The sequence below is a fragment of the Paroedura picta genome, chromosome 6 (genome assembly GCF_049243985.1).
Source record: "Paroedura picta isolate Pp20150507F chromosome 6, Ppicta_v3.0, whole genome shotgun sequence".
Taxonomy (NCBI): Eukaryota; Metazoa; Chordata; class Lepidosauria; order Squamata; family Gekkonidae; genus Paroedura; species Paroedura picta.
Window position 1 is genome coordinate 26,508,823 of NC_135374.1, and position 509,193 is coordinate 27,018,015.

The 509,193-nt window shown below is 41.3% G+C and overlaps 2 protein-coding genes and 1 long non-coding RNA gene across 14 annotated transcripts; 1 reads left to right on the forward strand and 2 right to left on the reverse strand.

Annotated features, from left to right (window-relative positions):
* Positions 1 to 26,322: 26,322 nt before the first annotated feature.
* On the forward strand, positions 26,323 to 464,929 carry NBEA (neurobeachin). 12 transcript variants are annotated; one of them, XM_077341872.1, is made up of 59 exons: positions 26,323 to 26,688; positions 31,700 to 31,738; positions 54,759 to 54,990; positions 67,840 to 67,940; positions 68,257 to 68,352; positions 69,875 to 69,996; positions 71,057 to 71,183; positions 77,015 to 77,134; positions 77,797 to 77,943; positions 85,246 to 85,443; positions 86,013 to 86,146; positions 88,459 to 88,567; positions 91,064 to 91,216; positions 93,674 to 93,842; positions 95,302 to 95,381; positions 96,388 to 96,450; positions 96,539 to 96,636; positions 99,644 to 99,736; positions 100,825 to 100,933; positions 101,317 to 101,398; positions 102,433 to 102,556; positions 103,348 to 103,540; positions 103,760 to 104,776; positions 110,164 to 110,381; positions 112,934 to 113,087; positions 121,760 to 121,940; positions 126,633 to 126,763; positions 132,682 to 132,789; positions 134,659 to 134,827; positions 142,246 to 142,341; positions 152,103 to 152,541; positions 159,691 to 159,845; positions 165,331 to 165,457; positions 171,092 to 171,219; positions 180,525 to 180,586; positions 197,231 to 197,295; positions 204,636 to 204,744; positions 208,914 to 209,080; positions 243,034 to 243,158; positions 263,948 to 264,091; positions 278,924 to 279,060; positions 343,458 to 343,575; positions 344,620 to 344,722; positions 354,535 to 354,650; positions 358,978 to 359,090; positions 373,203 to 373,343; positions 380,192 to 380,311; positions 384,419 to 384,571; positions 397,228 to 397,395; positions 429,346 to 429,408; positions 429,719 to 429,808; positions 433,652 to 433,844; positions 435,801 to 435,872; positions 440,071 to 440,226; positions 441,243 to 441,413; positions 456,139 to 456,240; positions 458,543 to 458,739; positions 459,366 to 459,517; positions 463,131 to 464,929. In XM_077341872.1, exons 1-59 carry the CDS (start codon positions 26,323 to 26,325, stop codon positions 463,219 to 463,221), a joined length of 9,006 nt encoding a protein of 3,001 aa, XP_077197987.1. In that variant the 3' UTR covers positions 463,222 to 464,929. The 12 variants fall into 12 exon arrangements, with proteins under 12 accessions (XP_077197987.1, XP_077197988.1, XP_077197989.1 ...); XM_077341873.1 differs by having other exon boundaries at positions 433,667 to 433,844; XM_077341874.1 differs by having other exon boundaries at positions 159,691 to 159,827.
* Positions 66,019 to 182,043, reverse strand: LOC143839623 (uncharacterized). The gene is made up of 3 exons (XR_013231802.1): positions 181,583 to 182,043; positions 67,810 to 67,945; positions 66,019 to 66,138 (listed from the first exon to the last, which is right to left on the reverse strand). It is a non-coding gene; the product is annotated as an uncharacterized LOC143839623 (long non-coding RNA).
* Positions 280,622 to 283,654, reverse strand: MAB21L1 (mab-21 like 1). The gene has a single exon (XM_077341884.1). The coding sequence runs from the start codon at positions 282,562 to 282,564 to the stop codon at positions 281,485 to 281,487; it is 1,080 nt and encodes a 359-aa protein (XP_077197999.1). The 5' UTR covers positions 282,565 to 283,654; the 3' UTR covers positions 280,622 to 281,484.
* Positions 464,930 to 509,193: the final 44,264 nt, after the last annotated feature.

Here is a 509,193-nt window from a genome sequence, read left to right on the forward strand (position 1 = left end):
AATATTAGCAGATCCAGCTATTGTAAAAGACATTGGAGCAGAGCCAGAAAAGGGTGAAAAACTAGTAAACCTAGACAAGATTGTTTATTTATTTAGATTATTTCTATCCTGTCCTTCAAATAATTCCCAAGGTAGTCAGTTCTCTCTGTGTCTCTCTGTGTCTCTATGTCTCTGTCTCTCTCTCACACACATAAACAAACAATTAAAGCAAAAGGAAGAGAGCAGCAGCCTTCATTTAAAAGTACAAAAAAGAAAGTACAATTCACAGGATGCACAAAAGAACAGTCAACAGTCTGCTGAGAGCATTAAGTTAAAGCCTCTCAGGCCTTCAAATGAACTCAGTTTTAATGAGGGATCATCAGATTCCTCAACTCAGACCTGATCAGGTTTGTCTGGATTTAATCCCTCTCTACTCCTGGAACAGGAAATGTTATCAAAACTCAGGGCACATTTCCCCCCAGGAATACCTGGATTGCAGGATCACAGAATTATTATTTGTAATAATTCTTACCCGGGGGGGGGGGGGGGGCTCTTGGGTTCTTCCAATAAGACCCACATCATTGGTGCCCTAAAATCTCAGATGCCAGAGGTGCAGGAATGAAATCCATCCAGGTTGATATTAAAACCTGCCCTCTCAAATAAGGCAGGAATTCTCTTCAGGAACTCCCAAAAGTGCCATAATATTCAAGAATCAAGATCCCATCATTTAGCCCTCCAGAATATTTCACTCCTGTGGTCATAGGACTGCCAGGTTCCCCCTGGCCATTGGCAGGGGACAGAGGGCATGGCTCCCAGATTGAGGTTGGGAAATTCCTGGAAATTTGGGGGTAGAGCCTAGGGAGGACAGGGACCACAGTGGGGTGCAATACCATAGAGTCTACCCTCCAAAACATCGATTTTCTCCAGTGGAACTGGAGATGAGCTGTAATTTCAGGGAGGCTAGCAGTCCTCTGGGCATAACACATTACTCAGGTTTGCAGGGCGGGGAATCTAAGATTCCAGAGTCTACTTCACAATACAACTTTCTCCAGTAATTCAATCACAGGCACAAGAATGCCTTTCTCAAACAATCCCTAACCAGTCTCACACTCAGGTAATTCACTCATCCCACTTAGATTAACCTGCTATCCTCTGTCATCTCACCTGACATGAGCATATCTGGACTTCCATATCCCATGGGTTCATGAACAATTCAAACCCACCAACAGGAAACAAGACCCTGCACTCTTGGTCCCATGCCATCACAGATCCTAACTATGCAAGGACTTTGACCAACAGAAGGGCTCCCTGGAGCCAAGGTAAACCCAAAAGCATAAGAGGGCTTCTTGGTAGTACATTCTGCTATCAGACCGTGTTTCAGTATCATAAATCCAAAATTATTGGACGCTACTTCCCATTCAGTAGTTTAAGCCAGCCTTGTCTTCATGAATAGAAGGCAAAATATATTGTTTGCATTTTTCCTTCTTGCATGCTACTAGATCACTGATGAGGATCATATTTTTGAGGGCTCAGTCTTGATATGTCTGTCATTTCATGCACAAGCATTAAAGCATAATGCCATGCCATTTACTCAGTACAAATGCTCTTCCCACCTGGCTGCCATTAGCCCCAGTAAAGAAGAAAAGACAAGTAACTGCCAATTATATTTAAAGAAAGACAGGGGATGAAGGCTGTGTTTTAAAATAAAAATGGAGCACAGGAATTAAGAAACCTAAATCCTGTCCCTTCAAGTTTAATTCTTTTGTTCCCAGCATTTTTCTCCCTGCCTGGCTGATTTCTGGTATCCCAGCTCCACATAATTCATAAGAAATTTTGGGGGTGGGGGTGGGTATCTTTTTTATTGCATTGTCAGTTGTCATTAGGGATGGGCGAGAAATTCTTCATTTTGTTCGTTTGACTCAAATCATAATGATTCAAATGGGCTCTTTTAAATTAAAAGAAGTGATCACTGGGTATGTTCAGTGCCCTGTTGAACCCTGAAAGGAAGAACAGACTTCATTTCTGCAGTATTCATGTTATACTCATCTCTCTTTTCCTTTTTTTTTTAAAGCTATTTTACAAAAAAAAAAAAAATGAGCAGGTGTTTCCCTTAATGCTCTTATGCTTTTACACATCTGATGACGGTGATGGGATTTTTAGTAGCCAAATTACTGATGTCTCCCTATGGGTTTAGATCATAGCACTCTATAAATGTATTTTAAAAATTGTACTGTTCTATAACATGGGCCATAGGTTGTTACATAGCATTGACAAACATTTACCTTAGCAATATATATACATACATTTTTTCTACTGATATTTGCCTTGCAGGGGGATATTGACCACCTAATGAGGACACTGACAACCATAATTTTGGCATAAAATATTTGGCCACAGCCTTTATTCAACATTGAGCGTGGCAAGCATGGGAAGAGAATCATGCCATCTTGTGGTTACCCTACCACAAGGAAGCCCACCACAGCCTGCCCCTCAACGGGTTGCCTTGGCTATCCAGCCCCAAAACCCGGACATAATGGCAGGCTGAAACAGGGGGGGGAGGCACCATGGAGTGACCCCTCTGGGCACCAGCCTCTGTTGGGTTCTCCTGCCCCCCGGAAATGCTAGCCTTCAATCAGGCTCTGCATCCACACAGCCCTTTAAAGGGCCCCCCAAATCTAGGGGAGGACAGCGCGCAAGCTTGGCCTCCCCAAAATTGATCCTTCCCATGCTCCACTTCCGCAGGCTGTGACAATTAATCAATAATATAACCCAACTTCTAACAAAAAGTCAAACAATTCATAAACAGGGAGGGAGGGTGGGTTTTGCGTCTTTGGGCGCCCTGAAGGGGGGAAAGAGGCCAAAGAATATCAGGCCATCCGTTTAACTGACGCCCAGTTCAGCCACACCCCCTGTTGCCATGCCAACACACATACTGCTCAGAGAATGCCAGGGCTGGGCAATCTCTCCAACCAGCCAGGTCCCTGTCGGTGTTCCTCCCCCGCAGCAGCAATGGCCCCCTTAGATAAGTCTTGTGGGCTTTTTGCCTTGCAGGGGGATATTGACCACCTAATGAGGACACTGACAACCATAATTTTGGCATAAAATATTTGGCCACAGCCTTTATTCAACATTGAGCGTGGCAAGCATGGGAAGAGAATCATGCCATCTTGTGGTTACCCTACCACAAGGAAGCCCACCACAGCCTGCCCCTCAACGGGTTGCCTTGGCTATCCAGCCCCAAAACCCGGACATAATGGCAGGCTGAAACAGGGGGGGAGGCACCATGGAGTGACCCCTCTGGGCACCAGCCTCTGTTGGGTTCTCCTGCCCCCCGGAAATGCTAGCCTTCAATCAGGCTCTGCATCCACACAGCCCTTTAAAGGGCCCCCCAAATCTAGGGGAGGACAGCGTGCAAGCTTGGCCTCCCCAAAATTGATCCTTCCCATGCTCCACTTCCGCCACTGAGCCCGAATAGGTATATACCTCTTCGAGCTCCCGCCACCGCTCAATTTTGCAGCCAATTCAAAATAACATGTTGGATCCCATGGAGCCAGATGTCCATGCCCCACTCCAACAAGTGCACCCCAAGTGCACCCCATCACTCTTATAAAGGGCCCAGAACTGCAAATGCCATGCCATGGGGCCCCCAATGAGTAATACACATCCAAATACAGCTAGATACCCAGGCTTTAGCTCCACCTGAGATCACAGAACTCTGGGCGACAGGTGAAAGGGTCATTCGCCACCAGGGACCATTCCTTGGTGATTGTCCACTGTGCCCAGTGGGGTTTCTTGTGAGACATAGCTTTTAGCAACATGGCATCCTAGCCACTCAGCCCAGACCATAACTGTCCCTTGAAGTTACCAGGGCCCAACACCATTGCCCCTGCCAATGCTGGCAAAGTGTCATATGGCAATTACTGCAACAATGTTTCCTGGTGCTCAGCTCAACGTTCCCAACTATAGCTAAGCCAACATCCCATGATGGTCAGCCAATGCTTTGAGGAATACAGACTCCCACTGTCACGCTTGAACAGGAAGTCTGCCATCGCAGCAATGTCCAGGAAGGCAGCTGCATCCAAACAATGTCCGAGCCAGGTGATGCCTTCAGACCCCCAAGTGGATCACTTCCAGGTCTTATAGCATGCCATTCCATCTGCCGCATGGTGCCATTCTCTGTAACCAGCATCAGGCACCCCCGTTGACTGCCGCTCTGAAGGAAACCAAAAGGTTGTTACTGGAAAAGAGTTACATGAGCACCCTCGCACACTGATTGACACTGGCCACGGTCCCATGCTCACCCTGGGCCAGCCGCTCTCAACCAATACCCCGCTCTGCATACTGCATACCCTGCAGGAGCCCAAGAGATGTTTCCCCTGAGCACCAAGTACCAGAACCCTATTGGGCTCTAGGCCCTACAGGTTGTGATCTGTGGGAAAACATTGTACTGCATGCCCTGGCAAAGCCCTTAGTACTGTGCCACCCAACCTGGGCAGACCTCCCTTGGCCAATGCCCTGCTCTGCATCTACTGCATACCTTGCCAAAGCCCTGGACATGTTCCTCTTGAGCACTGAAGCCCAGCCCACCTTTGGTTCCCTAAGTCCTACAGGTTGCAGTCCGTGGTGACATTGTGAACCACCACTAATGTACATACACCTTCTGATCCACGGATGTCATACCGGGGTAACCCCATATGCCAGCATATTGAGACCTGACTGGATCTGCTAGTAGCCCAGCCATGAAACATCCTCCTGAACCTGCAACATGCTTAGTCTACAATGCACAGGCAGATGGGGCCCATGCCACTTTCCCAGGTTGGAGTTTATGCAGTCCCAAGACAGCTCCCTGAACTCATGCTGGCCATGTGACACTTCTCCCTAAACCACTTGTTTGTCCCAGCCCCAGACATAATTTAAGCAACCTCCCTGAAGGACAAAATTGGTCTCTCTAGTCAAAAGAGGCCCCATCACTCCTAGAACTGGAATCTGAGCAACCCCAGGCCCCCACGCTATGTGGGGAGTTGGTGAGGACAGGTGACAGGTTTGCAGCCACCTCCTCCCACAAGGCTGGCCTAGTCAGACAGTATCTAATATATCTGCAGACCTGGGCTGCAACGCAAAGCTCAGATGATCAATGAGGCCATCCAAACAGATCGGATGGATAGAAGTGAAGAGGTATGAGGGATTGATCTGCAGAACTTAATATGTAGTCTGCCCCTGCTCCCTCCAGCTGGACACAGCATTGGCATCACGTGATGGGGAGCCAAATAACGCTGGCATAAATATGAAGCTAGGGAATTCCTGAATGGGATGAAGAGGCACCTGCATCAGAGTGATCTACCAGTTGTTGACACACCTGCAGTCTATCATAACTGAGACTATATAACCAGATGAATGCTCCCTTAGAGCATTGTACCTTACTATGTGGGTGCCTTAACTTCATTTCCTTGGCCAAAGATCTCCACCGGCTTCTAGGGTGCAGCACCTTGCATACCTTGTGTGGTCCTAAGCAGCCACTTCCTGTGCCAAGCACATTCCAGCTCAAGCCCTGGGAAGCTCTTGGCATTGCTCGCCCATCCACACTAACAGCACTTCCATACTGGACCTGTAATGAGACACACACCCCTCCAAGCCAGGCAGGCCCATTAACTTCAAATAACCTTGGATTGGCCGCCCTGCAAAACAAGACCAGGTGATGACTCTGACACCATTTGCAGAAGGCGTGTCTTGCCTGAAGCCAACAGGTGATGTCCGGCCACTGCTGCAGGTTGACCCGGCCACCAGGGAGCCACCTCCCCTTTTGCAATGATATTCTCCCCTGGAGTAGCCTTTGGGTTGGTGCCCCCTGTAAACTGGCCCTTGTAGGGCCCATCATGCATCACAATGCCACTGGCTGAGGCCCACCAGTGGCATCCAATGATGCCCCAAGACCCAGAGTACATGGCACCCCCGTTCCCCCAATGCTGGCACCCACTGCCTGTCTGATGGGCATGTATTGCCTGGCGAAGACAACGGTGTAGCCCTGGCCAGTGGCCACCAGACACCAGTGGCCAGCTGAGGGCCACTGGGTGCTCCATTCCCCACCCATGGGGTGGGTACCTTCCTACCCACCTGAGCCAGGGACCAGCAGCCAGGCCAGTGGACAGTGCTCACCATCTGCTGTCGAAGATGCCATTGTTCCCCATGGCTGTAAGTCCCCTCAGATTTCCCGGGAGACCTTCCGAGCTGGTGCACAGCAGCCTGCCTCAGCATGAGGCAAGGGGTTGGACTGGATGACCCCCAGAGTTCCCCGCCAACTCCGCGCTCCTGCAAACCAAGACCGTTGCCTGAAGCAGGGGGCTGGACTAGACAACCCTGAGAGGTACTTGCCAACTCCTCGCTCATACAAACCAAGACTGCTGTCAGAAGCATGGGGTTGGACTAGATGACCTTGAAAGGTACCTGCAGCTCTTTGCTCATACAAACCTTTATGCAAATAAAGGTTACTGACTGACTGCTCATACAAACCGAGACTGCTACAGAAGCAGGGGGTTAGACTAAATGACCCTGGAGGTCCCTGCCAACTCTGCTTATGCGAACAGTGCCCATGGCGTACAGCATGGGGTTGGACTAGATGACCCAATGAGGTCTCTGCCAGCTACGTGCCCTTGCAAAAACTGTAGTTGGTTGTAGCTCCACTGTTGGATCCCAACCTTCCCCCCTTTTTTTTTTTGGAAGAGGGCTGATCCCCACAAAAAGGTATTTTTGTAACCACTGGCTTGTCACGTCTCTTCTTCAAGTGGGCTCCACCTTAAGCCTCTCAGCAGTGCTCAAAGTATTGGCACATGCTTATATTGAATTTCCAACATGTGCCCCACCCATCATTCCTATACATGGGCTTACATCTGTCTTGTTCTGTCCTCCTGACATATGGGCTCACTTTCATATTCTCGGTGTCATGGTCCTTTAAGTCCCACCTTGTCTGGATGTTGTTTGAAGATCACTTGCGAGCCTAATCATTATGCACCATGGCCTCTGCATCCCCAAAAAGTGCTTTGGCCTCCAAAACATTTGTTAAATGATTCTCCAAGTGCTAACTCCCTTCTGGGAGAGCATCAGCCACAAAGCGTAGAAAATCTGTTTACCCCCTTAACCAGTTAGTGAAGGAGTGATTGTTATATCCCACTGTAAAGTTGTTTTTGTTTTTGTTTTTGTTTTTAAATCCCCTTTGAACCCTATTTTTGGGACATCTCTGTCTGGTCACAACCTGTTAAATATGTCAACATAATACCCATCATGGGCCCTCTTGATTTCCTAGTAAGGTGAGTACCAGGTGGGTTTTCCCCAGATGCATAACCCAAAGGGGATTTCGTGGACTAACCCATCCCCGCCTTATCTTTATAATAAATATGCAAAGAATGCAGCTGATTCATCATCCAGATCAGATACACAAAACCAAAGAATCCTGATGCCAATAGGTCCCATCCTGTTGGCCTTCAGAGAAAAGGACTCACCCGAGGTACCGGCAGCCTGCCAGGCCCTGGAGTACTTTCCTCCATACATTATACTCTTATGCCCAGTTGTCTCTTGTTGCTCTGTTCCTCCCTGTTGAACATTCCTGGAGGAGCTAGGAATACTAACCGCACCTACACTGGCCTGATGTGCTGCTATAGCAATTGCTATAGGGTCAATGCCCATGTGTATAGTCTGCATACCTTGGAGCTGGCCAGCCCTGTCCATACCACCCAGTCATCGTAGAGCCAGGTTGCTGCCAGCTTCACCCAGGCATTGCCTCCTGGCCCATCCATGTCTGCAGTCCTACAGCATAACCTCAAGCTTGATAGTCAGCCAAGTGTTGGCCCACAGGCCCAGCAGACAAATCCTGATGGCCCCCTGGCCACAAAGGGGGTTGTTGGTATCCTGAACCCCATGGAGCCACAGGTGAGCAAGATGAGAAACTGCCAATTCCACAGTGGTTAGACGCACGAGAACCTAAACCACCTCTGACGGGCTTGGTTGTGCAAATCCTCTTAAAGGAAAACCATGGATGTTCCCTTCCCCATGGCTGGTGGTCCAGATGATCCCTGCCACCAAGATGGGCCCGCAGCAACCTGCCCCAGTCCTGCCCCAATTGTACAACTGCAGCCAGGATCTACCACACCCCCAAATGATGGGCCCGCATGTTGCAGAGTAAAAACACCCCCTGCATAATTGTTAGAAGGGGATGGAGGGCAGAAGCCTCACCTCTCCCACCTAGACCCCCCCTTCCTCTATCAAGGTGGAGGATCCCACTGCCACGCATCTTAATGCCCCCAGCATCCCATGAATTGCAGAGGAACCTGCTGCCGCTGCATCATGAAATGTGCCTGTCCCATCACTTGCTCCCAAGGCCCTGGAACCAGCAGCTGCCACCAGCACAGCACAGTTCACGGGCAGTTGGGGCTTCCCCCCACTGGCATCCTTTTTCGGCGCCATGGTCACTTGTTCCTCTCTCCCTCACCTTCCTTTTCTGAAAGGGCGAACATTCCTGCCAAAATGGCCTGTGAGAGGCTTAGTTGTTTGTTAGTCTAAAAAACAAATAAACAAACAATGCCCTGCAGCATATCTAGCATCCGTTTTCCCTCAAAAAGTAAAATGAAATAAAATTGCTGGGCTTCCCTGACATCGCGAGGCGGTTGGGCCAGGAAAAAGGCTCCTTCCACCAAGCGATGCGTCTTTGGGCGCCCTGAAGGGGGGAAAGAGGCCAAAGAATATCAGGCCATCCGTTTAACTGACGCCCAGTTCAGCCACACCCCCTGTTGCCATGCCAACACACATACTGCTCAGAGAATGCCAGGGCTGGGCAATCTCTCCAACCAGCCAGGTCCCTGTCGGTGTTCCTCCCCCGCAGCAGCAATGGCCCCCTTAGATAAGTCTTGTGGGCTTTTTAACAGTGAAAGCCACGTATGCTGCTTAAGAATTGAAATGATGAAGTTTCTCATATGAAAGTTAATGCCAATTATCAATGTTGTTTGTTTCCCAAAAAACACATGTCTTTGAAAACAAAGCATTTTGCTCTTTTTGTTGTTAAACATTGTAAAGTACAAATTTCTATGTGAAAGAATCATCCACATAAGCAAGATTTCTCTAGCCAGATCATGCCAATCAATTTCAAATCTCTGGCATTTGACTGAAAAATAAAGTTCTTTCAGGAATTTGCAAGCAACACAACAATGAAAGCTGTTGCTACTAAATGGGTTGATTTTTTTTAAAGGAGAGTGATACTGGTCCAAACTCTTCTGCACCACAGTGTCTTCCTGAAGATGGTAAACAGAAGAAGTACATGTAGGGAGGGCCAACAGAACCTACTCAGAGTAGCTGACTGAAGTGTCCAATAAGGTTTAATGTGGAAGTGTAAAGCTGATCCCTTCCAGTTTTGTCCCTCAATATGAACAACTTCTCCATGATATGAAGGCTGGGCTAGTAGTATTGTTCCTGATTCTTGACTGCTACCTGTTAGACCTTACTTTATTTATTTTATTACATTTTTATACTACCCTCCCTTGGAGCTCAGGGTGGTTTACAGTGAAATTCGTAGAATGATACAGAGAGCACATTATTATAACATTTTGCCATTAACTGCATAGCATTTCTAAGATTTTATCCTTAACTTTAATTGTATAATAATTAACTGTATAACTGTTGTATGATTTTTTAGCGAGTGTGCTGCTTCCATAATTTGGTCATTTATCATGGTTTCTTCTCCCCCCCCCCCCCCGGAAATCTGGTCAGACAGATTCTTCAATTAGATCCTTTATAACAAATTTCAGTCTAATGAGCAAAATTATTTCCATTTGAGGAATACACTTTTAAAAGTATTATGACAGAGTAGTGTTTAACAAAAGGGTATGTGGCTGCAATCATAAAAATGCTTTATTGGGAGTAAGCCCCACTGAATTAAATGGGGTTTGATTCTGAGTAGACCTGAGTAGACCTATTTTGGCTTACTCCATAGCTAGCAAAAACAAATAAAAAAATTAATTGTACACTGTTAATATTTGCCTCTGAATCATAGAGCCATTCCGCACCGGGATCCATGTAGCAAATTGTTTGCTGAACGAAAAATCGCCATTTTAAATAGTGGAATTCGTCGTTATGCATACCTGCCTTTGTAGTGGAATCCAGTTGCGTTTCTATCGTTTCCTACAGGGTTCCGGTCTCGGCAAAAATCGCTAGAAAGGAAGCGCTATTGCTGAGATGTGTCCCGCCCCTGGCCGTCAAGCGGCCAATGGGCGGCCGTTATCATGCTCCCAAACAGCCCCTTTCCCTTTAAGGAAGGTTTAAAAAAAAACACCCGTTGCAACGAATCTGCATTGATTCGTTGCAACGGAGAGACCCATCCAGCTAGCAGGTGATGTTTGAGCTGCCGTTTCATCGTTGCCACGCTCCCCCCCGAGTGAAAAAAAATCCTCCTCCCCCTCACGGGCGCGATTTTCGGCCGAAAACAGTGTGAAAAATAAAGTGAAAATAAACCAGCAAATGGGCCTCTGCAATGCTTGTGCTTGGTGACTTTAAACAGAGGGACTGCAGCCGGGGAAGCCTCACTGGGTAAACGAAGGCTTGCCAGTACGTTGATCTCCACTCGCTCAGAGAAAAAAAAATGGCGATCGCTTCGCCGGAAGATCAGAGGAGAGAGCCAGGGGGAGGGACTTTGCAGAAACTGCAACAATGGTAACGCACAGAACTTTCCCGCTAGTGTTGCAGATTGGTTGCAGGAGTGTAGCGCTTTCCGGAGGGTGAATCCACTTTTTGGGATTTCCCTGAAAGCGCTACAACGAAGCGCTTTTTGCGGATCGGTTTCAGGAGTGTTGCAGATTGTCAACGACGTTGTGCATAACGGCAAAACTGCAGTGATTTCAATTAGTAACCATTGTGCTATTTTGGACGAATGCAGAACGGCCCATAGAATCATAATGTTGGAAGGGACCTCTAGGGTCATCTAGTCCAATCCCCTGTACAGTGCAGGAACTCACAACTACCTGCCCACCCAAGGTGACTCCAATTTCATACCCAAGTGATCCCTCCACCAAAAATCTCCAAAATCCAGCCTGCCCTGGAGGGAATTCACCTACCATCCCACAGTGTCAAAGAGCATTTCCCTGGGTATGCAAGGAAGGGCCACAAGAGAGAAACACTGGCACATACCTTCCTTCCCACCCACTCACAATCTGCCTAAGTTTATAAAATCAGCATTTCTGTCAGACAACTATCTAGCCTCTACTTAAAAACTTCCAAAGAAGGAGAACTCACCACCTCCTGAGAAAGCCTTTTCCACTGAAGAACCTCTCTGTCAGGAACTTCTTCTGAGTGGTTTTAAATCTGGGGGGGGGGGGTGTTCTAAATGCTAAAAATGCTGCTTTAAATTGGTATGATGGTTATGTTTAGCTGCATCTTGATGAAGAAACAGACAATTGCAGAAGGGAACCTTAGTTATTAGAAATCCAACACATGTCCCAAAGTGGCTCAAATGCATTGTGATTTGGGAAAAAGTTTTTCTTCATTGGATTGTTGCCAGCACTTTGTAATGCTACCCACTGACTGAATCCGTGACCTGTCCCCAGGACACCAAGCATACAAGAGGTAGAGTCTCTTTTTTGTTTTAGTTAAAGGGCTTATTTGGCAAGGAAACCTATGGTGGCTGCTTGAGTAAGACTTTAATTAGCAACTCATAAGTTGTGTGTGACGTCTTCTCTTTTGTTGGTATTCTTGTAAACTTGTACTGTTGCAGCTCTGCAATTTCTCAACTTTAAAAGAAACATGCCCTAAAATAACAGTAAACTATTCCTACAAAACTAGGCTATTTATACTTTAAATCTTCCAGTTATATACTGTATGTGTTATTCTGGCATAGTTGTGATTTGATGGTAATCGTTGGGGGAAAATGCCTGAAGCAAACATACGACTTTACATTATACTGTCTCCCGCTGTTAGCAGTTCTGCAGCATTCAAGAAAAGAACAATAGCCAGGAAAAGTCATCTGTCTCAACAAACATTGTCTTCTAGCTTCTATAGCTGACGTAGGACTGTGCACTAGTCTACAAAGCAATGTAGCTGGTGCTGACTCGGATTATTTTAAACTGTAGAGTACTTGCCAAACAAATTTAACCTTGCCTTCAAACACAAATGTACAGGTAAAATAATAATGTATGTTAGCAGGCTGCCTATTGTTTGTCACATTTGTATTCCATCCTCTCTCCCCTGAACTGAGTACAGCATGCATGGAATTTTCTAGTTAAACCTTCACAAGAGCCCTGCACAATAGCATAAACTGCAACATGTAAAGGGCACCCAACAAACTACAAGGGGAGCTGAATCCCAAACCCTTCCTTCCTGTTAATTATGTAGCATTCACTCAGCAATTCCAACTTTAGTATAAGTCATGGTGGCTACTGCTTGAGATTCATGTGTAGTTCTTTAACGGTTCAGCTGTGGCTCTTGATCCAGCACAGATACCCCCCCCCCCACACACACAGATTTTTTAGGTTCCAGTTTCCTTCTTGACATGCTGGTGGGCACCTAAGCAACCCCTGCCTTTCAGTATTTTGACCAAGCATGCATCAACAGCAGCAAATAGTGATACCAGCAAACTGAAGGGGCACGGGAAGCTTAAAGGAGAGAGAAGAGAGCAGGGAACAGCACAGGATGGAGAAAAGAAACACGAACACAAACCAAGGCACAGAGTGAGAATTCAGTCCTGTATTGCCCACTCGGTATCCTTGGCTTGATATGTTTTGAATACAGTGTCTAGAACATAGAGCTTAAAAACAATTGTGCATCAGTAAATCTAGTAACAGTGTGCAGATGCTAATAGAAATTAAAATTCTCAACCATCCAATATCTGGAGGAATGCACATCTTCTGGAATTCTTCTTGACACTTTCTTCCCCCGTAAGGCTGTTGTCTGAACAACAGCATAATGGCAAATAAAGTTCTTCTTATATGAAAAGCATCTTAGGTACACATTAATTTCTTTTAAAAGAGTGGGTAGATTTGATTCTGAATGTGTGTGGGTGTCTTGTTTTTACTTTTTCTAGCTTATTTTACATTGATTTGTGGCTTACATTTTTCCTTTGCTGTTACTAACTTTGTTCAGTTAAAACTTGTCTTACCAAAGATAATTACAGCATAAGATATTAAAAATATGCTAACTTCAGACTATGTTAAACATCAATAAAGATGTGAACCAAGGCCTCAGGGGTGGGGGAATGCAGGGGAGGGGAAAACAAGTGGTTCTCTGAGAAGAACTGGAAAGCTTTGATGACCATAAAAAGTCCTTTGAAATATTTTTGTTTCTAGAACAAGTGTAAGTTTCACTCAGTATCCAAATCTGCTAATGGTATTCAATACTCTCTGTATACAGACAAAATCTAAATAATAAACCTTTTGTTTATTACAAAATGTATGGTTTCTGTTTCCAACTTTTATTTTCTTACTTCTCAAATCACTGCAACTAAGATATAATAAGTTTAGATAAATGCCAGTGCTCAAAATTTTGTAGTCCGCATTTGAACTTGGACATGCCTGCTGTTGTCATTCAGCTCTGCATTTACTGGTGCTCTGATGTTTATCAGCCTTGGAACCTGTTTTGCTGCTTGAGCAAGCTGTTTCTTGCTATTGATCTGTGGTCTGTTCTTGATTGACTGAGAAGGACAGTGGCACAGTGGTAGAATGTATGCTGGGCTTGAAGAACATCTCATCTTCAGTCCCCAGCATCTCCAGTTAAAAGGACCAGGCAGTAGGTGATGTGAAAGATCTGAGACCCTGGAGAGCCGCTGACTGTCTAGGTAGACAATATATACTTTGATGGACCAAGAGTCTGATTCAATATATGGTGGCTTCATGCAATTTAGGATTTTACCCTGGGAGGGAACAAGTATCAACGTAAGCACTAATCAGAGTGGCATGCTGGAAGTCAAAATGTGACAGAATGGGTTATAAATCTATATACAGAATGTTATGATTTAAGTCTGTGAGTGAAGATGGAACAATACAAACCAGATTAGCTCTGTATTGTTTTTGTTATTATTGCAACTTTATCATTTTCTGTCTTTGCACTAAACCTTCACTGAGGAACAAAATGTTGGTTAAGTCTGAGCTAGATTGCAAGGCATGGTTGTTTGCTTGCATGTATGCACCCATCTTTTTTAAAAAAGCATTTACAAACAGAGCCTAGTACAATACTGTTTAAAAGGGAATTTGGCTTTATGTGATTAGAGAGAAAATAGGGTTGTTTCCTTTTACTGTTTCAATTCGTCTTTGACCTCTGCTTTGAGTTTTAGAATGTCGAAGCCAGAACAGGAACAGCTTATCAGGTTTGGTTCAGTTGAGTTTTTACTCTTCACCATGGCAAAATAATGTACTGATATAATGAAACAAATTTACTAGAATCATAAGAACAAAATGAAGTCATAAAACCATTACCTGCTCCAAACGTTTCACCATTATATACAGAAGTTTTTAGTAGTTGTTGTTTTTTACTACGTCAACTGCATGGAGCAGAAGTCAGTAAATTCTTTTGGAGTCTATCCATCTATAATAACAGTGTTTCCAAAACTGAACTTTAAAAAGGCATTCTGCACATTTTGAAGCTTTGATTACTGATAATAACTACTTTTGTAGTTACCTTTTTACTTGGTATAAACACATCTTCTCCAATGAATTATGTTAGTAGTACAGCATTACACATCACAGAAATGATAAAAGATTACAGTGAAGTTCTACTAAGATTGAAATTCCTATAATCTCACTTTATAGACCTGAAGACTTTAAATTACAGAAGCTACAGAGAAAATATTTGATCAGAACAAATTATCAGGATAAAGCCTGATAGGAAGGAGTCTTGAGACTGATTGAAGGTTGTTTCTTTTTCATGAATTAAAAAATCCAGGCTACATTCTGAGAGGGGTAAATGGCAAATTATGAATAATGGGATCATTTTGATAATACCTTCATACAAACATAACCCCCCCCCCCCAGAATGAGCTCTGAAAATTTGTTTCTGTCGAGTTTTTACATGGCTGAGTTTGACATGGAGGAAAGCCAGTTGCAGAAAGAGTCTACTGGCTATCACGTGTGATACTACCATAGGTCAGCTCCAGGAAGGGAAATACCTGGAGATTTTTTTGGGGGGTGGAGCCTGAGGACAGTGGATGGAGGCGGTTTGGGGGAGGGACCTCAGTGGGGTATGAAGCCATACAAACCCACCTTCCAAAGCAGCCATTTTCTCCAAATGAATTTTGTCCCTTGAAGATAAGTTGTAATACCAAGAAATCTTCAGCCACCAACCGGAGATTGGCCACCATACGCTACCAGCCTACCTTCCTCTGAGTTCTCTGAGGAGAATTGCAACAATTTTTACAATTTAGAATCATAAGGTGACAGATGAACATTAATACACATCTAACATATACCCACAGATTTTTTAAAGTGTTTGATCCCACTGACCTATAAGAGAAAGGGCAACTGTTTGCAGATCCAGAATTAAAACTTGTGTTATATTACACTGGGGTGGGGGAGAGGGAGTTTGTCTAAATGCAAACAAGTCTCTTGTTAAAACACTGAAGATAGGAAAAACATTGTTAAGGAGAAATTTTATTTCCATTGATGAAAACGACTAATGCTTCTCAGTATAAACAGCATCAGATCAAAGTACACTATGACAGGCATGTTCCCTGGTGTACATTGCTGTTTACCTTTAATGTTGAATGGCTCAATGGAAATGAGTATTGATACAGCAGGCAACATTTTGATTAACTGTCTCACTTCTAACAGAGTGTGTATGTATACATACAGTTTTCTCTGGTGAATGGTTAGTGTGGTTTCCATATGGCGACTTCATTATCAGAGAATATAGCTTTAACATGTGCATCTCTTGTTATGCGATCATTCTTGGAAAAAGAAAGATTTCTAAGGTGAACCTTAAAAAATGCTGTTTATCTGTAAGACTATATTTATGTAAGATGGCATAATATACTATTTGATATCATCCAGATTTATTTTCACACCTCCAGGATCAACATTCTAGTCAAATGTGTGGGTTTTTAAATTTCCAATTATAAAACTTAGCAGGACATGTTTGCAAGTGTCTTTAGCTGAGCTGGAGCTAGCTCTGTTCTGTCATCATATCCAGACATATCCAGAAACCAATCTGCTTCTTATGGCTTGTAGACACAAAGGAAAACCTATTTTTCTTTACAAGATCATTTTTATATTACAGATTTTGTTGTACTTTAATATTCATACCTTTCATTTTCATAATTAAAATTCAATAAAGGTAAATGTATTCCCTGTGCAAGCACCGGGTCATGTCTGACCCTTGAGGTGACGCCCTCTAGCGTTTTCATGGCAGACTCAATACAGGGTGGTTTGCCAGTGCCTTCCCCAGTCATTACCGTTTACCCCCCAGCAAGCTGGGTACTCATTTTACCGACCTCGGAAGGATGGAAGGCTGAGTCGACCTTGAGCTGGCTGCTGGGATTGAACTCCCAGCCTCATGGGCTGTATGTCTGCTGCCTTACCACTTCAGACTGTATGTCTGCTGCCTTACCACTCTGCGCCACAAGAGGCTCGCCAATTCTTTACCTCTGCATTTCACTTCCAGGACCCGTGACTTCAAATGCAGATGGCACAGAAAAATTTATAGCAGCTCACTAGAAACTTGATAAAAGTGCTATTTTTTCCTACCTATTTTGGACATTAAAAATGGCATTAGCATTAGAAGGTATCAACATATAGCTGATCTGCTGGGAGGGTTTTTATTAACATTTTGATACTTATACTTTTGCTCTGGTAGCATGTCTTTGATTTATAAATATTACTCATAGAAAGTTGAATGGCTCCATTTAGGATTGCATTGCTAGTCTCTCAAAGATTCTCAGGCTGATGTTGGCAAAATTGGAAAGGATTTACAATTCCTTGTGCTTTTTTCTTTTCCCAATATGCTCCCTGCAGAGCATTGCATTCTGCCATCACTAATGTGTTGGTAGTCCCGGACCCCAAAGACATTCACCTGTGCCCTGGCCCAAACCTGGTGGAATTTATTTATTTATTTTATTTATCATAGAATCATAGAATCATAGAGTTGGAAGGAGCCATACAGGCCATCTAGTCCAACCCCCTGCTCAACGCAGGATTAACCCTAAGCATCCTAAAGCATCCAAAAAAAGTGTGTATCCAACCTTTGCTTGAAGACTTCCAGTGAGGGGGAGCTCACCACCTCCTTAGACAGCCTATTCCACTGCTGAACTACTCTGACTGTGAAAAGCTTTTTCCTGATATCTAGCCTATATCGTTGTACTTGAAGTTTAAACCCATTACTGCGTGTCCTCTCCTCTGCAGCCAACAGAAACAGCATCCTGCCCTCCTCCAAGTGACAACCTTTCAAATACTTAAAGAGGGCTATCATGTCCCCTCTCAACCTCCTTTTCTCCAAGCTGAACATTCCCAAGTCCCTCAACCTATCTTCATAGGGCTTGGTCCCTTGGCCCCAGATCATCTTCGTCGCTCTCCTCTGTACCCTTTCAATTTTATCTACGTCCTTCTTGAAGTGAGGCCTCCAGAACTGCACACAGTACTCCAAGTGTGGTCTGACCAGTGCCGTATACAATGGGACTATGACATCTTGTGATTTTGATGTGATGCCTCTGTTGATACAGCCCAAAATGGCATTTGCCTTTTTTACCGCTGCATCACACTGCCTGCTCATGTTTAGTTTACAATCCACAAGTACCCCAAGGTCTCGTTCACACACAGTGTTACCTAGAAGCGTATCCCCCATCCAGTAGGCATGCTTTTCATTTTTCTGACCCAGATGCAGAACTTTACACTTATCTTTATTAAATTGCATCTTGTTCTCATTTGCCCATTTTTCCATTGTGTTCAGATCTCGTTGAACTCTGTCTCTATCTTCCGGAGTATTTGCCAGTCCTCCCAATTTGGTGTCATCTGCAAACTTGATGAGTAGTCCCTCCACCCCCTCATCTAGATCATTAATAAATATGTTAAAAAGTACCGGGCCAAGCACCGAGCCCTGAGGTACCCCGCTACTCACCTCTCTCCAGTCTGATGAAACACCATTGACAACAACTCTTTGAGTGCGGTTCTCTAACCAATTCCCTATCCACCTGACTATCTGAAAATCCAGATTGCAGTCCTTCAATTTATCCATCAGAACATCATGGGGAACCTTGTCAAAAGCGTTACTAAAATCCAAGTAAATGACATCAACCGAATTTCCCCGATCCAGCAAACCTGTTACTTGGTCAAAAAAGGAAACCAGGTTGGTCTGGCAGGACCTGTTGGAGACAAATCCATGCTGACTTCCTTGGATCACAAAATTGTCCTCCAGATGTTTGCAGATCGCTCCCTTTAATATCTGCTCCATTATCTTCCCCACAACAGAGGTCAGACTCACTGGTCTGTAGTTTCCCGGGTCATCCTTCCTCCCTTTTTTGAAGATCGGAATAACATTTGCTCTCTTCCAGTCCTCCGGGACATCTCCAGTCCTTAAAGAGGTTCCGAAGATGATGGACAAGGGCTGTGCAAGTTCTCTGGAAAGTTCTTTGAGTACTCTCGGGTGCATTTCATCCGGACCAGGGGATTTGAACTCATCCAGTGCAGCTAAATGCCTCTCGACAACCTCTCTATCCATGTTAACCTGCCACCCAGACACTGTCCTTTGGCTACGGCCATCTCTAGATGTGCCTAAACACTTTGACCTGTGGGAAAAAACAGATGTAAAATAGGCACTAAGCCTTTCTGCTTTCTCTGCATCTGGTCGAGACCAGACAGACTTCTTTAGGGCCAGGGATCAGAATTAGTTGACAGCTGAGATCTGGACCCTGATGGAGCTGTTCTTTCCAGCCCACTTATCATATGGTATTAGTTTGGCATTTGTCTTTAGGCAGGCACATAAAACAGTTCTAGGTATCTACACACATCCTCTTCCTATTAAAATCAAAGTATCCATTTTGCCTTCAATGCAGAGGGAACTTACAGCTACGACCACTGCATTTATCTGGGCAGTTTGGAAGGACAATTCATTCTTCTTGCTGTTCATAATGAGGGGCAGAACCTCATATATACTTGTCCATGTCTAAATTTTATGAATTGAAAGGAGTTTTATTACAGGATACATTATCACAGCAGTCCTGTTGCATAAAAGCATGGTCATTTGGAGGAGTTTTCAATACTAGAAACCATACATGAAACAAATTCAGCATCATGCAGTATATCAAGTTTGAATAATATAGTATTACAATTGTTGTCACCTTTCCACAGGTGGAAGAATAAAAGTATAGAATCAAGCCCCAACAAATACTTTGGATAAACACTTTCCATTAAATAGCAATAAGAAGTTGTCAGGAAAACTTTTTAGCAATTCTTACACTATTTCAAATTTTCAATTTATTCTGTGCATTTAGAAAACTTAATTGGAGAATTATAGCGCTAGCTACACATACTGAACAGGGCTTAAAAAAAGAATCAACAACACTCTTTAGCTTAAACAAAGGAATGTAAAAACTTTTAGTAGTGTCATTCTATCTGCTCTGTTCTCTTGTAACAGAATGGCAAACTTTTTCATTACCTGACTGTAATAGCCAAGAGTCTATTTCAAAATCAGGATTCATGCTTGCTTCTACACTTGTTATTTATTTATATTTATAGATCGCCACTCTTGGCGGTTCACATAAAAAAGATAAAAACAACATAAAAACCCCAGTACAATCTGATGCTGGCAACAATTCACAGCTGTGCTCTGTATCAGTTGTAATTTTGAGGTCAAGGACAAGGGAAGGACCATGTAAAAATATGTGAAAATTCAAAGGTTCCCTCCCTATGAAGGAAAGGACTTCTACTACTGGGGGAAGGGTGTTATCTCATTCTGCTATATGGATGAACTAACATCTTACAGAAAAGGGTACAGAATTTGGGGTGGGGAAAAGCAATTTTAAGCAGAATTATGCTCTATTAAGGACACTTACTCCAAAGGATGGCAGTGTATCACATCAGCCCTATGCTGTCTAATATACTTAAGCCCATTGACTTCAATGGGTTTACATGCACCTAATTATATATACAATTTTGTGGCTTAGCTAGAATACCAAGCACATTTACCAGGGAGAGGGTCCTGTTAAATTCAATTAAACTTGCTTCTTAGTAAACAAGAGAGACTAGGGCTGCATGCCAATTAGCATATTACAATGACTTACCAGAGAGGGAAAATAAAATCAGAGTCTAGTAGCACCTTTAAGACCAACAAAGATTTATTCAGGGCGTGAGCTTTCGAGTGCAAGCACTCTTCGTCAAACTATGATCTCCTTACATGACAGGGAATATATAGCAAAAATCAATTCTGTTACATCAGTAGACTGTGTCACAACCAAATTCAGCCAATGGAAAAAATGGAAAAATCCAAGTTGGTCATTGATCAAATATATTGGCTCAGTCTGGACAGTTGTTTTCCCCTGTGTCTCTCATCTCACCTGCAATCTAGGATGGAATACTTCTCAGTGAGCCTCTGGCTTGAGTAGCAGAACAGGGAGATGGCTCTGGTGACAATCTCCAGGGAAAGCTGGATCTAGGTGGGTTAGTACTGCTGTTTTTACTATTCCTGAAAGCAGTGTTTGACACAGTTGACCACAAACTATTGATGTAATGTTCAGCTGAGGCGTTCTCAACCAGAGTTTCATGAAACCCTGAGATTTCTTGACAACCAAATGGGTGAGAGTTAATTCATTTTAGTATATTTTAAAAATGTGTCAAACATTTATTGGATGATATGACTATATGTGGTCATGTCAACCTACCCTACCCTCCCAAAATGACCAATGATGGGCCTGGAGGAAGTGGACATGTAAAGAGTTATTCTTCCCAACAATATTTTGCATGATTGACCACTTCTGCGGTTCCTTGAAGTCTGAAGAATTTTTCAGGGTTTTCTCAATGGTAAAAAAGTTGAGAAAGGTTGGCCTAGACAATATAGGAATTAGAAACACGTCCTTGAAATGGCTGGAGTCTTTTGAGGCTGGAGTTGGTGCATGCTCTGCACCTGCGTGTGGGCGCCGACTGGCACGCCGGCACTGGTGCCACCCCTCCCACCCTGCACCATGGTGCTGGCTGCTTCGGGCTGAAACAGCCACTTCGGCGGCTGACGTGCCCAACCCTAGTGGAGAGCGCATATAACATTGGTGCTCAACCAGCTGCATTGGCTCCAGACTGGAGACCAAATCAGGTTCACGGTACTAGTGTTAACCTTTGAAGCCCTAGTCTGGGACCAGTATACCTACAGGACCGTCTTTCCCCTTACAATCCCCCCAAAGCACTACAATCCATGGATCAATATCTGCTCAGTTTCCCTGACCTGAAGGGCATGAAATTGGCCCTGGCCCCATCTTGGTTGGGGCATGTGATCCTATGACATCTAATGGGCTCCCCTACAAAATGCTCCCCACATCTGGAATTAGACCCATGGAAAGGCACTATACTGAAATCAATGCTATAACTGATGCTACCACCAATTATAAATATGGTTTAATTGTTTTTAAATGTTTTAAATTTTTATTAATTTTTCATTTGTACTAATGTGTTTTTTCCTTTGTACTATTGTGTTGTTTAATGTTGTACATCACCCTGAGCCTGCTTCACTGGAAGGGTGGTACATAAATCAAATAAATAAAAAATTAATCTTAACAAATAGGGGTATTTTTGCTGATGCCCTAGTGCAGCTGCATAGTAATGCTAATTTCCTGCCTTTCCTTGCAAATGTGCATGGTTTTCTCTGAAATTTTTCATTTGATCCAGCATACTGGCTGTGATCTTGGCAGTTTTTAAAAGCCTATCCTGGACACATTGCACTCTTTATTTTAAATGGATCAATCCCAAGCTATTAAGGAATTTTTGCCTGAACACACACAATAATAAACTTCCTAATAAACTATATATATAGTACATTAGAAATAATTTCAAAATACCAGTTGATCGATATATGTCATAGTACATAGTCTAAAACCAAGCTGCTAAGATAATAATAACAGCTAGTTTACTGCCTAATACTTTAAAAGTTGATACAATCTTACATTCTTGCAATTACAGGCCTCAAATATGCCTTCTAAGATACTGACAGCAATTCATAGGTTTTGCTCCAGTCTCTCTAACATCCATCTAATGTTTCAGTCTCCAAATTCTTAAGCCAGTTATAGTTTTGAGCCTACCTGCATCAGGCAATGACAATGAACCAATCAGAACATGCCCCAGTCAGAACACTCTGCAAATTACTTCATCAGTGTGATTCTCCCCTTCCCATTCTGTGGTTCTCACATAGAACCAATTATCCAATGTCTTGTTTTGGCCTTGAAGACTGCTAGGCCAAACTATGAACCAGGTATTTTGAGAAGGAACCAGTTAGACATAGTGCCTATTAACCCTTGAGGGATTGGGGTTGCTTTGCCTGACACAAGCAATTTTTAAGTTTGGCAGTCTGCAGTAGTTCAGCCACCATTTTAATATTAGGCTTCTAGAGATTGCCAAAATGCTCCCCCAAACTTTGTTCACTAAAACATTAAAGGGAAAATGTATTCAAAGCTTTAGACTTCCAATCTCTCCCTCTTTACATTTCATGTCAATTCCATTCAATGCTGATGATTCCCCTCCTTTGTTTGCATGCAACACTGAAATCCATTTTTTTCCTTTGCACTGGGAATGCTGCCATTTGCCTCTTCCCTGATCCCTCTTTCAAGTCAATACTAGCAGGGAACTTGAAGAAGGGCTGGTTTTTACCCTACTTTTCTCTACCAGAAGCAGTCTCAAATCAGTTTACCATCACCTTCCCTTCTTCCCACAACAGGCACCCTGCAAGGTAGATAGGGCTAAGAGAGTCCCGATATTACTGCCCTGTGAGAGCAGCACTATCAGGGCTGTGATGAGCCAAAGGTCACTCAGCTGGCTGCATGTGGTGGAGTGGGAAATCAAACCTGTCTGTCCAGATTAGAAGCCACTGCACTTAACCATTACACGAAGCTGGCTCTCAAACCTCATGTAGCTCCTTTAAACTTTCCCTATTGTTTAATTTTTAAAAATTTAGTGATCTGAGAGCAGAGATAGTCTCATACACAGGACTCATGCTGCTTGTCAAAAAATATTAAAAATGAAGGGGAAATGGAGCCTGTACACTGATGAAGGGGGGAGGATGATGGAAAACGCAGAGTGGTGTAGTGGTCAGGAGCACGGATTTCTATTTTGGTGAGCCAGGTTTGATTCCCTGCTCCTCCTCCACATATAGCCAGCTGGGTGACCTTGGGCTCACCACAGCACTGATAAAGCTGTTCTGTCTGAGCTGTAATATCAGGGCTCTCTCAGCCACACCTACCTCACAGGTTGTCTGTTGTGGGAGAAGGGAAGGTGATTGTAGGCTGCTTTGAGACTCCTTTGGGTAGAAAAAAGCGGCATATAAGAACCAACTCTTCTTCAATGTGGATGGGAAATGACATTCGAGGGTTGGCCAAAGAGCAGGGGGGAAATCTGTATGCTTTTAAATTACCTTTGGCTTAGAAATTAAACAAGGGGAAATTCAGCATAAAAGCATTCTCAGAAAACCCATGGAAACAGCAACCAGAAAATAAATTGAGCACTGAAGGAACTAAAATCAATGCAGAACAAAGAAAATCTGGCAGACGTGCTGGGAAAGCAAGGTAAAACATCCTTGTATAATAGGCCAATGTTACACAGGGTAATTATTTTTGGAATTAATAGATTCTGACTTGGTACCACACTCCAGTTAAAAGAAAAATGAGAGAGAATCTCAAATGAACAATCTGTCACTCTATTTTTATTTCAGGAGGAGGGACCATACAGATTTTACAGCTCCAGTATCAAAATGGCTTGCATCGTCCCCAGGTACAAAACAAGGACACTTTCCCCTATATTGTTCTCATTTTGCCTAAACTGGGCTGCTTACAGTATAATCCCAAGAACACTTTCCTGAGAGTAAGCCCCCATGTGCTGAATTCTGTTAGACCCACATAGAATGGCACTGATATTTGATTAATTTCATTATAAATCTTTTGACAGATGAAAAAGTTGATCTCCATTAATCTTTCTCATTTCTCAAACATCTGCCTACTGATGTAATGTTTAACTGAACAATTGGTTAGATTAACTGAATAAATTGTTTCAGTTAACTAAAAGATGTTCCTGATTAATTGGGCAGTAGAATTTTTTTGAATGTTGAAGGCAAGAGGTGGTTTGCTGTTGCCTTCCTCTGCATAGTAGCTGTCTTCCCTAGTGGTCTCCAACCCGAGTACTGATCTTGCTTAGATTTTGAGCTCTGGTGAGCTAGAGCTAGTTGGGCTATTAGGGCTGCTGTGCTACTTGAGGGAAAGGAATATTAATTTCACAGGGGGGGAGAGGTCTCTGATGGGTGGCTACTGAATATGTAATGCTCATGAAATGTGAAGGTGGAAGACCTTTGGACTATTCAACTGCATGTGTATTGCATACAGGAACAAAGTAGAAATGCCCATTATCTTGGCCCAAAAAGCCTTCAGGTGCTGGCAGGAAGTATGATGTTATTCCAGGGTAGTAAAAACTGAAAGGATGACATAGTAATTTACTCTTACAGGAAAAAGCTAAATGAAGCATTTGGAGACATTCCCCAAGGCTCAAAACTTGACCTCTCTTTATAACATCTTTCCAAGCCAGCTTGTAACTCTAAGTACGAGTAATTGCCACACAGATCTAAAGAAGTAAACTCTCATAAAGGCTTACTTTGTTAGTATTTAAGATACTGTGAGACTTGTTTTACTTTGTTGTTGAATCCTAACAGGGTTTATCTGGATTTAGTGATCCAATCACTTGGTAGTTAAGGCATGGAACCTGAGGAGGACTTGCCTCACTCTTCTGTACTCAGCAGTACCAATAGCTGCTTGTGATGCTCACAGTACCCTTGCTGCCTACTGAAAGGGGCCATGTGTACTGAAAAGTATACTAGGTTTCATTTTTCGTTAAACTCTCATGAAACTTACTAAAGAAAACCCTCGGGAGACCGAGGCTCAAACCAGCCACAACTGCATATACCCTGCACGGGGAAACCAAATGAAAAGCTCATTGTGTTGTGCTGGAAGGCCTTCAGGTCACCGGATGGACGGATAAGGGTGTATTTCTAGTTTTCGACTTGCCAGGCTAGTATTCGTAGGAGGCCACAGCACTGGGAACCGTGGTGCTCTTCCTGCCAAGAAAAGAGCGTTCTGTACGCCCCGTTTTCTTCTCCATGACCCGCGGAAAGTGCGCAAGACGATGCAAAGCCCTCGAACAGAGAAGCGAGGAGGGCAGCAGCTGTCCCCGACGGAGCGACTGAAGAGCGGAAGCCCGCGCTTCGACGGGCAGCCGGCTCCCCTCGCACGGCGGTCGCCACTCTCCCTCGGGCAGGCCGCGGGCGGTGACGGAGGGAAGGGGCCGCCACCTGCTTTCCCTCGCCGCGGCGGTCTCCTTCGCCCAGGGCCCCGCAACCGGCTCCATCGTAGCCCAGGTCCCCCTGCCTGCCTGCCTGCCTTCCTTCCTTCCCGCGCGGCCGTTGCTGTGTCAACGGCGAGGGCTGGGGCAGAATTCCCGCCGGCGCGCGCGAGGGGAAAGGGAGGCGAGGGAGCCGCGTTGTATAACCGCCCTTCCAGCCGCAGCAGCCCCGCGTCCTCCCGCCAAAAAATGCGGGCCGCCGAGCGAAGCGTCTCCTGGGCGAAGGCGAGGAGGGAAGGCGGCCGGCGGAAGGGCGAGGGGTGGAGGGATAGGGGGCCGCGAGGCGGCCGAGGGAGCCGAGCCACTCCCCCCACGGGCTCGGCAGCGCAGGCGCCCTAGCGGCTACCGCAGGCAGGGGGCGGCAACATGGCGGAGTGAGCGGCGGTGGCGGCGGCAGCGGCGCCCGTGCTGGCTCCACAACAACAGCGGCAGCTGCAGGGACCGGCTTCCCGGTTCGCGTCGTTTTCCGCGCCGGCCTCCCTCTCCAACTCCTTGGCCGGCTGTCTGGGCCGGTCCTTCCGGCGCGGCGGCTTCGGCTAACGGGGCAGCGGCGCCCATAATAATCCCTCATTATAGAGAGAGAGAGAGAGAGAGGCGGGGGAGCGGCGCCCGGGACGGTCCTTCGGAGGAGGCGGCGGCGGTGGCGGCAGCAGCAGCAGCAGCGGCGGGCCGGGTTCGCTCTCTGCGGCCCCGCCGGGCGCTGCTGCTGCTGCTGCGGTTTTGCAGCTGCGGTGGATGCGCAGCTCCTCGGCCAGGGCGGAGTGCGGCGGCGGCGGCAGGTACTGTTGGCAGCAGCAGCGGCAGCAGCGGCCGGGGATAGATGGCGAGCGAGAAGCCGGTGTCGGGGCCGGAGCCGCAGCCCACGGGGCTCATCGCTGTCGGGGCCAGCAGCAGCGGCGGAGTCGGCGGCGGCAGTTCTGGGGGAGCAGCAGCAGCAGCGGCTGGAGGAGGCGGCGGCGGCGGCGGCGGAGGTAGCAGCAGCAGCAGCAGCGGCGGCGGCGGCTCGGCGGCGGCCGTGATGGGGGAGCTGAGGGCGTCGAGCTCCGGGTCTGTGGTGCTGCCCGCGGGGATGATTAATCCGTCGGTGCCCATCCGTAATATCCGCATGAAATTCGCAGTCCTGATCGGACTCATCCAAGTTGGGGAGGTCAGCAACCGGGACATCGTGGAGACTGTGCTGAACCTGGTAAGGGGAGCCCCAGCTTTGCCTCGCCCCACCTGCCGAGGCGCTGCACAGAGCTCTTGGGGATTGGCTGCCTCCCCCCCCCCTTAAAAAAAAGTGGGTCTGGGAGGCACCCCGGCAATCTCTCTCACTCCCTTGTGTCTGCCTTTGGTTATCCCTAATTGCCCTTGTGTCCTCTAACTGCTCTGTCATCATGTCCCCCTTAGCATCTTTCTTCTCAGCACAGAAAGTTAAAGGGAGAGCTTTCTTGCTCAACTACTTTATTACCTAGTAACATCTCCATCACATTCTGCTGATCTTTAGCGTTGTGTTCTCCCTGCCTTCTTTAACATGCTTGTGCTCTGTTGATGGGACCACCTCTTCCCTTCACAGATTTCCTAGAGCCCACCTACTGATCCTTCCTGAAGCCTTAGGCCAATAAATCCCTTGCTTCCTGAAGTGATACCTTTTTACTTTTACTGTGAACCCACGCTTACTTCTCTTCCATCCACCTTGCATTGCAAAGATACAGTTCTTTTCTTTTGTGCCCAGAATGACTTCAGTTTTTATCAGTGCTGACTCCATTTAATCTGTGGGTTCTGTTTAGTTTTCATTTCTTGTCCCTGAGTAGCCTTACGATGGACCCATGCAGTTTTAGTGTTTTTGTTTCTTTAAATGGGTTTATTCTTGTAGCCAATGTTCAGGTGCTTATAGATAGCTTATAATCTTGTGACTGTAGTCTGTTCCCAGGCTGCAGGATTTGATTGTACATCTATTTTTAATTGTATAAGATTAAAGAACAGCCCCAGATGGCATCTTTCCTCTGTGGCTGAAATGTGTGAATGATTTAACTGTATTACCTTTCAGCTGGTTAAGTTTGACATTTTGAAGAGAGATTTGGTATCTGTTGATAGTGGTGGACTGTTGTTACTTTGTTGCCCTGAGTGGCTTAATTGCCTTTATTGTTTGAAATACACCTTTTGCCCATTCTTTGTTGTCAAATGGTGCTGATTATATCCCACTCTCAGATGAATATATAGAAGAAGCAACATTTCATGTTACCTGATATACCTCTGTAGTCACTTAATAGTGTGCAATAGGTACTGCACAACTCTGTGATGGTGCTTTAGCACTACCTATACCAGAGGCTGGAAACCTACAAAAGTCTAGTGAGAGAAATAAATAAGCCCTAGAAATTAATCACTTCCAATTATGAGCAATTTGGTGCCTCTCCTGCATGCAAGATCTGCTGCAGGAGAGTTGATGAAATCATGAATGAATGGAAATATGTCATTTTGGGTATAAAGTAGTAATAGATCTACTGGATGGCAGATAAAATACTTTGATAGCAAGAGCTCTTAAGTTAGTGTTAATTATGTTGCAAATGCAGGTACAGAAATAGAATTATCCTGGATAGTTTGGAATTATTCACCTTCTTGATGCTTAGTAAATATTCACATTTGATGAATCTGACAGAATGGCAGAATGACTGCTGCTTGCAGGCAGGCTGTTTAATATTTATAACTTTATGGATGAACAAGAGTTAAAGCTCTGATGGCTTGAGGGGTTTGAGACAAAGATGATAAACTGCTGGCAGTTACTCAGTATTTACACTCATTTTTGTCTTCTTTTTAAAAATATTTATATAAAACAATAGTAAGTTGCTATGATGTGGTACTTACTATGACTTTCATTTCAAAGAGGCAGTAGAATAGGTTAATAAATGACATTTAATTAAGTAGCTTCAAGTATACCATGACTTAAAAGTAAAGTGCTTAATTCATTTCCTGAACTGTTTTTGTCTTCATCCATTGTTTTGGTAATTAAAGAAATTAAGCCTCTGGGAACTTGTAGGTATATCAGGAAATGCTACTTCTGTTCATAAGCCTGATACTAGTTTGTGGGTATGTGTTTTCTGTCATTGCTTATAGATAAGTAGAATGCACTTCAGATTCAGTTAGCAGATTTTATTAGTGTTGAAGTGCATATGCTTGCTGTATTCAGTATTATTCACTGGATGCATACTTTTTCCAGCAAAGGCAGTGAGAGACATTCAGAAGGTGTAGTAGCAATGAATTCTAAACTAGCATTACTGAACAAATGTGAAATAACACAGGAAAGAACATTGTGTAGTTCCTTTGGTACAAATAACCTACTGAGAGCTTGTTTTTATAAAAATACCAAAATATCATTTCCCTGCCTACTCTCTCACAAGGAAACCAATTCTAGTTCTGAAAATGACAAAAGCAACATTAAAAGTCTATTTCTAACTACCATAAAAGGTCACTTGATGCTGTGTCATTGATTCCAGCTTCATGTAGTTAACTTGAAATTAATACCTTTTATATTTGTATAAGGGAAAAAGAAGATGGGAAAGGCTTTAGTGTCAAACTGTGAATAGATGCGAAGGGATAATAACAGAATGGTATCCCAAACTTCTGATCTTTGGATTTTTAGAAGGTACAGGCTGTAATTGGCAATTTCCAATGATTCCCCCTTCCTGCTTCAGCCCCCCGCCCCCCCAATTCACCTGGATTTACTATCCCCTAGAATCAGTATTTTAGTGGGGATTCAGTGGGTGGGAGGACGCAGCAGAAAAAGTTATTTCTACAGATGGAAAATTTAGTCTAGACTCAACCCATTGAGTTCACCTGACAATCAGTTTTCAATTACCCCATCGGTAACTTTTGAAATATTTTTCTTGTTTTGGAGTTGGTATTAGACATGACATCTAAATGAGATTAGCAGCTCAAATTCTGACATTTTATCTTATTAAGGAAAAATGTGGGCTGGAAATATCTAATGACAGAATTTGGAAATTTAGGTTATGATCTGCTTTGATTGTAGAATGACAGAAAATCTGGAGTTTAAAAGCACAAAAATTACTACCTCCTGATGAAACATTGGTAGGTTTGGACTGAACATTAGTTCAAACAAGTGGGTTGAGAACAGCAGCCTAAATTTTCATTAGTTTATATACTGAAAGCCCTAAGTATTAATTATATTGAATTTGTTGCTATGTACTTGAAAAATTTTGATGACTTATGCAAAGAACGAAAGATGCTTATTTGTGAGACAGTGACGAATTGAAACCAATGGAGACTGATGTTTAAATACCTGAATATGTCATGCACTATTTATGGTCACAGGTAGGGTTTTTTTTTTGCCATTGCCAAAGTATTTCAGATTTAATTCATACTTCAACTAGGTTACATAGAATTATATATTCTGAATCCCATTTCAAATGTCATGCATATTACTTATGCTTTTTGACATTTCGAATTGGGTACTTTTAGTTCTAAGTTTAGAAAACAAAAATATTTTTACTGAAAATTTTGCAATGGCTACTGATGTCCTGGAGGTGCATGCTCACAAGTTTTGATGAAATTGGGTAACAACTATAGAACAGGGTTAAATAGAGGTATATGAAGTATTTTTGTGATTAAACTTTCCCTTTGTTGGAAAATATTTCAAAAGGCTGATGCTTTAGAGGGATTGGATGCATTTGAATGGAGGGGGACAGGTTTATGGGACCAAGATTAAAATTAACATAGCAGCTTGGTATAGTTGCCAAGAGTGCCTTCTATTAGCTGCACCTGGTTCACTAATGCTCATCCTTCTTAGATTCAGTTGATCTGATCCATGCTATTCTAATCTTGTGATTTGACTACTGTAATGAACTTTGTTTGGCTGCCCATGAAACCAACCCAGAACTTCACCTGGTTCAAATTGCAGCAGCCTGATTTTTGTCAGGGACTAGCTGATAGGAACATATCTACCTGTCTTAAATAAACCATACTGGCTGCTAATTTATTTCCAAGTCCAATTCAAGATACTGGTTATGACCTTTAAAGCTCTTCACAGCATAGGACCTATATGTTTCTTCCCACGTATCCTCATGTGTCAGCTACAGCTCACAGGTTGCTACCTATTGGCTGTTACCACACTAGTATAAAGTTAATCATCATCACTATAAACATTATAAAGCTGAAGTTGCATGCAGCCAACTTACTCCCTACCTGAATGGCCCTTCCTGGGGGGGAGTGTTGCCAATAGGGAGATACCACTCTGCCAATGAGGGCCAATCAGTTCAAATTACAATCTGCCAGTGAGGGCCAGTTAGTTCAAACTGCATGCAGACTCCTTACCTGAGTGGCCCTTCCTGGGGGTGTGCCATTAATATAGAGAGAGTATTTTACCAATGAGGGTCAATCAGGTCAAATTGCACTCTGCCAGTGAGGGCCAATCAGCTCAAATTGCATACACACAACTCCCTGACTGATTGGCCCTCCCTGTGGGTGTGCTGCTAACAGGGAGAGAGCACTCTGTCCATGAGGGCCAATCTGCTTAAATTGCATGCGGGCAATTTTCTCCCTCAGATGGCCCTCAGTGTTGAATGGCCTGCCCTGGTAGTTTAGCCTCAATCTGGAGGGAGTTTTCAGCCAGGAAAGGCTGATAAGGAGTCAACTCTCTACCTCCAGTGTCTTGCCAGATTCAGAATTTTGCTGGGTGGAAAGAGGAGCCAGCCTCAGAGTTATGTCCTGCTGCCAGTAAGTTGCCCTGGTCTCCTGGTCTCCTTCAACTCTGAGGACATTGGTGGAGGGCGTGAACATGCCTCCTGGGGCAGCCTCTTCACGCAGGAGGTCCAGAAACAGCCCTGTACCAGCCCTCTGGGATATAGAACAGCCAGGAAAAGTCATCGCCCTGGGAATGTTTACTTAGAAGTAAGTCATATGAGGTTTGCCATTTGCAATCTGAGAAGGGAGGAATGCTTTTGGGGTTACCACCACAGGCAATTGCAGCAGGGAAAATAATTCTGAGTGGGACTAGGAAGATGTAGACTCCTTTTCAGTATGCATGCCATCTTGGTCTTGCTGCAGTCTTTCCAAGACTATCACAACCAAGCAAATTTGAGACCAATGGCATGGCAGATGGGGCAAAGAATATCATGGGGACATGTGGAGTGGGGAGACACTGTTTCCCAGTAGCACCTTCCCAGTAGAATAATACTTGGTTTTTATACCTTGCTTTTCAGTGCCTTCCCTTCTTCTTCCCACAACAAACACCCTATGAGGTAGGTGAGGCTGAGAGCTCCGAGAGGAACTTCTCTGTGAGAACAGTTTCTAACAGGACTGTGACTAGCCCAAGGTCACCCAGCATGTGGAGGAGCATGGAATCAAATCCAGCTTGCTATATTAGAAGCCGCTTCTCTTAACCACTACATCAAGCTGTACAAATTGCTATTGCCTTAAAGAGATGTAGCTAGACCACAGACAGAAGAAGCTGTTGCAGGAGGATGGTGTAAGTCTTTTTTGACTTGCTTATTGACTGCTAGGGGATTTTTTTCCTTTAAATTTGGACCTTCTGGCCAATGGCTTCTCAGAGCAATACAAGGAAGGAGACACTCAGGCATTTCCTACATGAAGAGGTGATTGTGTAATAAGATTTGCTATTTGAGAAGGAAGGACTGATTTCGTGTTCTGTGTTCTCTCTCTCTCTCTCTCTGTGTAGAGGGGAGTGGTACACACGCCCGTCGCCCGTCCACATCCCAAGCAACTCTTTCCTCCAGGGGGACTGATCTCTGTGTTCTGGAGAGGAGCATTCATTCTGGGGGTTTTCCAGGTCTCACCTGGAGACTGGCATCCCTAAAGAATTGCAGGGATGCCAGCCTCTGGCTGGGATTTGGAGATCCCACTTCTGGGGTTTCTCAAAACATTAATATTTCAGGGGGTAAAAATATTTCAGTGGTAAAAAGTTGAGAAAACCGGATATAGATGCAACTGGCTTTGTGTCTAGTTTCTCATAGGATTGTCATTTCACTACCTACTCCAAAATTCATTTCTCATGACCACATAAAGCTGGCTAATACTGAATCAGACTGTTCAACAAGGCCAGTATTGTGAATTCAGACTGGCAGCAGCATCAGGTGAAGATCATATAAAAATGAACAAATAAAACAATAAAGAATGACCAGAAAAACGCTGAGGTGGGATGCATCTTCAAAAAAAAAAGTCATACATACTAGGATGTAACTCTGCTTAGGATTGCAGTGTTAGCCTACTATCTAATGTCTAAAAAACCATAATTTCTTCCCCTTGCTTACATGCTTGATGATAAAAGCATCAAAAGTTTTTTCTGAGTCCCTGAACATTGTGAAAGAAGATACAGAGAAGTAATGGCATAAGTGTCAACAGTAGCATTAACTTGCTGTCTGCATCCAGGAACTAAGTATTTCTGGGCATTTGAGTCTACAAAGATAGAAATAGAATGCCATAAATTTATCCCTAGGAACTGTCACCTGATGCTCTGCTAAGTTCTCTGTGCCGTGCAGAATTGGAAGGCAGTAAGTCTTTCAGTTTAGACAAAATATGAAATGCCAGTCCATTCGCTTTCTGGGTTTTTTTTTTGGTACATATAAGAACTCAAAGGAATTAAGGAGTCCTTTGTGATAACTTTTTGATGTCAGAATTTGTGTAAGATCTCACTGCTTTTCTGATGCCATATGAGTGTCTCTTCCTTTGCATCTTTTATGAGGAAAGATTGGATTAATTACATTGCTTCCAGAAGCTTTACATCATGAACAGGGTCTTAGTGAAAAAAGGATCATGGTTGGCCACCATATGTGTCATCTTAGTAATGAATGTCTGTTGCTGTTTTCAGCATTATAGTTGAACAAGTTGTGGAGAGAGGTGAACCTGTCAAGATCCCTTCTAGACTAGGAAAATCCTGTGTGATTATGCTGTTGCAGTAGCAGATCCATGCTGGTACTTAAGCTAGTGGTTCTAAAGAAAATGTAAACTATTGTCTGTAGTAATTAATTCATTGCTAAAAGGTTCCAGAATTTGATGTATATGTAGCAATATGCGTTGGGACCGTATTGATTTCTCTCGCCCAAAGCCATAACAGTTCATAAAAGTTCAGTTTACAGAAAAATTGCTGGAATTTTGTTGCTGCTGTTATAACTTTTTACATACTTTGTTGAAGAAAATTGAATGTGTTAAAAGTTATAACTGGCAAAATGATAGAATGGCAGTGCCCATCAAGATTTCTCCTGACTTCCTCCCTTACTTTTTGTTGTCTCTGCTGTGCAGTTCTTCCAGATTGGAACCATGGCCTATCAAAGATACACAGAAAGCCCACTTTGATGTAACTTTTTTCCACAACCATCTACTTAAAATGCTATGTTTGGCTGTAAATTGGAGCCGTAGAACAGGAATAAGATGTGACAAGGTCTGTATAAGTTAGTGAGGGACATATAAAGAAGATACAAGTTTCTTTTGACAGTCCTTTCAAAAGTAGCTTGCAATGTTCATTTCATCTCAGAATAAACAGAAATTTAGCCTTGAACGCTTACAATTCATAGAAAAGGAATACATTAAATATGTTTTGAGTAAATATACTAACTTTTCAACAAAGCCAGCAATATGTTCACAATAGAGAGCTTATTTACTTACTATATGGCTGCTGGTGGTCTTGCTGTAGGTCTCATTTGTAGTTTTTATTGGATGGGGAAACGTTTTTACCTGTTGAAGGGCTGCCTGAAAAAAAGACACGAGCGGTAATGGATATTGGCTGAACAAGACAACATGTAGGTTTCACCACACTGTAGATGGTAGTATTTGGGAGTATCACCTAGTTACTTGTCAAGATCTCATGCTTCATCACCGTGCTATCCAGTGTTCGATATTCTCCTGTTTGGGGAAAGATAAGGTAGTCATAAGAGTTTGAAAACTCCATTTGGGCATAAATACTGCGAGGTAGGTGAGGCTGAGAGAGCCCTGATATTACTGCTTGGTCAGAACAGCTTTATCAGTGCTGTGATGAGCCCAAGGTCACCCAGCTGGCTACATGTGGGGGAGCAGGGAATCAAACTTGGTTTACCAGATTAGAAGCCGCCACTCCTAACCACTACACCAAGATGGCACTACACCAACTAAACTGACTATTCATCTGCTTCTTCCCTGACAAGTCCACTACTCTTTGCCTGGTATAACTTGAGAACATGATTGCACTGCTAGTAAGAAAATAAGTCTGGGATATTTTGAAACTGAAAACATGCTGGGGGAAATCTTCCCCTTCTGTTGTTTTGTTTTGGTGTATTTATTGGATTTAAGAATCAGAGGATAAAATAATTAATGGGTTTCAAGTGGTATACATTTAAATATTAGACCGAATAATAAAAATAGAACTTTCTTGTATGTAATTTAGTAAATATGTGATTAAGCTAAGTCAGTAAGTCTTTGAGTAACTTAGTGGTAAGTGGATAGAGAAATTGGTTTTAAAATGGAGCTAGTTACAATTGGTACTAGGGTTGGGCGCTTTGGCTTCCAAAGCAGCCATTCGGGCCCAAAGCAGCCAGTGCAGTGGCACGGGGTAGGGTGGGAGGCGCCGACACCAGTGTGCGTGGTGGGCGCACACATGCAGGCGCAGAGTTCCGAAATTAATTTTTTACAAAAGGCACTTCTGTGTTGCTGTGCAATAATGCCACAACACAGATTAATTTTAAATAAAAATCAACACTGCTGAGTTGCTATGCAGGAAGGCCAGAATCATGCAGCATCCCTCCTCTTTTTGGAATTCTAGTGTTCATTGACTAGTAGCCACTGATAAGACCTATCCTCCATGAATCTTTCATCCCCATTTAAAGCTGTTCACTTCTATGGCCACCACTATATCATGTGGTGGTGAATTCCATGTTTTAATCACTCTCTGTGTAAAGAAATATTTCCTTTTGCCTTTGCATGTGTAATTATGAAGGTCATATATGATGCTGTTGGGTCAGGGTAGTAGCGCATAGCACTACTGCACTCCAAAGGCTCTGAGTCTAAATAGTGGGTATGAAAGGCTTGAAGAAAGTTAGAGTGGAAAGTTTAAAGCAATTCCTTTCTGTACATTAATTTGTCCTTATTATTCCCATTTTCCAGAAGTGGTTGTTTTCAATATGTACCGTATTCTGGTTTTCTTTGTTCTGTTATAAATGATTTATGTCCGTTTGTGTGTATGTGTATGTGTATGTGTATGTGTATGTGTATGTGTATGTGTATGTGTATGTGTATGTGTATGTGTATGTGTATGTGTATGTATATACCGCCCTCCCCAGAGGCTCAGGGCGGTTTACATTGAACTTATGAACCATACATAAAACAATTTGCATTAATCATCAAACAATAATGTTAATATTATTGTTTGATGATTAATGCACATTAATGCAAACAGTGGTTATAACAATTAATAATACAACAAATAAAGTTGTAACAGTACACAATACAATATAACAGCACAGCAGTTCAACAGTGCAATGGCACAACAGGTCAGAGCGCTCTGGTGGAGTTCTGGGGTGGGGGGGAGCAGGGGCCCTTCATTCGCTGTGGGTTATGCCTGGTCTCAACCAAATGCCTGGTGGCATTTTTCCTCTCCTCCTTTTAAATGTATATATATAAAATCACAAAACCCCTGTTACTCTCCTCCTTTTAAATGTTTGCATTGGCTGTACTATGATACATGTGAAAAAGCAGTAGCTGAAGATGGTGCTAGTTGCTGTGCTTGTTTCTTTCAAAATACATTCAGTTATCATTAACTGTTTATGCAAGAACAAATAATTACAGAATTGTCACAAGTTTGAAATAATGTAGTGCAGTTCCCTTTGTTATATTGTTTCTAATGTTATATTGTTTTTAATGTTATGTAATCCTGAATGAATTTCAATAATAAAGAATTTGTGGAAATACATTATGAAAAACAGGCAACCTATACAATACACAAACTTTTATACTCTGTCCTCATTTTGTAGTCCATTGTCAACACTTTTTGGCATGTTAAAAAAGAAGTAGTTAAAAAACCCTTCAGTATTTAAGTATGTGAATTGCCATGTGATTCAATTATAGGCTGTTTTTTTTTTTTGCCGTGTTTATAGGATAGTTTGATAAAAGTTCCTCACAAAAGGTGGTTGTGTAAGTGTAGCCATTAGAGATGAAGAGGATTGGTCCTTTTGCGGATTAGTATCTGGTAAAGTGAGCGTACATAGAGAGCTGGATGCCTATCACAGGGATCTCTGGAATCCCTGAGTGATCTGGGGTTCGTACTTGTTACTATTTAATATGTTCGTAAGTAATGTAGAATTATGGGTGAGTAGAGAAGAAGCCAGTATTGCAGATAACAACACATTATTAACGATGGTGAAAACTAAAGATTGTGGGGAGCTCCAAAATACTATCTCCAAATTTAGTGAGTGGGCAATAAAGCAATAAATGCAGTTTCATATAAGCTTAAAGAGATGCTTCTAGAACGGGCTAAGAAACTACAGTGCTTGCTAGTAGTTCTTGTAATAAGTGATACATACATCTTGATGTTTCAAAATGTGAATATTGCCACTTGTTGAGTAGAAAAGAATGATGCACTGTTGGGAAGTGCTGGAAGGGCTCTGTTTGACCCTCACAGGGTGGGCCTTTCCCACTGAGGGCTCTTCCCTGCCCCTTTCCACCACAGCCTGCACGCCGCCACCATGGGGACCCACCATTCTCCATGCAGGGCAGGGAGTGCTGACAGCCTCCAGTGCAACCACCCATTTTGGCTGGCCTCCACAAAGTTGCACAGTTTCAGGAACATCAGTGGCCTCCACTGTGGGGGCCTGCTTTTATTGATTCAGTGTAATTACTGCAGAGACTGGTAATTAAAATTTTAGATTTTTTGAGTTGGAATTCAATGAGATCATCTATCCAGTTAGCTAGAGCTCCTAGGATAATTCCTCTAATTCCTTTATTTATTTTAAAGTAGAGAGAAGAAATAGTGGTTTGAGTCCATTATGCATGAATTGGAAGGGAAATGAATTTAATGCATTCCCATTTGTGTAAACAGTAGCACAACATCTGCAGTAATTCATAGCACATTAATACAATTTTAATGGAGTAGTAATCTGGCACAATGGAATGTAGAACAGATGTTTCAGAGGATTTCATTTAATTTAGTTTTGAAATCCTATCAGAAGAAATACTTTATGCTGTGTTTTGTGCCCAGAGAAAAGATAGTAGGGATACAGTTGTTTTCATTTAATACAAGCAGGACTGTTGAATACATGGAAATCTTACATGGGATCCAAATCAGTGTGTTTTCTTTGGTTCATTGTTTCTTAAAATTATGGGTAAAGATATTCTCAAATTATACTCCATCCTTCAAAAAGGTTTTGTTAAACTGTACATATGAGGTTTTCAGTTGTAAAAACTAATCAGAGTTGCTTTCTGGAACAGTCCTGCTTATACCAGTAACTTCAAAATTGGAAGAAAAGGCCCTTGGTTACTTTAAACCACAGAGATACAGCAATACCACCCACCATTAATATGCTGGCCATGTCCCCAAAATGGCCATTTATAAAAAGGAAGCAATTATTCATGGCAACAGTGCTGTGCCTCTATGTTGTTCTGTGCTGCTACTGTGTAGACTAAATACAACCTGTATCACACACAAATGGAATCATAGTATCATAGAGTTGTAAGGGACCACACAGGCCATCTAGTCCAACCTCCTGCTCTACGCAGGATCAGCCCAGAGCATCCTAAAGCATCCAAGAAAAGTGTGTATCCAACCTTTGCTTGAAGACTGCCAGTGAGGGGGCGCTCACCACCTCCTTAGGCAGCTTATTCCCTAACATGGGGGTCATCAACCTCCGGTCCGCAGCCCGGTAGCGGGCCGCAAAGGCCTCGGTGATGGGCCGCCATGCCTGCCTCTCCCCCCACCCGCAGTGAGAAGCTCACCAGGCCAAGAGAGAAGCGGCCACTTCACTCGCGGCCCGGATAGCTTTTTGCTGTGTGTGGGGGGGAAGAGGCAGGTGCGGCTGCCGGTATGCCGGCGGGCACAAACGTGCATGCACGGAGCTTCCGCACATGCGCGTTAGCGCACTCTGGTGGTGAAAACGCACATGTATGGCAGCTCCGGCAGGGGGGAAAAACCCACTTTCTGGCTTCCTTCCTTGGCTGATCTGGTCACCTGGATCCATACCATGGTAACATGAGGACCAGGCTACTGTGATGCATTTTGTATAGGTCTCCCCTCAAAATCACCTTGGAGATTCTGGTTGGTGCAGGATGCTATAGTTCAGTTATTATCAGGGGCTAGCAAAAGCATGCATATTACTCCCATTCTTTTGTCACTCCCATGGTTGTCCATTGGTTTTGTGTGTTGAGTGCCATCAAGTCACTTTCATTGTGTATTAATGTCCTCCAAAACATCCTATCCTATAGTTAATAGTCTTGCTAATGTCTTGCAAACCAAGGACCATGGCTTCTTTTATTGAGCCAGTCCATCTCATATTGGATCTTTCTTTTTTCCTGATGCCTCCAACTTTTTCTAACATTGTCTTTTCTAGTGAGCCTGTCTTCTTATGATGTTATTAAAGCAGGATAGCCTCAATGTAGTCATTGTAGCTTCTGGGGAGTGTTCTGGCTTGATTTGATCTGGAACTCATTTAGATTTTTGTTGGTCCATGGTATCTGTAAAGCTCTCCAGCACCATACTTCAAAAGACTAATTTCTTTACTGCCCAACTTTCACATACATACATACATAATGATGGCGAATGATATAGCATAAATTAACTTGATCTAGGTTGCCAGTGGCACATCCTTATACTTAAATCTTTTCTAGCTCCTTCATGGTTGTGCTTCCCGGTGTCAGTCACCTTCTGATTTCTTAGTTGTAGCCTCTTGTTTGGTTACTGTAGAGACAAGGAATAGAAAATTGATAATAATTTCATAATAATCACTAAGCATCACCTTCACTTCATCATCACTAATCATATTAACACTCAAGTTGATAACTCACTCCATGTATCATTGGCCCACCCTTGGGATTTGCTGTTAATAGGGAGAGAGCACTCAGCCAATGAGGGCCCGTCAGTTCAAATTGTATTCTGCCAATGAGGGCCAATCAGTTCATATTGTATGCAGACAACTCACCCCCTATTTGATTGGGCTTCCCTGGGTGTGTGCTTCTATTACACAGAGAGTACTCTGCCAATGAGGACCAATCTATTCAAAATGCAAGCAGACAACTTACTCCCTACCTGATTGACTCTCCCTGGGAGTGTGCTGCTAATAAGGAGAGTGGGCCAATGAGGGCCAATCAGTTCATATTGTGTGCAGACCAATCACCCACTACCTGATTGACCCTCCCTGAGAGTGCGCTGCTATTAAGGGGAGAGGATTCTACCAATGAGGGTCAATCATGGGGCTTATCTGTCCTCTTCTTCCTCTTCCTGCTGCTTGCTGGCTGGAGGAGGTGCTGACCTCTTATCCGCAGATAAATGGAATGGCAGGACCACTCCCAAGCCTGTAAAGACAGAAAGGCAGACCAGGCATCCCCAGTGATTCGCTAGGAGCTGTACAATGCTCATGAGCCGTCTCTGGCCAAAACTCACAGTTCCTCCGATCACAGCTTACACCTAGGTGAAATTCCTGGTTCTTCACCGTTAATGGAACACATTGTACAGAGAATAGATCAGCTGTTGTGATTTTGTATTTTATTAATGCAACTGAAAGGATCGGTCAAAAAGGATTCTGTAATTCTAAGGGAGACACTAGAAGACACAAGAGAAGACATATTCACACAAAGTGTCCTTGTCATATCTCTCAAGTGTAGGTAGATCTGTGGATGTCTAAATCCATGGGTCGGGCACATACTGAGAAATATTTTTTTTACTAACTTGGGGATGATCCCATGTTTGCAGAAAAATCTGATACCTGTAAAAAATAACAAGGGTTTCAATTTCCCCCCAACAAGACCATTGTTTGTCCATGGTGGCTGCTCTGTGCTCACTCTTGGCAATGGCAGCAACCGCCCAGAGCTGCTGTGAGCCTAGCTTTGATGGCAGTTGTCTTCAAGAACTCCCAGACTCACAACATCTTGTCTAATTTAGCCTGTTGTCTTCCAGTTTAAACTACAGCAGTGCTGATTTTCTTCCACTAATAAGTTGGTGGTTTACAAAAAGAAGACAAAGAAATCACTTGATTAATATTAAAGGGATGATTGGGTAATGTTAATTGAATGGAAGCTTATGATTTGAGTCATCTTAACAAAGAATAATCATGTGATTCTATTATGTTCTAGGTTTGCACTGTAGCCATAACCTAGAACATTTTTAAAACTTCCTGTGTGGCCAATGTCTATTTTATTTTGCAGCAGACAACCCTATCGATTAGGAAAATGCTTTGGAAACTTGATAGAGTTTCCAAAGAAAGTAGTGTCAGATCACAGGGGCTGGCTGCTGTCCAAATAAAATAACTAAACTCAAACCCTCCCATGGGCATACCACACTTCGGGGCATATAATGTACTGTTAATAGAATGTTTTACCCACAGTGGTTATTGGCAGATAAATTCTTGAGTGAGTGTTAGTTTGATGTCAACTGGCACTTTTAACATTCTAACAGAAGGATATGAATGATTCAGCTACAGAACTGTGCCCCTCACATATTACTGAATCCCTCACATATTAGGGGCTTGCTCTTGAGCTGAAAACCAAATAGCTGTTTGACCTAACCTGATTATCTAGTTAAAGGAGTGTGCCATGCACAATCCAGGTTATGCTGCAATGAATTTCTCAGTGTTTTAAAAAAAGTTATCAGGAGATAACATAAAGAGAATTTATGTGTGGGACATCTGAGTGCCAACAACATTCAGTTGATCGATAGCAACATTCGCAGTGATTTTCAAGTGCTCTTGATTGTGTCCTTTTTCTTTAGCTTTTTCTTACTATGCGTATATCTTACTATGCAGAACAAATAATTTATATTTGTATTATTAGTGCAGAACAAATAATTTATATTTGGGTTTATATGACCACTGCTCACAGCATGCTGGCTTGGAGTGGTTTACAGCAATATAAGAACATGTAACAAAACTATTACAACAGTCAAAGACAAAATATATTTTGAAATCCATTAAACACCAGTGTATGAGCTTTACTTGCTGATAAGACTCCTATTCCAGGGGAGGGTCTTATCAGGCTCTTGAAGGAAGGAGCCAACTCCATGTTATTCTATGATTCATTGATCTCAACCAAATGCCTGGTGGAAGAGGTCCAATTTGCAGACCTGTTGGAACTATGCAAGTTTTTGAAGGGCCTGCAACTCTTCTGGGAGCTCATTCTACCAGGTTGAGGCCAGGACCAAGAAGGCCAAACGTATGTTCCTGGGGCCAGGGATCACCAGCTGGTTTGAATTAGCAGAGCACTTTGGAGGGGTGGGCATATAGTCAGGGGGCCCAGGGCGCTAGTAGTTTAGCTTGGTGAAGGTGGTAGAATGCCAGCTGTACTACTCTAGTGACCTGAGTCTTCATGAAAATATTTTCTCTGTACTGGATAAAGAAGAACAATTTGAAGGAAATAAAATAAACAATGGCAATGGAGAGGAGAAAGAAAATGAAAAACAAATATTACAGTGAACCGAGTGCAGAAAAGCACAATTGGTTCTATCCTTTCGAAATGGTTTAGTCAAATGAGAGTAACTGGGAATAAATGTCGGGTCGGCCATTCTGTTAGATCTGTCGGCCCCCTTTGATGTGGTCGACCATGAGCTCTTGGTCAAACGCCTTGCTGACACAGGGATAGGAGGTACAGCTTTTAAGTGGCTGACCTCCTTCCTTAAGAGCAGGTTGCAGAGGGTTGCGGTGGGAGATCAGTTGTCTGACTCCTTTGCACTGCCATATGGCGTGCCACAAGGGGCAGTACTCTCTCCCCCTATATTTAACATCTATATGCGCCCTCTTGCCCAGTTGGTTCAGAGTTGTGGGCTGGGTGTTATATGCGGATGACACCCAACTCTATCTTCTGATGGACAGCCAGCTGGACTGCCCACCAGATACATTCACCAGGTATTTGGAAGCAGTAACTGGCTGGATCAGAAAGCGTCATCTGAAACTCAGCCCCTCTAAGATGGAAGTCCTCTGGCTGGGTAGGAAGGGGCAAGATGAGGAACTTTCCCTGCCTGGATGGGGTGCAACTGTCATCTGTACCACAAGCCAGGAATTTGGGAGTGATTTTTGATGCCTCCCTATCCATGGGGGCTCAGATCACTAAAGTAGCTTGGACAGTATTCTTCCATTTGTGCCAAGCCCGGCTACTAGCTCCCTACTTGTCCCCAGAACACCGGGCCACTGTGATCCATGCAATGATCACTTCCAGACTAGATTTCTGTAACTTGCTCTATGTAGGCCTTCCCTTGTCCCTGACCCAGAAACTGAAATTGGTACAAATTGCAGTGGCACAGGTCCTTACCAGGTCTTCCTAGAGGGCTCATGTTCAGCTGCTATTTAAACCACTTCATTGGTTAACAATTTGCTTGCAGATCATGTTTAAGGTTTTGACCTTTCAGGCTTTATGCAGCTTGGGCCCTACTTACCCTTGGGACCACCTGCCTCCTTATGCCCCCCACAGAACATGCCACTCTGTGGGTGTGAATCTTCTGAAGGTCCCGGGACCTTGAGAGGTACGCCTGGCCTTGACCAGGGCCAGGACCAAAAAGGCCCCTACCTGGTGGAATGAGCTCCCGGATGAGCTGCAGGCCCTGTCGGGACTTTCTGAGTTTCACAGTGCCTGGAAAAATGGAGCTCTTCCACCAGGTGTTTGGTTGAGGCCGGGTGGGAGCCCTGGGGTATTCCATCTGGTCATCCACCCCCCAGCTCCTATTGCAATGCTAGGCTGTGTTGGGGGCCTGTTTCCATCTCCCAGCTGGTACATATTTCATTGATATTAAGATTGATACCCAGAATATGGGGAGTGATTGTTAAAGATATTTAGTATACCACCATTTTGTACTTGTATTTATACCTGCTTAAATTTCTTTATTGAGGTACTTTTAACTGATATTGCCTTTTCTTTTTGTGAACCTCTGCAAGCCAGTTTCTGGGAGCGGCGATATAGAAATACAGTGATAAAATAAATAAATAAATGTGAAGGTCTTATAAGGGGCTAGGTACTATTGGTTTTTTTAAGTAGTTGAACATTGTTGGTGTTATCTTGTGTTATACTTCTAAAACTACAATGAGGTAGATTCACATCTTCTGTGAATGTTTCTACCCATTCCTGAGGTAAATAATAGATGGCATTGGTTATAGGTTCTTTAGGTTTGATACCAGGCCTATGATGGCTGAACTGGAGGTGGTTTCTCTTGTTTGGTGTTGAATGCCATAAACTGTTTTGTGGCATTTCAAGCCTGCCTATTTAGCCCATACTCAGGACTTTATGACAATAACCCAGATTCTTATGGGCCAAACATGGGAGTCATACGCTTGGTCAAGTCTTAGAGGAGAATCACATTAGTTGCTTTGGTTGATCTCTGAAGATGAAGAGCTGTTTTTTCTACCCGTTTTTACTACCTGAAGGAGTCTCAAAGTGGTTTACATTTGCTTACCCTTCCACCCCCACACCAGACACCCTTTGTAAAGGTAGTTGGGGCTGAGAGAACTGTTCTCTCACCTGGCAACCCTAACAGGAAGAAAATTGATTAATCTGAAATATGGTGTTTGGATGAGAGTTTTATAGGTACTGTAGACCATAAAAAGATAAATAGTGGATTTTAGATCAAATCAGTCACAAATTCTCCTTACGAGTTAAAATGACAAAAATAAGGCTATCACTTTGGTCAAACTATAGAAGACTCAGTGGAAAAAGAAGAGCTGGTAGCTCGCTCTTTCTACCTACAGGAGTCTCAAAACAGCTTACAATACTTGTTGTTAAAAACTGTAAAGGTAAAGGTATCCCCTGTGCAAGCACCGAGTCATGTCTGACCCTTGGGGTGACGCCCTCTAGCGTTTTCATGGCAGACTCAATACGGGGTGGTTTGCCAGTGCCTTCCCCAGTCATGACCGTTTACCCCCCAGCAAGCTGGGTACTCATTTTACCGACCTCGGGAGGATGGAAGGCTGAGTCAACCTTGAGCCGGCTGCTGGGATTGAACTCCCAGCCTTATGGGCAAAGCTTTCAGACGGCTGCCTTACCACTCTGCGCCACAAGAGGCTCTTAAAAAAAAAAAACTGTACACAGATGTAAAACAATCAAGCAAAGCACAATCAAGCAAAAAACTGTACACAGATGTAAAACAATCAAGCAAAGCATTGCTGTTATCCAGCTTAGTGCATTGGTTAAGAGCAGCAAACTCTAATCTGGAGAATCTGGTCTGATTCCTTACTCCTCCATATGCAGCCAGCTGGGTGGCCTTGATATTTGTATGAAATGCTTAATTGTAAACAAAAAATCAAAAATAGAATACAAAGCAGTCATAACATTTTTAACAAAAGAAGATGTAGATACAACAAACATTCTCCAACACCTGTTGAATGTTTATGGCAAAGTCTGTGCTATCATGCTGCACTTCAAAATTTTAGGTAGCTGAATTTAAACAAGCCTGAGGGAAACTTGAAATTAGTCCAAGAAGGCCTAAATTAGGATATGAAGAAATAGTGGCCAGAAAGGAAGCTATTGTCAAGGAGAAATATTCAAATGAACATGAATCATGACTGCGTTAATTTGGTTGTATATGACTAGCTGTGCGTGAATAAGGTGTTAGTACATTTCTTAAAACTTTTACACAAGCACACAAACATATTTAATGAGATGCTTGTTCTGCCCTTTTGAACTAGACTGCAAAAGATTCAGGTATTTTGTTCAACAAATTATTCCTGTGGATGAATGTGTTGGAATATGCAAGATCTGTAGTGTGTATGACTCAATAGCATAAGGAAATATTCTACAGGGGGTATTGGAGAGATGTGTATTTAGCATACTTAGAATATAATCTCCTATATCCTGATTGGCTCATTTGGAGACTTCCTGCTCCTTTCAGTTCACTTCCGCCGTGTTGCCTCCACAACAGACTAAATTAATACAGATAAACAGTTAGACAGTTAAGTCTCTCTCACCAATTTATTTACAAAGTTGTTTCTCTTCTAAATAAAACTATTATATTCTTTTAAGCAGCCTGGTGCTTTATACATCTCTGCATGTCTAATCTCTGTCAACAGAATGTTGGATCTGTAACTGATCTATAAACATAGCCCATATAGAGGGAAGCATATTTATTCACCCCTACTGAAAAAAACTTTGATTCCATAATGCATTAAGAAGGGAGAGAAGAAATATTTGGAGTCCTTTGCTTATAAAGTTTCAAACAGTATAAACTTACAGGAAATCACAATGAAAGACATTTTGAAAAAGTTATATTGAAATAAAATGTTTGATACTCTTTCTTTAAATTTCTGCATATGTTTTTGGTGAACAGGCCCAATTAAAAAATGTGACATCCTTAGGCAGCATGTTTCCTAAGAAATAGTTTAGGAAGTGGTTTGGAATGTTATCAGTTCTGGAAAAGGAAACGATCAATGTAAAGAGTACTGTATTGTATGCATTTTTATTGATCCAATAATGTGCAGTAATTCAGAAAAAATGCTCTACTCACAATATTTGTGGCCTACTGAATCTTGATCTGCTTCCAGATGAGAATTTTTCTCTGCACGGAAGGCATGAAATCCCTGTCTTAAAATGTACATAGTATTCTATTCATTCTGATTCATGTTGTTTGTTGGCCTTTCCCCTTTAAGTAGAAGTAAGATATAGACCTATTTTTCTCCAGCTCAAAGAGGTATTTGCAGGGTAGTTGTGGACAAATGCCCATGTGGAATCTCATCTGATGGCGCTGCAGGGAGTGGTGTCCTGCTTTTAATTTGTTTTTTTAAATATTTCCCTTCTAAGCTGTGAAGTACTGCTACAGTGTGACTAGGTATAGAAAATAATAGAAATAGGGAGTTTCTGGGCTGTGGGAGGCCCTATTGCAATTGCAATGTTCACGTTTGGGTGAGTGCAAAATTTTATTTTCTATTTATTAAAAAATTGTGTTTCACATTTCTTTCCATAACACAATGCAAAAGAAGGAGGGGGGTAGTGACAGTAGCACAAACAAGAGGTATGGGGATAGGATGAGTTTGAATGCTCTTTCCTACCAGTTCTTATACTTCTTGCTTCTTCTGTTTTCTGGGAATAGTCTGGCAGGTCAGCTTGCTCCTGTTAACAGTGCATCTTTAAGTGACAGGTTATTGTGACTTCAACATGTCATAAACTATATATGAACTAGTATTAGCTATTCCAATAAATGCACAGGAATGCAGTTTGAAAATACTTCAATATACATTTAATTTGACAATACACATTAAGATATGGACCTGAATCCCAAGAGTTTATTTAATTTGTCTTTTCAAAGTAAAGTATAGATTGATTTCATTTCAGGTAGTAGAGGGCAGAAAGTGCTGAAACATCATATTTATATGGAAAATAATAACTGTATGCTGACAAATTGAAATCGACTCATGACCACTTCAGGACCATGGAGTTTTCAAGGGAAGAGGCGAGCAGAGGTGGTCTGTCATTGCTCTTCTTCTGCATAGCAACCACAGTCTTCCTTGATGATTGTTCATCCAAATACTGGCTGTGTCTGACATACTGCCATCAACTGTGTACTGAGTTTTTAAGAAGTTGTTTTAATGGAGGTTGAATGGGGGCTTATTTTTAATGACTATTTGTTGTTGGATCTGTATTATAAAATTGTAAACCGCCGCGTGCCAGTTCTCTGAGAGCGGCGGTTATATAAATCCAAACATAAATAAATAAATAAATAAATAAATATAATAAACTCTGATGAGATGGATCTAGTTTGGGCTATTAGGCTGCTAAAAAAATACTATTCTACTTTAAACTTGGATGCAGGAAACATAATATTCAAGTTTTAAATGGGCTTGTTTTTGTCTTCATTATAGATTTTAATTTGAGATGCATTTCTGTGGCTCCTATAGTTTGCATTTTGTGTGTGTGTGTCTAATTGGTTGCTACTATGAGTCATTGGGGACTGCAGTTGTAGTATGGTACAACTGTCATACAACTGTCGATTCTGTCATAAAGATGAGCGCCAGCATGATTTTGGAATCAGTTTTATCTTTGGAATTCAGTTCCAGGTTCCATTATTTCAAAACAACATTGTGGTTTTAGATTAATGTTTAAGTTAAAAAACTAATATATTAAGAAATATACCATTTCCACATTGATAACAAATTGGTTAATCTTCCAGTTTATTGTAACGTGATATCCAAAACAACTTTGCACCTTTGTAACATGTGGTAATAGTTCCTGTTCGTTCCTTGATATCATCTGATCTCAGGTATCTCAAGAGGGTTGCATCAGCACGCTGAGGGATTTCAAGCATTACTCGCCGAAACAGTCGTGAGCCCAGACAGCTTTTCAACTCTTCCTTCCATTTTTCATGTTTCCATATTTCTATTAGTATAGTATAATATTGTTTCTTTTAAACTGTTATTGGCCGCAGGAGAACAAAGAAGAAATTACGCAAGTTTTCTTCCTGCTCAGCTGTGCTGCTTTAAAAATAGCCTTTGGTGTACTTGCTCAGTGTTTATCCACTATTCAGTGGTAATTTGGTAATTAACATCAATATTGCAAAAACAGAAGGTCCCCTGTGTAGCCAACCACATATTATATAATACCATAAATAAGAGTTGCAGGTTCACAGGGACTAGTATTCTTGAATTCTGCTTTAATTTGCTAGGTGTTTTATATGTTGAAGATTGGTCTGTTTTAAGTTTTTTTTCATAAAACTACGCATTCATTTTTGCTAAAGACTTCTGAAATCTTAAATGTCAGGAATCAAGTGGTATCCATAGGTATTAATTTAGCTAAGGACTCATTAAGCAGCTGTGTTATTTCATGTGTTTCCATTTGCACACAATAGTTCTAGCACAGGCAAAAATTTGAGGCTGGATCCAACCCATAATTTTTTTACAAGTATATATTTGCTCATGCATTTTTTGATTGAACAACATGAAAGTACTCACCTTGAGATATATAAGGTTACTTATGTAGTAAAGATTCTTTGAAATTCAAAGGGGGAGGGGTACTTTCAGAAAAGCAACATGAAATTGTCCATGATTGTAATAGGAGATATTTAAGTACATGCTAAAATCTTCCTAAGAAACCATTAGGACTTGAACCATGCATAGTTAAACATTTAATTCAAAGGCTGCAGGTGAGGCATTAATTGAATATGAGAGGTGACTAGCTGTGCGTGAATAAGGTGTTAGTACAGGATTAAATTTTAGTTTGTTAGTCCTCATCCATTCCAAAACTGCCTCCAAGCAACTGTTTCTGGTTTATAGGGCTTCACTGGGATCTGCTGGCAATGTGAAATAGAGCTGAGTTTTATCTGCATATTTTTGGCAGCTCAATCCAAATTTCTGGATAATTTTAGCCAATAGCTTTACATCGATGTCAAAAAACATGGGGGACGAGATGGGACCTTGGGGAACATCATAGCCTTGCAGCACTACACTATGAAACCAACCCTCAAGATAGGATCAGAACCACCACAGAACAGTGCTTTTCCGGTACCTAATGGCAATCCAGAAAGAAACTATGATTGATGCTATCAAAAGCCGTATTTATCCTTTTGTACATTTTGTACATAGTGCTGCAACAACTGTCTTAGAAGAAAGTAGATTGAGGTACAAGCAATTAGGCTAATTTCTGATCTAAATTTGATATGTTGGATCTGAAATCTTAAAGAGTAGTTGTCTTTGCAGAGTGGTAAAAAACAGTTTTGATGTACTATAGTAATATTGGGGAGGTTACTGCTGGACTGTTTTGATAAGGTGCATCTCTTGAATTCTACATTTAGGAGGTAACTAGGAATTTTGAATTTCATTTGAGGATCACTTCTAATCTTTTGTAAGACATGAGCACTCTCTTGAATCAAACCTATTTCTAGTGAACCCCCCCCCCCAGAAGCAGAAGCTATTTTGAGAAATGCAGAGTATGTTGGGTCTTTGAAATAGAATGGTTCTCATACCTTTCCTTGCTTAGTACCTGTTTTATTTATGTTATTTATAGTCCACCTTTCGCACTGAAACTCAAGGTGGGTTACACAGTGTGAATTGAATACAACAACTGGATGAGACATTTCATAACCAATGTGCAGAAATCCGAGAGCAAACAGAAATCTGAAACACGTGGCATTTGAGCCAGCAGATTCTTGCTTTATATGCAAAACTAGGAAAAAAGCCCATTTTTAAAAATGGGCATGTGTAGGTGGAGTGAGAAGGCTGTTGGTGCGGGCTGCAGGAGCGAGGTGCCGCGGCATGGGTAGAAGGGCTTCGTTGGCGGCGGGCGCACAGGCACCCCCGGGCGCGAGGGGCCAGGTGGCCGCATCAGCGGACTGTGTGGGGTGCTGGAGCGAGCTCCCATCGCGGAGGCTGAGGGGAAGCGCGAGATGGGCTGAAGGATCGTGGCCGGGGCAGAGGAAGGCAGGGGCATGGGGAGATCGTCTGGCGAGTGTGCGTATGCTCGCAGACTGCCGCGGGTGGCAGGGGCCGAGAGGCGTATTTTGCGCGAGAGGGGCGGAGCTGGGTGGGCTCTATGGGGGGGAAATGGGGCAAACGGAAGCTCTGTGGGGGGGAAGGATCGGGGCGGGCTGGGCGTTTGCGGCATTCTCCAGCGGGCCCCGTGGCGACGGCCACATGTAGGCCGGGGGAGAAGGCTGGGCGGGCAGCAGTAGCGGCAGCAGTGGGGAGCAGGGCTGGGTTGGCAGGGGCGGCAGAGGTGCGTGCATGGACATCGGCACAGGTAGCGGCAGCAGCGGCTAGACAGCAGGGATGGCGCATGGAGGTGGCGGGGCTGCTGGCTAGGCTCGCGGCGAGGGCGCTGGGCCGGTAAGTCCCGGGACTCTGCATTCGCGGCATTCTCCTGCGGGCCCCACAGCCACGTGTAGGCCGGGGGAGAAGGGTGGGCGGGCGGAGGTAGCAGTGGACGGAGGCAGTGACAGGCGGGGCGCAAGAGGTGGAGGTCGGAGGTGGGGAAGAAGCATCTTTCTCTGGCCGCAGGCGTGTAGGGCCACCTCCTCCCTGGCCAAGGTTCGCAGGACTGACCTTGCTGGGAGCGCAGAGGCGAGAATGGCGGACTGTGTGGACGGGCAACTCTGCGGAGCTCTCCTCCTCGGATGGGCCAAGTAGCCAATGGGCAGCTGCGCTGTGCGCAGCCCCCTATTGGCCACTTGGCCCTTGAGTGCCCCTCGGAGGGGCGAATCAGGAGCCGCTTTGCGGCTCCTGATTCGCCCCTCCGAGTTTTTATCACGGACAGAGCCCGCCCTTTCTCCTCCCTGTTACCCCTTAGGGCTTTATTTATTACCGCTCCATTGGAGCGGTTTACAGATGTTTCTGAAATACAGCCCTGCAGTTTCAGAGCTGAAAATAAGACTACTTTTCGAAAGCAATAGTACCTGCAACTTGAAAGGCTTTTTCATGGTGGAATCAAACTGTAGCTCTCTGTTGCAGTTTCTCCTTGCTGGTTTTAAACAACTAGAAGCTCCTAGTCAATTTTCAGTTTGTGCTAAAGCTGTCAATTCCATGTACTTTTGTGTTGTGAAAGCTGGTACTTAGCAAATCAGAACTATGCTTTTCTCACAGTGACCCTCAATTGTTTTAAGAATTGATCATAGACGACAATCCTGTGCTTTCATAACTGTTTCACTAATTGTGAGGTTTGTAGCAGCTTCTTCTCTACTTCCATGTCTGCTCCATGGAATCTGTGTAGTGTGGAGGCTGTGTGATGTATGGATATGGATTAATAACATCTTCCTTGTTAAATTCTAGAGGATTGCATAATAGGTCTTTGATTCAGTCACTCCAGTGCTCAGTGGTGTACAGAATTTTATGCAAGTTGGATTTATAGGTCCTTGTGGAGGGAGTCGAGAATCCTCGGGCAGTAACCCGGCCTGTACAATTGTCATATGTTTGTCTCCTGTATTTTATGTTGTTGTAAAAGGCCTACTTTGGCTATGATAACACCTTTTCCGAAGACATAGCAAGTTGCAAAGGTGTTAAATATACTTTGGGTAAATCTTCTCTTTGCAGTTAATTTTACCTGGGAGGGAGAAGCATCTTTGTTTGCTCAGGCATTAGAAAATGAGAGAAATCTTAGTCCCATTACAGTCTGGGAATTGTTTCATCTGTTATTTTCTTGCTGTTGAATAAAGAACATTACAGAGTGCTAAACAAAGTAGTATAATTTTGATCAACCATAAACTAGTAAAGATCTGACATAAATCAAGGGCTTAATATTCCATCAAGAATAAAAAAAATAAGACTGATACTGCAGGAGGGATTTATTATATGCTGTAGAAAAGCAGTGATGTGGTACCTTTTCAGCTATTGTAGAAGTTCCTCACTCTTACAATGTATTGTTGGCTAAAATTTCAAGTTATTTATTAATGGTTTAGGATAACTGAGCTTTAGGTGTATGAGTTTTGTGTTTTTCCCCCATTGCTCAAAACATCTTTTGTAGGGAGAGTAGAAAACATAAGGAAATTGTTTCTTTACATCTGGTATTAAAACAATTTAATTCTTAAATAAAAATGTTTTATATTTACATGACATTCTTTATGATTGTCATGATCTATCATTGCAGTGTTATAGAACTTGTGTATATCCTGACTTGTCTGACATTGATATCATTTCTGTTTTGTTTTGTTTTTTAAACAAAGCACTGTCATTAATGTAACTACTTGAACAATTTCCAAGCCTTGGAATCAGACAGTTTTGAGTTCTAGGTAACAGGGTCAGATAAAAGAATCAGACTGTCTTCCTCTGATCATGATGCATATATTGAGTTCTAACCAAGGCCACTGTTTAATTGCAGCAACATAGATTGGTACTACAGAGCTTGCAGGATCCGCTGTGGCCAAGTGTATGATAGGTACATGATGTCAGAACTGTTTCATAGAAAGAATTACTAGGACAGAACTGGAAGGAGTATGTGATTTGTAAACCGTCCTGAGCCCCCGGGGGAGGGCGGTATATAAATAAAATAAATAAATAAATAAATGCATCTATATAGAACCCTACAGAAATTTGGGATATATCAGCATATATCATATTCAGTATATATATATTGTACACCTGAGAGTTAAATTTTTAAACTTTTAATTAGGTTAGGAAGAAGAATACTGATTTGTGAATCATATTAATTATCATGGTCATCATAGGGCCTTTATGTTTTCACAGTTTTAAACATGTAATTCCTTGAAATAGCATGTTTTTGTTCTTAGGAGCAAAATGTTGTCAGCTTTTGGAGCATTGGTTGCCAAAGTACCAGTTACTGGATTGTAGAGCTTCAAAATAATAATTTAAACATTCATAATTGATTACAGTTCTGTACACCTTGAAATCTTTCTCTGGACACTCCCCATCATTCTAGGGGGTATGCCCAGGGACCACACACTCAACTCAGTACCTGAAGCAGAATAGTGCAGTGTGATTGAGATGTTTTCACTAAGTAATTTGTGTTTGCGTTATTTCTGTTTTAATTTTAATGTGGAGTTACATCTGTATGTTGATGTGATTCAAAATGCAGGCCTGTAGAATAAGTGGGGAAGTTGGATGGGTGACTGAAGTGTGTTATGAATGGATGGTAGCTGTACTCTAGCGCAGTGGTGACCAACCTTTTTATCACCGGGGAATGGCCAACGTCTGACAATTTTTCTGAGGCCCCGGGGGGGCGGTAGTCTTTTGCCGAGGGATGTCGCCGCCACCACCTGAGTCCTTGCTCCACTTGCTATCCCACCGGCACCCCCAACTTTCTGCCACCCGCTGGGGAGCACTGCCAGCAGCAGCTGTGCAGTACCACATCAAGGGGGAGCCTCAGCCATGGGGGCCACTGGAGAACACCAAAGGTTAGCTGGCAGCAGAGTGGCAGGGCAGCAGCAGGGGAACAGGACGAGGAGGAGTTGCGGCCCAGTACTGACTGATCTGCGGACTGGTACCGGTCCCTGGACCGGGGGTTGGGGACCACTAGCGGGCAGAACTGACTAGTTGGTGAGAGTGTTTGTGAGAGACTGTGTATGAAGAGAAGAGACTGAGTGAGGTGCTGTAGAGATCTGTGTTATGATATTAGGAGGCATGAGGAAAATAAGACTATGTTCTATGTGGGAGTCACTACCTGAAGTGGCAAATTAGGAGAATCACACTTTGTTGCTAGTTCTGTTTAAGGAATGTTAGAGAAATGAACAAACAAAGAGCTGTATTCCTATCTGGAACCATTATGCTTATGTTGCTGAAATGGCTACAGTTAGTAACTATACAGAAACCATTATGCTGTTATATTGTTATAAACTATACTAATGTTTAAAGATAACTGTTTTATTGTGAGTAAGGATCCCCTTTTTACCTCAGAACCACCTCCATGCATTGACCACCCTGTCATTTCACTAATTATACTAACCAACCCCTTCTGATCTTAGTCCAACTAAGAATTCTAAGGCAGGAGCAAAAATGGTAAGGAAGGCAAGGAGGAATGGTAAGGAACACAAGGAGGCTGCATAACATACATTACTTACCTCAGAATACTATAAGGAAGTGCTTTTATAGAAATTATAATACACAAAGGGGTCTCATAGGAAAAAGTGAAAACATCACAGGTACCTTTTTGGGATAAAAAAATTAATGCTGTTCAGTAGCCAAGATCTGCCTTTTGAGTAATTGCTTTACTTGAACATTATGGTAGGATTGACGGGCATGACAGACATAACAATTTCTTCTTGAATTTTTAAAATAAGTGTAGTAGTGTAATAAACATAACCAGACAAAAGTTAGCTGTTTTCTGAACATGTAGATCAGGTACAACTTTAAGATACCCCAAAAAAACCACTTTGCTTAATAAATAATTTCGGGACTAGTTCATGCAATATGTGACAATAAATATATGTTGCTTCTATATGTACAGTATTCATGGAATGGTGACAAACAGTATGTGTAAATGGCAAATTTAAGAGAGTTGTTAATATCTTGGCTTGTCCATTAGCATAACATAACAATGGTACAAACCTGCAGCTGTTTGCTCAGTGCCTTATCTGTGTGCATTTTCAGAATACAAACAGGAAGTGAAAACATTAGATGCAGCTCTAGGAAATGTAGGTCCTGTAAGCCTCATGAGTAATCTTTACTTTCTCTAAATCTTATCAAAATTTGAAAATAAACTTTTTCTTTTTTTGTGTTTTATTTTCAGCTGGTTGGTGGAGAATTTGATCTAGAGATGAACTTTATAATCCAGGATGCAGAAAGCATAACATGCATGTCAGAACTTTTAGAGCACTGTGATGTAACATGTCAAGCAGAAATCTGGAGTATGTTCACCGCCATCCTTCGTAAAAGTGTCCGCAATTTACAGACCAGCACAGAAGTTGGTTTAATTGAACAAGTGCTGTTGAAGATGAGTACTGTGGATGATATGATTGCAGGTATAAACCACCAGACTGATGAGTATAATCTAAATATTTTTTAACGTTGCCGATTAAATGGTTAATTACCAGTGAAGTATGTTATCTGAGTTGTTGGTGAGGCATGGAGTAGGAATTGGCCCTCATAAGCAATTAGTGAACACTTGCCTCATTAATTTTATTAGCAATGTTTTGGTGTCCCACAAATGTCAAAAGGGTTTGCTATTAATGAAATTATGTGTGCTTTGAAAAGAGAAGTATATAATTACTAGTTCTGAGGGCATTTTTGTAGGTTCTTTCTCAAAAATCCTGGGATACTTTTAGAGGGCTTATTATGTCTTCAGTGTAAATTATGAAGTATGTATTAAAATTTAAGTGCAGTTAAATCTGAGAAAGGATTTGCCTATGTGAACAGAAACTTTTTCTGTAAGTTTGTCTTTTACTGAAGTTCTGAAACTTTTCATATTAAAGCTTCGTATGTAAGCATATTATTTGGCAAGTCTCGAGTTAAATCTGAAAAGAACCTTGGGTATTTGTAACTACTTAAGAAATGTCTTTATAGAATAGTTACCTATTCTTTAACCTAGTGTAGACTATATGGAGCAATTCTATACTGTATTTTGTTTTTACTTGGCTTGTTTACTGCTTATCTTTTAAAAAATATGTAAATAATTTTTCCTTCATGCTTGCAAAGTGTATATGTTTAGATATTCCCTAGACTATAATCCATTCAGTCATACATACGCATTAACACCTTTTTTCTGTCTTTTGCTGTTCAATATTATCTTGTTATGTGTACATCTTGTGAAGCTCTCTGAACTTGACTGGGTGCACCACTCCTTGATTTCTTACACACTTGAATGTATCTTGATTTTACTCCAGTTGAGCCTTTATTTGTTTTTACCTCTCAAAACTCTTTCAAGCCTTACATGGTCATGGGTCTGTTTCACTGCTGGTGGTTTTTCTCCTGATCTTTACTCTATCTATACTCTGGGGCTTTATTTGGGGGACATGGAGAAGAAGATATAGCAATAGGAACACAGTAACTATGCAGTACCTACAATATAGAAAAATGTTGTTTATAGTATCTGGGATGGTCTAAGATTTGGGGTGACCTGGGCAAAAATACAGGATGAGACCCTAGAAATTGATGTGGTTTCCCCTGGGGCCAAGCAAGGGTTGGATCTTGCTTGGCCCCACCAGGATGATAAGATGTCATGGTCCCACTGTATACCACATTGGTCAGACTCCACGTGGAGTACTGTGTGCAGTTCTGGAGATCTCACTTCAAAAAGGACGTGAACAAAATTGAGAGGGTTCTGAGAAGAGCTATGAGAATTATTTGGGGGCTGGGTGGGAACCAATCCCTGTGAGGAAAGGCTGAGAGACTTGGGAATGTTCAGCCTGGAGAAGAGGAGGTTGAAAGAGAACATGATTGCTATCTTTTAAGTATTTGAAAGGTTGTCACTTAGGCCGATTTTGGACCAGTGGTGCTACTCCAGGCTGCCACTGTTGCGTCACTGCAAAGCTGCATGCTCCTCGGCTTGCCGGGTCCCCACAGGGGACACATTTCAGGGCTGGATCTTCTCTGGTGCTGTAATGTGTCCGGTGGGGAAACACAGTGGCAGCAGCAAGGTTCCGCCACGTGTGTGTGTGTGTGGGGGGGTTATTTTGCTGTAAGATTGGATTGCGTTCCATGCAATCCCACCTTCCTGCAATTTTTTTAAAAGCCCTGGTCCACCCCGCAGCACCATAAAGCACTGCAATGCTGTTCAAGTCACCTTTTGCTCCTTGCAGGCCAGGCAAGGATCCCTCCTGTCCAGATGGGCCTGCCACGGGACAGGCCCCATTGGACCCCACAGCGCCAAAATGAAACATGAAAGAATCTGTGTTCCCTTAGCGCGGGGTTTCTCGGGCCTGATCCATGCCGGGCCCGGGAGGGTGGTGGTGATGTCATGTGAACCTGGATATTAGCCCCGAATTCATACTGATGCTGCCCCGGCCTTTTCTGCCCGTGTGGAATTGGCCTTAGAGGAGGAGGGCAAGGGAAGTTTCCTGTGATAAGTTAACATGGCTACTCACCTGGAATTATCCAGTTAATTAAAGGTGGTATAATTGACATTAGATTTGTCTAACCTTGTGGATTAGTTTAATATGGTATCTCATGATGTTATGTTCAATTCAATGATATCTCATACATAATGTCTTTCAAAATAAAAAAGGTAAATTTACAATGATTCACTAGGTTTAATATTTTTAAATAATATCATACTACTATAAATTGGTGCAATTTTAGTTGAAAATGGAACATTGCAAAATGTATTTAGAAAAAATTTTGTGGTTCTTCACATAATCTGCTCGAAATCTGATTTTTGCTGTGTTTTTTTCAACTTCTTAATTTTTAGTTGAACTTGTTATGAAGTTGGTCTTCCCTGCATCCCAAAGTAGTAGATTCTACTAGTTCTTTTGATGTAGTGCATGATGCAAGCATATGTAATAAGTTCTGGGTGTGTGTTTGGGGAACAGGGCATGTTGCTTGCCACTTGTATCCCATTTTAAGCATTATGTTGAAATAAATGCCATTTAGGATATTCTCAATAGCATTTAAGGTTTTTGTGGTTTTGATAATGTACCTAGCTAAAGGCAACAGGCTGGCTGGTATATTTATATGTACTTTTGGTTTGCAAACTTGGTTATATTTTTAAGCTACTTTCTTCAAATGAATCTAAAATATCACTTGCATAAAATAAGCACATTCAATGATATCTCATACATAATGACTTTCAAAATAAAAAGGTAACTTTACAATGATTCACTAGGTTTAATACTATTTTAATATTATTTTTATTATATTATTAATATTATTTCTGTTTCTAAAACAAAAACTTGATAAAATTTTACACAGATTTTATTGAGCCTCAACTTTTTTACTGCCCAACTCAAATGTAGCTATTGTCTTTTTGATTATGGTAAATAAAAACACTGATAACGTTGTTTGATTTAAGCAGACAATTTAAGGTCCAGCTTTAATCAAAATGAAATTTGAATTTAATCCAAATTGAACCCTCTTATGAATGACTGCGTTTTGTAAGTAAGACTGTCTAAAAACAACCTTGTGAGTGTATAATGCTTCAGGCATTGTCATATTACTCCTTGATGTTGGAGGGCAGGGATTGGCAATTAATGGCAGTCAATCTGCTAATGAGTATGGATGGTTTCTACCATTGGCTGTTTAATTATATAGAATCATAGAATCATAGAGTTGGAAGGGGCCACACAGGCCATCTAGTCCAATCCCCTGCTCAACGCCTTTCAGACTACTATCAATCAGATATATTTAAGACTACTATCAATCAAATACTATATTTAAGACTACTATCAATCAAATATTGACATTTACCTTTAATCTAATGGAAAACAATGATCTGCCAGTAACTACCGTCAGCCCTTAGTTTGGTTGAAATGGTTTCTTGTTAGTAAAGGATAGGGCAGATATAAGGGACTCAAACTTCTGAAAAACAGAAGTCGCTTTTAGTGTTCCGTCCACGTCTCGTTCATGTTAAAAAGGACTACATTTGAAGTTATGAGTATGGTTATCAACAATTAAGTGAATTAATATTTGGGAACTTCAATTAGTGCAAAAAATACCAAACTGCTTGTTCTAGTTAAGGCTGATCTTTTGATGTATGTCAGTCCTTTGCATTGTTGCCAGTTTGTTTCGGAGTCCAATTCAGGGTACTACTTTGTTACCTTCAATTAAATGCTTTAATAGCATAGGACCCATATACTTGCAGAACTGTCTTTTTGAATAACAAACCATGAAGGGGCTCTGGTCCTGTGACCAAGAACTATAAATTAAGCCCTTCTGTAAGGTTTTTAAGCCAGCCACTGCTAGAGCATTTTAAGTAGCTGCTCATGTAACCTTCCTGAAGCTGGAAAGGGAGGCTTCTGCGTAGCTGAGATTTCACAAATTGTATAAGGTGGAGTTACTCAGGAAAAGTTTTAACATTACTAATTGTTTTTGATGATCACTAGATCTCTTTGGTAATTTTGATGGACTTTAAATTTTATTTAATTATCTGGTTAATTATGTAACCTTTCTTGCATCTGGCTTTGGAGATGCATGAATTTAAAATGTCTTTTTGTACCTTCTGAAGTTGTACAGTGGTTTTATTCGGTTTTAAGTTTTATCGTTAGAGCAATTAATATGTATTTAAAATATCAAAATAAAATAAATGGAATTTATAATTCAAATGTAGTAGAAGAAAAATGGTTTTTATACCCTCCTTTTTGCTGTCTGAAAGAGTCTCAAAGCGACTTACAATTGCCTTCCCTTCCTTTCCCCACAACAGACATCTGTGAAGTAGGGAGAGTTCAGAGAGAAACTGCTGTGTGACAACAGCTTCTAACAGGACTGTGATTAGTCTGAGGTCACTCAGCTGGCAGTTTGTGGCTTGCCAGATTAGAAGCTGCCTCTACTAACCACCAAGCTTATTCTAGAGGGTGACCTATCTACTTAAAGACTCATCAACCAGGCAAGACAGATTTATGAGTGGGTGAGTATCTTCACACAGTTGTCAAGAAGGTACTTATCTATTCAATAAGCCAGTGAATTTTGGGAAGCCGTGTGCCTTAGAAAGTGAGTCAGTAAGATTATGTCAGAAGTGTGTGCCCATTTCCCCCTTTTAAGTGATGTTCAGTACATTGCAGTCAAGGTGTGATAATAGAATAACAATATACATATCTGAACAGTTTGAGTCCAATGACACCTTTAAGGCCAACAAAGTCTTACTCAAAGTGTAAGCTTTTGTGTTCACAGCACACTTTGCCAGGCAATGAATGAGAGTTACAAGACTACATATATAATTAGAGAGTGGGTTAGTACGCAGCATAATGAAGATGTTTTCCCAGTACAAGGGCCTTACAAAAATAACAGGTTAAGTTTATCAGGTCATCATTTGCTTGGGTTCAGCTGGGGGGGGCATAGTAAAGGAAATAAAAATGTCAAGATTAAAGATTAATGGACAGATGCATTCCTAATTGTGGAAACTGAGAGTAATTAAAAGAGAACCTGTCACTTCACTCCATTTATCTTCACCCCGGCATGGAGGCATCCCCACAAGTGACTTGATTTCTGTCCTCAGACCTGAGAATTAAATTTCAATCTTTTATTCCAAATTGCATTACATTTTATCATTAATTACATGACAGTCCACTATTCAATTCTATTATCTCATCTCAAGAAATAAAATAAAATGGAAAGGATGTGTGGCCCTTTTGGGGGATTGTTAGGAATGTAGGGCTTGATGAGGTTAGCATATGTAGTGAGAAAAGAAACCAATATCCCTATTGGGTCCTGAGAATTCCATTGTTTTGAGTATTGTAATAACTTGCATCTGAGCATTTTTCCTTTCCAGTCTTTTCTTGAAGTTCCTCTGTAATAAAACAGCTACTTTGAGGTCCCCCATTGAATGTCCTGATAGGTTGAAGTGTTCTTTTACAGGTTTCTCAGTTTTGTGATTCTTGATTTCAGATTTGTGTCTATTTATTCTATGACAGAGGGTTTGACCTGTTTGCCCTATGTAGAGAAAAGGCATTGTTGACATTTAACGGTATATATGATGTTAGAAATTGTCCATGTGATGGTGTAGTTGTAGCTATCACCGAATGGGTGGAGAAAGAGAGGTGATAAAATCTGGTAGCCAGGAGGAGCTCTCTTTGTGTGGGATCTATGAAAGCAGGGAGTCCTATGATCTCTCAGGTCTAAAGAATTCAGCATTGTGATCGGGAGGGCTGGAGAAAGCCCCGAAGTAATAACTACTCTATAGAATTTTTGTAATTTTTAAAGTTATTGGAGCCTGCCATACGTTTCAACATCTGGAAGGCTATGTTTAGAGGTGGGTCATCAGATTTGTGGTTATATCCAATTTCCTTTGATTTCTTGCTCAATCTCTTCCTTGATAAACTATACTTGTAAACATTTTCTTTTAAATAAATATTTTATAATTTTAGTTTCTGGTAGTGGTTCTCTATATCATATCAACCTCCATTGTCTTGGATAAACTATTGCAAAAACGGAACCCCAGGAAAGGGAGGGAGATTGTTAAGGAGCTATTTCTCCCAGGGCACACCCAGCAGTTAACTGACCTCACTGTGATCAGGTACTGTGTAGTGGGTGGCACAGAGGCAAAGCCTCTGTATTGGACAGAAGGAAAGCTTGGTGTTCTGACCCTCTCAGTGGAGAATCCCATATAAAGGTCTATGGTGGCAGCAATACCCAGAGAGAGAGAGAAAAACAGACAAGCCTCTTCAAGAGCTGGCAACTCCTTGGGCAGGGTAGAATAGGGCCTGCAAGCTGAAGCAGGACATTCCACCACATCACCTTAGACCCAAGCCCAAACCAGCGTGCAAAATCACATGTAGATGTGTTGGCTCGAAGCCCTGAGACATATGTAGATGTGGTGATTTGAAGCCTAAAGGAAGTTGAGAGAGGACATGATTTGTGTAAGTCTTTGAAGGGTTGTCACTTAGAGGAGGGTGGTAAGCGGATCCTGTTGGCAGCAGAAGATGGGACCTGCAGTAATGGCTTTAAACTACATGTAAAATGGTACCAGCTAGATATCAGGAAAAATATTTCACAGAGTAGTTCAGCAGTATAATTGGCTGCCTAGGGAAGTGGTGAGCTCCTTGTCACTGACGGTCTTTAAGCAATGGCTGGACAGATATCCTGGATGCTTTAGGCTGATCCTACATTGAACAGGGGGGTTGGATTGCGTGGCCTGCACGACCCCTTCCAACTCTGTGATGCTTTGATTCTATAACCCTGATAGCCAAATACCCAAAGGGGTAACAGCATATGTAGATGTGATGGTTGGACCCTGAGATCAGGATGAATGCTTCTATTCTGCAGATAAATGGAAATACAAAGGCAGATTATTACAAAGTACAGAAAGGCAGACCAGGCATCTCCAGAATTTCATCAGGAACTGCACAATGCTCACAGGCCCTTTCTGGCCGAAACACATAGTTCCTCTGATCACAGCTTACTCCTGGTTCTTCATCATTAATGTAACACATTGTATAGATAATAGATCAGCTGTTGTGATTGTGAATTGTACAAAAGCAATGGAAAGGGTTACTCAAACAGGGGCTGGCTTCTATAGGTAGATATTTGTTGAGATAGGTGTTTGCTGAAGTAGATGTTGCTCCATGAGATAGTAGTTGTGCTATAAGGAAGATGTTTTGTCATGAGGTAGATGTTGTTTGGGTTGTGAGTAGGGTTAGCCCACCTCCACCTGGCAAAATTGGCCACCCTGTCACTCAAGTTCCAAGGACCAACATGCCCACTCATAAAGGGGGAGGAATAGGAAGATACCAGTAAGCCTGGATCTTATTCCACCAGGTCCAGAGTGGGATGGCCCAGCAGGGTAGGTTGACCCACATCCAGATAGGAGCAGTGGGGGCTGAGAAGGTCTCCCAGGGAGAAGAACAGTAGAATCAACTGCCTAAGGAGGTAGTGAGCTCCTCCTCAATGTCAGTCTTCGAGCAGCAGCTGGACAGATATTTATCCTGGATGCTTTAGGCTGATCCTGCATTGAGCTGAGGGTTGGACTAGATGAACTGTTTGGCCCCTTCCAACTCTGATTCTATGATTCAGTCACTCTGAATGCTGGTGGGAGAGCAGGAGAGGATATTCATGGCCATGGACAAGAGGCTGGCCCAGATGACGACCCTGCATGACCAGTATTCGAAGGGATAAGCTATGGCTTGCTCAAGGGATTTTGCAAGGAACTCTCCCAACTTTGCCTCTGCTGAATTTCAGCCATGGCATGCCTGGCCTCCCTGCCACTGCTACTGCTACTGACCTCCCACTTCATACAAACAACCAGTACTGGGGCCTTATTCCTGTTTGGTATCTTGGAGGTAGAAATGCTGCTCTGCAGCTCCTCCTCTCCCTTCTTCCCCCACCACCAGCTTCTTCCTCTCATTGTACCATTTGGCCATATCTACTTGCCTGAAGCCTCTACATGTCTTTGCAGGGCTCATGGTTCCACTCTATGAGCTCTGCAACACAGAAAACAATGCCGCCTTTAATCCGTGGGTCACACATACAGGCCAGCTTGTATTCCTGTTCTTTACACACAGGATGCAACCTGGTGGTGGTGCTCACCTGAAACCTCTCTGCCAGGGCCTGAATCCATGGGAGTATAGCTATCCGCATGAGGACTAGCTACCGTTGAATCAGAGATTATATGCCCCAGGCAGGTGATATATGCTCAGAGCATGTCAGTGATGTCCATAAAGAGCTTCTGGCCATGAACCATTTGGAAAAGAATCAGTCAGTCTTTTGAGCTGATGCTGAGCTCTTCTTCCAGGTGCAGGATGGTAACAGAGATGACATACTGCACCATGATATTTGCTCCACCACTGAACTATCATGGTATACATGGAGTTCCAGCAAGTGTCTTGGATGAGATGGTGTTCAGGCTCATCTGCCTCCTCCTGTATCTTGTGCAGCAGTGTTGGGTGTTTGTGTCGCTGTGGACATGGTGGTGGCATACATGGCACTCTATAACACAGGGGTTACTGTGGAGAGTGCAGAAATATTTCCATAGGGTGGCTTGGAAATGGGGCCCTTGGAACACGTTTTGAAAGCGTAATTGTAATTGAAAGGGTACAGAGGAGAGTGACGAAGATGATCTGGGGCCAAGGGACCAAGCCCTATGAAGATAGGTTGAGGGACTTGGGAATGTTCAGCCTGGAGAAAAGGAGGTTGAGAGGGGACATGATAGCCCTCTTTAAGTATTTGAAAGGTTGTCACTTGGAGGAGGGCAGGATGCTGTTTCTGTTAGGTGCAGAGGAGAGGACACACAGTAATGGGTTTAAACTTCAAGTACAACGATATAGGCTAGATATCAGGAAAAAAATTTTCACAGTCAGAGTAGTTCAGCAGTGGAATAGGCTGCCTAAGGAGGTGGTGAATTCCCCCTCACTGGCAGTCTTCAAGCAAAGGCTGGATACACACTTTTCTTGGATGCTTTAGGATGGCTAGGGCTGATCCTGCGTTGAGCAGGGGGTTGGACTAGATGGCCTGTATGGCCCCTTCCAACTGTATGATTCTATGATTCTACATGGGACTAGGTGAAGTTTCTCACTAGTGCTAGGCTGAGATGTCCTGGAGGGGGGTGTACTTAGTGCAGCAGGAACAGAAGGGAGTTTGGATGTGGAAGGGAAGGATGCTTCTCCATCAGTCTGTGAACCATTGCTCTCAGTGTCCTCTTCAAAGCATTTCAGCAACTGCTAGTGTCTGGACATTGTAGAAATCTGTGACAGAGCAAGGAAGGAAGGCTCTGAGACCCCAGGTTATGCTCTGCTAGGATGGGATTCTCCATGTCTGTGTGCAACAGGCTGGGTTGGTGCTTGGGGTCAAGGGCCTCTGGCACACATTGGGGAGGGCTTCTTCCCCCCACAACAATCACCCTCTTTCACCCTCATGGTGTTCACAAGCAGCCAGGAGGGGGTGGGTATAAATGTGGGTCCTCTGGAGAGGTACCTAGTAACTAAGGCCCAGTGCTTAGTGTATGCACAGAGACAGAACACAAGTGGAAAATAACAACAACTTTTAATTTTGTAGCCTGCCCTTCCTCATAGAGTGGATAACATTCAGAAATACATTCAAATAAGTAATAACAATAAAAACAAATCAAATGAAGCTAAATCAGGTATAATTAAATTAGGTTCAGAAAAAAATCTCCGGAGGGATGGCTTGGTCTATGACTCTGCTTTGCTCGCTTTGTCTGACTTCTATTCATTAGTCAACAAAGAGGGTGGGAGCAGAGCTGATGAATATACAGCCTTCTGAGCCCATAGAGCAGAATGGGCCCTTTGTGACTGGTTGACAGTAGTGCCTGTTAAATTTTGGAGTGCTCTTACTGGTGTTTCCAAGGCTGAAGAATTCCACCCTCCTTGTCACTTTTGAGTTTTGTAAACTGTTTAATTGTTCAGCACCAGTAATTTCCCTTTCACGAATCACCATGAACAGTGCTAAAACTTCATGAGCCTCTACTCACTTCTGTCTGCAAATCATGAATCAGCTAAAATTAATCATGAACTTTAGTCTGTGATCAGGTTCATGCTCATACCTAGTCCAGAATCTGTACCTGTGGAGAGATCATTTAATTAATTGTTTAGTAATAAAGACTCAGAATGTCTCCTGATTTTCCTGTTGGTTCTGTTCTTCCATGTTTCCTCTTTCTATGCTTGGTGCTCCACCATTTCCTGAGATACTTTCTCTCCCCCTCTCCGTCGCCCTCTCAAGAGTGCTTCATGCATTCTGTCCACGAACTCTTTTATGAGATGGAGTATGGATAAGTGTGCCTCAACTCCTTGTGTCTTCTCCAGTAAGATTTACACTTGCTACAAGTGTAATTCAACAATAACATCAGGTAGTAAAACAAAGATGGGTCAGTTTTCAAGTCACTATCTTATCTCCACTAGCGACGTTGCTCCAATCTATATAGGAAGTGGTTCAGTCTTCCCTGCCCTCCCCTGAAACTCCTCTGCCAAACTCCCTCACAAAACTTCCTGTTTGGTCCTCCTGTTCACTCACTCCAGATTGCCAAAAGGGAGGGGCAATGTAGCCAGGACATCTAGTAATATAGAAAGCACCTGGCATGGGCATTGAAGCCAGCATCATCATCACAGTGGCTAAATGTTTGCAGCCTTTAGTCTGTAGTATGTGTGGTCAGGAAGATACGTGTGAATGTCTTCTGCCTAAGCTGCGCTTTTTGTGCCTCACACTGGTGGACTTTGAACTTCTGCAAAAACTTGTGGATTTAGTTTTTAGGTACAAAACTCTTTCCCCTGTTGAGATGTGGTTTGGATTGTTCATGTCTAAGGGAGATGATATATGCCTTCCCACTCAGATTTTTCATCTGCCCAGTGGTATCAATACTTGGGAAAATCTTTTCAGCTTTCTTATCTGAATGTTGTCCTCAAAGCCTCGGGCCACACCTCAGCTCATTTTTCTTACATAAACAACTGGTTTCATGCAGATCCATCTTCTCTATTCCTTATTCATCCTGTGCCTTTACATACTCCAGACTAGCCATTCTCAACCTTTTTTGGGCCACAGTCCTGTTAGGAGTTCTTCTCAGGTTCCAGGGTCCCCTGTCAAACAAGGATAATACAATATGAACAGACCAAAAATAATATATAATTGAACACTAAGAAAACCTGAACATTTTGACAAATTGGAGGAACCTTTTAAAAGACTATATGAAATTAAAGTTTAGAACATTTGACCAAGAGCAATTAATGACAAGAGTATTTCATCAGTTTAATTATCAGGGCCCCCCATGAATCCTTTGGGCTCCCTTTCTCACATTTTTCAGTCTGTGGTCCCCTTCAAATGTGACAGAGCTCCCCAGTGGGCCATATGGCACCCATTGAGAATGGGTGTTCTAGATGCCATGTACTTTGTATCAATGAAGAGAAGCTACATCAATAATCTGTAGGGCCCTTGCTGAATTCTTATCTCTGGTAGAGCCTAACCTATCTTGGATAAAGCTTCCACCATCACTGCCTGATGTAGTCTTTCATCCAGCACATGACACATCTGTAGTTCCTTGTAGTCTTCAAGTCATCTACTGGCTGTGAGGATAGGTACTGCCTCACTAGATACTGCAGGTGACCACAGACAACATGGCCACCTTATAAAGCGATGCATCTGATGCTATGAAATGCCTAGTCAGCATATACAGTATCTTTTGAATTGGCATTGGTCTGGTAGACAAAGACAACAATTTCCTCAGCTGCAAAGAGATGGTGGCCCACAAATGGCCCATCAGTGACAGTTACCCTCTTGGTGTAATGGTTAGGAGTGCAGACTTCTAATCTGGTGAGCTGGGTTCGATTATGTACTCCCCCACATGCAGCCAGCTGGGTAACCTTGATAAACCTGTTCTGACTGAGCAGTTATATCAGGGCTCTCTCAGCTCCACCTACCTCACAGGGTGTCTCTTGTGGGGAAAGGAAAGGGAAGGCACTTTGAGACTCCTTTGGGTAGAGAAAAGTGGCATATAACAACCAACTCTTCTATTGATAATCCTGTACTGGGTCACATCAGATGCTGAGCACCCATGTTGTATCTTTCACTCTCAGTCCTGAAGTCATCAGAAAAATAGGTAGGGATACACAAATTACATCCTAATCATTACATGCTGGCTAAGACAGCCGTGGCCCTCACCACTTCAGCTTTTAGCTACATGCAGCTATAAGAGGCATGCTGAAAACCCTCCTTACACTTAAACAGCAACAAGGTTGTCCTGTAAAGAACTAAATAGTGTAGATTTCTTTCCTTGTGCAGAACTTATTTTGTGATGTCAGTGTTTCATATTTTCCTGCCTCTGGTTTATAACAGACAGTGAAATGATGTGAAGTAAGAGAAGAAGATCAAAATATCACAACACAAAGTAAATTCTATTAGATGTTACTACAGCACAGGAGAGAGCTGTGTATTATTGGTTTTGTGTAAAGTTCTTTGTGTAGCATACTGTCTGGCTTGCACTTCAGTGTTTACAGGAATGGAAAGGAGAAACAACCACATGATGGTACCTCTGATTTTTACTGTTTATTTAAGGGATGTGTTGGCATTTAAAATATTTCGTTGCTTTACTAGACATTTTAAAGAAGGAGCACTTTATCAAAAACATGTAAAGTAGCTATGAGCTTTTTGTAGAGAATCAGGTATTGAGGAACAGACGCCTAGCATTTAGAAACCTTTGTTTTACTTATCAATGCAGTTTGTTTCTTGCGAATTATTCCTCTGACAAAACTTACAACACGATTTCTGTGTACTTTTCTTTAAAGATCTTCTTGTTGATATGTTGGGGGTTCTTGCCAGCTATAGCATCACCGTCAAGGAGTTGAAACTTTTGTTCAGCATGCTGCGTGGCGAAAATGGAATCTGGGTAAGCTGTAGGAAATGCAAAGATGTTTATGACGTGTTTCACTGTCCATAAATCTGAATGTAGGCAAAAACTAATGCTAAAGACTACCACTTCATACATCTGAAAAAAGGCTCTTGCCCATGAAAGCTTATGCCATATTAAGCTTTTTTTGTATTTAAAATGCATCAAGATTTTGATATTCTAAATGCTTTTTTTGGTATCTACTTAAAATTTGATCTGTATTTTTGCTGGAGAAATAACCAGTAGCTAATATAGTTCAAGGATTGTCATTAACCACTGGTTATACTCAAAATGTTTTGCACTTTTGTTTTGACAGCCTAGGCATGCAGTCAAGCTGCTGTCAGTCCTTAATCAGATGCCACAAAGACATGGTCCGGACACTTTTTTCAACTTCCCAGGCTGCAGTGCTGCAGTAAGTTTTTAAAATAGCTATCCTCATGAAAGTGAAATCCTCAAATGCTGTGTATGTTTACTTTACTGGGAGTGAATTGATAGATGGAAGCAGTGATGAAATGACTCAGGCAGAGTTGACTGAAACTCGTCCCTTCAAAGACGGAAGTCTTGTGGCTGGGTAGGAAGGGACCAAGCAAGGAAGCGTGGTTACCCTGCCTGGATGGGGCACAGCTAACCATTGCACACTCAGTCAGGAATCTGGGCATGATATTTGATGTCTTCCTTTCTGTGGGTGCACAGGTCACAAGAGTTGTGCAGCTGTCAATCCACCTTCTTCGCCAAGCTAAGCTACCAGTACCTACTTGGACCTGGAGCACTTAGCCATGGACTTCTGTAGGTCACTTATGCAGGCCTATCCTTATCCTTGCTCTGGAAGCTGTACCCAGTCCAGAATGTAGCAGCCAGGGTCCTCATAGGAACCTCATATTGGAGGGCCCATATATAGCCTATGCTTCGGCAACTGCACTGGCTCCCAGTTGAATTTCAGATCAGGTTTAAGATTCTGGTACTTACCTTTAAGGACATTTGTAGTCTGGGCCTAGCATACCTGAGGGACTGCTTCTCTGCCTATGCCTCTCAAGAGTGCATAAGCTCAGCCAACTCTAACCTGCTAGTGATCCCTGGCCCCAAAGAAGTATGTCTGGCCTCAACCAGGGCTAGGACACTTTTGGTCCTGGTCACTACGTGATAGAATGAGTTCCTGGAGGAGATATTGGCCCTGTCAGAGGTGGCACAGTTCCTTAGGGCTTGTAAAATATAACCCTTTCACCAAGTCTTTAGTTGGGAGCTAGTGAACTGTTAATATTTATTAGGCCTTGATCAGAACTCCCCATCACAGATATGCAGAGAAGATCCAGGGTGTGCTGGAATTAATCAGTTGACTGGACAGCTGCTAACTGTAATATTCTATATGGAAAACTATAATTTTAACATGAATATTTATTATTATTAATTTATTTTTATACTTGTATTGTTTGATTATGATGTTCACCACTCTGAACTGCCAAAATACAGGTGATACATTCGATAAATAATAATAATAATGGCATTCTAATTTATATGTGAGCACTTTACATATTTTATGTGATTCAGCATCAGGGATATAAGTTGGTGCAATAAACCAACCCTAGTAAAATATAAGCTATTATCCAAGATTTGTAGTCTTTTTGTTACATGCTATGCTTTTGATTTTTTATACTACATCAGTAGAGAGACATTTACTAGGAGGAATATTATAGCACTGAAACTTGTAATAAAAAAAAGATACCAACTAGAAATGGAAAATTTCTTACAAATTCTTGCTGAAGAATTTAAAAGTTCCAATTGTTTTCCCAACTTCATTGTCCTCTTGGGAACTGCCATGGCAGGGACATTGTTGGTCTGCAGAACTAGTTTGTGACATTGCTAAACTGTATTTTAATGAAATTAAAATATTTGCTATATAACAAAATACATGTTACTTCTGCTTTTCTTTTTCATAGGCAATTGCATTGCCTCCTATTGCCAAGTGGCCTTATCAAAATGGGTTTACGCTTAACACCTGGTTTCGCATGGATCCATTGAACAATATTAATGTAGATAAGGATAAACCATACCTTTATTGGTAAGTGAATTAATTTGTATTTAGCTAATTTGTTTTCAAAATTCAGAAGTGGACAAAGTTACAAATATACCAAGAACATAAGAGTGAGCTACAAATTGCTGTACCCTATATCCTAATTTTGTCATCTGAGCAGTATGAAAGAATAAACATTTAATTAAAAAAAAACTTATGCTGTACTAAATAAAAGAAAATATATTTTTGCACAGGAACAGTCATGGTAACATAGACTTCCCAGGCCCCTGCTGGGAGCTGAGAATCCCCACTCCTTCCCTGGGGCTCCTCCACGCCCCTGATCAGCTGGCTGACCAGCAGGAAGCATGGCGGTGTGGTCATGTCACCTCTGGCATGTACTGCAAGTGACATCATTGTGTCTCTGGCAATGCTCTGCTATTTTGGCCAAAACGTACGGTAAAAATAACTTCAACTTCAACATTACCAGCAATTATATGGATTTGCCCAAATACCATATCATTGCTGGGGATGTGGTGACATCACTTCTGGTGCATGCCAGAAGTGATGTCACTTGCCTAGGCCCTTGTTTGCTTCCTGACTATACATTTTGACTGTATGTGTAAAATATTAAAAGAAATTAATTCAAGGTAAGCAAAGAAATTCATTGAGTGAGTAAAGCCTTGTCTTATCAGTCCTATATATCAGTATTTTCTAGTACTCTCCAAAAATGATCTATATTTTCCTTCTGAAAAATTGAGACAGTCTTAGGAAAATTTGCCCCTGACAAAATGGATTAGATACACAATTTGTACCAGGATGGACCAATTACTGGGACAGAAAAGTAAAAACATGATCATTCTAACTTTGAAAATATGAAAACTTGTAGTCAATTAGATGACTGTCCAGCAGAAATCAATCCATATGAGTTCCTTGTAAAACATAAAGGAGAGGAAAATGTGGTTGTCCATCTATTAACAAATAGAGATTGAGGTGCCAAATGTAATAATGCTTATAGTTCATAGTGGCTTAACCCTTTGTTTAAACTACATGTATGTGATTTACCAGATCAGCTTAATTTCCTCTGTGTAATTCTTAACTTGTTTTTCAGTTTTCGCACTAGTAAAGGTGTTGGATACTCTGCTCATTTTGTTGGCAACTGCTTAATAGTTACATCACTGAAGTCAAAAGGCAAAGGCTTTCAACACTGTGTGAAATATGATTTTCAGCCACGCAAGGTGAGTGCAGATTGTTTTATTAAACTATTTTAATCCTGTAAACCCATATTATACAAACAAATCAGAGTCAGTATCCTGAGATGGATCCAGAAGCAGGCAAGCCAGTAACATCTTCTGACAGAAGACAAATTGTTGCATTTGTCAGTAACTGACACTTTTCCGTTATCTTTAGGGGCAACTTTATGTAGAGTAGTAACAGTAGTTTAACCTGAAGATTATAGTAGCATGGATCGCTATAGCCAGATCTGCTAAGTCCACAAAAGAATGCAGCCCCCTTTTTGGATATGTTTGAAAAAGTCACTTTTGGCTGCTATAACCAATCTGCTTTTCCATCAACAAAACGTTGCTGAATCTGCTGAAGACAGACTCGCTTCCTTCAGGTGGTATCGGAAACGCAATTCCCTCCAGCATATCAGCCTTACCAACTAGAATAACAATATTTAAATACACTTCTAACTCCATGCTGTTTCAGCCACCTGATCCACTGGAAAATAAATATTAAATATTTAATATGACACTGTCATATTTAATATGACACTGGAAGTGCTCATCTGGACGAGGGTCTGCTTTAGAAACATAAGAGACTTCAAAGAATTTTATCTGGCCTTCTGGTCCATAGAATCAATTAAGGTCCTTAGTGTCCTAAATACTGAACATTTTATATCACTGTATGTTAAAGAGCCTAGTGTATATTTAATATTTCTTTTCCTGCATTTTATGTATGGTGTTCTATTTATGCCTGACCATTGATAAAGGCAGCCATGCCGAAATGCATCGGGTCAGTGGAGGCATTAGTATGAATGTTCACATGGATTTTAAAGAGGCTTTACTTTAAACCTTGGGTTTTTAATTTTAATAAATATTAATATTCAATTTTACATCATGTTCTACCCTATAAAGGCTTGAGCACATTTTCCTCATTTTGACCCTTCTTTTTTTGGGGGGGGGGGGCTTCTTGACTCGGTTTAGGATATTTTCTCCTTTTTGTTGTGTAATGGCAAAACTTCTCCAGGGAATTTATTTAAAATAACAAAGTTGGGTCTCTTAAATATATTCATAACAGGTTTTTTCCCCCCACTAGTGATGGTTCAGATGTTAATGTCAAACTGCTATTTGTGGTTATGAAAGCCCCCTTCGTTCCTTCTTGCATTAGGACATCTACTGGTTTTCAGCAAACCATTGCTTGCTATTTTGTATTCACTAGAAAACTAAGGTTATACTTTCTCTCCAAATGTATTTTGTAAATAGGAATGTACATTCAGATATATCTAGTATGAATATATATCTGAAAAATGCATATTTTACAGATATGTTCTGGTCTCTGGATGGAATCTGGGATTTTTCAGTATACTATAAAATGCATCTCAAACCATCCTGGAAATATCAGGAGCCAGACATTTCAGACTCTCAGGACTGTTTTTTCTTTATTTTTTTTCTGTGTCTTCATGGGGCTTTGTATTGGCTTGCCAGGTTGCTTTGGCTTGGATTCTGTCCTTTGAAATTGGCTTTGTTGTTCTGGCAACACTGTATTCTTTACTTAAATTATTTTGTATCAGTTTTGTGGTGGATTCTTGGATTCAACATTGCCTTAAATTCTTAGGTTGTATGTTGACTCACTCTTGTTTTACATTTCTTGTGTTAAGCTTGCCACATTGTCCTACAATTCTGTTGGGATTCCTCTGTTCTGCATTGATTCTTTGAACTTGTGGGTTCTGTTTGAGAGGCTTATGGCTAGGGGGTACTTTGCTTGCTCTTCTAGGGAATCTAGGGAGGATGGCTGTGGGCATCTTGTTGAGGAACCAATATAATTGGACCTCTTATTTCAATTCTCTTGCAACTTGAGGGTTATTTAAAAGACAGGAACCAACAGCTCTGTTCAAATTTGTTCAGAAAATAATCTCTCCAGTCTTTCAGAAAGATGTGGAAGAATGGAGGTGAATAATACTGGAATTTTGAAAAAAATCTGGACCCCAAACCAGTATCTGGAACTTGGATAACCAGGAATACCAATATTTTTTCATCTCCCTGATATCCAAATCCTAAAAATGGCAATTTGTTTTCGAAGTGTACATCCTTATTTGTAAGGCATGGTTTGATTGTGACTGCAGCTTTGATGGAGGGGAAATGCAATTGTGCTTGTGAATACAGATTACCTATAGCTTGCTTACCTATAGGAGAACTATACAAGAGCGAGCTTAACATCCCTGATGACCACAGTGGGGTAGTTACTGACCTGGAGCCAGACATCCTGGAATGTGAAGTCAAATGGGCCTTAGGAAGTCTGAGCAACAATAAAGCTAGTGGTGGTGACAGCATTCCAGTTGAACTATTCAAAATCTTAAAGGACGATGCAGTAAAAGTGCTACACTCAATATGCCAGCAAATTTGGAAAACTCAGCAATGGCCACAGGATTGGAAAAGGTCAGTTTACATTCCAATCCCAAAGAAGGGCAATGCCAAAGAATGTTCAAACTACCGCACCATTGCACTCATTTCTCATGCTAGCAAAGTTATGCTCAAAATCCTACAAGCTAGGCTCCAGCAATATGTGGACCGAGAACTTCCAGAAGTACAGGCAGGATTTCGAAGAGGTAGAGGAACTAGAGATCAAATTGCCAACATACGCTGGATCATGGAAAAAGCTAGGGAGTTCCAGAAGAACATCTACTTCTGCTTCATTGACTATGCTAAAGCCTTTGATTGTGTGGAGCACAACAAATTGTGGCAAGTTCTTAAAGAGATGGGAATACCAGAGCATCTTATTTGTCTCTTGAGAAATTTATATGCAGGTCAAGAAGCAACAGTGAGAACTGAACATGGAATCACGGATTGGTTCAAAATTGAGAAAGGAGTTCGGCAAGGCTGTATACTGTCGCCTTGCCTATTTAACTTGTATGCGGAGCACATCATGAGAAAGGCGGGATTAGAGGAGTCACAAATTGGGATCAAGATTGCAGGGAGAAATATCAACAACCTCAGATATGCAGATGATACCACTCTAATGGCAGAAAGTGAAGAGGAACTAAAGAGCCTGTTGATGCGGGTGAAGGAGGAGAGTGCAAAAGTTGGCTTGAAACTCAACATCAAGAAAACAAAGATCATGGCAGCCGGCCCTCTCAATTCCTGGCAAATAGATGGGGAAGAACTGGAGATAGTGACAGATTTTATTTTCCTCGGCTCCAAGATCACTGCAGATGGGGACTGCAGCAAAGAAATTAAAAGACGCTTGCTCCTAGGGAGGAAAGCTATGGCAAATCTAGACAGCATCCTAAAAAGCAGAGACATCACCCTACCAACAAAAGTGCGTTTAGTCAAAGCTATGGTATTCCCAGTTGCAATGTATGGCTGCGAAAGTTGGACCATAAGGAAGGCCGAGCGTCAAAGAATTGAGGCTTTTGAACTCTGGTGCTGGAGAAGACTCTTGCGAGTCCCTTGGACTGCAAGGCGAACAAACCGGTCAGTCCTAGAGGAGATCAGCCCTGACTGCTCTTTAGAAGGCCAGATCCTGAAGATGAAACTCAAATACTTTGGCCACCTCATGAGAAGGAAGGACTCCCTGGAGAAGAGCCTAATGCTGGGAGTGATCGAGGGCAAAAGAAGAAGGGGACGACAGAGACTGAGGTGGATGGATGGAGTCACTGAAGCAGTAGGTGCAAACTTAAAAGGACTCCAGGGAATGGTAGAGGACAGGAAGGCCTGGAGGATCATTGTCCATGGGGTCGCGATGGGTCGGACACGACTTCGCACATAACAACAACAACATAGCTTGCTAACAATCAGGAATTTTGGAAATGTAAGGGGGGAGGGGAAGGCATGCATAGGACTGAGGCTCATTTTTAAATGATGCATTGATATTACAGTTTGGTAGAAGGTATAATAATTAAAAGGAGGTAGGTATCCATTGTAACCATGTTTTGCCAATGACTACAAGATTTTCTTGAGGGAAAATATTGAATCAGAAAAATTTCTGGAACTTTTCTTTTGTCTTAAATAGAATATGATCTGATATAACACACTGATGTATATGTACCCCATGTTTATTTTATGCTCTAATTACAAGTACATAAACTTAAATTAATATGGAGCAAACCAGTGTGGTTTCAGTATTAAAGTCAATTTTTTTGAACAAATTGCTTTTATTGGAATGCTATCTGTATAAAGATGATAAGGCATATAGTCCCCTTATATTGTTTACATTTAAGAAAAGGTACAAAAGATTTTTAAAGACTGTTAACAATAATTTTAGCACAGTTAAAGAACTGTGCATGGTGTGCTGTTGACGTTTAAACAGAGAATAAGAGCCTACAGCTCAGCTTCACCGTTGCTTTATGTAGCATTATACTTGCTAGCTAACGTATACCTTGATTTGTATTTGTATTTTATATATACTTGTGATTTTATTACCCCAGCCCCATATACTGTGAGAACACAGTTCCTAGGGAGAATAATCTGAAATGCATTAATTATAATTTTAAAATGGCAAGGCTTGTCTAATAGTCTGAGAATGGCATCTGCTGTTAATTTTATAAAACAGAAAAATTTCCACATAACATCTTTGGTTTATAGTGTACATAAGCACAATATATTGCTATAATAATATTAAATGTAAGGAGGAGGTTGATTTTTAAACTTCCTTTAAATACTTTGTCAGGACTTAACTGATTTTCCCGCCTCAGTTACTGCCTTGATTACAGATGTTTAACTTGAGTCTTAGCACATAGGATATTATAGGTATCAGAATCTGGCATTTATTCCATTCTAAAGAGAAATGATAGCCAACAGTAGAATTCATAATATTACTCAGGGCATACAGTCTGCTGTATGCCTGTTTTTGCAGTGACATTTTTTGTCTTCACAGGAATGTGGGTAAAAAGCAGTTAAAGGTGATCTGTAAATAGGATTACCATTCCATTGCTTTTTGGATTATATATTAAAATGCCAAGGGTAGGTAGAATAAAAAGCCTTTATGGGATCTGAAATGTGATTTCCCTCCCTCTCCACAAAGAGTACAGTAATATTCCTTCCAAAGAATCTGAAGGGGAGGCTGTATGTGTAAAAAAATACTTGAAGAGATGCTTCTTGATGAAGAAAATAATTTTGTAGTATGAACTATAAATAAGAAACTCATTGAATGCAGATGGCTGCATCATCATCATCATCATCATCATCATCATCATCATCATCATCATAATAATAATAATAATATTTCTAGGCCACCCATCACTAACAGCAGTTAGTGGATGAGTTTTGATTATTGCACAAATATTTGGAACATGCATAGGTCTGAGACTAGAGGCCATATAAAAGTTTTAGAATGTTGCTTTTTGGATTATCTGGTAGAAGGCACATAACCCTACAATCCCTTAATTGCTAGCTTTACTGTTCAAGCAAAGTCTTAGTTGTCTCTGACCGTGAATTTCAGTGCTGGCACTAGACCTTGGTGTGTGCTTGCTACTTGAGTAGCATAATACCAGGCCAATCCCGAGACTGCCACCAAAATATTCTTCACTTTCAAAATGTGTTTGTCATTCCTCATCTAAGGCTTTTTAAAGACACAGGGACTTCAAATTCCAATTTATGCTGTATTGCAGGTTGCTTGTATGATTAATTTCACAGTTTTAATTGCCTACAGTAGCCAGAATGACAGTCCATAGCTAGAATCTTTATTTATTAAAAGGCAGTTTGATTGAAGCTTATTATTTTGTATTTAATTTGTATACCACTTTCCCAAACAAACCTCATTCTATTGTATTTGACTTTTATATTGTGACTTTTTAGAACTTCCAACAAATTACTGCTCCCTAGTAATGATATCTTTTCCATTTCTTTAGTGGTACATGATTAGCATTGTACACATCTACAATCGCTGGAGAAACAGTGAAATTCGCTGTTACGTTAATGGTCAGCTAGTATCCTATGGTGACATGGCTTGGCACGTGAACACAAATGATGTATGTTTTTTTTTAATTATATTTCTGATTGTATGCGGAATAAATTAATCAATATATCCTTTTTAGAAACTTATGAGGGCACAAGTCTAGGGACAAAAGGTCTTGAGATGATGGAATTCTTGTTCTTTAGAGCATTTCCTACAATATGAAAATTCTGTTAGGAGTGTACTTTTCAGTGCATCAAGGGAGATCTTGCACTGTAACTGTTCCCTACAATTTGTTTCAGATATTTTGTGGTTCTGAATAGAGTCAGAGGGGAAGTCTTTCAGCTTTTTACAAAGTTTCAGTGGGAGTCTAATTTGCAGCCTAGGTTAGATGTGTTTGTAATTATATACCATGTGATACAACAAATCTCCTATGTTGAAATATATCTAAAAATATATTTGCTTTACAATATAAAAAAACTAGTTGATTTTGCATGATGAATAAGACAGCTTGTTCATTCTTAATGATGCATGTGCAGCATATACTTTATCTAGCCATAAATGATTTGTAATTTATTTACCAAAGAACTGTATGTTTCTGAGAAAATATATGTTTCTGAGAAAAATCAGAAAATTTTGCTTGATGAAATAGCTTCTACCCTGCTTTCCTTTTGTTTATGTGTAATTGAATTGTCTCTGTACAGTATGTTAAATGTTTACTTTTTCCCAAAAATACAGAGCTACGATAAATGTTTTCTGGGATCTTCTGAAACTGCTGATGCAAACAGAGTATTTTGTGGTCAACTTGGAGCAGTCTATGTCTTTACTGAAGCTCTCAACCCAGCACAGATTTTTGCAATACATCAGTTAGGACCTGGATACAAGGTAGTAGTGCTGATTTTTTTTTAAAGCTTAATCAATATACAGTGCAGTTAAACCGTATAAAATAATGTTTTGATGTTTAGATTCCTCTGAAGTACACTTTATATTATACTTCTTCTCAGCTTCCTGGATACATACCTGTATTCTGCTGCTACTAATATCCAAATTTTGAACCAATTATAAATTTGCATTAAGTCAAAATTAGCAGAATATTGATTAAAAACTGTTATCTCTAGTGAGGTAGAAAAATACCAATTATGGCAAATGATATGTATCATGGTATGTATAAAAAATACAGGAAGGCGATTTTTAGAAAGCTTAGGAGGGACATGTAAATTTGTCTACGGTGTTAATATGCTGTCTTTCTTTTGGCATGGTTGCCAGTTAATGCTACTATTGCTGAATTAGAACAGAACAGTATAAGATCATGCATCCTATAAGAACTAATATAATGAAAATGGATTCAGGTGGGTAGCCATGTTGGTCTGAAATAGCAGAATAAAATCTGAGGCACCGTTAAGACCAACAAAGTTTTATTCAAGGTGTGAAATTTCATATGCATGCACACTTCCTCAGACATATAGGTATCAGTGTTTATTGATAATGATAATGAAAATGTTTGTTAATAGTAACTGAGTAGCTGAATTTTGCTCAACTTTCTGATATTGATACTCTATGGCTAGTACAGCAGCAAGGGCAGTTTCATATGATTCTAAAGTTTGAAAAGCATTTATGTAGTGAACTCTAATATACTTAAAATTTCTGTATACATAGAGGCTTGTATCCCATAAACCACTTGCAGAGAGTGCTGGTGGTTCATATCATCCCTGCACTCTTTTTCCCCTGGAACCCTTTCCATCCCCAGGAAAGATATTCTCATCACAGAGGGTCTTGTGTGCATTGATTAATGTGCAAAAATATCTGCATTGGATCGGAAGTTATTTAAAACTTCTGTTACTGAACAGAACATCTAAAAATATATTAATCTAAAGATAGTGTTAGATTCTTTATGAATGGATAGTATTATAAGCCCCAGATAAAATTTAATTTAATAGTTGTTTTGATAGAATTTTATGGGGTTTGGAAGCCATGTTGCAGTAACTTGAAAATGTAAAATAATGCAATGCTGGACAAATAAATATCGCATACATGATTGCTTGACCATCAACAAATTTCCAAATAAATTAGGTTTTTTTTTCAAATTTGCACAGCCTTGTAGAAGGCAAGTAAAGGAAGAGGTTTGTCTTCTAATAATACATTATATCTGTTGAGAAGGAAATTGACAAAATGTCCCCAAAGAGCAGATTGCAGGAAGAAATCCCTCCATATCCTGGCTAACTGTGACAGCAATTACTGTCAGAATTTAAGAAAGGGAGATCATATTCTCTAATGGCTCAGAAGACCTTGTTTAAGAAATGTGCCCAATGTGAAGCAAAGGTGGCACAGACAGATGAACAGACTGTGCATGTTATACCTGGGCAAGGGATACAATGTTACCAAACTGTGAGTGTAAGACCATCTCTGAAAGAGTCCCCAAACTAAAGGTAGTGGTATGGGAGTGGTAAGTCAGTTCTCCTTAAGTGGGAGAAGTCTTCCAAAACTGGTTAGGTCACACCTCCACTCACTCCAAGCAGGGCTATGCAAATTAGTATCCAAATTAGCAAATTAGTATCCATTTCCAGCAGGAGTGTGGACTAGCCTCAAAACTGGGGACCTTATCAGTATATAGAAGGAGAAGAATAGTTGGTTCTTAAATGCCACTTTTCTCTACCCGAAGGAGTCTCAAAGCAGCTTACATATGTCTTCCCTTTCCCCTCCCCACAACAGACACCTGTGAGGTGGGTGAGGCTGAGAGAGTCCTGATATCACTGCTTGGTCAGAACAGCTTTATCAGTGCTGTGGCAAGCCCAAGATCACCCAGCTGGCTGCATGTGGGGGAGTGAAGAATCAAACCTGGCATGCCAGAGTTAGGAGTCCATATTCCTAACCACTACACCAAACTGGCTCTCTATACCTTCAACAAGGTTATGGTAGTAGTTAGCACTAAAACTTATGTTCCTCCAAATATAAATTATGTTTTGCAATTAAAACACTTAGAACTTCTGGTTTTCTGCCCTGATTCCGTCTTGGCAAAAAGAAGGATGGAATATGTTGGTTGTTCAGAAGGTTCTCCATATATACATAACAATGACAAAACATGTAAACTGACACCACAAGTTTTACTGGAGTGGTAAAGTCTCCAGCGTCACATTAGTTATCTGGATCAGACTTTGCATCAAGAAGACATATGGTATTCATGTTTGAGACAACCTGTAATGGTCTAGCCCATATTACTAGAGCAGCAATGACTTCAGCTGCATTCAGAACCAGGAAACTTACCAAGGACATGGGTAGAGCAGTAACCGAGTTTTCCTTTTCTTCTTGGGTTATGCATTTCATAACAGTCGATTGAAACTGCTTTGGGAAGATGAGTTATTAAGGTGATTAAAGTTATACTGTATTTGTTGTATTGGGGAGCTTGGCTATTCTATGCCTAGAAGGGACAGCCCACTCTCATCTGGAGAGGCATACTAATTTGCATAACCCTGGAGTGAGTGGACGTGTAACCTAACTAGTGTTGGAAGACTTTGCCCCAGCTTGGGAAGAGGGTCTGGGCAATGCGTCATCCTCATCTTAATAAGATCTAGACCTATATGCAAATCAGTTGTTTTGTAAGGTGAAGGCATTGGTAAAGGATGCATGCACCACTTCTCAGTGTCCAAAGGATAATCTTTGGTTACATCTATACTGAGTCACCAGATGTGGTGGCTTTTCCCATGTTAGAGTGATTATTAGAGATAGCAGGAGAGTTATGGAGTAAGCCAGTAACTATACCAGCCCTGTGACAGCATATGGAATTTGTTTTAGAGTAGAATAGGATAGCTGTACCTATTTAGGTACACATTCCCTGTCGTCGTCCTTGGTAACAGAGGAGATGCAACTAAGAGGGTGGCAACGCTATCATGCATCACTGGTGGACAAAGAGAGGAGATGTAGTGGGATGAAAAATATATTCTTTGATTATGCGTAAGCTCAGAATTGCCAATTATCTTGTCATCATGGCAGAGTTTCAGCTGTTTCTTTAGGAAAAACTGAATCTGTACTTGGAAGAATTGTCATGTGAGAAAAAAGCATTAGCAAAGATTATTCCAACAGAGACACTGAAGTTACCAAAGCAGCAGATTAACACAACTTCAATGAGATCTATGGTTGCATCTTTCGTTTTGCGAAGATAGATATGGCTTTCTACTGCTCTGCCAGGGGATACATGTCAGAGGGTGGAAGATCTCCCCTTCCAAGGTAGTACTTGATTGTCAGAAAAGAACGATGAGACTTTGATGTAGATTAAAAGAAACCATCAAATGGCAAAGTTATTGGGCGGTGATGCCATCCTATATGAATGGCTTGCAGCCCTAACAGGATAATTTACCTAGCGTGATGTTACCAAAAAACACACCAGACTGGAAAACTATTTATTCTTTTATTTAGCTGCAGCAAAGAAAAAAAGGCACAGGGGGACTAAGGTACAGACAGGACCTGTGCCAAGAAAAATAGGGATACATAGGATTATATGCTTTTGACTCAGAGGCTGGCTGCATCCCCTGGAGCAGTGCCATCATTCCACTCCCTCATTCCATCTCCAGATCAACGATTCAAAGAGAGATTCAAAGGCATGGGGAGAGTTAGTGTTTAGGTTGGCAACCACATCAACAGTGTTCACAAAATGAATAGCGCCACTTACATTTGAAAGGCTGTATGATGTATTCCTTTTTAGATGATCAGTTGGTCTTGGCTCTAGAGAGATGTTGAGAGAGGATTTAAGATTGCTTACTGATACTTGTGAAAGACTGGGTTTAGTGATAAACTGGATGAAATCTAAATTAGAGCTGATTCAAGAGGTTCAGTTTATTGGTGCAGTTCTAGATGGTGCAGTTAGGAATGGGGTCCTACCTTGAAATAGGGGAGCCTGCTTTAAGGCTATGGTTAGATGCTTCATGGTGAACAGTTTTCAAACTGCATGTTCTATACAGTGTTTGCTCGGTCTCTACACTCAGCAGTTCCTCCCCTAGCTAGATTATATATGAGACCAATTCAATTGTGGTTCTTGCAGTGATTTAGTCCGTTGTCAAATTCCTACTACAAGAAGTTCTCTATTCCTAGAAGAGTGACCAGGATGGGATCCACTCTCTTTGTGGGACATCTAACCCCTTCAGTGGGTGGAGAAACTCTTTTATGTTTTCTCTCCCATTCCACTAATAGGGAGAGTGGTGGAAAAGATTTGGGAGAACTCAGATTTGATTTTGATTGCTTACTTTTGACTATGACAAATGTGGTTTGCCAGCCTGAAATAGTTGTCTGAGGATTGTATATTCACTTACTAGTAGTTTTCGATCTCTTAAGAATAGAGCAGACAAGATATCACAATCTGACAAATATACATTTGACAACTTGGAGGATTTTATTCAAGAGTTCAGGTGCTTTTCTGGTGTTAGAGAAATATTTATACAGATGAGAAAGATGGCAGCAAGGCATTCATACTGCAATAACTGGAACAGGCTTGTGGAATGAACATTAACTAAAGGTGTTTTGCCTTAAAAATTGTATTTAGCTTATATTAGAGCACTTTTTTGAGTTGAAAGGAAAGAACTTGTCTCACTGGTCTGTTAGCGTGTATCTGGCAGCTATCTCATCATTTCAATCAACATTTTCACATAGTTTGTCTAAAATATTTCTAAAGGGCCTGCCTAAATGCCAGCACTTCAAATCCAAGACTAATATAGCCATGGTTATTGTTGTTAGTACTGTCTCACTTAATGGCCAAGCTATTTGAGCCTTTGACAACAATATAATTAGAATTCTTTAGTGTGTTCTTTAGTAGTGATTACATCATTGAGGTAAATTAATTAGCCACACTGCATATGGATCCTCCTTTCCTCAAAGTATTTCAGGAGAGCGTGGTAATGCAGCCTAGTTTATGGTTTCTTCCCAAGGTAGTTTCAAAATTTCATTTGACTCAAGAAGTTACCTTAACAGTGTTTTTTGTTTGTTTGTTATATGTGGCTTTCAAAAGGAAAAAAAGGCTTATAGTCACAAAATTATCCAAATGGATTGTTTCAGTGATGTTACTTGAAAACAGGGGTACCATGTCCATTAATAATACATGCACATTCAACTAGGATACAGGCATTATTGGTGGCCTTCCTCAAAGGAGCTCCATTGAAGGAGATGTGCAGAGCTACAACATGCTTGTTCTCTGATGCACTTGTAAGACACTGTGTGCTGGATCTGGATGCAAGAAGAGAGGCATCAGTGGGCAAAGCTGTATTACAGTCTGTATTTCAATAAAGTTCTGTTTGAGGTGCTCATCCTGCCTCCTGAGTGGTTAGCTTGCTAAAAATCCCAATGTAGGACTGTGCAGGAGACAAAGATGAAAATAGGGTTGCACTTACCCATAACTGAGGCTCATCAAGATCTTCTGTGCAGGCACACATTCCCTCCTACCTACCTGGCTATGAGCTCACATCAACTCAATGGACCTCAAGGGGAAAAGGGATGTTGTGTTATTGGACTGTGTGACTGTTGGAAGGGAAATGTTCCCAGTAGTTCCAGTGGGCATGCAGAGGCTCCTATGGATTCTAAGCTAGAAGATGATATGTCATGGCAGGCCTATGCATACACAGTCCTCAATGTGTGCACAGAACACCTTGATGAACATCAGTTACAGGTAAGTACAACATTGTGTTTTTACCAGAAAGACAGAATGGAAATACTTAGGAAGATGGAGGGGGGAAATGTTCATGTGAAATACTTCAGAATTGCCCTCTGCACTGAGTGGCATGTCTCAGGTTCATGGAATGATAGGTGAGTGTGTGGAATTGGCTGCTGGGACTGTTATACCTCATTTACGTTCTCCCCACTCCATCCTCCAAAGGAGAAAGTGAAGAGGAGCATGTGACTGCCAGTTCCTCCTCTGAAACTGAATCCATGCCCATCTGGCTTGTGGGGTGTTGGCTAGTGATGTACTGCCCACCTAGGGCTGTGTGTGCCTAGGTTGCAGCAGCTGCTCTTTTCACCTGACCTGCTCACCTTGTCCTTACAAAAGAGGGAAAGAGGAAGCTCAAGCAATCACCAGATCCTTCAGGATTCATATCCACCCATTTCTCAGGGCAGTGGCAGTTCCTTGCCTGGCTGGGTATATGCATAACCAGCTAGCCTTGAGGGGTGGTGGTGGGGGAGGCTACTAGTGGGCCTAGGGTGCCAAGACCGCTAGGACCTGTTGTGGTTTAGCTGCATCCATGCAGAGAAACCGTTATGAAGATTAAAGCTGGCCTGAGAGGGGACAAGGGGATGAAATTGTCATTTACCTCAGTGGAAGAGAACAAAGAAAACAATTTTACTTTTTTTCCCTTTCCCCCCTCCTTCCTCCCAATGTATGAAGCTGTTACTTTGAATGGATTCTGTGACCCTAGGGCAGAGTCTGCATTTACTTTCTTTATTCCATTGTCAATCCTGTTGAATTCAGATCGCTTTGAACTCGGGTTTTTCCCTTCCCCCCCTATTGAAACAGGAAAGTCTTCTGCACATGGTTAGGGTAGTTCAGAAGGGGGGGGGAGCCAAGCCTCTTTCTTTCTTTTCTTGAAGGGGGGGGGAGAGGAGCCAGGCAGGGAGCCTCTTTCTTTTCTTGGAGGGGTGGGGGAGAGGATAGAAAAAGGCAGAGGAGGGAGGAAAAATCCAGGACCAAGAGGGGCTTCTCCTTTAAGGCAAGCTTGTCACATGACCAGGTGTAGCCTATCAGAGGTTCTCTACCACGGAGCTTTCTTTCCCAATCCGGATATTGAGGATTAAAAGCACTCTATGATATCGCACAATAAAGGTAGGGTCACTCCGGATCAATCCTTCTTGCTGCAGAAGGAAAATTTAAATCGCCCAAAATCCAAACGGAAATCGCATTCTGTGTAGAGGGCAGGGACTGAATCGATCTGGGGTTGGAATAAAAGCTCCGTGCAGTTTACACCTAGGAGTGATGTTTTGAGCTGCAACAATACTGATGCATGTGGATAAACCACACTTTTTATACAAGGAATAGTCGGATACTGTCCAACATATAGTAAATAAATAAGATATATGTATAATCTTTTGCATTCTAATAATATATGTTTCTTGATGATGAAAAATATTGCTGTTTCTATTCTTCCATATTATATAAGAGCATTTAAATATAAATATAATAAAAATAATCAATTTTGACTTGTTTTTCTGCTGCAGAGCACTTTCAAATTTAAATCAGAGAGTGATATCCATCTTGCTGAGCACCACAAACAGGTTCTGTATGATGGAAAACTTGCAAGTAGTATTGCCTTCACATATAATGCTAAGGCTACTGATGCTCAGCTATGCCTTGAGTCCTCACCAAAGGAAAATCCTTCAATTTTCGTACACTCCCCGCATGCTCTTATGCTTCAGGTCTGTATGTATTGATTGTGTTCATGATTTATTAATGGCTCATAAAACCTTAAAAGCTGCCAATTTTTAATTGAGTCTTTAAAATGATTGTCTTATAAGCATTTCATTTCTTCAGCTGGTTGCTCTTTTGTTTCTGATAAAAGAAATGATATTTATTATGTCTCATCATCATTGTTGGTTTTCAAACAGAGACCAGACAGCCATCTATGAGCTCTATCTTTAGAATTCTTGCATCGATCTGGGGATTGAGCTAGATGGCCTATAAAGTCCCTACCAACCACATAATTTTACTCTGTTTTTAATGAATAGTTTAAATGAATAAGTAGTAGCAATTTTATGAATGTTGATGCAATGTTTATCTTATTTGATTATTTTGAATAATACCATTGAAGTGTACAGATGCCCTGAACAAAAGGCACAATTCAGCCACAGTTAAGTACTTCCAAATCCCATTATTTTCACTGGCAACCAGCTAAGTCTAAGCTTGCATTTTAGAACACAAATAGTACTATTAATGTTGTCATATAAACTAAGTATAAACTGGACCAAATGTTTTTGTCTTACTGTAGGATGTGAAAGCTATTGTCACACATTCGATCCATAGTGCAATTCATTCAATAGGAGGAATCCAAGTTCTTTTCCCTCTCTTTGCCCAATTAGACAATCGACAGCTAAATGACAGTCAAGTGGAAACAACTGTCTGGTAAGTTTATTTTCATACAATTTATGAGCAAAGCAAAATGTCTGCTAGAATACTGAATTTGGATTGGGTACAGCAGATGGGATGTTTCCTTCCTGGGGAACCCTTGGGAATTGAATAAGATGCTGCAAGTGGGATCAGGGAATCTCTGAAAACCACCTATTTCTGCAAGCATGGGGAAGTGATGCCTGCTAGTTCTCCTTTCCCACTACAACTTTCCTTAGGCTATACCAGTCCTCAGGGCAAGGATTTTATGCATGCACTAGATTGAAAGCCCTTCATGCAAAGATGTGTATGATAAGGGACCAAAATGATAGGGACCTCACAGAAGCAGAAGAGATTTTAAAAAGGTGGCAAAATTATACAGAGCGAGCTTAACACCCCTGATAACCATGATGGGGTAGTTACTGACCTGGAGCCAGACATCCTGGAATGTGAAGTCAAATGGGCCTTAGGAAGTCTGAGCAACAATAAAGCTAGTGGTGGTGACAGCATTCCAGTTGAACTATTCAAAATCTTAAAAGATGATGCAGTAAAAGTGCTACACTCAAATTGGAAAACTCAGCAATGGCCACAGGATTCAAAAAGGTCAGTTTACATTCCAATCCCAAAGAAGGGCAATGCCAAAGAATGTTCAAACTACTGCACCATTGCATTCATTTCTCATGCTAGCAAAGTTATGCTCAAAATCCTACAAGCTGGGCCCCAGTAATATGTGGACCGAGAACTTCCAGAAGTACAGGCAGGATTTTGAAGAGGCAGAGGAACTAGAGATCAAATTGCCAACATATGCTGGATCATGGAGAAAGCTAGCGAGTTCCAGAAGAACCTCTACTTCTGCTTCATTGACTATGCTAAAGCCTTTGATTGTGTGGAACACAACAAATTGTGGCAAGTTCTTAAAGAGATGGGAATACCAGAGCATCTTATTTGTCTCTTGAGAAACCTATATGCAGGTCAAGAAGCAACAGTGAGAATCGGGCATGGAATCACTGATTGGTTCAAAATTGAGGAAGGAGTTCGGCAAGGCTGTATACTGTCACCTTGCCTATTTAACTTTTATGCGGAGCACATCATGAGAAATGCGGGATTAGAGGAATCACAAATTGGGATCATGATTGCAGGGAGAAATATCAACAACCTCAGATATGCAGATGATACCACTCTTTTGAGAAACCAAATATTAATTGTTTCGGCAATATTTGTGTAACCAGAATGTAAGGTAACTCTAAAGGCTATGCATTATCTTCATAATACGTTATCCAGTTCTTCAGGCTCTGTGAAACCAATGAATAGAAAATAAGCAAATCGAATACAATACTTCCTGACATTTTTCTTAGCAATATAATCACTTTATCAGTAAAGGGTTTGTTTGATATCTTGTAATTGATGGACTCCGGGGGAATGGTAGAGGACAGGAAGGCCTGGAGGATCATTGTCCATGGGGTTGCGATGGGTCGGACACCTAACAACAACAACAATTGACTTATAGAACAAATATTGCAGTGGGAAAAATCTGTCACGATATTGGCTTCTTTCCCATTCATTCCTTGCTTCATTGAATCAGATATTTACATCATTGTGGATATTTACTTTGATATAGGAATTGTGGAACACCTACATATCCTGTACATGTAGATTAATGTTATTATTTGGTTAAAATGAGCAATCCATTGTGGGTGTTGAAATGGCACCTCCATCCCTTTTGCAAGCCATCTGTATTGTATGACTTTTTTGTCCACACAGGTCTCTCATGGGTCTTCTCATTCACATGGGCTGGTAGTAGAAGAGAAAGACATGGAAGATCTGTTTGCATAAGCATCTTAGGCTCATAGTAGACAGATCTAGTCTATTTCTATTGATGCTTTTGTAGCATTTAGTTGGGATATTGTCAGCATATAATTTGTTTTTTTCTTGGCTATCTATGGGACTTGCAGTATATTGTTTTGGATAATTGCAGTAACTATGGTATTTACATCATTTGCTGGTTGGAATAGTCTAAAGCTAGAATTCACAGTGTATTTTTTTAGAGAAGCAAATTATGTATCAAGGAAACACTGATTTTTTTTTATTACTTCAACTATGAAGAACCCTGCTTCCACTGACTGCAACAGAGACATTCCTAGTTGCATTAGAAACTTGATCAAATTCATTTTGATCAGAGTGTAATATACAAATATTAGACAATGAGATGGGATGTCAGTTTCTTGTTTTTAAATTATTAGAATCAAGTAGTTTTTGCTTACAGTAAATTCTGACACAAAAATGAAATGTAAATAATTTGAAATCTAATCAGTGCCATACTTCTTATACAGTGCTACCCTTTTGGCTTTCCTGGTAGAACTTCTTAAGAGTTCAGTAGCCATGCAAGAACAAATGCTGGGTGGAAAAGGATTCTTAGTTATTGGCTACCTCCTTGAAAAAGTAAGTACTAAAGCTGTTAATGCTACTAAGATTGGTATCCTCTTTGAAAACTGCTAATTTTTCAATGCAACTAAGATGTGTTTGATCACTTTCAAAGCATTTCTTCATTATAAAAATGTACCTCATCTGAGCATCAAGGTGACAGATCAGATTCTCCCGCCTCTTCTTAAGCTTACTGTATATAATATGCCATGTACAAGTACCACCTCTTTCCTTATGATCCTTCTCGATCTCTATAGTTATCCAAGCCAAGAGTAACCTTTTGGTAGTCCCTTCCATTCCTTTAAAAATAATATAAAAAGGTAAAGGTAAAGGTATCCCCTGTGCAAGCACCGAGTCATGTCTGACCCTTGGGGTGACGCCCTCCAGCGTTTTCATGGCAGACTCAATACGGGGTGGTTTGCCAGTGCCTTCCCCAGTCATGACCGTTTACCCCCCAGCAAGCTGGGTACTCATTTTACCGACCTCGGAAGGATGGAAGGCTGAGTCAACCTTGAGCCGGCTGCTGGGATTGAACTCCCAGCCTTATGGGCAAAGCTTTCAGACGGCTGCCTTACCACTCTGCGCCACAAGAGGCTGAAAAATAATATACAGCAGCACATTTTGATCTTGGCTATCTTGAATATTCAGGAGATGAGACAGAAAAGAATAAACAGATGTCACAAATAAGATGTCACACAGTTCATCATAGTTTGTCCTAGTATGACTGATTTTGTGATGTGCTGGTAAATCCCACCTCTCCAGCCTCTGCTAGTGAATGTATAACTACTGCTTAGTTTGATGCTAGTTGCTTGGGCTCTTGATGTTTCTACACAGGTAGTATTTTATGAAGGCATAGTTAGTAATAAAATATTCAGCTCTCGTCAACCAATATGAATGTGTTTATTATCTCAATATAAAAGGAGTGAAACAAAGCAATATAAAACAAGATTCCAAAAAAAGTGTTCTTGGAAGTTTGGAGAATAGATTCATATATCCTCAGATTTATGAACTTGGCAGACTTTCATTTGTGGAGTTGCATTGAAGGAGGATCTATGTAAGAGCACTTGGTTATATTTCTGACATTCGATTTATACTAGATACTGTTCATTTAGGAAGTGCTGTAGCAAACATCTCTGATGGAACCCTTTTTGGGACCCTTTTCACATTGTTCTTGCAGAGTAGAATTGGAGTTGCTTTTCAGTGGGTTTTGAAATGACCAAACGATGCAAAAGAATAATAGCTTTGTCTTCAGTTATTAGTATAGTAGTATTATATTGGGAAGCATGTATATTTGTCAGACTGCTGTTATATTTATAGATGGTTATGTTTGTGTTTGTAGGTGCTCTTCAGTATTATGGATATACTAGCTTCAAAGCCTGTTCCTAAGAACGGGCTTTGAAAGGGTCCCTTCCCCTGGCCCCTGGCCAGGCAGCTTAAGGTGGCTTTGGGCCGCAGCTCGCAGCCAGATCAAGTGGTGGGGGCTGGGCAGCTCATTAGCAGGGCCGACAGAGCTCCTTAGCAGTCAACTAGTCAGCTCCTTAGCAGTCCTTAACGAGTAGTCAGCAGGCCAAGAGGTTCTGGTTAGCAAGCCCTCCACCATGACCCTTTGCCCAGGGCCCTCTCCCCTTACCTGCTACTGGCTCCAGGCACTGAGGCGTCTGAGAGCAAAGAGGCTAGAGTCCAGGGATGGAGGGCGGGAGCTGCAGGGGAATGGCCAATCAGGACAAATCTGGCTGCATCTTGATTGGTCCTATTCCAACTTGGACAGCCGGACACGTCCCACCCCCTCGGCTGTTTCATAAATATATAGTGGAACAACAATGGATAAGGATTGTGGCACAATATAATACAGGCTTTACAAGGAAATTGGATTCATGGAGCACAAGTCTATCAATAGCCACTAGCGATGGTGATTGAGGGGAACCTCCACATTCAGAGGTACTAAGCCTCTGTATCTCAGAACAAGGAGGCAGCATCAGGGGAAGGTCTCTGTACCCTGTTGTTGGCTGTCCAGAAGAACTGGTTGGCCATTGTGTGATACAGAATGCTGGAAAAGGTTGGTTTGATCCTACAGGACTCTTCTTATTATAAGTTTGGTGTAGTTGATAGGAGTCCAGGCTTCTAATCTCCCAGCATTTGCTGGCAGGGGATCATGGGAATTGTAATCCATGGCCATCTGGAGGGCCACAGCTTGGCTACCCCTGGGTAGTGGTTAGGAGTGCGGATTTCTAATCTGGTGAGCAGGGTTCGATTCTGCACTCCCCCACATGCAGCCAGCTGGGTAACCTTGGGCTCACCATGGCACTGATAGAACTGTTCTGACCGAGCAGTAATCTCAGGGCTCTCTCAGCCTCACCTACCTCACAGGGTGTCTGTTGTGGGGAGAGGAAAGGGAAGGTGACTATAAGCCGCTTTGAGCCTCCTTTGGGTAGAGAAAAGCGGCATGTAAGAACCAATTCTTCTTCTTTATCATTTTTCTTGAAGGAGTTTTAATTCTGTTCTTAATTTATTCAGTCATCCAGAGTTCATATAACAAGAGCAGTTCTGGAACAATTTTTGTCTTTTGCAAAATATCTGGATGGACTCTCACATGGAGCACCCCTATTGAAGCAATTATGTGATCACATACTATTCAATCCTGCTATTTGGATACATACTCCTGCAAAGGTAAGTGTACTGCATATCACCAATATTAAAGTTAATATTAAAATAAGGAAATGTGTTAACTTTACTATTTACTGTAATCCTGTCTGTCCTGATCTGGAGAGCCCAGGCTAATCAGATCTCAGAAGCTAAGCAGTATTTGTATGGATCTCAGAAGATAAGCAGTATTTGTATGGGAGATTTCCATAGAATACCAGGGTCCTGATGTGGAGGTAGGTTTTGGCAAACCACCTGGAGCCAAGGTTGAAAAGCCCTGGCGACCCCCTGCCCCTACCTGGGCATGCAGAGGGGGCCTGCCCCGCCCACTCCCTCAACGGGCCGTCCAAACTTCCCCTTGCCCCTGCCGCGCCAGCTTACCTTCTGGCCCCGGAGTTCAGCGCGCGCGCTACACGGGGGCAGCCCAGCATGCCCCGCCCCCGTGCATACACGGGGAACGGTGGGGCATCCTGGCTGCCGCCATGCATAAGAGGCCCTGGTGTCTTATGCGCTCTCCACTGGGTCCCCATGAGGGCCTGAACTGCTGCATTTTAAACCAGTTAGAGTTTCTGGAGCAGGGAAGCCCTATATGGAGCAAGTTGCAGAAGTCTAATCGAGGAGGGACTGTTGCATGGGTCACTGTGGCTAGGTCCGTTATTGAGAGATAGAGTGAAAGTTGCTGTGCCTGGCACAGATGGAAAAATACCATGCAGACAATGCTTGTGATCTGGTCCTTCAATGAGAGGAATGCATCCAGAATCATGCCCAGAGTCCTGATAGAAGTCACTGGTGTTAGTTGAGCTCTGTTCAGGGTTGGGAGCTGTATCCATTGCCTCTCTGCATACCAACCCAGCCAGAGGACCTCTATTTTGAATAAATACATCTTCAGCCATCAGTGGATGGTTGTCCATTAACAAAAAGAGCTGGGTGTCATCAGTGTACTGGTGACAACCCCACCCAAACCCATGGATCACCTGGCTGAGGGGACAAATGTAGATTTTAAGTCACTCGGAGAGTATCGCTCCCTGTGAGTCCCTTCAAGTGAAGGCCTGATTCTGGGAGGTACTCCTCCCAATGCCACCCTCTATCCCCAACCTTGGAGAAAAGACTGCAGCTATTTAGGGGGAAATATGGAGAAAATATCCTTCATCTTAGATCTTTTCCAGTTTCCCCCTCAGGACTTCACATATCTGTTTCTCACTATGCACATCTCCTCAATATCTACTGTATTCATACACAAGTGTTCTGACAACTTTTCATTATCATTCCAGGAAGGGTGTGGAGAGTTTCTTCTAAGCAGGGAATTCTTTATATTTATCTTCAATTATCTGGTTCCATTTTGGCTCAGGTGAAGCTAGGTTTGTCCCAAAATGTGAAAAATAAAATATTAGAAGAAAGAACACATGATCATGACTAGGTCATTTACCTGTTTATGGCAAAGTCACTTGTTCTCTCCTGGGATATAACAGGACAAGGGGGTAGAAGAAACAGCTGTCTATATGGAGACAACCAAACAGCAGAAAATTGTGCTGTGGACGGCTTTTGACAATTACAGTGTTGTATGGACAATTTCCATTATGTGTTTTGGCAAACTCAACAAAATAATGTGATTCAGCAAGAGTTTCTTTGCAGCTGCCTTTTAAATTTACACCGAAGTGATGCCAGAGCTGTTCAGCCCTGTTTGATGAGTCACCACTAGCTGGGTGGGGATATATGTGAAGATAAACAAGAGAGAAGGAAGGTTTGTGGTGAGAAAGTCCTGTTTATAGTAAAACACCACTGGGACAAGTAGGTTTTTCATTTGATTCTGTGCAGCTTTTTCAGCATTCAAATAATTTGGAGGTGACTGAACAAACTCGGTTTTCTGAATGTGAATATTACAAGAATATTAGCACAGTTAGTGCTAATCACACTTAAGTTGGGTTTAGAATCCTGATTTTTAAAACTTGCAAACTTCAGTTTGGAGAGCAAGCTTCATTCAAACATTTTCTAAACTATAGAATTTAATATTGTTGAATTCAGCTTTTGATTGATTGTTGAGAGCATCAGAATCGTTGGTAGTTAGAGTGAATGGGAGTTCATGGGGATATTCTTCTTTACCCACTTTTATACTCTTTGGAATCGGGGAAGGGGCAGCTACACTGCCTGCCAGAAATCTTAATACTAGAAAAAGTGAGAAACAAATACATGTTATACAGTGAAGACCTGTGGTTTCTTTTATACCTAAACAAAGTTTGGATTGGATGAAGGATTTCTTTTGTTTAAACAGTGACCACATAAAAAAATAACCATGGTTTCAGGAAGTAGGCTGGTTTTGCTTCTGTTTAGAAAAACATATTCATGGCACTTGTATAAAGACAGTATAAATTACAATCTTTTATTTCCTTCACTAATTGTCTTTGTAATATTTATAGAGCAATTTTCACTGAAGGCTAATATTGGAAATTGGATTGATTAATATATTCTGCTTATAATGTTCTTTAGGTTCAACTATCACTTTACACCTATCTATCTGCTGAATTTATTGGCACTGCTACAATCTACACTACGATACGTAGAGTTGGCACAGTATTACAGCTAATGCACACACTGAAATACTACTACTGGGTGGTTAATCCTGCAGATTCGAGTGGCATAACTCCCAAAGGATTGGGTAAGCACAATATGATACAGTTTTGATGCAGCAGATAACATTCATTTTTCAGTCTTAGCCATTTGGCCAAAACACTCCTATTGACCAGCAGAACCTTTCTTTGTATAATTGAAACTTGTATAACATGATGCCAGACAGCTATAGTACTGTACTGTACATCTTACCATCTGACATATGAGTGGTTTAGCTGGTTATGCTCTTGGGTGTACTTTTACTGGATGCAGAATTAGTCAAGGTTCTAAACCGTGCTGAGTGTGGGCAGTTGGTGGGGGGAGCAGTGTTTTTCATTGCTATAGAATTCACTGGGGGAGTTCATACCTATACCCCCAAAAAAGCATTACGCTCTGCCGCTGCCAATTGGCTGGTGATCCCTGGCCCCAAACAAGCACGTCGGTCCTCAACGAGGGCCAGAGCTTTTTCCATCCTGGCCCCCACCTGGTGGAATGAGCTCCCTGAAGAGATCAGGGCCCTGCCTGAACTCCCAGAGTTCCGCAGGGCCTGCAAAAGGGAGCTCCTCCACCAGGCATTTGTCTGAGACTGACCACAGTTTCCCCCCCCCCCACCACCTCTGACATTCCCTCCTTGGCCTGAAGCAGCCTGACCTCTCTAAGGAGTTTAGCTTGTATGTTGTTATTGTTGGGACCACTGAAGTTGTTGCTTAGAACCTCTGTTGGGTTGTTATTGTTGTATATTGACTATGTTGTATGTTGACTCGTTCCATGTATCCCCTATGATGTTATATGTAAACCGCCCTGAGCCATATGGAAGGGCGGTATAGAAATTAAATAAATAAATAGACAGACAGACAGACAGATAGATAAATAAATGCATACATATGCCACCTCTTGCTAGAATATTACTTTGCTAGCTAGCACTGCAAGTTGGGGCATGGATTGAAAAGTGTTGAAATTCTGCTTAAATCCCTCTCCTTCCTTAACACTCCCCTGCCATTGCTAATTTCTGGCCCCTGAGCTGGTACAGCTGTATCAGCTTTGCATAGATACATCAACCAATATGCCGGAACAAGTTTCTCAGACATAGAGCCTCAGTTGTCATACTAAGCTATGCCAAAATGGCTTTGTTTATGCCCATAATCACAAAGTCCACCCATCACATTTAGTCTGACCCTGGAGGTGCAGGTTTTAATGTTACGGTGAATTTGTTGCTAGCTTATAGGTTTTCTAATTCTAGGAAGCAGTGCCAAGTGCAATGGCATTTATTTGAATGCTGCTTGTCTTTGAGTCTACAAGATAGACTGTCAGAAGATTTCAAGGACACATTGTAGAATGGACAGGCTCGAAGTAACAGTTCTGTGTTCTGTTGTGTTCCTTTCATATGTTAATGTTGTGAGCTGTCCAGAATAAAAGTCTCTTCAAGGGAATGCATTTACTAGAAAACGTTTGTCAATAAAAATGGCTGCTTAAATTATTTTTCAGTTGCTGACTTTAATTTATTTCAGAAGGTCCTCGGCCATCACAGAAAGAAATCATATCATTACGAGCATTCATGCTTTTATTTTTGAAACAGCTTATTCTGAAGGTAAATTCCAGAATTTTAGTGATATTGCTGTTGGTAAAACCTGAAAAATCTGGGTATATGTAACTTTGATACAAATTGCTTTAAATTATTTGCTTATAAAATATCACTGCTATCAATCTATCAAAAGAGTTTTTATATTACAGATGCATAGGTAGCAGCATATGCATTGGAATAGCCATGTGGGAGGATTCAGTATACTTTGACATTCTCTTGCTGTTGCTACTCTGCCCCCAGCTGCAGCACTGGAGGACTTTCTGCTGGCTTAAAAATATTGCTATAGGGGGTAGGGGTGAAACAGTAGCAGCAAAATGATGCCAATGTTCCTGATAGTTTTGAAAATCTTTGCTATCCCATACACTCAGCATGCAGATTAAGATGGGACTGCATTCTTTAAATAAAGATTATGCCAAATCATGCTTGGGAAAACATCATAGTGCTGCAGGGAAAGCCATGGAAAGTGGATGAATGGATGACAGTGTCAGGTTGATTTACCAAGAGAACTCACTCAAGTTTGAATGCCAAGGCAGAGCAAAAACTATTTCTTGTTATATGAGAGCACATAATGCATTCCAAAGTCTGAACCTGTCAGAGTTTCTTTAATATTTTTCCTATTTTGTATTGTTAAATTTGAGAGTAGATTGAAATTATTGCATAATTAACCACAGTGTTTGACCAGAACCTGTAACATCATTTTAAGATTGACAGTGGTGTAGATGTATACATATATATACCATATAAAAGCCAACTATTTAAAGCTATACATTTAAGATTTAAGTATTTGATGGGGATCACAACATTGAAATCAAACATTCTCGAGGAAGCTTTTTAACTTCAAAAATGTTTTTTTTAATTAACTTCTAACAGTAACTTTTAAAATAATATTCAAATATAAATGCACAGCTTAGATTTTCAGATCCAGAGAAATGCATTCTGTTAAAAATGTTTTATCATAAATAAAGTTTTAATTTGGTCAAAGTGGTAACAAAGATTCATCAACTCTCTTTAGGATCGAGGAGTTAAAGAAGATGAACTGCAAAGTATACTAAATTACTTACTAACAATGCATGAGGTAGGTTTGTATAATTAAATCAAAACTCCAGTCCCTTATGCTACATTAATGAAAACATATTTTGCTAATGCTATCTTATGTCATGTAGGATGAAAACATTCATGATGTGCTTCAGCTGCTAGTGGCTTTGATGTCTGAGCATCCAGCATCCATGATACCTGCTTTTGATCAACGAAACGGGATACGGTAACAACTTAAAATATTCAGGTTCTTTAGTTCAATGCTGATAAAATGAGGATATGGATTAGTATCGGTGATAGACAGGTTAAGTTCTTCTTCTTCCTAAGAGCAATCAGTGGGAGTTGAGAGAGTGTTAGGGATGAGGCAGTTGAAAAGCAGTTAGAAGGGCAATTTTAGAACAATTGGGAGTTGGTAGTGAGGGTGTTAGAGAGCAGTTAAGATCCAAAGGGGGAAAAACCCTATTGAGGTAAAGGAGGATTTGGAAACTGGGGGGTAAACGGGTGCAAGCTTTGGATCTACTTCTGGGGATGCAATTTTTTGTGTAGAAAAATGTGCATTGTCCAGTTCTTTAAGAAAGATGATGCAAGGGTTTGCTCTTGTGCAGAAATGGTTTATTTGACAAAGTGGAATAATTAAAAACTTTCCACTATCGTGTTTTCTATTTAAAATTTAAATTCAGGTATAAAATACAGGGGCCTTTTATATATTATCTCGCATAGGTAGTAACAAATGTAAGGTGTGCTCAGCAAATGTGTTAACAATGTAAGAAATAATCGTTTAATTTTTCCCTATATATGTAGTCATACACAATAAAAATGTTTTTCCCTTTGATCTCAGCAGCTGGTACAGCCAATGATGCTTAACAAATGGGAAACAGACATCTACCCACTGCCAAAACAATAATTTATGAAAAGGCTGAAATCTTTTTAAAGGCATTATTGCTTCAAATATTTGTTTAAGTTTGTGATATTTGTTGATAACTAGATAATTGGATAACAGATTAATTTCAGACCTATTTACATAATACAAGTGTCATTTTGTGGGGATCAACTTTGTAAGCATCAGTTTATGGAAATACATTCCTTTTGCATATACTTAGACTCATTATGCACGGAGGTGAAGGTCCACCTCAGAGCTGGAATGACGGTGGTGGAAATCCCTGATAATGCACGCTGCTGGCAGAGGTCGAGCGCAGGTTCGATTCAGGCTGCCGAAAAACCCGCGTTAGGGGAACGCGGAAGAAAGAGAAGCCTGACGCCTGGCCAGGGCACAACCAGATGCAGCACCGGATACAGAGCGTGCATAATCGGGGAGGGCTGCTGCCACTGCAGCTGTCCTGCGCTCCATCCTGTGATCTCCCTCCTCGACTGCTGCAGGCTGCTGTACCCTCCCTTGCCCTCTGCATCTGCTGGCTCGCCCCCGTTCCGTTTCCAGCGGCCTGGACACACTGAGAAAACCTGCCATACGTGTCGTCTGCGCATGCGGCCTGCTTGGCGGGCCGGGTCTGGGATGCCCCACACTGCGCTCCCGTCCTGTTTGCTCCACATTGCCGTCTCTTCAGCCGTTGCCCCTGGCTGCCCTGGGCATTGCCGCCATGCTGTTCGTACATGGCTTGCTGCGCAGCTTCCTCCTCCACATCTTCCATTAGACCCCCACCTGCTGCAGCAGCGGCCGTGCATAATGGGTCTTAGAGTGTGTCACAAGAAAATTAGTACTATTCAGATTCCACTCAAGTCATGAACTACAACCTAGTTGTTTCCTATTATTTTTCTGCTGTTATTTATTATTTGATTAGTTCCTGAGTGTGTTTGTTTTGCAAATGCAAGAGTAATTCCTTTTTCTTATGAAAACCTTTCCCCTAAGACCAAAGAATATTATTATATGGTGGGCCTTGTCTTAAGGTATCTTCATTACAAAGTATGTAATCCATATTTTTGCATATCAATGCAGCGAAGGGCATGAACCTAAACATTCTGGTTAGGTTCAGGGCTTAGTGCAACCCCCAAACTGAATCCCGATTCAAGCTGAAATTTCCATGAACTAGCCAATTTCTCTTGGCCACATCAAAGGGGAGGGGGGATTTGCCCAGGAAGGGTTTAATGATGTTTAATACATTTGTTTTGCTTCCCCACTCTTTGGGGCAGGTGGGGACTAAAATGGATGTGTTTAATGACTTGTAACCATGTAAACCTAACAGCTGATGGTTGGACTCACCAAGCTGTTATTGTTAAATGGCTGCAAGCCATTTCAGCCAAGCAGCAGGGTGTGTCCATCAGGTTGAAATGGCTATGAGCCATTTCACCAGTCCATTTTGCTTCCCTGTGCTTGGAAATGGGGAAGTGAAATGGATGGGTTAAATGGCTCACATTCATTTCAGCCTAATGGTGGGGTGGATGCACCTGTCAGCTGTTTGGTTAAAATGGCTCTCAGCCATTTCACTGGTCCATTTCACTTCCCCTAGCTTGGAAGACATGCTCAGCTATTAGGTTTAGATGATCCATACAGCCAAACCAAACAGTAGAAAGTGTGATAAATGTTTGTGGAAGGTGCCTTCCCTGAACATTGGCTTGGGGGCTATGAACTGGGCCAAGTTCCTGCTGAATTTCAGCTCATGAACTGGTTTGAGCTCATTTTGTAAGAATTACAAAGGTTTCTAAAATACCATGGGGATATATGTATTTCACTTTTTCTACTTGTCACAGAGACATCTTCTCTGCACACATAGTACGAAACTAAAAGATGAAGCTGCTAATGATATTTTAGAAACCTTTGTAGTTTCTACAGTAGTAGTTTCTGGGTAGTGGCCCCAGGAGTTCTTTCCCTCTTGCATCTTTCCAACTTCCAAAACAGGTTGTTTCTGCACCTGTTTCTGCAACACAAGAGTTCCTTGGGTTGCCACAAGGCTTATCCAGGTTAGGGCCGCATGGCAATTTTTAAAGAACTACAAATATTTCAAAAATGGAGTTGGTGACCATGGGATGGATCCATAGCCACCATCCCTTCTAGTTTGGCTTGTAAAATTCAGTGAAAGAAAGGTAAACATTTTAACTTGCAATTAGGGAAAGGATTTTTTTTGTTAGCATATACTGTACCATTGGATAAATAACAGCTTTGTTTAAATATTTTTTTTAATAGAGAGATTACTAGTGCCTCTATAATTCTGTCATCAAAAACATTTTTAAAGCACTGCTTTTTGAATTTGATTTTTTTCTCTTTCTTTTTTACACTCCAGGGTAATTTATAAATTATTGGCTTCCAAAAGTGAAAGTATATGGGTACAAGCTTTGAAGGTTCTAGGCTATTTCCTCAAACATCTGGGTCATAAGTAAGTGCATTATTTTTGTTACTAGTATATGCCTCCTGTTTGACTTACTGGGTTGGATCCTGATTAACTTTTCCACAAGACTTCCACTGTCTTCCACTGTACCCCATTGTTTTACCTGAGATGCTGCTTCTGGGAGGATAGCAGACACTTAGGAACATCACGAGAGGCTAATTGAAGTCTCCACCAGGAAGAGGCAATCAGTGGAAACCACCTCCCTGCAGAAAATTTAGTCTGGACCCAACTCACTGAATGAAAAGAAATCTTCCATTCACTATTGTATTTCTGTTGTTTTTAATTATAAAGAAAATGTATAGTGTATTTACTTTATAATTTCATTAATTTTATTCTATTTATATCCTACCCTTCTTTCAAAAAAACACAAGGTGTAACATATCTTAGAACTGCTATCTTTCAATGGCCCTGCAAGTTAGATTAGCTTGGGGGAGTGAGGTACTAGACAGAAGCCAGCACAATGACCTAAATTTTAAATTTGTACTTTAGGAATCTCAAGCAGATCTCTTGATTTAAAGGTGTTGTATATAGTAACAGCTGAATGAGTCTGGCATCTTACGTTTAGACTGCCAAAGTGTGTCTTGCAACAATTTTTGTTAGTCGGTTCTCAATTTTTTTTGAAGTGGACCCATCTCTGAATTTACTGTACTTTTGAGGGCCCATGTTTTCAGTGTCCACAAAATAACTGGTTAGCATTTTCACCTTCCATAAATTCATGGAATGAGTAATTAATGTTTAGCATTCATAAATATATAACAGGATCAAGGTGCAAGCTATGTTTGTTGGCTTTTTCAAATTTTATAAGGAGGCAAGCCCAAATTTTATATTTATTCCTCATCCTCACCCCTGTTTTCATGGCCTTCTGGCAGAAAAGTTACAACCCAGTTTGGGATCCTAATCTACAGTTTGAAATGACTTTAGGCAGTTCAAAAATAGCAAAGTAATTTTTTGCTAAGGAGAGAAGCAATGGAAAGTCTTTAAAGCAATTTTCTTAAGTTAAATTGTGAATGCTATCTTCTGCTGAACTAAACCTTCTTAACAATGTATGCTGAAGTCAATGTTTGTTTTTCTTTTAGGCGAAAAGTTGAAATCATGCATACCCACAGTTTGTTCACTCTCCTTGGAGAGAGACTGATGTTGCATACTAATACTGTGACCATTACAACTTATAACACACTTTATGAGGTATACAGTGTTAAAACTTCTCAGTAATGGGCTATATGAGTTGAGTGAATTATTAGAGAAGGTGAATTATTTCTATCATTAGTATATTATATTCCACTACTGCTAAATTTCTTATTGATTTATTAATTAGTGATATGAACTGATACATTGGGGAACAAAATTTGTGCTGTGGCACCTTTAACACCAACAAAGTTTTACTCAAGGTACAGTATAAACTTTCATGTCCATGTAAATAGAGAATTGTGCATGCAGATGAAAGCTTATAGGACTTTGTCGGTCTTAAACTTTGGTCTACTTCTTCAGACCAACACGGCAACCCTTCCCCCTGAATTTGATACATGATGGGAAAGAATTAGAAAAAATGTAACTGTCTTGTATTGTAGATATTGACGGAACAAGTGTGTACACAGGTTGTTCATAAACCGCATCCAGAGCCAGATTCTACAGTGAAAATTCAGAATCCAAGTAAGAAAAAATTCTTTGAGGCATAATTTATAATTAATTTTGTTAGCCTTTTTCTTTTGTGATTTTAGAAAGATTTTTGCATATACTTATGTATTGGATGGTTGTGTCAGGGCTCCAGAGCTTCCTCTACCTCACAGTAGAAGAGGTATGGATAGAAACTAGAGCATGTGAATGGGATAATTAGTTCTCCTCTCTAGTGCTCTGATTCTCATCTCTTGCTTCCCTGTCCTTTTGTGGGTAAAAGCAGGAGTGTATGAGAGCTGGAGGAAAGGCTCTTCCTTTTCCTTATATGCCCAGTCTCTTCTTGTAGGTAAATAATTGTATATAAAGAGTGGGATCAAACAAATAATGGATTTTTCCAACCTTCAGTTTCCCATTCTCCTCCCCCTTCTCAAAAACAAACTCAGATAAGTTAAAAGAAGGCCCCTTTCCATTTTGCTGTAGTCTGGCTTTTCTCTCTCCATTCTGTATCCTTTCAAGAGGTGAATGGCATTGTTTGGTAAATTTTATTTCTGAACTGATTTTTAATGTCATTGCTATACACCACAATATATCACAATAAGGGCCTCTTGTGGCGCAGAGTGGTAAGTGGTTGAAAGGCTGTCTAAAAGCTATGCCAATGAGGTTGGGAGTTCAATCCCAGCAGCCGACTCAAGGTTAACTCAGCCTTCCATCCTTCCGAGGTCGGTACAATGAGTACCCAGCTTGCTGGTGGGTAAACGGTAATGACTGGGGAAGGCAAGGCCACCCTGTATTGAGTCTGCCATGAAAATGCTGGAGGGCGTTACCCCAAGGGTCAGACATGACTCGGTGCTTGCACAGGGGATACCTTTACCTTTATACACCACTAATGGATGAAATGTCAGGAATTTGCCTATCAACTGTCTTTCTGTTTCCCTGTCTTTCTGTTGCATTATAAGTTCTAGGACACACAAAAACATTGTGCAGGATTATTAAGACTAGAACATTTGGTACAAATTGCATGATTTTCTCTGATGATTTTTAAAAAATCATTAATATATTTTTCTTTTAAGTGATTCTTAAGGTAGTGGCAACTTTATTAAAGAATTCCACACCAAGTGCAGAACTGATGGAAGTACGGCGGTTGTTTTTATCGGATATGATAAAACTTTTTAGTAATAGCCGTGAAAACAGGAGGTATGTAAAGAATACAGTCTTTCTGCAATTCATTTTATTTAGGAAATGTATATGCTGCCTCTATAGAATTCAAGGTGGCAGCTGTAGTGAGGAAAAATCGCTGTAGCGTATTTCTATTTTAAGGTTGGCTCTCCAAAAAGAGGCTCTCCAAAAATAAGGATAACATTGTACAAAAATATATTGTTGGCCTTGAAGGAGCTGTTGCAGTCTTCATACTTTGTTCCTGATTATCTTTTATCAGTATTTTTAAATTCCTTATTTCCATTGTAGCTTGTCATTCAGTTCTTTGTTATTGAAATCTATAATTATTGAACCAAAGTTGACTTTTACATGTACCTTTCCACTGTAGGCACCTTACAACCTATTAGTAAGTAACAGACAAATCATTTCCCACCTTGAGTAATTCTTACTACTATCAACCCATTTTTATTTAAACTGTCTTAAAGTGAGCAATATAAAACATAAAATAGAAACAAACTGAATAAAACAGGAGGGGGAAAACAATGCCTGACCCATAAAACTGGAATTAAAATAGATAAATCATAATATGCAATTTCACAGAAAGGTCACCTTACCACGAGGTGACTGATTTTACAGGCAGCAGCACAAAACTTCATACTAGAATACATGCCTATTAAACACTAGAATATCTTGATTTCCTTCTTAAATTTTCATTTAGAGTGAAATATGAAGACCTCTATGAAAAATTACAATAACACTTTTGTTCCTTGTACTTAAAATTTGAAGTTGTCAAATGCCATATAATGATGATGATCTGATTTTTATTTTAGATGTTTACTTCAGTGTTCAGTGTGGCAGGATTGGATGTTTTCCCTGGGATATATTAACCCGAAGAATTCTGAAGAACAGAAAATTACAGAGATGGTGTACAACATCTTCCGCATCCTTTTATACCATGCAATAAAGTATGAGTGGGGAGGATGGAGGGTCTGGGTTGATACTCTTTCCATAGCCCATTCCAAGGTAAGTGGTTGCTTTGAACTTTAGCTTAGCTACTATTTCATTAAACAGCAAATACCATACTGCAATAGATGAAATTTTGTGCCATCTTGTGGATTACAGGCAGTATGACATGTTATCATTTTTCCAGAATAATTTTTGCCCATCAGCAAAATTCTTGATAGCAATCAAATGATCCTGTATTGACTTTCCTTCTGAAACTGTAATTTGCTTTATATTAAGGTCACTTACGAAGCTCACAAGGAGTATCTAGCAAAAATGTATGAGGAATATCAAAGACAAGAAGAGGAGAATATAAAAAAGGGGAAAAAAGGGAATGTGAGCACTATCTCAGGCCTTTCATCTCAGACAACTGGAGCAAAAGGTGGAATGGAAATTCGTGAAATAGAAGACCTTTCACAAAGCCAAAGCCCAGAAAGTGAAACGGACTACCCTGTTAGTACTGATACCAGGGACTTACTTATTGCAACAAAAGTGTCTGATGATGTACTTGTTAGCTCAGATAGACCAGGGGGTGGGGTGCATGTAGAAGTTCATGATCTTTTAGTTGATATAAAAGCAGAAAAGGTAGAAGCTACTGAAGTAAAGCTGGACGATATGGATTTATCACCGGAGACTTTGGTAACAAGAGAAAACGGCGCTCTTGTGGAAGTAGAATCTTTATTAGACAATGTATATAGTGCTGCTGTTGAAAAACTTCAAAATAATGTTCATGGGAGTGTTGGCATAATTAAAAAAAGCGAAGAGAAGGATAATGGACCCTTGATAACACTGGCTGATGAGAAGGATGAGCCTTCTACCAATACCTCATTTCTTTTTGATAAAATACCTAGCCCAGAGGAGAAACTGCTCCCCGAACTGTCAAGCAATCACATTACTATTGCAAATATGCAAGAGACTCAAATGCATCTTGGTGTGAATGATGATCTTGGCCTGCTTGCTCATATGACTAGCAGTGCTGACATAGCATGCAGTTCGAGCATAATAGAGGACAAGGAATTCAAGATTCATACCTCTGTGGATGCAATGGGCACTCTTTCTGAGAGAGAGCTGGCTTCATCATCCAAAGGATTAGAGTATGCCGAGATGACTGCTACAACCCTGGAGACTGAGTCCTCTGGTGGCAAAACTGTACCAAATGTTGATGCGGGGAGTATCATATCAGATACAGAAAGATCAGATGATGGCAAAGAAGTAGGGAAAGAAATCAGAAAAATTCAAACCACTACTACAACCCAGGTAAGTTTTATATATTGCAATTGTACCAGTGCTGCTGTATAATTAAAATGATTCACTGTATACCACCTGAAAGTGGGACCACTTCATATTGGTGATTTTCAGTGTTCTGTCTGCATATTCCATCTCTACTCACCTCAAATGCTGTTTATTCTCCCCTGCTTTCCAGCTGCATTTTATTTTAAAGGAATGACGTATGAAAGTGTAAATAAAAATGAGTCCCTGACTGTACTTTTATGCAGATGTTTTCAAATGGTTCCCAGAAGTGATAGTAGTTGCTAAGAAACTGATTTTTGTATTAGGGATCTCTGGTTCAAAACTTGTATGTGCCATAAACACTCACTTGAATGCCTTAGGCAAACAGCTGTCTCTTGAGCTCCCCCTCCATCCTACAGTAGTCTTACAGCAGTGGTTACAGCTGGAGGGCCAGGGACTCCTGTGTGGCTGCAAAGCTATTGGAAAGAGGTTCATAAATCCTACTAAGCATTGTAATTTTGATCTTTTTATCAATCTGTATTTTCTCACTCAATGGATATTAATAACAGAACAGCTCTCATGTGGTGGGTTCTGCAAAATTTGTTAATGTTAAAAACAGATCTTCATACTTGATGGCAGGGAACTGACAGGACTGGGGGAATGTAGTGGCTCTGAGCCTTTGGGTCATTACTGTCTTGTAGGTGGGTTGCAAGGTCATGCATGAGGAACAGAATAAGCAAGGACAACAGGATCGAATAGGCCTGGAAGGGAAGGTCACCAATACTGTTTAAAATGAGTTAATTGGGTGAGGGAAAGAGGAAGTAGTGTGGGGAGGGAGATACAAGGAGAAATAAGATGCCCCTGACTATCACTGTGTGTTCCCAATTTTTTTAAGTTTAATTCTAATAAAGAAAAATATAGACACCATTCACTAGTTGTGCTAAATTAGTTAACCTGTAATGACTAAAGAATCACTTGTAGTGAGATAAAAATTCCATGCCTTGGTTCAGCCCAGTGGTAGTGGGGGGGGGGGGAGATAAGTGTGAAATCTCTTAATAAAGTTGCTGAATAATGATTTCATGAAGATTTCTCCCAGTTCTTTTGTTGGAGGATGGTGTTTTGAGGTCAGTGACAGCATTCTGGGTAATTCAGATGTTTATTTATGCATTTGATTTATACGACAGCCCCTTCTGGGAAGCTGGCTCGGCCAGTTAACAACATCTTTCCCTTCTTCATAATTCGTTAAGGGCTAAGTAGGTGGAGAGTGGGCAGGTAAGGGGCTTTGCGCCTTCCGATTGGAGTCTCACCAGGACAGACAGCAGTTCTAGCCAATCGGGTGAGGGCACAATCTAGGCCCTCACCAGGACAGGCCAGAAAGGCTTCTTGGCCCTCACCAGGACAGGCCAGAAAGCAACGTGGAAGCGGCAGGGCACCATGAGTAAAGAAGGAGGCCTTCCCCTCGGGCCTACCCCCCTCTTCGAGGCCCCGGGTGTGCTTCTAGGCCTGAGGCGAAGGCTGCGTTGCCACCAGAGGTGAGGGGGGAGGGAAGCAGGTCTTCCCACCGGGCCCAGAAATGCCACACCTGGGGGCAATGCCGCCTCTATGTGCCTGCTGAGTGGCCATGGCAGGGGGGGGCTTTCAAAGTCCATTCTCACGAATGGGCTTTGAATCTAGTTATATAATAAATACATATATTAAAACAGTTGCTAATTAAACACTATCACTCAAGTTCTGCAACTATGCCAGTATGTTTGAGGCATTGCCTACAGATGGCTCCTTTATCCCAGGGTAGAACTGCTGCGGAGTTCTTGCAGGAGGGGGCCAATGTGGTGATATTACTGTTCATTGGCTCCAACTAAATGACTTATGGAAGAGCTCTGTCTTTCAGGCCTTTTGAAACTGAACCAGCTGCTGAAGAGCCCACAGCTCTTCTGGGAGCTCATTCTACCAGGTAGAGACCAGGACTGAAGAGGCCCTGGCCCTATTTGAGGCCAGATATGACTTAAGGTTCAGGGATTGCCAACTGGTTCAAATTGGAAAAGTGCAAAGTCCTTTGTGGGGTATAATCAGGTGATCCCTCAGGTACATAGCCTTAAAGGCTGAAACCAAAACATTGAACCTGATTGGGAATTCAACCAGAAACCATTGCAGCTGCTTAAGGACAGATGTAATATGGGCTCTCCATGGTGTTCTGGTGAGAACCCAGGAGTTACATTTTGGTCCAGTTGCAGTTTCTAGGTCAGGGACAAGGGCAAGCCCTTGTTGCTGCATATTGTAGATTTTAATGTCAGATTTGTGTCCATGCAGTTAAGGACTGACCTGCTTGTCATTTGAAGAGAACAGAAGGTCACCCTTTGACATAGGTGGCATGTATCATAAAAGAAGATGAGTCTAAGACTATTGAGTTCTTTTATTATTATTACTAGGGGCCAAGCTTGTTGCATTCAGGAATATAACGGGTGCTAGATTGCGGGTGGTGGTGGTGAAAGAACTCTGCTGATGGCCTTTCCCTCTCCCCAGAACCTGGAGAGGTTGGAGGTCCCTGGGAAGGGAACCCACCGGCAGGGGCAGCTCTCACACAGCAGGGGTCTGCAGCTTCCAAGCCTCAGAGGGAAGTGGAAGGAGGAGGGGGGTAGTCAGGGGTGGGGGAATGGAAGATGATTGGCAGGCCGCTGGACAGACAGGCAAGCCAGTTGGAGGAGGAGGTACTCAGGGGCGGGACAGCCTGAGTGGGTGTTAAGCGTTGAATGGTACTTAAGCCATGAGACATGCTCCTACTCCAAGGCCTAACAGAATTAGATGGCCCAGGCTAACTCCGTCTCATGAGATCTCAAAATCTAAGCAGGGTTGGGCCCGGTTAGTACTTGGATTGAAGACCATCAGGTAAGTCCAGAGTTGCTATGCAAAGGCATGCCATAGCAAACCAATTCTGAATGTTTCTTGCCTTGAAAGCCCTATGGGGCTGCTACAAGTTGGCTGCGACTTGGCACTTTCCAACATTATCAAATATTCATTTACTCAGTTTAAGCATGACAGCGTAGTAAGAATCCATTAACTATATATGAAGAATTGGCTTCTGGTTCATGAAAGTTGATGCTGGAATAAAATTTTGTTAGTGTTAAAGGTGCTAGAAGGCTGTTGCTTACTTATGTTGCAGCAGATTAACAAGCCAAGCCAATGGGAAATATTATCAGAAAAGGTCTTAAGTTAGAATATCTGAGTTCATCTTGCGTATGTGGACATATGCTAAGCTTTTACCCCTAGCTTCCTGGCAATTGTTTCAGCATGGAGATGAAATAGTAACCTTTTTCTTGTTATACCTTTGAGTACTGACAAGTATTAAACCTTGTGCCTTCTCCAGTGTGTGTGTGAATGTATGGAGGGGTGTGTGTGGAATTACTGTTTATCTTTGTTCTTGCTTTAGATCTTGTTGAAAATATGCCCTTCCTGTTTGATATAGGAACTACTTCTACTTACAGGAAGGGTAGTTATCAGGAATTTTTGTGGTAGCCCTTCCAAGTCTTCCTCATAGTAGCAAGACTGCTGACAATTTTAGTAATCTTAGTGTTCAATAGAACATGTAGTGATTCACAATGAACTCAATTGCACTAAGAGTATAATTTCATTAAATTATTTAGGTCTGCTTTTTACATCAAAATATTGAATTACTATTACTATAAAATATAAGTGTCCTTGCATTATAAAAGCAAGGCCTTGCTCAATGCCGTCAGTCCATCTGTAAAACCTTACTCTGCTGGACTTGAACTAATTAAAATTGTATCTTCTTCTGCTTGAAATATTCAAGTACATATATTTTTCTTTTTAAGTTTAGACCACTGGCAGGGAACACTGTATCCCATTTCTCTGCCTTTGCAGTATTTATTAATTCCTTCTAAGTTTCTCTGCTAATTAATTCGTGTTTAAACTTTCATCTAGCTGTTATTCTTTCTTCATAGATGAAAAAAAATAAATTATCTTGAAAGCAAATAAATCTATAGTGAAGGATGTTTCGAAGGGCAAGAATGATCTTAAAAATTAAGGGTTGTACAGTAATACTGTTACACAGTATAGTTCAAAACTATCATCATCATACATCATTATCATATATATAATTCTCAACATGGCCCCATCTGTGGCTATTTAAATCTGGAGAGTGGGGCCAGGGGCAGATGAGACAGGTCTTTGTACAAACCTGAGAAGAATCCCAGGTTTGCAGAAAATCTGAAATTAAAAAAAAATGCATGAGTGCTTAACTGCCCAAATAATATAAGGGATTTTACAGCTTTAAGCAACAGATGTCTTGGAGGAAAGACATGGAGGAAAGCAGGATAGAAAAGAGAGACAGAAGCAGGGAAAGGTAAGTTTGCCAAGAGGAGGGGGAAAGGAAATAGAAAGGAGAAATGAGCCCCTCCTGCAAGTCATAGAATCATAGAAAAGAATAATCGAGTTATAGGCCATCTAGTCCAACCCCCTGCTTAATATAGAATCAGCCTAAAGCATCCATGATAAGTATTTGTCCAGCCACTGCTTAAAGACTGCCAGTGAGGGGGAAGCTCACTACCTCCTTAGGCCCCTGATTCCACAACTGAACTACTCTGGCTGAATTCCCCCCGTCCCTGATATCTAGCTGGTATTGTCCTACACATAAGTTTAAACCCTTCAGGTCCAGTGAGAAGACAATATTGCCCTTGGTAGAACGGTGATCTGACTCAGTAGAAGGCAATTTCACGTATTCAACTTAAGACTCAATTAAATAATAACAGATTTTTTAAAAGGCTATCTTATCAGTTCAAAGCCCCAATTTCCTGACAAAATTTTATAGTCAGTATAAGACGATGGGGTGAGTTATAAGACGATGGTAAGTTCTGAAGATGATTTAAATTATTGTATTCAGCATCAGTATATTCACCATTAAATGCTGGATCATTGAAATGCAGGTTCCCAAAGCACATAGTTATTAGCCTTTAGATAACATTGTGAACAAGCTCACAGGCTTTATGTTCTCCTTTAGCTCCTGCCAGAAGGTATAATGGTCCATCATTTTGAAAGATGAGGAAAGTTACAGGGAATATATTAATAGCAGAATGGCATGTTGACACTGGATTTCAGATTTAGTACCTATAGAATATTATTTTAATTGCTGAGATTGCAATATTCTTAGTTGTATTTAAATACACAAAGCTGAACGATTTACCAAACTATGGGCAAATTTTTCTTTTTTAAAAACATGATTTGTTCATTCATGTCACTTTGGGTTCCCTAATATGTATATAAAAAATAATAACTGGGGGGATGGGAAGGTGCATGTGTCAGAACTGTATATGTTTTTTTCTGATTCTCTCAGCCTGTGTTGTGTGCCTGATGTTTTATTGAACATTTTATGTATATGTAAATATAATTCACTACTTATTTAGGCTGTGCAAGGCCGTGCTATTACGCAACAGGACAGAGATTTGCGTGTTGACTTGGGATTTCGAGGAATGCCAATGACAGAAGAGCAAAGGCGACAGTTCAGTCCAGGTCCTCGAACAACAATGTTCCGTATCCCAGAGTTTAAATGGTCCCCGATGCATCAGAGGCTACTAACTGATCTGCTGTTTGCGTTAGAAACTGATGTGCATGTTTGGAGAAGGTACGAAGCAAGACATTCTTGTACTGACTTTTATTTATCTTGTAGAAATTCCAATTAGAACTGAATCCTGTGAATCTGTTCTGCTAATGGAGGCATCTTTTTTCTGACAAGAGAAGTGTGTCCTGCTGGACGAGAGACAGACTCCCCTGTTTACAGAAGAGATTTATAGGATCCAGCCCATATTAATTATGTTAGGCAGCCATGCAGATTATTCTGTAAATGTTGGTTTGTATCCTTTTATAGTAGTCTTAGTTATTCGACTAATGCTGAACCATGGCTTAGGAACAAGTTGCAGGTTATTGGGGTTCTCAGAATGAACTTTGGAGCCAACCCAGTTAGGCACTATCCCTGGCACTTTCCACTACTCAGAAGAGTATGATTGATATGTTCCTGGTGATTGAAGAACATCCCTGTGGCAAGTAGAGTTAGGTGCTTTGGCCCCCGAAGCGGCCGTTCCAACCTGAAGTGGCCAGTGCTGCGGCGTGGGGTGTGTGTGTGAGGGGCGGTTCCGGTGCTGGCGTGCCAGTCCGTGCCCGCCTGCAGGCTTGCCTCTCCCCCCTGCACTGTGGCGCTGGCCGCTTTGGGCTGGAACGGCTGCTTCAGTGGCCAAAGCGCCCAACCTTAAAGTATACCAAAGATAACAGAGGGTTTTTTTAATGGTTTATTTCATTTATATGCCCCTTCTAATGCTACTCAGATGATGGATATGATCATGACCATTGGATGCCAAGAATGGCAGCTGTTAATCAACTTCTCATGAACTTACTGAAGTCTTGATAAATCTTACCACATGTTTGTAATGCTTCTGTGGATCCAGGGACCTTTTTGGTTTATCACTTCTATACCAAATCGAATCTACTCCATCTTTTCATTCGAAAAGCTTATTTGTGATCATGAAGGATCCTACATGATCTAGTTTTCAAAGGAACCATGAAAACTATTGATATTTTGTTAGAGGCTGTATATGTGGGAAAGAGCATTTGAAAAGCACATAAAATAATATGTTAGAGGTGGGAAAGCTATGGAGTACAGTAGCGTCCTGGTTAATGCTTTCTGTTGATTTCAAGTAGCATTGTTTTTCCTAGCATTGGGAAAGTAACATTCCAGCTTTAGTAAATCTCTGGGAGCAGTAAAAAGATGATTTGTATGGCTTTGGTACAGTTGATCATACGAATTCATCTTAACATTTAACATTCTGTTATTCTTTTTGCCAATTGGAACCATCAGCTAGCATTCCATTTCAATTAAGTCAAATAATCCTTTAATCCATGTGCTTATTCTATTGGTTTAATTGTATTTGCTATGAAATTAGAGCCTGTTCACCTATTACTTTATATTGACATGGATTGTGACTTTAAATCACTCAAATTAAATACCTAGGTTCTAAAGAAATAGCTCATTCAGTTTTCATTCTTGACTGTTTTCAGAAATTTTTGCAACTGTCAGCATAAAATTGTGTGTTCTTCATATTAGCATATATTTAGTCCGGGTGCCGCGGACTAAATAAAGCCGTAAGGGCTTAGGGGGAGGGGTTAGGGCGGGCTCTGTCCGGGATGAGGAAGGGTGCCGATTGGCCCCTTCCTCTGGACAGACCTTTGCGCCTGCCGATTGGCCAGGCCGATTCCCGCCCTGGTGACAAGGGAGCAACTGCGAGCCATGCGGAGCACGGCTCGCAGTTGCTCCGCGCCTCTCACCTTGTCAGGCCGCCGGCCAAGGGAGCCCCCGCCAGCCGTGCTGTGCGCGACTGCCAGGGGCTCCCTTGCCTAGCGCCCGCTGTATTTTTATTACAGCGGGCTTGATTACTAGTGCATTATAATCCTAGGTAGTATAAATCACTGGCCGCTCTTATACAGTAATGTGAAGGGTGAATTCCTATCCTTGTTAGAAAGGATGAAGAGCAAGTAGCAGCTAGACATTCCTGAATTCACTTCTGCTTCCAACTGTTACTTAAACCGTTTATGCACTGGGAACTTCACTGCCCCAGCTCCCATGCAGGAGAACAAATGAGGGGGCAGATGAGGTTCTCCGGACCAAATGCTCCCCAGTGTGGATGCAGGAAGAGGTGGGGCAACCTGCCATTACTAAAACTCCAGCCTGCAGCCCGGCATGAAACCTCCAGTGCGTAAACGCTCTTAGGAGGACATCAGAAGGAGAGCAGAACCCAGCATCCCTCTGACATGCCTGGATCTTGCTCCACTAATAATCATCTCCATGCAGAACATCTGTATTGTCACTTCTGTATTTCAGGCTTGTGATAGGTTCCCAGCCAGACCATCACAAACACACTTGCTAGATAACTAATGGCTCTTGATCTAGTGAGAACAACAGATAAGTACAGCAAAGACTTTTCAGCTTAGCTATGACAAGGAGCTTCTCTTCTGGATTGGAGAAAGGAGGGGGGCATTTCAGTGGGTTAGTAGCTTGGCTCATATCAGTTTGGTTGGCTGTCTTAAATTTACAGTATTTTTTTATTTCTTTCTCTTTATAAATTTGAATAGCTTTTTCTCTCTCTGCTTTTCTAACACATTTCCCCCCTAAATTTCTTTTTGTAGCCATTCCACAAAATCAGTAATGGACTTTGTCAATAGCAATGAAAATATTATTTTTGTACATAATACTATCCACCTAATTTCCCAAATGGTAGACAATATTATAATTGCTTGTGGAGGAATTCTACCTTTGTTATCAGCAGCAACATCTCCAACTGTAAGTACAATATTTCCATCTAGTGGGCAAGTTAAAAATTGCATGTTAAGAATAAGATGTCAGATACCTTACTTCTATCCCTGTTTGTTCTTTACAAGGAAAAGGCACTTTTTCCTGAAGCATTTAACTATTTCGTTTCTGTTAATAATTTGTGCAGGTCAAATTGCATTAATGGTGATTTATTATTAATTTATCTGGCAGCAGTTGTTTTAATTTTTACATTATTAAGTACAGAATTATAATGCCTCATTTCCTATGATATCTGTTTCACTTAATATTTCTGGTAAGGGCCTATCGAAAGAGCTGGTCTCATGGCTTAAGTGCCACTTAACATCCAGTCAGGGCAGCTGTCCTGCCCTTGAGTGTCTTTTCCTCCAACTGGCTTGCCCGTCTGTCCAGCAGCCAGCCAATCACCTTCTTGCTTCCACCTCAAACCGCCCCCCCCCCACACACACACAATCTAGTACCCATTGTATTCCTGAATGTTAGGCTTCATAATTAGATTTAAATTTTGTATTTACTTTTTTAAGTTAAGGCAGGGCATCCACAATCAGACTGTCCTTTTAAAAAGTTTAAATTAGTAATGAGGGGCCATATCATGCTGCATAAATGGCACATGTGCAATGACATTACTTCTGGAAACATTTCAGTGATTGAAATAGAATCATAAAAGAAATTTCTCACCTAATCCCTTCCTTTCTTAAATAAGATGTGGTTTTAATACTCTTAACCGCTACACAGCCAGCTTGGTGTAATAGTTAAGAGCAGCAGCTTCTAATATGTCAAGCCAGGTTTGCCCTGCTCATCCACATTTAGCCAGCTGGGTGACCTTGGGCTCATCAAAGTCTTTTCACAGCGCAGTGGTATCAGGGCTTTCTCAGGCCCACCTACCTCACACGGTGCCTGTTGTGGGGAGAGGAAGGGAGTAAGAGTATAAGCTGAGACTCCTATTAGAGAAAAGTGGAGTGTAAACATCAATTCTTTTTCTATAAATAGTAGCAATAAAAATCCTATTACAAATTAAAAACTTTTGCTCAATTCTTGCTGCACAAGTAATACTGACCAAGTTATTACCAGAGAAACTTGGGGTCTTTTCTGATTAACTAGAGGGAAGAACCATTTTCTTAACTATTAAGTTGCCTTGAGCCCCTCACTACAGACCACTGTTTTCCATGAAATTCTGCTAGAGGAATGATACCAGTGGAATCAGCGACAGGAAGGATGAAATAGCAGAAATTCTAAACTTCATTTGTATCTAGTCCAGAGACTTGAGTATCTAGATATGTATATCTAGTTTCCTTCCTTATGACTTGATTTGCCCAGGACAATAATGAACTCAGTACAGGAGATCTTGGGGCCAAACTATACATTACAAATGGCCATGGTTGGAAGCCCCATGCAAGCCATGTACCTTTCAAAGAGCTAAACATGTGCCTTTTCAAATTCTGAAATAATGGAGACCCTTGCAACAATTTTAAAACAGCTAAATATCCCTCTAAAATGGCATCAGCAGCTATGACTTGGACCTGTGGCCACTATAATGTATAGTCTGCCTCTTTGATACTTAAAAAGCAGTTATAAAATAGAATGCACATCTTGGTGTATGGAAATCTTTCAGATGAGATATAACACAATTGTATTGTCCTAGTGATAGATTTTGAAAATTATTGTGAAGCACTACCCTAGTAAGAGCTGAAAGAATGACTGAATTTTCTTTTGAAAATAGGAACAAGTTTAACATTATAAAAAGGAACAAAAGTATATTATCTTAACAGAAACCATCTTTTTATAGTCAAAACAGGAGTAGCAGTATATTTTAATATGTAGTAGACAAAATGGAAAACACTGAAGTCTTCAATAGTATATTTTCATCATACACACTGTAGCATACCTTAGTATCCTACTTAAAGTCTTTTCTTCAGTTTTGGTTGTAGGAATCCCCATAGTCTGGAAGAGGGCTTTAAACTTGTTTAATGGTCTGTATCTTATAATTCTACTAATTGTGTACAAAAGTAATGACATTTAAACTGTGCTTAGACCTTTGAAGTTGTATTGTAAATTTAGATTATCTTACATAAAACCTTCCACACTCTATATATTTTATTATTATATTATTATATAAAATATAATTCACTTCTTCCAAGAATGAAAATATTTCATAGAATTTTTTTCCAGAGCTCCACAAATTTTCCTTTTTTTAATCAAAAAATTGGGGGGGGGGGAGCTTTAAGGGAGCCTCTTTTTATGTAAGCTTCTGCTTCTCTAGTTCAGCCAAGCTTTATATACTAGACTAAATATTACTGCATTTTTGGAATCCCACTCAGACCTATAGATCAGTGGTCCCCAATCCCTGGTCCGGGGACTGGGACCGGTCCGTGGATTAGTCGGTACCGGGTCGCAGCTCCTTCTTGTCTTCTTCCCCGGCTGCTGCCTCCAAAGCTGCCCTGCCACTCTGCCGCTGGCTCACCTTTGGTACTCTCCAGTGGCTGCCATGGCTGAGGCTCCCCCTCGGCGTGGCACTGCACAGCTGCTGCTGGCAGCGCCCCCCCGTGGGCGGCGGGAAGTCAGGGGCACCGGCAGGAAAGCAAGCGGAGCAGGGGTCAGGCGGCGGTGACGTCCCTCAGAAAAAGACTACTCCCCGGGGCCTCAGTAAAATTGTCAAGTGTTGACCGGTCCCTGGTGATAAAAAGGTTGGGGACCACTGCTATAGATGCTTTGTTGAAGGATGTGGATATTTACACACCTGCCTCTGCAGCCTGCAGTCATTATTTATTAATTTAATGTGTTGATTGCCACTCCTGGACCAGGCTGACTCATGGTGCTTTACAATTACCCCCCCCCCGAAATAGTAGATAAAACAACAGAAAACAAACCCTTCGGCAGCAAAAAAATCGTGGTCCCCAACCCCCGGTCTGAGAACCGGGACTGGTCCGTGGATCAGCCAGTACCGGGCCATGGCTCCTCTTCGTCCTTCTCTCTGGCTGCTCCCTTGGGGGCTGCCATGCCACTCTCCCGCCAACTCACTTTTGGTGCTGCTGCTAGCAGCGTCCCCAGTGGGTGCTGGGAAGTTAGGGGCGCCAGCGGGAAAGCAAGTGGAACAGGGGCTCAGGGGGGGCAACAATGTCTCTTAGCAGAAGACTACCCTCCCCGGGCCTCAGTAAAGTTGTCAAGCGTTGACCAGTCCCTGTGATAAAAAGGTTGGGGACCACTGTTCTGGGGCATTCTGAGGAAGAATCCAAAGATCTTCCATGTCCTGGTCTCAACCGAGAGGAACTCCATCTTGCAGGCCCTGTAGAACTGTGACAGCTTTGACAGGGACCTTGGCTCTTTTGGGAGCTCAGTCAAAAAAGGTGTTGGCCCTGGTCGAGGCCGGACATGCCTCCCATGGGCCAGGGACCACCAACACATTTATACCTGCAGAGCAACAAGCCCTGCAGAAGGGCACAAGGAGTCAGGCAGTCCCTCAGATATGTGGGGCCCAGGCAGCGGATAGCTTTAAAGGTCAGCACCAAATCTTAAACTTGATTCAGAATGTGATCAGCAATCAGTGCGGCTGTCTCAGCACCGGCTAGATATGGTTCCTCCAAGAAAGCATCCTTGGGGTCTGAGGGAACCCATGCAGTCAGTGAAATATTGTGTGAAATGAAATCCTTCATACTGCTCCCTTTCTGTTAGCAGAATGTCTTTAGGATGCATCCTAATGTCTATAAATATTTTTCAGAGATAAGAAGATAATGTAAATATGCTTCAGTTCAGTTTATTTGGTTGGATCCAGCAAAATTCTACTTGAATTAGGGATCCCGCATAAACAATTGTAGAATAAAAAGTCTCTAGCAGCTGCTTGTTCTAAGTCAAACTTATTGTATCTCCCAATTGTATTTCTGCTTGTGCAACTCATTCTTGGGCACTAGGTGTAAAGCATGATTCTTGTGCAAGTGGAACTGCATGCAGTTCTAAACTGGTTTACTCAGAATCGTATTAAAATTTTCTCAGTGGGGCTTTCTGCAAAAAAAAAAAGTACCTTAGGGTTGTGTTGTAAGTCTGTTTATATTTCTGCTTTTGCATGGTCAAATCCAAGGCATTGTGCAAAAAAGGGAGAATCATTGCTAGAGCATATGCTCAGGACACAAAAGGTCCTGGCTTCAGTCCCCTGCTTGTTCACTTAGAAAAGTACTCAATTGGTAGTTTAAGGTAAGATTGCAACTTAGAATCTTGGAGAGGTACTGTCATTCAAGACCACATTGTACTTAGTAGGGATTGGCACAAACCTTATCCATGTGACAGTTACCTCCAGAATAGATTTCTGTAACTTGGGGGCTTTCCGCACCGGGATCTTTGTAGCAAATTGGTTGCTGAATGAAAAATCGCCATTTAAAATAGTGGAATTCGTCGTTATGCATACCTGCCTTTGTAGTGGAATCCAGTTGCGTTTTGTAGCGTTTCCCACAGGCTTCCGGTCTCGGCAAAAATCGCTAGAAAGGAAGTGCTATTGCCAAGCTCGTCCCGCCCCTGGCCGTCAAGCAGCCAATGGGCAGCCGTTAGCATGCTCCCAAACAGCCCCTTTCCCTTTAAGAAAGTTAAAAAAAAAAAAAAAACAGACCCATTGCAATGAATCTGTGTTGATTCGTTGCAATGGAGAGACCCATCCAGCTGCCTGGTGTGTTTGAGCTGTCGTTTGATCGTTGCCACGCTCCCTCCGAGTGAAAAAAAAAATCCCCCCCCCCTCACGGGCCCGATTTTTGGCTGAATGAATGTGTAAAAAATAAAGGGAAAATACATCAGCAAACGGGCTTTTCTGTTGTTTGTGCTTAGTGACTCTGTGGAGGGACTGAAGCCGGGGAAGCCTCTAAACAGAAAGAGGCTCGCTGGTGCGTTTATCCCCGCTCGCTCGGAGAAAAAAAAAATGGTGATTGCTTCGCCGGAAGATCAGAGGAGAGAGCCAGGGGGAGGGACTTTGTAGAAACCGCAACAATGTTAACGCACAGGTCTTTTTCGCTAGTGTTGCAGATTGGTTGCAGGAGTGTATCGCTTTCCGGAGGGTGAATCCACTTTTGGGGATTTCCCTGAAAGCGCTACAAGGAAGCGCTTTTTGTAGATCGTTTTCACGTGTGTGGCAGATTGTCAACGACGTTGTGCATAACGGCAAATCAGTAGCGTTTTCAATTGGCAACCATTGTGCGATTTTGAAGGCGTGCGAAAAGCCCCTTGCTCTACGCAGGCCTACCCTTGTCCCTGATCTGGAAACTTCAGTTAGGGCAAAATGCAGCTGCTAGGGTCCTCACCGGCACATCTTGGAGGGCCCACATCCAGCCTGTGCTGAAGCAGCTGCATTGGCTGCCAATTGCTGCCTGGATTAGATTCAAGGTTTTGGTTTTAACCTTTAAGGCCTTATGCGGGTTGGGACCCACATACTTGAGGGACTGCCTGTCATCCTATGCCCCCTGCAGGGCCTTGTGCTCTGCGGGTGAGAATTTACTGGTTGTTTCTGGCGTGCCTAGCCTCAACCAGGGCCAGAGCCTTTTCGGTCCTGGCCCCTACCTGGTGGTATGAACTCCCGGGTGAGCTACGGGCCCTGCGGGATTTGCCAGCTTTCCACAGGGCCTGTAAAACGGAGCTCTTCCACCAGGTCTATGGTTGAGGTTGGGGTCAGCGAATTAGAACTACCCTCCCTCCGCTGGGATTGGAAGTTAAATCATTCCGTTCCATTCTCCCTGCTGCTCTAGTAGCGGGGGGTGGAAATGTGACTATTTTCCGTCATGTTGGGATTTGTAAAGTCTTTTAATATGTATTTTTTAATAAGAGCCTCTTGTGGCGCAGAGTGGTAAGGCAGCAGACATGCAGTCTGAAAGCTCTGCCCATGAGGCTGGGAGTTCAATCCCAGCAGCCGGCTCAAGGTTGACTCAGCCTACCATCCTTCCGAGGTCGGTAAAATGTGTACCCAGCTTGCTGGGGGGTAAACAGTAATGACTGGGGAACGTACTGGCAAACCACCCCGTATTGAGTCTGCCATGAAAACGCTAGAGGGCGTCACCCCAAGGGTCAGACATGACCCGGTGCTTGACCCTGTAAATTTACCTTTAATGGATATTTTAATGGGATTAAGACTACTGTTACCCGGGAAATAAATCTAATAATAATAATAATGTATATTTTTATATGTTATATCCATTGAGTCTCTTTATTCTAATTCTAATTGATACATATATTGAATACTTTGTCAAACAGTGGTGGTGACTGTAAATAAAAGACTGAAATTTAGATGGCCTGTTTTCAAGTTAATCACTTTTAACAAATGAAATATTCCAGTTGCAAGCTGAGTTCTTGATTTTAAGATATTTGGCTTCAATTTTGCATTGTATTTTCATTTGACTGTAACGTTTCTTTTTCTTTTTGTTATCTGTTGTCGGCTTTGTCTATTGCATGTCCAGGGCTCTAAGGTTAGTATTACTGCTTCAAGTTTCAGTTTTTGCATTTAGAATCTGTTTTTTTTATTTTTTAGTATTGTTCAGTTCTTCAGTTTTTTTCCTTGCCTAGAGCAAATAAAGTTTTGTATACTTTCTAAAACTTTCCCAAAAATGTTCATCACATTTTAACATAAATATATTGGGCTTAATCTATAAGTACCACTCTCAAAAGCAGCTGTACCTGTGTTACTTTGATTTGGATATATCATGACGTAGGATGACAGACTGACTGGATAGTGTCACCATTTTACATCTCTCTGCATGTTTTCTGTGTTCAGTGTTCTCTTACAGCCATTGGCACATGTGGAAAAGCTATTCTGTACACAGAGTCCTACATGAGATGGGATATTTGGAGCAGGGTAATTGGCAGGGTAATGCTATTGCTTCCAAGAAAATACTTGTACAGAATTAAAACATTGATGCTGTATCAATCTTAACGCCAATGGTAAATGTCAGGCAGAAGCTAGTAGCCCAGGTGATTAAATTATAGTTTACTTAAAACATTAGCATTTACACTGTAGAAAGACCCATTGCTGTTTATGAAAGGCATGGTTTGATATTGAGACCTGCATCAAGAAAGGACAAAAAAGACATGAAGGGAAAGGAGACCTAAATCAATAAAGGGGAGGTAGTGACTTTGAAGAACATTTAAGGATGCAAAATATTTGGAAGGTAGAATTAACATATCCCCTGTCACTAAGGCAAGTAGACTAATTTTCTTTGGAAACTCATAGTATAGACCGCAGAGCTGAATAAGCACCTTGCAAAAGTAGTGCTCATCTGTTGTGTTCCTTGCCTTGCATTATAGTGATATCACTGCATGGCCTGATTGCCATGATTAGTTTGATCACAGGAGTGCTTCTCCACATGCTACAATTTTTTAAACTGAAGGGTGCGGATGATGTTATGTCTTCATATCTGATTACTTATATTTGACATCAGTGCATTTCGGGCATACTCTGTGGCTGGGATCAGTAGGAACAAAGAGAGCCTCGCCCAGTTGCTGCAGCAGAAGGGAAAAATTAGAGCAGCAGACCTTCATTTTTCCTTGGACATTTTCGAGAATGAGAATGTGGTGCCATTCTAACATATGAAACTTGTCTGGTGAATTTAACTGGTCAAAAATAAAAATTCTACAGAAAGCTGAAACGTCTTCCATAAGAACATATTGGAATATTATTTTACTTCACTAAAATCAGGATGGAGGCTTTTCTGTCTAATGCAAAGTGACAATTATTAGGAAATTTAAGGGTTTCAGCTAAAGTTACATTTCTTTTTTTAATAGATTTTTATTTTTCAAAAAAGAACAAAGTTACATTTCTGATCTGTGTGTTTCTTTACATATGTGAATCTGCATTATTGTTATATAATTCTAGATACATCATATTAGGTATATGGTGACAATAATACTTTTTTGCTGCAGTGATTAACATAACAGTTGATGCTTTATGGCACTGTGCCCTTGGTACATTTTGGTAATAGTGCTGTATTAGGATGAATTTCCAGTCATGGTCCTCCGCACAGAATTTTAGAATTTTCTGCGTGCAAAATTGTGCAGGGAAAATTATAGCACCCAATAATTCTGCTGCAGCTTCTGGCTACATGTGTTTTTATAGGATCATTTTTGAAATGTAATTGCATGAGTTGTACAAGAATTATAGAGCTAGTGACACCTTTTTATGGCATCAGTTGTCATGGACTATCATACCTTATCAGATAAAGAATTGTCCCAGTATAAGTGCTAGGTTGTGGACTGATGGCAGTAATTTCTTTGTTTCTCGTGATGATGTTGGAATAAGCTTTATTGTTCTATGCACGATTTCAATATATTGGAAAGGATGTTTTATGAGCATACCTCAAATGTGGGGCATCCTGCTCCTAGCTCTCCAGAAAGGTACAGTGTCTTTATCTTCCAGTTTGGCTGTCTTTGACACGAGTAACTAAAATACAGGCAAAAGAGGGAATCCTGCCAGTCATGTGTCTAGTTTATCCATATTATCCCACTCATTGGTTCATATAAGAAGCATTCATTTTCTTAATTGTAAAGGAATTTCACATCATTTAATACAGCATCCAAATTTAAATTCATTTTGTAGTAGTTGCTTTGAGTTTCATCGCAGGCAATTTGAAGTAAGGAAATGTACAAAAATATTTCATTCACATGTGATTGATCAGAAGTCTAATGTAATGTTTTTTTTTCTTTGAAAGACTGAATTGGAGAATATTGAAGTAACTCAGGGTATGTCAGCAGAGACAGCAGTGACTTTCCTCAGCCGTCTGATGGCCATGGTTGATGTTCTAGTATTTGCCAGCTCACTAAATTTTAGTGAAATTGAAGCTGAAAAAAACATGTCTTCTGGAGGCTTAATGCGACAGTGCTTAAGGCTTGGTAAGTTTGCACCTCAGTGCATTAAAAATTATTTACAGATCAAGAAGAAGAATTGGTTCTTATATGCCGCTTTTCTCTACCTGAAGGAGTCTCAACGTGGCTTACAATCGCCTTCCCTTTACTCTCCCTACAACAGATACCCTGTGAAGTAGGTGAGGCTGAGAGAGCCCTGATATTATTGCTCGGAACAGCTTTATCAGTGCTGGTGAGGCCAAGGTCACCCAGCTGGCTGCAGGTGGACTTGCCAGGTTAGAAGTCTGCACTCCTAACCACCACACTAAGCTGGCTCTCTCTACACCAAGTATATTTAGATGCTGACCTAATTTTAGTAACTTTGAGTTGCTCTGGGATCACTAAAATGGATGAACTTGCTAGATTCAAATCTAGTAATACTTCAGAAACCAATAAAATTTAGGAGGGATAACCTTTCAAAAGTCAGATACAAGTGTCACTGCTCTTTATGTGATTTTTATGTTCTCAACTTTGGAAACTTTATGTGATTTTTATGTTCTCAACTTTGGAAACTATATCCATGGAAGAAGTTGTACCATTGCATTTCTAGATACACTTTCAGATTTGATATTCAAGTTTAAAATGAATATAATGCTAAAAAAAGGCTTGTGAAATAAACTGTCTATTTATTTTTAAGAGTACTTCTGCAGGTCTTCACTTTTTGGGGTAGGGGTTTGGAATAGGTATTTCCTCCAGAAATTTGACATCCCCGAACCATAGAAGCCAGCAACAGTTGAATATATATATTGAATATATATATTGAATATATATATTGAATATATAAATATAAATATATATATATATATATATATCACTTTTCATGTTATCATTAATATGACTGCGAGCTTGGACACGGTCACTGCCATTCTAATCTTGGAGGGACCACATCCAGCCTGTGCTGAGGCTGGCATTGCTTGCCGGTTGCAGCTCAGATCAAGTTGGTATTAATCTTTAAGGCCATCTGTGGTATGGGCCCCACATATCTTCAGGACCACCTAACTGGGCTTTGCACTTGGACGGTGCTAATCTGTTGGAGATCCCTGGCCTGAGGGGGGTACTCCTGGCCTCGACCTGGGCCAGAGCCTTTTCAGTCCTGGTCCCAACCTGGTGGAATGAGCTCCCAGGTGAGCTGTGGGCTCTGACAGAACTGCCTTAGTTCCGCAGGACCTGCAAAACAGAACTCTTCCACCAGGTCTTTGGCTGAGGCCAGGGCAAGTAAGTTCTGGGCCCCTCCATCTTTGTGTTAGGCAGGACAGCAGCCTGCTTAGGCAACCTCTGTGGGAGGGTATGTATGAATGAGTCTGTGAGCCAAGGGGTGGGATTTTGGTCATCGTCTAAGTCAGGAGTAGTCAAACTGCGGCTCTCCAGATGTCCATGGACATCTGGAGGGCCGCAGTTTGACTACCCCTGATCTAAGTGGTTTATGGAGTTTAATGGGGTTTGGGATTTTTAGGCTTTTATGGGGGTTTTGTATGATGATTTTAGATTGTGACCCTTCATGAGCAACTCAGTGAGAGTGGCGAGATAAATCAAAACATTAAAAAACTAAATAATGACAATTAACAGGAATTATTTCATTTGCCATGCAAATTATTCATAGTTTTACTATCTGAGTTACATCAGTGTAAGGATTTTAAAGAAAAATGTATCTAACTCAGATTATAAACAGAGATTTTTTAATAGGCTAAGGGAATTCGGATTCCTTTTGTATCATGGCTGTTGGGACTTTTCCATTAATATTTTCTTCTGTTGCGTGATTATTAGCATACTTTGACAAAATGTGTTATAAACTATGGGATGTAAAGAAAGTGGACTCAGTCATTTTAAAGGAGCCTTTTATTATGATTTTGATATTTGTTTTTGAGTAATGATCAAAGTAATGACCAAAGAAGTGTGTCCGCCCTGAACCTTTGGGGCGGGCGGTATATAAATGTGAAAAATAAATAAAATAAATTAAAGCCTGATGTCATAACCCCATCCTCCTAGATACACTGTATACAAACTATTTTTTAAATGATGTTGACTAGATTGGGAGTTGTACTAGATATCCCTGGAGGTCCCATCCAATTCTATGATTCTATGACTAATTTACATTATGTAGGAAGCAGTGGGCAACATCACAGCCCTCAGAGGAGTCTGAGGACAAAAGAAAATTAATGATAGAATAAACTATTGATTAACTCTATAATAGATATTAAAATAGATTTTTTGAAGAATGATTCTTGACCATGAGGAAATACACAACCAAAGGAAATCGGCGTTTTCTGAGAATCTGCAGTTTTGAAAACTTATTACATGCACTTTTAAAATAGTATTTTAAAGTAAGCATCTATTATAATTTTTGAAAAACATTTGTTCCAAAATACTAAATATCATGGTTGCATTCATAACACCATTCTCCTTTAATTGTGCTTGTCACACTTGATATTAGTATCAAAACTACAACTGCCTTTTGATAACATCTCCTTGCTTAACGTAGAATCATGTAATTATAGAATTGCTTTCAAGTACAATGCACAATGCAAGAAAAGCAAGACTAGAGTATCCGTGAAAGATGGCTGTCCCACTGCAGTTTAGAGACCTCCAGTGAGGTCACAACTTCTCTAGATAATTGGTTTAATTTTTAAATTGCCCTTACATTTCCTCAATCAAGATCTGCTCACGTAACAAGTTTTTTTGATCTAGTCTTGCTGAGACAGTAGTGTTTGCTCTTCTCTGACACAGCCCTTCAGATTCTTCAAGCCTATTGTATTTCCCCCCATAGTCTGTTCTTTCCCAAGTTTCAGTTTTTTCTCATAAGACATCTTCCTGAATTCTGACTAACCTTGTTGACTTCCTGCACAGAATGGGACACAGTACCTGAATAGAATCTGACTTGTAGAGTGTAAAGTGGAACGATTACAGCCTCGTAATTTGAATACTATGCCTATATTATTATAGTTGTCTTGAATTACAGCCACATTGCAACCACATCACACTGCTGATTAATGTTCATTTTGTGATTAACAGCATTCCTGAGATCATTTTTCCATGTTATATTGCTGTACCTTATATCCTCCATCCCATACCTGTGCATGTGATTAGTTTTGCCTAACTGCAGAACATTTAATTTTTCTTTATGGTGCCATTGGTTATCATTTTTGATGCACTGGGGTTTCCTTGAAGGCTTTCTACATTTATCCTTTTCATTCTAGCTACAGGCCTTGCTGAGGAAAAGAAGTGACCTTGTTTGCTCTGGTGGATGATTTCCACTTACAGATTGATAGGGAGGATACTTGCTATTAATTTTGTTGTACCTTCCAGCTACCTTCAACATAACTGATCACTCATTTTTATTGTAGTGCTTGGCCCATTGTGAAAGGATTTAAAGGGAAAATACTTAAATGGTTTACATTTCTTTGTTAGCAGCTTGTATTAGAAAAGTTGTGATGCAGTTTTTGAACAAATGGTATTTGTTATTTTTTAACCTACAATGTTCTGCAAGGTTCAGGGCATTTTAATATCTGCATAAGGCCATTGAACCAGATTGTCTGAAGCTCTGGAATAGGGTGTCATCAGTGTGTTATTGATGCTTTATATCTTTAGACTACAGAATAATCCATGTCTGCTCTAGGCCAGTGCCTGTTAGCCATGGTCAAGTGGTTGATGAAAATAAGTTTGCCAGCTCCGGGTTAGGAATACCTGTAGACTTTGGGAGTGGAGCTGAAAGTAGGCAGGATTTGGGGTGGGGAGAGACCTCAGTAGAGTATAATACTATGGAGTACAGCCTCAAAAAAAAAAAATTCCAGACAGTTTTAGGATAGAATAAAGCAGAACTATTTCAGAGTGCATTCAATCAGTACATTTGCTGGCAGTCTTCTGGTATTGTCTGGTGCCTTGTTTGTTACGTTTAATTGAAAATGTTTTTTTAACTATCATGTTAGCTCCTTTGAGTCCTTTGTAATTCACTTTTTTTCCTAAATAACTCATTGTGAGAGTCAATTTTAATTTTATATTAGCCTGATTATAAATCATTAATATTTTGCTTTGGAAAACTTAGAATATGGGAAAATTCAAGTGGGTTGTTGTGTTGGTCTGAAGTAGCACAAGAAAAATTTAGTCCAATAGGACCTTTAAGACCAACAAAGAATTAGTCAAGGCGTGAGCTTTCGTGTGCAGGCACACTTCCTCAGACAAAATGGCAGAAACTAAAACCTTTGTACAAAACGCCACAAATCAGCACAGCATTACCAGTTTTTAGGTTCAAGTGATTTTTAATAATACTGAAATATTTATTTGGAAGAATCTATGTGCTCAAGTCTTAACAGGAGAACCAGGTGAAAGCTCCATGACTCAATCCTCCAGCTTATTTTTTGTTGTTGGGTGGAAAGGAGTTAATTGTTTTTCTCCTTATGAAATTTTTCTGACTTTGCACACCCTATTTGAGGTTAGCACAATACTATGTGAGGAAAGAGTTAACCCATTCCCTCTAAAACAACTACTCTGACCCTCCCCCCAACGCCCTTGTTGCCATTTACCAAGATTTGGAATTTGTAGATCTGCCATTTGTAGATCTTAAGTCCCAAAGACAGATTATATTATTTCTTGGTGGCTTTGAAATGTTATTATTGGTCTACTGATTTACATGAAACATGATTATTATATTAGGTACTCTGATGTGATTTCTTTGAACTCTTATAGTTTGTTGTGTTGCCGTACGAAACTGCTTGGAATGTCGACAAAGACAAAGGGATAGGGTCAACAAATCATCACTAATCAGCAGTAAAACTCAGGAGACTCTTCAGGGTATAAGTGCAGCCACTACTGCTAAGGTAAACTGTTGTGCCGAATATGTAAGTCTGTCTAAAGTAAACAAATTAAAGAATCCATAAAACACATCATCCCTTACTTTATATTGAGAGCAATGATTTGTAGCATGATGAAATAAGTATTCTGTTCAGTGCTTGAGGCATTCTTTTCAACTGGAAAAGCCTCTCCTCCTGGTTTGTCCTTCACAAGGTTAATATTGACTTCAAAATAAGCCTACCTTCACCAAATGAATTATGTATTTTTTTTATTATTATTATTATTATTATTATATTTATACCCCGCCTCCCCCCGAAGGCTCGAGGCGGCTTACATAAACCCGTCCCCTAAAACCATAAAATGACAATAAAAACCAATGATTTACAATAATTGTAACAGCGATGGCGTAGCCTACTCATTTGCTCTCCGCATCCTCATCTACGGTGGGGGGTGACGCTCTCTACCACCAGTTTGTGAGGGGGGGGCTGATCTTCTTTCCGCCCGGCCTCAGTTATAAGCCTGGCGGAAGAGCTCCGTCTTACAGGCCCTGCGGAATGCTGGTAATTCCCGCAGGGCCCTCAGCTCTTCCGGGAGCTCATTCCACCAGGTTGGGGCCAGGACCGAAAAGGCCCTGGCCCTAGTCGAGGCCAGGCGGGCTTCCTTGGGGCCGGGAACGACCAGTAGGTTAGCCCCCGCAGAGCGTAAAGCCCTGCGGGGGATATAGGGCAAAAGGCGGTCCCTCATATATGCTGGGCCTAGACCACGGATGGCCTTGAAGGTCAAAACCAAAACCTTGAACCTGATCCGGAAGGCGACCGGTAACCAATGCAGCTGCCTCAGAACTGGCTGGATGTGAGCCCTCCATGGTGTAGCTGTGAGGACTCTAGCAGCCGCATTTTGGACGAGTTGCAGTTTCCGGATCAAGCCCAGAGGCAGGCCGGTGTAGAGCGAGTTACAGAAATCTAGTCTAGAGGTGACCGTCGCATGGATCACTGTGGCCAGGTGTTCAGAGGACAGATAGGGCGCTAGTAGCCGAGCCTGGCGAAGATGGAAAAATGCCCGGCTAGCTACCTGTTTAACCTGTGCCTCGAGTGTTAGTGAGGCATCGATGGTCACCCCTAAATTCCTGGCCTGAGATGCGATATTAAGTTGCGTCCCGGCCAGAAAGGGTAAGCGCGCTTCCTGATCTGCCCCCCTACGGCCCAACCACAGAACCTCCGTCTTGGAGGGGTTGAGTTTCAGGCGACTCTGCTCGAGCCATCCAGCTACGGCTTCCAAACATCTGGCAAATGGATCTGGGGGGGAGTCCGGGTGGCCATCCATGAGGAGAAAGAGCTGGGTGTCATCAGCGTACTGGTGGCAACCCAGCCCATAGCTCCGTACCAGTTGAGCCAGAGGGTGCATAAAGATGTTAAATAATGTAGGAGAGAGCACCGAGCCCTGTGGGACCCCACAAGGGAGCCGGTAAGGGCCCGATACTTCCTCTCCCACGGCTACCCTCTGTGTCCGGTTTTGGAGGAAGGAGCGTATCCAGCGTAACGCTGTACCCCTTATCCCCGTACCGGCAAGGCGGCTCGCTAGCAGCTCGTGATCGACCACGTCAAACGCGGCCGACAGATCTAAAAGAACTAGCACAGCAGAGCCACCTCGGTCAAGCTGGCGACGAAGGTCATCCAACAAGGAGACCAACACAGTCTCCACCCCATGACCAGGGCGGAAGCCAGACTGGTATGGATCGAGTGCCGAAGTATCTTCCAGGAACGCTAGGAGCTGGTCCGCCGCAGCCCTTTCCACCACCTTACCCAGGAACGCTAGATGCGCTACTGGGCGGTAGCTTGCAGGGTCATGTGGGTCCAGGGATGGCTTCTTGAGGAGAGGGCACACCATCGCCTCCTTCAGCACCTCAGGAAACTCCCCCAACTGGAGAGAGCAGTTAACAATATCCCTGAGCTGCTCACCTATCCGTCCATCCCTCCCCTTAAGGAGCCAAGACGGACAGGGATCAAGGGGGCAGGTGGTTGCCCTCATCCTCCCCAGCAACCCGTCCACTTCGGATAAAGAGAGCCGCCTGAAGCCATCAAACGTTACCTCCAAAGGCGGCCAACGGGCCTCTAGTTCATTAACTGTATTAACTGTAGCTGGAAGGGAGTGGCGGAGCGACAAGACTTTATCCGCGAAATGGCTCGCAAATGCCTCACAGCTGATGGTCAAATTCCTACTATTTTGGCGCCCATCTTCCAGGGCGGTAAGAGATCTAACAACCCTAAATAGTTGAGCTGGGCGAGAGCTAGCGGATGCAATTTCCGCGGCAAAGAATTCACGTTTAGCCGCTTTCACTGCCATCTCATACGCCCTCATAAACGTGCGATGAGATGTTCTTGTAGCCTCGTCACGGGCCTTCCGCCACACTCGCTCTAGTCGTCTCAATTCCCTCTTCTTCTCCCGGAGCTCCCCAGTAAACCAGGGTGCCCGTTTGAGTCGAGGGCAGAGAAGACGTCTAGGAGCAATCTCGTCTATGGCAGCCGACAGGCGGGACTGCCAGTCCTCCACCATGGCCGCTAACGAGATGCCGGGAGGTTTCGGGTCCCGCAGAGCATTCTGGAAACCAATTGGATCCATGAGTCTCCTTGGGCGGGCAAAAATGCGCCCGCCGCCCAACTGGGGAGGGGGTGGGGTCTTGATCCGAGCCCGCAGGGCATAATGGTCTGACCATGGTACGGCCAAAGCTGTATCCAGAACCACCTCTATCCCTGCCCCAAAGATCAGGTCGAGGGTGTGGCCGGCCTGATGGGTGGGCCCAGCAACAAATTGCGAGAGCCCCAGCGTCGCCATGGCCGACACTAGGTCCGAGCCAAGTCCTGGGGGCAGCGCGTCCGCATGGACATTGAAGTCCCCCAAGATTATAAGCCTGGGGTACTGCAAGGCCCAGGCGGCCACCGCCTCCAGCAGGCTCGGCAGGACATCTGGTTGGGCGTTGGGCGGACGGTATACCAACCAGATGGCCAAACTCTCGACTGAGTCCAACCCAATACCGACGCACTCCACTCCCCTGATGTCTGGGGCCGGGAGAGCCCTGTAGGAGAAATCCTCCCGGACCAAGATTGCCACCCCCCCTCCCCTCCTATGGACCCGGGATTGGTGCAGGACCGCAAACCCTGGGGGGGCAAGTTCCTTTAAGGCGACTGTTTCGCCACCCCTCGCCCAGGTCTCAGTCACACACGCAAGGTCGGCCCCAGACTCCGCGAAAAATTGTTGCAGAGTTGAGGCCTTGTTGTTGATTGACCTTGCATTGCACAGGACCAAGACCGGGTCCACCCTTGCCTCCTCCCCCGTATATCTGGGGATGGGACGGAGGTTAGAAGGGCAGCGAGCACGCCTCGGGCGTCTGCCGTGTAACCACGGCTTGGCCCAAGGACTAACACAAGTGCTCTCTGACCTTCTCTTGTCTAACCTCCTCCCCCAGCCATATCGCCCTTGACCCATTATGGACGAGATCCCGGCCCCAACTTGGGCCCCCCCTCGTGGTGGTACCCCTCCAATCATACTCCCAGGGGAACAAACCCTCAGCTAACTAGCTGCCCTAGAACCCTAGCACTAATACTCCTAGGTTGCACTGAATATCCCGAATTCCACCCACTAAACCCACCCTAACCTCCCTCCCTAACCTTATCTCTGCAAGCCAGCAGTCCTATTTCACCAGCAGGCTAGGGCCTAGTCAGATCCCGCCTCGAGGGGGTTCTCACGACCTTGCCCCCCACTGGTTCCAATAGATCCCTGCTAGGGCACCTTAACTTATCTAATTCCCCGTAGATGGCCTTGAGTATGCCCGTATTCTTATCCTTATCTTGCCCCTCCCCCTCAACCCCCTAATGAGCTGATTCGTGCAGGTGCTGAGTCCAATTTCCACTTTAGTCGGTCGCCTGGAGGTCCAGGGCTGCGTTTCCCGGATGATCTTCACGACCCTGCCAGGTCAAGCCACTAGAGAGCGCAGGATGGTAGATCTTCGTAATGCCGGTTCGTAGCTTAAAGTGGTAGCACAGCTCCGAAGGCCTCCCAGGCCAGCAGCTCACAATAGACCAAAGGCCCTTGAACGCCCCACCCAGCGGCAGGGCCAGCAGGGAATACGCAGGGAGATCTTCCTCCGCAGCTTGATTTCTTAAGTTTGGGGTGCTGGTTCCACACACTTGCCAAGCAAATGGCTGCCCAAACCCTGGACGCTGCTCCGCGGTCTCTCTCCAGTCCCTTGCCGTGCAGGAGCGCGTTTCAGTTGCTGCGGCCTCACCCACGATTCCCACGCTGGTAGGGACTTCTTCTTTTGTCTCCCTCTGTGGACTTAATCGGGGAACAAGCCTAAAGGCAGCTCCCCAGAGGGAGGAGGGTGAGCTTGCAGACGTGAGGAATAAGGAGCAGGTGAGGAGGGGGGGAGGGCGAGGGGGGGTGAACGGTAGCGTTTCCACTACACCCCCGACTTGAGTTGCATTCCACAGCTGCAATAAATCCAGCCGGGTGTCTTTATCAAGCCGCAGGGTCGTCACTCCCTTTACTAGCTCTGCGTTCTCTCTGTTCTTTCTGTTCTGCCCATCCCCCTCCCTCGTCGCTCTCACCGCACTCACTGTTCTCAGCTCTGTCCAGTTCTTTTTCCAGTTCTTTTTCGAGTCAGTTCCGTCGGGTGAGGGGGACCAGGTGGTTCTTTCTAAAATCCTCCCCAAATACAGATAAAAAAGGATGCTTGAAGCCTCATTAAAACCCATTTTCCTTAGGCGTTGGGTGGAGCATTAAACTCCACAACTGACCGCGCCGCCATCTTATCTCCCGATTTTTGGACATTATTAGTTCAGTTTTGTTTCAGTGATATTATCACTGAACCGCTCAGGTGTGTTCCATATGCAATCAAAGTAGTTGTTGGTACAAATGCTACCAATATTTTCTTATCTTAGGAACAGACTATGTTAGGGAAGTAGTATGAAATAACTTTGAATACAACTGGAGTTAGAGATCTGTGACTGGATCTCCTATCTCATTAAATTTCTATTATAAATAATACTCAATCACAATATCATTGGGACTATAATACTTGGGTAAGGATTCTTAACCCCTGACCAATTCCGGTGCCATTTTTCTGGTGTATGTTGGGAATGCATATTTCTGTATTTGTATAGGTCCATTTATATTGGAATAAATAGTTAATGGTCTTAGCACTGTTGTCCTTATCCAGTCCCCCCCCCCAACTTTGAAATTATTTCTGTATAGATACAGAGATCTGATCATGGATCTCAGTCTCATCTAGTTCCTATAGTTCCACATTTTATTTGTGAAACCTGTTTTCGGTATATTGCATTAAAAGTATTGAGACACAAAGTACAAGGGTAAGTCAAAAAGGATTGCTACAAAATCATAGAAGTTTTCATTAGACAAAAATATCAAAATGTGAAGCTGTTGTTTCTTGGCATATCCTACATCTAGGTCCATAGACTTCTCTCTAACCCTTCTCCAAAATTGTGTGATATTCAATGTATGCCATGTCAAAACAGCAGTTTTGGTATCCTTGTGTGTGTGTGGGGGGGGGGGGGTCAAATTGTATACCTTTTAAATGTTCTTTGAGTTTGGGGAACAAAAAGAAATCTGAATGGGCAAGATCAGGGCTGTAGGGTAGATCAGTTAAGGTTTTCCAAAGAATGTGCAGGTGCATTGTTGTGATGGGAAATAATTCTTGCCTTTTTCTTACAAATGCAGTTTTCAACTTTTTTTGAAGGCACCCTGGCAAGACTAAGACAAGTTTATTACTGAGATAACTTACATCAGGATTTTTTTTGCAATAAATCTGTGCATGTATGAACTGGAACCCTTGTAGCAATATTTTTTTACTTACCCTTGTATTTGGTTAATTGTGGTAATGGGATATTTGAATCCAGAACTTTCTGAAATTGTTTTACTCTATGTTTAGACTCCATTGGATAATGTTCCTGGGAATTTATCCCCCATTAAAGACCCTGATAGACTGCTTCAAGATGTTGACATCAATCGTCTGCGAGCAGTTGTATTTCGTGATGTGGTGAGTACTATTATATCTCTTGTATTGATAAGAATAATTTCTCTGAAGCAATTCTGTTCTGCCCCCTCTCCAAAACAGAGATACCAGAGCATTTGTGAAACCTTTGGCAGCTCATTTAAGCAATTCTGAAATAATTTGTGTAAACAGAATTTTACCCCATCACTACACAGCACTGTATGGTAATAGATCTCCACTGTATAGTTCAAGTATTTAAGACAGCAGCATGATTTCTCCACAAACTACTTATGATTCAATAGTGATTTTTTTTTTTTGCTATCAAGTCATAGTTGTCTTGTGGTGGCCCTGTAGGGTTTTCAAAGCAAGATGTTGAGAGGTGGTTTGCCATTGTAATAAGGACAATGCTGAAACTGCAGATATTAGCCATGTATTATGTTTCCTACTTTATCATTTTCATTACTGCTTAAAACATTTCTAGAACTCTTTATTTGGATATTTTTAATGACGGGTTTCTGTAAATTCGGGGTACCATCAAAATATGATCAGTGAATCACATACCAGAAAAATGTGGAAATTTTCTTAATGTAATCATATGCCAGGAAAAAATTTCTTATTGTTTCTAGAGCTCCATTAGTTACTGGCAATTTACAGAGTACAGAAAGAAAGCACTATATATTGAGGAGCTTATAATTTAAAACTTGACATACGGGAGGCAGCAAAGGAGGTGACTGATGGAAGTGAAGATAAAGTGAATGAATGTGCTTTATTTTATGGAATAGTTGGGCTTTTGGCATGCAGGTATCTGGAGGCCTCACTTCAAGAAGAACGTAGATAAAATTGAAAGGTTACAGAGGAGAGCGATGAAGATGATCTGGGGCCAAGGGGCCAAGCCCTATAAAGATAGGTTGAGGAATGTTCAGCCTGGAGAAAAGGAGGTTGAGAGGAGACATGATAGCCCTCTTTAAGTATTTGAAAGGTTGTCACTTGGAAGAGGGCAGGACACTGTTTCCGTTAGCTGCAGAGGAGAGGACACGCAGTAATGGGTTTAAACTACAAGTACAACGATATAGGCCAGATATCAGGAAAAAAATTTTCACAGTCAGAGTAGTTCAGCAGTGGAATAGGCTGCCTGAGGAGGTGGTGAGCTCTCCCTCACCGGCAGTCTTTAAGCAAAGGTTGGATACACACTTTTCTTGGATGCTTTAGGATGCTTAGGGCTGATCCTGCATAGAGCAGGGGGTTGGACTAGATGGCCTGCATGGCCCCTTCCAAATCTATGGTTCTATGATTGTATGATTCTATCCTGTGGGGTGATTTCAGATATCGGGCAGTTATTCAAGAGATTTTTGGGATTGTGAGGGTGGAAGCTTGGAGGTGTAAAGGTCATGACCAGGGACATATCTGGATAGAAGAAGAGTAGGAAGAGGTCTATGAGAAAGGTCAGATGGAGTTGGGGAGAAAGGGAATTGTATATGGTTATAGTAGTAATTTAGAAGAGGAAACGGTATAAACAGGGGCTGAAAACTCCATGGATTAGAAAGGTTGAAACCACACCAGGTCTTGTTTTGAAATAGCTTACCTATGATTATAGTAACAGTTTTATTTCCCATAATAATTGCAGTGGCTTTATCTGAGATCTGATTCACAGCCTTATATGTGATCTTATATGTAGTATAGGTAAAAACACCACATGTACAGTATTGTATATATGAGTTAATGCATTCCACCGTATAACATGTTTAACCTACATAAGCTTGTGCACTTGTATGCATAACTTCAATGTAGGTGAGTGTGTCAACTCTTGGACAACTGGTAGAATGATTTTTGGCCTAGATTCATTGTAAAATATGACAGATGTTCAGTACATTTGGCATTACATTTTTTAATTGTATTATGTTGTCTTTTCAATAGGATGATAGCAAACAGGCTCAATTTTTAGCTTTGGCTGTGGTTTACTTCATATCAGTTTTGATGGTCTCCAAGTACCGGGATATACTCGAACCTCAGCGTGAAACTGCAAGGTCTGGAAGCCAGGCAGGTAGAAATATCAGGCAAGAAATAAATTCACCAACAAGTACAGGTACCTCTGTTTTCACGTTCATTGTGTATTTTTGAGGTTATTAGTATTTGACTCTAGAAATAAAATTAAATCCTGAATGAGACAATGTAAGATTTTGTGGCAGCTGTTTTTTTCCATTACTTTGAAAATATTTCTGCTTTTTCCAGTCTAATTCCTAGGATGAGTTGGTCTTGGTATTGGATTGTAGGAGAAAGTCTCTCAAAAGTTGGTATTCACTGAATGCCAGGCTTGTAATCAGATACTTTTATGAATCAAGGCGAGAGTGACAGGGTTTTGTTTTGTTTTCATTTTAATTAATTTTAAATTTTTCAGTTCAGAATTACGGTTGGGTGCTTCGGCGTCCGAAGTGGGTGTTCCCGCCCGAAGCAGCCTCCCCTCCCCCCTGCACCACGGCGCTGGCTGCTTCGGGCTGTCAAAGCACCCAACCCTAATTCAGATTACTGTTTTTATAATTTTATGCACTGATGTACCTTTCTTCATTTCCTTGGTCAGTGTTGTGCTGTTAGCTAGATATTTTGTACTGAAGATAAATGCAAGGATTACCATGAATGTCAAGTTTATCCAGGTCCACAATCTAAGCAAGGGGGATAAATCCTCACACCTGGGTGCTGTTGAAAATAATCCCACTCAGTGAAATTATCATAGAGAAAAATGGCCAACATCACAATGTTTTAGCCATTGTTATCAGATTGGAGACACAACCTGGGTAATATATAGTGTTCCCAGCCTGGCACACTCACTAAAAGCTATTATACGAGGTCAGGATGCCAGCTGACAGATGCATGCCATACAGATACAGCCTGAGTCATTTATACCCACTATTACCTTCACTTTGTTCCAAATTCTTTTCGCCATAAGGTAAATGTATGCCAAATTTTGGGTGACAGAGAACTTAAGATTTGTTTTATCTTTACTGATTATTTTAGTTAAGTTTACAAATCCTTTAACATTTCTGATAAAGGCATGGAATTAGAAGCCGGAATTAAAACCCAGAACACTAACTGGGTTTTCATTTCTTAAGTTGAAGACAGTTTATTTAGGATTGTATTAAACTAATTTAGTTTTTATTTATTGGCAAGCCTAATTGAAATTTTAAATTGTGTTTTTTGGGTTTTTTCATAACCATTGTTTTATTTACATTGAAGCCCGCCTTGAATTATTCATTTAATAAATGTCTTAACTACATAATAAATCCCTAGGAAGCATTATATAATTTTTCTACCTAAGGGCATTCCAGGGTTGTATAGATTCTTACCTAGGAAATCGCTTACCCAGAAACAGATTCTCCTGGTTAGTGAGTGTGGGAAGGATGAAACATCAGTTTGCAATATATTTTAAGAAATCTCAATTGGAATGATTACATTTGTCACCGTAAAATATTTGTGTGTGTGTGAACTGTATGAGGAAGACCAGTATTTGAAGGTAGTTTTGTGAAGGACAGTCCCTAGTTCTATTTCAGCTGCAGTGGAGGAGGGGGGGGATATAGGGTAATGTAGTAGCTCCATGGTGTTATGTCCTTAGCATTTTAGAGCTATTAGTATATCTACTGTAGTCAGAGTTGGGGCTGTCTCACAGCTTGTGAAGAAGCCATAAGTCTCTCTGGTAAAAAATTGTGCTTTAAATAAAACAGTCCTTTTAACTGTGTATATTTCATTATATTCATCTATTTTGTTATGTATTAGTCGGGTATACATAACTTCAGACCAGAAGCCTCTTCAGAATTCATTGTATGATATAATGCCAGTTTTTGTGCAGAGAACTGCATATATGTCTAAATGTGTAGTTTGAAGTCCATTTAACAAGAAATACAAATGCTTAACTAGTTTCTCGGTGGCCTGATATATTTCTGAGAAGCTGTTTAATACAAGAACTATTTAAATTCTTTGGGCCTTCTTGTGTGTTTATGAGAAAAATAGACCCATTAAATCTAATATATAAAAGCTGTATTTCATGCTTATTCACCTGTAAGTACCTTGGATTTTTTTACTCCTTATTTAATGTTTTAAAATCACTACACACCAATTAGCAAATTGTCTCTGAATAGGCATATAGGAAACAGTACGTTGGAGATGGATGATTGCAGAAATGGACAGTATGATCACATGTTTTTTCTGATTAAACCAATGCTCCAGTATATTGTAAATGCTGTAAACTGATGAATCTCAGTAATTGTTGGTTTCTCTGTTGTGTGCAATATTAGTCCTAAGGCTGTTTTTAGTTCCACTAAATTTGGATTTGGTTAGGTTCCACGTGAAGGTTGATTTTAAATCAGTGGCCAAATTTCTTCATGTTGTTATTAATTATTGAGCCATTTATTTTCAGGGGTACATATTTTAACTGCTAATTTTTCACATTGCCTATAAAACTAGACTTCATGTTTTCTTTTATTCCAGTCACATTCATGGTATTTTCAGTTATTATAGCATGATTTACTGTGGTTTATGAAATAAATACCCCTGTGTTAAATGTCTTAATACAAATACCCCAGAAATTATAAATCCCAATTCAATGTTTTTTATTCAGTGTGTTTTCTCATCCATGTACTGTGTTGTAATACTAGAGTAAGAAACTGTTGCTTTCATCTCCCATCTTCTTGTGCCTGCCCCACATTGGGACTGCGTTTACACAGACTGGATGCAGACATTTTGATTCTAGCTTTAAAACTCCAAAATGAGGTACCTTGGCCCTTTCAAAGCTAGTGAAAGCTTGGGATTCTGGCCCAAAGCATCACATGCTCCAACAGTAGGCACCCCCTTCCTTTACTTTTATTTTCACTGCCACAAGGATAGGAAGGTTTTGTAGATTATGTCAGTATTAGTCATTGATTTGGAATTAATTATGCTCCTTCTTAGAGTGGGTTTGAGAGTCCTTTTCCTGGGAGGCAAGTCCCATCATGGACCATGCTCACCCCAATTGATTTGCTTGTGGTCCCTTGTTATGGCATCCAAGGCACTGTTTATGAAATGTTTCAGATCTGAAACAAAAATGATTCACAGTGACAAGCATGAGCTCAATTGGATCTCCTCCAAAAAAAGCATAAATAGTCAAAGCATAAGGAGAGGGCAGAGTCTACGCCCAAGTTGGCAAGTCCTGTCTAGTCAAAGGGACTGGAGCCTGACCAGGAAGTTATCCTGGTTCTTCCTTGTGCCTCATTTCATGACCTAGCCTCCCTTGTGGGTTCCTTCTATGATGCAGATGATGATCAAACTAGCAACTTCTAGCAGCTACTGCTATCAGAATTGAAAGCTTATTTGTCTTGGCAGCTAGTGGGCTGGACAGCTCCTAGCACCATCATGTTTGATTAGATGGGTGGAACATCGCCTACAAATATTGGAGGAACATGCAAGAAGATAAATGGAGGCCCATTCCACAATGGTTTCATTCTGATCTCCATATCTAGAGCTGGAAGAAGAGGTCTCTGCAGCTTTTTGCTGCAGCTCTGAAAGTACCTTGGACACATCACCCAATGATCCCATAGGTAATCTGATTCCAGGATCTCCTGATGAAGATCTCTGTATTTACCGAGAGCTGATACTGAGAACGATGAGAGCCCTTGACATCAATGTTGCCACCTGACAACCATCAGAAGGACAGAATCTTGAGTTGTCTCTGTTGTGATATTCTGGGTATAGTGGTCTTTCTGTTCTTGGAGGGCTTAGCCAACCTCACAGTCCCAGTCTAGTATAAAACAGCCTCAGCCCAAGCCACACCACATAGGATAATCTATACTGATTAAAGCAAGGCTTCTAAGAGTTTTTGTTCACACACCCTCCACTGTCTTCGTTGATGACGAGTCAGAGGCAGCACCACCAGCCATCATTCACATATCTTCAATTCCAGTCACTCCACTTTTCAAAATGAAAGGGTATCTCATGGCCTAGACAAGAGGGACAAGGGCCAACAACCAGCAAGATTCTATCTGTCCCAGTAGATGAGGATATTTTCAGTTTTAAAGATAGGCTGGCACAGTTTGCAGAGGCTTGGCATCAGATTACTTTAGATAACTGGTTATTATCAGTTGTTCAAGATGATCATAAGTTTGAGTTCGCTTCCCAATTCCCTTCTCACCTGGCTTTTGCTACTATGGATAATCCCTACCTAGAGCTTAAGGTTCAGTTAGAAGAGCAGGAAAGGTGAAGTGGGACAGGTACCAAGTAAGCTTCATTCTCAGGGTTTCCATTCAAAATTTTTCTTGTAGATAAAATAGATGGTGGATTCAAGCTGATATTTGATCTTAGAAAATAAAACTTAAAAAATTCAAAGTTCAGAATAGTTTCACTTACAGTTTTAAATATTTCACTTTCTCTCACTTCTGTGGTTGAGTTCCTTGCACTGGGCATGTGGTTCACAATTCTTGATTTATGCAATGCTTAAATTCATATTTCTATTTACAAATCTCACAGAAAACTTCAGACAAGGTTCTCAGGTGTTCCAATACACTTTCCTTTCAGTTGGGCTTTCTACAGCATCAAGAGTAGTAGCACATCTACATACATAGGGTTTCTCTATTTCTGTTTCTAGACAATCAACTTATTGTGGCATACAAACAAATGAGTAGCCAAGTTCAAAGTGTTATTTCCACCAGTAACCTGTTAGGCCTAACCATGAATTTGGAAAAGTCCTGCAATGTATTGATGCCTCCCTCAGTTCCACCTTAGGTAATGCCTTTTTGCCTGTTGACAAAGCCAGGAGCATTGAGGCAGGCAATAGTGTCAAGCTGCATTAGAAAACACTGACTACCAGTGAAGGCAGTTACTAGGACTTATGGCCTCATCTACTACTGTAATTCCATTAGCGAGGCTGTACATGTGGAATTTGGAGATCTGTTTTGTGAGGAAGTTTGTCCTTAATTAACTGCCCCCCAACTCTGTTTTTTTTTTTTTAATACCAAGGGAGGTGATCACTGCATTGGTAGCCAAAAGATACCAATTTGGTTTCTGGGGTCCACTTTCTGGATTCCTCAGGTTACCCTGACTATAGATTATTCCTTGTTGTGTTGGGGTACCCATTTTTATTTCTGTACAGAGCCAGTGGCCTTTGATGTAAACAACTCCCCATATTAATGTTATGGAGTTTCATGTGGTAAAGTTTTCCATTTCCTTATTTCTCAAACCAGATAGACAACATCACAACATTGTACTATTTAACAAGCACAGAAGCATGGGTTCCTGAAGCCTTTGCCTAGAAGCAATAGCAGTGTGGGAATTAACTATAAGTATCAAGGCCCTTCCTAAAGCCATCGATATAGCAAGGTCTTTAAATACAGAGGTAGACAATCTGAGCAGGGTCTTTCAGACCAATTATGAATGGTCTATCCAGGACAAGTATATTGCAGCAGTTTTTCAACATCTGGGGATACCCTCAGGTGGACCTGTTGACCACATCCCAATACAAGAAGACACTAAAGTTCTGCTTCCTGGCAGACAACAATCCAACTTTTATAGCTATTGCATTCCATATCCCTTGGTCAAGCACATTCTTTTATGCATTCCTCCCCATTTCCTTATCGAAAAGGTGAAAAGGAAAAAAAAACAAATGAACTCATAGGATTTTGATGGCTCCCTTCTGGCTTTTCAGAGCTCCGCTAGGTGAGCAGGAAATATATTTCATTTCCCACCGTCTCAGACCTGCTGATGCACAGCCCTCTACTGCATCATGATATAACAAGGCTACATTTAATTGTATGGAGGATCTAACCTTAGGACACTCCTACTCTCAAGGAGTTCTACACATCCTGTTGTAAGGCTGTAAACCTTTAACCAGGTACTTTTATGGCAGGAAGTGGATGTGATTTCAGTCCTGAGCATCTGCTAGAAAGGAATGTCCTTTTACTTACACATTGTCTTCTGTTCTACATTACCTGTTGTCTTTAATTCAGGCTGGTTTAATAGTGTATTTTGTGATTACATACCTAGAATATATTTCTGCTTTTCATGAGAAACTGTAGAGGACTACTGTTTTTGCCCTTAATTTGGCTCAGCATTTATTGAAAGGATTAGCCAATGTCTTCCCTTCTAATCCCTATATTGTTTCACAGTGGCCGTTACCCCTAGTATTAGCTAGCCTGATAAAACTTCCCTTTGAGCTTCTAGCCTCCTGTTCCTTAATGTTACTCTCAAGAAAGGTAGCATTTTTAGTGCCATCACTTCAGCCAGAATAGGTCACACCTAAAGTTGATCTGCCTTTCCTTAAGATTTTCATTGAGCAGGTTATGTACACCCTAGTTTAACACTTTCTTCCTAAGGTATTTTCCAAATTCCATCTGGCATCTGACACATGCAGACCTGTCTAAGACGACTTCTGCTGTGTGGTGGGTTTAGAAGAAAAGAAGAAGAGCTGGTTTTTTTCTGAGTTCACAGGCAAATTAGTTTTGCATACTCTAGACATTAGAAGGGCTCTCCTCTATTATTTAGAAAAAACCATGATGTTTTGTAAGGACAAAATATTGGTTGTTATTGGTGCCCCAAGAAAGACAAAACTGTTTTAGTCCAGTCTGTGTCCAAATGGGGGGTAGCTTCCATCTGTTCTTGCCACTGTGCAGTAGGAGAGCCATGTCCACTTGATCTTAAAATGCATTCTACTCAAGTGCAGGGATCATGCACTGCTTTTCACTGATGGATTCCTCTTCTGGTCATCTGCAAGCTAGTCATCTGGTCAACAGAGGACACTTTTCGTGAAGTATTTCGATTTAGACCTTCAGGCAAGGGAAAAAATAGATGTGGACAAAGCTATTCTGCAGGCTGTATTCCAGTGAGAGACTCACTCAACCTCTTCTGGTGAATAGCTTGCTAATAGTCCCAATTTAGGGTTGCACAAGAAGATGGAAGATGAAAACAGAGTTGCATTTACGTGTAACTTATTCATCAAGGTATAGACACACATTCCCTCCCTTCTGCTGCAATGAGCTCTCACAGAGGCTATTGTCCCATGGAAGGGGGTTTATGGTGGCTTAGGGGGAACTGAGGAGAAAAGGTGACTGCCATTGGAGCATGTGATGCATTGGGCAGGAATCCTGTATATATGGTGGCTTTGAAAAGGCAGGGCATCCCCACTTTGGAGTTGTTGAGCTAGAAACAAAATGTTTGTGGCTGGCCTGCTCAGGCGCAGTCCCAACGTGTGCCTGCACAGAAGATGTCAGTGAACAACAGTTACAGGTAAGTGCAACTTGGTTTTCATTTATCTCTCTTGGTCGTCTTTTGTCTTGTGTACGTATGCCTTTCTTTCCTTGTATTGTTTATAAAATGCGTTATTTGCGGGTATGTTGTTTCCTATCTCTTGATTTCTCCCAGAGAAATACACTGTTAGTACCATGTTTGCATGTTTCAATGAGATAGGACTTCTTGTCATGGATCCACAGTGGACCAAGCCACAAGCAATAAGTAGCTGGCTCACAATTGACTCCATGATTTTCTCCACAGTTGTGGTCATACCATCTATCCCTCACCCAAGTTTGAACCATGGATTCCTTGCCAAGTTAATCCCTGAGCAGAGCTTTGCCCACTCATTTTACAAAGGTAATATTAACATCACCTCCTAACTTATTTGCCTGCACTTATATCATGTCATGTAATTAAAAATTTAATTGTAACACAAGCATTTGATAAAACAATGTTTTTGTTAAACGAAAGTCAAACGTACCATGCAATGATTCCTTCCACTGAATATTCTGCCTAACTCTAATAATCTGAAGTACCTTATTCACTATTGGTTGCTTAGATAGTTCCAATAGTAACACGAATACAATGGTATACAGTGAATAAGAAAGTAATGTTTTCATTTACAGCCATTTATAGGTATAGATTTTTAAATAAATCTTTTCAAAAAAGAGCTCAATCATAAGGAACAATTCTAAAACCATATTCTCAAGGCACAGTGGCTTTCCTTCATTTCTAGTTATCGGATATAAAGACATTTATTTTGAGTTGTAGTCCTTTCTTCACTTATCGCAACCGATGATTTAAAAAATCAGTGACATTGAGGGGGGGGGGGTGCAGTCATTCTGTTCTCTCTCCTGCCGAATCTTGTTTCCTAAAATAGAAGCTGAGGATGCACAGCTTTCTTGCTGCTTTTCCATTCTAGGGTTATATCTACCGCTGACCCTTCTTAATTAAACACCCCAGGAACGAGGGCATGTAACACCACAATATTCTCATTCTTCATTTTTTTTTTCCTTGTGAGTATACAAGCACATGATGGTAAAAGTTGCAGCAGACTTATGGCAACTCCATAAGGTTTTTAAGGCAAGAGACAAACAGGTGGTTTGCCATTCCCTGCCTCCGCATGCAAACTGCATTAATAGTTGTATAAAGCACACATTAAGGGACTTTAAAAAAATCTCAATCAATCAACAAGACTGTCTTAGGGCAGCTAGTAGCTGGATTTAAAATAAACAATTTTATATGTTGGGGTAAAAATGATCCAACAGCCCAAGATGGGAATACTCTTACAAGGGTTTACCTTCACTTCCATTGTCTGGTGAAGGAGAAGGGAGATCTGACCCCAGTAGTTAGAAATAACTTCCTATACCCATGAAGAGGAAGAGAATTACATATGCTGGAGCTGAAAACATAGACTTCTATAGGGAATTTAGGCAGTAAAACGCATTCAGCAGAAACACAGAGATGGGTTAAGAGTTGTCAGTGTAATAGAATCTCAGAATGATAAAGTCTATCTTCACAGAGGTATTCAGCATGGGGATTCCCAAAAGACAGAAGTGAAGGTGGCTGCCTAGTTTTCTGGGGCTTCTAAGAAGCATACATAAAAGCTCCATCATCCCAATAAAGATCCTGTTCTAACTTAGAGCCACACTGGACATGTTTTAGGTGATGGGGCTTGCTAGGCATATGAAGATACAGCATGCTACTCAGAAGAAGATTTTGTAAATGGACCTCATTATATTACTTCTAGTCACAGAAAGCCATGATAGCATGTTTGAAGTCAGATCTTGTTCGACTATTTTCCAAAGGTGCATGCTGTTGTTGAAGGAGGATGATTACAATGTGCTGCAAAGGATGCTGGCTTTCAAGCCACACGGGAAATTACAAGTGGTGCAAAGTACAGAATGTCACCTATAAGAATCAGTTTTGAAACAACCATGCTGGCTAACCACAGCTCACTGTTGGCCGATAATCCAAATTATTAAAGTCTCAATGAGAGGCCTTGATCGGTTGAAGACACTGTCATTTCCTATGTCTGCAGAATGAAAGTAATTGGTGACACTAGCTTTCACTTTCTGTCCCATATATGAGCGCATCTGAAATCTTGTCACATCAGCCTTTTCATCATCATTTTCAAGAGCCCATTCCTCTTTGTATCTACTGCTTAAACACTGGTTTGTGCTCAGCTAGTGTCTTTAATTAAATTTTGCTTGCCTTTGGTCCACCATTCCTCCTCCAATAAGTTCAGAATGCACAAGCTATGCACATTTTTATCTCCTGACACTATGATCCTCAAGTATGCATCCTTGCTACCTGTCATCCTGCCTGTGAACTTTTTAAAAATCAAGGGCCTGGTCGTCAAATTCTCCACCATTTCATAGCTTACCTTATTTCCTCTTACATTTTAATTTTACCAAGGCCATCTGTTCTGTGCTCCCTATACCTCCCTTGATTGTTTTCGATTTTGTGTCTGTCATAATGTTCCTTGTGCCTGGAACTGTCATTCTCTCTGTATTAACCATGCCATTCCTCACAATGACTTCTTGAAATCTGTTTATTAAAGAGATCCTTTTGTTGGCTCTTTTTTAACAGTCATAACCTCCTCTATTGCTATTAGACTCTCTAGTTCATATTTTGCTACTTGTTACCAGTTGCAGCCCTCTCTCCCTTTTCCAGCTCTATCTCAGGAATTGCATTATTTATCTCAGTTCTTTACTGAGCTGGCATATACGAATGCTACATAATTTTATAATATTAGTTCTTGTCTGAAAGCAAACTGATTTCTTTGCCGTGTGGACTAGTCTTCAGTGGATTTTAGAGACCAGGGTTCAAATCAACTATTTATTTACTGTATTTGTAGTCTACCTGTTTCACTGAGACTCCAATCCGATTACACAGCATAAATCGCAGAATATCTAATAAACACTGCAGTAGAGCTGTGATTACAGAAATCTGAATAAGCATACTGTATTGTTACGACTCAAGGAGTGTAGTCCAAAAATGCTCTCAGAACCAACAAACAGGAGTCCCAGGCAGTGGGATAAAACTGAAGTCATTTATTGAAGAAAAGCAGGAAGCATTCAAAAGTCGGTTGCAGATAGGCAATTACTGTCAAAGACAATATTTCCTGGGCAAACCAGAGTACTTATTCCTTTGTACCCCACGCCCCACAAATCACCATATTTTGGGTGTGAAGTTCCTTTCCGACATAAAATCCATTTGATCAACAACAGTGTAAAAATAAGCAACAGTGTGTCTGGGCAACATGCACGTGTTGAAGCCCTGATGAAGATGTGTTTATATACTAGCATGGAACACAGCAATAAGGCATTAACATAACAGAGAAGCCCTCTGCACTCAGAGGGCCAGAGAATAACCAGATGCACCAAGATGGAAGGGGCATTCCCCAGGAGTACAGCTCCAGGCCGGGAGAAAACAGTCAATTTGACATGAGCCAGATGTGACACATGACACATAATACAGTCTACAGATACGATGCGGAAAAAAGTAGTTGCAAGTATAGAAAATAATGTAGCAACAATAATAGTCAATCTATCTCATGGTTGATATTCCTCTTTTCCTGCTTCCTTCAACTGTTCCTAGCATTACTGTTTTTTTTAAATGAGCACTGTCTTCTCATAATGCAACCAAACTATTTTAACTTCTAGGGAATGTTCAGGCTTGATTTGATCTACAACCCACTGATATGTTTTTTGTGCTCCATGCTATCCGTAAAACTTCCTCCAACAGCACATTTCAAATGAGCTTACTTTCTTCCTGTCAGCTTTCTTCATTGTCCACCTTTCACACCCAAACATAGTGATGTGGAATGCTATGGTATGAATTATCTTGATCTTGATCATGAGCAACACATTCTTATACTTAATAATCTTTTCTAGCTCCTTCATGGATCACTCACCTTCTGATCTCTTAGTTGCAGTCTACTTTTTATTTGAGAAGTGAGTCAAGTAATCGAAAATCTTCTAACAATTTCACTTTCTTCATTGTCAGCCTTAACGTTGACCCTAGTAGTCATTACTTTTGACTTCATGCTCAGCTGTAATCCTGCTTTGGCACATTCTGCTTTAACTTTAAAGTATTCACTGTTTTCTATAAATAATGTATATCATCTGCATGTCTCAAATTGCTAACATTCCTTCCAGTTTTCACTGCACTTTCATCTAAATCTAATCCAGCTTTTCTTATGAGACATTCTGCATATAGACTGAAGTGATAGGGACATAAAATACATCCTTGACTGATACCATTGCCAAGTGGAAACGGTTCTTTTTCTCTGTGTTCTGTCATGACAGTATCTTGTCCAGAGAATAGATTGCACATCAAAACAATCAGATGTTGTGGCATACTCATTTCTTTTAAAATCAACCTTCAGTTTTCATGATTCACACAGTCAAAAGAATTGCTGTAATGTATGAAACACAAGCTGATTTTCTTCTGTAATTCTCCCATATTCTTTAGTAACCAATGTAAATTTGTAATATGATTTCTGTGGTGAAGGTCATTGTCGTAAGACTTCAATCATCACTTTATTCACATGAGAAATTAATGTCATGGTCTGATAGTTGCTGCAGTCTTTGATGTCTTCTTTTAACGGTTATTTATTAATTTAATTAATTTATTAATTGCCCCTCTGTCCAGGCTTGGATACAACATGCGTTTCATCAACAGTAATAAAATCTTTACACTAGATGTATCAAACCATGCAACAATGGTAATCTCTTCCACTATATATTTCTGGTAAAGCCTTGGGAGAGGAGCATGTCTCATGGCTTAAGTGCGACTCAGCACTTAATACCCACTCAGGGCAGCTGTCCCCCCTCTGAGTGCCTCCTCCTCCAGCCGGCTTGCTTGTCTGTCCAGTGCCCAGCCAATTGCCTTCCGTCCCCCACTCCTGACTACCCCTTCCTCCTTCCACTTGGAGGCTGCAGATCCCTGCTGCCTGAGAGCTCCCCCTGTCAGTGAGTTCCCTAACAGCTGCCTGCAGCCTTTCCAGGTCCTGGGCGGAGGCCGTCTGCGGAGTTCTTCCACTCCTTCCCCCTAATCTAGCACCCGTTGTATTCCTGAAGGCAACGTGCTTGGGCCCTAGTTAACAATAAAATAAGAAAACGCTCTCAATGCTCTATCTTAGTATATCTAATTCTAGCTGGCATAGGGTATTCTGAAGTGGAAGACATTCTGTATGTCATGGCCTTGGCCATATGCCTGGTGCAGTAGCACCATTTTGCAGTCCCTGCAGAAGCTTGATAGTTCTGTCAGGGCCCAAGTCTCTGCTGGGAGCATATTCCATCAGATTGGGGCCAGTTGCACTTCTTTATATGATGTGCTATAGCTTAGGTGTAATACCTTTCACAGTTTCCCACCTATGGTTGCAAATAATAATAATTAAGTTCTTCCTTGGACTTGCTTCCAAGTAAGCACAATTAGGAATTCGCTGCATGGCCCTATTAGGATGGTATGACCTAAATCACAGAATTGGATATCAGGCTTAGCAGCCTGTTCTAGAAATAGAGTTAATTGTAAAACCGTCTTCAATGTTTGCCATTGTCATTCCTCTGTCATAGTGTTGTCATTGTTAATGTTTTTGTTGTATTTAAAGTTCATTTCATTGTTAACTTGTTTTCCTTTATTCCAATTAACATTAACTCAGTCCTAAAAGTTGAATTTTCTATCGTTTGAGCAATGCCTCTAAAACATGCAATCTTGAACAAACAAGATCCAGTTGTGATGTTGCATTCCTTAAATATCAGTTTTAAACTGCTAAGCACTTTGTAAGCTGTAACATTTCCAGGGTGTTGCTTTTAGGTATTTTTATTTTTTAACAATAAGATACAAAGTAAGCATTAAAAAGCCCTCAGATGTTGCATTGTACAATTAATTTCCAGTTTGGGATTAAATGTTAACTCCCAGATAAATCTTCAAAATGAAATGTTTTATTTCTACAATTTTGAAGCTATTCAGTTAACTTTCTAAATAAAAGAGAATATCCTTAATAAATCACAGTAAAACAAGGAATGTAAAGAAAGGGAATCTGACAGATGAGGTCACCTCCAACACCATGTAATTTTCTTAACTAAGCTTGTTATGTTGCCTTGTTTTGTTAAACGAATTCTTCAGTCACAATGAAACACAATAGGAAAGAGGCATCTGGCAACCAACTGCTTACTTCTGGAGAAGGTTAAAGTCACTAGCAGTGCTCCTTCCTTTTCTAATAATGTGCCTTCTTCCTACAAGAAGCTGAGGAGTGCTGGAAATGTACAAATATGCTGTCAAAATTATAACTTAAACTTATTTGATCAGTCATCAGTGCTACTGCTGTCCATCTCCAGCTTGCCAGTTAATTAAACAGATATAAAAAGCCAGTTCTTAAGCGTGCCCAAACATATTGGCTTGGATTTACCGGAACAAATGGATTTCTGTCTGCAGAGCACAGCCTCATCTCTCACCACTGCAGCCCAGAATACCACATGATATTCTTCTTCATGGGAGACAGGGGACCACCAATGATATCATGGAGGCCTACAGTAGAAATGGGCACTGGCAAAAATCACTTCCATTAGATCTAAGGAGCTATGGAACAAACAAATTGCCTATCATTTTATGAAGTAAATTCCTAATTACTGAATAAATTATAGATTTCACTTGAAAGGATAAAAAAATGATGTCTTGACAATGTGGGTAGCAGAAAAAGACTGCTAACATGTTGCATGTTCATCTGTTTTATTATTCAGTTTCACAGGTCTTTCATGTACACTCCCACCGTCTAAGGCAGCCTTTCTCAACTTTTTTATCCACAAGAAACCCCTGAAACATCCCTCAGTCTTTGAGAAGTGGCACACCTGGAGTACTGTGTGCAGTTTTGGCACACCTGGAGTACTGTGTGCAGTTCTGGCACACCTGGACAACTGTGTGCAGTTCTGGAGGCCTCACTTCAAGAAGGATGTAGATAAAATTGAAAGGGTACAGAGGAGAGCGATGAGGATGATCTGGGGCCAAGGGACCAAGCCCTATGAAGATAGGTTGAGGGAGTTGGGAATGTTCAGCCTGGAGAAAAGGAGTTGAGAGGGGACATGATAGCCCTCTTTAAGTATTTGAAAGGTTGTCATTTGGAGGAGGGCAGGATGCTGTTCCCATTGGCTGCAGAGGAAAGGACACGCAGTAATGGGTTTAAACTACAATGATATAGGCTAGATACCAGGAATAAAAATTTTCACAGTCAGAGTAGTTCAACAGTGGAATAGGCTGCCTAAGGAGGTGGTGAGCTCCCCCTCACTGGAAGTCTTCAAACAAAGGTTGGATACACACTTTTCTTGGATGCTTTAGGATGCTTTGGGCTGATCCTGCCTTGAACAGGGGGTTGGACTAGATGGCCTGTATGGCCCCTTCCAATTCTATGATTCTATTATGGTGCAAAATATGGTTGGGAAACATAGCTGTGTACTTGCCCACCGGTTACCCTCCCTTTTCCATTCCCTCCAGGCCCATCATTGGCCACTTGGGGGGGGTCAACATGACCAAATATGCTCATATCACCTGATATGACCATATTTGTTAAATATTTAACAGATTTAAAAATACAGTAAACATGAATTAACTCCCACCCATTCAGAAAACCCTTCCAGGGCCATCAAGAAACCCCAGGATTTCATGAAACTCTGGTTGGGAAAGCCTACTCTAAGTCAATATACATCTTGATATTAGTCTAGGGAACTAATGGATCAGGGAGGAAGAGTATCTTCTGTGTCCCCTGTAACACAAGAATTTTGGGGTGAATCAGTGAAAGGTATATACTGCAGCAGTGATCCGTAGTATATACTTACATGTCCATATATATGGTATGTGCTACGTCAACATGCTGCCTCCCTTGACAAAAGTTTTTCCTGTATATATTTTTAAGCAGTTCACAAATGCACAGTGGTAAGCTCCATTCACATTAGTGCTTTCTGTCTGTGTTGGTAGAAGTTTAGTGTTAATGAAGCCATTCTGATGTTATGCATGCTAGAATCAGTGCAGAAACTTCATTTTGGTATTTTTAGTTATGAAATAGTACTTTTGTGGATTTATATAGTATAAATACACTATAAAATTAGAAAAATATAGTATTTACCACTGCTATTGGGGATGACTATGCATGGACTGTTATGAAAGACTGATAATAACAGAGTGAGACACCCTTTTTGAAAGTGGCAGCAAATGTTCAGAATAGAAGAGAGCTGAATGATATTTATATTTACTTTCAGAAAAATATATAATTGTAAAATGGTTATGACTAAAATGTTAAGAGTATAATTACAATAACACAATAGAAACAATATGGATGGAATTTAAAGAGTTGTTAAGAGCTTGACCATATCTAGTGGACTATTTTTGGCTTTTTATCATTGAAAGCAAACTGTACCATATCTCATATTACTGTTACAAGTTCTTCCCCTTCAATAAGCATTTGTTATGTAGGGTTGGCCATCTAGCTTCTACATTTTATCAGATTAAAAGCATTTTAGTAGATACAAGGGGCAAAGCCCATTGCAGCCAGGAATGCAACAGGCGCTAGGCCCCCCTCCCCCACCCTGGGCAGGCCCGCCAAGGCACCTCCCTGTGGTGCCCAAAAGGCCTTTTTTGGGGGGAAGTGCTGGTTGGGGATCCTCCTGGCGCTGCCCTTAGCAGCCCTGTTAAGGCCTGGCATGGCTACAGCCACAGCTGTTTGGGGAGGTGCGAGCATTGGCGGGGGCTCCCTCTCTCCTTCCTCCACCCCACTCCCACTGCCCCTGACCACAGTCCCTGGCCCTCTGCCCTCCCTCCCAGCTCCAGCTGCCCATCTACCTTACTGGTGGCTGGCACGTCTTCCAGATGGAAGAAGTTGGAGGGGGACACTGCAAGGGGATGGGGCATCTCCCTTCTAATAAGCTGTTCGTTGGATGGATGGCAAATCAAGGATGGAACAACTGGGACAGCGTGCTTTTGGTGGGAAGGTGATGAGTCCTAGCTCCTCCCATCACCCTCTTACCCTTTCTTAAGAGGAAGAGATCAGAATTCCAGATTTATATGGTATGACTTCCTGATGTTAAAAAATCCAATTTAGGAAACATCAGTACTTTGGACAGATACTGTAAGGGTTGGGTATATGCACTGACTACTTGGACTGTGCAGGGTAAGTTCTACCTTTTGATTAAGAGAAGTATGTGCAGTTTGGATGTGGAAATACACCATTCTTTGTTTCTCTTTTAGTAAGTTTAATGTTTTATTCATTTTTGTTACTGGAGATTTAAACTAATTTCTTTAATGCCATTGTTTTTGTAATTGATGAAAAATCAATTGGGGGGGGCAGAATGTCACAGTAGTTGAGTTTGCAAAATCTAGTAACTTCATTACTGTTGTCACAGCACCAGTCTGCCCACGAAACTGGAGATAGCTCTAGTAAATTGCAGAGTCTTCTGAAATGATCTTCTATTTCCTACTGGCAGTGCTGGAACCAAGGAGCATGCATAACTCTTTTGTACTAAGTCAAGCCCCAGTACTGATGGCAAGGCTAAATGAACACAAAAGAACTATGCTTCACTACATTCTTCTGACATCACTTTCTTACCAGGATAGTTGGGTGTGTTTGTGTGGAATGTGATTGAATACATATTGGCATTGCCAAGGCTTTAAAAAAAGAGCATGAAATGGGCACATACACATAAGAGAATGTCAAACTTAGTGGGGGGGGGGAGAAAGCACTGCAGGCCTCCACCCCGTCCAGAAAAGCTGGAGCCGGCCTAATATGGACTTTGTTTCTGCTTCATCTCTTGTTGTATTTCCTCATGTTAAGAAAAAGCTGGCAAACCAGTACTACAATGTGGATTACTGTCAGAGTTTGATGAAACGTGTCCTGTGAACTAAATAGGTCACTAGCTTTTTAGACTTTGAAGATACCCAAAAGCTTCACCGAAGCCTTAGCATGGCTGAGTAAATAGAAACCAAAATGAATAGCTGTTACCTTATCAGCTTCTTAATTTTCACAATCCTAAAAATGCCTGTGCCCACACGTCTACAAAATTGTGTTTCTGTTACTAAGGTATCACTGATGGTACTAACATATTTTTATAACTTTTATATTATAGACACACCTGCTGTATTTCCAGATAATATCAAAGAAAAAGAAACTCCAACACCGGTTGAAGATATTCCTCTGGAAAGTTCAATTCCTCATACTGATTCTGGTATTGGAGAGGAGCAAATGCCCAGCATCTTGAATGGGACAGACTTGGAAACAAGCACAGGTCCTGATGCTATGAGTGAACTGTTGTCTACTTTATCCTCTGAGGTAAAAAAGTCTCAGGAAAGTTTAACAGAAAATTCCAGTGAAATCCTCAAACCTGCATCCTCAATATCAAGCATCAGCCAAAGCAAGGGTATCAATGTAAAGGAAATACTGAAAAGTCTGGTGGCAGCTCCTGTTGAAATTGCAGAATGTGGGCCTGATCCCATCCCCTATCCTGATCCGGCACTGAAGAGAGAAACACAGCCTATTCTCCCAATGCAGTTCCATTCCTTTGACAGGTATATGGCACTATTAGTTCATTATTTTGTATTCATTAATCATGACAACATATAGCTTGTATATATGAGATGTTAAGCAAGATTTAGCAAGGAAAGTCAGCTGTTTGCAGTTTTACAGTAGATTATCTTCGTGGAAAATGTATTTGGATTGAATTTTGTGTTAAGCAATAACTAAAAGTAGAATTAGCATTCATAAACCAAATCTGTTTTATGACGCTACACCTTTTGTCAATGCAAAATAATGCCTTTTGTTTTGAAATAATCACTTGACAGGAAACAAACTTAAAAACAGAAACAGTATTAGCCTCCCAATTTGTTTTTTAATATACCATTCAACAGTGTGTAGTGAGTGTTATGAGAATGAAGATACAACTTCAGTCTTTTTCATATTTTTGTATTTAGTGTACCTAAATTTCATCTGAAGAATATTAAAACCCAGCATTATGTTAAAATTAGTTAATTTGAAACAGTTTTGATTTGAACTATAGCATCTGACTTGTTACAAAGTTCCTAACAAAAGTTTAAAACTTAAGCAGTTAGATTTTGAACTTCATTGACAAAGCTAAATGTTATGCAAATTCATTACATCCCCCCCATACAGTATTAGGATCACACAATAGCTTGATTTAGTAAATTCTCCATTACAGTTCAGTAAAGTTTTAGGAAATTGTTATGTAAATTTAGCATAGTTATAATTAGTTCTAGTAGATAATGAACAAAAATATAATTTGTGGGGCTATCACTCCATACCAGTCCTATAGTAACATTGGGGCATATTCATTCCTACTTCCCAGAAGCTTTTGAAGGCTGGTTTAATACATATTGTTTTAACATTGAGGGGTATGAGGTTACTGATTAACATGTAAGCACTGATTGCTTTATTTTTTAAGATTTCTATGGTTCATTACGTATAGTTAATATTCAGTTCAAAACAATTATTTGTGTGTTTCACATTTCCCTTCCAGGACATTCCAGGTATGTCTTTTGAAACTAAGATACATTTGATGCACAAAAATTTCTAGGGTTTTTATTTTGTTTGCTTAAGCAGGTATCTAAAATTAAATCTTTTGGTTTCTCTAAATGAGTGAAATTTTGGATCTTTAGTATTGTGAGAAGTTGCCATATTTTGTGCATAATATAAGTAGAATCTGCTAGATAAAACCAGTGGTCTCCTCTAGTCTGCAGTTTCACACAGCAGCCAACCAATTGACCCAGAGTACTAACCAACAAGGGCTTTAGAGGCCAAGGCATAGAAGTCCTGATGTTGCCTCATAGCAACATTTGCTTACTTGTATATGGCGGCTGTCCTGTATACGGCAGCTCTCTTTAGTCATAATGGACCTTTGCTTCATAAACATGTCTGATTTCCTTTTAAAACTATTCATGCTTGTGACCACTGTTAGTGAATTTCACAGTTCTATTACACATTAATAAGGAGATATTTATTTTTGTCTGTCCTGAAACTTATTTCCAAAAAACTTCATTATGTACCCCTGAGGGAGAAAATCTTTCTCCATCTGGAATTAATTTTATAAACCTCAATCTTGTCCTGCTTTGCCTATCTTTTGTCTAAGCTCAACAGTGGACTTCTGACTCTTCAGCCTTTCCTCCTAGGAAAAGTAGCCCCACCCTTTAATCATCTTGGTTAGCATCAGCCATATATTTTCTGAGATATGGTGATCAGAACTGTACAAAGTATTCCAAATGATCATACCTCTATATCATCATAGCTCTATACAAGGGCAACTGGGCATTTTATTTTCCATTCCCTTTCCTATTAATTCATGGAATGGAGTATGCCACTGCTGCACAGTGAAGTTGACATTTTCTTCAGACTTTCCACTACAACCCCAAGGTTTCTTTTGAGAAGCAATGGTGAAGAAATAGGACAAATCCTTCAATTTCAGGAGGTCCAAAAGGACTCTGTGACTTGACCTTGCATTAGAATTTGAAGCCAGTCTTTCAGTCTTGTCACTGGAACTTTGCTGTTTCTTGTAGTTGCATTCCTTGACAGACAATTGTAATGATATGAGTTGGTTGTATTCATTAGTTGGTAACTAAACTTACAGAGTTTTGAAAGAAATGTTCAAATGTGTTAAAAATTTCTTGTACTGTTAAATCTAAAAAAAATCAGTCTGGTGTTTATTTTGCAGTTGTTAATGTAATGTGTTTCATAAAAATAAAGTAAACTGCTGTTTTAATACAGTGACCTAGAGTAGACTAAAAACATGTTTGTGCAAGTCATTACACTTCAAACTCTTAAAAATCCCACTGCTGGTATTTTAAAAATATTCCTTTGATTACAGACCTGTGGTTCAGTGTCTGTTATAACTGTATGTGTTAAAGTATTTTAATAGGAATTTAAGGTCAATTGACACTCTTATAATAAATAAAATGTGCTTTAAATGTATTTAAATTTTCAAAATTAACATTTTAAGTAAATATTTATTATTGTACAAAAAATTACAAAGGGATATTTTGAAAAAGTAAAAGAAGCAAATGATGCAATTCCAGAATACTGAAAACATATAATTTGCTTTATAAAAGGGTAGAATTGTAGGTGCAGAAGTATAGATGCAATGTAAAAGGACAAAACATGTTTCAACGCATCTTATGAAAAAGGTCTTCTGTGCAGTTAATGTATTCAGCAGTTCAAGTACTATCGAATGTAAATGATGAGGTGATATTGATGAAAGGAGGGATTGAGGTCTCGGGGGGCGCTGATGACGGATTGAACAGAAGCGCCCTTGCGCTGCACGTAACTCAAGTCTGTCGTCTTCACTACTCAAAGCCATAATGGAAGGTGGCAGTCTGAAATGAGTTGCCACGGCAAAGAGTATTATTTTTGAAATGCTTTCACACAAATCACTAGGCCCTGCATACAACTTAGTTTCATGCTTTAATGTCATCAGGAGGCACAAATTGGTGTGTCTAATTGTTTGCCACCTGCCAGCAAAATGAGCTGCCAGCTAGCCAGACGGGTTTGATTGTCCGTCAGCCGTTCAATAGATTGAGAGTGACAACATCAAAAATTTCACTTCAAACTCTGAAGCTCTGAGCAGCTTTTTAGAGACCTCTTCTCCCCACAAGTGCTCTGGACAACTGCATTTTTCAATCAGCTTCAATATGCTGTTGCCTTCTGCCTCTTATCTTAAGAGAGCTATAATTGCATGATGAACAATATAAACTGACTTCTTAGACCCTGGAGCCTGAACTCACCAAGTTATAACTCATCATAACATCAGAAAACTTCTTGAAAATAATATGCAGGTGATATTTGTAGAAGTACGTACTGAGCAATCATGTTCCTTTGCAACATTTTCTAGAGTTACTGTAATTATTTTAGTATTATTCTCTGTCATTTATATAATATATACATCTAAAAAGAACGTTCAAACCAATAAAGTGATGGCTATAAATTCTGGCAATTTTACATTTTCTGCAGAGTTTATTTTAATCATGCAATATTAATTGATGTAGAATTCAATTCTGAAAATTCAAATTTGAAATTTCCATGTTGCAAGTGTCATCACAGAAGAGGTCTAGTTGGTGTTAGACATAATTCTTTTGTTAAAATGACTTTTGTTAAAGTAACTTCTTAGATAGCACTATAGGATAAAAGATTCGTCACAATCTAAAAGAATAAACCTTTGTTTTTAGAATTCTTTTATTATAAACCCCTCTTCCCAACTGCTTTTAAAAATGTGTAAATTTTCCAGAGTATCACAAGCAGCTTCATGGTTTAACCTCAGACAAGTCCAAAGGAGAACCCTAGAAAAACTTCACCAGCATGTTTTTGTTTCAACAATTCTTGCCCATAACCCTCTAAACATTGTTCAAATTTAGAGAGGAACAGTAAGAAGCAGCTTATAGTGTGTGGGCTAGACTCTAGATGCTTTAAATGCTCTCAAGTGTTAATTTGCCTATTCACAAGTGCCAAGATATGCTGTATATTATTTGAAATAATATTCATTCATATTTTAAAAACGTCATTTCCATAGTACTTAAATGAGAGTCATTTTAAATTATCTTCATTGGGAGTAATCTTGTGAAGAAGTCACTAAGTCAGTGTAATTCTGAATTGGCTGACATTTATGCAAGATTTTAAACTCATCTCCCAAAGAAAGTATTAAACCAGAGTACTAAATGTATTTTGTGAGTGCATATAAAATAAGGAAATTATATACTTAACAGTGATATTTTACATTCAAAAGTATTTCAGATGCCTTTTGCAACGCACAAGAAAATGGCATACCAAATCCTATGTATGTATTATTATTATTTGAATTTATTTCCTGCGACTCATGGCGGTTACAAGATAAAAAATAAAGATACAAAGTCTCTTAAAAACCCTGCTAAAATTACAATAATTAACAGAGATACAAATTCCAATAACAAGTGCAGTGGCAAACCAACCCCCCACCTACCCCCGCTGGGGACTAGGGGAGAACTGCTGTCCACCACTGTTAAAATATGGTGGAATACCTTCCGTTGGGGGCCCACAGATCTTCTCTCCATACTGGCCTCAATCATATTCAGTGGGTCTTTTGGATTATGACCATAGTTTTTTTTTTCCGCAGAAATATCTGAATGGCTTCAAACATGCTTTCCAAATATAAATTAAAATGACTAAGTTTAAATATGTCCTATAAAATGTCCCTGCAGTATTTTTATTTGTTTTGGTTTTTAAACTTACACGATAAATTTACTTCCTCTGTCAGACACGGCATCTTCTCTATTTTTAAGCCTTTTTATAAACAGAAAATTGTCATAGTATCCATTTGTTTCTGGAACCTTTCTGTTTCTCTTTGTCACTAAATATAGTTGGTCAGGCTATTTTCATGTAAACAGATGATTTCATTCACTAGGGGCCAAGCCCATTGCATTCAGGAATACAACAGGCGCTAGATTAGTGGGGTGGAGTGTAAGAACTCTGTGGATGGCCTCTCCCTCCCCCCAGGACTTGGAAAGGCTGCAGGTAGCTGTTAGGGAACTCAGGGGCAGCTCTCATGCGGCAGGGATCTGCAGCCATCAAGCCTCAGAGGGAAGTGGAAGGAGGAGGGGGTAGTCAGGGGTGGGGGACAGAAAGCCATTGGCTGGCTACTGGATAGCGAGGCAAGCTGGTTGGAGGAGGAGGCATTCAGGGGTGGGACAGCTGCCCTGAGTGGGTGATAAGCGCTGTGTGGCACTTAAGTCATGAGACATGCTCCTCCTCCAAGGCCTTACCAGAAATATTAAGTGGAACAGATAGTAATTAATGAATCCTTACTTAAGTGCTATGATTTAGAACAGAATAGGACACACACATCCCAAGCTTGCATTGCTGAACAGTGCCACGGCAGACCATTTTGCTTGGCACTCAGGGAATATTATCTTCTCAACATCCAAGGTGCCTCCCTGGTATTACCTTGCAGCTACAGTCACTAGTTGAAGACATCCTTCCCTCCCAATACATTTATTTATTCCTAATTTACCTTTGTTACATAGACAGGAGTGCATTTTACAGCAACATCAACTTCTTAACATTTTTTGTCAGTCCCTTATTAAAAAGTCTGTCCCTTTATTACATGCACAGGAGTGCATTTTACAGCAACATCAACTTCTTAACATTTTTTGTCAGTCCCTTATTAAAAAGTCTGTCCCTTTATTAGATGCACAGGAGTGTATTTTGCTGCAACATCTACCTCTTAACATTATTTTCTTAGTCTGTCCCCTATTAAGAAAATGTGACATCCATAAAAAATAGAGGTTAGAAACATGGCCAGCCTAGAAAACCCAACTTCATCCACCACTTGAGAGGTCTTAAAATCTGATTTCCCTCTCCCCCCCCCCCGCCCACGCACTCAGTGCAAATGTCCATATTTCTCACTATTTTCAGATCACTGAACAATTACTGACTATTCTTATCCAAAGCTCAAGGGCATCTTCCTCTAATGATCTTTCTTTACATAAGTTAAAGATTTTCCATAAATTTCTACCCCCTAAGAGTGATCTCTGTCATTAGAAAGGGTACCTGCAATTTTTTATGTGGAAACAAATCTACTGGCGCATCCCCTGAAATGAAAATTGCTATGAACGTGATTTCTGCCCCAGGGAGCATGCCAGTAGATGTGAAGATGGCAGTGGCAGTACAAGTGAGGCTCCAAGCCAGTTGTGGAAGGTGACCAGCAGCAGCCGCTGGCCAGGCCCAGCACTGAGCCGTGCTCACTGGGCCACCACTGCCAGGACAAAGGAGCCAGGGGCAGCCCTGACCTCAGAACATGGGTGATGGTGGCAGCTGGCCAGGCCTGGTGCTGAGCCCCGCTCACTGCGCCACTGCTGCCACCAGAATGAAGGACCTGGGGCTAGGGGTGGACTTGGCCTCAGCAGATGGGCAGCAGAGGGGGCAGCTGGCCAGGGCTGACACTAAGCCCTGCAGACTGTGCCACTGCCAGTGCCTGTCTTCCATGCCCAGCCCGGTACTCATTCCAAAATCAGGTTGTTCCTGGTTGTCTTTCCACATAACAACAATCTGATTATTGGAATTTTTTTTCCAGTTTTTCTTTTTGTACTCCATGCATCATGCATATGGTATCTCAAGCTTCTATAGATACTGAGGTAGGCTCTGTGTGCACACATGAGATTCCATATGTATGTTTGCACTGATCACCCTTCAAAGAACACCAATTGCAGGTAAGCAGCCTCCTCCCTCTCCTAGGGTTTTTTCCTCCTTGAAAGTGCTTGACCATAATTGTCATATCATAATGCCTGCATACCTAAACTCAACAATTAGAGACAGACTTTTCACTACATCCTTTGGTTTATATATTCTGATCAAAGCTATTTAAATGACTACAATTTTGTTTCAGAGCTAATGTTGACTGTATATGTATAGGAGCACCAATACCCATTATAATGAGATCTGGGTAATATCAAGAAATTCATAAGGACATACCTTTTCAGATCACCTGAAAAAATATCAATAAGTATTTATGACTGCAGTGCTCATGTTTTGAGATAATCGTTGTGTGTATATGAAGAAAGATAGAGGCTAGGGTCAGAGATACCAGAGACTCTCCCATCAATAATAAACAGGGGTAGGGGTACAAAGCACTGCTGTTCCGTTTTGCAACCTTTTTTAAAATCTGGCTCTTATGTCTTCCTCTGCAGAAGTGTTGTAGTACCAGTAAAGAAACCTCCCCCTGGAAGCTTAGCTGTGACTACAGTTGGAGCTGCCACAACTGGAGGTGGAGTGCCACCAAGTAGTACACCTAATATATTTGCTGCAACAGGAGCGACACCAAAAAGTATGATTAATACAACAGGTATTGCCTTTAGATATTTTTGTGAACGTTGTTATTTTTTTAGTCTCCTAAAAAATCTTTTTTTAATGCTAATGTATGTATATATTAGTAATAAATATCAACATGCAGTGTTTTTGACACAGGGAATAGCATCATTGTTGTAATTCCTGACTAATATTATCAAATTTAGAGGAAATTACATAAATTACAGATATGTACTGAGGAAGCTATCCTACCATGTTTAATAATAATAAAAAATTCTCAAAGACCTTTAAAAAAATCAGCACTTGTACCCTCCACCTCTCACTAGGAAGCAATTGAGCCATTACAGTAAGACAGCATGGCTACTCCTCCAAGACTTTGGGACCAGGTACCACAACAGCCAACACCTTTTCTTTAGCTTCCACTCTTTTTCTCTCTCTGCCAAAGCACCAGCAGAGATGGGGAGCTGATAGCCAGCCTACTCCCTCTCTACAGTGCTGGTGTTGGATGGGTCTATTGATAGAGCTGCCTGCAGACTTCTTGTGGTCAGGAGTCTTCAGTATGTATCAGCATTGACAGGTTGTATCCCCTTTCCCATTATCTTCCTTGGTCACAGGAAGGTTATCGACAAGGCAATGGGTATGTGGGGGGATTGTGTGTGATCTTATCTGACACCAAAGGGGGGCTGTCCCCTCTCACTCAGTAACTGATGAGGTTTCGGTTCATCCAGATATTTTCTCCTTCATTATTCAGGAGGTGAAGAATGTTATACATAATCTAATGGGGAAAGGTGATGCTAAGACAGAGGGACATGGATTTCTCCTCACCCTGCTTTTCTTCATCTTTCCTCCCCACTTCCAAAAAAGGAGGGATCCAGCAGATGCAAGCACCATTCCTCAGAGGAACCTGACTCTTATTCTCTGGATCCCAGACCTATCCACAGGGCCAGCTATCTCAGCTATTCATGTAGTCCCAGCAGTCTACAAGGACAGCACGCAGTTCCACCCTCATTCTTCAGAGCTAGACACAGTGTCCATTAGAATTCACTGCATTCTAATACAACTTTAGACTCCATGGCTTCAGATAAGAAAAAGAGGGACTGGTCAGAGGAAGCTACTAATTTTTATTGCACAGTTACTGCCAAATTATTCCCAATAGGAGTATGTTTTGTTCCTTCTTGGAATATCCTCTCTGGCCTAAGTTTTGCAGGATAAGATGGTCACCACCCATCCTGTTCTCTTTTTTATTTTCTACCAGGACCAGTTCAACATCCAATAAGCTATTTTGTATCAGGTTGATTGCAAACTTAAATGAACTCTGGGGAATGGTAGAGGACAGGAAGGCCTGGAGGATCATTGTCCATGGGGTTGTGATGGGTCGGACACGACTTCGCACCTAACAACAACAAATCAGGTTGATGGGATAAGTACAATAGGAAACATTCTTCCTCCCCACTGTGGTTCAGGTTCAGGGCAGCTGCAGAAGCAACTTTAATTCAGTGAGTGGCATGGGATGAGGCATTCCTCCTACACCTTCACCACCTGTCTCAGGTTGAAAGCAGCTGCACAAGCTGCACAACTTAAACCTGACATGGAGGGATGGTACTTAGAGGTACAAAGGGCATTAAACTATCCTTGATTTTTGGACTTTTTCGGTAATGACTTTTAATGTAGCACTAGTTTTTGTTTTTGTTTTATTGAGTTTGGTATTTCTGGGGGAGCTGAATTAGTTAATGTCATATTGTGTGAATTTTAATATAGTATGGATATCATTTAGATTTTTTGTGGGAACCCATTTGTGGGAAAGTGAGGTATTAAATATTTTAAATACATAATGGAATAGTTAATTAAAATTAGTTGTAATGTACCATTCTGCTCTGATAATTGTTGTATTCCTGTAGTACAAAAGGCTTTCATTACATGAAAGAGAAATATGCTAACATTAGCTGAGAAGAGTGGCAGAGTATAACCCAATTAGTTTACCCAAATTCATGTATTCTAACATATTTAAGAAGAGAATTTTTAATATTTTAGGCATATTTCTTTAGGATTGTGGAAGTACTGCACTGGAAGTACATAATATTGTTTTCTTTCACATCTTTGCATTTGCTCTCTGTGTATGGTATATTAATTACAAACATATGTTTGTAACCTTGCCTGTAGTAATTATAGCATTGTTTGGCTGGGATGGCTAATACATCCAGAATGATGTCCTCTCCTTAATGTTTCCCAGGGATTTTCAGTTAGAGCAAGCTTTATACAGTACATCATGATTAACAGACTTAATGCAAGGGAAGATTTTACTTTAGTCATGTAGAGACACTAGATGTCTCCCCAAATCTTCTTTTCTACTTTTAGTAGCCTGAAAGGATGTTGCAAATATTTGGTAAGGAAAAAATACTATTAAAGGTCAATATTAAGTATTTTAATGGCAAATGTTCATATGTAAGCAGCAAATATTTTAATTTTAGGATTATAAAATTATGTTGTTAGTTTTATGCATATGATGGATGGGTTGGGAATAGGGATGGGCACAAACCAGAAAATTCCAGTTCAATTTGGGGTTCAGGGTATTCCCAGGCTGAACCTCTGAGCCTAACCAAACCAAAAGCCCTGAAACAAACTGGCCCATTCAGACGGGTCCGTTTTACTTTCCTCCTTTCAAATGAGAGGGAAGCAATACTTAAGACTTGCCGCCATTTCAGCTTAACAGCAGATGCCCCACTGTAAGCCTAAACTGGCTACAAGCCATTTCAGCGGTCCATTTTGCTTCCCTCCATGTGGAAAGGGGGAGGTGAAACAGGCATTTAAACTTATCAGCTAATGGGTGGATCACCCTGTTCAACTGCTACATTTAAATGGCCTGAAACTCAAATGCAATTGGACAAAAGATCCAGAAAATGTTTGGGGGGCACAAGCCAGTCAAAATTTTAAGGAATTTAGGGCTGTGAACCAGTACATGCCTGTCCCTAGTTGGGAATAGTGTTCCAAGGTCCGTGTGTACCATATAGAATATTTTTGAATGAAAGCTTGGGTGAATAGGACAATTTGGTGTCTACATGATTTTGTTTGCATCTCCCATATCCTGCTGCAACACTTCAACCAGTGTGCCATGCTGACTCAACTAATGGCTGACAGATTCCTTTAGAATCCCTTGGTCCTGGGTAATTCATAGATTATAAATCAATGTCTAATCCTTAAATTGTTGCTCAGAAACAAAATTACTAAAGTTTCTTACAAATGCATGCAATGTGTTCCTGATGGCTAGTCTTACTAATTGCCTAACTTCCTAATTCTGGATCAGCAGAAGTTTCCAAGCAATATTTAAATGCAGCATTATTTCTAAAACAGTGTTATGCTCTAAATTGACATACTATTCCAGGCTTTTTAATTTCTCAGGCGTCTACCGCACCGGAGGCATTATGCCATGCTGCCTCCTGGGTTTTGGCCTGGGACTAGTGGCCCCGATTTTTCCTACCACTGAACGGGGGAAACTTCAGTATGCTTCTCCCCATCTGCCCCAAATCTTTCCACCCACATGAGGCAGCTGAAAGGAAAATGGAAACTTCCCGATGTTTTTTTTTCCCCCTTGGCTTGCCAGTCATTGTCACATGGTGCAAAATCTCTATATCCTTTGGACTGCTCCCTCTCCAAGTCCAAAATCTTTTCTAATTTTAAAAACAAGCTTATTGTGTTATATTTTTTTTAAAAAAATGCTTCCCACACTGCTCCTAGGCCTCCACAGTGCGGCTCTACCTTCCACTCACAAAGGGGTGGGGGAGTAGCAGCTGATTCTCTTTCTGGCAATGATCCCTCCCCCCATTTGCAAAATATTTATTTTGCTCCCGGGTGAGTCAGTTGATACCAGGATCGAGTTGTCCCATGCTGTGCCAATGCTTCTTATGCTGTAACCAATAAAGTTGTGGCCCTTGTACTCCAAAAGGATTGAGAGTGATTGTGTTATCAAGTAGGACAATTAAAAATAAACAGAATACGTTAGAGACCAAAGAGATCCAGAATTTTTTTTAAAAAAAAGCAGAAGCATTTTTAACATGCAAATAAACCTGGTAGATAGCTGGCATATTTTCTCATGAAGGAGAAAGAAAAAAGAGCATTAATAATACGTTTATATATAGCAGGATGGCAAACAAGGTATACACTAGTCATGTTGATTTTTTGGTTCATGGTAAATTGAGAATGTGGCTCTTTGTGAACTGTGGAGTGAGTTATATTGGTCTAGATCAGGCTTTCTCAACCAGGGTTTCATGAAACCCTGGGGTTTCTTGATGACCTTGGGTTTCCCAAATGGGTGGGAGTTAATTAATTTTATATGATCATATATAGTCATGTCAATCCTTCCCTCCCACCAAATGACCAATTATTGGCCTGGAGTGGCTAGAAGGGGAGTGGCCCCAATTGGGAGGGTACACAGCTATGCTTCCCAACCATATTCCACAAAATTGCGTCACTTTGGGGGTTTCTTGAAGTCTAAAGAATGTTTCAGGAGTTTGTCAATCATAAAAATGTTGAGAAAGGCTGGTATAGATAAATCAACTTGTAGCATCATTTTTTACTGTATGAAGTATACTGAATAAAAGTGGATGCATTTTTTTTTACTATTTAGGAATTTCATAAGAAATATAAGCTTTTAATAGATGTTTTAGTTCATATTGTGTATTATATACCAGTGGTCCCCAACCCGCGGGCTGCGGCCCGGTGCCAGGCCGTAAAGGCCTTGGCGCCGGGCCATGGCTCCCTCTCCCTGCCCCCCCCACAGTAAAAAACTTCCCAGGCCACAAGCTTGCGGCCCAGGAAGCTTCTTACTGCGGGGGGGGGGGAGAGGGAATCAGGGCCACGCCCGCGCATTGCGCATGCGTGCGCGGCCAGTTGCCCTGCCGGTCCCCAGCCTCAAAAAGGTTGGGAACCACTGTTATATACCATTAAATCTCTTCCAATTTATAGCAACCTTAACACCCTTGCAAACTGGGCCATGGTTTCCCTTTGCAATCCATCATATTGCATATGATCAATTACTGGAAAGGGAGGATCAATAACATTTATTTTTTTCAGATAGACATTGAGGAAATAACAATCTATCATTGTTCAATCAGTGTGACATAATTTAATAACTAGACCTAGGCATTTGTCAGCCAACTTTTGCTCTCTAAGAACGCAAGACAGTCTTACGTATTTAAATGGGGTACATCTATTTAGTATAGCTTTGCCCCTTAATATCTGGTAATATCTATATGGGAGTATATAACATTTTATATAATATGGATATATGAGGGACAAGCTTAAAGACAAAATGGTGTCTTATTCCTTATATGTTATCTAAAATATATTATCTATAAGTCGACATGATAGAAAAGTGGAAAAATGTTAGGAATTTTGCCAGAAGCTAATATATTAGATTTGAATAATCTAATTCTGATAATAAACGTTCTCTCTAAAAATGAACATCCCAAAAGGAGCTGTGTTAATACATTGTTTTTTGGACTTTATGTACTCTGTTTTGAAAACAGGTGCAGTGGACTCAGGATCTTCCTCCTCTTCATCATCATCTAGTTTTGTGAATGGTGCTACCAGCAAGAATCTCCCTGCAGTTCAAACCGTTGCGCCAATGCCAGAGGATTCAGCCGAAAATATGAGGTATACTTGATAGTTTAGTCTAGAGCTGTACAAAAGGTGAACCACTGACTGTTCCAGTTGTCCACTTAATGCCTACTGGTTAAGAGAATGTTGGAAAGGAAACTGGACCCAAGTAGGTCTTTGTTTCATAAAGCAAGACATTTATATACTTTTAAGCAAGAATCTCTACTTGGCTGTAATAGAGATAAATAAATTCTTTGTATTTTTAAATCTAAATTATGTTGGCAAATTTTGAGGTTCTGGTATTAAAATAAACCAACATAAGACTAATTGACCCACTTTTGATTTGCCCCTCACTTGATTTGTTCCTTCCCTCCTTCTTCCTTTTTACTGATAGAAATCAAGGCTTGATGGCTGGCAGTATTTTGTGGTTGCCTAGCAACCCCTATATATTGAGAGTATCATTTTCTTAAAGATACAGCTTCAGGACTTTTCACATGTTTTTAATAAGCTCTCTCTGTTCAGAGCTCTAATATCTGTAATTAAGTATCCACGGAATTAGCTATACTGATGATGTTACAGGATCATTTTATGAAATAGCAACAATCATGCCAATCACTGTGCAACCATGAAAAGGATAAATAGCTTTCTAGTTTCTGCACATCAGGACCCAGAGAGTACTATTAAATTCTTGTCTGCGTAAAATTTCTCCCCTGCTGATTCCATGTTGGCAGTGATTCCCATGAAATAATTGATTATATACTTGTAAAAGTTAGCACAATGTTGCTTTTCATTTAAGCTTGTTCCAAGATATACATTCTAATTGGCTAAGATCAAAGGTAGTATTAAGTAAATTAAATAATAGGGGAGGGGAATAGAGGTGCAGAGCTTTCGCTCATTTGCAGCTTGTAAAGCTATTTCTTAGAAACAAAAGATGAAAGGACAATATAATCAGCTACAATGTTGTCATAAAGATACATTGCTATTGAGAGCAGAACTAGGAATGTGTATTCATGCTTACGCATACTGAAAATATACCTGAAAAACACTTTATCAATATTTTTCAGCCTCTCAAATTTTTCTAGAGAATGGGGGGGGGGGGGAGATCCTGAAATTATCAGCAAAATCAGGCTGCCATGAAATACCCCATCAGAGCATGTGGGGAGAATTCTTTCTGCAGGATTGGCTGCTGGACAGGCACTCAAGTCTAAACTTGGCTGCTCAGCAGAGCCTCAGCTGAGTCAGCAGGGAGAACTCTTCCTGCAGGATCGGCTGTATTGGGCAGTCTGATTTAAACTGAGCTGCCCAGCAGAGCCTTTGTGAAGACCTATTCCCTTAGGATTGGCTTTTTGGTGTGCTCTGTTGGGAAGTCTGGTCTAACTCTCCTCACAAGATCAGCTTCTAAGCATGCTCTGATGGGCAGTCCAGTGTAAACCAGGCTGCTCAACAGAGCCCCTGCTCAGCTTGTAGGGAAAACGTTCCCTGAAGGGATTGGCGTTCTTGGCTAACTCTTTGGGGCAATCCAGTTTAAAGGGACTGCCAAAAGAATCCCAGCTGAGCTGCCTCTCAGCTATTTTTAGCAGCTTTACCACTGCCCTTAGTTTTTAGTACTGTTCTATTTGACCTGAAAAAATTCAGGACTTCTGAAAAATCCCAGAACCAGATACTCTACCAGGATTTGGTATTTTTCAGGAATCATGATTTTTTTTTCAAGTTCAGTAGACGCCGTTTGAAACACGGAGAAAGAAAAAACTGCAATGGACTTAGGTCATAGGAAGGTTAAATATTTATGATTATCTTCTTGTCATCAATAAATCATGTTGCTTAGAAAAAAATATAGAACCTTCATTGAATAATTGTAACAGGACACTTGTCAAATACCTCCGGAATCTTATACATAAAACGTGATTCATACTTCTGACAACATACTGAAGGTTCCAAAGACTCGTATTTGTGCAATCTTCTCTTCCTCAGGGCCAATTGCTGCTCTTGCTCAGGATTCCACACACATCCCTTCCCTTCAGGCCTGCTGCAAAGGAAGCCTGTAACAACCCCTGACTGAGGGGAGGGATGTGTTTCTGAGAGCAATGCAGGGGAGACTGAGGGCGTTCATGGGTATTTCTTTTGAGGGGGGAAAGCATTCCCTTCTGTCCAACCGCTGGCTGACAGGGAGGCCACAGAAAAGCTCCTACTCCCTTAAAATACTGATGTGGCTGGCCTCACTGCTCGAGAACAGATGCAGCCAAGCCATGAATGTCTCTTGTCCACAACTCTCTGAACATTTGAGGTCTACCACACAAGGTTGTTGTGCAGATGAAACTGGATGCTGTTGCAGAGGTTCTTTTGCCTCCAGCTTCATCTGCACAACAGTCCTGTGCAGTAGGCCTCAAGTGTTTCACCTCCACAACAACCTGCGTGAGCGGCCTTAAATGTTTCTTCTGCATAATAACTGTCCATGCTCCAAAGCAGCCATTTTTGCCTGGGAAGCTGCTCTTTATAGTCTGGAGATAAGCAGCAATTCCAGGAGATCTCCAGGTCCCACCTCGGAGTTAGCTGTCCCTGGTCTGGAAATATTCCTTGAGGTTTGGAAGTGGGGTTTCAAGTGTGTAATGCCTCTACAGCCACCTAACCAGCCACATAACACCCCCTGACCTGTTTCTGGTCAAGAAATATTGCAGAGAAGAGATAAGGTTGCCAGATTGGTGTAGGGTCATGTTCTGGAATTCCACACTACCTAGGTGTGCATACCTGACTAGGGTCAAGACTGCTGTGCACAGAGAGACCTCATCTTAATATTGCCAGCTTCCAAGTGAGGCACTAAACCCACACCAAACCATGAGCATCCATTGTATTATAGAAAGCAACAGGCTTTACTACAAGTAATTCAATAAAATGAATTCTGCCTCTGTGCACCGAGAGTTGGACTATATGACCTTAACTGGGTACCCTTCTAATTGTACGAGGTATTGCATACATTGATCCCCCCCCCAGTAAATCATAACAAGTGTTAGGATTTCAGTGGTCATGTTAACAGAATAGGTGAATCTCTTCAGTATTTCATTTTAGACTTAAAGAATGTAGAATAATAGATGCCTAAGGGCAGTTGATCAGTTTCCCATGAGATACAATACTTCATGTAAAGTATAGTTGTTAATACCTGCTCTTATGGTTCTTGACTCCCAGTTCCAGCTGGCTGGGTGATGGCAATCTGTTGTGCTCCATGAAGAGCTAAGTTTTCTTTTTCATTTTTATTATTTTTTATCTGCTAGCTTCTCTGGTTCTTGATTGACTTCATCCAATCTGCCAAGCAATCCATCTGAGTCTCTTGTGTGTAGCAATATAAACAGATTGTATACTTAATTTTATCCTTGCTTGCATCTTTATGTGCGGAGAGTCTTTAAAAAAGATGGTCCAAGGTACACTGTTGGCTTTTCTCCAGTCCATTTGGAGTTTCTTTTTTTTTTTTTACTATACAAACATTTGTGTTGCTCTAGGAATACTCCATTAATTTCTTTCTTGCGAATGTCAGATTGAATTTATTTGTTATTTTATTAAATGATGTTTCCCTGGTTTCTCTGTCATCAAAAATGTTAAGGAGATGACCTTCCCTTAGGATCACACATCTTTTGTTCCAAAACATATTTTCCTATTTCACTGGCTAAAACCTCATTTGACTGTTCATTATCTTGCTTCATATAATGTACAGAGATAAATCTATCTCTGAAGGATTTCCCTTTCCTATAACTTCCATATTGCTGAGTTGTGTTTTGTTTAAATAGCATAAGAAGCCATTACTAATTCTTAAGTGCTGAAAGCCTTTTTGATGTCTCTAGAGATGTCTTAAATAGAAAACTATTTGTCTACAGGGGGAGATGTAGGTAATCTTTATGTTTTACTTTTGTTAATGTCAGTTCAAGATTGAGAACATGAACAACTAACATACTTTACTATGCTATAGCATGAATGATCATAATTCTTTGTTCTCCTTTTAGTGCACATTTTGGCATGCTTATTTAAAAATGACCAAATGGCTTTATAGGAGTACTCCTATGAAAATAGATGCTACAACAGAAAAATCAAATGGCTGATTTAAAAATGGTTGTTTTTAATACTTTCCTACTAGTTCGTGGTGGACATGGAGGGGTGGAGGGGGAGAAGCGGTGACTGAGTTCGGGCTGGGGGGGAAGGGGTGTGCTTCACGGGGAGGCTCCGGGGGCATTGGATGCTTCTCAACTCGGCAAGGTAGCTGCCGTGCGCCTGATCTTACCATAGTCCCCGAATAGAGGGCGAGTGACCGGCAACCAGAGCTTGCCTTCAGCCAGCCGCAAAGGTCAGAGTCGTCCGCTTCTGTGTCTGCAACAGTGGCCACTGGCCACTGCTCCCCCACCTCAGTATGGGAGGGAGAAGTGTGCGACCACCGCCAACAAAAGGGCAAAGCAGATGGGCTCCTGAGGCTTCACGGCGAGGTTGGGCCATGCACACAAAGGGCAGGCAGAAGACGAGGGATGGCACACAGATCATCTCCAAGCAGGCTGCTAGACGGCCGTCGGGAAACTCCTTGTTTTGTTGGCAAGCCGATGCTTGGCTACCATGTTTGCAGCCAGGCAACAGTCCCTGTCGAGCGTTTGGCGTGGACCGGGCGGGGCCAATGGGCCAATTGGAAGGTGCTTTGTGCCCTCTGATTGGCCCCTCTGTCAGCAGGCAGGGGCCAAAGGGCCAATCCAGCAATTTCGATCTCGGACTCGGCCCACCTCCACCCCCCCTTAGGCAATTATTTATACTGGGGAGCGGTGCAAAGATAAGGTTATAATAATTGGAGCCCCGCATTATTCCAGACATCTGTTCATTGGCCTGGACAGCAATAAGTGAAAGGCAATCAATGCTTCATCTAATTTTCAGTTACACCAGAGTCTTGCACTCATTGACCAGGACAAAGTTTAAGACCACTGGCACCTTTAAGACCCACAAAGTTAAGGATACGTGCACAGGAAATCTTATATCCAGAATAAAACTTTGTTGGTCTTAAAGGTGCCACTGGACTCAACCTTTATTCTGCTGCTTCAGACCAACAAGGCTACCCACCTGAATCTGTCTTATTGACCGTAACAGCATTCTTTCACCATCAGAGCCCACATGGTGTATGTATGATGGGAAGATTGGTATTAATCTAGCATTAGGAACCCATTTGCTTCAATCTGAGCTTCAGTAGTTTCTAGACGATATGCTACAGAAAAGGTCAGGATTTATTGGGAGCCTATAAGTAAATCTAAACTACAATTAACAGGAAGAATGTCTAATTGAGCTTAGCAGGTTTTTTGAGAAAACACGGCCAGTATAGGCCTGTCATTATCTTGCATAAAGTGACAAACTAGTGTAGAGTACTTCTGCTTCATCAAAGAAGCTGCATTAACCTTCAGTATTAATCAGTATGAGCAATAAGAACGTTATGCTTGGCTCAGCAAATAGAAACAAGCAGTTTCAGTGAACTTCTACTCTTTACTGAAATCTTTGAAAAACTGAGGATAAATGGCCATCTAGTTGTTTACCATATATATAAAATATTACTGTTCAAGAGTATGACTGTCAGATTGTTGATACTATTTTTATAGTCAGCTTGAAGAATTTCTTGGGGAACATGGATAAATTATGGCATGATCACATATATTTGTTTTTCTGGTTCTTTATTTTCTGTAGCATTACTGCAAAACTTGAGAGAGCCTTGGAAAAAGTGGCTCCTCTCCTTCGGGAAATCTTTGTGGATTTTGCTCCTTTCCTGTCTCGCACACTATTGGGCAGCCATGGACAAGAGCTTCTAATAGAAGGTAACTGGGTAACTCTGGGTTTTATCATTAAAAAAATTAACTTAACCAGTTTTTCATTTTTCATACATATTCATATGTATCTATTAAGAAATTGATAGATACAACATTAAAGAGGGAGAGCAAAGCCTCCTGAACATGAGTAAGCCTGTGGTTTTTGTCTCATATTGGAAAGATAGAAGATCTATGTAGTATTTTTTTTAACTGAAGAACATTTGTTGTACACCCATTTATACTAAGTTAGGTATATTTGAATCATAGAGCTTAAGCAAGCAAGTTCCTTTTTGTGTTTTTGTGGCTTCTGTATGAGGCTAGAGAAAGCCAACAGGCTTGTGGGTTTTTTTTTTTTTTATGGCCCATGGCATTTTTACAGCCAGGTAAATTACTTTGGATGATGCATGCATGAGGAATTAAGAACAGGCACTCAGTAAACTATTTTTTTAAGGAAGAATCTTGAAAACGGTATTTAAAAGAATGAAATATTGCAAAGTGTTTGTACTGTCTTAGACTTTCATTAGAGTAATACTACAAACTGTTATGTGTGTATCTAACAAATAACCACCCAAATATTAGCTTGGAAATAACTTCTTAACTGCCTTGTAGTACCTGAGATCATACTTTTCAAAATAAAGAAAAATGAAAAATGAGCATTTTTGTAGGACCTCCACCATAGATGTCTATTCCTAATCCTCTTTCCTCCCCCAGTTTAGTTCTATATCAGAGAAAATTCTACAGTTCAAGAAACAATTCAGATTACAAAGGAAACTTGTATTAGGCAAAGTGCAATTTTGCCCTTTGACAGTTAGCTGAGCCCCCCCCCGCCCTGCTCTTTTATGAATTACTACTATATATTTATAAGCTTTCCTCGCTTGCAAAAAAGCAGTGTGTCAAGAGACAATGGATTGAGAAGTCTTCAGAAAAAAGCATATCTCAAGTCTCATGCATTCATTGAGTTAGTTAAACCGTAGCTTGATTCCTTGTGGAGAGTCAATGTAGAGAGATTGTAACTTGTTCATTGTAAATTCTATGACAATGTACAACATGTGACAATTGAACTAGTACATAGGACAAGAAATAATATAGTGTGCTTCTTTTCTTTAGTCCAGATACCAGATTTTCCTTTATATTAAATTCTGAGAAACTTCAGAGAAAATTTCCCCCCAGCATGAACATATTTTTGATCAATATTATGTATTTCGCATACAAATTAGCCTTTTATGCTATAAGAATTTGGATTCCTCTTTAGATGAAATATAACTATACAAAGTTTTCAACATTTTAAATAAAATTGTTTTTCACAAATGGAGTCATTGTTTCATTCCTCCCTATAAATGTTATTTTAATATATCTTTTATTTAAATTTGTTACTTTCTCTGTTGCCACATTTCAAATATATGGAGATAGGAAGCAGCTGAAGAAGTGGTTAGTCCTAAAACTCTTGTTATACCTTCAAATGAAATATGATAACACTTTTTGTGAAATTTGTTTTGCATTGTATAATGGTCTCTAGAGATGGGCATGACCCAACCCATGGTTCTCTATGAACCCACAAAATTGGGTAGTTCATGGCTTGTGAACAGGGCCCATGACAACCTTGCATGACCACATACGGGTCTTACCATTCTGTGTGTGTTTGTGGGTTTTTTCAGGGGTGGAACTTCCTTTTCTAGGTGTACGGACATCGAGCACACAAAAATCTCTCTTCCAGCATACATGGGGCTTGGAAGGATTGTCTTTTGGTTTCCACGGCTACTTCAGTGATTACCCATTTAGCTTGATCGGCATCCTCATTAGCCAAGAGTAGTGCTCCCCTTGGTTTCAATGGGAATGCCTTGGTATATATGCCTTGGCTGCAGAGGAGAGGACCCGCAGTAATGGGTTTAAACTACTAGTACAACGATATAGGCTAGATATCAGGAAAAAAAATTTCACAGTCAGAGTAGTTCAGCAGTGGAATAGGCTGCCTAAGGAGGTGGTGAGCTCCCCCTCACTGGCAGTCTTCAAGCAAAGGTTGGATACACACTTTTCTTGGATGCTTTAGGATGCTTAGGGCTGATCCTGCGTTGAGCACGGGGTTGGACTAGATGGCCTGTATGGCCCCTATGATTCTATGGTTCTATAATAATTCCTGAGGCCACGTGAGAGTGGTTATTTGTGGGTCTTTGGCTGCTCATTTCTGGCTGCCATTGAAAGCCCCCTCCTCCAACTGGTGCCCGATTGATTTTTAATTTTAGCCTTGGTGCACCAGTGGCACTGGTTATACTTTTCCACTGGCTGCAGGCAAAAATCTTTTATTTTCTGTCCTTAAAGTATTCTGTCTGGGAGCAGGGGAAAACAATCCCATCCCAACGTGGTGTTCTTTGAGGGTTTTCCTTTTAAACCTCTTCTGGTTTAACTCTCCTAATTTTCTCTATTAAAGAGGGGCAAAGGATCTCCCACAAATCCAGATTTCTACTTTACTTTTTTGGGGGGAAACACTTTATTTCAGGTTTTCTCATCACTTAGGGTGTGTGTGTGTGTGTGTGTGTGTGTGTGTGTGTAGGGGGGAGCCCTCTCTAGCTATGGTTTCACTCATGGCATTGCATCTATGCTGGTTGCTGCACAGCCAAATCATCTTATTGGCTTTCAGCATTTAAACAGATAGAATAATCTCAAACAGAATCAGAGTTCCATTTCTGGGACACATCTCATAATTGGGTGGGAGTTTTCCTGGGTGTTCTCTGACATGCCCCATTCATGTCAGAGGACTACCCCATTACACAATAGCCTAATCCTAGATGATACCCTTTTGCTTCTGAAAAAACTGTCTCCAGACTGAGTGGAGCAATCACTGAAGAAGGCTCAGGAAAGTGGGTAATTCAATACCTAGGACCCCATTTTGATTGCCTAAATGATTAAGAATTGTGAAAAATAAACATATATTCCTGTGTCCTTGTAATCTCCGCAAACTGAAATGTTTATAATAGGGAGGTGCCACCTTATATTAAGTATGTCAACAGTTCATGTTAAGGAAAGTAGTTAAATGTGAATGATGAAAGTTTAAAGAGATGTTCACAATAGACATTCACATTTATATCCCAGTGGAAGCAATGCACAGGGTCTTGACAGTGTCTGAGCTTCTTGGCAAAAGATACTGTTTGATAGAAGAGTTAGGGACCTGCTACACAGGGGGAAGCAATGAGCAGTTGGTAAAGCAGGGAACGTCTTATTTTGGACACAGCACAATCTGTTTTGAACATCTGTCTGATGTTGTTAGAGCAGTATGTGCATAGCAGCAAGTTTCAGTGAACCATTAGCACCCGGTGTCTGAATAACTTCTTATATTTGAATAATAGAATCTAAAAGTTATGTTGTTACCATTTGATTTTATTTTAAATTGTTGGTATTATTTTACCTAGAAATCTGTTTTGTGACGTGTAATCAGTTGTACATGGATTAAGTAATAACCCCCCCCCAAATATCATCCAACAACCTTGAATAATTCCATTACAGATTAATAAATGAATTGGATGAATATGCCATTCTCTTTGTCACTGTGGATATTGATATCTTGTACTGTATTTCTTCTAGTTTGTCATTGTACATTCTCACAGATAGGTTATGCTTAAGGCAGTGAGTATGCAGACTTGGTTGCCTTTTTAAAATTATGCCCATTACTTAATATGAAAGAATAATAGCAAAATGAAAATAAAAAGAAAGATTGGAACAAAGAGTTCAAAAACAAATTCAGAATATTGTGCGGCGTTACAACACATTGGTATATGTTTTTAAAGCTTTATAATAGTCAATATCAATAATGAACTTTGTATGAATAGGCAAATCAGAAAAATTCTTTTCAGTATCAGTATTCAAATTGTAACCATCTTGTGCCTTCAAATGATGAATTATTTTCTGAAACGTTGTTTCTTCACTTTGTTAGAACAGCAATGGAGAGAGTGGAATCCCTAAAGCAGACATTGGCAAATTATAGCCTGAGAGTCAGATACTCTGACTGGCTCAGAGTGATATTGAATTTTCTTGAGTGCTTTGTATTCAAATCCATTTATGGATGTTCTATTTATACCTGAAAGCACATGTGTGGCCTGCCCTTATGGCATTGTGCTTCATAAAGGGTAGGGTTTGTCTCCTGAAAACTGTATCTCTTAAGACCTGACACCAGTGAATTAGCAAGGATGATAACGTCTGGCCCATACAAAGGAGTGAATTTCAGACTGAGAACTGAGTTAAACAAGATGCAGTGAAATCTGTGAATTGCTATCCTGAGAATGTTTTAGCTGGTAAACAGAACCTACAGGAGGCACCAATTCATATCCAGCCCATGATGTAGAAGATGGGCTGTCTATTTTCCCAGTCTTCCAGAACTGCTTTTTGCTCCATTGGCTATCATACAGATAACCAGAATGTTGCCTCAAGCAGGAGCTTCAGAGAGCCATTTTATCATTAAGGGAGTAGCAGCTGTTCTAGCCAACAATGGTGATGGCATCATTTTAGACTCCAACCCCGGTTATATTAATAAAAAATTCCGAACTATGATCTGGGTTCATAAAGCATTTTTTAAAATTGATTTTATCGACTTTTTTGGTATGTACTAGAAGTTCCAGTGAGACATCGGAAGTCTTGTTAATACTGTAAGCATGAGAGCAGTAGATGTGAAATGAACAAGTTTGAATAAGAAGACATTAAATCATTTGGGGAAAAGTGACAGTAAAGGCATTAATAATCATACATAAATGGAATTATGTGCCAGACAACACACACATCTTATGTATACATAAATGTTGTCAGATAGGATAAAACCTTACGAGTTAAGACAAACCATTAATTACTTGCCATGTCTAAGAAGCTCTGAACTGGCTAGTCCAGGCTAGCCCAACCTTGTCAGACCTTGCATACTAAGCAAGGTCAGCTCTGGTTAGTATTTGGAAACCGAGTTGATAACCTTAAAAAGCTGGGAAAGCTACAACTTTATATGATATAAATGTATTTCATTTGAATTTGATTTGTGGAGCTCAAATATATAAAAATTTTAAAAGCAGTAAAAACAGCACAGTGACACTTTTTCGACAGGTCACACATATATAAGTTAGTTATATCTTAAGACCTAGCGCATTTTGACCCTTGCAGGTCTCCCTCAGAGGTCATTATTAAGCACAGAAATACATAAAATATGTTTTATATCATCTTTCAATCACCAGGGTGGTAAACCAACATCTATATTCAAGTGAATAATCACTGGATGTTAAAAGTTCTTATACCAATCAGGATTCTTTCAAAGGGCTGCCTTGAGTAACCTTCCCTGGTTTTGAACAAAACCTGCTGTGTGTTATTGTATGGTATCTGGAAACCTTCAAGACCAGGGTTGTTATGCAGAGGCAGGCAGTGGCAAACCACCTCTGAATATCTCTTGCTTTGAAAAGCCTATAAGGTAGCAATAAGTCAACTGTGACTTGGTTGCCACCAAAAAATTAAGGGGGAAAAAAGCTACGGTTGTAGCTAGTTTAAAAATCTACTTTCTGTGGCAAAGATGTTTGGCAATCAATCTGGCTCCAAATCATATTTAAAAAAATAAAAGTATATCAGACACTTGAATGGAAATCATACTGAGCGAATGACCCTAACTGCTATTGCAGTCATAAAAAGGTCACTGCAAAAAATACAAGGTCATTTTACAAAGTAACAAAATTAGGCGATATTTTTGGAAATTTTCTGTGCAGCCTCTTCAGAGTCTTGCTCAGAGTTGAAAACTGTAAAAAACCACATTAAGTCTTTTAGGGCTTTAAAGGTAAGAACCAGAACTTTGAATTGAGCCCAAAAACCACATTAAGTCTTTTAGGGCCTTAAAGGTAAGAACCAGAACTTTGAATTGAGCCCAAAAACCAGTGCCGATCTTTCAGTAGAGGACTGATATCTCTGTAACTAACCCCTGACAGTAGGTTGGCTGCTTCATTCTTTTTGTAGATGAGGATTGGAAAACCACCTTAACAAACACTAAATATTTAGCTGTGGTTATTGCCTGTGAGAAGATTGGATTTTGTTCAGAAGAAGGGTAAGAGATAAGAAAGTGCCCCTGAAATCCTCATTTATCGGAGGATTTCCAGGAATAATGGTGAGAATAATAAAGGGGCATGCAGTAAGAAGAAGATATCAACAAAATTTCACACTCCCTTCAATGGCACTCCCAAAGTGTCATTCTACTTGTGGAAAAGAGTTTGGATCGAGTTCTTTTCCACCTATCCTTTTCTACAGTTTATTCATAGGCCCCCCCAGATACTACATTCTTTGGGTGTTGTTTTTTTGCGCTCTACATGTCCTCATTTTGAATTGGTAGAGATAAATCCTTCTCCAGCTTCAATCAAGTGCTCTGGTTAAACTACAGGCCATTGCTAAGTATGTCTTTATCTTTAAGCTGCACTGCAGAATCTCTGATTTTGTATCCATTCTGCATTGCCAGCTGCTGTTTTTATCTCTCCTTCCCCTTATGGTTTCCATTGTTCTTAAATGGATGCTTTTATACTTTGGCCACATCATGTTGGTTATCTTAAGTTTATAACATCTAACATATTGTTGAGATAGGGTCACAGCATAAAATATCCAAGATGTGGGGATATACATGCAGGACTATCAAGTGTCTAGGATGTATAAAACAATGTTCCACATGTCTCCCACTTATATCTGAACAGTTTCATTAGCAGAGAGGAGATAGCATCAGAAAACTGGGAAGAGCAGGGAAGATATTACTGTGTTGGGAAATGTGACTTTTCACCTGTTCAAGTTCTTCCAGAGGCCCAGAAGAAAAACAGAAAGGGAAAGGTTATCTCTGTGTACAGTTAAAGGTCATTATGGCATTGCCAGGCAGTATATCACTTTGTTGGGCCATGCTGTGGATTTCAAAATGTTGCCAAGTGTCCACAAATGCTACGGTTTCCTTAAGGCTTATTCTAATCCTTAATATAAGAAAATACCTTCTCTTGTAAATGTTAGTGTTGTAAGAAGCCTTCTGCATAAGATTGCAGGGAATGGGGAAAGGGCTGTGGCAATAAGTATGGACTTCTAAAGGTCCAAGATGAAGGAAGGAATTTTTAAAAATATATTAGTCGAAATGATGAACTGTTTAACAAGCAGAGTTACGTCCCTAAGTCAGTGAGCACTAAGACAATGAAGCTCACACAGTAGTAGCTACAATCACCCTAGTTATGAATGATTTTGAGTGTATTGCCGTCTGTTTAGCTCTTCTTTGTCAGATGGCTAATAGTTGATGTGGTTTGCAGGTGATAAGTGTCCCATTAATCTTTTTGATTCTCTAGCAATTGAGCATGAGAGAAGCTGATCAATTACGGCAATTGTCTCTTTAAATGAGATTTTTACATCCACCTCTTATTTCATTAATTAACTGTCTGCTTGTAAATCTGATAGAGTAGAATGCTCCTGGCTTCCTACAGCTTGTTCTGTATTACAGTACAATAAGATGGGGTTGTTAGCAAAGTGGGTATAAAAGAGTGTTTATTCATTACCTGTAATAAATGTACATGGTACTGTGTAGGAGCACTTTTGTCTCCAGTGGCTCTTTGGTCATGCCTATTTGACTCATTCTAAAAAGTAGTTAAAAATTAGAGCTGTATGCCATGATTTTAGAATGGCTTTAATTTCCAGAAAAGTATACATACCTTTGTTAATCCCATCCTAATCGTATTATCTTCAGTTATACATATACTGCTTAAAATTCACAATTCACGTGTCTCTCACACTAAGCAAACTAAACATTTATAAGCATCTGATACTTTAATATAACTGAGATCCCTTTTCTCAATGGAAACAATTCTAATATAGTAAATCTGTGTTGGCACAGCTTTATTATTCTATTATACATATATGCGTTTAATGCTTGTTGTTTTTTGCCATCAAGTCACAGCTGATGTATGGTGACCTTATAGGGTTTTCAAGGCAAAAGATTTCTAGAGGTATTTGGCTGTTGCCTGCCTCACCCTGAGAAAATATTTAGGGCTCTCTATATTTTTGCAGTCTATCAAAAAGGCTTGGTGCTTTATCTGTATTGGGACAACAAAATGACATATTTGAATTTGCTAAGTCATGTATGCAAGAATGCTTGAACCTCATTGAATGGCCCTCGCATGATCAAAACTAGTGAATATTAGTAAAAACCTGAAGGGATGCAGATGCAAAATTAGAGCATGAAGTATATCCCAGATATATTTCTACTAGCTCTAAAGCTGAAATTGGATACACATAAAGTCCAAGACATATTAGTAGAAAAGTTTGAAAATTATTTGCTTTATGTTGGGAACAGTTCTTGAGCATAGTACAATCCATACAGGGAATGGAACATTAAATTATGAGAGTTCTGTTGCTGTTCACATACTTCAGTGAGCTATAGTGGATTTTTAGTAGTAGTCAGGAATGTGTATCTGAAGTAAGGTGACCAGATTTTAACATTGGTAAAGCGGGACACCATTGACCGGGGGGGGGGAGGTTCTTGATTAAAAATTTGGCCTATATGGAGCAACAAAAAGTTTCATTGTTTTTCAGACTGGTGGATATGAATGTTTCACAGACTAATTATGCTTTTTTCATGCTGAATCAGAGTATACACAGATTACATAAACAGACTGGTAAAGTCTGAAATAAGATCCCCTCAAAACACACTTGTCCATAATAAAGGGGCATGTACCTTCAAGTAAGTCAAATATTTCTTTGCTGTGAAAAAGCTGAAATCAGTCCAAGACTGGAACATGGATCTGTGCTTGCAGAATGCAAGCTGTTTTTACTATACCTTTAAATTGTTCTCCCTATAATTTGGCAGAAAGCTAATTAAACTTCATATTCCTTTTGATAGCATTGTCCAAAAACATGTTAAACATACTGAACATATCCTGCTAAACACGTTAAACATACTGAACATTTCTCAGTGAATGTATTAAGTATGCGTGATTGAGAACAATGGCGTCCTAGGCTGCAATTTTGTATTTGCTTAATTGATATGAAGCCCCAATGTACTTAATTGCATTGCATATTGTTATGTCATTATAATATTTGTATTGTGTTCATTATAAAAATTACAAATGTGCCCTGGAATTTTGTTTTCCGATTCGCTCTAGTACATTTTATACCTCTTTTTTTCTGATTTAAAACTCATACACAATTTTGTGAAAGATTGTTAGCTAGGATCTTTAACATAACCCTTATAGAAGTCAACTTGAGAGTTTGAATTGACTGAATAGTTCCATATTTTGAAAGATTAGGCTTTACTGTGGCTGATTTAGAAGTAATGTTTGTGTTTCTTTTTATTACAGGTCTAGTTTGCATGAAGTCAAGCACTTCAGTAGTTGAACTTGTTATGCTGCTTTGTTCACAGGTAAGATGTCTCCTAGATTTAGCAGTAATGCATTTTTAATTTGTTCATTTTGTTGGATACTTAAGTAACTGCTTAAGCATTACTCTATGTTACTATATTACTCTATGTAACTGCTAAGCATTACTCTGTGTTAACTACAACAACTGATCTGGCACACTGAAATGCAAAGAAACTTTTATATATACCAACATTTGTAGAACAGAGATACCGTCATATGCTGTTCATGGTGTGTAAAACCTTCGCCATTTACAATTATTAGAATTTTAATAAAATAGAATTAATAACTGGGTAAGCTAAAACCATTTAACCATCTTTAATTTAGCCTTTTAAAATCTTGTTAACGGGCTGTTAATTATTTGGCTTTTTCTAGAATGTTTCTCCCTCCCCCTCACTCACATCTGTTAAAAAACATTGCTTTGCAAGCCAGTTAGGGTTGCTGCAACATATGACAATGTATGACATTCATAATGTGAGTTAATGTGGGCTACAATAGAGGGCTGCTGCATCCTGGATGAGCTAAGAAAGGCAGCAGGAGAATGTTTAGTTAAAGGTGATAAATGAGCATTGTAGTGTGAGCATAAAATGCCATGTATAAGGGGGATTTAGGGTCAGAAAGCTGGGTGTGAGATTTTGTTGTCATTGTAAATTGACAATAAATCTAAACTTCGTAAAATATTTATGGATAAAACATTTTGTGGTCTTTTTAATCCATTAAACATATTTAGTTCTAAATATTAGTCTAATATCTGCTTTTCTATTACCCTTTTTCTGTAATGAAGATGTATTCCTCAGAACAATTTCACATAAGAAGTAGCGTTTCTTGTCAATATGAAGTATTACTCTTAATTGCACATTTTGTATTAATTTCTCTGTAGACTGAATTCTGGTTTTCCTTTTACTTTGTAATCACAGTTTGTAGGCACAAACTAGTTTAAACAGTTTGTAGTTTAAAGCCAGTATTAATTACAATTAGTTTGGGGTATTTTCTTGGCTTACCTGCTGTCTGCTGGTCTGCAGGCTGTATTTCTTCGATTTGGATCCCACAAGGAAATAATTAGGTCTTTTTGTTGTTGTAACACAGAATGGTTATTGGCAAGGGAAAGCCTAAAGAAAATATGTCCTTGGCAGGAATCCTTATGAGGAGGTTGAGCTAAAAAAACTCCTGGAGACAGCTTGAAAAAATTGTTAACTAATGGTTAAGTCCTGGGTTCAAGAGGAATTCTGAAGCATCCATTAAAGCCGCTGCATTTTTCCTAGGGCAAGAAGAACTTCTAAATACCTTCTACTATGCCCTTCACTTTAACTGCAGTTCACAAGGATAAAATAGAATGCAGCATTAGGGTTTAGTGTGTTTTGATGGCCTCATCATCTAATCATAGGTTTAACATTACTCATTTGCTGGCTCCAGGAATTCCTGCCATTAAGGGCTCTAGAGATGTAACTGGCCTCAAATATTGATTGAGGGGAAGAGTGAGAAATTTAAGCTCTTCTGCTCCCCCTCCCCCGCCTTTAGATATCAGAGTGAAGCTATGCAACAAATACAGCTACATTCTGTTACATTTTAGAAAGGTAAAGTTAGGTTGATTGATAAGTAATTCACTTTCCCCTTTACTGTCCCCTCTGAAACGTGAAAGCAGATGTTTTGTTCGTAAGTTGACAAAAATAACATTGACTTACTCAACGAAAAACAATTCCAGACTTTCAGCCTTTTAGTTTCTGAACTTGACACTTTAAACAATCCAAGTGTGATACTTCAGAAGCCTCTCATGGGTTTTCCCTTCTAATTAACTTTGCCATTTCAAAAACATAATGTAGTATAGAGGGATAAGGCAATCTAGCATATTGCATTTACTGGAAGAATCAGAAATATGTGTTTTTGTTTTTACCAAGTTTACTATCTCCTTCAGTATAATGTTTAGTGAATGCATTCTTGTTAATTACTTCTGTATTGATTAGTATACTGTTAATTTATTTGAATTATACCCTTTCCTAAGGAATGAAACATAATAATATTAAAATCCAAATGTCATAACATGCAAAATAACTATAACGAATATCTAAAATAAACTACAGAAGCCAGGATACCATCTCCAGAATCTCCTCAGTTGTGATCCCAAATTCCTACTACAATAATAGAATAACAGAGATGGAAGGGATTTCCTGGGTCATCTAGTCCAACCCCATGCACAATGCAGGACACTCACAACCCTATTGCTCATCCACTGTAACCTGCCACCCCCTTGAACCTTCACAGAATCAGCCTCTCTGTCAGATGCCTATCCAGACTCTATTTAAACATTTCCAAAGATGGAGAACCCACCACCTCCTAAGGAACCCTGCTCCACTGAGAAACTGCTCTAGCTGTCAGGAACTTCTTCTGGAAGTTTAGACGGAATTTCTTTTGAATCAGTTTCATCCCATTGGTTCTGGTCTGTCCCTCTGGCGCAAGAGAGAACAACTCTGCTCCATCCTCTATATCAGTGGTCCCCAACCTTTTTATCACCGGGGACCACTCAACGCCTTTTACTGAGGCCCGGAGGGGGGGTAGTTTACTCCTCTAGTCTCAACCACTGCCCTAATGCTCTCTGATCGCTATGGTAATGTTTAAACATCCCTTCAAAAAAAGATACAGACATGCCACAACAATGAACATAAGGAACATTTTATTTTCATGGAATTTTTAACTAATGACAATGATAAATCAATGGGAACCCTGAGCTTGTTTCTCTGCAACGAGATAGTCCCATCTGGGAGTGATGGGAGACAATGACACCCGAATTGTGTTGTAAAGGGCCGGGGGGAATGAAGTAAAGGGCCAGGGGGGGGGAGAAGGCATCCTTCGGGGCCCACCTCCAATTAGTCAAAGGACCACATGTGGTCCGCGGCCCACAGGTTGGGGATCGCTACTCTATATGGCTGCCTTTTAAATACAAATATGGTTATCAGATCACTGACACCCAAGTCCTAAAAGCTTCCTTGGCTTCTAAATACATCAGTCCCAATACTTTACAACTCACCATCTCATTCTCCTTATGTGACAGTCCTACTCCTGCAATATCCACTATACCTCAGGCTAAGATTTCTGCTATGTATCATATGCCTTATCCTTTTTCACATCATACAAAATAGCGATCTAAAATTTCCAAGCATTAAAACAACAAAATTTCTCCCCCCTCCCCCTCAGAAGATCCTCAAACTGTCTTTCCAGATTTTTGGTATGCTTTGGCAGAAGTTTATAAGCAGCCACTGTTGCAAGAATTTACTTTTAAAAATTGGATTGTGTTCTTTTCTGTGATTTCATTGATGCCCTTGACTGTATTTATATTTTGTATCTTTACTAGGGATCTTTACTAGGGATGAGCAGTCAGATATTACCAACTTGTTAAAATGCCCAATATTTCAGGGACAGGATTAGAAATATTCTGATACTCTTCTTCACAATATATTTTTGGATTCTGATAACATCAGAATTGGGAATTCTGTTAGGAAGGCAGGAGCTACTAGGGAGGAGGGAGCACTCCCCAGCAGAACACCTGCCTTTATTTATTTATCAAATTTATATCCCTCTCCCTTTCCCCCAAATGAGATCCAAGGTGATTAACAGCATATAAGATACACCAATAAAAACAATGCAACAATATAATAAATTATCTTTAACAATATAAAATGGTTAAAATCTATTACCATTAAAATCTAACCCCTGTCAAGCAGAGTAGAATGCATGGATGGTGAAGACACAGCTTTCCAGCTGTCTGGTGGATCACAATCAGCCAAAGGCCTACTGAAAAAGAGTAACTTTACATATGCTGCAGAGCCTAGGGACAACTGGTTTCACAGGACAGGAGCCACTACTGAAAAGGCCCTTGTCATTGTTAACACAACGTGGGCAGTTTGTGGACGAGGGACATTCAATAAATGCCGAGATAAAGATCAGAGAAAGATCAGAGATAATAGGGAGGATCATTCCGGGAGAGGCAGTCCCAAAGATATGAGAATCCCAGGCTGCTTAGGGCTTTATAGGTAAGTACCAACACTTTAAATTGGCACAAGAAACTAACCGCCCAGAGCCATAAGGAAGGGCGGTATAAAAATCTAAATAAACAAATAAATAAAATAAATACAAGAGCCTCTTGTGGCGCAGAGTGGAAAGGCAGCCGTCTGAAAGCTTTGCCCATGAGGCTGGGAGTTCAATCCCAGCAGCCGGCTCAAGGTCAACTCAGCCTTCCATCCTTCCGAGGTCGGTAAAATGAGTACCCAGCTTGCTGGGGGGTAAACGGTAATGACTGGGGAAGGCACTGGCAAACCACCCCGTATTGAGTCTGCCATGAAAACGCTAGAGGGCGTCACCCCAAGGGTCAGACATGACTCGGTGCTTGCACAGGGGATACCTTTACCTTTACCTTAAAATAAATAATTGGGAGGCAGAGCAACTGCGATGGGATAACTTATATGTGCAGACCAGGACACTCCTGCCAGCAATCTGGCAGCTGCATTCTGGACGACTTGCAGCTTTGAAAGCATCCTCAAAAGTAGCTTTGCACAGAGCACATTACAGTAGTCTAGTCTTGAGATGACTATTAATGAATTACCATGGCAAAGTCTTCCTGACACAGATAGGGAGCTAGTTGGTGGGCATGGCTTAGAAGGTAAAATTCAGTCTTTGTCACCGATAACCCATATTTGTCCATGGAAAGCAAAGAATCAAGCCCTGCTCCTGAAACTGTAGAAATATTGATCCTATTAAGGTACAAGTAGTCACCCCAAGCATCCATAATCTCTGTCTTGTATTAGCTTCAACCAACCCTCAACTAGCCATTTCATCACTGAATATAGACAGGATGCCAATACCAGAATTCCAGCTACCAGTCACTCCTCAAATAAAGAGGTAGAGTAGTGTGTTGTCTTCATATTGATGGCACCCCACTCCAAACCTCCTGACAATCTGCCATAGGACACATCTAGATGTTAAATAACATTGGGGAGAGAATTGACTCCTATGGAATTCTACAGGTTAAGGCCTGTGATGATGACATCTCTCCACCTATGATTCTTTTGAAATGTGAGGTTGGAGGAGAGTCTTATGGAAACCATGGACTGCCCCAAAAATACACAAGTGGGTACAAATCAAGCTGGAACTCTCCCTGGAAACTCAAATGAGGAAAATGAGGAAATAATACATTATGAGAAGACATAAGTCACTGGAAAAGACAATAAGGAAGCAGGAAAAGAATAATAATAAGAAGAGTTGGTTCTTATATGCTGCTTTTCCCTACCTGAAGGAGGCTCAAAGCGGCTTACAGTCGCCTTCCCATTCCTCTCCTCACAACAGACACCCTGTGGGGTGGGTGCGGCTGAGAGAGCCCTGATATCACTGCCCGGTCAGAATAGTTTTATCAGTGCCGTGGCAAAAGTTGAAGGCAGCAGGAAAAGAGGAAGATCCAACATGTGATTGGTAGATTCAATCAAGGAAGACACAGCCTTCAGTTTGTAAGACCGAAACCAGGATGTTAATGATAGGACATTTTGATGGACATTCATTCATGGGGTCACTGTAAGTCCGTAATGACTTGATGGCACTTAATACACACAATATGACTGGATGGTAAAAACTATGAAAATGCACAGCTTTGAATCAAATCAGATTATAATCAAGCAAACGCAACATGTTTTAAAAAAAATACTTTGGTATCCAATATTACCCCGGCTTTTATAATATCCATTTCCAGTCCTTGTTAGGAGTTTTCATCTTGCATTTTGTGATACAGAAATTAAGCATTGCTTGAAATATGACCAGTTTTGATTGAGTGTCTCAAAATTAATTACATTTTCCAGTCTGTTGTAGGAATTTGAAGTGTGTATCTTCAAAAAGGTAGATGATTTGAGAAAGCTTTTGAAAAGATTTTGTTTGCATAAACCAGAGTAACAGTAGACATTGAAAAAGGAAAGGGAAATGCAAAGTTTGTTTTCCTTTCATTTGCTACAGCAAATTAGATGCTTTTATGCTCTTTATGTTGGAAATTCCATGTTAACGACTACAGATTAGCAAGGATGTCAGAATTTTTTTTCTTATCTGAGCTCCTGAATAAACTTAACATTGCCAGCGGCTCATGTCCAAGGTATGGTCTAAATTTACATGAAATATCACATTACAAACGTCTGAAGGTACATGTCATGGATAATTGTGTTCATATGGGCAGGTTTTTAGACTCTGAAGGATATGCAATCAAGTCTGTACCCTCAGAGGAATTTAGACTTTGTAAAAAAATGTGTTTCAAGGATATGGAAACTCCTATAGGATTTCTGCAATATTTGGCATTGAGAAACGGCTGTTGTTTCTTTGCATTTTGGTTGGTATTGTCCCTTTTTAGTAGCTTTCCATCATATGCGATAGGACTGTACAAATATCAATCTGAGATAAAAATTAGATTGATTTTTAAAATATATGTCTATGGCTCCAGCATATTTTAATAGAGAATTTATATGCAATGACATGGTCAATGAATTTGAATGAAGTTAATGTTCAGGGGTGGGGTAACTGATGGAGTGGGATTAAGACATTGTTTTTGATGAGATCTGTCCTTTATTAACTATTCTTTGTTCCTGAGATTCTGCTTTATAGTAAGGCAGCATTCTCAAATAAACCATGAAGCTTTCTTAAAGTTTGATTTTCTCTTTTAGTATACTTTCTTCTTTGATACAGAGCAGATTTGGTTTTCAGCAATATTTCCTTTCTCTTCTTTAAGAACTACAATAGCTTCTAACTATTTCCAGATTGTTATAAAAACTTTGGAGTACTGATATATTCAGGAACTGAATTATGTTGTCTTGTGTGACTCTTCACCTTTATATAATATATATATAAAGCTTTTGAAACCAGTTTCACCTTGTTATGCCCTATCTGTTGTCAGTGATTTTGTTTTAAATTCAAGAGTGATAATATAAATAGATATTAAATAAATATGTAGCATCAGTGAATTTGTTACTTGAATTGAAATTCCAAAGCACATATGATAGTTACCTGTCTTAAATATTTTTCACTTCCCCCTTCCCCCAGGAACATTTGACTTATTCTGTTGATTAACTAAAGGGTATTTATACATTATGGCAATATAATCCAAAAGGTTTTTTTTAAAATAAAGGCTTTTGGATAAAGGGCCATTTGGATAAAGGGAATACCCTGTCCATATCACCTTTCCTTAATAACATATTTACTTTCAGACATTATGTGATGAATGAATGAGATCATCCTAGAGGCACTGCTTTGGGGCTGATTAGTCTTGAAACTAGAAAAAATATTGCTTTATAGTTAACAGATAATAGTCCCAATGAGATGCTCCTAGGGAGGAGAACATAACTGAACTCCTTTTACATCTAATCTAAGCTTTTAATATATGGGTGTGTTATATATGCTAGAAGAAAGCACACAGCAAAGATAGACAAAACTTAAAAAAACATGCTTAAATAGTGTAAATATCTTCCATATATAAATAGTGTTTGCAATTAGTGAGATGTGAACATAGAAGTCATGGAAAAATCTCTTTAAAATGGTTCATATCTAGACCAGGGATCAATAATATGGGTAGTCTTCCTTTTGGCATCTAAAGGCAAGACATTTGGTACTATTTTATTACATAACCCCAGGCAGCTAAGGGGCACTTTGATAACACAAACAGGATAATTTAGTGAACACTGTACACAATTCACCAAAACAATGAATATAATCCAACCAGTGAGTTTATATGGCTTTAGATGGAAAAGCTTCTGAATCCCTAATCCAAATTCCAGTATTATTCTTACAAAAAGCAGGGCATTGCTTGGAAAAAGGGGACAACAATACATTCAACTTGAATCCTGGAGATTATAGGTTATACGATACCCCAAATTTTGTTTAATTATTTGAAGAGGTCAAATATCTTCCTAGCCTGCGAACTTGGCACCTAGCTAGCAGGTGGTGATCTAAGCATTTGCACATGTTAGGGTACCTGTGTCAGCTCACCAGAGCATTGCGGCATGCTAATCCAGGGAATGTTTTACATGTCTGGTTCCCATTTATGGGCCCGCAGACAAACTTCCCGGTATGCTAAGTACACAACCTATTTTGTCCCACAGTAAGACAGTATGTGAAAGAGAATATAGAAATAAAGACCTTGACTTTCAACTTCTTTTAAAAATCTGTATTTTGGTGTTTGGTACAGTAGTAATGAAAAGGTAGTAACCTATGGCCTAGTGGCAGAACCTATGGCTTAGTGGCAGAACTTGGGTACATAAAGTCCCAAGTTGAATCTCCAGCATCTCTGTGGAAGAGTTGCTGTGGTACTCACGCTGCATCTTGCAGAGAGCCACATTTGCAATTACTATCAACCAAAAGATCCATATTACTACAGGTCCTGGGTGCCACCCAAAAATATATAATACCATGATATGACTTTTAATATCAGATACATAACTACCAAACTCTAAATTTTTTGACAGCTACCGTGAGCCTCCAGAGAAGGTTAGGGGTATAAATGTAATAGTAAATAAATAAAAAATAAAAAAGTAATTCTTAAATGACTCTCTAATTCTGTACATGTAGGATTCTCACTCCCCACCACTGCTGAATCTTGGGTATTCATAGTGAAAGGAAGGGCATTCTTCACCTCCTTTTCTCAAGGCGCCCAGAGGAGAGAAAATGGATTATGGAGAAAGGGGGGGGGGGTGTAAACCACCACCATATCACTGTAGCCACCTTGCTCTTTTCCTGGGTGGCTGACATGGTAGTCATTCTGTCTTCCCTGCAGCCTGCTTTTTCTTCTGTGAGCAGCTTTGGGATGGGCTGGAGGCTGTCCTTTGCTGAAAGGAAAAGCATTGCTGAATCTATGCAAGTACTGCTCCAGCATCCAATCACATTTCAGTGATGGTGTGGAATGTTGGAGGAAAGCATAGCAAGGAATTAGTTGAGGTCCTCCTCAAGGAGAGTACAGTAATAATTTGGGTCTGCCTTGACAAGATGGCATTTTGACGAGTAGTTCTACCTGGTAACACGGCAGAATGGTTTTTAACTCTGCATGTGGGAGAGGGCAGAGTATCCTGTTCGGAGACCTGTCCCGGTTGATGAGCAGACCTTGTGCCATTTTAGTCTGACTCTTGGGAAGAGGCAGGCTAATGTTCGTAGAATCCGGTATGTGTAAAGGGATGCAACCTAGTGGCTAGTAAGTGAAAGTCTGTACCTGCAAGCATTAAAGAAAAATCAAACTATACTTTGAAGCCACAACTAGCTTAAATTTTTGTTCCTTAGTTAGGCTTCTCTTTTCACTGTCTCAAGACCTATGCTGCTGATCTGTTCTTTAAAATTAGCTTTATTTGTTATTTACATACAATTCCTACCTTAGCGATCTTCCTTTAAGATAGATTCAGGTGGGTAACCATGTTGGTCTGAAGCAAAAGAACTAAGCTTGAGTACAGTGGCACCTTTAAGACCAACAAAGTTTAAGCCTGGGTATAAACAGGCTTTCGTGTGCATGCCCACTTCTTCAGATACATTGAAACCAAACTTCCTCAACAGCTACACATGTATTACATCTCTCAGCCTATATTTAATGGTTGAGGAAGACTTGTTTCAGTGTCTCTCAGCCAGATTCTCCACACTCTGGGCGGTATAAAAATCTAAATAAATAAATAAATCTCTATAATCTGCAACAATATAGTAGTAGTTGCATGTTTATTCAGTCAATTGACCCATATAAATGATATCTGCAGAAAACTATAACAATTAATAGTAGAAGTTAATACATAAGGTGTCATGAAAAAATACAAGAATGTTGCTACATGAAAATATTGAAATAGTAAAACAATGTTAAAACAATTAATTGTCGGGAACAAATATAAAGTTATTGTGGGTAAGGAAAAACAAAAGGGTTATAACATGTAAAGAAGAAGGGGGAAGAAACCTCAGAGGAGTTAACTACAGAGACAAGGAAACAAGGAGTCTTCTTGAACCAGTCCATTAACCCAAGTGAAAAGATGGCATTTACCTATCCATTACTATCTTTTGGACATTCTTTTAGCTCTTATTCTGGTAGAAATGTAAAGGAATCTTTCTACCATGTTAAAATTAGTGGGTCTTTATCCTTTAGCAAAATTTTAACTAGAGTGTCACTATTATGAGAGGACAAAGATGAATGTCTAGTATAATGGGATAGTAAAGGTAGGATATTTTCAAATGCTTTCATAAAAGGGACAATATAATAAAATATGTGAAATTGTCTCAGGTTGGGCAGTATCTCAAGGACATAAACTTAGCTCTGGTGGATGACTGAGAAACCTGCCCTTGAGGAAAGCTTGAGGAATGAGTTAAAACTTGCTCTTGAGAAGGCCCATTGGTATTTTGCTATGGAAATGTTTGTATGGAGCTGGAGTATTTCCTGACCATCCTTTCAGCTACAACAATATGAATTTAAATAGGATTTCTATTTCACTTCATAGTATAATGAGAATTAAAAGAAAACTGTTCAGACTAATAATGTAGCTAATTGGGTTCCAAAATGTGCTGTTTCATGGGCTTCCTGTTCTGAGGATGAGGAAATGGAAGAATCAGGTCTCTGTTCATGAACAGCTGGGTCTAGAAGCAGGTCCAGTGAAAGAAGATCAGGAAGCAAGAATGCTTTCCAGCCAGGCTGCTCATTCTGGTAGTAGTTGAAAGAAATGGGACAGAGATCACAGCATCAGTCACTGCCTGCTTCTCCTGCCTGCAGAATGCAGAAGACAGAGAGAGTGCCAGCCTGAGAGAAATACATAAGTATCCATTTAATTGTACAACAGTGATCAGAGTTAATTCCTGGAACAGGAACTAAAAGCTGGTAGAAAGACATAGGGCTTGCACCTGGAGGATAAGGGATGAATGAACTAATTGCCATGTTCATCTCTGGGCTAGTTGTTGTGGCCAGAGTTCCAGGTTCCTCTTGGTGCTTACTCCCTCAAGTCCTCCCTCCCCTTTTCTCAGGCTCTTGGAGCAATCTGGCCTTCTATTGCGTTCTGAATGTTATGGCTGTCCCCTTCCTGCCCCTTGGAGTCAAGCTGTAAACTATGCATATCCTTTAATGATAAGGTGGTGCATCCTGTAAGATCACAGGCTGGGAACAAATGTCCCGGGGGGGGGGGGCTGGCTGTTCCAGACTTTTGTATAGGTTTAGCACAAAAGTGTCCTATGCAGGCATTTGTAGTCTCCTCAATAAACTACTGAGTTTCCTCCAGGACTCTGATTTTGCCTTGGGGAAGAATTGCTATGAAACATGACACAGATGAGGCAGATAATAGGCACACATTGAACAAAGTTTGGTATGGAAGCAACCTTGGTAGCAATTTAAATCTGGCACAGATGCATTGAAACAAGACATCCTCAATCATTACATATGCTATCTATATGTAATGGGAGAGGAAGTCCTGTTTCAATGTATCTGTGCCAGATTCCCCACAATCTTTGTACTCTAAAACAATATGAATTTAAATAGGATTTCTATTTCACTTCATGGAATTAAAAGAAAATTGTTAAATTGTCTGTGGATCTAGAAGCAGATCCAGTGAAAGAAGCATCAAGAAGCAAATACGCTTCTCAGCCAGACTGCTCACTCTGGCAGGAGATGGAAGAAATGGGACAAAGCTCAGAGCATTAGTCACCACCAGCTTCTCCTGGATTAGCAGAGCACGGAAGACAGAGTGCATGGCAGTCTGTGAAAGATGAAAAAGCTCTCATTCAATTGCACATGAGCGATCAAAGCTAATTCCTGTAGCAGAGTCATTACAGGAGTAGGAATGATAAGCTGGTAGAAAGTCAAAGGAGGACGATGGAAACTGCAGTAAGAAGGAACACCTGGACTTGAAGGGATGAGTCAGCTAATGAGTCATTGAACAAGACTCAATGTGGAAATAATCTTGCTCACCATGCCCTCTGTGAGCTGACCCACTTAGCAAACAGATTGCTACCTTGTACCCTGCTATTGCAGCTAGAAACTCAGACCCCCATCTCCTGCTCTGGCTTCCAAAGTTTGGGCACTGGACTCCAGGACTTCCTGTTCCATAAGCCTTTGTACTGAACTGTTGGCTCCCTGACTCTGGGCAGCTTTGCTGACCTTGCTCTTGTCTCTTGCCCTGATTGATTAAGATTGTATTTGTGCATCCCAGAGTGTATCCCATCTGGCTAGAGTGAAATCATCAGGCTCTCCCCTGAATGTAACATGCTGAGACTCTTGGACTTTGATTTTAATCTGTAGAATCTGCACATGGTGTGTTTTTTTAATCTGCATAGGGATTAATTTTATCCTCAGTTGCTAGAGAGTAAATGAGCAGAAAAGGTGTATTCAGTGATATATCTGCCCCCCCCCCCCCCCGCAAATATTTTTCCCCTGATGATGCAGCAACTGTCTGCAAGCCAGAATTGGTGAGGGGCTTTGTGGAGAAGAAGTGATGTGTTGATGATCTCTGTTCCTCCTACAATTTCTTCCTGGAGGGCGGTAGGAGACTGGGAAAGCTTCCAAATGAAGCTGTAGCTTTTGCTCACCTTATACATCACATTTATTTTTTGCCTATGTACTAGATACTTCATAGAATGCTGAGATGTTGCCGTCTCTGTCTGGAGGGCTTGAACTTTACAATGGGTAGACAAGACTGGATAGGGGAAGATGTCAGAAATTGATGAATGACTAGGATGGTGACATGAGGGAGAGTTAGATTGTGGTGTAAGGGCAGCTAAGGCAATCCCAGGGGGGTTAGAAAAGGCTTTCCTTTTTCAATATATAAATATGAATTAACTGAGTTCAGACAGCATGTGTTTAAACTACTTCATGTTGCCTCTGAAACACAAAATGGCAATGTAATAAGATTGTCCCAATTTAAATTTTTGGGTTGGAACACTACAAGAAATTACTACAGCCCATGTTCTACTTTGTACAAAATCTTCAAAATAAGGAACATTTTAGGAACACCAGAATGGAAACAAAACTTATTTGTAATCAACATTTTATGAGAAAGTTTATAATGCTGCTTTTCAGCAACTTTATATTAGTAAATACTTTGGCCACCTCATGAGAAGGAAGGACTCCCTGGAGAAGAGCCTAATGCTGGAAGCAATCGAGGGCAAAAGAAGAAGGGGATGACAGAGAATGAGGTGGTTGGATGCAGTCACTGAAGCAGCCGGTGCAAATTTAAATAGACTCCGGGGAATGGTAGAGGACAGGAAGGCCTGGAGGATCATTGTCCATGGGATCGCGACAGGTCGGACACGACTTCGCACCTAACCACAACAACATATTAGTATGATAGCCAGTGTGGCATAGTGGTTTAAGTATTGGACTAGGATCTGGGAAACTGTGGTCCTAATCTCCACTCTGCCATTGAAGCTCACTGAATGATCTTGGGCATGTCACATACTCTGAAGCGCAGATGTTTTTGAAGAGAATGATATAAGCCTCTTCAGGTTCTCATTGGGGAGAAAGAAAGTATAAATGAAGTAAATAAATAAATGGAAAATAGCATAGTAAAGAAGCACTAGGAATGATTTTAAATTTAAAACCCAGTGATGAATCGGGACTCAAAAATTTAGCATTCCATATGTGATATAAACTGAATAAACAGGTAATTGCCTTGAAAGGGGTGCTACGCTAGCTCAGTGTTCTTGAGAAGAAAATACACAAGGTACTTTATAACAGTGGTCCCCAACCTGCGGGCCGTGGCCCGGTGCCGGGCCGCGGCTCCCTCTCCCCGCCCCCCCCGCAGTAAAAAACTTCCTAGGCCGCAAGCTTGCGGCCCGGGAAGCTTCTTACTGCGGGAGGGCGGGGAGAGGGAATCAGGGCCGGGCCGGGCATCGTGCATGCGCGGCCCGCGGGCATGGCCCGATGCGTGGGCGTGGCCCGATGCCCTGCCGGTCCCCAGCCTCAGAAAGGTTGAGGGACCACTGCTTTTTAAGGTGGGCGGCTAATGTTTCTCCGGTTAATTTCAGCTACATAGCAAAGGTTCTTTTATATATATATATATATATATATATATATATATATATATATATATATATATATATATATATATATATATATATATATATAAAATTTACACATACATACATACATACATACATATATATAAATTACAGGTATTTGCTTACATATTCCCATGATGCATTGTTGTTTTTCTCTCCCCCTACCCACATTTTATTTTATTTATTTATTTGAAACATTTCATGGAAACATAGAATTGGAAGGGACCTCCAGGATAATCTTGTTCAACCCTCCCCCACACAGTGGAGGAACTCATAACTACCTGCCCACCCACAGTGACCCCAATTTCATGCCCGAGTTATCCCTCCATCAAAAATCTCCAGAATCCAGCCTGGCTTGGAGGAAATTCACTTACCATCCCACAGTGGTATAGCGTTGGCCAGAGGAGGGGCCCCAGTTGTCCCTGAAAGTTGTCCCTGAAAGCGTTGGCCAGAGGAGGGGCCCCAGTTGTCCCTTGTTGGCCTCAACCAAAGACCTGGTGGAAGAGCTCCATTTTACAGGCCCTGCAGAACTGAGACAGCTCCATCAGGACCCTCAGCTCTTCCCTGACCTCATTCCACCAGGTCAGTGCTAGGACTGGTAGAAGTCTGGTGGAACTTCCACCATTGTAAGTCTAGTGGAAGAGCTCTGTCTTGCAGGCTCCCCACAGAGTGCCATGTGTGGTACATCAATGAAGACTACCCTCCAAGAGGTCATTCCCTCAGGATGTTGACAGTACCATCCAAAGGACTTCATGGAGGCCCAGAAAGCAGTCACTCACCTCATCAGCAAGATGATTTCTATAGATGGCCAACCCTTCTCCCGCATGGAAGATGTGGCCATTCACCAACTGCTGCAACAACTGGCACCCTGGTACTCTGTCCCCTGATGGGGGACCATGAGTCAGCAAGTATTGCCCACCATACAACATTCTGCATTCGCAGTGGTTAAGGCTCAACTCTCCAGAGCACAAGGCAGAACTTCACACTTCATTGCAGACTTCTGGAGCAGCCAGCAGTACAGCTACCTGTTCCTCACTGCCCACCAGTGGCAACCAGAGGACTTCTCTATCCAGACTTGTTGAGGCATTGCCCAGACCAAGGAGGGACAGTCCCGCCACCAGGTTACAAATTGTTCCTACTCCCTGCACATGATACAGAGTGGCCTGAGTCCACCTAACACTCATACCCAATCAGGGGTCAGGTGTTTACAATCAGGAAGGGTGGGAAGGTATAAAATGTGGGTCCTCCGCTGACATACTGAATAGCTAAGTCCCTCTACTTGGCATGAGGAGAGACAGAGTGGCTCAAAACCCTGAGTCCAACTAACACCCCAGTACAACCAGAAGGCGGGTGTTCACAATCAGGATAGGGAGGTTATAAATGTGGGTTCTCATTTTAGGCACCCAGTAACTAAGACCTTTTGCTCTATGTAAGCAAAGAGATGGGGGTGGCTCAGAGGCCTGAGTCTACCTCACACTCAAACCCCACCAGAGAAGAGGTATTCACAATCAAGACTGTGTTCTACTTTTAACAAGTTCCTTGCCTCGCTCTAATTCCTCACACCAAATAGAGGGGAGGGTGCAGAACTGAGCTAAGTATATATATAGAACATTCTGATCCTATAGAGCAGAATGGGTAACAGTCAACAGTGGCCATTAAGCTTTGGAGTTTCCAAGGCAGGAAAATTCTAATCTTCCTGTTGCTTTAAAGTTTAATAAACATTTTTATTGAGTACTGATAATGTGTTTGAAAATGTATTCATTCAGGAACCACAATGAGTTTCTTGATAGTTCATGAAGTTCATGCCAGTTGTCCTGCCACGAACTTTAGTTTGTGAACCATAAACTGCCCAAAATTTGTGATCTGTTTTGCACCCATCACTAGTTCTAAGATGGATCAAAGGTGTAATCAATAAATTGAAAAGATATTGATGAACATGGGGAAGCAAGTAATCTTCTGAAATATTTTTTCATATTGTTTTATTTCTTTTGAATATACCGTATGTATTTTGTAGTCTCAGCTGGTGTTGACTTTCCAGCAACCATTAACAACTGAAAAATTAAAAACACAGTCAGAAGTCAATTTCCATCTAGTTCCCAACCATTTCCCTAAGGAAATTGCAAATGGTCGTTGGATGCAACATAAAACTTACTTTAAAATATGCAGTAAAAAATAGCTTTGATTGTTCATTATGCTATGGCAGAGATTGACATAAAACTGACAGTACACAGTAGACTTTTTAAATGAGCTTCACTGCTAAACATAATTTTATCTTGTTTAGAATCTACTCTGTAATTAGTATACCAAAATTGCCCAGTAAACCTCTTTGATTTGCAAAATACCTGTACAAATGTTTAGTTTAAGAACTATCTTTCCATGTTTTAAGTCCTGTGTGAATAATCATTTACTAAAGCGGACCATTCATTAAAACTTTAATCAGTGCATAGTTTTAACATTTTGGTGCAGTGTTATTCATAGCATTATAACATCATAGAATGGAGATTTTATAAGACTGTGCATATGGTAGCCTGAAAAGGCTCTGCAAAACATTGTATAAACATGTTTTGATATATCAAAATTAAACACATGCATGTTTTTTAAAAATTCGTTTAAAGCTGTATTTTCTTTTCCCTCTTTAGGAATGGCAGAATTCCATTCAGAAGAATGCAGGACTTGCATTTATTGAGCTCATCAATGAAGGAAGGTAATTAATTTTAAAGATTTTGGACTAGTAGTCATTTGGTGCCTTAATTCCATTGGGTGATGATACTTTTGCCATCTGCTCTGGGGAAACACTTGAGGAAAATAGTGTTTTAGCTGAACAGCTTTAGAATAGAGGTGTTTTGAGAAATGTTTGTTTCTATATAAAATGTGGATTTTACCATTTATAACCTGAAAACACCTGTGCAAACTTGAGGGTTTTTCCCTCCCTGAAATTGAACTACCTTTTTACTTAAGTAGCAAGAGTTTTATTTCGTTGTTATTAGAGATAGAATATAAGAAACCCAATCTGCTAATCCATCTGTCACTCCCATCTGCTTTCCAAAAACAGTGTTCATATAATATAATATATTTGTACAGTTAACGGACATTATTTTTGCCATAATTCTTTTGGCTAATTTGAAATATTATAACATAAAATCAGCTCTTGCTTTTTGTAAAAAATAATTAAGACTTAGGTGCTACTGAGTTCCATTTTTTTTTTTACTTTTAATTTAGTAGAATGCAGATACCCAACTCATGATAGTAATTTTATTGTTGAAGCTTGTGACATCTATTGCCTTTTGCATACTCTTTCGGAGATACATAAAATTCGTTGAGCAAGTAGTATGCTATGTAAATAATAGAGACACACCTTGATAACATAGTAGCATTATTTCTCTTCATATGTTGAATCCAGTTGCCTGATGGTTGCTCACAGGCCTGGCCCTAATAAGGTTTCTCTCAAAGGCCAAACTGCCCTTTATTGACAGAAACATAGCCTGGAATACTGGCTGAACAATTGTGGTTGGCTGGCAGTAGTCACAGAGGGCTTCTTAAACCCTTTTATCATTTGTTTTTGTTTTTTTTAATCATAGTGTGTATTTGTTTTTTTAATACGATTTTTTGGCAAACCTGGAACATTTTCAGATTTATAAAAAGATCTGTTCTGTCCTTTCCAGGTTCTAGTTGCCACATTTGTGTATCCTCAGATTTGGCCACATTGATTGATTGTGCATGGGGCGGAATGCCCGGGCTGTCGGCAGCAGGGCTGTGGGGCTAATCCCCGATTATGCTTGACATCGCTGCCATCCCAGCCACTGCCCAGCCCTGGCTCGACTCAGGCCCTCAGATGGCCCATAGTAAGCGAACGCAGATTCTTCCATTTTCCCTGAGATGCCGTGGGCGCCATTGGGGGTAGTGCCATTGGGCCAGCACTGTGCATAATCGGTGTCCTTACAGGGACACGGCATGCCCCTGTCAGCATTGCGGCATTCCCCCACCTTGGTAGGAGAGTGGCATGCCGCAGCCCTGCCATCGTGCAGTAGGGGCCCTATGCCCCTCATTCCAGCCCCAGCATACATGGGAAGAAGCAGGGCATGCTTCCCTGATTCAAGGACCAAGCAGTAGCCCAGCATGGTTTTTGCCGTGCATAATCGGTCATTGAAAATTAAATATACGGATAAGTAGAGATGTATGAGAAATTTACAGGAAAATTCCCCCACTGTTCTCTGCTTTTTCATCTGTTTTCTGATTCCCCTCAGCCACATTTCTCTACCCATTCACTCACTGACACCTCCTCCCCCCATCTTTGCCCATTCATATTGTATTCCTTTATCCCCTTATCCTCAAAAGTGGTCCTTACCTCTCCCCTGCCCTCTTGTTGCACCTTCTTTGCTCAGGATGGTCTGATACCTTTCCACTACTATCCTTGTACTTCTTACCACCCTTTCCTCCTTACTATTGCTCTGCCTACTTCCTTCCTTCCTTTGCTGCCCACTATGCTAGCTGCCCAGCAGCTTTCATGTCCCCCTGGCCATTTTGCCTCCTCAATGGCAGTAGTGCTGGTTTCTTGCCCAACCATCCTCTTTAACTGTGATGGCAGCTTCCCTGGCCGCTTTGCTGCCTCAACAGCAGTGATTGCTTCACTGCCTCAGTTGGTGGTAGCAGCTCTCCCACACAGCCACTTTGCTGTCTCAATTGTGGAAATGGTAGCAGTGACTCTCCCACCGAGAGTACTGGATCTTTATCTTGCTTGAACAGACAATGCTCTTGTTTTAGGAGGACTTAAACCCCGTTCCTAGTTTTACAGTTCCAAGATTTTTCTGCAAACCTGGAGCCCCCCCCCTCACAAGTTTGCTATTGATGTGAGCCCATCCATAGATTTAAATATTCACACATGGGGTTTCCATTGATTATTAGAGCCAGTTTGGTGTAGTGGTTAGGAGTGCGGACTTCTAATCTGGCATGCCGGGTTTGATTCTGCACTCCCCCACATGCAACCAGCTGGGTGACCTTGGGCTTGCCACAGCACTGATAAAACTGTTCTGACCGGGCAGTGATATCAGGGCTCTCTCAGCCTCTCCCACCCCACAGGGTGTCTGTTGTGGGGAGAGGAATGGGAAGGCGACTGTAAGCCGCTTTGAGCCTCCTTTGGGTAGGGAAAAGCGGCATATAAGAACCAACCTTCTTCTTCTAGAATATAAGATATGAACTTGTCTTCAGGGAGGGATGGACAATAAATCTTCTAAGTAATAATAATTATGTCTAGGTTATATATATATATATATATATATATATATGTATGTATGTATGTATGTATGTATGTATGTATGTATGTATGTATGTATGTATGTATGTATGTATATAATATAAATCTGAGGGGGGGAGGAATTTACATAATTTTCTTTGCTGTTAGTTATCTGGCAGCAATTCATTGAGGGGAAAGGGCAGGTTCTACCAAACATAACCTGCCCTAATAAACCACTTACATAAAAACATCTGATAATTAATATGAATTTGAAATAATATCTGTGGCAAAGGTCAACAACTACACTGAAGTCCACACATTGCTAGGAATTTTGGATATAACTGGATATAACTGAATATACAACAGTAGGAAAGAGCAGTCCAGTAGCACCTTAAAGATTAATAAAATTTGTGGCTGGATATGAGGTTTCGTGAGTCACTCCTCACTTCTTCAGATAGAGTTAGAATGTGATTCCATCGTATCTTCATATTTTGAAGAGTGGAGTAATTTCAGATGCCAAATGACAATAGCAGGTAAATGACAATAACAAGTGGCTGACAATAGTAAAAATGATTGGATTAAGTGTGATTTGCAGAGAGGTGATATGCAGTAGGTATGGAGAAATCAGTATTGGTAGTGACACCAACTATCGTCATTTGCCTGCTGTTGTCATTTAGTAACTGAAATCACTCCACTGTCCAGGATATAAAGAGAGACTCACATTCTGGCTGCATATCACCCAATAAATGCTTAACAAATTAAAAAAAATGTATGCAAAATTAATTAACTCCCACCGATTCAGCAAAGCCTTCCAGAGCTGTCAAGAAACCCCAGGGTTTCAGGAAATCCTGGTTGCAAGCATTTGGACACTTGGAATTTTGTGTTCTTCATTATGGCTGCTTTTAGTGGACTGACTGTTGATCAGTCCACAATATCACTGGAATCACATTTTTCTCCCCCCCCCCCCCATATAAATATGTGTATGTGTGTGTATCAGCATGCGCTTAATGTTTCAGCTTTTATTTCCTCAGTTTTTGATTTTGTCCTTCTGGTTGGCAAAGAGGAAATAGTTATAAATATTTATTCTATTTAATAGCTAAGTTTTGAATGCAGCTCATCAATCATAGCTGGAGAATGCAATTGTGCTGTTGTCAACAATTAACGACATAAACAGTTGATGAATGGGCAGTAGAATTAAACTGCTCCCTTGAACAGCCTGAAATTATAAACTGGATCATTTAAAGGAATCTAACAAAGGAGCTTTATAATTAAAACAAAGCAAGGTTAATGGAATGTAAAATTGCATATAATTACCATGCAATTATGATTGAATTTTAAAATGTGAATCGAAGAGCAATGCAGTAGAATTTGTGAATTGGATTTGCACAATTCATTGTTTTCGTTACTGTAGTTGTTGTTTCAATGGTGAAAAGAATTAAAAACTGAATATACAACAGATTTGAAAAATCCCGCAATTTGCTTTTGAAATTATACCTGTTCCTTTTTATATGACTTCATGTATTATAAAAGGCTTCTAAAAACCTTCTTTAGGTGTGCCTAAAGATTTGAAGGTTTGTTTTTTTAGGTGTGCCTAAGCATTTGGCAATTTGGATTTTTAATTTTTCTCTTAATGATGAATTCCCATGTTACATATCATCTCCACTCACTTTCTGTAACATCTTGTGTGTGTGTTTGTGTGTGTTTGTGTTTGTTTGGAAAAAGACAGGCTTAGATTTCCTTAGGAATGCAAAAGCAGTTGTTTTGATTTTGAGATTCAGGCCTATGCATATGCAATACAGCATTGACTTCAGATTCAGTTACATTTCTAAATGCAAAGAGTAGTAACCACGCAGACTATAATGTAGGAATAAGATTAGTGCCAGGAACCCAATTGAAGTTTATGCACTTAAGTTACAATGAAAGGTATTTTAACTCTGTTGAAATTTGAATTTTTATTCTTTGAACAAGTAATCCTGCTGGCATATGTGAACCTGCGTGCACCCCCAAAGTTTTTCCAAGCATACTAGCCAGGAGGGGACTCAGAGGTACCTGTCAAAAAGGAAAAGAGCTAAATCCTTGCTAGGATGATAGAACTGTTTTTGTGGTTTTTTGGACTTGATTGTCATAATTGTTTCTTAAATTACTTCCAGATATTCTTCCTTAATTGCCTTTCTGTCTTTTCTGTCTTCGTTCTTGTTTTAATGCTATCTACCCTTGAAAAATGTTGTAAGGTTTAACAGGAAAAAGATGAAAATGTGTATTTTAAAAATAAAACTTTCAGATAAAATATGTAATATACTTTAGAACTGTTAGCTGGTTCCTAAGAGTTTTATTAATTTATTCACCATCCCTTGTTGCTCATGGAAATAAATACAACTATATGCTACAGCTTCTGTGACCTTACAATGCCAGTCCTGTGCATTGTAGACAAATATGTTTATTTTGATTTATTTATTACTTGATTTTTACCCCGCTGTTCCCTGAAAGGGCTCAGGGGGGCTTACAATAAATGTCTTTGAGAAAGATCCATGTTTTACAAAATATTAAAAGTTACTCCAAGCAACTGGCATGTTAATCATATTTTGTGATGTATTTAACTCAAGCCACAACAGTTTCTTGACTATGTGTGGTTCTTAGCTATGAACCTTTAAATGAGAAAATTCCAGTTTTCCATCCTGCTTTGCTGTCAGTTGGAGACATTGCATGCTATATGTAGAGTTGTATAGTTCTCCCCTCATTGTACTTCTTTTTTCATAGAATGCAAGTCTTTTGTTTGTTTTTCATTGCTAGTATTGCCAATTCATTTGTTCTTTTTATGCACTTTCTATACCATAAAAATGACAATGTCAGGCAAATTGTCAGATTGTCAGACATTGAAAAATGCATCCCTTTTTACAGGAAAAGTCTGACAGGATAAAAATGGCATAACAGTAAAGATAAATAAATTTGATTCACACGCAGGAAGCAAAATTAAAACGGTAGTTTTCAAGTCAAACCAGCAGAGATGAAAAATTTGACATCATCTCTGCTTGCATTTACACATGTAAGAAAGTTCTGGTGGCTGTTTTTTTGTGAAGCAAATAAGAGGCTAATTTTGTGGCTGGAAGCAGCGGCTGGAGGAAGAGTTGCTGAACCTTTTCCTTACTGGCTATTTTTTTCCCTTAAGTCAGCCCTCCAGCTATCCAGTTTCCCCCACCCACACCGACAGACACTTTTTACCTCAGATTTCAACATGCTCAAACATTAACTTGTAAGGATAATGTGGAACAGTTTGGTGTAGTGGTTAGGAGTGTGGACTTCTAATCTGGCATGCCGGGTTCGATTCTGCGCTCCCCCACATGCAACCAGCTGGGTGACCTTGGGCTAGCCACAGCACTGATAAAGCTGTTCTGACCGAGCAGTGATATCAGGGCTCTCTCAGCCTCACCCACCTCATAGGGTGTCTGTTGTGGGGAGAGGAAAGGGAAGGCGGCTGTAAGCCGCTTTGAGCCTCCTTTGGGTAGAGAAAAGCGGCATAGAAGAACCAACTCTCCTCCTCCTTCTAACTGTTGGGCCTTGGCTCCTCCTACTTCTTGTGTTTTTCTTCAGAACAGAAGCAGCTGTCAGGATTTGTGTTTCAGTGTAGCATGTACTCTGTCCTTCTGAATTCTCCTTCAATATCATCTTTTAAAAGAGAATAAGTAGGTGAATATTATTTATTCGATTATAAGGCAAAGCGGAGTGGCTACACAGGCTAAGAACCTGTTTGTTTGAGGAGCAAATGTTTTAGAAACATCCAAGAAGTGTTATACAATATGATAGTTGCAGCATTGCTGAATCCTTTGCAACATTTTAAGGCCTCATGGAGCACATGTAGTGCAGCTGTTTGGATCACAATGTATCTGGGCCATTTCATACTAAAGGGCAGGTAACTGAGCAGTAAATATTTACAGGTTTTGTGGCAGGCAGCCGCAACCAACATTACTACAAGAGGTCTCATTATAAAATAGACTGAAGCTTCTAGGCGAGAACCTGACTCTTCCCTTGGCTGTAGAAAAAATTTCCAATGATGTTTGTCACTGAAGCAAAAATACAAAGGCAGGATTTTCAAAGCACTCATCACTGCCTTAAATCTGCTTTTGTTAAAGGCTGTGATAACACATTGATGGTTTTCAGCTGGATCAGCCTTTTAAGCCTATTTTAAGTATTAGATTTCATCCAGAGAGCCTATGAGGTTTGGTTTTGTTGTTTTAGGAGGGACTGAAGTGTTGGAGAAGAAGTGTTACCAGTACTGATTTTAGCAGACTCTTTAAAGTTCGTATAATTCAAAGTAATTACCAATGATTAGCTTTTAAAAATTAACCTTCTGCATAGGACCCAATTCAGAGTTTATTTTTGTTTATGCAGAAAAAAAGACTACAATAACCATATTTTCTTGTGCAAGATCTATGGAATTTCTAGGCACTTTAAATTATATAGGGAAGGCAAGCCGAGGTGTTGCTCAAGATTTTACACAAGCAGAACTGCACTAAGTGAAGTTACATTTCCTCCTGTGCATTGTTGGATCCAAGCCCCTGTGCTTGGATCCAAGCAGGTGCCAAATAAAACAATTGCTTATGAACAACTGCTGCTTAATTGTGGGATCTGATATTACAGTGAGCTGAATATACAATTTCCGTTAGATGTTGTTGGATCTGGCGGACTAATCTTATTCTGAACATCTTGTTTTTCTGTTGAGGGTAAGAAATGTAGTTCATAATCAATTCAGTTATGAGAGTTTTTTCCCCCATAGAATATATCAGTATTGAATGCAGTTTAACTTTTTCTCTCTCCAGATTATTGTGTCATGCAATGAAAGACCACATAGTACGTGTTGCAAATGAGGCAGAGTTTATTTTGAATAGGCAGAGAGCTGAAGATGTACATAAACATGCAGAATTTGAGGTAAGATCGGAAGCTGATGAATCCCTGCTTTTCTGTTTTCACTCACCTGCCACCTACTCTGTAATGCCATAAAACATTTTTTAAAAGAGAAATTAGACTGAGGGTATTTCTAAAGTAATAACTTAAAGTGTTGGTAAATGCCAAGCATAAGGAGCTCATTTCTTTTTAATCCCTTCACTGTAATTCAGTCCTACTCTTTTGATATACCAATTTAATAAAGATGCGAAGTGCTTCCTCTCCCCTTCCCCACGGTGCTGCCCATGCAACTATCTTTTAAAAACTTCTTCATATTTATTCCTCTTACTTCTATTTTATAAGAGTACAATTGGAATTTGTTCAAAAGGTGCACCCTTTATATGAGTTTAACAATGCAGGTATTTGTTATGCTTTATATTATGTTTAGGTGATGATAACATTGCTTGAATGTTTCAGTTGGGGAGCTTGCTACTGACTCCGATAACAATGGAAATAATCTGTGTTTACATTCAAAGAGCCTGTTTGGCCATTACATTCTGGAGAAATTGTCAGCCTGATAAGGCGGAATGCCCAAACATCCACACTTTTATCACAAGGGGAAAAGGCCTGAAATGATCTAGACAGTACTACAGTCATATAAGTATAACTATCTCATTTTAAAACAGGGGAAGACTGGATAATTCCAAAGATAAAGTTACCGCAGAGCCAGCCTGCTGTAGTGGTTAAGAGTAGCAGCTTCTATTCTGGGTTGGATTCTCTGCTCCTCCACATGCAGCCACCTGGATGACCTTGGGCTCATCTTAGCCCTGATAGTGCTGTTCTGACCAAGCAGTCTTGCCAGAGGGTGTGTTTTGTGGGGAGAGGAAGGGAAGGCGATTGTAAGCTGCTTTGAGACTCCTTTGGACAGTGAAAAGCAGAGTATAAAAATCAATTCTTCTTTCCCCCACTGCACGAGTCAAGAATTATGATGCTTTATTAAGGCCATCATAATATACTCAGAGCCATAGGAATACAATAAAATTGTGCTGTGCTGAATTCCCATAAATGGAAAATTTACATCGATATGACTGTTCAACCTCTGTTAGTAAGTGAAAGCACATCATAGGCAATACTTGTTTGCTAACTTCTAAGTGGAACTTGAAATTCTCCCAGAATTAAAACTAATCTCTAGAGAGACCTAGGTATAAACTGCACGGAGCTTTTATTCCAATCCCAGGTCGATTCAGTCCCTGCCCTCTACACAGAATGCGATTTCTGTTTTGATTTGAGGCGATTTAAATTTTCCTTCTGCAGCAAGAAGGATTGATCCAGAGTGACCCTACCTTTATTGTGTGATATCTTAGAGTGCTTTTAATGCTCAATATATTTTAAAATCGCATTGTTTTGAAGCTGGGCTCTCCTCCGTGGTAGAGAACCCATGATTGGCCACAGGTGGTCATGTGACAAACTTGTCTTAAAGGAGAAGCCCCTAATTTCTCTCAACTTCTGTCGGTCTTGGATGTTTTTCTGCCTTCTTCGATCCTCTCCCCCCCCTTCAAGAAAAGAAAGTATTTTTTCTTCCCTCCTCTGACTTCTTGGATCCTCTCCCCGCCCTTCAAGAAAACAAAGAGTTTCTATTTGCCTCCCCCCTCTTCTGAGCCTCCCTAACCATGTGCAGAACACTTTCCTGTTTCAATGGAAAGGGGGGAGAGGAAGACCCGAGTTAAAATCGATCTGAATTCAACAGGATTGACAATGGAATAAACAAAGTAAGTGCAGACTCTGTCCAGGTCCCCTAAAGGGCATTACAGCCTCTGAGGGACAACTCAGTGACATACAAACTGGATCACATCCCTGAAAGAGCCAAAGCAATTTATTAATATAGCATAAGTATAGACTAACTCCCCCCCCCCATCCCCCAAAATGAATTAGTGTGGGAGAGGCAGCTTTTCAGGATTAATGTATACAATTCTGTACTTTGAAAAATTATTTTTATTGTATTGACTAGTCTTTAAATCTGATATTTTGTTTTTCAGTACATAAAACCTTTACTTCATATGGCAGCCCAGGCAACAGTCACTTGTCATATGGGAGTGCAACAAATGTATTACCAAGCATATTCTGGATATTATGAGTTAAAGGGTTTTTTGTTGTTGCTTGTTTTTAAACACATTTACAATTTAGTGTGTATGTCAAAGTAAAGTTTCATATTGCTTCAACAGTAAATAACATTTGATATTTATCAGAGCATCATATTGTAACTGAAGATGACAGTAGAAGATTGAGTTATCTGCCCTTTGAAGAATTTGTTGTGGTATAAGATCTGTCAGAACTCCAGACAAAATAAGAATATCCAATTAACTTCCAGCTTCAGTTAGCAAATATAATTTAGAATATTAACCAATGTCCCTTAAGGGGAAACTTTAAGTCAATTTTCTAGTAAGCAAACCAAAACCGTTCTCTAACATGAAATTCATATTTTTCATATTTTATTGTCACATTAATATGTCAGAATATGAGTTTGCCATGTGAGATAGATGATTTTTAACAAAGTAACAGCAAGGATAAAATTTAAAGATCCACAGACAGGGATCCTGTGTGCATACCCAGCCATCTGAGGTACCCTTCTCCCTATAGTCTCTTGAGTATCCTGAAAAGCCATTCCAGAAGGTCAGGAAGATTCTCCAGGTGAGCTGCTATTGGCAGCAGAAAACTTAAAATTTTTAGAGTACTTATAAGGGTACTTCAGCACATTATTTAGATCCTTACCTTAGTGTAGAAATTGGACATGCACACAGTTGCAGCATGTCTACTTCTTGTGTTTGTTATGCATGGCAGATTCAAAAGGTTTAACTTCATGAAAAAAATCTTCATTGCTTAAGTAATTCTGCTAGTGTGTACCCTTTTTACTCATCTTTATAGCTTAATACAGTATGAAGAATTAAAGTATTGTGTGTGTATATGCACACACACACATTCAACATAAAGATTAGTCTAAGAACTTTTGTTATATGAATGTTATTGAGAAAGTCCAATTATTCTAGAAACACTGTTTCACGCAAAATCCTTTCATTCTGTTAGCATCTATAATTGCTCATGATGAAAAATGAAAATTTGATTTAACTGTCCAATGAGTTGATGAAATATTAACCTCATTACTGAAGAAGATCATTGTACTAATTGGTGCTTCTTGGAACAAGAAGATAAATTGAAAACTGAATTAACCCTATCATGCCTTAAAAAACCCTTTTCCAAAAATGCATGAAATGTGCAGTATTTAATTGTGTTCACATAACATGGAAGCACTCAGTGAAATACACACAACTTTGTTATTCCTTCATGTGTACTAAAAATTCAGATAGGTTCCCAATTATTACAGGAACAAAATAATTAGTAAAATAATTTCAAGGTTATAAAGCTATAACATGACACAATAATATCTAAACCAAAACAAGTTTCCAAAGTTAAAACATAAGTCTAAATATTCTAAATATTCTTGACTATTTCATTGCCTTCATTATTATTTATATAATAAATGTCATGTATTTATATATTAAAAACCTAAGCATTTGGAGGTTAATAAATTTAATATTCCAGGTATTCTAAACAACAGTGTCAACAATAAATGGTCTTGTATCTTGGAATACCAGCCTATCAGATCACATAGAGAACCACATTTGATTATCAGAGTTCTGAAAGCAATTTCTTGGTAAACATGTTTAAAGTATTGTTTCATTGAATTTTGGTGAAAAGTTGCCCTTATAAAAGTGGAAGACTTCCGCTTTCATAAAGCTATTCACCTGACCATTAGGAGCAGAGCAGTTGGCTACATAATGCAGGGAACTAGAGCTGTACTTGGGGAAGGCACTGGCAAACCACCCCGTATTGAATCTGCCATGAAAACGCTAGAGGGCGTCACCCCAAGGGTCAGACGTGACTCGGTGCTTGCACAGGGGATACCTTTACCTTTACCTTTAGAGCTGTACTGGTTGTTCTTTGGATCTGATTCAGTGTTTTTTCCCCTTCAACTGTAGAATATTTTACGTAGTTTGATAAAAGAAATCACTTAAGCAAATTTTATTGTACTGAATTTATGCACAGTTTGTAGTGAAGGCTCATAATGACTTTAGAGATGGCAAAAGAGGAAACATTAAGGTAAGCAAAGCCCCACATGTCTAGATTTTACTGAAACAAAACTATTTTTTCCTTTCTAGTCACAGTGTGCCCAATATGCTGCTGACAGAAGAGAAGAAGAAAAGATGTGTGACCATCTTATCAGTGCTGCCAAACATCGAGATCATGTTACAGCCAATCAATTGAAACAAAAAATACTGAATATCCTAACAAATAAGCATGGTGCTTGGGGAGCTGTCTCACATAGGTATGTTTTTAATCACTGTGACATAATTATATACCTCCGAATTGGTATTTTAAGAGGGATCTGTCATCTTTATAGTAAGCATTCAGAACTGTGATGTAATCATCCAGCATTTGTTCATGATCACACAACTCAGCATGCGTCAAAGGAATAGCCTAGTACTGAATGAAACATTTAAGATTGTCAGCTGTCACAGGGCAGATTAGTTGTTCAGTATCAATTTCTACACCTCAGAATAATGGCTTTTTAAAAAGCAAAACTTCTTAGTTTTATTTCAGTGGAGAAAAAAACGAGATGCTCTAAACCAGTGGTCCCCAACCCCTATTCAGCGGCCCGGTGCGGGGCTGCAAGAGCTTTGGCAGCGGGCCGCGGCTCCCTCTCCCTGCCAGACCGTGAGCAAATTGGCTGCCGAAGCGGCCAATTAGTTTGTGGCCAGGCAAGCTTCTTGCTGCGGGAGGGGGGGGAGAGGGAAGCATGGCTGCTGGTATGCCGGCGGCATAAACGTGTATGCGCAGACCTGCCGCACATGCATGTCTGCGCCCGACGGGGGTGCAAACTCGCACACAGTTTTGTGCATGCACAGAGCTTCCGTGCATGTGCGTTTGTGTCCCCTACTGGGAGCGCAAACGAGCATGCGCGAAACTGCCACGTGTGCACGTTTTGCCCCCGCCGGGCACAAATGCACATGCGTGGCAGGTCCGTGCATGCACATTTGCATGGGTCTGTCACGCATGCGCGGGGCCCCAGAAAGAACTGAGATAAAAATGTGACAGCATATTTAGACCTGGGCAAGTGGTGCTTGAAACTAGCCCACCTATCCTTCATTTTTTGTGGTATTAGTCCTTAAATACTGTATACGCAAGAAAATGTGCAGCCATTTTTTTCTTGTGCTCCATCATCCATTTCCTGTGGGCCTCTATGTAATCTGAAAATGCATTTTTAGTTAAATTAAGGATATACAAGACTTTTTTTGATATGTCAAAATACTGAGAATTCTAGAGTTGGATGGGCTATATAGATGATCTAGTCCAATCCACCATTCAGTTCAGGAAACCCAAACCTAGAGATAAAGATGACTTTCTAGCCTCTACCCCTCAGTAATTGATTCTGAGATACTCTGACATTAAGAGCTTTTCTTAATGTTCAACCAAAATATATTTAGTCTCAGATCTAGAATACATGTAAGACTAGCTTGACTTGTTCTACCACTATCATTGAATTTACCAGCAAATTTATCATTCATTTTAACAAAGTTTTAGTCCAGTGGTGCATTTAAGGTTGATTCAAAGTTTGTTGACACAACACAGATGACACAACACAATCTTTTTTATACTGCTTCAGTCCAGTAAAGTTACCCACCTGAATCTATCATTCATTTTAGTAGGCACATTTGTTCCTGTAGGGTAAGATTATTTTTTTTTAAGGAAATGCTTTTTAATGTGGAAATGTCATTAGCAATGCCCTGAGGGAGGCCATGCAGCAGAAGTTGGAATGGAAATGATGTGAGGCAGCATAACTTCCCCCACGGAACAGTGGTGCTGCAAAGAGGAGACACTGTGACAGAGTGAAAGGGGATGCTAAGGAGAAAGGTGGGGAAAGGGAAGTAGGAAAGACCTAGCCCACAGACACAAAGCCCCGTGAGAAGAACGATGAACAAAGAGGGAGAGAAGGAAGCAAGTGGAGCTTCCCGGGACCAGGGCACAACCAGAAGCGGCTCAGGAGTAGCCGCATGCATAATTGGATACTCTGGGTTTTGCCGTCGTTGCATTCCATCCCATGCGTAAGCGGTTTGCTTTGCTTCTTCCTCCTCCGCGTTCTCCATGCCACCGTTTCAGCGGCTGTGCATAATAGGCCCTTAAAAAGCATTTCCCCACAAAGTTAAGATGGCAAAATCCCTCCTACCTCCTGCAATCATTAGAGCAGGGATGTGCTAGATGTAATAGCAAAGCCTGAAGTAAGCCCATTTGTCTGATAAACCCAGCCTCAACCATAGACTACCCCTGACCACTCCCTCCTCCTGCCACTTCCCTCTGATGCTTGGAGGCTGGAGATCCCTGCCACATAAGAGCTGCCCCTGCTGATGAATTCCCTAACAGCTGCCTGTAGCCTTTCTAGGTCCCAGGGCGAGGGGGAGGCCATTCACAGAGTTCTTCTAGTCTACCCCCCCCTAATATAGCATCCATTGTATTCCTGAATGCAACGTTCTTGGCCTCTAGTACCTTAATAAAACTTTGTTGGTCTTAAGGTGCCACTGGACTCAAAATTTGTCCTGCTGCTTCAGACCAACACAGCTACTCACTGTCTCTTAGAATAACCTATTTTGTAGATCTGTTGCCCAAATAAAATTATTAAGAAGACAACTTTGTAAGTTTCCCTTCACTTCTTGGACATGAAGTAGAATAAATCTATAATATTTGATACCAAACTCTTATTTCCCCCCCCTAAAAATTAGGAAGATGGACTTACTGTTGCTTTTAAGAACAGTGTAGTAGTTATCTGTGCTAAAAAGAAACATTTATGGAAGCTCAAGGATTTTGTCTGGGAACAACAGCATTAATGCAGTGGTATTCATCCAATGGTTTAAAGTGAGCCACATTCACAATAAGCATCAACCAAATGAGCCTCAAGACTACTGTGTGCCCTTCCTATCAGCCCATCACACACATCACATCATATATATTATAATAATCATAATGATTAATATTAACTGTATAATTATAGATAAACTTTCAATGTAACCAAAGTAAATTTCACTGACTTAAATGTAGTGTGCAAAACACAACAGCCAGAGGTGGAATAGGGAAGAAATAACAACTATAGTCAAATGCATCCTAAGCAGGGCTAGATGTTGAGTAGTCAAAAAGCTGTCAGGTAAACAGATTAACTAAGCAAATGACATCTTTAGGAATGATTCTAGCCGAAATGTTGAGCTTAAGTAAATCCCACCTAAAAAGTGAAACTGAATATTGAAGATATATGAAATGACTATCGGAAGAATAAGAAGCTTAAAAAGGGAATAGTAAGATAAGGTTCCAAAGAAATTATAAAATACCAAAATGAAACCATGAATGATTATTATTATCTCAGAATGAAACCCAATGATTTCAGAGTGGTAGTGTTACTCTCACGGAGCAAAACCAAACAGGAGCCTAGTGGCACTTTAAAGACTAGCAAAATTCTAGCATACAGTTTCATGGACTAAAGCCTACTTTTTGCATCTAGAGAAGTGGGCTGTCGTCCACAAAATCTTAAGAGGAATTGTTCTGACACTTAAGTGTCTTGGTGTAAAGGATTTTAGTAGGAGCAGGGTCTTCCTTGATAGTCTGGGGCACAGGGCTGCAGCATAGACTTGAAGGTTTGTGAACCAACTGATCAGTAAAATTCTGCTCTCAGCTCAAGTCTTAACTAGACTGAAAGGAAACAGCCCTAGCCTTATCTATCCTGAAGGCAGCACCTGGGATCAATCTTGTCAAGGCTTAAATGAGGCTAGAATCCTACAATGAATTGTCAACAGAAGCAATGGTCTGGTTTAAGGGCTGGAGTACAATCTGGAATCCTAGTACTGTATCTCCACTGGATGGGCCCACTGCCTCTGTTCTTGTTGGGCAGTGACAGAGCATGGAAGGTTGGCGGAAGGATAGCTGTAACTTGATCTGGAAAATCTTCTGTGGCTCCCTGTTTTGAGGTCTTGACTTCAAGCTATTGGTGTATGGACTCAGGAGGCTGAGGTTCTGGGTTTGTGGGAAATCCTATTAGGACTGGGGCTTCCATGAGCCATTTCTTTATTGTCCTCCAGTTCATTCAGCTTCTTCTCTGATAATGCTGAGCCTGGCTCAGTGGGAATCATGACCAGAATAAAATGTTGCTAGTCCAATAGACTCCAGTTCATTTTAGGAAAAGAATGGTTAGTCTTCTCTGAAGAAATGGGTATTATAAAAAAGGAAGCTTCAAAGTCTCAGTCATTAAATTTGGTATTGAAATATTACAATTGGAAAGATCTATATCAAAAATAGAGTCAAATCACTGGAATAATTTTTAACTTTACTAAATTGCAACAAGCCCCTGGCAGTTCTATTTACTCTGGTCTTGAAAATACATCTAGTAGACATTAATCATAAAAACACACAAAAACTAGATAATTACTTCTTTGGAAACATCATGCCAACATAATCTTAACCATTGGCTGTATAAATGAAGGAGAGAGCCTGTCTGAGCCTGGAATATAAGCCAATCTGGGCACCGGCATAGCTGGGTGACCCTGGATTGGGCCGGCTCCTAGAGGGCCAGCCCCACCACCCAGCCACACACAGATTGCCTGCCCTCGTGCCCATGCACACACCGGCCACGGAGGGCAAAGGACCTGCAACGCCGGCCTAGCCTTCTGCGTGGCGGCTGCAATGCCAAGGAGGTGGCACTGGAGGCGGTGGCCTCATGATGGCAGTGCTGACGACGATGACAGAGGCTTCACCCACGCAGCACGCTGCGTGACCGAGCTGCCACCACTGGAGGACGTGGCCTCATGGCCTGCCACTTACGGTGGGGCTCGCCACCAGGGAAGGCGGCAGAGAGGCAGAGAGCCCTGCCGGCTCCCCTTCCACCAAGACAGAGGGAATTCATGGTGATGAATGGCAGGTGAGGCAGCACAGGCGTCAGCAGGGGCAATGGCGCCTGTGGGGGAGGCTCTCTAGCACCTGTTGCATTTCTGCATGTAATGGGCTTTACGGCTAGTCCTTATCTATGGATCTTCTATATATTTGTGAAACAGTCTGGGGGGTGGAACGTGTCTGGCTGTCCAAGTCGGAATAGGGCTCATCCCCTGATTGGCCCTGCCCCTACAGCTCCCGCCCTCTCTCCCTGGATGCTAGCCACGTTCCTCTCAGACACTCCAGTGACAGAGAGAGACACACAGAGCCCTGCCAGACTGAACATGAGCCCTCATTCCCCCATATTGCTCCTGCTGCGAGGGAGGCAGAGAGAGACACAGAGAGAGCCACCTCTGCTGCGACGGAGTGAGGGAGAGAGAGTCTGACAGAGCTGCCCCAAACTGCACACCCGCCCTTCTTCCCTCCTACAAACTACTCCTGATTACCTGCTATGCCTCCTGCTATGAGGCACACCAAGAGACACACACTGTGAGAGAGAGGGAGACACACAGAGAGAGAACTGCACCTCCCAGTGTCCCCTGGGTCCTAGCACCCATTGTATTCCTGCTTGCATTGAGCTTTATTGCTAGTATTGTAATAAAGCACTTACTAATTTAAAAAGGAAGCTTGACAACATGAAAATTAAGAAAAGAAATTAAGCCCAAGAGGAGAAACCTATAAGATTGAGAAATATTAGAGATTTATTTTACCGTGATAGATATAAACATATCCTAAGAATCAAGAGTTGGAAACAGCCTTATAGGCTATCAGGTCCCAAAACGTGTCACTGCAAGCAATCCAGATCACCTCTCTTCTTGAAGATAGTTTCAGAGCATTAGATTTTAGTTGTGCTCTTTAAAGCAGCTGAGAACAATTTCATGGCCCTTCAATTATGCAAAGAGTGCTCTAACATCTTTTCTTCTTCAAGCTAAACATACTCGGTTTCTTTAACCGTTCCACACAGAACTTGTCTACCTGGCCACACAAAGCTGACCACACAAATCTGTTCCAATTTTCCTATATTTATTTATTCAGAGATTTCCTGTACCATTTATCCAGAGTACCTGCTTGGGAAGGTTTGCAAAATAAAATTGAGTAAAAGTTAACTATTAACTTCCCAGTATTAACCCGCCCAGAACATAAATGAGTAGCTTTAAACTAATGAGTAGCTTTAAAAGAGCCTTAAAACAGTTTTCAGATTAAAAAGCAGACAATAAAATGATGTTAAAATAACCTCTTAATTAAAAACAGGATAAAAAGTAACATTTCAGCGTGAAACCTGATGGGGAAAGATATTGTACGGATAAGGTGCCATTGCTGAGGGAGGGGGGGAGCTTTTTCTAATTTCTAATAACCTGTGCTTCCTTCACAGTGTCTTATACACACCCTTTTTAATTTTCAATTCATCCTGTAGTTTTCTGTGCAACTACATTGGCTTCTTTGGATGTCTTCCAAAGAGACCACTTTTCTATGTATACCCTCCAAAGAGCACTGTGCTCCACAGGTTCCAATCAATTGATGGTTCCTGGCCCTAAGGAAATGCATCTGGCCTCAACCAGGGCCAGGACATTCTCTGTCTTGGTCCCTATATGGTGGAATTAACTTCCAAAACAGATCTGGACCCTGATTAGCACAGTTCTGCAGGGCTTGCGAGACAGAGCTCTTCCACCAGGCTTATGGTTGGGGCCAGTGAAACAACAACTACTGGGCTCCCCTACTAAAGATGCCCCAGTCTGTCATGAAGTTCTGGGAGATCTGACAATGACCCAACCCAGGACTGCTGATGGCATTGCTGATGCTAATTGTAACTTAAATTTAATTTTAAATGTTATTTTTTTGTTTTTATTATGTTTTAATATGATGCACACATCCTGAGCCAGTTTCCCAGGAGGGAGTTCTAGAAATGTAATAAATAAAATAATTATCATTGTGCTTTAACTTTTTTCCCCCAGAGTGCTGTACTCATCTTGGACTTTCTTTGATAGAATTCCATCATTAATCTGTTTCTCTAAATGTGCTATAAAACCAGCTTTTCTGAAGTTTTAGCACTGTGGGCACACTTTCCATCAAAGTTTCTACAAGTTCCCCTACGTTAGCCAAGTCTTCACTATTAATTCGTTTTACATCAGGGACAGCTGATGCCTTTGTTTCTTTTCTACTTTATTAATTTTATTTATTTATTTGACTTCTATACCACCCTATCCAGCAAGCCAGCTCAGGACAGTATGCAATATAATAATACAGTGAGTTAAAACAAAGAAAAATTTGAGCTAAAAATTAATTTAAAAAGTTGTTGATACAAACAGGTTAAAATCAGCAGTGGCATTGCATTCCTCACAGCAAGCAAGAGTCTGACAATAATTTGGGGCTTCTCCCATTCAGTATTGGAATTTATATTCATGCTAGCATTCATAATTGCAGCCTTGATGGATTGTATGGTATAATGATGAATGTGAGGATTTATTCTGCCTTTTATATAAGGAAGTTGAAAACTTGATAACCACATGAATTAGACAAATTTCGGAAGACTATGTTGGTCTCTTGTAGCAAAAACATTTTACAGATTTGTGTGAATCAGATATTGTACTTCTTAGTTCCCAAAAATCCAGTGTAATCTAAATTATATGAAACTACAAAACTGTAGTTTGCTTTCTTTTCTACAAAGCAGGGTTCCAATATATAATTAAGTCATGATTTTAAATCTTAAACTATATGCAAAAGGACTAACCATAGCTTGTAATTTCATCCAATTAAGAAGCCATGGCAAGTGGCTTTATTGGGAACTATGGAGTCTTTAGTATTCCAGCTGTCCACAAGGGATTTTAAAAAAATAATGTAATACACAAGGAAAGTGAAAGTTATGGAATAAGCTGTTCTGATACTTAAGCGTAGTGAATTAGCTTCCATTTGCTGTTGCATCAAAGGCTTTTAGTTAGGTTGTAAACCTTCATTGAACAGGGGTGTTGCATTTTGAAGTACTTTGCTATGTGGAACAATAGCAGAGTACTTATGTTTATAGTGTTTTAAGTACCTTGGTAAATCCTTTCAGGTATGCAGAAAACCATGTCTGCTGTCATCACAGCTCACTTAATCCTGTGACCTTCGCATGTTAGCACTCCCAGTGGGAAGTTCAATAAAACGGATGAACTTCAGAGTGTAATGATGTTCATCTTCAAGAATAAACTGAATTCTGTCATTAATATGTGTTTACATATTTATTATTGTTAAGATTTTTTTTAAACCTGCAATAACATAACTACCCAATTTGCTTATTTGAAAGAGTCAGAAAAATTCAAGTCTATTTAATGTGCATATTTTGTGACATTCTACAAAATAATATTCTAAATAAATTTCAATATTGTAATCATAAGTTAATATATAAGAGCCTCTCGTGGTGCAGAGTGGTAAGGCAGCAGACATGCAGTCTGAAAGCTCTGCCCATGAGGCTGGGAATTCAATCCCAGCAGCTGGCTCAAGGTTGACTCAGCCTTCCATCCTTCCGAGGTCGGTAAAATGAGTACCCAGCTTGCTGGAGGGTAAACGGTAACGACTGGGGAAGGCACTGGCAAACCACCCTGTATTGAGTCTGCCATTAGAATGCTAGAGGGCGTCACCCCAAGGGTCACACACGGCCTGGTGCTTGCACAGGGGGATACCTTTACCTTTACCTTTAAGTTAATACATATCAACATTAATTGTGGAAATATAGTTCTTATACTGGCTCCTTTAACATATAAGGGCTTAAAAAATTACTCCCCCCCAGCTCAGTCCACTTCCATAAAATGCAACAAATTTTAATTATGTAAGGTAAAGGTAAAGGTATCCCCTATGCAAGCACCGAGTCATGTCTGACCCTCCGCTTGTCAGCCCACCTCCTGATCCGCCCGCCTCCCGACCCACCCACCCCCCAACCTGGCCCGCCTTCGCCTACTCTGACTGTGAAAATTGTTTTCCTGATATCTAGTCTATATCGTTGTACTTGTAGTTTAAACCCATTACTGTGTCCTTTCCTCTGCAGCCAATGGGAACAGCATCCTGCCCTCCTCCAAATGACAACCTTTCAAATACTTAAAGAGGGCTATCATGTCCCCTCTCAACCTCCTTTTCTCCAGGCTGAACATTCCCAACTCCCTCAACCTATCTTCATAGGGCTTGGTCCCTTGGCCCCAGATCATCCTAGTCGCTCTCCTCTGTACCCTTCGCCACTACTTCCCAGCCCCCCTTCTCCCCTCTGATCTTCCCAGCTTGCTCCTCTATCTCTCAAAAGGGCTTTCCTGCCCTGCCTTCTCCCCCACGCGAGCTTCCAAGCTACATCATTAGCCTCTAATCTCCTCTCCAATATCCCCTGACTCTGCTGGTCTCTGTAGCAGCAAACCAAGAGATCAGCATTTATTTGCACTATGCGTTTGGGAAACTAACATTACTTCCACTCCATACACATTTAAAGCCAGCTGCAGGGACAACACGTGGCTTTTCACACAGCCTCAGAAGCTATTTATGGATTGCTTCAATGACGTTTACAAAGCAGATTCGCCTTAAGAAAAACCTTCACTTTGGAAGCTGCTGGTGAGTCTTTACTGGCACAAAACAAATGCGTTTCGAAGCACATGCCTGGGGACAACACCCAAGAGGCTTTGAGCCCAGTTGCTACTCCTCGGTTGGGAAACGTATTTCTATGCTAGGGGACTCCCCCCTCTTCCTCCCACCCCTGCCCCGTCCCCTTTCATGCCACCTACCTCCCGTCCTGCATTCCTTCCTCCCAGCATTCCTTCCTTCCTCAATTTCTCTCTCTCCTATCTACCTCTTTCTCTCTCCCTGTTTATTTCCCTGTTTCTCTCTTTCTCCATTCCTTCCTTCCTTCCGCCCATCCATCCACCCACCCCACTAGCGCCCGCTGTATTTTGGGTACAGCGGGCTTAATATCTAGTGTTTTTATAAGGGAGAAAATCTTCTCTATACGTCAGTGAATGGCCTTTTAGGCTAATAAGAATCAGGCACAGGAACAGTGTGGACCATAAGCCTGGACAGTTATCATGAGGGAATCTCCAACATCTTGGTAATTAATGCAGATATCACAACCTCCGTGGTTCAAACCTCAGAATTTACTTTTACTGCACCACCAACATTGTCAGTCCCACCCATGCTTAATGGTATGACTAGAAGAAATGTTGAATTGGTCTGGATATTATACACAAAGATCATATGCATCTACATTTTTTCATCTGGCCTATCTATGCATGTACTTTGTTAGATCCTGGTTGATAGTTGATGTGTGTGTCTAATGATTACTGGTATGGATATACTTTTGATTTTTTTAAATCTTAGTAGTTTGTTGGTATTACTCATCTTTAGGTTGAAATGTTTCCAGACTCTATGCAGTATTGCAAAATAATTCCTTTAGTGTAAAACCTTGAAATCAGCTTGAGCAAAGGGCTTGTATTGCAGATTGGAACAGAAGATAAGGGATTTGTTGAAAGAATTTGAGACAGTATCTTCAATAGCCTTGTGAGCAGTTTCATATTGAACTACTGAGTTAGAAATCTATCAAAATAAATTGACTGAACCCAGTCAGAAAAAAACAGCAGCCATGAGCATGGTAGTGTATGTCAATCAAAAGCAGAATTGAATCTGCTTTCTTTACTGATTTAAGTCAAGATGACTGCTATTAGACAGATGGAGGGAAGCAATGTGGTTCTGTAACACTACATGGATAACTGGACTAACTGGAGGAGACTTATTGTTTAGAAAACAAATTTCTTCTATCACAACCTTTCAATTTCCTATCTCATGTAAAGGTGTCTTATTCATTGAAAAGTGCTTGGGTTTGTTTGAAATAAAACATATTCGCCCATTTCATTCTTCAGGTGAGCCCAAGATCTGCAGGGGCAATAGAGCAAGATTATTATAATTGTAGACACTCATTTGGACTTTGGTGATTTGATTGTAATCCCTGCTGGAATATTTTAATGCTTTCTTAAATAATTTCATTTTATGATTCCGTAAGCCATGAAGAGCTTGGGGAAGGAAAGAAAGATAGCACATCAGCATATAGCTTGAAAGTGTGTTGTCTCCAGTTTTAGCCAGGACAATAACATTATGAGAACTTATGCACAAAAGCTTGTGGTTCAAGCACTGGTCCATATATTATTGTATACTACCCCGGGACCAATTTTTGAAGAGGGGTGGTTTAGAATTCTCTAAATAAATAGTAAGTAAGTAAGTTTAAAGTTATATATGCTGAATCATAGGGATAGAAAACGGATAGCAAGCTATTTGGAGGTTATACAGACCAAGGCAAAGAGCTAGTCTAAAATTAAAAGAAGGGATTTAATGCCTTTAGGCAATCTCATAAGTATCTTGGCAGGCATTAGCCAGCACCCACATTACCCAATAGTTTTTTTTTCTTCTCTCAATAAAATTCTGTCTCAAGATCTGCTCGGTAGAGTGAGCAGCTGGGGGGGGGGGGGGAATCACCAGTTCATGATCATCTTGTTTACTCCATTCTGAATAATTTGGAGTTATCTGCAAACATGCCTCTATCCCTGATTCTGGATAATTTATGAAAAAATAGATATGAATACAAATTCCTGGGAGACCACTGCACTCAGTTATGAGAACTCTGTATTTATTCCTGTTCTTTGCTTCCAGCTGTTTTATCATTTATAAATCCATGAGGATGATAACTATCTTAGAATCATAGAATTGGAAGATGCCTCCAGGGTCATCTAGACCAGTGGTCCCCAACCCCTGGTCTGGGGACTGGTACCAGTCCGGGGATCAGTCAGTACCAGGCCGCGGCTCCTCCTCATCTTCCTCTCCGGCTGCTGCCTCAGGGACTGCCCTACCACTCTGCCGCTGGCTCACCTTTGGTGCTCTCTGGTGGCCACCATGGCTGGGACTCCCCCTCGTCGTGGCACTGCGCAGCTGCTGCTGGCAGCACCCTCCAGCGGGCGTCAGGAAGTCAGGGGTGCTGGTGGGAAAGCAAGCAGATCAGGGGCTCAGGCGGCAGTGGCGACATCCCTCAGCAAAAGACTACCCCCCCTGGGCCTCAGTAAAATTGTCAAGCATTGACCGGTCCCCGGTGATAAAAAGGTTGGGGACCACTGATCTAGACCAATTTTCTGCACAATGCAGGAACTCACAACTTCTTGTCCCATGACTGCTAAATTCAAGGTTAGGGACAGTTGGTCCAGCTGCATGGTGTAACAGTAGCCTATTTGAACCACTTAATATGTGTCAGGGTCTTTTAATGGCATTTAAAGTGCCTGGTTGCTGTATCATGTCACCTGACCAAAGGAATGCTCCTGATCGTGCCAAGGCACATTCAGATCACCAATAGACACCAATTAGCAGTAGATACCAGCTAGCAGTACCATTCTCGGAAACAGGATCCTGTTCAGGAGAAAGCTAATGGTCTCTTATGAAATCAGCATGCCCAATCAGCTAGCAAGAATAGAAAGCAGCCAGGTTAGTTCCTAATGCATAGAGTAGATCATTATGGCTACGTGATTATCCTGACAGACAATGTTACAGCCAAAGTGTCAAGGTACTCTTATCCTAGCAGCCACTGCCCATGTTTGAAGGGTCAAATCTCTTCTGCCACTCTGCTAAGTACATAAAAAGGACCAAAGGCTGCCAAAGTTCATAGCTTCCTAAAAAGAAAGGAGATTAAGTAGGTGGAATGGACTAAACATCAATTTGTGCTAGGCACTTCCACTCATGGGAGATGGGGAGGCAATTTTTGCCAGTGCCCCACTCCAATTACAGCTCCCTACTTCACCATCATGGTGCAGTGGCTAAGAGCAGTGGACTCTAATCTGGAGCACCGGGTTTGATTGCCACATGCAGCCATCTGGATGATCTTGGACTACTCACAGTTCTCTTAGATATGTTCTCCCAGTGCAGTTCTCTTAGAACTCTCTTGCTCCCACCTACCTCACAGGTTGTCTGATGTGGGGAGAGAAAGGGAAAAGTGTTTGTAAGGAGCTTTGGGACTCCTTCAGGTAGTGAAAAGTGGGGTTTAAAAACCCAGCTCTTCTTCCTTCTAGGATCCAATGACCCACGAGGGCACAATTATGACTGTTGATAAAGTCTGCAATGGGAAGCAGGAGACATAAAAGATGCATTTTATGCAACAAAGCTCTACTGGTGCTGCTCAGATCAGAGCCTACATCTAAAAATTAGTAGGCAGTGTGAAGCATCTTTTAGTGCGCCAGAACTTCAACATGTTAAGATATATGATCCAACTTGTGAAATTGCAGATGTAACATAACAGCAACAGTTGATAGGAAAAGGTCAAACCACATCCAGGTGGTATACTCTAGGTGTAATAGAACAGTGGCATAAATTATATCATGTCTTGTGTTATTTCAGCACTCTCTGATTAATTAAACTTTTCCCTCAAAGGTGTTTTATTATTATATATATATATGAAATTTTAATTCCCCCCAGACCCTGATATTAGTAACATTTAAATATACTGTTGCATACAAAAACTTTTAAAACTCTGTAAAATTAGCAAAACAAAACAACAATTCAACAGTGATGCATTATTTCCATGATATAAGTGCTCTTTGGCAGCAGCTGAGCTACACACTGCTTTCAATGCTACATTAACTTTTCCATTAATGTTGGTGCTGTAAAATATTAAGCCCTTATAAGCAAAATAAATCTGCTGTCTGATTTTTGTTGTTAAGTATATTTGCTCATTAGAACCACCACTGTGTCTTCCATTAGAAGGTGGCTTTCTTTTCTTTTTTGGTTTAACAAAATACATTATTTTCGGTTTAATAAAATACATGGAAATAACAGAATGCATAAAGTATCATATTTATTCAGGATATATTGCGTTATTCTGATCTGGGGAAGTTTATACCAAAATATGCTAATCATACTCCACAATGTATATAATGGGTTCTGGAAATATAGCCATACAGGCATTAATACAGGAATTCAAAAACAGTGCCTACCTTTCCAAAAGATTAGTCAGTTGTCTTTTATTCCTTATATACAGTCTTCTGTCTGTATTTACTTGAAAGTGCCATTCCTTCATTGCCCTTGTATATTAATATTTTGTGCCTGTTTATGAGTACTAGGTTGAGACAAGAAATGTAATTTGCTCAAACACCCCCTCCTCCATTAATGAGGACTGAGGGCTATACCATCATACAGTCAACATGAATCAACACCAGAAAATAGGACTAACCTTCCCCATTTGGGGAATATTCCAGGGACTTTTGCAAATCATCAGGAGGACTGCTATCTCTCAGTAGGAAAATAACCACATTTTGTACAAAATGCAACAATTATGATGATGGTGTGGTTGAAATAAAGCCAGACTGGAAACAGTACATTTTTTTAACAACAATAACAACAAGCCTTTAATAGCATATAAAAGTACAGTATAAGGAGGGAAAGTGCAAAAGGATCCACTGCTGTACAGAGAAAACAAAGGCAGAGATCATGCTTTAGAGTAAGGTAAAAAACATTCACAATCTCTCATGGCTAGATATAAAAACTTTGCAACTGGTTCGATTACATCACGGTTCTGGGATGTCAAAAGAAACTGAATCTTACGTTCATCTGAATGCAGTTCTCTTTTACACAGCAGTGAGTTAAGAAATTTAGCTCAGATCAAGGAATAAAATGGGCAATGGAAGGAAACGTGTGTAATTGATTCTACACAGCATTGTCCATAGGGGCACAACCTAGCTGAATGTGGGATCTGTTGAAATCCTCCCATATAGCACAGCAGAAGGTAGAGCATTAGTTCTAGCTAACGTGAATGCTCTACGCCAGTGGTCCCTAACCCACGGGCCACGGCCCGGCGCCAAAGCGGCCAATTAGCTCACGGCCCGGCAAGCTTCTCGCTTCGGGAGGGGAGGGAAGAAAAGCTTGCCGAGCCGCAAGCTAATCGGCCGCTTTAGCTTTAGCGGCCGATTTGCTCACGGCACGGAGGGGCCGGGAGGGGAAGCCGCGGCTGCCGGCATGGCGGCAGCGCAAACGCGCATGCGCGGACTGCCACGCACGCGCGTTTGCGTGGCAGTCCGCGCATGCGCATTTGCGCTGGGGCTGCCGCGTGTGTGCGGGCCCCCGGGCCGCCCTCTCCCCCCACTACGCCACAGCGGTCCACGGCAAGCGGAAGCTTGCGGACCGCTGCTCTATGCTGTTGTGGGATGATCAGATGGTAGAAATACGCAGCTAGGGGCAGTGCAATAATGGCAGTAAGATGATCTAGCCTTCAGTTTCCCCCCCCATCCATTTTTGCTCTTTACCACATTCTGCATCACTTGCTTTTCAGCACCTTAACTGATGAGTAATCATGATGTCACATTACATATTCATGCATATTATGAATACATGAAATCGTGTCCACCAGTCCATGAATGGTGAGGGTCTATTGCAGTACACACAAGTGAGCAATAAACTAGCCAGGGTTTTGAAAATCTCCACTTCTGTAACTTGTGACATCAAGAACTGCTGATATAATAACGTACATATCCATATCTCTAGAGTACAGTGCTAGAATATATGTGCAAATGCACATCTTAGTGTATATTTAGCTGGAAGCAATTCACTCTAGGTAGAGAGTCAGGAGCAACATTTACATGCAGAGATCCTAATCAGAAACTTAAGGAAGTATGGCAGGTCAGTAAATGGAAAAAAATAGTTATAACAGCTTACTTCTGCCTTGTCACTATTCTACCATGGTGGTTGGTAGTGCTCTTTCTGGCTTCATTTTGTGACAGTGGAAAATGTCCCTGGATGAAATATTACGTTTTCTATAGTAGAAGATAATAAAAATGTAGGTTGTCCATGTATTAAATTGCTAAATAAAAACTGAAGAACCTTCAGTACATAACAAAATAAATGGTGATGTTTATTAAACTTTATTTAGCTTGCTTAACATTAACAATTTCTATATTTAAAGTATTATTAACCGGTCTTATTTATTAAGAGCTCTTTGGACAATGATTACTTCCTGTCATCTATGCTGAATTTCACAAGACCTTTCAGTGCCTTTTGTTGAATGAAACAAAGTTTGTAAAATAAATTTCAAGATTATTTTCAGTAAAGCTGATGATATATGTTCTCTTACTGAGGTTATATCAAAAAATCAATATTTGTAAAATTGAAGCAGTATAGGTTTGTATTGATCTATGTGGCTAAATCAAAACTAAAGGCTTTGTAACAGCTTTCTTAGACAGCCAGCTACCTACTGGTGGCAAACTATCAATTTTAGCTTTCTACTGATAAATCAGCTTGAAAATTGGATGTCAAATTTTCTTCACGGAAGTAGTGATTTTTCTCATGGCCTTTAACCTTTCTTATATATTAGATAGGTTTATAAGGCCAAGCTCTTCATTTTGTAGACAGTTGTTTTAAAAAAGGACAATTAGATACATATCTAAACAAGTTTATTCTTCTTCTTGGATAGCATTGAGAATAACAATCGCCAGCTTTAAAAAAAATTATATCCGGCAGGGCTGTTTTTTATTTCTATTGTTTCATAAAGATCCCCCAAATTATCATTTTTCCCCCCAAGGAAATGTTTGCTTTCATAAATGATGGTTTAGCAGGCTCATAGGATTGATTTCCTTTTGCTGAGCATTCATATTTTTTACATTGTTCTAACTACCGATTATAGTTGTGTATTGAAAGGTTAGTTATATGATACTGTTCTCTTTTTCTTTCCTTTCTTATAGGGGACAGGGTTCATGTCATCTTAGAATGTCCCCCAGTATTTATATGTTCTAAAATAGGCTATAAACCCTTTGAGCATAAGAAATACAGACTTACACTGAATGGAATGGTATGGTCCTTGATGACATTTGACAGTACTATACCTTTATGCCTGCACAGCAGCCATAAGTTAACTTAAGAGAGGGTATTGATTGTGAAGTTTTCTGTTGTATAATTACTTCTTGCTGGAGAAAAATGTGGTGTGTATTGATCTGGATGGAAGCATTTCAGTAGCAGTTTCCCTTGGCTAACAGTGAGTGTCATCTTTCAGCCACGATAAATGGTAACATTCTGGCTCAGCATAATTACTTTGTGGTGAAATGAACTGCTCCCCACTTCTCTTCTTCCTATCAAGGAGATACCACAGTCCTACTTCAAATGCTGTGATTTACTGAACAAATTGTTCTTTTAACAGAGCAGAGTTTTTTCCAATGCATTCCTACTGTACTTTTCAGAGCACTATTATTTTTAAGTAAAGTGCTTTATTTTGAGCTTGTTGTCAGTTGAACTAGGCCAGGAAGATAGCATCATTTCAAGACAATATTTTTACTTCGTTGTTTGATGTTCTAAAATAGAAGAGAAATGTAGGGCATTTTAGCACTGTTTCCTTAGCACCAAAATTATCCTGTATCAATATTACAGCCTATCAGTTTTTATGAGCCTCAAACCATCATGGATAAGATAAAATCCAAATAAACAGAACAATGAAAATCACCACATTAGTTTACAGTGAATATATGCACAATGTTGTATTGTGAAAAAAAACTCAAATTAATGACTTTGGCTTCATGTCTTATTTTGTAGGACAGAATCACTATGCTGTCTATGATTACTTCATCAGACTCACTGAATAATAGTGCTATTAATGCTTGTTAATTCTTTATATGGGTTTCCAAAACCAATTTTATATGTCTAATTTGAAATCAATGAATCTACCACATACAAGTCCTGTTTTCATAGCAGAAACATCATCTATCATGTCATCAACTACTCCCACTGCTAATTTTTCCCAAAGTCTAACTTTAACTTAGCTTGGGGCTAAAGTTCTTTCCTCTATTAGCTGACTGAATAATTCAGTTCATTTATATTGTTACTGAGCTATTTATAGACAATGATCATGACCCCATGTCTTGAAGTTTATAATCTGTCTAAATTTAGCTGATTTAGTCATTTCCATAAATCACTTTTCATTTTATGTAAGCCTTAGGGCCCCATTGACATAAATACCATGTTTTTGTACTCTTCTTAGGCAGTTTGTAGTGTTGAAAGCAGTCTACCAAGGTTATATCTTAAATTTTTTTTAATGTAATTGTTCAAGTACACTAAATTGTAACATATTTTGTGATTGGAGAAAAAAATGGTCCTGTCTCAATATGATACTACACAAAGGTACATTTTCAATCTTATGTCAAGTAACTAAACTCATTTTTCTTGTAGCTGATACAATTATTGGGAGAAAATAAAAAGGAATTTTGTAGCCCCTTAAAGACTAACACATTTTTATTTCAGCATGAGCTTTTGTGGCCTGGAATCCATTTCTTCAGATCCAGTGAATGGAGCTTCACAATACTGTAATTTGATGTAGCAGGTATACAGAACACAAATAGTAATGCCATGCCAAAAAGGCTAAAATGTTGATAGCGTACAGTTCAGACCAAAAGTGCAGAGATATTCGTTGCACTAAGCTAGTTAACAGCTGTAACGGAGTAGTCTCGGGTTTTAAAAACTAGTGGCAGTGGCATGGTTCAAAGAAATGGTATGACTTTGCCACTGAGAACATGAAGGGCACACATCATTGGAAAAAATGTAACAAAGAGTAGAGGCAGAAGGTTCTTTGGCTGCCACAGTTTAACGTGGCTACTGCTATGGAGTATGGCAGAAAGGCCTAGACTTTTGGTCATTCTCAAGACTGTATTAAATATTCAGTCTACAAGGCCTAGAAAAACTTTTTTTTTCACATTTAAAAATACAGTGTGAATACTACATGTACAAATAAAACAATGTTTTAGTTAATAAGGACACTTCCTCAATTTGTGTGTTATTAGTCTTATCAAAGACATAATCTCTGTAGATAAACTAAACTAAGAGTATAGAAAAATTGTCTGTCTTGATAAAACAGTGCTTATAATTGTATCAATCTGCCTAAGGGGAGAGTTGGACACATGGCTTGGTTGTTAATAGTAACTCAAAATGCATTTAAAATGAATAGTGATATGATTTTTAAAAAATTGGCAAGCATATTCCCATTGAATCTATATTTAATCTATAAATTAAAGTTCCACTTCAGTTTTCAGTTAATAAAATACCTTTCCTATTTTTTAACTTGTTCACTATGGATGGAACTGTGCAGGAAATAATTACCTATTTGACTAACCTTGTCCTGATTTTAAACTGCATAATAACATAACCATATTTCAGTTTGTGAACCATAGAAGAAAATAAAATTATTTGAAGGAAAAAAGTGTATTTAGCAAGCAGCTGAAACACTTTATCTGTTCTCTTTTCCTTTACAAAATCCAATAAACTGCTATTATATTCCCTTTAAATGGTCTCTTTACTTGGATTCTATAACAGACTAATATCTTGATAATTATAATAAATGCCTGTAATCAAAGCAGGAACCATTTAAAATAGGAAAGACTGTTTTCCATCAAACATGTTGTTCTCTGACCTTTGAAGCATTAAGCCACATCATACACCACTACCTATAACTACAATGTAGCTTTTTCAACTTAGCTTGTTTAAATAAAAAATAAGTGGTTGAGATCAATGGAAATGTGGATTGACACATTAAGAGGCCCCCCCCTACTGTTTCAAGTAGGAAGAATTAAATGGATAATGACACCAGTTTCTAACCAGATACAGAAAATACATAGCCCTCATAATTGTGCTAAAGTGTAAACTTTGCTTTGAAAAGAAGGGAAATATTGGGGAATTTTATGATAATGAGCTGTGCATCCTACTACTACTAAGTTTGGGGAAAATATTCTTTTTCTTAATGCATTAACAGTTTTGTATTCAGATGGACAAACAATGATTTCCAGAGATCATTTAAGTAACTGAAGGCTGATAAAATTACGGGAAGTGACTATATGTGATCAGAATGGCTTTCATCTGCATTTTGTTAGACCAAGCATTGATTTCACTTTTCAGCTGTGAACAGCAAGAGGCCAGCTGTGGCCAAAGGAGGGAACAAGCAGTGAACTAAGGTCACAGTAAAGATGGAGCTGTCAGAAAATGCAACACTTTATTAGAACTTCGTAAACAAAAAATCAATGTTAGAATCATTTGAAAACTTTATGCAGTCAAGTCTAGCACACTATCAAAAATAGTAGATTGAAGTTAAGGCATAATCAAGTCTTTGAACTATATTAGGTAAACAGAATTACAAGATGAAAACGAGCAAGGCAAGTCAAATATAATATGAAAGCAGATCTTTTCTTAGTATTCATACATTTTACTTAGTACATTTTTATTACTGTTTTTAGATGTGCTAAAAGAAATTTATAAGGGCATACTGAAAAGCAAATTCCCATTCTGAAAACTTTCCCAACTAGTTTAACTGAAAACAGTCAGGGAAATTATTATTTAATTATCAAAACTGTTCACAGCTGTCTAGGACTTTTCTACAAGCATTTAAAAAAAATATTTTAAGCCATTATTCATATTTCATCATTGCCTCCATTAATCTAGGATCAATAATGTGATCAAATTTCAACTGAAATACTTGATATTTAAATACGGCATTTGACGAGGTGCACGAATATCTTCTCTGTTACATCATTTGGTAGAATTTCAGATAGTGTGATTATAATACCATCAAATGAATGGCAGCCAAAATATCATATTCCAACACAATAGCAACAGAATGAGAGATCAACACAGTTCGTTTTCCCCAAATGCCAGTTCTAACATTTATAGATGCTCTCACATTGCATGTCTTTTGGAAGCTCATTACAGAGACCTTAGCTACTGTGGATAAGTCTTCTCAGATGTCCTGCGAGACTTAAACAACTTCCACTTTTTGAGGTCCCTAGCTGTACTAAAATTTTAGAAATAAAACCATAATAAGGCCTCAAATACACCAGAACACGTTGTGAAACTTAATGAATACCAAACAGGTACCTATATTTGACACACACATCTCTTTTGTGTTGCAGATTCTAACTTTAAATCACAGTTTAGGATGTTTTGAGACTGTGGGCCTGCCAGTTTGTTTTTAGGTTCATGTGTAAATATGTAAACATACAGTTCCACTTGCAGAATAACTTATGAATAAATGGCCTTATCCTATCCATGGTTCCTCTATATATTTGTGAAACAGCCTTGGGGGTGGAATGTTTCCAGCTGTCCAAGGAGGCTGCACCCTGATTGGCCCTGCCCCTACCCTGATTGGCCCTGCCCCTGCAGAGCCCTGCCAGACTGAACACGAGCCCTCATTCCCTCCTATCACTCCTGCTATGAGGGAGGCAGAGAGAGAAACAGATAGCTGCCCCAAGCTGCTGACAGAGACACAGAGAGCTACCCCTGCTGTGACGGAGGGAGAGAAAGACAGACAGAGTTGCCCCAGACCGCACACCAACCCTCCTTCCCTCCTACAAACCAGCCCTAATTACTTGCTATGCCATTGGCTGCGAGACACACCGAGACACACAAGAGGGAGAGAGAAACAGCGAGAGATCTGCACCTCCCGGTGTCCCCTGGGCCCTAGCGCCCATTGCATTCCTGCTTGCAACGAGCTTTCTTGCTAGTGCCAAGAATAAGACCCGGAACAGAGTTTATAAGAATTATTCTTTGGGATTTTAAGAGATGTCACACATCTTTAGATATAAGATCCCAGAAGATTTATGAAAGTCATATATTGGCCTATGTAAGAGCTTCTACCACACCATTGCACTCATTTCTCATGCTAGCAAAGTTGTGCTCAAAATCCTACAAGCTAGGCTCCAGCAATATGTGGACTGAGAACTTCCAGAAGTACAGGCAGGATTTCGAAGAGATCAAATTGCCAACATACGCTGGATCATGGAGAAAGCTAGGGAGTTCCAGAAGAACATCTACTTCTGCTTCATTGACTATGCTAAAGCCTTTGATTGTGTGGAGCACAACAAATTGTGGCAAGTTCTTAAAGAGGTGGGAATACCAGAGCATCTTATTTGTCTCTTGAGAAACCTATATGCAGGTCAAGAAACAACAGTGAGAACCGGGCATGGAATCACTGATTGGTTCAAAATTGAGAAAGGAGTTCGGCAAGGCTGTATACTGTCACCTTGCCTATTTAACTTGTATGCAGAGCACATCATGAGAAAGGCGGGGTTAGATGAGTCACAAATTGGGATCAAGATTACAGGGAGAAATATCAACAACCTCAGATATGCAGATGATACCACTCTAATGGCAGAAAGCGAAGAGGAACTAAAGAGCCTGTTGATGCAGGTGAAGGAAGAGAGTGCAAAAGTTGGCTTGAAACTCAACATCAAGAAAACGAAGATCATGGCATCCGGCCCTCTGAATTCCTGGGAGATAGATGGGAAAGAAATGGAGGTAGTAACAGATTTTATTTTCCTGGGCTCCAAGATCACTGCAGATGGGGACTGCAGCAAAGAAATTAAAAGACGCTTACTCCTGGGGAGAAAAGCTATGGCAAATCTAGACAGCATCTTAAAAAGCAGAGACATCACCCTGCCAACAAAAGTGTGTCTAGTCAAGGCTATGGTCTTCCCAGTTGCAATGTATGGCTGTGAAAGTTGGACCATAAGGAAGGCCGAGCGTCAAAGAATTGAAGCTTTTGAACTCTGGTGCTGGAGAAGACTATTCCGATTCCCTTGGACTGCAAGGCGAACAAACCGGTCAGTCCTAGAGGAGATCAGCCCTGCCTGCTCCTTAGAAGGCCAGATCCTGAAGATGAAACTCAAATACTTTGGCCACCTCATGAGAAGGAAGGACTCCCTGGAGAAGAGCCTAATGCTGGGAGCGATTGAGGGCAAAAGAAGAAGAGGACAACAGAGAATGAGGTGGCTGGATGGAGTCACTGAAGCAGTAGGTGCAAATTTAAATGGACTCTGGGGAATGGTAGAGGATAGGAAGGCCTGAAGGATCATTGTCCATGGGGTCGCGATGGGTCGGACAACAACAAGAGCTTCTGCATAAACTTGCCCACACCTATGAATTTCTTAAATTTTCAGTTCATTGACATCTACTTTCCCTTTTGGGCAATGCTATGGTTATAAAGCTGTGGTAATCTTCTTAAAATAAATTTAGGTAAAAAAGGAATGACATGTATTGTATAGGATTCTGCCCTGACAGAAAAAGCCTTTTCCTTAGCTAAGTAAGATGGTAGGAAACACACCACTCCTGGGTTTCTACTAACTGAGGTTTTTCTTGATTTCTGCCTGCAAAAATCCAGTGTTGTTCAATAGCACTGCCCCTTTAATCTTCTGCATACAGAGAAGGAAGCTCAAGAAAAGAAAACTTACTGCTTGGGGTGCTTTCTAAGGACATTTTTTCTGTCCGTCTTCCCTTTCTACTCATTCCTCCCTGTTAGCTATGACTCACTAAGCAGGAATGTGCTTCAGAGACTTCAGACTCTCCTGAGAGGAAGCTTAAAAGGCAGATAAGGGCTGTAAAATTTTACTTTGTTTTGGAGTTGAATAGTTGATGAAACAACTAGCTAAATAATAGAGAGGGAGACTGATATTAGCCAAGAGCAAGGAGGTAGATGCTTGACTTCTTCTGGGTTTCTTCTATTCCACTTTAATACAGATGACTAATATCAAGTAAGCTGTGTACATAGTGAGACTTTTCCAGCAGTCCCAAGAAAGCACTGGAGCTCAATATGGCATTGAAAGAAGGCAAGCAGCTAACTAACAGATTTATTAATGAACAAACTTTGTTGTTTATTACATCTGTTGGAGCACATTAATTTATAGTGTCTCCATAAATTGGAGTGAATGGCACTTTAAACACAAGCACACATACTAGCCAGGATTGGTGCAACCATTGTTATGATGGTTGAATGAACTCATCTCCTTCAATCCATACCTGCTTGGCTGAATGATTATTTTCCAGAAAACATATATGGAAACATGGCTGTAGGAATCAGAAGGTCCAAAGTGAAGGGAAGGTAGACAAGTTTAAGAGATGGAGAATTCTTAGATAAGGAAGATGAAGGGAACCATGTAGGTAAATAAATATGATGGAAAACTGAAAAGGAATTCCAGCTGTTCAGTTTGTGATGGGACAAACTATTAGTATGAAAGGAAGAATATTGTAAACAAAATGGTTATATCAGCATTTCAGAAGTAAATTAGGAAAAAGTAAAGTTCATAAATTCTACAGTTTATCAGAAGTAATAGTGCTAATATAAGAGGAGTTATTTTCTTTGGAAACTTAGGCTGTATTTCTGGTTGTGGTTGCAAGAGAAAGGCAGATATTTTGGAAAAGAAAATATTGGGCTTTAAAATCTCTTATCAGTACTGTTGATTCAATAAAATAAAATGTGAATAATGTGAATCCTCACTTGGACCCATTATGCATGGGCCAGAACACCTGTGCTGGCGGCAGCAGGGCTTCGGGAAAAATCCCCAATAACACTTGCCGCCGCCGCCAGTGCAGGCATGTCCCGGCCCAGAGCTATGGAAGGCCCGTGTTAAGCAAACGTGGGAACTTCCACAGCTTCCTGGTTACACTGGGGCAGGCTGGTGCTGTGCATAATTGACAGTGCCGGGTCTTTCAGCCTGCCAGGCCCTAACCTATGGTGTCCCTGTAGGGGACACCGCATGCCCCTGTGGGCTCCGCTGAGCTGGCAGGGGTGGCCCCCCTGCCCCGCAGACTGTGTGGAGAGGACCTGTCCACCTCTTGTTGTGGTTGTCTGATTAATTCCAAGTTGATTATCTAGTGCTGAGTCACTATTATATTTTAATTTGGTTGCTATGAAAAAGTAGACATGGGATTTTATCTGATTGTATCAAGGAATTTATTGAAAAAAACTATATCAATGATCTCAATAAAGGACACTGTAAAATTGCAGTGTTAACTATTGTCATTTATACAATGAAAATAATTTGTTGACTTCCAGTGGACTTTTTTTTAGGATCAGTTAATCAAACCCACACCATAGTTCATCATTGATGCAAACTATCTTGATCCTTAACATCATCATTTCATTGTACATCTGTTTGTAATATTCTTGTGTCCAGTGTGTCCTAACCACAGTTTAAGAGGAGATTTATCTGTCTAGAGAGATTTCTGTGTTTTGGTCTTTTTCAAATGGCAAAGTTCAGTGCTTCTCTTTAGAACAGTGGAAGTTTGGGCAGTCCTGCCTCTAAATTTCCTTAATATTTATAAGCCAATTAATGTCATTTTTAGTAGTTAGATTCCCCTAAACTGTAAACTCTTAAAATTCCTTCACAGTGGCACACAGTTTACAAGCCCCTAAGTTATCAAAATAGCATCACACCATATATTATTAAATGTTATTACTAAGTTGTTTGGTTTTTAATTACTGAAATATAGTTCTATTTCTCAATATATTAACTATTGGAAAACTTAGGTTCAAATCATTAGTCGGCCATGAAGCTCACTAACATTAGGCTAGTTAATTTCTTGTTCCCTAAACAATCTCACATTGTTGTGTGTCAGTATTGGGGCTTTAAAAAAAACTATCAAAAATATACCAGCCAGGCTTCTTTTGGGAACTGGAGACAAGGGACTGAAAAATTCCTGTTTCCAGGCAAAGTTCAGAGTAAGGATTCTTATATGTTAGTCCCTAAATCCTTTGTGACTATCCATCTGCCAGTTGAAATCTGACTCAAAAGTCCTGGTTCTTATGCCTCCACTTGCGGAGATGAGAGAAAGGGCTTCTTCAGTGGCATTATCTCACTGTCTTCCTTGAGGTTTTCCTGGTGCCTGCTCTTCTGTAGGCATTAGACCAAAACATTTATTTTTACCCAGACTTTTAACTATGCGGTTTATTAAAAATAAAAATTATTTACGCAGGGTTTTTGGAATAGAGGAATAGCTTTTACTTTTACAAATCATTTGTTTCACAGCTTCTAGGTCTTAATTACAAACTTTCTTTCAGATGGTATGAATTCTGTTTAACCAAGACGTTTTTTTCATTGTGCTTATCCCAAAGCATTTTAGTTTTACTTTGATCTTGGAGAGTTCCACTGAACCACCCTCTGGCTTTTGAAAGTGGGCACTTTGAGCATGTACCACAACTTTCTCCATTTCTTAGATGACTTGGGAGAGGGAGAACTTTTGGAAATACTTCCCTGATTTCCCCTCCCCAACTAAGCAGGTTCCACCTTCTATTCCTTAGAAGGTTTCACCTCACACTTTGGCTTAGTTTGGGAGAAAGCACCTATCTGCCCAAATTCTGTCTTCCAAATGACAGTCCCAGTTGACCAGACATTATTTGGATTAGCTCTATCAATTATCCTAGTATTCTCACGAATTTCTCCTCAGTAGCTAGAGCAAATTTGGCAGAAAACTTGTGATGGAGGCACAAAAACATCTTTTAAGATGCTTATGAATGTTTATGAGATTGTAACAAAGGCTGCAAAGGGAGATTACTTTGCAGCCTCCATCACCTCTGCTGACTTGGCCCTGCTCAATTATTTAGAACTGTTTGATCTTTGACCTTGTTTACACAATAATCCTAAATTTCACAATTGGATATCAGCTGTGAGTCCTTGTGAGCTTTTTTTGAGGAAAAAATATTGTTGCTCCATCATGATCTATCCACTTATTATGATGCAGCTAGGGAACTGGAGGCCCCTTAGCCATCTCAGAAGTCCAATTTTGGACTGCTTCTATCCACTTTCCTTGGCTAATGTGAACAGGAATCTAGCAGCTGTTCTGCCTACCGCATATCCCCTTGACCTATGTCACTCATGGCTGGTGAAAACCAATGCTGAGAAGATCCAGGTCCCTCCCTAGATGATTATCAGTATGTCCCTAACTTTAGGGACTTCCCCAGAGAGACTAAAAGAGGCTGTGGTTAGGCCACTTTTGGGACAAAAATCAAATCTAGATTCCTCCGACCCTGCCAACTTTCACCCAGTTTGGGATTTGTTATTTCAGGGGAAGGTGGTTGAGCACCTGCAGAGTTCCCTGGAGCTCTTGATCCATTCCAGTTCAGCTTCCAGCCTAGTCATGGGGTGGTGAAAGGTGTCATCACACACAATCTCTGGAGACAGTTGGATCTAGGTGGGTCAGCTCCGTTGCTTTTGTTAGATCTAACAGCAGTGTTTGACACTGTCAGTTATGAGCTGCTTGACCAATGCCTAGCTGACATAGCAATATGAGGTACAGTGCTTAAACTGCTGTAATCTTTTCTCCAAGTTCAAAGACAGAGGCTGGCACTAAGGGAGAGTAGTCCATATATCATTTTTTCATCTACGGCAGGCAAGACTACTAGTGCCCTACCTATCCCTGGAGAACCTAGCCATAGTGATCCATGATCCTCATTTTTGGCTGGATCAGCAAGCTTCCCCCATACTTCTGAGGCCCTGGGTGGGTGGTTGATGAATGTTTGAAGGTGAGTTTTTTCTTCGCTGCCAGTTTACAGTGGGTTTTAAAGTTGGAATTTCATTGTTCTGTTGTGGGGTTTGTATTGTTGTAACCCACCACAAGACAGCTTGCTGATAATGGTGAGTAGGAAATCCAATAAATAAATAATAAATCCAAGACCAAAGTGTCCTCCAGAAATTGCTGCAGCTGTCCTGCCACCAACCACTCAATTTTCATACCCACATATGCCAATTGGGATACCAGGCAATAATTAGCTGGATCAAATGAGTCCAGAGACTGTTGTTTTAAGAAGAGTTGGGGGGTTTAATATCCCACTGTTTACTGCTCAAAGGGGTCTCAAAGTGGCTTACAATTACTTTCCCTTCCTCTCCCTTCATCAGATGTCCTGTGAGGTAGGTGAGGCTGAGACAGTTCTGAGAGGAACTGTCATTGACCTTAGATCTCCCACCTGGCTACATGTGGAGGACTTGGGAAGCAAACCTGGTTCTCCAGATTGGAGGTCACCACTCGTAACTACTACATGGACCATCACCTCCTTCAGTCCCTTTGGGAAAGTCATACACATGAAATGCTGCAAATATTCCCATTTATACTGTGAATTACTAGGTTCAGAATATAAGTTTCTTCCAAAGTGATATTTCTGCTTGTTCTGCATCAGTGAATAAATATAAAACTTGTGGAGAGTTAAGAATGTGATTTAAAAAAAAATTCTTTACCAATAATTCAGTCTTGTTCTTCGTGTAAATATACATAAAGAAAGTTATTAGAATTATTCAGAAGTATTAGATGCTTGGGAAATCATCGCACTGAGATTATTCAGATAGATATGCACACAAATGAATATCTGTTTCAACTTGTGAGGAGGAGTTGTACCAAAAGAAGCCATCACATTTTAAAATGTTCAGAAAATAATTAATGGCATAATATCACAGCATATCATTAAAGCCAAGAAAATGGACAGAATCAAAAGCTTACATGAATGCATTTTGCACTGATAAGAATGAATAAGTTTTCTTAAGGAATATTAAACCCTCATGCTTCAATGCCTCAAGACAACTGCTAACTGATGAAGGTTAAGTGCAGTCTATCCCTGGTGTGACATATATATTCCATAAATGTCAACTACAAAGTTTTTTTGCACCTTCCTGGAAAACATCTGGGTCCTGCATGCTTTTAGACTTACCTGATATCTTACCTGCTTTTGAATGTAGTTCTTTGCCATATACTTTATCTAAGCACAGTTTTAGTTTTTTTAAAGCAAGTCTGAGAAAAATACAAGTACAAGCCCTCTAAGTATTTGAAAGTTTGTCACTTGGAGGAGGGCAGGATGCTGTTTCCGTTGGCTGCAAAGGATGCGCAGTAATGTGTTTAAACTACAACGATATAGGCTAGATATCAGGAAAAAAGTTTTCACAGTCAGAGTAGTTCAGCAGTGGAATAGGCTGCCTAAGGAGGTGGTGAGCTCCCCCTCACTGGCAGTCTTCAAGCAAAGGTTGGATGCACACTTTTCTTGGATGCTTTAGGATGCTTAGGGCTGATCCTGCGTTGAGCAGGGGGTTGGACTAGATGGCCTGTATGGCCCCTTCCAACTCTGTGATTCTGTGAAATCTAATTTATTTTCACAAGGAAAAAAAAACAGATAGGCATTTTCCAAGAGAGGCTGCTCAGTTCTCCATTTTCATTTCAGCACCTCTTCACTTTCTGCCAGCAACAGGTTGTCTGATCTGATTGTTCACAGGCTACTATGTGAATGTAATGAGCAATGAAGGACCAGGACAGGTTTCACATTACTAATTTGGTTTTCTTTCAAAGGAAGCTATTACGATTTATAGATTTTTTTTTATCTCAAGGGTTTTTTAAATCAAATTGTGATGAGAGTGATTTCCTTCTTTAAAATTTCCTTTATCATATTTTAAGATTGAAGGGACCTTCTTGGGAGGATATAATTTTTCATTGGCTAATGCTTTACTTGTACTGGCAGTGACAGTATTATGCTGACCTCTGCTAAGGAGCACATATATATACATAGGCAGCAGCCATGTCATTATACAATTTTATTTTAGAAGAATTTAATTCACACCATTTTCCACATCAGACTGGGGATAGTGACATGATCTAAGTGTAGACTTTAATACAGCAGGAGGAGGCATTGGGCTATTGCATAACATTTAATGTGAACTGATATCTATGTTCATAAATGCCTATGCTTCTGCAGTTTATCTACTGTGAAAAGAAAGTGAACAGATTCTGTGATCAGGATTACTTGCATATATACCTTTACTTGCATGGTTTCTAATTTGCACAAGTTAGACATTGTAGCCTGCTTCATTTAGTACCTATGAATATCACCATATGTGAAATACCCCACCAAAAAAAAAACCCTTTTCTTTTCTCAAAGTTGTATGATATAAAACTGGTAAAAGTTAAAGTGACAACAAGCCTCCATAAGGGTATAAGGGCAAGGCTAAGCTAAATTTAACTGGCAGGAAGGACAAGCTGCTAAATAAAAGTTTCTCTTTTGAATGCCTTTTGAGGCAGTATTCAGTAGTCATTTTATACTATACTATTTCCCATCCCAAGCCCTATTAAGCATTTTATTTATTTACTAGCAGTAAAGTCCATTGTACAAAAAATACAGTGGGCTTTGGGCCACCCTCACTCCCTTTCATTCCCTTCACAGACGGCTAAGGTACGGGGAGAATATTGAAAGGGACCGTGGGCCACATAACAGCAGATCATTACAGCTGTAACACAGGTGTTGTTGTTGTTAGTTGCGAAGTCATGTCCCACCCATCGCAACCCCATGGACAATGATCCTCCAGGCCTTCCTGTCCTCTACCATTCCCTGGAGTCCATTTAAGTTTGCACCGACTGTTTCTGTGACTCCATCCAGCCACCTCATTCTCTGAAGTCCCCTTCTTCTTTTGGCCTCAATTGCTCCCAGCATTAAGATCTTCTCCACGGAGTCCTTCCTTCTCATGAAGTGGCCAGAGTAGTTGAGTTTCATGTAACACAGGTATGGAGCATTAAAAGGGAGGGGGCCCCACATTACAGCTGATCATGACAGACCTATGGCTGTCATGATCAGCTGTAATGGGGCAGCATGCTCCCTTTAAATACCCCCACACTTTTGCAAGCAAAGCTTTGCCTACAAAGGTGGGGGGGATATGTGTCTTGAATGTTACAGAGCCTCCAGGCATGGATTGATCTCTGTCTAGAGGCTTTGGAACATTCCACACATGTGGAATAATAAAATGCTGCAAAATGTACCCATCCTTTTTGCTCTCATAAAGGTCACCAAGGCAGCTGACAAATTAAAAGTATATACATAATAAAATCATATCTTAAAAACCATTGAAACCAATAAAACACGTTTTTAAAACAATTAAAATAAAAACTAAAATAAGCATACAGAACCATGAAAAACAACATAAAATGTTGGACTGGAAGAGGGATCATTGAGTCAATGCCCAATGAAACAAAGCAGAATTTGCCCACTGGTTGAAAATAGCAAAAGAGTAGAGTCTCCCTGGATCTTATAGAATTCTAGTGCTGTGACTGATAAGTCCCTCTCTTAGGTTGCCCATATAATCTTTGAAGGTAAGGGCATTTGATGGGGGCTTTGGAAGATGACCACAGTAATTGGGTAGGTTCATAAGTGAGTAAGCACTCTTTCAAGTGGGTAGATCCCAAATCATGTAGATCTTTAAAGGTCAACATCAGCACCTTGAATAGTGCCTGGAAATGGAGCTAGTGTAGATGGGCCAAGACTTAAGTGATAAGGTTTTTATGACCCACTCCAGTCAATATCCTGGTTGCATCATTCTGTGCCTATTTAAGTTTCTGACCACTTTTCAAGGGTGGTTCTATTTAGTTAGTTTATTAGATTTTTAGGCCGCCCTCCCAGGAAGCACATAGCAGTAATTTAATCTAGATATAACTAGGATATGCATTCCAGTGGTCAGATCTTTTCTGCCCAGGAAAGGCTGCATCTAGCTAACCAGCTGAAGTTGGTAAATGGCACTACAGCTGCCATCTGCTTATCCAGCAGCAAGCCAGGGTCCAAGAATGCTCCCAGACTATCGACCTCTCCCTTCAAGGGGAGTATAGCCTAGGGAAGCCAGGCACCTCAGGAAGTAACTGGAGGGAGAAATGAATGCACACAATGCACATTTTTATTACTTCTGGTAAAAAACTGAGAGTGAGCATGAAGTAGCATAAGCATATTGGGCCCTGCCGCCTGATTCCTCCAGGGAATTGCCAGCTGTGGTCTGACAACCATCCAGAACAGGTGACACCTTAAATCCTGGCACAGTTTTACTCCAAAAATGCATCCAGGCAGTGGTTCAGAATGTACAGAAGAAGAGGGGTGGGGGGGGGGCTTTGAAGAGCTTATTTGTTTCATTATGCCCAATCTTAGACAAAGCTGTGAAGAATTAGGCAGATATTTAGTAGAGCAATAGAAACTGCTGCTATCCAGCTGCATGCTGTTGTATACTGGGAGACCAATATACTAAATAAATCCCTGTTTGTAAGGATCTTCTGTACTGTGTTACATATTTGTTACTCCAAAGACAAGCAACACTGGCATATATGATCCTTTGTTCCAAGCTCTCACACACATGGTTCCTGTGGTGTTTGGAAGCTCAGATTTCATAGGTTTGCAGAAACTTTAAACTAGGGCATATACCAACAATTTTTCTCCTTTCTCCACCTCAGAGTTTCCCAGAAAGAGAAGGCAATTGGCTAGGGACTCTATTGTTCTAAAAAAAGTGAAGATAAACACTAGCAGGCTACTTTCAGTCCCCAAAAGAAACAAGTCTTATTGAAGTTAAAAGGAAGTTTATGCTTAACAGAAAAATCTAAATGACAGAAATTGGAGACTGGGGGGTAGGGAATCACTAGAGCAGCCTTAGCAAATTAAGGAACATTCATATGTAGGAGCAAGTCTAAGTTGGAAAATTTCTGGAGATTTGAGGGTTGTGCGTAGGGAAGAGTTTGGGGAGGGAGCTCGGTGGGTATGTAGCGTAATGTCCTATGATGTCCAGGTCAAAGTTCAAACCCTCCAAATCCTCTTTCTCTGAGGTCCCTTAATTCTACTACAGTTCAGATGTTAGTATAGTGGCTTCTAATCTGGAGAGCCAGGTTTGAGTCCCCACTCCTCTACATGCAACCAGCTGGGTGACCATGGGCCAATCACAGTCCTGTTAGAGCTGTCCTCACAGGGCCGTTCTGTCAGAGCTCTCTTAGGTTCACCTACCTCACAGGGTGTCTGCTGTGGAGAGAAGGGAAGACAATTGTAACCTGCTTTGAGACTCCTTTGCGCAGTGAAAAGTGAGATATAAAAACCAACTCTCCTTCTGTTTACATTTCCTGACTTTTATTACTTCTGCCTTTGTGTCCCAATTTAAGGAGAAAGGAGACTTGTTGTACATGGGGAAGATTAAGCATTTCTCCCACATACCATTCACCTCCTGCAAATAATCTTCCCTTGACAGCCCATGTTCCCATTATCTCACCAAACACAGATTTGGAACTATAGTTTTGCCAAATAACATCTTGTTTTGCCTGGAAGAAGAGAATGAACTAAATGCCTAGGTGGATAATTCCTTATCCAGTGCTTGGGAAGTCAATACAGTACATCTCCAATGCATCAGTCATCTTCCCTCCCTTTTTCATGTTTTTCTCTAGATTGTAATTTCTGAAGGTTTAGCAGTGCCAGGAAGTGTTGCAGTGTTGGTCACGCCCCACAAAATCAGCAAGTGTGTTATGTACCATACTATAATTTAGAAAGTGTTTTTCTCCTTGGAACACGACATACTGGGGTGGGGTTACAAAACACAGTCTTTTCCAGATTATCATAATAATATAGTTGATAAAGTTATTAGTAGTGGTGGTGGTAGTGTTGTATTGTTAGCACTCGATAAACTCACATTTAGTAACAAAATTCAATGTAATGTCAAAAGAATGCATGCATTTGCATTTTCAGTAGGGTATGGATTAACAATGACTTCTGAATCATTCTGTGAAACTTTAATATTGGTTCTGAATGCAGAAAAGGCAATGTAACATGAAGATGACCATGGTTGTTAATGGCTTGTTTTAGCTAGGAGCTATAAAATCATCCAAGGGCCCTGTTGGTGTTGGAATAATAATTTACCTAGACAATTACCACATGGTGGAATTTCTTGCAGCCCTAATTCAGTGTTATTAATAATGAATAAAATTGCAATTTTCTCAGGTTGCTGGGGGCGATGGGGAATTATTTCAATGAATATTTCAGCACATTATTTTAATCATAGTTCCACAAAATTCAAGTGGGCAATATTTTATACTTTTAAGTTTAGTCTGCTAAGGGACCATAGTCATTAGATTGCAAACTATTTGCTCTTAGGTCCGTTCTATAATTTACAATCCTTTTTAAAACACTGTAAAAGAAAGCAAGCTGTGTCATTAATACTTGTAATTTGATGCTGCGATTGTTAATGGGCTCTTTCTGATTAATGTTTAGTGGTAAAGAGAGCATTTTGTGACAGGGAGGCTGAATCTTTAAATGCTTGACTGCAACTAAGGAAGTATTAGAACGACACACATTTTTATAATATAAATGTTTGTTCTGTTTTCCTTAGAATAACTCATACAAACAAATGTCTTATAGAATCCTCTGTAAGGAAATATACAAGCTGCATCCAGATATAACAATGAGCCGTGAGCTGACATCACAAGAATAAGGCTTAAATTGCTTGAGCTTGTGTACCCTTCCCTCAACCTTCATGTATAATTCAGAAATGGACGATTTCCATATTCCCAACAAACAATGTCTTGTAAATTTGTCAGCATTGGACAAAATTGTAAATTATGACGGTGGGAAAGTAGAAGTTTTCAGTTTCATATGAGTGGAGAAAGTAGGAGCCTCCAAGCTTGAGGACTTTCTGTAATGATGAACCATGGTTTGTGATGGTTCTGAACATAGCCAATGACGCCATGTGCCTGTATGACAGACACTAATCTTTGTGGGATTTTTTCCCCCCTTAGCCAACTACATGACTTCTGGCGCTTAGATTATTGGGAAGATGATCTGCGCCGACGGAGGCGGTTTGTTCGCAATGCTTTTGGCTCCACCCACTCAGATGCCTTGCTCAAAGCTGCTGTGGAATACGGTCAGTACTTATGAATGCTCACTATCCAAGGGTGTGTGTGTGTTGGTATTATGCTGCTGGGAATAATCCCATCCCCCCCCCCTCTTGTATGTTGTATGATTTCTTGGCCTTGCATCGTAGCCATAAATAGCTGGGCACAGATCTTGCAATTATAGGTTAGAGATTTGAAACTTCTCCAGAGCTACTGATCACTGAAAAGAAGTTGGCATCATATAAAAGCAAGGGTTGTGGACACTGTATTCAAATAAAGGATAGATTGTAAGTACAGTGGCAATCAGCTATGAAAGAGGTTGTGCTGGATAGCCAGTTTGGTGTAGTGGTTAGGAGTGTGGATTTCTAATCTGGCAAGCTGGGTTCGAGTCTGCGCTCCCCCACATGCAGCCAGCTGGGTGACCTTGGGCTCACCACGGCACTGATAAAACTGTTCTGACTGAGCAGGGATATCAGGGCTCTCTCCGCCTCAGCCACTTCACAGGGTGTCCGTTGTGGGGAGAAGAAAGGGAAGGCGACTGTAAGCCGCTTCGAGACTCCTTTGGGTAGAGAAAAGCAGCATATAAGAACCAACTCTTGTTGTTGCTGCAGCATGCCAAAGAGAATTTTCTGTGGTTACTATAAAAGGAGTTAAGCAATATATCAGTAATGGGGAGTCAATGAGAATTTTCAGGACTGTGGATAGGTTATTCTGGAAGAAATGGAATAGAATGAACAGACAACATAAGTCCATAGGCAGTGAGGTTTATTTCTGTTTGCATGTGTATATTTGGAGCAATTTCATTGGTGATGAAAAGTCTGATAGCTGGGAAGTAGAGCTGAGTTTATTCTGTATCTACCAGTTAAATATTCCTAATAGATATGATAGTAAATGGCATTGATGTGGGCTGTAAGATCCCCCCCCCTCTACAGTGTAGTATTTTCCCCCACCTGTGTTTTGAAGCAACACTCCAGGAGATTAGTGGTTCTTTGCAGATTTTTTTCAGAATCCTTTGTTGCAACTAACTTTGTTTACTTCACTAGATGTCTTTAGGTAGAACCTGTGAATACCAGTGAAGCGCCGATACTGTTTCATTATTAATGAAATATACCTTTTATGATGCTATTTGTCTACAGTGTTCAAAGTGAGTGCTCTCTTTACAAAATGGCAGCATCAGGCAAGTTCTTTTTCCTAGGAGCTTATATTCAGCCTCAGGGCAAGAGCAGAACTGGTAGGGATGATGGGGAAGGCAAAGTTATGGTTTGCCCTAAAACAGAGAAGGGAAATTGTGGAACTAAAAAAATAATTGAAAATGTAAGATGGCAGTCTTCTAGCATAAGGAAACTTTTATGATTTGCTGAATTATTGTATTTAAATACAAAGGAAAAGTGCAATGGATGCATGTGAGGAGAAATGGAGGCAGTGTTATTAGTTATATTTGAAATCATAGAAAAATGAAGTTTATCATTTTATAGTACACGAGCATTTGGTATTAAAATTAATAACAACATTCTGAAGGAATTTAAAACAGCTTGCGCTGAGATTAAATTTGACCTTGATGTAAATTTTGAGGTGAATTTTACCTTGATGTACTTTTTTCAAGGCTTGTGCTTATGGATTTTAATATTAAAACTTTTTCATTGACCCTGCTCTATAAGAAAATATCTTTAACACCAATGTTATTTTTATGCCTCTTGGTGATACTAATGAGTTGAATAATTTATGAGGTTGTCATGTAAAAAGGATTTGGTGCAGTTTGATGTATTTTCGGCTTCTGGTGCTGGAATGTGATTAATAAAGAGCTAGAGGCACAACACCCACCCACCCACCCCCCGCCGCCAATAGGTCTTACTTTTCATTAGAGATTTTTCATCAGGGTTGTTTTGATTTTTTAAAATATCTGACTAGCAAAATAACAAAATTATTCTTAATTTTAAGAATGAAAATTACTTGGGAGCAGTCAGGTGACTTTTGTTTGAAATGATCTTCCAGTCATAGTCAGTGATTCATTGATCTGAAATATCTTCTAAGTGAAAAATGGCGGAGAGAGTGACAGGCTGCAAAAGCTTTGAAAATCTTATCTCCTGTTTTAGTATCATAAATACTACTCTGCATATCCATATAATAGTGGGAAATGCCTTAGCAGTTTTTGTTATCTGCTTTGACTGTCAGTTATCATTTAGGGTGTCTGCGCATAAACATTTTAGCGGAGGAATGTTTAGTCAAAGCCTAAGTCAGCAAGCTCCTCTGTGTCTGCGATCAAAGACATCAGCTTAAATAGGTCTGATCAGGCATTGCAGACGAGGGCAGGCAGCTTCAGCCGAGCAAAAAACACAGAGCAAAGATGACAAAATTAATCAGTCATTTCTTTGGCAATAAATAATAAGATATGCTGAGGTCTGCAGATGAGAGAATTCCTTGGTTCCTTGGAGATGTGCCTGCTTAACACCTGATTTATCTAAGCTTGTGCAGCCATCAAGCTATGACCTTGATGCAGGGAAGAGCACTCTGTACTAATCTAGACTTAAAAATCAGTATTGATAGTGAATATGTGTATACAGTCATCAAGGGACTGGAAAGTCTTGGAGATTGGGAATATGTCTGTGGCCTGTTTCCAAGGAGAAGTATCAGGCGCTAGCTAATGATTTGAAGTACAAAAGTCATTGTGAAGGTTATTCAGATGACTTGATGACCTGAAGGCTAAAACAAAAAGTAGTTTGATTGCTCTGTTTTGTTTTGTTTTTAAAGGCATCAAATGTATACAACAAATATCTGACCTGTTTCATCACTGGTGGGTTTATTTCATTACAGAAGTCATTATTTTTATGCATAATATAGCATATACAAAATACTCTCCAGAGAGTAGATCTGTACATTTTAACAGTTGAATTTTGTTAGTTTTTTAAATGGCAAAAATACAGCAAGTTTAAAGTAACCCTGATCCATAAAGGGAGCTGTTTGTGTAGGTTACTGCAGGGGTAGTCAACCTGTGGTCCTCCAGATGTCCATGGACTACAAACGCTGGCAGGGGCTCATGGGAATTGTAGTCCATGGACATCTGGAGGACCACGGGTTGACTACCCCTGGGTTACTGTATGGAGTTCCATAAGGCTGAGCTGGAGTTACAAGTGGCTGCATATATCAGGGCTTGTGCTTCAGCAAAAAACTCTAGTTCAAGGCATTTTATAGGAGGGAGGCAGCTACAACAGATTTCTCTGTGGCTTGTACAGGCATACTATAATGATCTTGGTGGTCACAATGAAATATGTGTGCATAGACAGTATGGGGTTGAGGTTAGAGTGTCAGACTAAGACTAGGGAGACAAATGTGTGACCTTGGGCCACACTATCTGACAGGATTGTTGTGAGGAGATAATGTTAGCTGCCCTGAGCTTCTTGGAGGAAGGGCAGGGAGAAATAAATAAATGACTCTGGCCAGTTATAATATTGTGCTATTTATTTATGTTTAAATTTATTAACTGCCGCTCATAGCCATGTTGGCTCAAGGCAGTTTACAATAAAACCCCAAAACAGTATAAAAATAACTACATTATTGGCAGCACAATCCCATCTCTTCCCTCCCAACCCACCAGTCCAGTCCCAGTTTGCTTCACCTACTGGCCTCAGGAGTGGCTATCTGCTCAGATGGAAGGGCATCCAAAGGGCTTCTAAAGGAAGGACCCAGATCTTGCAGGCCCTGCAGAACTGTGGTAGCTCCGTTAGGGCCTCAGATCTTATCGGAGCTCATTCTACCAGGTCAGAGCCAGGACTGTAAAGGCCCTGGTCCTGATGAAGGCCCGGCATGCTTCCCGGGGGCCAGCAGAGCAGAGCAAAGAGGGGAATACTCTTGTACCCGACAACTTAAACTTCAGAGTGGCTCACACATAGAGTTTTCCAGAACATCTACTACAACAAGGAGAGTCAAACAGGAACAGACAATTTAATGTGACCAAGATACCTTGTTGGTGTACAAAGTCTGAACTTTGAAGCATAGGAAGGAGTATGTTGTTTTGTTAAATGGATTTGGGGAGAGATAATAATGACCAGCTTCAAGCTTAATCTTTGTTCATTTGGCCAGCAAATTTAGTGCCTCGGTTGTTAGCCCTAAATCTATACCACCTAATGGACAATACCAGATTATGACATGATAATTTTATTTGTTTGAGAGCCAGTGTGGTGTAGTGCTTAAAAGTGTTGGGGGACCTAGGTTTGAATCTGTATTCATACCATGGAAGTTCACACTCTCAGACTAGCATATCTCTTAGGGGTGTTGTGAGCACCAAATAGAAAAGAGATGAATATGGTAAACCACTTTGGGTCCCTGTTGAGGGGAAAAGTGGAGTACAAAAGAATTGAATAAGTAATAAACAAATGTTTTTATTGATTTAATCCATTTGACATGATTTGTTTCTACTATTTTTATTTTGTAAACTTCCTTGAGCAGGCTCCTAGAGAGGCAGCCCAATTTTTTTCTAAACAAATACAAATAAATGATGAGGCTTTAAGTTCTATTAATTTCAGAGATCCTTAAAGGGGTCCTATATGATAAAAAATAATATATGGTGAGCAATGACTGCCAACTTAAGATGGAGGTCACTTTTTTATCTAGTGGTCTCTCATAGTGTATGGCCCTAATCTGTAGGGCATTTCCGCACCTTGTTAAAAATAACGTTAAGCCAGCTGAGTGGCATAACGCTACCTATAATTGTGCCTCCCAGACGCTCCTCACCTTTTTTGCTGTCTCACTCTTATCTGCCGCCATTTTATGCTTCTCCCTTTCCACAAGTGTTCTGTAAATGGCAGAACAGAGCAACACAATTTATACACGACTCTCTTCCACCTCTCAATCAAACCAGGCAGCCAATCCCCTTTTTTGTGCTTTAAAGCAGTGGTCCCCAACCTGCGGGCCGTGGCCCGGCGCCGGGCCGCAAAGGCCATGGCACCGGGCCGCGGCTCCCTCTCCCCGCCCCGCCCCCGCAGTAAAAAACTTCCCAGGCCGCAAGCTTGCGGCCCGGGAAGCTTCTTACTGCGGGAGGCGGGGAGAGGGAATCAGGGCCGGGCCGCGCCCGTGCGGGCCACGCCCGCTCGGCCCGATCCGCGGGCGCGGCCCGTGGGCGCGGCCCGATCCGCGGGCGCGGCTCGCGGGCGCGGCTCGGGTGCGGCCCGATCCGCGGGCGCGGCGTGGGCGCGGCCCGCGGGCGCGGCCCGATCCGCGGGCGTGACCCGCGCGGGCGCGGTCCGCGGGGGCGCGGCCCGATGCCCTGCCGGTCCCCAGCCTCGGAAAGGTTGGGGACCACTGCTTTAAAGGGACCACAATGCCCGCTGATTTTTTAAATCTATACTTCTCCGTTGAAATGCCTATATACCTAATCATAGATGCAAAGTGCTTCTTTATTGCCACTGCTTATGGAATCATGAGTCTTGCTTCTGATTGTGGGGGAGCTTAGAGAGGCATGCTTTGTGCTACAACTTTGGTGAAAAAAATGTTTTGCCTTTGCCTGCACAATTGAATGCCTATTCATTGCTTCAGGCAGTTCACTTAAAACAAAAAACAAAAAACCTCCCATCCCCAGGAGAAGGGAGAGGGAGGTTGGTGTGAGAGCAGGACATTGGAATCGGAGATAGTACTTCTTCGCCTCCATACATTTTTTTTTGCTGGTGGCCTGCTGGTTGTTCTCCGGGACATAGTGCTACATATGTTGGCGAATCCACGTTTTGGGATTCACCAACTAGTGCTTTAAAATGGAGCATGTAGCCAGCTTTTTACTGCTCAGATGCTGCATGTTGGCGATGTCATGTGGAGGGGCCAGAATATAACGACAATGAAAGGTAAGCGTCTCACAAGCAGGTTGGGCTGCTTGTGAGCAGTTTGGGCTTGTTTACTGGGTTACTTTCTACTCATAGTGTACATTAACCCCAACATATATACTTGTTGGCACTGCATCACTAAATCCCCCCCATTGTGTCAATGAAGATTGAACATAGTTACTCATATATAAATAAACCTTTACCATTTGGTGTTTGTATCTTTGTGATAATATTAATGACCACTGAACCGTGGATCTGCAGCAGTTTGTACATGTGTATTTCCAGGAACCCCAAAAGTTTACTAACAAAGGAAATGTCTAAGGCCTAATGAGGTTGCATCATAAAGTTTCTAAAATGTAATGTAATTATGAAAATGCCAGTATTTAGGAGAAGAAGAGTTGGTTCTTTCATGCTGCTTTTCTCTACCAGAAGGAGTCAGAAAGTGGCTTACAATTGCCTTCCGTTTCCTCTCCCCACAACAGACACCATGTGAGGTAGAACAGCATTATCAGTGCTGTGGCAAGCCCATGGTCCCCAGTTGGCTGCAAGTGGGAGAGCATGGAATCAAACGCAGCTTGCCAGATTAGAAGTCTGCGCTCCTAATCAATCTTTTGCAGAAACGCCATTAGATGTTTCCCTTGCTATTAACCTTTTTTAGTCCCTGGACTTTTATTTGGGTTAAGTTTTCTCCTCCTTTCTGTTCTGGGTGGGCATGTGTATTTTCATACATCCTCATGACAATAATAGTTTTTCACCCTAACATTCTCATGTAATTACCTGACCCAACTATCCTGGCAGGAAATTTATTTCACCGGCTTGGTAGGCACAAAGGTTGTTCTAAGCCAGAAAGAAATGAAACTCTTCCACCACAACTATTGCACCGCTGCAAAGCTGTTTGGCATGTTTCTTGAGTCAGATGGCTGTGAAGCAAGGCGGTCTAAGACTCTACTCACAAGTGATTGCAGCTGTCAAAAACTGCATGAGCTGTCAAACACATTCTCCTCTAAGTTCCTTAGAAATGATATGTTCTTTAGAAATAATCTTTAATAATAATATGTTCACTTTTATTCATTGCATTGCTCAAAAGGATTCTCAGTATGAACAGAAAATCTGTTCTGTGATTTAGATTTCTTTTTGGTGCTCACACCTTTACATTCTTGTAATTTGGAATTGAAAAAAAATCAGAATGCTTACACAATAAAATTTAGATGTTTTAAAAAAAGAATATTTGAGTAATACATACCTAAGCATTTCCATCTGTACTTATGGTATTACGTGGTTGCTAGCTAGTTAATAATGCTTTTTAGTCCAAAGAAATAATTAGTTTCAAGTTCCATTTTTATATTACAATGTAGCACATGTGCAAAGGAAAAGATTACAAAGATCATGTTTTGTTCATTTAACATTCTTTGTTTATTTTAACATCTATGTAAGCACAAGATGACAATATATTTTGGAAAGTTTGAGGGAGTGACATCTGCTTCTTGAACAGAGATTATGTAGATACTGAATTAGATATTACAATGAAGAGCTCCTTAAAAATGTGTATGCAGTGGTAAAGAGCTTCCAGATGTCATCGAATAATTCTTGCCTGTTCTTCCGTATAAATGTGATGATCTCAGAGGAAGCAATGTAAGACAGGCATGTAAACTATTCTGCTTTACTTAAACAGCATTATCTCTCCTGTTTTCTTTTTTTGTTGTTGCATTTAATCCAATTATTGACTAAATTTTCATTTTAAACCTAAATATATGCTGTCAGAAATAATTTAAAACCACTGATGCATGAACATCTTTTTGTATGATAAATGCTCATGTGTTATTTCCTTTGCTGTGCTTGAAGTTTGTACTCTTTGCTTGAAGTTTGTACTCTTTGTGAGGATATTTAAAATTTGAGGCTGAATGGATGAAATTGAAACTGAATCCACATTAGAGATAAATAACATTGCTGGGATATTCTTGTGCCTTGGTTGGGTTAAATATTCTGGGTAGATCTAGCCATCCTTTAAGGAGCCTTCCTCCAACTTGTGAAAAGTAGAATATAAAAATCAACTTCTACAAGCACCTAGAGAAATAACTTTCTAGAAAATCTCCAAGCCTTCACATCTTTACATGGACTATTGAAGAAGAATTGGTTCTTATATGCCACTTTCCTCTACCTGAAAGAGTGGCTTACATTTGTCTTCCCTTTCCTCTCTCCACAACAGATACCCTGTGAGATAAAAGAAGAGTTTGTTCTTCTGTGCCACTTTTCTCTACCAGGAGTTTCAAAGCGGCTTACATTTACCTTCCCTTTCCTCTCCTCGCAACAGACACCCGGTGAGGTAGGTGAGGCTGAGAGTGCCCTGATATTATTGCTCGGTCAGAATAGCTTTATCAGTGCTGTGGTGAGTCCAAGGTCACCCAGCTGGTTGCATGTGGGGGAGTGTGGAATCAAGCCCAGATTAGAAGTCCACACTCGTAATCACTACGCCAAGCTGGCTCTCTATTCTCTTATGGCTGTTCTCACAGAGCAATTCTGTTAGACCCCTCACGTGCCTCACAGGGTGTCTGTTATGGGGAGAGAAAGTGAAAGGAATTTGTAAGCCAGATTGAGAATCTTTTGGTAGTGAAAAGTGGGATATAAACCCCATCTTTTCTTGTTCTCTTCTTTCATTTAGTTAATTTTTATTTGCAAACATGATATTTTTTCATGTTTAGAGGAATATTGTTATGGAAAAATATACTTGTTATACTAATATTTCATTTAAAATCATAGAGTTGGAAGGGATCTCCAGGGTCACCTAGTCCAACTCCCTGCACAATGCAGGAACTCACAACTACTTGTCCACCCTCAGTGACCCCAGTTTCATGCCCAAGTGATCCCCCACTACCACCAAAGTTCTTCAGAATTCAGCCTGGCCTGAGGGAAATCCATCTACCATCCCACAGTGGTGATCAGCAATTCCCTGCATATGCAAGGAAGGGCCACAAGAGACAAACATTGGCACATCCCTTCCTGCACAATCACTCATAATCTGCCTAAGTTCATAAAAGAAGCATTTTTGTCAGATGATTATCCAGCCTCTGCTTAAAAACTTCCAAAGAAGGAGAACCCACCACCACCTGAGGAAGCCTGTTCCACTGAGGAACCATTCTAACTGTCAGGAACTTCTTCTGGATGTTTAGCCGAAAATTCTTTTGAATTAATTTCAACTCATTGGTTTTGGTCTGACCCTCTGTGGCAACAGAAAATAACTCTGCTCCATCTTCTGTATGACAATCCTTCAAATATTTGAAGATGGTTATCATATCACCTCTTAGTCGTCTTCTCTCCAGGCTAAACAGACAAAGCTCCCTCAACCTTTCTTCATATGATTTCCTCAAATATATTGTTTTATACAAGGTAATACAAGGTAACCAAGAAAGCAACATTTTGTATGATTTCTCTTTAGCAAAGTAAGCAAATTGAAATGGAACAAGAAGTGTTTAAAGAACAAAAGTTAGAGCCAAAGGGGAGAAGCCAATTAAGAGGAGAAAGGAGGTATACCAAAGGGAAAAGAAGGTCTGGTTATTAGGGGGTTTTTTTGCCCCGGGGCCCATAAAAACCTGTTACCAAGCCTGGATTCTACATTGCATTTTGATGAACAGGTTGCTGTGGTCTCTAAACTAGCTTTCTGTCAATGACACCCACTCAGCCTCACCCACCTCACAGGGTGTCTGTTGTGGGGAGAAGAATGGGAAGGCGACTGTAAGCCGCTTTGAGCCTCCTTCGGGTAGGGAAAAGCGGCATATAAGAACCAACTCTTCTTCTTCTTCTTCTTCTTCTTCCGGGAGTTGTCATCACACAGCTAGCACTGGGCTGTTCTTAAAATAAACTTGAAGCTTCAAGTTGCAAAATGCTGCAGCCTATTTTCTCTGGGAAAGCTGAAGGACATGTGAGCTTTGCTTTAAGAACTGCATTGCCAAGAAGGATGTTCCAAGGTCCAATTCAAAGTGTTTGGTTTAACCTAGACTTCCAGTGCCTTGGTGTCAGAAGGAGAGGGATGATCCTGTAGATCTTATACCCCTTCCTTTACCTGCTGGATCTGGGACAGCATTTTTACAGTCATTCTGGGAGCAGTGATCACTGCTGTAGCCCAATTCATGAGGAATGTGAGTGACAGTTCCATGACAGACCCATCCACTCCATCCTGTGATATACTGCATACTATACAGATGGAAGGGATATAGCCTCTGCTATGGACATTGGGGATCTCCATACGCCATATCCATTCCTGATTGCTACTAGGGCTACCTGAATTAAGCTTGAAAGCTGCAGCCTACTTTCTATGGGGAAACTGAAGCACATGCAGGCTTTGCTTCAACAACTGCATTGCCTACAAAGATGTTCCAAGACCCAATTCCCTCTGGTACCCTTTTCCAGTCCTTTGAATGAAGCTGCAGAGGAGGGTCTCAGGAGGCTGTATTTAGAAAAAAAACTTATATTTGGCATAGCTGTCTGCAATCAGGCTCATTGCCAAACTCTGATATTTTTTCATTTATCATCAAGAACTCTTATGGGAGAATCTTGGTTTAACTTTTACGTGTACTCTTAAAGCAAGTGTCATCATAGTCTAGTTCAGAATCATTTTAATACCCCATTTAAAAGATGATTATATTATTTTGCACTTGTGTCATGCATAGTCATATTTCAAAATCTGTTACCCGATGGGTTTTCTTAAATCTGTAATGCTTTCTTGCCTACTGAACTATTTAATATCTGACTTCTTTCACTGTTAAATTTAACACATTTGTATTTATTCTAAAAAAGATAAAGTATGGTTTCTGTATGAACAATTATTTAGAAATTAGTATTTCAATCGCGAGAAGTCCTATGAAAATCAAATTGTGAAAACACATTGCATGGCTCTGGAAGTCCCTATACTCTATTAGCAAAGCTGTCAATATAAAAAGTGCATTCTATTTCCACCTCTTGCTCTAATAACCTTTTCTGTGTTACTCACAGGCAGTTCACATAATCAGAGTATATTGTCAGCTTACTGGAGTTGGGGAAGCATGAAATGAAAATCACGTTAATATTGATCCAATTCTCTTTCTTGCAAGTGTCCTTGTGTCCTTTTCTACTGAACAGGAGCTATTAGTTTTATTTAAGGAAATAATTCAGTTAAACCTATTATTTGGAAATTGTATCCAAACATAATTGTTATGAATATAAGTTTTACTGTTTGCCATTATTTTCTCATTTCCAGTATTTTGTAAGAAAAGGACATAAAATCAGAAGTGATTGCTAAAAGGGATCGCCACCTTGTTTACTAGGCTGTGCTATTCAATACATGTCTGCAACATAAGACATGATGTTAACTAATGAAAGATACATACAATATGGGTCAAATTATCTGAATGCCCTACTCATGAGATTTTCATTGACAAATGTAACCCACAAGGTCAGATGTCATCGCTCTGTTTGACCATTACAGTACTGAATTTTAAGTACCTCTGCAAATGAAGGTAATAATTTATTCTAGTTAAGAGATTTATTTATGGCAACTATAATACGACATCTTCCTTAGTATGAGAATAAGCTCTAGATTATATTTAAAATAAGTGAATTCAAATAGTTATAGTATTTTTAAAGCAATCAGTATTGTTGTTCAGTTTTGGTTATGCAGCATCCCTTCTAATTAAATATAATGAAGATATAAATACTATTTCTTTTCTATATACGTTCCTCCTTGTTTAGGACTATTTTTCAAATTTCTAAAGATGCAGCATTCCAGTGAGGGGAAGTATTTATTGATCTACAGAATAATGAATGCTGTGTGAGGCTGAACATTTGCAGAGATCATGATTTTTAAGATTTTAGTCAGGGAATAAAACTTGAAGAACTCTTCTTGAATATATTCAAAATTAAACTGAAAAAGCTGTGCATTTTCATTAAAATGTATGTTATGTTTTATTGAAGTTGCCGCTCAAAGTAAATCTTAGTCAATTGCTCATATGAATTTAAGTATTACTTCATTAAATTTGAATAGATTCACATATTCAATTTTAAATAGTATAATAGTAATTTTACAGATTTTAAAAATTGTATAAGTCTTCCTATGCATCTGTCTTTTCCTTATGGACTATGGACTATGTACTTATGTACTATGGCTATATTGCATCATTTCACACCTGTGTGCAAAGATAAAAGGTAAATTTCAGGGGATTGATTGCAGATGCTTCAAAGAAGCCCAGAGATTTTTGTGGGCTGCTTTCATTCATTCATTCATTCATTCATTCATTCATTCATTCATTCATTCTACGTATAGGCAACCCAAAGGCAACCCCTGGCTTCCCAAAGAGATCAGGGCCCTTCCTGAACTACCACAATTCTGAAGGGCATGTAAAAGGGAGCTCCTTCACCAGGCATTTGGTTGAGGCTGGTGAACTCAACAATATCTGTTGGTCCCCCAAACAACCCCCTCCATGATCTGAGCCATGCTGACCTCTCACTGGTTCATGTTAAAAGTTGAGAGTTATTGTCACACTGAATCTGTTATAGTATTTTGTTATAATCTATTATGTTCAATTTTGGAACCACTGTTATGTTACTGTAACTAGATTTTGATGTATATTCATGAGGTTTTATGTAAACTGCCCTGAGCCTTATGGGAGGGCGGTATGAAAATTCAGTAAATAAATAAACATTATATATTTTCATCAGAAACATTAACAGTGCCTTCCAAAGTAGAATTAAACCCTTCTTTGGACTTCAATGGACTTAGAAGGGAATACTTTTACTTAGTATGGCAGTTTAATTCTTTAGCAGAAAAGCATATCAGATATATACTTTTTTGCTGTCATTTCATACTGTGTATAATGATGCTTCTTAAGAATTAAGTCATTAGAATATAATTAGTAATAAAACCAAAATAGAGCTTTACTATAAAGTAACACAAGCACTTTACTTATACATCATATAAGTGTCTAAGAGAGTAGAACTTCATAAAAACATCTTTATTCTCTAAAAGATAGTTTAAAATTTAATACAGCATTTTATTGTGAAGCAGATAGACTTTAGTTATGTCAAAACACTCTTTTAGGAGCCACATAAAGCTGTAAAAGACGGTGTATGAAAAGGCATTCTTTCAGAAAAGAAATCACCATCCCATGAAGCTGATTTCCAGATGTTTGGAAACATTAGAATTTCCTGTCAGTACATTTAGGTAACACTAAAATGAGTTAACTTTCCATTCTGCCAGCCCTCTTCAAAGATGAAAGAGAACTCTCTGCATAAATTGCCTTATCTATAATTCACTGAAGTAAGCTGTGGAATGAACTCTGCAAGAGGCAGAACTCTCCCTTGACTTATATCATGGCTTCTAAGCAAACTTTGCGTTTATTTCCACTCTTTAAAATGAAATTAATGACCTTATAAGTGGGATGGATGTTGAAGAATTGTTTGAAAACTTAGTTTGGCATTAGCTTGTAGTGTATGGTTGTTGTTGTTTTTTTCTGTTACTTTTACTGTTCAGAAGTATGCCCATGTCTGAAATCAGCCATATTATGAAGACACATTTATTCAAGTAGCCTTGAACTGAATCCTTGTTAACCATGGACCCAGCAGGTTATCTTTGAAGCTTAGCTTGCATACCTAGTACCAGCTGTGACCTGAAGAATCCAAATGAGAATTTACAAGTTTAAATGAAATTTGAGAAGGTAATATGGATGTTATCATAATAAATTTTGACATGCCAAATGCTATTTTCAGATGACTCTGTTCTTATATTTTATTATTTATGCTGTTTCATTGTGCTTTATGTATAGAAAGAATACAGTGTACACAATGATGTTGCTTTTTATGCCATTTAATCATTGGTCCAGTTCTTTTGATTATGCAGAGATCTGTTTTAATGCATGTCTGTGTCTCGGTGCATGTACAACCATGGATAAAAATAGCCAAAGTGACATCCTAACACAATAATCTAAGATGCAATATCAGGCAAACACACTAAACTTCCAGATTTACTTTCATATGTATTGCTTTAGGATGGTTAGGGCTGATCCTGCGTTGAGCAGGGGGTTGGACTAGATGGCCTGTATGGCCCCTTCCAACTCTATCATTCTATGATTCTATGTATAACTAGTAGGTCACTTGTTGAGTACATTTTTGTGTTTCGGGGCAAAGAAACCTGAATTGTTTTTTCCTCTTCCTTTAGAAACAAAATAGACAAACTTCAGAAGATAGGATAGTACATTCTAGTTGTTATATGGAAATATCAAAAGTTACACTTATCTTTTGTTTTTAAAGGGGGTGGCTATTAATTGTAATTTTGCTCCAATTCTATTATTTGTTGATTGATTGAAATTATTCATAGAACACTCTTCCTGTCTAAGTTCAAAGCTGTTAAAATAAGAATATATAAAAAGTTTGTATGTGGAATTCAAGAAACGTTGAGCTTGAGACCTAAGGGGGGAATTCCTTGCTTGGGATTCACCAGCTCCAGGGCCAGTGAAGAGCCAGACTTAAGGTCCAGTCATGGACCAATCACGTACCATTATTTTACATGTCTATTGTTTAGTTGTTTGATATTTCTGTTTCCAGTAAAGTTGTTGGTTGTTGAAGCTGAATGTCCGTGTCTTACTAAATCTATTGATTTAATACTGGCAACGAAGATGGAATTGCTATGCTAGGTAGGCAGCCCTGGCTTGCAAACTGAAATCATTGCTACTCCCTGCCTTCCGAGGAGGGACTGCTGAAATCACTTTGGTGCCCTGCCTTCCAAGGAGGGACTGTCCAATACCACCGGTGTGCCTTATTTTTATGCAGGGACTCACTGTGAGCTGGAACTATGACAGCTGTGCACCCTTGCAATTTCCCAGACTTGGTGGGAATGTTGACAGACCGACTTGTGTGTGGCCTCTGGAATGAGTGCATCCAGCAGCGTCTCTTCACAAGAAGAGAGCTAACAATCCAGATTATACTGGAGAAAGCAGTAGCATCTGAAGCAGCCAGCTAGAACACACTAGAAGTCTATCAGGCTTTGAGCCTGCTACCCAAGCTGAAACCTGCTCCTGAGACAGAACACTGAAGAAGAAGTGGAACAAATGCATCTCAGCACTCCTGAACATTCCAGTCCCTTGCATACAGAGGTACTCCCCTGAGCCAGGTGCAGAGGAACAATCATGTTCTTAAGGGCCTACTAGGTGTCATTCTGTTCTTTGAGGATGTCTTGGTGTCCGGCAACTCTGATTATTAACTGGCAGCATGACTTCTGTGGCATTTCCAATCTGCTGGGCTCAAGGTCAAACGCGAGAAGTGTAACCACGGAGTACCATCTGTGGAATTCCTCAGATACCGGATCAACGCTGTTGGCATTCACCCCACAGCATCCAAAGTAAAGGCTGTCAAGCAAGCCCCACTGCTGCAGTCAAAGCATGACCTACAATCCTTCTTGGGTCTGCTGAACTTCTATCATTCTTTCTTTCCCCAATAAGTCAGCAATTGCCAAACCATTGTTCCATGTATTGGACAAGAAAGCCCCATGAGTGAGGCTAAGGCCAGCAGGCAGCCTTCAATGCAGTCAAGAGCCTCCTGTCTTCTGGCAGTTCACTTTGATGAATCTCAGCCTGTCATCCTTGCCTGAGACGTCTCCCTGTATGGGAGCAGCCACCGTCTACTCAACAGCCACAAAGCACACACTGTATTCTACTTTTACACGTGGTCCTCAGCCAAAGAAAGTACACACAGATAGAAAAGGAAGATCTCGCCATCATTGAAGAGGTAAAAAAAAAATCACAACTACATATGTAGATGTCTGTTTACAGTTGCCACTGATCACAAATCAATATTGGGCCTTTTAAAAATGAACTATTAGACACCCCACCCCGCAAAAAAAATTCTATCTTCTCAAATGCTATACTAGTCTTCCTTAATGATTGTGCCTCGTAATACCATCACAGAGAAGGCATGGGGAACACTGACACTCTTAGCTGTCCGCCGCTACTAAGCATTGATGCCTTCCCATTGCCAGCTCATAGCATTCTGCTCCTCAAGATTCTTCTCCAACCAGAGCTTCAGATGTGGCTGTCCATTCTACTAAAGATGGAGTCCTCTCCCACATCCTCAACTGGGTGTGGAGGGTGTGGCATGAAGGGTGTGGCATCAAGACTCTGTTTTCATTTCCTTTATATCTAGGCAACATGAATTATCTGTGCACAAGACTCGATAAACCTTGTTTGTTTGTTTGTTTGTTTATTATATTTATATACCGCCCTCCCCAGAGGCCCCAGAGGCTCAGGGCAGTTTACATAGAACATACTTGCAAGACATCATTTGCCAGATGTGGAATGGAATGGATTGGCCTCCAAGCTGGGAAGCACCTGCAACCACCATATCCTTTACATTGGACAATCCCATTTTCATCCAGAAGTGGCCAAGACTGGGTTCCAGCCATAGTGACACAAGCAACAGGACTTGGCTCATACCAGGTCCAGTTTCTGGATAGACTTGCCTTCCTTCAACATGTGGACAAGATGAGATGGTGTCTGCCCAGCATGCCTAATGCCACTTCAAACCCAACAGATATTCCAGAGCAAAGACCACTGCCACTCAGGACAAGGTGCTGGTTTGGAGCTGCCGAGAGCCTACAGAGCCAGAGGTTACATCAGCAGTACTCAAGGTCACCCAAAGCCCAGTTGAAGCCACCCTATTGACACTGTGACTATTGCAGTGTGTGTACTATAGACTGGTAGTCCCTGACCACCGGGCCATGGCCCGGTGCCGGGCCGCGAAGGCTCTGGCACCTAGCTGCGGCTCCCTGCGTTCGCGTGACACTCCCGCGTGGGATTGCTGCGCATGCGTGTTTGCGGCCGCGCATGCATGGCATGCGTGGCCAGCCGATCGCCCTCCCTGCCGCCACCAGTCCACAGCCTGGAAAATGTTGTGGACCACTGCTATAGACCACAGCACTTGCAGGTCGTCATTTGCCAGATTGTATATGAGTACTTTAAGGAGGAGGGCTGTTAAGTATGTGGAATTCAAGAGACTGTAAAAGACTTTGAGCTTGAGACCTGAGGCTGGATTCCTGAACCTTGCCTCAGCTTTGCCAGGCTCTTAGATAATAATAGAAGAAACTTATGGACCCATCAAGAGCCAGACTTGAGGTCCAGTCGCAGGCTTCTGTTAAGGACCAATTGCATGTCTTAGCGGGAGTCTCAAACATTTATGTAAGTTTCATTATTTTGCATGTCTGTTGTTCAGTTGTTCAGTATTTCTGGTTCCAGTAAAGTTGTTGATTGTCACAACTGAGTGTCCCTGTCTTATTGAAGCTACTGAGCAAAAATAAGCACAATAGTGATCAATATCGGCAAATCAGTGAGAAAGCCCTCTGAAATAACACATCTTACAAGGCCTGTTAGAGCAGAGAAATTGCAGATTCCCCATATCAGTTCTACAGAAATGTCTTTACCAGAGATGTCCTGAAATAGGCTGATACTCATTTAAGCTCTCTGTAGGAAGAAATCCAGATCAGAAACGGCTAAGAAAATTTAGTGCGTCATTTTTGTTGTTTCTAAGAGTGTACGCATTGTGCATTGATAAAAAAAGCTAGAGTTGGGTAAAATACGTTTATTTAAATTATTCATTCTAAAAATAATATTGTTTGGGATTGGTTCATGTTGGATTTAAGACAGACTTTAGTGTGCAGGAGCTTTTTTTTCCGCAGGGTGTTGTGAACTAGACCTTGGCATTACATCAGAGAAAGTGATTTGTGAATTCCATTCAGTTCAGATTTCAGAGAGGAAGCTACAGTGTCCTTACATAAGGTCTTCAACACAGGTATATAGGTCAGAGTTTTAAAGCTAGAATAAAGTACAACAAACCTACATCTGCAAACACTTAAATGTACCAAACATAAAATAAAAATCCATTGTGGTGAATTGTTTTTCTCCTTTTTTGCTTAAGAATATCAGAGGATCTATTTTCCAAAGAGCACTTAGTAAACTGAATAACTTTTATCTCTGATTAATGACTTGGCCTGTGACCTGAAATAAACATCCACCAAAAGACCGGCATCAACCATAATTCCAAGTCATCATGTACATATTGGCTATTATGCATATTTAAAATGTAATAGTTAAATGTTGCAGTAAGTTGCTGGATAGGATTCTGACATCTGCATCCTAAACACTTTACAAAGGAGTAATGTCTCATTAACTTTAGTGGAATGTTCATGTTATACATTAGATTGAAGAAGAATTTTAAAAATATATCTTAGTGTCAACATAGAGCGGTTTTAAAGTTTAGTTTCCTATTAATACTGTTTGGTTGTTGGTTGTTTGTTTGCTTGTTTATTGTACTTATATGCTGTCATTCCCCAAAGGTTCAGGGCAGCTTACAATATTTTGAATAGAACAGGTTAAAACATATTGCATCATTAAAGCATTTAAATTATATTCAAGTTGTCAGATAAGCTCCCCCTTGCCCGTTTCATTTCATTCATACATAAGTGTATGATCATAACCCATATTAGCAATTGTGACTGCAGAAGGGTATATTCCAGCAAGTTAGCCATGTTTATAGTGAAGAATCATGGTCTTGTGGCATGTTAAAGACTAAAGGTATTTCAACAGTAAATTCCATATTTAGTTTCATGTACAAAAAAAAAAACCTCCATGTATACTCCCACTGAGTTTTGAAAATGCAGTTTGTTCAAAATGAAATTGATTCAGAAGAAGCTAAACAAATATTGGACGTATACACTTAGGTTCCCATCTACATGTTACAAAGCCCTTACGTTTGTTGTTTCCCAACAACTTTGTGGGGAACAACACAAAGACTTTTTATAATAAATGCAATAGGGGTTTTGTGCCTTCCAGATGTACACTGGCTCCTTTTTAGGGCCAGTTTGGTGTAGTCGTTAAGAACTTGGTTTGATTTCCCACTCCTCCATATACAGCCAGTTGGGTGACATTGGACTAGTCACAGTTATCTCAGGGCTTTCTCATCCTCACCTACCTCATTGAGTTTCTGTTGCGGGGAGAACAAAAAATAGGTGATTGTAAGCTACTTTGAGACTCCTTCGGGTAGTAAAAAGCAGAGTAAAAAAAACTAGCTTCTCTTTTTTCTGTTTGTGACCACAGTATGCAAGGAAAAGTGACTTTAGCTGCCTCAATCCATGTTGCTTTCACATCCAAATACCACCCCATGGAGCTGATACTGGCTTCACTGTTAGTATAATTTTTACAACAAAGCTCCATGGGTGGTTTATAAATATGAAAACATCATGGATCAGGAGGCTTAAGTAGCTTCCTTCTCTGTGTTGTGGAGGTAAACAAAAAAGAGCCAGTGGACATCTTGGGGGTATCCCTCCCCCCCAAAACCCTACTCTGATTGTACATGGGATACAACATGTTCAAAACTCCCATTGCACATCTGATATAACATTTTCATGTTGTTCCCCAGCAAAATACTAAGACTTTATAATGTGTGAATGGAGCCTCACTTCTGTGTACATGGGATATTTTGGACCTTAACTGCAAATCAGGTTTCCCTCAGCTAAAGGTTTGATATACTCAAGGATCCTTTGTGGTAGTGATTCTCAGTTATCTGCATGCTTTTGAAATTTACGGTGCTATCAAAAGCAGTTTAAAAACATGGGGTGACTGATGTTCAAAGACAAAGCCAAAAATTTCATTGGGCAAGTGCCTAAAATATCACAGCTCATATAATACAAAATGTAGTGAAGGCTGGGTGGAAGGACATTTTGGCTTTTATGGGATCCATGATAACCAAGTAAAAAGCACTCTTAACATTATTCCTCAAAAAAAAAAAACACTGACATTAAGAGAAAACAACTTCAACTTGACTTAATAATCTTTTGTCAAGGTTGTCATCTTAGAAAACTGTAATTACCTCCAATCTTTGTACTTTAAGTAGATATTGATACACGTAGTGTTGTATAATATGTTAAAATCATATTTAGTACTCCTGCACTAGTATTTCTTTTCTTTTAAGTTAGAATCACTAATAATAGTAAATATAATATTTTGACAAATGCATCTGCAAAATTTGGCCAAAAAAACCCTCATTCATTCTCTTGTATTTTTTAGTATGAGTTTCTTTTAAAGCCTTTCTTGAATATACAATTAGAACATCTGTGGCAGATCTGTTTTTAACATATTTCGTATTTCAGAATCCAAGGAAATCTGGTGGTCTGTGGAACTTGCTTGTTAATTTCCTGATGAATGGGTAGTGAGGCCAAAAAGTGCACTCAGTACAGCATGTCTTTTGAAGACAGATGATTTCAAATAAATTCTATTCCCAATCAATTTTTGATTTGTTAGGTGTTAAACCACTTCTTTGTAAGGACTGTGTTTATAAGCCTTGTAATGAGACAGCCCTCTGAGACATTACCTCTTCTTTCTGTAATTTTGATAAATGGAACTCTAATTCATAAAGGATACAGTGATTGAAGGGCAACTTTCGGTCTCCTACACTTTCATTTAGATAAATGCTTAGTCTATTGTGTCAAAGAGAACTATACTCAACCAAGTGATAAATGTAAAGAACGACAAAGCCAAAATCCTTGTCAAATCAAAGCAGCCTTGTTTGTTAATTTTCTTTTAAATAAATGTATATTTAATATTCTAAAACAAAACTGATTTCAAAAGGGTTTAGCTAAATAATGAACCTCCACACTTGCAATATTCACCTTAGTATGTACCAAGCGTAATTGTCAGGTTGCTATAACAAAGTGATGACCAGTAATGTGACAGGCTAGTAAAAACAGATTAGATCCCAGTTGACTCTCTTGAAGTTGACTTCTATATTTTTATAATACCTCTGGCACACTTTCATCTTGTATAAGCACATTATCCCGTGAATGAATTTTTAAAAAGAAAACCTGTTCTGAAGTTTATTTTTCTCACCCAATATGCTCATCATGGCCAGAATTCCATCGATTTCCTATAAGAAAATATTTCCCTGGCATTAAAACTAGACAAAAAAATCAAATAGAATTTTACATGTTTTTAAATATTTTATAGGCACTGAAGAAGATGTGGTGAAGTCAAAGAAAACCTTCCGAAGCCAAGCTGTAGTAAATCAGAATGCTGAAACTGAGCTCATGTTGGAAGGGGATGATGACGCTGTCAGTCTGCTCCAAGAAAAGGAGATTGATAATCTTGCAGGTAAAAATCCCAGTTTTTCTGCATGAGTTTTTCAATTAATGTAAAAAAAAAATTATGTAAAATTTTGAATCGGTTTGTCAGTTGTCCCTTGTATTGGTATTTATGTAACTGAGAATAGGAGATCAATGTGTCATTTGCAAGTACCTTTCTATATGCAAAGTTCTTCAAAGTTCTCACTTTTAGCTCAGACAGCTTTACAAAGTAGTGGTTCGTGTAAGATCCCCTGATTAACCTTGGATGATTAATGTCCACATTGAATGCTTCATCTTTGGTTTCTTGCATGGCCTCTCCAGACTGTAGAAAGATATTTTTAAGATGAAAATTAATTAGACATGAAAATAATTTGAAAAACCCTCACACTAAATCTTACTTGAAATGTTCATTCTGAAGACTGGTTTCAATACTTTGGGAAACAATCATCTGAAAAGTGAGATATAAATTTTAAAAGTAAAATTTTACCTCCCTTGAATGAGAACACCAGTTGGAAGTTTATATTTAACTCAGTCTCAGTGTTATGTATTCCTGGTAAGATGGTAAGATAGTAAGATACCTGTGATGGACTAACTATTCACACTATTAAAAACAGGTTGAAAAAATGGGGAAGAGTGACACTCTAATTCCTTGTTTTCCAGCAGATTATCTGGTGTGGCTTGAGGTTTTTGTGGGCTCTCAGTGATGTGTGTATTCTCCAAGGATTTACTTCCTTAAATCAGGAAGTAAATGAATGCCTCAGAGGTCTTGTATTATTGTGTAGAGTCTCTGAAACAGTTACTGATTTCACTGTTAAGAGGCAATGAAGAAAACACAGCATAATTTTTGTCATTTCTGAGGAGCAAGTGGTGCTCCTCAGTATATAGACAGTAATTCCCGTGCTGCACTGCAGGGGTCTATGCACTGATCTACTTTTTCCTAATGGCAGGGGCATCCAACAGCAGAACATGTGTCTCAATTTTTTCTTTTAACAGTGCGAGCACCAATATGGTTAAATAGAGTTCCAAAGAGTCACATTTCACTCTCATCTAATTTCCAGGCCTGTTCTTCCAGGAAATTAGAGATTACCCTTAAGTACACTGCATCACCCCAGGGCCTCTGGCGTGATCTCCAATGTCCTGGTGGGACACAGCACAACTTGCACACACGATAAATAATAGCACTGCACTGCTTTCCCAGGTGCTTTGGCCAGTGGGAAAGAAAAGACTACTCCCACAGGCCTCTCTGATGTCACAGAAGGTTGGGCCTGTGGGGTGGTCTCTTATCCCCTGAGGAATGGTGACCTAGAGAAGGCAGCAGAACATCGTTCTCTTGATTTTTGTTTTCTATATATCCCCTAATAGGGATATGGAAGATAGGGCAAGCATCTCTCTTACTAGGCTGAGGTTTGGGCAAACATTTGACCACGCTGATTCTGATTTCCTTTTTCCTTGTTATTACCATATGCACATTCATCTTTCTATATAAGGAAAGACGGTACCAAAACCCTAACTCTCCTAGCTTAATAGTATGCATGTGCAATATTTATATATTTATATACTGCTTCTGATTATAATATCCTCAAAGTGTCTTACAACATCTTAAAAATACAATATTTATCTCTGTCTCTATCCCTCCCATTCCCAAAATAATTCCTTTACAGAAGGCTTTCTCAACTAGGGTTTCATGAAATCCTGGGGTTTCTTGATGGTCCTGGAAGGGTATTCTGAATGGGTGGGAGTTAATTAATTTTTATAAATATATTTAAAAATGGTTAAATGTTTATAGGGTAATATGACCATATGTTCCTGGCAAATAAATGGGGAAGAAATGGAGGTAGTGACAGATTTTATTTTCCTGGGCTCAAAGATGCTGCAGATGGGGACTGCAGCAAAGAAATTAAAAGACACTTGCTCCTGGGGAGGAAAGCTATGGCAAATCTAGACAGCATCCTAAAAAGCAGAGACATCACCCTGCCAACAAAAGTGTGTCTAGTCAAGGCTATGGTCTTCCCAGTTGCAATGTATGGCTGCGAAAGTTGGACCATAAGGAAGGCCGAGCATCAAAGAATTGAGGCTTTTGAACTCTGGTGCTGGAGAAGACTCTTGCGAGTCCCTTGGACTGCAAGGCGAACAAACCACTCAGTCCTAGAGGAGATCAGCCCTGCCTGCTCCTTAGAAGGCCAAATCCTGAAGATGAAACTGAAGATGAAGATGAATACTTTGGCCACCTCATGAGAAGGAAGGACTCCCTGGAGAAGAGCCTAATGCTGGGAGCGATTGAGGGCAAAAGAAGAAGGGAACGACAGAGAATGAGGTGGCTGGATGGAGTCACTGAAGCAGTAGGTGCAAACTTAAATGGTCTCTGGGGAATGGTAGAGGATAGGAAGGCCTGAAGGATCATTGTTCATGGGGTCGCAATGGGTTGGACAGGGCTTCGCACCTAACAACAACAACAATGACCATATATGATCATGTCAATCTGCCCCCCCCCATGGCCATTGAAAGGCCTGGAGGCAGTGGGAAGGGGAGGGGCCCCAGGTGGGCATGTAGAAGAAGAAGAAGAAGAAGAAGAAGAGTTGGTTCTTATATGACGCTTTTCCCTACCCGAAGGAGGCTCAAAGCGGCTTACAGTCGCCTTCCCATTCCTCTCCCCACAACAGACACCCTGTGGGGTGGGTGAGGCTGAGAGAGCCCTGATATCACTGCTCGGTCAGAACAGTTTTATCAGTGCCGTGGCAAGCCCAAGGTCACCCAGCTGGTTGCATGTGGGGGAGTGCAGAATCGAACCTGGCATGCCAAATTAGAAGTCCGCACTCCTAACCACTACACCAAACTGGCTCTCTGTACCCAGCTATGCTTCCCAATCATATTCTTTATAATCCTGCCACTTCTGGTTTTTCTTGAAGTCTGAAGAACATTTCAGGTGTTTCTCAACAGTAAAACAGTTGAGAAAGACTGCCTTACAGTAAGCAGTAATTGCATAGCCCTTAATAAACAAGTAGTACTTTCAAGCAGTCTTATTTAACTTATGGTTTTACAGACACCATTCTATTCCATTATGTAATGTCTCATTTTTGTTCTAAGAAATTATTAGTTATCTTCTTCAAAAATAAATCACTATCTAAAAAGGCATAGTTAACAAAAGGGAGCTTCAAGTAATGGCAACCTGCTACATTGTAGACCAGACAAAGTTTCCCAGAGTTTTGGGACTTTACTGACTCTTTTCCAGATCAAATATGTGTTGGTATGCATTCCATAAATGTGGTTGTAAACAGAGTTCATCTCTAACACAGTAAACAGTACTAATAGAAACAATTACATCAAGAATAGAGTCCTTCAATTCTATTTGAATAAAATTGATACCTACACATTTCTAGGAAAGCTGAAAATAGGTAACACAAAAAGAGTTAACTGAAAGTCATTTTTGAGATCTTCAGGGGGGGGAAATCAGAGAATCACAGAGAAGTCATCCTACACCATTCTACATCTCTTTATACATCTCTTCTTATTATTCAATAGCACATTTTATAGTTTCCCATGTCCATACCTCTTCCAATGAACCTAAGAAATTTAAAGAACAGTTCAGACTTTCTTACCAGAATGTAACTCAATAAAGATACATGAAGGTGCTTGGCAAGACTTAGGAGTCAAAATAATACTCTCTGCCAGGCTGAAAATTTCAGGGGAAATTCCTTGTTCCTTCATATTTTATTGCAGTTGTGCTTTAGTCTCCTTTCTAGAAGCAAAGTTGAACTGAAAGAAAATCTCCTAAGAATTTCTTGCAAAAATCTTCATGTGGTTAAAAGCTACAAAACACATTATTGATATTACTACATAAATTCTTCCTCTTTAGCTGTCTTCCATGCAACTTCCACACTTCCTCTTACCAGTACTTTTTCTGTATCTGTGCTCATGGGATTCAGTCCCGTATCTACAGCCTTCTCGTGTCTTAACAAACTTCCATAACTGTTGTGCTTTCATCCTTGCTATCCCACCAGTTGTAGGTTAAATAACTTTTTCTTTTGCTTGCCACTGTTATTTCTGTTTGTAGGCTCTCATGTTGCTCTGGTTTAGAAACTGGAAAGGGACAACTCTATAAATTGCATATCCATTCTGGTGACTCTTACCTGTAGCCAACTTGGCTTCCAGATTTACATAAAAAGTATATACGACTAGTTACATTAATTGTAATAGGTGGGATTTTAACCACATGTAATCAATGGATATTTAAAATCTGGTGGTTTGAAGATTTCAAGAAGATGGGCAGTATGACTGATAAATGTTTCACATTTTTCTGTTTCAATTCTAGCATCTAAGTTACTTCCCAGACTGTTCATTTCAAGAGGCAAGTTGCATATTGATAAAAACAGCACTGATAGAGATCAATTTCTAATAGCAGTTTTTATTACTTAAAACTCTGAATCAGCAGCATCTCAGTTGGCAGAGTTGTAGTGAATTGATCATTAACTCTTCTATATTACTAATTTATTTTGTCATTGAAATTTAACATATATGATTTTTACTAATTTTACTAATTTTTAACTGTTTCTATGATAAAAATATGTTTCTGTTGTGTGTTTCTGTCATACACATTGAGAAATTTACTAATATAACTCATTTAACATTTTGGAACATTTGAAGCTACCTGGTAGACAGTAATCAAATCACTGACCTTTTTAGTTCAGTGGATGCGTAACATTGTATTACAAAGGAGGATGTGTAGCCCACTTTTTAGGGGCTATGCAACGTACTGTATGTAGAAAGTCCCAGATGAATCCCCTAATATCTCAATTATAAATGATTTCAACTTCAATGGCAGACTATAAGCCTGATCCAGTAGTCAACTGGTAGCCAGTGCAGCTGAGTATGGGCCAGATGTGGAGCCTCCAAGGTGCATTCTGGCTGCTGCATTCTGTACCAGTTGATGTTTCCATATAAAGGATAAGGGTAGACCTGCAGGCAGAGAGTTGCAGAAATCAAACATTGAGGTGACAATTGCCTGGATCATCTTGGCTAGGTGTTCTGGGGCCAGGTAGGTTGCTAATAGCTTGGCTTATTTTTAGTTTCACATTTCTATATCACAGCTCTCCAAACAGTCTTGCAGCAGTTCACAACAGTAAGTAAAATACAATAACCCCCCCTAAACCCGCCCTATATTACACTGACCACATGGTGATCTATTTCTATTAAGAGTTCTAAGTACCCATCCCCCCCCCCCCGTTCAGCCCATGGATCAAAAGTTCTCTCTCATTGGGAGCAAGGGACCAGATCTAATTACACATTGGGGGGATTCTCTGATGGTAGCACCGAGATCCAGCTGCTTAGCTCTCTTAGAACCTGGACTAGGAAGGCTTCTTCCCCCAGTAGACTGTTCCCCCTCTAGGCTCCAGAGTTTAAATTTCTTCACCCCAAAACTCCCTTTCAGCCTTCCCCTTATTTGTTCTCTAGAACAGTGTCTAGACTGTTTTCCAATGAATTCATTTTTTCCCTCAAGGTCTCCTGCTTGAGTCTCTCACTTGGCTGACTCACCTCAGTCTCTGGCTCTCTGATCTGATTAGCCTTTCCCTCCCCCCCCCCCCCCCTTATCCTGCCTCTTCTTAGAATGTCAGTCCAGTACACTGACTCTACAGGGCATTAACCCTTCATGGTCCGGTATCTGCACAGAAACAAATAAATCTTGCATTTATTTATTTTTTCACTCCCCCTTTTTCTGAGTTTCCTTTTATTTTAATTAATTAATTAATTAATTATATTTGGATACCACCACTCCCAACAAGTTGGCTCGCGATGGTTCACATCATATAAAAACATCCCATAAAATTTCCAACATCTCATCATTCTTCCCTCAGGGTCCCATCACAGCCCTCCTTCCCCTTAAATTAACATGTTAGGATATGCATAATTTAGGTAGCCTCACAAGGTCATAATGCATGAAGTGCTCATCACACTCATTTCATAATTAACTTAATGGAATTCAGTTTCATGAGATGGGGTGGGTGCTGGTAGCTTATTTTTTAAAGATTAGTTACATGAATTGCATAGTTAATTTTAAAAAAACACCCAATTATATTGTTTTGAAACCTGATGTGCTCTGCCCTGGACCTGCCAGGGAAGGGTGGAATTCAAAAATAAAAATTGTTATTACTATAAGTTATTAGCATTCTTCTCTGGTCTCTCCCAAATATTCATTTTTAAATTTTGGACTACATTCTAAAAATGCATCCCCCTATATTTCCCCCAGGGCAGGGGTAGTCAACTTGTAGTCCTCCAGATGTCCATGGACTACAATTCCCTTGAGCCAGGGGCTCGTGGGAATTGTAGTCCATGGACATCTGGAGGACCACAGGTTGACTACCCCTGCCCCAGGGCATCTAGAAATGAACAGGCTATTCCATTCCAGGTCCCCCTTTTCTTTCTGGCTTACATCTGAAAGGCAGAAAGACTTGCATAAGAGCTGCTGCCTTAGTACTGCACGCTGTTCCGATAGTTGTCCATATGGTAACAGAAGAAACAGAGAAGGGCAACAGAAAAGGAGCTAAGGGACTCCTGCTTTACTATTAAAGGCAAGGTATTAACTGAAATAATCATCTTTTTAAAAAATCTATTCTTAGGACCAAATCGCCCTAACCTGCATAGCCCCAGCTAGCCTGATCTCATCATATCTCAGAAGCTAAGCAAAGTTGACCCTGGTCAGTAATTAGAAGGGAGTCCATCAAGGAATACCAGGGTTGTAATACAGAGGCAGGTAATGTCAAACTGCCTTTGTACATCTGTTCCCTTGAAAACTTCACAGGGTTGCCAGAAGTCAGCTGTGACTTAACATCAAAAGAGGGGCCAATTTAAGTAAAGCTGGGGGCAGGTGGGGGCCAGGCAACGGGATGCAGACATTTACACATAGTCATCTTCTTAAATCTAAAATGGGGCAGAAGTCTAATTTTAAGTAAAATGTATTCCATTGTTTTCATCATTTTTCTTCCAGGTCAAGTAAGCTCCACACTTAGAACTAGGCTAGCAAAAAAGTGCTAGAAAGTGAGCACATTAAAATTAATTCTAAGTGTAGGATTTAGTCACTCTTGTTCATAAGGTGTGTTGATTTACAGGAGATAAATAGGAGATAAATAGATATGGATCCTATCTGGTTTAGTCCTTATGTTCAGGATTGTCTTCAGAGACACATATTTGGTTCTAAAGTGTAGAAGAGTTTCGTGATGCTTCAATCCCTTCCTGAACCCTTCTCATCAAGACTGCTCTGCTTCCCCCCAAGCTGTACCTAAGGGCAGAGAAATGAGATCTGGAACTGGAGGGAAGAAATTGGTGGACATTTGTTCTGCTTTGACACACAAGAGCTAAACAAATACGTAAGCAATAAACTAGAAACGATGGGTCACTCACTACCTGATTGGCCCTCAGCCAGTAATAGCCCTCCCCTGTAGCTGAGCCCCTATTGGCAAGCAAGTGAACAGGTAGACACACTATTGCAAATCAGCATAGGGAGCCATATTCCTCTAGTGTTGATTTTAAGAAACTAGTCGGCCTGACAATTGCGAGATAAAGTGACTGTCAGAATTACATGAGGAAGCCCTTGTTTGCTTAGGATAACTTTCGTCCTTGTACTACAGGCAGAACAACACAGTGTAAGGGTTCTCAGTGTAAATATTTGTCCCCTGGTTTTAAGCTGGCAAAAACTTCCCCCCTCACCCCCCCCCCAAAAAAAGTAGTGAATGTACATCTTAAAATGAGAAGCTGGTGACAAACACATACATTGCAGATTGGAAAATCTATTTCTCCAGTTAACACGATTCCTCATAGGAAGCAAACCTAAGTACATTAATATGCTCCATTTTCTCTTTGAATAAAAATATTTGTTTACAGATAAAGACATTTAGGGGCATATCTAAAAAAATGAGTGCTTACTGTAAATCTCAGACTCAACTTGAAAAGTAGGTTCTGATGCTGAATGCCTTCCTAACATAATTGCTTAGTATTATGCAACATGGGAAATGGGTGTCCAAATATATCACTCAATGGACACAGTTTGAAATGATAGCAGCACCTTCGCTCCACCTGCAGTCCCACAGGTAGCTATGAGCATAAGCTGAAGAATGCTGGAGGAAAAGTTGATTGACAAGCTAACTGTTGCTTCCTAGCCCAACCTTAGCTCATATATCTTAACTTACCAAATATTTTTTTCTAAGTGCATTTTTAGGAACTTTTCATATTGCTTCAAAGTTGTCATAAGAAGTTGGGAGGACAAACGAACAAATCTAGGCTCTGTTAGTAAATTCTGTATCTAAAGCAGTCACCACTGTGCCAGATGCAAATGATTAAAAGTAGCCTTGGTCATTGCTGATACATGATCATCTGGCATCAGATGAGAGAGGCTTTTAGCTTTGTCCACAACCGTGTTAAATCCATGTGAACTGTTAGATTTTAGCACAGTTCAAAAGCATTGCTCAGACTTACTATTCTAGAAAGCAAGAACCCACTTTTTTCACAACATCTTGAGGAGAAACCATAGGATATAATGTCTCTGCAGTATGGATTAAGTTATTTTTAAAAGACAAATCATTGTATCAGCCTGCTGTTGGGAAAGGAATGAAGTTGATTAAAATGAGTAAAACTCAGATGCCATCTAGGATAGATACATGACTTTTTCAGCAATGTGAATATATACAGAGGAAATGCTTCCACTGTAAACTAACAGGAAGTGTGTAAATGAAAAAGAAATGTTGCACTTCTGAACTTACATGAGAGTTATCCTCAACAACATATAGAGCAAATGGTAGACTTCGCCATATCACGATAAGCCATCTTTTTTGTACTTAGTAAAAATGGCTTATTGTGCACTACACCAAATGTTGCAAGTTTTAAAATGTTTATTATTACATCAGTCATGCAAGTGCATTTTTTAAAATTATGGTGCTGTTTGTAATTGGAAATCCCATATAGCAATGCTTGTACAGAAAATCACTATTTCTTCAGTTTACTATCTTATGTCTCTAAATGTCTTCTAAACACTTTGCTTCCAGCAACTTAGGATCCTAGGGATCCTCCATCCTTGATGGTATGTTTATAAAGTTTCATTGATCCCCAGACACAGGAACAAGAAATAACACAGTCAAGAACTTTTTACAGATTCAAGTGGATAGCCATGTTGGTCTGAAGTAGCACAACAAAATTTGAGTCCAATGGCACCTTTAAAATCAACAAAGTTTTATTTGAGGTGTGAGATTACAACCAGCTGGGTGACCTTGGGCTCGCCACAGCACTGATAAAACTGTTCTGAGCAGTAATATCAGCGGTCTCTCAGCCTCACCCACCCCACAGGGTGTCTGTTGTGGGGAGAGGAAAGGGAAGGCGACTATAAGCCGCTTTGAGCCTCCTTCAGGTAGGGAAAAGCAGCATATAAGAACCAACTCTTCTTCTTCGTAAGAGTTGTCACGCTGTGGTGAAGATGGCTGTAAAACTTATACATTGCAACAAAGAGGAACAGCATTTTGTCATACAATTTTGTGTGGGCAGAAGGTGTGCCAGGAGCACAAATTAATCTCCCATGTGTGTTCAGTATGGGGATAAAGTTGTCTCTCATACAGTGTCGTCTATGAGTGGATTGAAATGTTTGAAAATGCCCATACTAGTGTGATAGATGCAGAGTGATCTGGATCTTCAGCTGCAGTCATGATCACAGGAGTCCCAGAAGATGGTCAACATCAACTTTCCTGCCAGTGCTTGCATCTTGATCATGGATGCTTTCATTGCATACTCTGCTGCTTGCTTTCGAGCTCACAATGGTGAACCCACGTTTCGTCACCAGGCACTATCTGCTGCAGAAAAAGTGTTGGAAACAAACCTCTAAGCATCTGTGCTTATGGTCCTCTGTCAGTTTCTTAGGCACCCAGTTGGCATCCACTGAACTTAAGGCTGTCATGAATCAGGGCATAGGCAGATCCAACCCCACATTCAACTTTCCTGGAACTTCTTCAACTGTTATTCTTCTGTTTTCATGAATCAGTTCCAGAATTCCTTCTTCATTCCTTGTAGGTGTGGCTGTAGTTGGACCTTCGGAGTACTCTATATCTGTCACACTAGTGTGGCCATTTTCAAACCTTTCAATCCACTCTGTGAGAGGGAACTTTATCCCCATACTGAGCACACATGGAGATGAATTTGTTCTCCTGGCACACCTTCTGCCCACAAAAAGCGCATGACTGTTCCTCTTTGCTGCAATTTATAAGTTTTGCAGCCATCTTCCCCTCAGTGTGACAGCTCTTATGCTAGACTGCAAAATCAGCTGGCTAGCCAGACAGACTAGTCACATGACACTCTCAGGCAGGACCAATTACTCCTCCCGCCCTCACCGTTTCCAACGAAAATATAAAAATGCAGAAACTTCTTGGAGACCCCTTGTGTCAGTTTTAAGAAGGACCCCCCCCCCCTGCCGCCAATGAGGGCTGAGCCTTCTAATTGCTCTGAAGGAGGCCTGAATTGAGGACTGAAGTGTTAATTACAGAGCCAAAGGAAAATGACCTGTTCTTGCCCCTGAGAGCTTTTGGTGGTAGTCAGGGGCCAGAAATATGTCAATCAGATGTCCCCATTTCCCTGCAGCTCTTCCTTGTCCCTCCTCCATTCGGAAAGAATGATTTGATGTACTGAGTTTTAGAAGATACTTATATTGTTTGTATTTCCAACATTCATGAATACTGGGTTTTCCACATATATTTTTAAAATTTAAAAAAGTCAGGTGCTTAGTGTTCAAAATCACTTCAGTTGCCCCGTTATCTGATTTGCTCCTGCAGTGGGACATAGCGGTTTGCCAACTTAAAATGGGCCACTCTGTAGCAAGCCTGTAAAGCTGGATAGGGACAAATGCTTGTTACAGTAGCATTATTATATTTATTATCTCGAGGTTTAAATAGTTCTGCTGATAACAGTACGGTTCTGGCAGCGATATCAGGCTGTGTTCCTAGCCTAGCAGGGAAAGGAAGTGACCTAACAAGTGCTGCTTCTGTGCAGCATTTATTCCCATTTCCTTTTAATGGAATTGGTGTCCATCCTCCTGAAGTTTATGGTGAATCCCAGAGGATAGGAAGGATGCCGGTCTACTTACATCAGTGACGGGAATGACTGTGAATCTAAGTAAGGCTCCATAAATAATAGAACGCTGTTGTTCCAGTATAGCAGGAATCCTCCTTCAGCTGTTCTGCAGTGGAATTCCTTTTTTGAAAAATACCTTGCCTGGAGGGAGGTTAATTTTTAATAGTACTCGGGCCGTTGAAGCTGAAACTTGTCCTGAAGGACCAGCGCAGGATGCTTGGCCGCGCGCGGTTGTGTGTGTCTGTGTGTGTCTGTGTGTGCGTGTGTGCGCGCGCGCTGGACCGAAAAAGCCCCATGAGCTCCGTGGGAGTCGGAGACGAGCATGCGGCTCCGGGCCTGGGCGGAGGGACTCCCCTCCGGTGCCGCGGGGCTGGCTGGCTGGCTGGCGCGGGCGAACTTGCCGGGGGGATATGGGGGGGGGGGGGTCTGTGCCCAACCTCATTTGCATCGGCCTTCCCTCCGCGCTCTGCCGTCCGCTTAGCAAGCGAGCCGGCCTTTGTTCCCTCCCAATGTGCCTGCCGGTTCTTCCCTTCTTCCTCTCCCGGGCGGGAGAGCGCAGCCAGGCAGCCCTTTGCCCTCTGCGCCCTCTGGCCGGCCGGCTGATGGGCTCGCTGGCGGCGCCCTCCTGCTCCGAAGCGCCCGCGCCGCTGCCAGCCGCTGCCCCGGCTCTTTGTTCTGCTTTCGGAGGACAACAAAGCGGACTGTCCGGCGGACCAGTCTGGGCGGGCAAGGGAGAGCCTCTCGGGCGCCGGAGCTAGCACGCCGAGCTTCCCGGGGCCGCCTCTTCCCCCGCGGCAGAGCCCGGCTTGGCGGGCAGCGCAGCCGGACGGCGCCCCGAGGGCCAGGGCCCATCGGGGCGTTTGCGGGAGTCAGGTGCGCTTTTGTTCCGGGCGCTCCACGGCGAGGCAACCGGCGCTGCCCTCGCCTATCTCGAGGCCATATGGAAAACCTGCACGAGTTTGATTATGTCTGGTGTAAACATTTTAATGTCGGATCCTTAAAATCCAGAGCCTCTCCCAGGGGGGATTAAGCCATAATCCTCTCGCTCTATAGCTGTAGTGGATTAATTTTGTATTCTCTCAGTGGCTGCTTTGCTCCCTGAAGGCTCGAACAAAAAGACTGAGCGCGCCTTAAATGCGCCGTGCTATTGGAAGTTGTAATTGGAGATTTCCAAAGGACAAGTGTAAAAACGACACACTATTAAGACCGAACGTTTCGTCCTGTGCCTTTTCAGCGGGCGGGCGGGGGGGCGCTTAAGAGACTCCGACCGTAACATTCGTCACCCTCCGAGGCCTTCTCGCTGGATGTGCGAGGCTCGACAATAAAATAAACAGAACTGGTCCTCCTCGGCGGCGCCCGCGTCTGCTTCCCTCGCATCCAGGGATCCGTTCGCGACCGCCGCCTAACCGTGGCGGAGTTTGCACTGGTCGCCTGGCCCCTTGCCGGTCAAACGCGCCGCGTCATGCTCCTCTTCCCAGATCGCAGTTGACCTGCCTGGCTCTTTAATGGGTACGCAGACGGTCGCAAATAAAACCCCGGCCCCTCTCCGGGAAGATGGCTTGCTGGCTCCAGTCTCTGGCCTTCTGACCGCCAGCCCCCCCCCCCCGCTCCGTTGCTTCGAGAGTCCGTATAAGAGGCGGGGAAGCGGGAGGTAATTGGGTTAACTACCTGCGCTTCCTTCTGGGAACACGCGAGGCCCATTAAACGCCCGCTTATAATGATGGACTATCGCGCGGCTCCCGATCTGCATCATCTTTAAGGAAGGCCCTTTTATTTATTTATGCCGGCCCCGAGGCCTGCGAAGGCCCCGCGTCTGCCGGAGGGTGGCGGGGAGGGGGCAGCGAGGGACTGGGCGAAGAAGCAGTGAGCCGCCGTCTGGAGAGATGGCCCGCCCGGCCGACCGACCGACACAAAGGCCCAGGCGCCTGGGGAACGGGGACCCAAATCCACTTGTAATCGCCGGCGAGCAGGGCGCATAATGGCCCGAGGAACCGAGATGAAGATTGATGAGCCTTTAACGCGCCGTTTCGGATCGATCCCCTGCCCTTTGCCGGAGCCCGGCCGACTCGTCGGCCCGCTGAGCGGCGCGCCGCTACATTGCCCTGCCGCGGGGAAGGAAAGATGGAAGCGGGACGGCCGAGGAGCTGGGCCAGGCCGGCCCGGCCCATGTGATGCCACGTGATCAGCTGACTGGGGTCAAGAGGCCAGGCTGGCCCATTAGGCGAGGGAACCAGAAGGAAAAGAGTTTGTCCCAGTCGTCTCCAGGCCCTGGGGGGCTGCCTGGGAAGCTGTCAAAGGCGGCCGGGCCTGGCCTAGCCAGGCGCGCGTGGCGTGGCCGCAGTGGCCGCGGCTGCTCGCCGGGAAGGGAAGTCCCCGCTGCAAGGCCGCCAGGCGGCTTAAGGGAGTGGTCGCCAGTGGCGCCCGCGGGGGCTGGGGTGGGGGCCTCGCGGCGCGAGAGCCTCCTGCCCTTTTATCTCCAGGCCCAGCAAGGAAGCCCGAGCAGTGGCGGCGGGTCGCACACACAGGCGGGCGGGCGCTTGGCCGGGAGACCCCGAGGCTGTCGCGGACCTGACATGAGATCCTTCCCTTCCGTGCAGCAAGGAATAAACGGGCCCAGGGGGCTTTATAAGCGGGGCGGCTGAAGGGTCTTTCCGGTGTCTAAAACGAACCATCGGCCTGTGGCCGCACTTGCAAGGATCCAGCGCCACGACGCTTGGCTCGGGAAATCCTGTTAGTTTTCGTTCATTTGAATGTGTGCGTTTGAAATTCCCAAGACGTGTCTTCAGGATCTGACAAGGGGGCGGTGGAAGGGAAGAGGAACTAGGCCGGTTCAGCCCGATCCTAAACGTCCCAATACTTGCACCACGGCCCTTTATTAATAATAAATCGTATTGGTTTCAAAGGTTTATTTGCAAGTCGATGTGTGAAGGAACCCCGCTGAACCCGCCCTGAGCAGACACCCCGAGGGTCGCCTCTTGGGTTTCCCCCGCAATATAATCAGGCTCCCAGAGCCCCTCTTGCTAGTAGAGAGACCGGGTGGCGGAGGGGGAAAGGGACGGCTTTGCAACCAAGCCCAGGGGTTCCTCGTGAGGCCAAGCGGTGGGTGCTGCCCAGGGGGGGAAATGGGAAGGAATAGGCACAGACTGGCCAGCAGGCCGGGGGCCTCGAGGGCCGCCTCGCACGAGGGACATGCGGCATCAGCCGTGCCTGTCCGGCTCTTGGCCTGGCATCGTTTCGGCACAGGCTGGCGCTCTACAAAGCCCAACGGCCTGACTTGCAGGGGCACATTCCGACGTGATCGCGGGAGAGAACTGCGTTATTTGACCGTTCCATACACGAAGTCCTTCTCATTCCTAAGGTGCTGATACTTAGGACTTGCCTTACACGGAGACCCAATGTACAGTGTGGAACTGAACCCCGTTCAAGCTCGTTTTTGTTTGGTGTTTTTAACCGCTGCTCGTTAAGGGACAAGGCTTACTCCCAAGTAAACTTCCCTGGGTCGGGCTGCCCAGTTAGTTGAATTAGGGTAGCTCCTTGCAGCACTTCCGCGCCCTTGGGGCTGGCTGTGCCCAGGCAGACCATCGGTGCATGCCTCTGCCCGGAGCGCGCCCCTTGGCCTCGGTACTTGCAGCGCGGGGCTCCTGGTGGTCCCTGCCAGAAGGCCGGAGGGTTTGGTTCGGGGGTCGCTGCGGGGACCAGGCAGCCCAGGCCGTCTGGCCACTGCCCAGGCTTGCCGGATCCTGACGCCGCCGCTCTTGTCTTGCAGGCCCCGTCGTCCTTAGCACGCCGGCCCAGCTCATCGCCCCGGTCGTGGTGGCCAAGGGGACCCTTTCCATCACCACCACCGAGATCTACTTCGAGGTGGACGAGGATGATCCGGCCTTCAAGAAGATCGACCCGAAAGTGAGTCCTGGGCCCGGCGGTGGGGTGGGGCGGGGCGGGGCTGCTCGGGCTGGGAAGGGGGGAATGCAAAAGGCCCGTCGGGAGACCACCGAGAAGCCCCCTCCCCTCGCCCGCCGCTCCCCTCCCCCGAGTCCTCTGAGCAGTTTCTGTTTTATTAAAACCCCCGACGCGTTAATGATGTCAAATCCGCTCTTACTCCAGCGCTTGCTCTCGAACCATTTTTGTCCCCCTGAAGGCCTTTGTGCGAACGTGGGCAGCTTTAGCCGTTAAGCCAATTGCTTCGAAATCCCTGGAGGGAGCCGGGCCCGCGCTCCTGTCTCCTCCGGCGGCCTTTTCTGCCGAGCGCAGCGGAACAGAAGCGCTCGCTCGCCTGCGAGGCCGTCCCTTTCTACGGGGCGAATCTCGCGCCCGGGCCGACCGGCCGGCCGGCCAACCTCCCTCTCGGAGGTGGCGAAATGAGCAGAACTCCCAAGTGGGCCGGGGCGAGGAGGAGGAGGAGGAGGAGGAGGAGGAGGAGGAGGGGCGCAGGGAGCAGGCAGGCCGGAATAGCAACCGGAGTCGCGCCCGCCCCTTTGGACCCTACGCGCTTGGCAACGAAGCAGGCTCGCCGGGGTGGAGGCTGTTGTGGAGCCTGCAGTCCCAAGAAAGGCCAGGGGGAAGCGAGGATATTGCACAGCCGGGCTCCTATGATTCTAAGGCAGCCTGAACGGTGATCGTGGTCAGGAATTGTGGGCCATTTCCACGGAGGCCATCTGCTTGTTGCCAGGCTGAAATCCTCCCGGATGTTAAGGAAACAGAGTTGGCAACAGGGCCATAAGTGAGGGTTTTGCCTAAACACCTTGTCTGGGCAGTTTCCAAAGGCTGCTGAAGTTTCCCAGTTACCTGCTGGATTTTATTCCTCTCTGTGCTGGCCCCCACATGTGCCCTCTGGCTGTGAAGGGTCTCCATCCGGAAGGAACCCTAGGCTGCTGTGAAGGGGCAGAGCTGGAGGGGTGGGAGAGGCTCTTGCTGGCTCTTGCCAAGCATCCCCAGAGCCAGGCACCCGCTCTCCTGTTTCCAAACACTGCATGTAGAGCTGCCTTATCACAAAGCCAAGGGCTGTTTGGGGCAAAGGTAAAGGTGCCGGTCACCTTAGGGCTGTTGACTTGATCCCCTGGACCTATAAATTTGGCAACTTTTCTTCCCATCTTCTGAAGTGTTAACTTGGTTAGCAGCTTGACTTCTTTGACAGAGGGGGCTCCAGCTTTATTACCAAACTGGAGAGGCGCCTTAGCCTAGTCCATTAAATCTTTGAAAAGTTGATTTATTTTCTGATGGTTATAAAAATGTTACTCGGTAAATTACTACACACTGGACTGTGACAGTTGGGGATGACCTCCAGGACCCCATATTTTGCACATGTTACAAGTTGTTTTAAAGATTATTTTCGGAATATAAAACAGATAAGGGCTGTGGATTTTTATGGTTCTTTTTTTTGGGGGGAGGGGTATAATCCAGCACCCTGTCAAGTTTGCAGAATGCATTATTACACCAAACCGAATTGAGTACTGAAACGCTTAACCATATTTATTTTACTTTATTTATTAACTTGTCATTAAATAAAATCAACAGAAATTTAAATCTAAGTCACAAAAAGTAATCATCCAGTGTATTTCAAGTGCATTTTTTTCAAATATATAATTCCAATATTCACAATTATATAAGGAAAATCCAAATTTCTTCTGAATATATTTAAATAACATTTCAAGTATAATTATGGAATGTTAGAAATAGAACAAGCAATATATTTGAAACAAAAATGTAAACTTTTAAATTCAGACACTTCAAAAGACAATTAACAAAAGTACCATGATAAAATCTACCTTTTAAATGGTATCTTCTTAAGCAGAAAAAAATGTCCTGAAGTATCCAAAAATGGCAATTTAACTTCTGTTCACCAGATCACAAAACACTAACATCCACAATTTCAAAAGACAATGTGAGATCACAATATTCCATACAAATTAAAAATGTACATGGGAAGGAATTGTTTTTTTTTTCTGTAGTTGTTGCTCTGATGGCATATCCAAGTAAGCTTTTACTCACATAGAGGTTTACATAAAAAATACCAGCCTTTTTATAATCCATTGGTAAGCAGAGTGGTCACAATCAGGCTTCATTACAGCCGATATTGCATTTTCCCAGGTGATAAATCATACATTTTCTCAAACGTTTTTAATTTTTTAAAATCGTGATTCAAACAAGGATCATAATACTTGCTGTTGGCTTTGCGTGTGTGCGTGTGTGTAGACGGCACGGTGTTTGTCTTCTCGGATGGAGAGCCTTTCCTCTCCCCCAGTTTCTTTAGCAGAATCCTCCAAAACAGGCACGCGCACGCACAAAAAGGCGATTTTAAATAGTTCAAGGCGGCCAGTACATTGCCCTCTAGAGTTTCTCCAAACTTTTGGGATTGGTGAGTATTTCCCTAGCCAGCCGCCACGTTTGTTTGGCTGCGTTTTCTAGGGCGGAGTGAGGCTTCCCCTGGAAGAGGTCTAAATTGGGCAAGAAGTAATGCGGGCATCGCCGGCACTGGAGGCAGGAGATGAGCTGCAGTAAAATCCCGTTGAGGCGGTCGCCCAGGCAAGACTCGTCCCAGTCGGACTCGCGGGGATGTTTCTCGCACTCGTAGGACACCAGCGTCTTCATGTGGTAATTGTTGAGGGGTTGTCCGGGCAGCTCCAGGTGGCGGTCCCGCAACGTCTTGAGGATCGAGAGGCATTTCTTGCGGCAGCCGCCCATCTGCAGTCTGTTTTCGGCTTCGGCGAACTGCAAGACCCAGGCGTCGCTCTCTGCCGAGCTCTGCTTGCCGGCCAGCGAGTGGCACTCCTTGGAGAGCAGATTGAAGCCTTCGGCTTTGACCTCGGCCACGCGGTTGGGGCCCGGCCAGGGGATGTGGGGCAGGGGCCAGTGGGCCGCGCTGCGGGGCCAGATCCCGGTGCACTTGAAGGCCGGCGTGATCTGCACCACGTACCTGTCCCGGATGCGCAGCTTCACCTCGCTGGTGTCCGCCACCATTTTCACCACGTCCCGGTAGCTGCATTTGTCCACGGCCTGGGCCACCAGCGTCTGGAAGCGCGAGCGGATCTTGCGGGCCGACAGATAGCCCGAGGCCGTGATGAACTCCACCCAGAGGGACATGCTCCGCTTGCGGCCGTCGCTCAGCTTCAGCACGGCGCAGCCCGGCAGAGAGCCGTCGTCGACGAAGTTGAAGACGCCCATCTGGTTCAGATAAAGGACCACCTCGAACTCGGTGGGCGAGATGACCTCCAGGCCTTCGTAGCGGTTGTCCATCTCGTTCAGCGAGCTGATGAAGCGCGGCTCCTGCACCTCCACTTCCTTCAGCACGTCCGAGACCACTTTGCAGACTTCCCGGATAGTTTTCGCGATGGCCGCTTTCCGGGCTTGGCATTTCTCGTTGTAGTACTTGTTCAGGTGATACACCAGCTTCGCCTGGGCCGCGATCATGTTGGGGCAGAGATCCGGATTGTAGACCGGAGTCTCGCAGTAGGCTGTGGGATCCAATGCGGCTGCTAAGGCTGGAGCCAACTTCAGAGGGGAAACTGGCTGCCTTGCGCGGGGAAACGTCACCGGAGGCTCACCAAGGGCTCCGGGCGGCTGCTGGCGGCGGCGGCGGCGGCTCCGCTCTTGCTCAGATGCCTTCTCGGCTGGCTGGCTGGCTGGCTGGCTGGCTGCTAGATCTGTGGGTCGTTTAAAAAAACACACACACACACACACACAAACTCCCCTTCTTGTTTTAAACAGTCCTTGAGTGAGCCGTCCAAAGCATTGAGAGCGGTAGCTTTAAGGGGGAGGGGAAAAAATATCAAAGTTTGAATCCAGACATAGCAAGGCTCCCAATAGTCAAAATAATAACACTTCTGGTTAGGTATTTCTCGATGCTTTTCCTGCAGTAGCCCCTGCGCGTGCAGGGTTCTTATTCAGACGGTGGAGAAAGTGCTAGGGTGTGTGCGCGTGTGCTTGTGTGTGTCTCGCTCGCTCGGTGTGTGTGAGTGTGTATATGTCAGAAAAAGCTGGCTGTTGGTTTGTATAAGAGCCCAGATGCACTCGTGTGGAAATTATAAAGGCAGGGCCAGGCAGGCGGGCGGCCAATCGCCACTGGGCTCGTCACGGCAGCCTCCTTCAGCTGTAGCCCCTTTAATTAATCCCTCGCTTGGAGCTCGGGAGAAGCAGGCGCGCTGAAGGTAGGGGTCTGATGGCAGAAACGCCCCGGCCAGGCCGCCTGCCTGTTTGGGAATCCGGCAGGCGCTTTCGCCTTCAGTTCCCCCCGCTAAGCGCGCTGCAGTTGAGAAGGGACGTCCTGGAACTCACCTCTTCAGCCGCTTTATCGCAGAAAGGGGGACGTGCAGGTGTCGCTAGCAGGCATCCTCCGACGAGGGAGCCGGAGACACGCTCGGGGGAAGAAACGGGGGAGCCTGGCTTCCACTGGAGCAACGTGCTAAGACTGTGGGAACTGCTGGGCAAAAGTTTTCCTCTGGTCCAGCCGACTTGGCCTAGCGTTAGGGAGTCACTGAGGCGGTGCCACCAAATCCCTACGTCTTCTCTCTCTCTCTCTCTCTCTCTCTCTCTCTCTCTCTCCCTCCCCCACCCCATCCCCGTTAAATAGTTTGAAGGGCGATCTGGCGGGCATTAATCGATTGGATGCAAATGTCGTCTTATCCCTACCTGGCTTCCAAGATTAGTGGCGGATGAATGAGGCATCCAGTTGGTGACCAGGGTTGACACTTTTTCGGATTAAGTTTGGAAAGCTATGCCTCCGGTGGTCAGCATCAATTGTTCTTGCTATTAATTTAGTTGCTGTACCTTAGTTACGTCCCAGAAGTGCCTACAGAGGCATTCTAAGCTCTCTCTTTTTTTCTTTCCCAAATAAATGTTTATTAATGGGCTGAAGCGGCCCGTTTTATTTCCTTGCGGATTGAAATTTGCAATCAGGACCGGTTGAAGCACATGTGGGTTGTGGGGAGAGGTGAGAGGGCTGCTTAGAGATTGCAGAAAGGCTGGCTGGTTCTCTGCCAATATGGACTTTTCAGGACGGGGCAGCTTGAATGGACCACGATCATCTCCTTCAGGGGAGCTCTTTGTGGGACGGAAGACTGGGAAGTCATCCCTCGGCCTCCTTCCATCTTTCAGGAGAAAGAACGGGTCGAAGCCGTCGAAACAACCAGAGGGGCGCCTTCTCGGTTTCCTTGGCTGCCTTCAAAAGGCAGAGACACGCCCTAATTTTAAAACTAACGGGCGGCAGTTATTCGAAATCAACGGGACCTGCCTGGATCCTCAAGCTTTCGCTCCGAAGGGCGTTCTTCTGAAATCCAAAGCAGGCGTCTGAGACCGGGAGAAGAGTGACGCCTTTAAGCGTTATACTTAAATGCCGCTGATTTCAGTGGCGTTCAGGCGCATTTAATGGACTCCGAACGACGCCCATTGGTCCAACTCCCCCCGCCCGCCCGCCATGTTACATCGCCTGCATTTCGGAAGAATCCCCAACACGTCACTCGCTCGTGCATAATTTGTTGCACCGAAGACCCGGGGGTGCTAAAAGGAAGCCTCGCCATAGGAAGAATCACCCGGCCCTAAAAAGTTTCCCGGCGGCAGGTTTCGTCTGGCAAGCGGGCAACTGGATCCGAGCCCAAGGGCCTTTGTCGCGCCTGGCCGGGCTCTCCCCAGCCTTTCGGTCTCGCTAGAGTCGCGGGTCAAAAGGGCCGGCAACTGCGGCTGGCGCTGGAGGCTTTGGAGGCCAGGCGCGACCCTGGCCGGAGGGGGCGGCTGAGCGCCGGGACGACGAGCTGGACTCAGCTCCCTGGGCCCGCCCAGACCCCCGGCCGCCCTCGCGACCTTGGGGACGACCTTGGGAGACCGCCCCCCCCCGCCCCCGAGAGCTGCGAGTGGCCAACAGGTGGGAGTCCGCCTCGGCCTTGCCTCCGCCGCGCCATGGGCAGGGGCTGGTGGGCCTGGCGCCCCCGCCTGTCGCCCCAGTCATGTGCGCTCGGGGGCGGCTGGAGCGCCCGCCCGCCTGCCCTGCTGAACTGCGGCTCTGCTGCCACCGGAGCCCCGACCGCCACACCGGCCCCTGGACGGACTCGGGAACCCGGGACTAGACCTTACAGTAGGAAATGAAATCACGGCAAGGCGAGCACCGACCGAAACATGTAAACGCAGCCCTTAGGATAGAGGCGGCCGCCCCAAATCTCCCTGCTCGCCGAAAGGCCAACTCTTCAGACAAAGGAAGCCTGCCCTCCTGGCTGCTGGCCTCCCCCCCCCCGTCCCTCCCACACACACCCCTAGAGAGGAGAAGGTGGCCAATACAGCAACGCCCCTGGAATTACCTGTAGCCTTGTTTCTACAGCTGGGAGGCACCGTTCTAAACACAGAATTAAGCAAGTAACATGTCTGGGTAAAGTTGGCTAGGATTGGGTTGTAAAACCACTGGGATTATCAGTTGTGCCTCCTAGATAGATCTTGACAATAAGTGTGGTATTTATAGGAAAAAAACAACTGGAGTGGTTGATAGACCTGACCTGGACTATGAAGGAAGGTTTTGATGCACACTTAGTTAGGGAGGAAGCTTTAATGGCAATCAGTGGAGTTTATTTCTGAGTAAACAGCCAGTACCTGCCATTGTTTTAGCTGGGATTTAGCCCAATTGGACTCCCTTTCTTAATAGTTATGTGGACCAGGTTATTTTTCACATAATGCTGAACTTTCTGATTGTTTAATGAACAGAATCAGTTAAAATTAAGAGTGCTGACATGAAATTGATGAAACCAATGTAAAAGGAAATAAGGTCAGGAATACTTAAACATTCCAAAGAAATCAGAGAACTTAGCGTGCTTGCTTTAAAATTAATTTCTATCCTTGTAGAAAATATAAACCTCTGTTTTTTTTGTTTGTAGATCCTAGTGCCAGGCGTATTTAAAACTGGTTTGGTTATGTTGTTTAGTGTTTGAGGCATTCATTTTACATCATCCAGGACAATTAGTTGATTACAGATTTATGCTGGCTGTAATTCCACTGAACCCAAATAGAACTAAATGAAGATGAAACAAATGGTTCTCTCTTACATAGGCTATGATTTGGGTGAATATTAATAAAATGCTTTTGACACTCTCATACCAAGTAAAATTAAATACATTTAAATGGTTGTTGATGGTTATCAAGCTCTGTATTCTTGTAGTTAAAATAACATATTTTATCAAGCCCTTATACTAATCCACTTTCATTTCCAGTCTGGTTTGGGAGGCATAAATTAGGATAATCACATAATTCAAGTTCTGATTGATCATATGTTGTATTTAGGAATCAAAGATGCAGCAGCTTTCTTAAAATGTTATTTCCTCTTGTTGTTTATGTTTATAGCTGCTGCTGGAATGTACAGTTATTTTCTGGAAATGTTTGCAAACAAGGGATCTGTATTCCAATAAGTTTAATTTAAGAACTAGCTACTTTGTTTTTCCCCCAGATTTCACTAATTCTGTCTTTACATCAAGAGAACTACATCAGTTTCTTAGAATGCATATATTATCTAGCCTTTATATTGTTATCACATTTTACTTACTCTTTGATTTTGCACACCACTATTCATGAGTTTAAAATTTTATTTTTAATATCTGTCTATTGCACTAGGGAGACAGAATATGAAGTAGAGTTTATTAAATTATTTATCCCTGCTGCTGGAGTGGCTTTGAAGGCTCATTGAATGTATCTGATAGTCTAATGTTTCCCCCTTTTCATAACATATCATCTTGCCAGCCAAAATAATTTGTTCTCTTTTTTTCCACTAGTGAAATTATACCCATATATTTGTAGAGAGTTCAATTTTATTGTTTTCTTAATAAAATAAAACTATTTTCTTTCATTTTAAGTGATTGTGACTTTTTGGTGTATATTTCTTGTGACTTTTTAAAACTCAAGGATGGCTAAAGGAAAGACAACATGTTTAAAAGGCTTGTTTATAGTTCTGACATGCAGTAATCTTTACCTGCAGATAATATACCTTATTGTATTTTCAGGAAATGCATGGACATGGAATACGTTTAGGCGGAATATCAAGGAGAAGATTTCCTAATGCCACTATTTCATAATAACACTGTGGAACCACACTATGAATACTATGTAGAGTTGTGGTTATCATTCTCCTTCACCTCTTTTCTACACATACTCTCCGGGAGGAACTTTGTTTATTCTTTCCCGCATGAAGGCCTTAACAACGTTCTCAGCAGTGCTAGTCAGCTTTGTGGGGCTTGGGTGGAGGGAGAAAACTCTTCAAAGTAGATACGTTGGCAGTCATTTCAGTTTGTAGGGCTGTCCCTCCTGTACTTTTTGGCAGAGCGATGTAGTCGCCAAAAGTGCTTCTAGCCAAGGCCAGGAAAGGCTGAAATCCTAAAGCTGACTGTCACCTTCTCTTCCTGCTCCCACTCTGATTCAGATTGTAAAGACCACCACAGCTCAGCTGCAAAGAAGGGGGGGGGGAAATGACCTCAAGCTGCATTCCACAAGCATGTGGTGGGGAGGGGTTACGCCAGCCCTCCCTCTTCCTGCATCTTTAAAATACTGCTTTTCTGCATTCACAAACATGATAGCTGGAATCGCTTTTCCCAGGTACACCATGAAGTCTTATGAAATTTGGGAAATAGAAACAAAACCACTACAAGGAGAATGCATATGTAATCTCTAGAATCTAGAGACTTTTGCAACTCAGGTGTGCAAAAAATACTTGACAATGTGAGCTTTGACTCACAAATGCTTACATCCTAGGAAAATTTTGGTAGACTTTAAGATGCTCTTGGACACAAAGTTTGTTCAGGTATGAAAAGACACTATGTAACTGTCAAAGAATAATGATGTCCTTTTCATAGATTAGCTATGGGCCTGTACTAAGAAGTGAGATATCAATGTCTTTTCAAAATGGCATCTATACTGAATGTTGGAAGAATCATTAGGATTCTGTAGAAGGTCAGCCATGTTCATCTATTTCAATAATAGATTCTTGTGGCACATTAAAGACTTCCAAATTTATTAGTTCATAGGTTTCAGTAGACATCTGACCCCTCCGTTTGTATTTTCCCCATGTGTATTCCTGTTTGTGAGCACACATTTCAAGAATCTGATGAAAGTAGGCTTAGATCTAGAAAATCCTTATGCCATGATAGATTAAAAAATCTATTCATATTTTTGGTACCTGAAAATCCAGTTTAAGTTTCAGTATTCCTCTAGTAGTCACCTTCTTTTAATTCAATCACGTGAATAATTAATGTTTAAGATAAATGGAATTGTGAAGTAAATGATTGTGAGATAAATGAGATTGTATTATGATTATAATGCATTATAAAAGGGAAAAAAGTATTTTAATTTATTTTTGTATCAATTGTATCAACAGCAAACATTCTTAGCATAGCAGATTTTAGTTAAGAAGTTCAGCAGGGATGTTTTTAAGAATCCCATTTTGAGCATGCTCTTTTCTCTCCTTCAACCCAAAATGGACAACAGACTCAGAAGGGATTAGCTCCTTGTTAATCTACTACATCTACAGTGGGTCATCCAGCAGAACTGTCATTACTCTTTCGTGCAGCATGTGATTAGGCAACTAAAATACTCAATACTGACCTTGAACATAAAGCAGCATGTGTTGGATAAAGTTTAAAGGATTGTTTTATATAAATGAAATATCAAAAATATATTGAGAGAAAAAGCGGAGTTAGATGGCATAAGTGAAAGTACTGCAAGATAGTAAAATAGCAGAAAGTACACTTTTTTCATGAATAGTGTGATTCAAACTGGTAGCTTTTTGTACAATCCAGGCAATTTATGGCAAAATACTTGTGTTTAAATCTGTTTTGATCTTGCTTTAAATATATCTAGTGAAGAAGAAATACCAACTGATGTTGCACCCAGGAAAGGATAGCTTTGACATGCATTTATCACCTCCATAGCATGTGTGCTACTGAGCAGAATACCATGTGCATGAATCACACAGGCTTTTCCCCCAATGGTATGTTATAACACAAGCAGTAATATCACAAGCAGTGGGAGACACAAGTTTCAAATGAGCCTTTCTATATATGAGCCTGAGTATTTTGCAATTCCCCACTCGAAAATCCATGTTTTCAGAAGTACACAAAAGTACCTATTGGATCAGGTCAGTGGTCCATCTAGTCCAGCACATTGTTTCATGGAGTTGCTAAACAGCTGTTGTGGAAGGCCAACAAATGGCATAGAGAATGTTGCTCCTGGTTTGCTGTCTCTGTATATGGAGATTTCCTTCACTCACCATCCCTAGTAGCCATTGAGCCATCTTCCATAAATCTGCCAGATCCCTCTCCCATCATCTACAGCAGGGGTAGTCAAACTGTGGCCCTCCAGATGTCCATGGACTACAATTCCCACGAGCCCCTGCCAGCGAATGCTGGCAGGGGCTCCTGGGAATTGTAGTCCATGGACATCTGGAGGGCCGCAGTTTGACTACCCCTGATCTACAGTCATGGCCATCACCCGTGTCCACTGCCACTGAATTCCAAAATGTAACTATTCACAAAGTAAAGAATTATTTCCTTTTGTCTGTTCTGAACCTATTTCCCAACAACAACATTGGGTGTCCCCAAGTTGTGGTATCATAGGACAGGGAGAAAGAGCACTGGTCACTTTCCATTCATAATTTTATAAACATCCACTATATCCCCCCTTAGCTGGGTTGTTTTTTTGTTTTGTTTTGTTTTGTTCTGTTTTTGTAAACTGAAAAATACCAGACTATGTAGCATTTGCTCACTGGAAATGTGCTGCATTCCCTTATTCAACTTGGTGGTCCTCTTTTGTGCTGTGCTCTTCAACATCCTTTTCAAGATATAGAGACAACCACTGCACACAGTGTTGCAAATGAGGCCGTATCATAGTTCTGCAGGCATTGCTGTATCAGTTCCACCTATAACCTGTTTCGTAATAGTGATTCTCCTCCCACACCATTCAACATCTTTATGCACCCTCTGGCCCAGAAGTTCCCGAGTTATGGGATGGATTGTCATCGGTATGCTGACAACACCCAGCTCTATCTCTTGATGGATGGCTGCCCCGATCTCCCCCCCAGAATCATTTGCCAGTTGTTTAGAAGCAGTAACAGTCTGGCTCAAGCAAAGTCAGTTGAAATTCAACCCTTCCAAAATGGAGGTCCTGTGGCTGGGAAGGAAAGGGCCAGAGAGGAAAGTGCGCTTACCCAGCCTGGATGGTGTGCAACTTAAGACCTCGCACACAGCCAGGAACCTGGGTGTGATTCTAGATACCTCTGTGTCTATGGAAGCCCAGGTCATGAAATTAGTGCAACTGGCATTTTTCCAGCTGTGGCAAGCGAGGCTACTAGTGCCTTTCCTGGTCCTGGAACACCTAGCCATAGCGATCCAGACGACGGTCATCTCCAGATTAGATTTCTGTAACTCGTTCCATGTAGGCCTTCCCTTGTCCGTGACCCAGCAACTGCAGCTGGTGCAAAATGCAGCTGCCAGGGTTCTCACTAGAACACCATGGAAAGCCCATATTCTGCCTGCACTGGAGTTCGATCCCAGCAGCCGGCTCAAGGTTGACTCAGCCTTCCATCCTTCCGAGGTTGGTAAAATGAGTACCCAGCTTGCTGGGGGGTAAACGGTAATGACTGGGGAAGGCACTGGCAAACTACCCCGTATTGAGTCTGCCATGAAAACGCTGGAGGGCGTCACCCCAAGGGTCAGACATGACTCGGTGCTTGCACAGGGGATACCTTTACCTTTATCTTTATTCATCCTCTTTCATCTAACCATGATCAACTTATCCCCTGCATAGTTTCCCTCTCACCCAATTAAGAAAGGTGTACAAAGCCATTTTTGATTTGTTGAAATATCTGAATGCTGATAATATGTAGGTGTTACATTTTTTAAACTTTGGAGTGGATGTTTTCCAATTTTTATGCTTTGTGATTTTGAACTTTTAAAATGAATTTAAGCACCACAGTTCACAGGTACTGAATAGTTTTGATTTTTGTTTAGGGCACTAAATAGCCATAAATAATTGTGTAGTTAAAAAAAACATTAACAAGAATGCTGTTGGTTATCTTCATCCTGGTTTTCATCATGGACCTAATAGCCATCTTTACTGGTACATCTCAGATGTAACTGGATTTCAGATGTACCATGGGACAAAAATTCTTCTGTGGGAGATGTGTCAATAGCACATGCCCAATAGTCACAAGCCCTGGGGCACCCTATTTCAAACTGGAGCCACTGTAACTTATAAGAAGTTGTACTTACAAGTGCACTTGTTGCTTGGTTTCTGGACGTTGTAGTATCTGACAGCCTAGCCGTGCTTGGCTGCCTGTTCTAGTACAGGCAATGAGAAGTGTCTGTATGGGGCAGCTGGCACTATACAGTATATCGCAATGTGATCAAATATTAAAACCATCTGCCTGCTTTAATTTGGTGAGTTCTCTAATCCACAACCCTTTAGTTGTAATCCTGAGCATGGAGAGACTAAGGATATTTTCTTAATGCCTCTTCTCCACCCACCACCAATTCAAAGCTTAATTGCTGTTGGTAATAACAAATTTAATAAGCAGTACCTCATTATCAAGATTGTTATGGGTGTTTTCTATAGTAAACCAAACTATAATATGATTTAATTGTAATGCTATCAAATAGATTTAAAATATCAGATTTTTAAACATCTCATATGCTTTCCTAGCCTACAAGGTATCTCTATTTCTGTTCCTAATGGCTAATTGCAGTAACTATTTTGAGAAAAGAACTCAAAAACATGTTCTGGGATGCAATTGTCAGATGTGTTTTCTGCAACAGAAGTGTAAACATGTTTTTAAAAGATTCCAGATGCCACTTAAAATCAAAATAAATTATTTTTGATCACCCAGGTACACAACATGTAATCTGTATCTATAATTAAAGTATGTATAGTTTCCTTTTTTCCCTAACTCAATGAAGCATAGATTCATGAAGAATTTCAGATGTATGGTTGCCTGGATCATCAAGAACATTGATTATTCTAGGAATATGAAAAGGTTGGCGTTGGTAGGATTTGATTATGGCTCCTAAAAGGCTGAAGCTAGGTCATAGGATTTTATTTTCTAGTTCTACACAGAAACAGTGGAACCCACTGCATGAACCTGTATGGAACCCTTGCTAAATTGGTGCATGAATGTTCTACATAACAATGAATGTTCTATACACTAATTATTGAATTATCATGATATCAGCTGTTCTTTTCTTTGCTCTTTTGAGCTGGGTAAAACCAAATGTCTCTTTATTTGATGTATTTATGACCTATTTTCTTCTCACCGCTTTTTTCTCTGTGTTTTGTTCAGTCCTGTTCCAAACTTTCCTTTTAGTATAGATAATCTCTAAGAATTACGATACATTATGCTGTTAGCGTTCACTGCGGAAAATCTGAAGGGGTATCTGTATGGTAGTGATCAGAAATTCTTTAAAAAGTTCCAAAGGATAACCATTTTAAAATTGTCAAGTTAAAGTGATTCCTTGAGCTCAGATGTGAAATCCGTAACTATTAAAGTATAAATCTCCCATCCTGCTATTTAATGGAACAAACTGGAGCTCTTCCCAAAGCTAGACAGGGAGACACAGATCGCAGTCCCTCTCAGGCAAATCTTTTTCTGGGAACAGTGTGTGGTTTGCTACACACTGCACATATTGGAAGAATCACACAAGACTATTTCTAAGGTAACAATTGGCAAATATAACTGAGGTTTCTTTTTGCCTCAGAAAGACGCAGTAAGATACAGGAAGCCCTAGAATTCTTTGATGGGTGTGCTTAATGTTATTATATGCAGACAAGATCTGTTGGACAATGTGCATTTAGATTTTCTAGAAACCTTTGACAAAGCTGCTCATAAAAGTTTCCTCATCTTTTTAAAAATATAGTTGAGCTGGAGAAAGTGCAGGAAAATACAGCTGAAAAATGATCAGAAGAATGAAACACGTAAAAAGCCCTGATGGATCAAACCAATGAAATATAAGTCGAGCATATTGTCTCACACAGTGGTCAACCAGTTCCTCTGGATGGGACAATAGGACATAGAGGCTGAGGCCTTCACCTGATGTTGCCCCCTGGCTCTGGGATCTCTAAATGTGGAGGTTCCCCTCAACCACTTACTCACTCTCTCTGTAAAGCAGTATCTCCTTTTGTCCATCATGAACCTACTCCCCATCAGCTTCATTGGATGCCCTCAAGTTTTAGCATTTGGGGAGAGGGAGGAAAAGTTATCTTTGCCAACTCTTCCCACCACACACTTCATTTTATAAGCCTCTACCTTAGTCATCCCTTCTAAACTGAAAAGTTCCAGATTCTTCAGCCTTTTCTCATAGAGAAGATGCTCCAATCTTCTAATCATCTTGGCTGCCCTCCTTTGCAGTTTTTCCAGCTCTGCAGTGTCCTTATTGATATATGAGGACCAGAACTGAACACAGCATTCCAAAAGGCATGCTTAGCTGCACCATTAGTAACTGATAATGTAACACTCAATTTCTCACGACAGTCTTCTCGCCCCACCTTCAATAATTCTACTTCATAGACAAAAGAAAACCACAAAGCAATATAAATCAGTATTCTTGATATTTCCAGGCAGTATGGTGGACCATTTAGAACTGTCGGAGAAGAGCAGCTGGGCATCTCTCTATTGTAACTATATATGTTTCCCTTTGAGAGCCCTCCCCCACTCTTCCACTAACAGCTGAAGTCAAGGCAGAAGGAATGGAGGCAACAACCTACCATGCCAGTATTCAGCTAATCTAGAAGTCTGCTCCCCAAGGAATTGCACTGAATTGTACATGTGATTGTTATTAGATTTTGATGCCTGTCAGTCGCATGGATTAGTTGGCTGCAAACTGAAACAATACAATTAATCAACAATAAATAGCCCACCTACTAAAAATATTTTCCTGTTGCCATTTTAAAAGAATATTTGGCCACCATATTTTGTTCTCAGGGAGTTCCATCCTTTTGCCACTGCTGACATATTTTGTTTAAAATAGAAATAGTAGGTGTGATTTCCCATTTTTTAAAACCTTTCTGCCATTTGTGTGCTCTTTGTGTACACTTGCTTCCTAAATGAAGTCAGATCCTTCAAAACCCATTGAAGTTATCAATAGCTTCAACAGACTTCAGATCCTGTACTGAGGTTCCTCTGTACCGAGAATGTCACATTTTATACAGTAAAAATGTAAGGATGTAACCCCATAAATGTAAACAAAAGACAGATTTAGGTCCTACTTATATGTTAAACTATATCCTGCCTTTTCTCACATGTCAAAACACTTTTAAAATCACTGTTAAAATATTACAATTTAAAACATAGAGACTAATAATTCCTAATAAGCACCTTCCTTCATATTCACTGGAGTTATGATACGACACACTCCCACAAGGAAAGGTTTCCTGAACTTCAATGGGAGGGGCAGTTTATAAATCACTTATAATAATAATACCTGGAGGTCTGTTGAGGTCCAAGTCTGCTAGGCTCCAGGAACGTTGCTAGATCCAGCCATATGTTGACCCAGTAAGGACACCTTGCATATATGGGGCTCATGTTTGACGCTAAGAAGGTTTTTTTTTTTTTTAGGGGGGAAATTGAACAAGGTTTCTGACTCTTCCATTGTATAATGAGAAACTGTTACAAGTGATGCTTTTCATCGGAAGTCTCACTTCCGAAGGCTATTTTTGTTCATTTTATAACAACCTTCTTTGTTTCTGTTTCTGCATTGAGACAAATATTTTTACCCTTTGTTGGAAAGGATGTATGTTTCTTTTTTAGAACTAACCATAAGTAATTAGGTTATAAAGTTGAAGCCAAAATATTAGCATGTGTAGTATTTAAGAATGCAACATAGGGTCACTAAAATATGTTTGAAGAGATTTTAACAGTATATTTTCCGATTTCTTTTTCAGCAGAGTTTAATACAGTGAGTTCTTTTTTTGGCAGGGGTTAAAATGGCGAATTGAATATATGACTTACTTGCAATTTTCTTTGTGATTGGAAGGGTAATTTCAAGGTAACATTGTGCACATTAGAGGCCTTTTAGTACAAAACTTATAGCTAACTAAATGATGCCAAACAACTTTCTGTAAATATCCTACCATGCACACATTCTTTCTACTGAAATCATTCCTCAAAATATCAAAGGCGAACTTAGGCCCCTACATGTTTTTTTAATAATCCTGTAAAACGAAACAGTTAATAAATATCGACTTCACATTGGCAGTAGGAAGTATATGTAAGCAATATCATATTTGCTAGATTGTGGCTTGGTGTTTCCCATTTCCAGCTGCACCTCAAATGAGTTGCCCCTTACCAAGTTAAAATAACAGAACATACGTAGGGCACGGTCGGCTCCGTGTAACTCATTAAAGGTGTTCATTATTTGCGCTATTAGTGTTTAGCAGTAGGAATAAAACTGTGTAAGTAATTTGTTTCGGGGGAAAAAAACATTCTTGTATCTTCATTGCTTTTTCACAGTTGGCTTATGCATCTGAACTTTTAAACATTTTTGGCACAAGATTTTTTTTAATAGTTATTTTTATAGAGTATGTGTACAGAATATTTATCATATTAAATTTATCACTGACCTAATCTGGACTTTATGGGGAAATGGTGTATCTCATTGAGGTGAGGAGTCTTTTTCCAACAAATCCAGTTCTCCATTTGTTTTGCTCACCCTGCTGCATTAGCACAGTTTTCCCCTGTGTCCATCTGCCAGTATACAATTTAGCCACGGGCATCTGCAGACCTTGTGGTGATCAGTATTGCAGGCAAAAGCCATATGTGTTTAAATTAAAAAAAAAACCTTGTTATTTCATTTGCTGTTTTAACTGGATGGATAACTTTTGTGCCTTAAGTCAGAGGAAGAGAAAATACAGAAATAATTAATTGCCTCTATTCTTGAGGCAGTTTCATTTTCCCTTTCCAATATGGAATGCTTGTCAGCTTTCCTGATAAATGACTGCCTGCATTTGCATAGATTTTACATTAACAGAAAAATTAGTTTTATTTGTGGGAAAGTAGTTTACATAATAATGCAAAGTGTGGTATTATGAATTATGTTTATAAACCTACAGGGGAAACAGTAGGTACTGGTACATCAAACAAATCTGGAGGGGTTTTGTTGTTGTTGTTTTGCATCATCTAATAACCGCCTGGGTTTTTTTTTCTCCCCTTGTATACATTTTTTTTCTTTTTAAAAGCAAATGTTTCTGAGAGCATTATCGTTGTTCCTGACTTTTCTTAGGAAATTGAACTTTTTAAACATAAACTGGGTTTCTGTTTCTAACACCTATTTAAATCTGTTTTGGAAAAAGTTATAATAAATTTTATCCATATATGCAAACATAACGTTTTTAAATCAAAATACACAAGTATGTTTGTTGTTCCTTGTTAAGTATATACAAAGGATACATTTAAACTTTCTTACTAACATAATATCCCTGAAATAACTATAATTATCAATTAGAATGATGACAAACATGACTTTTCCCCCTTCACAATATATATTATGTTCATCTAAAATGAGCGATAACGATTGGTTTCAAAACATATTATCAAGAAATAGAATTCATACACAATTTAGCTTTAACCTACTCTGCAAATCAGCATGTACTGCCTTCCTTGTGAAAGAAGGTCCAGTTATTTATCAGAAGCGAGCATTGGTTGTTCAGCATGTATCTTGTGGCCTAAAGGCAAATACTATTTATGCAGCATTAGGGTGTTTTCATACGGCAGAAAATGTAGATGTATTCAAGAGATGTGGCCTCATGCTGTATTGCAAAGTATCTTGTTGCTTATGAAACGTACTATACCTAATGGTGAGTTAAAAGAAGAGAGTGCCGTTGCCACTTCTTGAATCTGGGACACCCTGGGTACCAGCTGTCACAGCTCAGCTAATGATGACAAATACCCCTCTCTATGCAGATTGCCGACTTTGCAGGCTGCTGTGAAAGGCAGCCAGATTACCTTTCCTCAGATAGTAACTTAACCTTTTAAACTCAAGTGTCAGAATGAAATTATTAGCTGGGATATTTTCAATAACTATTTCTTTTTTTTCTTCCACTTTAAAGCTGATCCGAGGATCTTTTCACAAATAGTTTGTGTGCCTGTTGTGCTGTAAGAATAGGAAATTGACGCCATTGTGCCCCTAAGCAGTAAACGCAGGGTGCCAGCATGAATTCTTAGAGTGACCTTGGATAGAACCTATCTGAAATAAGCACAGAGGACTACATTTATGCCCCCACTGGTATCAGAGAGGCTCACAGCCCCTTGCATTCACAGAAGTGACTGGTGCAAAATTTTGCCTGGAGTTTTAAAATAATCTTCTGGCTTTGTTGGATGCTAATATTGTGACCATGTCTGGGAGCAGTCAGTTGTCTAATCCACATTTCATGTATTCATTGGAGCACTCCCTTAGGCTCTTAGTTGAACAAGGTATTTGAAATTTCCCCTAATGTTATGTGTATGAATGGCCAAGTTGGATTCAGTGGAGACGTGCATGAGAAAGAGGGCTTAGGTTTGGAGTTTTCTGGTATAATTATTTTTGTCGCTGTTTTTCTGCTAGTCACTTTCTGTTTCATAGGAATAGCTTGCTAAAAATTGTCATCTGATCATAAATTACTACAGAAGTAATATAATATCTTTAAACCGCCCGTGGCGCCACGGGCGCCACGGACTATATAAATGGCTAAGGGGTGTAGAGGTGGGATTAGTCCGTGATGAGGAAGGGTCCGGATTGGACCCTTCCTCATGACAGACAATCGGAGGGACCAATCGGCAGGTGCGAAGCGCCTGCCGATTGGTCCCTCCGATTCCCAGCTCTAGGAACTGCGAGCCGCGCACAGCGCGGCTCGCAGTTCCTCCCGGCCTGACGCGGCGAGAGGCGCTTTGCGCCTCTCGCCGCGTCAGGCCGCCGACCCAGGGTTACCAGCGCGAATCGCGGCTGCCGGGGGTTCAGGCCGCTGCCCGAGGGAGCCCCCAGCAGTCGCGCGAACCGCGGCTGCCGGGGGTTCCCGGCCTGGCGGGCTGATGCGGCGAGAGGCGCTTTGCGCCTCTCGCTGCGTCAGGCCGCTGCCCGAGGGAGCCCCCGGCAGTCGCGCAAACCACGCCTGCCGGGGGTTCCCTGCCTGGCGGCCTCTCGCCGCGTCAGCCCGCCGCCAACAGAAGAAGCTTGCCGCCCCCGACCAGCCCGCCGCTGCCCGCGACCAGCCCACCGCTGCCGCCGACCAGCCCGCCGGACCAGCCCGCCGCCGACCAGCGCGCACACCACTGCGGTAAGGCCCTAGCGCCCGCTGCATTCCTCTGCAGCGGGCTTGATTACTAGTAATAATATAAAAAGAGGAATTAAAATGAGGGCCTGGAGGCTTCCAGAGGTTTTCAGCAGTAATGGTAAGATTTCCTATAAAGAAAAAATCCTATAAGAAGATTTATGGAACCTAACTAGGTTGAATGGATACTTTCCCACATTCTTCATGTACTTGGCTGACCCTCCTCCACCTTTGCACTCACTTGCTTAAGCAGTCCTCAAACTATCGTGGAATCTTCACAATATTTTTGACATCATTCCAGAGAGAGAATGCATTCTGTATGAGCCATTTGGTTCGGTAGAATTTTGCTCATTGTGACTGATTATGCATGGGGGGGAAGGCCTGGCCGGTACTGTCATGGCAGTGGGGCAAATTCCTGCTTGTGCACGACGTTGACGCTGGCCCTGCCCCCCCCCTGACCCACTTTAGGGCTTCCAATGCTCCACAGCAAGGGAATACTGGGTTTTTTTGCATTTCTTTTTTTGCTGCGGCTGTTGTTGGCAGCCATGTTAGGCCAGGCCTGTGCACACAGGTAAGAGCTGGGACTTCTTGACCCAGCTCCTGCTTACAGTGTGCCAACAGGGACAGAAAATGCCCTGTTTGGCTTCATGGCACTGCTTTGTTGTCATGCATTCTCACCCTCGTGGATGTAACCCCATCCCACCACCACCCTGCTGCTGTGGAGAAACACAACAGAATCTTTCCATCCTAGCTGGCATGTGTACACACCAAAATCTGGGGTGGACCGTATCCAGCAGGGGAAATCTTCCCCCGCATGCGCCACCATGCATAATGGGTCTCTGAACAATGGGAATCCAAAACTGGGAATAAGAGGGATATTGGGAGCTCAATCAGAAAAAGAGGTATAATCAGAGTAAAACCACAAAATTCATTCATGAATGGGAAGGGTATGTTCAACTATATTACCATGTTACATTAATGATAACTGTCTGTGAAGTGTTGAGACACAATTTGGAAATTGCCCTACAAGGAGAACAGGCAAAGGATGAGAAGGGACGGGGCTGAGTGGTAGGGAGGAAGCCAAGTTCCAAATGATAGAAAATAACAAACTGTTGCTGGGTATATCTGTGCTTGTTTTAGCAGATATCTCACATTTTCTTTAAATGCTGTCATGGGAGACCTGCTTTTGATTAGGGCCATTCCCACCATTTCTTGCATAGCTATCTTGTTTCCCCCTGAGTATCTATTTGACCATTATGGGAGAAAGGCAACTGTTTCTCCCCTTACCCCTAATCATGGGTGCTGATGGAGGGAGAGGGTGAAACTTCAGCCCCTGTCTCAGTCAATTTCTTTTATAATAAATTAAAGACACTGGAATATCTGATCAAGGATTTCTTACATCTCGTGTTTTGAGCCCTACTAGTCTGTGGGCAGTTTGTCTGCCTATCCTGGTTGATTCACACATGAATTTCTGGTTAGAGAGAAAATACATACAGTCACCTAGAATTTGAGGTCTGAAATTATCGAAACCCAAAGGCTGCAATTCAATAGTTTAGCCAGAACAACTCTGCAGTGACACAGCCAATTTTCTGTCAACCAGAGTTGCAGAACTAGATTTGAATCTAAATAGTTAATTCAGACATACCTTTTATTGGCCCATGATCTCAGTCACCAGCTTAGGTTAAGACTATTCAAGAAACTGAAGTTAAGTATATGCTGAACATCTGTTCAGTACTGTTGGAAGGATTTTTAAATAGTTGGAATACATAAAAGAGTATAACAAATGGAAAACACTTTATGTGCATTTCTGCATGTTACATAAATATAAAGATTTCTGTTTTGATTAAGTGCATGCATTCTCTAACAGTCTCTTTGTAGTCCAGTTTTGAAACACGAAGTTAAGCAATTAATTGTGGTTTAAAGACCTTGCAAGCCGCAGGTGTTTTATGACGTATTCTTTTATGCAACAGTTACACTGTCTGGCGTGTAAAAAAGAGCAAAGATTGTAGTGTTTTGTTCACAGCTTTGTGCCGTTTGTTGCTTGAATAGATCCTGATTCCAAAACAAAGGAAGCATTTTCATGTTTGGTTTTGCCCCATCTGTGTGATCTGGTGGTTTATGCGGGAGGAGGTGTTATCGCATGAATCTAAATGCACAAATCAGTTGTTTTTATGGACTCCTTTCTGTTCTTAGAGGAGTTTATAAGTTGCCCACTCTATTGTCTGTCACTTCCATCTGACATGTGTGCATTGTGCTGAGCATATTTGGGGTGTAATTACAACTAATGAAGCCTGGAACCCTCTTCTTCTCCATGTAATTTATTTGTCTTTTGTCTGATTCTCAAAAATTGTTCCTTGATGTCAGATATTTTGAACTAGCCTGTGAATATCTGGCACCATTCAGTTTTCTTAGGCTCATGAAGTCAACTTAATTTTGAAAACCTTAGCAAGTAATTATGAAATCCAGTTAAGCATTTTGTTGCTTTTTAAAATTAAATAATGCAGAGGGAATAGAACGGAACATTATTTTATTATTCAGCATAAAATCTCCAGAGTTGTATAATAAAATAAATAGGAGTGCCTGCGAACTTTGTTTACATATGTGTTTGTATGTATACACTCACACACAGAGAAATGGTTCAGAAATAATAGAATTGAAAAATTAAGAGGTCAGGAATCCTGAATACATTATAAACCCAGAAGGGTAGCCAAGTTAGTCTATAGTAGCAAAAAAAAAAAAAAAACCCAACCCAAAGAGCTGTAGCATCAGTGACTGCTGCCTACAGAAGCTCATGCCACAATAAATCAGGTTGTCTTAAAGAGAACTGGAAGCAAATGACCATATTAACTACTAATTCAGTGGAATTTTATATCAGCAGGATTTAGAGGCATTATGTCATAACGGATGTAAGACTTTTAAAATAATCAGGCTTGGATATTACAAGTCTATGAATTCATTTACAAAATAAAAGAAGATAAAATAAATATTTCTTTCTTGGAAATACATTGTTGTATACTACTGTCGGTTTTCATTCTCACACAGTTCTAAAGGTTTGCTTTCAGATATGCTTTTCTACCCAGTCATTGATATTGTGCTTAATTTGAAATCTGAACTAGTTTTGGTTCAATTTGGCCAAACAATTGTGATAGATTTTTCACTTTGAGGGATAAGACTCAAGTTACCTGCTTAAACCAGTGTCAAGAACAGGGAAGTGTCCAAAGGTGAAGCAGGTTAGATTACAAGTGATTCTGTACATCAGTATTCTATAATAGTTATTAAAAATTCAGTTCAGTGAGCAGTAGTTTCTTGACCATTTCATTTTACAGACAAAATAGTAATAGTTTATAATTTTCCCCAGGCCTTATTTCAACTGTAGTGTCAATGTAGCTCATTGTAATACATTTTCAATCGTATGCTATAAAGACTCTGGTAGTTTCAAAAACGTTCAGTCTTCTGGGAATTTATTGTATGGTTTATTGTAGCACCACAGGTTTTTTTTTCCAAATCTGTTTTTGTTTGTTTTATCAGTTGTTGAACCCTCAGAGTTAAACATTCTAACAAAGTCTCTACAGTTATATACTGCATAGTGAAAAGTTCATGATTAATGGCAGTTGGTGTTACACATGGTATTGATTTTATTTTGTTCCTTCTATGGAGCTCTTTACAATTTTGCAAGACAGAGCTCTTCCACCAGGTTTATGGTTGTGGCCAGGGTATGGAAGACCATATGGGCACCCTAGAAGAGAGTACCACCAGGCCAGACCATCACCGCTGATGGACCACTGGCATTTTAGTCCCCTATGGACAGCATACAGCAGTTGTCAGGGTGGGAGATAATTTTGCCACCAGGGATATATATAGTTTTAGTGGGGATATTATAGGGTGTTTTGTTGGGGGGTTTTACTATGTAACCCGCCATGAGATGGCTTGCCGGAAGTGACAGGAAATAAATATTATAACAATAACAACAATATAATAAACCATAGGAAGGGGGGTAGGAAGGTGATCTTATTATTGTGCCGCCATGCTGTGACATTTTAAAGTCTTTTAATGGGAGTTTTAATGGGGTTTTAAGACACTTTAACCCGCCACGAGCCATTTGGGAGTGGCGGGAAATAAATCGAAATAATAATAATAATAATAATAATAATAATAATAATAATAATAATAATAATAATAATAATAACGATGACGATGACGATGATGATGATGATGATGATAATAGCTGAGCAGATGTTAGAATAGAAAAAGAGGAAATGTACAATGTAGACTTAGGAAACATATCCTGGTTAAAAAGAGAACAGTCTGAATAAAAATAAGGAAACAGTACTTATAGTACTAATACTAATAGTATCGTCTGTTCATTCACCTGGGAGCAAGCCTAACTGAATACAGTAAGCTTTACTTCTTAGTAACCATGCATAGGATTGCACTTTTAATGTGAAAGCTATTATATATTCACATTTATGTGAAAGCCATTAGTAGTAGTAGTAGTAGTAGTAGTAGTAGTAGTAGTAGTAGTAGTAGTAGTAGTAGTAGTAGTATTTCGATTAGTATGACCGCCGCTCTCGGAAACCAACTCACGGCGGTTCACAATAATTTACTACAAATCAATACATTAAAACCATTAAAATTCCCCATTAAAACCCCATAAACAATGACTCAGTCATAATGATGGCGATTAAATAAAATTATTCCCACTGGATGGCCAGAAAGGAGTGGATGGATAATTGGGCATAATTATTGGGAACAATCTGGGGAACCAGGCCAGTCTGATACTGGCCTCCGCTTCCTGGAGAGTGGGGCCCAATCTTAGCCCCCGGGCCACCACTCGGCCTCAGACAAATGCCTGGCGGAAGAGCTCTGTTTTGCAGGCCCTGCAGCACTCAGAGAGCTCCGACAGGGCCCACAGCTCTTCAGGGAGCTCATTCTACCAGGTAGGGGCCAGGACCAAAAAGGCCCTGGCCCTTGTCAAGACCAGGCGTGCCTCCTGGGGTCCTGGGATCATCAGCAGATTCTTAACCGCAGAGCGAAGAGAGTTCAGCAGCACCTTAAACACTAACAAAATTAGTGGTGAATGACAATAGCAGGTATGATTAGGTTAAGTGTGATATACAGAACAGGAATACGTGAAGAGTAGGGTTGTCAAGTTCCACCTGGCCATGGGAGGAGGGTGGGGGTGTAAGGTTGCCAGATCCCCATTGGGAAACTTCTGGAGATTTGGCGGTAGAGCCTGGGAAGGACAAGGCCTTCATTGGAGTACAGTGCCATAGACTCTACCCTCCAAAGCAGCAATTTTCTCCATGAGAACTGAGTTGTAATTCCAATGTCCCTGGAGGCAGGCATCCCTAGTGAAGAGAAGTCAGCATTGGTAAGGAGACAGGAAACCTAGGTCTCTATCCAGTTCAGGAGGATCCATTTTCTTGAGCTGCTACATCAGTTGTAATTCAGTAGTATCTAATTTCCATTTGAGATTCCTTTGGTAGAGAACTGCTACTCTTAGGTCAGCAAATGAATGTCTTAAGAAGATCAGAATAATACCCCAGGACTGCTTGCTACAAGACAAGACCAAGAAAAATGACAACAGAACACCATTGCTGGTCACATACAGCTCACAACTTAAGCCAGTTCAGTGTATTAATGACCTACAAACTATACTGGGACTGAGGAGCTGACCTTTCTTGCTTACATACAGCCTGCTAACCATAATATGACTCTTCACCCACAGTGATAAACTAATTAACAGTAACATGAACTCTAGTACTGAGGCCTACAACAAACCAAAATGCCAAATTTGTTCTCAAATAAATTCCAGCATCACCACACAGGACCTAGCATACTATTGTTCATCCTCTAATGCGATTTATGTCATCATATATCAGCAGTTCCTTCCACCATCTACACTGGGCAAACAGGCCAGCTCCTGTGACATAGAAAAAATGGACGCATGTCTGACATTAGAAACCACGACATTGAGAAAGCAGTAGGGGGACATTTTAACCTTCCAGGATATTCAGTTGCTTACCTAAGACTAGCAGTTCTTCTACAAAGGAATTTCAAAGTGAGATTAGAAAGACAGACTGCTGAACTGCAACTGATAATGAAGCTGAAGACGTTGCATCCTCCTGGGTTTCCCATCTCATTACCAAAGCTGATTTCTCTATGCCTATTACCCCTCTGCATATCACACCTAATCCAGTAATGCCTGCTATTGTCATTCACCTGCTATTGTCATTTGGCATCTGAAATCACTCCACTCTCCAAGCTATAAGGACAGATGGACTCACATTCTAGCTGAATCTGAAGAAGTGAGTAGTGACTCATAAAATCTCAACCCCTGCCACAAATTTTGTTAGTCTTTAAAGTGCTATGGAATTCTTTTTCTTTTCTGCTACTATAGACAGACTAACATGACTACTCATCTTGATCTAAATTTGTGCAGTGAGCAATAATCAGAACCTGGGGGGAACAAATGATTATTCCCTGTGTTTTGGCTTGGATAACCATTGGATCTTTTATTTAAGTTAGAAAACTAATATTAAATATTTATAAAATTTTAAACAACTTCAAAATCTGGGGTCTGCATTTTTAATTAGAATTTGTTTGTTTGTTATTTTTAAATTCAAGGTTGCCTGTTGTTAAGCTGTTGATCATTAATAGGCAGGATAAAATACTCAACTAATTTAGGATATTTCTACATTGCCTCTTCAGGATCTTGCTTCATGTGGCTTAAAAATAAAACCTAACAATATAAAAATAAGACATTAAAACAAACCATTCAATTTATTTATTTATTTATTTATTTATTTATTTATTTATTTATTTATTTATTTATTTATTTATTTATTTATTTATTTATTTATATTTCTTTGCCCCAAAGGTTCAGGGTAGTTTATATCAAACAGGAACAATACAAATAACTCATAACTCAGTTTATAATAAAACAATAACAACAACAACAATATTATGAACAATAGAAAATTGGGGAGAACAATAAGTCAATGCTTACTGATGGCCCAGTGGGGTGGCCGAGTCTACAGTGATGTTTGTAGGAGGGAGGCTTGGGGAGGAGCAATTGCAAGCGGTGGTTCTGGTTGGCCTCAACCAAATGCCTGGCAGAGGAGCTCCCTTTTGGAGGCCCTATGGTAGCGATCTCCAACCTGTGGGCCGCAGACCACATGTGGTCCGCCGACTAATTGGAGGTGGGCCGCGAAGGATGCCTCCCCCCCCCCGGCCCTTTACAACACACTTCGGGTGTCATTGTCTCCCATCACTCCCAGATGGGACTATCTTGTTGAAGAGAAACAAGCTTAGGGTTCCCATTGATTTGTCATTGTCATGAGTTAAAATTTCCATGAAAATAAAATGTTCCTTATGTTCATTGTTGTGGCGTGTCTGTATCTTATTTTGAAGGGATGTTTAAACATTACCATAGCAATCAGAGAGCGTTAGGGCAGTGGTTGAGAGTAGAGGAGTAAACTACCCCCCTCCGGGCCTCAGTAAAATTGTCAAGCGTTGAGTGGTCCCCAGTGATAAAAAGGTTGGGGACCACTGCCTTATGGAACTGTCCAAGTTCCATCAGGACCCTGATCACCTCTGGGAGCTCGTTCCACCAGTTGGGGGCCAGGACACAGAAAGCTCTGGCCCCGATCGAGGTCAGGCAGGCTTCTTTGGGTCCAGGGATCACCAGAAAGTTGGAAGTGGTGGAGCGTAAGCTTTGGGGAGTATCAGCAGAGAGGCGATCCCTCAGGTGTTCTGGGCCCAGACCACATATGGCCTTAAAGTTGATAACTAAAACCTTAAGCCTGATCTAGAATTTGTCCTGATTCCAGCACAGCTGTTAGAGGATGGGCTGGATGTGGGACCTCCAAAGTGTTGCTGTGAGAACCCTGGTAGCTGCATTGTGGACCAGTTATAGTTTCCAGATCAATGACAAGGGCAGGCCAGCATAGAGTTGCAGAAGTCCAGTCTAGAGGTGACTGTCGCATGGATCACTGTGGCCCAGGTGTTCTGGGGTCAAGTAGGGTTCCTGCAGTTTGGCTTGGTGAAGGTGGTAAAATGCCAGCTGTGCTACCATCATGATCTGAGCCTCCATGGAGAGGGAAGCATCAAGAATCACCTCCAGGTTCCTGGTGGAGTGGGCCACTGATAGCCATACTCCATCCAGGTTGGGTTCAACTGTGTTGAATGCTGCTGAAAGATCTAGTAATATAAGCAGTGCCAACCCAACCCAGACCAACTGGCAATGGAGGTCATCTGTCAGGGCGACTAGTACTGTCTCTACCCCATGGCCAGGCTGGAAACCTGACTGAGATGGGTCTAGGTCCTAAGCTTCTTCCAAGTATGCTGCTAGTTGGTTCATGACAGCATTTTCAACCATCTTCCCCAGAAATGGTAAGTGCAAGACGGGGCAGTACATGGAAGGCTGTCGTGAGTCCAGAGATGGTTTTTTAAGTGGGTGAACCACTGCCTCTTTTAGCTTCTCCAGGAATTCCCCTGTTGAAAGGTAAAGGGTAATTATATCCCAGTGGGGGGGTGTACTCTTATATCAGATATTTTTAATAGCCATGATGGACATGGGTCTAGAGGGCAAGTGGTTGGTTTCGCTGTCTTTAGCATATTGTCCACTTTGGTCAGCATGAGTTGTTTGAAGTTACTCAATGTACTCTCCAAAGACAGCCAAAGGGCCTCTAGTTTACATTTGGTGTCTAAAGTAGGAGGGAGGTTGTGGCAGACTGATGAGATTTTATCTACAAAGTAACTCGCAAAGGCCTTGCAGCTGATGTCCAATTGGTTATTATTTTGGTGTCCTTCCTCCAGGGTGGTAAGGGATCGAACTACCCTAAATAATGCCAGGCGTGAATTAGCAGATGCGATCCCATCCATCTATGGGATTCACATTTTAACAAATTCACTGCCATCTCATAGGCTCTTAATTGCATTCTGTGAGATTTTCTTGCCTCTTTGTCACAAGTCTTCCTCCAGACTCGCTCTGGTCGTCTCAGTTCTCATTTCATCTCATGGAGTTCTTCAGTGTACCAAGGGGCCCACTTGAGACAGAGACAGAGAAGATGTTTCATTGATAGCAGCCACCATTCTGTTGTGCCAGTTGTTGACCAGGCCATCTAGAGAAGTGCCAGGAGGCATTGTGTCCCACAGAGTGCTAAGGAATCCAGTCAGATCCATAAGTCTCGGCAGGCAAGCTAAAATCTTCTCGACACCCATCTGAGGAGGGGGTGGCATCCTTAGCCAGACTCTTAGGGCGTAGTGGTCTGACCATGGCATGGCCATAGCCCAAACCAGATCCACATTCAGCCCCATACCATAAATGAGGTCCAGGGTAGGGCCTGTTTGATGGGTAGGGCCAACAATAAATTGTGAGAGCCTCAGTGTCGCCATGGTTGACACTAGGTCCAGCCCATTTCTAATGAGTGGTAGCTCAACATGGATGTTAAAGTCACCCAAAATTAAGTGTCTGGGGAACTGTAAATGGCATAAATAGAATAGAAAACATATTCATAAAACAGTAAGGCCCTTAAAATCTGGTAGATTAAAAGCCTATTTTTTAAAAAAATTATGTTTTGCCTAGCACCTCAAAAAATCCTAGACAATAGAAACCAGACAGGACTCAGGAGGAAGGTGTTTCAGGTGCCACTTCAGAAAATGCTTTTGTCTTATCAATAACCAGCTATTAACACTACTGGATTGGGTAGAATTCATTAAATAATATCCATCTGAGAGTTTGGGATTGCCAGAATCTGGGCTTAGACATTCAGTGCTGTGAAAGATTTTGACAATTTCTGCAAATCAGCAAAAATAGTGTTAACGCCAGCTGAATGGCAAAGCGCTAAATTTTATCGCATCTCCTAGCCCCTCCTCACCTTTTTGCATCTTGCCTATGTCTGTCTTCTTTTCACGTGTCTTACTCGCCACATCTTCTGCTGGATATGGTGGAACAGAGCAACACGCCTTGCCCTTCCACCTGTCAATCAATTCAGGTAACCCCTTTCATATTTTAAAGATCCCACAATGCCCGCTAATATTTTTTTAATTCATATTTTTAGGTTGAAATGCATAGAATCATAGATGCATAGTGTTTTGAATGCCGCCCCATATGGGATCACAAGTCCTTTGATATTTTTAAACATTAATCTCATTTCTGATTTGGGGAGGGGGGACTTTAGAGTGGCATGGTTTGATTTACATCTTTGAAAAAAATCCTTTATTTCTGGCATTACGGCCCATTATGCACGGCCGCCGAAACGGCGATTTCACATGGAAAACGCGGAGGGGGAAGACGCGACGCATACCGGTTATGTACGGGGCGGGGCGCGACGGCGGCAAAACCCAGAGTAACCGATTATGCACGCGGCGATCCGGGCGCCGCTTCTGGTTGCGCCCCGGTCACCCGGAAGCTGCGCTTTCTTCCGTGTTTCACTGACGCGGCTTTTTCGGCGGCATGCACCGAAGCTGCGGCCGGTTGCAGCCGGCTCCGTACGTTATCGGTGATTTTAGTCACCGCCATTCCACCCCGAATGTGCGCTAAAACCCCCGTGCATAATGGGTCTACCTGCACGCTTGTCCACCTATTTGTTGCTCCAAGAAGGTAGCCATTTTTAAAAGAAATTCCTGTCCCCAGGAACAAGGGAGAGGGAGGCAGGTGCAAGGGCAGGATGAGGCGACTTTAGTGTGTTTGAGCCTCCATACTTTCCCTCTGCTGGTTTCCTGCTGGTTGCTCTCCCTTAGCTAGCGCAAAATAGGTTGGGGAATCCACTTTATGTGATTCCCGAACTCACGCTTTAAAATGGAGGATGTTGCCAGCCGGTTACTGCCCAGATGCTGGATGTTGGCGACATCATACGGAGGGGCCAGAATATAACGACTTCTTTTGGCAAACATTACACTACATTTAACGGGTGCGGAAATGCCCTTTAATTTTTTTAAAAAATTAAAAATTATTTTATTATAGGCATACCATTATTTCATATCTGTTACTTCAGTAGGCTTTTAAAAATTGTTGCTCACACTTAACCTGAGGGAAAGATTGGATCAAATCTGAAGAAATGACAACAGAAGCAGTGTTTATGCTTGCTTTCCTTTACCTGATAATTTACAGCTCGTGATATACACCAAGTACATATATCATCTAGAAATTTATTATTTTTATTTTATTTCTTAGATTTCTTACCCGCCACTCCCAGAAGGCTCGCGGAGGGTTACAATGTGTGCTTAAGCCCCCATAAAAACCGTCCCCTAAAAGCACAAACAACATGCAATGTTCAAAGTACTTTGTTTGGACTGTGGTGTTTCACTTTTTCCCTCCCACTGAATTCCAAAAGTATATGCATTATGAAAATAAATCTGAGTATTATTTCTGCCCTTAGATCTTGTTCATTAATCAAGTTAATTAGCAGGCAGTCATTAAGGCATCTCAGGGACCCGTAGTGGGGAAAATAGGCTTGCTGGAGTCCCCAGTCAAAGTCATGCAGCTTTGTTTCAACTGAGAGAAAATGGATGTAGAGCTCTGCACTGTGCTTCCTCCTCCCCCCCCCTTTTTCCCCCCTTTTTTTGCAGAAAACCTAGTATTTACCTGGTTGAAATTCAAATTGTTTTATTACGGTGTCAATTCTTTGGTTTTTTGGCAGCACTTCTAAAGTGCCTATACACAAAAGGACTACCACAAGGAATGAATGCTAGTGTTGACACCACCTAACAAGCAGGGATTATATGTTTACAGAAGAAGTAATATGATAGGTCAAGTATAAGAGGCACTTCTCAAGAGCACTTCAGCACATAATGAGTGACTGACTAGAAAGTGCGGAGCTGCCACTCTCTGGCTTCGCCTGGGTGTTGATGCCTGCCTCTCTCCTCCAAAGCCCTCTTGATCATGTTCAGCTGCTCTGTTCTCATGTGGGGAATAATAGTAGAGTAAAGCTGCTTTTCTGTCTCATTTTTCTAGCTAATTTACACATTCAAGCCATTTTTTTTTGTTTGCTATCCTTATTTGCTATTCCCTTTTGTCAAGGCACTGTTCTCTTTTTTGCCTCAGGCCTAGGAACTAATTTGAGCTTCTATAATTACTTCATGTTTTACACCTGTCTGCATATCATGCACCCCTTGTCTCTGTACTTAAGCTGTATATTTCCTTGCAAATAAGAAGGGGCTAGTTTTCACAGAGGAGGAATCCTCAAGTTCTCTCTCCCTCCCCCCCCCTTCCTCTTCCTTCAGAAGAAACACAATTAAACTGCTGAGATGTTTTCAGCAATGTAGCTGACCTTTGGGGTTCATGAAGGACAAATCAATGCTGCCCGTTCAGACAGTTTGTGTTAAGACATTGTTGAGCAAAGAGCTCTAAGCTTTATTCCCCTTGAATGAAGCAGCGGTTGTAATCATTTTAAAATAATTAAGATGCCGCACGCACTCGTATCATTCCACAGGGTTTGCTCTACAGCTGCTCTTCTGCTTTAATAAGAGCTTATTAAATTTGGGTCAAACACACTCCAAAGAGTTCCACAATGAAGAAGCTGTTCAAAAAGTTACCTTCTTTTATAGAGGAAGGGGGAGAAAAAGGCAACTGATTAGATATTTAACTTAAATGACAGCTGCAGTTCATTGCTGGTTCTTTGGGGGTCCTGCAGCCAAACTGAAAGTGGTGGGGTCTTTTTTTTTTTTTTTTTTGGTCTATTGGTCTTCATTTGGCAAAAGCATTCTTAAATAATCCAGGCCTGCTTTCCACAGAGCCTGCCTCAATCCAATTAGGAGTTTAACAAGGGTCAAATTAAGGAGACTTTGCACTTCATGTTTGCATCATTAGCCATAAGACTGTTTTCTGTGTGCCTGACTGTCAAGGGGCTGAGGGGGAGGGAAGGTTGCAAGACGGGGTAGACACAAAGCTGTCATCCACCATGTGGTGCATCTTTTAACTGAATGGAGGCACAGTGGGAAAGGAACAACATTTCCAGTTGTCTTTTGGGCCTGTTGTCTTGTAGGTTTCAGCTGGTACATAGTTGCAGGGAGGTTACAGGTGCGAGCCAGAGCTGATGAAGAAGTGTGCTCTACTCTTACTTATTTCTCTCTCGGTAGCCTATTGTTATTGGACAAATGACTGGGTAGACATGAAGTTAGAAGTCTCCTGAGGATTCATTATTTTTGACGAGATGACAACTACCCAGCTTTCTTGTTCTCATTGCTCTTGCTGTCTCCTGGTGTGTGTGTGTGTGTGTGTGTGTGTGTGTTTAAACTCTGCATGTTAAGGGTATCATACAATCCAAACTTTGAAACAACAGTGTTTTGAGATCTAGGGGAGATACGCTGATAGGATCCAGAGAGGTTAAAATTAATGGTCAGAAAGGATGATATATACAGACAGAGCAGCCATAATATACTAGTATTGATTAGTATTTGTTGAATAACTAGTTATACTGGCTACATTTGTTCACATTTTGGGCCAGAGTGCCAAAATTGACCTAAGTGGGGGGAAGGGGGAGGGATAAGACCTCATTTTCACAAGGAAAAAAATGGGGTCTTGTCCCTTTCCCTGCAAAGACAACAAAAAGCATCCAGCAAACCAGTGTTCTGATGTGTGGGATATTGCCAAAGAACTGTTGCAGTATCTCCTTAGCAAATGCTTTGTGCTGCTACATACAAAGTAACGATTTATCTAAAAATAACACTTTCATTGTTCCTCCCCCCCCTAAACCCATTAATAGGTACTTTAGTATCATGCGAGTTTTCATAGTTTAATCCCTTTTCAAAAGCTTTTCAGAATAAAAGCTCTAAATGGTCCTCACTATTAATTCGATGTGACTTCTGTACAATATGGTTTGCCGTTCTTAGAAGCCCATTTTTGCAGCTTACTTTTTTCCACTGGAGCATTGGAAAGACAAGGCCAACTAAATCTTAAATGGACTTCCCGGTGCAAACCGTTTTTTTCACACTCAGTTGCTGTAGCTTTGTGCTGTTGATTTTGTACAATTTCCTTCTGTGAGTTAATTTCAGCTAGATTAAAATGTACTATTATTTAAATTCTAGATTTATAAAGTGTTCCTTAGAGCACTATTTGAAAGGTTTGAAGCCAGTTTGGCACCCATAATTAGGAAGCGAAATCAGTTGAGGTCATGGAAATATTTTTGCGTGTTAGATAGTAGAGCATGGTTTAATCTAACGGTTTACTTTTTCAGTTTGGCAGTGATCAAAATCATTTTTTTAATTAAAACTTGACCAGAAAAGTAGTATTTACTCAATAGACAGCGGAAAATCTCATCTTCTGTATTATTTTTGCACTGCTTTTGTTTTGTTGAGTTTATTTCAAAAAGGGTACATTGAGTTCTGGATTAATGTCACAACACTTTTAAAGTATTTAGAAAGTTTAGCCAGTTTGACTAAACAAGTGTATTTAGTCTCAGCTTTTCAAGACAAACTGCCATGATCTCTCTTTGCCCAAAGTGATTTTTGTACTAAAATGTAAGACTGAAAAGATCATACAGTTTAGTTGTCTCATTTACACATTCAAATATTCTGGCCATTGATTTTGCTGTCTATCTGTGGATTTGGTCTGATTTATCCATATGACTGAAAAAGAAAACTCCCATTAAAGAAAACGCTAAGAGGACCAAAATATGTTTTCATCTTTATAAATAGACTCTTATAAGAAGAAATATGATTAATTGTGGCTATCAGATGTGAGCACGTATTTGATCCTCTTTTCTTTGTTCCCCTGAACCCTGGATTCTCTTATCAATTCAGTGTCAAAAATAGTAAAAGTATAGGTTAGAAGTCAGGGCAGTTCTTTCTGGTTTATTGACTTAAAACATCCCTTTGTTTCGTATAATGATTTTTATAAGCTCTCTAACTATAATCAATGAAAACTCCTTTCCTTGTTTCTTAGAGTGTAACAGTAGCCTATTTTTTAAAAAAATTTAAATTAAATTTTAATATAGTTAAATTAACCAAAGCTATGCTTCTAAATCTTAATCACCTCTGTCACTTTTCCACAGCAATAAGAATAATTTTTTTCCCAGCCTGGATACTAACTATTAATATATAATATAATACCACCCTTCTGAATTGGAATGATTTGTGGTTTACAGAAACTTGCATGGACCATTTTTTGTGATCTTCATCAGACTCCTAATAAGTAGACACCCTGTGTGGGTGGATTGGGGGTTAGATAGGCTTAGTATGATACACAATAAAAATGATTTTTCTTCTTTTCCTATCTGATGTTATTTCATAAATCCAATTAATAATGATATTGCAGTATTTAGAAACTTTGGGACAGTACCACCAGATATGTTCAAAATACAGATTCTTTCCCAACAACTACACACATTGGAGCCATAATTTATGGCGAGTATGCCCTGATCACTTGAAGGGGGCAGGGAGATCATGGCTACAATCCTAATAATCTATTCTCCTATTTGGAGGAATTTTTCCTTGTGTTGTATTATCCAGTCCTAAAGACACTTACCTGGGAGAAAGCCCCATTGAACAATATGGGACTTACTTCTGAAGAGACTTAGAATTGTTCCCTATAACCATTATTTGCCCATATCATCAATGTTCTGCTTAGTGAATTGGTATGTAAAGAAACATATGTAATTAAAAGGCATACAGCTTACTGAAATCATGTAGTACTGGGTAAAGCAGGTACATATAATATGAAGGAATAATGTTTCATGTTTGATCCAGCTACAAGCAAAATGTAAAATAGATGGAAGAGTTTGCAGAGTGCTATACGAAGTAGGTTGTGCTCCATTTCTCATTTTTTGCTTGCATACGAGAAAGAGAATCTTAGGATGTTTCACTGTTCTACAATAATCTAGTTAAGTATACAGTGACTCTCTTGTAAGCAGGATATATTCATATCTAAACCATTTTTTCTCCTTTATACTACTGCAGAAAATATATTTTTCAAAAAAAAAAGCATAGATTATACATTGAATTTAGGCCTAATTTATGATTATCAGGATTTTAAATATATATATTATGGGCTTCTGTTATATAGAAATACAGAAAATACATTTAGGCTCATAGCAGCTTTCCAAAACTGACCCTAGTTTTGAAAATAATATTCTTTCATGCCAGTTATGAGGGATGATGGTAATATGATTTAAACTATGTCATTTCACTGGGGAATTGTCACTTGCACTCTAGGACTTATGGATTTCTGAGTACACCAATGACAATTATAGTCTATGAGAGAAGGCACCTATGTTTAACAAAGAAACAGCGTGGAATAATTGCATCCATCTCCAATTTAGAAACGTTACAGACATGAGATGAGAATTATGTTGTAAAAGCAACAATGCACCGTGCAGCCCGTCAGCAGTGAAGTTGATGCTTATGTTTAAAACTTCCAAATAAAAAGTAAGATATCTGTAGCTGTTGAAGCATTGCAGTCATTTCCTTTTCCTCATCCTGTATCTTTTCCATGCAATATTCTTCATATATAGGTCAAGGAAAGAAGTAAAAACTTTTATGAGTAGGTGTTATTTATGTGACTACAATGACAGAATTTTTCATTACTTTGAGGGTTGCGGCCCAAAAGTAGTTTTGTTGCCGGGGGGGGGGGGGGCTTTTTCCAAGAGTTATCTACATTTGTGTGTGTAAGACAGAAAAGAATTTAGATCTGGATTGACAGCCCTGAAGACTAAAGGGCTTTTATTTATGCGTGAGCACTAGCAAGACAGGCTTTCTCACCCTGCCCTGTTGATATGCCTCACCCTTGCTTGACCTGGAAGACCCTATAGGCTGCTGTAGGAATGAAAGCCTAGGAGACAATCCATTCCGATTTAAGCTGCAATCCTGAACCCAATTACACAAGCTTAAATCCTACTATAGCCTAGAGAATTTTTAGGGTGAGTCCAGACTATCTCCCTTGACATACTTTCATTTCGCTTTGCCATTGTCCCTTACTATATAATATGTTTCCCATGTATACATTTTTCATCATGCCAGAACTGTGGAGGGTTTTTTTTTAATTCGGCCATAGGGAAGTATTAAAAAGTCCTGAGAGGATTGTAGCTAAATGCCCAGTGAATGGATACATATATCTAAAATGGTGCAGCATCACTGTGAAAAATGTATCTACAAATGATAATGTAGGAAAGCAGGGCTATTCAACAGCTCCATTGTATTCATTAGGAAAACACTTTATTATTTGGTATTTTAGCAATATTCGTTAGTAAAATTACAGTATTACACAGAATATTTTAAATTGGAATGGAAATTACAAGTTTACATTATCTAGATTCATGTTTTAACATAGCCTTTCTCAAAATCACTACTCTTAATCAGACTTCTATACAGATTAGATTGTAAAGTTCGTGCCTCACAACCCCAGGGTTCCTCCCATCTCCCCACACCATTAGCCTCCTGTCTGTACCTATAGCACTTTCTCCCACATGCAGTTCTGTCTCTTAGTCAAGAAGGATATTGATCCTGGTTACCAGTTCATCTCTACTGTGTCATGTACCTTCTATATTCATTTGATTGCTGGAGATCACTCATTATTACAGAGATTGATTTCCCTGAGAAAATGGCCACTCTAGAAGGTAGACTCTATGGCATTATATCCCTTTGAACGCCCTCCCCTCCTCAAACCCCATACTCTTCAGGCTCCACCCCCAAAATCTTCAGGTAATTTCCAACTCTACATTCTCTCTCTACACCATTCTAAGGCTGTGCAAGGGATGATAAAATACTTTCTTATTCAGATTTGGGTACATTGAACATGAAAAATATTGATATTTCCCAATATTCCCAAACCCCAATAGCAGTATGGTATTTAGTTTGGTCCTATTCCCCAATATTCCATTTTTTTCAGGTCTATTATACCTTAATGGGAACCATTAAAGTCAATGGCAGATTTTTCTTGGGGTACATTCAGGGGTTGGGGTTGAGGTAGAGGCACCAAATTTGTAGTGTTACTGTTGGAGCCTTTCCTCAAAAGCACCCCACAAGTTTTAAACAATTGGACTGGGGGGGGGTTCAATTCCATGGGCACCCAAACACTGTACTCCTTTCTCCATTGTTTTCATAGAATCATAGAGCTGGAAAGGACCTCCAGGGTCATCTAATTCAACCCCCTGCACAATGCAGGAACTCACAACTACTTGCCCACACACAGTGACCCCAATTTCATGACCAAGTGATCCCTCCACCATAAATCTCCAGGTCTATAGTTGAGGCCAGTGCAGGAGGAAGATCTGATCCCCCCCCCCAGAAGTATATCATCCTTCGACTATCTTGAGGATGTTTGTTGACACACCCCTCTGCCACCTGGTGGCAAGCATTCCGTTATGAGGAAGGATTGTTTTCTGCCATGCTGGGTTTTTTTATTGGTTGTTGTATTAATGGGGTTTTATTGTTGAGTTTTTATCTTGTAACCCGTCATGAGCCAGCGTGTTGAGAGTGGTGGGTAATAAATGTAATAAATCATCATCATCATCATCATCATTCAGGGCAAGGGGGAAAGAGCACGGCAATACAAGCCCAGAGAATCTCTGCAGTAAAAAGTGAAGTGGGTGGGAGGGGCATTTTTGCAAGGCCAGCTGCAGAACCAGTGAAGTGTGCCCAGCAGAACCAGTGCCACTGTGGCATAGGCTTGTGCAATTCGGCTGCTTCGGCGGCCGTTCCCTCTGGGTGCAGCCAGCGCCGTGCCGCGCGGGGGGGGCAGTGCCGGCAGCGGTGTGACAGCGAGCACAACCACGCAGGCATGGAATTCTGTGCCTGCGTGGTTGCGGCCGCTGTCACACCGCTGCCGGTACCGCCCTCCCCCCTCCCCCGCAGCACGGCGCTGGCTGCACCCGGAGGGAACGGCCGCTGAAGCGGCCGAATCGCACAAGCCTACTGTGGCAGTGCCAAAGCCCAACAGGACTAAGGTCAAATCTGAAGTAGGAACTAAGGATGGGTGGGTTGGCATTTCTGCTAGGACAGCTGAACTAGTGCAACATACTAGCGCCCTGAGGCAGAATATAGTGCCCAGCAACAGAACCTAGTACCATTGTGGAAAATGCCAGCTCAACAGGACTGATGACAAGCACAGAATCACAATCAGAGTGAGGGGGAGATGGGTTGCACAAACAACAGAACCCGTGCAAGTGTGCACAGCAGCCCAACCCAGTGTGAATGTGTTAGCAATGCAAACCCAACAAAACTAATCAGTGGTACATGAGAGAAACCCAGCTGAAGACACCTGATTTTGTATGCATAAATGTTAGCGTGTTTTTGGTGGCACCACATACCAGTGGTGGAACGGACAGCCTCTAGTCCATCATATACCAATGGCAGCTTGAGGCACCCCTTGTTTGGCCCAAACCCTCCTACCAGCTTGGTGCAGTGGTTAGGAGTGCGGACATCTAATCTGGCGAGTCGGGTTTGAATCTGCGCTCCCCCACATGCAACCAGCTGGGTGACCTTGGGCTCGCCACAGCAAGGATAAAGCTGTTCTGACTGAGCAGTAATATCAGGGCTCTCTCAGCCTCACCCACCTCACAGGGTGCCTGTTGTAGAGCGAGGAAAGGGAAGGTGACTGTAAGCTGCTTTGAGCCTCCTTCGGGTAGAGAAAAGCAGCATATAAGAACCAACTCTTCTTCTTCTTCTTCTTCTTCTTCTTCTTCTTCTTCTTCTTCTCTAATATGACAACATTACACCAGCAAAAATTAATTAATTAATTCCCTCAGAGGCATTTCAGTTCCCCTCAGACAATGAGCGAAGGTGCCCTGGATACTTGCAACTTTCTATGAAAGTCATTTTGGCTCCCATTCAACAACTTTCTTTCCTCCATCAGTCTTGAAGGTATGTCTGTTTGTGTGGGGGGAAACAAGAGATCATCATTTTTGTCACTTGCAGCTTCTCTCAGGCACCTCCTCATCCCCCCCCTTTCTTTGTCTGGAGTAGTGGTTGCCGTGCTCTGTTCTCCAACCGAGAGACCATGACAGTTAAGGCAAGGTGAGACAACAGGAGCCTGGGCTTCCAAGAGTCCCATCTGCCTTTCCTCCTTCACCCCACTTAGCAAGCACTTAATTGTTTGGAAATGGCACACCCGTGAGGCAGCGGCAGCAGCAGACCCTCCCTTGTGCAGCAACAATAACAGTCACCGCCACTGCTGAAAGGGTGTGAGTCTGCGCTCCCCACTTAAGGATTTGCTGTAGTATGTCTTTCAAATGCATAATCACATGCAGAAAAAACTATCAGAGCACATGCATAAACATGGCGGTTTAAAAAAGTGATGATTTAAAAGGGTTAGTGTGCTGACTGTGGTGAAAACCTCTATGTGCATAATAGCCCCAGGAAAAGGCCTGAGGCCCTTGGAGCAACAGGCCTAAGGTGTGGCTTGACTCCAAGGAAACCAGCAATGCCCAGGTACCTATCTCTCGTTGACCATAACCTGGACTCTTATTGACCACATGTATATTAAGTAGGAGATTATTCCCTAATATGCTCAGCCTCTGTTATTAATCGAATATAAAGAAACTAATGATGTGATATGTTTTACTGTATAAAAGAGAGAGGGAAAATGGACTATGCCATCTATTCCAACCTTCTTTTTAAAGAAAGGGTACCCAAACCTTGAAGTAAATTCACCAGATTATCAATCCAACCTTTGTTGAATACTTCCAGAGAGTAAGATGAGGTGACTTCCTTAGGATTTACTTCATTTTGGACAAAACTGCCATTGACTGTAGGAACATATAGATGGCTGGGGCATGGGGCATCATAGTTTTAAGGGCTTTATTTATTGAGTTATTATTATTATTATTATTATTATTATTATTATTATTATTATTAATTGGATTTATATCCCGCCACTCCCCGTAGGCTCGTGGCGGGTCACAGTAATCCTATCCCCATTAAAATACCCATTAAAAGACTTTAAAACAGTCCCAACATGGTGGAACTTATTATTCCCACCCCTGCTATCAGAGCGGCAGGGAGGGTGGGGAGGAGATGCTAGGTCTGGGGAGGGGGAATGTTGGCACTCATTCGCTGACCCCGGCCTCAACCAAAAACCCGGCGGAAGAGCTCCGTCTTGCAGGCCCTGCGGAAAGCTGGTAAATCCTGCAGGACCCGCAGCTCACCTGGGAGCTCGTTCCACCAAGTAGGGGCCAGGACCGAAAAGGCCCTGGCCCTGGTCGAGGCCAGGCACACTTCTCTAGGGCCAGGAACGATCAGGAGATTCTCCCCCGCTGAGCGTAAAGCCCTGCGGGGGACATAGGGCGGTAGGCGGTCCCTCAGGTATGTGGGTCCCAACCCGCGTATAGCCTTAAAGGTCAAAACCAGTACCTTGAACCTGATCCGGGCAGCAATTGGCAACCAATGCAGCTGCCTCAGCACAGGCTGGATATGGGCCCTCCAAGGTGTACCAGTGAGGACCCGAGCAGCTGCGTTTTGCACTAGCTGGAGTTTCCGGATCAGAGACAAGGGTAGGCCGGCGTAGAGCGAGTTACAGAAATCTATTCTGGAGGTGACTGTCGCATGGATCACTGTAGCCAAGTGGTCAGGGGACAGGTAGGGTGCTAGTAGTCGGGCCTGGCGAAGAAAGAAAAACACCTGACCCGCTACTCTCTTGACCTGAGCCTCCATAGTCAGGGAGGTATCAATGGTCACTCCCAAATTCCTGGCCTGGGGCACGATTGTAAGTTGCGTTCCTGCCAGGGTGGGTAAGCGCGCTACCTGGTCCATGCATCTTATTTCCACTGTTTTAAAGTCCTTGTTATGAATTACCCTAACTATTCTTTCTGACAACCTTGGGAATTATTATCTGGGCACATTAATAGTCTTTGTTAAACATGCACAATTTACCATTTAGCTTCATTGTTCTCACATTAATACTTTGGAATTGGTTCAGGCTTTATTGGGCAAGATCTAGCATGCTGAATAAGTCATAGGAAGCATGCTGAATAAGTCATCCCTAGCCTCTCTCATCCATTGTTCCGTTCTTGTATGAAGTCATCTTTCAAAACATGAACCTAAAGTCTGCACAGAATGCAATTTTGTGTGAACAGATCTCTGATGATAACTACACTGTACGCTACAAGGCAGGTAGTTGTGAATTTCCTTCATTCTGTGGGGGGTTGGACTAGATGACACTGGAGGTCCCTTCCAACTCTGATGCTACACTGTATTTATGTACTTATTTTGTTATTTAATTAAAATGCGTTATCTCACTCTCACTCTTCTGTCCTCCAAAAGAATCACAATAATTGCATTGTGTTGATACATTTGGAATTATTGATTCAACAACAGAGTAATAAAAAACACATTAATACAGCATCACAAACAATAAATGTATTAAGGGTAATAATTAGAAAGATTCAGAAGATTCAAATACCTCCACAGTTAAATTAATGGCAAATAGTCTGAAAATCTAAAGGTTAGTGGGGATGGTACATTAGGGATCCTCAGGAAATTCTGTCACCAAATTTGTCCATCAAATTCAATCTGTGCACTCAATATTTTCCTTTAGTTTGCTACTTAACACTATGGGCATTTAGTAGGTATTTATTTATACATCAGTACTTGCAGGATGTATAGGATCCTTTTAAGTTATACTGCCTTGGAATAGCATCTGATAGTTTCTCATGTCTCCAGTCTCCCCCCGCCTGAAACAAGCTCATGTATACAACAACTTTGTGGAATAGGATGTGACCACAGAGTTCATTTCAACAAATGTATATGAAATGTTAGCTAGATCAGAGAAGTGAAATATACTACCTGAAGAAATCACAGCTTACTATCAAGTGAAATATAAAACAATTCTAAAGATAGGAGAGGACGATTCGAGAAATGGAATAACTATTTGCAGATGATCAGAGAAAAAATCATGGAAATTTGGTAATTCCTGGTCCACACAGACTGCCCATGGCAGAGAGTTCCACACGTACACCTGTCAGATGATAGTGGGACATAAGGTGAAATCTTACCTGAAGAGATAAGTGTTGGTGAGCTCATATTTGGGGAAGACAGATCTCTTGGCCTAGGCTGTTTTGTGCTTCAAACATCAGAACTGATGTAAGAATTAAGGTTGGGGTATGGGATAGCAACATTTTCAATAAAATTAATAGAACTTGAACTTTGGATTGGACTCAGAAACATATTGTAAGACAATTAAGGCAGCATAATACTGACATTAAATGCATACTGCTCTAACTGCTGCATTCTGCACCAGCTGAAGTATCCAAAAACATATATAAAGCAATTCTGCATGCATAAAATGTTATAATGTTGTAATCTAAACTGAATGAAAGAGACACTCCTTTCCCAGGAAAGAGTAGCAATTTGGTATAACTGTTTAAACTAGGCTAAAACCTGTATCTGGCTATTAAAGAACAGAGCTAGATCCGAGTGCACTCCCAAGCTGTGTACATGAATCCTAAAGAGGAGTTCAAACCTGTCCAGAACAGGCCTTGGAACTGTGATTCCATAGATCAACAAAATGTCCATCTTAGGTGAATTGGACTTGAATAGGATTGTTCATATCGAATCCATCACTGGTTTGAGAGATTCTCTAGGAACCTTCACAGCCTTTCTGAGGAAAGGAGAGATAGAATAGGGATCTTCATCATATTCATAGGACCACATTCCAAATGCCTTATCCTGCGGTTTCATGTGTACTTTTGTTACATATTTAACATATTTATATTTCACCTTGCTTTATTTCGTCTTTCATTTCTTTTCTGTCCTCTCAAGGCGGATCACAACAACGAGGCTCAAAGCAGCTAATAGTACATACAGAGAAAAGGAGGAGAAGCTTCCAAATGATGAAGCAGGTCTTCTCTCTTAACTGGTTAATCTTCTGCTCACCACTAGGGCTAAACCTCAGGCACAGAGCTGAAGGCAAGGAGCCCACTGGCTCATGCCTCTAGGCACACACAGGCCTTTCCATCAGTATGGAAAGAGGAGACCAAGCTGAGCAAGATGTGGTCCAGCTGCTGCTAACTAGCAGGATCTTCTGCATTCCTTCCCTGCCACCGTTAAATAACCTGGGAAATAAGATGAATCCCTGCTAGATCTCAAACTATAAACACCATAAATTGTAGTCTTCCGGTACTTCTACAAGCAGTATGTCTGAACCCTATCCCAGTCAAATAGCCTAGAACTGTGACAGGAACAATGGCTCTGAATACTGCTAAAAGGTCCAACAGAATTAATATGGAAGCTCTCATTCTGTCCAGTTCCCACCAAAGTTGTTCAAAACAATGCAATTTAGCAAAGGCTTTTAAGATAGAATCTTACTGCAGACTTTTTTAAGACTAGCAGCATTAAAGTTCTCCATCTCTATTGTCCTAAGGTGGTTTAGAAAGGCACAGATTACAACTATCAAGTCATATTTAAGTTACACTCTTCTCTTCAGAAAGGTTTACTGAAAGTGCCTTCAACCAGTTCCACAATCAGGAGAAATCTAGAATTAGTAATGAGCCCCAAAACACCTCAAAGCTACAAAAAGAAAGATACATTTGCTTTGGGAGCCAAGGCGTCTCTTTCCCCTCCTCTTCCCCATTTCTTGAGAAATAAAGGAGGCAAAGATAATAATCTTCCCCCTTTATGTGCCTACTCTTCTCCTCCCACAATGATTAATGGGTTCCCACTAGAGTAAGGACTGGCTTGTATCTTGTTAGGCAATGAAAAGCAAATGCTGAAATGGTGAACATTAAGGTACACTTCAGTGTTTATTTCACACCTCGCTGCTATAAAGTAAAATGTTATGCAATTAAACATAGTATTGGAGCTGGGCGGAATAAAACTTTCCAGCTTTCCAGTTCCTCCAATAGCCCACTGTGGGAAAAGGAATAACATGGGCTAGGAAGTCCGCAGTAAGAAGTGGGATTAAACTGAATGGTTACTCTCAGTTGTTTCTTAAGTTTGAGATACAAACTTTATTACCAAAGTAAGATTTTTTTATAACATTATTCCTGAAGCACAGTATGAATTATCAGTTAAGTAGGTGGTGGTGGGTAATATGGGGGGGGGACCCTATAAAATATAAGTAACAAACAAATTACATTTATTTATAATGTTAAACTCTAATGCTATTTAATGCAGATTATCCATCCTGTATTGTGGCCTCTTGATCTGACCTGGACAATCTTCCAAGCAGGCAGGCAAACCAGCCCCTCAGTGCTATACTCCTGGCAGCCGACATATGTAGCTAAATAGTCGTATTAATGGTGAGTTACAAGTTATGCAGGCTTGATCTGATGTCTAGTGGTCACATGTAGGTCTGAGTGCTTGTTTCATAGACTCATAGAATCATAGAGTTGGAAGGGGTCATACAGGCCATCTAGTCCAACCCCCTGCTCAACGCAGGATCAGCCTAAAGCTGACACAGGCTGCATGACCAGTTTTGTTACTGCCAACTACTTGTTTGGGGCAACTGACCAACCTTCCCTCTCCCCATCACAGTCTCAGAGCTGATCACACCAGTCATATGTGGGAACTTTTATTTCCATCATTCTGTATGCAGAGCATGTTTTCCAAACATCTTAAATGTCAAATTCCTACAAGTATGGCAAAATATACTCATTAAAAATAGCTTACAATTTAAAATGAAGCCAAGGTTAGATACTATTTATAAAGATAAATAGGATAAATTATGAGTAATGAAGAGACTCTCTTAGCAATGTGTGTATTAGAGTATGTTACTTTTAATGAATGCTCAGGAAAAAAAACAAGGTCTGGTTAAAAATCAATATACATAGTGGTATATTTAATTTTTGTCAGTAGATTATACAAGGCCAATAACTTAGAAATAATTAACCTCTAGGAACAAAAAAAAAACCATCAAGGAAAATTGTGCTCACAAATTGTATATAATTAATATATTGATATTAAGATATCCATAGTATGTGAAAATTAAAGAATAGACTACAACCCAGACAAATAGATATTTAATAGCAGTATGATATATGTAATTCCTTTTCTGTTCATTTTAAGTGTGGGGGGAGGGTTGGGAATCTAGATAGCAAATTCTTCCTCAATTTCTGGACACTTTTGGATCCCCCAAAGCAGATTTTAATTTTGTATCAAAGAAACCCTTGAGGGAGAAAGTTGGGGAGGATACATGGTCTTGTAGTAGACAAAATGTCGCTTACATTTTGCTGCTCAGTAGTTTGATATACTCATTTGCTGATGTGAAATGACGAGGGCTTAGAAAGCAGGGTTTTGTTTCTTAGCTGTCTGTAGACCTAGTGGGGCCTTACAGAACCCAGTCAGCAGCAGGTCATTAGCTCTGGAGAAAACAGCTTGCATTAATATGCTCTAATCCAGTATAATTAGTCAAATTACTGCACGCCGACCGGCTTGTCATGTGTTGTCAGATTTGGCATGCACACCGGATAGCCCTAGTCCCTCTGGAACGCCACCCTGGATCAAGGAAAATTGCTCGCTTGTAGTACTGCTGATCTCTTGATGAGGAAAACAAACTGAATCAGCAATCATGGTGACTTTTTTTAATCATTTGCTTATTTTGGAATAAAAGAACAGAAAGAGTGCAGTGAGTATGAGGTTACTGTTAATTTTAGCCAAGAGCAAGAAGAGCTGGTCGTTCTCCTTACTTCTCCATATCTAATAGAACTTACAGTCTGCTATCACTCTGTGAGATTAGCATTCATAAAAAGATTTGCAATAAATAATTACAAGGGATCATCTACAAATTACCTACCACACCATGACACAGATTATCAAACTAGCAGATTGTGCTTGTGTAACTGTGTGTGTGCATGCGCAACTTCACATGCATGCATGAATATTTTTGTTCCAGTAGGGGAGGAGGTTATTAAACTATAAAAGAGCCGTATTAGCATAAATTCACAAGAGCTCTTGTTCTGGCGGCATGATAAAAACCTGTGTTACCTTTGCATTAACACTGAATTGCTTGTTGTGCTTTTGGCAATGACAGATAAGTCAGTGTAATTCCCCATCGCAACGGAAATGATGCTCCAGATTCCAAACGCATCCTCAAGATGTCACTGACAATAATCTTCAAAGAACGGCCAGTGAAAGTGGGCTGTATGTTTGCAGGATGATATACTGCAAATGACAGGAAGAATTATGTGAGTGAAGACGAATCTGTAACATATTATTAAGCAATTTCACGAGAATAACAGGGATAAAAGGATAATGGATGAGGGTGTCATTATTACCTTCATGTAGAGGGAAAGCAAAAGCAAAGGTAGAAAGACAAGATTAATTGAGGAAGGGTGAAGCATTCATTGCTCATCAGCTCTTTTGTACTCTACACTCCTGAAATTCCAGACAAAAAAAATTGCCCAGAGCCGCATTTTAATGCAGCTGGCAAAAGGAAACAGAAAACTGACAGGGCACTTTTTAGACACCACTCAGATTCTCTATCCCTGTTCCTAAAGTGCCATCATAAAGCTAGTTGTAGGCTTTTTCTATGTCACAGTCTCCTATTTTTAAAAATGAATATCATATGAAACTCTTCTCTATGCAGTATGGTGGAGAAGGGGGGAGCACTTTGTTTAGTGTGCACATTAACAACACAGCCCCCAAACTGGTACTAGTTAATCTTAGATGAGCTGCTCCTACTATAAAAATACTCTGGATAAAACCACCATCCAGTCATTGAGGAATGATAAGGAGCTTGGATGTGAAATATTTAGGTTCTTTGTCAACATTTTTAAATTGTATTTTTAAAAATCATCTGTTAAACAGTAATATTCAAGCAGTTCAGATGGGGAGCTGTACTGGCCGAACTGGTAACCATTGCAAAAGAAGTGGTTTAGTATTCATAGAATCCTAGAGTTGGGAGCAGCCGGACAGGCCATCTAGTCCAACCCCCTGCTCAATGCAGGATCAGCCTAAAGTATCCAAGATAAGAAGCTGTCCAGCCACTACTTATAGGTCACGAGTGAGGGGGAGCACCCCACCTCCATAGGCAGCCAATTCTACTGCTGAACTACTCTGACTGTGATTTCCCCCCCTGATATCTAGCCAATACCATTCTACACATAGTTTAAACCAATTACTGTGGGTCCTGTCCTCTGCTGCCAACAGGAACTGCTTACTGTCCTCCAAGCGACAGCCTTTCAAATACTTCCAAATATTTTTTAAGTGTTCAGGGTACTTCAACAATTTGGTTGTTCTTTTGGGCGTAGTGAGAAAGTATTTCTTTGTGCTCTTAACTCTAGTGTGGGAGGTAGAGATAATGTATCCCTCATGAACATTCAAAGAAGAAGAAAGGAAGAAAAATAATAAATAGGTACTGGGATGGTAGTTTTCCTGTTCCATTTTTCATGACCTCAGCTAGATTCATTTCTTATATGAGAGCAATGGAAAAACAAGTTTGTTAAGAAGTCGTCTACAATTTTTTTTAATGGACTGATTTGGGCCTCTTAGTATTTTATATTCTAAGTTATGAATTTTATGATAATGATTTTCAGTCAGAAATATGTAGCTAGGTCTGGTGATGAATTCCAATATAGACTTGGTCATAGCAGGACCAGAAAAGGCACATATTGGTGCCTTTCCTGAACGTTTGCATCATTGAACTTAATCTCAGTGGAAGTGAAAACAAGGCCAGATTTCTATAAATTAGACAAAACTAAGCTTTCTAAATGTGAAGGAACAAACTCACAAGCCTCCATTCCCTCAAGTCCAGGGAGACTGGAAAACCCTGTGGCTATCCCAGGGCTTCACACGTACACGCACATACTCCAAGAAGATCTGAGAGAGAAGAGCTGGGTTTTTATACCCCACTTTTCACTGCCCGAAGGAGTCCCAAATTATCTCTCCCCACAAGAGACACCTGAGGTAGGTGGGGCTGAGAGAGCTCTAACAGAGCAGCTCTGTGAGAACTGCTCTAAGAGAACTGTGACTAGTACAAGGTCAACAGATGGCTGCATGTGAAGGACTGGGTGATCAAACTGGTTCTCCAGATTAGGCACTGCTGCTCTTAACCACTATACAATGCTGGCTCTCCCTTTCCATCCCTTTTTCTTTATTCCCAGGGGAATCATACTTCTCAAAGGGTAGTACAAATTGCCATGAGCCATTCTAAATATATTTCCTACTAGCACTCAGTATCTGCATGGTTGTTTACTTGAATAGGTTATTTACATGAATCAGAAACCTCAGAGTTGCAAGATTCCATGCAGCAGCTAGAGTCTACTAAGGCACAGTACTGATTCAGTGACCCATTTTTGCTTTAGTAGAAGATTATATAGATGTTATATATTAGCCACACTCATACATGAGTAGTGTGTTTTATTTTGCTGGTCTAGAAACATAATACATTTTTGAACATGGCTAGTAGTACGCCCTCCACTTCATGCCTACATGTTACCTAAATTGCATGTGTCAAGGACACATGCGAAGTGAGGAATTGCTTATCGAGAGGTTGGTAACGTAGTGAAAAGATCGGATGCCTGTGTTATACAAGGTAGATGAACCTGTAAGAACTCAAGGCAGATAACAGATAGTAATACAATCTTTATTTATAAGAAAATAATAAAGAGAAATAGACCAGTATATCAGGCAGACTAACAGACTATCAGAAAGGAAATTTAGGAGGGAAAAGAGCTGCAGTGAATCAAGGAAGATATTTACCAGTCCTGGAGAGCAGAGAGGCATAGAGATGACACAACTAGCCAGCAGTATGATGGAGGATCTGAAAGGGTCCCGGATCAGAAGCGCACTATGGTTTGACAAATCAAGGGTTTTTATACCCTTCTTGGGGGGGGGGGAGGGTCGTGCTTGGAAGGGGGCAGGATGGAATTTTCTAGAGGTAGGACACTGGGGAAATGGCATGGCTGGGTGAGGAGATGGGTGATATTGGGTGTAAAGAAAGGAAACCATCATGTCTCAATAGGGTTTGGGGATTTCTATAGACTAGATCTTCGGGGTGGGGAAGAGATTTCTCCTGGCCGATTGGTTTAGGATGATTCAGAGATGTGAAGCCTCCAGGCAAACTTGACTCTGCCAGCAACTTGATCAGCAATACAATGTGGGGTGGGGGAGGAATGAAGGACGTCACAGGCTGCAGCTGCCATATTGAACCAGTGGCTGAGTCAAGCTGGAGAGAAGATGGAGTCTGGCAAGCTTGATCTTGGTGGACCATGGAAGCACAGTGCCTGGCTTTAGCATAAACCTAGACTAATGAAGTGTACCACGGGTCACTAGGCACAATGTGCCAGTCTATCATTGTGAGGTTCTGCCACACATAACATACAAGCTAACTCAGGGATAATCATACCTTTGCAATTTCGAAGGCCTAGATAAAGTCGAAAGCATAGATGTGATCTCAGACTGCGATGAAAAATGGTTGAGTCACAGCATGCTCAAGAGAAGGTAAGCTTACCTTATGTTCCTCCCTTTTACCACTCTTTAGATTGCAAGATAAATAAATAAATAAAATAAATAAGATCAAATAGGCTTGGGTGTTTAGATCAGTCCTAGAGCATTCAAAATATAAGGACATTTAATTAAAAAAAATTAAAAAGCAGACCGGGTCTGTTTAAGCAGCAGGCTGAACAAGGATAAAAAGAAAAGGTGAAAACACACAATCCTCTCATTCTATAGTTGGTACTTATCTTAAATGATTTTTAACTAGGATAGTCTAGTCATTCTTGATGTTGTAGCATGCATCATTACCTTAGTCCTCAGAATTGGAACTTCCCCCTATTGTCCCTGGCCATGTGGGTAAGATGGAGTCCATAGATAAAGAATTAGTCCTTTGTGGCTTAACCCAGCATGGTGTGAAAGTCAATAAGATCATAATGATTAGAGTGTTGGACTAAAATGTGGAAGGCTCAAATTCAAATTCCCACTTTGACTTCAAAGTTTGCAAAATGACTTTGGACCAGTCATACTTACTCAGCCTAATCTACTTCAAAAGGCTGTTGTTAGCATAAAAATGGAGGAAAAGAGAATAATGTGAGCACTTTTGTGTTCCCATTGGGAGAAAGACAGGTTATAAGTTGGGAAATTGCCTTGACCCTCCTTGAACAAGAATCAAAAGATAAGGAAGACCTTGAGAATATGTAATCCTACCCCCTCTGGAGTTAGTCCTGGCTTTCATGATTCAAGAGGAAGAAATTGTTGTCTAAGCTTTTGACTGTGGAGATGTGACCCACTCTTAAGGTGTGACATTCTGGCAGGGTATGGGAGGGAATTTTTTTTATTTCTTCAATCAGCACAAAGAATATGTGGTGCTTGTGGGGATGGATGAACCAGTCTCCGTACTTTTCCTTTCTGTCACCTACAGATGTGCTATAGAGGTTCCTATAGCAGGGGTACAATGAAAATTGACTTACTAACATCTAAATGTGGTCTATGTTTTGGCTGGCATTTCTCCACTGTAAACATTGAAAGAGAATTTGGTCAAGGACTAAAATTAATCTCAATAGTTAAATGTGACTAAGAATTCTAGAAAATTCAGCATGCATTTGTGGTGATAATATGCATTAAATGCCTCAGAACTGCTAGTTGAAGCAGTTACCAGAAATCGGAATGTGAAGATGGTGGAGATTGGGGAATACCTCTTCGCTTCTATAATCTGCTGCCCCCCCCCCCCAAGGCTGAATTATAAAGCTTGCCCTGCCGAAATATGCCATGGATCCATTGGAGCATTTCCATGGGCAGAAGGATTTTTCCCTGTGCACCATTCCTTTCTTGCGTCCTCCTCCAATTTCAGTCCCAAATGCTTTCTGAAATGCTGCTCCTGGAGACCCAAGGGAAAGGAAATCTTGCTTTGTTGGTGGAAATGCTTCTTCCCACAGAAACATTCCATTGAATCTAAGTCCTTTTTTCCCCATGTGGACCATGTCTTTGTGTCCCTTCCTCATTCAGAGCCCTGTCTCCTAGCTGATTTTTCTTTCTTGCATACAAAACAGAAATGTAATACATTTTAAATTAGTGACTTCACCAAGAGCCACATGTTTCCAGTATGTGTTGGATTGTGCACTTGCTTCTATCGTTTTAATAGTATCTAGACAAAATGAATAAATGATCCTCAATAGACTATAAAGTAGAGATTAATGTTAAACTTGGATAGTAGCAATCTGATTGCTTGCGTTAATGGGGAGAAAGTTAATATTTTAAAGCAAGGGTAAAGGTTGACAGGAGAAAAATTGAATTTGTTTGCAAAAAGAAATTTGTTTCTTTAAGTGAAAATTGGGGTCACCAGGTCAGAGCTTTCTTTGCTTCTAGATGAATGAAATGAATTGAATAATGCCACTGTAAGACACCAATATGTAAGCTTATGTCAAAGTAGAGCATTACAAGTTTGAATACAGATACAGACTACTGGAAAATAATATGGTACATATAAATGATATTTTAACTCATTCAAATGATATTTTAAGTTGTATGCCTGATTCATCTTTCAGTCACTGCCATTCCTTTGTTCCACTGTTAGTATTTTAATATCTGTTCCGAGAACAGAATCCTACTGAGAAATACATCCAGCAGTCAAATCTACTCAAGTGAAGAGTAGATTGTATAGACCCTAAAATCCAAAGCAAACGTAACCTTATAAAGATCAATAGTGAGTTAAACATATTTAAGCCAGTGATGTCAGTAAAGTATGCTAAATTCCAGTGTGATATGATACCAGAAATGGACTGGAAGGCCTGTGTTCATATCCTTACTCAGGCATGAAGTTTACTGGGTGTCTCTTAGCTACCTCACAGGCTTGTTGTCAGTTTATAAGGTAGAAGGAGCATGTATGCTATCTTGATATTCTTGTGGAAGTACACAGGGATAAAAAGAAAGTAAAATCTATGGTGGGTTGTAGCTGCAGAGAGCACAATCAAAACAGAAGAATCTGAGAGACTCTGGAAGTATGGCATAGTTTTCTAATCTAAATCCATTAGTGGACTGCAGCAAAAATGCTCTTATGCTGGCCATTCCAACCCAAAGATGTATTCTGTCTTGCACAAATATACAAAATCCCTTTCTCTGGCAGTATCACATCTTGACTGCTGCTCTTCTCTCCTGTGGCTGACCAAGTAGGGTTTGTCAGATGGAGTGGCACTATGGCATTATGGCAGGTTCACGTCTCGCAGAACTCATGCATTTGTGAACCATCAAAATAAACTTGCATAATAAATTTCATATGGTGACCAGAATTCTTCCAACATTCAGGTTTTCTCTTTGTAGGAAAAGTGTCATATATTAAATAGCCATCAAATCATAGTAACTAAGAGAGTGATGTATTTGGTTGTTCATAAACTGTGGACTAAAATATAATCTCTATTTATATATTAGTTGGAATTATTAAGATATTGTAGATGGATAACCCTGGAAGTTCCTTCCAACACTATGATTCTATGATCTGTACCATCCTAATAAACTGATTTCTCTTTCTGACATACTTGGTGTTCCAGTACTGAGACTTTGCTGTGTACTTCCTCTGTTCTCGTTGGTTTGGTTTCAAAGATTCCCTTCCACAAAGTAACACCTTTGTCCATTTGGATGAAGATGGTGACACAAATTGATTTTTATCTATTAACTTGATTTTTATATATTGCATATCTTTTTTATGTGTCAATCAGGCATAATGTTAGCCAGTGGGATGCAGTGAGACATATACCACCAGTGGGCTGCAAAAGTGGCTTCAGGAAATAGGGTTTTCATAACAATTACTAAGAATTCACTTTTCCTCAGTCCCTATATCTACCTGCATTGTGACATGCCATTCCTTGCCAATCCTTATCTGCCATGGATTATCTGTAGCCTTTTAACTCATTGGCAATAACCATGGACATAGACACACACACACACACACACACACACACACACACACACACACACACACACACACACACACACACACATATATATATATATATATATATATATATATATATATATATATATATATAATTTATCTTTCCATCTTCTATCTTTTATCTATCTGTCTATAATAACAGAATGCCTAACCATAGAAACAGTGAGCTTTTTGTTTCTATTGTGGTGGAACCACTTTTTTGATAGAGTGGTCAGTGGAATATAAGATATGAAAGACTGAGAACCACTGTGAAAATTCATGCCACTATAAACCAACATCAGTCTCTGGTTCAGCTGTGCTTTTCACAGCATGAAGTGTGCTCTATGCCTGCCATTCCCGGGAATTTTCACATATTTCTAGTGTATGAATCGCCAGTAGCAGAGAGGAATGCTCCATTTTAGTTGGCTTTTTTGTAAGATTAGTACAGCCATTATTTTGCAGAATATTTTTCTATAAGGGGCAGTTTTAAGGCAAAATATAATGTTTGTTTTTTTTTGCTGGGAGGTGATCTGTGTAATTTTGCATTCCTTGGTGAGCTATGTGAATATTTATGCTGGTTTTGCAGAGCAGTCCTAAGCTGAGATAGTCCTACGTTCATCAATGTCAGTTGATGGTTAGAATAGTATTACTCTTGTTACAATTGTGTTGTTAGTAGCATGCAGACTTTGGGAATGTTCAAGCTGTCTTGGGCTAAATGAGGAAAACAGGATGAAGCAGAAGAGGAGTTCTTATTTTTATATCCCACTTCTCACTTCCAGAAGGAGTCTCAAAGCAGCTTACAATTGCTTTCCCTTCTTCTCCCCTAATAGATATCCTGTGAAGTAGGTGAGGCTGAGAGAGCTCTGACAGGATTGCTTGATTCAAACATTACTATCAGGGCTGTAACAAGCCCAAGGTCACCCAGATGACTGCATGTGGAGGAGCAGGGAATCAAACCCGACTCACCAGATTAGAAGCCGCCACTCTTAACCACTATAAATTTATACAGCCGCACTTTTGGTCCTATGCATTAACATGGCCAATCTTCTAACTTTTTACCATGTCATTTTTCCACAATAATATTGAAATTTATAGTTATCATAAAGAAGGGAAAATGAATCCTATTTTTTCTTATGCAGATGACAGGAAGCTGGACATATTTCCATTCATATGTTCATTACATAGAATATATTCTGGACTTGAAAACATCCCTCTGACAGTTCTTTTCCTTGGAGAACCAAAACCATTCCAATGGTAAAAAGCAATTTTTATGAGATGTTATATACATCTGACCAGATAGCAAAAGCATAGGGATTAGATATCTGGTTATTGTTACTACTTAATCGCTTATGACAGCATAGAAATATACATTTGGGGGTTAAATTCAAGGGCCTTTTTCTTCCAGAAAAGGGATGATTCCCCCCCCCCCAGTTCCCTTCCCACTGCAAATGCCTACTTTATCGACCACCACACACTTTTCCCAGAAGGAACATTTTGTGGCATTCACTGGGTAGCAACAGAATGAGAGAATGCATCAGCAGGAAATCACTTTTAGACTGAAGCCATAGAAGGATCTTCATGAACCATGAAGACAAAACCCTGCTAGGGAGAGCTGCATTCTCTACTGCTTCCTGTGTCCCCACAGGGACCTTTTACTGTGGTGGACCCTGTCCGCTCCAGAGTAATACATCCCCACAGACATGACTGGGGCAGAAAGGTTCCAGCGCATGGGGGGGGGCACCGTTTTTTTCTCTTTGCTTGAAGGCAGGATTGTGTACCAATGCAATTACACCTTCCTGCAAATTAAAAAATGCCCCATTGGCCACGTGGCACTGTGGAGCCAACTGGGTCATTTTTTGTTCCTACTGGGACATAATAGGCGGGGAAGGTACTGGGCCTGGAGATCCCAGCTCTTCCCTGTGTTCACAGGCATGGACAGGCATGGATGTTGATGGCGCCTGCAGCAAGAAAGGGAAGCAAAAGAAAAAAATCAGTGCCCCTTGTTGTGGGGCATTGGAAGCCCTAAAGCTGGCCGGGGTCGGGAGGGGGCCGGCCCACCAGCAGCATCATGCGGGGATTAGCCCCACTGCCATGCGAGTGCAGACCCGGCTTTTTCATGCCATGCATAAACAGTCTGGATATTTTAATTAAAACAACAACAACAGGAATCATTTGTCCATTTTACTGTTTTTGTTTTATTTACTTCATTTGCCATCAGCCTTTCTCATTGAGACTCAAGGTGAATTACAGAATTTAAAAAAAAACAATGCACTAATGACCATTATAAGACATGCAATAAGCAATATGCTAAAACTAGATGGCATCGTTAGGTGATAAATAGTGCAGTATTACATTACTTTTTCGGTCCTGGCCCCAACCTGGTGGAATGAGCTCCCGGAAGAGCTGAGGGTCCAGCAGGAATTACCAGCATTCCGCAGGGCCTGTAAGACGGAGCTCTTCTGCCAGGCTTATAACTGAGGCCGGGTGGAAAGAAGATCAGCCCCCCCCTCACAAACTGGCGGTAGAGAGCGTCACCCCCCTCCGTAGTTGAGGATGCGGAGAGCAAATGAGTAGATTACGCCATCGCTGTTGCCATTACTGTAAATTATCGGTTTTTATTGTCATTTTATGGTTTTAGGGGACGGGGTTATGTAAGCCGCCTCGAGCCTTCGGGGGGAGGCGGGGTATATATATAAATATAATAATAATAATAATAAAATAATAATGATATGATTGCTAATATATATATAAATATATATGTGTGTGTGTGTGTGTGTATATGTATATGTATATGTATATGTATATGCATGTATATGTATGTATACATGTATACATATGTATATGTATATGCATGGTAAAGGCTAAGGTAACCAGATTATCTCTTTTGGAGGGACATCTGGGGGCTCAGTGTTTTTGAAATATAATTTCTTAATTGCACAGAAAGAATCTGCAATGTTTGACAGCAATTTTGTCTACTGCAGTATACTTCTGTATCACATTCAGAATGTTGTCCTAGGACTTTTGTTGTTTCTGTTGAATTTTTAGTCATTTATCCCACATGATCTTATTCTGCAGACCTTATTCCCTGTAATTAAAAGATGGCTATTTATGGCAGGGTTTTAATGTAATTTGGGTTTGCTTTTCCTGTGAAGCTTGGTAAGTTGTGCAATTGCAAACGATCCATGGATGGCTGGAGAAAAACGTTTGCTTCTGTTGCTAAGCCTAAATAGCCATTAGTCCCAGGAAAGCTTTTCCGCTCTGTGGTGGAGAGCGGAAGTCTTCGGCTTAATTGACGGATCTGTGGTTGCACTGTTTTCAAAAAGCCACAATTGGTATAAAACAATGTGTGACATCATAATTTATTTATTATATTTATATACTGCCCTCCCCGAGGCTCAGGGTGGTTTACATAAGAACAGGGAACAATGCATGAGTTTGACATATTTTATTTTTAAATGTGCAACAGAAAACACTGGACTTTTTATTGGATTTCTGTAACCAAGGATCATTATGCACACAAGAAATAATAGTGCTACACTTATGGTTTATTACTCTGGTGAACCACTGCAGCTATCATGCTGAGGATAGCTCAAGGCCCTGTTAATATGAATTAGCATAAAACACGTGAATTTTGTTCTTAAAAAAAAAAGGAAATTGTGTCTGGAGAAGCAAATGTAATTGAACCAAATAGCATTGTTTCACCCACACACCCACCCCCCGCTTTATTTTTTCCCCCTCCTTGAGCCCATCTTTTCAGGCTGAAAGCATGAAAAGTTATTTTCTGGTGGTGTGATTAGATTGGGGCTGAACTCTCCAGCTGGCAGGCCTCTCTATGACTGGCGGCGGCCTGTCCCCAGTGCTTGTCATTTCCTGACATGCCTGACAGGATGGGGACAGCAGCCCCAGACAGGTTCATTAGATGGTGTTTTCTACAGCTGGGCTTAAAATAAATAAATAAATAAACAAACAAACAAAAAGCCATGCTTTGTCGAGGCCCAAGCTGTAGGGCCTTTCTTGTTGGTTTAAACCCAGGCCTTGTTTTGACAAATTTTGATCTGTGCACTTTTTAGATTTTCTGACACTTTTTTTTGCTTCTTTCCCCTTTGGCCTGCACTTTATGCTCTCTGCCTTGTTGCTGCTTCAAAATCCTAACACAGTCCCCCCTAGAGAGTGAAGAGCATGCTTACCCAGGGCTTTAAAGAAAAATAGAGCCATATAGTAAACTAACAATCATCATTCATTTCCATGGTGATCAGCAGAAAGGGGAGGGGGGGGGGACAGGAGACCTTGAGACGCTCAGTAAGCCAATTACCAGAAAAGCTGTGAGTTTTTATGGTGCCAAGAACATGCCATTTACATGGGAACATGATATCATTACTAGCAATCTACACTGTCAAATGTATATCTCTGTGGCACTGCCAGAAACATAAGCTGTCTTTACAGCAGTATTTTGCTTTTTCAAAAGCACCTGAATTGGGTTTTCTTTTTCTTTTGACAACCTTTGAGGCAATATAACAAAAATATACAAGATTTATAGATTGACAACTTAGTTTTTTTTTCTTTAACTGGCCACATCTATTCATTGTGTCATTTTAATATGTGTTATATCCTTATATTTTTTTGCTTTATCTGTTCTCGGTATGATGATTGTATACAATAGTGTCAATTGAACAATATGTACTTACCTGACATTATACAGAGTATAAACTCCAGTGTTTAAAAAGTATGTATGATAAATACCGATGTATTTTCTCAGTGGGCATGTTGCTGACAAAATGTATAATTCTCTTTGCATGCAGTTTGGATGCAATTGTATAATGGGATTCCATTTTAAATATTCACATGGAAGCAAGTTCTTCCATATTTATTGAAGAACTGAAAAATCCCTTACTGAAATACTCTACCTAGTCATCATTCCTACTGTGTTAAACTGGTAATTAGAAACTAAATATTAACTTCTTGAATTTACAGACTGCTGGCTGTCATCAATATATACAACCTCTACTGGTGATCCTTAGAGAGAGTCTGTTAATTTTGGATATTTTAAATGGTGGAAGAATGGCTGCTCACAAAATGGTTGTCTAATTACAGGGTTGCTATCAAGACACAAATGAAATTCTTTACTGGAATCATTTACTTTGCCTCTTTCTGCCAAACTGCTTGGCACATTACAGCCTTTTATGTTTGCTGCATTTAACGGCTTGTGGTATATCCAATGTAGCTGAAAGCCAACCCCTTCATTCATAGAAATCTGAGCACTTACCTTTCCTTTGTATTGTTAGTTACCGCTGCTTTAGTTTGTGGTCTCTATGACAACTGTGTAAATTGGGATGGGCAACTGTCATCTGGAGTATTACCGAAAGAAAAGTGTTAGTGAGCACACAGTCCCATAGATAGAGCATTTCAATATAATCCAATTTTAATTGAGCTCCAGAGACTTTGATGTGCTGCAGAAGGTTGGGAGAGAGCTATTCCAGAGAGAAATTAAAGCAGCCCAGCAAGGCTTCAGTACTCCAGACTGTCACCATTTTAAATAAGCATTAGCATCAGACTTAACCTTCCCCTATGGAACATCTCTTTCAGTCTTTTCCTGCTCTTTTGCCATATGTTACAAAGGCAAAGGCACTTTCATCTTCCTATATACATTTTTGCACCCTCTTGATTAGGTTTGAAAGGCATGTACTGGACTTGAGATGCATCAGAGGCTGTCTCTTGGACCTTGCTTTGCAGTTCATAAAAAAGAAATCGACTGCAGCAAAGGGGATTAGTTCTCAGTTGTCATATGGCATGTGTTGGATTTTTTCCTTAAGACTGCTTTGGAAGCAAACCTGAAATATTAAATGGTGAATTATTAGAATTTTTTAAAATTTGGATTTGCAATTTTATTTTATTTTTGCTCTCAGAGTGTGCAGATACTATTTTATTGCAAACTTCGCATTTAGCCATAGGCACATTGTACCATTACGTTCTCCAACAATGTGCAGGCAGAAAATAGCCACAGGGGAACAGCAATCAGCATTGAGATTGGTATTGACTAATAGTAGAGAAGGGAATGCAAGCTATTTGATGGAACACAAACATTGAAATTTAGTTCTAATAATAGGGTTCTTTTAATGTCATTGCCTTTGGCCAAATTCTCCTATTGCTAGTATTAATTATGCTTTGTGTACTCAGCATTAGATATGACCCAAAGGAACCCAAACATAGCTGTTGAGTTCTTGGGTCTGAAATCTTTCAAGTATGCTCATAGCATAAACAGTATCTGGAAAACACACCGTGGAAGCCAAAGTCAAAAGAGGCAAGGAAATAATTTTAGTAGTAGTAATCACAACAACGTTATTTTACTAACCGACCCTTCCTGTAAGGGTCAGGGCAGGTTACTTCAAGTACCTGCAGGGTGCAAGACAGCTCTCAGTTGGTGTTTCTGTTTAACCACAGAAGAATATTCATATTCGAAAATAGCACTAAAGTAGTATTCATATTTGTAAATCACTTCTATCCTGAAATGCTCAGAAAGAAAACACTAGTATTTTAATTTATTGTATGCTCTCTGCAGATTTCATGATCTCATGGAAGAGGGGAGACTGTTTTGTCTCCTCTAACAATCATCAAGGTTTAAGGTCCTTCCTGGGGAACCATCAGTTATGGGATTTTAAATACACACACAGAGGGAAAGCATTTCAGAACAGAGCACACAGGAATTTTAAAAAAGATGGCAAAGACAAAGATGCTGTGCATCCTTGGGCTGAGTAGGCTTAGGGTAGCATCAGCTGCCTCTAGAAGCCATCTTCATGCAGATATTCGGGTGCTGTTTTCCATTTGATTCTCTTCCAAGGTTTTCAGACAGAATTGCCCGTGGATGGAGTGAGAAGGCTCTTTCCCTCTTTCCCTCACCACTGTCACTTATTATGGGCAAGTTTGCCATTCATATTTAAATCAGTGTATTCACATACAGTGTATTCCTTGAAATTGAGTGCAGGATGTTTCTCTTATGTACAGAAGTGTCTACATTATTATTTTTTCACTCAAAGGTTCTCTCCTCATGTTGCCTCAGTGGTATGCTTCCCTGTGTACATGTAAAGTGGGCTTGATATCCTTGGTAAGAAGGAATGCTGTTTAACATTGATCATGTTTCAGATTGGTGTCAATATTTCCATTAATGTTGCGTAAGACAGGAACTTAGAATCCAGTGTAGAAAGTGGGTTAGATGGCAGGAGGAGACTTAGGAGCCTAGCTTAGGGGGCACTGATATGATTTCTACATAGTGTTCAAAAGAACTAAAAGGTTAGGCCTTATCTGCCACAAAGGATGACTTTCAAATCCAGCAGCCCTTCCACCAGTCAGTCAGGGGAGTCTGGAACACAGTGTACCACAAGACAGGAGACAGGTAAGGTTGCCAACCATGGGTTCAAATATATCTGAAGATTAGAGGGTAGAGCCTGGAGAGGGCTTAGGGAGTGGAGGGACCTTGGTGGGGCATAATGTCATGTAGTCCATCTTCCAAAGCATCCCTTTTCTCTAGAAGTTGAATAAATGTTTTAAGTAAACAAATAAGTAATTTATAGTCTGGAGATCAGTTGTAATACCAGGAGTTATTCAGCCCCTGGTTGGGGATTGGCAACCCTAAGGGCTTATAAATGGTAGCTCACATGTGAACATACAGGAAACCATCTTTTAATAGGAAAGGAAGGGGGGGGATGATAAACAAAATATAGTCCCCAAGATGTAAATTGGTCAGGTTCAAGGTTTTGGTTTTGACCTTCAAGGCCATCCGTGGTCTGGGCCCAGTGTATATGAGGGACCGCCTATTGCCCTATGCCCCCGCAGGGCCTTACGTTCTGCGGGGGCTAACCTATTGATCATTCCTGGTCCCCAGGAAGCTCGCCTGGCTCGACCAGGGCCAGAGCCTTTTCAGTCCTGGCCCCAACCTAGTGGAATGAGCTCCCAGAAGAGCTGCAGGCCCTGCAGGAATTGTCATCATTCCGCAAGGCCTGCAAGACGGAGCTCTTCTGCCAGGCTTTCAGTTGAGGTTTTTTATGGGAACTGGGTGGAGAGAGCACATTTGAGCAGTGCTCTCCCAGCTGCATTGGCTTCAGATTGAGGACCAAATCAGGTCCAAGGTGTTTAAGTCCCTAAATGGTTTGGGACTTTTGTACCTGTGGGGCCACCTTTTCCTCTATGCCTCTCAGAGGAGCTTATACTAAAATATGGAAGATCTGCTCAAGACCCTCAGCCCCAGAGAAGTGAAACTGTCCTCAAGCAGAGCCATGTCTTTCCTGCTCTCCTCCATGCTCTCCTGCGCAAGATCAGGACCCTGCAGGACTTAAAACTGTTCAACAGGGCCTGTAAGATGGAGCTGTTCCACCAGACCTATGGTTGAGACATCAGCAATACCTAGCCTCCCTATGTAGGCAACAGCAGCTGAACACCATATAGAAAATTCCATCTTAGCACTTTATTCTACCTCTCTCCCAACAGAGGGAAGATCGTGAGTCTTTGGGGTTTTATAACTGATTTTAATAATAATTTGTGTTAATATTTTAGATTATTTAACTATCAGTGTTTTGAGGGATGGGAAACAGACAAAAATAACAATAACAATTTGACTTTTGTTTGTTTGTTTGTTTGTTTGTTTTCACATTTATATACCGCCTTCCCCAAAGGCTCAGGGCGGTTTATATAGAACTGAAAACTATACATGAGACATTACATATAACTAATTATAACATTAATATTTTCCTTTTGTTGTCACAGAAGTTGTACTGGCATACAAGCAATATAAACCCAATTTAAAGGATACTGGTATGCTTTCTACACTGACACAGAGCATTCCAAGGAACTGAAGTGTCAGTGTTACTGACATGAAGCATTATTAATGTTAACCAGCATTTGCCCTCACCAAGTAACTCAAAGCCACTTTACATGGCTACAGGAATGTATTTCAGTTCTACCAGTCACTCCATCATTTGGACAATGCAGTCTAGAACACAATGTACTGCAAGACAGATAAAAGGGCAAGAATAACCATCTGCGGTGCTAGAGTTAATTAACTGAGGCTCTAGACATGTAGTTGGATTTTTTTTAACTGCAGGGATGGTTGTGTTGGATCCATGGGTCAAGGAACACAGAGGCACTAGAATTGTTCAGCTCTTTATTGGTGATAGGACATAGTACAAGAAAGTACAAAAACTTCACTGAAAATCCCTTGAACAACCCCCCCAGTATATACAGATAGAGAACAAAGGATCTATCTGCCAGTGATTAGATATGCAGCAGTTTGAACTTATTGGATCCATGGAAGACCCTGCTGCAAGATGACCAGTCAGGCTGCAGCTACTGGATATGAATCTATTGGCTCCTACGGGGAAGCCAGCCAGCCATGAGCCAATCGGTGTCTCAGAATCTCGATTCTTCCTCGAACCTCAAGCAAGGTCCTCAGCTAGACTGCATACACAACAGGTTGGGGGATGTGAATCCGGATAGGAAATTCTTGATGATTTGGGGGTGGAGAGGAGGGCAGTTCAAGAAGTGGAAGGATCTCAGAAGGGTATAATGCCCTAGAGTCCACCCCCCAAAGCAGCCATTTTCTCTGGAGGAAATTATTTCTGTTGTCTAGAAATCCATTGTAATTTGAGAGATTTTCTGACATCACATGGAGGTTAACACCCTAGGAAAGAGAGGCTTGTACTATTTTCTTGCAGTTTTCAGTAAATCAATATTATTAGCTCATTGAGTCATTGTCTGTCTGCCTCCCTACTATAGCAATAAGTAGAGTGTAGAGGTATAGGCCTAGCTTTCATGTTTTCCTTCTACTTCATTTTTGGAGCAGCCACAATGTCAGCAGCTTCTCTGTATATATAAATTTAGGCATTTTCTATATATGTAATTCAAATCTATGGAAAATATGTTATATTTATCCTGCAAGTACAGAGTCAAGTCTCTTTGTCAATAATGTATATATTTTCTTTCCTTGTTTCTTAACTGTTAAACCTTTTTTGTGTATTTTTCAGTTAAATCTACATCTGCAACAGTTTATTGATATAGTCAGCCATTCAGTCATTTATTATGGTCCTCAACCAATACCAAAACAATAGACAATAACAATTGCAGTTCAAAGTATAAAATATACAGCCCATATAGCAAAACATGTGCATATAAGCCATTTTAGAACTAATAAAAGTTTATGAAAGAGAATAAAAAATCCAAATTATAAAATTTCATTTATCCTAACTTCAGTTGCCATGTATAAAGTTTCTGATCTTACAAACCTGAACATAGAATCTAGCTACTAAGTGTGTTGTCTGATGGTTCCTGTCAAAAAGGAGATAATTTAGCTTATGTAATTGTGTTTGACTGCCCAGGAAAACTAACAAAGGGCTAATAATTTTTGTTGTGAGTTTACTGGTATAGACTATATTACATGTTGTGTGAATTCTATATTTAACATAACTCTATGAGCGTTGGTGCTACAGTATGACAACCAGGTATTTTCAGGTGATCACCTAATGGCATTTTGCTGTCATAGCATCCATAGTATCATACCATTTTAAATCCACTTTCTTAGTTCTTGATGCATTAATGCTGGTCTGATTTCTTCAAAAGATACAGGAATGTTAGCATTAAGAAAAAAACCTTATATAGAAATTAGTAAAAGTGCAATGGTTATTGTTTTTACTTTTCTCAAATTCTGCATACAGATATATTTTATTATCATATATCAAAAAACGCTAAAAGGCTATCAAATAATCTTGTGAAATGACTTCATCACTGTTTTATTCTGTGCATAAGCTTTTATTCTTGGTATAAGCTAAATTTGGGGGGAATGGAGAGGTGATATGGGTAGAATTACAGTACATGAGTCACTATGGTACAATGGGTTGTTGGACTAGAACTGTGACAACGTGGTCTCAAATGCACTTTCTCTTAGCCTACCCTATGTTGTTGTGTTAGTGTACAGAAAACATTGTGGACAGGTAATCTCACACATGCCACACTGAGTACCTTGAAGGATGAGTGTGATAAAAATGTAACAATAGCAATAATAATAAGTAAAGCAACTATAAATCCTGAGAAAAAATTATGGTTGTTTCAAAAGTAAATAACTTGGGGCAAGTTTTGGTTCCTCTCTATTGTCTATTGAAATTCTGCTAAGTACATCTTGCTACTAGTAAGATATATGGCTGGCAGAAGGGGTCAGATCATACGATGTTACTGCCTAACATACAGAGAAATAACACATTAATAGGTTATAACAATTAAGCTGACTTTTATGTCATAAATACCAGATACTCAGTAATCAATAAATGTTCTTTTTATTTTATAGGTTCTTGCTTACACAGAAGGCCTTCATGGAAAATGGATGTTTAGCGAAATCCGGGCTGTTTTCTCAAGACGTTATCTTCTTCAGAATACAGCTTTGGAAGTGTTTATGGCAAACAGAAGTAAGCTTTGTTATTCTGAGCAACGTTATTTGTCCATACGATTTTTAAGAAATGTCTTCTCAAAAAAAGTTAAAATTTGGGAAGTTTTCATTAGTTTCTTATGGATCGGGGCCCTAAAGAGGTGATGGATGGGGAAATAGCAGGACAGGAGGCAGTCTCTGGTTTTATATTCTGAACCAGCAGCAAAGGAAGCACCAACAGGGAACCCTCTCCTCCTGCCACTGTCTGCAAAGCACCCGCCAATGCCTGCAGAGGCCTCTGCAGGCATTTAGCAGGGCAGGGGGGAAGTGCCAGCAGGGAGTCAGCCGCTGCTGCCACCGGCCGCTAAAGACCAGCTGAAGCCCCCCAGGGGCCCAGCAGGTATTTGGCAAAGCAGGGTGGGCCAGAGCTGTTCAGGGCAGCAGGAGCGCTGGGTGGGGCTTCCTTCCCCCCTCTCCATACCCCAAGACCATGGCTGGCTGGCTCTACCATCTAGGGGCCAAGCACCTTGCTGGGGAGCCCCAGTCCCCAGGGACTACTGCCCTCCTGGGCAGGAAACTCATAAGCAAGTGCAACTTCCACAGGGCAGAGCCTTGGAGGGAAGTGCAAGAGGGAGGTGGTGGTCAGGGGTAGGGGACAAACTGTGATTGGCTGTTCGTTGGACAGACAGGCAATCCAGTTGGAAGAGGGGGCATGCAGGGGCAGGACAGCTGCCCTGCGTGGCAGTTAGGCCATGAGACCAACTCCTCCCACCATCCCTTACCAGAAGTATATAGTGGTACAGATAATTATTAATGTGCAAAAATGCCTACACAATTCTCAGTCAAGGAAAAAGAGAAGGAAGGAAGGAAGAAGAGTCACTGCTATAGTAGTGGGATGAAAAATAATGTTGAATTGGTAAATATAGCTGGGTGAAATGAATAAACAAAAATTAAGACAATTATGGCTGACGATTTATTAGAAAATGCATTTTTATTGTGTTTTTGAAGGAACATTTTAACTTTACAAAAATGCTTCTCCAGTATTTTACTACTTCTCTAACATCTGAATTTTTTTGTATTATAGCCTCTGTGATGTTTAATTTTCCTGACCAAGCAACAGTCAAGAAAGTTGTATACAGTTTACCTCGTGTTGGCGTGGGAACCAGCTATGGCTTGCCACAAGCAAGGTAATATAAAGTCATTTATTTTGTCTTTGCTTTTTATTTAGAAGAATAATGACATTTATAATTATATATATAATAATAATAATTCAATAAAAGCCTACAAAAAAACAATACCAGAACCAGAGAGGAAGGCCAATTATGGTTATTGGATATAAGCCAAACAGGTTGGGAAAAAAGCTTAAAGCTAGCTTCTTTTCAAGAGAATTTGCAAGTTTGTCATGTATGGTAGCCTAGTTATACACTGATCCATTTGTTACTCTGTGTAGATCCATGTACCTTAGACACATGTCTATATTTATTTATTTTATTTATTTATTTGGATTTCTATACCGCCCATTCCTTGTGGCTCTGGGTGGCATACACTGAATACTGAATAACTCTTACATGGAATTACAGTACATGAGGCACTATGGCACAATGGGTTGTTGGACTAGAACTGTGACAACGTGGTCTCAAATCCACTTTCCATATGGATGGAATCCAGTTTTCTATTTGAACCCAATGCCATACTAGGATAGCCTATGCATATGGGACATAATTTTTATCATTGTTGTCCTGTACAATCCCAAGTGAATAATCTGAAGTTCTTTGTTAGCTTAGTAATAGAGAAGAAGAAGAAGAAGAAGAAGAGTTGGTTCTTATATGCCGCTTTTCCCTACCCGAAGGAGGCTCAAAGCGGCTTACAGTCGCCTTCCCTTTCCTCTCCCCACAACAGACCCCCTGTGAGCTCTTTTGCCATTTCCTGCCTAATGATCATCTGCTCTGGGAGGGGGACCTCTTCCTCCCTCAGTTCTCTTTTTGCCATCACTCTGAAAGGATTGTCAGCCATTGGCTCTTTTGATGAAGATCTGTTCTTCAAGAGAAAAGAAAAATTATTTGTTCAAAAAATACACTAATTGCACTACAAAAATGATGAGGACAGATGAATATTCAATGTGCCTCTTCTGTCCTGGTGAAAACCATATTGTGAGGGCATGCTCCATTTCTCAGGCCTTCTTCACTTCAAAGGCACACCCTCACCCAGGCATTATTCACTGGTTCATTCGGTTCCAGTGTGATCTCACTGCCCTATAGGCTTTGATTTTGGAATGACTTTCAGGATTCCTGGTTCCAGCTTCTTCATCCTGGTCAGTTCCAGCTCTGGCTCACCAGCATTGCTGACTGCAAGCACAGGAATGTGGTCCTCCTCTGGATTCCTCATTGTCACAAGAGGGTTACTCAGATTGTAAGCCGTGACTTCTTCGGGTAGTAAAAAGAGGGCTAGCTCAGTTCTACCTCAGTTACTATCACATCACACTGTTTGCTCATATTTAGCTTACAGTCCACAAGTAGCTCAAGATCTTGTTCATATACACTGCTATCCAGACGTGTTTCTCCCATCCAGTATGCATGCTTCTTATTTTTGTGAAACAGATGTAGAACTCAGCACTTCTCCTTACTGAATTGCATCTTGTTCTCATTTGCCCACTTTTCCAGCAGTTTTGGATCTCGTTAAACTATCTTCTGGGGTATTTACTTTTCCTCCCAATTTGGTGTCATCTGCAAATTTAATTAGTCCATCCACCACCTCATCCAGATCATTGATTAAAAGTACTGGACCCAGTACAGAGCTCTGTGGCACCCCACTGCTTCCTCCAATCTAATGAAATACCATTGACAACTACTCTTTGGGTACAGTTTTCTAACCATTTCTCTATCCATCCAACCATATGAAAGTCCAGATTGCACTTTTTCAGTTTATCCATCAGAATATCAAGGGAAACCTTGTCAAAAGAGTTACTGAAATTCAGATAAATAACATAAATTGAGTTTCCATGATCTAATAAGCCCAACACTAAGTCAAAGACAGAAACCAGATTGATCTGACATGTTGGAGGCATATCTGTGCTGACTTCCCCAGATCAACTAATTGTCCTTTGGATGTTTGCAGATTGCCCCCTTTAAATTCTGCTCCATTATCTTCCCTACATGGCTGTCAGATTCACTGGCCTGTAGTTTTCCAGGTAATCTCTCCTCCCTTTTTTTAAGATTGGGATAACTTTGGTCTCCTGTAGTCTTCTGGCACATCCCCAGTCCTCCAAGGGGTCCTAAAGATGATTTTTTGAGTACTCTGATGTGCACATGTACATCCAGACAACCTCTCTGTCCAGGTCAGCCCAACACCCAGACACTATATCTTGCCTACTACCATCCTCAGATGTGTCAGTATTCTTCCGAGAAAAAACAGAGACAAAATAGATATTGAGTCTTTCTGCTTTCTCTCTATCCTCTGTCAATCTCTCCACCTTCACCCAGCAGCAGGCCTATTGCCTTCTTTACCTTACATTTTCACCTCACGTATCTAAAGAAGCTTTTCGTGTTATAACGGGCACTGGCCAGTCTCAGCTCACTCCTACCTTTGGCCACTCTGATGGCTGCAGTGTCTAGTAACCTGCAGATACTCTTCTTTAGAGGTCTGTTCTTCCCTCCATTTCTTGAACATTCCTCTTTTCTTCCTTAGCTCCTCCTGAAGTTCTCTGTTCATCCAAATAGGCTTCTTGGATCATCTACCATGTTTCTATCTACCTGGAATAGTCACAACTTGAACATGCAATAGCTCTTGTGTAAGGAGAGCCCAACCATCGCTTACTCCCTTTTCTTCCAGCACTGTTGTTCACAGGATGACTCTTATCATGTCTTTGACTTTACTAAAGTCTGCCCCATGAAAGTCTAACATACATATTTGACTATGAACTAGGCCTAATGACAGCATGCTGTACTACATTTAAAGAGCATCATTAAAAATGAGATTATAGAGACAATGCGAACATAGCCATGTAGGTTTGATATAATAGAGAATTCTGCATTATTGGTAGTAACTGCATTGTGGGATGCCTAAAAAAGGTCAGTAAAAAATTCAATTTATTGTATGAAAAATATCAAAATAAATATTAAGGAACCAGCTGTTCAGTTAGCTGATATTTTGTTAAATTGCTAGACTCATAAGACAAAGTCCACTACATTCAATTGAAATTCAGGTTGTAGTATAACATCTGTTCTTGGAGAATTAATTTCTTGGTCTGCAGTGATGCTGCCATTTTAAAAAAATAGATATTATTTTATATAAACATTTGAAGCGGCATATCCAAAGAGAACTTTGGCTTGATTAAAGCTGGACAGATTAGAAAAGCACCATAGCATTAAGTCCTTCCTACATTATCAGAAACACACGGCCATGGAACCAATTTACTGTGCATAATTTATTTGACACTGCTACAGTAATTCACACTCTTTGAATCTCTTCAGCTATCTTACCAGTAGGAAGCTTTCGGAAGAGATTTGTTTTGCTACATGTTCCATCAAATCATAGGTTAGCATACAGAAAGAAAAATCCCTTAAAGAAGCCAAGTGATGCCTAAAAATAAGTAGGTTGGCCTAGTTTTGCTATTCTAAAGGGAGCAACAGCCAGCTAGTCGACTTATAAATGTGATAAATTACACATGTGTTTTGGTAGTGTGCTTCTTTTGTAAAAAGGAATCAAAATGGCAGTTGTTGTTCATATTTTAAATTTCTCATCTCAAAGACTTGTGATGGATGACAACACATCCCCCCTCCCCCAGGCTTTTAAAATGCAAAACATTTTTTAAACTATTTTCTATCTCACTTTGTACTGAAGGCTCAGGATGGGTAACAAGGTTTAACACATTTAAATAACATATTTGATTAACCACCAATAATGGCTTTCTGTGTCCTTTTGATGTATCAGCTTTGTACATCAATTGTATGCAGAAAGCACTTTTTAGTTATCATATAGCAGGCGTCTTTTTGCGCTTGGGGGCATCCTTGAATTCTGACATAGTTTGGTGGGCACAACTGCAAAATGGCTGCTGTGGGTGTTATATATAGCTATAATAAAAGTTATACGTAGCTCTAATAATAACTTCATCTTTTGAGGCAGAAGCTCTGCTTCAAGGTGCCTTTTAAAGTTACTATTCTGTTTAAAATCTTTTCTTGCATGCACACAGCTTATCTTGTGGTGGTTACAGCATTTTGTGAGAACTGAGGAAACTTTGGTTCAAATTCCAGTTCATCCACAAAGAAGAAGAGTTGGTTTTTATGCGCCACTTTTCGCTATCCAAAGGAGTCTCAAATTGGGTTACAATTGCCTTCCCTTCCTTTCCCCACAACAGACACCCTGTGAGGCAGGTGAGGCAGAGAGTGCCCTGAGAGAAATTGCTCTGGAAGAACAGCTCTAACAGGACTGTGACTATTCCCAGGTCCCCCAACTGGCTGCATATAGAAAAGTGGGAAATCAAATCCAGCTCTCCAGATTAGAAACCGCAACTCTTAACCACTAAACCAAGCTGACTCACTGGGTCATCTTGGTCCATTCTCTCTAAGCCTATCGGAATAATGATGATAAAATGATGGATATCCTTGAAAAAAAATGTAAATACCAAGATTCCTGTAACATATTGTGGTGCTGCTATTGCTAACTATTTGAAAGGTTCAAAAATCCTGTAGCTAATTTTACCAAATCCTCCTTTTCCCCTTCTTAATGTTTTCACTTCCATCCTTTGAACTTCTAGGGCCTATTATGCTGTTTTCACCGCAGTCAATTCACCAACCTTTTAAAATCATCCTTTTAAAAAACTTTTTAAAAACATTCCCATTTATGCATGTGCTCTGATACTATGTTAGTTTCCCCATCCCCCAGCAATTATGCACCTTAAAAAGTTCCAACAGTAACTCTGGGAGGGGGAATTTCCTCCATGGGGTTGCAGTGTCACCTGACCACCACTCTGGCACATGCTGCCAGCAGGGCCTCTTGATAATTGTAGTTCATGGACATTGAGACCTAACGAGAAATTTCCGTGGGGACACATAATTTTGCCTCTTAGACAGCTGCTGAGCCAATGCAAGACAGCACAGGGAAGACCCCTCCACTTTGCTAGCCTGATTAACTATCAAACAACAACCCTCCTATGGTCACTGACCAGAGGTATACTACCATTGCTAGTAATTAGAGAAGCCTCAGGAGCGTTCATGTAGGGAATTCCATTGCTAACCAATGCCATTTACATTCCAACTAGTTTTGTTCTCAGTTAGCATATCAGTTGCAGCTTTGCCCGGACCTGCAGCCAGTATCTTTAAGACAGAGATCCTGGGCCTGCATACCTACATACATCAAACTAGGAAGGACTAATTTTCATGGTGACACATAGGCTTCTGAATGCAAAAACTACCACCTTTCCCCCCTCTTTATACTTTTCCTTGTAGAGTGTGGGCAGGATGGACCACAGCAAATCGCAGACTCCAGTGCAAACTTAAAGGCCCCACCATACCATTTCTTCTCCTGTTAAGGTTTTTTTAATCACTGGCGAGCCTAAAACTGCCTATAGCCTGAAGAAGCCCTGCCTATAGCCTGAAGAAGCTCTGCTTCCTCATTCTCCTGCAACTTGCAACCAGCATTTCAGACCCCTCCGCTTCACCACCCCAATAAACTTTTTAAACAAGCCCCCCCTCCCACTAGTCACTGATCAGAGGTAGAACTTTGTAGTCTCATGAGTGTTTGTGGAAGGAAATTACCATAGGGTAATTTCCACAAATTTACATAGTAATATAGTCAACTCAGTTGCTGAGCAAATGGCATGTTCACATGATCACAAGAGTAGAGTATCAGCGGCAAACACTTGAGTTCCCATTGGTAGGCAAGGGACTGCAAGCAGAACAGGGAAGGACACCAAAAACACGCTGATATTTATGCATCAAAAAAGACCATCCTCAGTGCTGTAACACAGGAAAAGTTGCCGTAAAACTTGATTCAGAAACCTTGTTGATAAAATGCTGCTGGAACTCTGGGCAGTGTTTGCAATGCGCAAACAAAAATAAAAAAACGGTGTCATGTTAAGAATTTAAAAAGACCAGAACCAATGGGATGAAATTAATTCAAAAGAAATTCCGTCTAAACATCCAAAAGAAGTTCCTGACAGAGCGGTTTCTTAGTGGAACAGGTTTCCTCAAGAGGTGGTGGGTTTTCCATCTTTGGACATTTTTAAACAGAGGCTGGATAGCCATCTGACGGAGAGGCTGATCCTGTGAAGGTTCAAGGGGATGGCAGGTTACAGTGGATGAGCAATAGGGCTGTGAGTGTCCTGCATAGTGCAGGGGTTGGACTAGATGACCCAGGAGGTCCCTTCCAACTCTAGGATTCTATAATTCTAGGTCATTTTTGGCAGTCTTTTTGCAAGTTTTTTGTACTGCATAATACATCTAGGTGTCAATACTTTATTTGAAAACTATATACGACATCTGGATGTAGAACTTGTTGAGAATTACCACTGTCATCCCTAGTGGAACAATTACTTTATTTGTCTGAAATGGGATGCATTTTCTTATGAAAGCATTATTACTAGTGATATTTTTAATGTTAGTTTAATCTAGAGTACAAATTTAAGCTCAAGAAACTTTTTTGTTGTTGCTAAAAATTATAAGATATGCAATACCTCCTTTTCAAGAATTCCACATTTTTGGACTGGATATTGTGAAATATTTTGGAATGCCCTTCATTTTCACAAATTGCTTGAACCAGGCAATATTTTTACATTTGAACTAGAAACTGGATTTCCTGATCAGTTTTTAATTAAAAGAATTCTGATTTATGTAAGAGATTTCCTACTTCTGCCATACCTATACTTTTTGCTTTTTTCCAGAGAAAAATTCTTCTGGTTTTAAAAATAGATCAGTTCAGGAGGAGATTGGTGGAAGAGGAGATAACAGCACAATTTTCTTGCCAAATACCTATCTCTTCATGTTAGTATAATGTACTTTACAGTACAGTCTTAAGCAGAGTTACACCTTTCTAAGGCCACTCGTCAGTAATATGTAATTCTTTTAAGGATTGCACTGTTGAACTGATTTTGACATTTATTTCCTGAAGGTGCAATCTAACAAAGCTAGTAAATAGTTTATTTAGCTGCGTCTATCTCACATTTAACCAACAAGAATGGAGCAAGTCTTCAAAACAGATAGTAAAAAATAAGGAAAAGACAAAAAATGTATAAATATGTATTACAGGTAAATAATGGAAATGTACAAAACCAGTTTGATTGAGAGCATTTACAAAACACGTTAAAACCAGACAAAACTCCAAATCTTATATACATTTAAAATTTTTCTCACATATTGCAAACAAAAAATGTGCCCAATATAAAAATACTGAGAAAAGTTAAAACCAGTATATAATTGTTATGTTTTAATGTTTTCTGTACATGTTATCAACCCAACTTCATCTGTTGTCTATAATATCGATAGAGAAATGCCAGCAGTTCCACCATATTTCTGTTTCTTTTTATGCTTTTTCTCATTTTTGTACTGTTTCTTGCACATTTAACCATTATGATTTCTCATCTCAAAAGGCGTTAGTTGATCTCATATGTTCATAAACTGTTGCTTCTTTATTGTATTTCTGCTGTGAGGTAATAGGGAAGTCATGTCGTCCTGCACAGATTTTTCGATCTGCCTGTTTGGGATTCAAGCATTCTTCCCAAGCTTTGCAGGAGACAGATTCTCCACTCATTTGTGGTATCTTATTTCTGTTATGTAGCCATCCTGGACTTTCCCTCTGGGAGGCTCTCAAAACTTCCCTTCCCCCAGCCTCCAGTGAAGCTGTTTATCTTATCTTCTGTAAGGAGTACTGTTTGGTGTCTCCATGGAATGGGAATTCCCTTGCTAGGTGGTTTGCACCAGACTGTGAAGGCTGAGGTTTGCCTTCATTTCACATGACTGTGGGAGTCCTGCTTGGTGGGTCAATTTCTGGGAGGGGGGGCACAATTATATTTGTTTCTGGAAGACTCCATGAGGTGTCTTCAACAATGTATGTTTCTGTGATGGCATCCTGTAGAACATACTGTAGATGTTCCCTCAAGGCTGCCAATAAAGCTATTTTATTAATTACTATGATGAGCTGTGAGTCTGCTTTGGTGTCCTTGGAGGTGCACCTCCTCAGGGTCATGATATTTCCTTATCCATCTTCTTGGTACTGATCTAAAGAAACCTAGTTTTTCTACGATTTTTGTACCGTAGGATTTGAAGTATGATGACTGATGAGAGGAGATTGAAATCAAGTACTTGATTGGGCAAGTGCTGGAGAATGTGAATAGGAGAGTGAGAAGGAAATAGTTGAGCATGAGTTAGGTTGAGAGTTAGCGGATGAGCACATGGAAGCAAAGAATATTGAGAAAATAAATGGGTGATTGTTGGGAAATATATTTGAGACACAGAGATTAACAGAATAAAGATGCATATCTGCGTGCATTTTCTTCAAACATTTAGACAATTCTGCTGATCCAGAATATTCTCCATTTTGCATCCATAATCACTATCACTACTACAAAATTAAATCCCATGCCAGCTTGGTGTAGTGGTTAGGAGTGTGGACTTCTAATCTTCAACCAGCTGGATGACCTTGGGCTCACCACAGCACTGATAAAGCTGTTCTGACCGAGCAGTACTATCAGTGCTCTCTCAGCCTCATCTAGCTCACAGGGGGTCTGTTGTGGGGAGAGGAAAGGGAAGCCACTTTGAGCCTCCTTCGGGTAGAGAAAAGCAGCATATAAGAACCAACTCTTCTCCTCCTCCTCCTCCTCCTCTTCCTCTTCTTCCTCTTCTCCTCCTTCTCCTCCTCCTTCTTTATTTTTCTTATGCTTCATTGTATATTGTGAGGAGCCCAGGCTAGCCCTATCTCATTGGAAGCTAAGCAAGGTTGGCCCTGGTTAGTATTTGGATGGGGGACCACCATGGAAGTCCATGGCTGTTACACAAAGGCCAGGAATGGCAAACTACCACTGAATGTCTCTTGCCTTAAAAATCCTACGAGTTTGCAATAAATAGGCTGCAATTTAACAGTACTTTCCACCACCATCACATATTGTAAAGGTATACTGTAAATCTGGGGTAGTCAACCTGTGGTCCTCCAGATTTCCATGGACTACAATTCCCATGAGTCCCTGCCAGCAAACGCTGGCAGGGGCTCATGGGAATTGTAGTCCATGTACATCTGGAGGACCACAGGGTGATTACCCCTGCTGAAAATCATCACTATGACTGGGATCCATGACATTTCTATGTTCTGCATCATTTATTATTTATTTATTGTATTTATTTATTGTATTTATATACTGCCCTCCCCAAAGGTCAGGGCGGTTTATATGAAACAACAAAATGGTAGTGGTAACATCATTCTGGAAACAGTAAGGTGGTAACAACAACAATAACAACATAATAACAATAACAACAATAACATTAAAGGAAGGTGAAACTGCAAGCGCTTTAGCTCAACTCGTATTGAGACCCAGGGGTTCGGTGGATTTGTTAACAGTCATGGTAGGAGGGGAGGGCTCCTACCATGAAAGTAGATTCAGCAGTTATATTCACAAGAGACCTATCCACTAAACTAGCTCTAAATGTCTTGGATTATACATTCAAACTACAATCTACTGCATATCATACAGATGTACACGTAAAACCTACTGAAATAAACAGGGTTTAATACATCATTACTCTGTGTTGGACTGCTTACTTAATATGTTAACTATAAAAATATAAGAGGAGCCACTAACATGACCATGAATATATAATAAAATAATTATATTCCCAAGTTGTTTCCAATATCAATTTTTAATTATAGTGATTTAACTTTTAAAAAATCAGTGATTTTCAACAATAGTGCAAGCATTTAAGTAATTCTGTGGTTGATCATGCTAATAAATTTGTTTTTTTAGCATCAGCATAGAAACAACTATTTAGAATAAATTTCATTAAACTTTAATTCCTAGACGGATTTCTTTGGCCACTCCCCGTCAACTTTATAAATCTTCCAACATGACTCAGCGTTGGCAGCGACGGGAGATTTCAAACTTTGAATACTTGATGTTTCTCAATACTATAGCAGGTAAGCCGTGTGTCGTTTTAATCCTTCATAATATGTTTATGTTTGTCAAAATCTTGAGTACCGTGTCTTGATATAATGCACTCATCCCTCTGGAATTCAGCTGCAGCTCTATGATAGATTCTGAAAACTCACATTAAATGTTACCGAAAAATGCACAACCTATCAACCTAGACTTCAAATTTATTTATTGTGGTGGTGGTGGTTCTTTGCTCTCTTTCTGCCATTTCCTCTGCTGACAGCTTTGTCTGAAGCATTATTAGAGTCAACAAACTATTGCCAGTGTGTGTCTGGAAATAATAATGGGAAAATGTAATTTCGCTACTTCGTCATTCTTAACAACAGCAACTAGACAGCAAAATAACAGTAGTATTCTGCCTGGTACAGATGTCACCTGAGTGGTGTTATGATTATATTGCTGCATTTTTCTTCCTTTAGTCTCCCAAGCTGAAATATATGAGATCAGATCTTAAATTCAGAACTGTTCTGCACACTAATAAGAAATGTTATTGGTCACTAAGGCATGATATTGTAATTTATTTTATATGGACAGGTGTTAGTATAACAGTATCTTGGCATAACGAAATTTGAGTCCAGTGGCGCCTTTAAGAAATTTTGTTGTGCTACTTCAGACCAACAGAGCTACCCACGTGAAAATACCTTGGCATGTAATAGTAACACCGAGAAATCCTGCTCGAGGCTTTTCGATGGTTCATGCCCCCAGGAAAGTCAGGAAAGTGTTCTTAGGATCACATACTTCCCGTAGGGAATTTGCTTTTATGGTAACAGGTGAACTGAATGTCTATTGATTATTGGGAACTGAAGGAGAAAATGGGAGCTGTAAAGCCAGTAAAAACATGCATTAAAAAAAATTAATTAATAGATCTGTTAGTTAGGAATAAGGAATGGGCTAGGAAATACCATGCAGATTCCATATACCGAGTCCTTAAGACCCTGCTGTCTATACTGTGGGATTTTTTATAACACATTATGATGTAGCCACATGATGCACCTTTACGTGGCAGAAAGATTCTGTTCCAGTGGGACTTAGTTACATATAAATATGGACACAATCTAGATGTGAGCTAAAGTAATACAAAAGTCTGTTTACTATTAATTATACAGTGAGATATTTGTTAAATGGAAGTATGGTTGAAACTCTCATAATTTCAATCCCAAACTCAGGAGGGAGCTATATTAAACACAGTGGGACATATTTTGAGCAATGGTAGACAGAATGGTGCTGTATTTTCTTATTTAGAATCAGAATTCTCCCCGTGATTCTGAGAATTTTTGTCTTGACAAGCATACCCAGTTGCTTTCTCACCTCTTCATTCTGCTTCTAAGGTCTTCACCTCTCCTCTGCCCTCTTGTCACTGAACATATTTCATCATGTTTACAGCTCAGTGTGGCTTTTCCCCAAAAAATGTAAACATGGCACCCTGCTACTTATCAGTCAGGCTAAGTTTTATACTCTCTTTGGCCTGGTTTGTGTCCTCATTTTGTAGATGTAGCACTTCCTGACTGAACTGCCTTGTTCCATTCCCCAGGATTCCCTGATTTATAGTTAAGAGGAAGCCTAACTTGCTTCTCTCACTAGTCAGTGAAGGCTAATATAGCATATATGAACCAAATCTATCCTGGCAAGAACAGCAAGCGTTATACTCTCAAACTTATACAAATCAGAAAAGGCTAAGAAGGTAAAACACAGCTGTGTTGTATTGTCATGCTACAACTTTATTTATTTTTATTTATATATATATATATTAAACTCACTTTGTTGGGTTTTTTTTACTAAGCTAATCAATCATGTTACATATATCTATGAAAATATATTCATTTAAGACAAAAAAATCTAGCATGGTAAAATATAAAATGTTAAAGGAAGAAGCACAGCCAACAGACTTTGCTTAAAATAAAATCCTATAAAGGATGGGAAAGTATTTGTTAACTTAAACATTTGATTTGTCAGTGCTTAAATTTTCATCTATCAGGAGCTGGAAATTCTTAACATGTAAAGGATGGGAAAATGTTCCCCTTTTTATTTAGTATTGGGAGTGTTCTGAACATGTTAGTGGAAAACTGACATATTCAGGTAATGAATTCAGCCCCAATTCTTCCCCCTCCTTTTCTCTCCTTCCTGTTTAGCATTTTCCACTTTTTTGCTCTGTGATGTACAAGCCCTCACTGGTTAATTATGTATATATTTAGCTACTGCATGTGTTGGGCTTATTATTGTCATCTAATTAGATGTAACTTGAACTGCTTGCTTCTAGAAAAACCATTAAAAATTCTTTCCTAATGACCTAGAGATGACAAAATGTCTGTAAAGTGTGAAGAAGCAGACAAGCACAGGAACATCGCTTTTAAAGAGTGTTAATCCAGATGCTGCAATCATCTAATTAAACAATATTTTGCTGTCATTAACATTTTCACCAAGGAATTGCAGTTATAATTTCTTTGTCAGCTGTCTCTACATCACTTTACCTTCAAAACGAAAGTGCCACATAAAAACATTAAATTGGATGGTTTAATTAAAAAGTTATTTTTAATAAAGAAATGTATTCAGTATTTCTGAGACCTCATTTTTCCATGCCTATTTTTTATTGTTCGAGTAGATTAGTGTCAGAGGCTTGCAATATTTAATATTCAGCCTTTAACATTAATCTTTATAAGCCTAGTTCCAAGAGGGGAAAGTACCTCTTCAGTAAAGGTGCAACATGCTGCCAATAATTGCATAAGTTTTTGTGGTACATTGTTCAGCTGTGGACTAAGAATTGTGTTTGAGCAGCCAGGAACTGTGTAGCAAAAGGCTGTTTGCTTTCTTTAGGCCTTAGCCATTGATTTTCAACAATAGTCCACACCTGGGAGTATAAGAAGCCCCATGGGAGAAAGCAGGTTCCTTTTATCCCAACACATACTAAGGAATGTGAGAAGTAAGCTATGCAGGTTTCAGTGCTCATGCTGGGCCTGCACCTATTTTTTTTGGAATGTTCCTTCTATTGCTATTGGTACTGGGGCTGAAACAACCTGCATACCTGAACTTCAAGGGAATCAAGAACATTTGAATGATGATAACATTATCCATAAGTGTCAGATAATAGAGAATATGATAGAGAATATGGTAGAGAATATGAGGTAAGGCTAGGACTGCATAACTTATGATCCACCAAGCCAGACACTACTCAACAGCTTTGTGTGATAGGGCCACCAAGGACTTTATAAGCATTCTGTTAGTAAAGGTAAAGGTATCCCCTGTGCAAGCACTGGGTCATGTCTGACCCTTGGGATGACGCCCTCTAGCGTTCTCATGGCAGATTCAATACGGGGTGGTTTGCCAGTGCCTTCCCAATCATTACCGTTTACCCCCCAGCAAGCTGGGTACTCATTTTACCGACCTCGGAAGGATGGAAGGCTGAGTCAACCTTGAGCCGGCTGCTGGAATTGAACTCTCAGCCTCATGGGCAGAGCTGCAGACTGCATGTCTGCTACCTTACCACTCTGCGCCACAAGAGGCTCTATTCCAGTGGTCCCCAACCCCCGGTCCGGGGACCGTTACCGGTCCGTGGATCAGTCGGTACTGGGCCGCAGCTCCTCCTCGTCCTCTTCCCTGGCTGCTGCCTCAGGGGCTACCCTGCCATTCTGCACTTTGGTGCTGTCTGGCAGCTGCCATGGCTGGGGCACCCCCTCGACGTGGCACTGTGCAGCTGCTGCTGGCAGCACCCCCCAGTGGGCAGTGGGAAGTCAGGGGTGCCAGCGGGAAAGCAAGTGGAGCAGGGGCTCAGGCAGTGATGACATCCCTTGGCAAAAGACTACCCTCCCCCCCGGGCCTCAGTAAAATTGTCAAGCGTTGACCGGTCCCTGGTGATAAAAAGGTTGGGGACCACTGCTCTATTCTGTTTGTATTGCCTGTCTAATATTGTAGTCGACTGAAGTGAATGGACTTACAGTGTTATAAGTCAGTTTAGGATTGCCCTGCAGAGACCAGAGCCATGGTCAAGAGCCTGTAAGGTTAGTCTAAATGAATTGCTTTTGGTTGTTCACAAGTCTGTTGGTTTTATATTATTTATTCTGTTTTCCAATCTCTGAACATTGTTCTTTTTCTTGTAAATAGCGTGTCTGAATGCTGACTTGTGAATACAAATGGAGACTGTGCTACTGGAGGGCTCATTATGCCTGTAATTTGGGGCATTTTGAAGCAACAAATGAAATTCAGCATATGGGATGCTACTACTTTAAAAGTAAACAAATATCATTAGATATGTGCCTTGCCATTAATTATCAGTTGTAAAACTACCTTTCTGTATCTCCTATAATTTATCTTTCACAGGACGGACATATAATGATTTAAACCAATATCCTGTGTTTCCATGGGTGTTAACAAATTATGAATCAGAGGAACTGGATCTCACCCTACCAGGAAACTTCAGAGATCTCTCAAAGGTATGTTTCAGCCATTTATTTTCTTCTAAGTGTAAAGTAGAGATTTTTTTTTCAAAACATCTTATCCTTTTAAAAATAACACTTCTTGTTAAGTTAAACCAGAGGTAGTCAAACTGCGGCCCTCCAGATGTCCATGGCAGGGGCTCATGGGAATTGTAGTCCATAGACGTCTGGAGGGCCGCAGTTTGACTATCCCTGAGTTAAACATTTAGGATCTCTTTTCTTTAAAGGCATATAGAAACTACTGTAAGAGCATAGTGCCATCACATGTATGGCATGTTTCACTCTGGTAGAACTTAAGGCGTCTGGTTTGTGTAGAAGCTAAATGAGTCCAACTTAATTTTCCCACTGATAAAAATTCAGAAGGGATTTCTGGCCTTTTCATAATGACCAGCAAAACGTAAGGAATTTAAGAAAAAGCTTTTTGTGAAATACAGACAAAAATGAAATTCAGTTCTGCCTCTTCATTTAGTATATTTAGTATATTTCCAATACACACCATCATGTTCCAATCCCAAACAGGCTTATGGACATGTCACTTTGGGTTGAATCTGCCATAGTAGAGCCTTCAGGGAGGGCGGTGTATAAATCTAAATAAATAAATAAATAAACAAACAAACAAACAAATAAATAAATAAATAAATTTTAACCAGCTGAATGGAACTTTCTGATATCTCCCATCATGTTTCATCCCACTGGACTCCCTGAGATGCTGCTGCTGGGGGTCATTGGATCTTGAGAAACAATTGAGAGGGACTGTAGTGTAGCATGAATCTGGAAAATCAGTCCCCTTCACCTCCTACCAGGTGAAAATGACCTTGTGATCCATTCTTTCTAGCATAATTCCTCAAGTATAGAGGTTCTATGAAGATGACTCTTCTATGTGTGCTTGGGTGTCCTCCACAGTGTGAAAGAGTCCTGGTCTGAGCCAGTGCTTAAGGCCAAATTGAATATGAGAAATATGCAATATTCATATCTTTCTTTCTCTCAGGCGCATCTCCTTTGCATATTTTATTTTCCGAATACATTGAATGTCTCCAAGTCATTTGGCTAAAAGGTATAGTGACACCGCAGCCCATGATCTAAAAGAAGTAGTACTGATGTTCCAGCATTTTATTTCTTTTGATGATGCCCTTCATTCCAAACTTTGACAACCCACTGTAAGGGGGACACATGGACTGTCCCACACCCACTTGTAACAGAGTATTATCCCATCTGTGAAGGAAGCACATACTTTAAAACAGACACATGGAAACTAAGAGGCTCATTGCTGTTCCAAAGCAACCACTAAACTACAGTCCTATATTGCTATGATTATTCTCTTCTATAACCAATCTCTATAGGTTATCAGCTTTCTGATTGAAAAGAAGTCAGAAGTTTATTAATTCCAGGTGTCAAGTGAAAACCTTGCATCCTAGCCAAAGATCACTCATGTCATCTTTGAAGATTGTTTTCCAAAGATTTTTATTTAAAATCAATGTAACCACTCTGGAATTATTATTAAATATGAAATATGAAACAATGACATTGATACTGAAAATGCTTGCAAGTGTAAGTAAAACAGAAAGCTGTACATATCATCTCTTATCCTCTGTATCTTAAAATTTAAAAATAAAATTCAGTGTCTGAAGGTCTCATCAAAGTACTTTCAGAAAGATTAGCTAGCCCCACACAACTGACATTTAGGAGATTCAGGAGTGTTTTGGATGTGGCTATCTTATATACGCCAATTACATGAAACTCATATAGGTCTATCAAAAGAAATTAATTCATCTCCTAAAATATATGACATAAGCATACCCAGTCTTAAAATTAACTTTCCCATAGATATGCTACAAATCATATATCTACTTGTTCCTCATTTTTTGTGAGATTTATTTCTAGGCATGCATTCAGTGATTCAAATTATCTTTCCAAGGATGTAACAGTAAGAACTTTGTTGAAATGGTAGAAGTATCTTCTAAGACCTACTTTTTTCAGTCATATACCATTAACAATGGGATATGAGATCAGACTGGGTAGTTCTTGCTCTAAGATGGGTGTGGGGGAGGATGGGACGGGTATGGCCAGTGGCACCTGCCAGCTGGGTCAGGACTGCCTTGTGTAGGTCATGCCCCTAAGGATGATCAAAATGCTCTGGATGTCCAGGATGATTTAAGGGAAGTGTCTCCAACAAGAAGTGGAAGGAGAGTGACATACCACACTCAGGAGGGTCCTGCAATTGTGCTGGTTGCTGTAAACCAATGCATCGTAGCATTGGAGTAGGTGTGGCTGGTACCTGATAACAATCCCTGCTGTATTAGACTAGTCCAGCATGCTGTTTCACCTAGTAGCCAACTGTTCCCTTGAGGGCTTGCAAACTGTACAGAGACCACTTTCTGTTTCTTGACAGCTTTAACCACAGACAGTTCACTGCATACACCAACTTGCTCCTCCAAGCAGCCTCCTGCCTTCCCTCCTTTGCTTGTGGCCTGGATAAGAGCCCTGGACAGGCTGCTTCCAGTCTACAGTTTGTATGTTTGACCCCACTGTTATAAGGTCTTCTTTTTTACAGAGTTTTTGTGACCTGAAAAGGGCCCAGGTAGCCACTATTTTGGCCAAGCCTTCATGGTAAAAATGGCTTCTACCATGGAGTTTAACCCAATACAGCAAATAGAGGATACCTGGGGCCATTTCAACTCAGGCTTTTGGTTTCTATTCAACTGAAAGACTCTGGAAATGGAGTAACGGAGGCAAGTCCCTCATGTATTCTGGGCAAGCTCCTTTTTGTAGGCATCTACATATTGCTCCTGGCTCTTCTGGCTTTGATCATAGGTGCCCTTGGCTCTTCTTTCTCTGTTCTGACCTCTTCCAGATTCAGTTTTAAAGATTCACCACTGCACTCTGATTTCCCCCCACCCCAACAAATGTCTAACCCAGGGGTAGTCAAACTGCGGCTGGCATGGGGCTTCTGGGAATTGTAGTCCATGGACATCTGGAGGGCCGCAGTTTGACTACCCCTGGTCTAACCTGTAAGTTGAAATTTAATTTTGACTGTCACATAACTACACAGTTTTCAAGAGTTGTTGCCTTGTGGTGGGGCATCTTTCAGAAGTGTGTGTGTTAAGAATTGCAAAACATTACAAATCAGAAACAGTATCCATATTTATTATATAGGTTCATTCAGTTGGTTGTATGAATAGACCTTAGTATGCAGACATCTTCTTATTTCCTAATTTTAATAATTTTTCCCCAAATGGTTCACAATATAATTACAATACAATACAAAATGCATTGACTGGAAATGTAGATGCCTCTGAGGCATGCTCACATTTTGTCTGAAACAGAGATGCCCCAGAGCTCCCCTAAATGATATCCCAATAATAATTTTATTTATATAATTCGCAATCATGTTTTCCATTTGAACCAAACATTAGACTGGCATAACTTTGAAAAAGTTTCCTTGAATATGTTTGCTTTTTTTCATTTTTGATGAAAAAAACAGATTTGTACTCATTTTTTTAGTGTTTCAGAGATCACTTAGGCTGCATCCCTAAGAACACTTATCTTGGAGTAAGTCCCATAAAATAAAATGGGTCTTACTTTTGTGTAGTTCTGGTTAGGATTGCTTCCTTAGTGTAATATTTTGTGTTTTTATTAGCTAATGAACCTTGTCTAATCTCATAAGTCAATGAGAAACCAACTAAAAACGGATAGGTGTGACAGGAAATAACTAGTTTGTTAATGTGTGAATAATCTTTGACTCATAGAATTAATGTTGGTACAAATACTTTACTTCTCGTAAAGTTCTTTATTTGAAAAGGCAGCATCCAGCTAAAACATTTAACTCATTGTAGTTTCTTCCTGAATTCACAGAAAGCTCCAAAAAATCATGATTTGGGTACTATCTTTCTCACCTTAAATCCAACTCCTTTTTAGCCCTGTTCTATTTAGTCTTTTATTTATAACATTTATATGCCATCTTTCTAGATGTGGTATAAGGTTGCCAAGTCCCCCCTGGCAACCAGGGGGGGATGAGGGACTTACCAGAAGAAAGAGGAAGACCCAAGCCATAGCGCCAGTGTTGTATAGAAAGTGATATCACACTAAGATGCTGTTGGAATGCTTTCATGTTTGAGCAAAAACTCCATGGTAAAAATGGCCTCTACTATAGAGTTTTTGCCAAAATGCCACCCAGATTTCATTTCCTGGCAACATAGTCTGGATGACATGGCCTCTTTTTTTTTTTTGGCATGTCCTCCTGCTGGCCAGTTGATTGACAGCTGGGGTAGAGACTGGCAATGGGGAACCCCCACCTCCAGCTGGGGTCTGGTAACACTGTGATAGTTTTAGTCATTGGCATAGTCTGAACTTGCAGCAGAATGTGGTAGTAGAATTTTGAACTGGTGAAATAGACTATACTTAAAGCCACTTTCAGACTCCTTCAGGCAGTGAAACGTGGGGCATAAAAAACAACTTCAGCTGAATGTAGTGTCAATGCCAGCTCAATCACAATCTAAGCAAGAGGGACATTTTTGTATACACAGCATTACCAGTACAAATACCGAATGGCCAGCAGAACCCAATACTAATGTGGCAATGCCAGCTCAACAGGACTGATATTAAGCACAGAATCACAGTCTAAGCAAGGGGGGGTCTCCAAGTCCAGCAGAACCAGTGCAATGCAATATTTCCCAGTAGAGCCCAGTGCCAGTGTGGCAATGCCAGCTCAATCACAATTGAAGCAAGGGGAAGAATTTTTGCAAGCCCAGCAAAACCAGTATATTGTACAGAGAACCTCACAGAACCTAGTGGCACTGCAATCTTAAAAGGACTGCTCTCAAACCAGAGCCACAGGAAATCTAAGCAAGGAAGGCAATTTTGAAGCCCAAAGCAACCAGCCAAATGTGGGAAGGTGTCATAGCAGTGTTTTAAATAATTAATAATACTTTAGGGGCATTGTCTATTTCTAATTTTTGGTCATTGTCTATTGTTAATTATTTTTAAAATATGCACTTCAATACACAAAGTATAAGAAATTCTGTTTAGGGGATTCTTATATGACAGGGCGCGGTCCTCTCTCCCACATTGTTCAACGTCTTTATGCGCCCTCTGGCCCAGCTGGTGCGGAGTTTTGGGCTGGGTTGCCACCAGTACGCTGATGACACCCAGCTCTATCTCCTCATGGACGGCTGCCCGGACTCTCCCCCGGAACCATTTGCCAGATGTTTGGAAGCAGTGACAGAATGGTTCGAGCAGAGTCGCCTGAAACCCCTCCAAGACGGCGGTCCTGTGGTTGGGACGTAGGGGGCGGGAACAGGAAGCGCGTTTACCCACCCTGGGAGGGACGCACCTTACCATCGCGTCCCAGGCCAGGAATTTGGGTGTGATCATTGACGCCTCCCTGACCTTGGAGGCGCAGGTCAAAAGAGTAGCGGGCCAGGCATTTTTCCAGCTTCGCCAGGCCCGACTACTAGCGCCCTACCTGTCCCCTGAACACCTAGCCACAGTGATCCATGCAACGGTCACCTCCAGAATAGATTTCTGTAACTCGCTCTACGCGGGCCTTCCCTTGTCCTTGGTCCGGAAACTCCAGCTAGTGCAAAACGCAGCTGCCAGGGTCCTCACTGGTACACCTTGGAGGGCCCACATTCAGCCAGTGCTGAGGCAGCTGCACTGGTTGCCAATTGCTGCCCGGATCCGGTTCAAGGTTTTGGTTTTAACCTTCAAGGCTTTATGCGAGTTGGGACCCACATACCTGAGGGACCGCCTATCGCCCTATGCCCCCCCGCAGAGCCTTACGTTCTGCGGGAGAAAATCTGCTGGTCGTTCCCGGCCCCAGGGAAGCACGCCTGGCCTCGACCAGGGCCAGGGCCTTTTCGGTCCTGGCCCCTACCTGGTGGAATGAGCTCCCGGGAGAGCTGCAGGCCCTGCGAGATCTTCCATCATTCCGCAGGGCCTGCAAGACGGAGCTCTTCCGCCAGGTTTACGGTTGAGGACGAGGCTAACATCTATGCCCCCCCCCAGGGACCCGGGACCTGGGATTGAGATTGGGGATTAGTACCATCAGTATCCCCTCTCCACCTGCTTGTAGTAGGAGGGGGAGGTTGATTAGCCTATCTTGCCAGGTTAGCTTGCTAACCGATAATGTTATATTGTAATTGTTGCTGAGGGTTTTTAATGGATTTTATTGGGGGTTTTAAAATGTTGTAACCCGCCACGAGCCGTAAGGGAGTGGCGGGCAATAAATCGAAAGATAATAATAATAATAATAATAATAATAATAATAATAATAATAATAATAATAATAATAATAATAATAATAATAATAATAAATAAAGAAGAGAAATGTGTTTCAACTACAAGTTTAATTTTTTTTTGCATGTCAGTTAGTGCAACAATGTGTTTGGCAACTGGCAAAAGTTTTAAGGACTGTTTACCTTTGTAGTATATAGTTTAAATGAGCAATTCCTTCTTAAAACATTTTGTAATAAATGTAAAACTGCAACAAGCATTTAGCTTGCTACATTGACAATTTAAATTGGCCAGATCAAATTCTCAACTATGTAGCAGTCTCTAATTAACATCAGTTTAAGGGGGGGAGTGGTTTCTTCAACCAGTGTTGTCCTACAATGAGTTTCATTTCTGTTTTTTTCCTAGCAGTGACCTACATGAAAATGCACAATTTTTTATAATCACTCAAAACTTCTTCAGTTACTCAAAACAGACCCTGGAATGCGTCTGTAGATATCGAAGAATCTGAAAATACATTGATATGCAACACATTTAATTGTCATTGTAGAGAAATCAATTCTGTTTATTTATCCAGTGTATCAATTATGCACTAATTAGTACAGATGATGGTGGGCAACCCATACAGTGCAGCCCTTAACAAAGTTACAGCCTTCTTAACCCTTTGAAGTCAATACATTTAGAAGGGTGTAACCTAGAGTTGTCAGCTCTGGCTTGGGAAATTTCTGGAGATGGGGTGGGGCCTGGAGAGAGTGGGATTTGGGAGGAGCAGCATCCCTAACAGAGTATAATGTCATAGGGTCCTACCTCCAAAGCAGCCATTTTCTCCATGGGAACTGAATTCTGCAGCCTGGAGACCCCAGGCCTCACATGGAGATTGGCAAACCTGGTAGAACTGTTGAGGGTTGCACTCTTAGATCACTGTATTTTTTCCTAATGAAACATTTTACATAGGTTCTTCTCTCATATTTAATCAGGTATTTAAATTGGAAGTTAAAAAGAAAGGCAAAGTGGCACAAAAGGCATTCTATCAAGTTTTATTCAAGACATACACCAGGTCAAAGATTGTATTTATTGTTTGACAAGTTGAAAAGCTAATGAAAGAGGCTGTCATAGATACATAGATTATCTTTGCACTAACAACTCGTCAGGTGCTCTGCTTCTTTTCTCGTTGACTGGGTCTTCCTGTACAAAATACCAGAAGCCACTCATACAAGGAATATTTCTGCAGACCTTATGAGTAATTCTTTCATATGAGTTTTCTGTATTACTAAGGTGCAGTGATTAGATGAGTCTGACATGCTATATCCTACCTGCATTTTAAAGTATAAACAGGATTTTCCTCCTCTTTTACTTCCAGTCATGTAGTTTGTTAAATAAACTAGTTCCATCACCAGCCAGGGAGTTTTAGTTATATTGACATACATGAAATGTGTTTAAGCCCATTAACCAAAGGGAAAATTATTATATTTTGTTAATGCATAAAGCATTTTACTGGAAGATGCTGAGAAGCATAACCACTGTCTTAAATTATTCTACCATTTTAAAGAAAAGGAAGTGATAATGTCTTTGGGTTTATAAATGTAATAAGACTGGTGAATAAATGGAACCACTGGGGATTTTCAGTTTAGGGAACAGACAACTAAGAGAGGGACATGATAAAGGTTATAAAATTATGGGTAGAGAGCGTGGATTGAAAGAATTTTTCCCCTCTCCAAAAATACTAGAACTTCAAGGCATCCAATAAAGTTGGTAAGCAATAGAATAAAAAGTGGAATTCACTGCTGGTGATTGTAGGAGTGGGTACAGGTATTGATAGTGCTAAAAGGGGATCACACAGATTCATGGAGGACTGGTCTTTCAATGGCTACCATCATGACTAGAGGGAACCTCCACATGCAGAGACAGTGAACCTCTGAATGCCAGTGCCGGATGGCCATGTCAAGGAAAAGCCTTGGCCTGATGACTGATGACTTGGCATTGGCCCTCCAAGGTAACTGGTTGCCCTCTATATGAGATAGGATTTTGGACTAGATTGACCAATGGTATGATCCAGCAGGGCTGTCTTGCTTATGTTGACAGGAAAAACTCCAGAAACAATAAATTAGATGGTGGGATCTTTTTTTGCCTTTTTTTTACAATAGGCATACCTTGAAATTAAGTACATATTTTCCTCAATCCAGGTACACTCCATTGAATTGGATCCTTACTCCCAGTGTGTGGAAGTCAGTTTTCTTTGTTTTCCTTAACCTACCCAGCAATCCTCTGTACTTCTCCCAAAGCTGCTGTTGTCCTTCCTAAACAACATGCCAGTAGGGTGGGAAGGGGCTGTAGGAAGAATGTGGAATTGAGCAAATCACCCGTTTTAGTTTTGCAGCTGAAGTGATCTTAGGCTCATTCTGCTTATTTTGCCCAACCTTCAGCCCTGCAACTCTTTGCAGAAGGGTAGACCGTTTATGCACTGGGAACTTCACTGCCCCAGCTCCTGTGCAAGAGCACAGGTTGGGGGCAGATAAGGTACACCAGGCCAAATGCTCCCCCATGTGGGTGCAAGAAGAAGTGGGGCAACCTGCCACGACTAAAACTCCAGCCTGCAGCCCGGCATGAAACCTCCAGTGCATAAACGGTCATAGTGTTGTTGAAGGAGAAGGAAAGCCTTTTTGTAGAAGTTCTGCAGAAGTTAGAATTCAACGACTTGCTTTGAATTGGCATTTTGTTTCAATTTAAAATTGTATGCTCTCTCATGGCAGTTATATCAAAAGCTGTTTCCTGACTGCTTAATGTTAAAAAGTATTTGAGGGAGACGGGTCTAATGGGTTTTATTGTATTTTGTATCTTGGAAATAAAAGTTTCTTTGAGTCACAAGAGAAAGGTGGGTTCTAAATATTTTAATAAATAAAATAAACAGTAGCATTCTTCTCTTAATTTAACGTCAAGAACAGGGCTACCTCCCTTACTCCACACATGTCTGCATTTAAGGAGTCTCTTAAACATCTGACATGGTAAAAAAAATCAGCAATTACTTTTTGATCATTATTTAAATCCACCATAACTTTCTATGCTTATATCTATTCTAGAAGTCATGAAACTGAGATGGAAACATGTTACTCTTTGGTGAGGGCCATGTGCCATCATAGATAGAAGTAAAATTCTGGTCTCATAATTCCCATTCCTGCTGTGATCACTAGACAGCATTCCTTTCCTGTCAAAACTGATCACTAGCATGTTTACAATTTCTAAAAACCTGGCTTGTTCTTCCAACCCCTTAACTTTTAGACTAACCTCAAAGACAATGCTGGCACTTCACAGTGAGTGTCATTAACCTCTGGAAACATGAAAGCAGCAAAATCTTATGACACAATTTATGTTGTGTTGCAGTTTGCCCAAACAATAAGAAGATGGCACATTTTGTTCTGTTTGTTTTTCAGAAAGAAGAATTATTTAAACATAGATTATTGCTAAAGGTGCCATATAGATTCCAAAGTCTAAAACTACTGCCATATACAGTGCTGAATTACAAAAGCCTGAATAGCCAATTAAATTTGAGTAATATAAAAATGTAAATATTTATTTTATTGTTGTTCCAGTAGTTGGGTAGATGCCTGGAAAAGATTAAGAAATGGGTCATGCTTTCCTGTCATGCTTTCCTTTCAAGAATGTTTTGTGAGGTCTTACAGTGCAATCTGTATCAGATAAGCTTGATCCTAAGGGATTACTGAGATATTTTACACACATAAGAAAACTATTAACATGCCCTTGACACAGCAAAGAATTAAACAATCAGAAGGTTTAGAGAAACCAAAATCTTGGTATAACATTGACTTAAGCTACAATTATCCACAAGAAGATGTCAGTTAATATTTTGATTTGTGAAAGAATTATATATTGCATCATATTTAACAAATATTTACTTTACAAAAAGCTGCAATAAAGTAAACCAATATGTGATTTAATCTCTAATCTCAATATATGCTATTGATCTGTTTTGATAGCATCAAAATATTAACTCAGGTTGGCAGCTAGGCATCATTCAGATACTGGTATTAGAAAATTCAAGTAGCTGTAAAATAACTGTAAAATATACACTTCAGAAAGAAATTACCCAGTATAACATAGATAGGTGTATGAAAGTAATAAAGAACCAAAATAATCCATGGCATGACCTCGTCATAAAAATGAAAACAAAGTTTCTAAAGTGTATTGGATTGGATCCAAAACACTGAGAATAGGGTTACTGAACAGAACTTTTCTGCCCTACCTTTAATTCTGTCTGTTCCCCTCAGAACCAGTGTGGGAAGTAACACAGGTGGTTGCATACAGAAGTGGTAGAAAATGCCTTCTCCTTATTGCATGAGCAACACTGTGCAACCTGTTGCAAAGCAGGGTTGTATCTAAGTGGCTGTCATTTTAAATTTTAGAATTTTCAATGAGTACAGTCAGCATACTTTGTGGCATTACATGTTGTTGCTGTTGTTGTTGTTGTTCGGTGCGAAGTCGTGTCCGACCCATCGCGACCCCATGGACAATGATTTTCCAGGCCTTCCTGTCCTCTACCATTCCCCGGCCTTCCTGTCCTCTACCTTTATATATTATATTTATATATATATATTCCAGTCCACCAATTTGCATAGAAATAGATTAAATGGGGGAAGCACAAGGGAAGGATAGATGTATTGATAGTCTTTGATCTTTGTCTTTTTCCAGTATTTGCTATAGAGCAGTGGTCCCCAACCTTTTTATCACTGGGGACCACTCAACGCTTGACAATTTTACTGAGGCCCAGTGGGTGGGGGTAGTTTACTCCTCTACTCTCAACCACTGCCCTAACACTCTCTAACTCTGGTCGCTATGGTAATGTTTAAACATCCCTTCAAAATAAGATACAGACACGCCACAACAATGAACATAAGGAACATTTTATTTTCATGGAAATTTTAAGTCATGACAATGACAAATCAATGGGAACCCTGAGCTTGTTTCTCTGCAACGAGATAGTCCCATCTGGGAGTGATGGGAGACAATGACACCCGAAGTGTGTTGTAAAGGGCCGGGGGGGATGAAGTAAAGGACCAGGGGGGGGTGGGGAAAAGGCATCCCTCGCAGCTCACCTCCAATTAGTCAACAGACCACATGTGGTCCGCAGCCCACAGGTTGGGGATTGCTACTATAGAGTTGGTATGTGTTCCCCCCCTCCCAATTGGATCCCCCCCTCTCCCAGTTGGATCAATATTACTTCCCCTCATAGTTTCTTTTTCCCTGGGGGTTATTATATAAGGAGAAGACAAATATATACTATACAAGTAAACCTAATAAGTACTTAATTTTTAGGATTGCATGGCAGTGGGCCATATCCTGAGCCATACAGAGGACACATACACAATTATTGGCAAAAAATTGGCCACAGCTTTACTGTTATGCAAATAAGTATTGGCAAGCTATGAGTGGATCCTGCCCCCTTGTGGCCAGCTGATCACAAAGGAGCCCCCCACACTAGAATCATAGAATCATAGAGTTGGAAGTAGCCATACAGGTCATCTAGTCCAACCCCCTGCTCAACGCAGGATCAGCCCTAAGCATCCTAAAGCACTATCAGGCCATCTTGCAGGGACTGAGAAATACACAGGTCAGCTAGCTTCCCATTGCCTAGCACGCCTGCTGGGCAATGGGAAGGTGGTATGCAGTTGGAGCCCTGCAGGAATCAACCTCTACTAGGGCTCACTCAGCTACTCACAATGTGATGCAGCAACTTCCCCAACTGGAGAGGTGTTGCAGTTAAGCATGCACCCAGCTTGCAGGCTGGGAGGGGCGGGGTACAAAATAAATTAAATATATAAAATGAAGGAGACTGAACCTAGCACACAGGCATGAGAGTTACAGTGTAAACCACACTGAGCCGAAAGGAAGGGTGATATTATATAAATATAATAGATAAATAAGTCTGTAAGAATGCAAAAAATATAGGGTGGCTGGGTGGGAAGCAGTGAGGAGGGGAAAAGAAGACAAACCTCTTTATGTCCCTCCTTTTATGGCCATTGAGGCAACTTGCCCAACCCATGGTAGCACTTCCCACTTGTGATGCAGGGAAAAATGGGCCCCACGAGATTCAGCAAAGCCCCTGGGCCCCATAAGAGGCAACTATGACTTCTTCCTTCCCAGCCTAGAGGCCCCTGCCACTGCAATTAACAGCTGCTGAGGTACTGGTGGTAGCCAGGAACATTCTCAAGGAAACATTCACCAACACTTTGGCCCAAGCTATCCATGAGTCTGTATGTATCTGAAACTAACAATGCAATCCCACCTTCATGAAAATTTAAAAAAATGTCCCAGTTGGATCCCGTGATGCCACAAAGTGCCACAGATGACAGGGATGCTCACCTGGCCTTGACCAGGGCCAGGGCCTTTTTGATCCTGGCCCCTACCTGATGGAATGAGCTCCTGGAGGAGCTGTGGGTCCTTGGAGAGTTTTTTGCTTTCTGTAGGGCCTGCAAAACTAAGCTCTTCCAAAAGGTATATGGTCGAGGCCAGTGCTAGAGCAGGTGGAATTGTTCCCCCTTGATATCGGCATCGGACATCTTGACGGAGGTTGGTCTCTCCCTATGCTGTCCTCATGACTTTCCCCATATGACATTTTGCCATCTGTTTGGGTTGTAATATTGTTGATTGGGGGTTGTGCGGTTTTGTTGGATTACTGTTATTACCCATTCCGAGCTCGTTTTGAGAGTGGTGGGTTATAAATCCAATAAATAAATAAACAAATTCTGTGTCCCTTCTGGGATGCCACAGGAGAGGGAAGAGCAGGCCTGGAAGGCCTGTCTCTTCCCCTTGCACATGGGCCAGTGCTGGGATAGGCCCCATTGGCCCCAGGGGCAAAAATTAATTAATGCAGAAATATCTGTGTTCCCTTAACTTGGGGCAATGGAGGGCCTAAAGTGGGCCAGGACAGCACCAAGATCATGTGGAAGCGGGAATTAGCCCCGCTGCCAGACAAGCACTGGCCCGGCTTTTTCTCCTTGTATGGAAATGGTGTGTGTTCTATCTACAATTGTTGTCTGAAGCAGAATTTCAAGGCTAATTCAGAGATTCTCATTGGGCAAAAGTACATGAATGGTGAGGGGAGCAAAAGAGTTTGTATAAGAATAGTTACATATTGGGGGGGACTGTACGTGCACATTCCTTTTAAAGAATTTAAAGGTTATGTCTTACAGGATGACAAGTAGAAATTTTGGAATACCTCAGTAGTTGTAGCATAGTTTATAATTAGGTCTTTCCTCCTTTTTTGTAAGATAGGCCAGAAATGGGTTTTCCATTTTCTCCTTCCCCTCTTTAGAAAGTCCCCCACCAATGAAAACTGACTATGTTTGGAAGTAATTGCTGTCTTTTTTTGTATGTGCACTTTTTCAAAAGATTTCTGCTTAAGATCACCAAACACCACAAGCCCTTCTGTGTAAAATCTTTTCATCATGAAATGTGCATTACAAAGTACTCGGCTCGAACAGAAGTCACATTTCATTAGCTATGTCATGGTGAATGACAAGAGTAATGTTAACTTGGGTTTGAAAGCATTTGAAATTCAGGTCTAGAAGTATGCTTCCAGAATAATATTGCTGAATTACCTTTTTGTTTCAAGATGGTCTTGAAGTTCTTCAGATGTATTCCACATATATTTTTTCCACTTTTTAAAAAGAACTTCTGTGTTTAGTAACTCAAGCCTCTGAAATAAAACTCCGACTGCTTCATCTCAAGAAGTCTAAACAGATTACCATAACATAGTATATGAGATGCTGAACAACATATATATCATGAATTTTTATTATTGGATGCGGTCTAAAAAGCAGTGTTCTTCCAAGCTCTTTATACAGTTATGCAATTATTTTTTTACAGCCTATCGGTGCTTTGAATCCAAAGAGAGCAGTCTTCTATGCAGAGCGGTATGAGACATGGGAAGATGATCAGACTCCACCTTATCATTATAACACCCATTATTCAACATCTACTTGCACATTATCCTGGCTTGTTCGTATTGTAAGTATTTTTGCCTCCTGCTCATTCCTTCATGAAATGCAAGAGTATATTATACAAAATCACTATACAAAGCTCAAAGATAAGCACAGTGAATATTCATAACAGCTCTGATGAGTAAGCTGAGGACTACTTGGAGTTGATAGTACATTCCCTGATGAAGAAGAGTGGGTTCTTATATGCCATTTTTCTCTACCCGAAGGAAACTCAAAGTGGCTTACATTCGCCTTCCCTTTCCTCTCCCCACAACAGACACCCTGTAAAGTGAGTGAGGCTGAGAGAGCCCTGATATCACTGCTTGGTCAGAACAGTTTTATCAGTGCCATGGCAAGCCCAAGGTCACCCAGCTGGCTGCATGTGAGGAGCACAGAATCGAACCCGGTATGCCAGATTAGAAGTCCGCACTCCAAACCACTACACCAAATTGGCAGGTTCATAGCTTCCTGTACTGTCCAGTGTGCCAGCTCAAATCCTGTTTCCAAGCACTGCTCTCTTTCCCCATATCTGCAAAGAGAAGGAGTGGCAGCCAGAGGCAGGGATTTTTCAGTAGTTGCATCTCACCTTTGAAATAACCTTACCTTTGATCCTTATCTGGCACCCCCTTATTACCCCCTCCTCTCCTCACAACACACACCCTGTGAGGTAGGTGGGGCTGAGAGAGGCCTGACAGCACTGGTTTATAAAAACAGCATTATCAGGACTGTGACAAGCTCAAGGTCACCCAGCTGGTTCATGTGGAGGAGCACAGAATCAAACCTGGCTCAGCAGATTAGAGGCTGCTGTTCTTAACCACTACACCTAGCTGGATAAGTGGGTAATTAGAGACTCCCATTCAGGCCAAAGAAAAGGGGTAGATCTTGTAAAGGGAAAAGAAAATTCCTTATGCAGTCAGACAGAGAGTTAGCTCTGAAGAGTGCAGAGATCCCTTATCTGGTGTGGTTAAAACCTGCCTTTGGGGACCTTAAGAGTCAATTAAAAACAAGCACCGGTGTTTCAGTTAAAGGGGTTTGGATACTGGAAAGAGTATACCAGCCTTCTGGAAACGAAAAGTATTCTGGAAAACACTGGAACAAAAACCTCTCAACTTAAAGCATTAAGAGACGTGCGCCTAGCCTCAACCAGGGCCAGGGCTTTTTCGGTCCTGGCTCACACCTGGTGGAATGAGCTCCCGGGTGAGCTACGGGCCCTGCGGGATTTGTAAAACGGAGCTCTTCCGCCAGGTTTATGGTTGAGGCTGGGGTCTGCAAGGTAGAGCGTTGCCCCCCCGGGGGGTCTGAAGTATACATCCTCTCCCCCCATTCTCTATCACCTTGGTAGGTGGGAGTAGATTGTGATTGGCTGCCACCATGTTATGTTATGATTTTTAATGTCTTTTAATGGGGTTTTAATTGGGGTTTTTAAGACAACTGTTACCCACTATGAGCCTACCCAGGGAGTGGCGGGAAATAAAATTATTATTATTATTATTATTATTATTATTATTATTATTATTATTATTATTATTATTATTATTATTATTCAGCAGCTCTATGATTCTAAGATCTGTCACTATAAAAATCTTTTTAAAACTCTCATTAGCCTGAAACATTAGAACTAAAGTCTGGCTTTACCTCAGAAATTTCACCCCTTGATTTCACCTGATCTTTCCCCTCTGTTAAATAAAATATTCTGGAATTTTAAAATGCCTGAACAGCCATTTAAGTTGTTTAAATTAAATGGGGCTCCCAATCTTTTCCCTCAGCCATAGCCAAAATATTGTACTGTGACAGGGTGCGGCAGAGTTCTTCAGCAAAGAAGAAAATATGTTACTAGCTTGGCTCAGTCACTAAAGGGAAAGAAATATGGAGGGCAAGTCTTGCCTCTGAGGGAAGGACGTGGATGGGACCATCACAGTTACAATTCTCCCCCCCCCCCCCCGCTCAGAGTGCTTATGTATATATCTGTTGACTGAGACTGCAGTTTCTGTATCTGATGAACGCTTATACAAATAACTTTAATTATGTGCTGTGAAGTTGAAAACAGAAAGCAAAAGCTGATTCTGCAAAAGTACCATTTGATGTCATTTTCAACCATGAAACTTTGCTGAGTTTGTCTAGCTACAGATGTTATAAATGAAAATGATAAACTTCTGCCATCTCATATCACAGATTATAAATAAAAAAGGCATTTAGCCTCACAAATTATATCCTGCATCAGCAACTATCCCTAGCTCTTAGTTTCGTTTTGTTTTTTAAATCTCTGTGGCTGAGAAGGGCAATGTGTTGTATTCATTTTGTGTTTTGCTTATTTCCAATCCTTCCCCCATGGAATATAGTCTCATGGCAAGCATGTGAGGTAGGTTAGGCTATAGCAGAAGGTGACTAGTCCAAAACCACCCAGAGTTTCGTAGCTATGTGAGGATCTTGACTAGGCAGGCATCCTAGTCACTCCTCAGGTTGACTGAGAGGTGCTAACCCTTCACACTTTACTGTGAAAAGGTTGCAATTCTGAAGTCTGTTTCAGCAAAAACAAAAAAACAAAAACAAAAACAAAAAGGAGATTTATGGCACCTTAAAGAAGTTTAATAGAGTTATTGATGCTTATGCTTTCACGGGCAGCAGACATTGTCTTATTGCCTTCTTACATGCACAGAATTCACTGTCATACATATACAGACCATAACAGCTGCATTATTGCAGAGAAATGAAAGTAGAAATATACCCCAATATAATAACAAATAAGCCAAAAATACTTTTTATGTGAACTATAGAACAATGGAAAATTAGAAGGAATCACTGCTGGCATATGTATATGCTAAAATACTTTTTGAAATAATGTTTTTTAAATAACACAGAGGCTATCAAATCCATGTGGAAGAGTGTAGGCACTGCTATTCAGGATTAGAAACCCAAAAGATAGACACCATAGGTGGATATAATGAGGCACCCTGTAGTGTTCAGCCATTACAGGCTTAATCCTTCACTATGAATTTTCTTAGGTTTTGTGTTTGTCTCAGTCTCTTAAATAGTGTTGTCATGGAATTTAGGATTATGCTTTAACATAATTTACTATAATTACATTTTTCCTACTGTTTTTATAATCCCCATTTGCTTCTGATTTTAGAATCTCAGCTTCTACCAATAAGTAGCTTCAAAGGAGCCTTCAAAATAAAGGTGTACAAGGGTATTTTTCTTAAAAGATAACAGTTGAAGAACTTTCAAAAACTCATTTACTTTTATTCAGCCTAATGGGATTCTTTAAAATTCATTATCAGTATGATAATCTGATTCATTAAAATTTAAAATCTGTTACATATGTTTATGCATTTTTTCTTTTTGATTCAAAGGCACCCAATTAAAACATCTAGCCAGCAATACTGACTTTCTGATTGGAATACAACCTTTAATTCCTGGTTTGTCCCAGCAAAGCTTAGTGTCATGAATTTTACTTTTTGCCTCCCCATCAGTTATTCCAGTCTGCTTTCTCCACATTACTAAACAACGCCATTGAAGTTGCACTCAAGAATCTTCAACCACTCTCAAAATGGCAGGCAGCTACAAACCTTTCTGTAGACTTCCATGAACTCCCCACACCAAACTGAACCAAACACATCCTCCCAAGCATCCCATCTCTGATCCACATCATTCAAAATCCTTGTAAGATACTGTATATCGCTGCCCTCCCCCAGCCTTCTTATCTTTGTTCATATGTGCTACCATTTGTTGGTCTCCCTCGGAGGTTGAGGGCCCAGAACCCTCAGGATCCACCAGGCTTTCAATCATCAGCCAGTAGGGCCACAAACTTTCAGGTAATGCTTAGTGATCTCCCACAATTATAGCTGATCTCCAGCCTACAGTTCTTCTGGAGAAAGGACTGCTTTAGAGGGTGGACTGTAAGGCATTATACTCTGCTGAGGTCCCTACCTTACCCAAATTCCTCCCTTCCCCACAATCATCTGACCAAATTTCAGGGAATTTAGTAACCTGGAGTTGACTTCACTGTCCATCACCAAGGGTTTCCTCTGACCAGAATTCATCAAGCTCACCCCTAACATATATAGTAATCTCATCTTGGTGAAAACAGTTCCTTGGAGGAGAAGAAGAGTTAGTTCTTATATGCTGCCTTTCTTTACTAGAAGGAGTCTCAAAACAGTTTACAATCTCCTTCCCTTTCCTCTCCCCACAACAGACACCCTGTGAGGTGAGGCAAGGCTGAGAGAGCCCTGATACTACTGCTCAGTCAGAACAGCTTTATCAGTGCTGTGGTGAGCCCAAGTTCACCCATCTGGCTGCATGTGGAGGAGGAGTGGGGAATTAAACCTAGCTTGTCAGATTAAAAGACAGCGCTCCTAACTACTACACCAAGCTGAGTTGTTGTAAGCTTGGAACTCCCATATTCTAGAAGTATTCTGCCAATAGCAACAGAGCCAGAAGAATAGGGCTGCTTCTAAAGGGGCAGGCAACAATTAGGCTGCTTTTTCCACAATTAAACTTGTTAATCACTCATTCCTTTAAATGATCAAGGAACACAGAAATTTACCTTTGCTTTTGTTGGTCCAGCCAATTTTTAGAGAAAATATGGAAAGGAAAAACAAAGTTGTAGATTCTGTCCCTCAAACCAAACTGTTCATCCATCCAATGAAGCTAAAATATTATCTAGCACTGCTCTTTTCCTATCTATATGACAAGCAATGCACAGGCAATAAAATGTGCTTTCCATATATTATCTTGTCCTTCCTTGTACATTATTTCTTGTTGGACAAATTTACATGTCAGATGGAGAAAGGGAGAGCTAAATACTGATAAAATGTGCTCATAGACCTCTCAGTCCTATCATTCAGCTTGCCTACATACCTATACTCTCACTCATTTGTGGAGCAAAGAGGGCACCATTGGGCTCTATTGGAATCTTCCACGTGCAGCTCCTGCATCTGGTACCTTTTTCCTGCTTAAATAGGAATGCAAGCATTTTTCCACTGTGAATTTTATGTGTTTTACAAGGCACTGCTAATATGCCAAATTAAATCGTAGAATCATAGAGCCACCCACAGTGACCCCAATTCCATGCCCAGATGATGCCTCCCCCCAAAAAAGCCAGAATCCATGGCCAGTCTGGCCTGGAGGAAATTCGCCTCCTGACCCCAAAGTTGTGATCAGAAGAAGAAGAGTTGGTTCTTATATGCCGCTTTTCCCTACCCAAAGGAGGCTCAAAGTGGCTTACAGTCGCCTTCCCATTCCTCTCCCCACAATAGACATCTTGTGGGGTGGGTGAAGCTGAGAGAGCCCTGATATCACTGCTCGGTCAGAACAGCTTTATCAGTGTCATGGCGAGTCCAAGGTCACCAAGCTGGTTGCATGTGGGGGAGTGCAGAATCGAACCTGGCATGCCAGATTAGAAGTCCACACTCCTAACCACTATACCAAACTGGCTCTTGTATCAGCAAGAAAGGGTTACAAGAGCCAAACATGTACACAGTCCCTTATGCCCAGCCACTTACAAGCTGCCTAAGTTCATAAAATCAGCATTTCCATCAGATTACTATCTAGCCTCTGCTTAAAAACTTATAAGGAAGGAGAACCTACCACCTCCTGAGGAAGTCTGTTCCACTGAAGAACTGCTCTAAACTGTAAGGAACTCCTTCTGGATGTTTAGCCAAAAATTCTTCTGAATTAATTTCAACCCACTGGTTCTGGTCTGACCCTCTAGGGCAATGGAAAACAACTCTGCTCCGTCTTCTATGTGACAGCTCTTCAAGTACTTCCCTTCAGGCTAAACAAATCAATCTGCCTCAGCCTTTCCTTAGATATCATAGTCTCCAAACCCCTCACCGTTTTCATTGCCCTCATCTGGATGAGTCAGAGTAATAATGCTGTCTTCTAATCCCCTAATCCTTTCCTCCAAAAGTCTTACCAGCAGGGCAATAAGTCCCTTCATGCTTGTCTGGGAGTAAGCCCCACTAAATAGAGTGTGGCTTACTTCTGAGTAAACATGGGAGGGACAGAAGGCCACAGGTTTTGGGCCTGAGTGGGGTATATTCTTAAAATGTGGCTATTCCTGCAGCCTCCCCAGTTCTCCGGCCTCCTTGAGTGGAGGGCCTGACCAGGTGCCCAAAGGGCAAGTGGAAACAGCATCACCCAGCCCATCTCCCCCCCCCCCCCAAGGACTCATCTCGCTCACCTGCATTGTGGAAAGCAAAAAAAGAGGCTGTGTTTCCAACTGGCTCCTTCAGGCAAGGCTTTGCAATAGCAACTCTCGTTCTATACACACACACACACACACACACGGTGAATCTGTATCTGAGGCACAGTGCATGCACACATAAGCTCATACCCAGAACCGAACATGGCTGGCCTTCAAGGTGCCACTGGACTTAAGTCTTTGTTCAGGCATCTTTTAAATGCTGTTTTAAACTGTTACAGTATTTTAATGCTTTTATATTTGCTGTGGGTGCACACCTCAAGTGTTGGTGGTAGCTCTTTCTGGATTGGTGCTAGCCATGTATCTGAAAACAGAATATATTTTGCACGCATACAGTAAAATGCATAACAATTAATCATGAAGTCTAGTGAATAAAATAAAAATATTGTAAGGTTTGTGTGCTCTGATAATGGCATGCTAATGTAGAATAATAATATCACATTGTTGGAATCCTTCCATTGAAGATTCAGTTGCTTTTAGTCTGTTCTTTAATAGAGATAGTTGCATAGAGAGATTAAGCATGTGATGTGCTGATTACTAGTAATTATTTAATTAATTTACATGTTAAGTCTAGAATGCTCTCAATGTGTGATCTTTTTGCTTACTCCAATTGTGTACTCTCTCTCTCTCTCTCTCTCTTTCTTTTCTGTTTTTTTTTTTGGGGGGGGGTGTAGGAGCCCTTTACTACATTCTTCCTCAATGCAAATGATGGGAAATTTGATCACCCAGATCGAACCTTCTCGTCTGTGGCAAGATCTTGGAGAAATAGCCAAAGGGACACTTCAGATGTTAAGGTAGGGTTAAGATTCTGCATACCAGCATGCAAAATAATGGAGTGTGTCAATATTATATCATGCTGCAATTATGTCATTGACTTGCATGCACTTTTGATGTTTTGTTTCACATAAGAACAAAAAGGAAGACTGCACCATTCACCACTGATTTAAAAATCCATATTTTACACACAATGAGAAACAAAGACTCTTCCTTTATTTGAATGCTTAAAATGTCTTTTGTTCCTGCAAAAAAATCTATTCTAATTTAAATCAAATAATCACTAGATAGAGAAAAGCCCAATAAATTGCTCTTTCCTGCTGTTAACTCAATATTTGGCCCATTCCATAAACACAGCAAGATTGAATTTGACCTTAAAGTGTCATATTGTTATAGCTCACTGAGCTCTGGGTTTGCATTGCCTGGGGCAATTAATAAAGCGTTAATGACAAGACACATTTAAAATGTATGCTTTTCTGTAAGCCTTAGCTTTTACTTTTCTGTGCCTGGGGATATTATGCAACAGTACACATTAGATTAAACCAATATCTACACAATATGTAGAAACAGCCGGAGAGCAGGGTAATTTTACCATTGTTATTATACAGACATTGCTGTATATAAAGCATTTTGAGTGTTTACATAGGACTTTGTCAAAGTGACCTAGTTTTCTTTTTGTATTTGAAGATCCTTTCCTGGTCATGAATTAGTGTAGTATTTCCAGACTGCACAAAATCTGTGCGTTTGTGTGATATTTTAAATTTTCCATAACTGTGCCTTGTCACTAGATATGCCGAGGAAATGTTCATCAGGCACCTACGAGGACGTGAAACTGGAGAAGATATTTGAAGTCACCGTTTTATATTTATTCTATGCCTCTATTTATCTTTGTAAAATGCATAATGCCAGAGCCTTTTTATGGGCACTTATCATCACAAAATCCATTTATACTGATGTTACGGGGAGTTACATTATTTATGTATTGAATTTCTGCCCTTACTTAGGACAGAGCAATAATTGGTTAAACAAAGAAAATGTAAACTAAACTGTTACTGTGCTCTACTATTATTTCGATTCCATTGGAAATCAATGTCATTTGATATGTAACCAGCATTACAAAGAAACAAATAGTTTTTGGCCAGGAAAATTCAACATCAGCTTAAACTTTATAATAATAAAATTTTATATCTTATCTAAAACATTTGTATCCTGCCTTTCCACCCAATATGGGCCATCAAGACAGTGGATAGTACAAAAGAAATTATATATAAATCTGAGGTGAGAAGTGGCAGAGACAGAGCTTTCTCCGTTATGGCACCAAAATTATGGAAATAGCTCTGTAGGAACTTGCTGGACTACAATTCCCATGAGCCCCCTGCCAGCGTTTGCTGGCAGGGGCTCATGGGAATTGTAGCCATGAACATCTGGAGGACCACAGGTTGACTACCCCTGCTCTATATCATTATCTTCTGCTAGCTGTTTGGCATGTATTTATTGGCGCCCTTGATGTTCCCTACCTGTTTTAATTGATAGAGAGGACAGATGATTCCCCCTATGGAGCAAATTCTGCATCTTGGTGCTGTAACTGAGGAAGCCCTGTTTCAGGTTGCCATACAGCTAAAGGCTGCACCAAAGCAAGGTCCCTAAAGATTACTGTTCTTTATATTTTCAGCTTTGTTGCAATAGCTCCCTTAAATGATCCCTTCCCGAAAAAATCCTACTAGAGTACTTTCTATCATGTCTGTGTGGCAATAACTTCCCCTCCTTCACAGCCACAGTCCTGGCTGCCATGATTTCTGAACTGTAATGAAAGTGTTTTAAGTTTTTGTCCAAGAACCAAATTATAGACTTTGTGTTGATTTGACTGCTGCAGCTGAAGAACCAAACCACTTTTTAAGCTGAAAGGAGATATTTTCTTTAATGACAGGAAGTTCTGTACCAGTCTTACAAACCACATGGGCCTGCCCCATACAGAGTGTGGGCAAAAGGAAATATCCAAAGTGTTACTTTTGTCCATTTGAACTGGATAATGTATGTTGAATCACAAATGTCCGATTATGAAATAATTAAAATAAAAGTGCATAAGAAAGTGAAAAATAATGGAACCTGAGCCTTGGGGAAGGGCGGTATACAAATATAATAAATAAATAAAGAATCATAGAGTTGGAAGGGGCCATACAGGCCATCTAGTCCAACCCCCTGCTCAACGCAGGATTAGCCCTAAGCATCCTAAAGCAGAAACAATAAATAAATAAATAAATAACACAGTGATCAACATACAAAACAGAAGTGACAGAATGAGAGAGAGAGAGTAAAGGGGTGAATATTAAGCCTCAAACTGTGAAATGACATAAATGTTACCTCTTCCTTCTTTCTAGCATGCATTTTGTTTTATAGCCAAATTAGGTTTTTTTCACATTGATATAATGAAAATAAGGTTGTGGTAACTTGACACAGTCAGCAGATGGCATTTAATAATGTCGTGTGAAACATGGCAAAAGTGCAACACCTTTTCAAAAATTAGCCTTCCCTTAATATTTTATAAACTGAATTGTTGCTTTGGTATACACAGTTTATTTGAACTGGTGAATTGTCAGATATAGAAATTCACATCCTGAATAAAAGATGTGCTATATTTGATGCAGTAACTCAACAACACACAAGAGAAAACCATCTTTAGAAATAAAAGATTTGCTTGTTTTTTCATCTTTTAACATTTATCTGTTAATAATAGAATGATCCTTCAGCATTCATACCACTTAAAAATAACTATAACTTGGTCTATTCACATTTTTCACAGCTTCTTTTTTCCCCTTTTGATTTCATTTTCAATTGCTGAAATTTTAACATCCAAAGAATTTAGCATTGAAAACCTAATGTCTATAAATGCCTCTCATACTCTTGAATTGGGGTGTATATATGTCAGAAAAGGTAGCTGCAACAGAATGGCATTAAGGTGACATGTTGAAAATTAATACAGTCAATGGGGGCTCATAGCTGAATGACCCCCATATAAAGTGATTGTGGAATTAATGGTAACCAGCGGATCAGTCATTTGGGGGGGGGGGGGGGGAGAAACGAATGGGAAGGGGACTCACAACTTTAAAACCATGCAGTGAATTATTATATAAGGAAATTGAAAATGTCTGCATCGAATCTGATTTCAGAGGGAAGTCACAAAACAGTGTATTCTTAGTAAAATATTAAACTGAAGTGTCAGATTTGAGGTTTATGGTATACAATTATGAAACTAATGCCTCATGCAGTAGATTGGGTGGAGATAGCTCATGTCCCAACTCAATAAGTCTTCTATGTGGCTAGTTTCCAGCACTGTGAATGGCTGGGGTGTCGAGTAAGGGTATCAAATCAAGAGAGTATAAGTATCCTATAGCAGTGGTCCCCAACCTTTTTTTGGCTGGGGACCGGCAGGGTGACGGCCACGCCCACGCAGCACGCATGCGTGGCCGCGCATCGCGCATGTGTGGCCGGGCCATGCATGCGCACATGCGCACATGCGCACATGCGCGCTGCGCGGCAGAAATCACACGTGCGCGGCACTTGCGTGCATGCGCGAAAGTGCCACGCGTGCGCGATTTCAGCCGCGCATGCACGATGCGCTGCGCGGCCCTGATTCCCTCTCCCCGCCCTCCCGCAGTAAGAAGCTTCCCGGGCCGCAAGCTTGTGGCCTGGAAAGTTTTTTACTGCGGGGGGGCAGGAAGAGGGAACCACGGCCCGGCGCCCTGGCCTTCGCGGCCCAGCACCGGGCTGCGGACTGCAGGTTGGGGACCACTGTCCTATAGGATTAAAAAAACAACAACACTAAAGCTTTTGTATGAAGATATCACACTTCTGAATGCTCCATTAGTGTGTTACGTTAGTGAAGGATGTCTAAGCACTTTTTCTGTGCAAGAGGATGATCTGCATTTATCACTATGCAAATATTACTCCCTTTAAAAACAGAGACAACAGAAACAAGCATTTAAGCAACATCCTATCCACTCAAAATGTAAACATGGGTGCTTTAAAAAACCCTGCTTACAAAAATGAAGTCGTGTGTTTGAAAAGTAATACAAGCTAATGTAATTAAGCAATATGTTTAGTAATAAAAGCTGCTTTTTCCACTGCAGGAATTAATTCCAGAATTTTACTACCTACCAGAAATGTTTGTGAACAGTAATGGATATAGTCTAGGAGTCCGAGAAGATGAAGTTGTTGTGAATGATGTTGAGCTTCCCCCTTGGGCAAAGAAGCCTGAAGACTTTGTGCGGATCAACAGGATGGTAAGACCATAGTACTTAAGCTTGGGGAACAAGTTCAGTGATTTCATATGCATCACTATCATTTCTGCAGAGCTAGGTTTGAGATGCACAAAACAAAAAAACAGATGAAAGGTAGCGGCTTCCAGACAAGATTTTATAAAGTCATTTATTGCCCAATAGATTTGTAATGTATTTTTATTCATCAGTGCCTCATGTAAAACAAAATTCAGGGGACGAATGGGGTATTAGTAGAATAAGTTATGTAAATTCAGTTATTTGTACCTAATAAGAATTTTGGATAAGAACAAGTGGAATAAGACCTCCACACACACCCTTATGATTTCACAACTGGTATGAAGAGTTGTGGAGTGTTCACCAGTGGCAAAAAGTACAATGCAGAAAATGGAGATGAAGCACCTGCCACAACATAGTTGGTGGACAGGGTGGTGGTCTCAGGTAGTACTTCAGGTGCCAGGACTCAGGTGACTTCAATCGCAGCTTTGCTCTGCTTATTTCTGCAACATGTATTTAACATTTGTCCCACCCAGAGTGCTGGGCATACCCTCTCTCTGGATTGGCTTTATGACATGTTACAACAATGCAAAATCTGATCATATACAGTGTAATCCCTGTAATGTAATGGGAAAAAGAAAACATAATTCTGGAGCAGCTGAACAGGTACAAAAATGTAAGGTGTTGACAGTCTTTAGGAGAGCATTATCAGCCTACCCAGATATGTTCCATAGCACAGTGGTCCCCAACCCCCGGTCCGGAGACCGGTCCCAGTCCGTGGATCAGTCGGTACCGGTCCGTGGCTCCTCCTCGTACTCCTCCCTGGCTGCTGCCTCGGGGGCTGCCCTGCCACTCTGACACTGGCTCACCTTTGGTGCTCTCCAGCGGCCGCCATGGCTGGGGCTCCCCCTCAGCATGGCACTGCGCAAATGCCGCTGGCAGTGCCCCCCAGTGGACGGCAGGAAGTCAGGGGCACTGGCAGGAAAGCAAGTGGAGCAGGGGCTCAGGTGGCGACGTTCCTTGGGAAAAGTCTACCCCCCCAGACCTCAGTAAAATTGTCAAGCGTTGACTGGTCCCCGATGATAAAAATGTTGGGGACCACTGCCATAGCATATTTCAGCAAAGCCATAGCGGTAAATGCCCAGTGTATCATAATGGTAAAGAATTTTCCAAAGCACAAATAGCATATAGATAAGGTCTTGTAGGGAAAGCAGTCCTTTGCAGTTACTAAAGTTACTGTTCTTGGGATATAGAATTTTTTACTAGTTACTTTTCTCCAAGATCGTACACTGCTAAGTAGCAAAGTTGCTGAATTTCATCTTTACTACTCTTCAAATTTAAAACTATAAAGTTAGCCAGAATATCTACATGTGAGTAGAAAACAGGTGTAGTTCCTTTTCTAGTATCTAAATATAAATCATATTGCAAAAAAGCAAAATGGCTTCATTGGGAGGATGCATGTGTGTACACACACACACACACACACACACATACACATTACTATAGAATTTGTAGGTATTAGTGTTTAATAAGAATATTTAGATGTGTGAATTAAAGTGCATTTCCCACATTACTGAGCTGCTTTGTCTCTGCATATATCAACACATTTGAGAGACACTTCACAATTTATCCAGCAGTGCAATCTTTTATAAAAGAAAGTGCTTTGTTAAGTAACTTTATATCAATGCAAGATTTTCATATAAATATTACATGTTAATGGTTGTTCTCAAGATGCAAGCCCTCTACCAAGCAGAATCATAGTTATTTCTTAAGGTGTGCAATGTGCTTTTAACTAACTGCAACTTCTCCTGTGTAAGAACACACCCGTTTATTAGCTCAGAAGTGTTCTGCATGATGCTGAGGGGCCAAGATCATTTCATACAAACCATGGAAGCACTGCTTACTGTCATTGGATAGCAGAGTATAGTATCAGGCTGATAACCATTTGCCCAAGATTATTGGACAAACTTTATTTCTGAGGAGCAGCTCAAACCTGGGTCTGCAAGCAGAAATGCCACTCTCCCTCCATTGCTCTGTAAGACATACGTAATGCCCAGTGTCAGTAGCATTTATAGCTAACAGTTCTGTAAGTACCACTGATTTTGGGAATCTTATTTTCCCAGATATTAAGATTTCAGTTGTTAACAGCATGAAGTGTAGGAGGTTCATAATGCAGTAATCAATCAAATTCATAGATAGTATATGAAGGTAAAGGTATCCCCTGTGCAAGCACTGAGTCATGTCTGACCCTTGGGGTGACACCCTCTATCGTTTTCTTGTCAGACTCAATACGGGGTGGTTTGTTATTTCCTTCCCCAGTCATTACCGTTTTACCCCCCAGCAAGCTGGGTACTCATTTTACTGACCTCGGAAGGATGGAAGGCTGAGTCAGCCTTGAGCCGGCTGCTGGAATCGATCTCCTAGCCTCATGGTCAGGGCTTCAGACAGCATGTCACTGCCTTACCACCCTGCTCTTTTAGGTGGTATATACTGACAGTCTAGTACAGGTAATGGTACTATGTTTCCATTGCCAAATACAAGGCGGAAACTGAACTATTTGGTTTGTGTTACAAATTGAAGTTGGATCAGTTTTTTGCTTTTTAATTTTTTAATGGCAATGGTTATATGTAACTGAAGACACTGAGAGGTCTTAAAATCTTCACGGAGAAATGATATGATCCTTCATCAACAAGTTCTCATTTCTTGACTGGTTTATTGTGTAGTTACTGTTGGAGGATAAAAGGAACTGTTGTTCCTCCATCAATATAGCAAGTGAATTGTCTATCACGGCCTTTCTCAACATTTTTTACTGTTGTAAAACCCCTGAAATATTCTTCAGGCTTTGAGAAACCCTGGAAGTGGTGCCATCATGCAGAATATAGTTGGAAAGAATAGCTGTGGACATGCCTACCTGGGGCCCCTCCCCTTCCTATTCCCTCCATGCCCATCATTGGACATTTTTGGAGAGGGGTGCAAATTGACATGACTATACATGGTCATTGTTAGGTGCGAAGTCATGTCCAACCCATCGCGACCCCACGGACAGTGATCCTCCAGGCCTTCCTGTCCTCTACCATTCCCCGGAGTCCATTTAAGTTTGCACCGACTGCTTCAGTGACTCATCCAGCCACCTCATTCTCTGTCGTCCCCTTCTTCTTTTGCCCTCAATCGCTCCCAGCATTAGGCTCTTCTCCAGGGAGTCCTTCCTTCTCATGAGGTGGCCAAAGTATTTGAGTTTCATCTTCAGGATCTGGCCTTCTAAGGAGCAGTCAGGGCTGATCTCCTTTAGGACTGACCGGTCATATCCGATATGACCATATACCCAATAATTATTTTAATTTTTTTAAATTAAAAAATAAACATATATTAAGAATTAATTGCCTCCCACCCATTCAGGAAACTGTTCCAGAGCCATCAAGAAACCCCAGGGTTTCACAAAATCCTGGTTGAGAAAGCATCTCAGTACAGACCGGTATCCCCATACCTATGTGAGCCTGTGGCCAGTATTATATTATTATTATATATAAGGTTTAAATTCTCAATACTTATAAAATTGATAAAAATACTAAAGACTCAGAGGACTTGTCACTGATGAAAGAATCTCACTGAAAGTGGATATTACCTGGATTCCGTTTTGACAGAAGTCCTACAGAATAAAGAGATAAGGAAAACCACAAAAAAGGACATTTTTCTTTCTTTTCTGAATATATTTATTGTATTGCCATCGGATAGGTCTGTTTCTCTCTGTTTAATGTAGACAAGCTGCCAGTTATGAGAAGGGAAGACCTATATATCCTCACTCCAGTCTGTACGGTTCTGCCTGTCAGCTAGCTAGTAAAAGCAAAGCATATGCCTCTATTACCCCCTATAGGAACTGCCTGTTGATAAAGCTTAGGGCAAAGTCCTGTTGCAAAATCCTGTACCCCTGCAATGGAGTACAAGAAAAATCCTGTCTCCGCCTAACAGAAAACAAAACAGATCATGTGTACTTGACCTGTATAATTGATGCAAGAGGCCTTCCACAGCCACTGAGATAATATAATGACTGGCAGAAAATTGAAACAACATTGTAGAGAAATGCTTATTAACATAATCCTCTTTGGTGGGCACATCAGTAAACTGCTTTGGTTTGATGATGTCAGTCTCAGATGTACATTTGTCACAATCTCCGAGCTGCTTACCTTGTTGACTGGGAAAATGAATGCAAAGGGTTAAGTATTAGTTTATCATCTTTAATCGCTCCTCGCGGAGCGGATAAAATAAAAGAGTAAGGACTCCGTCGGCGGGCCCTGTCCGGGATGAGGAAGGGTGCCAATAGGCCTCTTCCCCTGGAATGACAATCAGAAGATTCAAACGGCAGGCGCTTTGCGCCTGCCGATTGGGCCCTCCGATTGGGCCCTGCGGCTCCCCACGAAGCTGCTACCACCCTAATCGCCACCCTGCTAGCGCCCGCTGTATTTTGGGTGCAACGGGCTTACTTGCTAGTAACAAAATAAAAGTCTAGTGGCCCCTTGAAGATGATCAACATTTATTTCAATATTATTATTATTATTATTATTATTATTATTATTATTATTATTATTATTATTATTATTATTATTATTCGATTTATTACCCGCCACTCCCTTGCGGCTCGTGGCGGGTTACAACATTATAAACCCCAATAAAATCCATTAAAATCCATTAACAACAGCTACAATTCCTTATTAGTTAGCAAGCTAACCTGGCAAGATCGGCTAATCAATTAATTAACTTCCCCCTCCTCCTACTAGCAGGTGGGAGGGGATACTGATGGTGTCAATCCTCAATCCCAGGTCCCAGGTCCCAGGGGGGCCTAGATGTTAGCCTTGGCCTCAACTATAAACCTGGCGGAAGAGCTCCGTCTTGCAGGCCCTGCGAAACAATGGAAGATCTCGCAGGGCCCGCAGCTCTCCCAGGAGCTCATTCCACCAGGCAGGGGCCAGGACCAAAAAGGCCCTGGCCCTGGTCGAGGCCAGGCGTGCTTCCCTAGGGCCGGGAACGACCAGCAGATTTTCTCCCGCAGAACGTAAGGCACTGCGGGGGGCATAGGGCTATAGGTGGTCCCTCAGGTATGTGGGTCCCAACTCGCGTAAAGCCTTGAAGGTTAAAACCAAAACCTTGAACTGGATCCGGGCAGCAATTGGCAACCAATGCAGCTGCCTCAGCACTGGCTGAATGTGGGCCCTCCAAGGTGTACCGGTGAGGACCCTGGCAGCTGCGTTTTGCACAAGCTGAAGTTTCCGGATCAAGGACAAGGGAAGGCCCACGTAGAGCGAGTTACAGAAATCTATTCTGGAGGTGACCGTTGCATGGATCACTGTGGCTAGGTGTTCGGGGGACAGGTAGGGCGCTAGTAGATGGGCCTGGCGGAGCTGGAAGAATGCCTGGCCTGCTACTCTTTTGACCTGCGCCTCCAAAGTCAGGAAGGCATCAATGATCACACCCAAGTTCCTGGCCTGGGACGCGATGGTAAGCTGCGTCCCTCCCAGGGTGGGTAAGCGCGCTTCCTGCTCCTGCCCCCTACGTCCCAGCCACAGGACCTCCGTCTTGGAGGGATTGAGTTTCAGGCGACTCTGTTCGAACCATTCTGTCATGAGCTTTCATTATCCGCAGCTCAAAGGTTCTAGACTAACTTTCAGATATTAATGTTTCCAGAAGTTACCAAATGTCAGAAATTCTTGCAGTCAGTTTAGTTACATTAATGATATTGCAGAATGAGTTTTGTTTGGGTTGAAAGCTGATTTGCTCATTATTCAACTATTCAGTTTTATTAAGCTGGCTACTCTTCATCTGCAGTTCTCCCAATGTCACCCATTTGGCCTTGCTGCTTACAAGTTTCACAACTCAATTTGAATTCATATAATCATATATGCTATAATTTGAAACAATAGACTTCACAAGACACAAGATCGCTATTTTTCCTTTGGATGTAGTATATAGCAATTTCATTGATTTAAAATACTGCGACCAAAAAGTATTTCTACCAACTAGGCAAGCATAATGTTGCTATTTTTACAAACTATAAACTACTGTCATTGTATCACATGGTGTTCAGGATATAATTTATTCATAAAAATTAGAACAGTTGACCTACATTCAACCATTAAAAACAGGAAAATGATGAAGCATTCTGAAATTGTTTAATGTATTTTACTATGTAGTTCCCTGCTTAACCTACAGTGCAGTTGCATTTGGATCTCAAGATGAAACCTTGATAACAGGCCTAGAGTCTTCTTAGAGACTCTAGGTGATTTTTCAGGCTGTATGTGAGGAACGGCAAGTGATGCAATTACTGACTCAGTACAAGTCTCCATAAATTAATGATGTGTATCCCAGTACATAATAAATCTTTTACCTGCAACCTGTTTATGCATTCATGGGGTTTTTATAGATAGCAGAAACACTTTAATCACTGTATGATAAATGACCTCCATCTAATTTAGGATTAACTAGGTATTTGACACGTTGCTGCCAACTAAATAGATGGGTGGATATTTTTGTGCTTTAGAAATACATGCTCTGAGATATAAGTTTTTATTCAATGAAATTCCTGCAAAAAATTGGTCTAATAAGAAAGCCTCAGGACGTGATTAAATCAGGTAACTTTTAGGAGACGTTTCAATAGATTGTAAGAGCATTCAATTTATACGTCAGTGGTTGTTGGCCTACTTTAATTTATCCATAGCTAGCTAGACTGATTACTACTGACATACCCATGAAACATTAATAAAGCATTGTGTTCAATGCTAATATGATTAGGGCCTGACCTCAGTGATGTCACAGAGGACAGAAGCCATAAGTGTCCCTACTAACATTACCCTAATGCTGGGCTCATCAATCATAATCTACTATTTTACAGAAAAAATGGGGAGGGGAAGACTTCCACAGATGTGACTTCATAGTCTTACTGATCATTTTGATCCCAGTAGACCTGTGCTGGTCCTGAGAGCCAGAATTAGAACACATTCAGCCTACAAGCCAACCATGTTAAACTGAGACAAGAAACTGTAGTGTGTAGCACAGCCTATTCTACAGTAAGGTATTCTGAAGTGTGTTCTCCCATAGTCCAAAATGAACTATAATCATATTTCCATGATAAAGCATGCAGCAGTACATTATGAATTATGCTGCTGAGCAAAATATGTGTAATTAAAAAGTCCAATTCAGGACATATATTGTTAAGATATTATTATCTTATTTTCTAATAGTCAATTTTGGTCTAATCTACAGATACTTAAATCTGTGGATCTGGCCACACTGACATAAACCAGACCCTTCTACAAACTTAGGAGATCTCCGCCAGGTTCAGAGAAAAACTGAAATAATACAAAATTACACAGGGGGGTTAAATTTCTATGCACAAAAGGATTTTCTGCTCATAGAGGCAGAGGAAGAGCAACTTCCTTGCTCTTTCACTGGGCTTGGCAGGGTTGCCAATGATGGGTGATAGTCTGGGAGTCATGGCAGGCACAGCAGACTCGCTGGTGGTGGAGTCACAAAAGACCCAAAGCAAGGGTCTTCACCTCTGCCTTTATCTGTTGTTTGTGAGTGTAGCTGGAAGTTACAATGGGCTCAACAGCATGTCCAATGAATAAAATCTGTAATCTAAAAACAAAACAAAACATTGTGACTTAAAGGAACACACATAAAAAGAGATGTTCCTGGCATTGAAACAGATGCCCTCTGCGATTTTGCTAGAGAACTACAATAGTTTCCCCAGCATCCCAGACTTAGTTTTTGTCAGTAAAAGAAGAGTTGGTTCTTATATGCCACTTTTCCTACCCAAAGACGTCTCAAAGCAGCTTACATTTGCTTTCCCTTTCCTCTCCCCACAACAGACACCCTGTGAGGTGGGTGAGGCTGAGAGAGCCCTGATATTACTGCCCGGTCAGAACAGCTTTATCAGTGCTGTGGCCAGCCCAAGGTCACCCAGATGGTTGCATGTGGGGGAGCGCGGAATCAAACTCAGCTCTCCAGATTAGAAGCCCATGCTCCTAACCACTACACCAAGCTGGAGGGCAGGGCCCTTTCCAGGGCTATTTTGGCCTTTGAGGAAAGACTCATTGGGGCTGGTCTTAGTGCCTCAACTTTCCCTTCCCTTCATCATTTTCTCTGTTTCAGCCATTAACCAACCTACCTTTTATGTTCTCAGCCATTAACCAACCTACCTGTTAGCTTGTATCTGAAAAAGTGGACATATACACAAAACATATATCTTTAATAAAACTTAGTTGGTGCCACTGGACTTAAACTTTGTTCGGTTGTTTCAGACCGACATGGCTACCCACCTGAAACAATCTCCCTTTTCCCATATTCAGCTATAGTTATTAGGGATGGGCACATACCAGCTCATGAAATAAAGTTTGTGACAAATTTTGGCTGGTTTGTGGCAGGTCAACTGGCACAAATTTTCCATAAACTTCCAAGCAGTTCATGGAAATTCATGCTAGTTCATGAATGGCTTTATTTCCAGACAGACTGTTTTTTGCTTAAACAATGTTTTCTGAACTTCAAAGCAACATGGGGGGGGGGGAATTTTCCAACCTTGGAAATGCTGTTGTCAGTTTCAAACTAGTCCTATCAATATTGAGGGGTTCTCCCCTTCTTTGCACATCTTCCCTTATGCTCACTTTCCATTTTCTTACACAGAGCTTGCAAAATCCCATCCCTTTTGCTTAGATTTGTGACTCTGTGCTTTGAAATCAGTCCTTTTAAACTTACAAAGTCAGTAGCACTGGGTTGTTCTGGGAACACTGTGATTGCACTGGTACTGCTGGGCACTTTGTATATTGTACTGGTTCTGCTGGGCTTGTGAAATCCCCGTGCTTGGATTATGATTGAGCTGGCATTGCCACATGGACACTGTGTTCTGCTGGGCACTAGTACCTTAAGCTGGTTCTGTTGGGCTTGCAACCCCCACTTGCTTGGAGTGTGAAGAAGAATAATTGTTTTTTATACCCTGCTTTTCACTACCCAAAGGAGTCTCAAAGTGGCTTACACTCGCTTTCCCTTCCCCTCCCTATAACAGAGGCCCTTTGAGGTAGGTGGGGCTGAAAGTGCTCTGACAGGATTACTCTGTGAAAACAGCTCTATCAAGTACTGTGATTAGCCCAACGTCCCCCAACTGGCTGTATGTGGAAGAGTGGGGAATCAAATCCAGTTTGCCAGATTAGAAGCCACTGTTCTTAACCAATATACCAAGCTGTAATTCTTTTCTTTACAGGACTTTCATTGGTACTATTGTTTTCAAAAGTTTCCAGATTTTTGTCCAGATTTAAAGCTGATTTTTTTTACAAATAAGCTTGACCATTAAAAACAGTTTTATTCTTGCATTCTAAATAATTCCCATCTGAAGGCTCAAGTGGGTTCATGTTCTATGTATAGAATAGTTAATAAAATGATTGAAATATTGAACAAAAAGGCTGAGACAGGAATAAAACATAAGAGTTCAAAATCTCAGCTGCCCACCATCCACCTAGACTCCTCTATTGTGATATTCATAACTAGATTTTATTGGCACAGCTGATTAAAATTATGTATAAAAGTTTAAAGGTAGTCTGTATAATAAGGCTGTGTTTTCTTTATATATACAGCCAATCAGAGTCCCGTTCTTTAAGTTTAGAAAGACAGCATGGGACAATTGAATTTTTTAAAAAAACATGATCCAAGAACAAAAGAGGTTTCATCTTTTTTTTACCTGTTTTATAATCTGCTTTAAGCTAGAGGTCAGTTTGGAGGATACCTTTTAGTCTGTTTAGTTTTTTTAGTGCTGGTTTTATGCTAATCACTCCTTTCTATTATTGATAATTCATGTTACCGGATTTATTGTATTATGTTTACTTGTGAGCTCCTTTGAGAGTCTGTATATAAATTAGTTACATAAATTTAAAAGTCTCAATCTTACAGAATTATTCAATATATTGGCTTTTAAAATTTAGTCCTATTGATTCAATGGGCTGTTTTGTGCAAATACTTTCATATCAATTATAATATATCCATGGCTGCTTTTAAAGGACTATGTAGGATAAGGAGCCACATCCTTTAGCAATATGTTTTAGGTCGTAATTGTAAAGTTATATCAGATAGAAATCAGATAAAGAAATAAATTGACTGACAGAGCAATCCGAAAGAGTGGTATATTCTCCCAAGCCTGCTGGCCTGAGTGGCCTGTTACAGCACAATCCAATGCAATGTTACTCAAGTCTAACACCATTGATTTCAATGAGTTTAGATTGTAGTAACTTGGCATAGGGTTGCACCTGGGGGGCAGATTGTTGTGTACCCTCTTCTGTACCAACAATCTGGTGATCCCTGATCCCAGGGAGGCCCATTTAGTGCCAGGATTTTTTTCCATCCTGGCCTGAACCTGGTGGAATGAACTCCCAGAAGAGATCAGGGTCCTGCTGGAACTAAAACAGTTCCACAGGGCCTGCAAAATGGAGCTCTTCCACCAAGCTTTCCTTGTATTGCACAAGTTGTAATATAAACTGCCCTGAGCCATAGGGAAGTGTAATAAAATAAAATAAATGAATAAAGGCATTCCATAATTCTAAATCCTTTTGTTCATTTTTCATTGTTCATCAGGTAGAATAAACCTAATGACTATTGGATAGTAGTACTTAATATTTTCAGAATAATTATTAAACCAGCTATGGTGGCAGTATCCAGAGATAAAATAGAACAAGGCTGTGACAAACAGCACCTGGAAAAAGAGGTTCTGGGTGCTGGAACAACAGCAACTGTGAGAGAGGAGTTAACACTCCTCTCTAGTTCGATAAGAGCCAGGGCTACAGGCTGCTCTGAGCCCTATGACTGGCTAATTACAGCTGGGTGGAGTTGTTATACTGGCTGTGGGCTGAAGGGAAGACAGTTCAATCTGAGATTGGTATTGGGAGTTTAGGAAATATGTTTTGAAATAAATCACAAAGATGTGGGTATAGCTTCTATAAAAACTTTACTATTATAAACATAACACACAACAACAACAGCCTATCTTTCTAGTCTACACTATTGTATCTTCATTAACAACGAACACGGAAACTACAGTTCAGTTCTCCATATTCCCTCTGTGCCTCCAGGCCTTCAGTCACATACACACTAACCAATACCTTGACTAACCAATCAGTGTTTCTAAGGATTACTTCATCTACATAGTACTGCCTCCCTTTTGGAGGGAAACCATTACTCGATGGCCTATAGATTCTACACTAGCCAGAAGAAGAATACTTTAGGAACAATAGCTTAACTGTTTCATGACTGAATTTGCTGATGCTTGCTATTCCAGTGTCACACACTGAAGTCATGAAGGTTCAGCTTCTTACACAGGTACTCACTTTTCTTTGGTAAGTGGTTTGGTATGTCAACCGCCATATCTTTTAAAAGACAATACTTGATTTCACTTATTCTTTATTTCCATTTTTCTCTCACTGAAGGATATTTGACAACAATATGCTTGCTCTTGCTTTTACATTTTCATTCTTGGTCACAGTTATGCATGTCTTCAAATATTGTTATTGGCAAAGGCTCTTTTATGCCAAAATCAATAGAAAGATAATCCTCTGCTACCATGTTGGGAGCTTAGAAAGATAGGCTGTTGTTATTTTTTATGTTTATAATAGCTATGCACACATGTCTGCATGATTTATTTCAAAACATATTTCTAAAACTCCCAACATCTGGCTCAAAACTTTAGCTGAAAAACTCCTCTGAGGAGAAACTCTAGTGAGAGTACTGGGTTTTTGATTGATAGAGCTAATCCATGAAGTGTCTGGTCAACTAGGGCAGTGATTTGGCAGAGAGAATCTGGGGAGACAGGTCTTTGCTATAAAATTAAGCCAAACTATGAGGTGAAATATTCTAGGAAAGAGAAGGTGGGGTTGTAAGAGGAAATCGGGGAGTATTTTCTAAGATATGTTTGTGAGAGGTAGAACTTCAGTCACTTCAGAATGGGAGAAAGTTGTGGTTCTTCCAGGAAAGGAGAAAGTTGTGGTACATGCTCAGAGTGCCCACTATATAAGCACCAGGTGGTTCAGTGGAACTCACCAAGATCAAAGTAAAATTAACATGTTTTGGGATAAGCACAGTGAAAGAAGCCTCTCAATGTAAAACAATTCTTACCACTTGTAAGAAAAGCCTGTGAAAAATTTAAACGCCTGTAATTAAGACTTAGAAGCTGTGAAGAAACTGATTTGTAAAAAGAAAAATGGTTGCCCTTACAACAACCCTTTTCTCTGTGTAAATAAAATATTCTTTGTAAAAACACCTCAGTGTCAGGTGGTTTGAAAGTAAAGACAACATACACCTGCTTAGAAGCTCCCAGGACTGAATAAAGCCAAAGAGATCAAACGGTGATTAGATAAGACAGTGAGCTTCATTTTGGAGGGGAAATTTCCCTCACTATGGGAAAGAGTGTAGAGAGGTATTCATCATAGAGGGATTCTTTTAAAATATTTTCCTAAGGAAATGTACTTTTCCTGTTTTGAAATATTTAGTGAGTTTTAATGGCAGTCTGTGTTATAATACTTCAGAAGAATATTAAAACCTTAATATATTTTCTGCTTTTTAAAATTACAGAAGTAGTGATGAAGAAATTAACATAGAAATTTGAGAGAAAATTAATTCATGACTCTCAATTTCATTTCTAGGCTCTAGAAAGCGAGTTTGTGTCCTGTCAGCTTCACCAGTGGATTGACCTCATATTTGGTTACAAGCAACGGGGACCAGAAGCTGTGCGGGCGCTTAATGTATTCCATTACCTGACGTATGAAGGTTCGGTTAACCTTGACAGTATCACTGATCCAGTGCTCAGGGAGGTAAGTGTTTTCTAGACTTCCTAAGAAAAAATATTCCTTACAATTTTATGTTTGTGTGCTAAACAGCCTGTTGATCAGTAGTTAAGTTTAAATGGCCATCAGTCATTTAATCCCTCCCTTTCAGTTTCCCCCCTTCCCTCTCCTTGAAAGGAGGTGGAAGCAAAAGTAAAACCTGAAGTAGTTGTTGAGCTGTGGAAGAGATGAGCTGTTCAAACTGCCCCCCCACACACACACACTTCAAGATGATCCAGAAAAAGAAGCCTCTGCCCAGATTAGCTGGCTGTCAGGTTGTGTAGATCAGGGGTAGTCAACCTGTGGTCCTCCAGATGTCCATGGACTACAGTTCCCATGAGCCCCTGCCAGCATTTGCTAGCAGGGGCTCATGGGAATTGTAGTCCATGAACATCTGGAGGACCACAGGTTGACTACCCCTGGTGTAGATGGTGTCAGTGGTTCAAACTGCCCCCCTGCACAGCCCAAGCCAAACCAGGGAGGGCAGCCTCTCCCCAGATCAGCTGTCAGGCTCTGTGGGGAGGACCAGTTTTAACTGCCCTCCGAAGCCTGACAAACAGAATTCTCTTAATGAGATCAGCTGTTTGGTGGGCTCCAAGGCATTTAATTGAATTTAAAGGTAAAGGTAACCCCTGTGCAAGCACTGGGTTATGTCTGACCCTTGGGGTGATGCCCTCTAGCGTTTTCATGGCAGACTCAATACGGGGGGGGGGGTTGCCAGTGCCTTCCCCAGCCATTACCATTTACCCCCCCCCCCCCCAGCAATCTGGGTACTCATTTTGCCGACCTCGGAAGGATGGAAGGCTGAGTCTACCTTGAGCCGGCTTCTGGGATTGAACTCCCAGCCTCATGGGCAGAGCTTTCAGACTGCATGACTGCTGCCTTACCACTCTGCGCTACAAGAGGCTCTAAAAAAAATTGAATGTAGGTCCCTTTAAATGCTGGATCAGTTTTAGAAACCCGAATCACCAGAACCCCTATACCAATACTAGGGTTTGGGTGATTCACAGTTCTCAAATAATTTCAAATTTGCATCCACCCAACCCAAAATGAACCAGTACAAGATTATGATATAATAAAGAACGAAAGAATGGTGGAAAAGTGGCCATCTTCCTCCTTGTGGGGTCTGTGGTGTTGTGATAAAAATGGTTTCTGAAGTTGTTACAGTTAGGTTCTCTAAACTCAATTGTTATTATAATGGTTGCAGACTAATGGCTGGCACATGACAGTAATTGAGGGCAAGTACATAGGCTTTTGAACTCTGGTGCTGGAGAAGAGTCTTGCGAGTCCCTTGGACTGCAAGGTGAACAAACTGGTCAGTCCTAGAGGAGATCAGCCCTGACTGCTCCTTAGATGGCCAGATCCTGAAGATGAAACTCAAATACTTTGGCCACCTCATGAGAAGGAAGGACTCCCTGGAGAAGAGCCTAATGCTGGGAGGGCAAAAGAAGAAGGGGACAACAGAGAAGCAGTGGGTTTGAACTTAAATGGACTCCGGGGAATGGTAGAGGACAGGAAGGCCTGGAGGATCATTGTCCATGAGATCGCGATGGGTCGGACACTTCTCACCTAACAACAATAACAACATAGGCAAGGCCAATGGCATCATTTGCAGTGTGACATCACTTCAATGGAAACCCAGCAATGTCATGCTATATGTGCTGGTAATATAAAAAGAAATTCTATCCAAAGGAGCAGCAGTGGGAAGAGAGGGTCACCAGCAAAAGGTCTCCCGTCATAGCAGAAAACCTGGCAACGCTTGTATTATATGTAAATTAATTATTTCTTCCCAAGCACTTAGGATCAGTTCTTTGTGTAACAGCCAAACAAGAACCCAAAAATGAATAGGGGGAGTCTTTTGTGCTAGGATTTGAGCATTGCTTTCTATACAGATTTCTCCACCCCCACCCAAATTTTTAATTCATACGCTATGCAGACTATTCTCCCATGTGCTATTTTCAGTCTTGTCAACTCTTCTTAGTAAAATAATTTTTAAACAATTACTTCTATCAGTATGAAAGCATTCTGGAAAATGATTCAATTTGGATGAAAAGTGTAAAGATGCAACAGCTGCAAGACGAGTGTTACTGTAGCAAAGCCACATACACAGGCTTCCATTCCCCATGATATCTGCCATCTGTTGTATGCAAAACAAACAATAATTTATACATTGTCAAAAGTGGACTACTTTTAGCATTTTTCTCTTAAACTTTGGAAGGTGAAAACTTAGAATTGGCAGTCTCCAAAAATATGTGCTTTAGGCTGTGTTCATGTCTATAAAAGTTTATATAATTTTATGTTTCATGAAAAGCTAGGAATCCCCACCCCCATGCAGAGTTGGATGAATGCTAGTTGCATACAATATTTTGTAGAGATGTAAATATAATTTTTGTCTCCTATTTTCCTTTGAAAGTGCAAATTAATTTGTTCTAGGCACCATGATGATAAAATATTGTTTTTACTGCCAGATTAAGTCAAAAAGCCACTGAAAAATCCAAAATACTCCCCCCTCTCTCCTAATTCCATACAGAGATATGATAAAATACTTATTCATTAGAGTAATAGTTAAAATTGTTAAAATTGTTAAAACACTTGCTTCATAAATTGCAGAAAATAAAATAAAATTTTACTATTGATACTGTAGTTAAAAGGAGATGTTACAATGCTGGCACAATATCTGCTTAGACCTCTGCATCATTGTTACACATAAATCCCAACAGTTCACATATGCATTATTATTTATTGTTTGTGGTCACAAATCAAGGAATATGTATGCAGTCATAGGGGAGAATCTTGTGTACAACTAGAAATGTCTTTGACATTTTCAGTGAAGTAGGTCTTACTGCCAAAGAAACAAGTATTATTAATATGTAGAATAGCTTGCTTCTTTGGAAGTGCCATGTTCAAAATTTCAAATAAACATAGCCACTTACTATGTTTTTAATAACCATAGTCACAAATACAAATATGAGTATCGGTAATATTTCTGTCTGTTTTTAAATTTCCTCCTGACTCATCTGGTGTTCATCTTCGAGTCTTAGGCATTTCCACTGGGCAGGAAAACCTGACAAAGGGCCAAATTGTTTCTTTTGGATAATTTTGACTGTGGATTTTGTCACCATAGCAAAACTAGGAAAACAAAATCATTATTAACATTGCTTCTATCACTGCTATAAATCTGCATTTCTCAATTCTGCTGTTTTAAATCAATACATTTTGGTCCTTGGTACCTGCACAAGGGTTTTTTCACCTGTTCATTGCACAATATTGGCAAGCCAAAACCTAAATAAATTATTGAGTCATATATACAAGGTCAGAAGAACGAATAATTATTCATTTTGGAAGATGATTCATGTTTCTCTGCCCATCTTTATGTCTTCCTATAGAGCCAGCAATGCAATCTTAAAGGAGTAAATCCCACTAAATAGACCTAAATAAGATTCTGAGTAGAACTGATTAGCGTGACACTGTAAATTTTGCCATTTTTATTTACAACATTTATTTCCACTTTTCTGCCTGATCAGGTCTACCAAGGCATATAATAATAATTAAAAAAAAATAAAATACACAAATTAAAACATGTATTTGTTATTTAGATTTATATACTTCCCTTCCTGACAAATGGGCTTATTATTCATCATTATAAACAATTGAAATATCACATAAAACTGAGGTTCGGGCGCAAGGCGGGCGGTGTGGCTGGTCGTGGCGGGCTGGGCCGGGGCCGTGGCCACTACTCCCCCACAATGCGCCAGCGGCCACTGTGGGTTGCGTGGGCCAGGGGGCGAGCTGTGGTGGGTAGTGAGGCAATGGCGGTGGCTGGCCGCATGCGGGCGAACTTGGAGGGGGGCGGATTGGGAGGTGCAAAGTGCCTCCCGATTCATCAGTCTGCTGGCAAGGGACCAATTGCGAGCTGATTGGGCCCTCCGATAGTCAGTCTGGGGGAAGGGGCCTATCGTCACCCTTCCTCATCCCGGACAGGGCCCGCCCTCGGGGCCCTTACTGCTTTATTTTATCCGCTCTGCTAGAAGCTGTTAAGGATACAATACCAGTATTGTACTAAACCCAAGTTGAAGGCTGCTGCTGATGTTACTATTAATCTGTGTGACCTATAGGGATTCTGAAGAATCATTGAATCCCTATCCTTATAACATTCTTGTTGAAATTGCACCTAGATTACGTTCTCATAAGCCCTTCAGTGTTGTATAAGGTGGGTCCAGCTTTTTTAAAGTTCAGATATACTGACCCCCCAAATATTCTTATTTCCCAATATTCCTGAATCTCACCAGAAGGAACCAGCTCCAGTTGAATCAAAGCAGCACAGATCTGTCAGCTCCCACCACCCAGGTTGATCCTGGGCTGGCCCTACCTACAGCTCAGTTTAAATTAGTCGCAGCCTGGGTCCATTCCGCACACTTAGACTAATGCACTTTCAATGTGCTTTGGCAGCTGGATTTTCCTGTGCAGAACAGGAAAATCTACTTCTAAAGTGCATTGAAAGTGCATTATCTATTGTGTGCAGAATAGGCCCTAGTCCCAGACAGCACTGATCTGATGGGCAGACCCACCAAGCTGTTAGGTTTAAATGACTGGCAGCCATTTCAGCTGTCCTTTTTGCTTCCCCTTCCATGGAAGGCGGAGGAGAGTGAAACTGAAAGCTGATTGATATAGCTGAAAATGCCCAAATAAAATCCAGAACAATTTGTCTTATATTTTGGGTCAGCTATGGTGATTGAAACACAGGTCTATTCTTGGAGTGGGAGATCTGGAGAGGCTTCCTATGAATTTCAGTGGAGGGAACCTACTTAGGTGTGCATTATTTTTTAAAATGGAATGAATGGAGATCCCTGTATATACAGGAAATCTGAATGCATATTTGAGTATTAGAAAAGACACTGCCTTTGTTGCAAGCAGAATAGCTTTTTTATCACTGAGTTCATTTTATTTATTCTGCATATGTCAAAACTTTATTCATTGCACAATGAAACAGTGCATGGGGGAGCTCAGCAATTGTCACACATGAAAACAAAATAGAAATGGTACTAGCTGTAGTCTCAGGATATAATATTTGCAGGTAAGCCGATACAGTCCTGATTTCCTTTATTTAAAAAAAAACCTAGAGAAATTTCATAAAGTAAAAGCTGAAAATTTAATGAACAGCTCAAGGATATTGATTCATTCTTGCTTGACAGGTGAAATCATGGTTGCAGCACTAACCACAGCAATTATGGCATTAAAATGTCAAGAAATTAGAGGTCAGAATAACAGATAATTTTCTTCCTTGTGTCAGATTAAAAATTGACATTCTTTGACAGCACAGGATCTCTAGCTGAGAAAATTATGACAGCTTAACTCGTCTTGCTCTTGTAAAGCAGTAATTGATAATGAACTTTACCATGACAGCCTTCTCCTGTGGAGAAACATGACAGAACATCCTTGGTACAAAGCCTGTATCTCCTTTTAATATGTAAACAGCAGTTATATTGGACACTAGATGTTATTTGGAATTGTCTTTTACTGTTGGTGTACATCATAATCCAAACCTGTTCTTGTGGACTGGTTCAGCTGTCTTTAAATACTCTGTGTTAAAAATGTTAATTCATAAAACAAAGACTTCTAAAACACACACAACTCCACCTAATGGTTTTTACATGTTTTTTCTTTATTATATATATAATTATAGAAGCCATTCTAAAACTGGTAACTTTTTCAAGGCAACTATTTAGAAAATTTAATTTGTCTCCACAAACATATAGTTTGTATAGAAATAGGCCTGTTCTGGTCAAGGGCAGAACTATTTGAAGCCATTTTATTATTATTTTTAATGCACAGGTGAATTTTCTAGACATGTTCCAATGATCTGGACAATCCTTTTGACTATACAATATACAAGAAGCTGGAGGCTTCTCTTTCTGGTGGTCTACTTAATTGCTCTGTAAAATTTTATTTTTACAATTTGAGCCACAAGAAATTGTGATGAATTTTACAAACACCCCCCTCCCCCCCATTACTTTCAGAAAGGGCACTCTTATTCCTATGCTGTTCACATCTTTTATATCTAGGGGTGGAAACCCACAAGGAATGACATCTGTTTACACTAAGATAGTTTTAACACAGTGATGTCCTTAATAGTTTATCACTCCAGTGCAACTAAAGATTAAAATAGCTACATGGCAATAGTTGGTTTGATTCCCCAAATGTAATTAAATTTGTCAGATTCCACATTGAAAACAGACTTTGTATATGCTTACAAGGTTAGTATTTCATGTACACTGTTTATTTTATTTACTTGTTCTTGTTTCAAGTATTTGCCAGACCTTCATCTCTGTTTGTTAAATGCAGACTGATTATCCTTAGTAATGTTTTTAAAAGCTAGTGAAGGATTATATTTGACAATTGCTCTGTCGTATAGTAGTCCTAGGCATGTTTTTCTGTATTCACAGTGTAGGCCTAAGCAGAGCTATATCCTTTTACCTGCACTCAAGTCAAGGAAGAATGAAAGTCTGTTTAAGATTATACTGTTAGTTGTAGGTATTAAAATCTACGGTGTACAATTTCAATTTGTGGTGTGTTACAGATTCAGTAAAAGAGAGCTCCTCAGTTTTTTCATGCCAGAGCACTAACTAGGATGAAATCAGGATCTAAGAATTATTAATTCATGGCATAATTGATCCAGAATTTTTCTTATACAAGCCCCACTGAAATGATCATGCCCTTCAACACTTGGCATTTGTGTCCAAAAGTCTTGTGCTGGAAAACTTATGTTCTCAGTTACTTGTTACAAGCAGTTTTCAATCAGAAGACCTGACTGGCAACATACATGGCCAACTGAGGGGAAAAATTAGTAGACGGATAGCAGTTGACAGTTGGTTGCCATGAGCATCCCCTAAACCTAAAAATTCTTTATCTGTCAGCTAGTAAAGCATATGGATATCTGATATCTGGCATAATTAAACTATTATATGTGTTTTGGCCTTGATGGGGTCCCGTCCCCCCCCCCCATTACCCTCATTTCTGGATTTTCCTTTTTAGGCTTTGTTTTCTTTCTTATCTCTTTCTTCGATCTGACAGGAATAACAAATCATCCCTTAGGATCTAAAATACTGAAATATGCCCACAGGAAGCATAGATTCTACTTTTTCTTTCCCTTGCTGGAAAAGCTCTGTGCTGCTGCAGAGGGCTGACATGATAGGTCTGTCAAAACCCAACAAGACAGATAAATTTTAACAAAATAGACAGGATACCAGCCTTCTGCAGCAGCTAGCTTGGTCTGTATATATCAGTCAAAAATTTTATATTTTCTCAGTCACATTAGTTTTGTTTGTTTCTTTGGTTTGGTTTTGCGGTTTGGGTTGTGTGTTTTTTTCCCCCTCATAATTTCCCCCTTTCATCTGCCAGGATTATCAAATTTTATCCCTTCAGATCTCCATCAGTTGAACTGCATTCTCTGTACTGATTACTTAAATGTTCAGGTGCCAAGGTATTTCCATATCCAGAGGACTAGCTTTCTCTCCAGTTTTTACATAAAGTATTTGTGGATGTTGATAAAGAATTTGGAAGACTAAGGCTGCAATTTTATGCACTCAGGATTAAACTACATGTGATTCAGTAGGGCATAACCCCTGATAGGGATGCCAGGCTCCAGGTGGGACCTGAGGATCTTCTAAAATTACAATTGATCTCCATACTTCAGAGATCAGTTCCCCTGAAGAAAATGGATACATGAGAGGATAGACTCTGGCATTGTACAACACTGAGCTCCTTGTCCTCTTCAGGCTTCATCCCCAATCTCCAGAGGTTTCCCAGCCTGGATCCAGCAACCCTACCCCCCCCCCCTCCACACACACACTCTGCTCCTGGCCAGGGGTACATGGCAACCCTGACTCCTGAGTAAACATAGATAGATTGGTTTGCAACAGAAGCAAAAAAAAATGATTTTTCCTATCCTCTCAAACAACACCCAGGTCTTTATTCCCTATTCTGAATCATGGAATATCTGATTACTCTCTTTTGGATTCAGTACTGGTAGAATCTGCTCACTCTCAGACCAGTCATATATGTGTTCTGGGGAAAGCCTTTAAATTAAATTTTAGCCTTTCTTTCATGTTCTCTTCCTTTCTCCACTTACAGCTAGGGATAAACTTAGATCAGGCTTTCTCAACCAGGGTCTTGTGAAATCCCTGGGTTTCTTGACAGCCTTAGATAGAATGGTTTCCTAAAGGAAAGGGAATGAATTAATTTATGTATATATATTTAAATTTGTTAAACATTTTAGGTGATATGACCATATATGGTCATGTCAACTCTCCCACAACCTCCATGAATGGCCAATGATGGGCCTGGAAGGGGTGGGAAGGGAAGGAACCCCAGGTGGGAGTATACATAGCTATGCTTCCCAATCAATCATGCTACTTATGCGGTTTCTCAAAGCCTGAAGAATATTTCAGGGGCTTTTCAGTGGTAAAAAGGTTGAGAAAGGCTGACTTAGATAATAGAAGAGAAGCAGGATAATTTACCTTTTACTATGGTTTTAATTGGTCATTCTGTGACTGGGCAGCTCAGGATGTTTCCTTATTTCTGCAGTTGTAGCTGGGATAACATGGAGATGGCAGAAGTGTTATCTGTTGCATTTGAAGAGGCTTACTGAAGGTTGCAGATGGAATACCATGTCTTCCTCTGCCCTCTTCACTGATAAGTACAGCTGGCCATGGCCCCAAAAATCTGGAAATTTCCAACTTTTAAGTACTGGCTCTGTTCCAGGCACAGTTCTTATCTTGCATCTGGCTGAATTGCATCAATATGCATGCATCAACAGTAAAGTTGAGATCAACAGAGACTGTGACTGCCAGAAAACTCCCTTCAGTCACACTATATTAGGATTGGTTAGGTCACAAAGTTAGTTTGGGTCAGGTATGGCAGACTATGACATATGCCATATAGGGCTACCAACTCAGTGTTGGGAATTTCCTGGTGACTTGGGAGTGGAGTTGAAGAAAGCAGGATTTGGGATGGGGAAGGATCTCAGTATGGTATAATGCCATAGAATCCAACCTCCAAAATAGCTATTTTCTCTGTGGGAACTGATTTCTGGAGAGTAGTTATAATTCTGGGAAATTTCAAAGCAGGTAACAGAGTTCTTTTCCCACCTTAGTTTGCTAGCTCATACCATTCATGAATTCCTCTGATCTGCAACACTGTAGCACATTAAAGTAGAAGCATTTGGGGAGGTGGCTTTATTTTAGCCTGGGATGGGAAGTGTTCAAAGGTAATTGAAATCAGAAGGGTTGAGTGGCAGCATCAGCCGATGTGTCCTGTCTTTCACAAGCAAATTCATGACCATTTTATAGTGTGTACTAGTGACCATGCAGCTGTTTTGGCCCTTGAAATCAGCATTCTAAAAGCTCTGTAAAATGGTGGTAATGAATTGATGCTGTCTCCAATTTTGGCTTCCCTTTCAACAGAGCTCAGTGGGGGGGGGGGGTTGAATCTCTGTATCTGTAGAAGAGAGCAACCTCAACTTCTCTTCCCATCTGTGTGAAGCAAAATGCCACTTCCCCTGCACGTCAGGCAGGGTGTAGCTATGAATGAAATGTATGTGTGTGCAAATACTCACTAGAGCTACCAACTCCATGTTGGGAAATTCCTGCAGATTTCAGAGATGGAGTCTGGGGAAAGTGGGCAAGAGACATTAATTCAGGTACAATACCATAGAGTCTATAAAGTTGTCATTTCTCCAGAGAAATGATCCTGTTTTTTAGGGGAAGTATTCTGATCTGGTGATTTAGACGTACTGGGAGATCTCCAGGAACCACCTGGAGTTTATAGCAAGTTATGTGGAGCCAGTGATTCAATCCAATTATCAGAGCAAGGGCAAAATCTACAGTTAGCTAGAATACGCAAGTTTGAGTATTAGGCCAAACAGAAAATTATTCAGATCCTTAATAAACAGAAAATGTTTACATTTAAAGGTTGTCAATCAGACCACATTTATAAGCAGTACAGAACCAACTTCTAATTAAAGTCATGGAGGGTGCTACACACATCTACTTACTTTAAAAATTGTTCTCTAATGTTTAAATTGGATTACTTTAAAGAAGGAACAATTTTATGCAGACATGCTTCATATAAAAACTGATAACTTGGTGGGAAATAATTGTAGTTTTACAGGAATATACTGTGCTCCTTCCATAAAATCAGATTTTTAAATTTCTCCAACGTCACTGAATTTGTTCAGTCTTAAGGGTTATTTTTGATGACAAATTATGTTGGGAATTGCATGTGGAATCAACTGTAGTGAAGGCCAAAAGGAAGATTGGAGCAATTTTAAAATCTGATTTTATGGTAAGAGCACAGTTCAGTCTTATAATTTCCTATTACCCTGTTAATAAATTGGCGAAGAGGCAACTCTGAAGGAGATTATGTTGGTTTGAGCAATATTTATAGGAAATTATAGTAATTTTATAGTAATTTTATTTTTAGAACAATACCTAAATAATGCCCGAGAGTCTTTCATTAATCACACCTTTGTTGATAAAGTAACTATCATATACCTACATATAATATTGTAGGAATTCTTTCATTATCCAGCTTAGAAGCATATAAATTCCCTGCTTTAAAAATGTGGATTACATCACTTAAAGACAGATTAAATATCAGAGAAGCCAGCTCACATCCTTGCCATATGCACACAAAATGTCAGAAGATGAACAAAATAATTACTATGTACTTACATTGTTGTATTATGATGAAGTGATTTAAGTAAAAATAATACCCTAAAATCTGTGTTGTACTTTTGGAATTTAAACCACTTTTTAAATGTAATCTCTTGTCAAATGCAGCCTGGAAATGAATGAAAGCCACTTAGAACACAGATGTGGCCTTTAACTTATGTACAAGCTTAGAATATAGTTGATCAGCCCTTTCTAGGTCCTCATTGCTCTCAACAAACTCTGAAAAGCATCCAGAGGTGTGCAATTTTCTGACCTGCCTTGTCAATAACTTGCCCGACGTCACCACCACCCAAGGCCTGGCCCGACCCAGGCCGTTGGAAGACCCGCGTTAAAGGAACGTGGGTTCTTCCGCAGGCCGGGGAGTGCAGTGGGTGCAGTGCATAATCGGAAGAGCTGGCCCTTCACGCCCAGCTCCTCCCCCGACCAACGGCAGGGACACCTCTCACTACTGCCAGCTCCACGGCTCTGCGGAGCTGACAGGGGCATCCTCCTGCCCCCACCATGGTGGGAGAGCAGCATGCTGCTCCTAACCATCATGCAGCAGGGGGGCTATGCCCCCGATCGGCCTTCCGTTGCCGATGCCTCAGTGCGCGCCTGGCTCTGCATTGCCTATGCAGGGCCATTGCGCCGGGTCAGCCAGTGTGCCCCCCAGAAGTTCCACCCCGTGTATAATTGGGGGATGGCGGGGCTTTTGGCTCCGGTGCAATGGCACAGCGGCAGCTCGGCATAACTGCTACCGTGCATAATCGGTCAGGGAGTGGTTCCTGTTGGCAACAAAGGATAGGACACGTTTAAACTACATGTAGAATAGTATCGGCTAGAAATCAGGGGGGAAATATTTACAGAGTAGTTCAGCAGTGGAATGGACTGCCAAAGGAGGTGATTAGCCCCTCCCCCACTGGTGGTCTTTAAGCAGTGGCTAGACAGACACATCATGGATGCTCTAAACTAATCCTGCTTTAAGCAGGGGATTGGACTAATTTGCCTGTTTCCAATTCTATGATTGCCCTTTCCAATTCTATGTTTCTATGATTCTTCTATAGATAGATATTCAGCCCAGTTGACAGAAGTATATTACACAAAGTTTTCCTATAATCAATAACAAACTTTGAACAATAGAATAATAACAATATTCATTGAATAATTGAAATTATTTGTGAAGTGTTTATTGAAATGAATAGATGGGCCGATAACGGAATTAGCCACTGAAAGCCATTCATATTTCTGTGGGCGGACAATCACTTCTCAGAGTATTGTTATTTTTTAAACTGACTATTCATTTTTCTCTATAAATTGAGTCTGGAGACCAATCTGGTAATTTTGTAGTTGTAGCAAAACAAACTTCTTGCACAACAGTTGAAAAGAGAGGTGCAAGATGTTGTTCCTGCTCTAAAGCTGCATTGTGATAATTTAATGGGGAATAAGGATGAAAGGAACAGTCTTATTATAAAGAGCACAAATAAAATACCATATTTATTTAAAATGTATACATCCCGTGCTATTAATAAATATCTATGAAAGGAAGATTTTTTCTATCTAACTATCTAATCTGCAGGCATTATTGATTATTTTTTAAAAATTGTCAGATCCCTGCAGAATTGTACTGATAATTCAGTTCAAAATATAACACTAGAGTTTATATATTACGTTTTAATGCATGTAATTATCTTATATATCTGCCCGGAGCTACAAAGGAATTTTGTTCTGAATTGTTTTAGTAGTCAGAAAGGTCTATAAATACCACTGGTATCTCTTGCCTTTTCGCCATCTGCTGCTTCCAAACATGAAGAATGCGCAACCTGTTATCAAAAAGCTTTGCCTATTTTACTTGTTACTGCATTCTGTTTACAGATAGTAATTTTTGATTTTCAGAAATTAGTAGCAAACATTTTAGTATTCATTTTAAAGTAATATTTTGCTCTAGGGGAAATGAAGGAAATTACTGACAGTTTTTTGTAACAGAAATAGCTAGAACCTCGTTTTTACTCTATTAGCACAGATTTTAGTTATATTACACTCATTACCTCAGCATAAATTACCTATTATTCTACAGTGTTCTGCAGTTGCCAAGCTATTGCAATGAAAATTGCTAGGCAATTAGCAATTTCTGTTAGAAAAAAGGAAAGTTGATCATTTTAACTGCTTTCAACATATTGATAACATCCCTCTTTAACGCTCCTTTAAAGCCCGTATATATAATACGTTCCTGGCATGTTGTATTGTCATATTATGCAATGGTGTAATACCTAAAATCCTTGAAATAACTTTGGATTTTTTAAAGGCTTTATTTCAGTTTTGCAAGGTGAACTTGGCAAGGAGAAAACCCAAGACAGCATCTCAGCTTGTAGAGTCTTTAAGCATACATTTTATTGCCCATCCTGACACCAATTTCAGGCAACCTGCCCTTTATCTGAATAGAGCATGGTCACACAGTTTAAGGGATTAGCTGTTTTTGCTGGTTGCAGGAGTAGAGGCATTAGCAGGAGTGTGGAGGTGGGTAACTTCGTACCCTGTTATGGTGGTTTGGGCACTGGAGCAAATCCTTTTGCAGAAAAAACTGTGTCTGGATGCCTGCCTCCCCTAGTTTGGAGACTCTCGTAAGGGTCAATTCAGTGGCATGTCCAGATCAGGGGATGGTTGGCAAGGTTCCCACTACCAGCTAGCAAGGGTACTATTTTATGGATGGAGCCTGCATGGATACTGAGGGTTGCCAGCCCATGGTTTCACCCACAGCATATGGGCTGGGGGTGGAGTTGCACGTGGCAAGAGGGTTGTCCAATTCTGGATCCACCCCCATGCTGCATCAATGTTTGTGACATGTAATCAGTAGAAGAAGAAGTAGAAGAAGAGGATGTGGAGGAGGTTTTTTATATCCGCTTTTCTCTACCAGGAGACTCAAAACTGCTTACAATCACCTTCCTTTTCCTTGCTCCACAACAGACACTCTGTGAGGTAGGTGAGGCTGAGAGAACTCTGGTATTACTGTTCAGTCAGAGCAGCTCTCTCAGTACTGTGACTAGCCTAAGGTCACCTAGCTTGCTGCATGTGGAGGAGTGGGGAATCAAACCCAGCTCACCAGATTAAAAGCATGCTGTCTCTCTGTGGCCTTTATTTTATTCAAATAAAGGTAACTGTTTTCTTCCATTATCAGTTGTACCCATGCCCATGATGGGCCTTATACATTGTCAGTGTTGCTTTTGGAGCCACAATAGTAAGTAATTCAAGGAATCTAGTGGCTTCCAGTTATGTATTAAGGGAACGCTCTCACTTTTCCAGACTTCTGTAAGCTTGAGACTGAACTACTGTAACATGTTCTCTGTACAGACACTGTTGAGGGTGAATTGGAATCTTCACCTGATGCAGAATGCAGCTCCCCAATCCGCAGTTGGCCCGAGTATTATGGACTATTTTTTGCAGCAAACACATCGGGCATTTCTACACATCGTTAAAAATAGCATTATGCCAGCAGAGTGGCGTAATGCTAAATAAAATTGTGCCTCCCAGCCCCTCCTCACCTTTTTTGCTGTCTTGCTCTTTTCTGCCACCATTTCACGCTTCTCCCCCTCCACAAGTGCTGTTGGAAATGGCAGAGAGAGCAATGTGATTTATACATGACTCTCTTCCACCTATCAGTCAAGCCAGGCAGCCAGTCCTATGCTTTAAAGCAATGGTCCCCAACCAAAAGTCCGGGGACCGGTACTGGTCCGTGGATCAGTTGGTACCGGGCCGCGCCTCACCTTTGGTGCTCTCCAGTGGCTACCATGGCTGGGGCTCCCCCTCGGTGTGGCACTGCACAGCTGTTGCTGGCAGCACTCCCCAGCGGGCGGCAGGAAGTCAGGGGCACCAGTGGGAAAGCAAGTGGAGCAAGGCCTCAGGCAGCGACGTCCCTCAGCAAAAGACTATCCCTCCCGGGCCTCAGTAAAATTGTCAAGCGTTGACCTGCCCCCAGTGATAAAAGGTTGGGGATTACTACTTTAAAGGGCCCGTGATGCCCACTAATATTTTTCCTCAATACTTCTCTGTTGGAATGCCTATGTATCTAATCATAGATGCATAGTGCTTCTTTATTGCCACCCCTTATGGGAATCACTTGCTTCTTTTAAGATAAAATCCCATTCCTGAGGGGGAGGGAGGGGAGGGGAGCATAGAAAGGCATGCTTTGTGCTATAGCTTTTTTTTTGCCTTTGTCTGCACAGTTGAACACCTATTCATTGCTCCAGGCAGTTCACTTAAAAAAAATAAAAACAACTCCCATCCCTGTGAGAAAGGAGAGGGAGGCAGGTGTGAGTGTGGGACATTAGAGTCAGAGATAGTGCTTCTTCACCTCCATACATTTTTTTTGCTAGTGGCCTGCTGGATGGTCTCCGGTAGGTAGTGCTACATATGTTGATGAATCTACTTTTTGGGATTCACCAACTAGCACTATAAAATGGAGAATGTAGCCGGCTGTTGACTGCTCAGATGCTGCATGTTGGCAACATCATGTGGAGATGCCGGAATATAACAACAATGAAAGGTAAGTATCTCACTTTTTAAAGGGTGCAGAAATCCCCATTGATTAGAGTTTATTTCTGAACACAATTCGAAGTGATAGCCTTTCAATCTTTAAATGCATTCACAATTAGAGACTATTTGCCAGTTCTTAAATGAACAGTTGCTGTTGGGAATTCCTTCCTTTAAAAAAAGATCAGTAAATTAACAAATTGAGAACCATAATCAAGAACAAATATATAATATTCTGTTGAAGCAAATTCCTCCATTCCTATCTTAACGCCAGATGAAGAGTTGGTTTTTATAGTCCTCTTTTCACTACTTAAAGGAGTCTCAAAACAGCTTACAATAGTCTTCCCTTCCTCTCCCCACAACAGACAGTCTGTAAGGTAGGTAGGGCTGAGAATACTTGTTTTACTATAGTTAAGGGGGAAAGTAGTAGATAGCTTCTGATTTATTAACCATCAAATATGTTAACCAGGAATCATCTGGAGTAGCCCTCTGTGATTTGATGGGAATATGGATGCCTTTGGAAAACTTGGACAACATAATGAATGTAGCGGGTGGACAGTGATGCAGATAAGATCAAACCACCTTTGTTACCTATAGCACATTTGTAATAAATAATTATAATTTTCTGGTATGCTATCCCAGCAGCAGAAGGTTTGAAGTATGTAGAGCTAGGAGGTGACAGTTATTCCAGACAAGTGTATGATGAGTTCAAGAGCATGTAACTCAACAATTCAGATCAGGACAGGTAGACAGATACCTAGAGTTTAGTACACAAACACCAGAAGCAAAGGTGACAAATGTTCAAACACTGTGGGGAGCAAGCCAGCCAGAGTGCAGAAGGGTGCAGGTGAGTTAACCTCTGCCACTCTTTCTGAGGCCTGCGAAGCTAGAGGACAGGACGGAGTAATGGCCAAAGGACATCATGCAGGGGTCATGGGGGGGGGGGATACAGTGTGTCAGCGGATGGATGGAGTCAGATGAACATGTGCTTCTGTTCTGCCCCATTTATGATGCCATCAGATACAACTTTATTCAGCTAATTTTGAATACCTACCCAAGAACTTCACCAAAGGAGAAAATTAAGGTGCTGCTTCAAGACGAAGATAGGCAAATAACACTCTGCACAGCTAAATTTTGCACTGCTGCCATGAAATGGCGTACTATGTATGTCGATCAGAAAATTTCTATCTGATCCAATTTCAAAAGTACAAAGAGCCAATTATCACTGGTAACTTAAAATATGTTTAAATCTAACATCTTAAAGTTTCTATGATGTCGGACCTTTTAAAAATTTTATAGTATTACTACTTTTCTCTTTAAATTGTTTTAGTTTTTCATAGAATCATAGAGTTGGAAGGGGCTACACAGGCCATCTAGTTTTAATTACATGTATTTGAATTTTGGTCTGAATGACCGTAAATAAATATTGACAGATAGACAGTGTGTGAAGAATAGTCCATCAAGAAGAATTAACTGGCAGTTGAGCCCTATTCAGAACTACTAAGACTGTGACCATTCACATTTTTCTTAATAATTTATTGTCTGACTACCAGAGAGTTCTTCCTGTCCCTTTCAAAGGGAAAAGAGTAAACTAGAAATAGTTTCTGTATTGTAGTCGCTGGCTTCTAAATCCCTAGATTCTCTCCTGATTATGGGTCACATGGGATTGGCCATTCTGGACTGTTACAGTTGCTACTGTACCAATATACAAAACCTTCTAATATGAAGAACCTTCCTCTGAACAAATATAGGGTTTCCATTTTGATATATCGGAATTCATCAAGAAGAAATAATGCTTTAGCCTCTATGTCCTGTGTTTTTCTAGCATGCTTCTTGTACTGGCGGATCATAAAATTGCATTTAAATTTTTAATATAGTTTTATGTATATAAAGTAAGAAAAATATGAACATTACATACTTTGATTTATTGTCTGTGTCTGTTTCTCTGTCCTAGGCATTAAAAATAATGCTTTACATGATTATGTTTTATTTCTATAATAAGCCTGAAACACAAAAAAGCTACCATTAAAATACATGATCAAGTAGCTCTCAATGGTTTGTCTGGTGGTTTGTGCTAAAACCTTGCCTACTTCTTCCTTGCCCTGCAAAGTATATTCATATATATAAAGCAAGGGAACAACAAAAACACAACTAAGTAGTGTTTACTGTTTCTAAATGTATATGTGAAGTTAAGTTATGCATGAGAAGAAACCAAGTTATCAATTTGGTTCCATATGTTATCAATTTGGTTCCATATTGTGTGAGATTTTCTTTGTTAGTGGCAACTGCTTCATGCTCTTATTAATATCCAATATTGCAGAGAAGAATCTATTCTTAGAAAAATTCAATGGGAGAAAAATATACGATAAATTAAGAAAAATCAAGCTGAACATAATTTGTGTAGTTCAGCTGCATTAGAGTAATTCAGTGAGTCGTTTTAAAATCATGGAGGGAAGGTGCCATACAGGCCAACTAGTCCAACCCCCTGCTCAAAGTAGGAACAGCCTAAAGCAGGGGTAGTCAAACTGCGGCCCTCCAGATGTCCATGGACTACAATTCCCAGGAGCCCCTGCCAGCATTTGCTGGCAGGGGCTCCTGGGAATTATAGTCCATGGACATCTGGAGGGCCGCAGTTTGACTACCCCTGGCCTAAATCATCCATTATAAGTACCTGTCCAGCTGCTGCTTAAAGATTGTCAGTCAGGGGGAGCTCACCAACTCCCTAGGCAGCCAGGAATTTTTTTTCCTGATATCGAGCCAATATTGTCCTACATATAGTTTAAAATCGTTACTTCGGGTCCTATCCTCTGCTGCCAACAGGAACTGCTCCCTGCCCTCCTCCAAGTGACAACTTTTCAAAACACTTAAAGAGAGTCATCATGTCCCCCCTCAACCTCTTCTTCTCCAATCTGAACATACCCAAGTCCTTTAGCCTTTCCTCATAGGAGAAAGACAGACAAAATGCCTTTTAAAATTTTACAAGTCAAAATATGAAAGATTAAGCACTTGGGTGGTCATAAATAAAACTGAATAAACACTGGAAACATTCTATGGCTGCTGGAGAACACCCAGGTACCAGTAACTTAATGCCATTGGGACCTGCATGATGGGTTGGGTTTATTGCAGGGATGAAATCCCATAATAGGGTATTTGGATAAACCAGAATCAGAAACCAGGCCCGATAAAAAACTTTGGACTGGTAGACTTCCTGTTCATGGTTAAGTGTTTCATACATATATAGCTTTTTCTGAGTTTTTTATATGCATTTATGAATCAGCATGATGTCCAAAGTATATACTGTGGATCCCCATTTGAGAAAATTTTCATTAAAAATACTGTGATATGTATCTTGTGGGTTGCATTGCAAAGCTCCATTATCCAGATCTCGGTGGAGAACTTAACAAGGTGTAAGAGACAAAAGCATTCAATGCAAGTGGAACAAGTTTGCTAAACATACATAAAAGCAAGCAAAAAACCTCACTAAAGGCACTGAACATATTGCTAAAAAAGTGAATTCTTTGCAAATTAACATGGCATACTTTAGTAATTTTTAAAACCGCTACTGAACTCTAAATAAAAACTTAACTAGACAGCTGTAAGCAATTGCTGTTCCTTTTCATGAGCAGCAAAAAACATTTTTATGAGGAGAAGAAGCATTTTCAAACCAACATTAAAGCTTTCTGTTTGCAAGTAATGTAAAATTTTAATTTTGCAATTTTAGCATTCAATTTTTAAGAGAATAAGATTCCTTTTAGACAACATCCTCTGGATTCCTAAAAAGTCTAATTGAAACCAGAGCTGTTTCTCATGTTAAATAAAAAGCAAACTGATAAGCAGCTAATGGGAGTGCCTAAGGAAAAGAAATGTATGCCTGTTCACAGGAAGGATTTCCATTGGGTAATTCCTCAGAATTAACAGCAGAAAAAAAACATGTGAAGGCAGGCTTCTTGTTAGTGCATCAGGCATATTTGAAGGCAAGTCAAATGCAAGGGGAAAGATGAGCCATCTACTGACTCTCAAACTGTATTGTATCTCAAATATTCTCTAAAGTAAAAGTACAGAGGTACATCATTTCATTACAGTTGCTAAAACCACTGTAGAGCAATACTACTGCTGTGTAGCAGAAATACAGTGGTTTAACAATAAATGTGCTGACAGCAGTTATTTGTAGTAATTATGATGCCTTCTTCCCTCTGCCTTCATCTTTTTTATTCCAAATTATTCCACCATGACAGTACTAAACTGAATTGTTTGTATATTTAAAGAAATATTGTGCCTCAGTTGGAGATCATAAGGAGAACCAGGAGAGACCTCTTCCTGAGATTCTGATATAGGATCCACACCAAATTAGGGTTGCTGTAACTTAGTTTGATAGGCCCTTTGTTCCGTGCAGCCTTTTTTAATCTACCAGTGGTGTCATCAGCATGGACTGCCAAATTTGCTCCTTCAGAAGCAGGGCATTTTGTTATTGAAGAGGATATACTCTGGATAAAATGTTAGGCATACCTTCTAATTTTCCAGAATGTTGTGTGTGTATAAAGTACCATCAAGTCATAGTTGATTTATGACCACCCCTAAGGGATTTTCAAGGCAAGAGACGTTCAGAAGTTGGTTGCCATTGTGTGCTTCTGCCTAGGAATCCTGGGCTTACTTGGTGGTCTCCCATCCAAAGTTTAACCAGGGATGAGGCATGGGTTGCCGCTGAATTCAGGCCCAATGAGTCCTCCCTCAAAAGGCTCAAACAGCCCTAGAATGGCCCTATTCCCCCCTCCATATTTTTACTGACAGAAATAACAAAAACAGTGTAGATTTTACTGCAATCCTGAGATTTTTTTCAGGTTTTTTGAAAGATCTGTCTTATCCATGAGTCCAATCTCTGGATTTAAGTATCCTCAGATTTGGCCGATTTACTATTAAAAATAGATTATTTTTAGCGTGTGCATGATTTATAATCTGTGACTTCACATCCTAAGAATTCCATTGTAAACGCTTGACTGTGGTTAGTGCTTTTCTAAGAAACTTCTTCCATCCTTTTACACATGCAGATGTAAAACAGAAATCAATTTTTTTTAACCTAACTTATCACGAGTCTTGGAGATGTTAATGCCATTTAACAGCTGTAGACACCAATAAAAAAGCAATATCTCACATCATTAGTATGAAACAATAACATTTTCAAGCTGCACATGCCGTCCGCCCAGAGGGCTGTCAGTCATGTCTTGCTAAAGAACACACTGCTTGAGGGACATTAATCATAAAGGCTTTGTAAAAAACATTAAGAACTACAATGCTATTCCTCATTCAGCAGAAGAATAAAGTTAGTATGAAAATAAAGCAAAAACAGGTTAATTTCTCTTTGTTTTCGCTTTTTTCTTGTTGATTATAGGGAAGACTTCTGTAACATGTCTATAGCACACGTGCATAATAATGTCCAATTTCCCCAACTTCCGCTGTACTTTGATTTGGGTGGATTAATGTTGGTTTATATCTATGGTGCTGGTCCAGACCTCTTAACCTAGAAGAAAGGAAAAAGTGTTAATTCTTGTACTGAGAAAACAGTTGCTAAAATGCAAGCCACATAGATATAGCTGACTTTATATAGCTGCAAACTATGCATGAATAATGTGGATTTTCTTGGGTACTTCCCCATAGTTATGCTTAAAAGGGAAAGGGTAGATATCATCTTGGCAAACCTTGAGGTGCATAATCCTCCAAGGAAAGTGCAAATATAGCGACACTTCCAACAATCTTTATCTGGCCTTGTGTATGCCTCAAGCAAGCCAATGTAAGCAAACAGTGTTCTTCCTTTAGTTTATCCATATGGACTTCTTTTTAGGCTACACTGGTGCCTGAAGATTACCCTTTTAAAAGTACAATTAACTTTGTTGATCTGAAGATTACTTTTTTAAAAGTACAATTAACTTTTTCTGATCCGCTTAAAAGTGTTAACAGTAAGCATCGTTTTAGCTGCACTGAGGTTCATTGTCTTGGCTTCTGTGCAATTGCACATGGGTGACTGCATGATTGCAGGCCCCCCATGGGCCCATTATGCACGGCCGCCGAAACGGCGATTTCGGGTCACATGGAAAACGCGGAGGGGGAAGACGCGACGCATACCGGTTATACACGGGGCGGGGCGCGACGGCGGCAAAACCCAGAGTAACCGATTATGCACGCGCCGATCCGGGCGCCGCTTCTGGTTGCGCCCCGCTCACCAGGAAGCTGCGCTTTCTTCCGCGTTTCACTGACACGGCTTTTTCGGCGGCATGCACCGAAGCTGCAGCCGGTTGCAGCCGGCTCCGTGCGTTATCCGTGATTTTAGTCGCCGCCATTCCACCCCGAATGTGCGCTAAAACCCCCGTGCATAATGGGTCTTGGAGAAGAGCTTCCAGACTTTTCTGATGAAGTTTCTAGGCTCTGGAGTGCTCCCCATCCTCTTTTTCATGAGAAAAGAAGGCTGAGCACTCCTTTCCTTTTGCCACTGTGAGAAGAGGACATGCTTCTAAGCTACTGCTTCATGGGGACTCAGGAATAAAACAATGAGATTTTTCCAGGGAAGACAGTAAAGAGTTTTTACAAATCAGTAGGATGGCTCTATTTAAGAAGTGTGAGGAGTGCAGAGGGAAAATGGTCACAAATGATGGTCATTCCTCATGCCTCCTATGTCTGGGAGAGGGTCACAATACAGCCATGAGCCCAGCTTGTAGATGCTTTAGTCCTAAAGCAAACAAGGGGAGAGTGATAAGACCTAAAGCTTTGCTTTGGGTAAAAGCTCTGGGTTTTCCCACAGGGAAAAATGGGCCCAAGCAGATAAGGGTGTGAAAGCCTATTCAGTGACTTTGGTACCAACACCCTCGTTATCAGAGCAACCAACTCAGGTCTTCACTCCAAGATTGGCATCAGAACTACCTCTGAAAAATCTAAAAAATACTGAAGCACTCACATCACAGTCCAGCTCAATAACCATCTAGTCAGTGCTGTTAAAACTCCCTTTGGAATCAACAAGCTCCTTCTCCACGAAATCGTAGTTCACCCACTCAAGGTCATCAGTCATCCCGAACCCAACCCTGATGATTGGTCTCTCCTTGGAGCTGAGCATGGATGATCTTCAAAACAAAATCACCCCAGCACCACAATTCACATTGGAGCTCAACATCAACTCATTTTCATGTCCAAACACAAACCTCATCAAGAAGGGTATCAATGTCCCCAGATTGTTCAGATCTGTAGCCACCAAATCAACAGCCATCAAAGCAAAATCCATGGGGCTGATTTCATGATGCCATCGCTGTGGGCACAATGGAAACCCCCATAGGTTGGACTGGTTAGGAGTGCCAACTTCTAATCTGGCAAGCCGGGTTTGATTCCCCACTCCTCCACATGCAGTCAGCTGGGTGACCTTGAGCTCACCACAGCACTGATAAAGCAGTTCTGACCGAGCAGTAATATCAGGGCTCCTCAGCCTCACCTACCTCACAGGGTGTCTGTTGTGGGGAGAGGAAAGGGGAGGCTTTTGTAAGCCACTTTGAGACTCCTTCAGGTAGCGACATATAAGAACCAATTATTTTTCTCTCCAGTGTAGAACCTTAAGATGAATTTGGAGTAATTGATTCAAATGGAGAAAGCCCTAGGTCTATAATGCCTCAGAGACCAGCGGAAAGAACATTAAAACAGCTGATTGGGCTTCCTTCCCTTTCCTCCTCCCCCCTACCTATACCACCACATGCTTCTGTATGGCCAGCAGACCAGAATGTAACTACCATTGGTACAATTTTAATATTGTTAATTTAAAGTTCTTATGAATATTTCATTTCATTATATTTATTTATTGCAATTTATATACTTATATTTATGAGGCTCAAGGCAGTTTACAGAAAGTATTAGGCGAGTAACAGAGCGTAGGATACGTTTGGAAATTCTGTCAACAATCATAACATAATATAGCACCTTCAGGTAACTATCAACAATCTTAACATCATCAACAATCATAATAAGACATAACATGTTCAGGTAACATTTTGCCTGCAATCCTATAGAGTGTACTTATCTGGATAAGAGGGAATTCTGGGGGGCCCAATAGATGTTGTCACTGACCTTGACCAAATTCCTAGCAGAAGAACTCTATTTTGCATGTCCTGCGGAACTATGATAGCTTGGACAGGGCCCAGATCTCTTCTGGAAACTCGTTCCACCAGGTGGGACAGAGAACAACCTGCCCCTAGTCGAGGCCAAACGTGTCTCCTTGGGAACAGGGATCCCCAGCCAGTTGGAAATAGCTAAGCATAGTGCTCTTTGGAGGGGTTTGGCAGAAAGATGGTCTCTAAGTATGCTGGGCCCAAACCGCATATGGCTTCATTGCTTTTATCTATCATCAATGTTGTACTTTGTTATACACCACCCCAAGGGATAGTCCAAGAGGGGTAGAGGAGCTCCCTTTTTCAGGCCCTGTAAAATGTGGGAATTCAGGCAGGGCCCTGATCTCTTTAGGGAGCTCATTCCACCCAGTGGGGGCCAGGACAGAGAAAGCTTTGGCCCTTGCTGAGGACTGACGTACTTCTTTGGGGCCAGGAATCACTAGCTGATTGGTGTTGGCGGAGCATCATGATCTTTTGGGAGTGTAGGCAAAGAGACGGTATCTCAGGTATACTGGGCCCAGACCGCATATGGCCTTGAAGGTGAGAACCAAAACCATAAGCCTGATCCAGAATTCAGTTGGGAACCAGCTGAGTTGTTGGAGTACTGGTCGGATATGTGATTGCCAAGGTATATTAGTGAGAATCTTGGCCACGGTGTTCTGCAACGGTTGTAGTTTCCGGATCAAGGATAAGGGTAGGCCTGCATAGAGCGAGTTGCAATCTGGAGGTGACCGTCATATGAATCACTGTGGCTAGGTGTTCTGGTGCCAAGTAGGGCAGTAGTAGCTTGGCTTGACGTAGGTAGAAAGCCTGCTGTGCTACTCTCATGACCTGTGCCTCCATGGAGAGGGATCACACCCAAATTTCTGGCAGAATGGACTGCTACTAGGCACTCCATCCAGGTTGGGCAAGTGAGCTGCCTCGCTTGGTCCCTCTACCCAGCCACAGGACCTCCATCTTTTTAGGGTTGAGCTTCAGATGACTCTGCTTGAGCCACATCATCACTGCTTCCTGGCTGAGGGTTCTGGGGGCGAATCAGAGCAGTCACCCATCAGGAGGAAGAGCTGTTTGTCATCTGTGTATTGCTGGCAATCTAGCCCGAGCCTCCACACCAGCTGAGCAAAAGGGCACATGAAGATGTAAAATAAAATAGGGGAGAAGATTTCTCCCTTTGGGACTCCACATGTGAGCTGATGGTGGTTGGATACTACCCTCTGTCCGCGACCCTGGAGTCATTCACCAAACTTTAATAGCAGAGCAAGCCACTGTGAATCATTGAAGTAAAGCAAACAAGTTCTTGATGTAAAAGGACTGATACTTGGATTCCATTCATGCAAGAACTTCCTGTTCTCTGGACTACACCCAATTAGCTTTTCTGTTTCATGAACAATACGTACATCGGAAAACATCTTCTATACCTACAGGAGAAACAAAATGGTGATTGTACCGATTCCCGTTTTACATAGCAAACTGAATAGTGATTTGAAAAAAGGCAATTGGAAATTAGATAGAGTGCTCCTGAATGGCAGAGAAGCTGTAGAAGAAGAAAGGATGTCAATAGAGTTCTCTTTAATGTCATAGAGGCATTGTGAGTCTAGAGATTTCTTTCTCTTGTTTCCTGGCAGGGAATCTGATGAAGGGAAGAGTGTTCCATAATTTTTAAAAGGTTGTATTGGCACAATATCCACTTCAGAAACAGAAATATTCTGGTTGGAATGAGCCATCACTCAGTACAGTACAGTCTGACAGCTGGTGTGGGGAGAAAAATGAAAAACAGAAGACGAGGGGAGGACAGCAGGAAGCTGAGGAGAGGAGGACGGACTGACAAATGTGTAGGATAAGAGAGATAGATGAACCGTTTTTCCCTTTCCTTGAGGTCAATGAAAATATTCCCTGAAGAACTTGAAGTACAGATGTGTCTTAGGTGTGGTACATCCATAGAATATCTGGAGTTCTGTTTACTACATAGATTTCCAGCTTTTCTGCATTAAATAATTCTAAGACTGCACTTTATATATTTCAGTTAGTTTTTTACTGGATAGGTAACCAAACAGCTATTTATATGGCTGCCAGTCTCCCTTGTTTACAAGGAAAATGTGTTCACCTGGAGCTCAAATGAGGTATTTTTCTCATGGTTATTCCCTAAGCGTAAAAAGATAGAAAAGGTAATAGCTCTTTGACCCAAGGGGAGAAATGGTCTCTGAGTTTCATGTACTGTTCTTATGTTCTTATGTTTCATGTAAACCACCCTGAGCCTCCGGAGAGTGCAGTATATAAATATAATAAACAAAAATAAAATAATAAAATAAATAAAAATGATCCCAATATGTATTTCAGGGCCATTTCTCACATTTTTAAGGTATGCATATGAAGCACACATGACACTTACCTTAAACCCCATTGAATAGATCTCCCTAAAACTGTCCTCATAAGATACATGTGTGACAAAAACAATTTTTTCCCAGTACATATTTACATATGTATTTATTTTGCATACATACTACGCTCTTCCCTGGAGGCTTACACCAGATAGTCAAGATTTGCCGTATCTTCCCACTGCATGTACATGTGGATGTAAGGTGGAAATTTGTTCACTTCGGCAGAGCCTTATGGGGTTGCCACCCTATAAATGGGCAACTTCAAAAATGGCCCATGCGCATGAATCCTCTGTTGTGGCCCACACTGTGTGAAATGGTCTGTGGAGGAGGTCAGAAAGGTTGACATGCTTATGTCTTTCTACAAACTATATACTTGTTCAGGGGAGTATTTCTATAAACATAATAGAGCTATATTATATCAGAATAGTCCAGGAAGGGGTTTGTTTGTTTGTTTGTTTGTTTTGCAAAGAATGAGATTTCACTAGACCACTGTGTGTGGTATGCATTATCTGTTTGCTGAAGATACTACATTGTCTTCTATTTATATAATACCATTACATACCCTTTAGCCAGTTTGGTGTAGCGGTTAGGAATGCGGATGTCTAATCTGGCAAGCCGGGTTTGTTTCCGCGCTCCCCCACATGCAACCAGCTGGGTGACCTTGGGCTCACCACAGCACTGATAAAACTGTACTGACCGAGCAGGAATATCAGGACTCTCTCAGCCTCACCCACCCTACAGGGTGTCTGTTGTGGGGAGAAGAAAAGGAAGGCTATTGTAAGCCACTTTGAGACCCCTTTGGGTACAGAAAAGTGGCATATAAGAACCAACTGTTCTTCTTCTACGTTACTAACATGTCTAATGCTTTTTGCTTTCTTTCAGACTAGTAACCCTAGTCCAATTACATTGTTTATTAGATCCTGCTGATTGCATTGATGAACACCGTGTAGTCCAATTTTAGTCTCAGTAAGGAAGGCAGCCTATAAATGTAGTAAACAAATAAATACTTGATGGCATCCCTGTAATGGCAGGGTACTGGCTCGGTTTCTCCCCATTCATCACATCCCTACTAGCAGTGACCAAGCAGTTTTGTTTTTGACAAGTCTATGAATGGTCAGTAAGGCTCAATAATGAAATAATTCTGCCAGACAACACTTATGTTGTAATATAAAATCTTTTTCAAAATACAGGTTAATAAGGACATAAGACCATGAAAACACCTAGTCTTTACTTAACTACTGCACCAGCTGAATTCTAAGGGCCTTTTCGCACGGGGATCTTTGTTGCAAATTGTTTGCGGAATGAAAAATCGCCATTTAAAATAGTGGAATTCGTTGTTATGCATACCTGCCTTTGTAGTGGAATCAGTTGCGTTTTTTAGCGTTTCCCACAGGCTTCCGGTCTCGGCAGAAATCGCTAGAAAGGAAGCGCTATTGCCAAGCTCGTCCCGCCCCTGGCCGTCAAGCAGCCAATGGGCAGCCGTTAGCATGCTCCCAAACAGCCCCTTTCCCTTTAAGAAAGGTTTTTTTAAAAAAAAAACAGACCCATAGCAACGAATCTAGGTAGATTCGTTGCAACGGAGAGACCCATCCAGCTGCCTAATGTGAGCTGTCGTTTGATTGTATGATCGTTGGCACGCTGCCTCGAGTGATAAAAAAAAAATCCCCCCCCCCTCTCACGGGCCCGATTTTCGGCTGAATTAATGTGTAAAAAATAAAGGGACTTTATTTCAGCAAACGGGCTTTTCTGTGGTTTGTGCTTAGTGACTAAAGGTGAAGGACTGAAGCCAGGGAAGCCTCTAAACAGAAAGAGGCTCGCTGGTGCGTTTATCCCCGCTCGCTCAGAGAAAAAAAAATGGCGATCGCTTCGCCGGAAGTTTGGAGGACAGGCTCAGGAGGAGGGACTTTGAAGAACCCGCAACAATGGTAACGCACAGGTCTTTAGCGCTAGTGTTGCAGATTGGTTGCAGGAGTGTATCGCTATCCGGAGGGTGAATCCACTTTTCTGGATTCCCCTGAAAGCGCTACAACGAAGCGCTTTTTGCGGGTCGGTTTCAGGATTGTTGCAGATTGTCTACGACGTCGTGGGTTATGGCAAATTAGTAGCGTTTTCAATTAGCAACCATTGTGCTATTTTGAAGCCGTGCGAAATGGCCCTAAGTAGTTCTTTTTTCCCATATTCTCATGCATATATTTTTTTGGAGCTAGAGAATTTAAAGATGACTTGTTTTAATCTGTGTCCTGAGTTTAAATGATTGAGCTCTGATGGGAATTGCAGCTGTCATATCGATTTAAGTCAAAAAGCTTATTTGAATGTTTGTGTATTTTTACAAGTCTGTTTAAACTTTTGAGATGTACGGCTTCATTTTACCTGTTCTATAAATGTTCATTCAAAAGGATTATCAATCTGGCAAAAATAATTTATGGTACTATCTTGGTCATAGCAGAATGATAGCATATGCTTTACAAGGAATAGTTTTGCAAATGATTTTGTTTTGTTATGTGATCCCTATAATTAGTTCTCAAACAAGAGTATTCATACAACACATATGGAGAATGGTGGGGAGGGGGGGTAGTATGTTGTGTTAGGAGAATGTTGTACCAGTTTGGTGTAGTAGTTAGGAGTGCGGATTTCTAATCTGGCAAGCCGGGTTTGATTCCGCACTCCCCCACATGCAACCAGCTGGGTGACCTTGGGCTCACCATGGCACTGATAAAGCTGTTCTGACAGAGCAGTGATATCAGGGCTCTCTCAGCCTCACACACCTCACAGGGTGTCTGTTGTGGGGAGAGGAAAGGGAAAGCAACTGTAAGCCGCATTGAGCCTCCTTCGGGTAGAGAAAAGCAGCATATAAGAGCCAACCTCTTCTTCTTCTTCTTCTTCTTCTTCTTCTTCTTCTTCTTCTTCTTCTTCTTCTTCTTCTTCTTCTTCTTCTTCATAGCTTTGGCAACAGAAACACCTAGCTATAGCCAAACAGATTTTTATGCCTTGAAACTGCAGTGGGATGCCATTGACTCCTGTACATGTAAGATCAGGTGGTAAAGCAGCCACTGAGTATATACTAAACAAGATGTATTTAGCTGTAATATAATGGTTTCCTTTGGCAGAAGAAATTTAAGTGCCCATTCCTTATCATCTGAACAAGCTATCTTAGTAAGAAGCTACTGCTGATTTCAGCTTCCCTCTTTGTTAACATAAATCTGCTTGAACTAGGAGGTAAAATCGATAGCTTTGTGTAAACTGAATTTGTAGCAATATAATCAGAATTTGCCAGTGACTGGTCAACTTGAAAGGAAATGTGTAAATTAAAGCTGTGCAGTACTTTGCAAGATTTAATTCATTTCCCTGCTGCAACTGCAAAAAAGAAGAAGAAGAAGGGGGGGGGGGCATCACTTAGCCACAGCTGTAAAAAGTGGCAGATGATTAATGTAGCTACATTTTTATTTCCAAATGATTCTTTAAAAGCACAAGAAAATTGCCTCAGTATTGTCAGGAACAGGTTTTATTTGCTTAAATTGTTTATTGAGAGTTTTTTCTTAGAAACCTATATATCCTCAATAGACCATCTTTGGCCTTAATCATTTGTATTAGTTGTCACATGCTTTCCTGGCCGAATAGTTAAAAGAGAAATAAAACAGGAAGAACACTGCACGAGAGGAAATGCAGTTGCCTAAAAGGATGTTTTTGAAAATGTTTATTTAATTACCCTTTGTGTGTTTTTATGTATTTAATCATGTATAAGGTTTTTTAGACATACTGGTATTCAAAACTCACCTCCTGTAGTAGTGATCAGAACTTCCTGTTCTTGCTCATATACCTCCCAGAGTCCTGGGCTGATTCTGCACTAACTTTGTTTTTTCCGGTGTTGATCCTGCTGAATCCAGATCGATTTGAACTCAGGTCTTCCTCTTCCGCCTACCCACTGAAACAGAAAAGTGTTCTGCACATGGTTAGGGGAGTTCAGAAGGGGAGGGGTAAGCCAAGCACAGCCGGAGCCTCTTTCTTTGTTTTCTTGAAGGGGGAGGGAGAGAGAGGATTGGAGACAGCAGAGGTGCCAAGCACAAACGGAGCTTCTTTCTTTCTTTTCTTGAAGTGGGGGAGAAGAGGATTGGAGACAGCAGAGGAGGGAGAAAAAAAGAGGCAAATGTCTACTGACAGAAGCTTCTGGTAGCTTCTGCTGAGAGAAATTAGGGGCTTCCCCTTTAAGGCAAGCTTGTCACCTGGGTAGCCTTGGCCAATCAGGGCTTCTCTACCACAGAGTTCAGGAACTAATTCAAAGCAACCAGAGCTCCACATGATTTTTCATGCTTTCTCAATCCAATTTTTTCAAATATTGAGGGTTAAAACCACTCCAGGATATTGCAGGATAAAGGTAGGATCACTCCAGATCAATCATGTTTGTTGCAGAAGGAAAATTTAAATCAGACAAAATCAAAATGGAAATTGCATTCAGTGGAGTTGGAAGGGACTGAATCGGCCTGGGATTGGAATAAAACCTCTGTGCAGTTTACACCCTGGCATGGGAGCTAATAAGATGCAAATACTCCAACTGGTACTAAGAGGATAAGCACAGAATTGGTAATCATTTCCACATAGGGATTTGGGTGGGGGGGGTTATACTGTAATTTTTATTGTTTTATTTTGAACTGCTGTGAGACGATATTTCTGAGAATGGCAGTATATAAATTAAAATATAAGTAAATAAAAATAAAACACGGGTGGCTTACTGCTGGCAAATGTGGGATGGTAAATATCGCATTTGCAGCCCTCTTCATGGGGAGACCCCCCCTCCCGTGTTTTTCCTCTGTCCCATCAAGGCTTTTTGCTTCCTGACTAGGCTGCAAGAGAAAACAAGGCGATTTTCTCCCTTCTCTCTTGGCTTGTCAATCACACTAAGCCACCAATGACAGCACAGTAGTTCTCTCATGGACTGAAACTTTCTCCCCACCCCCCCCCAGCCCCCAAATTATTTTTAAGGCACTTCCTTAAAGGCACTTCCTTATGTTGCTATACATAACATATATGCTTCTTTAATAAAATCAACATTGCTGCGTTGCTATGGAGAAATGCCAGAACAATACAGCATCCCCCCCCCTCCTTTTTTGGGATTCGTAATTTTTTGCACTTTATTTCTGTCTGGGTAGATTTGTAAGATACTGCACATTATCCCTGGAGCCCAAGAAGATATTTTGTGCTAATGGTAGGCTTAAAAACAAGCTGACTAGACCCCTGTAGGATCAGCAGAAACAGGGCTGTGTTTGCGTGCCTGATCCCAAGAAGACTGTAGACACTTTAAAGACGATTTTATTTTACCTTGGATAATGTAGGATTATGGTCCCTCTACAAGACAGACCACGGCATTTAAAAATTTTTTTTTACTCAAAGCAGGAAATGGAGAAGGGAGGGCAGGAATGAGATCAGGACAAGACTATTGTGCATTTCCCCCTCTATACAATCTTATCCCTTGTGGCTCACTGGTGGTTTGCACGATTTAGGGTGGTAAATCCAGTTTTATGGATTCCCAAAACTGCAAGTTAAAAATGGCCAAATTGTGACCCACCTACTGGACAGCTATAGGATGTTGGCAACATCATGTGGAGGGGTTCTATATGCCGCCAACATGTGAAGGCTGTCCAGGAACATTTTCCTCAGGCGGAAATGGCCATTGACTCCCCTACACAGCAATAATATTTGTACTCAAAAGGCAGGTAGTCTTGTGTTGAGCCAATCAACACATGAGAGAAGATAATTTGAAAATCATCTGGAAATTCCTATCCTATTTATACTAAATATACATCTCCTTTGATGCCCCCTGCAGGATACCCTTCATATTCTGCCCAGTTTTGCACACTACAGATCTTGTATATTCCAACATATTTATAGCTTTATCTGGTTTATCTTGCTATGATTTTGTTTTCATAGTCAATTGTTTTATGCTGTAGTGTATGTTGTTTCATGTCCTGTTCATATTTTTATAGTTTTAATTCTTGAAAATAACCTCATGAATTTTTAGTTTGGAACGTTTTATGCAATTTTTTTTTAATACAATGTATAATTAAATAAATCTGTGTACCTTAATGTTATTTTATTTATCATTTGTAATTTTAAACTTGATGTCATTTTGGTGTTTTCTTTGTTTTAAATTTTCATTGTCCTTGAATTTTATTTTTCAATTTCTCTTTTTTTTTTAAGATCCCTGAGGCTTATTTTATTAGAGAGCCATATACTTTCCTCCTTACCAAGGACTTTATTAAGGTATATATGTATTGTACAGCGCAGAAAGATTTCACAAGGCTTTAGCTGCATGTCCTCACAGGTTAACATTTCCAGCTACTTGAAATAGGACTGGTTAGTTGTTTAAATGAAGCATGCTTGAAAAGAGAAGCAAAGCTTGTCTACAAAATACTAACACTTGGATGAGTCTGCAGCTTGAGAGAAGGGCACCCGGTGAATTTCCTGGACTTTTTTCATGGCTGACTTGGGATACGCTTGCATTGTCAAGGAGTGTGTTGACCTATCTCTTTGATGCATATTGATTATGACAATCACTCTCCTTTCCCTGCAGGCCATGGAGGCACAGATACAGAACTTTGGACAGACGCCATCTCAGTTGCTTATTGAGCCACATCCGCCTCGGAGCTCTGCCATGCACCTGGTGAGATACAACTGCTTGCTGGGAATTTATTTCCTCTGAATCCGAGGATTCTTTATAGGTCATAAAATACCAATTTAAGTAACACTTTCTCTTTATATGCCCCGAGATCCCCACAAACACCATACATTTTACTGTGTGCAGAAAAATTGCATCCTACAGCGCCTAGGTGGTTTTTCTTTCTGACAGTTGCTGACTTTGTTTGCCAATCCCTTGATTTTTTTAACGAGCTCCTATCATCATAAATATGTATTTGATGAATACCATTGTGTGAAATGAAAAGCCTCGAAGATTTTCTTGTGGCGAAGATCGTATTGCAAGAGGAGAAAGGAAGCATTAGGAAATGATTTATGTGATTTATGAACATTGGCTACTTGTCAGAAGTGAGGAATTGTAGTTCGAATCATGTGGGAAACCTCCTGCCCACTCTCTGGAGAGGACACAGTGTGCACTTTAACTTCCATTTGAACTCCCAAATCATTCTTAATCCATTCTTTTGTGTATTTGTTACAGAGAAAAGCATTACTCAGCTAAATTGGAAACAATGAAATCTGTTTCCATTTTTCTCCTGATTGGAACATCTCAGTACTTGGAGTTTTCTATAAAGCTTGAGCAAATTCCAAAATATGTTTTGTTTCATGCCTCCATAGAAACCAGGAATAACCTTTAATAAGTTGTTGTTGTATTTACAGAAATAAGCAGCACAATACTTTTTAAAAATTAGGGCAAAACATGTAGTAACCTAGTAGGGAGCAAGCTTCTGAGTCAGTCATTACTGTTTGAGTCTGAGCATTTTTTTACAAAAAAGGAAAATAGGAGGGAAGAAGAAAAAGACATTTTGAGGCATGATGCAAAAATCATACGTCTGCAGTTCTTCTTTCCTGCTTCATATGCTGTTGCCAAAAATATTCTGTTCTGGGAACTTGAAAGCATGCTCCCTAATTTGTGACATATGAGTTGATGCTAACAAAAAAAGCATTGTGGGTTTTAGTTGAACACATGACACTGCCGTATACTAAGTGAAACCACTGGTATATCAAGGCCTGTATTGTCTACTCTGACTGGCAGCAACTCTCTCTTTCACATCACTTAGTAGTACTGGATTCTTTTAACTGGAGACTTACAGGGATTGCAAATCAGATTTCCTATCACCAAGCCACACTGTAGCCCTTATATATTTACTACCAAATATGGCAATGTCTAACCATAGCATAAGTAATGACTTCTTTGACAATTACATTTGTTTTCTCTTTAGTAAATTTTCAAAATCTGTCATGGTTATTAAAAAAGCGTATACTTGATTATTTTAAGGACCAAAGCTAATACAAAATGTAGAAATTACAAGCAAAGGACCCACAAGAGCATGGGCATCTAATTTTCCCCTATATCCCCCACCCCCACTTATTCCTTATTCCCTTTCCTGAGCATCTTGGTAGCCTTTTCCTGCGTCATTTTCTTCTTCCCATCTACCCACCAATACAGCTATACCTACTCTTCAGCCTCAGTTTTCCTTCCTTTTGCACTGAGAGTCTCTCCCAGGGAAAAATCTAGTTGAGTTGTGTGGTGGCCAGAACTGAGCCAAGTTGTATGGTGGCCATCATGGCCAGGCTGACCAGCATGAATTGTCTCTGGGTGTTGCTGCTGGGTTTGTCCCTGGTGAGTCCTCCATCAGGATGGGACCCTTTCCATGACAGTTTTTGCCTCCAAGACCACTCCAGTTCTCTCCCATGGCTTTTCTTTACAAAAACTAAGGCTTGAAAGAATCACCAATAGTGTTGGGATTGCCTATCAGACACCACTGTGACCATTGAGAACTCAGTGGGCATTCTTTTCTTAAGGCATTTTTTTCTATTATTAGGGGGGAATTTTAATCCCCCAATGTTTGGGGGACTGTTTTTTTTTTTTAGATTTTTCTGCAAACATAGGACTTTCCTCAGGTTGATAGAGAAAACTCTATCTGTCCCTAGCTCCATTTTGCAGATCTATTCAACTGTGTTTCATAGCCAGAATTAGAAATATGATGAAATGCCAGAAAACATGTCTCATTTACAAGGTCCTCTTCCTCAACTTGGAGCCATGTTCCAGAAATGTTATTTATTGAGTCAGAATACAAATTCATGCAAATTTCATAGATTTGGCTTCCCTTCCAAGAAGCCCATTAGTGGGCAGACTGAAGCTTTTCTTTTCTAAATAATATCAAACCTGCACATGTCTATACAGAGCATTTTTCCTATGTTGATCTGCTATTTAAATATAAAGGAATTTGTATATGAGTCCCCCTGTGTACATCGATTGGTCTATGTACATCTTTGGATTAAGGGCTATGATATGTACCCTTTTTGGCAATGGATCTCACTGACATCCACTCTCATGGCATTGCATATTATAGTTCACTTCAGGACAGAATGAAACATTATGAGAAACCTGGGGTTGCTGTTTTCATATTTGTCTGTCAACATAAAGTGCAATATCATTCCTCTATGAGTTTCACCCTTGCCAATCCATAAGAAGAGCTTTTTTGGTCCAGACTAGTGAATCATCTAATGTGGCATCCGATTTCAAACAGTGATTCACCAGTTGCCCATGAGGACTGAAAAACAGAACGTAGAGGCCTCCAACTAATGCTGCCTCCTTAAACTGGTATTCAAAGATTTATTGCCTCTAAATGTGGAAGTTTCCTTTAGCCACTATAGCTGGTAGCCGTTGACAGACTTATCCCAGTGAATTCCACAATTTAATTACCCACTGAGTAAAAAAAATGTAATTCCTTTATCCCATCTTGAATGTATTACCCAACAATTTCATTTGGGAGAGGGAGAAAAGTTCTGAGTATCCATTTTCTCAGTCCCATATATAACTTTATAAACCCCTATCATGTCCCAGATTAGTTGTCTTTTTTTTCTAAATGGAAAAGCCTCCAGCTCTTCTGTGTTTCTTCACAGGAAATGTGTTCCAACGCATTAATCATCTTGGCTGCATTCTGCACCTTTTCCATCTCTGCAGCATCCTTTTTGAGATACAGCAACCAGATCTGTGCAGTATTCCAAATGAGATTGCACCATTTGTCCACCGTGAAATATTAAAATAGTGACCATTTCATTTTTAACCTCTTTCCCAACAATCTTATATGCCTTTTTCGCTGTCACTGCACACTGAACTGACATTTCCATTGAGCTTTCCACTACAACCCCAAGATCTCTTTCCTTCTCAGTCTCTGACAATTCATAACCCATCAACATATATTTAAAGTTAGAATCCATACATAATTCGTTGATGGTGGTAGAGACAGAAAAATAAACTCCAGGTAAATTGTATAGTACATTTTATTACAAGAGACATGCCTGGCTGCATTTTTTGGTCAGACACGCATTATTCTTACAACTTCTTGTTCTTCTCTTGCTGTCAAAATCAGAGAGAGTTTTCCTCTTGGCTTCTAGAGAACAACTAAATAAATGTTAGTGTTGTAGTATTGTTAAATCACTGTGTCGTATATAATGTTAACCTTATGAATGACTTGAATGACTTGCTTCAGTATGCGAAGTATTATAATAATTTAAATGAGATTTTCTTTCTTGTTAATGCTGACTTTATCATTTCACCCTGCAATGGTAACCTAATGCACCTTAATCATTCCTTTTCTCTATTTGTCCTTGTGTAATGCTCCGACAATAGCTTTTTTAACTTTACTGCCCTGTATTTTGTAGCATAGGTGCACAGCTAGCATTGTTTCCCCTGTATGTGCAAATGTTTCCTGACTTTCTCAACCTTATTTTTCCCTCAGACCTCCTCACTAATTGTGTTATCCCTTCTGTTTTCTTCTGCTCTCTTCTCCTTTCTACTCAACAGTGTTTCCTTCCACAGAGCCCGCTTATGTTTAAAGATCAGATGCAGCAGGATGTTATAATGGTTCTCAAATTCCCATCCAATTCGCCAGTCACGCACGTGGCAGCCAACACACTTCCCCACCTAACCATTCCTGCCGTGGTAACTGTGACTTGCAGCCGGCTGTTTGCAGTGAATAGGTGGCACAACACAGTAGGTATGTGCTCATGCAGAGATCTGGTGCTGAATTTTCCACAGTGAGGCATTTGTTTTAATTCATCTGGTTTTCTCTTATATTGTACTGATATATAATTATATATTTCACATATCCATTTGAATTATACATGCTAATACAGGAATTGCTTCTTTACTAGAGTATCACTCTATGCCAATCGCATAGGGCTGTCCCTTCCTGGCCAAACTACGCATACTTTTGGAATTCCTTGACTGGATCTCCTGCTTGCATTTTTAAAAATTGTTTAATTTTATTTTCGCTAAAAATAAATCGAAGTAAAACGAATACAGAGAACTTTCTGAAATACAAACTTCAAAGTTATTATTATAAATTATAAAAGCCTGAAATTAATTCCTCATTCTAGACAGGCAAGCATTCAATTTTTCAAATTTATGAGACATTTGCCCATGTAATAGACAAGTTAGTTTGCATGGTTGAATGAATATATTCTACTAATTTTTCTGACTAATCCTTTTCATCGGGATTATGTTCTAATTCTAAGCAAAAATTAGCCTTGCAGATGTTATGGGATTAAGAATAAATTCACAAAATCTTTAGAAGGGAATTCTACATGGTTTAACAAAAAGCCCTTCAGTAGCTCTTTCTTTATACCTTTAGACAGGGGTAGTCAAACTGTGGCCCTCCAGATGTCCATGGACTACAATTCCCATGAGCCAGCGAATGACTACCCCTGCCTTTAGAGATAGCTGTAGCTATCATATTCCAGGATTCTGCTGCTCTCCTTACAATCCCTGCCAGATGTGTATGAAACTGACATTGATAGCGCCACATACCCAACAATCCCCATCAGTCCCTTGGTATATTTATGCTAATTTATAGGTGCCACTGCTATAGCAGTTTTTTAAAATTATGTTTTCTTTGACAGAAAGGTTTACAGAGAGGTTCTGAGTAAGTCCATTCTTAACACTGATGCCCAAACCTATGAGCTTACTGGGCAAGTCTTTCGTTCAAAGTTTTCAAATGTTTTTTGCTGTTTACTATCAGCATCTAATAGATCATCTAAGAGAATATATTTCTTTTACTATTTATAGCTAATTTTTCAAAATTTGTTAATTGGGTTCTTATTTCATCTTTCTGTTTGTAGAAGACTTTTAACCGGTAGAAACTAAAGCCAATAGATTTACCCTTTTCTGAAAGATGGTGAAACCGCCCTGCGCCTCAAGGGAGGGCAGTATATAAATACATCAAAATAAAATAATAAAATAAATAATGATAAATCTGCAAATGTTACAACTGTTTGCTCATCAGGGATTAAAGATTTATAATTGGATACCTTTAGATCTTCCCAAATTTTAAAATTTCCTTTTTTTGCAGCTTGGCTAAACTCTTTAGATCTTATAACAAAAGCCAGTGGTGATATTCCAGGAGCTAATTTTAGTCTGACTTTTATCCTGACATTTTCTAAGGCATTGATAACAGAATTTTCCTTCATTTAATAATTATTTTAACTCTTTTATGCAACCAAATCTAGACTCTCAAAGGTAAACACATAAAAGATTACTCAGCTAGAGTCAATGCTGCATCATTATCTTCTTTTATTTGTATTTGGTTAGAATACCCTGCTGTGTTTTTTTCCCCAGTTCTTAAAAGCAAACACAGTGAATCTAATACAGATTACAGTCATGGCATGGACAAAAAGCAGGAGTCCATTTTTCATCCCTGATTAGAAATGCCCCTACCCAGGAACACATTATCTTCCACTAGCACCGAAGCCCAAAATCCATATCTCCCGCATCCAGTGTTTTTAAGGCACAAAGAGGACTATTTATACATTCCTTTGTCCCTTTCTGCATCACAATCTGGGGGTGGAGCATGCTTTGACTGCTTTTGATTTTCTTATACAAGACTTACTTATACAGGAAGTTTGAGGTGGTAAAAATTAGAAATGTGATTGCAGATCTCATTTTTATCATTTAGGACTAAGGGGAGCCCCAGGATATTCTCTGGATCAAGCTCATCATCTTCCTATTGAAATGGATCCATTGATTGGTATGTCAAAGAATACAGCGTAAATTGTTTGTTTAAAAATAAGTTATTTAAAGATGGTTAGCTATGCTGCTTTTTATGATGTATTTCACTACAAACAATTACAGCCAACAAAAACTAACGTCCACCCTTATTTTTATACAAGTAAAAATATTATTAGTATTGTCACAGATATCAAAATATAAGGGCATTAAAAAATCTTGCTGGTTCACATGAAGGGTTGATTCAGTCCAGCAAAGCATATTGTTTTGGGGTTCTTTGTTTCAAGCATTTAGCATCAGAAGAGTTTTCATCTGAACAGAGAAGTTCCATTCAGCTCTCAGGGACATTTACTGTTAATAGAATTATCCTCGATGGAAGTCCATAATATCTTTTTTAAACCAGTAATTACACTTCATCTTAATTCAAGGAGTGTTATAAGTTTATTATACATGTGTATATTGTGTGTGCAGTGGTGTACCTAGCCTATTTGGCACTAGATCAGGTAGGAGGGCGGGGCTTGGTGACATAGGGGTAGGGCTTGCTTCCACCCGGAAGGAGCCTGTTAAGGCCTCAGTTCCCTCCACCAGCCTGTCAGTCTGTCTCAGCACTGATGTACCCCCTGCCCCCCCACCCTGTGGAATAAGCCCTGGCTACAGCAGCCCCTGAGCTAAAGGAACATGGCAGAAAGTTGACTCTGGGCATCCTGGAAGAAGTGCCTTTCCCCTCTGCAATCCCAGCAGCGGCAGCCCAGGACCCTCACAGCCAACAAACCTTGTCACCTCCCTATAGGCAAGGACATCCAGACAGCTTGCAACAGAGCCATAGCTGGGCCTTCTCAAGCCATTAGTCTCTGGCTGCACTCCTGGTACTGAGGGGGGGGGGTGCCTGAGCAAGTACACCTAGTCCTGTATGGCATGGTGGCTTGAGCTCAGCTGGTTTGCTATTGGCAGGGACTCTATGGCTGACTGATCAGACACCAGTGGCTGCCTGATGCTGCTGTAGCCCCATGGCTCAAGTCCCAGCATGCTCAGTTTGGGCTGCATCAACTGGCACCCAGGGCAAATGCCCTTATTGCCCTATCCTAAATATGCTACTATTTGTGTGTCCAGAATTAACTGCAAATCAGTTTCATTGGGTGACCTTCAATATTTCATGTTCTGCGTTTTTTATAAAATTTTCAATTATATAAATTTATCATGGCAATGTTTGAGTTTACACACAACCTTCATGGGAAAAGATTGATATGGAACAAAATGGCAGGGGAATATGGAATAACTGACTCCAAACTTGTATCCTATCTCAAGGTGGGGCCTATCTCAAGGTGGGGCCAGACCTCCTTAGCTTCGATAATAGAATTACATCCTATGAATTCAGACCATGGCCTGGAAAAGTATAGGCCTTCTTTTCTACAGCATCTCTTTGTAGCTCTGTTGACCCTCAGTTCTGAGTCTACAAGGAAAGAAGCTGCTTGGAGTAATATTATTAATTATTAAAGAGGAAAAATATACTGTAATGCATGATAAGAACTGAGGCCATTTTTATTCTAATATCTACTTATTTATCCTCATGTATTTGGCCATTGGACACATCAAGGATTCTATCCCTGCCTATTTGTAGGAAAATCAAAACTGCCACATGATTACTTACTGTATAGTGTAAGGTGACCAGATTTTAACATTGGTAAAGCGGGACAAGAGCTTTACCAATGTTAACATTGGTAAAGAGCCTCTTGTGGCGCAGAGTGGTAATGCAGCAGATATGCAGTCTGAAAGCTCTGCCCATGAGGCTGGGAGTTCGATCCCAGCAGCCGGCTCAAGGTCAACTCAGCCTTCCATCCTTCCGAGGTCGGTAAAATGAGTACCCAGCTTGCTGGGGGGTAAAACGGTAATGACTGGGGGAGGCACTGGCAAACCACCCCGTATTGAGTCTGCCATGAAAACGCTGGAGGGCATCACCCCAAGGGTCAGACATGACCCAGTGCTTGCACAGGGGATACCTTTACCTTTAAAGTGGGACACCATTGACCGGGGGGGTTCTTGATTAAAAATTTGGTCTATATGGAGCAACAAAAAGTTTCATAGAATGCATAGAATGCAAAAATAGTATTGTAATATATATTTTTTAATTTCAACATAAGTACAATTTGCCAGGTGCCCCCAGATGTCCCTCCAAAAGTGGGACAATCTGGTCACCTTAGTATAGTGGATATTCATATGTTGGCTCTAAAAACCAAATAGAGCCTCTCCTGTATTGGCTACCTACCATGCAGTTGGCTAGGCTTTACCATGTTCTACACTTTTGAACTACCTGGCAAAAAAATCAGCAAGATCTCTACCATTCCATGCATTATGGTTGTGTGAGCCACCATAAACTTTATGTCATGCATTCAGCAGTCATGTGATTCTGCTCTTTAAAGATTGGGAGGGCATTGGTTAATATGGAGTTGTACCTGGAAGAATATTTCCTGAGATGAGCCAGTGTGTGGATCTTGAGATCAAGAAGTTATTTTCTCTGGTTCAGATTGGCCAATAGCCATACAAGTTCTTTGTTTTCCTGTAGCTTGACATAGTCTCTTAAATTATCTGGAGATATTTGATCTGAAATCACCTTGAATTCATGAAACTGCCACATTATGAGATCAAGCCTTGGCCTATAAAGGCCCACTCTTATTGGCATCAGCTCTTCAGAGTCTCAGATGGAAGTCTTTTGCATTACCTATTGTCTGAACCTTTTAACTGGAGATGCCATATTGAATATGGCATTGAATATAGGATATTTTGCATAACAAACAGTGATGGGGTAGATAAAGTAGAGTTGCCTAAAACTCAACCCTTCAAAGATGAAGATACTGTGGTTGGGTAAGAAGGGACCAGGGGGCAAAATATGCTTGCCCTGTCTGGATGGGGCGCAACTGTTGGTTACAGCTAGAAATCAGGGAGTGGTTTTGATGCATCCTTCTCTATGGAGTAACAAGACTGGCATTTTACCATCCTGGAGTATTACCTGGACTATTCTAGGGGCAGTTGAGATTGTTTTCCATGCCACCCCCGGAATTGGTTTATAGGGGGGTATTTTAGTTGTGTTATGTTGCCGCATATGTCTTGGATGTTGGTTTCTGTCAGGATATTGTTGTATTTTTAGGGGTATTTTATTGGGATTTTTATTGAATGTAACCCACCACGAGCCTTCCGGGAGGGGCAGGCTAAAAGTCAAATCATCATCATCATCATCATCATCTTGACCAAGCCAAGCTACTAGTGCCCTACCTGGCCTGGCTGCAGAACACCTGGCCACAGTTATCCACATGACAGTCACCTCTAGATGACTTCTGTAACTCGCTCTACGTGGGCCTGCCCTTATGCTTGCTCCAGAAATTGCAACTGATCCAGACACAGCTGCCAAAGTCCTGTATCTGAGAGACTGCCTTCCTACCTATACCACCAAAGAACCCTCATTCTTCGAATACCAACCAGTTGATGATCCCTGGCCCAAAGGAAGTGCATCTGACCTCAACCACGGCATTTTCTGTCCTGGTCCCCACTTGGTGGAATGGACTCTCAGAGCACATCTGGGCCCTGACAGAACTAGTACAGTTCTGCAGAGCCTGTAAGATGGAATTCTTCTGCCAGGCTTTCGGTTGGGACCAGTGAATCAGATAACATCTACTCCCCCCCCATCAAAGCCATCAATCAAAGCCAAGAGTTCTAAGACAGCTTAGAGATATAATATCCATCTAGTCAATGCTGACACTGTTGCACAATTTAACTTTAGTTTTAATCTTATTTTATTGTATCTTTTAAATTAATGTTATGAAGTTTCCATGTACATGTTGTACACTACCCTGAGCCAATCTGCTGGGAGGGTGGTATAGAACTGAAATAAGTAATATTGATAATGTACCACTGAACCAGAGCCCCCCATTCGAACCTTTTTCATGCTTTGTGTGGCTGGATTGTCCTTCCTTTGGGACTGGATAGCAAATTTTGCCTCTCCCAAATCTATGATGCTCCCTATCCTCCAAACTCACATCACAGTAGTTATATATTTCTTGAAATTAGCATAAACAGACCTACATTTTAGTTTTCATGATATTTACCAAAATGCACAGTTCAATGAAAGCTAAATCTTCATTTCTTCCAGAAATGAAATAACAGAGTAGTACTAAAACAGATAGCATCTAAACATTGACTTACGTGCTTTGTTTTTTGTCTTTCTGCAGCCAATAACTCCGGAGTGAACAAACGGCAAATTACCGACCTTGTAGATCAAAGCATTCAGATCAATGCTCATTGTTTTGTGGTCACAGCAGATAATCGCTACATTCTTATCTGTGGTTTCTGGGACAAGAGCTTTCGAGTCTATTCCACAGAAACAGGTAAACCTTGTATACAATGTCTTAATTACTATGCTCATGTGAAATATTACCCTGGATCTGATATGCAAACTATTGTATAACTGGCTGTTTAAAATTTAGCATAGTCAGTGCTGCTTTATATGCTGCATGTGAAGAATTAACTAGTTTGAATAGTCACCTTTTGACAGTCAGCTTGAAAATTAAGAATGACGTGATGAGAATCAAAGCATGTCTACTTGGGTGGATCCAATCATCATCCAGCTCACCTTACTCCATCCTAAGGAGGTTTCCTCCAACTTATGTGGTTCATCTTCCAATTGAAAGGGCTCCTTAGGCTCAGGAGAGACCTGAAACTTGAGCCAAAAAGAAAAGAAGATCTCAAGCTGATCTTGCAGTTCAAGCTCCAGCATTCCAGGTGTTCACTGTTGTTTGCCTACCTTACTAATAAATGCTCTTCTTACTTTTCTCATTTTAAGAATGGTAAGTTTATTGTGGCCCTGGCAACATTATAATGGTTAGGCTAGAATTAGGAGCTCTTCCAGGCTTTGAATGCTGTTTCCCGTTTTGTACACAGCCCAGTTTAGCTAGGGATGAGCTGCTTAGCATATGTCCAGTCCTATGGCACCCTTTAAATAGTAGAAGACTCAAGTCTTTGAATAACAAATCAAGAAAACCTGAGGTTGAAGCAAACGTGTCATACCTCAAAACAGGTAGTCAAACTGGGGCCCTCCAGATGTCCATGGACTACAATTCCCATGAGCCCCTGCCAGTGAATAAGCCCCTGCCAAAAAAAAAACAATAATGCAGTGCACCTCATCCTAGTCTAATCCTACATATATGCTGGCCCAGCTCACTCAGGACCACAGGTGATAAACCAAGAAATATCCACATCCTGGCTAAATACCTGAAGTAGGAAGAACAGAAGCTCTTCTGTTCTTATAACAATGTAAACCGCCCTGAGCCACAAGGGAGGGTGGTATATAAATACAATCAATCAAATTTGCAAATCAGTAATGTACCCTTTTCTTCTGTTGTAGGCAAATTAACTCAGATTGTGTTTGGCCACTGGGATGTAGTCACTTGCCTTGCCAGATCGGAATCTTATATTGGTGGGGATTGCTACATAGTGTCCGGGTCTCGTGATGCTACATTACTACTGTGGTACTGGAGTGGCCGGCACCATATTATCGGTGACAATCCAAATAGCAGTAAGTATTCACTGTGGGCTACTTTATAAATCTTGTTTATGTTTCTTCCTTAAAGTTCCGTCTCAATATTAAAATGTAAAGATCTGGATGCTGCAACCATTACTCAGTAATCATATGTTTGTTTGTTTATTAGATTTTTAGTTCATGTGCTTTTTTATGTAGGACATTTAATTAGTAATAAAGGAATCATCAGTAAATGATATGTTAAAGACAATTGATTTGTAAAATATATAGACTATCAGCATATCAGGAATGATGAAGCCTGACAGAAGTTTTATTCAAGATCCATCATTTATGCAGTTATTCTAAAGCCACAATTTGAGACAATTTGAACTCAGTGTTTTGACTTACCAAAATGCACAGTTCGGTGAAAGCTAAATCTTCATTTCTTCCAGAAATGAAATAACAAAGATCTATTGGCACCTATTTTCACTTTTGGTTGGCGTGTATATCCAGGCATGCCATTTTATGTTAGAGCTACTGAGCTACAGTAGGCCTTTTTCTGAGCCTAGTATCACTGCTATATATATCATGCATCCTGGTGACTCACTTTGGTGGTTCAGGGGGTGAGTGATTGGCTATAAGATATTTATTTATTAATGATCCACTCTTTCCTGTTGTTTGTATGACCTCAGTAGCTGACAAGCAGTGGTAGAATAGCATGTTGGTTGGTTTATAGTTAAGGTAGAGTTTCAAGATATTATTGACCAGTCCCATTGTATATGAACCAAAAATAAATTGACCCTTTATCAGTATTCTATTACTGCGGAATGTCTAGGAGAAGACTCTTTGTTTTCTGTATTTTTAACAGCAACTAATCCATTGAACACATTATAGTATAATTAGCCAAAATTAAACACAGTATAATTTAGCCAAAATTAAACACATTTTTGTCCATTAAGTTTCATTTGAAAAGTTAAGCATATATCTGACTCTCTACTCAGGCATTCATGATCCTCTACAGACTGATTATTTCCATAAGATTTTTTTTGGGGGGAGGAGGGAGGTTAAATTATGAAATGTTGTTATATGTTGGCTGGCAACTGTTCATCTCTATAGAGATGGCTTTTTAGCACTTTAAGGAAAAGCAAGAACCAAGTATCCTCCCTGCTGTTTCCAGCACTGTGATTTGAAATAGAGGTTATACTTATTATTATTATTTATATATTATTATATTATTATTATATTATTTATATATTATTGTATTATTTATTTTTTGGAATCATAGAGATTCCAAGGAAGGGGCCATACAGGCATCTAGTCCAACAGCGTACACAATGCAAGATCAGCCTAAATCACCCTTGATCAGTATTCTTGATTAGTGGCTTCTAGGGTCCTCACAGGTATACCAAGGAGGGCTCATATCCAGCTAACACTGAGGCAGCTGCATTGGCTACCAGTTGTGTACCGGATCAAGTACAAGGTTCCGGTTTTGACCTTTAAGACTAATTGCAGTCCGGGCCCAATGTATTTGAGGGACTGTTTAACTCCCTATTCTCCCCACAGGGCCTTGCACTCATGTGGTCCTTGGCCCTCATGAGATTTGTCTGGCTTCAACCAGGGCCAGAGCCTTTTGAGCCCTGGCCCCTGCCTGGTAGAATGAGCTCCTGAGAGAGCTGACGGCCCTGATGGAATTTCTACACTCCTGCAGGATCTTCTGCCAGGTGGTTGGTTGAGGCTGGATTCAGAAGAACTGGCCCCTTCCCAGCAAAGATACTCAAGCAGAGTTTTAGAAGATGACCATACTGATTGAGCAGGTTTGTAGTGGTATCACCAATTAATCCCCCCCCCTTTTGCTGGTGCTGTAACTGTGGTAAGTCAATCCACATTTCCCCACTATCCTCCAGATTGCAATCAAAAAATGTCTGTCCACAGTGGGCATATTTGGTTGCAATCTAGTTAGATTAGATTAGATTTGAACAAGAAAGTACAATGAAGGCAACTGCAGAGTTATATTAAGAAATATTTCTTTTTCTAAAATCTACAGTTTCTATACTTCTACTGCCATGAGATTAAGGCTTATTTTGTAAGAAAAATGAAAGTGAGATGTACAGTGTAAGTTAAATCCAATTAGTTAACATCTTTAAAATGAATCTCTAGGAAGATGCAGATAATATTTTCAGAAAAGGATTAGTTTCTCAAAAGCTGTCATCTGGAGACACAGATAAGATATTTTATATCACAAACCATAAGGAGGTAAGGAATTCAAAAGAAAAATGTCAGGTTACAGTAATTATGTGGGCTAGGTGCTTGACTTTCTAATGATCCTTTAAGCTGAAAGACAGTTAATTATCAATTTCAGCTTCGGTGCATCCAATTACCAAGAGGAACTTCAGTTATTTCAGAGAATCATATAAAGTGAGAGCATCCATGTTCTTATTTTTTTTAATCAACACTTGCTAATCATATAATTAGAAACCTCACATATATGTCATATACACATGGTTACATGAACCTCCCCTTGTTGCTTTGGGTAATTTCTAAAAATAACTAAAAAGAACACAATGGAGATGACTTCTTGCTGATTTTGTAAGGCAGTTATGAAACTGGTCATGTTTACTGGAACTGCAGACATTTGTAATCCTTCATACGTTTGAAATTGTACAGTAGAAAACAATTTTAATTTTTTAATAACATCTGGCAGATTAGATATTTTATAGATACCAATGACTATACCCAATCTATGAAAGCAGCCCTTCTATCTGGCATTGCTGCTCTTATTATCATCATCATAATCATTGTAATTATTATTATTATCATTATCATTATGGTTATTATAGAGCTGTCTGGGATCCACAAACCATGTGTTCCACAAGGAATCCATTAGTTGCCACAACAAGCTATATTTAAATCACCTCTCCAGTTTTGGTCTTTTCATTTGTGTGCTGGTGTAAAGACTCCAACTATGGAAATTCGTGCAGGGACAATGTATGTTTTGAAGTCCACTGGCTTGGAGGATATGCCACGCTGATATCCTGAATCACTTTGTTGTGAATGAGGTCATAATAATTTTAACAGGAGAAAAATCGTTTTTATAATGCCAATTTCTAAATTCCCTCTTTTCTCTCTCTGTCATCGGGGGGGAAGGGAGGAAACTTGCCTTGCCTGAACTTGAATTTGCATCTTTTCTGTGTTTCTGTCTTTTCATTAAATAGATTACTTGCTGTAATTGTTTCCTTCTTATATTTTTTTTCTTTTTAAGTATGTTTGAAACCAAGAGACTCTGCCTGTGAAAAAAATGTCTGAGTCTTTATACAGATGCCTAAATACCTAGAACTGCAAGAAAGTAAGAGACAGATGTTTTCTTCTGAAACAGACACAAATTCAGAAACTAATTTGGAAGTGATAAAAATTAATTTGCACACTTTAATTGGAACCGTCTCCCTGCATGAAAAGGCAGAGAATGGAGCCAGCAGTTTGTGCTGAGAGCTGATTGAATTTTTTGTCATGTAGGTATGCTGGACTTGGCCGCTTATCCTCTTGAGCCTATCTGTGCAATATATTGCATTCAGCCTTTGACTGGTGTTCTTTAAAAGGATCAATGCTATTCCTGTTGTGTCCCCAGAGCCTGAAATTTCATTGATCTTGGGACTTGACATTTCTCATTACATACCAGATAGTCACCAGAGGTGTGAGTTACGTTGCTTTTCCTTGCCATGTTTGCACTGAACGCGCAATCTAACCACACTGTGTTGACTAGCCCGAACCTCAGGAAATATCCCTTAAAGGCACTAAAGTGCATTTTCTCTCACTTGACATATTTTACATATGCTTAAAGGGAATGTTCAGTACTTCAGTAAATGACTGTGGCAATCTACCCTGTGTGTGGAAATTACTAAATGTGTCTGTAAGGAATTCCAGGGGGAGATTCCCATTGATTTTATGAAAAATACTTCTGAAGGCATTTTAAGTCACTTGTAGGCAAATATTTCAAACCTAAAAGACTCTCTAAATTAACTTGGAGAAGAGGGCCGTTAGATTTAAAGCAGTGACTGCATCTCTAAACTCAGCTTCCAAACATCCTACATGATCCTTGGACTGACTTTTGCAGTCTCCTTAAAGAGATTGTATAAGTCTGCCCAACTAACAGTAGAGAGGCTCTACCCATGATCCTCAAATATATCTCAGATTTTCTATTTAAAAAATGGTTTTCCTGAGAAAACCCGGATACATTTGGGAAGCTAAAATATGGCTAAAAATATGAGCAAGGTATTTCTCCAAGGATATTTTTCAACTCAGGTGCACACCCCTATATTTATATTTAGGATTTTTGGCTACAATGTGCATTGTACTTGCAGACATTGGAACTCATTTGCCACATTAACAACCACTCTCCCTGTCCTCCCTGGTTATTACTACCTTGAACAACTTAGTGTCATCTGCAAACTTAGCCACTTCACTGCTTAATCCCAACTCCAAACCATTAATGAACAAATTCAAAAACATGCTTGTTCACTCCCTCAAAGAACTCTAAAAAAGGTTAGTGAGACAAGATCTTACAGAATTAATGCAGATTCTTATTCAATATCTTTTATTCATCAATGTGCCTACTGATTCTGTTTTTAATAACAGATTCCACCAACTTACCTGACATTAGACTGAGCAGCCTTAAATTTCCTGGATCTCCTCTAGAACACTTTTTGAAGCTGGGGGCAGATTTTAATGATAGTTTGCATATCTTTGTCAGGAGATCCACAATTTCACACCTGAGTTCTTTCAGAATTCTTGGATGTATGCCATCTGGGCCTAGTGATTTGTCAGTTTTTAATTTGTCCATCAATCATAGGACCTCCTATCTTGTCATCTCAATCCAAGTCCGGTCTTTCAGTATCCCTCCCCAAATCAGCAGTTTGGAGGAAGGCAAACACTTATTTTATTTGTTTTTCAATTTTTATACCGCCACTCTTGGAAAGTCTCACAGCAGTTTACAAATATGAAACAGTAGTTTCTATAAAAATCCAATAAAAACAGCCCTTATCACAAACCAAGCAGACAGCGATCACTACCCTTAAAGATTATAAACACCCCACCCTCTATCCCCTGATTCAGTTCAAGGGCCAAGTTCTCTTCCAATGGGAGCAGGGAACCAGATCTAACCTATCCAAGGGATCCTCTGATGGTAACACCGAGACCCTGCCCTGGCCTCAACCATATGCCTGGCGGAAGAGCTCCATCTTGCAGGCACTTCCCATCTTCCACAGTGAAGACAGACAAAAAATGCATTCAGCTTCTCTGCTGAGCCAGTTTGGAGTGTAGACTTCTAATCTGGCGAGCCAGGTTTGATTCCCCACTCCCCCACATGCAACCAGCTGGGTGACCATGGGTTCGCCACAGCACTGATAAAGCTGTTCTGACTGAGCAGTAATATCAGGGCTCTCTCAGCCTCACCTCCCTCACAGGGTGTCTGTTGTAGGGAGAGGAAAGGGAAGGTGATTGTAAGCAACTTTGAGACTCCTTTGGGTAGAAAAAAGTGGCATATAAGAACCAACTCTTCTTCTTCTTCTGTTTCCTTGTCATCCTTTAGTAATCTTTTTACCCCTTGGTCATCCAAGAGCTCCACTGCCTCCCTGGCTGGTTTTCTGCTTCTAATGTAGTTGAAGAAATTGTTATTTGTTGGTCGTTATGGTTTTTGCAATATGTTCCTCATAGACCCCTTTTGCCTCTCTGATCATTGATTTGCATTTTATTTGCCAAAGCCAGTGCTTCCTTTAATTTACCTCAGTTGGATTAGCTTTCCACCATTTAAAGGTATCCTCCTTACCTTCTGCTGCTTCCATTACTTAATTTTAAACCATTCTGTCCTTTATTTTATACCTATTTCAGTTGTACCTTTCCTGACCTATGGTATACATCATATCTGAGCTTCCAGTATCGTAGTTTTAAATAGCATCCAAGTTTCCCAGAGGGATTTGAACCACCTTCACTTTCCTTTCAGTTTCTTCTTCACAATCCCTCTCATTTGAGAGAAGCTAACTCTTCAAAAGTTAAATGTGGTTGTGTTGATCTTTCGGGGCAACCCCTATTTACTGCTCCATATTTACTGGCCACTGTCCCCAAGTTGATGCTATCACATTTAGATCTCTCACCAGGTCCTGAGCATTACTTAAGACCAAGTCCAGGTTTTGTGACCATCTGCTTCATGGCAGTGAGAGTATCTAGAAACCTAGTTTCTTTCTCCTGACTTGAACACATATTAATGCAGTCAATGTGTGGGCAGTTAAATCACCTATAATGACATAGTTATTTTATCAAGCTGCTGTCCTTAATGCTTTTTTCTGTTTTTAAATAATCCTCTAACTTTTGATCTGGTGGGTGATAACAAATTCCCTGAGTTAAGCTTCCTTTTGGGCCCACTATTTCCACCTTTAATGTTTCCCTAAGCAAATCTGTTTCCCTTATATTCTCACTCTTACTGGACTGTGTACCATCTCTGACATATAGAGCGACTTAATCGCCAACCCTTCCCTCCCTATTCTTTTGATGTAGTTTATATCCAGGAATCACTGTATCCCATGGATTGTCCTCATCCCCCTCCCCCTCCCCATGTTTCTGAAATGCCCACAGTGTCTAAGTTCTCCTTTGACACTTAGCATTCCAGCTCCCCCGTTTAACCTCAGACACTTACAGGATTTGCACATAAAATCTATAATTCCCTGACACATTAGATCTGGAAACTTCCTTCTGTGACCTCCAGATTTTGCTAGACAGCCAGTATTGTTTGCCATCCTCTTAGTGGCCTGTCGTAACCCACTTCCCTCTAGACCAGTAGCTGGTACTCCATCTTTTAGAGATGAGCCATTCCATACTAGAAACATTTCGTCTCCTGTTGGCTTCCTCCAGGATTGATCTTAAAAACTGCTCGGCGTCCTTTTTGATTTTAAGCACCAGCTGCCTGTTTCTTCTTGGGACTAGTGGAGGCTGCTTCTTCTGTACAAAAGGCATCGCAGTGTCGAACTACTTAAACCCTTCCTTCCTGCCCCATCAATCATCTCATCCATGCATTGAGATTCCTAATTTGTGCCTATCTAGCTGGGCCTGTGCATAACATCCTAAATTAAGTCTTACGGGGTCTTTTGAGGGTGCCTTATTGAGGGTAATAGTGTGAATGCTTCGTCTCAAGCACTGCCGGCGGTCTTCAGACAAGAAAATAGTTTTACCAAAGACAGGACACTGTGATGTTGCCCGCTTTTAAAAATGACTACCCCCCCTCCCTTGTAGCGTTGACAGGACACCACCGTGCTCTCTAAATCTGAAGGGATGTTTCCATTTCATATCAAATATTAGCTTGCAAGGAAGCTTGAAACTGTCAAAATAAATAATCAGGTTATTAATATTTCTACTTCTTTTAAAATCAAAGCATAAGATGTCTTTCACTGAAATGAATCGCATATTGTGTCTGTTTCAGGGAAGAAAATCTACGTGTTGTTTTTAAAAAAATCATATTGGGGAAACTGAATTGGTAGCTTAGGTTTTGGTGTGTTATTTTTTTTTATTTAATTTTTTTTGCCCTGGAGTGATTCTACTGCCAATATAGAGGTGCCACATTGGGGAAATTACTGTGAGTTCAAAGTAACGGTGTTTCAATTCACGGTGGTCAAGCTTCACCTTCGGTTCCCTTGGTGCCACAGCCTTTAACCTCTTGCAGCATCTATCAGTGGTGATGTGATGGTGACAGAATATTTTGGTAGATTTTGAATGGTTGCTGAGGTTCATGACATTCTGTCTTTTGCAGCAAAAAGTAATTGGGGTGAGATTTTTTTCTCCCTCACAGGGCAGTGTTCTTGGAAGAATATATCACTGATTAAAATTGTATCTCCTTCTATTTATCCCTGAAGGGGGAAATGAAACTCACTGTTATTGCAAACCCATGACTGATTTTAAAGGCTTTGGAGGTATAGTGGAGCTAGGACCCTTTTTTAAAGGCCATTTTTTCAAAAACATCATTGGTCATCATAGGCGTTTGCCTTGGCAAATGAAGAGGATCACAACACTGATTCATTTTAATTATGCAAAAACTGGTGTTTCTGCATGGTCTGGGTCCTTGGAATTCTAGAAACTTATATAATAGAGACAATAGGTTGCTTTGCTTTCATTGCTTTCTTTTCAACTATCCAGGGGAGGGGGGTGATTCTGGAGGTTTTTCAAGTGCCAGCTCAGGTAATTCTCAATTGAGAATAGCAATTTTCAACATAAGAATATTGTAGAACAAGTTCAAGCCCTCTGCCAACTATAGTTTAGCATCTTCCAGAAATATGCAGTTTTGCAGAGGCCCTCCATTTCCTGATGCATTTTCCGTATGGCTCTTTCTGCTGGAAAATTTGTAATATATATATCTAATTTATTTCTTCTTTTTTAATCCATCCATTGCCTCACTAAAGCAGGTAGCATGTCTAGAAAGGCAAAAGGCTTAGGAAGTCTGTAAAATGCTTGCATCATTCTGTTAGACAGTTTTTATTTTCCATCTACATCTTTTCATAATTGCAATACAGCAGAGCCTGCATTAAACCAGAAAAAAACAGACAGTCCCCTCAAGTGCATTTCCTGCTTAGAGGAACAGAGCAGATGTATTGCAGGGTCTACCCCAGTTTCCTTCTCTCTTGCTCATAGCGCAGAGTGCACTCCTGCAAACCTTCTCCTTTCAGAATAAGAAAGCTGCTCCCAACATTTTTCAATATATCCAGCCAAATGTGGAATAGTCTTTAACAACACTGTCTTTTTTTGACTCCTAAGCGTCCTTTGTTTCCCCCAGGAAATATGTGTGTTTATTTTTTAATCGAAAGTTTGGACTGGGTTTAATTTAGTGCTGGTGGTGGATACTCTGAAACGTATATCAAATAACAAAGCCTGCTTTTTGAACCACCATTCATATATTAGAAAGCTATAAGTTAAAGAATTCCAAATGTATAAGGGTCCTTAGAAATGAATTCCTGGATTTATACAGCCAATGCTGTATACGGATATCTTTATATATACACGAGAAGCAAAGGCCATTGTACCCAAGGAAACAAGTGCTAGGATGTACACCTAGAGTGTGGCCTTCCTGGGGGTTGGCTACATGGCAAAAGCTTAAATCATGGAAAGAAGGAAGGAGAGGGAGGGAGGGAGGGAGGGAGGAAGGAAGGAAGGAAGGAAGGAAGGAAGGAAGGAAGGAAGGAAGGAAGGAAGGAAGGAAGGAAGGAAGGAAGGAAGGAAGGAAGGAAGGAAGGAAGGACATACAGGCTGTGCCGAGTCCCATTGGACTGGTGGGTAGCCTTTATTCCTTCTCCTGCCTCCCCTCCCCCCAGGACTCTTGAAGCCCCAACTCCAAACTTCAAGGAACATTCCTTAACCAGCTGTCACCAACTAGGGTTGTGCACGGGGGCCCCGATTCGGACCGTTTCGGATCCGAATCGGCCCGATTCGGACCGGTTCGGGTTCGGACCGGCCCGATTCGGACCGATTCGGATCCGAATCGGCCGATTCGGACCGATTCGGACCGGTCCGAATCGATTCGGGAGCCAATACAAGTCAATGGAGGCCATTGACTTGCATTGAAAGGCTCCCGAATCGATTCGGAGCTGTCCGAGCCGATTCGGGGCCAATGCAAGTCAATGGAAGCCATTGACTTGCATTGGAGCCTCCCGAATCGTTTCGGGCGTTTCGGGGCCAATGCAAGTCAATGTCTCCATTGACTTGCATTGGCAAGCCTTCCCCCGCCTTCCCCGGGGGCTGGGAGGGAGGGGGTGCAAGTTGCACCCCTGAAGCTTCTTGGGGATCTCAGGGAGGGTCTTCCCTGAGTCCCCTGAAAGTTTCAAGAAGATTGGACCAAGGGGTCCAATGCTACGGGCTCCCAAAGAGGGTGCCCCTATCCGCTCCATTGGTTACAATGGAGCGTCAGGTTCTCTAGGCTGAACATGTTTCTCCATAGACTTCTATGGGGGATGTTCCTTGGGAGCCCCCAGGATGGGACCCCCTGGTGCAATCTTCCTGAAACTTGCAGGGGATGGAGGGAAGACCCCCCCAGAGATCCCCTGCAAGTTTCATGAATATTGGACCAAGGGGTCCCCATCCTATGGGCTCCCAAAAGCATGAGAAAAAAATGATTACAGAACAAGGAAATTGGCAATTTACCTGCTGAAATCATTTTTTTCTCTCATTTTTCTCATTTTTTGAGAGAAATGCGCCACGATCTTCCGGCACTTCTCGATGAGATGCCTGAAGTCAATGGCTTCGGCGGATGAACCGGTTCCCTTGGAGCCGATCCCAAGGGCATCCTTAACCACGAGGTGGAGAAGGTGGGCCGCACAGGAGATGTGCTTCAGGCCCATGCCCTTGACCGCCTTGGTCATGTTGAGGGCACCATCTGTCACCAAGAAGCCCTTGGTGACCCCCGTCCCACTGCCTACCCAGCCATCTACCATTCTACGAATGGTGCCCTCGATGTTGTCTGCCGTGTGCCGCACATCGAAGGGTTCGATGTGCAGCAAGGCATGGCGATAGCCTGCCCGGCAGCCCTCACCCTGCCTAACAGGCTCAACCCCACCCAGCACCTCCCGTACGTCCCACCAATGCGCAGTCAGCGAGATGTACGCATCTTGCGCATGACATGACGTCCATATATCCGAGGTGAAGTGTACGGTCCCTGAAGCTCGGGACATCTCTACCTCCACCCGGCACCTGGCTGCCCTATAAAGAGAGGGCAACACTGTCCTGCTAATCGTGGTACGACTAGGAGGCGTGTACCAGGTGGATATGCGACGGCATAGTCGGTGGAAGTACATGTCGTCGGCCAGACGAAAGGGGTACCCACCCACGGCCATGAGCGCAGCTAGGTCATGGTTCGCGGCCCTACACCCTGCCTCAAACCCCCCTTTTGGCATGCCACTGCCAGCCCGGGCAAGCATCTCCACCATGGTCGCTTGCCTCCCTCTAACTCCACCCGCCCCCTGAGCAGAACTCTTAGGGAGAGCTCTCGAGGTGGAGGTCCCAGGGAGACTCTCCAGCCCCGTGCTGGTAGGTTGTGCCTGCGCAGGCACCCCACTGCCAGCCTGTCTCTCCCCCTGAAGCAGGACAGCCTGGTGGTGCCTCTTCAGGTGGTTCATGAGGCCGCTAGTCGTGTAGTGGCGCTCCTGCCTTCCACGACTAACCCTCTGCCTACAGAGCTGGCACTCTGCTAGGTGGGTTCCCTCCACTATCTGGAAGTAATTCCAGACTTTGGAGCCTTTGGACGACGCAGGCTGGCTTGCAGCCTGCGAAGTCCTCTGAGCTGCCTCCTGTGAGGAGCTCGGGCCGGACACACCGTGTCCTGAGGTGGGGACAGAAAGAGGTGAGAGAGGGGGAAGGGGTCGAGATGGTGGGGCAGGGGGTGCCACCTCCATCTCTCCCTCTTGCACCACCTCAACCATCTGCTCCTGTTCCCCCCCCAATTGAAGCCTGCTGGATCCTGGAGGAGAAAGGGGAGTAGACTGGCGGGCCAGTCCCTCACCCATCTCCTCCAGGGCTCTCTGCACCCCCGAGGTGATGCCTGGGGACATGAAGGACAAGCCACTCATGTCCCCAAGGCTCACCCCGAGGGAGAGATCAGGCAACTCCTCCTGACGCCCCCATGCCTCGCTAGCAAAAGGAGCAGCACGAGGGGCTGCCTGATCAGCAGGCCCCGCAGAAGTGCCAGCAAAGACCCCTGCCTGCCGCACCTTAGAAGGGGGCGCCCCGTCAGCCGCCTCAATAAAGAGACCCTTGCGGACACTCTTTATTGCACCACTCCGGCCAGAGGTCGGAGTGGTGGAAGGTCGACCCAAGACAGGCCTCTTCTCAGGTGGGGGGAAGGACGCTTCCTTCCCCCTCTCACTCCCCTCCACCCCTCTGGTTTTCTGTAGGGCCTTTCCCCCAGGGCCCCTAGCCTGACCTTCCTTCTTCCCACTCATGTTCCCTTGGACAAACTTTTCCTACTAACTGTCTGTAATCTAAGAGACAGGGAAATTTGAGGCCCTACCACTAACTGCCCTAACACTTGTTTCTAAGGAAACCTTGAAACTTATAAAACCCTCCCACCAGCTACCTGTTTAGTTTTTTTAGACCCTAAGCTGACCTAACTTCTATGGAGTTTTCCTGTTCTCTCTCTCTCTCTCTCTCTCTCCTTTTTTTTTTTTTTTGTTAAACTAAAGGAACCTGTCTGGTCCTAGCTAAGTTTAACTGTCCCTACCTAACCTACAGCAGGGAAAAATTAGGAAAAAAAACCTTTTTAGACTTTCAAAGTGTTTTAAACTACCTGAGTGTTACTAGCTAGAAGGAAGGCTGGAGCAGATTTGTGCACCAAGCCCCCACCTGATCTGCTAAGAAGAACCCCTAAACCTGTTGGCCTCTAAATCAATTCCTGTCTCTACCAGGAAAGCTGGCCTTCAATAAGGCACAGCCCCTGCTGGTTTAAATGTTTTTTTAACTATCAAGAAAATACAATTTTAACCTAAAACCCAAATCACTGTTCTCTTATAAAAATCCTATCTGGCTACTTAGGAAAGAAACTATCTATTCTAAAAAATTATTTGCACTTTATAATTTCTCCTAACACTATGGATTTTACTGCCTATTTAAAGGGTCACTAATTGGACACCCCAAGAAGAACGCAGCAATTCCCCCCAGGAAGGAAACAAACAATCCCCAAAACACCAACCAGCTGCCAGCCACCCAGGGCACTCTCCCAAAGGTGGCAACCAAGCAAAAGTGGCCCTGCAAGGCCCAAACTGCTAAATCAAACCAAGCCTAGCCTAGGCCAACCAAACAGCTTCTGCAAACAACCAGCAGCCACCCAGGGCACTCCCCCAAGGGTGTCCACCAAGAAAAACTTGCCCCGCAGGGCCCTAACCAAACAAGCTAACTCTACCAAAGAAACAGCTCCCAACAAACAAGCAGCAGCCACCCAGGGCACTCCCCCAAAGGTGGCTGGCAAAAACTGGCCCTGCAAGGCCCTAAGCTAAACCAACCTAACAAACACAACCTAACAAACTAAACTAAACTAAAGAACAAACTAAACTAAAACTAGCCCCCCACCAAAAAAACACCTACACACCTATCAAACAACCAGCTGCCACCCAGGGCACGAAGCCCAAAGGTGGCAACTGAGGAAACCTGTAGAAAAAAACCCAAAACAACCAACCCCCCCCCCAAAAAAAACAATCAGAAACAAGGCAAGGCAACTTTAAAATACAAGCCCCAACCCCCACCCCCAAAATACTTTAACAAAAAACAACACAGCAAACAGTTAACACAATGAACAGCAAACACAATTCCCCAACCCCCCCAGGCCCCCACCCACAGAAACCCAAAGGCAAAAAACTTTTGAAAAGAGGAGAGAGAGAGGGGGAGAGAGAGAGAGAGGGGAAAATAGAGAAAAATAGAAAAGCAGAAGAAAAAAACCCCTAAAACAAACTATTGCTGTCTTGTCCAGCGCAGAGTCCACAGCCAGGTCCAGAAGTCCACCCAGGAGAGGAGGCAGGCAGGCAGGGCAGGCAGGCTGCTCAACCAAGCAGAGCTTAGGAGTCAGCCAGCCAGCCAGAGCTCAAAGTGAGCTCCAGCAAGCAGCCCCTTGCTTTAAGTAGCCTCCTCCCGGGCAGGCTACAAAGCAAGGGGATTTAAAAATAAAAAGTCTTCTGTGAGTGGCCAGAATGCCTGAGCTGAAAAGCTACAGGCATTCTGATTGGCCACTCACTCCCCCCCTCCCCCCGCCGCCATTTTAGGCGGCAAAAAAATACTGTTTGAAAAAAAAAAAAAAGCCAAACAGCAGAGAGGCTTCAGGCAACGGCTGCCTGAAGCCTCCGACTCATGCCGAATCGATTCGGGCCTGCCGAATCGATTCGGCCCGAATCGCCGAATCTCGGCGATTCGGACCGCTAGGGGGCGCCAGAGGTCCGATTCGGACCGTTTCTGGCTCGGAAACGCCCGAATCGGCCCCGATTCGGCCGATTCGGGCGTTTCCGAATCCGAATCGCCCATCCTTATCACCAACCTCTAGGTGCATCCTGGAAATCTCCTGGAATTGGAGGTCATCTGCAGACTATAGAGAACAGCTCCCCAGGGGAAAATGGTTGTTTTGGAGGGAGGGAGCTGGAGATGAAAGGGCTGCCTGGAAGTGAGGGCCGTCTGTGTGGCCCTGTGCCACTATTCAAGGATTCCTGCCTCCAGGTGGAATCTGGTGAACCTCCAGAATGGAAGCTCATCTCCAGACTTTAGAGATCAGTCTCCCTGGAGGAAAGAGCTGTTTGGGAGTGGGGTTTGTGTCTGTGTGCCCTAAGGAGGTTTAGGCATTCCAGCCTCTAGGTGGGACCTGGGGATCCCCTGGAGTGACAGCTCCTCACCAGACTGCAAAAGATCAGTTCCCCTGGAAGAAAGGGCTGCTGGGGGGGGGGCACTGGGGCACTCTACCATTGTTCAGGGATGCCAGCCTCCAGATGAGACCTGGAAAGCTCCTCACCGGACTGCAGAGGTCAGTTTCCCTGGAGGAAAGGGCTGCGGGGGGGGGCATCTGTGGTACTGTGCCACTGTTCAGGGATGCCAGTCTCCAGGTATTCACAATCTCTGTTTCTCTGAAATGCACATAAAATAAGAAAACCAATAAGTAGTAAACTAGGTTTTAAGAGATAGGTACTTCAAAATGGTGATGCTTAAGCCGGTGTACACTTAATTATTGCTTTTGAATGTAATTTTTATTTTACTTGGTATTTCTTACCTGTTTTGTTTTGTTTTGATTTAGGTGATTATCCTGCTCCCAGAGCTGTTCTTACAGGTCATGATCATGAAGTTGTCTGTGTATCAGTTTGTGCCGAGCTGGGACTTGTCATAAGTGGTGCTAAAGGTCAGATGTCATTTCAAGTCTTAAAAATTTGAAATCAGTTGTGTTGCCTCAGTACAAGTATGATTTCATAATTACTTATTATTTTAATTTCTGGATTCTCCATAGTAATTTGAATATCATATAGATAAACTAGCAATTGTCTATCACCTGTACTGAGGTTGCAATTGCCTGGCAATGCAGCATGTATTTAAAAAATTCTAACCTCTAAATCCAGTTAACAAAATGTGTGTGAATAATTTAGTTTGTGTGAGGCAAGATCAGCTTGGCTTGCAAAAATTCAGACAGAGCCATAGACAAGGGAAAGGCCTGCTGAGATGGGAAATGGACTGGCAATGGTACTCATAGAGAAATTACAGGCCAGACTTCACAGATAACAATAATACAAAGTTAATATTGAGCTATTAAAAACCTTAGACAATGCGATACAAAGAATATGTGTTCTAAAGATTCTGTTCAAAATGAATCTTTGACCTATTCCGCACGACGAATCTCCCCCCAGACAGCCTCTGGTTGTTGGCTGGTTTTAGAGCTTCCTCCACATGATGTCATCTGCATCCTAAGACTGTCCAGGGGCTGGCTCGAGTTTTGGCCAGATTTGCCTAGAGATGACAAAACTGGATTTGCCACCTCCTATCTGTGCTTCTCATCAGGGAGCAACTAGGGGCAAACCTGGAGGAAACATACAATAGTTCTGTAGTTTTGTGCCCACCCTCGCACTGACCCTCCCTTATCCGTTTCCTGCTTAAATAATTTTTTAAAAATTGTGTGGTCCACGTTGCTGCAGGACCACAAAGCTACTTTGACAACGTTAAAAAAAATGTTCCCTAAAAGTGTCCACAACCTTTTTGGGATCAGGCAGGCAAAACACAGTCCCATTTGTATTTTCTGGAGGTGGGGAATGAATGGGGAAAGGGGGTGGTAAAGCAGCCCTCTCCCGATCAGCTAGGCATCCGTGCTCTGTTTTTAAGCATCCTGTTTACACACAGTCACTCTTCGGGGTCAAGTTTCTGGTCTCTCACTATTCTACCAGAACATAAATAGAGTCCGAAACACCACGAATCCCCAAAAAACAGGGGGGGGGGATGCTTTATAATTCTGGTGTTTCTCCATAGCAACATGGAACTGTTAATTTTTAATTTAAAATGCTTTTGTGTTGTGGTGTTACTGCATAGCAACACAGAAGTTCATTAAAAAAAATTAATTTCAAGGCTTGGGGGGCAGAAAAGTCCCCAAGAGAACTGCTGTGCTATGATTGGTGGCTTGCTGTGATTGACAAGCTGAGGAGTAGGGAGGGGAGTTCGACTTGTTTTCCCTTGTCACCTCATTGGGAGGCAAAAAGCCACGACGAGGCAGAGGGAAACATGGGAGGGGTCTGCCACGGTGAGGCTCGCAAATGCGCGCCTTACAACCGCATGTTTGCAAGCAGATGTTTGCACCTCTGTGCGGAATCATTCTTTGTATTCCAGAAGAGTAACTCTGTATCTTAAAACAAAGAGAACAGGCTTACCAAAGCATAAAAATTTAAATGACAGCATGCTGTTTTAATTCAAAGAACTTAATCAGATGTATACCTGGGGAAGAAATATAGATTATGTAATAGATTTTTTAAAATTCAAATTCAGGGATATTTAAGGCTTGAATAAGCAGTGACAATGAGGCAAAAATGACCCTGAAACTTTGCACTTGCAGTGTTTCTTTTAACCTGGGCAGCCACCTGCGCTTTGAGACTGGGAGACAGGGTGAACGTGGGCTAACTTGAGAACTAAGTAACTGTTTTGCATGGGTGGCATCTAGAGTTGCCAAATCCAGATTGGGAAATTCCTGGAGATTTTGAGGTGATGCCTGGAGAAGGTCGCTACCTCAGTGGGGCATAATGACATGGCATTCACCAGCCATTTTCTCTAGATGAATGGATCTGCAAGTGTAATGGGAGACAATCTGCAAGTGTAAAATTCCCACAGGTAACATGTTTTTGCCTTGTCAGTGTCACCTTCAAATCGGGGCTAAGATTCAGGAATTCCGCACCTGCTTATGATATACCAAGATGTTCCACAAGTAATCTCTGGCTTACTTAAACATTTAGAAAATGGGATGGCATACAAATACACACTCAGTGCTTAAAAGCATTTTTCTGTTTTTCACTTTACTGAAGTGCCATTTTAGATAATAAGATATTGCCACCCCACACAACCTTTCAATGCTGCTGCGATATCATTATATGCCATTTTCACACATACTCTGAATGCTTGTCGTGAATTATATTCATCTCTATAATATACTGTATTATTTGTGCAATATACAGAAGGACCTTGTCTGGTGCACACCATTACTGGAGATTTGCTAAGAGCACTTGAAGGAACAGAAAACTGTTTGTATCCTCGCTTGATTTCCGTATCTAGTGAAGGCCACTGTATCATCTACTATGAACGAGGCAGGTTCAGCAATTTCAGCATTAATGGAAAACTCCTGGCTCAGATGGAGATCAATGATTCAACCAGGGTAATTATTTATTCTTGTACCAAAATGGAGCGCTTCATCAGTATTGCTTGAGGAAGCTGCACATTAAAAGAATAACTGGAAAAAGTCAAATTGGCATAGGAAAACTTCTCCATTTCAAGTTAGAATGGAACCTGAGATTTTCTTTAAAATGAAATGATAACAGACTGCTTAATCTACCATGATTGCTGTGATACATGTTTTAGGCTTAAAGGTTTTTGAGTGTGTGTGCCTGAAAAGCTTACATGACCTGACATCCGTCCTCCGTTGATTAGGAGCCAGGTCATGTATCCAAGCCCAGGGGAGTCAGATCCATCAGTAGCACCTCAAGCACTGAAAAGGATGCCCAGCTTTGAGTGTCAGTGATGGCGCCGACCATTGTAGGGCAAAACATGAAATGATATATGCTGGCATCAAGTGAAATGTTCTCCTTTGCTCCTGCTTCGTTGCTTTTTGTTCTAAGATGGACATCAATTTACACATTTTAGGCGACCTGTTAGGTTTTATTAGATTCCTTTTGTAATGTGATCGAACAATAGAAAAATTCCCACTGAGAAAACTTTTTTTCTGCTCAAGAGCTGTTGTTTCCCAGCTATTAACTGTAGTGCATGCCTTTACTTCTGCTGCAGGCTATCCTCCTGAGCAGTGATGGGCAGAACCTGGTGACAGGTGGTGATAATGGAGTAGTAGAAGTATGGCAAGCTTGTGACTTCAAGCAACTCTACATTTACCCTGGCTGTGATGCAGGCATTAGAGCAATGGACCTGTCCCATGATCAGAGGTAAGCTGCAACCCAGGAATCAGGGAATCTAGAGCCCAGTACAGACAACAGTCCTACATGGTCACCCACATGGGTGTGAGCATACTGGCCCCACCTCCACCCTCTGTTCTTTTACCTCAACATCTGCAGGGTGTGACCATGCCAAGGAGGTAGCCACTCCTTCCATGTGATCAGTGACATTGCTTTACAGTCATTGCTCATCATGGGGATGGAGAGTTCACTCAGCCCCTTTCCCTGCAGACAATTAGGCAATCTCATGGAGGTATTGAGTGGGGTCTTTGTGCTCATGCTCATTTTCCTTCCCCATGTGTTAAGTGAACATGCAGGCTGCCATTGGTATCAGATAGGCTTTTGGCCATTGGGGTATGCAATTGGCAAGGCAGCCATTTTGTGGCAGATTCAACAAAGTTTGGTACCTCTCCAGTATGAGTGTTGATTTTGGAGAAAGATAGAGTGTAAAGTAAGTAAATAATGATAATAAGTCTTTAAATCTACTTAAAAAGGGCCAAAGTTTCTCATCTGATGTTAGTAAAGAATTGGTTCCACAGTTCAGGCCCTCTCTCTGCAATTGCTTTGGGTCTGCCAAATCGTAGAACAATGAAGAGAGCATCTGTGCTGGATCTTTCAGGAGAAGACACATTATCAAGCAAGTCCCTATGGAACCAAAATAAAATGCATTCCTATCAGTAGGCTTAGAGGAGAACAACTTTGCTTAAGAGTGCACTGTTCATCTTCTCTATTTCAAGAGTCCTAATGAAACAAATAGAAAACAATTAAATTATATAGATCCTCACAATCAAGATTAAGGCTAGGTCACTGTTGTGTTACCTGTGCAGTTTCACATGTGGACTGTTCATAGCAGGCCTGCCATGGAGAGTTTTTGAAGCTGTCACCAGCTGCCTTCCTGGCTTTTACAACATGATATACAGGGGTTGAGCACCCTTCACTCAGTTCTCTCTCTGCCACTCTCTCTACCAAAATTCCACTTCATCAGCCCCTTACTACCAACTACTACCTACTTCAAACCTTTGCCTCCTTAGAGTCACATATCCAGATTTTGGCCCCCATTCAAAAAATGCAGGTCCTGTGGGTCCTATATTCCACGCAGCAACTGTCAAGACAAATGCTTTAAGTGCCTTGGCAAAGATTACAATGTATCATGCCGCTGTGTTTCATAGAATCATAGAGTTGGAAGGGACCATATATGCCGGTGGTCCCCAACCACCGGCCGTGGCCCGGTGGCGGGACGCAAAGGCCCTGGCACTGGGCTGTGGCTCCCTCTCCCCGCCCCCCCAGTAAGAAACTTACCAGGCCACAAGCTTGCGGCCCGGCAAGCTTCTTACTGTGGGAGGGGGGGAGACGGAAGCAGGGCCGCGCACGCACATGCGCGGCACTTTTGCACATGTGCGTTTTCAGCTGCGCATGCACACATGCACAGCATGCGCAGCCAGGCAATCGCCCTCCATTCCGAAAAAGGTTGACCACTAATATAGGCCATCTAGTCCAAACCCTTACTGAATGCAATATCAGCCTAAAGCATCTTTATAAATAGCTGTCCAGTCACTGCTTAAAGACTGCCAGCGATGGGGAGCTCATTACGTCCTTAGGCAGGCCATTCTACTGCTGAACTACTCTGAAAAAATTTTCCTCATATTTTGCTGATATCATTCTCCATGTAGTTTAAATCTATTACTGCAAGTCCTATCCTCTGCTGCCAACAGGAACCTTTCCCTGCCCTCCTCTAAGTGACAACCTTTCAGGTACTAATTATGCCCCCTCTCAACCTCCTCTTCTCCAGGCTGAACATTCCCAAGTCCCTCAGCCTTTGGTCATAGGGCTTGGACCCCAGACCTTGGATCACCCTTGTCACTCTCCTCTGCACCCTCCCTATTTTGACCTTGTCTTTTTTGAAGTGAGGCCTCCATAACTGCACATAGTACTTCAGGTGTGGTCTGGCCAATGCGGTATACAGCAGAACTATGACATCTTGCATTTTGATGTGATGCCTCTGTTGATAGCCCAAGGCAGCATTAGCCTTCTTTACCACCACATCAAACTGTCTGCTCATATTTAGTTTACAGTCTACAGATTTCCCAAGATCTCGTTCACACATACTGCTACTCAGAAGTGTATCTTCTAACCAGTAGGCATTCTTCTCATTTATGTGATCCAGATGTAGAACTCTGCACTTATCCTTATTGAACTGCATCTCATACACATTTGCCATAAGCAGCAGGCAGGAGATGCTTTATATTAAGTGCCCTGGCCTGCCTGGTAAGGCTTTTATAAACTGGCTGTCCAAAGCATTTCACTGCAATTGGAGGCACTCTTCCTATGTTAAGTGACAGCTCCCTTAGTATTAATTAAATAATAATAATGATAACAATAACAACAATAATAATAATAATAGTGAGTTTGCGGTCTATAACAACACACCAGCTAAAAACATGGGACCAGTTGGTCCACGACCCTGTGAAGAGGGGAGGCCATTGGTTGGCGGCCTGCAGGGAGGCAGATTCTGCCACCTCTGTGTGCCACCCATTGGCTCAGGGCCCTGCCTCATGGCCCTGTATTTGTAGCCACCACCATTAACAATGCCAACACCAATGGATAGGCCCTGAAGCAGAACACTGGCACTCCACAGCGCACAAAGCACCCCTGTAAACATATGGGCAACACATGGAAAGGATTGGTGTCTCCTGCCCCAGGAGGATCACAATCCTGTGAATGCTTCCTCCCCCTTGAACAAGTTACCGGACCCTGCATCACTCAACTAACAGTGGTCCACGAGCTAGCGCTCATTCCCTTTTAGCATGCAACAGGCTTTGCTGATATATGCTGCAGCTATAATATTATTGAGTATGCCCCCTCTAAAAGCCAGAAATAAGTGGAAGAAAGTTTTAAATCAAAATGTTCACATAGGCCTATTATGCACGGCCACTGAAACGGTGGCATGGAGAACGAGGAGGAGGAAGAAGCGAAGCAAACCAATTACGCACGGGATGGAACACAACAGCGGCAAAACCCAGAGTACCCAATTATGCACGCGGATTCTGGTTGCTCCCTGGTCCCGGGAAGCTCCACTTTCTTCCACATCTTGCTAACAAGGTTTTTTCGGCGGCATACGTTGACTCTGCGCCTGGTTGCCGCCTGCGGCGTGCATAATTGGTGATTTTAGCCGCCAACATTCGACCCCGAATACGGACTTTCCACTCCATGCATAATGGGCCATACAGACATGCTCTTGACTGTCACTGTATTCAGAATGCATGCCCAAGTATCAACCAAAAGTGAAGGGACTCTAAAGGGGATCCTAGCATTTGACATGTGTTAGTACTTGCTTCATTTCAGCTTTTGTCTACTGGCCAGTAAAATTCCCTGACTTTAGTTGTTGTCATGTACCTGGGATTAAGTGTACATCATTTATTGTTAGATAAAGCAGCAGAATATTCAGTTTCCCCTGTATTGTCTTCTATTCTGCTGTCTTTATCATGATTCATAGTTTGAGAACCTGACAAACTGACTGTGCTGAAAATCAAACACATTGACTCGGTATGAACAGTCTCTCTCTCTCTCTCTCTCTCTCTCTCTCTCTCTCTCTCCGTTCTTTCAGGACTCTAATTACGGGCATGGCTTCTGGTAGCATTGTAGCTTTTAATATAGATTTTAATCGGTGGCATTATGAGCATCAGAACAGATACTGAACCTGAATGAAAAACTGAAAGCCGAAGGGGGGAACTGAGAGCACAAGTGCTACCGAAAAGGCGTAATCTCTGATGGAAAAACAAGTCTGCATTGACCTCCGTTGTACATTCCATTACACCCAGCAATAGCTGTACATTGTAGTCAGCAACCATTTTACTTTGTGTGTTTTTTCACAACTGAACACCAGCTGCTGCAGAAGCGAGCTTGTATCATGTAAATTATAATGAATTAGAAAATGTTTTGGTAATTATTTCATAAATCTTTGTTTACTAAGAAAAGGTAGTAGTAGAACACTTCACAAGAGACTTTTGAATTTCCTGAGGAACCTTGTGTCTGATTGTTTTATTGTTTGGGTCATGATCCTAACATCCATTTCCCATTTCCAGCCTCTTTTCAAGCTGAAAAATAATTAAAAGAAAAAAAAACTACGTTTGATACTTTGTACATCAGATGCACATCTTAACTTTGAAGGGATACTTTTGTAAAAGTAAAACCTTGTATAAAGAACAAAAAAAGTTTCTTAATTTTATTGTGGAGTTACAACTTGCATGTACTTTGAACCTGATGTCTTGATGAAACGGTCACATTCACTGGTTGAACTGAAGAGCTGCCTAAAGGCACAGCTTGTATTCAAGGGTTGAAATGGGGGGGGGGGGGCGCAAGCCGCAGTTTTGTCATCGCCACTAAAATATGGTTTGCACTTTTCAATATCAAGTCACCCCTTCTAAGTGGAGTTTTGCTCACTACATGAAGCATTTGGATATGAAGCCATTGTTTGCCATATTTAGACTTTATTTAAAAAAAAGAAAAACCTTCCCTTTTGATTTAATAATGTGATAGACCGGCGGGAGCACAGAAGAGATGCCGTGCAACCATGCTTAATGACTCCCACCAAAATACGAGTGCTAGACTTCTAGATTCATCACATTTGGCATACTGTACATTGCAGGGAGAGATCAAATAAGATTTTCTCTTCGTTCCCTTGGAAATAAAGCTTGGTTCAAAACAAGCTTAGCTTGTCCTTTTAACATTCTTCTGAAAAGTCACACTTTAAGCCACATTCTCAGCTGAAGGCACTTCATGGTCGACGATACTGTAATGCTGACTATCAAGATAATTTGCCGCACATTCTACAGATCAAGTCACACCCAGGGGTATATACACTTTACTTCATGTTTCTTCTTTGTATATTTGGTGACTGTATTGTCATAGATGTACATATTGTGTTGGTAGGGCTATGAGGCATGTAACAGGAATGTAATTTTCTCAGACTTTACACTCACTTGCAGTCATTTATTTTAAAAAAAAGATAAAACAAGGTAACGGATTCTTTGTACTGGCACTTTGCACCAGAAACATATCATTATTTATTGATGTAATTCTTATTTGTTACCCGCCTTGTATTAGTAAGTTTTAGCACTAAATACCTTCTACATTGTTGTTTGTATTTATAAGATTCTGAAATCACGGGGAATCAATGTAATGATTAAGTTATTCATCATCAGTCTGTAAGCAATATCTTGAGTTTGTAGCTTAGAATTGGGAGAATATTGAACATCTGGAAGATAAATTCATTTCATCTCAAGATCATGGTGAAATATTTTGGATATATAAATTCCTTAAGCTATTGTAACCATGTTTTATTGCAAAGATGTAAAATATGCCAGATGTGTGTGAGTTGGAAATCAAAAAGAAAAATAAAATATGCAAAGAATTCATGGATTGCTTCTCAATTTTATTTAACATTTGCCACAAATGGAAAACGAAATCTTTATTCACAATGATGAGAATGCTACACTTAAAGGACATTTTTGAAGCCAGTTGGATTGAAGCTACTCCAAATCATTCTCTGTAGCACTGGCCAGTACTGAATAGTAAATAAATAATTGACCTATTTAACAGTAACAAGCATTTATTACAGTCATGGATCAGCAGAATGAAAATATATATTAACAGCAATTATAAGAATATACTATCTTCCATTAAAATATATTAAAAGCAAATACGTATCATTGAATCAGCACAGTACTTTGTTAGACTCCAACAACCACACGTATTCTGGCAACTCTATCCAAGGTTTCAGATTCATGGTTTGCAAGAAGATAGGTGGTATACCCAGCCTGGTGACCCTAGTCTGGTGGATGCTCTGTCTGGTGAGATCAGGGCCCTGTGGGACCTGGGACAGTTCCACAAAACCTGCAAAACAGAATTCTTCCATTAGGGCTATAGTTGAGGCTCGAAATAATACTGAAATTCTTGTCTCCCTGCCTAAAACATCATCACCAAACTTATCACCAGTTTCAATCTCACCAAAAAGAAGGAGATGACTTCTCAAATGATCTGTTTTTGAACTGGAATATAAAATAATTTAGGATTTTAATATTGATTATTAGAAAATTACATTGTGTTATTTTATTGTTTATATGATTGTTGTTAGCTAGCACTGAGCCTTCGGGGATGGGTGAATTATAAATAAAATGTTGCTTACCTATACCATTCTTCCAATCTTCCTGGCAATTTTTGGAGAAGGAATGTAATAAATACATACCTAAGGTCATTATAGAAGGCTCAGTGCAAGAGCACATGTCCAGCCATTTCGATTAACCCAGTTGCACGAGGGCATAAGTGCTTCAGAGTGGTACACCACAGCATCTGCCTTGTAATAAAGCAGATGAAGGAACATGAAGATGGGCCAGAATGAAAGCCATCTTGTGCTTGGATATCACTGTTTTGCAGCAGAAAGTAAATGGGAATTAATTTTAATGTTCCAAGACCCTTCCTTCATTTCTCATTTAGCTTTGCAATAACTTTGCAATAAATTTCCAAGACCCTTCCTTCATTTCTCATTTAGCTTTTCAATAACTGACAGATTCAGAAGATCTAAGGTGCCTGGACTAAGATTAGATGAGATTCTTCTGATTTTTTGAAAAGATATAATTATCTTTTTGGCCATTGTCATTTCAATGAATCCTAAAGGATAATTTTGAACATTTAAATATATTTTCAGGCTATTCTCAAGCCACTCATATATTTCATAAGAATAAATAGGTAAAAAGGTAAAGGTATCCTCTGTGCAAGGACCAGGTCATGTCTGACCCTTGGGGTGACACCCTCTAGCGTTTTCATGGCAGACTCAATACAGGGTGGCCTTGCCAGTGCCTTCCCCAGTCATTACCATTTACCCACCAGCAAGCTGGGTACTCATTTTACCGACCTTGGAAGGATGGAAGGCTGAGTCAACCTTGAGCCGGCTGCTGGGATTGAACTCCCAACTTCAAGGGCTTTTAGACTGCATGTCTGCTGGTTACCATCCTGCGCCACAAGAGAATGGTGGTGTTCAAAAATCAAGACAATAGTACTAAAGCAAATATCAAACTGATTTTCCCCCCGTATGTTTGGCTGAATTCTGTGAACAATAAGGACAGAAAGCTTTTGATTTGCAAACAACTTAATTCAAGCATGCTACAGTAATTTAACAACTCGCTGAAGAGAGGGGAAATTGCATCTTTCAGTATTCAAGATTACTATAAAAGGAAGTTCATACACTCAAGCAGGCAAAACCTCTTACAGCCAGGAATGCAACAGGCACTACCCCCCCCTCCCCTGCCCTGAGCAAGCCGGTGAAGGCCCCTTCTTTGCAGCCCCTAAAAGGCCAGCCAAGGCCTCCACAGTTGTTGGATCTTTTCAGGGGGGAAGCATTGTCGGGGATCCCGTTCCTCCCTGCACCACCCTAGGCAGCCCTGTCAAGGCCTGGCACAGCTGTGGCTAGAGCTCTTCGGGGCAGCGGGAATGCTGGAAGGCGGTCTTACCCCCCATTCCCATTGCCCCCCAGGCACAGTCCCTGGCCCTCTGGCCTCCCTCCCAGCTCCAGCCGCCTACCTATCTTACTAGTGGCTGGCACTTCTTCCAGATAGAAGTTGGAGGGGAATGTGGCAAGGGCTGGGACATCCCTCTTGATTGACCCTTCATTGGACAGCCAGCCAATCAGGAATGGGACAGCCTTTCCATTCTTTTTAACTACTGCTGAGCTATTCCTGCTCAAAATTCACCTTCTAGCCGCCAGAAAAAGAAATGGAAAAGAGCCACGAGGACTATAAAGGAGGAAGTATAGTTTAGACCCTGGTTTAGACCCAGTTTACCCAAACAGCCATTGCAGAATTGTCACAAAGCTAGCAAGAAGTCTGGCAGGCTGCACATGTCATGCCAAAAGCCCTGTCTATGAAGAGTTGTCATGGTAGATGCTTGTTATAATGCACTGAATCAGCCCTGCTAACTGCAAATAAGAGTGTTTGAAGCAAGTCCTTATCCTGCAGGGATAATAGTATTTGTAAGAGACTTGCTTAGATAAGGGTGACTTTTGATAGCTTCAAGAGACCTCCTTCCCTTTGCAAGAAAACTACTGCATACAAATAAACACATATTTTCTCCACTAAATCAACATAGTTTTGAAAAATAGAACCTGGCAATGCAACTCATATCTATATTGTGAACTGGGAAATGACTGTGCCACCTGATTTCCAGTCACAGTTCTTAAACCAGTTGCTCCAGTAATTAAAACACCCAACAGGCTGCAGTTCAAATATTTTGCATAAGATTTTGCATCTCTCCATACTGAAATCTGTAGTTGTACCAAAAATCAATTGCTTAGATTTTTTTCATACTACTCTTCCCAAAGATTTTGGGCAGGACCACTATGCTACATTGGATGCCAATACTTATGAAGGAAAAACTGCCACATGATATAATAATAGCTCTGAGGAACTGGTAGACCATACAAAAGTCCAGCTGATAGGGAGGGACAACTACTTTGAGCAAATCCTTTCACAGATCAGGAATAACACTATTTGGTTCCTGTCAGAACCAAATGGACCTCCCAAAGATATGGCATACTCAGCAGATGTTGCTGTATAAACACAGTGTGATATACAATCTGTTGATGTCAGGAAAAGCAATAATGATAGTATGTGATAGTATGCTCATGAAGAAGTGAGTACCATTATCTTAAATTGAACAAAGAAATCAGCTGCCAGTGATGCTAATGTAAAACTGCTTTAATTTGACTTGGTTGACTCATGTTTGAACCAGTTGTATCTTCTGAGTGTTCCCCCCGCCCTCAAGAGAGCATTAGAGCAATTTAGCAGAATAATTACAGTGGCATGAATCAATGTGGCAAGACTGACCATGTACAAAAGTTCTCCACTAATACCAACTGGCTGGAAAAAGATCCATTTTCATAGTCTGTAGCTACTTCTCAAGAATCATGGAAAGGATTCCAAGGTTCCAAGGTTCTTCTTGCATTCCAAAGTTCTTCTTGCTTCTCATTTTTAAAATTAGGAACCTAACTTGCACATGGTCCATAGATCCATTCTACATGTTTTGTTTATTTACTTCATGTATTCACTTCATTTATATCTATTTATTTACTTCATTTATGTCAGATACAAGAATACTATGAGCCATTAAACCCCTGGCATTTAGCTCTTCCTGGGAATCCCCCTCCCTTTCTCCTGGCCCTGGCAAGCTGCAGCCAGGAGAACAATGGAAGGAAAGTCCCTTCCAGCATCAGGAGCTTGACCAGGGCTGATAGCTAGGAAAAATGAGGAACCAAATTTGTCAGATGGGCTAAATTTGTGTGGGGTCCTTTTAGGTCAGTGTGGTTTGGAGTTTGGTTCGGGGTTTGGGGGGGCGGGCTATGTCCATCCCTAATTTCTACCACATTACAGAACTTCATAAGAAATTATTTCGCTTAATTACTGAAATCCTCTTGAATATTGTATTTAATGGTAACTCTTCATTTTAAATCTTCAGCAATGCTATTGACATGAGGAAGACTGTTTATGAAGATCATTATCATAATCAAATATTTCATATAATTTAAATATTTCACAGAAGAGAATGCTAGTAGTAATGACAAATATATTTCTCCTCTGATATGCCTAAGGACAGATTGTCTCGTTTTAATTTACATAGCATCCTGATACAGTCCCAAACAGAGTTTCCTATCAAACAATAGTGATTTAATCAATGTAATTAAATTATCAACACATTATATTTTGAAATTTCACACATTTCATCTACTGTTTTCTGCTTTCACGTTGCAAATGCTTCTACAACTACAGCAGAGCAGAAGGAGACCCTTTGAGTTCCTAGTCAAAAGTCTTTATTACCTTATATATCAAAAGAGTAAAATTACTTCTGAAATCAGTCTGAGCTCAATATCTGTTACTGCTCTCTTTTCAGCGAAATCCAGTGGGGATGGAATGGAGGGTTGTAAAGCCAGAGAGAATAGCAAACGCGTGACTTCATATAAGACCCCTGCAGCTGAGCAAGTATTGATGGTTTGTTATGCCAGGAAGGAAGCTTTATGAGCGCCTCTGGTGACTGGCGGCATGACCTGTACCCATATAAATTTGGAGTTGGAAGGAGGCTGTGTTTTGTGGCTTTGCCATCAGACAAAGAATTTCCGTTAGTGAGTGCCTGAGGTAATTCTCCAATGGAAGAATCAAACTGTCCTCCTAAACTATAACAAATGAAAAGGACCTCATCCTGGCTTCCAGTTCTACCAAGAGTTTAGCAACTTGGTTTACTTAATAATATTTAAAGGTGTCATTTTGACCACTTCAGTAATGTTGATGAATTATCCGTTGTTGATGACATATTTAGTCCACAGTCCCACACTGGATTAAATGCAGCAAATTTCGTTATGTTAGCGCAGGGTAAGCGGCCTCCAGAGTGCAACACAAGTATGCAAGATTGATGAGAATGTTTCCATTCTAATATTTCAGTGAAATTATAATCTGTCAAGGCTAGCTGTGTGACAGCTGCTACTGCAACAAGGATGTTGACACTTTGGATTTTTTTTTAATGCAATTGTTGCAGATTTGTCTACACCATTAAACAGAGCATCTGAAAAAGATGTGAAGCGGGGACTGGCTTTTTTGTCTCATGTTCTTCTCTCAAGGTATATTAACACAGTCCTGATCTGGATAGGCCAGGTGAGCCCAATCTCTCCAGGTGGAGGAAGCTAAGCAGGTCAGCCCTCAGGAAAGGTGATTGTAAGCCACTTTGAGACTCCTTTGGGTAGAGAAAAATGGCATATAAGAGCCAACTCTTCTTCTTCTTTGCCGAATTGCTTTTTAAAAAGTACTGTGAAGTTGTTGGTATGCAAGCAAACAAAATAGCAGGGAAAGGGTTGTCATACATGCCTATGGCTACCAGCATCTCAGGGGAGTTGTGCTGGACCTGAGGAGTGACTGTGCATGTTCGAGAGGCAGAGATGGTCATAATCCATGCCTGTTGCCTTCTCCTGCAACATTGGCTTAGAGTGGTTTACAGTGCCTTGGTTGTTTGGGCAGAGATCTGACCCTGGCGCCAAGACAAATGGTCTGGTGTGCCACTGTGCGCATATGTGCTGGGCATTGCCTACCCCCAATATAGGCAAAAAGGCTATCAATGAAGGTGTACACTGACTGAATGGCATGCCTATTGTTTATCCTGATGTAGTTAAACCAGAGAGCAATGTGTGACTAGGAGTCCAGAGTTGTCTTGCTATGCCCTATTGGTCTTTGAACATTCTTTGACTGTTAGGGAATCAGAAAACACTGCATCCCTTTTCCTGGCCCATACAATGTTTGTGTATATGCTTTCAGATGTGGTTTAGTACTCATTGCTGGCATTCAGCTCTATTAGATTTCCAGCATTTCCAGAACATAAGATCTCCTGTCTGCGTACATCATTGTAACCACTTAGGAGACTTACACGAGGCTGGAAAGTAGCCATTCCTTGAGGCTGATATATATTCAGTGTAAAAATATTGTAGCATACTTATCTGCTTTGCATTTATAAGACTGCCTTTTATATCTTCAGTATTCTCTCTGAAGCTATCTCCTTTCTAATCAATCCCCAAATACATTTCTTATGTTGCGTGAACAGGCTGCACACGCATGAAAGAGATTGCTTTAAATATTTGACGAACATGCTGGTTGAAAGGCAAGAGTTTTGTCTGCCCCTCCCCCCTTCTCCCAAGATCTTATTGAAAGATTGCACTTTAGGCCCATTTATAATCATAACCACCCCACAATTAGCAAGCAAAATGCTTGCTTGTCAAAGTTTTTATGCATGTGCTCAATTAAATCCATGAATAGTGTTAATGACTATTTCCCCCCACATTTTGAATGCTAAAGCTTGTAGTGTATCTTCAGTTTTAATTTAAATATTAAACAGTATCGTTTAATAAGTGTGTGGAGGTTTTGGAGCATTGTGTAATTTATGGTTCAAAACTTTGCATAGGAATGTGAAGCTTTTGTTGGCTTCCCTAGAAGCAGCCACTGTTGCTTCCTTTTGCTAAATGTTTTCCGGTATAATCCACAGTGTGGCCTAGGTGTGCTGTGCCACAACCCCTAAGATACCCTTTCTGCATATAGGGCCCCCAATCTAATAAATGTGAAAGCAGACCTTCATGAGCACCGCCAGTGGCGAAGGTGCAGGTGTACATCTGGATATGTTGTTGTTGTTAGGTGCAAAGTCATGTCCGACCCATCGCAACCCCATGGACAATGATCCTCCAGGCCTTCCTGTTCTCTACCATTCCCCGGAGTTCATTTAAGTTTGCACCTACTGCTTCAGTGACTCCATCCAGCCACCTCATTCTCTGTCGTCCCCTTCTTTTGCCCTCAATCGCTCCCAGCATTAGGCTCTTCTCCAAGGAGTCCTTCCTTCTCATGAGGTGGCCAAAGTATTTGAGTTTCATCTTCTGGATATACATCCTGTCTATGCCTTGGGATGCTCATCTGGGCCCTGTTGAACTGGCTGGATGTATGCTTCAGTGCTGGTTGGGAATGTGCTGCAAATTCACTTCAGTTAGATGGTGGTGGCTACTCGTTCAGATGTTGCTTTCATATACATAAAAGCAGTGAATATAAGCAGCGTGAGATAGCATGGTGGGGTTATATAGGAGGCTGTGTCTTTCTCTGTTTGGTATATATTTTAAATTTTGGACAATGTGCAAAGGAAATCATGGGTTAACCCAGAATTCTTCTTGACTGGATTCCTATAGCAAAAATATCCAGATATTCTATGGTAGACAGATTCTCCCCTTAGAGATCTAGACTACTCCTGTAATATTAACTGAATGCAGGAATTCAGATACTGCTTCCTCAAGGAAGCATGCATATTTAGGATCCTTCCATGCTGGACCCCTTTTCTTAAATAGTTTTCAAACTTTGGAGATCAGTTTTGTACAAGAAATAAGCACATGGTTGGAGTAACTCTCCATTGGATTGCACCTGAAGGAACTGATCGTTGATGTTATGAATACCACACATAATATTTTATACTTGCTAGAATATTAACCCAGCCAAACTATTGCTGGAGTCAAACCTGAATACAGGGCATATATATGAGAATGAAGGCTTTCTTATTATTGAACTTGGAAATCTTGAGGTTTGTTGCTGTACCTCACTCCCCGCCCCCCAATTTAGATGGGTATCAAAATGGTATCCTAATGAGACCAAAATTCTGTTGGATGAGATAATTTAGTATCTCTTTGGGGAGGAATTCCCTACATTCCTCAGGAAGGCTACAACAAGGCAACCTTGAAGAAACAGACTCTGGCAATGGACTCTGGCACAGAGCTATATCAAATTTACCACTCTTGTGGATAGTACTGTAATGTTATATTGCTAAAGGAATCCCAGGTATATCGCAATGACACTGATAAATGAACTCAGGTTACAAATAGAAGGGAGTCGTCTGTCCCTATTAATTCTGTTAGGTTTATCTGGAGTTCTGGATACTGCATAGATCATTCTGGGTCATTGGAGAAGGGGGTTGGGGTTGCACACATAGCTCTCCCTTGTGTTTTTGTTCTTTCCCCTTTGTTTTGTCTTTTGTTCCCTTTCCATAGAAAGGTGGTTACCATCAGAGGTGCAGAATCTATTCTGTCACCCCTTGACCATGGAGCACTTTAGAGTTCTGTATTATCCCTATGCTATTTAATTATCTAGGTCACCAAATAACCCAATATGCTGATGACACCGAGTCTATATTTCATTAACTAAACCTCTGGATACAGCTGTGGCTTTTAAAAGTTTTCTGGATACAGTGGTCAAGTAAGATGGGCAGGAACAAGCTGAAAGTAGATTGGGAGGTATTGTTGACTGGGTATACTGACATTCTCGAGGAGATTTATCTTTGTCTTAGACTATTTTAAACTGACACATTCAAACGAGGTGGAAATCATAATGGAATCTCTACCAGTTTCTGATAATAATATTATTAGACTATAATTTTACATTTATTAAAATGGATAAGTAATTAAGGACACGTTGATTTAGCAGATCTATCTTCTTGGAATTGGATTATTACCCTCTATTGTCATTAGAACCTATCTTTAGATCTCTAAGTTATTTTGAAAGGAAATTCACTCTAAAATTAGATTAACATAGATATAAAAGTCAGGTCTCCTGTGAGAAAATATTTGGCCAGGTCTGAAGGAAAAATGGATAAATACTTGAGAGAGATTATAAAAAGGAGTGAAGGAAACTAAAGATTATTCAGATTTATGAGCTGATAGGAGTTGCGAAAACACATAGATGAAACCTTAACTATCTCATAAAAAGCATCAAGATTAAACTCCTTGCTCAGCAAAAGCACAGAGATATCTTTTTAAAAAGCAAAGATGTCATACATTTATCTTATTCTTCCAGTTTGCAGAAGTCAGTTATTGAGACTAATGTTCATACAAAGGCCAATTTGAGAATATGGAGAATTAGATCTAAGCCCCAAAAGTCCCAAGGGAAAGTAATGAGATGTTGCAGATGGGAAATTATTTCACACTTTTCTATAAAATTATTCTTATTATAATGCTGCTAAAAGATGATACAAATGCATTTGCTGGCCACTTTTCTTTTTAAAAATATGATTTAAATGGTGTGCAACCGGAAGTCCACTTCTGCTGTATGCTGTTGTACAAAGGAAATCCCAATGTCTTCAAAATTATTTCTGCTTCAGTAAAGCATAGGTTAGAATGTTAAGCCAAATGTTTCAATTTTAATATTTAATCTGGAAAGTGAAGATTGATATTTCAAAGTAATATCACAAGCCTATGCTTGTGCCAAGATTGTGTCATGTCCAGTATTATCACTTATGCAATGACCCTTGCATTAACAGAACATCCCTTAGTTGGAGATCAACTCCACTGACACTTTTGTGGTTACACAGCAATACATGATGCCAACTTATCTCAGTGGTCAAGGTTCGTTAACATATATTTTCTTCTGCAGGGTATTCTGAAGTACATGTGGTGGCATGGGGAAATTCCATTTGTAAGCAGCAGCAAGTCTCATGATCTGGATGGGCCCTTTTATCTTTCATGGTCCAGTGCAGATGTTACTGTGTATGCCAGGGTTTCCCAGCCAGGGATCCACAGACCTCCAGGGGTCAGTGGAAGCTTCAGAGGGGTCCATGGCCTTTCCCCTCCTGCTTTAATGGTCTCAGCCACAAGCTAGAGAACCAGCCCCTTCCATTGCTCCCCTCCTGTGAGTTCTGTCATGGTTGCTGCACCTGGGAAGGAGTGGAGCCTATATGCCTATTCCCAACTTCAACTGCCTCCTGTCTCCCCCCCCCCCCAGGCTTCCTCAAGCCTGCCTGTTTACATGGGTGGTGATATTACTTCCAGTAACATGGCACTCCTGGGGAGTGTGGCAGGGAGGCATGGCCAGTTGACATCACTTCTGGGCTCCTCGAAGCCTGAAAAATTATTTAAGGGGCTCCTCCATGGTCAAAAATTTGAAAAAGGCCGGTGTATGCAAAAGTTGGACCTAGTTACATTTAGATGCATCTTCAAGAAAATATGAGGCTTGTCTATGTTAATGAGAACTATGTAACATCTAGTACAGCTAGCATGAATTCATGGGGACGTTCCTGAGAAAGTAGCAAGAGAAAGCCTGACATGGTTTATTTCTTCTGAACACAAATATTATCATTCATGGTATTCTAGGGGCTCTTCATTGGTAGATGCCACGCTGTAGTCCTTCCTCAGAAGGTGAATTTCATAAAGTATGCCTTCTCCATGTAGTCTGGAATTACAGTTATTCCAGAATGCTGCCATTAATCTTTTATCAAGAATGAGCAGGGACCAACACATTAACGTTCCAACCATCACATCGGCAACCTATACATTTCCAGACACAATTCAAGGTGCTGACTTTGACCTATAAAGTCCTGAATGACTGGAATGATTTGGCTCCAAAGTACCCCTGGGAGCACCTACTCCTACAGTGAGTTTTCCTACTTGTTAAAATCTGCTAGAGACAACCTGTTCAGAAAATCACCCAGGATGAATACAAAACTGGCACTCATCTTCCCCATTATCTCCCCAATTCCAGCTGGAGACTCATGGTTCTCCTTAACTTACCTCTTTTTGGAGGCAGGTGATAGGCAGCACTGAGCATACAAAAGTGAACTTATTTTAAACTGTGTTTAAAATGTCTGCTGATTTACAAGTAATTTGGGGGCACTGTTTGACAACCATCATTAAAGTGTTACAGTTTCAGTGTTTGATTTTAATCTCGGGAGTCTTTTGACTGAAAGGCCACATAAAAATATTACAAATCAATAAAATACAGATGATAAGATCATTATGGAACAGTCCAATGTTATTGTTCTCTATTCACTACTTGCATGTAGTGAAGGGGCGTGGGAGGATCTGAAGACAACAGTCTTGATAGGATATGTACCTGGTAACTTGCTTTTCTTGGCTCAAAAATTATTTATTTGTTTATTTATTTATTTATTTATTTAATGAGGTCATCATGGCTTACAATATGAGAAAACAATAATAATAAACTATTAAATACGATAAATCTTCTTGTCATCAGCAGACTAATCAAATAAACAGGGAGAGGAAAAAAACTGATGGTAAATGTGCTACCCTGGATGAAAATACTGTCTCCCTGTTCATGAAGAATAAAAGGGAAAGGTAAAGGTATCCCCTGTGCAAGCACTGAGTCATGTCTGACCCTTGGGGTGACGCCCTCCAGCTTTTTCATGGCAGACTTATACGGGGTGGTTTGCCAGTGCCTTCCCCAGTCATGACCATTTACCCCCCAGGAAGCTGGGTACTCATTTTACCAACCTCGGAAGGATGGAAGGCTGAGTCAACCATGAGCCGGCTGCTGGGATTGAACTCCCAGCCTCATGGGCAAAGCTTTCAGACGGCTGCCTTACCACTCTGCGCCACAAGATAGCATGACTCATACAACTGTGTCAATGAATTCATGCCTGATATTCCAGAATTATAAGTCTTTTGTTCCTCCCTTTCAAAATCTAAATAAGTACACCTCTATGATGTAAGTAGGTATGAAGGAAAGCAATTCCAGAATCAGCTCTTCTTTTTACAATTCATGACAAACTTTATTGCAATTTGTCTAAAGACCTAAATGGTCTGGGACCAGTGTATCTGCAGGACTGCCTCTTCCCTTATATCCCCCAAAGAGTGTTAAGATCTTCAGAAACAACATTTGCTCAGGATACCTGACCCAAAGGAGGTGAAATTGTCCTCAACCATGGCCAGGGCCTTTTCAGCCCCCGCCTGGTGGAACACTCTCTCAAAGGAGACCAGGGCCCTGTGGGACCTTAATCAATTCCACAGGTCTCCAGGACAGAGCTATTCTACCAAGTTTATGGTTGGGACCCAAAATAACTACCAAGATGTGCTGGCCTCGCCAATGGAGGATGGGAAAGACTCGCTCCTTAACACCAGAACCCCATTGACCGCACCCCATGGATGATATGGTATCAATTGGGGGAAATCAGAAAGTTATGTTTTTAACCTAATTATTGTTTTTACAATGCTGTTTATCCACCTTGAGGTGTATTGGAAGAGTGGGCTTGAAACATCTCATTTATTTATTTATTTGTTTGTTTGTTTGTTTGTTTGTTTGCTTGCTTGTTTATTGTCTAATGGCAGCCAGTGACTTTACAGGACTTCATGCAAAGAAAATCTGCTGCCCAGGAACCTTTAACTGGAAACTGGAAAGGAGGGATAATCACAGTTGCTCCGTCTCCTGTTTCTTGACTAGGAGGGGTCTCCATGTCGTGATCATGCAATGCTGTTCTCCAGGTCAGAGGCTGAGTTGCAAAGTAAGTACTGCTTGAAAACAAACAATATAATAAATTAAATATTATAATCAAGTAACATCACTTTCGTACCTTTCACGCTGCCCATATAAGATCGCCTCTTTTCTGTACTAACAAGCTTGGCCCTTGATCTGATGTTGCAAATGCAGAGCAGAATTCTGCCTTCAATAGTGTCAAGGTCAAAATACCCATCTCATTTGTAAATTCTTACTTGTATGAAAATCCACTAGCTTTGTCAACTTTCTTTATAGCAAGGTACCTCTGCCCTTTGGAACTACACAATAGGCAAAGTTATCGCTTCATTCTAAATTATCTTTGAAAATGTGCCCCTAGTCCATACTGCATGGACGAGAATAACTATTGGTTCAGAACACTCTGCTGTGAGCCATTTATAGCAGCAAGGAATTTAAATTCACCTCTAAAAACCCGTGAGCTAAACTACAGTATCCCAAATGCTATCTGCATGAGTCCATTCCTTGTAAAGCCAGGCTAGCTACCAAAGGATTAGGCAGTTGCTCTCCTAGTAAACAGAAGTTTACAGTGGAATGCATCCAATCAGCTAATGAGGATTCTAACATTCAAATGCCCTATCTGAAGCTTTTGCAATCTGACGTTATGCTGGATGATGGAATTAATATTACTTGACAATTTGCCAGAAGACATTAATTTAAACTCTCAGTTTTGTTTCAAGCCCTGTTATTTTTGCTGTGCTCTTAAAGGGAGAGGATTCTAAAGCAAAGAAAAACCTTGTTCCATGATACAGTTTTTAAACTTTTTTTGTTCTGTGATTCATTTGTCCTCCCCCCGGGCATTGCCAACTGCTTGAGGACAGCCCCCTTCCATTTCTCTCCTTCAGAGGCAAGATTTTCCCTCCATTTTTCTCTCCCTGAGCCACCACATTAATATGTTTTTTTCTTTGCTGAAGAACATTGGCTGTTCCATCTTGTCACAGAATAATATTTATTTATTATTTAGAGAAGGAACAAGGACCCACTTGAACTTAAATAACTAAATCAGAGTCCAGTAGCACCTTTAAGACCAACAAAGATTTATTCAAGGCGTGAGCTTTCGAGTGCAAGCACCCTTCGTCTTGCACACGAAAGCTCACGCCTTGAATAAATCTTTGTTGCTCTTAAGGGTGCTACTGGACTCTGATTTTATTGTGCTACTTCAGACCAACATGGCTACTCATTTGAATCTATCCTTAAACAACTAAAATAGCATCAAAAATAACAAAATATTTTTCTTAACATAGGTGAAAATAGAGATTGAATTTTCTGAGATAAAACCAGTACATGCACAAACTTTAATTCATACTGTCATGCTAATGACAGTTCCTTAAGTTTTTCACTGTGACTTAAATATTTATGTCGAGAGGCTTTTGTTCCAGTGTTTCCCACAAATGCTCCAGTAAGGATAGGCAAAACCCCCTCTTTCCTCCCATTTCAGTTCTATTAGATTAGAAATTTCTTTTTAGTATTTCTGAAAAATCCCAGATTCCAGCATCTGTGTGGTACTGAAATCCAGGATCTTTTGGAAATCTTGACTTTTTCAAGCCCAGTAGACCTAAGAAGGGGGAGAAATGACTTTTTTAAAAGCCTGGCTTGGTTTTTCCTATAGCCTGATTCAAACCATGTGGCAGGAGAAACAGTTCCTAGGTTATGTGTGCAGCAGGGAAGTCTCTCCCTAGCCCATACAGACCTGGCTGGAAGCTTTCTGCTCCCACCTCAATGCCTTATCTTGCCAAGGAGCCACAGGTAGAGCTGTCTCCTCATGCTCACTTGGGGCCATGCTCACTGTCTCCTCATGCTCACTGGCCAAGGCGAGGCAGGTAATGGTGGCAGCCGGCTGCATGGGTTCGACCTCGGAGGGGGGGGTGGATTGGGAGGCGCTTCTCGCCTCCCGATTGGTTAGTCCGCTGTGCGTGGCTCGCAATTGGTCCCTTGGCGCCGGACTGACAATCAGAGAGGCCAATCGGCAGGTGCTTTGCGCCTGCCGATTGAGCCCTTCAATTGTCAGTCCAGGGGAAGGGGCCTATTGGCACCCTTCCTCATCCTGGACAGGGCCCTCCGACAGAGCCCTTACTGCTTTATTTTATCCGCTCCACGAGCGGATGTTAAAAAGTACCGGGCCGAGCACCGAGCCCTGAGGTACCCCGCTACTCACCTCTCTCCAGTCTGATGAAACACCATTGACAACAACTCTTTGAGTGCGGTTCTCTAACCCAGTGGTCCCCAACCTGCGGGCTGCGGCCCGGCGCCGGGCCGCAAAGGCCATGGCGCCGGGCCGCGGCTCCCTCTCCCCGCCCCCCCGCAGTAAAAAACTTCCCAGGCCGCAAGCTTGCGGCCCGGGAAGCTACTTACTGCGGGAGGGCGGGGAGAGGGAATCAGGGCCGGGCCGTGCCCGTGCAGGCCGTGCCCGTGCGGCCCGATCCGCGGCCCGATCCGCGGGCGTGGCTCGCGGGCGCGGCCTGATCCGCAGGCGCGGCTCGCGGGCGTGGCCCGAAACGTGGGCGTGGCCCGCGCGGGCACGGTCCCCGCAAGCGCGGCCCGATGCCCTGCCGGTCCCCAGCCTAATAAAGGTTGGGGACCACTGCTCTAACCAATTCCCTATCCACCTAACTATCTGAAAATCCAGAATGCAGTCCTTCAATATATCCATCAGAACATCATGGGGAACCTTATCAAAAGCTTTACTAAAATCCAAGTAAACGACATCAACTGAATTTCCACCATCCAGCAAACCTGTCACTTGGTCAAAAAAGGAAACCAGGTTGGTCTGACAGGACCTGTTGGAGACAAATCCATGCTGACTTCCTTGGATCACCAAATTGTCCTCCAGATGTTTGCAGATCGCTCCCTTTAATATCTGCTCCATTATCTTCCCCACAACAGAGGTCAGACTCACTGGTCTGTAGTTTCCCGGGTCATCCTTCCTCCCTTTTTTGAAGATCGAAATAACGTTTGCTTTCTTCCAGTCCTCCGGGACATCTCCAGGCCTTAAAGAGGTCCCAAAGATGATGGACAAGGGTTGTGCAAGTTCATCCGGCCCAGGGGATTAGAACTCATCCAGTGCAGCTAAATGCCTCTCAACCACCTCTCTATCCATGTCAACCTGCCACCCAGACACTAGATTGTCATGTTACATGTGTGTAAAAACATCAAATGTTAAAACTTTTGTAATGTTTGATGTTTTCACATACAGCTTATGTGACAATTAAATTCCCACAATGTTTTTAAACTGACTCTAAAGGCAGTTTCTAACCACACAAGATCAGGGATCTCTGAAGTCCTCAGAGCTAGCTCCTTGTTTGTCTGGGTAGGGAATTTTCTTCTCACCCAAGATCTATCCCATTTCCCTTTGCCTGAATGGGAGTCTTTGCCTCCTTCTCAAACTTCCATGCTGACATTCCCCCCCCCCCAGTTCTCCACCTGTGTTAAACTGCTCTCAACTAAGGCTGAAATTCAAAACTAACAGTACTCGACTCGTCTCAGCCAGGACTGAAATCAGACTGAATTGTCCTCAGCATCCAGTTCAGAAATCTTTCTCTGCTCAGATGATGCTAACCAATCAGATATCCTGGAACAGCTGTCACTCAAGACTCTCTAGCTCTGTGAAGCATCAGTCCTTTACCTGTTTACACAGCACTCCTAAGCTTTTAAAAGTGCAGTCTAACACACCCTTTAGCAGAGGCTTCATGGGATGGGCTGTTTTTGTCAGGTGATATTGTTTTCCTCAATGCCATAATATGCTTCAGCTGACCACTTCCACATATTACACCTATATTAACAGGACAGGATGTTTTACCCCCAGGTCTGCTGGTAACTCTATCTATCCCCCCTCAAAGAAAAAAGGTTGTTTGATGCTCTCTCTGTATTCCACCCCACCCACTTCCTTGATGTAAATGGGCTATTTAAAAATAAGGAGAAATGAAATTAGACATTTGTTTATACGATCTTTTGTTCTGGTACTGGATTTAGTTTTGAAAATGGGTAAACTCTCCTTCCAATTTAAATTGAATAAGTAGGTGCAGCTGAATAAATGCAGTGGGGCTGAGCTGCAGCCGTATGTTTTCACTTTAAAATTATACATAGAGGGACACTGAGGAAGGGATAAGTAGAACAGAGATACTAGGAATAAGGCAGCCATTTATAAAGGCAAGGAAAAGCAGTTTCTGATCAACCATGAACAAAGTCAGCCCTGCTACGTACTGATGTGGCAAACCTAATGGTCATTCAGGGATGACTCCCTTCCTATCTTCGGAGCACAGCATTTTGTGCCCCAGAAATAAAAGTTACATCTTATAACAGTTCTCTAATGCAGCTTATTCATTTGCAGGGCAACTTGGCTGCTAAGAAAACTGGATACTCCAAGAGTATCAGTGCTGTTCAGCCATTATAACTTTTTAAATGAAGGACTCCTGTGACAATTCAATTTCGGTTTTAAGAAATATCTCCAGTCCCACCAGCACACGGCATCTGTAACTCCTCAAACATGGGAATTCTGTTTAATTACACAAGATCCCTATTGCAAGCACGTAGATGGCCAGCCACAAATTCCTTTGTGTACATGAGGTAATTAAGTTACTGCCTAAAACAAAATTACTTCAACAGAAAAACCAAATATTATACACAGCATCAACTTGGGAATTTAGATTTTAAAGAGGGAGCACTAAAGCCAATATGAAGAGACTATCTTAATTTTACTCTAATATTATTTTTCTTGGTAGAGAGTGATTAGTAACAATTTTTTGCTTCTTGTAGCAAAAAGGAAAGACCCAATCAATAAATCAGTCACAGCAATGCACTTGGAATTAAATGAATTTATACCTTGTCCCCATACAAACTGCACTGCAACAAGTTCTACTAAAATGAATAAGATACAGGATGAAGCCAGATGACAACTCTGTACAGTGTGCAATACTTTATAGCAATTCTTTGTGTTGTGAGGAGAATTTTATGCCCTGACTTCCCCGCATTTCCAAACAGTAGTCAAGATGTTACTGGTTTCTCTTCAGAATGTGTGAGAGATGTCAGATGACCAACTCTGAGCTTGGTTATATTATTTGGTAAATGGTCATCGGTATCTTTGTATGTACTAAAGTAAATATATGAAAACTGGAGACCTGCATAAAGCAGAATTCTATTGTGACACTGGTCACTAGGATTTATAAACTAAGTGAGCAATCCTGAAGAGATCTACTCAGTATTCTACTTGGATCTATTTAAGAGGTTTACTCCCAGAAACATGTTCATAGGGATGTAGTGTAAATAGACTGACTCCAATCCACATATCCAGTCATGCTTTCACCATGTAGATAACTGGGAGTCAGACATTGGTTACTAGAATCAGGTTACATCTTTCTATGATGTATGTTGATCTACTAACTTGTGTATGTAACTATCATTAAATTCAGCCTTTGTACCAGAAGACTGGAGAGTAGTTAATATTGCACCAATTTTTTAAAAGGGTCCCAAAGTAGAATTAGGAAATTACAGGCAGATCAGCCTAATGTCTCCCCCAAGCAAATTAGTAGAGGCATATAGAGGAACAAGGCCTGATGAAAGAAAATCAGCATGAATTCTGCAAAGAAAAATCCTGTCTCATCAATCTTTTGAAGTTATTTGAAAAAGTGAATAAACATAAATAATGGTGGCCCAGTAGACTCGACTTTACTACTTGGACTTACAAAAGGCTTTTGACAAGGTACCTGATTAAAGACTCCAAAATAAATTTAGCAGCCAGGACAGGATTAAACATTAATTAAATGACAGGAAGGAAAGAGTAGGAATAAAGGAACTGTTATCACAACAGAGGGAAGTAAGCAGTGGGATCCCAAAAGGATCAGTATTGGGATTGATACTACTTAATTTTTTCATAAATGTTCTGCAACTATAGGTAAATACTGTAGAGGCCAAATTTTCAGATGCAAGCTGATATGAAGTGTGATAACAAGTGGCAAATCCAGTTTTGGCTATTTCCCTCATCCCAAGGCAAATCTGGCCACAACTCTGGCCCCTGGACAGCCTTGGGTTACTGACAACATCATGTGGAGGCAGCACTAAAACCCAACAGCAACCCGAGGCTTTCCAGGGGAAGATTTCTCATGCGGAATTTGTCTAGGTATTCTACAGGCCCACCTCAATTAATCTGAAACTGTTAAAATACTAAATAATCAACCTCAGGAGAACTGTCTTTTTCCATACTGTCAATTAGATGACTTCTAAGATGATGCCATCATGATACTCCAAAAGCAGTTTTGAATACATCTACAAAAACACATAGTAAAAAAGTGAGATAATACAGAGAGATAGGAAGATTATAAATAATAGTATGAGCAGGTATGCTACAAGCAGTCCCTGCATGCTTGTGCATGGCTGTGGACTGCAAATTCAGACAATTACCTGGGTACTTCCCAAGCAATCTCATATGGCTCTTTCTGTCTCCAATGCCATCTAAACAGGTCTTTAGCTTTTATCCAGAGAACATAAAGCCTTTTAAGAAAGTCCATCCATCTCTTATTTCTTGTGACACCAACACATTACGTCTGCCTGTGTCCAAGAGAACTATATTAAAATGGTTGTCTTCCTGCATTTCTCACTGCCATTCCCTGTAGAATTGTCACTTGAGGGTCAAATTGGAACTCATTCAAGCAGAGCTGCTGCAGTGACAGCCTCCAGCCTCCAGTCAACTCTTACTCTAGAGGTTTACAAGGCAGCCATTTAGAGTCCAAGGTACAATCTTGCTAATCTGGTTTGTCTCCACTGTACATTACCTAGGGATGCTAAAGTCAGTGTTGCTCTAACACAGCATTTAACTCTGCCCTTGCAATTCTTTTTAGCCTGTAGCATAATTAACCACTTCTCTGGTTTTTCAGCTCTAGATTGACACTTACAAGCATTTTTTTAAAAACTGCTAGATACTCTCAGAAACTAATTTTAGGTTGTAGTTAGGAATATGTGCAGACCTAGGTAATTGCATAATTGAAATTACAATGAGCTGGGTAAAATTACCTGGCCGTCTTTTGGCAAAATTTCTGTTTCCTTGCTATAAAATGAACAAGCATTTGATGAACAATATATTTGTCAAACCATTTTTCAAATACTTAAATGAGCCAGCATGTAAGCAATATTGCCACAAACTTTTGATTGTCGAACCACCGTCTTTTTCTTAATTAAAATTAGAAGCATATTTTGTTTTTAGAGAAAAGATTGATTTTTCTCAGAATCACAGAGGGTGAACCCCCCCCCCTGTGTTGTATGAATCAGTGTTCTGACTGTGCCTACAGTGTTGGAAAGAAGCAGCACCAGAGTAGACTCATACAGAGATGCAATAGGTAACCTCTCGTAAGGGCAGATAAATCTGCTTCTTCTCTGTATCATGAACAACTGAATGTCCAATCAAACCTGTTGTGGAGATGAGGCAGTACTGCTTCCCAATAGCCAGATATTGCTTGAAAAGAGGCAAGGGCAATACAATAAAATAAGCAAAGGTACAGTATGCAGTAATGGATGCTCAGTAACGGTAATGACAATGTTGCTCTAACACAGCATTTAACTCTGCCCTTGTAATTTTTTTTGTGCAGTGCCGCAGAGCCATCTGGGGCATTTTGTGACCCTTCTAGGACACTGTAATCTGGCAAGGGTGGGGAAGAAGCTGGGCCTGAATCTTCTCCTGCTGCATGGGCCTGCCCTGACATAGGCCCTGTTACCACCTGGGGCATAAAGAGGATATATCTGAGTTCCTTTGCCATGGGGCAATGGTGGGCATGAGTCAGGCCACACCTGGGACAGTCCTGACACTGACGATATTGAGTGGAACCAGGAATTTGTCCTGCCACCATTTGAGTGGTAAGGTGGCACAAATTCTTGGTGAGGAAAGGGTCCGTTAGTGGCAAGCTAGTTTTGATCTAGTCTTATATTTCTTTCCCTTCAGAGAGCTCAGCACAGACAGCGTGCAGAATTAAGGATAAAATTATTCCAGCTGTATAGAAGCATGTCTCTTTGTCACAATTGTTCTTAACTTTATGAGACATATCTCTTTAACAGAAACTTACAGACTTTAAAAGATGTGTGCAACTTACATTAAAATGTCTGGCTGAGGAAAGATCTGGAATCTGAGTCAAACACAAACACGTGTTAAAAACTCAAATGCTAAAGCCAAAATAGAACATAGTAGATTCCAATTTCCAGCCCTATTTGTAAGATAATATTTTGCTTTCTAAAACAGAGCAGTTCCTGCAAATGCCTGTTTAAATTCTGTCCTACTTTCATCTCTCATGGCAGATAACCAGGTTTAAATGTGTCTTGAACAAAAAATGTGATATTCTGATAGCTGTTTTCCCTATATTTATTGGAATTCTACACACTTGTACATTATTTTACATTTATTGCCCGCCATCTAGGTGCCAGCAAGAATTCCAAAGTCCTTATGCCATCAACACAGTAATGGTGCTATCCTAAGCAGATTTATACCCTTCTAGGTCAATTGAAGTCAATGGGCTTAGAGTAATGCAACTCTGCTTAGGATGTAAGAGCTTGGCAGGACCCTTTGATCTTGCTACACTGGGCAGCCACTGCTTAATTCCCTGTGTTTTGCAACCAGTCTGTTTACTCCTACCCTCTGCATCCTGTCTTTTAACAGTAAACACCCATCCTCTTGTGCCATGACTACTAAGTTTACTTAGGACCATTTCTTAAGAGACTTTGTCAAAACTTTTCTTAAAGTCTAAACGTATAATGTTTGCTAAATCAAAAACAAGGGCAAGGCAATTAAAGTACTTACCTCTGGCACACAAAATGAAAGGGTGCAGGAAAAGAGTATAATGACTAAAATAAATATTGTGTTAATACTATTCTTGTTATCTTTGTATTTACCTTCCTATCAAAAGCTGCTTTGGAAGCATAGGGGACACAATTAGCTAGCTATGCCTCTGACAAGAACTATCAACATGCTTGGTGATATTCTCAAAGAACTTCAAAATGTTGATGAGAATGGATTTTCCTTTTAAGAAAATATGTGCTCAATAATTTAACCTTTAATAGTGCTTTTCACCAAATTAGTTCGAATAGTCACTAGACCAACTGGGCTTTAACTTTCTGGTGCTCCTGTGCTTACAGTGTTAAAAAAGGATTTTATGCCTGCAATCTTAAAGAAACTTTTCCATGGGTAAGCTGCAGTGAGTGGCATGGAACTTATTTCTGAGCAGACCTCCCTACTATTTTCCAGGGATCAAGCACAACCCTGTTTAACAATCTCTCTTTTTCACCTTCAACTGCACAATAAATAAAACTATGAAAATACAAAACAGTAAGCCTGCAGGTGACATGCTCAAAATGTGATATAATAGTCATATTCTGGCAGAGAGAGCACAGGGAGGACATCTTCCTCTTGGAAGTCTAGCTGAGGGGGAAGTACTTTTGGTTAAGCAGTCAGATACTAGCAAGGAGACATAAACTTTCCCTTTAACTTGCCAATTAGCGGCTGCGATTAAGTGCGGCCGCCATTGACGCCGCAGTCGGTGCCCAGGAGGAGCGACATCTGGTTGGCAATGACATGCTCTGCCGCAACCTGGCATCACGCGGAGAGGGTGGAGCGCTCTCCTACTTAAGGCCTTGCGTGCTCCATCCCAGCTTCTCTGCGTTGAGCTACCCAAACAGTTATCCTCCCTCCCACCCTAGGTTATTTGTTTCATGTTAATGTTAAATTTTTGTGGTTTATTTGTCGCAGCTTTGGGTAAGGAGCCTGTTGACAGGGGGCTCCATCTGCGTATGGGACTCACTAATGGGGGTCTCACTAATGAGGCCAGCTGTCAAGTGGGCACGGCCTACCCAGCTGGGAGGCCAGGGGCCCATGGCCAGATGGCTGGGGCTACCAATGGAGATGGACGCCTGTTGGCCCCCATCAAGTCACCTCCCAAAGACTTGGCATTGTGACATGGTGTGACCTGCCCGCCCAGCTGGGAGTGAGGTGGGGCCCCCAAGCATGATGTCAAGCAGCTGGATGGCTGATTGGGTCAGGCTCGCTTACCCGGCATTGTGCCAACCCTTCGTTGAGGACTGCAATAAAGGCTGCAGCAATTTTATTGCCAAAAGGAGAGTCATGTCTTCATTGGGCTAGTCGCCACCGGCCAGTGAATCATGTTGAATGATCAAAGGTATGGTTGCTAGTCTGGACCTAAAGCTGCAAGAGGCAAGGACTGGAATCCAAGGCTTAAAAGAACAAGGCCTGTGTCATTTTAGCCTTTAGCCTCTGGGTAGAATGCTGATCTAAGGGCTACTGCCATTTGCAGTCCATTCATTCGCAGCCTGTAAACAAACCAAAGTTTGTAAACATTATACTCCAGATTCAAGATGTGTGAATCTGCCTGAACCTTGCCATCTAACAGGACCAAGGATGAAATACTCCCAAAATTCACTGGATACAAGTTGACCGGGACAAATCACTCCCTCTGTATTCCTCATAGACAAATACAGTTTAATCACCTAGTTGAGGGAAATGGAGCAGCCATACAGTCCTGAAGAATAGGCTTATGTCCTTCATTCCTGGTATTCAAAAATCTGTATCTTCTTCATTCCAACCCAGTTTAATGTTGAGCAATACAAGAAGTATTGCAGAACTCTGTGTTCTATTGTTTCACCCCAAAGTATTTCCTATTAAACGAATGAGAAAGCCTAAATCAGCCAACCTAAGCTATGATAGTCTGCTAAACCCAGCCTCGGAACACATTTCCAGGACTTACCAACTGCTGCAGTTCTTGAAGAGAGTGAGGAAATGCCCTTCCCCAATCTAAGCATGGTTGTCTGCAGGTATCTCTTTGATTTTTGAAAGATAGACATCATGTCAAGACAGTTGACATATATTGTACAGGCTCACTGGTATCCCAGATCTCTTTCACACTTTATTTCCTTCAGGACCTTTAAATGAATACCACATGGTCATGGCAGTTTACTGCTCTTTACTTTCTCAAGTTAATTCCCCCACAGAGACTTCAGGCTCTCTCAAGGCCATCGCTGATTTCTCATAGACAATGTCCTTGCAACAGGCATCTCTGGAAAGCTCTGCAATGAATGTAAATGCAGGAAATGAATTTTACTTATTTCCTATCTGAATGGTCTCTTCCATTGGTTTCTAATTGCCATCTGAGCTATCAGAAGAAGACTATCAATTTTCCTATTTATTATTCCTCAAAGTTATTTGCTCTTATTTATTTTTAAGGGTGAGGAATTTTGTTTTTCTGAAACAATTCTTGCATTTTCTACCGCTGGATTTTTACAGGAGATGAAAAGCACACCTATTTTTAACTGTTCTATGTCTTTTCTTATTTATACTACCATAAGAAATACAGTATAAAGAACTGGAGCTGCATACACTCTAAGCTACATGCTCTGATGTCCATTTTTGTATTTCTTGTTCTTCACAGATTGACAACAATTTTTTTTATGAGTGCCTTTCAATATGCAGTTCCAAAGCCTGCACACTGACTTCAACAGCCCTAGACAGGATAGGATAATTCTGCATAGGAGCACACTGTTAGGATACTCATTCCTAAAGAGAGTTCTTCTAGTCTGAGGCCATTTAAACCCATGGTTTTAGATTGCTATAACTCTTCAAAGGATTGCATTGTAAGTGTGAACACAATCACAGCGTTCCAAAGTGTGGTATAAGCCCCTGGTTAAGAATCCATATCTCAATGACAGGGTAAGTAACATGGGCTACATGTCTATCTCTCTGGCCACATGTCAGACAGAACGTATACACAAAACACAAGTGAGGAGGACAGACATTGTGATGGGAACTCTAGAGAACGGGCATTTTGCACAAACAGCCAAGGAAGACAACAAGCATGGTTGTACTGGGCTGGTGCCACACTAAGTATTCTGCTAAATAGAAGGCACTTCTTCCAGTGGAACAGGACTTCTGCCTCCTGCCCACTGCATTTCTTGAAGTACTGCTCCTGGAAGACAGGGAATTATATATGAGGTGCAAACTAGGGGGTTGTAAACAGGAAGGGGAAATTAGAGGAAACCACATCTCATGTTAGTGGAAAATTTAGTCCTGATCCAACCTACCATACTGCTAAACTGCCCAGTCAAAACCTATACAGGAACTCCGCCTTATGTTGTCCGATAAATGTTAAAGCAATGTTTCTGTTTTAATAGTGTTTGGAATTTAGGGCTATATACCTATCCTCTGCTCATTATTAACCTCAGCTATCTTTAGCATGAGATTCACAATAACAAGTCTGAGAGGATTCACCAGTTTCTGCATTTATGCACTAAAAAGGGATCTGCAGTGCCCAGATGAAAAAAAAGGGGGTTGCAATCCTGAGTATGATAAACTATACAGCTTACATGACAGAAAGAAAGGTGAAAAACAAGGGCCATTTCGCACGGCTTCAAAGTAGCACAATGGTTGCTATTTGGAAACGCTACTAATTTGCCATAACCCACGACGTCGTAGACAATCTGCAACAATCCTGAAACCAATCAGCAAAAAGCGCTTTGTTGTGGCGCTTTCAGGGGAATCCAGAAAAGTGGATTCACCCTCCGGATAGCGATACACTCCTGCAACCAATCTGCAACAGTAGCGCTAAAGACCTGTGCGTTACCATTGTTGCTGGTTCTTCAAAGTCCCTCCCCCTGGCTCTCTCCTCCAAACTTCCGGCGAAGCGATCGCCATTTTTTTTTCTCCGAGCGAGCGGGGATAAACGCACCAGCGAGCCTCTTTCTGTTTAGAGGCTTCCCTGGCTTCAGTCCTTCACCTTTAGTCACTAAGCACAAACCACTGAAAAGCCCGTTTGCTGAAATAAAGTCCCTTTATTTTTTACAAATAAATCCAGCCGAAAATCGGGCCCGTGAGAGGGGGGGGGTTTATCACTCGAGGCAGCGTGCAAACGATCATACAATCAAACGACAGCTCACATTAGGCAGCTGGATGGGTCTCTCCGTAGCAACGAATCTACCTAGATTCGTTGCTATGGGTCGTTTTTTTTTTTTAAACCTTTCTTAAAGGGAAAGGGGCTGTTTGGGAGCATGCTAACGGCTGCCCATTGGCTGCTTGACGGCCAGGGGCGGGACGAGCTTGGCAATAGCGCTTCCTTTCTAGCGATTTCTGCCGAGACCGGAAGCCTGTGGGAAACGCTAAAAAACGCAACTAATTCCACTACAAAGGCAGGTATGCATAACGACGAATTCCACTATTTTAAATGGCGATTTTTCATTCCGCAAACAATTTGCAACAAAGATCCCTGTGCGAAAAGGCCCCAAAATTTGCTGGGATGAACAGCAGCAAGCATGAATGCAATGGATAGATGGCTCACTGGGAAAATGCTAAGCAAAACATTTGGAGGCTGGGATATCCAATCAGCATGGAGCAACCCATCTCAGTGATTGGGTTTGATGGTATAAAATCTCATCTGTGGCTGAGACTTCTTTCAGGGCTTGAGCCAAGAACCTTTTGCATATCATGCCTGTCTCTGTAATCTTTCGTGCCATAGTATATATGGCCGGTTTTGACACTGAATCCCATGGAAGATTCCAAATGCTCATGATGTAGCTCCCTCCTGTGAGCCCAGTTTGGTAGGTGGTTAGAGAAATGTTCTGCAGTGTCACTTATATGTTGTAGTCCTGTCTCTTGCAGCTTGTCTCATCGCTACTCAAAGGGTGAGAAGACAAGGGTAGCCTCTGTGAATGTGCAGTTGTAAGTTCTCTAGTTAATTGTCTAGTATTTGTGCCCTCATATCCTTGAAGGCAGCTGCATCATGGGGCATTATTCATCCCTCTGAGAAAAGGACGCTTTTTGGTGGGAGAGCACCTCAACTTTCCAAGAGAATTTTCTCTGTCAAGACACAAGTGGAAGTGCTGAGGCCATCTAACTGGAGTTACTGGAATTGGGTATAGTATCTCTAGACTCTAGAGCAGGGGTAGTCAACCTGTGGTCCTCCAGATGTTAATGGACTACAATTCCCATGAGCCCCTGCCAGCAAACGCTGTCAGGGGCTCATGGGAATTGTAGCCCATGGACATCTGGAGGACCACAGGTTGACTACCCCTGCTCTAGAGGAAGGGAAGGTGACACAGTCTATCCCAGTCTCACTAGGTCTCAGAAGCTAAGCTAGGCTAGGTTGGTATTTCAACACTGCCAAAGAAGACTCTGCAGAGGAAGGCAATGCTTCTCACCTCCTTGGAAAGACCTTACCTGGAAAGACCATAAGTCATGGGACTTGGCAGCACGTCACATCTACAGGGCATGCCACGCCATGCGATGGTAAGTGCTGTAGTTCTTTCATTTCTTCTTGTGGGTGGGAGGAGGGTGGTGCAAGGCAGGCAGGCACATGTTGGTTGGCTGTTTTCATATTTGAAAAAGAGTTATTTTTGCACACTGCTTTTTATTACCTAAAGTAATCTCAAAGCGGCTGTCCCTTCCTCTCCCCATAACAGACACCTTATGGGGTAGTTGAGACTGGGAGAGTTCTGCTCAATCCAAACAGCACTATCAGAACTGTGACAAGCCCAGGGTCACCCAGCTGGCTGTATGTGGAGGAATGGAGAATCAAGCCTGGGTTGCCAGATTAAAGGCTGCCACTCTTAACCATGAAACCAAGCTGGCTTGGGTTGCCATACTGCTCAGCAATACTACTACAGACCCCACTGCAACTGATATGCTCTTAACCTTTTGCAGTTCAGCCTTTTGTAAGTTTCAATTCTCTTCTGAAAGCATACACAGGAGAACAAACTAGCAATATCAGCAGTGATGCACTGGGAACCAGGGCTTAGCATAGCATTCCCATATAAAGTAATAGGAGCCTCTTGTGGCACAGAGTGGTAAGGCAGCTGTCTGAAAGCTCTGCCCATGAGGCTGGGAGTTCAATCCCAGCAGCCGGCTCAAGGTTGACTCAGCCTTCCATCCTTCCGAGGTCGGTAAAATGAGTACCCAGCTTGCTGCTGGGGGGTAAACGGTAATGACTGGGGAAGGCACTGGCAAACCACCCCATATTGAGTCTGCCATGAAAACACTAGAGGGCGTCACCCCAAGGGTCAGACATGACCCAGTGCTTGCACAGGGGATACCTTTACCTTTACCTATAAAGTAATAAAATGCTGTCCTTGAATTTTTAAAATGCTTTTATTCACTCTGTGATTTCCTAGCCTATAGCAATAAATTAGTATTTATTAAGGATTCAAACCTTCTTTGTCATGGTTAACTGAAGGACCTTCTGCTTTGCCTTGGCTCAAATATTCTATTCCACCACTCTCTTCATCAAGCCATGGGTATCCCAGTTCATGCTGACATGCACCCTCCTCAGCTCCTATTACTTGCTTCAAACCAGCTGTTCTCATGGCTGCCAAAATTTGCTTCAAGATAATACAAGTGTAATCCACATATCTGAATTGCTACTGCTGGTTTTTTAAGAAAGGGAATGTTCCTCTGCACATTCCTATTTGTGTGGATCAGAGTTGAGGAAACACACCCATCTTTTCTAAATTGAATTTACTCCTCCGGTTTTCTTTTCTGAATGGCTTTGCCTTTCTCATGACAAATGAGTAGCCTTGTTAGTCTTGTGTCATTCTCCTCTTTGTTTTATCCTCACAACCTACCTGTGAGGGGAGTTTGGCAGAGCATGTGTATCTAACCCATGGTCCCCCAGCAAGCTTCCATGGCTAAAGTGGGGATTCCAACCTGGGTCTTCAAGAACTTCGTCCCATAGCCTAACCAATAAATTCCTTTGGTTTTTATTACAGTTTCTGTCCACATTGGCAGGGAAAAGAGCCAGATTACAATAATGAAGCTCATTAATGACCTATTTATTTACTTTCTTGCCCGCCTTTCTCCCTGAGACTCAAAGGACTATCAACAGTATGTGGCCTCTAATAAGCAATATAATTGGAACTTTCCTACACCATCTGGTTATAATATAGCTCTAATACCTTTATAGCAATAATGTATCAGAGCCATTTTGTTTTATGTAGTTTGTAGAAAGACAGAAGCATACTTTCCTGACCTCCTCAGGCAAGCTGCTACAAAGGTTGGGTGCCAGAACAGGAAATGCACATGTTCGGGCAGTTGTTCAACTTGCCCGTTTGAAGGTGGCACTCCCAGAATCGACGGTGGCCCTGCAGGGACACCAAATGCCCCTGTCAGCACTGAGGAGCCAACCAGGGAAGACTCCCACCCCCACAATGCCCCTGTCTCTCCCCGTTGCTGTTGCCACTGTGTAGTGGGCCGTCCCAGCCCTGGTGGTGTGCATGTGTAAGCACAACATCGGGACACTCTGTGTGTGCCAGGGGATTCCGTTCCCTATGCGTTCTCTGGATACAGCGGGGCATGCTACCCCACCGCTATCAACCGGCAATGGCCCAGTGCAGCCGCTGCCATGTATCATAGGTCTATGTGTATCTTATAACCAGAACATTTCCAGATTACCACAAAATCATATAAAACAATATTCTATTGTTTGTTCTCTGACACATATGCCAAACCAGGGTCCATTATACACATGCCATATAATGCACTATCAAAGCACTTTAGAAGTAGATTTTCCTGTTCTACACAGGAAAATCCAGCTGCAAAAGCACATTGAATGTGCATTATCCAATGTGTGCATAAGGGGCCCAGGATTAAAGTGTGGTTTGGAATCCTAGTTTGTAATCAAGGTAACAAAACATAGTACATTGCTTTGCCCAGTTTTGAAGAAACAACAAACTACAGTTTGGTGGGGGTAAAGCAGTTTTCACTGTGCAAGTCATGTATGAAGAGAGGGGGAATACATGATCTGAGCACTTCCAAGCCTTAATCACTGTATCTAAATGCAGCCTAAACGTGGCACAATGAATAATTTGTCTCATTAAATTAGTATGTTGTTAGAGTGAAGTCAGACAAGTCAGACAGAATTGTGATGCTGTTCAGGCCACAAGTTCAGTTTAGCCCAGAATCCTCTCTTCTCCTCCCCCCTCCTCCTCTCTTCTCTTCTCCCCCCCCCAAAAAAAACCCCCAAACCATAAAGAACTAAATTGTTCTGAAAGCCCGTTTGCTGTAGTGGTTAGGAGTGCAGAATTCTAATCTGGCGATCCGGGTTTGATTCCACGCTCCCCCACATGCAACCAGCTGGGTGACCTTGGGCTTGCCAGGGCACTTATAAGCTGACAGCTGTGATATCAGTGCTCTCTCAGCTTCTCTTACCTCACAGGGTGTCTGTTGTGGGGAGAGGAAAGGGAAGGCAACTATAAGCCGCTTTGAGACTCCTTCAGGAAGAGAAAAGCAGCATATAAGAACCAACCTTCTTCTAAAAGAGATAGCAAAAAGTAGCTAAAATGATCAAGGAAATTGTTCACTATAAGGAAAGGCTGAAAAGTAAGATGAGCAAGGAAAATCATGAATGGCATTGAGAGAGTGGGCAGAGATAAATTCTTCCTTTATAATATTAGAATTTAGGATTGGCCAATGGGAAATGTCAATACTTTCAACAGAGATTAGGGGAAAAAAACATTCTCCACTCAATACATGAAGAGGATAAAGGTTGCTAGTTTAGATAGATTTTTTTAAAAGTGCCTAAGCAAATTAATTGGGGGAGGGGGTTAGATTTTTCTGTATATCCATGAAAGCTACCATGGAACCCCATGCTTAGAGCAGGGTACTTCTGAATATCAGTGGTTGAGAACAACCAGTGAGGGATTTGCCATGTTCAAACACAGAGGCATCCACCTACCTACAGGAAGACAGAAAACACTAGATGAAATTAAGCTTTCCTTTGATCCAGCAATATCTTTCTTGATTAATGAAGGATATATATTTTTAGGGGGGAGGATGGGGATGCTTTAAAATTAAGGAATAATACATTTTCAGTTAATTTCCATCTTTTGACAGTCCAATACCAGAACGTTCCAAACAGAAGACCGCATCTTGTGACCCAGCGTCAGTTGCTTCTATTGATAGTCCTGCCCTTCATTTAACAAAAGACATCTCTGAAATTAAATATTCTAAAAAGTTATAAATAGAAATCACCCTTCACTGTCAAATGTTTCCTCAGCATCAGCCTAGATAAATACGGAAAAGAGATTAACTTTGCAGCAGAACTGGAGTATATTAATTAACCATCTGACAGGGCAAAATGCATCTCTAGGGTGAATATGCTATTCTTAGATTGAAATCCAGTGGCTATTAATTTTTTTTGGGGGGGGGAGCTGAAAGACTACTTCATTTAAGTGAAATCAGAAAGATAGTTGCATGCTTCACAAAGATGCATTTTTGTTTTACAAACTGTAATGAGCAAGTATTCCTCCTGTTAATGATATTCTCTTTCTTCAGTATTAGATGTCAGAGTCATGCCAAGATATCATCATCTTATCTGGAAAAAAAATTCTATTAGTAGAGAAAGATATGAAGAGCACAGTGGTTTGGCAGATGAAAATCTCCCAAGAGTTTTTCAAAAAACTTGTACTTTTGAGAAGAGTACTAGGGTTGAAAAACAATTGTTAAAATAATGAGGAAGATGGCCTCCATACACAGGCACCATACCAAAGAAGTCAAGTATGCTAAATAATATTTTATCTTTCTTGCAGTCAATGCAAAGGTAATAACCCTTTGTGACACAATAGGTTCCATATCAGAAAGCAAATATCTTAGTTTGCCATGAGCTGAAGAGAATGTGCCTGGCATTACATTATTTGCTTCATTCATACTGCCTTTCTCCCCAGTGGAGGCCCAATGTGTTTTACATCATTTCCCACCATTTTATCAGATTCACAAGGCAGATTACAATAATTTGAACCTGTAAAGCTGCATACTGCACAAAATGCCCAAGTACAGATTATAGACACCCAACAAGCATATTAAAAGCATTCTGAGAAAGGCTTCATCAGATGCTAAACGTGCACAATGGACTAATACAACTACTTTTCAATTGGCTAGTGTTCACCATGGATGATTTCTAGACCACAACAGGGCACCATAATTCACAGTTGGATCCTTAGTAAAATATTCAGAAGCTAATGTGGTATAAAGATTATCCTATGAAAGTTCAGGAGATTAAGTCCATGAAACAAAATGTAGGAGATTTTCACTGGATATGTATATAAACTCATTTTTCTGGTGTGTGCAGTTGTTATTGCTAGATCTGATAGTGTTGAGCAATGAAGTTTGACATGCCTTAATCATTACTAGGTTTTGTGCCTGAAAACACAGCCAACATCAATACTGAACTCAACCTCTCTTCAGTTATTCCCCAAAAGTACAGGGGTTGAAGAGGTCCAAACAACCCCAACTAAAGACACAAAACTTTCAGACAAATACAACAGTTATAGAATTAGTTGCCAGAGGAAATGAACCTAAACAAAGTTACAGAACTATGAAATCTGACAAGTATCTGGAGATTCCTAATATTTTTACCCAGTGTTTGTCCTTCCGTAGTGTTAGAGATGGGACATTCTAATCTATTTTTTTCCACGTCCACAACTTGTTTCACTAACATCACGCAAAGTAGAATGTCACCCAAACTGGAAATTTACTTCTATTTAAATGCCCGGAGACACATGTGCATGTATAACCCCTAAGGTTTTCAGAGTTATAGCAAAGTATGTTGCTAATATTATTATTTTTAAAATAAATAATCATATTTGGCAGATGTCACTAAAAGTTTATAAATGAAGAATTATCCCAGCGGAATCTAGAAAGCAGATTCAAGTTGTTTTTCTGATCTGGGTGCCAGAAGTAAGAATCCGCTTCTTCTGCCATATGGCTCAGGGGGCCAAGGCAGCTTGGAGGATTCCCAGCTGAGGGGCATCGTGTATAAGTTTTGGAAAACTGAGTTGTTTTTCCTCCTCACTCTGCATGGATTATTTTTAATTCTCCACACTTTACTTCTTAAGGAACAGCTATAATGGTTTTGTGGGGGATTTTTTTGCCGTTGGTCATGGCAAGTATATTCTAAGAATGGATTGGCAAGATTTTACTGAAAATTTACAAGGTTTAGCCAACACAGATATGCACTGATTTTCAAAGTATTTTCTATTGGAGATTTTAATGTTTTCAAGGAAAAGAGACAGCCACATGACTAATATGCACATGGATTTCTGAAAGAACATTTAGAAATCTGATCTCAAAGTTGGATACTCAAGCTATTTTTGAGACGAAAAATCACTGCAGGGTGATTGCTCATTACCATAGTTACAACAGCTTGCCATAAGATATGAACCATTATCCCCACCTTAATAACTGTGGGTGACTCACAACAACGGAATCCGATGCAGAGTCATTCCAATCTAAGCCTGCTGGTTTCATTGGGTAACTCTGCATATGACTGCACTGTCTCAAACTGGACAGAATGACATAAGTAGGGGGTTACTTTTGAAATAAGGTGGAAAATAATTTTAGCTGAAGTGACTGTACATTATCATTTCTTTTATATCTTGACGTCAAAGATATAACTCAGCTTCAGATTACAGTCCTGCTCTAGCAAAAGATACTGCAGAACAATTTCTAACTTGTCATTAAATATTATGCTTTGGATGGTCAATAGCCCTTACCAGTTTTACTCATGTTTCCTCCATAACTACTTTTTTCCAAAACATCTGTCTAGCTCAATTCCTTGATTTCTCAGAGAATCAAAGGAAGAAGGCAAGATCATGTTGAATAAGGGGAAACGCGCAAGAATACAAACATCATTCAGTAGTGAAACTGGAACTAATGGGTCCCAGGCCAGTGTACCTACCCAATCTGAAGAAAGATGTCAGCACAGCACACTACAGAATATGGTTTTGTTTAAACTTGTAACGCACCATGAAATGCAGTGCACATGAGAGTTCTGAATGAATCCCCTTGAGATTTTTTTAGCCACTTATTTAGATGTCTTGGGCATAATTATATATGATGTTAGTAAATCTTGCAGGGTCAAGTTCAGCTTAAATGTGGTCTCTTTGCAATATTTTGTTAACTTCAAATGCAAACCACCCTTACTAATAACTAACCAAAGCAATCATGCTCTGAAGGGGAGGGGGGAGAGGAAAACCTAAGCAGTGCTTTTGTCATACTGGAGGCCATACCATGGACTGAGGTTAGAGAGCAGGAAGACTATGGGAAATGAGACTGTGGGCAGGATGGATTTTTCTTAATTAGGCATCACCCTACATCTGAATGATTTTTGTAATTCTGGTATTGGGGGAAAAAAAGAGAGCTGCTTTCACCTGTTGGTGGATACTGTGCTCTCATAATCATTCACCTTCTTGAGTGTCTTGTTGACAAAGGAATATCCTGAAATGTATGAAAATTATAGGGCATCATAATCACAATAGCTGCAAATGTGTTAATCCAACCCAGGTGCAAATGTCAAGGGATTATCTGCTTTCTAGGTCTCTTTTTCACTCCAACGTCCCACCAGAACCACAAGTTTTCTGTCTGGGTTCAAAACAGAATTTATTCTCTCCTACTTGTATGTTTGGGGTGTCAAATGCTTACCTTGTTTTTCAATAACAATAACAGAAAAAGCAGCTTTTGTCACATGTGCTCCCTGTGCCAAATTAGCTTTCCTCAAAGCTCAAAACTTTCACATCCCTTTGCCTATTGCTCACAATTCTCCTGGGCTCTGTTGCTGCCAAATATCTGATGCCTTCTCTTCGGAGGGGATCCCCAAGCAGAGTGTGCTGCTCTGGCAGACTGCAGCTGGTCTGGCATATTCTTTTGCTCCTCAGCCAATGTCCTGGAGACCAGCCATCCTTCCCACTAAGTGAGCTTAGTGCAGGTGCTGAGGAAGAGGCCCATACCAGAGTGGTGATTTCAGCACAGGAAGTTAGCTTAGGCAGCCAGGCAGCTAAGATATCCATAGTGTATTTTGAAGGGGGAAAGCTACAAATGGTCATCATTCATAACTAATACTATACATATGTATGTTTAAAACCTCTCCATTACTCAATCCAAAATCTATCATTTGTCCATTCAAACATTTGCCACATAGGACAGATTCTTTTTTTTTTGTCTCTCCAATTTGAATGTGAGGGAGATGTGAGGGGCATCTGAATACTCCCAATCACACCATAGAGAATCCAGTTTCTAACACCAATGGGAAAACATCAAACTGTTTGTGGTGACTCATGACAATGTTACATGACACAATATCCACTTTTTCATCAGCTTGCGGCAGCTCCAGTTATGAACATAAGAAAAGCCCTGCTGGTCCACCTAGTCCACCTAGTCCACCTAGTCCAGCATCTTGTCTCACACAGTGGCCAACCAGGTCCTCTGGACAGCCAACAGGGCATAGAGGCTGAATTCTCCTGGTGTTGCCTCCGGCTTCTGGAATTCATAGGTTTAGTGTCTCTGAATGTGGAGGTTCTTCTCAATCACGATGGCTAGTAGCTGTTGATAGGCATACCCTATGAATCTGTCTGAACCCCATTCAAAGCTATTTATTCCTGTGGACATCACTACATCCTCTGGCAGCAAATTCCATATTTTAATCACTCTGAGTAAAGTAGTAGTGGGCCAGCAGGGAGCCATTTCTGAGCTTCCCATAGCTCACTCATCCAGATGGCATGCATAGGCTGTGCCAGGAGGTGGCTCACTCCCTCTCCAAGTCCTCCGAGTTGAAAGAGGCCAGAGACCAGGGCAACTTACTGGCAGAATGGCATGCTCTGAGGCTGCCCCCTCTTCTACCCAGCAAACTTCTGAAACTGGCAGGAAGTTGGAGGTGGAGAGTTGACACTTCATCAGACTTACCTGGCTGAGAGCTCCCTCCTGATCGGGGCTAAACTACCAAGGTGGGCCATTCCTTGGCTCTAATACATGTGTCTATATTTTAGTGTGTATATATGGAGTAGAGTTGTTTTCTGTTGTCCCAGAGGGTAGGACCAGAATCAACGGGTTGAAACTAATTCAAAAGAATTTTTGGCTAAACATCTGGAAGAGGATCCTGACAGAGTGGTTCCTCAATGGAACAGGCTTCCTTGGGAGGTGGTGGGTTCTCCTTCTTTGGAAGTTTTTAAATAGAGGCTAGATAGTCATCTGACAGAAATGCTGATTTTATAAACTTAGACTGTGAGTGGGTGGGCAGGAAGGGATGTGCCAGTGTTGGTCTCTTGTAGCCCTTCCTTGCATACCCAGGGAATTGCTGATTTCCACTGTGGGATGGTAGGTGGATTTCCTCCAGGCCAGGCTGGATTCTGGAGATTTTTTGGTGGTGGTGGTGGGGAATCATACAGGCATGAATTTGGATTCACTGTAGGTAGGCAGGTAGTTGTGAGTAGGGTTGTGCACAGCGGCATCTGAACTGGCCACCGAGTTACGCACTGGTGTCTGCGCCGCCCCTCCCCCCCTCAGCGCTGGCTGCGGCGGCCTGGAATGGCCAATTCGGCCGCTGCCATGCACAACCCTAGTTGTCAGTTCCTGCAGGGGATCGGATCAAATGATCCTGGAGGTCTCTTCCGACTCTGTAATTCTATATGCATACAAAAATTTGACCACTGAGGGAGGCCTTGCAGGCCAAAACATATTTGGTCCTATTTTAATGTGGTTTATGATAATGAACCTAATTATATTGAATTATTGGTCCTGTGTTAATAGTTCAAGGTTCTTTACTTAGTATCATTGTAATGTATCAGGTTATATAGATTCGGGACTTTTAGCTCAAACATTCACAACTTTAAGGGTGGTATGTGCCAGTGTTTTAATGTATATCTTTTAAATTTTTGTTTTCTCTCACCCAGCCTTTGGGTACCTAACTTTGTGGCTTCTTGAGACTGGATGTTTCCCCCTTCTGTTTGTGTTTGCATCTTAAAGACTAAGATTTATTCTTTTTTGTTTTTATTTTTAACTGTGTTAGTCCTTACCGTGCTACTGGACTCACATTTTACTGTAAATGTTAAAAGTAATATTGTACACAGATCTTTGTGTTGTTAATCAGTAGGAAAGATTTATTTCTGTTTGCTAAATATTTATCAGACAGCTATATTTCTCAAAAGCCCAAAGAAATGCACTGAAATCTGCAAATCTAGAACTCAATGATAGCACAGCAATATAATATATGAATTTGATAGGAAATCCAATGCCCAGATCTGGATGTCTTTGAGCAACTGCTTTGGACAGGATAGATTCCGTACTTTCCCCAGACTCCTAAATGGCAAAACCTCATGGCTTCCATGGCAAGTTTGGAATTTCATCTTCAGTTTATTGGGGGGAGGGGTGTGTCTCTGCTTTCCGAGTTTGTCAGCAAGAGTTTGCTACATTCCTTTGATTTGTGAACTGTTTGTGGAAAGGAATCTGGGTCATATGCTTGTTTGAGGTTTGGCTCTCTTTTTCTTGGGTCTCCTATTTCTCCCACTCTACTAACTTATAAATGCATGTTATTTTGATATTTAGGCACTGCAACCTAGCTCAAACGAGCGTTGGGCTGCTTGGCCCTAGATACACTCAGATGCTGGTTGCACGGTCCAGTTGTATGATGCTAGCCACTGGGATGGGCACAGTTGCACAGGGGAGAACCCATAAGGGCTTATTTCCCTCTGTATCCCCTTCCTTCCCACCCAGCAACCTATTTACCTTTTAATTTGCCCTCCCATATTCAGCTATGCTTATTATGTATTTACTTCATTGATGGCCCCATGTTCCTTTACAATGGGAACCCAAAACAGCTTACATCCTCCTCCTCTAGTTTATCCTCACAACAGCTCTGCAAGGCAAGTTAGACTGAGATTGTAAAACTGGCCCAAGGTAATCTAGTGAGCTTCCACAGAAGACTGGGGATTTGAACACTTTTGTGTGTCCACTTTTGTGTGTCCACCCCCCCCCTTTTTTTTTTAGGGAAGGGGGTAGGAAGGGGATTTTATTATTGTGCCGCCATGCTGTGATATTTTAAAGTCTTTTAATGGGAGTTTTAATGGGGTTTTAAGACACTGTAACCCGCCATGAGCCATTTGGGAGTGGCGGGAAATAAATTGAAATAATAATAATAATAATAATAATAATAATAATCTTAACAAAGCCCACGGCGCCGCGGACGGCGCGGACTAAATAAAGCCGTAAGGGCTTAGGGGGAGGAGTTAGTGCGGGCTCTGTCCGGGATGAGGAAAGGTGCCAATTGGCCCCTTCCTCCTGACAGACTATCGGCTGGGCCAATCGGCAGGCGCAAAGCCGGGGGCTCCCTTGCCTAGCGCCCGCTGTATTTTTATTACAGTGGGCTTGATTACTAGTAATAATAATAATAGTGACTGTGTTGAATAGTAATAAGCAGCAAGGACTACCATGTGTTGCTGCTGGCTCTGGCTCCAGTCAGTCCTCTCTCAAAGACCAAAACAATCATGGAAACAGCCATGTTCCTCCTGCCTCTTACTGACAGGAACCAAGCTGAACATCTCTCTTAAGACCAAAGTCCATTTCTTTCGGCCATGAATCCTGCCAATCTTCCTATATGGATCAGAAACACGGACTTTACTAAAACATGATATAAACAAGACAAATCCAAAAGCGCAGACTGCAATGGTTTAGCCATGTCTGAAGAATGAACACCAGCAGACTGACTCATAAACTCCTCTAGCAAGAATGACCAACTGAATGGAAGATCCAGTGACTGGCACCAAAGAAAACATAGCTCAAACAGTTCGAAGAAGACCTTAGGAACCAGCGATTGACTTATCCATATGGCCATATGACCATCAATCGCCAAGAGTGGAAACATATTATAAACAAGGCAAAAAAAAAAAAACACCAGTGGCACCTACAACAGCATATTGGCTGAGAGGACAACCTGCTCCAACAATCACCAGCTAAAGGATAAGAAGAAAATGAAGATAGGCTGCCATTATTGTTGTGGCAGCCTAGATACCCCCACAATGGCCACTACAGAAGGTATTCATTGTTTTTAAAGGTCCACATGCTGCTTCTGTTATTGGGAAGGGTTAACATATCAACATATACTGAAAGATAGATTAGATTTCAGGCTTTTCTGCAGATCTGGGACTTTTTCAGAAGTTTGTAGAAAGATCTCACTTGTCTGTTCATGGCTTCAGTCTCCAGATTTAAATATTATTATTTTATTATTATTATTATTATATTTATATTTATACCCCGCCTCCCCCCGAAGGCTCGAGGCGGCTTACATAACCCCGTCCCCTAAAACCATAAAATGACAATAAAAACCAATAATTTACAGTAATTGTAACAGCGATGGCATAATCTACTCATTTGCTCTCCGCATCCTCATCTACGGTGGGGGGTGACGCTCTCTACCGCCAGTTTGTGAGGGGGGGGGCTGATTTTCTTTCCGCCCGGCCTCAGTTATAAGCCTGGCGGAAGAGCTCCGTCTTACAGGCCCTGCGGAATGCTTGTAATTCCTGCAGGGCCCTCAGCTCTTCCGGGAGCTCATTCCACCAGGTTGGGGCCAGGACCGAAAAGGCCCTGGCCCTAGTCGAGGCCAGGCGGGCTTCCTTGGGGCCGGGAACGACCAGTAGGTTAGCCCCCGCAGAGCGTAAAGCCCTGCGGGGGATATAGGGCAAAAGGCGGTCCCTCATAGGGCTGGCTGGATGTGAACTGGCTGGATGTGAGCCCTCCATGGTGTGGCTGTGAGGACTCTAGCAGCCGCATTTTGGACGAGTTGCAGTTTCCGGATCAAACCCAGAGGCAGGCCGGTGTAGAGCGAGTTACAGAAATCTAGTCTAGAGGTGACCGTCGCATGGATCACTGTGGCCAGGTGTTCGGAGGACAGATAGGGCGCTAGTAGCCGAGCCTGGCGAAGATGGAAAAATGCCCGGCTAGCTACCTGTTTAACCTGTGCCTCGAGTGTTAGTGAGGCATCAATGGTCACCCCTAAATTCCTGGCCTGAGATGCGATATTAAGTTGCGTCCCGGCCAGAAAGGGTAAGCGTGCTTCCTGATCTGCCCCCCTACGGCCCAACCACAGAACCTCCGTCTTGGAGGGGTTGAGTTTCAGGCGACTCTGCTCGAGCCATCCAGCTACGGCTTCCAAACATCTGGCAAATGGATCTGGGGGGGAGTCCGGGTGGCCATCCATGAGGAGAAAGAGCTGGGTGTCATCAGCGTACTGGTGGCAACCCAGCCCATAGCTCCGTACCAGTTGAGCCAGAGGGTGCATAAAGATGTTAAATAATGTAGGAGAGAGCACCGAGCCCTGTGGGACCCCACAAGGGAGCCAGTAAGGGCCCAATACTTCCTCTCCCACGGCTACCCTCTGTGTCCGGTTTTGGAGGAAGGAGCGTATCCAGCGTAACGCTGTACCCCTTATCCCCGTACCGGCAAGGCGGCTCGCTAGCAGCTCGTGATCGACCATGTCAAACGCGGCCGACAGATCTAAAAGAACTAGCACAGCAGAGCCACCTCGGTCAAGCTGGCGACGGAGGTCATCCAACAAGGAGACCAACACAGTCTCCACCCCATGACCAGGACGGAAGCCAGACTGGTATGGATCGAGTGCCGAAGTATCTTCCAGGAACGCTAGGAGCTGGTCCGCCGCAGCCCTTTCCACCACCTTACCCAGGAACGCTAGATGCGCTACTGGGCGGTAGCTTGCAGGGTCATGTGGGTCCAGGGATGGCTTCTTGAGGAGAGGGCACACCATCGCCTCCTTCAGCACCTCAGGAAACTCCCCCAACTGGAGAGAGCAGTTAACAATATCCCTGAGCTGCTCACCTATCCGTCCATCCCTCCCCTTAAGGAGCCAAGACGGACAGGGATCAAGGGGGCAGGTGGTTGCCCTCATCCTCCCCAGCAACCCGTCCACTTCGGATAAAGAGAGCCGCCTGAAGCCATCAAACGTTACCTCCAAAGGCGGCCAACGGGCCTCTAGTTCATTAACTGTATTAACTGTAGCTGGAAGGGAGTGGTGGAGCGACAAGACTTTATCCGCGAAATGGCTCGCAAATGCCTCACAGCTGATGGTCAAATTCCTACTATTTTGGCGCCCATCTTCCAGGGCGGTAAGAGATCTAACAACCCTAAATAGTTGAGCTGGGCGAGAGCTAGCGGATGCAATTTCCGCGGCAAAGAAGTCACATTTAGCCGCTTTCACTGCCATCTCATACGCCCTCATAAACGTGCTATGAGATGTTCTTGTAGCCTCGTCACGGGCCTTCCGCCACACTCGCTCTAGTCGTCTCAATTCCCTCTTCTTCTCCCGGAGTTCCCCAGTATACCAGGGTGCCCGTTTGAGTCGAGGGCAGAGAAGACGTCTAGGAGCAATCTCATCTATAGCAGCCGACAGGCAGGACTGCCAGTCCTCCACCTTGGCCGCTAACGAAATGCCGGGAGGTTTTGGGTCCCGCAGAGCATTCTGGAAACCAATTGGATCCATTAGTCTCCTTGGGCGGGCAAAAATGCGTCCGCCGCCCAACTGGGGAGGGGGTGGGGTCTTGATCCGAGCCCGCAGGGCATAATGGTCTGACCATGGTACCACCAAAGCTGTATCCAGAACCACCTCTATCCCTGCCCCAAAGATCAGGTCGAGGGTGTGGCCGTCCTGATGGGTGGGCCCAGCAACAAATCGCGAGAGCCCCAGCGTCGCCATGGCCGACACTAGGTCCGAGCCAAGTCCTGGGGGCAGCGCGTCCGCATGGACATTGAAGTCCCCCAAGGTTATAAGCCTGGGGTACTGCAAGGCCCAGGCGGCCGCCGCCTCCAGCAGACTTGGCAGGACATCTGGTTGGGCGTTGGGCGGACGGTATACCAACCAGATGGCCAAGCTCTCGACCGAGTCCAACCCAATACCGACGCACTCCACTCCCCCGATGTCTGGGGCCGGGAGAGCCCTGTAGGAGAAATCCTCCCGGACCAAGATTGCCACCCACAGATATCCACAGATGGTGCTATATTGATGATATGGTTACAGTAAATTCCTTGACATCCTACTCATTTTGTCCCATTTTGGAGTTCTATAGATTCTCTATAATGTGCCAAATTAAAGGTAAAGGTATCCCCTGTGCAAGCACTGGGTCATGTCTGAACCTTGGGGTGAGGCCCTCTAGCGTTTTCATGGAAGACTCAATACCGGGTGGCCTTGCCAGTGGCTTCCCCAGTCATTACCGTTTATCCCCCAGCAAGCTGGGTACTCATTTTACTTACCTCGGAAGGATGGAAGGCTGAGTCAACCTTGAGCCGGCTGCTGGGATTGACTCTACATATTGGGGTTTGTTAACATTGTTTTATTTCTTTCGTACTTTTATGATAATGCTCACTTTAAATCACAAATGTATTTGGCAGATATTTAAAATCAATATATAATAAAATTAGATAAATTAGGCTATGACACAATGACTTGGTTAAGGACATCAATCAAACTTCATGGCCAACTGGAAGTTACTTTAGCCATCATCCAAAAGTTCTATCTATACCACAAACTTCTTTGGTTCTTTACCACATTAATACAGGTGTCTCAATGAAGTTACTTTTCTCCAGCAATCTGTACAAAAACAGAAACTATGAAAAGAGGTTACATCTTTTCTGGCTTGTAATGAAAACAGGGTGATACTGTTTAACTGAAGAGACACAATGTTAGACAGACACACACATAATGCAGAACCCACAGATGTTTGTGGGTTTTTTAAAATTAAAAAATGTAAAAAGAATGCAGCCATCAAAAGATAAAAGTGGAACCAGCAGAAGGTTTTTCTGACATGTTTTTGAAGGAAAGCAACATACCTCACAATATGGAAAATGAGAAAATGTATAAACAACACTGAGAATCCCATAAAGGAGAAATGCTATGAGAAGCAGAATGAACATTTCAAGAGGAACAACTGGAATGTAGCTTCAACTGTGCATCATAAAAAAAGCCCTCCATATTATTAGGAAAGTGGTGAAACCCCATGCCAATGCCAGCAAGTTCTAAGTCAGATCAAGTAAATCTCATACAGCCTGATTAGTGAACCATGGCCCAAATGGAATAGCTGGAAAAACTTCGTGAAAAATCAAGAAAGCTAGCTGCCTTAACCTATCTGTAGCAATAGAAAAGAGCAAGAGTCCAATGGCATCTTAATGACTGATTAAGTATGGCAGCGGCCATAGCAGGCTGCCGTTGATTCCTAGCAGTGGGACAGCCTAGCCCGCTGCTTCCCATGTATGCATGGGGGAAGAAATCTCCCAGCACATATAGTCTGCCCCAGAGCTGTTTGTGTACACACATAACTCCAGGGTGGGTGGGTTCAACTGGGCCTTGCGTCAGCACTGGTAGTAAAGGGGGCAGGGGACAAGGTGGTCTCACCACACAATGTTGGGAAAGCGGCAAGGAAGGGAATATGGAAGGATCCAAGTTCCCTTGCCGTGGGCCATCAGAGGACCTAAAGCAGGCCAGGGCCAGGAGGGGGCCCAGATGGTGTCGGTGTCATACATAAGCAGGAATTAGCCCTGCTGTCATGCAGGCACTGGCCCACCCTTCCCTGCCCATGCATAATCCGTCAAGGACTAACAAACTTTGTGGCAAGTTATGACTCACCAACACTCATACTTTGCTACAAATTTTGTTAATCTTTAAGGTGCCAGTGGACTCTTGCTTTGTTCTACTGTATGTAAAAATCTTCTGTCATGTCACAAGCTTCCAGTCCTTTGTCAGCCTTGTGACTCTGTTGCAGCTATGACAACAAAGTTATCCATGCTCTTAAGTCATGGAAGGTGAAACGAGGAAAAGCAAGAACCAAGAGTATATTGTGGATTTGTTCTAATTCAGGGAACAACATCGTTTTTGCCATGAACACTACCTGGGTAGAGGGCAATGTGCTAGTAAACAACGGAGGATTAATAGATGAGGGTTCTTCTTGGCATACTAGGACCAAGCTTGCACCTCAAGGACTTGCCTTTGACCCAGGCAGCAACTGTGCAGGTCTAGGAGGCAATATCAGGCATAACTCATGCACCCTTGGCTCTTTCTATGCACTAATCCCAGTAGCCTTGCCAGTGTCGTGGTTGCTTCAGGTTGTTCTCTCAACCTCACCGCCCTCACAGGGTGTCTGTTGTGGGGAGAGGAAAGGGAAGGTGATTGTAATCTGCTTTGAGACTCCTTCTGAGAAAAGTGGCATATAAGAACCAACTCTTCTTCTTCTTCTTCTTCTTCTTCTTCTTCTTCTTCTTCTTCTTCTTCTTCTTCTTCTTCAATGACATTGTCATCGTCCTTTGGTCCATCTATTAAATATTTGCCTATCCTTGTCAGCAATTTCTTGAGAAATTGAGAAATTGTCAGCAATTTCTCAAGAATTTACACAAAGATTATTTACAGCAAGGCAGCACTGTAAACTATATCTAGCCTTATAAGTATTCAGAACAGAGATCAGACATAGCATTTGGGTAGGAACCATGTTTAGTCATGTTTTAACCCCACCCCAAACAGTCTCATGTATTTATTCTTTTACCCTGGGATGATAGGGGCACAATGCCTCAGATATTGTGCACTGAAAACACTGAACTATGATCTCTCCAAACACACTATTTGAAAATAAAAGAATCATACATACTTTGTGTGTAAGTCCCCCTTATTCCTTCAAGTGGCCTTTTCTTTCTTCTGCCACCAAGCTCAACAGCTAGCTAGAGATGTAGAGGCTCAACCTTGAAAGGGATATCTTAAGGTTTTAAGGCCTCAGTTCAATATCACGTATTCAATATAAGAACATGTTTAATATTCTTAACAAGGAACCAAGACCGTCAAATGCTTTACTTAATCAGGACAATTTAATAAATTAATAGGCAATTTAAAGAAAATAACAAAACCTCTCAGGTGGCACATTAATTATGGGCTTACATTTCACTGATCAAGAATAATTGGATTATGAATGTGGCCAGAAGTAAGAGATCTATTTTCAGGGTCAATGGATTTATCTTCTCACAAATGAGAATAACGTCTTTTAGTTTGC

Excerpts from the sequence above, each read along its gene's own strand:
- NBEA (XM_077341872.1), top strand. The coding sequence starts at position 26,323 with ATGGCGAGCGAGAAGCCGGTGTCGGGGCCGGAGCCGCAGCCCACGGGG. Across the intron at positions 103,541-103,759 it reads TTTCCATAGCCCATTCCAAG|GTCACTTACGAAGCTCACAA; the intron begins GTAAGTGGTTGC and ends CTTTATATTAAG. Across the intron at positions 197,296-204,635 it reads GAGCTCATCAATGAAGGAAG|ATTATTGTGTCATGCAATGA; the intron begins GTAATTAATTTT and ends TTCTCTCTCCAG.
- MAB21L1 (XM_077341884.1), bottom strand. The coding sequence starts at position 282,564 with ATGATCGCGGCCCAGGCGAAGCTGGTGTATCACCTGAACAAGTACTAC.